This window comes from Lissotriton vulgaris, chromosome 6 (assembly GCF_964263255.1).
Source record: "Lissotriton vulgaris chromosome 6, aLisVul1.2, whole genome shotgun sequence".
Classification (NCBI taxonomy): Eukaryota; Metazoa; Chordata; class Amphibia; order Caudata; family Salamandridae; genus Lissotriton; species Lissotriton vulgaris.
In genome coordinates, this window is record NC_141694.1 from 177892195 (window position 1) to 178449033 (window position 556839).

The 556839-nt window shown below is 45.5% G+C and overlaps 1 protein-coding gene across 1 annotated transcript; it reads left to right on the forward strand.

The window, feature by feature from the left end:
- The first annotated feature begins 30379 nt into the window (after positions 1-30379).
- Positions 30380-440213, forward strand: LOC147706979 (cytochrome P450 2K6-like). Its single transcript, XM_086926208.1, has 9 exons — positions 30380-30700; positions 52231-52393; positions 58354-58497; positions 116551-116711; positions 192484-192657; positions 216677-216818; positions 323815-323999; positions 365390-365531; positions 439942-440213. The coding sequence occupies exons 1-9, from the start codon at positions 30515-30517 to the stop codon at positions 440121-440123; spliced, it is 1479 nt and encodes a 492-aa protein (XP_086782334.1). The 5' UTR covers positions 30380-30514; the 3' UTR covers positions 440124-440213.
- Positions 440214-556839: the final 116626 nt, after the last annotated feature.

Sequence of the window (556839 nt, forward strand, 5' to 3'; positions counted from 1 at the left end):
GTGAGTCGGATTCGATATAGAGCGCCAGCTATCTATTCGGATAAGATCGGTTGAGGAAAAGGTCTTTGAGCTGGCTTTTGAATTCTGGAAAGGGGAAGTTAGTCCTGATTTGAACTGGGATGGAGTTCCAAATTTTGGTGCATTTCCAGAGAAGGCACTCGATGAGGCTTTATGTTTGCGAGTTTTTGGCCGGATGAGAAGTAGGGTGTTAGTACTCCTTAGGTTCTTGACTGACCAGCTTTGTTGAGTTTGGCGGCCAGGTATGCGGGTTTACCGGTATTCAGGGCTTTGTGGGTGAGAGTGAGACAGGCTGTTCTTTAGTTGGCACGCATTTCGGTTGGTATCCATTTTAGCTCTGTGAGAGCAGGAGTGATGTGCTCATATTTATTCACTCCAGTGACCATCCTGGCTGCTGTGTTTAGAGTTTTTCTGAGGGGGGCTAAGTGGGATTTTGCTGTGCCTGTGAGGGTTGCGTTCCCGTAGTCCAATCTGGACAAAACCAGGGATTGGGTGGCTTGTTTGAGGTCATTGGGAGGGATGAATGTTTTTATTTTGTTGTGCATTTTTAAGTTCATGAAAGCGCTCTTGACAGTAGTTTTTTATGTATTTGACCATGTCTAAGTTAGGGTCCAAAGTGATTCCCAGTGATTTTACAGAGTCTGCTGGGATGAGGCAGCAATTTAGAGCATCAATGGTTTTTAGCCATTCTGTGACTTGGGGGGGGGTCTGTGCTTTGTTGGATATGATGAGTATTTCCGTCTTGTCCTGGTTTAGTTTCAGGTGGTTGAGGGAATAACCAGTGCTGGATTTCTTCCAGGGTGAGGTTTAGCCTTTGTATGTCATCAATAGAGTAAGTTTCTAGGTAGATCTAGGTATTGCCTATTAAACTCAGACAAGACAGAGGTCATGATATTTGGCAGTCTGACCCCGTCTTGGTCTCCAGTATGGAGGCCTTCTGACTTAGGCCTTCCTCCAACTCCAGTCAATAAAGTCAGGAATTTAGGAGTTTTATTTGACAACAAGCTGTCATTTGTAAGCCATGCCAATGCGGTAGTCTCAGCATCTTTTTATACCTTAAAGATGATCAAGAAATTACTTCCGTTTTTGCCAGCCAGCGCAGGCAAAACCCTGATCTCAACCTTGGTTCTTTCTAAGGTTGACTATTGTAATGGATTACTACTAAATGCCCAAGAACAAGTACTGAACAAGCTACAACTTGTCCAAAATGCCGCTGCCAGAATCCTGACCCGTACTCCAAAATTCTCCTCCATTTCCCCTATTATCCGACAACTGCACTGGCTCCCGATTAGGAGCCACATTAAATTCAAGGCGTTATGCATCACTTACATGGCTAGGAACAGCATAGGGCCAGAATTTAAAACGCCCAAAAGAGCATTGCGTTCCTCTACAGCCAATCTGCTACAAATTCCGCGTACTAAAAAAATGAATTGGGGGGACAGACGCTTCACAGTTGCAGCCTCCAGGCTATGGAACACTCTCCCCCTCCACATAAAATCCTGTCCGTCCTTGATGAGTTTTCGGAGACAATTAAAAACATGGCTTTTTATTCAGTAAGAACTCGATCCCTTTTTTTGCACTTGATCTGTACAGCGCCGAGACACCTTATGGTATTTGTGCGCTAAATAAATTGCATAAATGAATAAATAAATAAATAGGTGGAAAGGGATGTCGGCTTTATTGAGTATCTTGATGAGGGGCCCCATGTAGATATTGAATAGTGCCGGGGATGGACTGATCCTTGCGGAACCACCTGATTTTCCACAGTGGCCTCTAGAATTTGGCTCCATCTTTATGTTGGTCTTTTCATTATGAGAGTTTTATTGGGCAGCAGTTGTGTTAGCCCACTTAGGATGTAGTTTAATTGCCCGTAATTGTTTCTACAGCCCCTGTGACTAATGCAGTAAGCAGGAGTTCATGCGGTCGATCTCATGATGTGTACACTGGGAAGGGATTTTACACTGTGAAATCTCACATATATATACACTAGGAAATGTTTTTACACTTCAACTGTCTGGCAAATCCAATAGGAAGGGGCCTCGAATTGACAACTCATTGATAAATACAAAAGTATATGGTTTTACGCAGGGGTTTCAGATTGTGAATTAAGGGACAAACATAATTTGAGCAGGCTTCACAATAAGTGACATGTAACATATAGCCTACAAAATGAATTAATTAGTAATATCTATTTTGTAACAGCTTGAGCTCCATCTGTTTTTGGTTTTTTTTCTATTGGAGTTCTAATTACATGCAGACCTAAAAAAAGTGATGCTTGGTTCAAAGTTACTTAACTACCAATAAGGTCATTGTCTGGCTTGACTGCACAGCTGTCACCTGATTATTATGTAAGAATAATCAGGAGAGGGGCTGTGGTACAGTCCACAGGTTGATAGTCAGGAGTATTTTTTTTGATTGGGCAAGGGTTGTGCATTTCCAAAAAAAAGTGCTTACTCTGCATGCATCTGTGATCATTTTGTTCATTTATCCTGCTGCCTGAGCTTGAACTTTCAGGGGCATACACATGATATTGTAATGCTGTAAAAATGGTTTATAGAACTAGATAATTGATGGGGTTTGTCTTTCTCTGGCAGCAGCACAGATGAGAGGAGGGCAACCACAAGGAATATGTTGTGGTCCTAGTTTCCACCCTTTCTATCATTATCTTTAGACCTCAGAGTGCAAATTTGTGTTTGCCAGCACTATTGAAAATAAATTAAATAAAGTGCAAACAATTTCCCAAAGGCGTCAAGGCGCTGCTAGCAGTTAGTCTTTGGTAGGAAGAGGGGCAGAGAAAATATAAGACCCAAGCACTTTGTTAAAGAGTAAAAAGCCAAGTTTCCAGTGCCTTATGAAATGGATCATGAGCTTGGAGACTGGAGATGGAATAAGGGAGAGTGTTCCAAAGCTTGGATGTGGCCACCGAAAATTTGCCTTCCCACCTTGAATTTTGATATTTAGGAGCAGTTAAAAGCTTTCTGCCTGAAGATCACAACTGTCTGGGGGGTAGTGTATCGTTCAATCAATCAATCAATCAATCAAAGCATTTATATAGCGCACTACTCACCCGGAGGGTCTCAAGGCGCTAGGGGGGGGGGTCCGCTACAGCTTGAACAGCCAGGTCTTGAGCTGCTTCCTGAAGGTGAGGTGGTCCTGGGTCAGGCGGAGGTGGGTCGGGAGGGAGTTCCAAGTCTTGGCGGCGAGGTAGGAGAAGGACCTCCCCCTTCTGGTGGCTCTTCGGATGCGGTGGAAGGCGGTGAGGGCGAGGCCGGTCGATCGAAGCTGGCGTTTGGGAGTGTAGAAGTTGAGGCGGCTGTTGAGGTATCCTGGGCCTTGGTTGTGTAGGGCTTTGTGTGCGTGGGTGAGGAGACTGAAGGAGATTCTCTTGTTGACCGGGAGCCAGTGCAGATCTCTCAGGTGTCCGGAGATGTGGTTGCGGCGGGGGATGTCCAGGATGAGTCGTGCTGAGGCGTTCTGGATCCGCTGGAGTCTCTTCTGGATTTTGGCTGTGGTTCCGGCGTAGAGGGAGTTGCCGTAGTCCAGACGGCTGGTGACGAGGGCCTGGGTGACCGTCTTCCTGGTCTCGGTGGGGATCCACCGGAAGATCTTCCGTAGCATGCGCAGGATGTTGAAGCACGATGAGGAGACGGCGTTGACTTGTCTGGTCATGGAGAGGGAGGAGTCCAGGATGAAGCCCAGGTTGCGTGCGTGATCTTTCGGTTTGGGTGCGGTGCCCAGGGCGGGGGGCCACCAGGAGACGTCCCAGGCGAAGGGCAAGGAGCCCAGGATGAGGACTTCCGTCTTGTCTTAGTTCAGTTTCAGGCGGCTGTTCTTCATCCATTCGGCTACCTCTTTCATCCCATCGTGTAGGTTGGCTCTGGCGGTGGCGGGGTCGTTGGTGAGGGAGAGGATCAGCTGGGTGTCGTCGGCGTAGGAGATGATGTTGGGGTTGTGCTGGCATGCGATGGCTGCGAGGGGGCTCATGTAGACGTTGAAGAGGGTTGGGCTGAGCGAGGAGCCTTGAGGAACGCTGCAGATGACTTCGGTGGCTTTCTGATCTGAACGGGGGGAGGCGGACTCTCTGTGTTCTTCCGGCGAGGAAGGAGATGATCCACTCCAGTGCCTTCTCCTGGATTTCGACGTTGCTGAGGCGCTGCACTAGGGTACGGTGGCAGACAGTGTCGAAGGCCGCGGAGAGGTCCGGGAGGATGAGGGCCGCTGTTTCTCCGTTGTCGAGCAGGGCTCGGATGTCATCGGTTGCTGCGATCAGGGCGGTCTCGGCGCTGTGGTTGGCCCGAAAGCCAGACTGCGAGAGGTCGAGGGATCCGTTCATCTCGAGGAAGGCGGCCAGCTGTTTGTTCACAGTCTTCTCGATGACTTTTGCAGGAAACGGGAGCAGCGAGATGGGGCGGTAGTTCTTGAGGTCGGTGGGGTCGGCTGATGGCTTCTTTAGTAGAGCGCTGAGTTCGGCGTGCCTCCAGCTCTCCGGGAAGGTGGCGGTGTCGAAGGAGGTGTTGATGATGTCCCGTAGGTGGGGTGCGATGACAGCGTCGGCCTTGTTGAAGACGTGGTGAGGGCAGGGATAGGTCGGAGATCCGGAGTGGATGGAGTTCATCGTGCGGACGGTGTCTTCGGTGCTGATCGGGGTCCAGGCGTGGAGGGTGGTGGTGGGGGGTGGTGGTTCGGTCGTGGCGTGCATCGGTTGAGTGTTGAAGCTGTTGTGTATATCCGTGATCTTGTTGTGGAAGTAGGCGGCGAGGGAGTTGCAGAGGTCTTGCGAAGGGGTGATGTCGTTGTTTCCGGCGTTGGGGTTGGAGAGCTCTTTGACGATGTTGAATGCAGTTTTCTTGGTGGCGTGGATCAGTTGGTGGTGTTTCCGGGTGGCGAGCTTGAGGGCAGTCATGTTGTCCGGTGTTGGGTCTCTGCGCCAGGATTTCTCGAGGGCTCTGCAGTTCTTCTTGGAGCTCTTGAGTTCGTTGGTAAACCATGGAGCTTTCTTGCTGCCGGGTCTGCTGGGCGGGGTCTTCAGAGGGACGAGGTTGTCTGCGCAGTCGCTGATCCACTTTGTGAGGTTGGTGGCCGCTTGGCTGGGGTTCTTTGCGCTGGTGGGTGGGTTCTTGCTCAGGGAAGTCGCGAGCTGGTCGGCTGTGATCTTGTTCCAGCTTCTGCGTGCAACCTGTTGCTGGTGGTGGTGGATCGTGGTCCTTCTGAAGCTGAAGTAAACGCAGCTGTGGTCCGTCCAGTGGAGTCCGGTGGCGTGGCTGAAGGCGATGTCCTTGCTGGATGAGAAGACGGGGTCGAGTGTGTGTCCGGCGTAGTGGGTGGGGGTGGTTACCAGTTGCTTGAGCCCGAGGTTAGCGAGGTTGTCCAGCAGGGTGGTGGTGTTGCGGTCGTTGTTGTTCTCCAGGTGGAAGTTGAGGTCCCCGAGGAGGATGTAGTCAGCGTAGGGGAGGGCGTGCGGGCTGATGAAGTCGGCGATGTCTTCACTGAATTGTGAGTGTGGTCCCGGGGGTCTTAGATGAGGTTGCCTCTGAGGGTCGTCTTGGGGTTGATGTGGATCTGGAAGTGCAGGTGCTCGGCGGGTGAGAGGGTGTCGTCGGTGTTGGTCGTGATGCGGATGGAGTTCCTGTGGATGATGGCGATGCCTCCTCCTGTCTGGTTGACGCGGTCCCTCCGGATGATCTTGTAGCCATCCGGGATGGTGATGGCAATGTCGGGCGCTGAGGAGGCATTCATCCAGGTTTCCGTGAGGAAGGCGACGTCTGGGGCTGTGGTGTCGAGCAGGTTCAAGAGCTCGACGGCGTGTCTGTGGACGGAGCGAGTGTTGAGCAGGATGCACTTGAGGTGCTTGCTGCTGGAGTTCCGCTTGGCCGGTGCTGGTGTGGTGCAGGTCCAAATGCAGGTGAACTTGCAGGAGTGGCAGCAGAAGGGTCGGTGGGTGCGTCTCGGGGTGGCTCGATAGCAGCCCGGGATTCTACCGGCGTTGAGTGCGTAGAGTTCGGTGGCGTCGTAGGTCTGGCGGGTGGGCTGATGTCTGCATGGGCCAGGGGTCCTGGCACTGGGCGCGGTCCAGGCGCGGACGGGCGCAGACGGGCTTACCTTTGGTGCACCTTTGGCGCGCTTAGGGCACGCCCGCTGCGCGTCAACGCTGCGCGTTTGCCACTCTGCCATATGTGGAGAATGGGGGGGCGGAGCGAGGGAGGGTCAGCTGGGAGGCGGGAGCGGGGTGGCAAATGGGAAGGGCGAGCGAGGGAAGGGGGCGGGGCCGCAGGGGGGGCAGCGGCAGGGAGCGGGGAGGTGGCGGGAAACGCGGCAGGGGCTGGGCACAGCAAAAAAAGGGGTAAACAGCGGACAAAGTATATCACAGAGGAAAACTAAGTACACACGGCGAAGATGTAGCAAAGTAGGCAGAAGTACAAAATACGCAGGGGGATGAAGTGGCAGGGGCCGGGCACAACAACAAGGGGGAAGCAGGAGGAGAGTTACAGAGAGCAAGGCGGAGAAAACACGGAGGTAAAATGCAGCACAACAACAGGGGAGAGCAGGAGGAGAGACACAGAGAGCAAAGCAAAGATTACATGGGGGCAAAATGCAGCACAACAAGAGGGGAGAGCAAAGCAAAGATTACACGGACGCAAAATGCGAGGTTAGCAGGAGTACAAAAATACAAGTAGGGCAGAAGCAGCTCCGGTGGTCGAGGGCCGAGCACAGCTGCGAGCAGTGGCGGCACTTGGCGGGAATGGGCTCACTCACGGGGAGTGCGCACGGTGCGTGGGGTGACCCGCCCAGTGGGACGAAGGTCACTGCTCACCACCGTGTTCACTCTTCCATTTATGGTCCAGTGGGAGGGAGGGTCAGCTGGGAGGCTGGAGCGGGGTGGCGAATGGGAAGGGCGAGCGAGGGAAGGGGGCGGGGAGTGCGCACGGTGCGTGGGGTGACCGGCCCAGATCGTTGGATGATGTTTTTATGCTCTCCAGTCCAAAAGTTATAGAGAGCCTTAAAAATGATTTGTTTGTTTACAGGTAGCCAGTGAAGCTTCCTAGTCTGCTCTGATACTGATTGGAATTTGGGAACATCAAGGACCAGTCTAGCTGCCACCTTCTGGACCAGCTGCAGTTTAGCAAGAACAGTCTTTTTAATATCCAGGTACAAAGCATGGCAGTAGTCTAAAAAACTATGCACATTTGTGTGTGCAAATGTGAATGGCTGTCAATGACAGCTAGCTTTGGCTGACTTAAGCATATCTAAGTTAGGCATTATTTCTTATTAATAAATATCTTAGTGTCAGCATACGCAACAATAAAACCAGTCTTATTTTTCACTAATTATATATAATCATGAATTGCTACTTTCTGTGATTGTTTTGCTGTTTACAAGAATATCAAAATCAGGCACATAGACACACATGCACCCACACACAACCATGCACATACACACTAGTCATCATACTAATTCCAATATAGATGCCTCTCTCTTCTGGCCTTTCTGACCATATACCTCATTCAGCATTTGACCTGCTATTTCTGAGGTCTGTACACTCCAGCTGTCCTCCAAAAATGTGCTGAACTCTCCTGCTTCATTATAAAAAAATGTTGCCCCTTATTAAACTTTACTTTGCAGGCTGTCTGTGCTCTTCATTATTTCCTGAACCCACATACCTAGGAAAATCATGGCCTCATTCATAACTTTCATTAAACTTAAATCAATCATTTAAACTTGATAATCCCTCTCAGTCTCTCAACGATCTACATAGTATGTCACTCAAACAAATCCTGACAGACAAAAAACAACAGGCAATATCAACACAGCATCAACCTCCATTTTAAAAGTATGTTTATTGGAGAAATATTAAAACATCAGTACATATTGCAATAGAACATCAAGAATTAAATAAGCAACAGAATAAATTTAAATAGGTTGTCCAAGGAAAAAGGAAATAATACACGTCAGGATGTAGAGAAAACTGGTTTGCACATGGAGAAACATAATATAATATAAATATGCAATTGTCTGAATTACGTAAATAAACATATGAAAACAGTATAAATATCAATAAAGGGAAAGTCAAGAAGGCTGAAGAACTACTTGTTGAAAGGGTGTAGGAGCAAAGGAACGCTTCACACTATCATCTAGGAACTGTGTAATGAGAGACCATAAATGTAAATTCTTCACAGCCAGAGATACAGGGTACACAAATGTGGTATCCAATCTATGATTATGACAAACAGCATACCACTATATTTGAAAGCATAGTTTAGACAAGTCCTTCCAATTTCTCGTGATCTGCTGAAATGCGACTGCTAACAGTAAATATAAAATTTGTATCTGAGATGAACACATGTCCCAGTAGACAGGCATCCCAAAATAAGTTAGCAAATGAAAAACGAATTGTGGTATGAAAAATTTAGTTAATCTGAGTTCAAGTTTTCATCCACAAATTGAGCACAAAAGGACATGTGAGTCAACATGCTCAAAGGAACATGACCAGGAAGTTCAGAATGCATTTTGTGTAAGGTCATATGAGACAATAATAGTCTATTATAAATAACGAAAAGAGTTTGTGTGGTGTTTTCTGCTCTAGAAGATTTCCTAATTTCTGTACAAATCTTATTCCAGAGAGATATGGACCATTCCATAACCACGTCATATTCCCACGATAATTCTACCTTTGTTCTAACTATATCAGTAGAAGTAGATATCAAATGAAAATAAATAGTAGATGCATTGGGATTTGTACATAGAAGGTTATACCACCTAGAATCTGAAGAATAAGGGAGAGAAGATTGGAAGTGAGTATGTGCAGTGTGTAATGCAGCTTTTAAAATCTGAAATTTGCTTTGAAAAGAAGAGGGGATGTGAAAAAGGTGACATGCTTGTAAAATGGAAAGGAATATGTCCTGTTCAAAAATTTGAGATGCCCAAATTAACCACTTATTTCTCCACGATTTCTCATATATGGGTTAAATGTTTATTAGTACACATTTACTATGCCAAATAGTGGGAGCAAGAAAAGTATCAACATCTTTAGGGGTAGATGTAAAGGACAGAATCAAGCAATTTACAGGAGTGCTTAAGGACCGATGTAGATACAATTTGAGGTTTGTGGGTAAAAGACAAGTAGTCTCTGATAGAAAAAGGGAAAGGAAAGGACTCTTCAAGGTCAACCCATGATGTGGAATCCAATGAGGAGTCTGTGAACCATCAAGATGTTTGACATAATGAAAATGCCTTATGGTATTTAGAAAAATCAGGAAAGTTTACACTCCCTTCCAATTTTGGGTGTGACAATTTTGACAATGACATGCAAGATTTTTTGTTGTTCCATAAAAGTCAGGTAATTAAAGAATCAATCTTATGGAAGAATTAAGTGGTATAGGTAATGGGATGTTAGAAATAGTGTAAAGTATGATAGGAACTAACATCATTTTAATGGTATCAAGGCGACCCCACCAGGACAAATATAATGGATTACATTAACTAATCAGCAGATTTAATTTATGAAGGCATTTGTCAAATTTTAAAGAAACTGAAGTTTTAATGGATTGGCTAAACCATAGACCAAGATATTTGAGATGTTGAGGATACCACGTGAAATTGGAAATTAAGAAATCTTCCTTAAAAGTATATCTAGTTAGAGGTAATATTTCTCATGTCTCATTATTCAATTTGTAGCCAGATATCAACGTGTAGGAGTCAACTTCCCGTAAAAAAGCTTGGAGAGTAGACTGAGGTTGAGAGAGGGATAGTTAAACATCATCGGCATATGCTGCCAATTTAATATGATGGGTGTTTAACGTGAAACCATGAATATGTCATTTTATTACTTATTTTGGATAAAAACATTTTTAGTGCTAAATTAAAAAGAAAAGGGGATAAAGGGCAGACTTGGCGAACACCTCTATGCAGAGTAAAATAAGAATAGGTAAGACCATTTGCAAAAATTGCATTTTTAGGATTAGTATAAAATAGAAAAATAAGGGATATAATTTTTGACCAAACCATTTAAGTTTATGAAAAATAAAAAGGCAAAATATTCTCGATCAAATGCCTTTTCAGCATCCAAGGCAATGTCTGCCTTGATTGAATATCGAACAAATAACGGGTGTCATCAGTAATATAACATCCTTTAACAAAACCTGACTTACCTTACCAAGTAATTGAGGAAGATAGGATTCAAGTCGGATAGCCAGAGCTTTGGAAAAGAATGTATAATCAACGTTGGCTAAAGAAATAGTTCTGTAATTTTTATATTAATGCATATCTTTTATTTCTTTTGAAATGAGACAAATTAATACATCTAAAAAGGAACCAGCAGAACTGTGTGAGTATAGAAAGGAAGTTCTAAGAGTATGCAATTGTGGAAGGAGTAACCAAGCATAATGTATATAAAATTCAACCTTAAGTAAATCCTGTCCTTTTTAAGAGCCTTCAGTGCATTATGTAATTCCATTTGTGACACATCGGATTCCAATAGGTCAAAATTCACTGGTGTGTATAATGACCTATAAAACTGCCTAAATTCTTCTAAAATGTTGTAATCTTTACATTTTGGTGCCTTGTGTACATCAATAATGGACTCAATGTGAAGCTTATTTTGTCTGATATTAAGGTAGTTAGCTAACAATTTACCTGACTTATTTTCACCACCATAACATTTTGTACAAGTCTTTAATAAATATTTAACAAGGCATTGTTTGTAGATTCCTTATTAAATTGGATTTTAGTATTGATAAGTACTTTCGATTTGGAGGTGTAAAAGAAATGTTCCAGTTTCTGTATTTTAGCTTGGAGTTCAGTAGTGAAAATACGGGATTAATTTTGTTTGTTAGAAACATACCTAATAATAAAATCACGAACGGCAGCTTTAAATGCGTCTGAAATGGTGTGAAAAGACAGATTGTCAGTCTAATTAAAGTAAAAGTATTCATGAAAGAAAGAAACAAAAGAGGAAGTAAAAGTAGAATCTAAAAGAATTGAGTTCTTGAAATGCCATCGCTTAGGCAATGTGGGCTGAGAGATTATATCCAGTTGAATCAAAACAGGGGCATGATCAGATATGAGCGTAAGACTGGGAGACATTTTGTGATATGAAAATATGGTCTATTCTGGATTGACCAGACAAAACGGGATGGATGGCACACAGCTTAAGGTTTAGAGTTTTTCTTTCGCGGAAGTTAATGAGTAAAGTTAATGAGAAAGGTTGGGTGCTCCACCAGGTGACGTGTCCGTCCTGGCACGTCTATAGATTAGATCCTTAATATGTGTCACCATAAGATTATGGTGTCATCCCTGTGTCGTGGGCACACCTTGGGTCCTTGTAACAACAAGACTCCATTAAATGTTATTGATAGTTTGTAGTTTTATTTCCACATCATCATTGTACATCATGATAATAATCCAATATTTCAATCGATATTTCAATCCTTTTCAATTTCTCATGATAAAAATATATCCAACTTGCTCCAATGCATTTCGGGCGGAATGCCCTTCGTCTGGGAGCACTACAAACATAAAGACATAGCGCTAAGAATGTGTTTTGAGTCAAAACAAATTAAAAAATTAGACGTGGAGTGTCAGGCAAAGGGTACGTAACAAGCGGGAGGGTGTGAGTGGAGGGTGTGCTCGAGTTGGTCTAGGTGTGGCTGTGCATTAGTTAAAAAGGACATGAATGTGCTTAGTTAGAGAAACGTGAGGTAGACCGTGGTCAGTGTTGGGCATTTAAAAGCGTGAGCCAGAGGTTAATTCAAAGGACGATGGTTACCGATGACTACTACCACGAGTAATAATGGCAATTTACATGTAAACACGGTGACAGGTCTTTGGTGGCGTGGTGGACTAGTACGCATGCGTTTAAATGAGCTTGCATACTAGTTTGTTGACTCGGGTCGAGTGAATATCACATGCAATCACGGTGAAGGGTCTTTAGTGGCGTGTAAATTGCACTCGACTCGTGTTAATAAGCATCGGTAACCATCGTCTTTTGAATTAACCTCTGGCTCACGCTTTTAAATGCCCAACACTGACCACGGTCTCCCTCACGTTTCTCTAACTAAGCACATTCATGTCCTTTTTAACTAACGGACAGCCACACCTGGACCAACTCGAGCACACCCTCCACTCACACCCTCCCGCTTGTTACGTACCCTTTGCCTGACACTCCACGTCTAATTTTTTTAATTTGTTTTGACTCAAAACACATTCTTAGCGCTATGTCTTTATGTTTGTAGAGCTCCCAGATGAAGGGCATTCCGCCCGAAATGCATTGGAGCAAGTTGGATATATTTTTATCATGAGAAATTGAAAAGGATTGAAATATCGATTGGAACATTGGATTATTATCATGATGTACAATGATGATGTGGAAATAAAACTACAAACTATCAATAACATTTAATGGAGTCTTGTTGTTACAAGGACCCAAGGTGTGCCCACGACACAGGGATGACACTATAATCTTATGGTGACACATATTAAGGATCTATTCTGGATTGAGTCTGAGGAAGAGGGGAAAAGTAAGTATATTCTATTAAGGAGAGGTCAAAAAGACTCCGGGCAGATATTAAATTGTTCTGTTTGATAGTTTGTAAAAAACCTTAATGTGCTGTATTGGAAATGAAAGATACTGTAGAGTTGCGCTCAAGAAAGCGATGTGCAACCTTATTACAGTAAGCTGCAAGAATAACATTATCCACAGGGTAGTTTACAAGTTGTTGGGTTAAACAAGACCAAAAATGAGCATCACCATAAGGGCATATACAATAAACAAAGAAACTGGAATCTTCACAATCAGTAATTATGTAACTATCTGCCTTCATCATCAGATTTCTGAGAAATAAGCTTAGTGAAAAGCGGCTCATGGCACAAAGTTATAACCTCATTTCTTTCCCTTCACCTGGTGAAAAGAAAACATCACCTAACTAACCTTTCTTCAGTTTTAACGATTCAGTTTTTGTAAGATGTGATTCTTGAATAAAAATATGCTGCCATCAAGTTTAGATAAATTCTATAGAACACACTGTCTCTTAATAGTGGAATTTAAGCCTTTGACATTCCAGTAAAACCATTTTCAGGGACACAGAACACTCATATGAAGAATACAACAAAGCAAACCAGCCATAATTTATAGGATACACAATACATACATAATGACATAAAAAATGGTAAACTGGAAACAAGAATTGGAAGAGGCAAGAAATGAAGAAACTATAGCAAGAAAGAAAGTACAAAGGATAAACAAGAAAGAGAAATGATCGAGATTGAAAAACAAAAAAAGCTGATGATGAAATTAGAAGAAAGTAGACCATGCCTACAAAAATTACAAAAAAAGGGAGGGTGGGGATGAGGCCACATGGAACAAATGACACGTCCAGACTCCATGAGGAAATGCGAGGAAAACTAGAGCACATATGTTGTATTCTCTAATGCTGTTATGCCTTTAAAGTTACATTTATGTAATCCTAACTCTAGTGTTAGTGGCTGGATTTTAGAATGTATTGGGTGCCTGGCTACAAGGTTCTCCAGAGAGCAATTGCTGCTGGATTGCTTGTGGTTAGGACGCTAATTCTGTTACTCTTGAAATAAAGAAAAGTATTACTATTTTATCACCTGTCTCATGATGCTTCTTTACACTGGCAACGATGATCGGGATTGAAAAGCTCTCATGAAGACATCTTTGGAAGCTGCGGAGACAGAGTAGATAACCATGAAGAATTCCTTATAATTTTAACATCTACTCTTCACTCCTACCTGGTGAGACCTATCTCTTCATGAGTCCTAACACATTTAAGCTGTGGAAAAGCCTTACGAGGAAATAGGGTACTGTACTGTGTGTTTTCGTTTGAAGTTAGACTTTTACTACAGATGATTTTTCTCGAATGTTCTTTCTGTCATCAAGCAGTTTAACATTTCTCAGTGCTCATTCAGCTCATCAACTTTGTATAGCTCTTGTTGTCTACTCGCAGCTGTTTATTTTAATTCTGTCTTTTGTCAATTTGAGCAACCTCTAAAGCACGCTCACCTTTGCATCTTTTATATCTCTCAAGCGCTGCACTTATGCCCATCTGCTCTTTGGAATTTCCTCTCTTCGCATTGGATTAGCGTTTCAAGAACGTCTACGCATCACATCAGATCAGCGTTTCAAGCATGTCATTAAAGATGGTCTCCGTGGCAATGTATTGGCGCTTCTTCTCAAACCTGTTGGACTTGGCCCTTTTGGCAGAGTCACTCCAAAACTTTTTTGCGTTCTCCTAGCCTGTTTCTGTAACCTGGTGTTGGTGATTTTAGGCCTCTGCGCACTTTTTCACTGTGGTCCAATGTAAAGTGCGTGCGCTCTGTGTATGTGTGGTGAGATGGGCCTGCCCTCCCATAGGAATGCATGGGGGATATGTGTGTCCCTGGTAGTTCCTGGTGTGAAAGGAGTGCAGGGGCGAGTTTAGTATGTGCAAACTCGTGAGAATAAATGCAGCGCAATGGTGTGCGCAGATTGATTGTGACTAGTGGAGAAGTGTCACTTTTAGAAGTTGACATATCTGTGTGCAGTGTCTGCTTGCCTGATGTGAATTGTATGTCTGTCTTGTGATTGACAGGGGCTGGCTGGTGTGCTTGGCTCCAGGAGCCAGGATGGGTCTGCCTGGTGGTGAATATGGAGATCTGCATGTAGATGGGAGGCAGGAGTTGCACCTGGGACCTGAATTCCTCGCAGGAGCTGGAGCAAGTTCACCACCGAGCAGCTCACCACCTCCCTCCGCCGGAACCCTCCCACCAGAACAACGGACCCTAATGAAGCAGCCAGCAACCTCACACAGTGGCTCACCAACTGCGCAAATGATCTCCCACCACTGAATAACCCTCCCAACAGACCGAGCAGCAAGAAAGCCTCCTGGTTCACCGACAAACTCAAGAACTCCAAGAAGAACTGCCACACCCTCGAGAAAGCCTGGCGCCACGACCAGTCCACAGACAACATGACTGCCCTCAAGCACGCCACCCGCAAACACCACCAGCTGATCCGCACCACTAAGAAGATAGCATTCACAGAACGACTGGAAAACAACGCCCACAACAGCAAGGAACTCTTCAGCTTCGTCAGAGAGTTCTCCAACCCCAGCGCCGGAAACAACGACATCACCCCCTCGGAAGACCTCTGCGACTCACTCGCCTCATTCTTCCATCACAAGATCGTCAATATACACAACAGCTTCCTCGCACCCTACCACCGAACCAGCGCCCCCCACCACCACCCTCTGCACCTGGACCCCATTCAGCACCGAAGACACCTTCCGCATGATGAACACCATCCACGCCGGATCACCAACCGACCCCTGCCCCCACCACATCTTCAACAAGGCTGACTCCACCATCGCACCCCAACTCCGGGACATCATCAACACCTGTTTCAACACCGCCTCCTTCCCAGAGATCTTGAAGCACGCCAAACTCAGCGCCCTCCTGAAGAAACCAACAGCGAACCCAACCGACCTCAAGAACTACCACCCCATCTTGCTCCTCCCTTTTCCTGCCAAATTCATGGAGAAGACCGTCAACAGACAGCTTGCCGCCTTCCTCGAGACAAACGGATCCCTCGACCCCGCGCAGTCCGGGTTCCGAGCCAACCACAGCACCGAGACCGCCCTCATCGCAGCCACTGACGACATCAGATCCCTGCTTGACAACAGGGAAACAGCGGCCCTCAACCTCCTAGACCTCTCTGCAGCATTCGACACTGTCTGCCACCGCACCCTAGTGCAGCGTCTCAACAACATCGGAATCCAAGAGAAGGCACTAGAGTGGATTATCTCGTTCCTCGCCGGTAGAACCCAGAGAGTCCGCCTCCCCCTGTTCAGATCCAAAGCCACCGAAGTCATCTGCGGCGTACCACATGGATCATCACTCAGCCCAACCCTCTTCAACGTGTACATGAGCCCTCTCGCCGCCATCGCTCGCAAACACAACCTCAACATCATCTTCTACGCCGATGACACCCAGCTGATCCTCTCCCTCACCAACGACCCCGCCACCACCAGAACCAGCCTGCACAACTGAATGAAAGACGTCGCTGAGTAGATGACGAACAGCCGCCTGAAACTGAACTCAGACAAGACGGAAGTCCTCATCCTAAGAACATCGCCCTCCGCCTGGGACGACTCCTGGTGGCCCCCTGCCCTGGGCGCCCCTCCCAAGCCAATGCACGCAACCTGGGCTTCATCCTGGACCCCTCCCTCTCGATGACCAGACAAGTCAACGCCGTCTCATCATCATGCTTCAACACCCTGGGCATGCTCCGTAAGATCTTCCGATGGATCCCCCCTGAAACCAGGAAAACGGTCACCCAGGCACTCGTCACCAGCTGACTGGACTACGGAAACACCCTCTATGCCGGAACCACAGCCAAACTTCAGAAAAGACTCCAGCGCATCCAGAATGCCTCCGCACGACTAGTCCTGGACGTCCCCTGACACAGCCACATCTCCGGCCACCTGAGAGATCTGCACTGGTTCCCCGTCAGCAAGAGTATCACGTTCAGGCTCCGCACCCACGCACACAAGGCCCTCCACGACCTGGGCCCTAAGCTCCTCAACAACCGCCTGACCTTCTACACGCCCACCCTCCAGCTACGATCGACCAGCCTCGCCCTCGCCGCCGTACAACGCATTCGCAAAGCCACTGCCGGGGGAAGATCCTTCGCCTACTTGGCAGCCAAGACATGGAACTTCCTCCCCCTCCACCTCCAGTTGACCCAGGATCACCTCTCCTTCAGGAAGCACCTCAAGACCTGGCTCTTCGAGCAGTAGCAGACCCCTCCCCCCCCCAGCGCCTTGAGACCCTACCGGGTGAGTAGCGCGCTATACAAATGTCCATGATTGATTGATTGATAGGGCTGTGCCTTTCCTCCACAATGCTGGTTCCACCCCCTGTGGTGTGTCTGATGTCCTTGGCCTGTCTTGTGAATAGGAGAAAGGAGCTGAGCAAAACAAAGTGCTCAGGAGCTCCCGTGAACCAGTTATATCTAGTTCCCCCCGACCCTGCACCTTTTAGACAAAGGAAAATGTGACATAAAAGAAGGGGCTGGGACCCCATGAAATGGTTCAGTTCTTTGTGTGTGCTGTTCCAGCTGCTGCTGGGGCCTAAGGGGGGCTGCCATGAGGGCTTGCCTCCTTGGGCCCTGCCTTGCCCTGTTTCACCCTCGAGGAGGTTTTTGGCTGGGACACTTTTGCTTTGTTTGGGTATGCATAGGGACTTTGTGCCTCTGACCATGGCGCCTGGTGAGCGCTTTGCTTTGCTCTCTACCAAGCTCTTTGTTTCCTCTTTGGGGCCTTACTTTTGATGGCCCTTGCGCCCTTTGAGAGCGATGCTTTACTTCTATTTCCCCCGAGGAAAAAGGGAGCACGAGGGCTCTGCAGCGTGGCGCGGCAAACTCTCCTTAGGGAATTCGACATAGGGATTCCCCCTGCTGAAGCGGAGAGAGGCGAGAGCCCACCCCGCTTGATGACGCCTTAAAATTGCGGGTGCCCATCCCGCATACTGGTATTTTATTTTACTGCGTATGCCCACCACACAGTAATGCCGCCTTTCTGATTTGCTTGTATCACGGGAGCCTACCCCGCATTCAACGCTAGTGAAATCACCACTGTCGGCCCGGGCCGGAAGTCAGGCAGCGTCATGCCTGTCGTGGGGCAGGACTTCCGTCTTCCGCAGGAAGCCCGCACCCACAGAGTTGCCGGAAGGAGAAGTGATGCAAGTGCGCGACTCCCATGCCTGAGGCAAGCCCCGCGTGCACAAGAAGGCTGGCATGACTTGAAGCAGAGCTCTCATGAGGAGAGAGAGCCCCACGTGTGAAGGCGCTGAGAGAGAGTTTCTGCAGACTCCCCCATCCGAGTCCCCAGTCCCAGGAGGGTGCCCAGGTGGAGCGAAGTCCGGCGAGAGAGGAGCTTCTGGCCGGTGAGTGAAGCTCAAGGTAGTCCCTGTTGGGAGGAGGCAGAGTCAGAACAGCCCCCTCAGGCAGCGGGCCGCTCCAACGTGTGCCATGATAAGTTCTCGAGCCCGGGTGGCTCCAACGACGGGGCAAGTTTATTTAGAGGCCCGCTGTCCACCATGGGGCATGTTTTGTTTTCAGAGCCTGTGCCTGGCTCCAACGCTGGGGGGCAGTTTCTGTTTATGCACAAGGGAGCCCCAGAGTCAGTAGGGCATTTCAAGGCACAATGGTGCCAGGGCCCGTCTTCCGTTGATCTCAGCTGCCCTGCAAGAGCGCAGGCAGCTGCAACAGTGGCGCAATTTTGATTTAGGAGTCCTTGAGAGGGACAGGAGCAGCACAGTGGTGCCAGGCCTCATCAGATTCCGAGCTGCCCAGCAAGTAGTGGGCAGCTCCAAAGTTTAGGTCTCTCTTGACTTTGGGGGGCATGTCTGAGTTAGGAGTCAGTTGCACTCCTTTGCCCATGACACAGCAGCACCGTTTAGGTTTGCGCAGTGGCGCAATTGGATCCAGCTGCTGTGGCAGCGTGCCCTGACATTGTGGATATAGGGCATTTGAGCCCCTTTTTATAGATGGCCAGTTGGCCACGGGGGATTGTTAGATTTATAGGGCACCAGGCCCTAATGTGATGTAGTACTAGGAAATGTATTGTTTTAGGCACCCGGTGTTATACCTCTAAACTGTGTTTTATGATCATGCTCTAAATATGGTTTATGATTATGAGGTTGTTTTGCATATCATGGTTTATGCTAGTGAGAGTATGTTTCACAGTGTGATGTATGCCCCTAATGTAAGTTATACTAAGGTGGTTAGGGACTAATGTGTTTAGGCTTGTGATATGATTGCACGATGTGTTTATGCTGGTGAGGTTGGAGCAGAATGTAATTCGCGCCTGATGTGAGAATGTGCATAATGTAGTTTATGTCACAAGCCGGTGTTTACTGGTTGTACGTTTATGATCTGTTTTACTTTTACCAAGTTCGCTTTGTGATGGTTCTGACAGTGGTCCATGTGGCCCTGACATGTGCAGTTGGCACAGTGTATATTATGTGTTTACTATTCTAATGTGTTATGAGAATACAAAGGCTATTTTTTATATAACCTTGTGTGGAGTTCCTTTTGTAGGGTGCCTGGGATGTTGTTGCTGCGTGCAGGCGCAAATGCTTTATACATTGCCTCCGAGATAAGACTGACAGTTCGTGACAAGCTACCAAAGGGGGTGAGCAGGGGTTATCTTTGGTGTGTAACTGCCCTGACTGGAGTGGTGGTTTCTGCCTGTCTTTGATGCAAGCCTTAGCCAACCAGAAATCCCATTTCTAACAGAACCCCTCAACGTTGTATCTACGTGTTGCTACGACAGTGTGTGTGGTTTCCTAGCAACACATCGACATTCATTTCGCACGAAGAACAATTTCCACACAGCAGTTTTTATTGCTATTCTCTTCAGATGCCATAGTTTGTCAATCCACGCTGACAAACACAGTATTTCTGGAACACAAATGTAATCATTCTTCTTTCAAGTTGCTTGCAGTTTGGAATACGCTGACAAGCACAGCAGTAACTCTTGTTTGTCACTTCGCACTGACAAACACAGCATTGTTGAAGCATTTACTTCACACTCTTCAGACTTTTATTGTTCAAATAAACTGAAATGCACTAACAAACACGGCAAAGAATATTCTTGTTTGTCATGCATCGCTGATAAACACAACATTGTTAAAAATGAATGTTTAAGTAATATCCATTGGTTGTTTTTTACCTACACTATGCTAACAAGCACAACCTCACATGCCACTCTTATATAACAATGTGGTCAGTCTTTGCTGGGAACTTAAAAATATTTTACAGTTTTGTACTCATATTTTCAACAACACATTTCAATTCATTGTTGTTTTCTCTTATCTTATGTATTAATTCTGATAAGTTTCAGGTTGAAACAACTTACTTAAAACACTACTCATAACTGAACTGTAGATATAACCTTAACACAAACATGCAAAATGTAACATCAGCACTTTTCTTTCTCTCTAATCTTGGAGAACCACCTATACATTGGTCGAAATGGAAAAAAGTGTTTCTCAGCTATGCCAGGGTCTGTGGTGTATCTTTGAGCGCAGAACAACATTTTTCTCTTTTATTACATTGTCTAGGGCCAGAGGGCCAAGATGTTTTTGAACACCTTCCAAATACAATCAATGATGAATCTGATAATCTCAATGAATTTGAAATCTCTTTAAGAAATTAGATAAACACTATCTACCTAAACTCAGTACGATCTTAGAGTGTTATAATTTTGGGAGACGTGTACAAAAACCCGATGAGTCGGTTGAGACCTACATCATATTTTTGGGTAAACTGGATGCTAATTGAAAGTTCGAAAATTCCTTAGAAGAACGCATACAAGACCAGTTTATGCTTGGTTGTAATGTGGAAAAAATAAAAGATGAACTCTGATCCTAATATTGATGAAGTAATTGTCTTGGCTAAGAGAATTGGACATTCATTAGCTTGTGTGGAAGTTATAAAGAAAAAGGAAAATGGTAATTTCCAAGAGAAACATCAGGAAAAAGTTCAAGCCATCGATAAAAACTCTCTGAAATCTTCCTTCAAGGAACATGATTCAACTAAAAAGGGTTGTCCTGCTAGTTATTTTCCTTCTACTTCCAGATCGAAGGAAGATACTAAGGTTAAATATTTTCATTGTGATCTCTATGGTCATCTTGCTAATGAAAAATCCTGTCCTGTTCTTTCATCAAAATGTCACAACTGTGGGAAAACTGGTCACATTTCAAAAGCATGTAGAGCTAGGAAACTTAAATCAAGCAAACGTGTCAAGGAAGTTTTTTTTGAGAATGATGACTCTGATTATGAACAAGAGAACCTACATTGCGGGAAGGTTATTTCATCTGATGTATTCAAGAAGTGTAAAGGGCCTGTAGACTCTGTACTTGTAAATGATTGTAATATTAGAATGCTCTTTGATTCATGTGTAAAGATTTCTCTTATACCAAAAGATTTATTTGATCTAAAATTGCAAGGTAAAGTGAAAGTACATAAGCCTCATATCAAACCTTTAGCATATAGAGGTCAACCCCTAAAGCTATTAGGTTATTTGCTTGGTGATATTGAATATAAACAAAAAGACTAACTGCTGGAAAAATTTACATATCATGCAGAGGTGACAGCATTATCAGCTGGTTTCACCAGGCTGATCTAGGTGTCTCATTAGTTCCAGGAGCTAATCTCTGTATTGTACTAACCGACTTACCGCAATCCTCTTCTACTAAAAGCATTAAGAGTACAGACACGTGTGTGGAAGGAGTTGCATACAAGAATGAATTCAACTTGAAGTTACAAATTGAATTCAAAGATGTTTTAATGAAAAGTTAGGTTGCCTTTGCTACTATGTTCATAAAATGATTTTGAGACCCGATTCAGTTCCAATTTCATGCAAAGTACGAATGTTCCCTAGCAATTAAAGATTCTATGCTTTTAGAACTTGTGAAGTTAAAATGTGATGGTATTATTGTTGAAACTGAGGCAAGCCAATTGTTGGCTCCAGTTGTTCTTGCGCGCAAGGCCTCCGGTGAGGTACGATTATGTGTGGACTAGCGCGCACATAACCGTGCAGTTACTGCAGACAAATATCTGCTTCACAACGTCTCTGAAATGCTTACTCAATTGAAAAATTATTGTATTTTCTCAACACTTGATTTACGTGCTGCCTATTATCAGGTAAATATAGATGGAGACTCCATGGATCTGACTGCCTTTATTACCCCTTTTGGGACCTTTAAATTCACTTGTCATCCTTTTGGCCTAGTCTCTGCAGCCTCTGTTTTTCAGAGAGTCATGGTGGACGTGTTGAAAGGAATAGAGGGAGTCAAAATCTACCAGGATGATGTGTTAATTCATGGCTCTTCACAAGCTGAGCATGATTTGAGATTGAGAAGCGTCCTAGAACAATTTCGCAACAGAGGTTTGATGCTTCGTGAAAACAAGTGCAAATTTAATCTCAAATAAATAGATTATCTTGGACATCATTTAACGAGTGATGGTGTTAGACCCAAGGAACGTTTAGCAAGAACAATTGATGATTTGCCAGTCCCTCAGTCTCGTGAAGAACTTGTACTATTTGTAGGTATGGCAGAGTATTCTAAGAAATTTGTGCCACATTTTGCTAGCCAGAATCATACTCTCAGGTTTCTTCTTAAAAAAGGGATAACATTTCTTTGGATGCCTCAGTGCCAATTAGAATTTGAGGAAGTCAAAGAAGCTCTTAAATTAGCCCCATCCTTGCCTAGCTTTGACACCTCTTTAGACTCTGTTGTAATTACTGACGCGAGCTCTAAAGGTTTGGGAGCTGTCCTTAAACAGTTCAAAGATGGCAAAGAAGAAACCATTATGTTTATTTCGAAAGCTCTTGTGGGACCAGAATTACAATATTCAGTGATTGAAAAGGAAGCTCTTTGCATTTATTGGGCCATCAAGAAACTCAAAAAATTTCTCTGGCGGAGGATGATATCTGGATTGTGCTGCAAGAGGTATCGCCATACTTATTGTCGCTTATTGGGGGATTTAAGTCCCTTCACATTTTAAGGGACAGGATTTTCAGGTGAGGGGCGATAGCCATAGGGTATTCACTGTCTGGCCTAATCTATCATGCCACTGCAGGAAGCAGGGTGGAACGCCAGTGGAAATGAGCAGGAAGACGCTGCTCCCACTGAAGGGTAAAGATCGCCTCAAGGGGTGCCCCTGCCCGCCATAGGAAGGGATACAGAAAGGACAGAGGGAAAAGAGAGAGAAAAGAGAGAAACAAATAACCAAAACATATCCAACCAACATTGGCCAACCAGGCCATTGTGTCCTGTTCCAGTCGTGGGTCGGTCGTAGCCCGAGGGCACAAGTGATCCCGGAGAAGTCACTCTCCCAGGAACAGGGAGGGGGTGGGTCTCCAGCTGTGGGGGGTGTCCTCCGTGTGGGTAATCCAGCACCATCAGCACTGCTAGTGGGGAGCTGTTTGGGCATCCTGTCAGAGGTACTTTGTGTCTGGTGAACAAAGGATGGGGGCTACCTCTCAAACCCCCTAAATAGGACATAGCTAACTATGTACGTGTCTCCGCTCCAGGATGGCTGAGTATATGAAAAAGGCAACCACAAAACCTTGAGGCTAGCCAGGAATTGCAAAAGGCCTGGCATGACCAAAAGGCTGTGCTGACTGTTTACCAGCCAGGACAGAAAGAATGGGTGTTGGAGCATGTGGCCCCAGCAGCTCTCCAAGATAAGTGGAGTGGCCTCCATACAATTGTTGAACAGAATGGAGAGGTTACCTATTTGGTAGATCTTGGAACTCCCAGGAGTCCCCATAGGGTGCTTCATGTTAACAGACTGAAACCTTATGTTGACAGGGCAGACATGGGCTTGCTCATGGCTACTGATGAGGGACAGGAGGAAGAGAGTGGTCAACTCCCTGACCTGCTCCCACAGAACTCTGATTATGGGTCAGTTGATGGTGTAGCCTTGGCATACAGCCTCACTGCTTAGCAACACGCTGATTGTAGACAGATAGTCAATCAGTATAGGAACATGTTCTCACTGACTCCAAGTCAGACTACCTGGTGCACTCATGAAGAGGGCGCTGGGGACAGTCTGCCTGTTAATAATAAGATGTCAGGCAACCAGACCATGTCAGGGACTGTATCAGGACTGAAATCCTGACGATGTTGGATGTGGGTGTTGTTCAACCCTCAGGTAGCCCTTGGGCTAGTCCAGTGGTCGTGGTACCTAAACCTCACACCCAGGGTGGTAAGAGAGAAATGAGGTTTTGTGTAGACTACTGGGGTCCCAATGCAGTCACTAGGGCTGATGCCCATCCAATCCCAAGAGCAGATGAGCTTATAGATACTTTGGCCTCAGCCAAGTTTCTGAGCACATTTTTTCTTACATCTGGCTACTGGCAGATCAGATTAGCTGATGATGCAAAGCCCACAACAGCATGTTCCAGCCCTAGTGAGCACCATCAATTTGCGGTAATTCCCTTTGGTTTGAAAAATGCACCTGCTACTTTTACAAAGTCCTAACAGACCTGGAAGGCTATAGTGCAGCATATCCAGATGATATTGCTGTCTTTAGCTCCACCTGGGAGGATCACCTGGTCCACCTGAGAAATGTTTTGGAGGCCCTGCAGCATGCAAGCCTAACTATCAAGGCTAATAAGTGCCAGATAGGGCAGAGTCAGGTTGTGTACCTGGACAACCTTGTATGTGGAGGCCACGTTCAACCATTACAGAGCAACATTCAGACCATCATGGACTGGGTTGCTCCAAATACCCAGACTCAGGTCAGAGCTTTATTGGGCCTGACTGGGTATTACAGAAGATTTTTCAAGGGGTATGGTTCCATTGTAACACCCCTGAATGACTTAACTTCAAAAAGAATGCCTATGAAAGTTCAGTGGACATTCAGCTGTCAAAAGGCATTTGATGACCTGAAGCAGGCCATGTGCACTGCACCAATTCTGCAAAGTCCTAACTACTCCACAGAATTCATTGTCCAAACAGATGCATCTGAGTTGGGGTTAGGGGCTGTGCTGTCACAATTGAATGATGAAGGTCAAGACCAGCCAGTAGTTTTTATTAGCAGAAGGCTGACCCCTAGAGAGAAACGTTGGTCAGCTATTGAGAGAAAGGCCTTTGCTGTGGTTTGGGCTCTGAAGAAGCTAAGGCCATACTTGTTTGGGACTCACTTCACTGTTCAGATTGACCATAAGCCCCTTTTATGGCTAAAACAGATGAAGGGTGAAAACCCCAAACTTTTTAGGTGGTCCATTTCCCTACAGGGGTGGACTATGCAGTGGAACATAGGCCTGGGAGTAACCATGCCAATGCAGTTGGACTCTCCAGATATTTCCACTTACAATGTGAAGACTCAACTGGTCAAGGTTAGTTTAATGTCCCTGTGTTTGGGGGGTTGTGTGGGAGAGTAGGATTTGCTTACTATGGTTACCCCCACTTTTTGCTGGTTTCACTGTTTTGTTACTTTAGTCTGGCTAGGGACCTGCTATCCAGGACCCCAGCCTAGCTGCTTCCTCTCTAAATTGAGTGCAAGTACTTTAGGTACACTCCAGTTTGGTCACTGGGGTACTTTGTGAGTCCCTAGAATATGGTGCACCAGGTACTAAGGGCATAGGTACCCCAAAGGCCTAAGAGTGGCTGCAGCATGTATTATGCCACCCATGGGAAGCCTTCCAAAATGACACCACAGGACTGCTACTTCAGCCTGGGTAGTGTGGTGCATGCCCTCCCTACCAAGATATAGGTTACCTATATTTACCATTAATCACTGCACATGGAAACCTATCAGTCACCTCTATGGCAGACCTTCTCAATCCTGAAGGCAGGGTGCTTGGTTTTGTGTGAGAGGGTGCCCATGCATGAGTAGGACCCCTCTGCAGTTTTTGGAATCTATTCTCTGAGGCTGGTCTGTGATGCAGCCAGACCATATACTCTTGAGTGCATAATACCCTCACGGTAAATGCTAACTATGGAATGGCTGCACTGAAACATGTCATGTTTGGTGTCAAACACTTTGGAACCCCCCCCCCCCTCTACCCCCCCCCCCCCCCGGCAGGGGGGACAGAATTCCACCCTTCTAGAGGAGAGCCATGTACACACTGATCTAACCGGTAATAGTTTAAAAGAGCCCTAGCATCACAAATTGGATGCTGCAGCTACAGACACAAGTCTGGCCTCCTGCTGCGGACCGAAACTCCGGCAGGGGAGGCCTGGACAATAGGTTTCCTGTCACAGGGAGGTGTAACCACCTCCCAGATAGGCTTTAGTGTATTGAGGTTGGGTGGGTGCACTCCATGAGTGCTTTGAAAGTCTGCACTGGGGGCACATTTGGTGTCCCTGTGCATAGCCCAGTTCATACTGGTTGCAGGGACTACCAGCAGCCCCTGCTCTGGCGTGAAACTGGACAAACAGATAGGTGGGTCCACAGAGTATGCCCAACCCCTTTCTTTAGTATAAGTAAAGAACCCGGAAGGCTTTTATGTCAGAAATGCTAAGGGTGCACTGCCCAATGTAGACGCACTGGTCCAAATAGGAACACGGGGAACGAGGAGTACGTGGCTTCACTGCACTCGTACACATAAGATTTTGGCATCCTCTTCTAATCGACTGAAGTCATACCCGACTCCAGGCTGTTTCGATTCGACATGATGCCTTCTTAGAACGCAACTAAATTTACAGTAGTGCACATCTCGTCATCCACAAACGGAAGATTTCTTCATCCATCAACGTTATTTACGATACACGACATTGCGATCTCCAGTCACCTTACACTGTGTGTGGAGATCACTTCCCTGTGGATTTTCCACTGATGGTCACGGGCCCGGCTGGGTCGGAAGTATCACCAGCTGTGCGACCTTTTGGTTCTGATACAGCCATAGATAGCCCTGAGGATTCGCAATAGCGATGAAACACGTGTCGGCTGGCTGTCTTACACAATAAAGGACTCCATCGGACTACTCTCCCACTGGAGATTCGTACAATTTTCTGTCGCTTTGTTTTTTGTACATGACTATTTAATGTTACATAACATGTTATTTACTGTTTATGAGTGCATTGGGTAACCCCGCAATAAGTAAAGAACACCTGGCAATAGGATTTAGATTACACCTGGACAAAACTTTGACACTGAATCCTGGAACGTCAATGCTCTACTGAAGACTAGAGGATGGAAGAATCTCCCTTGGGGTCAAGGAGTGACACACCTGCTCAAGCAGGCACCAACAAAGGATTTGCTGGTCTTCATCTCTGAAGATCCCGCCGGACTCCAAAGTATTTGCAGCCCAGGAAGAGGAAATCCAGACTTCTCAAAGGCAGACCCGAGTCCCCAGCAAAGCTGTGACGTACAGCCCTCACGGGTGATGTGAAACCAGAATCCCTGGACACCGTGCACATTTGCTAGTGCATTGACTTCCTGATCTTTCCTGAAGTTGTGATTTGGTTTTGTTGTAGCCCAAGCTCCGAACACCATTTGTACTGATGATTGTGGTCCTACACTCTACGAGTGTTCCGTGAGCCTGCTTCTTGCATTTCCGCTTTAGGCTCCTTCACGATCCCTGGTACTTCAACTGGTCGGTCCCTGTGAAGGGAACTCTATTTTTCCATGGCCTTCTCTGGTTGCTCCAGATGTGCCCTGACTTCTCACCACGTGGTGAGTCCCTGGGACCTTGCTAGTCTGCACCGAAGCATTTCCTTGATTCCTGTTTGGGTTGCTGTTGCCAAGGCTTGTTGGGTCCAATCCGGAAACTGACACAGCAGCACCCAACATCCTTTATTGGAAAGCTCAAATCCAGAACCTGGTTGTTGTCAACACCTTCTGGTCCTCGTGGCTGAAGAATCAAGCTTCACCTTCTTCACCTGAAATCACCCGACATCGGTGGGCATTCAACTATCCTGCCCCTGGTCACTGGCAAGTGACCCAGACTCTGTTCCGTCTGCTTTCAGGTTCTTCTCATCTCCAGTCCAGGCTTTCATCACCCTGGACACTTTCCTCTACGATGGCAGCAGCACATTCCAGCAGATCGCCTTTGAAAACTACGACGATTCCCAACACCAAAAGACACTGATGCACCCAGCTTCCCTGGGTGAGGTAACTCGAGTACTCTGATGCTCCCATGGGCGTTGGCCCTAGAACCCTTTAAGTCTAAACGGGTTTGCTCAAAGTCCTCTTTTAAGTGTCCTTGATCTTTAAATTTCAAACCACGACTTTCCCTTAGAAGTTAATGGTGATTAGCGGCTGTCTTCACACAATACACGTGTCCCCGTGGGTCCTCTGTGTCACTACCTTGGGTGGTTCCTGTTGGCCCCGGGGGTTCTACAGGCTCTAGGCCTTGTGTCTATGCTAGTCGTGGTTCTCATACCACTTTCTTAATATATGGTTTGGTATGCCCCTAGTGCTCAACTTATATTGTGCTAATTTACTGTGTGATATTAAGTTGTCCTTATGTACTTTTGCCTCTAGCCTCATAAAGAGACTAGAAGGATGTGTTTAGAATAAATACATATATTTTATACTTTTACCTAGTGTGGTTCTCCTTTCATTTGGTCATTCACGAGAATATAGATTGGAAAAACAAGCTGATTTACATTCCTCCAAGACTTAACCTGAAGGTCGCTCTCCACAGCTACCACTAGGATAGCTTTCTATAAAGGTTGTCTTTAACCTACCATCAATAAGGGTAGTTTGGACTGAATCAGAAAGAAAGGTGTGCCCACCTTTGCCAACCCCTCAGGTGGGCAAGGCCAGGTGAAACATAACTATCAGTCCCCGCCATCTCGTAGATGGTGGGACCCAACCAACCAAAGTGAGGCCTATGTCCCTCTCCCACTGAAGGATGGCCTAATAGGGGTTGTACCCACCTCAATTAAGAGGCCTACTGGTACTGACCTGTCCCTACCAGTAACACCCCTAAATTTAGTATTTAGGGGCAACCCAGAACCTTGCCTCCTCAGACCAGAGCTGAAAACAAGAAGAAAAAATGAAAAAGGACTGAATAGCCTTGTGGGAAGAAGAAGAGGAGGACACTAATTGTTTTAGCCCCAGCCCTACAGGCCTGTCCCAACCTCAGACTCTTCCAACAGAACCTCCGTGTGTCGTGCAGCCAGCAGTCCTCGAACCTGCACTGTCTTTGTATCTAAAATAAGGACTTTTTTCTCCCGTGGGCTTCGGACTTGCTCAAACGAAGCCAACTCTTCCTCTGGCCTACTCCATGAGCCTCCTCCACTCCTCTCCTGGCATCCCAAGCCAGAGTGAACCAACACTTTAAGGAGGTCCTGACAATGATCCAAGTCTGGATCATAGTGATGCCTAAAAAGCAAGCTCCTAAAAACCAACCTGCAGCCTTTAACTGAAGATCCCCCTCGACCGCCAATGAAGGCAAACACCCTGACTGACTCCGTAACCAAAGCAGTCCAGAAGAACCAAGCATGACCGCCCGACCAACTCCGTCATCAACGCCGTAACCATGAAGCAGAAACTTGCAAAGACCCTGTTTGCCTCATCAGCCGCTGACCAAATCAGCAACATCAGCTAAGACCTCATCTTACACCCGGCCACCTCTGTGCTGGATGAGGTGTAGTTCTTGTGTAGGTCACTTAGCCTCAGTGCTGGCCATGACCCCATGAGTCCTTGTTTGCCCAACTTGGTGGCCTGATTGCCACAGTCCCCCACACCCAAGACCATGCTAGCCCGTTGGCTAACATACGGATCCAGCACTCTGCACCTGGCTGCCTTGGTGCCACTGGTGGTGTGACTCGAGTGCTCCTTGAACCGAATCTCATTCAGGGACCTGTAAACCCGGGTTTACCCTCACAGAACTAAATTTGGCTCATGAATAAATTGTAAACCTGTGATGAGTTTGCAAAACGTATTGACTCTATTTTTCCTTCCCTCAGGAAATGCGCCAGCCTGGTATTTGATACCGGGCTGCGTGAGGAAAGCAACTACCAAGTAACTTGACTGTAAATTGATTTACTGCATTTGAATTGTAGTTAAACTGCCTATGTTTGCAAAGTATTGCTATACTTACTTGTGTCAGGCCTGGCTCTAGAAAATAAAAGATAACTTAAATAATATTGTTATACAAACAGATTGGTCTGAGTTCAGTCCTTGAGTGTGTGAAATCATTCCTTGCCTGAGTGTGTACAATACATGCTTAGCACTACTCTCTGATAAGGCCCTACTGCTCACCCACACTACCACAAATAAAGAGTAAGGTATTATCTACTTTTACCTCTGCCTACCTTTGGGGTTCCACTGGACTCTGTGCACACTATACTTACTTTGGAATAGTATATACGGTGCCAACTTCCTACAAACGGTCTCCACCCAAAATGTTAGTATCTCATTTAAGCAACGAGTGTTGCAATTGTGATGCACTTAGTCGGGCCCTTATCCGAAAATTAAAGCAAATTCTATCCAGCCCTTCCGATATGAAGACCTAAGTCATGGTATTGTGCAGGCCGTACCCCATATCTACCCACATTGTGAGTCGTGGACCCTGTTCAATGGCCAAAACCAAAAGCGCTTATCTTTTTTAAGAACTTTTACTGTATTGACAAGTAGTTTACCAGTAAGGTGAACATGATTTTGAAGAGCATAAACACAGCTTTGTGAAGACCAATAACAAACACAGCATTAGCATGGAGCTGAATGACAGGTGTTCGGTGTGCTCCAAACAGTGACCTGCAACATCTGCCTATTTGTACTGTGAGGACATGAACCTTTGCACAAACAAAACAACATTTGGCAGCCATCGCATGCCCTTCGTTTTTGTTAATAATGAGACAGCATTTACTGTCACTGGAGTTTCTGCACCAGAGCTTAAAGGAGGAGGAAGGCTGGAAGCTCCCAGAGTGAAATTAATTAATTATTTCCAGGCGCAAAAATATAAATAGATACACCGACACAGCTGCATTTCTTTGCATTTACAATAGTGCCTCTACCGCCCCAGCAGAAATGTATCCGACGGGATTTTTGATAGTTCTTTTGATTATTTTGTTTATCTTTATTACTGTAAAAAGCACAACCGATGCCTGGAAGAGGAGCATCGCCAATAATTTTCCACCTGGGCCAAGACCTCTCCCACTGATTGGAAACCTACATCTGATAGACCTCAGGAGACCACAGAAAACCTTCATAGAGGTAAAGAGTTCACCTTCCTCTGACCACATTTTTAAAGTAACTTTCGAAATGTTATAAGTGTGCAACTTTCACGGAATGATGAGGTAAAATATATTTGACTTTGTAAATCCTTACTATTTAGCAGTGCTTGGTGTCTAAAAGAAATTACTTGCTGCCCCCTGTCCTTCTGAGGGCAAGGGCACAGCTCCCAATGATGCAGCAGTGAACCCTAATATTTGCTGTATTTTACTACCCCAACAGAAGTCAAAGGGGCTATTTTCCTAGCTGGCACCTAGGCCAATATCACCCTTGCATCTCTACAGCATGAGGTTTACTGAATACATAGGCTGCCTAATGTTGACCCTGCCTTATGCCTCTTTCATCCACCACCTTACTCTTTTGGTCTCTTGATCTCAATCCTGCCCTTTCCTTTTCTTCTCTGCTTTCTCCCTTTGCCACGCTTTTTGCATATTTGCCTCCTCCTTCCCTCCTTTTTCTGTCTTTTTTTTGTTTTGCTCTGAATCCCTGGGTGCCCACCTCCTGCAACCATCAGCTGAAATTGTGGAATGCACGCAGACTGGAAATCGAGGGGCATAAATACACCCCCATGTTGCTTGGAAGAAGTAAATATATGTATAATATATGTGGAAGATAGAGTTGAAATAAATTGTATTACCTTAGAGACAGTTACGCTATCTGCAATACATATGTTTTAATAGCGTAAGTTTACATTTATTTTTAGAATGCACATCAAGGCTATGAAAAGTGCACTGCAAAGAAAGTCTGTATCTTGAATATGAACAACATACAATTTCTCTACCCTAAGCTTCTTTATCATCTATTTCCTTTTTAATTTGTTGTAATCATTTCTAATCATTCAAATTTGTATTTCATCTTTATTGAAAAGTTTCTTTGCTCATTACAGTACTAGAAATGCTGGCACTTGTATTCCTGTTTGTGATAATAGTGATATTTATGGATTGTAAACCGTGAGATAAATGATCACCTGGTGATTTACTAAAAGATGTAAATTTTTAACCGCCTTAACAATTTTCAGTTTAGCAACAACAGAGAGAGGGATGAAAGGTTGATTTGGTTTTGATTAAATATGTGCCTGTGACCTGCAGGTTGCACACTGATTTCCCAACTAATATAGCGGTGGGCCAAAGGGTGAATGTGTGTGGAGACCAAGGTTAAGGATGGGTTGTTTCCAGTACTGATTTGCATTAGATGGGCCACAGGGGATGATTTAGAGTTTGGCAGATATGTACTCTGCTGCAACAGTGATGGAATACCCTCTCTGCCACATTCAAGGTCACAAGCCCCATTTTGATTCGGGTGGACCGCACTTTTTCTGCAGATGGTGTGAAATGTACTTTGTCAGCGTAAAATTAAGCCATCCGACAATCCAAATGTAATAATAATAAGGCTAGCTTATAGAGCGCTTGGTTACGCCGAGGCGTGTCCCCGCGCTACCACTGAGGAACTCTGAGCGGGGTAGGAGACCAGTGATCAGTTATCTGGAGAACAGGTATGTTTTAAGGTTCTTGCGGAAGCTGGATTCGATGGATCCAGACGTAGATGGAGAGGGAGGGAATTCCAGCTTTTCGCTGCCAGATGACGGAAGGAGCGTCCGCCCATGTGGGCCCTTTTGACCCTAGGAACCTGGAGTAGGCCCCCATATGAGGAGCGCAGATCTTGTGCAGGTGTATACCTTGTCACTAAGTTATGGAGTGGGATAGGAGATTTCTTAGCCAGGATGCGGTGGCATGTACAGAGGGCTTTGAATTCCACTCTGCTTTTTACTGGCAACCAGTGGAGGGTTTTGAGAGCGGCTTTGGTGTCTGATCATTTAGGGATTTTTAGGATGAGACGGGCTGCCGCGTTCTGTATTACCTGAAGGCGATTCATCGCTTTACAGGTGGTACCTAGATAAAGTAGGTTGCTGTAGTCTAGGCGTGATGTCACAAGGGTGTGTACTAGTGTTTTCCGTGCTGATGTAGGAAGGAGGTCAAGGACCTTCCTTATGGTTTTTAGGACGCCAAAACAGACACCTGCAACTCGGTCTATTTGGGGTCCAAAAGATAGGTCAGCGTCGAGCCATACGCCAAGGTTTTTTACTCCCTGGCGGGGTATGGGAGCCTCACCCAGGCAAGGAGGCCACCACGCCGATGACCAAGCAGATGGGTCTCTCCCCACAACGAGCACCTCGGTCTTGTTGCCGTTTAATTTAAGGCAGTTGGTGGAAATCCAGGTCGCAAGTTCTTGCATGCAGTCCCTGAAACTGTCCATCGCAAGACCGGGTGCACGCGATAGGCAGATAGCCAGCTGCGTGTCATCGGCGTATGACACGATGCTCAATCCGTGACTTACGGCAATTGAAGCCACTGGAGAGAAATAGAGATTAAACAAGGTTGGGCTCAGGGACGAACCCTGGGGAACGCCCTGTCCCAAACCTATGTCTCTCGAGTAGTGGTCACCCTGACGAACCTGGAAGCTTCTCCCTGTCAGGAAGGATTGTAACCATTGGAGTGCAGCTTCGGATATTCCTCCGTTGTTCAGACACTGTAGCAGGTTGTTGTGCGCCACAGTGTCGAACGCTGCACTCAGGTCCAATAGGATGAGGGCCATGGTGTGTCCCTCATCCACCCCCTGACGTAGGGTCTCAACTGCAGTAAGCAGTGCGGACTCTGTAGAGTGGCGGGGGCGGAATCCGAATTGGGTGTCGTGCAATAGGGCAGCCTTTTCCACAAAGTCCATTAATTGTATATTGACCGTTTTTTCAGCCACCTTGGCCAGGTAGGGCAGGAGTGAAATTGGGCAGAGATTGTCAAGTTTCTCAAAACTGATGGTAGGTTTCTTCCTGAGGGGTAGAACAACCGCCTTTTTCCAATCCCTAGGCACTGTCTTGGTGTTAAAAGATACATCGAGTAGATGTCTGATGTATGGTTCTAGTACCCTTAGACTATCCGTCAGGCGTTTGGGTGTGGTTGGGTCTCGAGGAGAGCCCGACTTCACCGACCTACAGATTTTTAGAAGTTCTTCCGTGGGAGGGGTAGCAAAGTTGGTAAGTCTAGGTTTATCTCCCCACTCCCTTGGGCTTTCAACAAAGTCTGCCCCGGTTTTTGGGCTGCGTAGGGAATGCTGAGTAGATTTTTGTTATTTTATCTGAGAAAAAGTCTGCGATTTTGTCACACAATTCTGGCGAGCAGTCATCAGGGACAATGGCTGAGTTTCCGCTTGAAAGAGTTTTGTAGAGTAAGAACAGCTCTTTAGTCGAGTTACCAGCCTCACTGATCCTAGTCGTAAAGTATGCTGTTTTCGTCTTTCTGATAAGTCCATGGTAGGTACGTCTCTCGGTTAGATAATTAGTTCTGGTTTCTTCAGAGAAAGTCTTGCGCCATTCTCTTTCGGTTCTTTTCAGTGCGGTTTTCTGAACTCTTAGTTCAGCGTTGAACCACGGGGCAGTTTTGTTTATGCGTCCCCCAGATTTTGTTTTTAGCAAAGGGGCTGTGCAGTCTAGTGCCTGATTAATGCGTAAGCAGAGGTTAGCATTGGCCGTGTCAGCATCCTTCCCTCCTGGGCTTCCTCCTTTCGTTAATTCTTCACAGAATTTAGACTGAGAGAATGTAGCCCATTTCCGTTTGAGGTGGTACATGACTGGTGGCTGTGGGGGTCTGCTTCCAGGGATTCGTATGGAAAAAGGGACCAAGTAGTGGTCCGACCATGGAATGGGAATTGGGGTCATAGCTTCCGCTTCCCCCCAGTTGACAAATATGGGGTCCAGCAGATGACCCAGTTGATGGGTAGGGCCTCTAACAATTTGGGTAAGTTTGATGTCCACCCTATTTAGGGTGCATGGTCAGATGGCTTCTTTTCTTTTACTGTCTATTACTGCTAGGTATATCTTGGTGGGGGGGGGGCATTAAAAAAAGAAAAAATATCCCCATTGCCATGAAAGAAAGAGTACGTATTCATTTGTTTTTTTGTTAATAAACTCCCACTTTGGGAGTTGGCTTATGAAAAAGAAAAACTTTGGAAACGTTTGATGGCTGGACATTATGTTTGATGCTGCCATCGGTTAAACTTTTCATACACGGACAGGAACCGCCATTCCAGCCAATGTGTAGAGACGTCTGCTGGGCAGGAAGGCATCTCTAAATTTGGCAAGTGGAGTGAATGCAGTAAAGTCTTCCGTCACCATGTCTGCTTTTACTCAGTGTGCCAGATTCTAAATTAGGCGCTCTGTTGCGAGTGGCACAGTGGCCAAAAAACAATGGTTTGGAATGATACCACGGGGATTGCCAGAGGTTAGACTATTGGCAAGTATTCATCCCATTACCTTGTGGGTGTTTGATTGCAAGTGGTATGCCTAGAAACCTGACACTGGTAAAAGGTTTCCAAGCCTATTATTACTATCAATGTTTGTGAAATGTAAAGAGTAGTAAATCCGTATCTGTTCAAGGAGTACTTCTATGGGTGGATTTCATACTTTTTGGTAACCCAGTTACTAAGGGGCATATTTAGAAAGAAGTGGTGCAACACAGTGTAGCAAGCCAAGATACTGCACTGTTGTGCATCACGCGAAGAGAGAATAAATGTGACATATCTTAAAAGGAATGGCACATTTCTGCTCCCCTGATGCAGTGCAGCACTTTAGGCTGCCTAGCACAATGCCATAGTTCAAGAATGTCTTGCTTATGGTCAGGATAGTTTAATGAGGGAGAGACTACTATCCTGCACAAAAACTATCCTTGGAGCCCTCCTCCTCTTTTTATGTATGTTGCAGAATGCAGTACTCCTGCAAAGAGTAAACAACAAAGAGAAATACAGATATTTCTCCTCGTTATGCCAACCTCCGACGTGCACAACATTTTGGCATAAACCCATGTCTACAGCTCTTTATAAATGTAGGTTTGTGTCACAATCCATGGGTAGGGTGTCTGGAAATGCCCATGCACCACCCATGGAAAGCCTACCTGATGCAAAGTAACCAAAAGCAGCACACTGTGCTTCCATGTATTTCTTATCCTTACAAAGCAATTTCAAATCATCATTTGCATGGCTTTGTAAATACCCAATATTTGGACTTTGTCAAAAAAGTGACACAACCCCAATTCAAAATCATTGCAAATCTAAGCCTAAATATATGTATATCCCTTATCCCAGAAAATTACTTAAAACCTCATAGTGAAATCAAGATGACAAGAAATGTTAACACATAGAGAGTAGACCTGACTCAGACTCAACTACCAAACCAAGAATGTATTTATTTTGGGTGTGTCACACACCAAACACCTTCCCCTCTAAAGCTACACTCCTGTCTAATATCCTGCTATGGCATGGGGGAAGTATATAAGCCTGCTCCTTGTCTGGCACCAGCCTGCCCTGTTGGTTGACACTCTCCATAAACCCCTCCATTCGCCCAGCCCCACTTAGTTCCCTCTCCCATTTTCAACTTATTCAGAGCAGGTGGTAAGTGGGAGCATTAATGCCTATTAAATTGAGAATTCTGTGAGCAATTTGATCTGAAAAATAGGCCCCCATTCCATGTTAGATGAACACGTCATTACACTGTACAGGCGGTGTGTGTTCACAAAGTATTTGTGTTTACAATAGTAATATTTGCACACCACCAGTATCAAGCAGCCTATAATCTATCAATCAATCAATAAATCAGCATTTGTATAGTGCAGCACACTCACCCTAGGGATATCCAAGTGCTGTAAATGAGGTGTTTCTATCGAAGAGCTAGGTCTTAAGTTATCTGTGTCCTGGGGGGGGGGGAGGGGGGCATGCGCTTAGGCAGCAGAGGGCCCATAAATTAGTTTTAATGTCATTTTTAATATTAATAAAGTGGTATAACATATACCCAGGGCCTGTAAATTAAATACTACCAGTAGGCCCGCAGCACTTGTTTTGTCACCCACTTAAAAAATGTCACTTAAAACATGTCCCAGGCCTGTCACTGCAGCCTGAATGCAGTTTTAAACTGCCAGGTCAACTTGGTATTAAACCCCTTTGCCAAGCCCTAAACTCCCATTTAATTACTTCGGTCACCCCCTGAGAAAGGCCAGAGGTAAACCATAGGGCAGGGTGCTTTGTAATTGAAAGGTTGGACATGTACCTTTTAGTTTTATATGTCCTGGTAGTGAAAAACTCCTAAATTCCTTTTTCACTTCTGTGAGGCCTACTCCTCCCATAGGTTAACATAGGAGATGCCTTAACACATTTAATAAGCTATAATTTCCAAATAGGATCAGTTATCTATGTCATCTTTTATGTCCTTAGAATTGTAATGAAAAACCCTACTGAATGACGACGCCAGGTTTTTATTACAGTTTTGAAACAGCATCTTTTTGAAAGTTAGCATTTTCTGTCCTTAGCCCTTTTGTGCCTGCGACCTGTCCTGAGTCACATGACTGAGCATTACAGACAGTAAGACTTTTTGAATTCCTACCAGACAGTCACACAATAAAGGGATTAGGTGTACCTGAATGGGCCATATTCTGGCAGGATGGGGGCAGAGCTGAATACATCTCCACTTGCCAATAAATAGGGGCTGCTCTGCCTTCACACAAAGGTCCTATCACCTCCACATTGTCATTGCAGCCAGCTTGGAGCCAGGGCAGGGCAGGGCAGTCAGGAAATTCCATGTACTTCAAAGCCACTGTCTAGAAGCTTCTTAAAAAGTCCAGAAGGAGGGTACAAGGGTATAAAAGTAGGACCTTAGACACCAACTCTTCAGTACACTTCTGGACGTGTGGATACTCTGCCAGAAAGAAGGACTGCCCTGCTGCTGAAAGGACTGCCACTCTGCTGCACTGCCGCTCTAAAACACAGGTGTCCTGCTGTGCTGACCTGCTGCCCTCTTGCATGTGTGAGAAAAACTAGACCTGCATCTGTTGAACCCAGTACTCCAAAGTGACTCCAAGGGCTAGTGGCTGGCTCCCTGACTAAAGCCTCAGGGATAGAAGGCTCAAACAACCTTAAACCCAGCACCTGGGCTCTGCCATCTGTCAGTGCGCCCTGATAAGTGGTGCCACCCCAGACTTGGACCCTTGGAAGTCGGCCTGAAGATGCTATGCAAGCCTGTCTTTGGACTCAGCAGAACAGACCTATCTCCTCTGCTACGTTGCACAAGCTCAAGCAAAACCAAAGCATTACCTCAGCTGCAAGGGTTCTCCAGGCGCAAAGAACTCTGCACTGACCCTGCAGCTGTATCAGAACTGCAGGCGGTGCAAAGCTTTGTCGACGCAGACCCCCACGTTTCTCATCAACAGCAACCACGATGATGCCATAGGTTCTCACATGAGCATCACAGCTCCTCAGAACCGAAGAATTGCCTCAAAAGAGCAATTCATCCTCAACACCAGACTTCGCATTGCAAGCCCTTTTCGACAGGATCCTCAATGACAATGCAGGATCTTGCATTGCAGCTCCACATCACCTAAAGACCAAAGCACTGCATTGGCTGCCCAACGCATCCTTGACACAGAATCTTGCAACGCTCCACAACAATGATCTCAGGTACTTTGCTCAACCTGTAGCCGGCCTGAGCTCCATTGCGGTTGGACTAAACTTTTATCTTTGCCCCCGGATGGCGTAAGCAGATAGCAACAGTTGGCATTTTGGGCTTTTTGGCACTCTTTTCACTCAGATCTTTAAAAATTCATAACTCTGGTACTACTGTCTGGATTTTTGTTGCTTTGGTGTCAATATTTTTTTTTAATGTACTATATGATTCTAAATTGGTGTGGTATTTTTCTTGTGTTGTGTTTGCACGTCATTGCTGTTTGTGTGCTGCACAAATACTTTACACATTGCCTCTAAGTTAAGCCTTAATACTTTTCATGCAAGGGCTAAGCACAGATTAATTTAGTGACTTTTTGTGGTTCACCCTTCAAGGGATTGTGGCTGTTGCTTGGCCGGGGTTCAGACCTTAATCAGAGAATGAGAAGGCTGAGAGGGCCTTAGTTGAGAAAAAGCTACTGTTGGAGCATATGAAAAACATGAGAGAGCTGGAGCTAAAGGCAAGACAACCTTCAGGACCTAACATTGATAGTGGCAGCGTACCAACAGTGTCTACTGGAGGGGTGAAAGTCTACATACCACATGGGCTGGTGACTAACTCTGTGGTGGGAGATGATATAGACAAGTGGTTTGCTGCATATGAAGTTGCTCTAAGGGTAGACAGGTTCCAAGAGGAATGTTCGGGGAGGGGGTTAGCTTGTGGAAACACTTGCCCACAGTGGGGAAGGATACCCTTGTATTGTATTGTATATGATTTTTATATAGTGCAAATCACCAACCAGTTTTTAAGCGCTTCTAGAAAGTGAGCAAGTCACTAGAGCAGAAATAACTGGCAGCAGCGGATGAAGAGATTACGCAGTAGTTAGTGCCTCTCTGAAAAGGAAGGTCTTTAAGAGCTTTCTAAAGATGAGCAAAACCGGTTCCTTTTGCATGTACTCCAGCAGATCATTCCCGGCCTGTGGGAGGAGGACAGAAAACGCTCTACCCCCTTTGGATTTAGAGCTATACCTGGGTGGAACTAGCCTACAAGCCTCAGATGATCGTAGAACCCGACCGGGAACATACTTCATCAAGCGATCTTTTATATCTTTATTTGCCTCAACATAAATTGCCTAGTGGGCGATACAGAGACCCTTGAACTGCACTCGCTGCTTGATGGGCAACCAGTGCAATTTATATAACAGAGGGGTGGCTTGTGTCCTCCTAGGGAGTCCAAAAATGAGCCTAGCCGCATCATTTTGTACAACTTGCAGTCTCCTAAGGAGCTTCTGGGGAAGGCTGAGGTAAAGGGTATTCCCATAGTCTAGCCGAGAAATGACAGTGGCGGAGACAATTGACTGCAGTGCGGATGTGGATAGGAGAGGAACAAGTTTCCGTAACTGCCTAAGTACACCCGTACAGATTCCCACAACAAAGGAGACCTGACAAGACATAGACAATTCCGAATCAATTTTCAGCCTCAAGCTTTTTACCGCAGGGACTGGTACTGGGACCACTCCCATTTCTGAGGGCCAAAAAAGATTGCACCATGGGCTATTATTTGTAGGAATAATGAGCACTTCGGTTTTATTCGTATTTATTTTCAAAGAATTGGCTGCTATCCAATTTACAGTGAACCTGAGCAGATGTTTTACTGACTCCTGATCCTGACAGGAGTTATTAAGCCGGACAAGAAGTTGAGTGTCATCGGCATAATTAAAGACCTGACAATCCATATGGGTCAAGGCCTCCACCAAGGGTTGCAGATAGATGTTGAAAAGAAGCGTAGATAATGCAGAGCCCTGGGGTACTCCGCAGGACAGGGAGCCCAGATCCAACAGCTGCTCACCCAACTGAACTCTCTGAGTGCGGTCTGACAGAAAAGACCTTAGCCATTGATGTGCTTGCCCAGTTATAACCAGGTTCGTAAGACGGTTCAGCAGTATGCCATGGCTGACCGTTTTGAATGCTGCTGACAGGTCTAATAAAATTAGGGCACTCGGCTGTTTACAATCGGCCCTAACTCTGAGCTTGTCCAAAACGGACACCATCACTAGCTCTGTGCTATGATGAGCTCTAAAGCCCGCCTGTCTCGTAAGGAGCAGTTGATGATCTTCCAGATACCTTGCAAGTATTTTCAATACATGCTGCTCCAAGATTATTACTAGAAAGGGGAGCTGCAAGATAGGCCTATAGTTTTTTAAGGTCAGGGTATCTGCACCAGGCTTTTTCAACAGGGGGTGACCCTAGCTTCCTTCAGATTAGTTGGTAAATAACCCAAATCTAAAGAATCATTGAGTAATCTCAAAACCTGCTTTTCCAACCCTGGCAGATCCATTTGAAAAACCCTCGGAGGACAAGGGTCCGCTCGGGAGCCTGAGATAATATGCTTTACTAGTGCAACCAAAGTAGCGAAATCACGACCAGGACATTTAGACAACTGACTGCTAGGACAGGGAGGTCAAGGGAACTGAAATCAATAGGAGTTCTGGTGATTTCCAAGATGATGTCCGTGACTTTCTGAAGAAAGAACTCCTGAAAGGCATCACAATCTGGGGATGCGATTGTGGACTTCTTCTCAACTTTTTGACTCAACTCCTTCAAGATGGCAAAGGTCTCTTTTTGTTTATTTCCTGCCTGAGCGATCCTTCTTTCATAGTATTCTGCTTTCCTAACTAGGATAGCCGATTTATAAGTAGCAAAAAGGAATTTATACGTTTTTAACTCTGATGGCTCATAACTATGTCACCACCGCCTCTCAGCTTGGCAAAGAAGTTGTTTCTTTTCCCTTAGTGTATCATCAAACCATGGGGCCCCCTTTCCTTTAGCTCCAACCCTTTCTTTTCGTTCTGGTGCCACTATATCAATGGCCTGCTGTAAGTGAGTAATGAAAGCTGCACTTTTATGATCCAGATTATCCTCTCCCACATCAGAGAAGGGATTGAGTGTAGCGTGGCTATTAGGCGATCTGCCTCAATATTTTTCCAGATTCTGACCTTCCTCCACAAAGGCAGGGGCTGCGGTAGTTTACTATCACTTGGGACCTAACATCTCCACAGTGAATGATCCGACCAGGCACAGGGGATGATATCAGTTATCTGTGCCGGAGGCTGTGAAGACCAAATTAGATCTAAGGTGTGCCCTTTTATGTGAGTGGGACTATTAACCAATTGCTGCAAGTCCATCGAGAGCATAGTGGTCTCAAATAGACCCGTTGCCGGCTCTCTCTGCATCTTGTCCCAGTGATAATTAAAATCCCCACACTACTAGGAGACGTTTATATCTCGAACATAGGTCAGTAGTGAGCTCCCAAAATAATGTATTGAAACCAGGGGTAGTCCTAGGGGGCCAATAAACTACCATAAGTACAATGCAGGAGGACTTCAAGGAAATTTTTATCCCCAAAACACCTGCATTGTCACAGCTTTCTGCCAATATTTAAGTAACCATAAGGCTCTTGTTAAAAAGGAAAGCCCCCTCCCCCCCGGAGTCCCCTGATCTATTATGCCCCAGAGCATCACATTCCATTGGAAGGGCTGCAACAATATCAGGGGCAGATGTATCCCCCAGCCATATTTCCATAAGTGCCAAAATGCCTATATCTCCATCTTGCAGCAGGGAGAAAACTTCAAGATGGTGCTTCTGCAAGGAGCGAGTATTAAGCACTGCTACCTTCAGTCCACATGCAGTAGTGGCATGAGTCTGTCCCTGAATCCTCAAAGACCCATCAGCCTCTATACTGTTAGGCCTCAGTAGGTTTTTGAACAACAGCCTTGACAGCACACTATTCTCCAGCAAATAGTTACCCAAATTAAGGGACCGTAGTGTTTCTGCCGCACAAGTCAGTGGAGGAGCAGGGTTCTGGCCCATAGTCCCCGCCGGGCGCGGCTTGGCGCAGACGGGCTTGCCTTTGGAGCACCTTCAGCGCCTCTTCTCACACTAGAAGCTGAGGATCAGACAAAGTATGCCCCATGATATCCATACTTTTTGCTAAATTTGGGTTGACACCAAAAAGAAATTCAGGAACAGACACAAGCCTTCAAACCAGTCCTCAGGTCGATTTCTTAGATTATGCCAGACAGGCACTGAAGGGATGGGTGAGGGGCAACAAAGTGGATGATTTAACTGGGCCTTACAACCTAATTCAGAGGAAGCACATGTTTTTTTTACAGAGCTGTGCCAACACCTAGTGGATATCAGGCTTGCTGATCGCAGGAAGTGTGCTGAGGAAGCAAACCTATGGCACTCACTTCCTTTAGAAAAGGCTTGAAAACCTGGATGTTCCAGAACTAGTTGCCAGTGCAGACTCCCCGCCATCCCTAGCGCCAAGACACCTCTGGGTATACACGTGCTTTATAAATTAAAATAACATAACATAACATAACATAACATAACATAGCACCAGAGTGTCTAAGAAGGCACTTCCAAATGAGTGGTCAGGATTTCCAACACAAAAAGAAGGGGGAGATAACAGTAAAACCAAGGAGTTCTCTCAAGGCACCCAAAACAGTTCACTGGGGAAAGGGTCAAATCCGAATCTAGCCACCAGAAGAAAGGCTTTATAGACAAGAATCCTGGTAGGTTTTTGCCTAAATGCTATGAGTGCTACCAATAAGGGCATGTCAAGGGAGATGCCAAGAGCTCCAAGAAGGCACAACCCCCCAGTGAGGGCTAATGACAGAGGTTGGCCAGTGTCACACTTGGCGAGGAGATGGCCCATTTAGTGTGGGGAGAGGTTACCCTAGTTTCCCTGGGTGCCAAGGAGATGCTGCCCAAAGCCTACATACCCTCCAAAACATCTATGTGTAATAGGTAGTGGTTCACCATCAATGGGGAGAGGGTGGAGGCATTGGGCCTAAGGTGGTACCTGTTGCTGACCCGAACTCTATTGCGGTTAGCCTGAACTTGTGACTTTGTCCCTGTCAGCACTACTAGATATGCACAGTTGGTGCTTTGGGCTTTTTGGGGGCTATTTTCTCTAAGATCTTGAAAAATGTACAACTCTGTTTCTACTGATTTGATTTTTGGCTGGTTGGTACCAAATAATTCATGAGAATGTACTCTATTTTTCTAAATTGGTGTGCGTTTTGTCTTCTGTTATGTTTTCACTTTTTTACTGTTTGTGTACTGCATACATTCTTTACATATTACCTCTAAGTTAAGCCTGACTGCTTTTTATACCAAGCTACCCAGAGAGTTAACACAGGTTAATTTAGTGACTTTATAGTTCACCATGTAAGGGATTGTGGCTATTGCTTGATCAGGGTTCACACCCCAATCAACCAACAACTCAGTTTATCACAACAGCATATATATTAAAGAGCTCTCATGAGTGATAAAGAATAACTCAAAAGAGCAGAGTAAATAGGGAGAATTCTTACGATTGCAAACATCGATTATTAATTGATATTAATAGCCCTTACAACACAATAGCTCCGACTGGGGGTATTCTTAATGAGCTTGATGTAGTCAAATCCACAAAGTTCGGGCTGACCGCAATGGAGCGTGGGCGGCTACTGAGTCGCACTGACCCTATTACAGTACCTTATAAATAATGAAAACCAAAGACGGTGCACAGCGGTGGGTGGGTGAGGTGTCACATGGGCAGGTGCGGCAGCAGTCCTTACTGTTATGCAGGTTGGCACTCAGGGATGGTGCATTGCACAATGGAGGTGAGGCATCACTGAAGCAAGTGAGGTGTTGGTTTCTGGAGGCGCTGCAGAGTCATTGAGCCACGGATGCCTGGGAACATTGCAGGATGCAGGGAAGGTGATGCAGCGTTTGCAGCAATGAATTGGCTCTGATGGAGGTGCAGTGTCAATGGAGCTCTGTGGGTCAAGCCACGAGGCATCAACTTTTTTGTTTCAATGTCACACCACGGGGCCACTGGAGCTGCAGCAGAGTCGGGCATCAAGGACATCAGTAACACAGTACTCGAGACTCCTGCTGTGATGGTGCTTCAGAGACACTACGGCAGTGATAGGGCCTTCATTCTTAGTTGCGGTTGTTGCATTTAGTGGGGACCGAGGCTCTGGTGCAGGCAGCCTTGTGGTGTTGAAGAGCAACACTGGTTCTGAAATAAAGCTTAAAGTCTGTCTGCTGGTTTCTTCTCTCTTTATCCTAGCAAACTCACTTCCAAGGTCCCAGGAACTGGATTTTGCACTACTTGGCAGAGTAGGGCTCCCAGCAGAGGAGCCCAGGTGCAGCAGATTAAGTATGTATTGGCACTGAGACTTCCAACAGGAGGCAAACTAAACTCAAGCTCTTGCATAAACTTTAGAAAGCAGGATGCTGAGAGCAAAGTCCAGTCCGCTCACTCCTAGGCCAGAAGCAGAAGTCAGCAGGCCAACCCAGCAAAGCAGGCAGCAAAGTGGCAGTCCCTCCTGGCAGCACAACAGCACTTCTTCCTGGCAGAATGCCCTCAGTCCAGAACTGTTCCCAGTATATGGTGTTACAAGTCCAGAACTTATACCCATTTTAGCATTTGAAGTAGGGAGCCTTCAAAGAAAGGTCTTTGTAGTGTAAAAGACCCTGCCCATCCTGGTCCTGTCTCCAGATACACTAAAGTGTGGCTGTGCACTGTTTCTGTGGGGACAGGCACAGCCCTATTCAGGTGGGAAGTGTCAGCTCCGCCCACCACTCTAGCTCAGGAAGACCCATCAGTTTGGTAATGGGTTATCAGTCTGGACCATCAGGATACACAAGGCACATCTCAGGTCCCTTTGTGTGCGACTGTCTAGAGTGAATTCACAAAGCTCAACTGTCATCCAATCCAGACGTGTATTTTAGGGACAGGAAGAGGCACAGAATTGTTAAGTAAAAAAATGCTGTTTTTCTAAAAGTAATAGTGGCATTTTCAGATCTGCAATTTAAAAACCAACTACACTAAAAGATGCATTTTTAAATGGTGAATCCAGAGACACCTTGGGGCATATTATCAAGGGGGTTTATCTCCGGTTTTTTGTCTTTATAAGCCAAGAAAGCGGAGATAAAATTATCTCCCTATTACCTAGCTGTCGCTAACACCAGTTAGCGACAGCTAGTAGGAGATAGCGACTATCTTGGGCCCCACTTTGCATGTCAGTGATATTTATCACTAATGACATGCAAAGTGGGCGTGCCAAGATGTTAGCGACTGGAAACAGTCGCTAACATCGCTATCTCCTATTACCAACTTTTGGAGATATTCGAGCTAAGCGCGAATATCTCCAAAAGCTAACACCTGCCCTGAGCAGTTCTTAGCCATGTTATCCAATGGGAGGTGGATAACATGGCTAAGAGCATTAGTTCGGTAATGCATGAATATCGCTGACTTTTCAGCGATATTCATGCATTGCGGCCGATTTTTATCGCATTTGCGATAAACCTTGGTAATACCAAGGTTTATCTGCGATAAAAATCGCCGCAGCTCTGCGGTAAATTTTTGTCTCTAACCAAGCAATAGCGATAATTATCGCTATTGCTTGGCAATATGCCCCTAAATTCTCAATGTTCTATCTGCTCCGATTTGGAAGATACACTTGTAAAAAAGTGACAAGGCAGCTCCAATGCTTACCTATGGGAGAGATAGGGCTTACTGTAGTGAAAAACTAATTTCACCGTTTTTTACAGCCAGGACATGTAAAACTCAAAATCATGTGTTCTACCTTTTAAACACACTGCACCATTCCCATGGGGCTGCCTAGTGCCTACTTCAGGGGTGCCTTACATGTACCAAAAGGGAAGGTTTGAGCCTGGCAAGTCGGTGCACTTGCCAGGTCTACATGGTAGTTGAAAATTGCCCCAAAGGCTCTGCAGTGGCAGGCCTGAGATATGTTTGAATGTCTACTTATATGGGTAGCAAAATAATTTCTGCAGGTTCACTAGTAGCATTTGATTTACAGGCCCTTGATACATGTAGTGCACTGTACTAGGGAATTATTATTAAGTGAAATATTTCAGTCATGGAGAAACTAAATGCCATTACATTCTAGACACACAACACAGGCACTATATTACTGATTAGCAGTGGTAACATGCCCAGAGTCCTAAAACCAGAAAAAACGAAGCTCAACACACAGTCAAAAACAGGAGGTCAGAAGAAAAAAGGCAGGGAAAACCACGCTAAAAGATGCCAGGTCAAACAATTAGCATATATGAAAACACTTTCGAATATGTGAGTGGGCACAAAATGATCACTTTTAAAAAGTACTTCTGAGTGCAGTGCTATATTGTGCCATAATAATAATATAAAACTTTACACATGTTAAAGAAATGCACCTTTTTGAACTTTTGAAGAGAGTACCATATTTTACATTATTTGTTGTATGATTTCCATACAGCATATTTTCAGGGCTCGGTTTGTGCACAGGCTCTAAGATCTGAGCCAGACCCTTGGCTTTGCTCTGGCTTGGCTCTCTCTGGTTGGTGGTTGGCTCTATGATTGATCTTGTTGATCTCATCAGTAAAGTTGCAGCAGCTCTGGCTCATGAACAAGGGAGAAACATGAGGCAATGGATTGTTATTATAGAAAGCCATAACACAAAATAATCCATGGAAATATTTGGCATATCATGTTGATCGTGCACGGGGCTTATTTAAACGCATCTTCCGCCTCCGGTACGTCACTTTTTAAGTTCAGACCCACATCTATGAGGCCATGCAAAGCCACTTTGCATGACTTTTCATGGCCTCGTAGATATGGTGTAAGGCAATGCAGCTCAATTCACTGCATTGCCTTACACTGCATCAAGGAGGTGTTGAGTAGGTGTTCCCACGCAACACTCATGGGTTTTGAATCATTGCCAGATATTACAAGGATCTTTAAACCTGGGAATGCATCAAAACTGTATAGAAGGTGGAAGAATATGTGTATATCTCCTTGTTTTGTCCTTTCTCTATGTGTGTTGTGCCAGTCGGGAATGCCAGTGGTGGGATTAGGTGGTGTCTGCGATAGAAGTGGGCCTTCACAGTGGTGAAAGTCAGCCACGTCAAAGGAAGAAATAGGGTGAAACGCTGTAGAGGAAGTGGGTGGCGGCTTCCTAAGAAACACTTGAGCATCTGCACTAAATATTTCTTTTTTTTTACAAATGAAGCTATACATTGCTGGATGAGTTCACGGTCATGATGAATGGGTTCCGTACTGTTAAAATAGTCACAAAATCGCCTTTGCGACTTTCATTCAATGTTGACAATAAGGGTTTCTTTCTAGCTTTAATGAAGTCACTTCTCTCTCATAACTTTTCTATCTGACATGAATTATGCTAGTTAGTCATTGTTATGTTATTTTATGTTAACATCATTTGCAAGGCAGATGAATCAACCCGGAAGGGTATCTCAGCGCTACTGTGAACCACAGGCAGGTAGTATTAGTCTCTGAAAAGTTCAGTATTGAGAAGCTTTCTAAAGTGAAGGAGATCCATGCACTTTCACAGATGTTTACTGTAAAGTGGAGCCAGGTAAGAGAAGGTGCCTGTTTTCCAAAACCAAAGTATAATGAGAAGAGATTTCTCCCCAGATCACAAAGATCTGCTCAGCAGGTATGGAATTCGTTTTTCTGTCAGATAATTATGTCCTCTGCCATTCAGTGATTTGTGTACTATACAACAGATCTTGAATGTAATTCTCTTGTGTATAGAAAGCCAATGTATTGAGTACAAGAGGGGGAGAGAGTCAGTTTTGGCTGGCATATTTTTGACTTAGCAGGCCGCTGTGTTCTGGAGCACTTGGAGTTTGTTAAGTAGAGACTCACTGGCAGTAGCTAAAAGAGCATTACAGTAGTTCAAGCAGCTGATCACCAGTGCCTGAACCAGGGTTTTTCGCACAGAGAGTAGGAGGTGTGGGAAAACTCTATGCAGGAGACTCATCATATGAAAGCAGCTGCCTTGTGAAAATTGAATACCTTTATCAGGCTTCTCCAATCCCATGAATTGAAAAGTAAATATATTAGAGATTTAACCCATATGACCTATCGAACAGTTTACTTACAGATTCATGGATTGCCGGCTTGTCCTATTTGTGAAAGACATCTAAATGTTAATTTCCTCATCTCAAGACTTTGGGGCTCATTGCAATTTTGGTGGGTCCGACACTGACAGCTCATCGGTGTCAGACTTACTGGCATCTGCCCCTGCAGTCTACACGCCGCATTACGATACAGTGAGTGGAGGCAATTATTCAGGGTGCTGTACTACTTCGGGATCCTTTAGAGAAATAATTCAGGACTCTGGGGTCTACAATACTCCAAACAATAAATGGAGATTGGAAAAGTAAGGTTGAGGTCATTTGTCCCTCATTTGATGTGGTCATTGCCCACCAAGAATCAGGTATCAATTATATGAAATGTCAAACGTATTAAAAAGTTAGGACACAAGCAACAGTGGCGTAGCCAGAGCTGGGCCTTTCACATATATGCATCCATGGATGAATTCCAAATGGTACATTATGTTGTTTAAGGTTTTGATTGTATGGATTACATTGAAAGTAAGCAACCATACTTTTGTTGTAACCATAATCACATTGTAAAACATTGTTTCTAAAGAAGAGGTACATCACAAACAGCAATGTGGGTGTATTTGAATAGCAGCCAAATATATAACAGACAAACAAAATGTACAAAACAACCACTCACATTCAACACAGACAGGTACTAGATGGAAGTATCTATATTTTAGTGAATAAAGAAAAACAGACTATCATTTATACTTGTTCAATGAGTGATGGCGATTCTCAACCAAAGACCTTCTTTGAAGGAACTTTGGCGATTCACTGCTGTCTCGTTTTTAATATTACTATAGGTCTTGGAATTGAATGAGTGTGAAGATAAAGAAAAGTGAACCCCATTTTGCCCTGATGAAGTTGCTGGAACTTTTGAGCATCGAAACCTGTTGGCATTAAGAAAATGAATATGGTGCAATATTAACCATTTTTAGCCGGGGAGACTGGCAGCAGTGGATTAAAATTGGATAGCTAGCAAGCCTCGCCCATTTTTAACATTGGGAACCGAATGCACTGGTTCTGCTTGGGGTTTGTGGTGCACATACACCACATTTACAGTAGTTGAATAGTGTATATTTTGGTCACATTCACTATTGCTGCACTGCACAATTATTATTTAGGAATTCGACACACTTTTGCTTTCTTTTTCACACATTACAAAGAGAGAGGGCCGATGATGAGAAGCGGGTAAACTGGTAATTGTTAGCCAGGAACCCCCTCGGGTGGTGCTACTGTGAGGTACTCTCTCTTTGCTCACTTTTTCTTTTGTTTGAGTGAGATTTTATCTGTTGTAACGTTTTTATTTGAAAATACACCTGGACCTCAGGTCTTGGTGTTAGTTTACACACCCTTGGGATTTAGAAGAATTATTGGGTATCAAATCCTCGTTGTGGGTACTTCTATGTAGGTGTCTCTATTTGGTAAGGCTCTGTTGGGTTTTTATTACAATGAATGATTAAACCTGCTCCTCCATTGGGGTCAAGTCCTCATGGATGTCTGTTCCTCCTCTAGTTCTCATTGCAGCTTTCACATTTTTGCCAGTTTTTCCTTAGTGCTGTGCATGTAATGATGACACCTATTCTGAAGTACGACAACAATCCTGTGTGATAGGACTACCACATTCTAAGCTACTACTCTCCTATAAATTTTTTCTTGGATAGTGGCAATTTTGAGGTAACAAAGATATTCTTCTCATGCTTTGTCATCTCTGACCATAACTGCTTAACCACGGTGCGAATTCTTCGCGGTGCGGCAGTTTAATTAGGTGGCGGGCCGCGTCAGCCAACGGACGTGCACAGCACTACGGAGGTAGTGCTCGCGACTGTTGTTGGCCGACAGAAACATCGAAGGGGTTAAAATCAAATGTTCCTCTTTGGTGTAATTCACCTTCCTCTTCCTACTACCCTCCTGGACATGCCTCCATCTTGTAAAATGCCCTCCTGGAAGGTTGCATCCTCCTCCTCTGAGATTGCTTTGTTTTTATTGAAAAAAGAAAGCAAATGAATCTTGTGTGATGCAATACCGCCTTGCGGCAGGCAAGTTTGATTTGTGGAACATAGTTGCCAGTTGCATTATAAAATGCTGTGGCACAACGCTTAGTTTTGCATTGTAGTGTAGCATTTGGAACAAGTGGAGCATTCAAGTGGCAATAAACGTTGCGGAACACACTACAATCTTTTTTGACACAAGTCTAGGTATTTTGAAAGAACTAGGGATAACACCATCACTTTAAATATTTGGATCACTATATCACTCTAAAATGAATGAAACCTCAACATGACAAGTACCTCATACAAAGAAAAAGGTAGTTCTTATGTCTGTGTGATTATAATTTTGCTCCATAAAAAAGTATGCATCCATTTTGATTCCTTTGATGAAAATCTTAGAACAAAAACATACATTTATATGTAACAGGTGATGTTTGACAAATTGAGAAAAATAAATGATGATACTCTTGTAATAAAACCTTTGGTATCAGGTTGTAAGTATGTGCTATGGGACTCTGTGCAATTTTGAGTCCATATAGCATTGGCGAATAATGCGTCAAGAGTTACCCGAAATTACATGGTTACAACTTTGCAGTGGAGTATATTCCTGGGGTAAGAAATACTCATGCCGATTGTTTATCAAGATTACATCTTGACTTAGAACTGTATGAGTGTGCTGTTGTATTCTTTAGCTAATATTTTGTTATAAGGGAGAAGGAATAGTTTGAATGAATGCAGAATTACATTATATTACAGACAGTTTGTGAGTTTTTTGTTAGAGACAGGCCAAATGTGAAACAATTGCATGGTTACTTAAAAAACATTGTCCACATTTCAGCAAATCTCCCTATGGCGTTTATTACATGATAATTATGAGAAAACATTGTTGGTGGCAAATGATGGACAAAATGGTTGGGAATTTTGTGCATATTTGTAGTGTGTGTTAACTACAACCTTTGAAAAACACATAACACATCCTTTTTACGGGATTTGCTTGGGTTAAATTTGCTTTCAATTTTACTGAACCGTTATTTGCTTACTCACAAGATAGTATTTCCTAATTGCCATTTTAGACTATTTTCCACAATGGATTTAATTTCCTTTGTTGGGTCAGCCCCCACTGATATTCAGGTTTTGAAATGTATGTTTGAAATTGTAGGAGCTCCTACATAATTATAACAGTTAATGGTGTGCAGCTGTATAATGACAGCAGTAGCCGGGGTGCGGGGGGGGGGGTGGATTTCGATAGATGACAGAGAGGGAAAATTAAATAAATCATTTATTTTCCCTTGTTGTCGTCAGTCGAAATCCCCACACGTGGCCTCACTGCCCCAACGCTCTTACCTGAGCAGACCGGTGCACTGAATCAAAGCTATTATTCAACTGGTTAATGGAGTGCACTAGCGTGTCAAAGAATTGCGTTCGTGTTGAGGAAGGTAGGAACAGACCATTTCATAAACAAGAGAAAATAACACAAATATTCTGAATGTAAAAAGTGCACCACATGAGTCAATGTCTCAGTTGGAGACTGCATTTAAATTAAACACAAGGATGATAAAGGTGGTACATTTGATTTTGGTTATCAAGGACCTTTGTGTGTTTAATTTGTTACAAAGAGATTAGTACAGGAGGCTTATGCTAGATAGTTTTCAAATCTTTATACACCTAAAGTTACTGAGGATCAACCACAAGTGTTTTAGGCTTTTGAATCAAACGATACTCAGGGTGTACTAGAGGAGCAAGCGTGTTAAGATAATTTATGTATGGCTGGAAAGATTGCTGTGTGCAGTTTTATTGAAGTTTTGTTAAGGAGATCTGAGAAACAACTTGTTGTTTGAAGGCCAGTGGCTGTCATGTTGGCAATCATGGAAATACCTGGCTGTCCGAAGAGCTGCTTGTTTGTGATGATGTCTTTGAGGAGTCTGAAGACACTAGCTGTGATGGTACTGAGCATATATATAATTCTGAGAAAATTATTGTGCAAAACGTATGGTGGATCTCTATGGTCAAAGAAATAGGTTGAGCTATATATTTTTTTCATAGATTGTGAATTGAACACTGTTTTGTTTTTTTCAGTTATCCAAGAAATATGGCTCAGTTTTCAGTATCCAGTTGGGAATGAAGAAAATGGTGGTGCTCACAGGGTATGAGATTGTAAAAGATGCTCTTGTGAATCATCCCGACGAGTTTGGGGAAAGGGCGCACATTCCCATACTTGAAGATATAAATAAAGGTTTTGGTATGTATTTCTCTAATCATTTGTCATATGATTGGACTGCTGAAGCAGAACTGTGCCCCAGAATTACTAATGTATTTTTTGTCTCAAGTCCTACAATTTGGGAAATCATAGAGTTTGCAACCAGAAAATGTGTTATTTGAATGTACTACACCCATTTAGCAATTTAGTAGAATGTTACTGTATCACTAAATGGGTTTAGCAAATTCATATGCTCTAGCTAATTTGGAACGGTTATGTTTGGGTTGTCCCTTCAAAATCGCGATTCTTTTTGGTATTATTAATGTTTTGCGACTAAACTGCAGTTGCATAACATTAAAATCTAACAGACATCTTAAAGATGATGGCAACCTTTTACGTAAAAGGACGGATTAAAAGTGTGAAGTCTAAATGCAGGAGGATCTATTGTTTGCTTATGTAAAGATGGAATGGTGTCTCTTGATTGCCCATAGGTCACAATCTAATGGATAAGTGCAGTCAGAATAAGAGATCTAAAATGTTTACTTGTCTGGGAATACCCCACCAAATTACAAATGTCCAATGTTTTGTATCATTTTCCCGGGGATGGAAGACCAGAGCCGATTTTACTGGACAAAAAATAAATTACAAGAAAATTAATTATTCTTAGGTAATGGTGTAAGAACTTTGGTCTACTGGGAACCAAGCACCCCGTTGTATCACTTGACTCTCAGAGTAGCAAGGCAGAGCCTTCTCAAGGGAGGTGGTGTGGGCAACCACTCCAGGCCACAGGCACCAAACAAACAACAAAATAAGCATTATCCAGTCAGCACTTTAACTTATCAAAAGAAAAAGTACTTATTATACACACACTACTCAAACTACATAAGGTGGGAGGTGGGACTGTCGGGGTGATAACTTCTTAACAGTTACACCCCTAGCAAGCTCTAAGGTCCAAAATCCGAACATGCCCCACATGTACAAGACACAATTTAATGGGCTGTAATAATAAAAAATATTCATGCTTACTTGCTTTGTCAGGTGGTCATCACAATAATAAAAGCAGAAATGTGGCGTGATGAACACTAATAACATCACTAATGATGGTACCATCTTACAATGACAATTATTAATAAATGTGATTATTTACTGTTAACTTTGTCATTGCCAATAAAACCATTCATTGACATTCATTTATATATGTAATGATTCACTGCTCACGTTGCCATTTTCAATAAAGCATTTCAGTATTCAATGAACTGTGCCCATAAGTTTTTTTCTACTTTTATATAATGCAGCATTTCGGCCTACCCCCTTACCATAAGTCCCCCAGTGGCCCTTTTTAACCAAGTGGAAGATTAGGAGAGTTAACATTATACCAATCAATTTCAATTAACAGTCTAACCCATTTGGCTACACAACAAGAACCAGAAATCAGTTACTACGGTTAGGAAGGTTTATTGCAAATTAGCAATCAAGTTAAGGTACACAAATCTTAGCACGATGCTGTAAAGATACAGAACAACAACCGGGAAACCTAACCTCCTAACGACGTTTAGGTGAACCAGTTATTAAACAAACAAGAAGTTCACTCACATCAATACAAAATATTAACATCAATATTTGATGTTCAGAGAGAGTTTACGGTCCTCTCTTCTATACATGAGTAAATCTAGAATCGTCTAAGTTAAAGTCTAAACTAAGAAAATGGGTCATTGGTCTAAGAAATCTCCCTATTCAGGGAACAGCAGAAAAATAGGAAATTCTAGGGAAGTATGGGAAGTGACAAAAATAAAGTATAGGAAATAAATGAAATAAGGGAAGGTGTCAGCATTACACAAGCTGGATCAAGAGTCTTGTTGTGTCTGGGAAATTCGAATGTTTAGCTTAAGCCCCACTCAGCAAGAATCAAAGGAAACACGCATAGAGGTCTAAACCTCTCAAAGTCCAAGGAAAGGTACTCCAAAAGGTTTGGAAAGATTCTGAACTCAAAAGGTGTGAACAACAGATTTTAGCACAAGAGTCTTCTGAGCATTACCCATCTGCAAGCATCATTAGAGGTTCCTTTGTCCTTTCCATTCTCACGCTGTAAACTGAAACATCAGAATATTATCACGCACTGAACATGGGAACGACATTGTCCTTGTTCCACCACCCAAGGTAGCTACATTGCTGAATAGGACTCCTCAGTTACACTCTAGCTCTCCATGTTCGTTCATCATTTCATCAAGGTCTTCTTGTCAGGCATCCCTCTGGCGCTAATACAGATTTGTATCCGTTCTCAAACTAACAATGCATGGGAATACCTGCAAGAGAAAAGTCAAGTCAGCAGAAATGGGAAAGAGTATTCTAGGCAGAGTGAAGACAGAGGCCTAGTAAAGGCAAGTTCAACTATTATATCAGTGATGTATATTTAATATGCGAGTACAGGATTAAACATCATCATCATCATAAAAACGTTATTTCGGTCCAATACATTTCATTCAAGCGATTAAGAACAGACTGAATATCTTCAAACAATAATCTAAAATTAATCGGAAAAATGTATTGAGCATAGATGCGCCTAGGATTCCAAGCCATCAAAAGCCTATACCTATTCAAAATTGGGCGACATGGCCCGCTATGCTGCTCTAGTACCAGAGTTTCACTATGCTCAAAGCTGATTAGGAATTATTTATAAAACATGGACCAATAAGCTATTAAAACAATAAAAATACTGTTTTGAGAGAAAACACAATAACATATACAGCAGTCTCACTCTTTCAGCAGGACCTTCTAAGTGTCCAGATGATTCCTAAAAACGTTGCGACTGAGCAGGCTATCATTGGACTGGAGCCCGATTTTAAAATGCGAAAGGCTTTGTTGTGACAGCGTGTTCCCAGTTGTTTTCAAATTGGTTCAAGCCATTTTTTCTCTACGGCGGGAATACAATGGACAAACAGAAAATACATGAGCTATAGTCTCAGTGACAGGGCCGCAACCTGGGCAAAACTGGGAGGTAGTGTAGCTTTGTCTCCAGGAGGCTGTAAAGGAGTTCAGGGGAAGGGAATCAAACCTGATCTGCATGTAGAGTTTCCTGTCCTGAGGTATCGTGATAATCTTTAGGTATTGTTCATATGAACTGAATTTTTTTAAATCCATGAACTCCATCGTTAAAAGACCCCAAGAAGAATAGCTACTGAGGCCTGTGTGGCGCAGCCCCAGTACTGTTTCTTAAGTAGGCAAGTGTAAGCACAAATGAATATAACTTTTGTAAGTACATTAGATTCATATTGCACATGGCATACAGTAAAAATGTAAGAATCATCATGTGTAAGAATGTCTGGGAACTACATTTTATATAAAATATACCTGTAACATTTGTGTATACAACACATAAATCCATTATTGTTTCTAGAGTAATCACAGTCTGTATATGTGAGGATAGTTCCTATTCAATCGGTTGAACAATACTTCTAATTTATTGACTGAAGGCACACAGTTATGTATTGACTTCTCTAGTACTACAGTGAATGCAAATATGATGTCAAGTGCAACTTTTCTTATGAATGTCATTAGGCTATGTAAGAAACGTGTGCTAGGTGAATGTTTACATTATGTATTTATGGTGTGTAAAAGTGGGGTCAAATTTAAGCTGTAACAACACATGCTTCAAAGCAGTCCTAGGGCCTAATAATTGAGTTACCTGCACCATAGAACCTTAAAGCTAAAATACCCAGGTCCAGGAGTGCTTGAAAGTATGGTATACATCTCCTGTGGTCATCAATGCAATACCATTGGAGAGATATCACAAATTTAAAGTTTTGCAAAAAGGGTTCCTTGGGGGGCTGCTACACTGCTGATTACCTCCAGAGCAAAGCTAAAAGTGCTAGCGGTGCCCCTGCTGCACTGGGACACATCAATAAAGGCAATTTTCTACCTGGGGCTTAGCCCTCCCTGGTGAGTATTCCACAAATGGATAGCATGTGCTGTTCTCCACTTGTGGGAAACTCCCCAAGGAGTGCTAAGGCCCCAGGGAGAAAATTGTGCCAAGTGCCAGCTGGTCCCCCTGGGGGGGCCGCTCTTTTCTTGTTCATTCTCGAACTCTACTGGGCCTATTTTAACAACCATAGGCTTGCTTGCTCATGCTGGAGGCTCATAGAATAGAGTATTGTTAATCTATACTCTCAAAGAAGAATGTTATAAAAATGAGATACAAAAAGAGGTTTGTGTTCTAAGTGGTAAAATGTGAATGCATACACATTAAAATACTGCCTTATAGATACTTTCACAATGTGATTGTATCTTCATTAATCTTTAAGAGCTGTAAGTCTAAAAACACCTTTTCATGAGAGGAAAGTTAAACAATTGAATATGCATGTGTGAATATCACTGTGTCTTGATGAACAGCATTCACTCCCTACAATATGGGGTTGAGAGGGAGAAGGTGAACGCCTCATATAACCAAATAATGCACTCATATAATACAAAACACAAAGAAGTGCAGGGTATGTTTTACTTTTTAACATGATACTGTCTGAATGCTTTTGACTCTGAGTCACATATAAGCATTTGGGCATTCCAGCCATTATTCTACTTTAGTTTTTAACATTGACTTTATATGTATGAATTCCCTTTTTGCAATCAATCAATGCTTTTACAACACGTTTCCACTCACTGATGAAATTTATCATAAAGGTTTTGGATAGCCAAAAAAGAAGACCCAATTGGTGAGAGGATGCTTATCAATTGCAAAGTTTCTATCACTGACTTCTAATATGTTAATTCACTATGCTATTACAAGACCAACTCACATGAGCCAGTGTGTCTTTAAGTGCGTTGCAATACTAGTAGTCTACGACCCTAGCAGTCTATGTTCCAGTTTCGAAAAGCATAATATTTCTTTGAAAACCTTTATGTTTTGAAATATTGTTAGATCAGATCCTTTGTTAAGTAAAAACCTGAAATATTGTGTCACTCCTATTTGTATACAGTGAACAGCATCATTTGAAGACTGATTAGTCCTGCATTGAAGCAGGTTAGGCATTTCTTTTCAAATTCCAAAGGCAGAGAGAAAAATGTCTCTGAAAATGTAGGATCAAATGAGAGAAACCGCTCTGGTCATTCCCTTCTGCAATTAATTCACACGAACAAATTAACAATAACTGAGGCTTATTACTATTATTATAGTTGATGAGCACCACGCTTTATAAATGACATATAATAGAGCACACCCCCATCAATTGTAAGCCCTTGCTAACCAAAGACTAATTTCCCACAAAGAATGCTATTTATTTTTTACATACTGATGCCTTAAACCCTCATATTTTTTCCTTTAAAAAGAAGACATTGACCTTGTTATCATAGGATCTCCCTCGAGGTTCCCAACCCTATCCACAAAAGGAATGTGTCATACATGGCAAAATTGTCTCACCCCTCAGCATCATGCTTGTAGATTTTGCTGACCACATAGTTACCCACTTTGACAACTGAAACAATATAAATGGTTCTTGATTGATGTATAAATTGACATTGACAACTAAAACCAGTACTTCAAACTAACTGTATGAAATTTGGAAATTATGATTTCATCCTCCACTAAACTTAATAAATTACTTTTTTAATCTGCTATATAACTGTGAGAACTTACTGATTAAACTAGCTATTCATACGTACAAGGGTTATTTGTAAATGCCACTTTGATTTTCCTCACTGCCTCATACTAAGAAGGAGAGGTTAGTATCAATCAAGCAATGAAGCACAATCTATGCTCTGCAAAGTTTCACCATCCGAAAAATCTGTGAGTAATTTGGCATTGAAGTTAGGATGATGACCTAAAAAGGCAACACACAGTTCACCCACTCTCATACATTAAGTATAATATCAAACATTACATCATATGTAACATCAATTGAAATCATTATGAGTTTCACCGTTAATTGTGGCGTTTCATTTAATTTGGTGGAATAGCACTTTATCAAATGGATATATCATCATATTCTGCCATTGATATTGATTTTTTATAGGTTTTTCACATGGAGAAAACTGGAAGATAATGAGAAGATTCACCCTGTTAAGTTTGAGAGATTTTGGAATGGGCAAGAAGACCATTGAGGAGAAAATTAGAGAAGAAAGTCAATTTCTAACAAAATATTTTCAGTCACATGATGGTAAGTGATAAAGTTTATAGATACTACTCAAACATCACCTTTACTTTTTTGGTTTATCCAAATGATAATTTTAAGATTATGGCTATTGATTTGACCAAAATACTATATTTTAGCCATAGTAACCATAAAAAATACAACAGGGCACTACTTAGAGGGTTGAATGTTGCTAGGTATGCTCAGTCACATATTGGAAAGACAGTTACCTTCTTATAGGGATTTATAAAGAACCCAGTAGTGGTGTAAATCCCCTAAGGCCCTTCTCTATCGTATGTAGGTCCTGACTCCTTCATGGCTAAAGGAGGTCCCCTTCTTCTAATTCTCAAATCATAGAAGCCACCATTTTTCCCAATTCATGCAGAATCATTATCATGTCTGCTAATAGATTCAGATGTCGCCTGATCCAATCTTTCTAAGAACTGTGAAAGCGCCAAGCCATTTGATTAATGTCACAAATACCACAATTAATGCAACATTCACCTGGATCAAAGGTCTACTTTTCACCATTTCAAGGCTAAATAAGAACACATACTGACTATAACTAAAATATTGTTGTCTGAATTGATGTCCTGTTTTCCTTATATATTCATAGAGAAAGGTCTGGGACAAATACCTTGATGCACATAATCTATGTTAGACATTCCTAAACCTATATCAGAAAATTTCTGATACGATTTAGCATTTAAGGACTACCACATGACCATTTGGCAGGAGAGGTCCTTTGCCTAGATTTTCGCCCACGATTCTGCCAGAGATGGTCCCAAATACTGCCAGCACACTTCCCACTTGGTTGATGCTACATCTCACCTGAAGTCTGAAGCTGGTACAGAAGGGTCCCAGAGGAAGGCCAACCAACTGCTACAGCAGCGTGTGTTTACCCTTTGCAGGGAACTCCGTCTTAACATCTCCCCTGATAAAGACATATTTTGCTGTCAACAAAGTATACAATTTATCTCTTCTACCTAAGAAATTCTAAGCTGCTTTGGCTCCCATGCTCTCCTAGTACAGCGCACAGAAATTGATGATGGAGTGTTAAGTTCTACCTGACATTTTTAATGACATTTTAACAATGTTAGAAATTGAAATTTTATTCTCATTATACTGTGCCTTCTTGCTGTTTTTATATTTTGAGTAGGTATTTTAGAAATACTGAAAAACAGATTATTCCTTTAGTGATCAATAGTGTTTACTAAAAGGATTATCACAGAGTTGTTTGCTTCTTTTTTTGAATAATTTATGCAGCACTCTAAGCCTGAAAGGGTATTGTTTTGACTTATACTATGTGCTCCCTTGTGTCTGGACAAAGCTAAACCTCCCTGAAGAGCTATATAGATATGTTCTTTCATATGAGGAAGACACAATGGTGGCAGAAATGAAAAATTATAGCAAAGTGCTTGATTCACAAAGGGTTTCATTTAGGGTGGAAAATCTGCAATGAGAATTCTCAGTGTGGAGATTCTGCACCAAGTGAAGACACTCCCCAACAACTGAGGGGCATCCGCCATGAGTGTGGAGGCCCTTTGTGAACGTGTCTACAATCTATAGTGCAAAAATAAACACATGAAAAAAAGTGAGTAAGTATGCTGATGGATTCTGTCTTTCTTGAAAAGATCCGTAGCTTGCAAACAAAACCATGTTGGGATAAAGTGATTCTTCCTGCTGATCACTGTTCTTTTAAGAAAGGCATATAGGAACAATGAATATGAACTTCCCAGTTTTCCTACTGTAGCTGAAATATCCTCTGTGACCTGCTTTTCACCTTGACTGCTCGCTCTGGCAGCAGGCATTATAATGTCACAGCTGAACTGTAGTAATTAACTATAGCAGAGTGACTCAAGTAATGCCATTGGTAACGCTAAGTAACACACAGATGATTGAGAGTCCTTATTCTGATAAGACATACTACCTCCACCTTGTTTTTGATCTTTTAAATGTGTGTTAAGTTTTATTAAGAACTATGGGGCTGATTCCGAGTTTAGCGGTGCTGCGCCGGCACAGCACCACCGCTGTGCATGGTCTGCCCGCCAGATTACGAGTACAACTTGTGTCTAGGGGGCTCTTCTTTTGATGTTCCTAAGGCAGCGCCCTGAAACTGGGCATGACAATGGGAAGACAAAAGAAGTTCCAGAATACCATGGACTGTAGGATCCCCTTTGTTTCCCCATTGCCAGCCTTTTCTTGGCAGGCTCACTGTCTGGTGGTGGGGAAACTCGAAATATGCTTGGCGGACCGTGGTGGTCCTGCCTTGCATATTGGATGCCCCTGTCATTTGCACCACTGCCAGGGAGCGGCAGTTCCCTGGCGCACCCAGCACAGTGGATCGCGGTCCAAATGGCCACCTCGGAATAGGGCGGCCAAAGGACCACCACCATTGTCCCACCGCTTGTCGGAGTCACAAGCTGCCCCTATATTTCCAACATCATTCTAACACCATTTTAGGCAGTCTAAAAAAATAAAGAAACATTTTTGGGTAGCTTGCATTATATACATATAGGCAGATAGTCTGCTGGAAAGCCAATCAGTCACTATATGCTCATAGAGGATCAGAGGTAGGGGGGATGAGAGGGGAGCTGTAATCCATAATAGGCTAATGGGATGGCAGTTCAGTGGATTGTTGTATCTGGCGAAGAGATCCTGTATCAGAGGAAATGTCATTGATGCAGATGCCCTTAACAGATGCTACAGTAGATATTATTTGTCTGATTTTGACTGTAACAAATGAGGAAAACTTAAGAAACATATGTGGGAAAGTGAGTTCTGTTCAGACGTTTTTCTCCTATGTCACCATGTCCACAATAGTAGTGTATATGTATTTGGCACATTAGGAAAAAATGTTGATGAGAAAGGAATTGTGCAGAGAATGTGTGGGCAAGTGAAAGATGCTCAAATCGCACTATCAATACGCATTGTTTGCTTCCAGACTATTTACAAGTTTTAATGGGTTTCGATTCACCAAAATGCCAGGGGCAGCGAAAGAAACATCCTATACCCTTTGACCTTATTGACATCACTGACTAATAAGTATAACAGCATAACACAGAGAAATGCCCAGGGTGGGAAAAGCCTAGAGAGAAATCAGATATTGCCTGATGGGCTCGTCTGACAGGTCAGCGTGTGGACTGTTCATTTTGCTGTTTTTGGGCCTGATTTATTGTCTGCTGGGATGGTTTTTACTGTTGATTTCCCTGATATCAAATCAAACTGTCCGAATCAAGCTCAAATCCATGCACTCCTCCATACCTTGCTAGTCACTTATGCAGCATTTCTTTACAAGTTCAAAACTGCCTTAGTTTGCGAACAGCTGCCACTTTTCTTTAGTTATCTAGTTCATTAATGGGGGAACTTTACTTTGGTGCCAGGACAATTTTATGCCCTAGTCTTACCCTGCAAATGCCTATTTTAGATGCAACCTATAATATGATGCTGACTTGCTCTTGATCTTTGAAAATTCATGGGCCTAATACTTGAACTGAATTATAGTAATTGAGGCCTCTTTTTGGGGGTGTCTTCCCCGAGAAAAATGGGAAACTAATGGAGTGAAATTGCGCATTTAAAGCATTCTTTTTTGATACTTTCGCTAACATGTCATAGGCACTAAGAAGGGAATTAATAAATATTCAAATCCTATGGTGTGCCAAGACAATGAAATCAGACTTTCCCCAGGAGTTGATCCCAATTTTTTTCAAGATGTGCTATGGGCACCCCCATATGGCAAAACTTTTCCTCCATTGTGCTGGTCCCAGCATTTTGTTATGGATGCCCCCATGTTCTCTGGGTGACCCGTTGTTTCAAAAATGACATAAAATGTCCACTACTAGTATAATGAAAGTCATCGATGTCGTTTTGGGGTCGCAGTTGCGACTGATTTTCTTGTTGAAGATTTTGTCTGGTGGTGGTCTTTCTTTTATTCTTCATTTTTTTCATTAAACACTACTGGTTTACTTCCTCATGTTGGGCTTTGAGGGTCTCTTCTTTGTTGCAATCCCACAAAAATAGTGGTCTGCATTATCCAGGCTCAAGAATTGTTCATATAATTGTCAAGTCACGTTACAAACACTATAATTCAATGAGCATTTGTTTGTTCCAAATAGTCATCAAGGTTAATAATATCTGCTGGTGGCTGGGGTTGTGATACAGAGGTTTTGGTTTTGCCTGCAGTCTCCTGTCCTGTCTAACCTTCCTACTCTCAGCCAACATCATTATGCCTCCCAATGAAGTATTACAAACTGCTATATTCACAGTACATTGTTATGAATTCAAGATATCAAGGTAATATCTTCTATCAAACTGGAACTATTTTATGCAACTTTCCTTAAACAACTGGGTGACAAGGGTATAATAAGTGCACACCTTCTACATTCCATTCAATATTCATGCTCACAAAAGCTTGCATCGAGTTGTGTGCCAAAGTTCCACTGAAACTATTACATTCTTGTGATAACAATCACATAGCACATTAGTAGGCTTGCACTTCTCACAGTATTACAACACATCTTTATGACTGAATGAATGAATGACTACACATTTGTATACCCGTGAGCATCCCAGCACTTCAGATAAACCCAGTCAGTCCTCATCAGGTTATGAGAACAAAAATATTTTCAGCAGCTTTCTAAACTTCAGATGATTCGCTTCCAGCGCAAGGAGTCAGGAAGCTGGTTCCAGAATTTTGCAGTTTGTAGGGAGAATCGTCTGCCACCTGAGCGGGTTCTTTTTATCTTAGGTACCATAAGAAGATTTCTACTGCTGGACCTTAAGGTCCTCGAGGTCTGATAGGGTTGGAACAGGGGTTGCAATACGATAGGTCCAGATGTTATCATCGCTTTGTGTGCAATCGTCATTGCCTTGAACCATATCCTTTGTTGCACCGGTAACCAATGCAGTTGACCTACTGCCGCTTTAGCAGAGCTCCTCCAGGGCAAGTCCAGCAGCAGCCTAGCCGCACAGTTTTGAACCGTCTGCAAGATCTTAATCGTTCCCTGTGGAGCTCCCAGATAGATTGCATTTGCATAATCTAGCCGGGATAAAATCAAAGCCTGCACCAAGAGGCGCCTGGCTTTGAATGGGAGGAGCTTGAGAATCTTCCTTACCACTCTCATTAGGGCGTAGCAGGTAGCTGCTACCTTACGCGCTTGCACTCGAAAGCTAAGTGTGGGGTCCAACCAGACTCCCAAGCTTTTAATTTGTTCCTTGGGCAGAGGGGGCTGGCCAAGATTATTAGGCCACCAGGCGTTAACTGACAAGGGAGGGTTGTATCCCAGCCTCATGACCTCTGTCTTTGTGCCATTCAGCTTCAAGAAAGAGGTGTTCATCCACTTACACACCTCCACTAGGCAGGAAGAGAGATTTTCACTGGTGGATTCCTGGCCCGAGAGTGACATTATTAACTGGGTGTCATCGGCATAGGTGACCAAACGTACTCCCCATGGCAACACCACGTCAGCCAAAGGTCTCATGTAGATGTTAAACATGGTGGGGCTGAGGGAGGAGCCCTGGGGGACACCGCACCGCAGAGGGACTTGGGTTGATATAGCATCCTCCTCTGGAGTTTAAGTTATTACTGCCATAGTCGGAGCACATCCAGGACCACACAAGGACAACCACTGGTACTGTAACACCATCCTATAAAGAACAGTGTAGGTAGGGATGTTAAATAAAACATGTTGGAAATAATGTTAAATTAAAGGAATTTATTGTAGCTAGTAAATAGTTCAGAATATAAATAAATATAAATTATTGTTACTAAATATTTAAACATAATGCATGTTTATTATTTAATTATGCAATATGTCAAAAACATTTATTGAATTCAAACCTAATGCAAAATAAAATATTTTGTCAAAATATAATTACATTTCTCTTAATTATTTCCCCAAAACACTTTTAATAATAATTAAAGGAATATAATTATATTTAATATCTCTAGACAAGAATTTATTGTTTACTTTATACTTCTGAAAAATAATGTACATTTAACTTTTCTATATTTAAATTAATTAAATATTTAATTCAAATTGAAGTTAATAGTGCTTCCACATTTTTCTTTTGTTCTACTTTTAAATAAATGTATACAATTAATTTATATTAATATTGCACGTATAAAAATATATTTTTTTAATGTAAACTTCTTTAACCCCACCCCTGCTGCACGGCGCTTATTCCACGCCTGCGCTGAATGTTCTATTGAGCGGGCGGGGCCGTGACGGAACCGCTCCGTCACGAGCACAGCGCAACCGCGGCTGGTGACGGAGCGGTTCTGTCACCAGCATGCGCCCGCGCGCGGCAGCCCCGCCCCCCTAGCACTGTGGCGGAATAGCCGCCGCAGTGAAAGGGTTAATATTCCCAACTGTTTAAAATACCATGCAATGCAAACATAAATAAAAAGTTTATTGAAGTCCAAAAAATTATTATAAATATTTTTTTGTTAGTAATACTGTCTGAGGCCTGTCAGAGACTGGAGGACACTAGGGTGGGAGACTAGGGTGGTCATCCCTCTATGTTTATCAATCCTATATATAGATAAATATAGGGGAAAGGATAAACCTAAGCCATTTGTCTAGAGGTAAGAATTGCCCCTCATATGCTGTGGGAACACAAGACTAAGAAATTGAACAAGCAGAGGAATGACTGACAGAAAGGCCGTTCTCTACCTTGACTCCCCCTTTAACAGTTTTTATGACTTGCCTGCAATGTCTCCATTATTAGTGATAAATGTAATGAGGCTGAAATGCATGACATAATAAGTAATTCACCTAATTACCAGCTCCTGCCCACCTCTAAAAGGTGCACAGATGCAATAACTTTGCAGGTTAAAACACAGCAACTTTATTTGCAGTCTTAAGTACTCCTTATGGAATCTTGAGCAGGAAATTTGTATTGATCGTTTGCACAATAAAATTAAGTTATTGATGAAAACACATTTTAACATTTATATGACAAACTATCAGTTTTGTGGAAACTCACTTGGTACCACTAGATACCATTATTCCTTTTATTCCTTTTCCAAATGCATCTTTGTAGTTCACAGCACACATAACTCATGCTCAATTGTGCCTCATGTTTTGGAGCAACAGCTAGTGGTGAACCATTGGTATACCAAACGCACAGCAATATTTAAAGTATCACATATGAAATCACTAGGATTCAAAAATTCTAATCACATTTATCATCAAAAAAACATTCTTGAAACCCAAAAGTTGAGCAATGTATTCATTGTAATTTTTTAATGAACAAAATGCTAAGTTTAGATATCATCAAAAACGTTCAATCAGTTTCGCTGTGTTACAAACAATGAATTCAATACTATATGTTAACAGTACAATTAATTATTTGAAAACTTGATGAACCACACATCATAATAAAGCCATTCTTCAGGGGCGCTGGTGAGGAAAAGAAAAACATATTAAAGGTTCTACTACTAATCCATCATATACTGTTGTCTCTTTACTCAATTTAATAAAGATGCTTTCTTCAACAATGGCCAAGTTACAAGTTTATAACATAATTGAAAGATACCTCATGTGTCTACTAGAGGTCAAAACGAACTTGTGCGCAAAAGGAAAGCTGTCACCAAGTGCGTTAGTGTTAACATAAATCCATTGATATGAATAATCGACTTGTGCACACCAAATCTTATCAATCATCATCACCATGAAGTGTGTTCAACCCATCTCTCCCTCCTTATTCCTAAACAAAGTTTGAAAATAAAGGCTGACTCACTGTGTTCTTCAAGTGTATGTGACTACTAGCTGGGAAACTCAGCGATGTAAAATGACGTCTCTAGCTATCTGCCTCCAATATTTAATGCAGTTAAAAAATCACGGTAGACTCATGTTTTAACACAGAAGCTCCTACTTACTAAGTCAATCGAATCCTCTCCGTCACAAAAACTGAAAAAATGTAGGCAATCTGTGAGGAATAAACATGTCAATCTAATTACTGCAGTTCATGAATACGAGTAATTAATTATACACCAAACAGTTTAACAATATTTCACTCATGCCACTGCTGTGTACCTGAATGTTCTTTAGAACGCCAACTTTAATGAAACAGCCGTGAAGAAATGCCCCAATATCTGCAACAACACAACAGAACGGTATCTCCTTAGTTCTATACCGCACTAACACTAGTTACCTCCTCTGTATCAACTGTCATCTCTCACCACACTTCTCCATATAACTTACCGTGGCCGCAATTTCCTCTCACGCCAAAGCTCCCACATGGACGGTCAAAACGCTTCTGGCATCATGAAGCCGCGTATGCTATTCAAAGCAAGCTCAATGAAACTAGAAACAGGACTGAAATGCTTCGGCCATCTTGTAAAGGTGTACTGCTCAATACTCAACTCAGCATGCAATCTTGTATTTACACTCCCACCAATACCAAAGAATCAATATAGGAATGTGTACTTTCTTATGTAAAACCCTACGATGTCTGTTGCCACGCTCACCACTCGGAAAAACATGACAAACCACAATGCCAAGCCGAGTCATACCCGTCAACGATCCTGCATGACACTTACATTCCTATCCTCTAACTCACACCATTGGATGACCAGTCTACATCCACTAATATACTCTTAATCAGGATGTTAGATACTGCCTCTAGTCGACTGCTTTAATTGCTAGAAAGCCTACACAAAGTGTTAAATAACTGTAAGGAACGTTCCCATTACTAGACCTAAGAAGTTGTGTCTCTGACTAAAGCCCCGCTGTGTAAATACTAGCCACTGGACTTAACTGCCACACAATGGTCATTACCGTCAGCCTGTAAATATAAAATCGGAGGTACTACGGGATTACTAGAATAAACCACTTACGCTATAAGGTGTAAACTAATGAACGAAACAGCTAAGAACAATGAACGTAAAGAAAGAAAAAAGAAGAAAAGCCCCACCTTTGGGGCTAGTGTCTCTGAAATCATGGGGTATTTTAACAGAGTGCAATTGTTAACCCTAGGCCACATTCCTTGAAATAAAAGCTTAAATCTAAAATTGTATTCACTATTTCATTAGTAGTCCAAGCTGTTAAAGTGGACTTGCATGATGTATTAAACTTTATTTGTTTAAACTGGACAGAGACAAGAACAGTAGTTTTAACAAATGATAATTCAGGAATGGTAGAAATAGGTTTGATTTGTATAGAGGATGAAAACTAGTTTGGCACTGTTAGAAGTTCTATTTTCCAGTATAACACTTGTTCTTCAGAAAGCGGTGGGCTCTAAGTGACACAGGGATTAATCCTGTTAACTTGGGTAACCCTGTACATAGTCTCAATTGCATGGTCTTGAGGCAAGTGCATAGTCTCCTTATGTGCTAGAGATTTAGACTTAGGCTGCAGGTGACAGACTGTTTCTCTACCTACATTTCCAAAGCCCTGCTTATTCTTATTCCAGTTCAGAGACCTACTGTCTTGCTTAACCACTGTCCCAGTATTAAGGCCGACTATATTAGAAGCCACTGTATCAGCAGCATTCAATGATTCTATTTTACTTCCCTCTAAAGGATGCTGAACCTTGCTACTCAATTCAAGGTTCTTTTATTTTAGTCCAAAAGAATCAGAAGGAGGTTCTGCATCCTTATTGGAACAGTCCTGGCCTTGAGGTTTCTGGTTAGCTGGTTTAAGAATAGGATAACAATGCCTAGGTTTGGCCACTGAGACTACTGAAGCGATGGTCTTCTTGGCTTTCTCCGAGCCTTAGGCAAAGATTTCCTGGCCCTTTTCGTGAATGGGAACACACTACTTAGACTGTCACCTGAACCTAAACCTGTGGAATTGGCAACCTGGTTTATCACTACATTACCTTTTTTCCCTCTGCAATGGGGCATACATCTTTTAAGGTGGCTGAACCCAAGCATACCCCTGATTTTCCAATGACTCCCCTCCCTGGTGCCCTAGTTTTATCAGAGGGCACATCTCACTGAGTCTGTTGTCCTAGTTCATTATGACAAATTAGGCCTTCTTCTGGGTATGGTTGAACAGCTAATCTTTTAATTTCTTCAATGACTGACCGTACTATGTTTGGGAGATCATATGTATCTAGAATATGTAAGCACGTGCATTTAATTAATGGATTGTTAACATTGGTCTGAGCTGTTACCACCAATTGGTTAAGTTATGACATTTTGCATCTATACCCACCACATAAACTGCTAGAGTATTTAATGGTTCTACCTGTATATCAAGCTTATTGGAGGGAAAATTTAACGCTGTCGTTATTGCATCCAAAACAACTTCACAACACTCCATTGTTGTCCACACAATGATGTTTAGGAGGGCAGTAATCTGATAAAATGGGAGCATCATGTTGGTCTAGGAATGAGAGGTCTCCCGAGCTCAAGGAATTATCTACTTGAATTAAGTTCTTTAGTTCCTGATTAAAACTTGTAGGTTTGATCTTTTGAGGGGTTAAAGATGGATGAAAGTCAGAAACCTGTTCACTGGTAGGGTTAATCTTTTGAGGGGTTAAAGTTGTATAAAAAAAGGAACCAGTTCACCGTCACATAATCCAGACCTAAAAGGATGTATAACATTCTTGTTCTTTGGTGTATGAATTATAGATACACCTAACTTCTTGCAGATACTCTCATTCCTAGTCGTAGACATGGAGGATTTAAAAGAGCTGTGATTAAGTTGAATATCACTCAAACAGATCACAGAGATATCACATTCACTTGTGTCCTTGTTGCAGTTGATTCAGACCCAAGGTTTATCTTTCACCTGTAAAAAACAGGTCTTTTGTAGCAACAACGTAATTCGGGCTGATTTCTTATTAACTTGTCAAACTTCGGGAATAGGCACATGAGGGCCTTAGCAACTATTACATGAGAATGCCTCCTTTCATATGAAACTTTATTTTACAGCAGATACATTTAAGCTTAAAGGAGTAGTAACAGCAGACTGTTTCAAGTGTTCCCTTATTTCTTTGCCCTGGGATAGTACACCCTCATGTATAGTCTGAGAAATATAAATTTGTAAATGCAGGTGAGGATGAAAACACCCCATCCTCACATTGGACTTTAGCCAAGGTTTTTTCAAAGAACTCCATAATACTAGCCTGAGAAAGATGAGACCCACAGACGGGAATTGGATTGAATACTTGACTACAACAGTTAATACATGATCCGGACTTGGTGAAAATATAGTTTTTACTATCAATTCCTCAAGTTTCATCTCATTTCCATTTAATACATCTTTGAGGGAACAGGTTTGAACTTTCCTTGCACTTTTCTGCCTTTTTTTGTGGTTGAGCTTGTCACAAAAGCTAAATTGATCCCCTCGGGTGACCTGATCTCAGTGTATGTGGGTGTTGTACAGGGTGATCAAGAGGTGCAGGTGCAGATGGTGTCTGCACATTAGGTGTCTGTACCTAGACAACGGCTGGTTGTGCAGGTGGTGGAAGTGACTGTCCAGAGGTTGGTGGTGTTTGTGCAGGTGGTGGGGGTGGTGGGAGTGACTGTCCAGAGGTTGGTGGTGTTTGTGCAGGTGGTGGGGGTGATGGGAGTGACTGTCCAGAGGTTGGTGGTGTTTGTGCAGGTGGTGTGGGTGGTGGGAGTGACTGTCCGGAGGTTGGTGGTGTTTGTGCAGGTGGCGGGGGTGGTGGGAGTGACTGTCCGGAGGTTGGTGGTATTTGTGCAGGTGGCGGGGTTGGCGGGAGTGACTGTCCAGAGGTTGGTGGTGTTTGTGCAGGTGGTGGGGGTGGTGGGAGTGACTGTCCAGATATTTGTGGTGTTTGTGCAGGTGGTGGGGGTGCCTATTCAGGGTGCTGGTGTGTTTGTGTACCTTGGCTGTGGTGCTGTGCAGTTGGTGTTACAGGTGTGTGGATGTGCTGTCCTGCAGGCCGATATGATGGTTCCCCTCCCTGGGTTGGCCATGAAGGGAGACTATGGATCACTCTCACCATGCCCTCCATCATCTTCAGGGCCAAGGCATGGCGTCTTACACTCTCTTCCCTTTGGATGGATATCAGGTCAGTCATATTCCTAGAAATTTCCTGCCAAGTGCTATCCATCCTATCCAAAGCTTGGCACACCCTGTCCACCCGCTGAGGGAATTGGACCATGTCCTGCAGGGACCCTGACATGACTGACAGGGTAGCCCCTATGGCACGAATGTCCTGCCTCACATCTGCCTGCTGTTGGTAGAAGTCCTGCTCCCACTAGCAACCATTGCCACGTGCAGGGTGGCAGGTGGAAGACTGTGGGCAGGAGAAGGGTGGCCAGGGGATACCTGCACCACAACAGGGCTGGTACTTCCCACAGATGGTGGAGAGGATGGCGGAGATACACTGCGTAGGGAAAAGCGGGTAGGGGAACCACCATGTCGGTCCCCGACGTGAGGGATGTGAGGGAGTGATGTCTGTGATTGGATGTGTGTGAGCCGTGTCTGGTTTGATCTATGCCGAGGACATGTAAGTGTTTGTTTGAGAGGAGGCAGACGAGCATTGCTTGGCAGAGGATGTGATGCCGTGACGTCAGTATCGTCATCCCTGGAGTCAATGGATATGTGCTCATCATCCTCCTCAAAGTCAACGTCCTCATGATCTTGATCCTCCTCTTGGGCATGAGTTGCTGTCAACATTACTGCCTGGAGGATCAGGGGATTCTACCCTCTGATTCCCAGTCGGCCAGCACTGGTTGTCGGTCTGTCAGCCTCTCCCTCAGCATCATCTGAAACACAGAGGTTGCAACCGTATGAGTGATTGACCAGGTATTACATGTGCTGCAACACCAGGGTTGTATTAACTGTACTTTGCATCAGCAGATGAGGATCATGTGATCTGGTTAGGGTGCCACCACAAATGACCGCTCACACCATAGCACTGAGGTGTTACACAGAGATGTACATCATACTAGCAAACTCACCAACTCCAGCCCCAACTCTCTGTCCCCTCACGTTCCCCCCCTGGTGTATCATGCTGCACCTGTCTCCTCATAGTTGTTGTAGACATAGCTGTAGAGGGTAGAAACTACATTCTCAATGATCTGCATCACCAATTGACAGACAGGCATATGTGACACTCCTGGTTTGTATTTCAGTTTGTAAACAACAACTGTTGATTCCATGCAGAAGGGGATCTCGATCTCTGTCATGGCTTAGTAATCTAAGCTGGTGACACACCTAATGCCTGATTTACCTGAAGGACAAGTGCACAACAGTTTCACAGCTGCAGCCAGGATGTCATGAATCCCCCGGGATGGTGTCCGCTGCAAAGGTCTCATCCTGTCAGCACCTGTGATGGGAAATACATGTCCATATTTTAGTATAACAGAGTGTATCTATGAGCCAACATGTCATTCTGATTAACCATTTGCGTATAATCAAGGACGATGTGCAGCATGTTTACCTCATTGACTTTACCTGTGGGTACCTGCTCACAAGCAGCATTTGACAGCTGCTACATTCATGCAGCACTGACATCAATAAGATGACACATCAACTGACAAACTTGTATGAGAAGGTTACTGATATTTCAAGGAAGGGGATAAATGACCCTGACTCATCTGCATCACACTGATTTCACCTTTACCATTGAGACTAACTTTTATCATGGGTTGTCATATGGTTACTGCGTTTCTATATATTGTGTTAAGTTAGCATGAGTTTATTAAATGTTTAAACAGCATATTTTCCTTCGGCTTCAGTTTGCACACGACACCTAATTGTTATTGTAGCTTTCAACCGAGACGAAAGATGTGATTTATTTGAGAATATTATGTTTTTGCTCTGATATCAGTTGTGCTTGGTACACTTGGTACAACTGTCTGCACACTGAGAACTACACCCTCTAAGAATAACATAACACAAGGTTGCTGGAGGCCTGATCTCGCACCACATTAGACATAACACAAATAATGTTGATGCCAACATTGGGCTCTACGCGGGTTTAAGATAGAGTTACAGGGAATTAATCGACACACTTGATGCTTCGCATGCAGAGAGCTGGTAGCTGTTGATGTGATCTTCTCCTACTGACCATTAGAGGTATGGGCCCGCCCTGCTAAAAACCCAAATGAGACCTTCTTAGATATAATATAGTATGCTAAATAGGGTGCGCGAAATATAGGTGATACAAATTTCTATAGATTTTGCATTATAATATGCTATCACCGTTCGCTTACTATGGACTAGTGACTATGCTGATAACTCTGATTTTTATAATATGTATGTTGATATTATATAAGATACTTCGTTTGAGAACCTTGCATTGAAAAATAAATATTTCAAACTTGCACGTGTGTTCTTTGGCTCCCAGTTTTTGTTTGAAATGATTATATAGCGAAAGAGTGTTCATGTGTTCCACGATACCTGAGGTACCCTAAGTTCATGTTCTGGATTGTCTAAGTCATTGGGAGTTTGTTATGACCAATGAGACACTGTAGCTAGCTAGGTAAGGGGATTTCTGATACTAAGGTGAGTTTTGGGTCATCCTAATTCACCCAGGTTCTAGATCTCTGTGCACAGTTCTGTGGGAGAACGGAAACCCTGCTACATGGCGCCCATACGTTGTTGGCCTTATATTATGACACTCGAGTAGTTTATCATTCAAACCTTAACCCCTTCATTCCCGTTTCCGGAAAACGGTGGTGTCGGACAACCTACCTATTAATGAAATAGGTCTTTTTCAAGTTTGAATTTATCTAAAACGGTTTCTTTGAATTACTACCCAGTTGTGCTACAAAGTATTCTTTGTTTTTTCGAGTTCCTGTGCTACCATGGCACAAGCCGTGGACATCCCGCAGCATAGTCGCATTGCGGTGCGTGACCACTTGCGGGCTTTTAATGTCCCTGTGGATGGCTTGGCCGTGGTTCTAGTGGTGAGTGCGGAACATGCTTACCCATACGAACTATTTTATTAGTGGCTGACATTTCTGGCGGTGGACGCTAATTCTGGAGTGTTCCATTCATACACTGCTTCAGCTGTACCGGCTGCGTATGCTCCGTACAGGGCACTGGAGGTTCCTATTGATGCTTGGCAGCATGGAGTTTGGTTTGGTGGCGCCCTACCACACGCTTTAACCGCTCCGAGGTTAGGTCCTTTGTCCATTCCGGGCACTAATTGGCCTGCTTTGGCTGGATTCACTCCTCACCCTAATCGCGCCACTTGTAACGTGGCTGATCTGCGGTGACTTCATGAGGTCGCAGTGTCTGTGATTAGAGTGCTTGTTCATTACACTAGCCGTAATGTTCAGGACGCAGCCCCTAGGGGTGCGCAGCTTCGAGCAGAGCAGGCTGGTTTAAAAATCAATCCTGTCATGGTGAATTCCGTAATGGGCAAAAAGCCCCAGGATAAGGATGTATTTCCTCACCCTAATCGCGCCACTTGTAACGTGGCTGATCTGCGGCGACTTCATGAGGTCGCAGTGTCTGTGGTTCAAAGGTTCAAAATAAGCTTTATTCGGTATTCAAAAGAGATATCATATAAGCATACATTATTATACATTATTTTAAAATAGGATGATGAAAGAAGAAACATAGAATTTCGATTTAAAATCATCAATTACTCAGAAAAAAGTTAAAATACACTGATAAGAGAACATTTAAAAACAGCAATTAAAAATAACATTTAAGACAACATTGTTATCACCCAAATCATTCTAGGGATTTCCTAAATTTGATCAATAATTTTAAAAACTGTTCCATTGTAGATATCACCTCCCTATCTTCAAGTTCTTGTAAACGCTCGAAGGCGATTTTACAGGACCTAACACCCCATCTTTTAAATAGGGGTAACAAAAGGGCTTTCCTCAATGTCACGTAATATTTACAAAAAAGAATGGTGTGGATATTAGATTGTAGTAACCTATCGTCACAAGGGCAGGGACAAAGGATCCGAGTCCAATCATTACATGTAGGGAATGTTACAAGTCGGAAGAAGGAACCCAGTCTGAATCTGGTAAGCAGCATCCTTGAATAACACGAGAAATCCGTAGAAAGGTATAATTGTAGACCCTTATGTGGTGTCACCCTTTGATATGCCTGGATGGTGTTAAGATGTTTTTGCTTGTTCCATCTGATTGTTTCCAGGTGGGCCATTAGGGACTTTCTTAGGATTTTTCTTGGGATATTTTCCAATAGCAAAGGATCTGTAAACCACTCTGGACGCCCAATTTCCGCAAAGAAGTTCTTGACATAGGCCAGCCATTTAGATTGGTTGGCGTGTTTGGCCCCCTCCAGTTTTAAGATGTCTAGGATCACTTCTCTATTCAAAGCAGTCTCGGGGGTAGTCCAGATTTTGCGCCAGAGAAGAGGAGGCTCCGCTTTTATAATGTCTGATATGTACGGCAGGTCCAATTCAATGTGCATCATATACGCAGAAGTTGTTTTTGTGGTGGCCAGAAGATACCTTACAAATTGATTTTCCACTGTTTGTATCGATGAGATGTTTTTATCTATTCCCCAAAGTCCAGCCCCATAAGTGGCAGTAGAGACGCATTTTGCTTTGTATATGGTTATTAGTTGTTTTACATGCCTTCCCCCTATTTTTCCTGCAAAGTCTCGAAGCCCGCCAATTGCTCTGACAAACGCAAGTTTCCTCTTCTCTATTGCCGGTTTCCATGAAAGTTTGTTATGTAAACAAATACCCAAGTATGTAAAAGCCTCCACTGACTCAAGTCTTTGGCCCTCAATAAAAACGGGGCATGGGATTTTTTTATACCTTTTGTTACATAGCATTGTATGGGTTTTTCCTATGTTCACTTTCAAACCCCTATCATTCATGAACACTGTGAATGCTGAAACAGCTTTTTGTAGGCCCACTCTAGTCTGGGAGAGAATTGCTGCGTCATCCGCATATAGCAGAATTGGGATAGGTTGACCTCCTACTTTAGGGAAGTCACATTCGATGTTTTTGAGATATTCGCCGATGGCATTTATATAAAGGGAGAAAAGCAGGGCAGCTAAAATGCACCCCTGCCTGACCCCTCTATTGATGTTAAAGCGCGGCGAACACTCTCCCTTCAGGCCAAATCTGACTCTGGCTCCGGCTTCTCTATACAAGGCCTTGATAAAAAGGAGGATTGATGGATCTATCCCCAGTTGTTTTAGAATATCCCATAATTGGTCATGGAGGACGCAGTCGAATGCTGAGGTTAAATCTATGTACGTTATGTACAAGCTTTGCTTTTTGATATCGACATATTTGGACATGATCAGGTGTAAATTGAGGGTCTGTTCTATTGTTCCTCTCCTTGAGCGGAAACCATATTGTAAGTTCGAGAGTATGTTCTTATCTTCCGTCCAATCAGTTATTCGTTTCAAGATGATGCGCCCGACGATTTTCATTAGGGTATCGAGCAGGGATATGGGTCTGTAGCACGATGGCGAGTGCCTATCTCCTTTTTTGAAAATAGGTATTACTATTGCCTCAGCCCATGATGGAAGAAGATCAAGAGTATTTATGGAGTTTAAAACAAAAGTCAGTAGGGGGGCCCAGAATTCTATTTCTGCCTTATACACGTCTGCTGGGATGGCATCCGGTCCTGGAGCCTTCCCAGAGGGACTTTCCTTGATGGCCAGTTCTACCTCCTCATACGAGAATACAATTTTACAAGGACTCTCCCGAAATGGGCCTAATATTGGAGGTGAAATGCAGTCTAATGTAGAATTTTTTAAACATGTGGGTTTGCTATATAGTTTTTGGAAATGGGCCGCCCACGTCTCGCCATCTATTGCCATGTCCAAACTCCTCTCGGGCATTGTTACCCATGGCAGGGGGGTGTTGATGAGTTTCCAGAAGGCTGACATGTCCCGGGTTTCCGATGTTGTCACCAAGTTCTGCCATGCTTCCACTTTTAGTGCCCTTTTTCTATTTTTAATGGCTAGGCGATATTGGATTCTAGCCTGGCGTATTTCTGAAAGTGGTTTGGGTGTGACACGGAGCAAATTTTTCAGAGACTTTAAGGCCATGGAACATTTTTTATCAAACCACCCTTTATATATGATAGGTCCTGATTTAAACTGTCGCGTCAATAATTCCTTCAAGGTGGCCTGAATTTTGATGAAAGCTTTACAGATGTCATTGGGGTTGTTATTGTTAGAAAGACAAATATGAATCTCCTCCCTCCTCTTGATGACTAGGTTTTTGAGAAGATTATTTGGGTTGATTTTATTCCATTTAACAGAGTATCCGTTAATAGCTCCCATTTTAATTGGTTGTTCATAATTAACCTTTAGGCTATTTTGACTCGTGGTTGGAGTAAGTAGCTCGACAGTTATGGACAAAGGGTAATGATCACTATATGGGTGGTCGAGGGTGTCCCAGCCTAGTATTAATGGAGCATGATTTTTTGAGAAGAGTATAAAGTCTATGATGGAGTTCGTTCCTCTGCCATGAAAGGTTGATTTGAGAGATCTTGGAGTGTGAAGAAGCTCATTTGCAAAATGCAAATTAAGCGGGGTCACAAAATTGTTAAGCAGATCCCCTGATTTAGTATGTTGGAAATGATTGAAAATAGCATCAACAGAGTCCAATTCGTGTGTCTCATAGATATCACAAGCATCTCTCATTGTGTTTGGGCAGATGTGACAATTAAAATCGCCCATAAAAACTATAGCACACTCTCCTCCAAAGGTTTCTTTGATCGTTAACAGGGCTTGTTGTAGGTTGTCCACAGCTTTCTCCAGTTGGTCTACGGTCAAGTTATTGTAAAAGTTAACAATTAACAATAGGAGGGACGGGGCGATATCCATAACAATTATTTGAAATGAGTCCCTAAGTAACGTTTTTCTGATCCTGTGGCCAAGTGCTACACTAATATACGTACAAAGTCCCCCTTTGTGTCTGCCCTGCTTACTCACAGACGCCGGTGAGTGAAATGTCTGAAAACCCTGTAGGTGAATAGGAGAAATCACCCAAGTTTCCTGAAAGCACAGGATGGAATACTGATTAACCACTTTTATCCAGCCTGGTAATGTAGTTTTCGAGGAAAGTCCCGCCAAATTCCATGAGAGGAGATGCAAATTGGAGGTTTTATTCCTATCTCCCTTTTGGGTGGAGGGTATGTTGTCAATGGGTTTTGGGCTTAAACTTGGCGCTCTTTTAGCTTTGCCCCTTTCAATAGTTTTTTCTCTATTTCTCGCCCCGTTAGCTAAAGGGTTTTTATCAGGCCCAACAACCGGCTCGTCCTGAATGGCATAGAGATGGTCAGTTCTACTTACAGCATTCCCAGTACCCTGGTTTTCTTCTTTGCCTTGTGAGAGTCATTCTACATCATCAAGACCATAGAGTGGCTCATAATAGTTGTGACGAGCAAAGTTCCAGGACGGATTTATGAATGGTGGAGCTTGAGCATATCCCACAGGGTTATATCGTGGTGTCGGCAATTGCATGTGGTCATTAAAAGGAAAAAATGTCTGATCCCTTATTCTATGCCTTGGGGGGTATTTATCATGAAATGGTCTACTGGGCTGTGCCAATGAGAATTTGTCATAATAAGTTTTGGATTGATGTGGCTTTGGGGGCATTAGAGCTTCAGGATAAAAGTAAGCCAGGGGTTTTGGCGATATTGGTCCCCTGTTAAAACCAGAGAACCAATCTGTAATATGTGTAATGACCCTTGGATCTTTAAAGGTAACAATTACTACATCCCCTTCTATGTCTTTAGGGCGAATTCCGACCCAATTTGTTCTTCTTACCATTATTATATCGCCGTTTATGTGAGGAGGTAAAGGTCTGTTTTCTCTGAGCCAAAAAATCACCTTGTTTTTTAGGCTATGGTGGTTTTCATGCCCTCCTGTAGCGGATAATGGTAAGACCCCCGTTAATACAATAACATTCTGTGATGCAGCGGGGGGTAGGTCGGCATACCTTTCACGTGAGCGTTTTTCGTATTGGGCGGAAGACTTAGTTTTTTCTGGTGTGGGTTGAGTATTGCCCATTTTTGCCGAAGCTATGAGGGAGTTTATTTGTGTCGATTGCGCCTGGGTATTGGGAGGCGCTTTTGGTAGGGGAACTAGATTTTGGTTTGCTACCCTCTTCTTGTTTGGATCTAATGGTTGGGTTTTTTGTTGATTTGAAGGGGTCATGTCCTTTGTAGAATTTTGGACCGGGTTCATTTTTTCTTTATTGGACGTTTTTTCTCCGACTATCGATGTAGTGGACTTTACTATGGGCATTGTGGTTTTTACGGTGTTATGGGTTTTGTCTCCATTTTTTGAGCCCAAAACGACATCTTGGGCCCTTTTACCAGCTTGGTTTTGAGTCAAGGTTCCGGAGAGGGTGTCCACCTGAGTACCTATTCTCTTCACTCTCTCAAGTATTGGCATTAATAGTGCCTTGATAAGGTGTTCCATTGCGTCTACAAAGTCTTTAATTGTAGGAGGGACACAAGAAGTAAGTGTTTCCCGCGGTAAGGTGGATGTACCCTCTACAATTTGTAACAATTCTTTAGTTAGTTGGTCCTTAGCCGATTTTTGGGTTTTACGAATCCCTTTTACTGGGGCTCTTTTTCGTAGTTTTTTAGGTGGAGATCGGATGATGGGCTGTTTCTTTTTAGGTTGACATGTGGAATGTGAGGATTTATCTGGCCTTAATACAACGGGTAATGGTTGAAACATAGTTAACTTTTGTGTCCCCAAAGAAGAAGGAACTTCTATTATATCAGGTGCAACAAACTCTGCGATCTTTGGCAGGTTTGGGGTGACCAGGTCAATAAGATCAGTAGATGCAATGATTGTATTATTAGGTAATTTTAATGGGGATGGAGCGGATGAACCATTTTTCGGGGAAAAATAAGATTGAAACAATAATGGAACGTTATCTGTATTTAGTGGATCATCAGCTGTGTTTACCAGGGTCGAATTTAGTGGGAGAGGCTCAGGGGTAAGTGTCAGACAAGGATCTAAGATGGTGTTTTTAAGTTGCTCTATAGATTGTCGCCGTGCAATTCGACGCTCTACCAGGGCCAGATCTCTATCTATTTCACCGGTTGCTTTGAAGAAGAATTTATCCAAAGGTCCCAGGATAGAGCAACCTTCTGCGGTTGTGTGGGCCACAATGCCCGATTTGGCCATAGTCCTAAGTCGGAAAGGTGTATTAAACTAATACACACTTAATGGAGTTGGCCCAGCCCGGCCTTGTCTGGCCTTGGAGGGCCGTAGAGGGCCCGCCCTTTGCCCGGGCTTCGCCCGGCGCTCCCCCGCGCTCCCGCGTCGCGGGTGGGGCTCGTCGAATTTAAGCGCCTGCAGCACGCTCTCGGGTCCCGCCTCCTCTTCCTGGTTGCAGGGCAGCTGGGAAGGGTAGTTCACTAACCCTCTCGGTCTGCTGTAAGACCGGCGCGGTACACCCACGGGGGCTCCGCCTCCAGCGGCGCAACAGCAACGCTCTCGTGGTCCTTGGCAATCAGGTACACAAGTTTACTCCTCTGGTCAGTCCCCCCAGCAGCTCAATTTATTGGAAATGCTACGATTACCAAAAAATACAAACCTCATGTCATTCGTTAATATTTCAAAGGAAGAAGTGGGGATAGCCATGAGTGTTTTGGAAGAAGGTGGAAATATGGCCCTCCTGCTGCCGGCTCGGGCTCCCAGTCAGTCAGTGTATTGACGTTACTGGAGCAATCTCCTCCCATGTCTTGATCCTCAGCAGTTCTCAGGAGCGCGCGCTCTCTACCTCCTCCATAGGTGGCCGGGGCATGCGCCCAGGTTGTCAGTGGTCCAGGCGGAGCAGCTGTAATTCCCCAGCCCCTCCCGCACGCAGCTGTGCGCGCGCGCGCCAGCTGAGCGGGTAGCTGGGATTGGACTTGCTGTCTGCCCCGCTAAATAGGTCAGAGAAGAAAGTGGTAGTACTGGAGCTCCGCCGGATGAAGTAGGGGTGTCAGTGAGCACAAGCCGTCCCCGCCGTGTCTGTGATTAGAGCGCTTGTTCATTACACTAGCCGTAATGTTCAGGACGCGGCCCCTAGGGGTGCGCAGCTTCGAGCAGAGCAGGCTGGTTTAAAAATCAATCCTGTCATGGTGAATTCCGCAATGGGCAAAAAGCCCCAGGATAAGGATGTATTTCCTTTCTGGCTTGTGGAGAAATTCGACCAGCTGGAAGCTGTGTTTCCTAATACGAATCCTGATGACAAACACCGGATTCCTACGCTTAGTTTACCGAAAGATTTGGCCCCTGAACTTGTTGACTGTGAGACCTGGGGTAAGACTTTTGCAGCGGTCTATTCGAGGTGCTATGGCACCACGTCTGTGACCAATCTCGGTGCGGTCCTTTAACGTGTTCAAGATGATCACGGACCAGAGTCGGCGGTTGAGTTGGTTATGCGCCTGTGTGGCACCTTTGATATAGTTTGCGATCTGATCCTTGCAAATGACTAGGGGGAAGCAGTGAACTTTCAGGTTGCTAACGCTTTAGCGTTAATTCCCGAGGCCGTGAAACCCCGTCAGTTAGCAAGGATAATTGTGGCAGCTTATAAAACGGTTGGCCGCAATGCAAAGGGTCTTAAGACTTTTCCTGTTAAAGAGAAAAAGCAGCCCCAGGGTCAGTCTTCGGAAACAAGTGGTCAACCAAAGTCCAAGAAACAGAATTGGCCTAAAAAGCAGAATCAGGGTAGGCAACAGCAACAAAACACACGTGTTCTGCTCCTGCGTCTCCGTTGCCTGCGCAGTCGGATCGAGTTTATGATTTGCGCGATCGCGCGATGATTAAATCACCTGAAAGGTTTGAGGCTTCTGACCAACGCTCTCCTCGTTCCTTTCAGGACTCATCGGCTCCGTCAACCGGCGGTGGAGGGGGCGGCAGGGGCCGGGGTGGCCAGCAAGGACGTGGTCAGCCCCGCTCGCGTAACGGTGGAGATCAGCAGGATTGCGCTACGCCCAAGAGACCGCAGTTTATCACGTAGGAAGTCGCCGCCCTGACAGCGCATCGATATGCCCCAGATAGTGAGAACACGGCTTCGGAATCTGACGTGGGCTCTGACCTTGCTGGACAGCGCGGCAGAGATTACCATAGTGAGAGAGGCCCTCCATCCACTGTTGAAGGTGACAGCGACTGACACTTATGTTGTAATTGAAACGGCTGATACGCATGTTGCTCCCCCTGAACGTCTTTTTGAAATTGTCCTGTTAATAGAAGGTGACATGCAGCGAACTGTAAAAGGGGTATTTTGGAAAAATCTACGTATGACATTTTGCTTTCGGAGGCTGACTGGCCCCCACCTTTTGTTTTCAAGCTCCGCGAGGGGAGGAGGTGATCCTCCCCTGTTTCGCGCACACTGTATCGAGAGTGGAAGCGCTGCATTTTGCAGAAGAGTGGGCTCTGGCGCTTGCGCCGGCTGTGTACCGCAATCAGTGTGGCTGGGATAAATTGTCTCCAAGCCACGAGATTCCTTTACGGTCTCAGCCACAGCCTCAACCTCAATATCCCATACGGCGTGAAGCCAAAGCTTCAGTCACGGCTATCCTTGAACAATTGGAATATCAAGGTGTAATTGAAACGTGTGTGTCACCGATGAATAACCCCCTTTTTACTGTAAACAAGCTGGACGGCTCATATCGTTTGGTTTTGGATTATAGGCATTTAAACTCGCATTGCTGTAACTGCGCAGTACAGAATACACATGGCTCTGCTTTAGTGAATAGTCTTGAGCGTAAACGGTTCAAAACCACGCTTGACATTTCCAATGGTTTTTATGCCCATAGATTAGATGGTCTAAGTTCCCAATGGACCAGCTTTACATGCGGCGGTGTGCAAAAAATGTCTCGGCGTCTCCCGATGGGCTATAAGAATAGTCCTGGAGTATTCTCTGCCCGCACAGTCTCTCTTCTGGAGGGCTTCGACCCAGTTGCTTGTTCGTATGTGGATGACATTTATCTCACAGACGACGATCTTTGGGAGCATCTGTGTCGAGTAAATAGCATATTTTGTAACTTTGCAGACATAGGTTACAAGTTTAACTTTGCAAAGTCGCACATTGCAGAGTACACAGTGTTGTTTCTCGGCTACGAGCTTAACAACGAGGGAAAGGGGTTGGCACCTCACTTCCTGGAGAAATGCGCACAGTTGCGCTCTCCAACAACACTGAAGAAATTACAATCTTTGCTGGGTTTTTTGAATTTCGGGAGGACTTACATTCCGGAATATGCCCAGCGTATCAAGCCTTTGTATGCTTTGATACAACCATCTTTTTCCAAATCATGCTGGCTGCCTGAGCATTCAGCCATTCTGCAGTCTTTGCAGGCTGATTTGCTCGCTTCTGAATACTTACAGACTCGTGATAACCAGACCAACCTGGTGATAAGAATTATCCCTGGGGCGGTGGATTTCACGTACCTGACTGTTAATGAAGGGGATACAGTACCTATTGCTTACAAGTCACACTTGTACACTTCGGCTGAACTGCGTTTTTCCACTGTGGAGAAAGTTTTAACGGCTGTGCAGATGGCAATTCTTAAAGAACGTGCCCTGTCACAAGGAAAACGCATGTTGGTTGTTACACCGTGTCCAGCCTTGGAGGCTGTTACGAAAGCCAGTGTACCGAATTCCAAAGCTTTGCACCCTAGGTGGATTCAGTGGGCTGCATCCTTGACATCCCAGGATGTCACGTTTATTTTTGATGCCACTTTACGGTCGCAGGAGTATTTACAGTATGAATTTGTTCATCCTGCTTCTTTAGCAATGCGGCCGTTGGAGGATTTCCATTGCATCATTTACACTGATGGTTCGGCGCAGGTTGCGCATGGCTCTAAACATGCCTACGTTTCCGCATGCGCCATTGTGGTCGGTGCCATGGTGAACGATGAGTTCAAGTCCAGTGTCGTGCACACGCAGACGCTTGGGGACTGCACCGCACAATTAGCAGAGCTTCGTGCTCTGATGCTTGCATTGGAGTACGCAGATCCTAGTGTGACGACTTTGATCGTAAGTGACTCTTACTCTGTGTCCAGTCTTACAATGAAAACTTGTTCTTTTGGATTCAGAATGAATTTTGTGATTCCAAAGGTAGCACAATAAAACATAAAATGATCTGGGTCCGAGTGGCGGAACTTAAAGAGAAGTTGCCACTCGTGTTTGTGATTCATACTCTCGTCCATCAGCGCGCGGGGGTCCACGCTGTTGGTATTTCGCTTGCTGATGAAGCGGCGAAGTCAGCGGTATCAAAATACTTAGTTGCAGCAGTCACGAGGTCCAAAAGCAAAATAGATGATGACATCTTGGCAGCTGTTGCTGCCACCGAGAAGGGAGGTAAATATCCTGCGGGGTTCCCTATTAAGTACACATACCACTTAAGTCCCGATAAGGTTCCTTATGTGAAAATTCCTGATGTTGGCGAACGTCTAGTTCCCAACTCGGATCGCAGGGCAGCTTTTATTGCAGCGGCTCATGAAGGTGTGGCGTCTGCGCATGCGGGCGTCTCAGCCACTGTAACTCAGCTACAACAGAGGTTCTGGTGGCGGGGACTGTACAAACAGACGCGCGATTATGTCCTTCAATGTGACATTTGCCAGCAGATTAAGCCTTCTACTGCTGCGCGTCCGCCTCAGACACAGTTGTACATTTCTAATAAACCGCTTGGGTGCGTTTATTTAGATCACTGCGGTCCATTTTATTCCGATACTGCGTACAAGTATATCTTAGTAGCAGTTGATTCATGCACACGCTTTGTGTGGGTATGGCCACATCGGAGCGCTGATTCACGGACTGTCATCAAGGATTTGCGAGTCTTTATAGGGATTTTTGCCTGTGGTACCTTCCATTCGGATCAGGGTCCGGCTTTCGCCTCTAAGGCGTATAAGGATGCTATGGTTTCGTTGGGGGTCCAAGTCAAGTTTTCGAGTCCATACAGACCCGAGGGTAATAGTGTAGTGGAACGAATGAACCGTGACTTAAAGCTATCTTTGACAGCTCGAGTTATAGGCACTGGCAGAAACTGGTTAGCCCACCTCAATGGCGTGCAGCGTGCGCTTAATAATCTCCCTAGAAGGTCTCTGGGTGGGCGGTCCCCGTACGAAATGCTCTTTGGTATCAAGATGTATGTACCTGACCTCGACGGTCTAGACTGCAAGGCCCAGGCCACGGCCTTTGACGTAGATGAACATTGCAATGTTTTACAGGATCTACAAAAGACCAGAGACAGTCTAGCTAAGGAACATTTGCCCTCCACATCGGATGATGCGTTGCAGATCCCGGTAGTTGGCTGGCTACCCCAAGTTGGAGAACTGGTTCGAGAGAAGATCGATAACAAGAAAGAGTTTGGTCCCTCATATCGTGCACCGGTTCGGGTTCTTGGAGTGAAGGGCACAAGAACAGTGATTTTACCACCACTTCCAGGTCGTAAGGAAAACAGATTTATTTCATTTGACAATGTCAAGACACACAGGGTGGCCGATTCTTCATAGCATGACACCGGCTGTTTCCTGTCCTACCATGGTGAGGCATTCTGTGCTGGCTATTACTTCTGGTGCAGAACCGGAGGTGTCCCTCGAGATGCCTGCTATTTCCAGTCCTTTATTAAATACTATTCCTGTTACTAACATTGATGAGCTGAACTACACCTATCCTGCTGATTTATCAATGCCTGATTTGCAGACTCGTTTGGCCGACCAGTCCAGATTCTCTTTTGACTCTGTTTCGGAACTTTCAAAGAAACCCTCAACTGTTGCAAAATATGCCACCTTATTTAAAAAACATTTTTTAATTCCCCCTTGGACATACATTTGGTTGATCCTATTTTCATTTTACCTTCTTATGTCAATTGGTTTTGTGTTTTATTTTTTCCGCCTGATCGATGGTCACTATGTTAAAGAAAGAACAGGAATTCGGTACCTTAATGGAACATTGGCCCCTCTTTCCTCTTCACATTCAGCTCACAGACTGAAACGAAACTTGAATACAGTCAACATTACTGCTTGGCCTGTCCTTGATGGGATCGTGTGGGATGCAGTTAGATTTCAAATACATGGGCCCACTGAAGTGATTAATGTTTCGAATGTGCTTAGAGTAAACATGGGAGATGTGATTAAACAAAATATACGTTCTGATGATTGGGATATTCAGGCCGTAGAAGCATTGTTCTCTGATTTGAAATTTTATGCTGCCTTTGATGCTGAGGATCTGTATTTAGATTCTATTAATTATGGTGATTTGTTTTGTTTTCAACATTATGGTAATCATTTTTTACATAAGACAAACTCCAGGAGGGTTGCTGTGAATTACACGCAGTGGGAACACTGCCCAGCTCCATTAATAGGAAGCTCCAGTACATATCTGAAAAAATACAGTTATTTTACAGATTTTAATCAATCGAATCCTGAGTCATTTTGCTTCAGAATGACACAAAAGTCCATGTCCAAAGTTAGACTTACCGATACAAAGTTGCTGTATTCGAAGTCCTTTCTAGACAAATTGGCTGTAGATGGCTACGAGTTATGGAAGGGAATAATTGACCTTAAATCGGTTTCGGGTACCAAAGATTGGCAGGTACAAGGCACTGAGGCTTTGCACCGTGCATGTCTCATCCCGAATCACATGTTGTTTCTAAATTCTACTATTTCCCAAACAACATGCTTTGGATTGGCTACTTCTAAAAAATTAAATACACCAATTATCCCCAAATTAGAAGAATATTCAGGTTGGGGTAATTTTTCTGATTTGTCTATTCGTGAGATACAATCTCTATTACACAATTCGTCCTTTAATGTATCCAGTTTGGATCCAAAGGGTTGGCTGTTGTGGCAAAGAAGTGCTGATTCTTGCCAACGTCGCTTTCTGGGGTTGGCTGAAGGGTTCACACAAGTCAGACCAGATCCCCGTTTTGAAGCTGATTATACCACTTACTCTGTGGGGAAACTATGTCAGAATTGGTTATAACATGCCACATTAGCTGCAGTTAAACTACATCTGTCTCAGTTAACTGAAAATGTGGATTTAAATGATTTTATAAAAGGCCCGGCTAAGGGTAGATCTAAACGGTGGATTTATGCAGTTTACAATGAAATTTGGAAAGTTTCTCAAATTGAGGATGCTAAGCGCCTAAGGGCAATTGACCAAGCAAATTTGGAAAAAGTACTTGGAGTTGTCGATAACAGTATTAACATGCTTTCTTCCCGAATTTACACGTTGAACAATATTGTTTCTTCTGTTGTTGACATTGTGCATGATGAAGTGTCCGTATTATATCATGGTCAAAATCAATTGCGTTCTGTTATGCAGTTTTCTTGGACACTACAGACTCTGAAAGCTGGCCAAGTGCCTTGGAGTTACATGAACGTCTCATCACTATTTGCCCCATTTAATTTGACTGACAAGCAGCGCATGCTTTCCATGCGAGATGCATCATTCTCTATGTTACACATTGAAAAATTAGAATCTTTGCCCTTTTCTGTAGCTGAGGCAGCTGCTGCTACATGGCTTATCCATGGTATTATTACTTTACCATTTGCTCTGTATAAATTTACAAATTGTATGCGATATATTGCTATAGGGCGATATGAACCACTAGGCAGTGCTTTCCTACATGAGACATGGTCTTTACCATACACATACAGATGTCTGAAGGAAGGAAAGGAAGTGAATCTGAATGGTGAAGAATGCACACAGTCCCCTGACCGTTCACTGATATGCAGGCACATCCAGTTGCATGGTTCTTGTAATCAGGACCGGCCTAATTTAGCCTGTGTTTTGAAAGGCACACCGGTTCCTGCAATAGTTCCCACATTCACTTTATTGACTAACGGTAGTTATTTACTTTTGAATAACGAGGAGTGTTGTGGGTTAATGGTCGGTATCGCCTATGTGGTTACTGTATCGGAACGTGTGGTGTGTTGCAAGAACATGTTATATCCACCCACGCATGGGAATTCAGATGTTTCCATCTGGCCGCGCATCCCAACCTTGAGAGCGGAGTTCAACGGTTTGAGCCGAATAAGAGCCCTTTTGTCTCAAAAAGAAGTGGCCCTGAGCTCGGCCCGTGAAACTTATGTCCTTCACATAGCTAACACACGCACAGAGGTGCAGGCACTTTTAAATACTGACTTGCCGTTTCATTTCTGCGAGCTGGTTCATCAAATCTTTAATGCCTCCTCCACGTCTGGACTCGCACATTTTTTTAAATTGGTTAGCAGTGGTCTTGTGACTACGTTTGAAAAAGTATTTGGTATTATCCCTGTGTTGTTTCATTCTATATTCGCAAGTTTGTTTGGCGGATTCCCTGTTTTGCTGGCTTTGGCTGCAGGCGTTTTGGTGATATTTTGCTTTAAAAAACATGGATGCCCATCCTGCGCAAGAAGCCGCTCAGCTCCTTCTGACACTGTTTCGCAACCGGATGCTTGATTACTATGGCACATTACCGCTTGCGACTTTAAGCACGGCTTTTGGATTATCATTTCGATTTTCCTATTTCACATGTGTCCAGCCTGTGTTTCATTGCCTGAGCTGTGATTTCGACTGGGCTATTGATTTGTGTCTCTGCTTACTGACTTCTCCTGATGTCGATTTTGATCAGCTGATGAGCCCCGTAGTTGCTCAAGAGTTGGTTTGTTCTAGCGAAAGGGTTAGGGCCGTGGCAGCGATGCATGGACTAATGGGTCAGTGGGACATACCCACAGCGGCGCATGACTTTCTGGCACATAGCGTTCTCGAGAACTCACTGAGTTGTCCTCTGATGTTGCTAGAGGATTCGGTGTTGGAGGAGCACGTATGTTCTTTCCCATTGCTAAATTGGATGGCTGAACTGTTTTCGGATGATGACAGTGATTTCATGTTGGAAGCTGTGGCTACCTATTTTGCATATTCTATCCACCCATGAGTGGCTTTGGAGACTTTCACTATTATGGCACGTGACTTTTTAGTAATTCTGAATGGTGCCTTTTCTTGTACGAACATTCGACTTTTATGTGTTCTGGGCCTATGATTTTATAATTGGCCTCAAGTTCAAGATTTTTATATTTCTGTGTGGCCACTATAGGCATTCATACATATTTTGTATTATTGATTTTTATATACATCTACATACATTTAGCGTGGCTCAATGTTGTTGAACTCTGCTTTCATGTTTTGCCTTTCTTATAGTATTGGCTTGTTTTTTTTCATTTTTGACCGTCCTCGGATCATTGGGGGGGTGTCATATGGTTACTGCGTTTCTATATATTGTGTTAAGTTAGCATGAGTTTATTAAATGTTTTAACAGCATATTTTCCTTCGGCTTCAGTTTGCACACAACACCTAATTGTTATTGTAGCTTTCAACCTAGACGAAAGATGTGATTTATTTGAGAATAATATGTTATTGCTCTGATATCAGTTGTGCTTGGTACACTTGGTACAACTGTCTGCATACTGAGAACTGCACCCCCTAAGAATAACCTAACACAAGTTTGCTGGAGGCCTGATCCTCGCACCACATTAGACATAACACAAATAATGTTGCTGCCAACATTGGGCTCCACGCGGGTTTAAGATAGAGTTACAGGGAATGAATCGACACACTTGATGCTTCGCATGCAGAGAGCTGGTAGCTGTTGATGTGATCTTCTCCTACTGACCATTAGAGGTATGGGCCCGCCCTGCTAAAAACCCAAATGAGACCTTCTTAGATATAATATAGTATGCTAAATAGGGTGCGCGAAATATAGGTGATACAAATTTCTATAGATTTTGCATTATAATATGCTATCACCGTTCGCTTACTATGGACTAGTGACTATGCTGATAACTCTGATTTTTATAATATGTATGTTGATATTATATAAGATACTGCGTTTGAGAACCTTGCATTCAAAAATAAATATTTCAAACTTGCACTTGTGTTCTTTGGCTCCCAGTTTTTGTTTGAAATGATTATATAGCGAAAGAGTGTTCATGTGTTCCACGATACCTGAGGTACCCTAAGTTCATGTTATGGATTGTCTAAGTCATTGGGAGTTTGTTATGACCAAATAGACACTGTAGCTAGCTAGGTAAGGGATTTCTGATACTAAGGTGAGTTTTGGGTCATCCTAATTCACCCAGGTTCTAGATCTCTGTGCACAGTTCTGTGGGAGAACGGAAACCCTGCTACAGGGTGTAATGTTGTCTGTTAACAAGTCAGAAAGGAGTTCATGTGTGAGATGTGCAGTTTTCAGGGACATGGTGTTGCCCATTTGTGCCTCCCTACCCATGAGGTCACACAGCTCATTTTTGAATGAGAGGACACAGATTGCTAATGTCCATCCTTTGAGTGTTCTCTGTTCCCATACTCCATTTCCAACATCATTGTACTACTTACATGACAACCGATGGTGTCTTGTGCAGCAGACATCCAAAGCTTTAATGTCAAACACTCACCTATACATGTGAATACAATAGAAGGGAGGCAAGCAGAAAACAACATTTGGTTATGATCACACATTCCAGATGAGATGAGAAGCTTTGAGGCTTCCCGCCTGCACTCTATTATCGTGTTGCTCTTCAGCCAATTCATTTTGCAAGTGTAACTGCATGAAGAGTCACCTTAGCAGCCCCTACACCCATCTGAAAGGTACACAACTGGCACCAGTGTGTGCCTCAGCCATACCAATTTCATTTTGATTTAACCATGTACAGTTTGCTAGGGATTCATCCTATCATTGAATTACAAGCCTGTTGTGTTTTGGTCAGTTCATAAGACACATTGTTCTATTGTATGTCCATTCTGCACTTATTTGGCATACATTTTGTGTCAGCCTCTCATTTGGCACCAGGGTCTGATCAGCCATGTGTTCAAATGCCCTATGTGAGCATATTGTTATGCAGGACAACAGTGTTGTACAACACATGCGGTAGAGGTGAATGTCACAATTAATGAGCATTCAGCCAGGTTGACTTACCTTGGCCGAGCACCGGAGCAGTGTGTGGTCCCTGGACAGATGTAGTAGCAGAAGTCAGTGTGCGTCTTTGATTCTGGGAGGACCGCATTGCACCTACAATGATAAGTGTGTTTTGCAGCTTTACATTCCTGCTGTCACATGTGATGCATTCAATTTCTGGCACAGAGGACGAGCACAAGCAGTTGTTGGCACCACCGTTACAGAAGTGTGTCATACCTAATTTAAGGAGTGATCCCACATATCACTTAGAATGGGCCCACTACCTTGATGCTACCTATATCACAATGACATGCCTACAAATCTAGAGGTAAGGTCCACTATCGTGTTTTGTTGATGCCCAGAAAATTATCCATCCAATGTACGCAGTACATGACCAGCTGTGTTCACTGTGCCATTTAATGTATGTTGGAAAGATTTGAAGTTGGACAGTGTATCCATTGTCAATACTACAGAGACTGGTATCTCACTGTTTGTTTTTTATTTCCATATCTGTGCAAATAGACTTTCTTGATTAGGGCTACAGACACTATTCCAATATAGTGGGTACACCCTTTTGACTAGTTGTGGCCCTTGATTACAGGATTGGTTTCCCCAATCTGTATCCGTTGGTGAAATACATGTTGTGTACCACAATTACAAAGGTATGATGAGCCAAGACATTTTATATTTTGTCTTTCGCTGTTCACAAATGTCATATGGTAAAGGTGAATGTCCATTGACAACTCCAATTGTAATGAAGAAAATTTTGCATCCCTGGTTGACTTACATAGGTGATTCAGAAAAGGGGGTGGTGATGAACAGAGTGTCTGAATTAAGCAGACCACTATTACCCAGTCCAAAGATCAGGGCTTGATCCATCACCGTTTTTTAGCTCACTGCACCATCCCAGCTCAGAACCTGGCTACATGCAAATTAGTCTGTTCCTGTCCCAGTGCATGATGGGAACAGGGCAAACCAAACTACCAAGCCAATTCTTATACTGGGAAGGAAACAAGCTACCGGGGACCGGTTTCTGGCATTTCAGCCGTCTTCGGCCCGGCTTGCTTGAATCCTGATGGTGCAATGAGCAAGGAACTCACATCTGAGTATACCCTTCCACGCTTATGGTGGACAAAATGATTCAGAAAAGGGGGTGGTGATGAACAGAGTGTCTGAATTAAGCAGACCACTCTTACCCAGTCCAAAGATCAGGGCTTGATCCATCACCGTTTTTTAGCTCACTGCACCATCCCAGCTCAGAACCTGGCTACATGCAAATTAGTCTGTTCCTGTCCGAGTGCATGATGGGAACAGGGCAAACCAAACTACCAAGCCAATTCTTATACTGGGAAGGAAACAAGCTACCGGGGACCGGTTTCTGGCATTTCAGCCGTCTTCGGCCCGGCTTGCTTGAATCCTGATGGTGCAATGAGCAAGGGACTCACATCTGAGTATACCCTTCCACGCTTATGGTGGACAAAATGATTCAGAAAAGGGGGTGGTGATGAACAGAGTGTCTGAATTAAGCAGACCACTCTTACCCAGTCCAAAGATCAGGGCTTGATCCATCACCGTTTTTTAGCTCACTGCACCATCCCAGCTCTGAACCTGGCTACATGCAAATTAGTCTGTTCCTGTCCCAGTGCATGATGGGAACAGGGCAAACCAAACTACCAAGCCAATTCTTATACTGGGAAGGAAACAAGCTACCAGGGACCAGTTTCTGGCATTTCAGCCGTCTTCGGCCCGGCTTGCTTGAATCCTGATGGTGCAATGAGCAAGGGACTCACATCTGAGTATACCCTTCCACGCTTATGGTGGACAAAATGATTCAGAAAAGGGGGTGGTGATGAACAGAGTGTCTGAATTAAGCAGACCACTCTTACCCAGTCCAAAGATCAGGATTTGATCCATCACCGTTTTTTAGCTCACTGCACCATCCCAGCTCAGAACCTGGCTACATGCAAATTAGTCTGTTCCTGTCCCAGTGCATGATGGGAACAGGGCAAACCAAACTTGCAAGCCAATTCTTATACTGGGAAGGAAACAAGCTACCGGGGACCGGTTTCTGGCATTTCAGCCGTCTTCGGCCCGGCTTGCTTGAATCCTGATGGTGCAATGAGCAAGGGACTCCCATCTGAGTATACCCTTCCACGCTTATGGTGGACAAAATGATTCAGGAAAGGGGGTGGTGATGAACAGTGTCTGAATTAAGCAGACCACTCTTACCCAGTCCAAAGATCAGGGCTTGATCCATCACCGTTTTTTAGCTCACTGCACCATCCCAGCTCAGAACCTGGCTACATGCAAATTAGTCTGTTCCTGTCCCAGTGCATGATGGGAACAGGGCAAACCAAACTACCAAGCCAATTCTTATACTGGGAAGGAAACAAGCTACCGGGGACCGGTTTCTGGCATTTCAGCCGTCTTCGGCCCGGCTTGCTTGAATCCTGATGGTGCAATGAGCAAGGGACTCACATCTGAGTATACCCTTCCACGCTTATGGTGGACAAAATGATTCAGAAAAGGGGGTGGTGATGAACAGAGTGTCTGAATTAAGCAGACCACTCTTACCCAGTCCAAAGATCAGGGCTTGATCCATCACCGTTTTTTAGCTCACTGCACCATCCCAGCTCAGAACCTGGCTACATGCAAATTAGTCTGTTCCTGTCCCAGTGCATGATGGGAACAGGGCAAACCAAACTACCAAGCCAATTCTTATACTGGGAAGGAAACAAGCTACCGGGGACCGGTTTCTGGCATTTCAGCCGTCTTCGGCCCGGCTTGCTTGAATCCTGATGGTGCAATGAGCAAGGGACTCACATCTGAGTATACCCTTCCACGCTTATGGTGGACAAAATGATTCAGAAAAGGGGGTGGTGATGAACAGAGTGTCTGAATTAAGCAGACCACTCTTACCCAGTCCAAAGATCAGGGCTTGATCCATCACCGTTTTTTAGCTCACTGCACCATCCCAGCTCAGAACCTGGCTACATGCAAATTAGTCTGTTCCTGTCCCAGTCCATGATGGGAACAGGGCAAACCAAACTACCAAGCCAATTCTTATACTGGGAAGGAAACAAGCTACCGGGGACCGGTTTCTGGCATTTCAGCCGTCTTCGGCCCGGCTTGCTTGAATCCTGATGGTGCAATGAGCAAGGGACTCACATCTGAGTATACCCTTCCACGCTTATGGTGGACAAAATGATTCAGAAAAGGGGGTGGTGATGAACAGAGTGTCTGAATTAAGCAGACCACTCTTACCCAGTCCAAAGATCAGGGCTTGAACCATCACCGTTTTTTAGCTCACTGCACCATCCCAGCTCAGAACCTGGCTACATGCAAATTAGTCTGTTCCTGTCCCAGTGCATGATGGGAACAGGGCAAACCAAACTACCAAGCCAATTCTTATACTGGGAAGGAAACAAGCTACCGGGGACCGGTTTCTGGCATTTCAGCCGTCATGATGCACTGGGCCAGGGACAGACTGATTTGCATATAGCCAGGTTCTGAGCTGGGATGGTGCAGTGAGATAAATAACGGTGATGGATCAAGCCCTGATCTTTGGACTGGGTAAGAGTGGTCTGCTTAATTCAGACACTCTGTTCATCACCACCCGCTTTTCTGAATCGATTTTGGCCACTATAGGTGTGGCAGGGTATACTCAGACATGAGTCCCTTTCTCACTGCACCATCAGGATTCAAGCAAGCCGGGCCGAAGACGGCTGAAATGCCAGAAACCGGTCCCCGGTAGCTTGTCTCCTTTCTGGTGAAGAATTGGCTCGGTAGTTTAGTCTGCCCTGTTCCCATGATGCACTGGGCCAGGGACAGACTGATTTGCATATAGCCAGGTTCTGAGCTGGGATGGTGCAGTGAGACAAATAACGGTGATGGATCAAGCCCTGATCTTTGGACTGGGTAAGGGTGGTCTGCTTAATTCAGACACTCTGTTCATCACCACCCCCTTTTCTGAATCGATTTTGGCCACTATAGGTGTGGCAGGGTATACTCAGACATGAGTCCCTTTCTCACTGCACCATCAGGATTCAAGCAAGCCGGGCCGAAGACGGCTGAAATGCCAGAAACCGGTCCCCGGTAGCTTGTCTCCTTTCTGGTGAAGAATTGGCTTGGTAGTTTAGTCTGCCCTGTTCCCATGATGCACTGGGCCAGGGACAGACTGATTTGCATATAGCCAGGTTCTGAGCTGGGATGGTGCAGTGAGATAAATAACGGTGATGGATCAAGCCCTGATCTTTGGACTGGGTAAGAGTGGTCTGCTTAATTCAGACACTCTGTTCATCACCACCCCCTTTTCTGAATCGATTTTGGCCACTATAGGTGTGGCAGGGTATACTCAGACATGAGTCCCTTTCTCACTGCACCATCAGGATTCAAGCAAGCCGGGCCGAAGACGGCTGAAATGCCAGAAACCGGTCCCCGGTAGCTTGTCTCCTTTCTGGTGAAGAATTGGCTTGGTAGTTTAGTCTGCCCTGTTCCCATGATGCACTGAGCCAGGGACAGACTGATTTGCATATAGCCAGGTTCTGAGCTGGGATGGTGCAGTGAGATAAATAACGGTGATGGATCAAGCCCTGATCTTTGGACTGGGTAAGAGTGGTCTGCTTAATTCAGACACTCTGTTCATCACCACCCCCTTTTCTGAATCGATTTTGGCCACTATAGGTGTGGCAGGGTATACTCAGACATGAGTCCCTTTCTCACTGCACCATCAGGATTCAAGCAAGCCGGGCCGAAGACGGCTGAAATGCCAGAAACCGGTCCCCGGTAGCTTGTCTCCTTTCTGGTGAAGAATTGGCTTGGTAGTTTAGTCTGCCCTGTTCCCATGATGCACTGGGCCAGGGACAGACTGATTTGCATATAGCCAGGTTCTGAGCTGGGATGGTGCAGTGAGATAAATAACGGTGATGGATCAAGCCCTGATCTTTGGACTGGGTAAGAGTGGTCTGCTTAATTCAGACACTCTGTTCATCACCACCCCCTTTTCTGAATCGATTTTGGCCACTATAGGTGTGGCAGGGTATACTCAGACATGAGTCCCTTTCTCACTGCACCATCAGGATTCAAGCAAGCCGGGCCGAAGACGGCTGAAATGCCAGAAACCGGTCCCCGGTAGCTTGTCTCCTTTCTGGTGAAGAATTGGCTTGGTAGTTTAGTCTGCCCTGTTCCCATGATGCACTGGGCCAGGGACAGACTGATTTGCATATAGCCAGGTTCTGAGCTGGGATGGTGCAGTGAGATAAATAACGGTGATGGATCAAGCCCTGATCTTTGGACTGGGTAAGAGTGGTCTGCTTAATTCAGACACTCTGTTCATCACCACCCCCTTTTCTGAATCGATTTTGGCCACTATAGGTGTGGCAGGGTATACTCAGACATGAGTCCCTTTCTCACTGCACCATCAGGATTCAAGCAAGCCGGGCCGAAGACGGCTGAAATGCCAGAAACCGGTCCCCGGTAGCTTGTCTCCTTTCTGGTGAAGAATTGGCTTGGTAGTTTAGTCTGCCCTGTTCCCATGATGCACTGGGCCAGGGACAGACTGATTTGCATATAGCCAGGTTCTGAGCTGGGATGGTGCAGTGAGATAAATAACGGTGATGGATCAAGCCCTGATCTTTGGACTGGGTAAGAGTGGTCTGCTTAATTCAGACACTCTGTTCATCACCACCCCCTTTTCTGAATCGATTTTGGCCACTATAGGTGTGGCAGGGTGTACTCAGACATGAGTCCCTTTCTCACTGCACCATCAGGATTCAAGCAAGCCGGGCCGAAGACGGCTGAAATGCCAGAAACCGGTCCCCGGTAGCTTGTCTCCTTTCTGGTGAAGAATTGGCTTGGTAGTTTAGTCTGCCCTGTTCCCATGATGCACTGGGCCAGGGACAGACTGATTTGCATATAGCCAGGTTCTGAGCTGGGATGGTGCAGTGAGATAAATAACGGTGATGGATCAAGCCCTGATCTTTGGACTGGGTAAGAGTGGTCTGCTTAATTCAGACACTCTGTTCATCACCACCCCCTTTTCTGAATCGATTTTGGCCACTATAGGTGTGGCAGGGTATACTCAGACATGAGTCCCTTTCTCACTGCACCATCAGGATTCAAGCAAGCCGGGCCGAAGACGGCTGAAATGCCAGAAACCGGTCCCCGGTAGCTTGTCTCCTTTCTGGTGAAAAATTGGCTTGGTAGTTTAGTCTGCCCTGTTCCCATGATGCACTGGGCCAGGGACAGACTGATTTGCATATAGCCAGGTTCTGAGCTGGGATGGTGCAGTGAGATAAATAATGGTGATGGATCAAGCCCTGATCTTTGGACTGGGTAAGAGTGGTCTGCTTAATTCAGACACTCTGTTCATCACCACCCCCTTTTCTGAATCGGTTTTGGCCACTATAGGTGTGGCAGGGTATACTCAGACATGAGTCCCTTTCTCACTGCACCATCAGGATTCAAGCAAGCCGGGCCGAAGACGGCTGAAATGCCAGAAACCGGTCCCCGGTAGCTTGTCTCCTTTCTGGTGAAGAATTGGCTTGGTAGTTTAGTCTGCCCTGTTCCCATGATGCACTGGGCCAGGGACAGACTGATTTGCATATAGCCAGGTTCTGAGCTGGGATGGTGCAGTGAGATAAATAGCGGTGATGGATCAAGCCCTGATCTTTGGACTGGGTAGGAGTGGTCTGCTTAATTCAGACACTCTGTTCATCCCCACCCCCTTTTCTGAATCGATTTTGGCCACTATAGGTGTGGCAGGGTATACTCAGACATGAGTCCCTTTCTCACTGCACCATCAGGATTCAAGCAAGCCGGGCCGAAGACGGCTGAAATGCCAGAAACCGGTCCCCGGTAGCTTGTCTCCTTTCTGGTGAAGAATTGGCTTGGTAGTTTAGTCTGCCCTGTTCCCATGATGCACTGGGCCACCAGGGACAGACTGATTTGCATATAGCCAGGTTCTGAGCTGGGATGGTGCAGTGAGATAAATAACGGTGATGGATCAAGCCCTGATCTTTGGACTGGGTAAGAGTGGTCTGCTTAATTCAGACACTCTGTTCATCACCACCCCCTTTTCTGAATCGATTTTGGCCACTATAGGTGTGGCAGGGTATACTCAGACATGAGTCCCTTTCTCACTGCACCATCAGGATTCAAGCAAGCCGGGCCGAAGACGGCTGAAATGCCAGAAACCGGTCCCCGGTAGCTTGTCTCCTTTCTGGTGAAGAATTGGCTTGGTAGTTTAGTCTGCCCTGTTCCCATGATGCACTGGGCCAGGGATAGACTGATTTGCATATAGCCAGGTTCTGAGCTGGGATGGTGCAGTGAGATAAATAACGGTGATGGATCAAGCCCTGATCTTTGGACTGGGTAAGAGTGGTCTGCTTAATTCAGACACTCTGTTCATCACCACCCCCTTTTCTGAATCGACTTACATAGGTGGGCACTATTTGTCCCTCTGTTGTCTCCTGACAATGTATGCATTTTGACCATCTCCTGGCCAGTTTGACTTACCAGTTAGTGTGGTTGTCATGCCTTCCTCTGTACGTTGCTGATTCCTCCCATTAGATGCGGTGACTGCTGCTACTGCAGTTGTCTGTGCTCTGGCTGGATGTGTCAATGGGTGAGAAGAGAGAAAAGTAAACAAATGGAAATGTGCTTGTGGAACATTTCAGAGATTTGCCCATATCTTCTGCGTGCTAACAATGTTGTGAAGTACTGTGGCAGACGGGGCAGGTAGGAGCAGTGGTGTGTTGAGGATGTAATGGCGTGGCAGAGTGGAAAATGGACAACAAAATATGTGTATGACACATTTACATCTGATGATACTCTCACCTTCTGCTTTGTGATTTAGGCTGCCACAGGGTGATGTACTTCTTGGAGAATTTGTGGCAGGTTTACAAGCCCCTTGAATAGGATTTACACTACTTTTGCATCACTTCTGTGACACAACGGTGGTGTACAACAGACGACACATTTAGAATTATTCGCAACGTGACGCTTCTATGGTGAAGCGTCACATTATGAGGCCCTGAGCAACATTGAACCTGCGTCAGCTTTGATGTAGCCAGGGTGGGCATTCCTTCAGGATATGCGGTGTACAAGTGATTCAGTGAAATCTACAAGGTTTCACAAAGTCACTTTTCAGAGGCCGCTGCGACGCAACCTTACGCCTGCTTGAAGCAGATGTAAGGAGTGTCGCAGCACGTTAGTTATGGGCAGTGCATGGACATTATTGGAGTTGCATCGCTCTTGCGACACGAATCCAGCAAAGTCCCCCCTACACACCATCAGATTCAACACACATGTGTCTATCCCTGCGCCACAGTGCACCACCATCTAAACGCAACGCAACGCATCCGTGTTTGCGCAAGGGTTGAATTGCATGTCACATTGGTACTGGCGCTTCCCTGCTAATAATTGTCAAATGCTACTTCATATTTTTAACTTTATTTAGCATTTCCATATAGCATTGCACATTTTCAGTCAATATGAACAGTTATTGAATTTGCAGGGTTGTGGATGTACGGCTACAGTACTGTGCCCATGTTTTCAAAAGGGAGGGAGGGATTTGCCATTTCTAATGCAAAGGATTCTGGGACTTGTGGTGCTACATACAGAGGGTGAGTCTCTGACTTACTATATTTTTATATACACTTTGGACAAGTTCCTTAATACTAATGACAGTGTAACACAGACAATCTTTTCATGCACTTTTTCTTTTCATTCCACTTACCTGGTACCACGTAGCGGACGTCACTGACAGGCAGTCTATAGACCAAGTGGTGGTGTATTGTTGTGAGGATATCCTCCTCCAGTGGGGTGAGCCGGATGCAGGGTCCAGGGCATGCAGCAGGGAGGATCCTGCTTAATTCAATCCTGCAGTATTTCTACTTCACCCTCTGCCTTTCGTCCTGACACTTTTTAGGTCGAAGGCCTAAAAGGCTAAGCTTGCGCAGTCTTAGGCATGAGATTTAATGATTCTTAGTAGCGCAGAAGGTTCCTCCTCCCTGCCCTCTCTCTCCTTCATTGGCTGGCTTCCTAAACGGAGGCCAGCCATTGGAGGAGAGAACGGTCACTTCAAACAAGCCCCGTCTTTTTCGGATTTGGGGGCTTGATTTTTTGCGTTCTTTAGACAGTGACGTTGTCTGTCACTCACAACCACAAAACCACGCCCCCAAATACGAAAAATACAGAAGCTGGCGGGCGCCATTTTTTCTCGTCGCCTTGCGCTCTCCCTCCTCCCGTTCCGAGCTCCAGGCGTCGGAGACACAAACTCTGGCTTCCCGTTCTTGCCTTCTGCCCCCAGGTAAGGTTCCTAACTGTTGTCTGTTTAGCCACATCTCCGCCAACTCGGAACCCTCCCTCTCGTGTTGTATGTCCGTGTTTTTTATTTCAAGGTGCGGGTAGAATCAACAGCTGTGGGTTGTGTGGCTTGCTCGGGCTGCTGCCGGGGCGGTAGTTGCTCTCCGGAGGCCGGCTTGGCTGTTGCCACACCGCAAACCTTGCTCCTTCACCAGCCGGACAGCCAGTGTCAGCTATCAGAAGAGACTCCACCTCCACCGACTGAGGTACAGCGGCCATGACCTCCGCGCACCCGTCCCTTACTCCCCGCAGAGCGCTGTAAAGCCGTTTTGGTGTAGGCGCTACACAAAAAGTAAATTGTATTGTTATGCATATTTGCACAAATGGTGGACGCATTTGGGCTCCATTCCGTTTTGGTCAAAAATGTGACAGGGATTATCCAGGACGGCGTACCTGATTCTTTCTCGAGGCGCACACCACAGACCCCCGTGGACAGGTGTTCCTCGTCGTTAAGAACATTCCTCACGACAGGAGCTCTCTGACCGGAACAGATCAATCCACACTCAGCCTGCTCTGGTAGAAGACAGGTATGCGCTTCCAAGTGTCCCCTGCTCCTCTTGGCACGGGGCCCTTGTACCACACACCAGTGGAAGAAGTGACGCCATGGCAATGCCGATTTCCCGCCATGATACCCGGCTGTCGCTTTAGGGGCAGGTGACGGGCAGTTGTAGGGGACCTAAGACCCGGGGAGTTCACAGCCCCCCTCTCTTCGGTTAATTGGATTCGGCTCAAGGTCAGCAAACACCAGCTCAGCGGCCGAAGCCCAGCTCCAGCCGCTACCCAGCAGTCTGCTCAGAGGTCGGCGTGGCCATTTGCGTCGCCAGTCAGTGACATGTATCATGTAATTAGGGCACACTCTGCAATCTTGTAATGAAAAGCGACTTCATTAGTCGGGGAAAGCAACGCGATATGGCGGGGTGATGGCCTGGAAGTGACAACTGTGTCTGCACACAGGAGAGCGTGGCTGGAGGGAGAGGTGGGCGAGGCAACAAGTAACATGGAGAGTCGAGTCAGACTCGAGCTAAGAGTCCGGCTGGGCTCTGAGAGCACGATTCGAGTCAGGATCACACAGTTTGGTCACACGTGGAGCCAGGATTTTTATTTTCTCGTTATGCAATTCACCTATTAGGTGGCTACCTCCGTCTCTCGTTTTTAACATCAAATGTTTATGCTTTGTTTTTAATTCTATGTGCGTGACGGTAGTGCGTGCATGGCAGGCAGAATCCACTTTAAAGCTGGGCTCGTTTTGGGCTTGAGCATCTGAGAGCACATCGAGCTGAGACAGAGCCAGGTCTATGGCCAACGTGATGATGCGGCACATTTTGTGGTAATAATACTTCATTATTAGGTCGATTCTCCGCTTCTTCTCACACCCAGAGCAGCTCCCTCTCTGCGCAGATCACACCTCCTGTAAAATCTCACGCTTTGTCCCTTCTCGATGACTACATCTGAGCGCCACATCGCCTCTCCCTCCCCAGACTCTCCAATACCTTCACCTCTGCGCCCCCCCCCGTCTCCAGCACAATGAGTACACCCTCCAAATCTACTCCCAAAAATATTTCTGGTCTCTTCGTTCGACTTCTTTTATCCACCGCTGCATAGCACCCTCTTCCGCCTCACCACGAACCCCTGCACGGACTCACAGTCCACCCTCACAGCCTCTGTCCCTGCAGCACATCTCGCCTCAGCCTACCCTGGGCCTCGCAGTGTGGGCTCCCCCTCTCTCACCTCACCCGCACAGTCCCTCCCCTCTGTCATCTTGCACCCCCATCCCTCCACCACTTCCACCCCTCTGTCTCTGCGCACCCTCACAGGTCCCCCCCTCCGTCGCCGCCCACCCTCACAGTCCTACTCCTCTGTCACCTCTCACCCTCACCGTCCCACCCCTCGCACCCTCACTGTCCCACCCCTCGCAACCTCACTGTCTCACCCCTCGCACCCTCACTGTCCCACCCCTCTGTCACCTCTCACAGTCCCACCCCTCTCACCCTCAGTCCCACCCCTCTGTCACCTCTCACAGTCCCTCCCCTGTCATCTTCCACCCCTCTGTCACCTCTCACCCTCAGTCACAGTCCCACACCTCGCACCCTCACAGTCCCACCCCTCTCTCACCTCTCACCCTCACAGTCCCACCCCTCTCTCACCTCTCACCCTCACAACCCCACCCCCTGCATTAAAATATTGCTTTCACTCTCTGCGGTGTCTCTGCCCATCCTCCTCACGCCCTCTTCCTCTCAGCCCCCATCCCCCCACAGTGTTCACCCTGCATCACCACGAACCGTCTGCCCACCGACACCCCTTCCCTGCATTTCTCCACCCTTACATACTCACCGTGTGCAGCCCCCCACCTCACATCTCCCACTCCTCCGTCACCCATCCTGTCATACCTCCCAGCCTCGCGTCGCCCTCTCCCTCGCTTCACCCTCACAGTGGTATCCCTCACCTGTCACGCGCCTGCACGCTCTCACCATCCACTCGCTTCCTTCCCATCGTACCTCTCACTGCCTGCATCACCTTGCCCATACCTCCTCCCCCCCGCAGACTCCCAGCGCCTGACCCTATTCATGCTGAAAGCTGGCAGTGTTTGCTGCATCTCGTGATTAACCCCTACGTGTCCTCGCCCTGCCTGTCGGTGCTGCTGGGAGCTATGCCTGCCCTCCTCCGGAGCAGACTCCGCACTCTGCCTTAAACATCTGCCCTTTGGGACTGCCCTTGAACTCGGCACCACTGCCCTGCCCCTACCTACGGTGGGCAGGAGCCCCCAATGCCAGAGGAGCCCGCTGGGGGGCACTGAGCAGAGAGGAACTTTTCATTTGTGGAGTAAGGGGAGTTTCAAGGGCTGAGGATGACGTCACACGGGAAGCTGCGGAAGGAGCGAGGGGTGCTGGCGGAGTACGAGAGCCAAGTCAAAGGTAAGTGCCCCAAGCCGCCGCCCCCCCCCCCCCCCCCCCGGGTAGGTGTGTGTCTGAGGCCTGCTGGAAGGGTGGGAGCTTTGGTGTCCGTGAGTGGGAAGTGGTATAAACATCATCATTCTGTGGGGTCTACACTCCTCTCAGTGCATCTCATCTCCCCCCATAGAGCATTGATGTCTATACCACTCTCAGTGCATCTCATCTCCCCCCGCTACAGCACTGAGGCCTTATCATCTGTCATTGTATCTCAAGCATCCGACTGTCAGAAACTGAGGCTGACACACCTCTCTCAGTGCATCTCACCCTCTGCTGCCAGAGACTGCGGCCTCATCATGTTGGTGTATCTCACCCCCTGCTGCCACAGAACTAAGACTGAGGCCTGCACACCCCTCAGTGCATGTCAACTTTCCTTCTGCCCGAGAAATGACACATACATAGCTCTATCAGTGCATCTCACCCCCCCCTGCTGCCATAGAACTGAGGCCTGCACAGCTATTGCCATTGTAAATGACAATACCATTTATTTATGTTTAAAAAAAAAATATCATAGGCAATGCCAATAGCTCTACTTTTAATAATGCCCAGACCATTGCATTGTAAATGCTTGTTTTTATATCCTGTACTGTGCGCCTCTCCTCCCCCAAGGCTGAGACAGCAGTGGCTATCTGCTGCTATAGCTCTGCCTTCTGTGCCCCACTGGTGCAGTAGGGTGGGAGTCCATATAGGCGCTTGTGGTGCCTGACTATGAACTCCACAAGCATGGGGGTCTTCTCTGCTGTAAAGTTCCTTTTTCTCCTCATTTCGATTTTCTGTGGCACTGTGAGCTTGGTAGACACGAACTCTCTATGGACAAACCTGTTCCTTCAATGTGTGCTGCTTTTATGTGTTTTCTAGTGCTGGTCAATTATTGCTAATTGGCTTGAGCTGGAGTGTGGTGGGGGATGGTAGGCACTGGCAGCATTCACCATGGCAAAATGGAGCTGTTGGCTGGGATTGGCTGCAGATTATCAGCTGATCCATGGTGGGGGGTGGTAGGCACTTGAACAGGTGTTTACCCTTGGCTAACATGACCAACTGCCAAAATTTGTATCTTACGGCCCGGAATCGGAATTTCCGGGCCGGAATCGTAAATTACGGCACTATTTCGGAAATTGCGGGCCGGAATCGTAAATTAAGCCGGCGGCGGACGTAAAGTTAGTAGTTGTAAGTTTATTCTGTGAATACCAAAAGTAGTACGTTTATTCTGTGAATCCCGAAAGTAGTAAATTCATTCCGTGAATGCCAAAAATAGTAAGTGCATTCTGTGAATACCAAAAAGTAGTAAATTTAGGATTTAGTCTTAAGTTCATTCTGTGAATCGGGCCCGTAGTGGTTTGGCTTTGGTAGTGGTTTAGCCTTCGTGGTTTAGGCATTCGTTGTTTAAGTGGTAGTTGTTTAGTAATACATACGTTACTGAATCCCAATTTGGGCTATCTAATGACAAAAAGTACTTTTTTCAGTCGCAAATGGCCATTTACAAATCATAATTTTACGGTTGCAAAAGCACTTTATATATCTGACCCATAGTGCGGAAATTGGTCGGCTGAAAGTGTATTGTGATCCTACATATTATTAAACATAATACATGATGGGTCAAAAAGTTTTTTTAATTGACAAGATGTGTATTAAAATGGAAAAGATTGAGCTTCAAAGCCAACTGTTAGATACCTTGTCATGTTAATACATTGTCTTTCCATGGAGCCTGATTCCTGGCAGAGATATTTATTGTCTAGAATGGGTGTTGGACTTGGCTGTCTCTGCAGGGCTACCCCTGAACATTTTGCCTTCACCCCTCCTATTTTTACTTCATTTGTTATAGTTGGCTTCAGTACTCTGTGCACTTTACCACTGCTAACCAGTGCTAAAGTGAATGTGCTCCCACCCTCAAACATATTCAAATTGGCATATATATTTAGGGGCAGATTCACTAGCCCCTTGTGCTGCCAGTGCGTCACTTTTTGTGACGCACTGGCAGCACATTTGTCTGCCTCAAATTTACAAGGATAGAAAAGACCACCCTGCTTGGCTTTTCCTATCCTTGTAAATATGACCCCCTTACATGCAGAACTTTGCATGAAATCGGCGTTCCATGGGTGTTGCTGTTGGTGTTCCCACGCAACAACCATGAAACCAGACACATTTGCAGATTTACAAGAAATTGTAAACCTGGAAATGCGACTGAATGCTACGCCTTCCCAGGGGAGGTGTAGGGAGGCACAACGAGGAGAAATGTATTCATTCTGCAGCACACGTCGAACGAGGAAATAATCTCTAATGATTGTTTATGTACAGGAAGGTATCCCTTCAGGCACATAAACAATCCTTTATTTACATGAAGGTTTAAAAGTTCTATGTGTGCTATTGCTGAACACATAGAAGTTGGAAAAGCCATTTCAGATTGTTTACAATCCCAGTGACACAGGCATTCTTGCAGCATGGTGCAAGGATGCTTGAGTTGGCGCATGCCAGCAGTTTGTGTTCCAGCGCAGGGGGAAGCACAGAGATGCAACATATTGTTGTAAATATGTTACATTCCTGTGCTTCAAAACTAACGCAGCTGGGCGCAGCAAAATGACTTGCTGCACTGCACTGCATTTGTTTATTGTAAATCTGCCCCACTACTTACTTATAAGACCATCGTAGAGTGGTATACCATTTACCCAGGTCCTGTATATTAAATGCTACTAGTGGGCGTACAACACTTATTAGGTCACCCACTTGAGTAGTAGCCCCTTAATAACATGTCTCAGGCCTTCCATTGCCGCCTGAATGCAGTTTTAGTATGTAATCTTTTCTGATGAAAGATTGCAACACATAGAATGAATGCAGTTTTAAATTGCCAATTCGATTTGGCAATATAACACCCTTGCCAAGCCTTACTAAAAACTTCTCCTACTTCAAAGAAGGTACCAGGTGTGAAAAAGGGATCCTCAGACCCACTATTCAGTGCACTTTTTGGACCTGCGGGAGGGCTTTTGTAGGACTACCTACTTCTGTGGCCTGCTGTGTCCCCCCAAAAGACTGCTTTACTGCACTGGGAAAGACCACTTTGCTGCCTAGAGCCTGAATTGAACCCTCAGAGGCATCTCTGCTGCTACCTCATCGTTTGAACCTTGGTCTACACAAGTGAATCCAAGAGCTAGTTTGGTGGCATCCTGATCAGAGCCCCAGTGACAGAAAAGGCTCCCACTATCTTGAATCCACACCTGAATCTTAGCCTGAGTGAGTCCTGAAGTGTGCCTCTGCAGTCCTAGACACCTGGTTCTGGTTTAAAAGTTAGAGATGGGCAGGACTGGCAGAGTTTCACTAAACAAATTCTACAGTGTTACAGAAAAACTCTAAAAGATTCAGCAGTTTTCTGTCAATGGGCAGAAATTATGCAGTGTGCACTGCAATTTAGTGCAGATAGTGTGAGCAGCGTAGAAAATCAGCTCAAACAGAACAATGCGTTATTCAAGAGCGCAGGGCCATTCAAGTCGCTGATACGGATGCTAAAAGCACTGAAATCCACATATCCATAAGCAACAATAATTCTGTCAGGGGACTACAACATGAATTCATCACAGGGATCCAAAAGCAAATTGCCACGGAAATAATATGCAACCAAACAAGATACGATCAGTCTGGTAAAAAATGCATCTCTGCGCTTGAGGATCTGGGCTTGTTCACACTCAACAGACACATTTATTTGGATCATCCAGCATCCTTTACAAGAGTAACCGATAGGGCCTGCTCAACTATATATTCTGCTCTGGAAACCTGAACCTGTAGAAGTGCATTTCAAACTTTAATATAAAAGAAAGATTGAACGGTCATCATTTTGCCTAAAACCTTTCTGCCAGGGCCGAAAAAACACAAAGTCTTGTCTCAATTGCACAGCCATACAATCTAAGGTGTCTCAAAAGGAATGAAGAGACGATAGATGCTATCATGGATGCAGTATCATCTACCTCTTACGCCATGATAACAAGCTAACTTTGATGCAGGTTTTTGAGGAATTTTTCAAAACATTGACCTCAATATTTTTGATCAAAACCTTGACCAACAAATCGGAAGGAAACACTGGGCCAGTATGGTTCACCCTATATTTTAGGACCATGAAAAACACAAACTCAACAAGGAACTTAGAAATACGCGTTTACGCAGACATCAACCAAGCCAAGATTCAATAGCCAAAATCACCAAAATCAAACAAATGTACAAAAAAGTGAATAGGGTGGGAAAACATACACATAAGGAGGAAATTTGGACAAAACTAATATATGAAAGCCAGCAAAGAAACTCTAAACACTTCTGGGCCAAAATAAGCTGTCTAGCAAAATGGACACAATTGGCATCATAACTTAGACGTCACAAAAGTCAATTGGACGAGGGATAAAATGATGTGGCACAGTACAATGCCCCAACAAGGCACACTGAGCCTCGAAGGGCCCAACTAGCTCCAAAAATATTCTCAATCACTCACACATAGAACTAAGGCAGGGGTGCATAATACCTCTACTCTCATGGAAGCAAATAGGGCTAACCACATCACCACCTATAATGTCCAAGTGGCAGAGGCCAGCTCTCCATCAAGCAACGTAAAGCCCAGCTGAGTAGCCACGACTCCAATACAATCAAACGTCAACCCCCTTCCACCAACCGGCGATAATGGCCCAGTAGTTCAGGGTAGCCTGGTTCAGGTTAGCCCGCGAGTAAGAGATGTAAATTTCAGCACAGTCTCAGCACTGCTGATAAGCTTTAAAGAAGACAGACCTTAGTATGCTCAAGACCAGGTTAAGCACACTCAGGTCCGAGAGGGCACCAGTGCAAAACAACCTACCCAACACTTTATTAAAAAAAAAAACAGTTTTTGTTCACCATATTTAACTCCCCTGTTTACCCACGCACTGGAAACTGGCAACATTCCAGACTTACGGCGAGGTAGTATAATTCAACCAATACACAAATTGGGGGAGCGTTCAAATCCCAATGGCTACAGATTGATTGCACTAACAGATATGGAGGCCAAGATGTACGCCTCAAAAATGTTGTGCAAATTAGTGGACTGGGCGACCATCATAAACCTAGTCCCTAAAGTGCAAACAGACTTTCACGCTGGAATGAACACATTAACCAACCTATCAGTGGTCACTCACTGGGCAGTACAAGCCATCACAAAATCAAGCAAACCTTACGTATGCTTCATCGACCTCAAAATAGCCTTTGAATAGGTCCCAAGGACCATACTATGGAAAAAGATGGCACATCGGGAGTCAGTGCAAAGTTGCTTGAAGCAAACATAAATCTCTACTCAAAAACATGTGTCCAAATGAAACTAGAGTGTGGCCGAAGCATAACCAACAACATCTTTGCCAAGAGAGGCTTAAAGTCAAAGTGTGTCTTGGCACCCTGCTTGTTCAACCTCTAAACAGTCGACCTAGAGGACCATCTATGGCAAGTACAGGGAAACCCTCCTAAATTGACATGAATCAATAAGTAGTTTGCAATAAGCAGACAACATAGATTTGCTTAGCAAAAGTCTGACAGGCTTACAATGGCTGATCTCCCAATTGCTAGATTATAAAACAAATGCATATCTATACCTTATCTACATCAAAACTAAGGGTTTGTCTTTCTCAAGTGCACATAAAACACAACCAAGATTTACCTGGAGGGCAGACAGTAATACCTTGGGGTGCACCTAGATCACCATCTGAACTACAAACAACAAGTACTATCCAGCCAAACAAAAGCCAACATAATGTTATTCGTATTTAAAATTCTGCAACAAAAGCTAACCATCTTTTGCAAGTTGTAGGTGTAAAATTCATCCCTTCCATATCGTTTGGATCAGAAATAATAAAATGCAAGAATTCAGCAAGTCTAAATGCCTTACAATCCAGCCTCTTCAAAAAATTGTTTAGGATTCCACAACACATGTCACATGCCTAAATTAGGTTGGAGTTTGGGCTACACAACCAAATCCCAGTTAGACAAGACGCCTTAACAAAATACTATTGGAGAATGAGGGCAGCAGATACAAACTCACCGGCCTACCAATGTTGGCTTGAAATAGAAAAACCAGCCAGCGCAAATAACTCATTCTACACCTCACTACAGAAGTCAATTGTAGACCTAAAGGTAGAAGAGTCCTAGCACGATAAAAGTAACCAACAAAGTAACCAAACAGTAATCATTTTCAAAAGATAAAGCAGCTTTGGCGAAAAAAAGGCAAGCATGGGTGGTCCTGCCAACAGACAAAGTTTTGAAACCCCAACCATATCTGTTGGAACACACCTCACAGCAATAAAGCACTAATTAGATTGGGAGTTTTTCCATCAAAAGAGTTAACGCCGGCATTGAAACAGACCTGGCCAACCATGGACTGCCATGTTTGCGGATATAGTAGAGAATCATTACTCCCTGCCCGTCTCTTTCATCAATCAGGGAGAGACTATTACAGCCAACACTAAGACAGTTGAAAATAAGATCCTGCCGACTAGCCGTAATAAAGCTATTAGAAGGGTCTTCGGTTCAGTTAGCATGCAAGGCAGTGAATTTCTGTGAACTAGCAGCCAAGGAGTTAGAAAAGGATAAATAAGAAATAATAAATAAAATTCAGTCTGCAAATTCATGCCTGGCAAGGACATATGGCCTGCCTTTTGTCTATTATGCTTTGCACCAAGGAGTAACAGCACTTTAAATACAGGACCGACTCCTGCATTTGGCATTGCATATAGGCCATGGAATATTTGCAGAACAAATACTGTGGACAATCCATTTAACAGACTGGACTGAGCATCTTATGCCATTTCATCTGTAGCACCAAACCTGTAACATTATACCATTAGAAAATGGCCTTGTAGATGTAATTGGACTTTTATTGGGGTACCACTGAGTAAAATAAGAAAAACTACTTGCTATCTAGACATTCAATCAATCAATCAATCAATCAATGACACTTGTAAAGCGCGCTACATACCCGTAGGGTCTCAAGGCGCTGGGGGGGGGGGGGGGGGGGGTGCCGCTACTGCTCGAACAGCCAGGTCTTCAGCTTCTTCCTGAAGGAGAGGTGGTCTTGGGTCAGGCGCAGGTCGGTCGGGAGGGAGTTCCAGGTCTTGGCAGCCAGGTAGGAGAAGGACCTTCCTCCTGTAGTCGCTCTTCGGATGCGGGGGACGGCGGCGAGGGCGTGGTTGGCTGAACGGAGGTGGCGTTTGGGAGCGTAGAAGTTGACTCGGCTGTTGAGGTAGCTCGGGCCTTGGTCGTGTAGGGCTTTGTGTGCGTGGGTGAGGAGGCGGAAGGTGATTCTTTTGTTGACGGGGAGCCAGTGAAGGTCTCTCAGATGTCCGGAGATGTGACTGGTTCGTGGGATGTCGAGGATGAGTCTGGCTGAGGCGTTCTGGATCCGCTGGAGTCTCTTCTGGAGCTTGGCGGTGGTCCCGGCGTAGAGGGCGTTGCCGTAGTCCAGTCGGCTGGTGACGAGGGCCTGGGTGACGATCTTCCTGGTCTCGGTGGGGATCCACCAGAAGATCTTCCGTAGCATGCGCAGGATGTTGAAGCACGCCGAGGAGACGTTGTTGACTTGCCTGGTCATGGAGAGGGAGGAGTCCAGGATGAAGCCCAGGTTGCCTGCATGGTCTGTCGGTTTGGGTGCGGTGCTCAGGGCGGGAGGCCACCAGGAGTCGTCCCAGGCGGAGGGTGAGGGGCCCAGGATGAGGACCTCCGTCTTGTCCGAGTTCAGTTTCAGGCGGCTGGTCGTCATCCACTCGGCTACCTCTTTCATCCCTTCATGCAGGTTGGCTCTGGCGGCGGTGGGGTCGTTGGTCAGGGAGAGGATCAGCTGGGTGTCGTCGGCGTAGGAGATTATGCTGAGGTTGTGTTTGCGTACGATGGCCGCGAGGGGGCTCATGTAGACGTTGAAGAGGGTGGGGCTCAGAGATGATCCTTGAGGGACGCCACAGATGACTTCGGAGGCCTCTGACTTGTACGGTGGTAGGCGGACTCTCTGTGTTCTTCCGTCGAGGAAGGAGATGATCCATTCCAGCGCCTTGTCCTGGATTCCGATGTTGCTGAGGCGCCGTACTAGGGTGCGGTGGCAGACCGTGTCGAATGCCGCGGAGAGGTCTAGGAGGATGAGGGCCGCTGTTTCTCCATTGTCCATCAGGGCTCGGATGTCATCGGTGGCGGCGATGAGGGCGGTTTCGGTGCTGTGATTGGCTCGGAAGCCGGACTGTGAGGGGTCGAGGGATCCATTCGTCTCGAGGAAGGCGGCCATCTGCTTGTTGACGGTCTTCTCGATGACTTTGGCTGGAAACGGGAGGAGTGAGATGGGGCGGTAGTTCTTGAGGTCGGTGGGGTCTGCTGTTGGTTTCTTGAGTAGAGCGCTGAGTTCGGCGTGTTTCCAGCTCTCGGGGAAGATGGTGGTGTCGAAGGATGTGTTGATGATGTCTCGCAGGTGGGGTGCGATGACAGCGTCGGCCTTGTTGAAGACGTGGTGAGGGCAGGGGTCGGTCGGTGATCCGGAGTGGATGGAGTTCATCGTGCGGATGGTGTCTTCGGTGCTGATCGGGGTCCAGGCGTGGAGGGTGGTGGTGGGGGGTGGTTGTTCGGTCATGGTGTGCGTTGGTTGGTTGTTGAAGCTGTTATGTATGTCCGCGATCTTGTTGTGGAAGTATGAAGCCAGGGAGTTGCAGAGGTCTTGCGAAGGGGTGATGTCGTTCTTTCCTGCGCTGGGGTTGGAAAGCTCTTTCACGATGTTGAAGAGTTCCTTGCAGTTGTGTGCGTTGTTGTCCAACCTGTCCTTGAATGCTGTTTTCTTGGCGGCGCGGATCAGCTGGTGGTGTTTCCGGGTGGCCAGCTTGAAGGAGGTCCTGTTGTCCGGTGTCGGTTCCCTTCTCCAGACTTTCTCGAGGGCTCGGCAGTTCTTCTTGGAGCTCTTGAGTTCGTCGGTGAACCATGGAGCCTTCTTGCTGCCGGGTCTGCTAGGCGGGGTCCTCAGAGGGGCGAGTACGTCCGCGCAGTTGCTGATCCACTTTGTGAGGTTGTCGGCGGCCTGGCTGGGGTCCGCTGAGCTGGCAGGAGGGTGCTGGCTCAGGGAGGTGGCGAGCTGGTCTGCTGTGATCTTGTTCCAGCTTCTGCGGGCGGCCTGTTGTTGGTGGTGGTGGGTCGTCGTTCTCTTGAAGGTGAAGTGGACGCAGCTGTGGTCCGTCCATTGAAGCTCTGTGGCGTGGCTGAAGTTGATGTCTGTGCTGGAGGAGAAGACTGCGTCGAGTGTGTGTCCGGCGAGGTGGGTGGGGGTGGACACCAGTTGCTTCAGTCCCAGGTTGGCGAGGTTGTCGAGCAGGGTGCTGGTGTTGTGGTCGTTGTTGTTCTCCAGATGGAAGTTGAGGTCTCCCAGGAGGATGTAGTCGGCGGAGGGGAGGGCATGCGGGCTGACGAAGTTGGCGATGTCCTCGCTGAATTGTGTGCGTGGTCCGGGGGGTCGGTAGATCAGGGTGCCTCTGAGGGTGGTGTTCGGGTTGGTGTGGATCTGGAAATGCAGGTGTTCGGCGCTGGTCAGGGTGTTGTCGGTGCTGGTCGTGAGACGGATGGTGTTCCTGTGGATGATGGCGATGCCTCCTCCCATCTGGTTGGCGTTTCGGTCCCTCCGGACGATCTTGTAGCCCTCTGGGATAGCGATGGCGATGTCGGGAGCTGACGAGGCGTTCATCCAGGTCTCCGTGAGGAAGGCAACGTCAGGGGCTGTGGCGTCTAGAAGGTTCCAGAGTTCGATGGCGTGTCTGTGGACGGAGCGGGTGTTGAGCAGGATGCACTTGAGGTGGGTGCTGCTGGTGTTCAACTTGGCGGGTGCTGGTGCGAGTCTGGTCCGGATGCAGGAGAACTTGCAGGCGTGGCAGCTGAAAGGTCCGTGGGTGCGTCGTGGTGTGGCTTGGTGGCATTCTGGGAGTCGGCCGGTGTTGAGTGCGGTGAGGGTGGCGGCGGAGTACGTCAGGCGGGTTGGTCGGGCTCTTCGGGGGCCAGGGGTCCTGGCACTGGGCGCGGTCCAGGCGCGGACGGGCGCAGACGGGCTTACCTTTGGCGCGCCTTCGGCGCACAATCGGCGCGCGCGCTATGCGTGACCGCTGCGCGTTCGCACGGTCGCCATTTAAGGCGAAGTGCGCGGGTGGGCGGAGCAGCTGGGAGGCGGGAGCGGGGAGGGAACAGAAGAGAAAGGGGCGGGGCTAATGGCGGTGGCGGGAAGCGGGAGCGGGGAGGGAGAGCGGAGGGCGGCGAGGTAGGCGGGCAAACAGGAAGGAGACAGGCACAATGCACAATGGGGGTCAGCACACTAAGAGGAAACGGCACAGAAAATACAGGCAAAAATACAGGTCAAAAACGGGGGAAAACAGTTAAGCTGACGATACACAAAGAAACAAGCACAAATGTCGGGCAAAATTCAGGTCAAAACGGGGGAAAACAGATAAGCTGACGATCTGACGGCACACAAAGAAACAAGCACAAATGTTGGGCAAAAACGGGTCAAAACCAACGGGGATCGCTCAAGGCGGCAGCAAGGCCGGCGCTGAGGCAGAGGCAGGCACTGGGGGCACACGCAGCAGCTGGTGGCCGTGCGGCGCGGGGGTGTCCCACAAGTGTCCCACAATGTGATACAATATTGCTGTAGCAACACGCTTGAACCTCTTGTAGTTTTTAGGAAGAAAAAAAAGTGATTTTTAATTCACTATCCTAATTGCAAAGGTTTTTAGCACCTAAACAATATAGCAATATTATTATTGCAATGATTTTACAGCAATATAAGGTTGAAAGGAATTGTGCTGCTATATTTTAGCTACTGTCAGTCTTGTCACACTTTATTGTACTGCTTTTTGATGAACAAAACAGTGTAAATAATTGTAATTATTCATACAATGAACATATTTTTATTTTGTTTGAGTTGGATGTAGAACTGCATGCACATTTGGTTGGTCACTCACAGTGGGTTGGGCACTGTTAGACCAGTCAGTCTTACCGTGATCTTCCTCCTGGCTTAGGACTCTGCGCACTTTACCACTGCTAATCAGTGCTAAAGGGCTTGTGCTCACTCACCTAAACATGGTTAAATTTGTTTACACCTTAGTGCAAATGTAATTTCCTTATATATTCCTTGTAGAGTGTCAATGGCCTGTAAATTAAATGCTACTAGTGGGCCTATAGCAAATTTTACCACTTAAGTAGCCCTTTAAAATATGTCCCAAGGCTGCCATTGTACAATTGTAGAATGCAGTGTAAAATTCTTAATTTGACTTGGTGATAGAACCCCCTATTGTAAGTAATAGGTTGGACGAGTACTTTTAGTTTTTACTTGCCTTGGTAGTGAAAAGCTCCTACATTTGTTTTTAACTATTGTAAGCCCTACTTGTCCTAAAGGATCACATTGGCTTGCCTTATTACATTTAATAAGTGCTAATTTTTTATGATGAACAGATACGCATGTCATGTTTTGTAGACATGATATTGTAATTAAAATCCAATTTAATAGGAAGGTCTGATATTAAATTACATTTTAAAAATGACACTTTAAAAAAAAATTGTTATTGTCCTGCCCTTTCTCAGTTGGTGCATGCAGTCTGCTCTAGGCCACATGACTGGGTGTAGGTAGCAGTTAGACTTCGCCAATTCCTTCCAGAGAGTCACACAGTAGAGGTGTGCCTGAAGGGGGCATCTGCCGGCAGAATACAGGGGTGGAGCTACGCACAGTCCCACTTGCAGCTGAATAGGCTGTGCTCTGCCTTCACGCAAAGGACTTGCAAGCACTGCATTGTCTAAGCAGCCAGTTTAGAGCAAAGGCAAGGTAGTCGGGAAACTCCAAGTACTTCAAAGAGAAATCCCTATAAATATTTCTTACATCAAAGAAGCCACACATTGTAAAAATAGGGACCTCAGACCCACGCTTCAGTTCACTGCCTGGACTTGCGGAAGGGCTCTGAGAGGACTGCCTGCTGTTGTGGCCTTCTGGGTACTTCTTAAGACTGTTTTCCTGCACTTGGAAGGACTGCATTAAGCCTGCCTTGAACCCTCAGCAGCCTGCCCTCCTGCTTAAGCCCTTCTTCATCACCTGAACCCAGGACTAATAGAGTGACTTCAAGGGCTGGTTTGCTGTCCTTCTGTTCAGAACCACAGGGACATAATGGGCTCCTACCATCTTGAACCCACACATAGCCCCAGTCAGAGTGAGTCCTAACCCCCCAAGTGATGCCCCTCCAGTCCTAAAACCATGGCGGTCATGCTAAAGGTGCCCAGATATTCAAAATTCAAAACGTGGGCCCAAAACTAGCCCCCACCCATGCGGCGCACCGGGGGATTGCCCGATGCCCGCTATGGCCAGTCCAGCCCTGAATGGCAGACTGGACTGCTGTTTTCTAATAAAGCGAGGGTAAATGACTTCGGATGTTTAGCATCCTTTTCAGTAGCATGAAAAAAAGTGTTTTTCGGGTTTGACATCTGGGTGTTGAAAAAGAGAGCGGTATCAAAAATAAAAACCTGGGTATACAATGAATAGCAAGAAGTGGTGCAGGGCCAAAATCATCTGGCCACCAGCAGGTCGACATTAGCTGTAATTATCGAAAATAAGAATCTATTTAAGTGCAGGATACCAGTGTCGCATACATAAGACTCTTAAATTATTGCTGAGAATTAAATAAGTCTCTGTCCAGTCAGAGATAGAGCGGACTATGGTCAGCATAAAGAAAAGAAATTAAATCCATCCTAATGCAGGTAGGGAGTCTATGCAAATAGTAAAAAGTGAGGGATTCCTAAGTAAACCTTGGTGTACTCCATGTGTGATGGGTTTGAAGTCAGAGCTGTATGGAATGAGCATTAGAGCCAATGCAGATTTACCAATGAAAGAGGCCATCTGCGCCAATGTATGACTCTCAAGCCATTCTTGAATAGTTCCTAAACAGCCAGGCACATAGTTGCTGCTCCCTTTTCCCTGCAGTTTGTAGACTGGGGCACCAACAGCAAAAATATCCAAGATAACCTAGCTCCCTATTCCCTTGGCTTTACTTGTGAGTTAGGTGCTGGGCGAGGATGTTATTTAAGTCCATTTTGATTGTATTCCTGTGCATACAGCCTTTGACCTACTACTTGGTAACGGGTATCCAAGTTGCAGTGCATGTTAATGTTAAAAGCAGAGGCAATGGTACACCATTGGTATGTCTTTCTTTAGGGATAAAGGGGCCCATTTATTAGAAAGTAATGCATTGCAGCAAATCACCTTGCTGCACATTACAGGGAAAGGGCAAGAATGTGCCATATTTATTATAATATGGCAGAGTCCTGTCCTTTCCGCAGCTCTGGTGCACAATGGACTGCCTAACATCAATGCTGGCACCCTTGCACCCTAGTGCAAGAGTACCTGTGTTACAATCAGTATTGTTTTTGTTAGAGAAGCCTTCCTGCATTGAAACAATCCTGAGAGGCATATTCCTTATCCAGGTGAACTTCGGAATTCTGAACACATAGAAAAAGGAAGTAACGAGGAGAAATACATTTCTCCTACTTACACCTCTCCCTCAAAGGCTCATCATTTTGACACATTCCCAGGTGTACCAGTGATGGTAAATCTGTGAATGCTTCAACATCGATGGGAGTTGTGTGAGACCATCAACTCAACTCCCATGGAACGTCTTCACAGGGCAGAGTAAATCAACACAGCGATTTGCAATGCTTTTGGTTACTCCTAATTTATCAAGCCACATGGGGCCATGTAAAGTGGCCTTGCGTGGCATGATAACTCGCATTTTAAGGGTTGCGTCACACATGCCCTACGTTGTGTGGTGCAAACGCAATGCAAACCCCTTTATTTACTTAAAGATAAATGATGAATTATTAAGTAGTTCACAGGACAGAAAGTGTGTAAGAGCAATGATTTTATACAATACATTCAGTATGGATTATTAAATTCACAGCATGGTGTCATTTAAATACGGAATCTTATATTAATTGCAATTGTAATATTCCCCAGGGAAGCCCTTTGACGTTAAGAACATAATGAACTTTGCTGTCGCTAATATCATCATATCGATAGTGCTTGGACACCGCTTTGACTACCATCATCCTACACTGCTGATGCTCACGCAGCTTGTAACTGAAAACTTAAGGTTGACAGGAACTCCTATGGTTAACGTAAGTGAAATTTTGTTTACGTTGCAGAAATCGAAATAAACACAGCAGACTCTGGGACAATTATACAACTGAAAGTATCCAGGCATCAATTTTGAACACATTTTGGGGTAGAAATTAATGCTACTGTAAGCCTGCCAAATTCCATCAAAAGCCCATTAATGCATTTGGTCAGAGGTGAAATGTGTGGAACTGTGTTATCTTAGTCTGAAAAAAAATGTCAGCTATAGTAGAACATTTTGACAAAAAAATGACATGATGCGCCGAAATAAGTTAGGAATCGATTTTAAGAGTTACATTAACACAGTAGTGGAGGCTTCATCCTTCGCAGTTATAAGGTCGACCAGCCAAATAATTCCAACCAAAACATTTCATCTATCATTTGAGGGCACACATGGCAGACCCTAATCAGAATCTGCAGATACAGACACAAATAAAATCAAACAGGGGCTCCCAACCAAAATACGTCTTGACATATCAGTGCCCAAACTGTAATGAGTGAGACAGAGCAGAAAGCAAGTATGGCAACTGCAAGTTTAAGCATTGGTGCTCGGTTTTTTGTTTTACACGCCAAAACATTTTTAAAATTTTGAACAAAAACTGAGGACGACTGGGAGCCATTTCTATCATTTATTCATCACATACCAAATATGTGCTCTCACAGGTCACCACCACATCTAGTCAGTGGTCGAAGTGGGGGGGGGGGAGTAGGGAACTGTGGGCGAAGTATCAGACGGCAGGAATAACCGAGGATTCTGTCAGTAGGTAGAGTCCGAGTTATGGCCAGAAAGATCTAATTATTCTAATTTTTAGTATTTGTTTGAAATGTCACTATCCAGTTACAGCTTTATACGTTATTTAATTCAACAATGTATACACCGGATGGTGGCAGGCGAACACATGCTCACACGCTGCCACCAGGTGACCTGCTTCCCCCCCACCCATCCCACATCTCACTGCGGCTTTGCATTTTTGCCATGACGCTGCTTCTCTGTCCCTGCTTTCGTCTCTGCCCACGGATTCCTGGCTTGGGCCACGTTATGCCCTGCTATAAGCCAGCAAGGGACAAGGAGAGTAAGGAGAGCAGGAGTGCAGAGAAAAAAAAGACAGAAAAAAAGCTTGGGATGTTTTCTTGTTTGCGGCTGGCACATAGAGGCTTCCTCACTTGGACTTGAAAGGCAAATTCAGACTGTCTGTTCTTGGAAACGCCCTCTTTTGACTTCAGGGTCCTGGCTGGTCGTTGTCCGGCTCCGGGTGCTTTATGAGGTTGCCTAATTTTGGATTTTTCTCCCCAAATCTGTTACCATAAGATTGATACTCTTCCTGTATCCTGCTGTGGCTGGCTGACTCTGACATCTTCAAAAATGATTATAATTGTGGAAAAGTCTGGTAAGCACCTTTCTTTTTCTTGCTGCGAACCTGTGGCTCTACTGGGCAGCTGGGGGTGTGAACCATGTTTGCCACCAAGGGTCACCATCCAATGGTTTTTTAGTTAGTAAGACGCCTTGGTAGTGGGTCGCCATCCTCCTTCCTAGACCCCATCAGCTTTGCCTATCATACTAAAGTATTGTTATTCATGGGAAAGCATCTAAAATGTTCAAGTATAATGAATATGGATGCCACCGGTCTTAAAAACTAAAACAGGGTGTGGAAAGTGAGCCCATATTACTATCGATGCCCGGGCTGCTGGCGCAAGTCGCCTCTTAGTTCCCATTCTGAATAGTTACCAAATAAAGAGACGGGCGCTGGAAGCAGGAATCGCAAGAACAGGATTTATTACTCATGAGGAGAGCCTGTCATTTCGGACACGAAACACAGTGTCTTTCGGGAGGTGCTCTAACAAGTTCTCTGAGACATCGCCTTTTATACCTTACAATACATTCCTTATTACAATAACGGCATTGTAAAACAAGGGAAAGACATCCCCATAATCTTCGTGTCAATCCCACCCCACATACATCCACAATAGAGGCCCTTAGCCTGCCGATAAGAGGAGGGGGCAATCACGCAGCGGAGTGTTCCGCCGATTCTTTTGGATGTGTGCGCCTGATCGTACCCCAGGGAGTGGGGAGGCCAGGATCAATAGTGGGTCCTATGAAGAGGAGTGACTCCATACAATAAGGGGCAGTAAACAGTATCTCCCGGCTTAGGCGATGGCCTCGGACCTGTGTGGACAGTCAATCGCGGAGGGAGGGTTTACCAACAGAGGGGTTATTCATGAAAGGAAAGGGGGTGTTGGTCAGGCGCGGCCGTGACTCCCAAGGACAGGGTCATGCGGACTTGTGCATGTGAGGGAGGGGGCAGTCAGGGTGCGCGGAGGAAGAGGGTCATTTGAGAGTGGGGGGGTGTTCAAATGCGCGCACGAGGGAAGCCGGGGATTTCAATGAGCGGGCAAAGAGGCCATGGTGCCTAAAATGGTTGTCAGGTACATGCGGGCATGGGCCTTTGCTGGCGGAGTGATGTGGTCAACGTCTCATGACATTCATGGTGCGCACAGGGAGGGGAATGGGAAAAGGCAAATGAACGCCGCTTATGTACATCAATTTCGTGAATTTCCACAGTCGCCGCTTTTTACATAACAAAGTTCATTTCCTAATTGATGGGTGTACATATAAACATGTGTGGTTGATGAAATAGCATTTGTCAATACTAACATATTGCATATAATCATGAACAGTTGATGTGATTGGCAGAATGCAGCACATAGGAAATTGCATTTGCAAACGTACTACATAGCATAAATGCTTCTGACTTTCTAAAAAATGTGACCAATGAACATTTTGACCAAGTAGTTGAGGGAGGAATTCCGTCTATCTCTTCGCCACAGTGTCTTTTTAGCAGTGAGCCATCACTGGTAGGCTCTAGTCCGTGTCCTTTTGTTGGCGGTGTTGAGCACCGGCGGTGGAGCTATAGGTCCAGCTCGGATTTAACCTTTCGCGTTGCAAGGTGCAGTCTGTCCTCTGCTGTTAGACCACAGTCCTGTTCCCTAACCAATCCTTTCAGTGGCGCCTTATGCTCGGCACCTATATTTCCGTGGCATAACCCCATTTCCACCTAAATGCTGTTCTTCCTTTCGGCAAAAAGTCACGTGGAAAAGAGGGTATGTGGTTCAATAGTCGATGGGAGTGAGGGCGGAGTGGGGTCAGATTTCCTGGGACACACCAAAGGGACCAAGGGAGCAAAGGATAACAAGCAAGCAGGCCCATCAATCGGGCTTGAAAAGGGGGACGGAGGCTTCAGGCACACGTGGGTTAGCGGACAGAAAGCTTCAGGACAGCCCTTCATCCTTTTGTTTATCGCGTTTGAGAGTGCTGCCTTGTCCCGTATCTTGTTGCGCTGCGGCTCCACCTTTGGTCGAGGTCGCATGTGTCTCATGATCTGCAGCCAGGCTGTGCGTCACGTCCGACCCTTCTCCTCCGATGATCGTATATCTTTGAATGGGTAAAAACAAGTTTTAGAGAACTGGCAGGAGAAGAGATTTTTACATTTGAATTCCACTCGCAATCCTAGCACCTGGGGTTATGCTCATTGGTCATAGTCAGAAGTCTATTACCATGAAGTAAGTATGTGGGTATTTCTACTGTGTTCGCACCAAGTCTAATCAGCGTTCATTCATGACACATATGGACAGAGGTCAGACTCCTATCACTTGCGTATTTCATCAAAAACTCCAAAATTGGCAACATTCAGGGGAGACTCGTCCTTCTAACCCGAGCCTTAACAGTCTTACATTTCCCTTTAGAGCTGGCTAACTCTTTCAAACAGAGCGGGGGGGGGCAATCATCGAAAGACATGGTTAAACAATTCGAGGGGCGACAGTTACTCATGGTCATCAGTTATACATCGGGAACAGCAGCTGGGGTCAATCAAGTGGGGCGGGGACGCTTCGGGCATTCGCGCTTGAGCGCAAAGGGGTGGGGCAATCTGGGCATGGGGGGGATCAATCTGGACATTGGCGCTTGTCTCTAACGAACTGAAAAATAGGGTGCCGTTGACATATAGTTCCCCTATCAAAGGCCAGATTAGGGGATCTTAGTCGTTTTACCTGTCCTTTCTTTCTTAGCCAATTCGAGTTCATTCATTTTGCAGAAAGGAGAGGTAGCAATATGGCAAGTTACAATCGTTTTAGTTTCTGTCAATTTCGCTGAACACCTTCGTGTTCAATAAGTATCCAATCAGACTGGTGCCAGCGGGGCACAATTTTACCACAAAAAGGAAGATGGAACAGGGGGACTCTCATAGAGAGTGAGAGTCGTCCGCAACCTAAACGAGCCATTCGGTACACGTATGACATGTAGAGAGAGAGGGAGAGAGAGAGAGATAGATAGAGAGGGAGAGAGAGAGAGAGAGAGAAAGAGAGACGTGTACGGGAATAGGTCATTTAGTGCGCTCACAACACAGAACAGCAGGGGTCAGGTAACAAAGAGACGCGAACAGAGGGGAGACATAAACCCATACAGTACATGCACACAAACTCAGACGAAGGAAGACAGTACATGTATTACATACACAAGAGATTCACGACAAAACATAGAACAGTTATTGGCCAAAAAGATCTCTTTCTGCATGCTGCGTATCGTTAGTCTCCTATTTATCTACGGGCTGAGCTCTTTTTACCTTTTCCTCCTCTTTCCTCTCGTTTGCTATCTTTGCGAGCATTCTCGATTACTAATACTTACACCTCGGTCAGCCGGTCAGAAATTAACCTGGTCAGGCTATTGCCCATGGTTGGATCTTAAACCACTTTAGAGTTTCTTCTTTTGGGTGAGAAGTTCTCCAGGCTGAGGCAACGGAGGGTATTGATCGGGAGAACAGTCGGACAGCTTGGCTATATCTATGAGAGTGCGAGAAGGAGGTGGTACATTTTGAACATCAACAACATTCCTACTTTCCCAGACGGGTGGTGCCTAGGTAACCCTTACCCCGGGACTTTTCCTTGTCCTTTCTCTATCTAATTAAACGTCATAGATGCACTATCTGGCGTGCTGGTTCGAGTCAAATTCCGTCATACAGTACTAACCCGTCAAGTTTCTATGTCAGTCCATCCTCCCAGTCGCTATGTTCTAAGGAGGAACAGTCATATCTAAGTCTATGTCTTTCAAAACTCGTTAGCATAAGTACTATGCTCAGATCCCCTCCTTCCCCTTTCGTCGGTCGTTCGATCATCACTCCTCCATACTTCAGCCGATGTTCCGGCGCAACCTGCAGAAGGGAGGAGAAAGAAGGGGGTGGGGGGCAGCATTCGGAACACATCAACGCGCATAAATCCGAAAATGTTTTTACCTACCACATACTCGACCTATCTCCACGGGGTGCATTCTCTACCATCTCGGCGTTTAAGCCCAGAGGGACCAGTAGTGTTTAGATAGATAATCGTCGATGGTCTGCATATCTACATGAATCACTTGATCGTGGCCTTTTAGGTCATGTGCAAGGGTGGTGGTCAAGTGGCATCTCTTTGGTATCGCTTAAGGGCGTCTAAAACACTTTCCCGGCTGCCTGCGACACACAATGTAGCTGCTAAGTATCGGGCCTTTTTAACCTTCAACCTTAATCATGCTGCATGTATTTTACTTATGTCGGTGACAGTAGCCATACATTTCGAAACTCATCAACAACAAACAACAAACGCTACGATTATATTTGCGTGTTCAAAAAACTTTAATGAAAATGTTGGCGCACAAATACGGGCCTACAACCCAGTGGGCCGGCTACGGAGCAGACTGGAACTGTGCATAAGAGGAACGAAGTCGGTGGCCATTCATTTCGTAAAGTGCAGCGGTGCAATAAAAATCGTATCGAACTTTCTTTAAGGGGCGAGTATAATGCGTGTCAAGAATTCAAGCTTTCAATAATAACATCTCATTGTCCAACTATTTTCTCAAGACCTAACGTTTATCAATTCATTGTCCAAATGCTCAATCAGTGCTTATTTTATACCAATTCATTGCTTCCAAACATAATTAGTACCCACCCTAAATCAGTTCACTGTCCCAGCACATAATCAATATCCATCTTATATCGCTTTCTTTTCCAAGCACATAATCAATATCCATCTTATCTATTTTCATTGTCCAAAAACTGCATACATATCTTGGAGCATCAAGGCTGAGCAATCAGGGTGCAACAAGGAGTTTGAAAGTCTCATTTTGTATCGGCGCCATTTTGGGCGAGGTCAGGCAGGTCCCAGTATAGTCAGAATGCCTCCACTAACTCGTGGTTGGACCAGAACCTCTTTTGGCAGTTCAAAAAGTTTTTTCGCAATGGGGTAACAGACTAGCAATATGGACCATCAGTCAAAAGTGGGGAGGGCGGCAACAATCTTTCCTACCGGGTCATTCTGGTGTTCCACCGGAACTGAACAAGTCTGTATCTTTGCTGCATTTTAGTCATTTCCAAACTGAGGCTGGCGCCGGCAGGAGTGCGCCGACGTCTCGTGGCTCCATCGGAGGACGGGGGCGGGGGGCGCCTCGTGGAGAGGTCGGCCCCCCCGGCTCTTTTAGAATCTTCAAGGTTGAGGAGCACAGGGCGTGTGCCCGTCCCGGGAAAAAAACCCGCTTTTTGATATGGACCCTCTTCAAGCAGGAGCGTTGGGGTGTCGCTGGAAGCCTCCACCTGGAGGGAGGTGGGGGAGGCTCGTTCGCGTCGCCTCCCCCTTCCAGCGACCCCGCGCCGTTCTTCGGCTCCAGCGCTTTGGTATGGCCGTGCCAGGCAATGAAGATGGGGGGGGGGGTCGGAGGCAGCAAGACATCCCCCCCCTTTTTGTGGCGGGACTACCTGCAACTCTCAAGGGTTGCTGCTGAAGGGACTACCTGCAACTTTCCAGAGTTGTCCAAGCCATAATTGAAAAGAAAGAAGTGTTGTCGCAGCCATTATAGCTGAAAGAAGCGCTGCCGACCTCGCCTTGGCTTCGGTCTTTGATGATGGCCGGATCAGGCAAGAGAGGGGGGGGGGGGTCGGAGGCAGAGGCAAGACATCCCCCCCCCCCCTGGCCTGCAGGGCAGCAGAAGAGGGGAAAAGGGGAGACCATTTCGATTTTCGGGCCGTCCGCCCTACAGCCTCCCCTTCCGATGGCGGCCAGCCAGGCCCTGCTCTGCACGCGCTGAGGCCTCGCCTTCCGGATGGGCGTAACCGCGGACCTGTTGCACTTCGGGAGCTTCCGGAATGGGGGTAGGTGTTTATTGATTTGTATCTATTTCATGTTACCGTTATTTGGGCGTGGTGGGCAATGAGGCAGACATGTTTGGAGCAGGAATAGGCAGCGGAGCCTAGCTACCTCGTGGCTGTCTTGCCGTCAAGCTTTCGCCATTTTATATTTCTTACTACGAACTATTCCTAATGTTTCTTATTTTTAGTGAAGTCGAAAGCTCATCAGGGGATTACTGACTTAGCCCGATTTCTTTTATTTTTCCTTCCTTTCCTTAGCGTGTTTCAAGCTAAAGTTTCTGTTAACAGGGTACGGTGATCACTTCATATTTTTATATGTCCTTTCATTAGGGGTACTCCTGGACGGACCAGATGAGTTACCTCCAATAAATGGTCCGGGTGGAACTAGATTATCAATCAGTGGGGAACACATGTCCCTTCATTATGGTATCATCCTGGACGGACCAAATGATATACCTCCAATTACTAGGGTAGCCTCCTGGACGGACCAGATGGCCTACCTCCAATAAATGGTCAATGAGTGGGGAGCTTATGTCCCTTCATTAGGGTAGCCTCCTGGGCGGACCAGGTGAGCTACCCCCAATAAATAGTCAATCAGTAGGGAGTGGATAGGCCTGACGAATCATAAAGGGGCATAACCTACCCTTTACTACTTGCAAAGACTAGACAGAATATTTCTATTCCACGTTATTTGCAAACAGAAAATACCTCAAACGAACAATTCCTTGGACAACAATGTCCAGCCAATCAATCAATCAGTGGGGAGAAAAACAGGCATGACGGATTACAACGGGGACAAACGTCTGCATTACCTGCCCTTCGCTATCTGCAAAGGGAGACAGAATATTCCTATTCGTCTCTGTTTGTGGACAGGGAAGATCTCAAAGAGCAACAATCGATATTTAATCGATATCAAACAATCAGTGGGGAGAAAGGTAGGCATGACGAATCATAAAGGGGCATTACCTACCCTTCTCTGCTTGCAAAGGGAGACGGAATATTCCTATTCCTCTTGTTTGCAGACAGAGAATATCTCAAAGAGCAACAATCGATGAAAATCGATAACAAACAATCAGTGGGGAGAAAGGTAGGCATGACGAATCATAAAGGGGCATTACCTACCCTTCTCCATCTGCAAAGAGAGACGAACGTTCCTATTCGCCGCTGTTTGCAAACAGAGAATGTCTCGTTCTCAAGAAGAGAACCAATATTTCAAGTAGCAACCAAAGCTAAATGAACCAATAAACAAACAATATCAGTATTTAAATACCGATTCCAATACAATCAATCAAACAATCAGATGGATAAAACCATCCTACCAATCAGGCGTAAAAACGCCCTGCTTAATCTTACCCGGACCGGACCATGCGGACAGTTCTTCGTCTTCCCCCTCCAGCGCCCGATCGTTCTCTTACTCTATGCAGCATTCCTGTGGGATTCCAGTCAGGACAATAGGTCACTCGAGAGAGGTCCGTTCAGAATCGGTGAAGTTCATTCAATCGGCAGCCGGACGAGGGCCCTCTCAAGGCAGGTATACTCCGATTATTTAGATGTTCACCTCGTCGTCTGGATCTCTCTTAGTGGACCTTATGTCACTGATGGACCCCGCGTTGGGACGCCAATTGTGGAAAGTGAGCCCATATTACTATCGATGCCCGGGCTGCTGGTGCAAGTCGCCTCTTAGTTCCCATTCTGAATAGTTACCAAATAAAGAGACGGGCGCTGGAAGCAGGAATCGCAAGAACAGGATTTATTACTCATGAGGAGAGCCTGTCATTTCGGACACGAAACACAGTGTCTTTCGGGAGGTGCTCTAACAAGTTCTCTGAGACATCGCCTTTTATACCTTACAATACATTCCTTATTACAATAACGGCATTGTAAAACAAGGGAAAGACATCCCCATAATCTTCGTGTCAATCCCACCCCACATACATCCACAATAGAGGCCCTTAGCCTGCCGATAAGAGGAGGGGGCAATCACGCAGCTGAGTGTTCCGCCGATTCTTTTGTATGTGTGCACCTGATCGTACCCCAGGGGGTGGGGAGGCCAGGATCAATAGTGGGTCCTTTGAAGAGGAGTGACTCCATACAATAAGGGGCAGTAAACAGTATCTCCCGGCTTAGGCGATGGCCTCGGACCTGTGTGGACAGTCAATCGCGGAGGGAGGGTTTACCAACAGAGGGGTTATTCATGAAAGGAAAGGGGGTGTTGGTCAGGCGCGGCCGTGACTCCCAAGGACAGGGTCATGCGGACTTGTGCATGTGAGGGAGGGGGCAGTCAGGGTGCGCGGAGGAAGAGGGTCATTTGAGAGTGGGGGGGTGTTCAAATGCGCGCAGGAGGGAAGCCGGGGATTTCAATGAGCGGGCAAAGAGGCCATGGTGCCTAAAATGGTTGTCGGGTACATGCGGGCATGGGCCTTTGCTGGCGGAGTGATGTGGTCAACGTCTCATGACATTCATGGTGCGCACAGGGAGGGGAATGGGAAAAGGCAAATGAACGCTGCTTATGTACATCAATTTCGTGAATTTCCACAAGGGACCGTACAAATGAAGCCAGCATCTGATGCGGCAAGGGTGGAACGCAGCCAGAAATCACAAGCAGGGTCAGCAGCAATAAATAATCCATTATGCTCGGAGGAAGATTTGGGGGACCAGGATCTGGCTACTGGGTCTAAACAGACGACCTCAAATATTTTGCAGGACCCTGCTCAAAAACAGTTAACCATATCTTTCCCTGAAGGCAGGGTGCACGGGTGCAGGGTGTGATTTGTGTGATTTTAAAACACTGTTTACCTTGTGTGCAACGAAGGATTCATCTTGGCCACTCCCAGACCCCCCAAACAGCCGACTCAGCGCAGCGGGCGGGCGAGACCAGCCTTGATTGCAATTGCCGCCTCTCTCGCGTGATTAGGCCACGCCCACTTATTTAGGCCACGCCCCCTCCGCCAAGCGCATTTAAGCACTGAGAACCAGCGCTCGCTTGAACCACCTTCCCTCCTGAGGCACAGCCGGGAGCCACGCTACTCTATTTGCTTTTAAAACTGATTACTTGTGTGATTTGTGTGATTTTAAAACACTGTTTACCTTGTGTGCAACGAAGGATTCATCTTGGCCACTCCCAGACCCCCCAAACAGCCGACTCAGTGCTGCAGCGGGCGGGCGAGACCAGCCTTGATTGCAATTGCCGCCTCTCTCGCGTGATTAGGCCACGCCCACTTATTTAGGCCACACCCCCTTCCAACCCCCCATTCACTTGTATTTAGGATGTGTCCATACCGGAAGCGCAGCGGACGAGCGCAGCGGGCGCGCCGACTGCGCGCCGAAGGCGCGCCTAAGGCAAGCCCGTCTGCGCCCGTCCGCGGCCGGACGGGGCCCGGGCCATGTCACTCTGCCCAAATTACTATTACCCTCACTCCCAGGGACCTGATTGCTCTACACTCTGTGAGGCCACTGGACACCACCAGCTCTATATGCCTGCAACAACTTGGTATCTATCAACCCCGGAGTACTTTTCCTGAGCTACAGTCCCTCCCGTCCCTTCTCACTTCCGAACCCTCAGCTCTTCCTGCTCCTCCTAAACCCCCACTCGCTCAGGTACCCGCTAATATGGAATTGGCGGTTATCTACCTTAATACTCGTTTACTTGTCAGACACCATCTTGACATCTTCCACCTCCTAGACTCGGACCGACCCGATATTCTTCTCCTAACCGAGACTTGGCTGACTGAGGACTCCTCCCCAGACATTCTAGCAGCCATCCCTCCAGGATATTATATACTCCATGCTAATAGGCCTACCGGCAAACTAGGAGGCGGCGTAGCAGCCATTATCAATCTCTCCCTCAGGTTCACTTCCCTCTCCCTCCTTAACATCCCTCAGGTGGACTGTCTGGGAATTAGACTCGAATCTTCTGTCTCCCCTCTTACCTGTGTTTTGGTTTACCGTCCCCCACAATCTATGCCCAATTTTTATTCGAACTTTGGTGACCTGCTCTCCCAGCTCACCATCAACAATTCTAAACTCCTAGTCCTGGGAGACTTCAATTACTGGCCATCAGACACCCATGAAAGCCCCCAATCCCTGGCTTTCACCGATCTTCTAACTGGGCTTAATGGTATCCAACACATTCATTTACCCACTCACTCCAAGGGCCACACCCTTGACCAGGTGTGGACCTATAACCTTGAAATCAAGTCGCTCACGATCTCACCTTGCCTCTGGTCCGACCACCATTTAATCTCTTTTCTCCTCCTGGTTCCTCCCCCGCCCCCTCGCAGCCGAGGCCCTTGCCTCCAAGCTCGCAACTGGAACAAAGCAGACCATGACCTATTCCTCACCTCTTTATCATCCTCGGTTCCGGCAGCTCTTGGCCCCATTGACTCCCAAGAAGCTGCACTAGTCGACTGGCTAGAATATGCCAGCGACAAGGTTGCCCCTCTTAAACTAATAAGATCCAAGCGCCCCCACGACGCACATCGATGGTTTTCTGATAGCCTTAAAACCTTAAAACTAGGCCTCCGCCAGGCCGAGCGCCACTGGCGCAGAAACTACGACCCCGTAAAGAAATTACCCTTTCTAAAATTATTGGGAGAGTACAAACTAGCCATTTCCGCTGCAAAAACCGCCTACTTTTCCACCAAAATCCTTAACTCTGCGCAGAAATCTAAAGATATCTTTGCAATCGTAGACGAGCTCTCACACCCGGATAGGGTAACTCTCAAACCTCTTCCGTCTCAAGCACTCTGCGACTCCCTCAACTGTTTCTTTATAGAAAAAATTATTAAAATCAAAAATAGCATCTCCTCCACTCCCCCGGCTACACCATTAACTGAGGTTGCACCCCCTGTCAACCCTCATTCTTTGACTCAGTTCCCCCCGATATCAGAAGAAGTCTTCATCAGTCTGCTTAATAAAGTCTCCTCTGGCTCCCCCACAGACTGCTGCCCCCCCCGCGATTCTCCGGGCTGCCTTTTCAGCCTGCCCCACCCCTCCACTGGCCCTCCTGAACAACTCCCTTCTGCTCGGTGAGGTTCCCAGTCAGTTTAAGAACGCGGAAGTAGTACCCATCCTGAAGAAACCCAGCGCTGACCCTACGATCATGGCCAACTTCCGTCCCATTTCCCTCCTTCCCTACCTTAGTAAGGTACTTGAGTCATATGTCACCAGCATCCTCAGTTCCTTTGTTGAGGACTCCAACTTCCTGGACCCCCAACAGGCTGGGTTTAGACCAGCCCATTCAACTGAGGCGGTCATTCTCTCTGTTATGGAGGAACTCCGCAGAGGTGCTGACTCTAACGCCAGCCAAGCCTTAATCCTCCTGGACTTGTCGGCAGCCTTTGACACGGTCGACCACTCCATCTTGGTCGACCGTGTCAAGAAGGCTGGTATTGGAGGGACGGCCCTTGATTGGGTTTGTTCCTTTTTGACGAACCGCCCCAATCTGTTCGAATTTCCCAATTCTCGGCGGACAGGATGAAACTCACCTGCGGAGTCCCGCAGGGCTCGTCTTTGTCTCCACTCCTTTTTAATTTATACCTTACCCCCCTGATCCGCTCCCTCCGGGGCAGGAATGTCACTGCATTTAATTATGCAGATGACATTCAGCTCATCTTCAACCTTGACTCGCAGGAAGCGGCCCAGGATTTCCAGTCCACCCTTTGCCATATCAGCGACTGGATGGGCGCTCACCACCTTAAGCTTAACCCCGACAAGACGGAGCTCGTTCTTGTCGGAGGCCCAGCCAATCCATGGAACTCCACCTACTGGCCCCCCTCCCTTGGCCCCCCTCCTAGTCCCGCTGAAAAAGTAAAAAGCCTAGGGGTCTACATCTCACAAGATCTTTCTATGAATCATCAGATCAGCGCTACAGTATCCTCCTGCTTCCACCAGCTCAGAAAAATCCGGAAAATAGCTCACTTCCTGACTACTGAAGCTCTCACCCTGGCGCTGTTGGCGCTAGTCATCTCTCGGATCGACTACGCCAACGCCCTATACGCAGGCATTCCACAATATCAAATAAAGAGACTTCAGTTAATCCAGAATCAGGCCGCCCGTCTTATCCATCGTCAGCCAAAACATCACCACGTTCGTCCCCTCCTCAAAGCCCTTCATTGGCTTCCTGTGTCGGAGCGCTGTAAGTTCAAACTTGGCTGCCTAACCCATAAATCCCTGGCCGGTATCGGCCCCTCTTTCATCTCCTCTCTTCTTCATCCGTACGCCCCCCCCAGACACCTCCGTTCCTCCCATCACGCCCTCCTCCAGACACCTAGGTACAGGCGTAAAAAGCACGGAGGTCTTAGATTCTCCTTCTTGGCCCCCTCACTCTGGAACTCCCTACCTTTAGACCTCAGACTCTCCTCTTCCTATCCTCACTTTCGCTCTCTCCTAAAAACTCACCTTTTCCGCGGTGTCTATACATAAAGTTCTTCTCTCTTCCCTCTTTGCCTCCTCCTGGGTTGGTGATCAGCGCCAAGAAACCGTCCGGTGAACGCAGCGCTATACAAATCCTTTTTACATTACATTACATTACATTACGGGGGATAACCAGCCCCCATTAAATCCAATATCCACAGAATCCACAGCGGTGCTGTGAGAGGAAGACCTTTCAACTGGGGTACGATGTGATCCCTCCATGAAAGGGACACTGAAAGAATATTCTCTATTTTTTCTATTCTAAAGTGACAGCATCCATCCCCCTAGTCCATTCTCTGACTGAGCATAAGTAATCACCGAATGTGGGCAATATCTCCCTTTCCCCACAGAATGCTGCTCTCCTAAATTCATACATTGCTCAGGGGAGTACCACGGTGGGCATGCAGTTGCTAGTTCAGCCTCCGCTGATGGATTTAAGGATGGCCGCAACATCTCAAGGACAATCTCAGGTCATATGTGAAAGCAATCCTAGGAATGATTGATGGATCTGCAGCCATCACCTCAGCCCTTCCTAGAAGATCCAAGCAGGATTCAATGACAGACTACGTTTGAAAGTATTTCTAGATCTCAGTTTCCTGTCCCAGCCCCGGATATTCAGAAGGTTCTGCAGGTCCAGCAATGGGACTTAAATTAACATTATAGTTCATACAGGATGAAATTCGAGATCTAAAAGCAACACAAGCAATTGAGAACGCATCCCTGCAGCTTCGTCTAGCAAAAATCGAGGAAGCAGTGGCAAGTTTCCCAGTTAGGATACAGGAGGCGGAGTCTAGAATTTTGCAGCTTGAAGATCGAATGGCCATTCTACAGCAGCAGACGGATCTAGCAAGGAAAGACAAATCATTGTTGGAAAATAAGATTGACGAACTGGACAATAATTCTCTGGATTTTAATCTGCAGATGGTTGGTGTGCCAGAAGTCTGCGGAGGGGCCAAGTGATACGATGGGTTGAGGCATTTATCAAATAGCAGATGGTAGAGCTTATAGGGTACCGGCACACCCATTTGCAAACTCGAATCTGCTTGCCACCATCCCGTGTATCCATCAGATGAATTAAATAACGTAATAAGGCATTGTAGGGAATTTTTAAAACTCCTCTATCTATTCAAGGCCCAGGGTGCTCAGGCTAAAATTTCCCTACAGTCTAAACTTAGGATTTTAGTTAAGGGCAAATTTCATATATTTACACTTCTTGAAGAAGCTCAAAAAATGTTGCAATCTATTTCTACACCGGAAGTTGAAGTAAGAGAGGAAAAGGAGAGGAGATGGAAGGGTGTAAGAGATTGGCGAAAGGAAGGTATAAAAAAAAACGGAATTAAAGCCAGAAAGATAGATTACTATACATTTTGTTTGAGAGGTGGGGTGGGGCTCCTCAATCAGGGTGCTCCACCATGGCATCCAGCAGGGGCATCTACTCAGGTGCTCTGATAGGGGTGATCGAGAGGGGCTTTGTGGGCTTTCCCCTCTGGCTGGGAGTGTGGGATCACCTGGGGGTTGGTGGTGAGGGGGGACAGATATTTAAAAAAATGAGCAAAATCATAAGTAGAATAGTATTCCATAAAAATAAAGAGAAAAAATGGTCAGGAAAAAATCTTTTTCTTTTTTATCTTTTTAAGAAGGGGGTAAAAGTACGTATTATCTCAGTTTATGTAAATGGAGTTGCGAATATCAAAAAATATGGCCTTTTACTTAGATGGCTTAATTCTCTTGCACCTCAAATAATATTTCTTCAAGAGACACATTTAAAATCTAATTTTCCACAATTATATATTCCTAAGAACTATGTTAAGGCTTATTTTGCTTCTGCTACGCTGGCTGTGAGGGGTGTGGCAATTTAACTGGGGCGAGGACTAGATTGAGACATTATACAGGTTCAGAGGGACCGTTTTGGTAGGTGGATATGGATTACTGCCGGGGTAAATGGTTATGTCTGTAATCTTGTCAAGTATTATCCACCGATGATAGACGATTCTAAATGTATTATTAAAATTAATGATTTGATGAGAAGATTGGTGGATCCGATAATATTTAGGAGCGATTTTAATTATATACAGGACCTATCTAGGGATACCTCACGTAAAACAAAGAAACAATTGAAGTATATAACTAAAAGGGTATTGCATATTATGATTCAAGATTATCAATTGATCGATCCTTGGCATAAAGCCCACCCACAAATGTCACTGTATACTTATTATTCCCGCCAATTCTGGTCAGTCTCGCAAACTGATTACTTTCTTATCTTTCGTTCTCTTAAGTGTTTTGACTCACAAATATTGGCATTTTTTTTTCTGATCACTCTGCCATTACTGGTAAGATAGAACTAGACACTAGGAGGGGGAAATATCCAGGTGGCAGATGGATCGCCTCCTCCTTTCCAACCAGGAATGGCTAATACATATGAAAACATGTATAAAGAATACTTCCCTATTAATAAAGATACCGAAACACTTGTTTCTGTTTGGGGTCCTTTTAAGGTGACCATCCATGGTCAGATGATTGCGCTGACAGATGTTTAATCAAAGTAGCGTGTATTTTGGAATGCAACCTGCAGTTGATACTGCAGCTCAGTTAAGGACTAACTCTTCATCTAAGCAAACTGTTACTGAGCAACAGCTTTCTAGCACTAAACAAGTACTGAGGGACTTCTTTGTCCTTGAAGAGATAAATAATTATTGCATGTATCAACAACGAGTTTATGAAGAAAGCCAGCAGGTGGGAAGACTTTTTGGGTTGGTCATCCATGATGTAGCAGGAAGCTGCTTTAGTTGCTGAACTGCTCCAACACAGCTCGTGGGCCCTGGCATCTGATAGCAAAGAGTTTGAAAAAATATTCCTTGCCCACTATGAAAAACTCAACAGCACTAAATATACAGTTTTACCAGAAGCCATGCTTCAGTATTTTTTAGACATCAATTTTCTGGGAATATCAACTAATCAGGCTGAGGAATTAGTGGCGGATATTACTGCACTAGAAATTTGTCAAGTGATTGCCGCAATGCCATCTGGAAAGGCCTGCGGGAAAGATGGTTTTCCACTCAAGTTTTATAAAATCATCCAGGAAGAATTAAAATAATTCCTGGTGCAGTGAAAAATGTTGAATTATTTATTGTTAGTTTTGTTAAAAAAGGTGAAGAACCCCTGTGATGTCAACTCAGATAGACCTATCAGTCTATTAACTTGAGATTATAAAAGTTTAATGAAAGTTTGGGCTAATAGAATTACGACTGTCACCCAGAAAATTATTCATGAAGATCAGACTGGCATTTTGCCAGGGGGGCAAATGTCTGCTAATACTACTTTTTCATTACATGTTATTGATTTCTTTAATGTTAATCAGATACCTGCATCCATATTGATGGTCGATGCTGTAAAAGCTTTCAACCTCATTAACTGGGGATACCCTTTCCTTTGTTCTTAAAAGTGTTGGGTTTCCCAGTATAATTATCAATATCTTATATCATATGTTCCAGGGAGCACAGACCCAAATTGTCTTGAACTGCAGTTTTCTCAGAATTATAGAGAGAAATGGGGGAACTCAACAGGGATGTCCGCTATTGCCGATAATATTTACATTTTTTATCGAACCATTAGCAATAAGGATAAGGGCCAATCAGGGAATTAAAGCCCCAGTGGAAGGTATGGCCAAGCTCTAATTATTCGCTGATGATATAATTTTGTATCTTAGGCCTAATTAATTGAATTTAATTACAGCTATAGGTGAGTTTGTCCAGTTCCAAGCCATTGGAGGTTACACAATTAATTATAATAAAACAGCAGCTTTGATGTTTAGCACCTCATGTTATAATCTTCCTGATTGACTAAATTGTTCTGTGGTCTCAATCAAACCGATTCGCTATTCAGGAGCGTAGGCAACTAATTTTTACGCAGAACTCTATAAGCTGAACTATGAGGCTACCTAAAAAAAAAATCAAGGATTTACTTGATTGATGGTATCTTTTCCCGTTTATGCTTATTGGCCGGGTCACCCTCATCAAAATGTAAATTCTGCCTTTATTACTTTTTTGTATTTATGAATGTTCTGTTAAAAATCAACTTGACTCATTTCAAAGAGTTGGATACTCTTTTTAGATAGTTCATCTGGAACAAATAGGCACCCACATTTAAATATCCAGTCTTACAACTGGGAATACATCAGGGCTGGTTGGCATTGCCTCAGGTATGTTTATACTATGAAACATCTCTTCTTGATTTTTTAGTTCGCATTTCTGGTTCAAGGGTACGGTTTGAGCAATTTTTGGTTGATAGAATAGAAAAGGAAGCAGGATCACAGGGTCCTGTCTAAACTTCCAAAAAGAACCAGGTACAAGACATTATAATAAGATCTCTGTACTAGACTCCAGTCTCTTTACACAACCAAAGCGTCCAAGGCTGGGTATGAATATCTGCAGCTCAATGAGTGCAAAGCTATAGACTTACCTATCCAGTCTAGTCATATTAGGTTTTGGAATACTATTACCTTTAAAGAACTTAGTCATTTCTGTTTGGAGGGAGGTGTTGCACCTGGCAGGGAATGCTAGCTAGGTGTGGGAATCGTAGTAAACTGTTTTCTTGGATTTATACAAATTAGTCATCTGTCCCGGCTCATCACCACTACTCGCCTCTCACTCCTCAAAGCTAGACTGTCTGGGGTGGATAACTGGTACAGACTTCTACAGAATCAAGGGGAAAACCATCTAAGAAAGAATATTTTGGCAAAAATGTCTGTGACAACACAATGAATTCTTTCCAGGCTCGAGTGGCAGACAATTTCTCTACTTGGCAGTAAAGCCTGAAGGGAAGCAAATTGCAGCGTATGTCTTTTCTCTTGCGATGAATCGTGTATTACACTCCCAAAGCCCTCTGTAGAATGTACCCAGAATTACAAGATAGATGTTTTAGGTGCCAGCAATTAGGTGGTGGAGATTGGCTTCATACTTTCTTCGTTTGTGCATTGCTGGCTCAATTTTGGGAACAAATATTTGCCGCCCTTTCTATAAGATTACAGAGCCAATTCGACCCGGAGCCTGCAGTGGCACTTTTTGGTTTCTCACAACAGAAGTTAATAGCTCCAAATATTAAAACCAAGCATGCCGTTATTTCAATAACATGTTTGGTGGCACAGTCCTTGATTCAGCAGAACTGGAGGACAAGATGAGTTCCAACATATTTAGAATGGCAAAGAAAATGATCCGTACAGGTATATTTGGCCAGGCCTATGCTAAAAGGTTTGGTGTGATCCAAAGGTACATGAGGGTCTGGACATTCATGGAACAGGTTGAGGAGGAATTGATTATCTAGAATTTTTTGGAAAGAACCTCCTCCTGGAATTTCTTTTCAGTTGTGTTTTTGTTTGTCATAATTTAACCCCCACTTACAATGTATTGTAATCGACCCTCGTTGCTTTTTCATGTTATCATTTTACTAAGACGTTTTTTGCTTTCAGTATTAAACAACATGTTTAGAATTAGATCATTATTTATGATGTCATAAACTACAACACCATTATTCCCTGAAATGCTGGGATCGGCTTAGTCACCTCGTTCTTTGTTAATGTTTTAATTTACTCAAAATCAACTGATGGCATACTGCACTTTATTATTTCTTCCACGAGATCGGAGATGACCTGATCTTCATTATTGATTAATTCCTTTGTGTTTTATGTGTACATATATATATGGGGACGTATATATATGGGACGGAAGGAGACTGGAGGTGACAGCGTGTTCTTCTACAGCTGAGTGAGAAACAATTGCTTTTCAACAACGCTTTGCCATCCCCACGCAACGCTTTCCAGCGACTAAGCATGATGCACTCTGGGAATGCGAGTCACTACACAAGACTCGCCAATAGACATGTGCGTGTGCCTGTGGGCTGAAGGGGTGGAGCAAAGCAGGTCAAAACAGGAGGGGCGTGACATTGTGTCGGATACATTTGCCGCTTCCTGACTGACTGAAAACACCTGCGGCGCTGAAGAAGGCTTATTAGAAGCCGAAATGCATTCGCTATGACAGGGGTGTCCAATGTTTCCTTACCTGCTGTGGAGGAATAAAGGCTGTTCCCACTCGTTCTCCTGTGTTGGCCTCTTCACTTTCGGCGGCTGCTGAGGGTGATGGATCGTATGTTTCAGCGCGGAGTCCAGTACCGCGCTAAGGGGCCCCCGTCTCACCAAGCTGACTCCGACTTTGCTGGTTGCTGCTTCGGTGGCGTTTTGGAGTTGCCTGGGGTACCGGGATTTGTCGGGGTCCACCTGCCTGTCTGGGACATATACGGCGGTGATGGGGTCATTCGGCTCTGCGTTGGGCTGGGCGTGCATGTCAGCCTGGTCCCCGCCCATTGTTACCAGGAGCAGGCAGGTTGGAACGGAAGGAGACCGGAGGTGACAGCGTGTTCTTCTGCAGCTGAGTGAGAAACAATTGCTTTTCAACAACGCTTTGCCATCCCCACGCAACGCTTTCCAGCGACTAAGCATGATGCACTCCGGGAATGCGAGTCACTACACAAGACTCGCCAATAGACATTTGCGTGTGCCTGTGGGCTGAAGGGGTGGAGCAAAGCAGGTCAAAACAGGAGGGGCGTGACATTGTGTCAGATACATTTGCCGCTTCCTGACTGACTGAAAACATCTGCGGCGCTGAAGAAGGCTTATTAGAAGCCGAAATGCATTCGCTATGACAGGGGTGTCCAATGTTTCCTTACCTGCTGTGGAGGAATAAAGGCTGTTCCCACTCGTTCTCCTGTGTTGGCCTCTTCACTTTCGGCGGCTGCTGAGGGTGATGGATCGTAGGTTTCAGCGCAGAGTCCAGTACCGCGCTAAGGGGCCCCCGTCTCACAAAGCTGACTCCGACTTTGCTGGTTGCTGCTTCGGTGGCGTTTTGGAGTTGCCCGGGGTACCGGGATTTGTCGGGGTCCACCTGCCTGTCTGGGACATATACGGCGGTGTTGGGGTCATTTGGCTCTGCGTTGGGCTGGGCGTGCATGTCAGCCTGGTCCCCGCCCATTGTTACCAGGAGCAGGCAGGTTGGGACGGAAGGAGACCGGAGGTGACAGCGTGTTCTTCTGCAGCTGAGTGAGAAACAATTGCTTTTCGACAACGGTTTGCCATCCCCACGCAACGCTTTCCAGCGACTAAGCATGATGCACTCTGGGAATGCGAGTCACTACACAAGACTCGCCAATAGACATTTGCGTGTGCCTGTGGGCTGAAGGGGTGGAGCGAAGCAGGTCAAAACAGGAGGGGCGTGACATTGTGTCAGATACATTTGCCGCTTCCTGACTGACTGAAAACACCTGCGGCGCTGAAGAAGGCTTATTAGAAGCCGAAATGCATTCGCTATGACAGGGGTGTCCAATGTTTCCTTACCTGCTGTGGAGGAATAAAGGCTGTTCCCACTCGTTCTCCTGTGTTGGCCTCTTCACTTTCGGGGGCTGCTGAGGGTGATGGATCGTATATATATATATATATATATATATATATATATATATATATATATATATATATATATATATATATATATTCACAGAAAAAACCATAGGTTATAGTGGATATATAGTTAGGAATTTGCATTTACAAAACCTTGAAAATTCAATGAAAAAACCATTGGTTTTAGGCCATATATAGTTAGGGATTTGCATTTACAAAACCTTATTTTACTCGCATAAAACCATTGAAATTCCATATATAGTTAGAAGCGCTAACTATATATCGCGCACACGCAATCCACTGCTGATGATGTCACATATTACATCATTCATGACATGGTCAGTGACATCACTGATGACATCACTGATGACATCTCAAATGACATCACTGATGACATCACTGATGACAACATCCAGTGACTGTATGTTTCTGTAAAGTTAAAATATGTCTTACATATTGAAGAATGAGTGGATGTATAAGTGTCTGGATGAAGGATTTAGTAGGTGCATGACTGACTGTATGAGTGAGTGATTAAATGTGTCTCACTGAGTGCATGGGTTAGTGACTAAACTGTCTTAATTTGTGCATCATTATGTCTGTTGTTCTGTAAACTGTTGCATGTGTTGATAAGTAGCTATATGAGTAACTATATGGGTTATTGATTGGTTGCCCAAGTATTTGTATGGGAGACTGAGTGTGTGTGTGGGTGGCTGGGAGGTGTATGACTCTGTGCATAGATGTGTGAGCAGTTGATTCACTAGATGTATGGGTTCAAAAGTGCATGTGGAAACAGCTGTATGGGCGGTTGACTGTGTGCATGAGTGTATTGGTGAGTGAATGGATATCTCAGTGCTACATGTCAAAGTAAGTACATATGTAAAACACAGTACATGTGAGAGTTGACATATATAAATAACTGTGCATAAGAGCCAGTGAATGTGTGAGTGGCTGTGTGGATCATTGTGAACTTGTATCAGGGATTGTATAAGAGAGTAAATATGTTGAGGAAATGGAGGTGTGATTGATTCTTTGCATGACTGACTAGGTGTGTGAGTAACTCCATGGATGTGTGACAGTCTGTGAGTGTCTGTTTACAATGAGTGTATTTAAGGTTATATCAGAGTCTGAAGAGGTTCATCGTATAATCACATGAATGATGTCATCAGTGATGTGATCAGTAATGTCAAATGAGATGTCATCAGTGATGTCATCAGTGATGTCATTTGAGATGTCATCAGTGATGTCATCAGTGATGTCATTTGAGATGTCATCAGTGATGTCATCAGTGATGTCACTGACCATGTCATGAATGATGTAATATGTGACATCATCAGCAGTGGATTGCGTGTGCGCGATATATAGTTAGCGCTTCTAACTATATATGGAATTTCAATGGTTTTATGCGAGTAAAATAAGGTTTTGTAAATGCAAATCCCTAACTATATATGGCCCAAAACCAATGGTTTTTTCATTGAATTTTCAAGGTTTTGTAAATGCAAATTCCTAACTATATATCCACTATAACCTATGGTTTTTTCTGTGAATTTCATTGGTTTTTTAATAGCAAATATGAAAAGCTTTAAAATGTCAAGTACGTGATAGATAAAAACATTTTCGTATTTATGCACGCTGATGTGCTTTGAACGCTGCACCCCCCCTCCCCTCTTTTGTCTTAGTAGTACTCTCTCTTTGCAGATAGTGAACGGTAGTTAACGCAAGCCTTTGCCCCCGTTGTAATCCGTCGTGCCTGCTTGTCTCTCCATTTGATTGATTGTTGTCCAAGCATTTACTGTTTTAGAATTGGTTCTCTTTGGATCATTCTCTATTTACAAACAAGCACAAAGTCGCAATACTCTGTTTAGTCTTTGCAGATAGTGAAAAATCGTGTAAAAAAATAAAAGTAATCGAGCAAAATCAGTAGGCCACTAATTGGATCTCTTTTTGACCTCGCTAAAATAGAAATATTAGGAACAACCCTTCATGAGAAATACGAAAATAGTGAGATGAACTGAGCTCCACACCATGAGGGCTGCAAGACAGCTCGGCTCCATCACCCATCCCGCACAAAATAACGACAAACCCTATGCAAATATTAAAAATATAGACAACACACCAGCAAAGAAACAGGGTAAAACATTTTATTAAAAAACTATTTACATAACGTTGGTTTATAAGATGATGTCAGTAGTGGACCGATGTGTGAATAGGTCGAAAGCAGCACAAGGCTCCAAGATCCGGATGGCAAGCTCCTGGATGTTGGGTGCCATAGTTCAGAGTTCTGAGTTTGAGCCTTTTTCAATGCCTGTGCTTTGTTGAATCAAAATGGCGGCTTGACACAAAGCTGACTCAAGCGTTGCTACTGATGCTATGCAGACCAAAACTGGTTTTCAGTTTGTACATTTTTCTAGATTTTTCAATCCAAGTTTGGTTGACTTTGTAGAACGATGGCTTCAAATTTTCAACATACGGTGTGGTGGCCGTGACTGGGAGGGGGCGCTTCGCTCCTGCCCCCTCCCCAAGTAAGATTTTCATACGTGAAAGTACGTTAATGGTTTTGGTCCCTGAGTTGCTTCGATGTCACTGCCATTCTCAAGTGGCATAAGTTCTGGATGTTGGGTGCCATAGTTAAGAGTTCTGAGTAGTGCTTGTAACACTGTCTGAAGCTTATTTCCACCTACTGCAGCTTCACTATTCTCAAAGTAAGTGAGTGTCGTTTGTGGACCTGACTGCATTAGAAAACAATGTGATATGTTACCTTCCTAAACAGCTTGACGGAGGCCCCTGAGGGGCGGTGTGATGGCCATGGACTCGGAGAAGACGCTTGGCTCCGACACCCTCCCCAAGTCTTATAGCACTGGTGTAGCCTGAGATCGCCCCCGACATAGGCGGCCGGCTCCCGGGGTCCGGCGGAACTTTTTGCCTTTTGATGACTCTTCAATTCTGAACCTTGTCCCACAATCCGTTTGACCTGAAGACACGCTGTAGTGGGGCGCCCCTTTACCGTTTCAGTTGCCATTCCGCCCGCTTTTGCTACACTGTGCCTCTTCCGCCATTCAGCTGTTTACCGCCCGCTCTTGCGACTACAGCGTCTCGCTCATCATGTAGTTGAGTTGCTCCCGCTCTTGCGGTGCAGCGATAGGCGGCTGCCACAGGACTCTCAAAATGGCGGGCGGCTCTTCGGTTTTGGGCCTGGTCCACTAAAATGGCCCTGGGACACCTTTGAACTCGGACGCTTCCCTGATAGGGCTTGGGTCCCATTCTCGAAAAGCGTCCCCTCAGCCGTGAAGATTCTACAAAAGTCTTGGGGGCCTCCGACTCCCGCAGGCTTCTGGTGGGGAGCGGCTGCCATGATTGCTCGTGGAATGGCCACGACGGAGCTACGAGATGGTAGTGGTCTCATGCTGACGCCAGCTTTAGTCTGAAACATCCAGAAACACTGTAGACTACCAATTCGATCAGTTCCGGTAGCGCCCCAACATGACCCGGAAGAGAAGAACTTGCCCTCCCCTCTTTGACTGATGGTTCTTGTTGCCTGTCCCCTCTATTGTCATTTAACAGAACTTTTTGGACTGCTGAAAGGGGTTGTGTTCCGAACGCTGGTTGGTGGAGACATTTTGACTATATTCTTGACCTACGTTGTCGCGTAATGCGTTATATGACACGCCGCGTTAGCGCACCCGGAAGTGATCCGAGGCGCGGCGCGCAGCGCGTAACGTAAGCATAACAGGTCATGTGACTTGTTAATAAAACTTTTCATTGGTTCATTTTACTTTTGTTAATTTAATGATGAAAAGCTTGGTCATATGACCTAAAAAATACGCTTTTTATTGTTTTCGAACAATATTTTTTTTTCAAACATATGTTATAATATTCCAGGCTAATGTACTTTCCCGGAAAATTTACAACTGTCTTGCAAGTAAAATATATTCCTTTTTCGAGAAAAAGGGCGTTTCTTCCTTCCATGACGGAGCCGTTGAGTAAAAGAGATTCCGCCTGCTGTCTTAGTCGCCGATACGCCTGATTATCAGATTCTTATCGATCACTTTATGTTGCAGACATGAAAAACACAACTGCCCTTGACCATTTATCTTTACTGCGTTCCTACATATTATACCTTTTATCCGTCATGTAATTGGACTGCTTTATTTCACTTGCCTTTTACTGATTCGAAAACAGTGACTAAAAGTAAAAACTTTACCAATATTAATACTACTACCGTGTTTTGTTTTAAAAACCTTTATTGTGAAAATTTCAGTATACAAATACGGGCCTATAACCACGTGGGCCGGCCACGGAGCAAACTGAAATCGTATATGATGAGGAGACATTTACACTGTAGAAGAACGTAACGAGCGGGCCATTAGGTTGCAAGAACAAAGGTGTCTAACAGTTGCGGAATCGGTGGACGTACATTTTGTAATTAAAATAAGACAGGGCCACTTACAATAACATTTTCTAGATATACATTTGCGGGCAAGGAGTTACGAGTCCCATTTATACCGGCGCCATTTTGGGCGAGGCCGGGCAGGTCCAATATATAGTCAAAATGTCTCCACCAACCATCGGCCAGACCAGAACCCCTTTCGGCCCTTTATGCTACAAGATGGTGTCTTCCATTCAGAAAATATTGTTGGCAGCATTTTGAAAGGAAACAGAAACAGCCGTTCTCCTAGTGAGTTTCACATTGTTACATTTAGGAAGAATGTTGAAGAGTAGTATGTGGAAAATCTGAAGCCATTTTTCTACAAACTCTCAATCAGACTTGGATGGAAAAAAAAAACCTGAAGAATGTACAAACTGAAAACCAATTTTTGTCTGTATAGCATCAACAGTAACGCTTGAGTCAGCTTTGTGTCAAGCCGCCATTTTCATTCAATCAATAGCGTCCCCCTGCACACATTCAGGGACCTGGTCGTGTCTTCAGATGAAACGGATTGTAGGAAAAGAAGCAGAAAGGAAAAGGAAAAAAGTTCCGCCGGACCTCGGGAGCCGACCGCCTATGTCATGTGCGACCTTTGGCCACACCAGGGCAATAGTGAAGCTGCAGCAGGTGCAAATAAGCTTCAGACAATCTTACAAACACTGCTCAGAACTCTCAACTGAGGCACTCAACATCCAGGACTTGCCATTCGGATCTTGGCGCCTTGTGCTGGTTCCGACCTATTCACACATCGGTCCACTACTGACATCACCTCATAAGCCAACGGGGCACCCCACGCCGACTTTCGGCGCAGCATTGTAGGATGGCCACACCAGTGCGGCAACTTGCTGGACACCACCTCGGTGCCATCCGGATCTCGGCGCGTTCGAGTCACTGTGCCGGAAGAGTGACCGGAACTCAGCTGAACACGCCTTCTTTCGGCGCAGCATTGTAGGATGGCCACACCAGTGCGGCAATTTGCTGGACACCACCTCGGTGCCATCCGGATCTCGGCACGTTCGACTCACTGTACCGCAAGAGTGACCGGAACTCAGCTGGACACGCCGTCTTTCGGCGCAGCATTGTAGGATGGCCACACCAGTGCGGCAATTTGCTTGACACCACCTCGGTGCCATCCGGATCTCAGCGCGTTGTGCTGCCTTCGGCCTATTCGCACATCGGTCCGCTACTGACGCCGCCTCACGTGCCAACGGATTTTCTACGCTTTTTGTAGCCCTATGCCGCATAACAGGTCATGTGACTTGTTTATAAAACTTTTCATTGGTTCATTTTACTTTTGGTTTCCTAAAGATGGAAGGCTTGGTCATATGACCTAAAAATAACACTTTTCATTGGTTTAGAACATTTTTTTTTCCCAAACGATGAAAGCCCCACCTTGTTTCTGGATCATTCAGACTGAAGCTGGCGTCAGCATGAGAGCACCACCATCTCGTGGCTCCGTCGTGGTCATTCCGCGAGCAATCATGGCAGCCGCTCCCCACCGGAAGCCTGCGGGAGTCGGGGGCCCCCAAGACTTTTGTAGAATCTTCACGGCTGAGGGGACGCTTTTCGAGAATGGAGCCCAAGCCCTAGCAGGCAAGCGTCCGAGTTCCAAGGTGTCCCAGGGCCATTTCAGTGGACCAGGCCCAAAACCGAGGAGCCATCCGCCATTTTAAGAGTCATGTGGCAGCCGCCTATCGCTGCACTGCAAGAGTGGGAGCAACTCAACAACATGGTGAGCGAGACGCTGTAGCCGCAAGAGCGGGCGCAACTCAGCTGGATGGCCGCCACCTGGGGAGGCCCGTTCACGCCGCCTCCCCCACGCCCCCCCCCCCCGGGCCGCCGCACGCCAATTTTCGGAGCAGCATTGTAGGATACCAAAACCAGTGCGGCAGTTTACTGGACATCACCTGGGTGCCTGTCGTACATGTTGTGTCAGCCATGGGACACTGGACACAGTGCCATCAACATCTCAACGCGTTCTGCTGCCTTGGGACTATTCGCACAACAGACCGCTACTGACGAGGCCTCCCCCCGCACCACCCGGGACGCCCCATGCTGTTTTTCTGTGCTGCATTGTAGGATCCCAAAACCAGTGCGGCACCCAGGCGACATCACCTGGGTGCCGTCCAGAACTCTGCACGTTGTGCTGCCTTGAGACTATTCGCACAAAAGACAGCTTCTAACCATTGTTGCTTTTTGGGTTGAAAAATGTTTAAATGTTTTTAGTTTTTGTTCCGTTCATTATAGTTAAAAGTTAATAAAGTTTTATAATCTTACTTTGTTGGAGTGTTATCTATTTTTTTTTAAACGGGTGAATGGGGCCTTGAATCGGGTTATTGTCATGTGTGGGCTTTGGAAGTGTGCTGCTGCAGGATCGGAGATTTCAAACTCAAATGCACGTTCTTTTTCTTACCTTTCCGAAGCATGGAGCGCAATAGCAGGCAGAGAAAGGGTGATGCACGTGTTGAACACTACCTGACCTGGCAAGTTGCTGGCAGTTCCCCCCCGCCCGCTCCTGAAAGAGAGCACACACACACCGCCGCCCCGAGTACTTCACAAATCTTTAAAAGACCATGCGCTTGTTCATGAGGCTTAAATGGTTTATCACCTCTTCTAGAACCCCTGCATCGACCCTCTGACGTTTCCTGGAAAAATTACCATGTAACACAATACCAAGCCCTGTCAGCTGAAACCCCCAAGGAATCGCGGGGCATATTATCAAGGGGGTTTATTTCCGCTTTTTTGGCTTTAAAAGCCATGAAAGCGGAGATAAAATTATCTCCCTATTACCAAGCTGCCGCTAACACCAGTTAGTGACAGCTAAAAGGAGATAGCGACCATCTTGGGCCCCGCTTTGCATGTCAGTGATACTTATCACTAATGACATGCAAAGTGGCGTGCCAAGATGTTAGCGACTGGAAACAGCCCCTAACATCGCTATCTCCTATTACCAACTTTTGGAGATATTCGCGCTAAGCGCGAATATCTCCAAAATCTAACACCTGCCCTGAGCAGTTCTTAGCCATGTTATCCAATGGGAGGTGGATAACATGGCTAAGAGCATTTTCTCGATAATACATGAATATCGCTGACTTTTCTGCGATAATAGCAAGGTTTATCTGCGATAAAAATCGCCGATGTGCGGCGATAATTTTTGTCTCTAAACAAGTTAGAGACAAAAATTATCGCTAGTTGTTCGTAATATGCCCCCGGGTTTTTGCTTGCAGAAATCGGGAGGCGGGAGACTAGCACTGAAATCAGTAGTCTCACGCCTGAATCGGGAGGGTTGGCATGTCTGAATTCTCTACAGCTGGGGCCATAAACTACATCCGCAGGGGTAGGTGATAGCCTGGGACCAGCCTGGCATCTAAAATGGCTGCCGTGCACGACAAAATTGTGGCATTGGAAAAAAGGCAAGATGGCGCAGCCGCTGGAAGAGATGTATCAACATATATCAGCCTCCTCAGCCACCCTCAGGAAACATAGGGGATTAGGATACGTCTCCCGCACCCCCTTATACCTAGTAATTTAATTAACGAAGCACAAAATGGCGAATTCCCGTTTCGCTACCAGTTTGCGACCCAGTTCGCGGCCCGTGAAGCGCTTCTTCCGTGAAAAATCATTTTTTTTTCTTTTCCCCACGGGACCCTTTAATAACCCCAACAACATTCCTAGGGGGTCAAGAGGGGGATACCTTGCCCCCTTTCATTAAATTCCCCCTTCGTTTTTCGCCTCTTCTTCTCTCTCGATCCTACCGAGAGACAAGATGGCGCCCGCTCCGGACTGTTTAGAATGTTGACAGACACCGGAGAGCCAATCAGCTTTCTGCGCGCAAAGTTCCGAAACGCGAAAAGTAAGTAAGCGGACCGGATCGCTGCCCGGAGCGCTGTTACAGATATATATCTTGATTTAAACGTTAATTTCTCAAAATCCACTGAAGCACATATATTGAGACCTAGCAAAGGCACATCGGGCTAACAGTCCCTACAATTTTGCCAAGTTTCGTGCAAATCCATTCAGCCGTTCGAGCTAAAAGTGAGTCCAACCGCCCTATGGAAAACTCAATGTTAAAAACGCGTTTTGGGACCCCCCTTTTTTCTCAGCCCCCCCTTGACGAAACCCCACCAAATTTTCAGGAGCTGCTCAGAAACAAAATGTGCCATTTTCCTGAAAATTTCAGCCGATTCCGTCCACAAACGCCAAAGTTATTAGACATAGAATTTTCAGAAATGCCATAGGGAAAAAATCCTAACTATATATACCTACTGGCGACCGCCAGTAGGTAAGATATATATATATATATATATATCTTACCTACTGGCGGTCGCCAGTAGGTATATATAGTTAGGATTTTTTTCTCTATGGGACTTTTGAAAATTCTATGTCTAATAACTTTGGCGTTTGTGGACGGAATTGGCTGAAATTTTCAGGAAAATGGCACATTTTGTTTCTGAGCAGCCCCTGAAAATCTGGGGGGGTTTCGTCAAGGGGGGGCCGAGAAAAAAGGGGGGTCCCAAAACGCATTTTTCCCATTCATTTTTCCATAGGGCGGTTGGCCTCACTTTTAGCTCGAACGGCTAAATGGATTTGCACGAAACTTGGCAAAATTGTAGGGACTGTTAGCCCGATGTGCCTTTGCTAGGTCTCAATATATGTGTTCCAGTGGATTTTGAGAAATTAACGTTTTAAAAAACAGATATATCTGTGACAGCGTCCCGGGTAGCGCTCCGGTTCGCGTACTTTTTGCGTAACGGAACTTCGCAAAGCGAAGCTGATTGGCTCTCCGGTGTCTGTCAACATTCTAAACAGTCCGGACCGGCCGCCATCTTGTCTCTCGGTAGGATCGAGAGACAAGAGGAGGAGAAAAACGAAGGGGGAATTTAATGAAAGGGGGCAAGGTAGACCCCTCTTGACCCCCTAGGAATGATGTTGGGGTTATTAAAGGGTCCCGTGGGGAAAATAAAAAAAAATTGATTTTTCGCGGTAGAAGCGCTTCCCGGTTCGCGAACCGGGTCACGAACCGGTAGCGAAACGGGAATTCGCAATTTTGTGTTTCGTTTTAATTAAATTACAAGATGGAGGAAAAACAATGTGGGAAATGGGTATAAGGGGGTACGGGAGATGTATCCTGACCCCCTATGTTTTCTGAGGGTGGCTGAGGATGCTCATATATGTTGATACATGTCTTCCAGCGGCTGCGCGTGAGCGGATTTTTTTTGTTTGTTGCTGAGTGACGTCTGTTAACGTTCGATTCGAAGGAAAAAAGGAAGTGTTGACCGCCATTTTGTCACTGCGAGTAAATATATTGTTTATTTCAAAGCGTTGGAACATGGAAAAGGGAGAAGGTAGAGATTGTCTTGCTGCGTAGTTTTTCTCAGGGTGTGCAGTAAGGCCCCGTTTGTGCTTATACTCACGGTGGGGTCTTTGAACACTTTAGCAAATGATGATCCAAGCTGAGGCAAAGGAGGGTGTCAGTCGGGGGGGGGAGCAATGGTGCAGTTTTCACTTTCATGTCTAAGTGTTAAAATCTGGTTTGCGATGTCAACATAATCGGCGCCACCTTGTCCCCACTCAGGCACGTACGCTCTAGCAAGCAGCAGCCATTTTGAAAGCGCTATGGCCCCTCTGCCCCTCGCCGGTCCCAGCGCGTCTCCCTGGCGCTACGAACACCCCCCCTCTCTGACCTCCCCCGTTCTCTCTGTGGAAAATTAATCCGTATTGATAAACATTGTCTGCGCCATCTTGCCTTTTTTTCAATGCCACAGTTTTGTCGTGCACGGCAGCCATTTTAGATGCCTTGACCAGACCTCTCTCTGCATGCTGCCGATCCTCAGCACGGCTCCCCACCCTCGCAAGCATCTCCCCCACGCACTGGTCACCCCCGCTCTCTCTCTCATGCATGGGCCATAAACCTCCCCCCATCTGTAGTAAGCTCTTCACAAGAATAAATCCATACATTCCTTAAAGCAACCTAGTAATAATAATTACAGTACATACTACACCATCTGCGCTGCTCTTCCCTGAGAATCACACCCCGTGTCCGCCCGACACCTCCCTTTCACCCTATTCACTACCGCACCCTCTGACACTCCTCTTCCTCTGTGTTCGATTGTCCAGGCCGGTCCCAGGCTATCACCTAGCCCTGCGGATGTAGTTTATGGCCCCAACTGTAAAGAATCTGTAAAAATCGTTTTTTTTTGCGTGGGGAGCGCCCGGTACGCTTTTGTGCAATGGGCGGTGGTAATCTAAATGATGAGGAGAGGGGGGGGCGGGGGGGCAGCGTTCAAACCACATCAGGGTGCATAAACACGAAAATGTTTTTATCTACCACAAACTTGACCTATCTCTCTGAGATGCATTCCCTTGTGTTTCGGCAATGGTAGTCTGTTCATTACATAGATCGCCCGAGGGCGGTAGTACAGACCGTGCGTAGGAAAGGGTCAAAAGCCAGGGTTATAGGAGTATGTAACAAGCGAGCCATTTAATTGAAAAAACTAAACGTGACAAACGGTTGCAGGATCAGTGAAGGTTGATTTTATAATTGAAAGTATAACAGGATCAGTTACAATAAAATCGTCCATACGCACACCATGGGCGAATATCATGGGTAACATTACTTCGAAGCTTTATTAATAAAAAAATAAATAATGAAAAATCAACATCAATAGGGTTGTCCGTATTCCCAGTCAGTACCCTTCCCCGCCCGCCATGTGCACAAAGACCGCATACATCCCCCATTACGTCAAGGCTAAGTAACTAGAACGTCATCAGGAGTTGCAAGTCGCTCCCATACTGGCGCCATTTTGGTCGAGGCCAGGCAGGTGCAGAGTATAGTTCAATGTCTCCAATAAATAGCGGAAGGACCAGAATCCCTTTCGGCAGTTTTGGCTTCGTCATTACGAGCACTAGAAAACAAGACATTCTGGGCAATACCACCCTTGACGCAGCTCTTTATGCTACAAGATGGTGTCTTCCATTCAGAAAATATTGTTGGCAGCATTTTGAAAGGAAAGATAAACGGCCGTTCTCCTAGTGAGTCTCACATTGTTACATTTATGAAGAATGTTGAAGAGTAGTATGTTGAAAATCTGAAGTCCTCGTTCTACAAACTCTCAACCAGCCTTGGATGGAAAAATCCTGAAGAATGTACAAACTGAAAACCAGTTTTTGTCTGCATAGCATCAGCAGCAACACTTGAGTCAGCTTTGTGTGAAGCCGCCATCTTGATTCAATCATTAGCGTCCCCCTGCACACATTCAGGGACCTGGTCGTGTCTTCAGGTCAAACGGATTGTGGGACAAGATGCAGAAAGGAAGAGGAAAAAAGTTCCGCCGGACCCCGGGAGCCGGCCGCCTATGTCGGGGGCGATCTTAGGCCACACCAGGGCAACAAGACTTGGGGAGGGGGCAGGAGCCAAGCGCCCCCTCCCAGTCCGCGTCACCACACCGTATGTTGAAAATCTGAAGCCATCGTTCTACAAACTCTCAACCAGCCTTGGATGGAAAAATTCTGAAGAATGTACAAACTGAAAACCAGTTTTTGTCTGCATAGCATCAGCAGCAACACTTGAGTCAGCTATGTGTGAAGCCGCCATCTTGATTCAATCAATACCGTCCCCTTGCACACATTCAGGGACCAGGCCGCAGGGCGTGTCTTCAGGTCAAACGGATTGTGGGACAAGGTCCAGAATGGAAGAGTCACCAAAAGGCAAAAAGTTCCGCCGGACCCCGGGAGCCGGCCGCCTATGTCGGGGGCGATCTCAGGCCACACCAGGGCAACAAGACTTGGGGAGGGGGCAGGAGCCAAGCGCCCCCTCCCAGTCCGCGCCACCACACCGCCTCTCGGGGGCCTCCGTCAAGCGGTTCAGGGAGGCACCGCAGGCAGCGGTTCTTCAGATCAGTGACTCTCACCGGCAAGGCTCCCCTCCGTCAACAGCAATCGTTGGCGCTGTGGTTGCGGCCGGAGGCCCCGCCTAGTCAACGCCCCGGCCTCTCCATGTTGTAGGCCGCAAGAGTGGGCGCAACTCAGCTGGCCGAGCGAGACTTGGGGAGGGGGCAGGAGCCAAGCGCCCCCTCCCAGTCACTTTCTTTGCCATGGGACCTCCTTGGCTGTTCAGGTAAAAACCTCCCTGTCCCTTGCTCCTCTTCCTCTTCCTCTTCTTCCTCCTCTTGTTGTAGGATGATCTGAGGAGGTGGTCCTCTCTTCCTAGGAGGAGGTGGTGGTGGTGGGGATGCACCAGCTGAAGCTACAACACTTGCTATTGCTAAGTGATGAAAAAAGGTCTTCCTCTCACAAAGATGAAAGTCAGAGTGAGGAAACAAGGAGGGGTTTTCATCATTTGGGACAAAAAATAGTTCTAAACCAATGAAAAGTGTTATTTTTAGGTCACATGACCTAGCCTTACATAATTAGGAACCCAAAAGTGAAATGAACCAATGAAAAGTCGTCACATGACCTGTTATGCTTACGTTACGCGATCCGCGCCGCGCCCCGGATCGCTTCGGGGAAGCTGCGCTTCGCGCCTCGCGCACCGGAGCACTTCCGGGTGCGCTAACGCGGCGCGTCATATGACGCATTACGCGACAACGTACGTCCAGAATATAGTCAAAATGTCTCCACCAACCAGCGGTCGGAACACAACCCCTTTCAGCAGTCCAAAAAGTTCTGTTAAATGACAACAGAAGGGACAGGCAACAAGAACCATCAGTCAAAGAGGGGAGGGCAAGTTCTTCTCTACCGGGTCACGTTGGGGCTCCACCGGAACTGATCGAATTGGTAGCCTACAGTGTTTCGGGATGTTTCAGACTGAAGCTGGCGTCAGCATGAGAGCACCCCGTGGCTACGTCGTGGCCATTCCGCGAGCAATCATGGCAGTCGCTCCCCACCGGAAGTCTGCGGGAGTCGGGGGCCCCAGTGACTTTTGTAGAATCTTCAAGGCTGAGGGGACGCTTTTGGGAATGGGGCCCATGCCCTAGCAGTCAAGCGTCCGAGTTCCAGCGTTGCCCAGAGCCATCCTTGCAGGTCAGGCCCAAGTCTGTGGAGCCGACCGCCATTTCGTGAGCTCCGTGGCAGCCGCCTGTCGCTGTACCGCAAGATTGGGTGCAATTCCGTTGGATGGCGGGTGAGACAATGTAATAGCAAGAGCAGGCTCAATTCAGCTGGCCGAGCGAGGCACTGTGTCGCAAGAGCGGGCGCAAGTCAGCTGGTCGAGTGAAGCGCTGGGGTGTAGCTGAGAAACCTCCACCTGGGGAGGTGGGGGAGGCTCGTTCGCGCTGCCTCTCCCTTCTAGTGCACCCCACACCGTCTCCTGGCCCAGGTATATGTGATGGTCGGATCACGGTACCGCAGGACGTGTCTTCAGGTCAAACGAATTGAGGGACAAGGTGTGGAGCAGGCGCAATTCAGCTGGCCGAGGGAGGCACTGTTCCGCAAGAGCGGGCGCAAGTTAGCTGGTTGCGTGAAGCGCTGGGGTGTAGCTGAGAAACCTCCACCTGGGGAGGTGGGGGAGGCTTGTTCGCGCCGCCTCTCCCTTCTAGTGCACCCCACGCCATCTCCTGGCGCAGGAATATGTGATGGTCGGACTAGGGCACCGCAGGACGTTTCTTCAGGTCGAACGGATTGTGGGACAAGGTCCAGAATGGAAGAGTCACCAAAAGGCAAAAAGTTCCGCTTGATCCCGGGAGCCGGCCGCCTATGTCGGGGGCGATCTTAGGCCACACCAGGGCAACAAGACTTGGGGAGGGGGCAGGAGCCAAGCGCCCCCTCCGAGTCCGCGCCATCACACCGCCCCACGGGGGCCTCCGTCAAGCGGTTCAGGGAGGCACCGCATCACATTGTTTTCCAATGCAGTCAGGTCCACAAACAGCCCCCACTTACTTTGAGAATAGTGAAGCTGCAGCAGGTGCAAATAAGCTTCAGACAGTGTTACAAGCGCTGCTTGGAACCCTCAACTATGGCACCCAACATCCAGGACTTATGCCATTTGTGCAAGGCAGTGACATCGAAGCATCTCAGGGACCAAGCAACATACCATATCCAGAGTCCTTCCCACAGCCTCTGCCTTCCTTCTTACCTAGTTATTGTTCTTTCACTCCCACTCCAGGCTTTTAGTCTGTGGATGGAAAACCATGAACCTACACTCACCTATGAAAATCTTACTATTGATGGTTGATTTTGAGCCCCAAATACAAAGGCTTGTTTGGATCGATGTTGCAGCAGGCTGCCATGTAAATAGTTATTTAATAAAACGTTTTACCCTGTTACTTGTTGATTTTGAGCCCCAAATACAAAGGCTTGTTTGGATCGATGTTGCAGCAGGCTGCCATGTAAATAGTTATTTAATAAAACGTTTTACCCTGTTACTTTGCTGGTGTGTTGTATATATTTATAATATTTGCATAGGGTTTGTCGTTGTTTTGGGTGGGGTGGGCGGTGGAGCCGAGCTGTCTTGCAGCCATCATGGTGTCGAGCTCAGTTCCTCTCACTAGTTTCGTATTTCTCATGAGGGGTTGTTCATAATGTTTCTATTTTAGCGAGGTCAAAAAGAGATCCCATTAGTGGCCTACTGATTTTGCTTGATTCCTTTTGTTTTTTTAACGATTTTTCACTATCTGCAAAGACTAAACAGAGTATTGCGACTCTGTGCTTGTTTGTAAATAGAGAATGAACCAAAGAGAACCAATTCCAAAACAATAAATGCTAGGATAACAATCAATCAAATGGAGAGGGAAGCAGGCACGACGTATTACAACGGGGGAAAAGGCCTGCGTTACCTACCCTTCACTATCTACAAAGAGAGAATACTCCTAAAAGAAAAGAGGAGGGGGGGGCAGCGTTCAAAGCACATCAGCGTGCATAAACACGAAAATGTTTTTACCTACCTTTTTTTTTTTTTTTTTTTTATTAGCAAATTTTTCCCATATTTTTCATTACAAACAGGGCACGGCAACAGCATTTACTTTACAAATATCTGATCATGTTAAAAGAAAAGAACAGTAGAGAAAAATAAAAGAAAAGAAATTAGGCAAAAAATACAATGTTTTGTAAATTCAATACATATCAAACAGTAGTACCATTTTCTATCCGATTCCTTCTAACCAAATAAGTGTCTAACTCCAGTCTTCAATCCAGACTCTCCTCCTTCCATCGAGTAACAGGTCCCCAGATCTGCCTACCAGTTTTCCTACCCTTTTTCCCCTTTCTTGCGTAAATCTCTATCTCCAAATTATAAATTGAAAGTAGTTTTGCCAGCCATTGGTGGTATGATAGAACTTTAGGATCCAACCATGCCGATGCAATAGTAAGTCTTAATACTGCCATAGCCATGAACAAAAAATATTCCCATATCTCGCCTACTCTACAGCTACTATGTTGTTGATCCTCCCCTTCTTCTTTTACCCCCAAGAGTATAATTGAAGCTGTAAGAGTCACGTCTATTCCTAAGCTTTGGAAAAAACCCTCAATACTTTTTATCAATGGCTGTAAATAAGGGCATATTGCAAAAATATGTAGTAAATCTGCATCGGAATCCCCACACCTGAAACAATTAATTCCCGTTATGCCACCCCATTGAGCTATTTTTGCAGGCGTATGATATAAATGAAATAATGTTTTATAATGTTGTGCCTGTAAGGGCGCTGAGCATAACAGTGTGCATCCCATTTCTAAGGAAATATCAAAAGTTTCCTCACTAATGCTCAAGCTATGTTTCCACTTGCTTGCCCATTTCTCTATATCATCCTCTCTTGAGGCCAGTAGTTCTGCATAAAATCTCTTGATGGTACAGTCCTCCCCTACTTGTATCACTTCCATAATTGCATTTTTATTAAATCCTAGCAAACCGCCCTTTTTATCATGTAAAAAACTCCTGATTTGTAGATATTTGAAGACTTGTCTTCTATCTAATGCAAATTTAGTTTGTAGTTCCGTAAACTGGTAGACTCCCTGTTGTCCCAAGATATCTCCCAACTTTCTAAGCCCTTTTCGTTCCCATTCTCTCAATATAGTCCCTGAAGTAATTTCCTCGGATAGATTCGGATTTCCTTTCAATCTTGTGTAGGCATTATATCGCCCTAACCCAAATTTTTTTGTAAAAGCTTTCCATACAGTATATGCGGCAATGAGTGTCTTAAAGCGTGTTCTTTTGTAGTAACTGGGTTCTGTGAACTTCAAAAAAATATTTTCCACTTCTGGTCCTAGTACCAAACCATATATTGCCAGTGTACCTAACTCATTCCCTACTTCATTTTCTCCCCCACCCACCAAACCCACCATATTCTGAAAAACTGCTGCCCAATAATAAAACCTTAAATCTGGCAATGCCCATCCTCCCCTTTCCCTTGGCAGGACCATGAACCTGAGGGCTCTCCTGGTTTTCCCCTTAGCCCATATAAACCTATTAATCATATTTTCTATTCTCTTAAACAAATTGTTCTCAAATAATAAAGGGATAGCTCTAAAAAAATACAAAACTTTTGGCAACACCAGCATTTTTATCACATTAGTCCGCCCCAGAATTGTTAAGTGCAAGTTATCTATCCTATCTAAGTCCTTTTGTACTTTATCTATTAAGGGATTTATATTTGTTTCTACTAAGGTATCTAACTCAGCCGATATGCTCACCCCCAAATATATTCCAGACTTAATTACTCGCCCATCTGTACAGGGTGTGTGGCAGTTCTTAATAATCTGCGTCTTAGTAGTGTTGAGTTTATAACCTGAAATTCTTCCAAATTTCAGGGCTTCCACTTCTACTTGGGGTATAGCCTCCGTTGGGTCTGGTGTAATAACCGCAACATCATCGGCATATGCCAGTATTTTACAATGGCCCATCCGAGTGGGTAAGGGTTTTATTAAGGGGCTTGCTTCTATTCTTCGGATTAGAGGGTCCATATACATTGCGAATAGCAATGGGGAGCAAGGACACCCCTGTCTTGTGCCTCTCATTATCGCAAATTGTGTAGTGACCCCCGCATTCACCCTAACCGAAGCTGCTGGGTTTACATATAGCGCTTGCACTGCCTTAAGGAAGCCCTTTTTGACTCCTACCCTTTCCAATGTAGACCACAGATAGCCCCAGGAGACCCGATCAAATGCTTTTTCTGCATCTAGTAACATAATTGCTATCAGATCCCCTGAGACTGCCGCGGCATCAAGCAATGTGATCACTTTGCGCGTGTGGTGGGTGGTACCTCTCCCTGGTATGAAACCATGTTGATTTTTGCTCACCACCCTATCTATTATCCTAGCATATCTTGTCGCTAATGCTTTAGAGAAGATTTTTGTGTCCGTATTCATTAACGTAATAGGCCTGTATGAGCCAGGTTCTTCTGGTGGTTTCCCTTTTTTTTAAATTATAACTATCTCGGCACCACCCCAAGTCTTAGGTATTGAGTCCCCACTTTGTGCTTTTAGCATTGTCAAAAGCATATCTATTTTTAAAACCTCCCAGAATATTTTATAGAACTCTATTGGGATCGTGTCCGGGCCAGCTGCCTTTCCAGATGGTAGGTTTGCTATAGCATTTTTTATTTCTTCCTCCACAAAGATCTCATCTAACCCATCTGCTTCCTCATCCGTGAATCTAGCCACAGGAATGTCATGTAAATAGTCCCTGATTTTCCCGAGATCAGTCCTTATCGGCTCCTCATATAACTCCTCATAGAAAGATCTAAAGACTTCCCTAATTTTTTCCGTCTCTGTATGTATCGTGCCAAAGGAGTCCTTAATCTCCCTCACCCTACCTAATGCTTCCTGCTGTCTTGTACGAACTGCTAAAGTTCTTCCTACTGTTTCGCTATACTCGTGACATTTTTCTCTTTTGCTAGTATAAAGTTCTGCAGCTTTTCTAGCAATGTCTCCTTCGGCTTCATTTTTCACTTTTAACAATTTCAGATATGCATTTTCTACAGGGGTTCCACTCAAAATACATTCCTCTAAACCCTCCTCAGCCTTCAGTACTGTCTCGGCTATCTCCGCATTCTTCCTCTGCTCCTGCTTTCTCCTATATAAACTAAAGCTTAAAGTCTCTCCCCGTACCCCCGACTTAAATGCGTCCCAGACTACCCCCACAGAGGTACTACCCCTATTATTCTCGAAGAATTCTTTTATCCATGACTTCATATGCTCCACATATTTTTCTTCCGATAGCAATGCTCTTTCAAAAGTCCAATGAGTTATCTGCTTGGTGATTCTTAACTTTCTCACCGTAAGAATTAGCGGGTTATGATCACTTAAAATTCGGGGAAGCCTATCCATCCTAGATTCTGTTAAGATTTCATTTGAAGCAAAAAAATAGTCCAATCTCACACATATTTTGTGTGGGGCAGAATAATATGTATAGCCCTTATTGCCTGTCATTTTTTTCCCCCATACATCATATAAAGCATTATTTAATGCTAATTCTTGTAAAGCACGACACATCCACTTCTTTCTGCCACAATAACTACCAAATGAGTCTAAACCCAAACCATCAGCCCCATTGATATTCAAATCCCCAGCCATTATAATTCTTGGAGCCCATGTAGCCAATTCAACATCCAAATACTGAAAGATCTCCGGGTCATCCTCAGTCGATCCATATACACTTATTAACGTTGTCCACTCCCCATCAATCCTACATTCCACCATTGCCCATCTCCCCCATTGATCTTGTGCCTTTTTCCTCACGCAAATATTTTTATCTCTGGTTAATATAGCCACCCCCCTTTTTTTAACATTTTGATGTGAAGCCGCCAAAACCTGAAAACCCAATTGCTTCAAAATAAACTCTTGTGAACTCAAAACATGTGTTTCCTGAATAAAAATAAAGTCTACATTCATTTGCCTCAATAATAGTGATACCTTGAGTCTTTTTTGGGCTTCATTTAGCCCACATACATTCCATGTTACATATTTCGTTCCCATAAATAATTCTCTATGGTTCTATTATTTACACAGCAACACTCATGTTCGTGCTCAACCTTTATCACTCTATATCTTTTTATTTTTATGCTTCTACTTCTTTGCAACCTGGTATCACTCATCTTATATCTTTTTGTATCAACTTTTCCTCTTGCCCCTGCCTTTACTTTCGTTAACAACTTTGCATTTGTTTGTCTTTTCTGTCTTTTTCGCCTTGCCGTGCCCTGTTTCTCCCCACCCTCCCCCACCCCTGGACTGCACCCCTCCCCCCCACCCTCCCTACTGGCAAAGAGGTCAATGATGACCTCTGTCTGACAGCCGATTCCCCCCAGAGGACCTCTCCGCTCCCACCCTCCCAAGGTGTCATTTTGTATAATCTATATCCTTAATATCATTTTCTTGTACTGCTCCACCCTTATATTCTTCTTCTTACATTTTATTGTTTCTTTTTCTGTGTAACATACTCTGTTTGTCTAATGGCTAATGCCCTCTCATTTTGCGTCTTTCCTTCTCTTTGTGCTTTCGTTTCTTTTAAGTAATTCAGGTACTCTTGTGCCCCTACTTCTGAAAAAAAAACCCTGAACTGGCCATTATGACCAACTTTAAGGCGGCAAGGAAACATTAAGTACACTTCACAACCCATGTTCTGAAAGGGCGTTATTAGCTGCCTCATTCGCCACCTTCTCTCTACAGTCGTGTGGCAAAAATCCGGACGGGTAAAGAATGATATATCCTTGTGTGAACGCTTAGTCGTAGGCTTTGCTTTTTTGATTATTTCCTCTCTTAGTAGGAAATTCCCAATATATACTAAGATAGCCCTTGCTTACTGATTTGTAGCTTTCTTCTGAGTTAAGGGAAACCTATGTGCGCGCTGCACCTCTTTGTCCCAGTCCCACTTATCAAGCTCTGGAAATGCTCCCTTCAACAATTCTACAACAAACCCCCTTATGTCCGATCCTTCCTTCTCTTCATCAACGCCCAGAATTCTTATATTATTCCGTCTCTGTCTGTTCTCAAAGTCTTCAAGTTTCCACAAGACATCCGATGACGTTTTTTCTTGATCATCTTTGAACTCCTGTAACTTTACCACTTCCTCCTCAACTTTGCCTGTCCTCTCCTCAACTTCCGCAAGCCGCTCAGCCATTTCTGTATACAGTTTATCCACCTTGCGTAGAGACCCTTGTATCTTTTTATTCGCCTGCTCAGCTCTTTGACTCTCCTGGCGAGCCTCTCCCTGGATCTGCTTTAGAGTCGAGAACAAAAGCTCAAAGTTTGCCGCGTTATTATTTTCCTGTATCTGTGGGCATAAGTGTGTCTGAGGCTGTGATCTATTTGGTTGATCAAAACCTCCAACTGCGCCTTCAGGATGCATCTGTACAGTGGGTGCATGATCCCAGTCCAATTTTTTCGCCACCCCGGATTGTATTGCACTCCCTCTTTTCTTTGTTCTTCTACAAGTCCTTCCCTTAGCACCCTTTTTTTTACTCAGCTTGGACCCCAGGTTTCGTTTTAGTATAGTATTATGCTCCTGAATTGGCTCAGACTCTAGTTCTGATGTACCTATCTGTGAGGTCTCTGAATCTGATTCGCTTTCCGCAGTTGTATCTGCCTTATCAAAGGATAGATTAGGAGTCAACTCATCTGGCCCCTCAGATTCAGCTTCTTCCCTATCATCATCGTTACCGGTAAAGAAACAGTCATCACTAGGCGAGCCAGTCACTGCTGGGAGAGAAACAGCTTTTCCATCAATATATTGCTTATCTACCCTCCTGTTAATTCCTTGGGAGCTGTCCTGCAGCCCTTTCACAACCGTAGTAATAGTATTGTCCTTACTAACCCCCTCATTTTTCCTGTGTATAAGGGTAGATGAAGCATTTTCATTTGCAGTAGCAGCATCACTCATAACGTTAATCATAGGTTCAGCCATAATTGTTGCTCCTTTATTGCTATCCAACTGTGAAGGGATCTCTTTTGGGTCAGGAATGCTTTTATTTGAGCCAGACCCCCCCTCTTGCTCCTTACCTACCAGCTCTGCCACTGCTGTCAATAGGGGTACAGGCTCTATTACCCTTCCATTAGTCGGCTTGCTCGTTTCACTCACTCCACCTGTTTTCTCACTAATAGCAATCGGGTATTCTATAGCCGTATCTGAAGGTGTAGTATCGTCTCCCAAGCCTTCATGTGTTTTTTTCATATTCCTTTCCTCCACTATCGCCGGCACTGATAACGTTATTGTCCGCTGGTTCTGCTCCGTATTTACTGCCAAGCTGGTTTCTTTTAAAGTTCCCGCATTCTCGGAGCAACCCGGTACCTCGGTTAGTTTGTCCCACACTTCCGCCTGACCTTGAACAGCAATCCAATCAGGAGACTCCATTCTCCCTCCACCAATAGGATCATCAGCAGACTCCATCCCGGGCTGTGATTGGCCAGAATCCGCTACAAACCTCGCCCCGGGAAGTTGTTCTGTAACCTCCGTTAGAGCACGGCAGTCGCCGCTCATGACACCCGTGTCAGGTACGTCGGGGGTGCCCTCAGCTCTAAGCCCCGGAAATGTTTGGAACAATGTCTGTTGGCGGAGGGATGCTTCTTTCGCTTTTAGCAAGCCTGCCTCTAGATTCCTGCCGGCGCCCTTTTTTAGTGCCTCTTTTTTTTTTCTCTTCTCCGTGGCTTTGTCTTGTTTCCTTCTCTCTGCCGCTGAGATTCTCGGCTCTTCACGTTCTTTTAGAGCCTCCCTTCTTAGCTGTGCCCTGCGTCTTGTCCTTACATTAAGGGCCACTGAAGGGTTCTTGCTCTCACTAATTAGAGACTCCTCTTCCTCGGACATATCCTCGGACATATCCTTGCCAACTCATGTCGGGTTTGAGGCCATATGTTTCTTTCTTTCATGCCAAGTCTCCTGAGCTCGCTGTATAGCCCCTTCTATTGGCGCTCCTATTAACAGCCACAAACTCCAGTATTCTTTCTCGAGGTACGCCAGTGCTTGCAATGCAGACCACTTAAACCCCCTGGCCCAAACCAGAAAGATCTTAAACATGCTCTGATGCCACTTTCGATTTTCTTCTCCTCATCAATATGAGCCGATATGGCTGCCCCTTTTTCTTCTTCCCTTTACTCTCCACTAACCAGGGCTTCGCAGTTTTTAGCGATAAATCCAGACTTCAATTCATTCTGAAGTATCCGCATTCACCTCAGGAGAGTGGACAGGAGCTGCTGCCTCCTACGGTCCGTCGGCGGCCATCTTACCTACCACGTACTTGACATTTTAAAGCTTTTGATATTTGCTATTAAAAAAACCATTGAAATTCACTGAAAAAACCATAGGTTATAGACCATATATAGTTAGGAATTAGCATTTACAAAACCTTGAAAATTCACTGAAAAAACCATGGGTTATAGACCATATATAGTTAGGAATTAGCATTTACAAAACCTTATTTTACTCACACAAAACCATTGAAATTTCATATATAGTTAGTTGCACTAACTATATATCGCGCACCCGCAATCCACTTCTGATCATGTCACATATTACATCATTCATGACATGATCAGTGACATCACTGATGACATCACTGATGACATCACTGATGACATCTCAAATGACATCACTGATGGTCTATAACCTATGGTTTTTTCAGTGAATATATATATATGCGTATATATATATATATATATATCCAAAACTGAGGTTGCGCTCTGAACCCCTGCCCCTTGCAGCGGAGGGCCTGGACGGGGTAGCGACTCCCCAGAAATCCAAAGATAATATCCCACACGATTAAGAAGGAATGTCCAGGCCAGCTTTGCAGTTTAACGAGCTTTATTGCTTAGCTCCTACTATATATATATATATATATATATATTACCTACTGGCGTCTCGCCAGTAGGTATATATAGTTAGGATTTTTTGTCTATGGGACTTTTGAAAATTCTATGTCTAATAACTTTGGCGTTTGTGGACGGAATCGGCTGAAAATTTCAGGAAAATGGCACATTTTGTTTCTGAGCAGCCCCTGAAAATTCGGGGGGGTTTCATCAAGGGGGGGCCGAGAAAAAAGGGGGGTCCCAAAACACGTTTTTCCCATTCATTTTTCCATAGGGCCTTTGGCCTCACTTTTAGCTCGAACGGCTGAATGGATTTGCACGAAACTTGGCAAAATTGTAGGGACTGTTAGCCCGATGTGCCTTTGCTAGGTCTCAATATATGTGCTCCAGTGGTTTTTGAGAAATTAACGTTCAAAACAAGATATATATCTGTAACAGCGCTCCGGGCTGTGCTCCGGTCCGCTTACTTTTCGCGAAACGGAACTTTGCGCGCAGAAAGCTGATTGGCTCTCCGGTGTCTGTCAACATTCTAAACAGTCCGGAGCGGCCGCCATCTTATCTCTCGGTAGGATCGAGAGAGAAGAAGAGGTGAAAAACGAAGGGGGAATTTAATGAAAGGGGGCAAGGTATACCTCTCTTGACCCCCTAGGAATGATGTTGGGGTTATTAAAGGGTCCCGTGGGGAAAATAAAAAAATATATATTTTTCACGGTAGAAGCGCTTCCTGGGCCGCTTCCTGGGCCGCAAACTGGTAGCGAAACGGGAATTCGCCATTTTGTGTTTCGTTTTAATTAAATTACTAGGTATAAGGGTGTGCGGGAGACGTATCCTGACCCCTTATGTTTTCTGAGGGTGGCTGAGGAGGCTCATATATGTTGATACATGTCTTCCAGCGGCTGTGCGTGAGCTTTTTTTTTTTTTTTTGCTGCGTGACGTCTGTTAACGTTCGATTCGATGGAAATCAGGAAGTGTTGACCACCATTTTGTCACTGCGAGTAAATATTTTGTTATAAATGAATCCTTATTGATAAACATTGTCTGCGCCATCTTGCCTTTTTGTCCAATGCCACAATTTTGTCGTGCACGGCAGCCATTTTAGATGCCTTGACCAGACCCACTCTCTGCACGCCGTCGATTCTCAGCACGGCTCCCCACCCTCGCAAGCATCTCCCCCATGCACTGGTCACCCCCGCTCTCTCTCTCATGCATGGGCCATATACTTCCCCCCATCTGCGCTGCTCTTCCCTGAGAATCACACCCTGTGCCCGCCCTACACCTCCATTTCACCCTATTCACTACCGCACCCTCTGACACTCCTCTTCCTCTGTGTCCGATTGTCCAGGCCGGACCCAGGCTATCACCTAGCCCTGCGGATGTAGTTTATGGCCCCAGCTGTAGAGAATCCAGACATACCAATCCTCCCGATTCAGGCGTGAGACTACTGATTTCAGTGCTAGTCTTCCGCCTCCCGATTCCTGCAAGGAAAAACCCGGGGGCATATTACCAACAACTAGCGATCATTTTTGTCTCTAACTTATTTAGAGACAAAAATTATCGCCGCACATCGGCGAATTTTATCGCAGATAAACCTTGCTATTAGCAAGGTTTATCGCAAATGCGATAAAAAACGGCCGCAATGCATGAATATCGCTGAAAAGTCAGCGATATTCATGCATTATCCAGCAAATGCTCTTAGCCATGTTATCCACCTTCCATTGGATAACATGGCTAAAAACTGCTCAGGGCAGGTGTTAGCTTTTGGAGATATTCGCGCTTAGCGCGAATATCTCCAAAAGTTGGTAATAGGAGATAGCGATGGTTAGGGACTGTTTCCAGTCGCTAACATCTTGGCACGCCCACTTTGCATGTCATTAGTGATAAATATCACTGACATGCAAAGCGGGGCCCAAGATGGTCGCTATCTCCTTTTAGCTGTCACTAATTGGTGTTAGCGACAGCTTGGTAATAGGGAGATAATTTTATCTCCTTTTTTTTGGCTTTTAAAGCCAAAAAAGCGGAAATAAACCCCCTTGATAATATGCCCCACGATTCCTCGGGGGTTTCAGCTGACAGGGCTTGGTATTGTGTTACGTGCTAATTCTTCCAGGAAACGTCAGAGGGTCGATGCAGGGGTTTTAGAAGGGGTGATAAACCATTTAAGCCTCATGAACAAGCGCATGGTCTTTTAAAGATTTGTGAAGTACTCGGGGCGGCGGTGTGTGTGTGCCCTCTTTCAGGAGCGGGCGGGGGAGCACTGCCAGCAACTTGCCAGGCAGTGTTCAACACGTGCATCACCCTTTCTCTGCCTGCTATTGCGCTCCATGCTTCGGAAAGGTAAGAAAAAGAACGTGCATTTGAGTTTGAAATGTCCGATCCTGTAGCAGTACACTTGCAAAGCCCACACATGACAATAACCCGATTCAAGGCCCCATTCACCCGATTTTTAAAAAAAATATAGTACTCCAAGAAAGTTGGATTATAAAACTTTATTAACTTTTAAATATAACGAACGCAACAAAAACTGTAAATATATTTAAACATTTTTTGATTAAAAAAACAACAATGGTCAGAAGCTGTCTTTTGTGCGAATAGTCCCAAGGCAGCACTACGTGCTGAGTTGTGGAAGGCACCCAGGTGAAGAACCATCCCTTCTTTAAACCCCATGGTGACCAACTATAGTTTCAATGAGTGCTATGTCCCAGGTTTTACATAAAGTAGTGTTTACCTAGAGTGGTGCTGTGTAGGACACTCTGAATGGAAATTAACCAGAACTATAACGATAACAACAACAACAACAATAATATAACTTTTATGCCCAAATTATGCAAACATTTAGCTAATCTGCTAAAGGGGGGAGTCGCCATTTCTTTTGATAATTTATTCACCCATCCGTAGCCTCTCTAATCTCCATTACAATGTGTTTCTTGCTAAAATTAACCAGAACTATAACCATAACAACAACAACAACAATAATATAACTTTAATGTCCAAATTACGCAAAGATTTAGCTAATCTGGTAAAGGGGGGGGAGTCGCCATTTCTTTGGATAATTTATTCATCCATCCGTAGCCTCTCTAATCTCCATTACAATATGTTTCTTGCTGTCGCTAGCTGATGAAAAAACTAAAGTGATAATTTCCTCATCCTTATTTTGTCTTTCTTTGTTCCTTAAGATGTTATCTGTGTCAACCTCTTCCGAGAATGCTGATGCGTTAGGGATTTCCTTGTGTTTCTTAATAGCATTGGTGTCTGCACACTTCTTTGTCAATTCTGTGAACATGATAACTGCTTCATAAACAGACGATATCTTTGTTAAGTCATTAGTGTTAAGTGTGTCTGAAACTACAGTGCCCTTCTGTTTTTCTTTCTTCAGGCTCTACAGAGTTTTGTGTGTTGTTCTTTTGAGCGACAATTATTCCAGAGGTTTCAGGTTCACTTGTTTTGTCCTGCAGTGAGTTAACAGCTTTAGAGACTTCATGTTTATTTGCTATGTCCTGCTGTGCGTCAACTGCTTCAGAGACGTCAGCCTCATTTGTTATGTTTGACTAGATCCTGGACCTGCCCGGCCGCGCCCAAAATGGCGCCGGTGTAAATGGGACTCGTAACTGCTTGTTGTGTACTGGTTGCCCAACCTTGATATCACGAGATACGTATGCAGTTATGAAGCACATGGCGGAGGCTCGTCTGCTGTAGTGGGGCGCCCCTTTATCGTTTCAGTCGCCATTCCGCCCGCTTTTGTTACACTGTGCCTTTTCCGCCATTCAGCTGTTTACCGCCCGCTCTTACGGCTACAGCGTCTCGCTCACCATGTAGTTGAGTTGCTCCCACTCTTGCGGTGCAGCGATTGGCGGCTGCCACAGGACTCTTAAAATGGCGGCCGGCTCTTCGGATTTGGGCCTGGTCCAGTAAAATGGCCCTGGGACACCTTGGAACTCGGACGCTTGTCTGCCAGGGCTTGGGTCCCATTCTCGAAAGCGTCCCCTCAGCCTTGAAGATTTTACAAAAGTCTTGGGGGCCCTCGACTCCCGCAGGCTTCCGGTGGGGAGCGGCTGCCATGATTGCTTGCGGAATGGCCACGACGGAGCTACGAGATGGTGGTGCTCTCATGGTGACGCCAGCTTCAGTCTGAAACATCCAGAAACAAGGTGGGGCTTTCATCGTTTGGGAAAAAAATTTTTTAATCCAATGAAAAGTGTTATTTTTAGGTCACATGACCTAGTCTTACATCATTAGGAAAACAAAAGTAAAATGAACCAATGAAAAGTTTTATTAACAAGTCACATGACCTGTTATGCTTACGTTACGCGCTGCGCGGCGCGCTCTGGATCGTTTCCGGGAAGCTGCGCCTTGCGCACCGGAGCACTTCCGGGTGCGCTAACGCGGCGCGTCATATGACGCATCACGCGACAACGCAGGTCCAGAATATACTCAAAATGTCTCCACCAACCAGCGGTCGGAATACAACCGCTTTCAGCAGTCCAAAAAGTTCTGTTAAATCTTAAGAGCGGGAGCAACTCAACTACATGGTGAGCGAGACGCTGTAGTCGCAAGAGCGGGCGGTAAACAGCTGAATGGCGGAAGAGGCACAGAGTACCAAAAGCGGGCGGAATGGCAACTAAAACGGTAAAGGGGCGCCCCACTACAGCGTGTCTTCAGGTCAAACGGATTGTGGGACAAGGTCCAGAATGGAAGAGTCATCAAAAGGCTAAATATTCCGCCGGACCCCGGGAGCCGGCCGCCTATGTTGGGGGCGATCTCAGGCCACACCAGGGCAACACGACTTGGGGAGGGGGCAGGAGCCAAGCGCCCCCTCCCAGTCCGCGCCATCTCACCGCCCCTCGGGGGCCTCCGTCAAGCGGTTTAGGGAGGCACCGTATCACATTGTTTTCCAATGCAGTCAGGTCCACAAACGGACCCCACTTACTTTGAATAGTGAAGCTGCAGCAGGTGCAAATAAGGTTTAGACAGTGTTACAAGCGCTGCTTAGAACTCTGAAGTATGGCACTCAACATCCAGAACTTATGCCATTTGTGTAAGGCAGTGACATCGAAGCAACTCAGGGACCAAAAGCATGAACGAACACTCACGTATGAAAATCTTATTTGGGGAAGGGCAGGATCCAAACGCCCCCTCCCAGTTCGCGCCACTACACCGTATGTAGAAAATCTGAAGCCATCGTTCTACAAACTCTCAACGCTTGCTATCAGTGCATGAGTTTTATGCTCGATCGATTGAGCTAGCCGGATCGGGCAACAAAAAGTATAAAATAGTTATGTAAATAGTTATTTAATAAAATGTTTTACCCTGTTTCTTTGCTGGTGTGTTGTCTATATTTATAATATTTGCATAGGGTTTGTCGTTATTTTGGGCGGGGTGGGTGGCGGAGTCGAGCTGTCTTGCAGCCCTCATGGTGTGGAGCTCAGTTCATTTCACTATTTTCGTATTTCTCATGAAGGGTTGTTCCTAATGTTTGTATTTTAGCGAGGTCAAAAAGAGATCCAATTAGTGGTCTACTGATTTTGCACGATTACTTTTATTTTTTTACACGATTTTTCACTATCTGCAAAGACTAAACAGAGTATTGCGAGTTTGTGCTTGTTTGTAAATAGAGAATGATCCAAAGAGAACCAATTCTAAAACAGTAAATGCTTGGATAACAATCAATCAAATGGAGAGACAAGCAGGTACGACGGATTACAACGGGGGTAAAGGTCTGCGTTAACTACCCTTCACTATCTGCAAAGAGAGAGTACTACTAAGAGAAAAGAGGGGAGTGGGGGGGGGGAAGCGTTCAAAGCACATGAGCGTGCATAAACACGAAAACGTTTTTACCTATCACGTACTTGACATTTGACAGCTTTTGATATTTGCTATTAAAAAACCATTGAAATTCACAGAAAAAAACATAGGTTATAGTCCATATATAGTTAGGAATTTGCATTTACAAAACCTTGAAAATTCAATGAAAAAACCATTGGTTATAGAACATATATAGTTAGGAATTTGCATTTACAAAACCTTATTTTACTCGCATAAAACCATTGAAATTCCATATATAGTTAGATGCGCTAACTATATATCGCGCACCCGCAATCCACTGCTGATGATGTCACATATTACATCATTCATGACATGGTTAGTGACATCACTGATGACATCACTGATGACATCTCAAATGACATCACTGATAAAATCACTGATAACATCTCATTTGACATGACTGATCACATCACTGATGATATCATTCATGTGATAATACCATGAACCTCTTCAGACTCTAATATAACCTTAGATACAATCAGTGTAAACAGACAGTCACAGACTGTCACTCATCCATGGAGTTACTCACACACCTAGTTAGTTATGCAAAAAATCAATCACACCTCCATTTTCTCAACTATACAGTTCTACACATCTTACTTATTCAAACATATAACAACACATATTTACTCTCTTATACAATCCCTGATGCATGTTCACAATGATCCATACAGCCACTCACACATTCACTGGCTCTTATGTACAGTTATTTATAGATGTCAACTCTCACATGTACTGTGTTTTACATATGTACTTACTTTGACATGTAGCACTGAGATATCCATTCACTCACTAATACACTCATGCACAGTCAACCGCCCATACAGCTGTTTCCACATGCACTTTTGAACCCATACATATAGTGAATCAACTACTCACACATCTATGTACAGAGTCACACACCTCCCAGCCACCCATACACACACACTCAGTTTCCCATACAAATACTTGGACAACCAATGAATAACCCATACAGTTACTCATATAGCTACTGATCAACATATGCAGCAGTTTGTAGAACAACAGATATAATGATGCACAAATTAAAACCCAGTCACTAACCCATGCACTCAGTGAGACACATTTAATCACTCACTCATACAGTCAGTCATGCACCTACTAAATCCTTCATCCAGACACTTATACATCCACTCATTCTTCAATATGTAAGACATATTTTAACTTTACAGAAACATACAGTCACTGGATGTTGTCATCAGTGATGTCATCAGTGATGTCATTTGAGATGTCATCAGTGATGTCATCAGTGATGTCACTAACCATGTCATGAATGATGTAATATGTGACATCATCAGCAGTGGATTGCGGGTGCGCGATATATAGTTAGCGCATCTAACTATATATGGAATTTCAATGGTTTTATGCGAATAAAATAAGGTTTTGTAAATGCAAATTCCTAACTATATATGTTCTATAACCAATGGTTTTTTCATTGAATTTTCAAGGTTTTGTAAATGCAAATTCCTAACTATATATGGACTATAACCTATGGTTTTTTCTGTGAATATAATATATATATATATATTTATATATATATATATATATATATATATATATATATATATATATATATATATATATTGGGACATGATGTATTTCTCTCTATTTTCCTGCTCAATAAAAGAAAGAACAAATACACGTTTATTTAAGGTATAATATGAGTTATTGACATTAAAATAGTTTCCAATCACAGAATGCACCAAATACTCTTAAAGTTGAATCACAAGTCATTTGTCTCCTAGCCATGAAGTTTCTGTCATCTGGACTTCTCTTTCCTTTTCCCACAAGATCAGTTCAAACATGATGGCAAAATATCCTAGTTTAAAATGTTTTCCATATAATTATGTTTCTGCGATATTTCCCACATGCATCATCTGCTGCACGATTTGATGATTTTAACTAATAAATTATTTGTAGCTCAAAATTACAATGGGACTTGTGTTTCTGCGAAGGGGAGGGCCCTTTGCAAAGGTGACTGGTCACCTTTCTCACTGCTGCTTTTGCATATTATACTGGTACTAATGAGGCAACATCTTTGCAAAGACTGTTAGCATGTGTAAAGATCATAAAATAATAATGTATCAGAAAATGTACGGGATTACGCTGCACCTTTTTTTGCTGCAAAATTTAGTAAACTCTAAAGAATAATTTTGTCCTCCTTGCATAATTCCCGTGGCCTCAAAGCAGGCAGCACATGTTAAAAGTGCTTGTGCACGTAGCGGAGAGACCGTGAAGTTTGTAAACTTAGAGCCTGGTTAGGAAGGCGGGCGCACTACCCCATTGGGGATTGAGACCACCCGACAGTATGTCGGCAGTCCCGCAGTAGGCATTAGGATGCGACCGCCCCATGGCGGTTGCCTATATTTTGCATTTGCATTGGGTGCTGCATATTTTGCATTGCAGCGGGTGCTGCTGGCTGCAGCACTCCCCACAATTTTAAAAAGGGACACTTGACATATCCCTGCAAAATGTGGCAGGCACCAGGCAGTGCTGCCACATGGTGCAGGGATATGTAGGGGGCACCATATATGCCCCCCAGGTCCTGTGTCTGGGGGCTAGGGGACAAGGCAGGCTCACCAGGGCCCTCCAATGTCCCTTTCCACCAGCCTTATCATGGCGGGATCCCTGCCATGAAAAGGCTGGCGGTAAGGAACATTGTAATGCCTACCGTGCATGGTAGACACCGCCACCATTGTGGCATCGTCGGACCGTCCAACAGTCTGACAGGCTCCCTGAGTCCATCAGATTACTGTCGAACTGTCTTTCCACCCCGGCCGTCTGCCCCATCATAATATGATGGGTGGTAAATATGCACACGATGGCGGACTCATTGCCAACCATTGTCCTTGTTTAGCTCCTACTGCTGAAACAAGGCCAATGGAGGCACCAACGGGTGAGGCAGACTGTCCTCAAGGGCAGGTCAGGCTTTAGTGCTGGTGGCTCGCTGTGCAACAATGTTTGTTGGTAGCCCCCAATGATCACCTCTACCTCGGATTCCCTCACTACCACTCTTTAACGGCGACCCTCAAGTCTCCAAAAGCACACTCTCGATCAGATGCATTTAATTTGATTTGCATCATCAATGAAACCAGTGCAGGGTGTCAGAACAATTTACATCAAACACATTACACAGAGACAAACATACGTATATACATCACTCTTTAGGAAATGTTACATAAGACAAAGCACTACAAGGTGTTGGAGTCACATGCCAACCATGTTAGTAGGCAGTACAGTTTAATAGTGACTTGTCTGGAGAAACACAAACTCTGAATTTAGAACATAATACTATGTTTGGGGGTTCTCTTCAATAGAGAGAATTGATTTCTATCCAAATGAACCCTTTTTGCAACATTAGGATAATCAAAGACTGGGGATAAAACCATAACGCTCTAATTTGTACCTTGCAGTTTGCATGCAGCTCTTAGATGACAGTTAATAGCACACTATTCCATGTTAGAATTTGGACTTATAAACTGCAAGTAAAAACAGGATCTCACTGACAAAAGCAGTAACCCACTGACCTTTTTACATTATGTGCACTTTGTAATCAGCATGGTACATGTTCTTTACAGCAGGCACATTAACCCTCTGCGCTACCTTTCTATGAGACAAAACCTCCACTTGACAAAACTCCATCTCTCTCTCTCTCTCTAGGAAGAACATCAATTGCCGGAGTTATCATTTCATTTTTTTTTATGCAGAAAATTGCTGGAGGCTGGGAAAGAGGCAGCAAGTGCTTTTAGAAACATAATATACTTGCAAACATGACCCCCCACCAGAAGTCAGCGCCCGGTGTGATCACATTAGCTGCACCACCCTAAAGCTGCCTTGAGTCACTGTGGCTCAATCAATCAATCAAGGTTTTGTAGAGCACACTACTCACTGATGAGGGTCTCAAGGCGCTGAAGGAGGGGTGTGTGAGCAGCTCCGTTGGGGTCATTCAAAGAGCCAGGTCTTGAGGTCCTTTCTGATTTGGTGTATTGTCGGGCTTCGTCAGAGGTGAAGGGGGAGTTTGTTCCAGGTCTTGGCTGTGAGGCAGAAGAATCTTCTACTTGCTCTGGTCCTGTAGAAATGAGAGATAGCGGCCAAGGCAAGGTCGGCTGAGCGGATGTTTCTCTTGGTGGTGTGGAAGGAGATTCGGTCATTGAGGTATTGAAGTCTGGTGTTGTGAAGGACTTTGTCGGCATGTGTGAGCAGTTTGAAGGTATTCTTCTTTTGAGAGGGAGCCAGTGGAGGTTGCTGAGGAGTTAGGTGATGTGGTCCTTTCGTGGGATGTCAAGGATGAGTCTCGCTGCAGCGTTATGGATGGTCTGGAATTTGAGGAGGAGTTTTTTGTTGATTCCGGCGTACAGAGTGTTTCCGTAGTCCAGTCTGCTAGTGATGAGTGCGTGGGTGATATCTTTCCTGGAGTCGGGGGATCCAATTGAATGGCTTGCGAATTATGAGGAGGGTGTTGAAGCATTCGCAGGATATGACGTTGATCTGGCGATTTATGGTGAGTGAAATGTTGAGTACAATGCTGAGATTGCGTGCATGGTCCATTGGGGTGGGTGGGTTTCCGAGGGCAGGGGGCCACCAGGTGTTGTCCAATGCAGAGGGGGTGGAGCTGAGGACTTCTGTTTCTTTGCATTGAGCTTCAGGCAGCTATTGCTCATCTAGGTCACAACGTCTTTTATCCCTTCTTGGAAATTGCACCCAGTTATGTCATGTTCCTTGTTGAGGGAGAGGATGAGCTTGGTGTCATTGGCGTAAGAGACGATGTTGAGTCCATGGTTTCTGATGATGGTTGCGAGGGGGGCCATGTAGACGTTGAAGAGTGTGGGGCTGGTGGAGGATCTTTGGGTTACTCCGCATCTGAGCTCTGTCAGCTCTGAGAGGAAGGGCGGGAGTCTTATTCTCTGTGTTCTGCCTGAGAGAAAAGGTCATATCCAGACTAAAGCGATTCCTCAGATGCCAGCGTTAAGCCTGGTGGCTAGTATGTGGTGGAAGATGGTGTTGAAAGCTGCTGATACGTCTAGGAGGATGAGGGCTGCCATGTGGCCTTGGTGGAGGAGGGCGTGGAAGTTGTCTTTGGCGGTGATGAGGGTGGTCTCAGTGCTGTGGTTGCTGCAGAATCCAGTTTAAAAGAGGTGTCTAGGATGCTGGTGGCTTCTATGACGAGTGCTAGCTGGGTGTTGACTGGCTTTTTGATGACTTTGGTGGCAAAAGGGAACAGAGAGATGGGCCTGTGGTTCTTGAGATCCATCGGGTCTGCGGAGGACTTCTTTAGGAGGGGGTTGACTTCAGCGTGTTTCCAGTCATTAGCGAATCTGGCGGTTTTGAGGGAGCAGTTGATAGTTTTGCGTAGCTCAGTTGCGATGGCAGTGGCGGCCCTATGGAAGATGTGCAGTGAGCAGGGGTCAGTAGGTGCTCCGGATAGAATGCTTGTCGTTGTCTGTAAGGTGTCTTCTGTGATGAAAGGATGGTGTCGTTGGGGGTGGATGTTGAGGTGGTTTCATGGTCTTGGTCATCAGTTTTCATAGAGCGTCTTGATCTTGAGGTGAAAAAAGGAGCTGAGTTTGTTGCAGAGGTCTTGGGAGGGGGCGATGTCAGTTGTTTTGTTTTGGGTTTGACACATTCCTTTATGATGGCGAACAGTTCCTTGGAATTGTTAGCGTTGGAGAGGATTCTGTCTTGGATGAAGTTTTTCTTTGTTGATTTGATGAGTTGGGGTTGTGTTGTGATGGCTGCTTTGTAGGCAGAGTGTGCTTCCAGGGTTTTGCTGTTTCTCCACTCCTTCTCCAGTCGTCATCAGGAGTGCTTGGATTCGTGGAGATCTGTGGTAAACCAATTGTTTTCCATGTTGTGTTGGTGTTCTGGAGGGGGGCGAGGGTGCTGGCGCAGTTGGGTATCCATTGGTGAACGTTGCTTGCCACTGTGTTGGCGGTAGCAGTAGTAGGTGGAGGAGTGCAGCTGAGGGTGGAGGTGAGGTGGTCTACATAGAAGTGTTCCAAACTCCGTGTGGGGGCAGAGCATACACTTCTGTGCGGTGGGTTTTGTGAAGGAGAAATGGATGCAGTGGTGGTCTGTCCAGAGCAGTTCATTGGTGTGGCTGAAGCAAATGTTGTTTTCTCCGGCGAAGATGAGGTTGAGTGTGTGTCCTGCTGTGTGAGTGGGGGTGGAGACAAGCTGCTTCAGTATTATGTTGGTGAGGTTCTCCAGGAGGGCGGTGGTGTTGGGAACACTGTGGTTGTCCAGGTGGAAGTACAAGTACATGTACAAGTATCCGAGTAGTATGTAGTCTGTAGAGGCAAGGGTGTGATCTGCGATGATGTTGGTGAAGGGGGTGTAGGGCCTGGGAGTTCTGTAGGTGAGTGTTCCGCGGAGCGTCGTTCTGCGGTTGGGCTGGATCTGGGAGTGGATGTGTTCCATGGAGGGTGAGGCCTCATCCGAGTTGGTGTTAGTGAGTCAGAGGGAGCTCTTGTGCACAATGGAGAGGCCTCCTCCTGGGCAGTTGGGGCGGTCTTTCCTCAGGATCTTGTATCCATCGGGGATGGCGGTTGTGATGTAGGGTGCGGACCTGGCATTGGTCCAGGTCTCTGTGAGGAAGGGGTGCTGTAGGGTGCGGACCTGGCAATTGTCCAGGTCTCTGTGAGGAAGGTGACATTGGGTGTCTGAGTATTGAGGAGGTCCCAGATTTCTACGGCATGTCTGTGCAGGGAGCATACGTTAAGGAAGATGCCGCTCAGTGGCTTATGTGCAGTGGCATCTGGCGTGTTGGGTGTAGCTCCCTGGGTCCTTAGATGGTTGAAGGTGCGGGGGCAGTGCCGGCAGGAGATTGGGCCTTCAGTGTTGGTCGGCATTGAGAGCTGGCAGTTGTTGTTGCGTCCAGGATAGAGCGCGTGGAGAGTGCCGCAGTCATAGCAGCGGAGGGATAGGGGACCAGGGTCTCTGGTGCTGGTCGTGGTTGGGTCGCAGACAGGTGCAGACAGACGCAGACAGGTGCAGACAGGCTTGCCTGTGTTGTGCCTTTAGCATGCCAGTGGCGTGGCCAGGCAGGGAGGCGGGAGGCAGAAGCAGGAGCGACACCCTGGGGGGGAAGGGCCGCCGAGGAAGCAGCGGAGGAGGGTGTGAGAGAAAAGGAGGCAAAGGAAAGGAAAGAGGCAATTAAAAGTAAAAGCAGATGATAGAAAGGCAAACAGAAAAAGGCAGACAGAAAAAAAGCAAACATAAATAAAATGACACACACAGAGCGGACTAGCAGAAGAGCAAGCTCTTCCACTAGACCACCAAGGAGGAGGCGCAGGCACAAGCCTGTGGGTGGAGGAGGGGCTTGAACAGCTACCAGGGAATGAGCTTGAGTGGCATTAGGGCAGTCTCACAATGGTGGAAATGCATGGAAGGAGAGCAGTGACTCTGACCAGGAGGTCGGAGTTCTTGCTATTCTTGCCACGCAGCGACTGCCATTATGTGGGGTCGGGGGGAGGGTGAATAGCTGGTAGGCGTGAGCAGGAGTGGCAGGCTGGGGAGACCACTGGGGCAGCAGCAGCGGGGAGCGCAAGGGAAAAGGAGACAAAGGAAAGGAAAGAGGCAATGAAAAGGAAAAGCAGAGGAAAGAAAGGTAAACAGAAAAAGGCAGACTGAAAAAAGGCAAACAGAAAAAAATATGACAAACACAGAGTGGACTGGTAGAAGAGCAATCTCTTCCACTAGACCACCAGGTATGAGGCACAGGCAGGAGCCTGCATAAAGAGGAGTGCCTTTAATACCTACCTGGCATGGAGCTCGAGCGGCGTCAAGGGTTGTTCCAGAATAGAGGAGCTGCACGGGGGAGAGCAGTGACTCCGACCAGGAGGTCAGAGGTCTTTCTATTCTTGCCACGCAGCGGCTGCCATTAAGTTAGGTTGGAGGAGAGTGAACAGCTGGGAGGCGGGAGCAGGAGTGAAACGCTGGGGGGGCCACCAGGGAAGCAGCAGTGAGGAGCATGAGGGAATAGGAGGTAAAGAAAAGGAATGAGGCAATGTAAAGGAAAAGCAGAGGGAAGAAAGGCTGATAGAAAAAGGCAGACAGAAAAAAGGCAAACAGAAAAAAAGATGATGCACGCAGAGTGGACTCACAGAAAAGCAAGCTCTTCCACTAGACCACCAGGGGTGAGGCGCAGGCAGGAGCCTGTGGGTTGATGACGTCCTTGAATACCTACCTGGCACGGGGCTCGATTGTCTTTAAGGGTAGTCACACAATAGAGGAGCAGGACGCGGAACGGCAGTGACTCCGACCATGAGGACAATGGTCTTGCTATTCTCGCCAAGCTGCGCCTGCCATTAAGTGGGGTTGGGGGGTGAACTTCTGGGAGGCGGTAACAGGAGTGACACCCTGGGGGGGACCCGGGGAGCAGCAGTGGGGTGCTCGAGGAAAATGAAGGCAAAGGAAAGAGGCAAGGAAAAGCAGAGGAAAAAAAGGTAAACAGAAAAAGGCAGACAGAAAAAAAATCAAACTGAAAAAAGGCAAACAGAAAAAAGATGACACACACAGAGTGGACTAGTAGAAGAGCAAGCTCTTCCACTAGACCACCAGGGATGAGGCGCAGGCAGGAGCCTGTGGGTGGAGGACGTCCTCGAACACCTACCTGGCAAGTACCTCGAGTTGTGCTAAGGGCAGTTTCACAACGGTGGAGCTGCACGGGGAAAAGCAGTAGGTCTGACCAGGAGTGAAGGTCGGTATCTAGCTTTGTTTAGTTATTTTTCACATTTTGAACATGTTATTTCTTTCCATCCCAAGGCTGCACTTTGTAAAAGAAAAATGTCCAAAAAAGATTACATTTCCAGCAAAAGTGTTTTTCATTTTGGGATCCATTTCACAGGGAAAGTCCTTTTCCTTCTCTGCCCTCCATGCCCATCCCCGAACTGCAATGAATGCTGAGCCTTATCTGTAGGCCTTGGCTATTTCTGCTGTCCATGGACGTTTGTTTCAAATAAAAAAAAGTAGGGGAATGAAATCTATTAACGTAAAGAAGAAGGGGCCCAGGGCACATGTAGTGCACTTTATTCCATCCCTAGCATCACATCGGGAGCTAGGGATGGAATTTGTGACAGACACCCTATGCTGCCAGCCCCTCATCCTATGGCACCGCATATGGTGCAATCCAGAAAGCCACATAACGCGTTCTCTCATTACCGATTGCCTCAGCCTTGTCCACTGGAGAAAAATACCCTGGCTCAATTACATCTCTAAATTCTTCCGAGATCTCGATCGGGAGCAATACTTCTTAGACCCACCTTCAATAGAGGATATTTCAAAGAAACAACTCAAAGAACTATGTATGGGTCATCTGAGAGAACTTCGCAATCAGGCAGAGATCGTAAAAGCACAAAACGGGAAGATCTGCCCATTGCAATCAGAGAAACTGACACAGCCCTACTTGACGTTCTTTCTCTCGAACTATGAAAAATACCTATTGACAAGGCTCCGATTCGATCTCTTCTTTCGCTTGGTTTCATTCCCGGAACAGCATAACTGGTCTCGGGACATGACCTGTTGTCCGTGTGATGGAGTCTCTAAACAATCCACGGTCCATGTCACACTGTTCTGCAAATTCTATAGAGAAGCCAGGAAAAAATGGATCCTTCCTCTCCTTCGTCCAAGTGGCCTTAGAACCACGTACCCTGCTCTTGCCTATCTTCAGTCACCGGTAAACCCGCATGAAGCTAAAATGACAGTGACTTTCTTAAAAAAAGTACTAAAAACTCGCAAGGGCATTGTTTTATAAACCGCAATATGTGTATTTTTGTATAACCTGATGATTTTTTATAAATTTGTACTTTTTATGATTATGCAAATTTTTTATAATCGAATAAAAGTTTATGAAAAAAAAAAAAAAAAAAAAAAGTACATCAAATTTGCCAATTGCTGGTAAAGCAATGTTACTATGTGTCAAGTAAAGAGCACATGACCTTAGCAATGGTTAGCAGTGGTAAAGTGCCCAGAGTCCGAAAGCCAACCAAAACAAGGTCAAAAAATGAAGGGGAAGAAGGGAAAATGTTTTGGTAGACACTGAAGAAAGGGCCTTTTCCAACAGTGTGTAGTATATTTTAGAGAACAATGGTTGTCCATTGCATCTCGCGGAAGGTGGCTCATCATTCATTATTTCAGCATTGTCAACCTTTTGGTTGTAAACTGTGTGTTTTGTGATTTGTTTTGGTCGGTGTTCAAATTAAGATGAATTAATAACTTTTAGGTTTAAATATTTTTATTGACATGAAGCCACACAAAAGAAAGGTGCATAGTACCGAGCCACACAGGGCTCAACCGGTTCAAATTGAAATGCAAAAGGACATGTGACTTTTAATATAGAAAAAAACACTATCCCTCCACCCACCCCAACGAAAGAAAAAAAGGGGAAAAAATGAAGAAACAGAAAAGCGGAAGGAAACCACTCTTCGCCCTCTCGGAGTTCTCTGTTTCCACACAGCACAACGCGGGTCAGTGTGTTCTAGGTAGAGCTGAAGTGAGTCATGCATGGAGGTCCGGAGTAGTGAGGTGCAATAGGCATAGATATTTGGGGCAATACAGTTCCCTAAATTCTGGAGCTAAAAGAGCTAAAAATGGTTACCAAAGAAAGAGCCCTTGCCGGCCAGGGTGAGGGAGATCTTTTTCATCCCAATATGTGCCAGAGACGTTGATACCACCCAGTGTGTGTGGGAACCTGGGCAGTTTTCCAGTGTATAAGTATGTTCTGTGTAGCCGTACCAAGAGCAATGGCTATTTGTTTCCCCCTAAGGGACTTCAAGAGTTAAATTATAGGATTGGCACTACCAGCAGAATGTATGCGGGGGAGCGGGGGAGTTCCATGTCCAAGTATTTGTCAATCTCGTCAAGTACATGTGTCCAGTAGGATTGAATGTGTGGGCAGTCCCACAAGAGATGAACCTAGGAGCCTTTCTATCGGAAGCCCCTCCAACAGTCGGAGCTATGGGTGGGGTCAGCCTGGTGTAATCTCTCTGGTGTATAGTACCAGTGGTAAACAAGTTCGGTGAAAGTTTCAGTCAGGCCTACGTGCGTAGCTGTGTGACGGGCCCTATAACACGTACTGTCTCATTCTTGGGAGCTAAGGTCACATCCAAGATCTCTCTCCCATCTTGCCCGACCAGCGTGGTAAGTGTGAGTGTATCTAGATAGGAGCATTTTGTAGAGATTGGATATCAGTTTCTTATTAGAGGGTCTTGTGATGAGCCAATGTTCATAGTGAGTGAGAAGCTGCGATGCCGGCGCCCAGTTGTCAGGATGTAGAGCCCAATGTCGGACCTGTAGGCAGTGCATGCCTTCCGCTTCTGGGAGACCATGGTCAGCCGGAATTAGTGGAAAGGGACAAAAATCCCCTGTGTGGAACAGTTGGCCTAGGACGCGGCAACCCGCCTCTCTCCACCGTGCGAAAGCCTCGGTGATCCAAAAAGGAGGCAAGTGGGGACGGGAACGTGGTAAGGGCGTGCCGTGTATTGACCCAGTCTCAAACCTTGAGGCTGGAGCTTGTTACATGAGAAGCATATAGGTTGGGCTGTTGATGGTGTTTGGGCATGAAGGGGATCTTCATTAGAGACGTGCCCACAATGGCCCAGTCCATTCAACCAGGTATCGCATTTGAGTGGTATTGTAGTAGAGTGCTAGGTCTGGGACTCCGAGGCCTCCCTCATGCAGAGGAAGGAAGCTCACCAGCCTCTTCATTCTCGGCTTGCACCCCTGCCAAATGAAGGAGGAGAGGTCAGACTGGATCCTTTGCAACCAACCGGTAGGGGTCTGGACAGGGTCTGGAAAAGATACAAAATCTTGGGGAGAATGGTCATTTTGATGGCCGCGATGCGCCCCAGCCACAATATTGGGTATGGTTCCCATTTCAGCAACGCAGCCCGAATGTGTGTCTGCAAGAGGGAATAATGAATTTGTCTCATAGTTTGAAGAGTAAGGGCCAGCTATATGTTGAGGTAAGGAACCGATTCAATGGACCATTGCAGCGGATAACGGACCTGAAGGTCCGCCAATACAGCATTTGGTAAAGATAAACCGAGTGACACGGATTTTGTAAGATTGATTTTAAAGCTTGAGGCCTTCCTAAAAGTCTCTAGTTCTTCCAAGAAGCTTCCCAGGGTGGTCGCAGGGTGTGTGAAGGTGGCCAGCAAGTCGTCCGCATAAAGGCTTACCGTATGGGTTTTCCCACCAAAGCGAATACCAGTGATCTTGGGATGGTCTAGGACCCTCAGAGCGAAAGGCTCCATGTAGAGTGCAAAGAGCAGGGGTGACAGAGGGCACCCCTATCTAGTGCCCCTACTGATAGGGAACAGTGTTGAGGTGTGACCATTCACTCGAACTGTTGCATTGGGGAAACAATAACAATTCAAAATGTGCGTTCGCATCTTCTCTCGAATACCAGCACATGTCAGTGTCTGTTTTAGAAATAGCCAGTAGTGGACACGGTTAAAGGCTTTTTCCGCATCGACTCTCAACAGCATGTATTCTGCTGGGATACAGGAAGCCTTTTTAATCAGGTGTGCGTTCTTTTGGTGTTATCACTTGTCTGGCACTGTGGTATAAAACCAGCCTGATCAGGGTCCACTAGTCCTTGCATATGAGGACTTAGGCGGGCAGCCAGAATCCCAGTGTACAGTTTCAAGTCAATTTTTAACAGCAAAATAGGTCAGTAGGACCCACATGATGTTTTATCCTTCCCCGGTTTCTGAATAACGACTTACTTCTGCCTCTCACATGGATGCAGGGATTGCGCCCGGTTCGGCGAAGGAATTAAAGAGCCGAGTGAGGAGGGGAGCCAGCGTGGTGCAAAATTGCTTATAAAAGTCTGCAGTATAGCCGTCGGGGCCAGGTGATTTACCCAATTTCATGCACGCTATAGTGGCTATGACCTCCTTGACCCTGATCTCTCTCTCGATGTGGGCCGCCTGGTCAGGTGTCGAAGTAGGAAGACTAGCCTGTGCCAGGTAAGATTCAATGTCCGGTGCCTCCAGAGGAGTGCAAAAAAACGATGGATTTAGGCCCAGATCTCTGTACTGGGTTGAATGTATGACAATGTTCTGCATTCTGTCCATCAATTGTTGTTTTTGCATTTGTCACCCCGAGTGGGATGGGTATGCTCAGACTGTGAGTCCCATGCTCTCCACACCACTGGAGTCAAGCTATCCTGGCTGAAGACGGCTGATAGCCAGAAACCGGTCCGAGGATGCTTGATTCCGGTCCATGAAAGACATGGCTTGGCAGTTCGGGCTGGACTGTTCCCATGAGGCACAGGGTCAAGGCTGATTTGCATATGGCCATGTCTGAACTGGGGTGGTGTGGAGTGCAAACAAACGATGGATTTAGGCCCACATCTCTGTACTGGGTTGAATGTATGACATTGTTCTGCATTCTGTCCATCAATTGTTGTTTTTCCAGAGGCTTCTCAGCATACAGCTGTGCGTAAAATTCCAGGAATGTCTCGTCAATGGCCAAGTCATCCCTGCAGAGCGCTCCTGAGGACCCCTGACCTCCCGGACTCCATCCTGTTGTCGGGCCTCACGTAGGTTGTGGGCGAGTTGCCCACACTTGTCCCCTCCCACATAGAAGGAATGTCGAAAGCGCATTGCCACGTATTCTGCCCTGTCCCTATCCTGGGCTGTCAATTGCACTCTGACTGCCTTTAACTGTTTCCATGCCCACAGGCCCCAGTGCGTTGGTGCATCAGCTCCAACTCCCGCACCCTAAGAGTCAATTCCTCTCTCTTTCTCTGGCGCTCTTTATTGTCAGCCGTAGATATGGCAATCACTTTGCCTTTTATGACCGCTTTGAGGGCTGCCCATCTAGTGGAGACGACAGTGTCTGAGTTATCGTTATATAGCAAATAATCATTTATAATCTGTTGTATGCGTGTGACCGTGTTGTGGCGGTGTAGCAGAGCTTCTCTAAAGCGTCAGTGTCTTTCCGGGGGATGTGCCTGCGGGAAGGCTAGGGTGAGTACCCCAGGGAAGTAGTCGGAAAAAGTTGCCGCTAGTATGTCAGCTGAGAGTGCAATATCCAGGATGGGTTTGGTACCCAGAAAATAGTCTAGTCTGGCGTATGTTTTGTGTGCATTGGAATAAAAGGAAAAGTCCCTCGTGTCCGGATGGAAATGTCACCAGAGGTCCGTGAGGCCAAGGTTGTGTAAGTTGGCATGTCCGGTCAGAGAAAGGGAGATGACTTGGCTAGTGCGTTGTGCAGACCGGTCCTTGACATTATCAAACACTAAAATGAGGTCCCCCCTGATCAGTATCTGATGGTCCTGGATGGCCATCGCTTCCATCAGTGCTTCACCTATGAAGCGTTCCTGTCCGTCAGTGGGTGCACAAATGGAGCCCACCGTGAATGCACATCCCCCTACAATGAATTGGTATGTGAGGAGCCTGCCTCATATTTCAGCCACCTTTTGCGCCACCTGTCCCTGAAAGTTTTCAAAACCAATATAGCTAAACCAGCCCTCTTTGCAAATCCAGAAAAGTAAAATTGGGTTGGAAAAGAATGGGACCGAAGCCTGTGACAGTCTTTGGCAATAAGATGAGTTTCCTGAAGAAGACAGATATCCGCCCGTACCCTCAAAATAAGGAAGGAGTGCCTTCCGTTTAATCGGGTTGTTAAGGCCCCTCATGTTGTGAGTGAGGATTCTAATGGAGGGAGGCGGCATTCAAACCAGGGGGGGTGTACGCCACAATGGAGTCCCCGTAGGGTCAGGACTCTCGAACAGCCACTTGCATTCTTCATACAACAGCAACCTAGTGGTTAGAAGGGGAAAGTGTCCCATAAGCCACGGAAAGCCCCAGGCTAGGAAGAGGGGAAAGAGGGCAGAGGATGCAAGGAGAAAGAAAGAACCCCAATCAAAAAGGGAAAGGAATAAAAAAACTAATAAGCGCAACCAGCGCTGAAAATTGTTCAAAATTCACACATTGTCCATCATCCAGGGATGAACAGAGAAGAAGTCAATCAGGCGATCGCATGGACAAAGTCAACTCTTCCCTCCTCCCTCCTCTACCCAAGCATAAAGAAATGATACAGCCATATAACCAGGAGCGCTCATTCAGTCAATGCTTTGGCCAATGCCCCCGGCAATGCTTTCAGAGTCGCCTGCTTCTCCATCTTAATCACTGCGGGATCTGGTCAGAGGGCCCTTTGACACCACCTCTGCTGCCTCCACTGGGTTCTTCCATCTCCCGGAACCTTGGTCTGAATGAGCCCCCTCATCCACTTCTTCCGGGAGGGTGATCCCGAGGAGCTTGCTAGCTTCCAGCAGAGAGCGGAGCTGGAATAATTTACCATCGTGCCGGAACACTAGGCAGAACGGGTGCCCCCAGGAGTAAGGGATGTTGCATTGTCTGAGGACTTCTGTGATGGGCCAGAAGGATCTGTGCTTCTGGAGGGTAATTGCTGAAAGGTCCTGGGACAGGGAGGGCATCTGTTTGCAGAAAGAAATTTGTTGAAGGGAGCACGCCTTGCGCAGGATCTCTTATTTAGTATGGAAATCTTGGACGCAGACCACTATGTCCATGGGGGTGCAGTCGCCACCCTGGGTGGGCGGGCCCCCTGTGAGAGGAATCACATTCAGGGAATTACCCAGAATCTGATTGAACAGTTCCTGGACGTAGGCAAATATGTCCCCGGCTTCTTCATTAGTGCCCAACCCTCGGATCCTGATGTTATGGCACCAGGAACTATTTTCCAGGTCCTCCAAATGAAACTGCACGTCCATCTGTTGCTCGTGAATACAGAGGACGTCCTCTTGTAAAACCACCATCTCAGTGTCCCGAGAATCACTTTTGTCTTCCAGGGTTGACACCCTTTCCCCTATGTCATCCACATCCTTGCTGACCTCTCTGAGTTCTGCGTTTAAGTCACGCTTGACAGTTTGGAGGTCCTCGCGCAGGGTGGCAAATAAGGACTCCAAGAAGCCCTGTGTCACAGGAGCATCCGACAAGGTCGCCATCTGCGATGATGGGATCAAGTGATCCGAGTCGCCAGACCCCTCATTTTGTGCCTTGGTGAACAAGTCCTTCAATGCATTTTTCACGTAGTGGCAGACTTGTCCTTCTGACCCCTGGCCGTGGCCATGGTCGGGGTCCATCCCCTCTAGCTGTGGTCGCCCCCAGAGAGGAGGAGCAAGGTCCAAATAGCATCGAGACCGGAGGGCCCAGTGAGAAGGTCCAACCCTTCAGTGAACTGTTCCGGAGGCTGATAGTAGGGTTGGCCCGTCAGTCCCAGAAATGCCCCTTGATGATTGTTAGGAGACCTCACAAAGGAGACCTGCGTCCATATGAGTGTAGCTAGGCAGCAGCGTAGCGTATGAACAGGTAGGCAAGGAGGGCGCCTCGGAGAGGGCGCCGGACCCAAGATGTACAAGGAGGGCGGCTATTTTCAAATGAGTCCAGGCTCCGGGCCGCAACCGTCGACCCCGGTCAGGGACGCACACCCAAAGGAGTCCTCTGCAGGGGGGAAACCCGGGTGCCAGCCGCAGGAACTGACCTCAGGTGCACCAAGGTCGCGGAGGCAGGCAGCAGTGAGGTCTAAGCAGGTCCAGGAACGGCCCCGGGGAAGCCCAGCGCACCTGAGGAGACCGCTCATGTGGGCCACAGGGCTGGAGGCCAAAGTGCCCCCCGATAGGCCGCCCCAAGATCGTTCGAATAACAATGATTATTTCCACAACGCAGAGGTTCACTTGAACAAATTATGCTCCCGAGGTTACCCTAGAAAATTGGTTAAAGCTTCTCTTAAAAGAGCCTGGTACACACCTCGTGAAACTCTGTTGACTCCAAAGAAAAAAATGAAAAAACTCTATTGACCTGTGTCCTGACATTTAATCCAAAGGCTAATAAAGTTAAGCAGGTTATCCTAAAAAACTGGAGGCTTATTGAACATCTGAGTATCCCTAAACCACTCTTTGCTTTGCGCAAAGGAAAAAATATAAAACAACATCTAGTCAGAGCTAGTAGAGAACCTATAATCAAAAAAGACACAAGGACCCTGTTAGGCCTGCTAGCAGTGATAGGGCACTATCGTTGCATGAATTGTGCAGTTTGCCCAAATTCTAAAGATTTAAAAAGTGTTGTGATCAATGGCCAGACTCATACTATGCGCTCCTTCTCCAACTGCAATACAAAAAATGTTGTATATATAGTTTTTTGCCCTTGTAATTTGGCCTATATAGGACAGACTACGCAAGTAGTGAAAATGCGGATTGGCCAACACAAGTGACGCATTAGATGCAAGACCATCGGGGCTCCACTAGTGCAACATTATATTGATGCAAGGCACAATGAGGAGGATTTGACCTGGGCAGTATTAGTGACAGTGACGGCTAAGAACAGAGGAGACCTAGAAATGAAATTGAACCGTACAGAGGCGAGGCTAATTGAGAGGTATAATACCACCATGAATGAGCTAAATGACCGTGATGAACTATGGGAATTAATTTAATTGACAGGCCAAGCCCGTACCCTTGAAGAGTAGTCCCTGTAGGTTGCTGTTATGCTTCTGGACAGGATGTGTCCTTAGGCGCTAAGTATGCCGGCTTTTTTTCTGTTCTTTACTTTTAACATCTATTGAGAGGTCCCTTGTCTCTTCATTCACATGTTTTTCGGATTCTCTGGGAATCAGTGAATGAACCACTCTATGAAGTGCCCATTTTGGAACTCCGCACTTGGGTGGTGAGGTATTGCCCATATAAATAAAAATAGGTGGGCGAATATAAATCTGACTACTTGTATTGTTTTTTTTTTAAGGTGTTTGCTACACCATACTGACATGAGAGTATAAATTAATACTGTTTTCTTATGATATTGTTCTTCTGTGCAATACTGACATTAGAATGTAAATCTGAATGTGTAGATGCAGTGCTTGTAATATGTGTAATATACTTGTTTTGTACTTTTGGTGGTGAAGGGAGTCTTTTATTTTATTTATTTATTTTCCTTGCCCTTTTGCACTTTTGTTTTTTAATTTGCGCAAGTGTGGTTTATTTTTCACGTATATAATTGGATTTTATAGATATGTTGGAATTTTTCTCCTTCGGTATTAAATTCTTACCCCTCGCGCCCGTTTTTGAGCAGCAGTAAAAGATTGTTGCCAGCACCACTTAATTCTATGTCAGGACGGAGGCTCCGATTGTGCTTTTCTCACTTTCTTTACTAGACACAGCAGCCAATGAAAACACAGTAAAGAAATCAAAAAACTACACTACCCATAAACACTGGGTAACCATAGAGTATGTAGAAGGTATATAAAGAGTCATAGAGGTTCCAACTTCCTCTTTCTTTGCTGCTCCGCTGCCAGTTAAGCGTTTTTTCCTTACCATTGCATTATTGTGCTTTTTGCTTTGTTATAATTGAGCGTGCTTTGTTATTCTGCTTGCGCTTTGTTTATTGCAGCTTGCGCTATTGTTATATGGTAATTTGGAACTCTCCGGTTCCTTGTTTTGCGCTGCTGCTTACCGGTCGTTTATTCTTAACGCCGCTTTGTTCGGGGGCGTGTGTTCACCCTCTGTTGCAGGCTAGCTATCTGCGCCTGTAATTATTATTTTGGTGGAGCGGGAGTGGGGCTGAGAGACGCGCGTCCTTCTCGCGCGTCTCCCATTTTCGGCAGGCTTACTCGGCGCATGCGCAGTACACCGGCTGTTTAGCTTCGCGGTCGGCGGTGGTACTGCGCTCTTCGTTCCTGTGAGGAATTTTGACAGGATGGTAGAGCGATCGAGTTTCTCCTCTGAGATAAAGGAATTGGCTTGTCAGCCTTTGCCCATTTGTCTGTCGTTAGGCCCCTCACGCCCTAGTGTATTTCGAAGACCTAGGGTTGTAAAATTATTGCAGAGGCTTTGCTTAGAGTATGTCAGCAAGCCCTCCCTCCACATTTATCCTATTTTGACAGGTTAGTGCCTGTTGTTTGGCTTGCTTTGGGGTTAACACTCCCCCTGAAGTGCCCTTTGGGTGTCAATATTTAACTTCTCCTCTGGGGCATATTACCTTTTTGAAGGTCGAAATGGCAGAATATTATGAGGATGAAGAGGCATTCTATTACGCTGAGGAGGAGCCCGCATGCTCTGAGGGTTCTGAATACATGGACCAAGCATTGTACTAGGCTATAGCCCCTCTTAAAAGACATTTGGCTGAATATGCAACTCAGCAAGGTTGGCTACCTCCTTCAGGTCATTCCAAGAAGTCACCTAAAAATCCCCATAAGGCGGATTTTGTTAAATTGACAAAGAATGTATCCACTTCCAAGACTTCTAAAAGATCTGCCTCGTCTTTCCAGACGCACCAAGTTTCCACCGTGACTGAGGATTCTTCTTTTACTGACTCTTCTTCAGATCCTGTGGCTCCGCCTCCCAAAAAGAAAGCTTGCAAAGAGCATTTCGTCGATGCCCCTTCAATCCCGCAGGTCTTAACCTTTGATCCGGATGACATTATTCATCCAAATTCATCAGCTTGGCTTCCCTCACCAGAAGTTACTGAATATGTACAGTCACATATTCGTCGTCCCTTTGAAAAAGATGTTCGCGCCAGGTTGCGCTCTGAGTGTCCCCCACCAGACCTGGCGGACAAGTTAGCGGAGACTGCCGAAGTTGATCCTTCTATGGTAACTTACATGCGCAAATATGCCAAAGACCCAAAGAAAGGTCTAGATAGATCGTGGAGGTCCTGCCAGGACAAATTACTTGATCTCTTGGGTCCTTTGACCAAGATTTTGGACTTGGCGTACTCTGCAAAAAATTCTAACTCACTGATTGATCCCGATAAGTTAGCAGGATGGTCTCAGAGGGCCATCTGCATTTTAGGTAATGCTAATTGTGCCCTGTCCTGCGAGCGCCGTCGTTCCTTTCTGATGAAATTGGACCCTAAATTAACGGATCTTGCCTCTTCCGAATCTGGTCCCTTAGCTCAAGGATATCTCTTTGGTCCTCCCTTTCTAAAAGAACTAACTAATTTTGTGGCGATGTTCAGTGGCCTTGACAAGGCACAGTCAAACCTGCGTCATGCCTTCCGTCCGGTTTTCGGACGGGCCGGACGAATGGGACGTTCGTCCAGCCGGGGAGGTAACCAACCTTCTCAACGAGGAGGTCAGTCCCAGAGAGGAGGAGCCCAGGACAACTATGGCTCTGGAAAGACTAGATTCTACCCTTCACGAAAAGGCAGAAACAACTACGGCAAAGGCGGCTATGGAGGTGCCCAGGGAGGACGTCAAGATTCCTCCAACTCAGGTGAGCTTGATTCTGGCATCCGAGGTTGTTTTGGGGGGCAGACTGAAATGTTTTCTCCACAATTGGCAGCAAATCTCCAGCGATGCTTGGGTGTTGGAGACGGTGCAAGGTTTCAAACTAGAGTTCTACGAACGTGCTCTCCAACTCCGCCTTCCTTTTCTCCTTGTTTTTTCCCAACAAGATCAGGACTTCATCTCCGAAGAAGTCGAATCTCTTCTGGTGAAAGGAGCCATCATTCCTTCTTCCCGTCATCCCGACGGCTTCGTCAGCAACATTGTTCTAGTGGAGAAAAAAGGGGGAGGTTCCCGTTTGGTCCTCAACCTCAAAGATTTCAATGGCGGCATTGTATACCGTCATTTCAAGATGGAGGGTATCCATCTTCTTCGAGACCTTCTTCAAGAAGGGGACTGGATGGTCCGTTTGGACCTGAAAGATGCTTATCTGTCTGTACCGATCTATGCTCCCCACCGTCGCTTCCTTCAGTTTCAGTGGTTGGGGAAATGGTTTGAGTACACTGTACTCCCCTTCGGTCTTTCTTCCGCTCCATGGTGCTTTACAAAGCTCATGAGACCAGTGATGGAATCTTTGCGGGCCCGAGGAGTCCGTTTGATTGTCTATCTAGACGACATTCTTTTGATGGAACATTGCCCTTTTCTTCTGCAACTTCATTTACAATGGTCCATAGAACTCTTACAGTCTCTGGCGTTTCTTGTCAATCCACTGAAGTCAGACTTTCAACCCTCGCCGAAGATGGACTTTCTCGGGTTCCGCATCGATTCGCTAGCCTGTCAGCTTCTTCTTCCAGGTCAGAAAATCAGAGCGATCAAACGAGAATTACGCATGGTCCTGTCCAAACAATTGGTATCTTTATGGACCGTGGCTCGGATAGTGGGTCTGCGGTCCTCTTCAATCCAAGCCATATTTCCGGGTCCCTTACATTATCGAGCTCTTCAGCGCCTCAAGATCAGGCATCTTCAGAAGGGCCTTCGCTACTCGGATCTCGTTCCCCTTTCAGAGGACGCTTGTTGGGAGATGTTGTGGTGGCTGGACCACATGGAGTCTTGGAACGGTGGTGCGCTGTTCGGGAAGACTCCAGACATTGTTATCGAGTCCGATGCGAGTCTTTGGGGATGGGGAGCCCGGTGCGATTCTCTGACAACAGGGGGCCGTTGGTCCCAGGAGGAATTATCCCTCCACATCAATTGCCTAGAGCTTCTTGCGGGCTCTTTTGCGATCCGCTGTCTTTCCCCTCAGGCGACCAACTGTTGCATTCTCCTCCGCATGGACAACATCTCAGCGGTGAGGTATGTCAACAAGCTTGGGGGCACGAAATCCAAACTCCTTTTGGAGATCGCCAAGGATTTTTGGCATCTGTGCTTGCAGCGCCAGATCACGATTATTGCCGAATACCTTCCGGGTCGGGACAATCTTATTGTGGATTAGAACTCTCGTCACCTCCGGGATTACAGCGACTGGCATCTCCACCCTCGGGTGTTTCGGACCTTGGCCCGGTTTTGGGGCCAATGCCACTTGGACCTCTTTGCCTCTCGCCTGAACAGTCAGCTTCCACTGTTTTACAGTTGGCGACCAGATCCGGAGGCCTTAGCCACGGATGCCTTTCTCCAGTCTTGGCCTCCTCTCCTGTGCTATGCGTTTCCTCCCTTCATGATGATTCCCAGGGTTCTGGCCCGCACGAGGCGTTTCCTCTCGGATCTGATTCTCATCACTCCTCTTTGGAGGGCTCAGGCGTGGTTTCCAGTTCTTCTGGAGATGAGTTGCTCTCCACCGCTCCTTCTCCCCAACAGGTGGAACCTGTTGGTGGACCCTCTTCTGCAGCCCCACCCTCTCATTCTGTCGGGTCATCTCCGTATTGTTGCGTGGCGGATTTCGGGGGACGCTGGCAAATCGCAGGCCTTTCTTCAGACGCTGCCCGATTTATCGGTGAAGCTTGGGCCCCCAACACCCACAAACGTTATGCATCAGCTTGGAAACGGTGGTGTGATTGGTGTACTCAAAGGTCAGTGGATCCCTCTTCGGCAGATGTCACCTTAGTTCTTAATTTTCTTGCTTCTCTTGCTTCTTCTGGTTTGGCATACCGAATGGTAAATAACTTTCGTTCTGCTATTTCGGCTGGTCACATTCCAGTGGATAGTAAGCCTATTGGGGAACATCCTTTGGTTTCCAAATTACTCAGAGGCATCCGGATGGTAAAACCTCCTTGCCCTAAGTATGTTACATTGTGGGATGTCTCTGTGGTTTTACGTTTCTTGAATTCTTGGCCTGTTAATTCATTACTTTCTCGAAAACAATTGTCCGCCGAATTGACAATGTTGTTATGCCTCTTGTCATGCAAGCGAGTGTCAGATGTACGTGCTCTTGACCTTGCCGGTCGCACTTTTTCACCGGAGGGTGTTTCATTTTCCATTTCTCGCCGTACTAAGAGTAACACATCTTCTGTGTCTTATCCTTCTTTTCCACACAATCCCAAGCTGTGTGTGGTACAGTGCATTAATGATTATGAGGTGAATACTGCACCTTTTCGACATGATTTGCAGGGTCAACTGCTTATAGCTTTGCAAAAGCCTTTTAAGCCTGTCTCTCCCGCTACCTTGGCACGTTGGGTACGCTGGCTCATGTTAGAAGCGGGCATTGACGTTTCTGTCTTTGGGGCCCATTCTGCTCGGGGAGCTATGGCTTCAAAGGCTTTTTCCTTGGGGGTTGGCCTCCAGGATAACATGAGGGCCACTGATTGGTCCTCGGAATCTGTTTTCAAAACGTTTTATTTTAAACCTATTGTTGATGTTGCTTCTGTTGTGGTGGATAAGCTTTGAACAAGCATAATCGGAGCCTCCGTCCTGACATAGAATTTAAAATTTGCTAACATTTGTGCCAAGAATTTTCAATTCTATTAAGGACAGGAGGCGAGGATTATCCCACCGTTATTGACAGTCTATATATTGTATTGATATCTGCATTTTGCTATACTGTAATGTTCATTATTATAGGACTCTTTCCCGCCCTATTTTGCATTTTGTATTCCTTACTTTTGGGAATGGCCTTTACGGTTCTGTTTTATTTCCTCCAGGCTCCGACCTTAAATGAGATGTGCTGCGAGTTTCTACTCTTCGTGGGTCTACTTCTGTTCCTGTGGCTTTGGGAGGTTCCCTCGTCCCTTCCTCTCGATGAAGACTTCTCCATGGGACGCTCCTAATGGATTTTGGGACTTCTGTTGTTCTTAATTCTAGTTCTGGACAAAGAATGAGGAAGTTGGAACCTCTATGACTCTTTATATACCTTCTACATACTCTATGGTTACCCAGTGTTTATGGGTAGTGTAGTTTTTTGATTTCTTTACTGTGTTTTCATTGGCTGCTGTGTCTAGTAAAGAAATTGAGAAAAGCATAATACTCGCCTCCTGTCCTTAATAGAATTGAAAATTCTTGGCACGAATGTTAGCAAATTTTAAATTGTATGCATTTAGAATCCCTCCTTTTTGCTTTAGTTCTAGTTTGGTTTTCCCCTCCTGTTTGCTTTAGTTTGGGTTGTGTAGTCTAGCTGCAGTCCAGGCGAGTGGTTCTGTGTTTTTGTTGCTTCAGTGCACGATTGAAAATTTTCCCGGCGCTACTCTAGTTGAATGTAGCTGTAGTCCCTTTGTTTCTGTTTCCTGCATTGGAGTGTAGTCAAGCAACATTTTAGACGTTTAGTCCTTTGTTTGTGTTGCCTCCCCGAGAAGCACCACATGTGAGGTCATCACGCATTTATGGCGCGTTCAGTGAACCTGGGTTAACTCCACTATGCGGACGTTTGCTGCCTCGAATACCCAGACTGCGGATTTAATCAGCATCACAACCCTGACTCTTAAATAAGGTATGTTTTCGAGCCAGTAGAAGTATTTTTACCCCGATATATATAATTTTGGGTCTTTGGACCGCAGGAATTGATAGAGGATCTCCTAGTTTTTTGTTTTTGTGTTTACTTTTATGGCGACACCAGGAGCTTAGGTGGACATTTAATTTGCCAGTACCGTCACGAGTGACCTGACGAGCAAGTGGACATTTTGGAGATGATTGAGTAAACGCCCTCACTTTGTTTGGGGTATGTGAGAGCGAGAGCCCATCTGTATAATTTGTGTGTGTTTTAAGCCATAGCTTTGACTAAGGATATTTCTATGTTGGCTCTCTTCTCTGCTCTAAGGTACGTCTTGTGTGCACCATACGAGGAAGCTTGCCCTGCCCTCAGGAATAGTTAACACGTGTGGATTATTATTATTATTTCAAGGTATAGTTTGTCAGCATTGTGCTTGCAGTTTTGCTTTTTTTTTCGGGTGCTTTTTCAGCTTGCCCTTTGCCCTTTATTGTTCAGTGTACGCTCGGGTATTTTAAACAAATGCACGGTGATAGCTTTAGTCACTTAGGGGTGTAGTCTGGGTGTGGGTTTTTGTAATTGTTCCCACTTTTCTTTCCCTTCTGGTCACCGTGTTGGGGGCCTTTAAACATTCATTCTTGGTCCCTTTTGTGTGGTTCCTTCTTTTACTGGGCACTGCATTTTCACAGAAGGGTGAGAGTTGAACCGGCATTTGATACTTGTATCAATATTATTTATGTGTTTTATTGTATTATTTTTAGTACCCGTGTCCTGATGAAGCCAAAAGAGATAACTGGCGGAAACGCGACCGCGACTGCGTCGACACCTTTGTGATAAGGAGTCCTCATACATTTGTATTTTGGTGTTTGATTTCAGGCGCCCAGATTAATATATTGTCATTAAAGAGAATTTACAACTCAGGCGCTGCGAGGACTTCCTTTTTCTGTGATATATCACTCTAAGTTAGGAGTGAATATTGTAACAATTTATTTTCTTTATGTGTAGGGTACACTGTTGTGTGTATATATGGTGTATATATTGTACATGTAGGTTGTGTATATATAGTATTTTGTGTAAATAATTCTTATAATTTTGTTGTTTTGTGCTACCTTGTCCTGTGCCACGTATATATGTCCTTATGAATTTGTAAAAGTTGATTCAGACAAAAATAATTGCAAAAAACAGGATAATTAAATATATCTTGTTGTAAAAGTAAATGTTTAATTGATTCCTTAGTACCTTCTTTTTCTACTTCCTCATCTTTTTGATGTTCCTTGCCAAGGTATGGGAGGGTTATTTGGGCAGAACCCCTTCATAATTTCTTAGTGTTACATCCAGATTAAGGCTGTTCAACCGACATGCATATGTATGTGTTATGTATTTTGGGAATATGCTTTTCCGGGAATGTTCTTAAAATGCTGTATTGATTATTCTTTTAAATGCTGTATTGCTGTTTTGTTTATGTCGATCTCAGTTGAGTTCCAAAACAGAAGTAATAAATAATTCATTTGAATGAGTCAGTGGATAAACAAATGGATGCATGAGGGCTAAGATGATTGATGCATGATGACATATTGAGTGCATAAACCCATCAATGACACAAAAAGCATTTCATTCACAGTCCAGACCTATTGTTATTGCTAATGCGTGTTCTTCTTCTATCCTGCAGCTCTACAATATTTACCCTGCTTTGATATTCTTACCGGGACATCACAAGACTGTACATCAAAATATAAAAGATATGCATTCTTTTCTGCGTAAAAAATTTCTAACAAGTCGCATAGAACTGAATAGCGATGACAAGAGGAATTTACTTGAAGCATTTCTTATCAAGGAGAAGGAGGTAATAAATAACACAATTTATTTGCATTCAAGTTCCATGTTCATTTGTTTATGGTTCATAGCATTACATTTCTATTTTGCTAGGGTTACTCTATGTTATTTGCTACTCTTTCTATCTCCTATAACAAACACATCTCATCAAAATTATTTCATCATATATTTTTAACGTGTTTGTTTTTCAGTTATGCTTCAGACTATAATCTCTAAATATTGTAGAGTTTTGCTTGAGTAAAGAGACAAATAAATGATAAATAGACATGTAATAATGTTACTTTATGTGGCATTGATGATTCTACAGCATAACACTATGTTAGACCTTTGTTTATTTAATGGCCAGAATAGATTTGATTACAACCAGGCAAAACCTAAGCTCACTTTTTATTTTATTACTGCTTAAGAACTAAAAGGGTAATGGTGAACATCCTATCTATTGATATTTGTCTCTTTCCTTAATAACATGTGCTTGCATTCATCTCTGTTAGCGGTCCAAGATGGGCATTATCTCACTCCTTCTACATATATCACTGTAAATAATAACTAATCTGTTTAAAAGGTAATAACACTATGAAGAACAAATGTATACAAGACATTTTTTATTTTCAATAAGCAAGTCCACGGATTCATAAAGTATGAAAAAATGGATGTCCTCAAGGGATTGCAAATGAACATCCTTTTGCATGTAGGTAAACCTTCTCAGATTGGGACCAAATTAAGGGCCTGATTATGACTTAGGTGCAGCAGCAATGGTACAATGCTGCCTCCGCTGTGTCAAAGCTGTGCAAGCACCATCAACTGTATTATGAGTTAAAATTATTGTTGTAAGTCCTTTGCTGTTCCCAGGATGGTCCCTGGAGACAGGTGTATAAAACATTTAAAAACATCAATATTTTAAATAAGTAAGACACAACACACAATAAAAATCCAACACCAATTAATAAATATGGAAATATGTTTATGATTAAAATGGCACCAAATATGACAATAATCCAATGTAGGGAACCAGGGATATTAATTTTTAAAGAACAAACACTTTCTAGTGCCTAAAAGCCAAAAGAGCCATTTTGGGACATCTGTTTGCAACCGGGACAAAGTCAAAAGTACCACATCTACCGCAATGGAGCGCAGGTCGGATATAGTGAGCAGTAGTGCCTGGGTACATTTTTACCTTCTAACTTAGTCCCCTTTTTGGACCTTTTTCTCTTGACGTCAAGGAAGGCCCTCATCAAGCCAGCTTTGGGTTCGACAGTGGCGGCTTACATCAGAGGGATGCCTCGGTCGATTCCTGGAAGTCTTGTTGACGACTAAGAGCTCTGAAGCTTCTGTGGGGCAAACCCAACTTTCAGTCTGTTTCGCAGTGGAAGCCATGAATAAGATCTTATCCAACAGACCAGCCTCCTTATGGGCACATACAAACATGTTGCTTTCCATGATGACCTCATTCTCACTAATAACTTTTTTATGTTCCATCGTAAATGGTACCACCAGAAAAGAAGGGTGGCCATGGGTTCCAAATTTTCTCCATCATTTGCCAACCTCTTCATGGGGGCACTGGAAACAGACCTGATTTTGGGAACTAAGGGATCTCAATATATTGACTCCGTAATTTTTTGGGGTCGGTATATTGACGACTGTATACTACTGTGGTCTGACTCAGAGGAACTATTACAAAACTTTTTTGAATATCTGAACACCAACTCGTGGGAAATCAGATTTACAATGCAACACAGTGAGAATAGCAGTTTCTAGATTTGGAATTTTATGTTAGCAACAATACACTACACAGCAGACTCTACAGGAAACCCACCTCCTGCAATGCTATTCTACATGCGTCCAGCTCACATCCACTGCATCAAATACGCTCCATTCCCTATGGTGAATTTCTTAGAGCAAGACGCAATTGTAGTGATCAAACAGATTTTAATGATTGCATTGCGGACACGAGTAACAGATTTCTGAGGAGAGGCTATTCTGAAGCAACTGTGAATAGAGCCAAGAAGAAAATTAGAAATATCAAGAGACCTGACAGTCTCAAAAAACGAACGGAACCAAAGTCCTCTACCAACACTGTGAGACTCATAACTGAGTTCAGTGCAGTACACAATACTGTGAGGAAAAGCTTTATCAAACACTGGAATATTTTAAAAACTGACCCCATAGTGAAAGGTTTGATTCCTGATAAGCCATCAATTACCTACAGAAAAGGTCAAACACTGAGGAACAGACTGAGTCCTACTGTCCCTCGCCACATTCCTGTTAACAATTGGATGACTAAACTTAGCACAGGCTTTTTCAGATGTGGACTATGCTCCATGTGCAGATGGGGCAAACATGGTATTAAAATATTCACAGGTTTTGATAAAGCTACCTACGTAATCAAACACAACATCACATGCACAACCAAATTTGTTGTCTATATCATAGAGTGTCAGTGTGGCAAATACTATATAGGCAGCACCATTAGGGCTCTCAAAGAAAGAATGGCAGAACATATAAGAGCCATACAGAAGAGAGACCCGAAATACCCGGTGGCACTGCATATTGCGGACTGTCAATCCATGGTAGAGGAGCCTAAAGAACGGTTCTATGGTATCGATGTAATTCCACCGAATATTAGAGGTGGAAACCGAGAACTCACACTTAGACGCAAGGAAGCCATGTGGATTATGCGCTTACATTGCATTGAACACGGGCTAAACTATGATCCCGAGCTTCAATTCTTTCTATGCGATTAAGACAGTAATGAAATAAATACCATCAGGGTGCACTACTAGCGCTAAGGCTCTATGGTATTGCTTACAGAATAGAGCCTTTTTGGAATTTTCACTGTGCAGAACTAAAGCTCTTATTGACTGATATAAATGAAAAAGAATTTCAAGATGCTCCAACCGATTAAGAATTTTAATTATATCGTATCTTTAAGCAAATTGTAAGAATGTTATGTGGAGACACTTCCTATCGTATATTTGTCTATCATTTTGTAACTACCACAGGAGATATGTAACACCCTATCATAACATGTGATACCCCACACCGAATGAATATCTAAGAATCAGAATGCATGTTTGTTTCACAAAACAATGTCCAGTGTTGATACATGCAGTCACATGGAGCGGTGTTTCTTTCTTGTATCCTCTTTGACACATGTGGGTATGGGTGAGCACATGCATTCGAGCACGTGACGTAACGATGGATGCTATTGATTTTGGACTTCTCTGGCTTGATCGCCACCAATACTCTGTTATGCGACTCAGCAACAAATGCCGACTATTTTAATGTTCCAGCGTGATCTCCAACATTTTGGTTCTACTTTTACCCGACCTGACCGATTTCTATTAATATACTAACAACCTCTCAGGCGTCATGACAATCTCTATATATTTCGTTTTAAAAACGTTACAGCAATTACTGCAATTTTAAACATTAGATTCCAATTGTTGTTTCGTAACAAGTCTGCCTGGAACCTTTCCTATCGCCCGCGTTTACGCTCTAGTCTTTCAATTTGGTAGAGTACTTAATCCCACTCCATTTCCGGTCACGTGTCCGTACCAGGAAAACGGCGACCGGGAAAAACAGGAGGAGGGATATGGCGCTTACGGTTAGTTATTGCCCATTTCATAACAATAATGTAGCGAGAATAATTCACGTTCGAATCCCTATGCAGGGCCATTCTTTGACGGTGGAAATTATTTTTTTGGGATAATATTACAGGAGTTCTGGCAATAGGTAGCACCCACCAATACCGGAACCAGTCTCATTATCCCCTCCCGGTTTTCGGCTTGATGCACACAGAAATCAAGGTACCTATATTGACTATTTTAGCACTTCTCAGAAATGTAAGAATAACTAAGTAAATCTCACACATGGCCTTAAATCTCGTTACATCACCCCTTGTAAACTTTCCGTTCCTAGCGTCATTGAATTGCACAGAGACTTAACCACAGTGTGTGGGAAAACAGATCTGGTGTGACACTCTCCAAGGCAATCGACAACGTACTTCCTTTTGCTACCACAAGCTACGGTGAGTGGCTCCAAGGGGGTCTCAATACTTTCTCTTGAGTGTACGAGTAACATAATCAGAAGACAGCTGTGACATACATAGGTCCCTTTGTTCTTTAAATCTGTTTTAGGCAGGAACCTACACACCTGGAACCTTCCTACAGCACGAATACGTTTCTCCCTTATATTCTGCAACCAGTACCCCAGAGAATTTAAATCTATTCCTGCACTCATACGGTGAGAGGTTATGTTTTTTGTTTCTGCTTTTTATTGTATATCTGCGTATAAGGGCAGCAATACTAAGTAGTTGTAAATGTTCACTAAGCAGAAACACGATATGTCGTCCCTAGGAGTTTTTTTTCTCCCTTCCTTGCGTTCGATTCCAACTCATCTCTGCCCCCCCCTCTTGTCTTTTTTCTATGACAGTAAAAAGACTGCAAAGACACATTGATCGTGACCTTTTAGAACTCTTGGTCGTGTCTTAAGGTATGCGAATCTCTGAACTTGCTTTTCAACTTCATCTAAATCTGTGGTTGAAGTTTGGACTTGCATGCTCGCACTTTTTACTAAACTGTCAATGATCACTCTCTAGATGCATGTCACGATAATACAGTAGACCTTTGATGGTGATCCTTTATTCGTTTTTGCAACTTACTATTTGCTCATAGGTAGCTTTTAACTCTTTAACAACACTTCAATTTGTGGTGACAAAGGGTTAGAAATGGTGAACCTCAAATTCACAATAACACTAATCAGGTCTTTGGTTCTCCATACTATTACTACTATCACAAATGTTTGAGCTTGTAGACGGAACTATTAAATGGACCTATCTATCCTATTCCTTGCTCTGACGATATTGGCACTTTTTTCACGGAGTAATGCACTTAATGTTAAAGGGTTAGCTATGCTAACTATTGTGCTAAGATGTATTAGAAGAATACAAAAGTGTTCCACACCCATATTATTGTGTTTATTCCCCAGCCCTGATGAATCGCAGCGATTTGTTCCACTGCAACGAAACACGTGTCGGCTGGTTGCGGAATCAATAAATCTACATCTATCTTCCATGTCCACAACACCAATTCAAGGTTCCAGAAGTGATGAGTTGCTCCTTGGGATGTTGGGACTGCGTCTCCTACAATGCATCTGGCCAAGCTGCAGGTGGTCAGCTAGTTTCTTCTTGCTGGTGATGATGCAGGTGAAGCTCGTTTAACCTGTTGCTTTCAGGGAGTCGACTCCTTCATTTGGGCTGAATATCAAATTGCTCCGCAGGTGCACTCCCTAGGAGTGCAAGACTCGTGGTGCAGTCCACGGGCGCAGAATGACGGTCCTTCTTCTTGTTGTTTCAGGCAGGGATCTGAGTTTCTGGGGAAGCTCACCCATATGCACCCAGGCTTCTGGGGTGTAGGGTGCCACCCTCAGGTATAACAACTTCCGCCAAAATGTGGCCTATTCTTGTCCCAGAAAGCTCTTCTGGATCTTATGATCGGGGTAACCCAAAGTTGTAGCATGGCAAATTTTCCCTGACACTCCTCTTCCAGCTCCTCTACTAATTCAATTACTGAATCTCCTGTTTGGCTGGGGGAGCAGAAAGGTGGGTTCAGCCTGTGTCCTGTCCTGTCATTCCCTCTATGAAGACCAGTTTAGCTACTCCACCCTCATCCAGCCTTATGCTCTGAAGCTGCAGATCTCTTCCTATCAGATGTCCTTTGTGTTTGTGCGGGCCACTTCACACCTTACCAGAGCAGTCTGGCTCAACCTGTCAAAAGCTGGCCAATCAGGAAAAGCTGCTAGAATGCTGGATTTTTGGCTCATTAGAATAAAATCCAATTCATCAAAGGTAGATCTATATACAAAGTAATATAGGACTACAAACTAATATCTTGAGTGGCACTCTAGAAATCCGATATACATTTGATCTACCGATACTCATTTTATGGGTTTTTTCCCTTTTGGATAAAGGCCCATCTCCTTCGCCAAATCGTGTTTAAATATCTTGAGACAGCAAACACAATGGGTTTAGATGTATCATATTTTAAAACCTGAAAAGCCTCCCTACAGTGGTCAAAACCCAAATTACGGCAGAGCTGTACAGGCCGTCTGTTGGTAGACGGGAAAAAAAAATATGCATTTCTTTTTCATCTTGTGTATTGTGTAATGCATACAGGGCAACCCTGCACTTTCTGCCCAGCCCATTTATTGGTGACCACACATACTGGCAAAGTACTATATCTAAACTATCTAAACTGTAGATATAATCTTTTTGCAACCAAATGCAGGATACCGTCCAGGAAGATTTCTTGCTCATAATTGTCCTTTACTGTAAGAAACTGTGCTGTGAGAGAACCCAATTTCAGATTTGTCTGTATTGCTTTGAGCTTTAGGGTACGGTAAGTCTTGGGTATTAAGGCTCGGGGGACTAATGTGCTGGTAATGTCCGGAGTACTCCACAAGGAAGGTTGGCCAAGCTTTTCACACTTGTGTTTCACATGATCAAACCAGGGGACCCTTTTCAACAAACCCGGATAGGATAAAAGCTCTTTGGTCTCTACCTGATATGCTTTTAGTTCGGGAGTTGCCCAAAGTCTTCACCAGAAGGTTAATGGTTTTAGGGCAATCTCATCTTCAATTGTCAAAATACCCAGATCTAATCTTAGGGGAATTAGCAAGGTGCCCATTGGTAGACCCGTTATTTGTCTTAAAAAACTGTTCTTAACTACAGCTAAGGTAGAAGACGAACAGTGCCCCCATAGTTCTTCCCCATAGAGAGAGGCTCCACGCGCTTGAGCCCTGTACATTTCTAGCACGGGACCAATGGGTTTAAAGGGTGATTCCCTTGCTAATTTGGCTATACTCCCGGCAATCTGTGATAGCTTAAGCTTGGCCTTGGCTATTTGAGGCACCCACTGCATATCTTCTGACAGGGTTATGCCAAGATATTGAAAGACAGACACCCTTTCCAGACATGAACCATTCAATTGTGGGTTTGGACGTGTTGTCTTTGGAGGGTTGACAATTATAAATTTGGTTTTTGTGGTATTAATCGTCAGGCCCCTAGTACTGCAAAATGAGGCAAAGCTATCCAGCAATCTCTGGATGCCCATCAATGTTTTTGATAGAAGGAGCGTATCGGCAGCAAACATCAGTGCTGCCACCTTGGTGTTTGCTAACTTTGGGGCATCATTATTTGGTAGCTCTGCCAGAAGTGGGATTAATGCGTTGACAAAGAGACAGAACAGAGTCGGTGCGAGCACACAGCCCTGTCTTACACCTCTGCCAACCGGGAACCTACTGGTCAAAACTCCTCCCCTTCCACACCTAACTTTGGCATAGTTATTATCATGCAACTTGATCAAGATGTCGAGTAGATATGGAGGGATCCCCAAGTCTCTTAAACCCCCCACAGTTTGGGTCTAGGAACAAGGTCAAAGGCAGTTTTCAGGTCCTCAAATATCAAATAGACGCTGTCACCCTCGATTGATACTGTCTTCTAAGTGATTAGTTGAAATCTAAACACTTGGTGCCTGATAAGGGCTGATGATGTTGTTTTCTTCCAACCAACCCTGGATTCGATCCAATAATAGCGGAGCAAACAGTTTTTGAGTGATCTTAATCAAACTGATCGGTCTGTAGATTGCTGGGTATAATGGGAAACCCTTTTTAAAGATTGGAACAATTTCTGCCCTGGCCCAGGTATTAGGGATGGGCATACCGTTCATGATGGCATTGAACAGAACTAAAAGATAGGGGCCCCAAATTAAAGGTTCGTCTCGAAACATATCTCCAGGGAGTTTATCCAACCCTGGTGCCTTTCTGGCTGGTAAACTTTATATTGCTGAGGTGACCTCTCGAAGGGTGATCCTTTCGAAACTAACATTTGCCTGTCTGCTCAGTGGTGGCAGATGGGCTCCTGCACATGCAATGTCCAAGGAAAACGTACCCCTGGAGTCTATACAGACGTCCTTTTCAAGATCATTTGCGTACAGAGCTGGGAAGTGCTCAGTCCACACTTCAGCAGGAAGATTAGATTCACATTCCATGGTGCCCTCCTTAGACGCCGTCCTAATTATTGACCAGAATGTTTTCATATCCCGAGTCAATAGGGCAGATGTAATATTTAGCCATTTCTTTTCTTCCCAGGCTAATTTTGCACTTAAAACAACTTCTTTATAGTCATCCCGACTACTTTTTACCAGTGACTTTTCGTCTCCTTTAATGGCCTCCAGCAGTGCTGTCTTGGCTTTACTACATTTCTCTTCATACCAAGAGTACGGACAATCATTGGTTCTCTTTGTTCGGCTAATCGGATTTAAAATATCAGCTAAGTCATCAATAAGCTGATTTTAAAGTGGTACAACCGAGTGTTGTTGAAGAGGGTTGGTTCCATCAGCCTCAAGCGTATATAGCTCCTGCAGTATTGGAATAACCGTTTGGTAGAGCTCTAACAGATTCTCCGGGCACTGTTTCATTGCCCCCCATTTTATCCTTTTCCTGTCATTGGTCAGAGTTAGTCTATCATATAATGGGGTCCCAGTAGGGGGGCTATACCAGAATCTGGAACCCCGAATGATAGGAACAAAGCGTTGTGGTCACTGTCCATTCGTACTATAACCTCAAAGTCCTTCACCCGGTGCCAGGACCTACACTCGACCAGAATGTAGTCTATTTGGGAGGCCTGGCTGGTTCTATTAAATGTCGGCCTACTCGGTCTATCTGAAGGATTACGGTCATTGCAAGCCCTCAGTGAGTGGGTTAGTGCAATGGCGTTAATTTGTAGGACCAAAGGTGACCAGGCTTTTGGAGGGTACGTTTGGGGTCAGGAATAGCCCACTGCAAATCCTCCTCATTAGTGATAGCCTCAACTGTACATAAAAGGGGTTCAAAGTGGCAGTTTAAGTCTCCACCAACTATCAAGACTGAGCTAGATGGCACCCTTGGGATGAGGAGGTTTAGCTCCTCCAGGGTTTTAGATTCCTGGGCAAATGATACAGGGCGTTAATAGATGTTAATAATAGCTAGTTTCAGTTTAGATGGAAAGGTGAGGAGTACTACTTGGATATCTGGGGAGTAGGTATTCATGGGGGTGGGGTAGCAACCCACATGGGAGGCTACCCACAGAGACAATCCACCCGATGGCATTCCTCTCCCCCCAGTACTAGCATGTTTATTATAGGTAGCAAAGCCCACCCTTGCAAAATCTTCTCTCCCCCATGTCTCCTGGAAATGGCAGACATCAAACTGGTCGACAAACACACCCCATTCGGGTGAAGATAGTTTAGCCTTGATGCATGCCAGGTTCCAAGATAGAATCTTAAGATTTTCACAGTGCCTTGATGTAACATCAGGGTAACTAGAACCAATTGCTGGTCACATTTGGGGAGTAAAACAATCTAAAGCGTCCATGGGTAAGTTATTAGGGATAATTGTTGGGGTAGCCAACGGCAATATAGGTGGTGAAGATGCCTCTGTTCCCACCCCAGAGATAATCCCATCAATTCCCGTCTATACCACACGTGCAGAAACAATGTTTACCTGTTGTCCTTGGACTACTGGTATCTCTTTCGGTGCTATAAGGTTCCCCATGTGGATACCAGTAGGAATAAACATTACCCTGCCCAGCAGTGCACCACCTTGGTCAGACAGTCCCCTAGAAATTTTCTTGCTTACAACCTCCCTAGCTATTATTGGTAATAGCTCACAGGCCCCCTCCCCCTCTTCAGGGATATTGAAACGTGGCCGGCGCGCCCCGGAGAATGATTGGGGACTACCAATGGATTGTCAATCAACCTGGTCTAAGACTCTGAATCTGTTACTGGTTTGGAGGATAGCTGGTAATGCAGAGTCATAGTATTTCATGTCTCTGCATCCATACTGTAAATCAAACCAAAGTGCATATACAAGTATCATTCACACTGTATTTCTATTGCATTACTACTGTAAAGTACGTATTGCTTACCCATGCCAGGCTTGCTTGGTTCTAGAAAATAAAATAACTAAAAGCATATTTTTATACAAAAACAATATGTCTGAAGTTCAGTCTTTGAGTGTGTGAATTTATTTGCTGACTGAGTGTGTACAACAAATGCTTAACTCTGTCCTCTGATACTGCCTTACTGATCGACCACAAATAGAGAGTAGGTTCTATCTAATTTTACCTCTGCCTACCTTTGAGGTTCCACTGGACTCTGAGCACACTGGGGCAGATTTATGTTAACTGGCGCATCCCGAGGATGCGCCAGTTAACATGCGCCACAGTGCGCCACAGCTACGCCACCCATGGTGCGCCGCATTTATGATGCAGCGCACCATGGGGCAAAAACGGCCCAGATGCGTCACGCATCTGTGCCGTAAAAGTGACGCATTGCTGGAGTTGCGTCGCAAGCGCGACGCAGCTCCAGCAATGCTCTGGGGGGGCCTATTCTTTCAATGCTGCCTCAAGCCTTACGCCTGCTTCAAGCAGGCACAGGGTTTTGACGCAGCATTGCCCTGAAAGTGACTGAGTGAAATCTCATAGATTTCACTCTGCCACTTTCAGGAGGCGTTCCTGCGCAGGAACGCCCCCCCCTGCGCAGGAACGCCTCCTCATGGCGCAGTGCTGTACAACGTGAGGCATCTCCTAGATGCGTCACGTTGTAAATAGGGCGCAGGGATGCGCCACGTTTCCGTGCCATTGCGTCACGCAACGGCGGCGTAAACGTGGCGCAAGCCCTTCATAAATCTGCCCCACTATATCTTACTGTGGTATAGTATATACAGAGCCAGCTTCCTACATTGGTGGATCAGCTGTGGGATATACAACTTTGCATTTGTTTGACTACTTGGTTACCACCTGAACACACAACAGCACTCTTAAATTGTCTTTAGAATTCAGATTTTTTCAAATTGGCTTTTTTTGCAAAATTACTAAAAGTCTTGTTAGAAGTTTTTTTTAACAATGTCTCAAAACAAGAACCCAGCTGGTGAAGATAACCACAATGACAAAGAGGACATGGTTGAGTTGCGTGACCTCACCCCTTACCTTCACTTGTCTTTCAAGGAGGTAAAGTCCCTATGTAAAGTAAAAAACATAGCCTTGGGTCCCCATCCCACCAAACAAAAGCTTCAGGAGCTGTTGGATGGGTATGCTAAGGACCACCCATCTGAAAATGGAAAGGACCAGTCAGATGGAGAAGGAGGGGAAGGGGGTGACCTGGTAGATCAACCATCTCCACCTTCTAGGGAGAAAAGGGTTCAAGTACCCTTGACTCCAAGAATCAACCTCTCAGTACCTAGATCTCACACAGGTGGGTTAGGCACTTCTGGGCACATTGAGGACATCCTTAATGAGGAGGACAGCCTTTTAGTAAGGCTGACCAAAAGATTGGATCTAGAGACCAGGTTGCTGGCTCTAGAAAGAGAGAGAGCAGATATGGGCCTAGCACCCATCAATGTGGCAGCAATTTACTTAATAAGGATAAAGAGCAATCTTATGATCCTGAAATCCCCAAAGGGATTGTCCCTAAATATGAAGAGAGTGTTGCTATCACAAAACGGTCCATAGCCTTTGAGAGGGCTTGTAAAATGAGAAAAGTGAAGAACTCACACTGGGGGCACTCCTTTGGGAACTGTTCTCTGGTAACTGCAGAGACAGACTCCTGACCCTTACAGGGGCAGATGCTGGGTACTATGACCTCATGATGAGAACTCTGATTGAAGGATTTGGACTCACAACTGAGGAATATAGAATTAGATTCATGGGGGCTCACAAAACCCAAAGCCAATCCTGGATTGACTTTGTAGACTACTCCGTTAAAACACTAGATGGTTGGTTAACCGGACACAATGTACATGATTTAAATGGACTTTACAATCTGTTTATCAAAGAACATATTTTAAGTAATTGCACTAATGAAACGTTACATCAGCATTTGGTAGACCTAGGTCTAATTTCTCCCCAAGAATTGGGTAGGAAGAAGGCAGGCCAATGGGTCACAACAGAGGTGACAAAAACAACCACTGGGGGTGACCAAAAGAAAGGGGTTACAAAACCTCCCCAGGGGAAAGGTGGTGAGAAGAGAATCCCCAAGATAAAAAGCTTGGGTTTTCCAAAGGGCGCCAAAATCCCGCACAGGGGGGTGGGTCCCAAAACTCTTCCCAGTCCATTAATAGGTACAGGGGGAAAACTTTGACCCTTGAAATGCCAGGTGTAACAACTGTAAGAAGTTGGGACACTTTAACTGGAGATGCTGCTTGCCCAAACATGAAGGCTGCTAGTCCTACTACCACTACTCCTGGGGTAGCAAGTCTCCAGATGGGATCAACAGTGTGCCAAGAGCAAATCCGGTTGCACACTGAATCAGTTCTAGTTTCAGAAGGGGAAGTTGAGTTTGCCACTGTAGCTGTGTGGCCTCCCAACTTAAAAAGTACTTACAATACCCTTCGATTAATGGAACTAGGATAGAAGCTCTGAGGGATACAGGTGCCAGTGTCACTATGGTGCGAGGCACACTGGTTTCTCCTGAGCAATACTTGATTGGGAGATTTTACCCAGTCACCAATGCTGACATTGTAACCACTAACCATGCAATGGCTACGGTAAGATAAGACTGCGGGGGTGGGGGTTTACTGGTCAGAAGCAGGTAGTGGTTTCCCTAAAGCTACCAGCTTGGCAATGACCTGCAAACCTCAGCATGGGCTGAGGTTGAACTGAAAAACCATGCAGCAATGCTGGACATCCCTGAATTGGTGTGTGTAAAACCAAGAGCACAGAGAAAGAGACAGGGTGAAAAAGACATGTTGGAGCCTTAACGTATGACCCAACCTTCCAAGAGAAAAGGTAACCACACTGGGGAACCAGCTTCTATACAGCAAAAGGATCAGAGCCCCTCTCCTCAGGGAGAGGACTTGGACACCCCAGAGGGAACTGATCCCATTGAGCTTGGGGGACACTCTATGGAGGAGCTGTGCCTTGGACAGCAGGACTGTCCAGCTCTTGAAAGCCTGATGCAGCAAGCTGCTGCAGAGGAAAAGGGAGATGTCAGTGGTACCCACAGAGTTTATTGGGAAGAGGGTCAACTGTACACTGAGGCCAGAGGCCCAAAACCTGGAGCCACTAGGAGAATGAAAGTGCCTGAGAAGTACAGGGAGTATCTCTTAACTTTAGCTCATAACATCGCCCTAGCTGGACATCCGGGCCAAACCAAGTCTTGGGAAAGGCTAGTTAGCCACTTTTACTGGCCCCAGATGTACCAAAAAGTGAAGGAGTTTGTTACCTGTCAGGCCAGTGGCAAGACAGGTGGCCCCTCAAAGGCCCCTCTGATAGCATTACGTGTGGTGGGGGTTCTCTTTGAAAGGGTAGGTAGGTGTGGACATAGTGGGTCCACGTGAACCTCCCACAGCATCAGGGAACAAATTCATTCCAGTGGTAGTGGATCATGCCACTAGGTACCCTGAGGCAATTCCTTTTAGGACTACTGCAGTAGTCACGGCCCTCATTGGTGTCTTCACCAGGGTAGGGTTTCATAAGGAGGTGGTTTCAGACAGAGGTTCCAACTTCATGTCTGCTTACCTAAAACTCATGTGGAAAGAGTGTGGAGTGCAGTACAAGTTTACTATACCCTATCAACCACAAACCAATTGCCGTGTTGAGAGATTCAACAAGACATTGAAAGGCATGATTATGGCTCTCCCTGAAAACCTCAAAAGGAGATGGGATGTCCTCTTACCATGTCTGCTTTTTGCTTACAGAGAAGTGCCACGGAAGGGAGTAGGGTTTTCCCCCTTTGAACTTCTGTTTGGCCATCCTGTGAGGGGACCAATCTGTCTTGTAAAAGAGGGTTGGGTGAAGCCTTTCCAAGAACCCAAACAAGATATTGTGGACTATGTGCCTTTCCTAAGGTCCAGAATGGCTGAGTAGATGGAAAAGGCATCCACAAATCTTAAGGCCAGCCAGGAGCTTTAGAAGCAGTGGTATGATCAAAAAGCTGCACTAGTTGAATTTCAACCTGGGCAAAAGGTATGGATTTTGGAGCCACTGGCTCTCCAGGACAGATGAAGTGGCCCTTACCCTATCCTAGAAAAAAAGAGTGATGTCGCCTACTTGGTTGACTTGGGCACAAGCAGGACACCCAAAAGGGTTATCCGTGTGAACCGCCTGAAGCTCTACCATGACAGAGCTGGCATCACCATGCTGATGGTGACTGATGAGGATCAGGAGACAGAGAGTGTACCTCTCCCTGACCTCCTCTCATACAGCCAAAAAGATGAGTTAGTGGAAGGAGGTGTCTTTTCAGACACCCTCTCTGCCCAACAGCAGACTGATTGCAAACTAGTCTTGCAACAGTATGCTAAGCTCTTTTACTTGACCCGTGGTCAGACAAACTGGTGTACCCATGATGGGGACACTGGTGACAGTTCACCTGTCAAAAACAAAATCTATTGACAGTCTGATCAAGTCAAGGAAAGCATCAGAGCTGAAGTCAGCAAGATGCTGGAGTTAAGGGTTATTGAACCATCTGAGAGCCCCTGGGCCATCCCAGTGGTTCTAATCCCCAAACCTCATCCGCAGGGTGGAAAGAGAGAAATTAGGTTCTGTGTGGACTATAGAGGGCTCAACTCTGTCACCAAGACAGATGCTCACCATATCCCAAGAGCAGCTGAGTTGAGAGACAAATTGAGTGCAGCCAAATTTCTAAGTACCTTTGACTTAACTGCAGGGTAAAGGCAAATTGTCATGGCCCCAGGAGCAAAAGAAAAGAGAGCATACTCCACACCTGATGGGCATTATCAGTTTACTGTTATGCCCTTTTGTTTAAAGAATGCCCCTGCCACTTTCCGGAGGTTGGTGAACTGAGTCCTTACTGGATTGGAGTCCATTAGTGCCGCTTATCTAGATGATATTGCTGTCTTTAGCTCCACCTGGCAGGATCACCCGATCCACCTTGGGAATTTATTTATTTTATTTATTTATTTTCTTACTTATATAGTGCCTAAATCACCCCTGTGGGGGTATCTCTGCGCCTGTGGACGAGTAGGAAAAAAGCTAAATCTGTGTGAAACATCTAGAGTAGAAATGTTTTCAAGGACTTTCTGAAATGGAAATGGTCCGTGATCTGCCTCAGTGATAGCGGGAGGGAATTCCAGATTCGTGGGGCATGGTAGGAAAAAGCCTTCACCCCAGTCCTGGCCTTATTAATGCCTGGGACTTTGAGAACAGATTTAGAACTGGAGCGCTGGTCTCTAAGGGGGGTGTATTGACTAAGCTTCTGAGCCAAATATGATGGCCAATTGCCATGCCCTGCCTTATGGGTGATGCAGCAGATCTTAAATTTGATTCGTGTGCGCACCGGAAGCAAGTACAGCTGTCGCAATAGCAGGTTCGACGGAGATCTATAAGGGGCAATCTGTACCAACCATGCTGCTGTATTTTGCACCATTTGCAAACGATCCAGCAAGGCCTCATTAGTTGATATCAGTAGGGCATTTCAGTAATCAAAGAGGCTAAGGACTAGTGACTGGATAGAAGTCTTCTGTGTATGGTCTGGAAGAAATGGAAATACTCGCCTCAGCAGTACATGAAAGCATGAACTAACTGTTTGAGACACCTGCTCTTTCATGTTTAAACTCTGCTCAATGCGCACCCTTAGATTCTTTACTGATGCCTTTGAAGCAGGGGGGCACCCAACTCCCTATGCCACTCTGGTGTCCATAGCCTGGTGGCTTCTCCAAAGAGCATAATCTCTGTTTTCCCGGCATTTAATTGGAGATAGTTAGTACACATCCACTGAGATATTGCTAGCATGCCGGTAGAGAAGTTGGTCTGAGCTGTTATCAAAGGAGAAGGTAAGCTGGGTGTCATCCGCATAAGATATTGATACGAATCCATAAGTCCTCATAAGATTTGCCAAGGGAGCCATATGGATGTTGAAAAAGTAGGGCTTAGACAATATCCCTGCGGGACTCCCTTGTACAACTTCCTGGACTTAGACCTGTAGGGACTCAGGCTGACTGTCTGGGAACGGTCAGAGAGGAAACTGGTCAACCACTGCAAGGCCTTTCCTTTTAACCCAGACTCCTCTAATCTCCTGAGCAAAATTTGATGGTTGACAGTGTCGAAAGCCGCCGAGAGATCCAACAGCACCAGTAGGGTGGACTGTCCTCTATCTAGTGCTAGTCTAATATTGTCCGTGACAGCCACTAGGGCTGTCTCCGTACTATATTTTGGCCTAAAGCCTGATTGTGACATATCCAGGCAATCTGACGCTTCGACATACGCTGATAAGTGCTTGTTAATATGTTTTTCTAGCATCTTGCTCAGGAGCGGTAAGAGGGATATGGGTCGCAAGTTAGATAGATCTTTCATAGAGGCATTGATGTTTTTGCATAGTGGAATGACCTGTGCTGCCTTCCATTCAGAAGGTAATTAACTTTCCTTTAATGATGCATTCAAAAGGGAACAGATAGAAGTGGACAGCTGTTTTGAAAGACTCGCCAAGACTTGGCTGGTACAACATCGAGAGGGGAGCCTGATCTGGCAGTATGTAATAAGGCTTCCACCTCTTCACAGGTCAAGGGGGGGAATCTAGTCAGAGGTGTCTCCTTCATGTCAGGGAGGTGTTCATATGTTATGTCCGGACTCTTGTTACCAGATGTAAGGATTTTATCATAGATAGCCTCTATTTTCAGCTCAAAATATTCCCAATGGTGTCGCATAAAGCTTGGCAGGTAGGTTCTTCCAGATCACACACTTTAGGATTCGTAAAGAACATGAGGATCTGTTACAATACTTTAGGGACGCTCCCTGCCTGGGTTAATTGCAAAGCGATGAAAGTCTTCCGAGCAATTTTGATATTTTTGTGGTATTGGGCGAGGAGAAGCCTATATTTTTCTTTATCACCAATATCGTGGGACTGTCTCCACCACCTTTTAAGATGTTTGCAGTGTCCTTTCTCAATACTTAGTTCAGCAGTAAACCAAGCTGCTTGAGCCTGTCTTGACTTACCCGTAGAGGTTTTCAAAGGTGCAAATTAGTCGATTGCATATTTTGCTAATTTATTAAAGCGAGCTAACCCCTCCTCTACCTTTCATGTTCCCTCTCCCATAATACAGGAAAGACGGCAAAAAAAGCTTCAGGGGTGATTTTATGCTACTGTCTGAATGAATATTTATAATCAGAACCCGCCTTTTCTGGCCTCTGGGACCCCAGATCCTAAAATCAATAAACGCGTCTAACCAGCTGACTGTTCGGAGGGGATTCACAGGTAATGTGAGATGAGTTTGTAAAAATAATATCCAAGGTGTGGCCGGCTGTATAAATGGGGCCATTATTAGTCTTGGTCATATCTAGAGCTGCAAGATCGTCCAGGAGAGCCATTACTTTCGTATTGTCCACACACTCACTATGTATATTAAAATCTCCAAGTAGGAGAAAGTTGTTGGTAGATATAGCGTGCAACGCTATAAGTTCCACCAACTTAGTAGAGAAATCCGCAATAGGGCCTGGGGGGGTGGGGGCGTAGATTAGGGCTCCCTTCCAGCTCAACTGTGGGGTGAGATCTATCAGAAAAACGAGAATTTCAATTTTTTCGTTACTTAGTTCCTCCAGAACAGTAACTGTAGCCCAATCTTTATATACAATGGCTATCCCTCCTCACGTTTTATATTGTCTATCTAGCCTTTATATCTTATAGCCTTCGGGGAGTGCCACCGAAATTACAGGTGCGGAGCTAGGCTTCGTCAGGAAGCGAAGCCTAAGTCCGGCTTCTCTGAATCAAGCACGTCCCATATTTCAAGTGCGTGTTTTGGCAGTGATCTAATGTTACCCAGAAAGCCTTTCCACCCATGTGATGAAGATGTAATAGTGTTGATTAACTTCCGACCTATCTCCTTAGGATGGGTAATCATAGTAGGTGTATCTGCATGCCTTAATATAGAGTGCACAGAGTCGCTATTCCTCCCTTGGAAACTGCATGCTCTGTATGTGAAAGGTCCCTCTACATAGCTAGGGGTCTCCACATGTTTATACCAATTACACCCTGGTTGAAAATGCCCTCTTATCTTTAATAAGTCACTGCTAGTGTAGACTGTCTTAATGCTTGTGTCAGGGGGTGGTGTTAAAGGAACAGAGTACCTGGCTCCTGGCACAAGAAGGGCGCGGACGGGCGCAGACGGGCTTGCCTTTGGCGCGCCTTCAGCATGCCGCTGGCGCGTCGTAGTAAGCATCCGGTTTTATAGGGAGCCAGGCCACTAGAACGCCGACCTCCCCGCAAACCAGAAATGGCCTTATCTCCCTCCACAGCAATCGAGTCAGACTCGCAGTAGACTGGGGAGGGGCAAATGAGCATTGACAGAGGTGAGAACAAGTTTTGTATACCCCAAAAGAATATGTGTGCTGCCAATTACAATAAAGTTTTAAAAGTTTAAAAAGAGCTGTCCCAAATATGTGCAAACTAACAAAGCAGTCACCAATCTTCAGTATAAGTTTTACTCGTGCACCAGTAATTACCTACACGCGTCCGCTGCACGTCGTAGTAAGCATCCGTATTTATAGGGAGCCGGGCCACTAGAACGCTGACCTCCCCGCAAACCTGAAATGGCCTTCTCTCCCTCCACAACAATCAAGTCAGACTTGCGGTGGACCGGGGAGCAGCAAATGAGCAGTGACAGAGGTGAGAACAAGTTTTGTATGCCCCAAAAGAATCTGTGTGCTGCCAATTACAATAAAGTTTTAAAAGGTCTGTCCCAAATATGTGCAAACTAACAAAGCAGTTACCACTCTTCAGTATGAGTTTTACTCCCGCATCGGCAAATGCCTATGCGTGTCCGCTTTAAATACCCTGCAAACTGCAGGCCTAACTTCCAAGGCGTCCAAATGTCAGATAGGTCAGGGAACTGCGGTATACCTGGGCCACCTTGTTGGTGGAGGCTAGGTACAACCCTTACAGCCCAAGATCCAAGCAATCCTGGACTGGGCAGCTCCAACAACAGAGACCCAAGTCAGGGCATTCCTTGGCTTGACTGGGCACACAGGACATTTGTGAAGGGACATGGGTCCATTGTGGCTCTCCTCACAGAACTCACCTCTAAGAAGATGCCCAAAAAGGTCAACTGGACAGGTAGTTGTCAAAATGCTTTTGACACCCTGAAAGAGGCTACATGCTCAGCACCAATTCTCAAAGCTACAGACTATGCCAAGCAGTTCCTTGTGCAGACTGATGCCTTTGAGCTTGGGATAGGAACGGTCCTATCCCAGACCAATGATGAAGGCCAAGACCAACCTGTTGCTTTTATAAGCAGAAGGCTTCTCCCCAGGGAGCAGCGTTGGAGTGCATTTGAGAGGGAGGCCTTTGCTGTGGTTTGGTCCCTGAAGAAGCTGAAACCATACTTATTTGGTACTCAATTCCTAGTTCAAACTGATCACACACCTCTCAGATGGCTAATGCAAATGAAAGGTGAAAATCCTAAGTTATTGAGGTGGTCCATCTCCCTAGAGGGAATGGGTTTTGTAGTTGAACACCGACCTGGGACTACCCATGCCAATGCAGATGGACTTTCCAGGTTCTTCCACTTAGAAAATGAAGACTCTCTACGGAAAGGTGAGTCTCATCCTCTTTCATTTGGGGGTGTGTGTGCAAGAAAGTGACCTCTTTCTGCATGGTTGTCCCCACTTTTTGCTGAATTGCTGATGTACTTTGACAGAGTGTGCCCTGGGCTCCTGCTAATCAGGTACCCAAGGCCTATGTTCTTTCCTTAAAACTGCAATGAAGTCTAAACCTAATTGGCATTTTTGGCCACCGGTCAACCCCTGGTAAATGGACCCACAGGTACCCAGGGCACTGTGACAAGAGAAGGCCTCTAAGGGCTGCAGCACTTATTGTGCCACCCTTGGAGGTCCTGTACCACTACACTTTGCAGGCTGCATGTTTTGCTGCAGAACAAAGTGAAGAGTCGACATGGCACACATCTCTGTGTGCCATGCCTACAACCCACTGACCTGGCATAGTTCAGTCACCCCTCTTGCTGCGTGCACTATACCAGTGGCAAGGGTGCACCGCTACAGTGTCTAAGTCCATTCTTAGACATTGTAAGTGCAGTGCTGCCAGTAAGAGTATATGGTGCTGGGAGTTTGTCACTACGAACTCCACAGCACCCTAATGGCTACACTGGAAACTGAGAAGTTTGGTATCAAACTTCTGAGCACATTAATTTTAATGAAAAATGCACACAAAGGGCATCTTTTGGCCCCAGCCCTACCTGCCTGTCTCGCCCTCAAGCCTGCTCTTGTGAAATCCCGGTGTGTCCTGCAGTTAGCAAGTTCAAAGCCCTGGAGGACCTGCCTGCCTTCCTTCAACCTCAAAGACTTTGTCTCCTGGATTTGTTCATCTGCAACATCTGGCCTTGGCCGGAATCAGCATCACTCTGCACCCGCCGTCCACGGCACGAGATCAAGTGGGCAAACACCAGGAGGAGGTCACCCTGGCCATCCTGACTCAAGATCTGGTGACCCCTGACCTGCCTCTTGCCTACACCTTCAGTCTAAATCCAGAACGCCCCCATAACCGCGGCCAGGAGCTGGTAAGAAGATCTGACCCCAAAAGGCACCCCTGCACCCAATGCCCGATGGCCTTGGGTGCCCAAACCGATGGTGACTAACCAACTCCTAACTTCCCAGCTTACCTCTCAAAGTGGTGGTCGCACCCAGAAGACCATTGTCCCCAAGCATGCCGGTCTTTGCAAACTGGAGGTTCTCCATTGAAAACAACAGGGCATCTGACGTTGAAACAGCACCTTGCACCTGGCCGCCCTAGTGCTGCTGAGGGTGCACCTTTGGTGGTAATTTGTTTCCCCGTTTGCCCTGAGCTAAATTCCAGGAGCTTTGCTCCCACAACCCAGTGTTCTGCTTGCCAGCAGCCACCAACCGGAGGCCTCCAACCCCCTGTTGGATAACATTGGGTCTCAGCACTCTGCCCCGGCCATCCTAGTGCCTCTGAGGGTGTAACTAGAGTGCATCCTTGACCCTGGGGGACCCCATAGTCTACCCTCAGAACCTCAGCTCCCACTACCAAATACTTACCTCAAAACTGATAACTCTATTTCCTCCACAAGGTAACATTGGCTGTTTCATAATGTAACAAAAGTGATATTACTTACCTGTTTTCAGGAAATTTCCCAGAGTAGTATCTAGATATACTACTCTGTGTAAGCATAGTAATCTCATATGTTACTAACCTGCTATTTCACTAAAAAGCGTATTCAGAGCGATGCAGCAAGTCATTTTTCTGTGCCGCGCTGCGTTAATTTCGAAGCAGAGGTATGCAACATATTTACAACAATATGTTGCATCGTTGTGCTTCCCCCTGCACTAGCGCACAACCTGCATGTTTGTGGGCAACGATGCCTGCGTTGTAGGGAGATTGTTTTTGTGCCGGAAGGGGCATCTTCCTGCACAAAAACAATCAATTGACGTGATTTCCTCTTCCAATGCATGCTGTAGAATGATATAGGGGTAGGGCTTTTAGTGTAACCAGAAAGATTGGTTCTCAGACTAGCCAATAACCCCCGTTGGTGTGTGAGACAGGAACAAACAACAATCTTGTAAGCACAGTCCCAGCACAATTGGTTGGGATACTATAATGGTGTGCTAGTCTCTTTCAGATCAAAATTGCTGTGGTCGACACCAGTGTAATCTTTAAAGTTATATAATGAAGCAATAACAGAATGGAATCAAACAACCAGCCGATACGTGTTTCGTCACAAGGCAACTGACCCGTGGCTCTTCAGGGCTGGGGAGGATACAAAACATGGGGTGAGGGGAGTTAGGAAACATTTGGAAAATTGAGGTTGGACAGTTAAATAACCCTTAATGGGATATGGGAAGGGGATCACCCTAAGTGTGAGCGAAGCCTGTGTTTTAATGAAAATCATGAATGAAATGTTACTTTAGTGTGTGTGCAGCTTTCATGGTGTGATCATCATGACAGAAGCGCAGGAAAAACATGGAACCTAAGTTGTGTGACAGAGTAAAAAACAACAAGTGGGCACACATGATAATGTGTATTATAGTGGGTGTCCTGTGCTCGGTAAGGAAAGAGAACCCGCGTAGGATAACATAAGACTCACACTGAAGCATGACAACAATCGTGCTGAGAAGATGAGACAACGCTGAATGACAGGGAAAATTTGTCAACTGCTACTCTGCAGTCCAATGGTGATGTTGGCTGGGGTAGGGGGACTGGCGAGACAAATTAAAATGGGTGAATGTAGGATCAAAGAGGACAAAATTCCAGATTTATGATTGCTCGTAAATCTGGAAATGCATCAGTGGACATGGGCGTTACCTGGAAACACCCACAGCAACACCCATGTCACGCACCTAACACGCAAAGTGTTGCGTGAACAGGGGCGATATTTACAAGCATAGGTTAAATCACACAGGATGACTTTGCCTGTGCTTGTAACTATCATTCAGCAGGCTGCGCCACTGGTGCATCACACAACGTGATGCACCAGCGGCGCATGGGGCTTGTAAATCTGCCCCTGCATTTCTCTGCATCCATACTGTAAATCAAACCAAAGTGCATATACACTTATCATTCAAACTGTATTTCAATGTCATAACTACTGGAAAGTACTTATTGCTTACCTGTGCCAGGCTTGCTTGGTTCTAGAACATAAAAAAACAATTGGTCTGAAGTTCAGTCTTTGAGTGTGTGAATTCATTTGCTGACTGAGTGTGTACAACAAATGCTTAACACTGTCCTCTGATACTGCCTTACTGCTAGACCACACTACCACTAATGGAGAGTAAGGTTCTATCCAACTTGAGCTCTGCCTACCTTTGGGGTTCCACTGGACTCTGTGCACACTATACCTCTCTTTCGAATAGTATATACAGAGCCAGCTTCCTACACATGGACACCAGTTACATTACACATGGGAAAATTAATTTTCTTTGTAAGGCACAAGAAGATTATGTGATGCGTTCAGAATCACAGGATGGTAAGCTGATGCAGAGACTAAGAGCACCGATAGGCCTTTAAGGAGAGCAATCCCGGAAAAGCTGCGTAGTTGGACAGTGTGCCCCTCTCAAATACATTCAACTCACCCGCCCATTTTAAAGTTTACTGTGTTGCTGCTAAGCCGCGCTGTGCATGCCTGGAGTAACACGACCTCGCAGGCACTGCTCTGATCCAGGGAAAGGCTTGTTCCATTTAAAAAACAAGCATGGTCGCAAGCGAGTTCCTGTGCAGAGGACCATGGCAGTGTGCATAAGGCACCCGCACAGCAGTGTCCTGCCACAGCAGCCACCGGGGCAGACACTGCTCGTTCCCACAGCAATACTCCAGAGAGATTTAACTTTTGAGAAAAGGTGGGACATGCACCAACCATTAGCCAGTTGGAGGCAACAATTTTTGAATGACACAGACAGCCAATCCACAACGATTGGAGGAATCAAAATCTACATAGTGCATACAACAGATCACCCTACAGCGCAGTCGCTGTAGACTCGACCTACTACAACCATGTGCATAAATAAATAAATCAAGGCACTCTTTTAAATGCATTTACAAAATGAGTATGCTACAACATGGTGACATATTGATTGATAGTTAAGCTGTTGTAACATAACGTGCAATGGAATGAATGCATTAGTTTACTGAACTGCAAGAGCCAGTATCTCACAGTACCATAGATACCAACATTAAGGGCATCTATCAAAGGTGACACATGTTATTGTGTTTTCCGTTTTCAAATGGCCTTCTCTTCAGCTCTATGAGGCCATCGGATGAACAGGGTTCAAAAATCGAAACAGCTAGGGCTAGAGGGTTTAATATTGCCTGCTGATAACAGAGCCAGCAACATGTTAGAGCAAAACAACATTGCTTTTATTGATGGATCCATTAGCAGAATAATTTGCATGTGTATATGGGTATGCTTTCTATCAGGTTATTAACTAAGAACAAAATATAAAATGTAAAAAAAAAATGTAATTTTAATATTATGTTTTGTTGTGGAAATCTCATGTAAGATGTTACTTTCTTCAAAAGGAGAAAACAAACCCACATTCATATTTCCATGAACGCAACTTGCTGTGTGTTGTCACTTCCTTGTTCACGGCTGGAACAGACACCACATCTTCCACCCTCCGCTGGGGGTGCTTGCTAATGATGAAATACCCAGACATTCAGAGTGAGTATGCACATGACTCATAATTTGTTAAAATATTTAGTGGAGCTATTTCCTCAACATAAAATGTTGTTGTTTTGTTGTATGAACGTATGAATGAATGACAATATGAATAAATTAATGAATAAAATACTTATTAAGCACAAACATACACCAGGGAAACATCTTGATGTTAGAACACTGAGAGAATAAAAGAAGAAGCAAAATAATAGAAGTTTTTGATAGATTATTAGGGACTCATGTTAACAGGTTGTCTTTATATTTAGACAAAAAAAAACAGTTTTTATTTTCTCTTGTGAAAGGCTCTGTTTAGGAACCTGACTCTTAAAATATAGTGAACTAGAAAGAAGTATACTTAACAGAGACATACACAACCATAAAAAGGTACACTAAACTATTCCGATGCCCACCACTCGCTGTGGTCGAGGACATAGATGCACCCTTTAGTATTGTGCCGAGGTGCAGGGGTCTCCAGCTATCTGACATAGCAGGTAACACACACACCAGTGGGACTTTGTCTGAGTGGCGATCCACTCCAACCACTGGTTTAGTATACCTTTTTATGGTTGTGTATGTCTCTGTTAAGAATTGAGAGGCATACTTCACATTTTTGGTCCTGAAGAAAGCTGCTACACCTCTACGGAGGGCATTAGGCTGAAACATGTCGACCATCACCACACTTTGACAGGTTTAATCCACTCCTGCTATAGGTTTCATTTGTAATCTTAACCCTGGGATGCCCCAAATAAAGGTTTTGGTATCCTTCGGAGTTAGTTTTAACTCACATTCACCTTCACAAATCTTTGCGCTACCTCCACCACACCCAAATCATCTATAGGTTTTAGTGTACCTCTCAAAATCTACTTAAAACATCCCTGGCTCCTGCCTCTCAGCAAGGGGGTTGTAGCCCGCCTTGTGACCAGATTTGCATTGCGAGGAGGTTACCTTATGATGAAGCATGCCATCCTCAGGTGGGTGAGGGAAACCATCCTCTAAAAGGGACACTCCTGCTCTCTTCTGATATCTTTTATCAGACTCAGGGGCCTTTTCGTGCAGTATGACTTTTTCGATGGGTGGTCATTCACTGCTGGTCTTTAAATCTCCTCATGCCTCTTTTTGTAAGATGGAAGCATTTGTTATACTCACAGAGGCAATAAATGAGACACAAAGAATACATCCAAGACCAATTTAGAAAAAAAAACGTATTTTTATATATATTTTCAAGCAAATAACTTTGTTCAATGGTAAGAACTGTTTTTCTTATCAATTATCAAAGCTCTGAAAATAGTTCAAAATTGTGCACGATTATGTACAATGGATTCCTACAAGAGGAGAAAGCAGAAATGCAAAGAAAATCAGACAGACCATTCTATGGGGTTCACCTTCGCAGTTTGGAGGGTTAGCAAGCCTCGATGCAATGTTCTACCAGCGTTTCATCAGAGACTCCTGGATGCGGCCTGGAGCAGGGTGCTGAAGGCGTTGGTAGCTTGTGTGCTGCAAATAAGCGGGGCCACCTACAAACAGGCTACAGAGGGGGACTTGTAGGCAAGTCCGAGAGCTCCTAAGTGCGGGCCCAGGTCACACAGGCCTTACCAGCATTGGAGCATGGCCGGTTCATTGTTACAAGTTCTGGGCGGGCTGGATGCAGATAAGGTATGTTGGTCACACACTGTACAGAAAGGCAATCTTTGCAGTCAGGGGCAGATAGCCGGCAGGGACAATTTCAGGTCTGCTGGGCCACTCATGGAGTGGGTCTCAGGGGTGCTGATTTCCCTCTTTGGGTGCTTGCTTCCTGGGCAGTTGAAGCCCCAATCTGGACCCTTTGTGGTTGGTCTAGGTGCAGGGCGTCAAGTTCACTTGGGATTGATACCACACAGCTCTGGTCAGTCCTGGTGCCTCCACACTCATAGGGGAGACAGCTCTGATTTTCCAGAGCATGAGTTCCTTTACCTAGTTGGTTGCTGCATTGGTCGGGCCAATGAGCTGCAAGTCGATGGACTAAACTCTGTGGTTTTGGTGCATACAGACTGCAGGGGAGTAGCGTCTCTACTCCAAGGTAGTTCTTGGAAATTGGCAAAGGATGGTAGTCCTCTGGGGTTCTTGGAAGCCATACAGAAACAGGACGAGACAGTTCACCCTAATTGCCTAGTTGTGAAGCAGCAGCCGGTGGTTTGTGCCAAATCTCTGCGACAGGGTCCCAGTTCTCGGGATCAGAAGCTCTTATTAGTCCTGTTATTCTTTAGGTCTGTTGAATATGAAGTTCTTGGTCGAGGGGTGGCACCTACATTCTTTATTTAGGGGCATTAAGGGGAGTGCCAGGTAGTAGCCAATGGACTATTTATCTTAGGATGACTGCACCATCTATGTGACCAATTCCTGTGGGAAGTAGGCATAACCCTGGCCGTAATAGACGAATTCTCTCCAACACAAGATGGAGGATTTGGAAAAGTGGGGGTCCACATCAGCTACCCCACCTTTGGGATGGTGCTGTCTAGGTGTGGGCCTACCTCCCAATTTAACAAATGTTCTCACCTGTCTTTCTGTCAAAATTTGAGGTCTGGACAGGGGGTTGGAATCTTCAACTAACTGGAGAGGCCTGGGTTGCATTTCAAAAGTAGAATGGCCTTTGAAGCTTCCCGGCCTGGAAAGTAGTTCCTGCTTGGACGAGGTGTTAACACCTCCGCCCAGATCAGGCTTTGTTACCGGCCTCTTAGAGAAAAGGCTTTCACCCCAGGAGGGCAGAAACGTATCTAGTGATGGTAGGTTGCTATGACCAGTTGACAACTGCACTAATATTCACTAGGTAATCAGGGGGCACCTCTATGGCGCCCTCTGTGTGTGTGTTTTTTTTTAAATAAATCCAACACTGGCATCAGTGTGGGTTAATTAAGACAAGATGTTTGATGCCAACCATTGTGTGGTGCAGTTAAGTTATCATGGAGCTGGGGGCTTTGTAATGATTAGTGTCTAGCCCATGTTCTCGGTATGGGTTCGCTGTTCACTTGCAATGTCTAAGAATGTACTCCGACATTGTAGGGTCAAATTTGCTCAGGCAGATATGTCCACACATGGGACTTGGAGGCCAATTAGGATGTCATGCGGAAAGCCTCTGAATGACAGTCAGATTCCCCTTGAACGTGTTAGAACCTATCTGCCTGAATCGGTTGGAAACAATTCCGATCGACCAATTACGATGCTCGCGGTCAGAAGGGAATCCGAGTCAGCCGGAGCAAATTCATACAGCTCTACAGACAGTGTTTCTGACCGACCGATTCCAATGTTGGATTCCGATAGCCTTTTCGAGTCGGACTGTCCAACACGCAAAGGCTGTCGGAAAGTGACTTTGGGGGCCCCTAGCAGGCCCCCCTTCATACTGAGGCCTCTGTTTGGGGGCCACGGGGGTACCAAACAAACCCCTGTAAAACCATGCTCAGTGTGGCAGGCACCATGGACAGAGTACCAGGTTTTCCAAAGACACCCCTTTTCTCCGTAGGAGCCAGGTTTGTAGGGCGGAACACAGGCTCCCATTTATGGGAGTGCTTGCGAATGGTGTTCGGGTGCATCGTAATTGGTTGTGCAGAACCGTTGTTCACGAATCTGTGGGAACCGAATCCGAAAAGGAGTCGGGCACAAAGTTTTTGCACTACATCGTAATCAGCACCATTGTGTGCCCTGCCTCTGGGCTGTAAAGCCTGCTATAATGATGTATTACTTATATCTCATGCATTGTCTGTAGGCATGGAACACAGGGCTGTGCACCATGTCAACTCTTTAGTTTTGTCTGCACCCAGCATGCAATGGCAGTTTGCATGACCTTGGTGAGGAGTCCCTAGGGTGGCACAATTCATGCTGCAGCCCTAGTGGACCCTCTTCAGTCCCAATGCCCTAGGTACCAGGGGGACCATTTACTAAGGACTTACAAGGGGGCTACAGTCATGTCAATTGTGGAACAATGGTACATTTTTGGGAAAGACCTCTGGCACTGGGGAACTGGTTAGCAGGGACCCAGTCATTTTCAGTCCGAATTACTTCAGGTATCAGGTAAAATTTGGTGGTTACCATTTAGAAATGGGCTATTTCCAAAACTTTAATCAACAGTTAGTTGCAGGGCACTTGGTTTGTAGTTTGTTCCATGCCTTGAAGGTTTGATCTTAAAAAGACTTTTCACCTAGTCTGGGTTTTTGGAACGGGGGAATAATTGCACGAGTATTTTTGGTAACATAGGCAATAAGAGAACCGGAGCCGTTTATTGAGTTACGGGCTAAACAGAAAGCTTTCACAAATGCGCTTTCACTAGAAGCACCTGTTTACAGACATTTGGGGCCCCATTCTTCATGGGGCGGAATGACGGGTCGCTAGTCCTTCTGGTCCCAGTCAATTGGATACTCTTTGGAGGTTGTTTTTTTCTTTTTGTACTACTGATTGCTTGTTGGGGGTTCAACAGCTTGTATGTCTTCTGGTTTGTGTAGGCCCTGCCTCCTCCCCGCCCCCATTCTTCCCTTTCTGGCTGCCCCACTACTCCTGTGCTGTCACTTGACACCTTGCTGTCGCTACCATTGTCCTCTTTCTCTCTGCTTTCCCCTACCCCTGCCATCTTTCCTCTATGGAAGATCCAATCAGGAGTGTGTCTCTTAAGCCTAGATAGGATAGTCGACCTACGATAGTTAATCCTGGAAAGAGGGGATAATGCAACTACCATATCCCAAAACTAAAACATGATTACTCTGAGGCTTTTTCTGCGCAGTTTAATGTGGTAGGAATATGCAGGCACTTCAGCATTATTTGTGTCTCCAAAGACAAGTTTTTGACAATTTTAAGACCTATGGGTCTCATTTATGAGGTTTTGATGTGAAAGTTCATGTTTTCTGATGATGGTGGTGAGGGGGGCCATGTAGATGTTGAAATGCCTGGGGCTGAGTGAGGATCTTTGGGGTACTTCACAGCTGAACTCTGTGGATTCGGAGAGGAGGGACAGGAGTCTGATGTTTTGGGTTTGGCCTGTGAGAAAAGAGCAGATCCAGCCAAGGGCGGTTCCTCGTATTCCAGCGTCGGTGAGCCTGGCAGTTAGTGTGCGGTGGGAGACGGTGTTGAAGGCTGCTGAGAGGTCTAGAAGGATGAGGGCAGCCGCGTGGCCCTGGTCGAGGAGGGTGCAGATGTTGCCCGTGGTGGCTTGGAGGGAGGTCTCTGTGCTGTGGTTGCTGCAGAATCCAGATTGGGAGGAGTCAAGGACCGAGTTAGCTTCTATGAAGTTGGTGAGCTGGTGGTTGATGATCTCCTCAGTGACTTTGGCAGTGAAGGGGATGAGAGAGATGGGTCTGTTCTTGAAGTCCGTCGGGTCTGCAGTGGGCTTCCTGAGGAGGGGCTTGACTTTTGCACATTTTTAGCCATCGGCGAATGTGCCTGTTCTGATGGAGCTGTTAATGGTATGTCAGAGTTCAGGTAGTATGGCAGAGGCGGCTCTATGGAAGATGTGTGGTGGACAGGGGCCGGTGCGGGCCCCTGAGTGTATGCTTCTCATGGTCTTGGTTGTGTCTTCTGTGATGACAGTGGTCTAGACTGTGATGGTAGTCTGGGTTGTATTGCTGGTTGAAGGAGTGGAGACGGTGCTTAGGTTCTGCTCATCAAAGTTGTCGTAGAGAGTCCTGATATTGAGATGGAAGTAGAAGCTGAGCTTGTTGCAGAGGTCCCGGGAGGGAGGGATGTCGGAGTACTCACTGAGGGGTTTGAAGAATTGCTATATGATGCTGAAGAGTTCCTTAGAGTTGCGGGAGTTGGTGAGGATTCTCTTCTAGATGAAATTCTTCTTTGTGGTTCTGATGAGTCTTATGTCAAGGTGGTCTTGTAGGTGGAATGTGCTTTGGGTGTTTTGCTATTCCTCCAGGCTTTCTTGAGTAGTCAGTAAGCGCCCTAGGATTCTTGGAGGTTGGTGGTGAACCAGGTGGCTTTCGCAGTGTGTTTTCTGTCGGAGTTCGGGAGGGGGGTGAGTGTTTCTTTGCAGTCGGTGATCCATCTGTGGAGTGCGTTGGCACAGAGTAATATCGGGTGTGGTGGAAGGGGGATGCAGTTGAGGGCGGAATTGAGGTGCTCCTCTGTGATTTTGTTCCAGTTCCTGTATGGGGGGTGAGGTGTGGGTTTGTGAGCGGTGGGTTTCGAGAAGGAGGTGGACACAGTGGTGGTCTATCCAGAGGGGCTGCATGGCATTTCTGAAGTACATGTTGTGTCCTCCAGCGAAGATGGGGTTGAGGTTGTGACCTGCATTGTGGGTAGGGGTGGTGAACAGCTGTCTCAGTCCGATGTTTGTGAGGTTGTCCAGGAGGGTGGAGGAAATATGGTAGCTGGGGTTGTCGAGGTGGAAATTTAGGTCTCTGAGGATTACGTAGTCCGTGGATGTGAAGGCGTGGGACGCAATGAGGTCAGTGATGGTAGTGGTGATGGTGGCACGCAACATGAGAGGTCTGTAGGCAAGGGTACCACGTAGAGTCAGTCTGGGGTTGACCTGGATCTGAAAAGGACGAGTAGTCATTAGTGCAGGATGTGGTGAGTCGAAGGGAGATTTTGTGTATGAATGCCCGCAAATGTACACATTTATGGGCATTCTCAAACCTCCAAGGTAAATCATACCTTGCAACTCCCACTTCCCAGCTTTTGAGTGGGATTTGCTTCTGCAGATATTGCCACACTTGAAGTGGAGAAATCTACCAAAGTAAATGAATTTTCACTTGACAGGAATGCTTTCTGATTCTAAACTTACATTGTTGTCTGGATTTAATTTTGTACATACATCCCAATGTAGCTTACCCTCCCTCACGCTTCCATTCAATCTTGTCATATTACCCTTAACTGATTAATCCTGCTACAAGAAACGTGGAACGTAACACCAAAGCATATAGCAGGATATGAAGAATTTCATATAATGGCAGAAAAAATCGCCAAGTATGGACACCCAAGAGGGGGTTTGTCCTTATATACAACAATAGAATATGACTGGAGAAAACTGGATCCAAGTCATAAAATTGGAATGTAATTACCCCACATACGGGGAGGAAGTTAGTTGTCTTAAATATATATATTCATCCCGAAAAGAATAAGAGAATTAAAAAACTGTTAAACCTGATAAATATAATAAAAATGTTACAAGTTACACATCAAAATCACGAGATGATAATCTCAGGCGGTTTTAATTGCAATCTGACAGGGGGTAACAACAACAAGAATAGAATACAAAAAGCATGGAACGAGCTGAAAGCACTAGGTCTTGTCATATTAAAGGGAAACACGAAGGGAGACCAACCAGCAGGTATTACCTTTTCTTGTGGAAACATACAATCAATTATAGATTATACAATAATTAGTAAGGACCTTGTACCCCTGGTCGATCACTTCCGTATTATAACACGACCGGAGAGTGACCATTTCCCCCAAGAAACAGTCCTATACCTAAACATACTGCAAAGAGAGTGTGTAGCTTTGCTATTCCCATTACCAGAAACATATAACTTAAGGAAACTCAAATGGAGAGGAATAATAATCGAAGAGATAATGGACATGGTGAAAAAGCACATAGAGAATGCTGAGGACTCAGCAGCGCACTCATTGGCAAAAGATTGGGAGAAGTTAAACACGTCCCTACTGGACAAATTCCGAGCAAAGCCAGGAAGCAAAGGCACGTATGGGGCCAACAAAGAGCCATGGTACACAATACAGCTGAGAGATAAAAAAAGAAACATCGCCAAGGAGGTAAGACAAAAAGCAGGAGCAATTAGAACGGGAAGAGACAGTGACAATTGTAAGATTCAAAAAATGAGAAAAGAATACAAGGAAGAGTGCAGAGTAGAAAAAAAGAAATACACAGAAAAGATATGGGAAGACCTGTTGTGGGCAAGTAAATTACCGAACAGCAGGGAATTTTGGGGTTTAATTAATAAATTAACAAAAGTAAATGGAACTCTACAAAACGTAGGAATAAGCGGAACAACATAGCTGCAATACATTGCTAAATTGTACAATCCCAAAGCAAGACCACAAATGCGTGAAGAAGAAAGTATAGACAAAGTAAAAGGAAATGCACCACAACCAGAGGCAACCGTTCCCAAAAGGGAGGGAGTAAAAGACCTAACGAGCTGGGAAGCCAACGATCCAACATCATTGACAACAGTAAAATACACAAAATTCCAGATAAAAAAATTTGAAAGCTGAAGGCGCCGCAGGACCAAATGGACTACCAAACGCCCTGTTCAAACGAGACCCTGAAGTTTGGGCTAAATACCTCACACCACTTTTTAACCAATCGTTTTGTGACAACAAGATGCCACGATCTTGGAGCGGTAACCTTCTTCACCCAATCTACAACAACGGAAGCAGAACAGAACCTGGGAACTACAGGCTGATTACCCTTATCGATGTAGAGGCTACACTCTTCGCCTCATGTATTCTACGACATCTACAAGAGTGGACAGAGGAAAATAACATTATCCCAAAATTTCAAACTGGCTTTAGACGAGGCATGGGTACCATCTTAAACCTATCAGCATTGACGATCTTGACGGAAAAAGCAGAAAGGAAAAAGGGAGTACTATTGGCCTGTTACATCGACTTGAAATCTGCTTTTGATAGAGTGCCACGCAACCGCCTGTGGAAGAAACTGACAGCATGGGGACTCCCACAGACACTGATAGACACATAACATCATTATACAGAGAAACATGGGCCACCGTAAAGTTAGGAGACGGAAGAAGAGTATCGTCAAACATAGACATAACAAATGGACTAAAACAAGGCTGTGTACTCTCACCATGTTTATTCAACGTATATTTGGCAGATTTAAGTAACTACCTGCTACAAGTAAACGGACATCCGCCAAAATTGGCAAATGAGCCAATCCAATTTCTGCCATACACAGATGATATCGTGGTGGTGAGCCAAACCCCAATAGGGCTGCAAAGGGCCATAAACAAACTAATAGACTACCTGGATTCACAAGGTCTGGAACTAAATAAATCAAAAACCAAGGTGGTAAGACTGGTGGGCCCGAGGCCAGGAAAATACAAATGGTACGCAAAGAACTCACAAATAGAGGAAATAAGTGCATATAAACACTTGGGTATCATTTTGGCAAGAAATTTGTCTTGGGTGGATCAGAAAAGGGAGATCACAGCAAAAGCCCAACGATTAACCTTTGCCTATAAAAACAGCTCTATGAGAAATTGGAATGCCCTTCACATGGGCACTTCCTAAAAATCATGGCAGCATAATTGCTCCCAACCTTATCCTACGGATTGAAAACATGGCACGGCCAAAAAATCAACATCTTAAACAAACTACAAATCAAGCTCTGAAAAGCAGTATTCAACCTTTTTAAAGGTTCCTCGCCAGCACAAATACGTCTGGAATTTGGGCTCCAAAACCAAGAATTCCAAAGGAAAGCAATCTTTGCAAAATTATGCTGGAAACTCAGAGCGGCGGAAGTGGGAACATTGAACAACCTATGCTGGACAGAAATAAAACTACAATATGATCAAAGAAACCCAAACACTTGGGGTGACCATCTGCGTATTGCCCTGGAGGAACTAGAGATCGAAGAAGCATGGAATAGCAAGCTGGAAAGGTCCTCATTCAATAAAGTCTATAACAACAGGGCAAAGGCGTTATCCTTTGTGGAAGATAAAAGGAGATTGGCCAAACGCCACCACGCATGGGTCGTAATAAATTCATATATAAGCTTAAAACCACAACCCTACCCAGCAGCCCACTTCCGACTATCATTAAAAAGGAGGTTCATGGTATTTAGATTTGGCGATCACTACTCGAAGGACTTGGTTCCCACCAGGAAAAATAAACAGCAAACAAAGACTTGTCGTTTATGTGGGTACCATATAGAAACTTTAAGCCACCTACTGTGCGTCTGTGAATCAGTAAAAGTAGAAAGAAGGAACTTGTTGAAAACAGTCTTAATTGATTCAAATGTTCGCACGTGTAGACACGCGGTAACAAGTTGGATGGGTGCTTCATCAAATATTTTAATATGTCGGGGGTAAAATTCAGGATATTAGTAGAAAATGTACTCACGAAAGCTGGAAAAGATTAAATGCTTGGGGCCAGGAAAGGACCTTTTTACAGAAATTGTAAATATTTTAACAGAGTGAAAATACGCTTCGCTTTTAATTTTTTCATGTTATAGATTGTATTTTTATATGCTTTATGGTTATTAAAAACCAAATTAAGTTATTTTTTGACTGACTGACTGACTGATTTCTCTGCCTTGTACAACATGACACAAAGCAAGTATCAGAATTTAACCATTGCTATTAGGAAAATCTCAATTTATTCTTCCCACTGTCACTGCCTCAGTTCAAATCACTATTCAGTAGGAAGGGGCACCGTTAGAGCCTTTGAAAGTGGTATTCAATTGGCTGTGGCTTGCTAGTTGTCATTGTGACCTAGCTTTCATTAAAGATGAAGGTCCAATTAGAGCATGTTGTAGTTCAGCACAAAGAAGTGAAATAAAAAAGAGCAACTAGTGGCAATTGTTAAAAATAGCTTTGGGACCTGTAGGTTAAACCACAATGCAATATCCACGGGAACGTGGCTTGACCTACATTTCATGATGCCAAAAGTGGAATATGGGTCAAGAAAATACCTAGTCTGGACTGGTGATTTGAAAATGTTGAACTTGTACCACAAATTCATCAGGTAGTTGGTATTTCTTCAGAGGAAATTTTTGACCATGCCAAAAATCAACCCACCTGCCTGAGGTCAGATCTTAATGCAAGGTCAACGGATGGAATTTTGAAATCTGCCCTGCCTTACTGTTGGTGCTGCATATTGTAGCTCGTTCTGAGGTTCAACATTGCAAAGGAAGGATTAGAAAGGCCAATTTCTGGTTTACTTCTTCAGCACTTATTCGAATGAACGCAACCCATTTACTTTGGGATTTCAATAGTCACCACAAACCCTGCTGTTCCAGGACCTTTCCAGTGTTTCAGCATGCAGTTCCTGAATCAGGCTCCTCGAGCAGGCATTCTCCCAGCAGATAAAGAAATATCCTCAAGCATCATGTCAGGCATTTGGCACCCTATTTCGAGAATCAATTCCTGAAACCCACAATTTTTGTGTAAATCTCTTTTGTGTTTTCAGAAGAAAAGGAAACATTGTATAGTTTCCCCTGTTCAGGGATGGACTACAACTTTGGCAAGAATCAAGTTAAGTTGACCGGGTTCACCATAACATCTCTCAGATAATGCCAATACTTAAGTAAACATACATATGACTCCCCAGCCTTTAATTCTCTCCTCTGCCCTCTGTGACTCCAATTTACAGAGGTTAAACCCCCCCCCTGGCAGTATCCCACTCTCAAAAAAATAATAATCAAGACATAGGCACTTCCTTTTTTGTTGCTTTCTCATGGTCTCCCCCTATGAGCTACATGTGTGAGCAGTCTCGCCTGACAGAATGTTTTTTTATTTTTTTTATTTATAGTAGTTAATTTATTTTTTAATGTCCCTTTTTATATTTTCATTTTCCACCCTAATGAAATTGCCATTATTTCAGTGCATGGGGACAGCAAAATGTAATCATTCCTACAAAATTATTTGATCATAGATTTCTTTTTTTTTTTTTTTTTTAAATATCTTTATTCGAAAGTTTCCCCCCCCCCCCCTTTTTTCTGTTACATCCAATGTATTTTCAACATTACACAGTCTTTTACACCAAATACAGATTTGTGTTGCTAAATAATAATATGCAGATTTAAAACACTAAGACACTAAACATAAGTATAGTACAACATACATCATATCTGTTAATCTTATAGACCAAACAAATTTCTCAATTACTACCACAAATAATTTTCCTACATTTCCATTGCTCAATGGGAAACCATATCTTACCCCCCAGAGCTTTTGCCTTCCTTCCTTTTCTGTCATATATGGCCCTCTCTAAGTTATATGTAGCTAGTAATCTTGCTACCCAAATCTGGAACGACGGTGCTGATTTCTCCTTCCAGGCTTTTGCAACAACTATCCTATATACTGCTGTAACCATGAATAGGAATTCTGGATAAGTTGTATTTTCCTCTAAGCTTACTCCCAGAATTATCAGCTCATCAGTTAATTTAGTTTTTATTCCCAGTGATTTCTCCAGAAACTCTTCTATTGCCAATTTTAAAGTGTATAATTGCGGACATTGTGTGAACATATGTATAATATTAGCCTGTGCTGAGTTGCACCTTGGGCACGTTATTCCAGTAGAACCTCCCCAACTGGCTATTCTAGCTGGTGTGTAATATAGTGAATAGACTGTTTTGTAGTGTTGGGTTTGGAGTGTAGCTGAGCATAAAATAGTTCGACCAAAATCCAAGGAAGTTTGTAGGTCTTCCGGTCGTGCCTTTACCTGTTCTCTCCATTTATTACTGTATTTCTCTCTGTCATCTGTTTTGTAAACTTGTAGCTCTGCATACAACTGTCTTATTGAGCATAAAAGGCTGCTTCCCAGGTAATCCATTATCCTACAACTCGCCATCCCTCCTGCACCCCCCGTTTTTGTATGGAAGTAGCTCCTCACTTGTAGATATTTGAAGAAGCTATTCCCAGCTATTCTATACCTATGCTGTATGTTTTGGAACGTTAATATTGCTCCCCCTACGTCCATTAGGTCCCCCAATTTCTTGATCCCTTTCTCATCCCATTCTTTCATAGCTGTGTCCCAGAAAATTTCCATGGGAAGATCATTATTCATATAGAGCCTTAAGTACCTATTATACCTTCCCAATCCTAATTTTTTCCTTATTGCTTTCCAGACTTTATATATCGCACTCAGAGTCTTAAATTTTGTATGTTTGAAGTATGCGAAGTCCACAGTTGTTACTAAAGCGTTTTCTGCCGCTTTACCTAAGAGGGCTTCATATACGTTCGCCGGACATCTTCTCCCCTCCTCCTCCTGAGCACTTCCGCCTAATAATCCTTTGGAGTATTGTAGAGCTGTTGCCCAGTAATAGTATCTAAAATCAGGTGCTCCCCAACCTCCCCTCTCTCGTGATAATGTTAGAAACCGGTACGCTCTGCGTGTCTTCCCCTGTGCCCAAATTAATTTATTTATTGCTGATTCTATTTTATTAAACCATATGCCTTCAAAAAAGAGTGGAATTGCCCTAAACAAATATAAACATTTCGGAAAAGTAACCATTTTAATAAAGTTAATTCTACCCATCAGAGTCAATTGTAAGTTATTGACCCTATCCAGGTTACTTTTGACCTTGGCTAGCAATGGTTCCAAATTTATCTCTACTAATTTTTCTAGATCTGCCGTCACCCTAACACCCAAATATTTTGTGTCTGAGACAACTCTTGCGTCTACAAATGTAGTGTGTCTATTCTGGACTACCTGTGTTTTCCCCCTATTTATTAAATATCCAGACACCTCTCCAAATTTCCTTGCCTCCTGTTCTATTTCTACCAGTGACTCCTCCGGTGTTGGTGTTATAACAGCCACCTCATCTGCATAAGCAAATAATTTATACTCTTTCCCGTGTAAAAAGACTGGAGTAATCCACCTATTTTTTATAAGCCTTCTCAGGTAGGGATCTAGATATATTGCAAATAGTAAAGGTGAAGCTGGGCATCCCTGCCTAGTCCCCCGTCTGATCTGTACTGCGTTGGAATATGATCTGTTAATACGTATCCTAGCACTAGGATGTTTATATAGCGCCTGGACTGCAGTTATGTATCCTCGACCTATACCAGCCCACTCCATAGCCTTCCATAGGTACACCCAAGAGACCCTGTCGAAGGCCTTCTCGGCATCCAAAAAGATAGCCGTGGCAGGATCACCTGAAGCCGCTGCAGCGTCCAGTATAGTAATCAGCTGTCTAGTATGTTCGGTAGTTCCTTTGCCTGGTATAAATCCATGTTGTGTAGGGGAGACCACCCTCTCTATCACCTTACTCAGTCTATTAGCCAGTGCCTTAGAGAATACCTTTGCATCGGCATTAAGCAATGTAATGGGTCTATAAGAGCCCGGCTCAGTGGGGGGTTTATCTTTTTTCAGGATCACAATTATATCGGCACCCGCCCAAGATTGAGGAACTATTCTGCCTCCCTGTGCCAAACAGCAGATTATCCAAATATCTTTGGCTAGTACATCCCAAAAAGTTTTGTAAAATTCTACCGGGATCTGGTCTTGTCCCGTTGCCTTGCCAGATGGTAAGCTGAATATTGCATCTCTTATCTCCTGTAACGTTAGTTGCATATCTAATTTATCCCTTTCTTCTATGCTCAACCCCTCCTGTATGCCTTGCCTTAAATATTCCAGACTTTTCGCCTCTATCTCCTCATCATTCTTATCTTGCTCATATAGCCTCTCATAAAATCTTCTGAACACCTCCTGCACCTCCTCCACTTTATTGACAATTGTCCCATTGCAGTCCTTAATTTCTTTAATCTCGCCTGCAGCTAGCGTTTGCCTAGTTCTAATTGCGAGCAGATGTCCCACCCTCTCGTTGCATTCGTAGCATTTCTCTTTATTTGCTAAGTATTTTCTTGCTGTTTTTTGTGCCAAAGTGGTCCCTGTTTCTGACTTCTGCACCTCTATAGCCACTAAGATCTGTTCAATAGGGTCTTGTCTTTCTATTGCGTCCACTAGCATTTTTTCCAACGCCATCAAATTTCTGATCTCCTCTTCCACCTTTTCCTTTTCCTTTTTACTTCTTACCAGGGTATAACTTAGCGTCTCTCCCCTTACTCCTGCTTTAAAACTATCCCACACCATGTCTGCTGAGGCTGAGTATCTATTTATATCCCAAAATTGGGTCATCCATTCTTGCATCCTTATAATATACTCCTCCTCCATCAGCAAACCTCTCTCAAACGTCCATGTCGAGTTTATTTTTTCCCCCCCGCTTTTTGTGATATTGCTAGACTTAACACCAGCGGATTATGGTCCGACATTATTCTTGGGAGACATTCTATTTTAGCCCTGCTGACTAGTGAACTAGAAATAAAGAAATAGTCCAATCTGGCTACTGTTTGATGTGGTGCTGAATAAAAAGTGCTACCTACACCTAGGGGGTTATATTCCAACCATATATCCACCAGCGCATTATGACTAGCAAGATTTTGTACTGCTTTATGCACCTTTTTTTTCCTTCCTTGATAACCACCTCCACTTGCACCTATTACTCCATTCAACCCATTGATATTAAAATCCCCACAACAGATCACAGGCTCTGGCCACAAAGCTAACTCACTATCCATAAAATCCAGTAATTCCGGTTCATCTTCGTTTGGACCATATAGTGAGGACAAAGTACATCTTCCCGCAGCTGTTTCTATGTCTAGTAACACCCATCTCCCTTCAGGATCCTCTTTTTTCTTTTTAATTTTAACAGCACCTTTTCTGGCCAGAACTGCCACCCCCTTATTTCTCCCCTCTTGACCTGTGCTAGCAAGAACCTCAAATCCCATCTGGCCAAGCAGGAATTTATCTTCAGCTGCAATGTGTGTTTCCTGTAGACAGGTTATATCGATTCTCCAGAATCGCAGCAGTGCGGAGAGCTTCTGCCTTTTTTCCATGTTATTTAGCCCGCAGATATTGATCGTCATTATCCTAACCGCCATAATTCTAGTTTAGCTTTTGCCAGCACCACAACTACTTTTTTATTTTTTTCCGTGCATTCTTTATCTGCTTCACTACAAACTTTACAAATCTGTATTATTTTACACCACCACCTTTTACCCGTGACTTCTTCCCTTCCTTCTCCCTCCCCCTTTAAGCCCCCCCACCCCGATTGCCCCCCCCCTGTGACAGGCAAATAGGTCATCCCTGACCTATGCGTGCCCGCTTAGCGTTGTAGAGTCGCTCCCCCTCTCCTCCCCTCTTATCATCTACTACTTTAGACTGTCAGGCTTAGTAATTTATCCTTGACTATTTCCTTCGAGCCCCCCCTTGCTCTTTTTAACTCTGTCAGAAATTCCCCCGCTTTTATTTCAGAAAAAAACATTCTAGTGCGACCCGCTATGATGACCTTCAATTTTGCTGGAAACATTAGATATGCCTCTGCTCCTTGGGACTGAAACGCATTAATCAGCTGTCTTAGTCTCCAGCGCCTCTCCACTGTTATGTGACAAAAGTCAGGTCTCGCAAAAAAAGTTATCCCTTCCACCGTTTTTTAGGCATCGGGTCTGGCTCTCTCCATTAGTTCTTGCCTTGCCAGGAAGTTTCTGAAAAAAACTAACATGGCCCTGGGGAGCGTTCCTGAGCCTTCCTTGTGATTTTTCCTTATAAAAAGTGGATACCTATGGGCTCTCTGCACTTCTTGTTCCCAGTTCCATGGTACCTCTGGGAACGCTCCCTTTAGTAGCTTGACGACGAAGCCTCTGGGATCTTGGCCTTCAATCCCTTCCTCTATACCAAGAAGCCTGGCATTATTGCGCCTCTGGCGATTTTTCCAAATCCTCCACCTTCCACTGTAAATCCTCCACGACCTTAGTCTGTCCCTCTCTGGATGATTGCCACTCAGTTACTTCGTCTTCTAAACGACCAGTTCTTTCTTCAACTCCAATGATTCTTTCCTCCACTTCCTCAAACTTTTTATTTATTTTTCTGATTGAGGCTTGGATTTTTTTCGTATTGTGCCTGATCAGGCAAGATGGCCGCCGAGGCGCTGTGGGAGTAAGTCGCACTCAGACCCCTCTCCTGCCGATAAGCAAAAACTTCAGGCGCTAATGGAGATCTGTAAGCAGTATGCAATCTGCAGCTTTGGCTCAGCACGGAGGAATCAGTAACCTTGCAAGAATATTTGCGAAAGCGAAATTGTGGTATTCCAGGCTTCTTAAAGTATTGATGGCAGAAATGGGCACTCGAGGAAAGGAGAAAATGCAGCAACAAATACCCATACCTGGCGGTACAAATAAGGAGGCATCGCAAAAGGAAGCGGGTAGACTGGGCGCTATCCCGAAAACAAAAGTGCCATCTAATAGCAAAAAGGCAACCCCCACGGTCTCCACCCTAACAAAAACACAGCTACGCAAATTGGAGAGAGCTGGTGAAAAGATGAAAGCGCTGAATCTAAACAAAGAAGCGAAAGGCGCTAGCGCTACAGCAGTGGTGCGGGATCCAACAGAAAAGAAGAGAAACGATACCGTGTATCGGCAACCCTCGGTTTCCGAGGTCTTCGGTGCCAAAATTCAAGCGGAGGCATCAGGAGCTTCAGGACCATCGGGAGCCCGGCAAAACACGGCAATCATGCCGCCCGTAGGAGCTGCTCAGAGCGTCCTCGAGGACGCAAGCGGAGGCGTTGCTAAGCAACCGGGGATCACGGAGCTCACGCTTCCCGCGGAGCTTCCATCGGAGCGTCAGGCAGAAGCTCAGGCAGATGGCGCTGTACTGGAACAAGGACAGACGCAGGGGATGCAGGATGAAAATCAAGCTCAAGATCAAGACCCGGGTAAAGAGGTGAGAGAGGCCAACAGTGGGGGTGTGATATCGAATACAGGGCAGATGCTTGAGGCCCTTAATGAGGTGGAAGCCGAAATGAGAGAGGAGCAGATACAAGCCAAAAATAAAGAGAACAATGTACTGGGGGCAGATAATGACAATTTGGCAGAGATGGCTTGCACAGAAGGGGCTGATGGAGATAGATTCTTTTCTGTCCCTGAGGAATCAGAATCGACATTGGCAAGCAGCGATGAAGAGAGAGACTTCTCAGACTCACTCTCAAGCTCTGAAGCTAGCGATAGCTCTAGGGGGAGAGGCACGCAAAAAAAGCGCAAAACAACATCCAGAAGAGCAGGCTCCCCCCAGAATATGCATAAGGGAACATATAAAAAGCTAGTATGGGACTACTCCGCTACCTCTAATATATATAAAGAAGATGAGAAAGAGACACAAAATGATGGAGGGAAATTGGACTTAATGTTTGCCACGCTGAAACAGATACAAATGGAGGCAAGGGCTGAAAGTCGGAGGGCCAGGCTCGCCTGACAGAATGTTAATGAAAAAAGGCCCTGGGCCCTCCAACACAGTGGGCATGTCTCACTAGCTAGACCCTCACTAAGATTCTGAAAGAGGGGTTTCCATTTGAGTGCAAGCAATAACTGTGTACAATTCATATTACTAGCCAGAAGTTTGATCGTCAGTATCGTCAACAGTCTATGGAACCATTAGGTAGCTGTAGAACCCTCTGCCTTCCTCCAATTGAAGGCTGTCACCACTTTTTTATGCCCTAGGTCACTGGAGGCATGTATATCTTTCATGGCAAGTCAATGCTTTCAATGTTGCCGGTCTAAGGCCCAAGAGCATCACCTCTGACATGAAGGGAAGTGGATTAGACAAAACCTCTGGTAAGAACATTGAGTCCACCTCACAGAAAGGCTGCATCCCGGGCAGGCCCAGTAGATGTTAAGCACCTTTCCCAGGGCTCCACAGCCTTTCCAACATCAGAGGTAATCCTTATGGTACATGCGGTGTAATCTAGGTGGTGTGTATTGCCAGCTACACCATACTTTGTAGTGGTTTTTTTTCTCCCCAATGTGAAGGTAGAGGAGTAGTGTATGTCCCTGCTTAGGTTTCCCCAGTGCTTAGTGGTGCATTGGATACTGAGGGACTGCACCCAACCTTCATTATGTCTACATGTATGGGACATATTCTGACTGAGGAGAAGCTTGCATAGAGGAGACGTCCTACCCCTGCTGAGGAAGTAGCGACTCAAAATAGGCCCTGGGCGGTGAACTACGCTCCGTTCGCGGAGTGCAGAAAACTCTGCTTCGTGTAGTGCAGCAGAAGATTCCCTAGGGCCGAATATCATTCCAGTAACTTTGAATTGACTCAGGCTGGGTTCAAGTGCAACTTCAAGATGGTGTCATTATGGCTTTGAACAGAAGGCCAGCAAATTAGCCCTTGTAGTCACTCTGCTAGTCCTGGGTTCAGGTGAATATGCAGGGCTCACCAGAAGGGCTGGCCTCTGAGGGTTCAAGGCGGGCTCCAGGCAGTAAAGCTGCCCTTCCAGGTACAGCAAAGCAGTCTGACAGAGTGCACAGCAGGTCACAGCACAGGCAGTCCTCTGAGAGTCCATCCGCAGGTCCAGGATTATACCCTGGTGCCCTTCCTCTGAAAGGTGGGAGAAGCTTCTAGAAAGGTTCTATGAAGTGCATGACATTCCCTGCCTCCCCTGCCCTGGCTGCAGTGACAATGTGGTGGTGTTAGGTAATTCCTTTGAAGGTCCAGCAAAACCTATTGAGTTGCAAGTGGGGCTGTGCTCTGCACCCCCATTCCGCCAGCAGATGTCATAGTCAGACACATCTAATTCCTCTATTGTGTGAATGTCTGGGAGAAATTAATAAATAATAACTGTCAGCTGCACTCAGTTATGTGACCCAAGACAGGCTGTGGACACAAATCCAGGACTTGTGACTCATGGCAAATCACCCGTGAAGGTATCAACGTGCTGAATTGGAGGCAAGCATATTGCAAGTTACCTTACTACCACAGTTTTCATGACAGTGAGCCTGAGTCCCCTGTTACCCCAAGGCCTGGGGATGCATGCAGGAAGGCACATGTTCTTCCCCCAGTGTGCATGCACCCTCTGTTCCTGCACGGCATGTACTTCACTGTCCATGCCGTGCAGGAACAGGGTTTGGCGCTCTCATGCCACTGCAATGCTAAGGGTCACATATGAGCACGGTGTCGCAGTGGGACTGCTGTGGGACCTCCCACCAGACCAGGATAAAACTCCCATTCTGGCAGGTGGACAACGGTTGAGTTTGGCTGTGTGGGAGTGGGGCAGTGGTGGGTGGGCTACTCCCACACCACCAAACTCGTAATCAGGTCCTAAGTGATTTTTCCAGAATCACAGGATGTTGGGCTGACACCAAGACTCAAACCTGGTTCTCCCTGCTTCAAAATTGTCAGTCCAGGCTGTTACACCACACCCTCTCCTTTACCCCACACCCTCTCCTCAAAAGGCTAGGGGCAGGAAAATACCAACTTTCTAAAAGTGCCATTTCAAAATTGTAATTAAGAATCGGACTTTACCATTAAAGCGGAGATTTAATTACAATTTCATTAATACTAAACAGGAACTGGATACCAGGTGCCAGCCAAAAGTTAGCAATTATTAAATGGAATAAGAAAAACCAATGTTAACCAATGGGACAGGTAGGTCTCTAAGTACTGGAACATGAATTTAGGAGTTTTTCACTACCAAGACACTTAAAACTTAAAAGTAGATGTCAAACCTTTTAATTACAATTCACCCTACTCTATGGGATACCTACGGCCTATCTTAAGGGTGACTTGTATGCAATAAAAGGAGAATTTAAGGCTTGGCAAGAGGGATACATTGGCAAGTCGTATTAGCAGTTTCAAACAGCATTCAGGCTGAAAAGGCATCCCTGTGACATGTTTTAAGGTGAAACTTAAGGAGGTGGCACAATAAGTGCTACAGGCCTACTAGTAGCATTTAATGTAGAGATCCTGGAATGAAGGTATGTATTAGTAAGTAAAATGTTTTGTGGAAGGCCCCAACCTGTCACCTTAAGGCTGACAGGTCTAGAAATTACAAACAGACTGCTGTCTTGAAAAGAACTAGCTTTGTGAGGATCTATTCTGTAACAAATGGCAAGAATCTTTGCTCAAATCACTCATCCTTCATTTGTTGAGATAAAGTCGAAGTCATTTTCATAGCATGGGCTGCCAGCCTTCCTGTCAGTTGGGCTGTTATCTGGGGTAAGCCTCTGTTGTGAAATTTATTCACATGCTGAGTCTCCATGAGCCATAAAGTTGAAGTAAAACTTGTTTAAAAACCACTGCTTTGGAAGGATCTGGTGCAAGTTCTCATTTTCCTCCAAAGACACTTTGCGATTATTCTCAGATGTTCTCACTAAGATGTTGTCAGTACTCTTCATAGTTTGACTTGGAATTTATTTGACCTCAGTTTTGCTATGATTTATGATTCCGTATTTCTGAGTCTTTATGACAGAATTATGTATTGCTTTGTAACGGTTTAATAAATACCCTGTATTAAATCTTTTAAACTTCATTCCAATCTTGAACTTGGTTCTTGAGTAGTCCCAGTTTATAATCATTAATTTACTCTGCTAAATGCGGTGTATAGTTGAGAGGATAGTCTTTTAGCCCTAGAAAAATTAGAAGAATCGTATGGCTGAATTGCCTATGGTAACATTTTTGGTTACGTTGATATTGGGATTGAGGAGATTATTGTGGTTCAGTTCCCACAAGAGCACCCCCTAGAAACTAGTTATACACACTCCCAAAATGGATAGCTTAATGCAATTCAATCAAAGCAACATCAACAAGGCAACTGAGCGAGCTAATTTAATCATCCTAATCAAAGGGGCATCTGTAGCTTTGCAAGTGAGCTATGGACCAAATGAAACTGGTAGACAGACCACCCTATAAAAAGAGTTGCTTATGCGATCAATGTTCCAAAAGTGTTGTCGGGAACAAGGGAGGATACAGACTCACTGATCAATAAAAACAATACACTGGTTAAGGGTCACCTGCCGCTGTTATTCACTGAGTCGATCTGATATAATAGCTGCAAAATGCCACTCGAGTAATGGAGGCTGTAATGATTATATTCAACTTGTCCTAAAGAAAGAAGAGCTGGTCAAAAGTCTTGTGGGACCATACCTTCACACACTCTCTTTGAGAGGTATTCATATAAATAATAAATATTCAATTTAAATATAATCCACAAACCCTACCCAGTGACCTGGAGAATCGCTGAGACTCCTGCTCACATCTATTAAGCCTATCTGTTACCACCGGTTCTGTGTTTGATAAAGTGGACTGCTGGCTAAGGGTACTGAGTAGTGTTTCCCAATCAACATCTTAAATCCTTAAACTATTGTACCTGATAGAATTGAAACAGACAGATATCCTAGGGACCCACCTACTTGTTACCTCAAATTCCATCTTGCTAGCACTGCTTCTCAACCTAGGAGATTTAATAATTAGAAAATGTAAAAGATGATAAATGCTCCTTTTGATTTAAGTATTATTTCCCTGGAACATAGTGGGAATGATACTTAAGCTAGTTGGCCCTAGTGTGGGTTTTTATTTAGGAATTTGACCTCTGTATATTTAAAGAATCATGGTTGACTTGGTCCCTTATAGGTTAGATTATAATACTTTAGTGAAGAAGCTACCCATCAACATCAAGGTAGACCTTCAAGGGAGGAGGGACGGGTGCTTCTCTTCTGGATTAGAACAGCCTTAAAGTATAAAATTAAACAATTATCTATTGCTTCAAGGAGTCACCTTGGACTAACACTAAGCACCCTGAAGAGTCAATTTTCAACGTTTATAGCTGTACCTGAATGCACCTACATTCAAGATGCTTGCTTGGGAGCTTAATCCACAGATTAAATTCCAATAATAGCCAAGGATTTTAACTAATATTTGAGCCCCTGGAAGAGGTAAAGATCATATTGAGTCAGCAGGCATTAAGATTGGCATATCCCTACTCAATCTTTCTCCAATAAAGAATAGCAAGGTATATTTTTATTGTGCAGTTAATTAAAACCATTACAAAAAATATATATGAGCATCGTTTATAAGCAATAAAACATTAGTTTAAAATAAGCTCATGACCTCAATTAAAAAACGCACATTAAGATCACGGAGTGGATCCCCTCCCCCAACCTTGATGACCCGTGGTGCTGTTTCTTCATTTTTATCGGTTGAGGTAAACAGCAGTTCTTAAGGCCATGATCAGTGCATGTTTGTAGTGCATAGTCCCATCTCAACATTCATTGGTTTATAGAAGGGTAAATATCCTTTTGTTATTTTTCTTTGGAGCTTGTCTGTGCAAAAAAAAATGCTTAAAAATTGTATGCTTATAAACAAAGTCACAGATGTGAGCGCAAAGGATTGACAGGTTGTCGCCATCTCTGTTCCAGTACAGCTTCATCGATGATCCGATGATAGCTGTTTTAATCGAAGATCTGCTGCAGTTAAAAATGTTACCAAGTAACAGCTTAATTGAATGTCATCGCCTAAGAAGCTTGCAAGCACTGCTTGACGGCACATCCGTATTTGGTTTTTGTTAAAAATGGGTCTAAGAAGTGACCGGCATTCCCGCATCAGCTCAGGGCAGATGGTAATGATGTGGACTATGTCCTCCTCTCCTTCCCTGCACAGGTGGCACGTTGCTGGCTTAGGCGGGCGCAGCCAAGGTGTCAGATGGTATGCTGTTGGTAATACTCCTAACCTAAATTTCAAAAACTTCTCTTTGGTGGCTTTAGAGAAGTTGGCGAGTAGATAAGCTTGAGGAGTCGCTTTACTGTAAGATTGAATAGTGAGCCAGCCACGTGAATGCTCCGCCAAAGCTGCTTTGTCTTGTAAAATGGACTCTTTTTTAACGATGTTGTTCACAATTTTTTTGAAGCTTGCCATAGTCCCCGACGTTGCCCAGAGTTGCCGTAACCCCAGCTGCCCCTTTTTGATTTTTAACAAAAGCTCCTTTTCTGGCTAGCTCCTGTCTTTGTATCCCAAATTCGAGCCGCATTTACGCAGGAGATGTATATCGAGGCAACCCATATATTATTCTCAGCGCTCTGGCGATGATGCCATTCAATGTTTCTGCGTCCCTCCCTCTCATAGCTTCGCTTCCATATCAGTGGCGGCTGGTGACATTTGAAAGTGGTGGGGCAGAAACTCGGCAGCATACTGCACCGAGAAAATTTTGAAAAAATAGTGAAAAAATGGTGCCACCTTAATACCACTGGTACAGCACCTTTTGCAAATCCACACTTGTAGTTCAGTCCCTTCTGCAGAAACATGCTGCTACGAGCCAACTAACCCCACTTGTATGACTGTCGCCTAATGTGGCCATTTTCAAAACTTGCCAGCGACTGTGAAATCTCCCCACTTGACCAAATTCTGGGATCCTATCCAAAGCATTTTAATACACTGAGCATTATTTTGATTGATTGTTAGATTAAAGTGCACCTTGGATAAATTCAGTTTGGGATGTGCTCTAAATAGAAAAAACACTCTTGCGTATCAATTACTAAACAACAAGGTTGCTCCACTTAGCACAACATTGGCTTGTGTATACTGTACATGAAGAGCTGACATATCTAGGCTCACTCAAAGCATAATGTCAGGGCATGGGGGCCCATGTTTAAAAGCTTAATTTTAATATTTGTTAATGCCGGGAGGACAAACGAATGTAAAACAGAAGCATTCAAAAATAAAAAAAACAATTTGAAATAGTATATTTTTACATGATATTTGCTGTCATTTACATGCTAAAACCTTTGATGGCGAGACTCGTTGTTTTAGCTCTTAGAAGTCAGGCCACACTAATGGCTAGGCTCGACCCCATGAATTGCTGGCTAGCCCAGTTCTAATAGCCCCCAACACACTAATATTGGACTGTTCCAATTTGCCAACATGGGGCTAAATCCCCAAACATTTCATGTTACAGGATACACAGGTGTGTACATCCACCTTTGGCATCTAATAGTTCTGGAGATAGACAGGATCATTCAGACAGTCTTCTGGTTGAGAAGGACTCCTCTAGTAGCTGTGCAAATGGCATCAGACCCGTACTATACACATGAATGCTCGATGGGCCCATCCCAGAATACTAGTATTAGTCTTTAATCCATGAATACCCCTCACCCACTGATGTGCGGCCCACCTCTCCCTTCCATCTCAGCCTCATGTACTGTTTGTACGTTTATATGCATGCCTAGTTATGCGTTTGCCCTCTGTTAAAAAGTAACTGATCACATGTCTTCTGCTGCAGCAACTTTGTTTTTGGAACCCCCAAATGCACATTACAATGAAATCCAACTGATCACAGCTTCAAAAAAACAAGCCTTTATTGCTATCAAAATTATTTCATGTACAATGCTCAAATTATCAAATTATCAAATTGCGGCTGGCAAAATTCTAGTGCTAATATGCGGCATTATACAGATGACTTTCCGAAAGAAAAAAGCAGCCGGTAGTTTGCACGCACGTTGCCTTCAACCTTTACTTAACACTGTCGGCAGAAGACAGGCACATTCATTCTGAGAATCTGACACCTTCGGGTAAAGTTCGCGCTATATAAAATCGAATAAATAAATAAATAAATGTAGGCCTCGCTTTGCTTTGGTGCACTGAGAATGTGTATGTAGCCCGCAGTGTGTTCCACTGACAATGTTCTTCACAGCCCTCAGAGAGCACGACATTCAGTGCACTGATCCTTCGTGCGGCCATCAGACAGTGCACGGCGCAAACGTTTTGAGAGCACGGTGGCCGGGGCCTATTTTCTAGTGTTTTTTTTAATAGTGCTTTGGATACCCACACACATGCTATGCCTGAGGCCTGCTGCACTAAATGGGCCTGCACTGCAGGGCGACAGGTCGGACAGGAGAGAGGTTTCTTTTATGCATCCCCCCTTTTGTTACATTGCACAGCCCAGCAAAGCCCACGCAGCCTCCCTGAAACCCTGAGCGCGTGACAGCAAGTAGTTTATCTGTGTACATTTTGACCATTTGGTATTAAATTGGTCCGCTCTGTTTTACCCGGGCACTCCTCGCCAGTGCTTAGATAGTAATTACGCAGAAAAAGTAATTGAAAAGTTGGGTATTAGCACACACAAAACGGGCGCGCAAACATGTGTGCCTATGACGCCCCCACCCCCTTATTTCCGGCAGCCTGTACATTGGATTCCAAAGACACCCTCAGTGACGGAGGCTGCCATCTGCGCCAAGGTGCTCTGTGCCCGAATGTACACCTAGAGAATGAATCCATGTAAGGATGTCTGAAGGGTAGAGGCCTGGCTGGGTGGTCCTTGACAGGATGTGCAGGTCACAGCTGATGTCAGCAGCGAACACTTAGCCTGCCGCCGTCGTGCAGGACATATAGAACATTGTTTTTTTCACAAATTAGTCCCAGGACTACAAACGTGGGAGAAAAGTGCGAAAAGGGGGGAGACATTGAGACAAGTGCAACTAGAGTGTAAAATGTGAATTCTGGGGTGGTTGTACAGTGTACATACAAGTAGTACTGTAATAAGATAATAATGTTGCACTTACATTAATTTGCCATACGATACGACGAGTGAGTCAGGACAGGAGTCAGTCACCGTCACGCACTTGGATCAACTGGTCTGTCTCAGTGGTCACCTAGTCTGGAGTTCAACGTCGTCTTCTAGAACCTTCCTTCGACTTTCAGTTGCTCACGCGCGGTCACGTCACTGTAGCTTATGGCCAATCACCTCAACTTGGCTTGATATAGCCATATGTGATTGGCCATTACTGAACTAGCAGCAAACACCCAGGCGCGGCACCCCATGATCCTGACCCCTGCTCTACTCAGCCAATCCTGGCGCAGGCTTAACAGCGCCACTGCGCCAGGATTGGACTACGAGCAGGAGAAAAACTGCCCATATTGAAACCGGGGCCCCGGGTCCCTGCCATGTCTCTCAGTGCTACAGGGGGGGGGGGGCGAGGTTTATTCGGTACTACGCATGCGCAGGCCAGTCTCAATTATGAGCACTCCTGGCTGTTACATGCGTAGCTAGTCACCCTGACCCCGCTGCAGGTGCTTACGCTCTGGCTGCCTGCCTGTGTGCGCTGTCAATCACAATCACTCTCTGCCGCAGCCCCGCCCCCCACGGCCCACTTCCATACGCAATGCCCGATTCTGCTCGTCCCGGCCCTGTAGCGCTGTGCGCTCTGATTTATTGTAAACACAAAAGGAACTTTAAATAAAAATACTCATACTGTAAATATGTTGCTGGCACCAGCGGCGGGCGTCCATGGCTAGTGGGGCAACGCCCCAACGCCCCCAATGGACGCACCGCCACTGTTCCATATGTGATTGATGGAATAAGTTTGGCCTGTATCACCTTGGTCAGAGGGAGAAAGCTTGGCCCAGCAGTTGTATTTTTCAAGTTTCTTAGTGCAATCACTGTTGATAATCCCCTCTTTTTTATTGCCTCGCATTGTGCTTTGAAGTTGTCATTGCTATCAATCATGACTTCCAGATATTTACATTCTTGTACGACTTCAAGTTTAACTTTTGCCAGGTGCCAGTTATACTTTGTTTTTGTTTTCCGTTGGTTTACACAAATTACTTTTGTTTTATCTTGGTTGATGCTTAGTCTATTGATGTCTGACTATTGAAGTGTAGTATCCAGCAGGCGTTGTAGTCCTATGGGTGTCCTGCTGATGAGTACTAAGTCATCTGCATATAGAATGTTAGATAGCTGATGACCTCCTAACTTCGGGGCCTGCACATTAATTCCATTGATTTGGATTGAAAGCTCGGAAATAAATAGATTAAAAAGTGTCGGGGCAAGTACGCCTAGATTGAGAAGCAGTGCTAGCAAGATGGAATTTGAGGTAACAAGTAGGTGGGTCCTTAGGATATCTGTCTGTTTCAATTCTATTAGGTACAATAGTATGAGGATTTAAGATGTTGATTGGGAAACACTACTCAGTACCCTTAGCCAGCAGTCCAGTTTATCAAACACAGAACCAGTGGTAACAGATGGGCTTAATAGATGTGAGCAGGAGTCTCAGCGATTTGTTTTAGTCCTGAAGTTGTATTGATATTTTTTGATAGGTGGTCGCCTGCCCCCAGCTTTACTTGTAAGCAGGTGTTACTATGCAAAAGGATTAGTTGTCTCAGGAGTAATGTTGGGATACCTAACGTTTTTAGTTTGTGCCACAGAATATTTCTGTTTATATTGACAAATGCTGAACTCTAATCAATGAAACAGATGTATAGAGGCTGTTTGATTTCAAGTGCGGTATCAGTCATTAGTGAGAGGACGGAGATGTTAGTAGCAGTGCCCATGTGTCTGCAGAAACCAGTTTGATTATACGGTATTGCTTTGATTTCTGTGGCCCATGTTGTTAATTCTTGTAGAAGAACCCCGGTGTAATATTTGGCCTCATTGTCCAGAAGTGCTACCAGCCGATAGCTCTTTGGGTCGCTCCTGTTGCCTTTTTTGTAAATGGGTGAGAATATTGAGCCCCTCCACGGTGCTGGTATTATTGATGTCTGTAGGATTTCATCAAAGATCGCTTTTAGGACTAAGGACCAAAATTCAGATCTTGTTTGAATAGTATAGGCAGGATCCCATTTGGGCCAGGAGCTCCCTCTCACCTACCCTTCAAAATTCTCTTATAATCTTGGTTCTTTGTGATTGTGAGGTTCTGACTGTGTTCTTTATTGAGGTGATGCAGGTGGGTTTCCATGCTGGGCGCGGGGTTATTTAAGCCAATTTCTGAAGTCTGTTTTTTGTTAAAATGGTATTCGAGGTAATTTATCCAAGCTTCTTCAGTGACATTGGAGCTGATGTGCTGACCTTGCAGGTTGGATAGGGCATTAATCTTTTTCCAAAACTGTGCGCTGTTATTGCTTTTAATATCATACAGGAGTGTAGCCGAAAGAGATTCCTCTGCTTCCTTTTTATCGTGCCACATAAGTTTTTTGCGGGTAGCTTTCAACTGCTACAATTCTGGCAGTGATGAGTGATCGTTCTTCAGCCTCCGCAGTGTGTTGTTTATCCGTAATTTTAGCTGTTTTAGTTTAACGTTGTTCCGTAAGATAGGGCCTGACCGTAGGTTTTGATGGAACTTGATTCCCCTACTTTGAGAATGCCCCTTTAAATCTCCGTAGCTATTACGTAGGGCGTTTGTGAATTAATCCCAGCCTGCAATGATGTCGGAGTTGGCTGCTTTCCCTTTTTCCCAGAGTTGTTTTGTAGAAGATAGGAGTCCCTCTGGATCATTTGTTCTACATTTTACTCTTCTTTTGTTGTTAGTATAATCTGAGCAGATTGCGTTTGCTACGGGTAGTTTATATAATGATTGATCTTCTATTGTGATTTCTTAGGGTAAGTGGTCGCTGAAATCTACACTTCCAATGCAGTAGTTTTTTACTCTTGTGAACATATAGCGAAAGCAGAATGTATAGTCAATTGTAGACCTTGTTGATGCATTGTTAAAAGTTGCTGTTTGTGGACGATCTCCAGGAAATCTGCCATTTAGTGCTCGTGAGCCCAATTGTTCTAGAAGCGACAACAGGTTTTTTGAGGTGTATGGGAGTCTTCCATCTGTGCTGATGTCTTGGGACATTTCCTCCCATTCAAATGTATCATCTTCTGAGTTGATGTCAACAACTCGTTTCCTCAGCATGTTTAGGTTGAAGTCCCCTGTGATTATCCAGTTATTTGTTTTCTCCTCTGTTATAATTTTCACCAGCTCTTCCTTTAATTGTTGACTCCCTTTATTTTCGTGACGTGAGTGAAGCTAGAGGTTCACAAGTATTATATGTTCTTTTCTTATCCTCCCTTGTAAAGTAATTCGGATTACTTGTATCTCGTTTGGTGGCTCTAAGTTGTATGGTAAAGGTTCTGCTGCGTAGATACTACTTATAGAACTGTATGTAGCTAAACCTCCCTTTTTGTGACCGAATTTAGCATTTCTAATTGCCGGTAGGTGAAGCATGTTGAAGCCGTGCAGTGGCGTTGGTGCTTCGCTCCATGTTTCTTGGAGTGAAATTATATCAAATTTTTGCAGGTAAGATTGCAGTTCTGGGTCCGAGGTCTTATCTCCCAGCCCATTGATATTCCAGGAGCAGATTTTCAATGAATTTTCGAGTGGGAGTGCATACTCCTGAGAATGTCATGGTCTTTCAGTTTTGATGTTTATTGTCCTGGTAATCGTGCTCCACTCCGGTGTTGATCTGCTTCTGTCCGCATGTGCCCTAAGTGCAATGTATTCTCTACTACCCCTGTGCTCTGTGCTGTTACTACGCACCCCTCGCAGTACTGCGAATAATCGTGGGCTCAGTTGTCCGGAGCAGGGGTTTTCTTCCCGGTGCTTAGGTTTGACCAACAAGGGGTCAGGATACCTTGGTTTTTCAAGTGGCAAAAGTTTGATGCCCCAATCGATGAACCTGTTTTGTTCTTTTAGGATTCTCTCAGCTAGTTCTGGTGTAGCCCAGACTGTTTTCGTTGACTCTGCTCATGGGTGACCAGGCAATTCTTTGAACTCAACTGATTCCAGGTCAGTGGTTTTTATGTTCTTTAAAGCGTTGATGGACCTTAGCAAGCGCAAATTGTTGCCTCTGTTTAATATGTCGACCCTTCCCTTTGATATATATACTGGGTAGAACATACTTGTAGTTGTTGTACCGGACTGCCCTGTTTATGAGTCCTGAGTGTTCTCTATCGCTATTGAGACCTCTGTTAACACCTTGGCTGCTATGGGGTTTTCCCCTCCTGTGCTGCAGATCCTTATTTCCCATTGTTCATGACAAGGTCAGCTCGTCATAAGCACAGCGCAGGTAACACCCATGACGAGCTGACCTTGTCATTAGCATGGAAGGGGTTAATAGTGATGGCCTCTGCACTGGTATATTTTTATAAAAAACAAGGGAACCCACTAGGTAACCAAGGACCAGGCGCGACTGTGCACCGGTACACTTTGCAGCGGTTCCATCGTGAACCTAAGGAGCGCCATAAATCGGGTAATCCGGCCAAGCCTCTCACCAAGGCAGGATGACCTTCCGCCTTGCTATCCCCAAAAATTGTAGGTAATCCTGTCCTTCAATTGTCTTCCTGGGCTCAATTCTGGAACTAGATTCATAATACAGATGTCCATCCGACTCTCCTCATTAATTAATTATTCTCGGTCTGGAATCTCCCCAGGCTGTCTACATTCAGGCTGACATTGATAGTCCTGATGATGATCCTTTAATATAATTGGATCGAAACGCCGTCGACACTATATGTGGGTTAAACAATAAGTGTACTACTACGTGCCGAAATTGTATGTTTCCCGCATATGTGAAGCGAGTGTACGCTAAATACTCTTCTTGCTCACGACTTTTAATTGCCTGAAAAACCACTGTAATTGTACGTTTAAATGTATGTGTAGCACCGTGGATGCAGGACTGTGTCCCACTGCTTTATTGTTTGTTCGTCTGATTTAAGTACATTTTCTAAACATTGGATTAAATTCTAAGTCCGGCTGGACTTTCCTCTTGTTATAGAGTTCATTGTGGCCTATAATTATTGCCAAGTTACATTATCTATTGTCAAGGACCAATTGTTCATAAGCTAACTCTGCACTGGTATAGTCAGACCGAGAAACTGGCTTTTGCTTGCTGCGGCTTTCTCCGTGCTTGACGCTTATGTTTTAGTTGTCTCTCCCTCCCTGCAAGTGCTTCTTTGTGAGGCTGCTTTTTCCCCTACTGGCTCCTGCAGTCCAGTGATTGCTGATGTTGTAGTTATCGATGGTTCCCCTATCTTACTCCTATTCTTGGTCCTTAGGTTTTGTACCGGACCATCAGTAATTGAGTCATTGGCAATTGAATTAGGCATGGGCGGAAAATCCGTTCCGCTCGCGGATTTTGCGGATTTTCGGGAAATCCGCAATCCGCGAGATTCGCGAATCTCCCGCAAAATCCGCAAATCCGCGAGCAGCGGATTTTGCTCGCACAGCTCGCACTGTTCGCGCCCCGCGAATAAGTGCAAAATTGCAGAAATACGATCTTAACAAAACTGAAAGTAACTACTTACCAGGTTCAAAAGTTCAGGCTCATCATTAGTAGCCATTTCCTGTAGTGCTTCCTGAGGGGCCCCTCCAGAGTTCAGTTGCCAGTTGAAACTATTATGTGACCCTGCTCTGAACCTCAGAATAGTTACACATATGCCACAAAGGTCCTGAATTACAGCTAAGGGAGACAAGCAGGAGCCAGGCTGGAAGTTAAAATCCATTAATCAGCCCCTAATTCATTATTGTCAGTTGGGGCAGGGCAGGTGTTGTAACTAATTTTGCAACAATGAAAGCACTTAGCAAGTGCAAAAGATCACTAATCAGGGCGCACTAAGGAAGCAGGTGCCAGCTAAAAAAATATTCTGTGACACATTAATCAGCCCCAAATTAATTCAGGTCACTTGAGGCAGGGAAGGTGTGCTTTGCTTTGCCGAAAATAATGTACACTGGACAACCAGAGGGTGTGGTGATGAAACAGAGGGTGGCATGGGTGGGCCAGAGGGTGGCATGAGTAGTCAGAGAGTGGCAGTGGTGACAGAGAGTGGCAGTGATGAAGAAGAGTGTCCCAAACAGGCTGGACACGTAGAAACAACAAGTTCGCAAAACTTGCGACCCAACAGGTAAGTTCGCAAATTGCGAAATTGTAAAAACCCTCGCGAACTGGCAGAAACACGGGCGAACACAAAAAAAAAAAATCCGCAAATTCGCGGGAATTCGCGGATTTTGCGGATTGCGAATCCGCAAATCCGCAAAATTCGCGAACGCGAGATCCGCAAAATTCGCTCATCTCTAGATTGAATGCACAGTGATTTCCAGTGCTTTATACTGGGTTGGGCTCTTTTCCTCTTCTCGACCTGAGACCGTGTTTGCTTCTTCCCTTCATGAATAGATCAATTGATCCTCTGTTAGTTCGACCCGGGGAATGCGTGTTTCTTCCTTACTCTGTGGCAGTTCCTGAATGGATTTTTGGTTCCGCCCCTTCCAACTTTGTTTTCTCCGCTGTTTAGACGATAACTGTGCACCGTCTGTCAGTTCCTGATTTTCCGGGGATTTGCTGGTTGAATGATCAAGCTCGTTAGGGTTGCTGTTGTTCCTTCGGCTAATGCACTGTTATTTAACCCTGATATCAGTAATTCCCCCTCCTCAGGAGCCTGCCTCCCGTCTGCTGTCTGGGCCGCAGTTGCAGTTAGCTTGACCTGGGCCTTGGGGCCCTGGGCTTTTCTTGGCTTTGTTGTTTGCTGACTACTAATGCTGGTGTGGGCCACACCCGGCACTGTTTGTGCTGGCACTGCTTTCCTGATATCGGCAAGGAGGTTGTCCAGTGCTGATGGTAATGTTGCTAGCTTGTCCACAATTGTTATACAGATGCAGCTAGCCTGTGCAAATTTTTGTCTCTGACTGAGCCCTCTTGATCAGATTGTTGAGGTCTGCCAACTTTTCGTCTATGCCAGCGACATAAATGGAGAGTGTGTTGAGGATTGACAGCTGGAGGTCCATCTTGTCTGAATGGTACTGCAGTGCATTCACAGATGTTTGCATTGTTTGCAATAAAGTGCAGCAGACGTTGTCTTTGCTTTGTCTTTTAGCTTTTTCATTATTGAATATTGGAGAACTGTTATTTCTTCTTTCTGGCTCGCCTCCAGAGGCAGTGGGATAAGACGCAACCAATTCCTCCCATTCTTCACGAGTGAGATATGATGACTCAGGTTCAATTCCGTGAGACTTTACAGATCCTATTGCTGCTTGATTCGTGTTACGGACAAATTGAGCTTGTTGAGCTGCTACAGAGAGAGAGGTAAGATCATGTTGAGTGTTAGGTTTTTCGTGGCCATCTTTTACTGACAATGATTCCCCCGATGTTGTTATTTTTTGGTATATTGAAGGATTCTTCACTGTATCCTTTACTCGTTTTAGCCATGCTCATGTTTACTCTGCATGTCTCCTTGTATTTACGTGACCCCAGTTTTTCCGGTGAGTCCAGCTCCAAGGTGCCCAGGGTCAGGCGGTTTTCGTTGCGGTTTTCCTCCGTGTTAGCATTTATTAGCATGTCCAGTCGCTGTAGGGGACCATGAGAAGCTATGCTGAGCTCTTGTTCTCCGTGAGTTTCCGCATCTCCTTCCTGTACCTGTGGGGAGATTTTGCCTAAGGGTCCGTCCTTGGCGTGATTGTCAGAGGTGCAGTTATAGTTATGGGAGGTGCAGTTATTAGTAAGTGCCCCCTTTTTTTCCTCTGTACCTTCCTCTACGCCCTCTGCTGTTGGTGCTCTGTAGCTGGCTGCCTGTCCGGGCGTGTTTTGGTTGTGCTCATTGTCTATTGCAATGATTAGAGGGAAAGAAATCTCCAGTTGACTCAGCACAACGTGTCCCGGGCAATCGTTTTTCTCTGACCCCTGGGGTTTTGTCTTCTTAGTTATGGCTGGTGCTACTTCTCCCTCTTCAGGGGTCTCGTTTCCGCTACCATAGCTTTTGCCGGTGGCTGCTGAGCTTCTGTAGTCTGGCCCCCACTGCTGCCATTGCTGCTGCCATGCTGTTGTCCTGCCAGCTGATGTTCCTTTTGATGTGCATGTAGGGGTTGGAGTGGCTCGGGGAGATTAGTTACTTTGCTGCTGTTTATACACAGTGCCGGCCCGGCATCTTTTAGGAATGAAAACTTTGTGTAGATTTTGGGTTGGTACCTAGTCAGGATTGGATCACTGTATGTACTGCTTGCTTTCCCGCTTGACGAGAATTCGGAGTTGGTAAGGAGCGAAAAGATTAAATTGAAATTGAAGACTTCGCCTTTTATCCTCGCGTCTGCTTCGACGCCTCCCTTTTTTAATGTCTGCTTAGCTGCTATCCTTGTCCTTTAGGCAGGGTTTGCTGGTGCCTGCTGCCTTGTCTTTCCGGACCGCATTATTGCGTGCAAAATGCTGAGAGTTACGAGCTATTAGATTGAGGATGCTGTCTTGGTTGTCTGTTAGCTGTCTAATGTGGCCACAATTCCTGGTGTCAAGTTTTTTTTTCTTTTTTTTTCTTTATTATACTGGTGACAAAACACTCTCTTCCTGCTCCTGCTTGCTCTTTCGCTCTTAAGCCTCTCTGGGTGCTCCTCGCTGCTGTACCAAACAGGGAGGAGAAGAGGAAGAGAGCGCAGCTGGAGCAACTTTTCCCAGCAACTTTTCCCTGCTTCCCTCCTGCTGGTTTGGCAGGTTCGCAGGTTGGCAGACTGCCCTCCCGGCTTAAAGAAGTTCTCTGGTTAAACTCAAGGCTCCCACTGCTGCCACTGTTTCAAGTTTCAAGTTTTTATTAATTTAGCACACTTACTTAAAACCATTGCTATACAAAATCTACTTTAGCACAAGTATAACATTTAGCTTTTAGCACATTTCTCAAGTAAAAACAAGGCTAAAGAACAGTTTTCAAGGCTTAGAGAGCAATATGCTTATTGAAGAGCAGCATTATAGTTCCCTATGTGAGCCTTTTGCTATGCTTGGCCGGATAAAATAGTTAAGACAGAGAGTACTGGGCCAAAGGACGAAAAAAGTCTGTAACAAGTCTTTGAGGGGGAGGGGGAGGGGGAGGAAGCATGGCAACCAGGGGAGGTAATAAAAGATTGTCCAAAAGTCTCACAAATTTTACAAACCTAGCGAGCACTTGAATGTCAGTAGATGTAAAACACAAGGCCGAGGCCTCCCAGCACGTCCTGGCTCCCCATTTTAAAAACAAGGGTTTCAAAAGGGACCTTCTGGGGGCTGCTAGTGCCGGGCAGCAGCACAGGAGATGCAGCCATGAATCGGAGTGGTATTTACACAGCCTGCAAGCCCCCCCCTCGCTTGTTGGAGCCCATTTGTTGAAGGCCGTCGAGCGCAAGCCTAGAAGTCGTATAAACATTATGTACTTCCGAGCCACTTTGCTTAAGTTTTCCTGGCAGTAAGCTTGTGGACGCCCAAGAAGATACGAAGAGTTCAAGGGGAGCAGAATGGTTGATGTCTTTAGAGCCTGCAGATCCATGGACTGAGAAATAAGTTTGACTTGCTTATTGATGGTGCTTTTCCTGGCCGAGTATGGGATAGTGACTAAGGGGAGAGATGACTCGTCAATCTCTAACACTCTTATGGCCTTTATAATCTGGGTATTCCAGGGATAGACAGGATTCCTTTTAGCTGGAATTTAAGAGTGTTATCACCTGCTTTTAGGGTCCTAATAAAATATTTCAGGATATCGGCCTCGCAGTGAAGAGATTGTCTTTGTAGGCCCAGCTCCAATCGTAGTCTTGCCCGCTGAATAAAACTTGGCAGATGGAAAGGTTTTTTGTCGGTGGAGATTTGGGCGAGCTCAGGACTGGAGGAGCATGCTCCAGGAAAGGCCTGGTGTCTGCTGCCACTGACTCCCACTGCTTTGGCAGACCCTCCCTGTTGCTTGACTCCAGGATAGATTCTAGTTTTCGGATCGCTTGCAGGAGATGCTGGAGATACTGAGTGGTGCCGGGGTGTCTTTATGATGCCTTTTCGGGTCTTGGCATGGTGATATCGATATTTTCCCAGCTGTAGGATGACTGTGGAGTGGGGTGGAATGGCTGAGCACTGTACACCTCAGGGCAACACAAGAGACAACAGACCAGAACCCCACTCACACTGTGGACACCTGTATCCACTACTGCTCTAGAGACAAGCTGCACTTCAACCAAAACATGAGTACCCAGCAGGGGGGGAGATAGGTCGAGGGTTTCTCCAGCAATCCAGAGAACACTGCTCCACTTCACTCTGCTCAGAAGTGCTCAAATTGCACAGGGCACCTTCTCACCCATTGCACTGAAATTTGCTTGACAGGTCGAGCGGAGGAGTCCAATGTACCTCTATGGGGACATTCAAATACAAAACTACAAGTCCTAGACTGCACAGAGGCGGTAATCAGGAGAGGACCAGGAGAGTGCTAGGAGGAGTGCTGAAATGCCCGCAAGAGCCACAGATTGCAGGTCTCACACCGCTCGCAAAGCACTCTACACGATGCCTCCTTTAATGTCAAGGCGGGGCCTCAGCGTGACGGTGGAGCTGTGTGGCAGGTGAGCCACGGACTGGCTGAAACCTCAGGCTTCTCGGGCTCCTCACCGCTCTTGCTGCCCGCCTCTGCCCCCTTGCCACTTGCTGCTCCTCACCTCGCTCACGCTCGGGAGCTCATTGCTCGGGTGCCCCCTCGCACAGGCTCAGGCTCGGGGCTCTTATGCAGGCTCAGGGTTCAGGTTCCCTTGGTTCCTCTCGCCACTCCACTCGCTGCTCGCTGCTCCCTGCCTGCTCCTCTGCTCCTCTCGCTGCTTCTGCTTCTGTCGCTTGCACAGCTAACCAGCGCCACCTGCTGATGAACAGTTACTACAGAATCATGAAATAAAGAATAGGACATCCTCAAAAATCCAGATGGCTGCTATAACTGTGACGTATGGCATCAGATCTTATAATGGCTAGTCAAAGCATGATAAACTTGGTATCCATTCTTACAAATTACCTCCTCATAGCAGTAGGATAGATAACATACTACTTGACATTAGGCTGCAGCCTTTTATGGGGGGAACATGATAATATGAGGGACATCCAGTAGTGACTACTATGCTCTCCACTTAACCATGTCTGCCACAGCTAGCTTCTACTCAGGTTTTGACACATGTCCGAATGGCCCACATTTGGGGGTGGCTAATAGCAAAAAAAACATGAAATGGGCCAATTTTGAACAAAACCTTATGACACTGGCCCTCATCTTCAAGGCTGTAGCTGATGGTGTGGAATGTTTAGAAGACATAATAAGGACTTTTGCTGTCATTGTTAGCAGAAGTTCATTTTAAGATGTTTGAGCAAATTAAAGCTCACTTTGGTAGAGAGATCGAACTGAAAGGCCACAGAGCAACAACATGCTATGGTTCAACAATTATTTCAGGAAAGCTAAACCTTAATGAATGTCTGCAATCAAAAACTATAGATAGAGTAATTATTAAGGATGCAAAATTAAATTAAAAGAATTCCCTGGCCCTGAGCAGGAAGAAAGGGGAAGATACAATCTGGTCTGATCTGGAAGGTCACTGTAACGCAATGATGTTTGCGCTTTCTGGCACATAGTGGCCGATGGAAACTCTAACTTCAGTGAAAGTATGGATACATATATTCAAGCTCATGTGTGGGTTATGACACTTGGGATTTCTATATTTGAGTCCCCATGCTGAATCAAACTGCAGAGAAATTCAGGAACTAGCACTTGGTGCTGACAGTTGCGTTTACTTTAGGTGACACCCTGCTTGCTATTAACAAAATGAAATCGGACAGAGTACTCAGGCCTGACAGAATCCCAGGGGGGCTGTTTATCTCATAGCCACAGATTTGGGACCCATATGTTAACACTTTGTCAAATGCTATTGGTGCGACTACAGAGATTCCGATGACCTGGTGCATGGCTGTTACAGCCCCAATCATGAAGACAAGCAGTAAGCTCGAACCTTCAAACTATAGGCCTATGAGCTTTATAGACAAAATACAGAAAAACTTTGATAGGCATGTTCTTGGTGAACTCCAGGAGTGGCTGCAAGAAAGTGAATTCATATCCGACCTCCAGGCTGGATTCAGTTTTTTTTTTGTAAATTGTGTTGCGGGGAATGAGATTTTGATATCAATTTATGATTATGATCAAATTAATAATTTATCTCATTCGTCAACTTCGGACCGATTTGTATCTGTCATTGAGGAAAGGACCACCCCCGCATTGGTTAGACAAACCCCATTAACTGACGCCACTCTGAAGAACCACTTACAACTGATGAAGTTTCAAGAGTTTATATAAAGATTAAGTTGAATACGATACAATCCACTCCGGATATAATCTCAAGAGAATACAAAATACAAAGTCAATTAAAATATCAGCTGCTTAAGCTTCGGTGTGAAGTGGTTCCTTCTGCGTCATCTGCAGTAAGATAAAAAATATCATCAAGTTAATCTGTCCCTACTCTATGCTATGTGACAATCCTACTTCGCAAGTTTCTTCCCTAAAAAGGTGTCAGCAGTTTGACTTCCAAAGAAGTTCAAACTCTCTTTAGCCTCTAAAGGAAATCTTAAGTTTCAGAAGCAGTACCCTATCTGCCTACCCATCCGCTCTCTAAGGGTCCTCGGCCTACTGCTCCCTTGCGCTCTGATCTCTCAGCGCATCTGCTCAAGGCATCTACCCTTGCCTTTCTCTCTCTGAGCTCCCTACTGGGCTGTTCGCTATCTTATCCCCGGGGTGCTGTCCCTAAAATACACAATCACCGTGTGGGTGGAACGCCCCTTGACGCCCACCACGGACTTTCCCCGATGATGTCAACTTCCTGCTTCTTCCATTGGTCCACTCCTTACGTCGTCCGTTAAGTTGACCCTTCTCCTTTGGATGTCATCTTCATCATCTCATCGTCGACATTTATCGATTCTTTCAGATCATGTAACATATGAAACTTAGACAAGGCCTTAACTCTATGTCTCTTAACTTGACCCTGCTAGGTCCTGTGAATGGTCTTGTCAAAACATAGTCTATATTCAAAGTGTCTCTCCTCACGTTCGAGCAATAAGCTCCGTCCGGCATTGTCACCTTAAATCTAACAAGTGCTAGACTTCTCGGCTCTCACGTCCACATCAAGCTATTTACGACCTTCACAAGACCACTAAATTACATTTCATGTGACTATGCTCCTTCGAACTCTTGACCAGTTAGGTTATAAACACAAATGACCTAAACTCTTCCAGCATTCCTAAAACCTTTCTACACAGTATAACCTTTGGCATACATTTATATATTCGTACTTTAGCCCTAGTTATACTTAAACATTCTACACCAAATACATGAAATACATAGGATACGACTGTATAGAATATAACCTATTCATTTCCCTTGGTTACATCTTTATGTGAGTTCTCTTATACATTTATCCACGTTTCTCCACGTTTAAACCTTTCCACGTTATCTCTCGCCGCTTCTCCCAATGTAAAGTTACATATTTAAAGTTATACACGTACACGAATTCTACTGTGCACATTCTATATTTCATACACATTTCTACACATACCCATCATGTATACGGGTCTTCTAAATCTAATGCATTTCAACGTATGAATACATTTACATTTCCTATACCATGTTAACACATTCATTGGCCTTTATACTATAATCGTCAACTTTACATTACGATATACATTTCGTTCCTACATTTATAACATATACGTCTAGATATGGTTACTATATACTTTTCGTTCAAATTGCGCTCTCTCAGTTCCCCCCTTTGATGACTTTTAGGAGTCATCACTAAAGCAATTTGAACGCGTCCATTATATAGAACTAGTTACATCAGTTCCTCTTTTTATCGATTCAAGTGTTCTCAAACTTTTATACTGTTGATCTTGTAGAACAGCTAGTCTCCTTTCTTGGTCTCTCATCGATCTTTGTAACTGGTTCGACCTATACCATTTATACAATTTTACTAATCCTAATAATGTAATTATACAAATCATTACTATTAATACAGGCTTTAAAATGTACCAAACTATACCTTTGCCTATATTAGCAAACCAACTTCCAACCTTTCCCATTCCATTTCCTACTTTTTCCCAAACATTTACTTTTGATAAATCTTCAATTTCTTGATGAATCTGTGTAATGTTCTGTATGACTTTCTCAAGTGGTTTTGAATTATCAGGAATATAAGTACAACATTCCTGAACTTTCAAAGCTTTACAAACTCCGCCTTCTTTTGCTAATATTACATCTAAAGCAAGTCTGTTCTGTAAAACCATTGCTCTAATCGACTGCATTTCACCTTCTACTAACATTAATGATCTTGCAGTGCTGGCAGACAATCTATCCACGACTGTCGCTAACCTTCTAATCTTAACGTCGTTAAGAATCAAACCTAACAATGGAAACATTGCTCCAAATACATCTCCTACTACTTCTGCATCTCCTACTTCCCTTTTCGTTCTCCTCGAAGCCTTTCCTTCAATGATTGCTAAATCCTTTGCATGATATATTTTGGGGAAGACAATTGCCAAGTAACACGAACCATACCAATTGTCTGGAAGTTTTACATAGGCATTTCTCCCACATACAAAATATACATTCGGAATAGCTTGCATCCCTTTCATAAAATCCTTCGTGTAATACTCTAGTCTAAAAGAGTGCTCGCAACTAACTTCACCTACAAATTCACTCTCGTAATACGTTTTGCTTCGAGTTAAACATAGCTTTCCTTTCTGCGTTCTATCCAATGCTATTGGACCATTGCTACCTTTCTTTTTATGTGCCTTCTCTTCTTCTGTCCAGTCTATTTTCCATTGTCCTGACATTTTTAGAATCTTCTGCCGTCTGCATCGATCATCTACTTGTGCTATAAACCTTTTCTCTACTTCAGATACTTTGCAAGTCAGATTATTTCTACGTGCATATGATGTATCTAATGTGTCCCAAGGAAGAAAGAATTTAGCTAGTCTATCTTCCTTTTTGTAGTAGTCCCACTTATTCATTTGCTTATAATTCGGAACTTCAGGCAGTACCGAATCATAATTTGAAAAGTAGTACTCAAACCCTTCTCTACCATAAAAAATACTAAGCAGTAAACTACATGTGATACCATAAGTCAATGGGAGATGGTGATACCTAATGCCTTCGTCTACAGAAGCCGGCAATTGCATACAAACGTAGCAATCTTTGGCCTCCATGGCATCGATATATTCATACAATAATTTGGCATACGCATTTGACCTAAAGTTTCCCTGTGACTCGTCTATGTGTAATCTACGAGCTTCATCTGTAAGTAACGCCTTTTCACGTGTAACAGCGCTCTCCTCCTTCTTTCCCACAAGAGCAGGTTTCAAGGTCGTTACAATTTTTACATTTGCTATTCTTTTATCATTCTCATGTCCTGTCATGTAAGATATCGTTACTACTATGATTATGAGAAATATCACTATTGCTATAAGTGTACCTACTATACATCTAGCTTTTCTGTTTGGGTTGCCGTTCTCCATGTTATCAAAACAGCGTACCTCGTTCTCTAGCAAAGTTCTCTTTCCAGTCTTTGGTTGCTTGTTTGCTTTCACAGTCTTTTAAAGTGCTTTTTATCAACAGGTATCTTTTACAACAATGTCTTTTTCTCTTCTTAGCAGCAGACAACCCTAGCCCTTCTCCGTCCTCTAAATGTAATCCCTAAGTTTATTCTTCTTTCCACTCGGCGCTAGGTTATCTTCTTCTTTATAACATAAGTACAAAAAGTCTTTTATGCATCAACAATTATTGTCGGACCTGCAGCTTTCACAACAATAATTAACAGTTCAAAACGAATAACTTTTTCTTCTTCTTCGGTCATTTGCTGACCAACTGTTGGAAATTGTAGTCTTTTTAACACTAAATCTTGAATTTTACTCAAACGTGGGGGTCGGGGAAGTGTGAAAGTCAGTAACCCCTCAGTCTCAAGCCCAGGCGCCAACATCCATATCTCCACTGTCACGACTGGATCGAGAGTGGTTACTTTCACACTCTTCACTCTCCCAGATTTCTGTCCCCAATACATCTGCTAGATAAGTCCACTCTGGGGTGGCGTACCTCCTGCAGGGCACACGTACCCTTCTCGACCTTCGTGGACTCTCAGTTCCTGAATCTGTCGTTTCGTCCTCCTGATCCGATTCTTCAGCGATCGGGGCAAGAGTTCTTTCCTTCTTCCTTTCCGAACTTGGCCTTTTCCTTCTCTCCGGCCAACTGGCTTCTTCACTCTTTGTCTTTCCGCTCCTCGTTCCAGGAACTGTCTCTTGGTCACTCTCAGTTTGTCCGATATCTGTGTCGGATTCCCAATTACTTTCTTCTCCTGAGGCAACTTCGGTCCCACTCGTGTCCTGACCTTCGTCGCCCTGTTCCAACACAGTTTCAGCTTCTTCGATCACCTCCACAGCTTGGCTTTCCCCCTCTATGGCTTCTCCGCTTCCCGCCAGATTCTCATTCGAGAGAGGAGTTGTGTCTTCTGGAGGTGTTGGCACTCTTCGGGTGTGTGAGGCATGTATCCAGTTTGGCAGCCCTCCACACTTCACTGCAGTATTCGTTACAAGTATGACTTGAAACGGCCCTCGCCAACGCACGTCTAGGCAGTTCTTCCTGACATGTTTCTTCACCAGGACCCAATCTCCTGGACTCAGGTCATGGCACAAATCTCGTACTGATGGAACCTCTGCAGCCTGGACCTGGAGGGACACAGAATTAACGGCATCAGATAGTCCCTTGCAGTAGTCCAAGATCAAATCGTCTGTGATGTTCACTAGCGCTGCAGTCGGAACCGATGGCAATCTCATAGCTCTCCCCATTAGCACTTCATGTGGAGAGAGGCCTGTTCTTCTATCAGGTGTGCTACGTATACTCATAAGAACTACTGGAAGTGCGTCTGGCCAACTCAGGGATGTCGACGAACAAACTTTAGCCAGTCTGGACTTGATAGTACTGTTAATTTGCTCTACGATCCCTGAAGCTTCTGGTCGATAGCTGCAGTGTAACTTCTGATCGATATTTAAAGCTGAACACAGCATCTTCACCACTTCGCTATTGAAATGAGTTCCTCTGTCCGATTCCAAAGAGGATGGCACCCCAAACCTCGGTATCAACTCTCTAAGTAACAATTTTGCTACTGTAAGTGTATCGCACCTACGTGTAGGGTAAGCCTCAACCCATCTGGAAAATATACAAACAATCACTAGCACGTATCTGAGTCTGTTGCATGGAGGCATTTCTATGAAGTCAATCTGCATCCTATTGAAAGGCCCCCCAGACCTTCCTATGTGACTCAAGGTAACTGGTGTTCTCTTCCCCACATTTAGTTGCTGACAGATTGTACATCGCTGACACACTGCTTCTGCCGCTACTCTAAATTTAGGGTTAAACCACGTTTGTCTGAATACTCTCACCATAGCATCTCTTCCTATGTGTGCTGATCCATGCAATTTCCTCGCCATTGGACTAATTAGTTCATTTGGTAAAACTGCTCTTCCATCGGCGGACACCCAGAAATTCATTTCACTCCTTTCGCACCCTGCTGTTTCCCAGCCCTTTTTCTCATCATCTGGTGCATTTTCCTGTACTGCTCTCAGTTCATCCCATGTATCCACCGTGTCTAATAACATAGTCAATTCAGTCATTTCCTGGATTCCCCCCACTTTTGCATCAGTGTGAGAATATCCCTGCTCTGCGCAATAACGCGCTACCTCATCTGCATATTTATTTCCTAGCGATACAAAATCCGTGTTTTTCGTGTGTGCTACACATTTGACCACAGCTATGGCCATTGGTTTTTGCAAAGCTTCTAACAGAATTTTCACGAATTCTCCATTCCTAATAGGAGAACCCGAGGAGGTCATGTAACCTCTTTGAGACCACAACTGCCCGTAATCATGAACTACGCCAAATCCATACTGACTATCGGTGTATATAGTGACTCGAAGTCTATCGCCTGCTAAGCAAGCACGAGTCAAAGCCACAATTTCAGCTACCTGTGCGGAGTGTACTCCTTCCAGGCAAGCGGCTTCTATAACTCTGGTAATCGTGCATACTGCATAAGCTGCTCTCAGCTGACCGACATCGTTTCTTACGCATGAACCATCAACGAAGAAAATTTCGTCTGGGTCTGTCAATGGCTCATCTACGATATCAGGTCTCGGTTTGGTACATAGTTCAGTCACATCGAGGCAATCATGTTCTGTACAATTTTCGTCTTCTACTTCATTCGGAAGTGGCATCAAGGTTGCAGGATTCAAGACAGAGCATCTCTTTAGGGTCACATTCTCGGCAGCCAGTATGACCTGCTCGTAGCGTGTGAGCCTGCTGTTCGTCAGATGCTGAGTCTTCGTCCTTGTCATTAACAGTTCTACAGAATGTGGTACATACACTTCTAACGGATGACCCATAACTACACTTTCAGATCTTTCAATGCTGACACCCGTTGCAGCTACGGATTTGAGACATCCGGGCAACGCTGCGGCTACTGGATCTAATGTAGCCGAAAAGTACGCCACTGGCCTGCGCGCATCTCCATGGACCTGTGCTAATACCGCTAAAGCGCATCCCTCTCTTTCGCAGCAGTAAAGCAAAAAAGGTTTTTTATAATCTGGCATTCCTAAAGCCGGGGCGCGACATAAGTCCTCCCTCAGCTGCAAAAACGCCATCAAACAATCTTTGTCCCATGGTACCGGATCACTTACTCCTTTGTGCGTCAGTTGTAATAGCGGTTTTGCCTTCAGTGAGAAGTTTGCTATCCACTGTCGACAATAACCGACCATGCCTAGAAACATCCTGACTTCTCTTTGTGTCGTAGGCGCGTTCATTTTCATAATCGCCTCTATTCTGTCTGGAGACACCTTCCGCTTTCCCTTTTCAATCCTATGGCCCAAGTATTGCACCTCAGTCTTACAATATTGCAATTTACTTGGAGACACCTTGTGCCCGTTCTCAGCCAAGTGATTTAACAAGGTGATGGTGTCTTCCTTGCAAGCTTCCTCAGTTTCTGACGCAACCAGGAGGTCGTCTATGTACTGGACCAGAACTGAATTCTTGGGCAGTACCAGACTCTCAAGATTTCGTTTCAATAACTGGTTAAAGATCGATGGGCTCTCTGTATACCCCTGAGGGATACGACACCATGTTAGGACGCGATCTTCCAGCTTGAAAGCGAAAAGATATTGGCTCTCTTCATCTAATGGTATCGAAAAGAAAGCCTGACACAAATCTATCACTGTGAACCATTCAGCTTGGAACGGTATCTGAAACAATATGACTGATGGATTCGGTACCACTGGACAACATGAAACAACAATGTTATTAATCTTTCGAAGATCCTGCACTATTCTGTATTTTCCACTAGGTTTCTGCAAACCCATGATCGGGGAGTTACATGGACTTCCCACGATCTCCTTCAGTATTCCCTGCTTAATCATGGATTCGATCACAGGTTTGATCCCTGCAATCGTCTCTGGCGTTAGCTTATACTGTGGTGTTCTTGGATACTCAGCATGGGGTCTAACCAAGATTTTTACCGGGTCTACTCCTTTGATCAATCCAATTTCTTCCCCAGTAAAATCCCATACCTCAGCTGAGACTTTCTCTCTTAGGTCTTGCGGAAGCTCCTCCACTGTTAGGGTAGGATAAAGTTCCACACATTCCCTTGAGTTTACGACTTTGAAATCTGCGTCCTCATCATTGGTCTGCACTTCTACTCCCTCAGGTGTGCAATGTATCGTGCAATTCAATTTGCACAGCAAATCTCTCCCTAATAAGCACACAGGACTAGAATCGCAGATCACGAACTGATGTTCGTCACTGTAATTTCCTATCCTTACCGACACTGGTTCGGTCAAGGGATTTGTCATCCTTTTGTTCGCAACTCCTACCACCTGTACCGTTTCTCCTGACATTGGCAGACCCGGGACTACCGCAGATCTCAACGTAGATCGAGTGGCCCCTGTATCCACCAAAAAGGTTGTAGGACATCCCGCTATTTCAGCCTCTACGTATGGTCCTCTCTGATCTACTTCCAAGGCGGCTCCTAGAGTACAGTCTTCGTCCCTACTCGCCCGCTGCCCTGTAAGAGGATCAACGTAGTAACATTCCTCTCCTCCTACAAACAATGGCATCTGCCTGTAGGTTTTTCCTCCGTTCGTGATGCGAGGTGGTTGAGGAAACGGGGCTCGAGGAGTCTGAGTCCCCCCTTTGACAAACCTGCCCTTCGGGACTGTGGCTCCCTTAACCACGTTGTTCTGGACCTCTTCCTCCTCCTGCTCTAATTCCCCTGACTCAACATTGTAAGGACACTCGCGTCGCCAGTGTCCCACCTCATTACACTGATGGCATCTCGTCGTCTTTTTCAGTGTCGCGATATCCATTCTCGGTCTCGGTCTTTCTTCCTCGTCTCTGCTCTGATTATTCTGTTTCTTTGCCTGCGTTCCTGTTCCCTGCTGCCGCGGTTTATCCTTTCCAGCAGCTTGCATTTGCACTAACATTAACTTTTCTTTAAGCTTCTTTGCTTTAGAGTCTATCTCGTCACTACAATACCTTGCATACCTCAGAATCTCGTCTAAAGGTTTGTTCTGCCAACAGATCAGATGCTGTTGGATCATTAGGCATATTTCCGGTCTTAATCCGAGGACAAACTTTGAAACAAACTGTCCTATGTCCTTGGGATCCATCACATCTAATCCGCTGTATTGCTTGAATGCTTTCAGCAATCTTTCGTAAAACTCATGCACTGTCTCTTTCGGCTCTTGGGTAGTCCGATCTATCTTTACCCAGTCTATGTCTTGTACCGGTACTTTCTCTTTTAGCCATGTTATTACTCTCTCGTACTTTTCCATGACTCTATCAGATGGACCATTCGTCCGGGTATCTCTTGATGGCTCACGAGTGGGCCATTCAACACTAAGCTTGCACGCCGTCCATAGGTCTCCGGGTACTACGATATCGAACAGTGTGTTCAAATCGACCCACAGTACCTTTGAAATCTTCACGAATCTTTCTACCTGCTTATACCACTCGACAGGATTATCCCTAAGCTTTGGGAAGGAATTGGTGAATGCCGCCAAATCCCCCCTAGTCCAAGGCACATGAACGTAACTTCCGTTCGCGATTTCTCGCAAAGGGAAAGCTTCCATTCGCATCAAGTCTGTGTCCTGGGAACCCTCAAGTATACTCCGTCTAACGGAGCCCTTTCTGGACCATCTTTCCTCCCATCTATCTAGATCTCTCCATATTCTGATACTTACGATCAATTCCCTTATGTGTACTTTCAGCGCAATCGTTCTGCGATCATCCAAATCCTGATCTGTGCAAGTTAGCCTGTGGTTACTCTGTAAAGCCTTAGTTCGTGACAGGTCTACCATGTACCTGTTTGCTAAATTAGATAAGTTCTCATGAACTGACCTCGCTCTTCTAGTAATATCTTTAGATAGAAACAGTATCTCGTCTGGTGTATACGAGTTTAATCTCTCTAATGCCACTGTACCGTCAATCAATTCATCCAGATCTGCCTTTAAACTCATTACGTCAAGCCGTTTTGCTTTTATTTCAGCTTTCAACATTTCAGTTCTAGGTTCTTCTCTCATGTCCCTCTCACCTCCACTATGCGCCCTTCGCCTAAGCACAGGTGAGTTATGAGGAGTCTTCCTTCCATCTCTTCGTTCCCACCCTTCCAGATCCCAAGCCTTTCCATCGTCCCGTGGGGTGTGGTGGAATAAGGCTCCTTCCCCCAACCCTACGTTCCGATTTTTCGACTCGGTTTCTCCAGATGTGAGATAGGATCCACCGTTCTGTTCTAATCCATTATAACTTGCTTGTTGTCTGGTGTCACTTAACAAAATGAAAGGCCCTCGCCGATCCTCCGTGTTCCCGTGATCCCTTTCGTGATCACCGGATGCATGGCGAGATGTTCCGCGACTCCCTGGATTCTCATGACTCCTTCCACTGTCCCCGGATGTATGTCGAGACGCTTCGCGACTCTCCATATTTCCGTGACTCCAATGTCTCGCATTCTCACCTGGGGCATGGTGTGTGCACCTGAAGGTATTCTGGTACTCCTGTGTCCTACGTTCCCCTTCACTGAAGGTGACGCGAGGCACTTCGCCACACCCTGCTCTTCTGTCTTCGCACATTAGCCTATTGCTGTTATCAGTAGGATAAGTATCCCTTCTGCTCTCTTGGCTTCCTCCCTCCCACTCGGGGCTGCTTTCGCCAGCTCCACAATGAGAGAGAACCCTGTTATCCTGCTCTCTCCACTCAGATCCCGTTTCTAAACTTTTATTCCGAGCCTCTTCGGCCGCATCCCATTCTCTCAGGTATTCCCTTAATTCCTTATGGGTTTTTGGTTTTGGTCCCCTTAAGTCCATTGGTCCTCTTCGACCTCCCTGTTCTACCCTGGGACCTGCTGCGGAATCAAATGGGGTGCTCCGACTTATTGGTGCTCGTATCTGCCTGTGGGAATTCATCGTGGCATTCCTATTCTCCTCTTCTGTTCTTTCATTGTCCCATCGTGCCTGTTCCTCCTGCTGGACCCCTTCTGGGTTATAGATTGACACAATAGGGCCTATGGTGACCGGGACCTGCAAAGCGTCCGGCATTTGGTATGTCCTAGCGCATTGCGTCTCTGGCACCTTCTGGACCACAAATCTTCCCACCACTCTCTGTTCGGGACTAGCTTGGGGTATTTCTACGGTCTTAGTAGCGTCCCACTCTGATACCGGGATCGACTTATACTCTCCCCACCTAGTTCCGTCTATTTGCGGTAATATGGGACTCGCAAGTTCACCGCTATATGGAGGTGGTCTGTCTGTTAACAACCTGTCTATTAGATCCTCCTCCGACTCACTTTCCTCATCTTCCTGTTCTAGAGGTTTCCTTTCTCCCGTAGCCTCTATCATGGTGAACAGTTTGTCCGCTTCTATCTTTTGTACCCTCCATTTCTTAGCTTCGTCGTCCCATTTAGCATCCTGCACTGCTTTTACCGATCTTCTCACTCTTTCTTGTCGCCTCTTTACGCCCCTTTCGTGTGCTGTTCTAAACCACACACCAAGAGCTTCAAATTGTGTTGGCCTCGGTAGAGGTCTCATTGAAAGCATTGTCGCCTTCAGTTGGTTCAACACTTCTAATTTGAACGTTCCAAATCTTGGAAACGCTAGTTCTTTTTGCCCTTCTGTTAGCCTATGCCACTCGGATATCCACAGTATTGAGTGTAAGCCTATATTTACTGCCATATGATATGCAGGTGTGCCTTCTGGTGGAGCTTCTTCTCCGGCATATAAATTTCTCTTTTTCTTTTTAAAGATTTTTCCTAAACCCTTAAAGCACTTCATTTTGATAACGTACGATATTTCTTACTTATTTGCGTCTTGATAACAACCACCAATCCCTGTGCGACTCTCGCTAATCAGCCTATCCCAGTACGATTCTATGCCGACCGACCAATCTCAGCGCGGCTCTACGCTGACGTCACTTCTCCCTTCTTCAACAGCTTCTCTCGTTTTTCAACTCGTCTCACGATTTCACATGCGTTTTCATTCATACATTGAAAAATGATTACTTCCGTCCAAGCGATCACTTTTCTCTGACTGTACGGCCACAGTCTACTGTAATTGCTACCTCAACTGGCACAGCGTCTTTCCTCTTACGGTCGGACACTTGCTTTAACTGATAGGTTACTTACACGCAGTAAACGTACGACCAGCGTCCGCTACTCATTCACTCACACATACGCTCCCCCTATCATCGGTCTGTCGGGAAATCAATGGTACCTCATGACCCCCTTTCAATGGTAGACAAATTACTCTAGGTGTTCGATACACCCGAACCACTTAAGTCCTCTGGACATAAGATTTCATCCAGTTGCGCGCGCTCACAACCTTCCCTCAATCACACTACAGGCATTCAACTCCGCTTGACATTACAACACAGGAACAACATAAAACACCGCAATCTTACAACGCATGACCCTTATACTCACTCTCGACCGACTCTGCTGCTTTTCTCTCGACGCACCGTCAGCACCGTCTTCGGCTGCAATTCTTCTTCTGGTCGACGATGACTAGGGACCTTGGGGTAAACTAACCTGGCCTAGGTCGTCTTCCTCAAGAAGATAACCATCATACTCTGCTACCAACTGCGGGGAATGAGATTTTGATATCAATTTATGATTATGATCAAATTAATAATTTATCTCATTCGTCAACTTCGGACCGATTTGTATCTGTCATTGAGGAAAGGACCACCCCCGCATTGGTTAGACAAACCCCATTAACTGACGCCACTCTGAAGAACCACTTACAACTGATGAAGTTTCAAGAGTTTATATAAAGATTAAGTTGAATACGATACAATCCACTCCGGATATAATCTCAAGAGAATACAAAATACAAAGTCAATTAAAATATCAGCTGCTTAAGCTTCGGTGTGAAGTGGTTCCTTCTGCGTCATCTGCAGTAAGATAAAAAATATCATCAAGTTAATCTGTCCCTACTCTATGCTATGTGACAATCCTACTTCGCAAGTTTCTTCCCTAAAAAGGTGTCAGCAGTTTGACTTCCAAAGAAGTTCAAACTCTCTTTAGCCTCTAAAGGAAATCTTAAGTTTCAGAAGCAGTACCCTATCTGCCTACCCATCCGCTCTCTAAGGGTCCTCGGCCTACTGCTCCCTTGCGCTCTGATCTCTCAGCGCATCTGCTCAAGGCATCTACCCTTGCCTTTCTCTCTCTGAGCTCCCTACTGGGCTGTTCGCTATCTTATCCCCGGGGTGCTGTCCCTAAAATACACAATCACCGTGTGGGTGGAACGCCCCTTGACGCCCACCACGGACTTTCCCCGATGATGTCAACTTCCTGCTTCTTCCATTGGTCCACTCCTTACGTCGTCCGTTAAGTTGACCCTTCTCCTTTGGATGTCATCTTCATCATCTCATCGTCGACATTTATCGATTCTTTCAGATCATGTAACATATGAAACTTAGACAAGGCCTTAACTCTATGTCTCTTAACTTGACCCTGCTAGGTCCTGTGAATGGTCTTGTCAAAACATAGTCTATATTCAAAGTGTCTCTCCTCACGTTCGAGCAATAAGCTCCGTCCGGCATTGTCACCTTAAATCTAACAAGTGCTAGACTTCTCGGCTCTCACGTCCACATCAAGCTATTTACGACCTTCACAAGACCACTAAATTACATTTCATGTGACTATGCTCCTTCGAACTCTTGACCAGTTAGGTTATAAACACAAATGACCTAAACTCTTCCAGCATTCCTAAAACCTTTCTACACAGTATAACCTTTGGCATACATTTATATATTCGTACTTTAGCCCTAGTTATACTTAAACATTCTACACCAAATACATGAAATACATAGGATACGACTGTATAGAATATAACCTATTCATTTCCCTTGGTTACATCTTTATGTGAGTTCTCTTATACATTTATCCACGTTTCTCCACGTTTAAACCTTTCCACGTTATCTCTCGCCGCTTCTCCCAATGTAAAGTTACATATTTAAAGTTATACACGTACACGAATTCTACTGTGCACATTCTATATTTCATACACATTTCTACACATACCCATCATGTATACGGGTCTTCTAAATCTAATGCATTTCAACGTATGAATACATTTACATTTCCTATACCATGTTAACACATTCATTGGCCTTTATACTATAATCGTCAACTTTACATTACGATATACATTTCGTTCCTACATTTATAACATATACGTCTAGATATGGTTACTATATACTTTTCGTTCAAATTGCGCTCTCTCAGTGTTTTTATTGCAGATTCAGAAAAAATACAGTTGTGTGGTTCAATTTTCTCACCTCCTACAGATATCTCACACTAGTCGTAGTTTAAGCATCACACAGCCTATTTAGCCCCACATCCCTGAGGCTGGGCGGCGATAGCCAGGAAGCACCAAAAAGGAATCAAAGAAAACAATGACATCTGATCGGCAAGACGGTCTAGGATCTGCATTTCTATATCTGCCCAATCCCTAACCCCAACATATAACCTGTCCCACAACGCAAATGGTAATAGCGGATAAACACTGTCAGTATAATACAGTGGCCCTCCCCAGCCAACTATCATCCTTGTGTAGGTGTCTCTTAGAGGGCCAAACTCAGTGTGCCAATGCCTGAATAGGGAAACCCCTCAAGCACATATACAACTCAAATGTCCTCACATTAGGCACTTATTAATCTGTCATCCCTTGTTCCATCAACAGGACCAGTAGTTACCTCTCTCCCACCCTCCCCCCCAACTACTGCTGGTGTGGGCCTGGTTCCTACGTATCCCTAATTGGACAAGACCTGAAGGAGCTACACTCATCTGTCAATGCATCACACGGAGTTCCAGGCAAAGTTCTCTCACCCTAGTCCCTTTCTCTGGCCTGATAGTTACTCAGCGTGCGCACTAGTCCCTCCCATGCCCTCGCCATTTCCAAACTCTTCTCATTAGCTATATGGGAAGTCTGCCTGAGCCGAACAGTACCTTCACTGCGGGCCCATTTGAGGAGTTCAGCAGCCCAACGCTCCAGGCTGGATTCTGATGTAAAATTAGCACTATTGATCAAGATTTTTTATTGTTCTCAAATACTCTGGAAAATGGTAGCTTTTTGAAAGGTTCATCTGTACATATTTTTTATAGATCTTTGGGCAGCTTTCGATCTGATTCCATAAAATCTGCATTATACATAAAGCTTTAGGTGTCCCATATCCTTTACTATCCATCCTTATCAGTCTGCACTCTGAGAATTATGCACAAGTCAGATGGAGGATGTTTGAGGAGGTAACCAACAAGATTGCCATCAGTGAAAGCATTCGAAAGAGATCCTTGTTGGCTCTGATTCTAATTAAATTAGACATTAATGGTGATCTTGACTATCTAAATGTGTGTACCAAAGATTCACCAAAACTAACTGGGGAAAAGATCATAGCATTATTATATGATGACTGCTTGTTGATCTCCCATTCCCTGATGGGTCTACAGGCTTTGTTGCATCAGTTTACAGCCTTCTGCTTTGACTAGGTACTAGAAATTAGTCTGAAAAAGTCAAAACAGTCTTATGTCATTCCACACAAGTCCCTTATATGCGTTATGAGTCTGGAGAACTGCAATATTGAAAGAGTTAGGTGCTTTGAGTATGCAGAGGTTGGGATAGCAGAATCTGTGTCCTGGGTTTCAGCAAATTAAGAAGTGACAATTGTCTCTACAACACCAAGCTTCAGCTGTGCTGAAGATCTTAATATCCACCAATTCCAGGTCAATTTCTTCAGCTTTGGAGATGTATCCCAGCAAAACCCTAGGAGCAGCCCTTTATGGTGCTAAGTTTAGGAGATTAAATAATGTGTTCGGCTTGGGCATGCTGAAAACAAATTCCTTAGAGTCCTGACAGATGCTGGAAAGCAAACAAATTGTTTATTTGCTCTTAGACATGGGTGTTTATAGGAGTTGTTCACTCAGCACTACTTAGACATCTGATGTACTGGTGCAGACTTTGGGCCACTACTGAGTTGTAGCCATACAGAATATGTTTCCAGGAAATATTGAACCTAGAATCCCTGGGGACCAACTCGTGGATCACAAATTTCAGACTATGGTTCATTAAACTTGGTCTTCATGGCATATGGGGTAATTCTATCATTATTGGGATCTTCAGGTACACTGGTTAACATATCATGCTGGGAACATGTGGCAGTGAACTGGTACATCAGTCATAAATATGGTACTATTACAATTAAGTTCCTTGAGTACAGGTGCACTTTACAGTTAGTGGATTTGCTAGTTGCCATATCTCTGTCTGCCTCAATACAACTATACTCCCATTGTGAACCTTCAAGTGTAAACAGGCAGCCAACAATGCTTGCACTATTAGTGAGATCTGTTTGGTTGCCAATTCGAGAAGGAAACTAAGGTACACATGTTATGTTTTTTTGCCCTGGCTATGTGCACTTACATAGGAAACAGACAGCCCCAACATATGCCTTTAAATGGGCATTTTTTGATACGTAAAACATTGAAAACTTTTACATTCGATACTAGCAGTTTGATTGAGTTCAGTGTCCCAAGCTATTTGTTTTTAACTTGGTCCCTGCAGAGAAAAAATATGGCTTGCGCTTATGATTATGCACTAGAATTCAAGTGCTATAAACTATGTTTGTCTCGATTCAATTTATTAACTCAAGTTTGGTATATATTTTTGTTAATATTTTAGTATTTGTAGACTAGTGAATGTACTTGAATTGCATGTTATTGTAGTAATTTGTCTTGATGTGGAAATTACCTACCTAAAATACATTTTTGGAAGAGCGATGTTGGGTACAGCTGCACTTCATAACGCAGTTGCATGTTGTCCGCAAATCTGCAATTCTGTCATGGAATTGCAATATTGAAGACACTGTGTTCGGCCTTGCATCCTTAGTGTGGTCTTCCCTCAGGCGTTTTGCCTATTACATCCTGTTTGTGCTAATTATTTTCGTTGACCTTGAAACACTGAGCACTTTACCACTGCTAACCAGTGCTGAAGAGCATTTGCTTCTCCCCTCTAAACATGATGACACTGGTGTATGCCTAATTGGCATAATTGATGTATTGGTTAGTCCCTTGTAATGTGGTATACCATATACCCAGGTCCTATACTTCAAATGCTACAAGTTGGCCTACAACACTAATTGTGCCACCCACATAAGTAGCCTTTCAAACCTGTCTCAGGCCTGCACCTGTGTGCTCACTTTATTGCCAATTCAACTTGGCATTCAAAACTACTTGCCAAACCTTAACCTCCCATTTTATAACATATAATTAATATTATTATTATTATAATACAGCTTGTAGAGCACCTGGTTACTCCAATGGAGTGTCCCCGCGCTAGGACACCAAAAGTACCATGACATCTGGCAAGAGCCACCCACCCTACAGCCTAGGTCCCCCAAGGGACAGCTACAGAAGCCTACTTCCGGGCCATCAGGGGGATGCTGGAAGAGCCACATCCTAAGTTTTATCTGGAACAAAGTCTCGGACGGGCAAATCCTTAACTCAACTGGAAGGACATTCCAGGCCTTAGCTGCAAGGAAACAAAAAGAATTCCCACCAGCCTGTACCTTCTGAACCTTAGGCACAATCAACTTTGCCATGCCCAAGGACCTTAGGTAGCGTACAGGTCTATAGGCGGTAAGAAAGGGGTGCAAAAAGCTAGGACCATTCTTGTTGAAGAATCTGTGGCTAAAACAGAAGGCCTTAAAGGTGACTCTGGACTTTATGGGGAGCCAGTGTAATTTCCTCAAGGCCTCACCCACGAGGCTTGCCTAGAAATATGCAGAATTAACCGAGCTGCAGCATTCTGAACCTTCTGCAGGATGTTCAGATTTTTCTGAGTCACCTCTAGGTACAGAATGTTGCAATAATCTAGACGGGATGTAACAAGGGCCTGTACAATGGTCCGTCTGGCATCTACTGGAAGTAGATCCAGGATTTTTCGCAACATTGTAAGAATGCCAAAGCAACCCCTAAGGTAGTTTTTAAGACACCCTAAGGACAAGGTGTCATGTAAATAAAAGTTGAAGTTAGGGAAATTTATAAAGCACATGTATACCAAAAAGTTTCATGGCGCTAAGGCAGTCGGCAGCAGACAGGTTGACAATTAGACCTCAAAAGCACTAATGAATAACCAGGTCTTCAAACCTTTGCAGAACTCAAAGTAGGATTGAGAAAATAGAAGATTGCCACGGAGAGGGTTCCAAAATCGGGGAGCCTGGAAGGAGAAGCTCGACCCCCCCATGATTCTTCCTAACAAAACGAGGAACAACCAAGATATACTTGGAGGAAGACCATAAATTCCTAGAAGAAGAATAGGTTAAAAGCCTAGAAGAAACGTAGAAGGGAGCTAAGCCCGCTAATGATTTAAAAATAAGACACCCTAATTTAAATAGGCATTTATGAACCACCAGTAGCCAATGCAGTTGCCTCAGCAGCGGAAGGGCATGATGGAATCTGAACCGGTTATAAATCAGCCTAGCCGCCTGATTTTGAATGAGCTGAAGTCAGTGTAGTTCATAGGTCGGAATACCAATATAAAGAGAAGTGGCATAATCGACCCGGGAAATAACCAGGGCGAGAAGGATAGCCTTAAGAACCTCAATGGTGAAGAAACGGGAGACCTTGCGAATAGTGCGGAGGCATAAAAAGCGAAAAGAGACAATCATACTAATCCGGGTGTGCATTGAAAGATCGTTGCTGATTTTAATGCCCAGACTCTTCACAAACTTAACAGGAGAGGGGGCAGGTCTAAGGGAAGGGGGACAAAAATTAGAAGACCAGGGATTGGATGAGCCTCCGAACAAGACTAACTCAGTCTTGTCAGGATTTAACTTTAGATGGTTTAAGCTCATCCAGTCCTGGATAAAAATCATTGTTTTTCGAAAATGGGAAATAGAGTGAGGAGAGGAAGAAAAGGAAAAAAATAAGTTGAAGGTTATCAAGGTAGTTAAACACTGTGACCTACCGATTATGTAAAGCCAAGATTAAAGGAAAAATGTAAAGATTGAAGAGAAGAGGGGAAAGAGCAGAACCTTGGGGGGTACCACAAGAGACTGTACGAAAAGTAGACGAAAAGGGGAAAGCTGAACTGCCTGTTGGCGGTTCTCCAGGAATGAAGAAACCTGGCTCAAGGCCACATCGGAGTTGCCAGCTGCCTGGACACGACCGACCAAAAAGCGGTGGTCAACCGTGTCAAAGGCCGCCGAGAGATCGAGAAGTACAAGGGCCTGAGTAGATCCACGGTTGGCACTGACTCTCAGCTCACCAGCACTGTGAGAGTGACCGTTTCCGTAGAATGAGTAGGACGGAAATAAGCCTGATAAGGGTTTAAGTAGTCAGAGGGCTCTATAAAAGAGCTAAGGCAGTTGGTGACATGTTTCTCCAAGACCTTACCCAAAAAGAGAAGTAGGGAGATGGGTCGAAAGTTGGAAGAGATAGTCAGATCAGCTCCCACCTTTTTCAACACTGGAACGATCATGGCTGATTTAAAAAGATTAGGGACGACGCCCAAGGCCAGAGATTTATTAAGGAGAATAAGCGGTGGATCGACACAGATGGAAAAAATCTCACAGAGGATATGTGAAGGACAACTATCAGTGGGAGAACCAGATTTAGTGGAGCTCACCAAACTGAGAAAATTCTCTGTCAGTATGGGCGGAAAGAGTGAATAGGAATGTATACTAGGAGGGGGAGAGGGAGAAACGAAAACGGGGACGGAGGAGAAATATGGGATTGAATACTGGAAATTTTGGTGAAAAATTAATCGTGGAGGGAATCACACAAATCCTGAGAGGGAAGAGGTTTAGCGGTTACTCGATCGAGTTTAGAAAGACTGTTGAGAACGGAGAATATTTCCTTGGGCTTATTAGGGGATGATAAAATCATTGTGGAAAAATATTGGGTTTTTAGCAGTAAGGATGTCATTTTTATATTCCCTAAGAATGGTGGAATAGATGGTTTTATCAGTCGGGTCATAGTGCCGGCGCCACTTTCATTCAGCCTGTCTAAGCTGAAGTTTCTTGGCTTGTAGAGAGGGGGTAAACCAGCTCTGCGCGTCATGAGGACGCTTAAGCCGAACCGATCTCCAAGGGACCAGTTCATCACAAGATGAGATGAGCCAAGAGTTAATGGCCAGGGCTAGGTCGTGGAGAGAGGAGTCTGGGTTATCAGCATAAGCCGGACTGAGGGTGGAAAGCGACGAGCAAAGAGAATCAATTTTAACTCGACCCCAGTTTCTCACTTTGACATTGGTAGGGAAATTGGGAACTTGTCACAGGTTTTAATAGCAGGGAAAAAGAGACCGAGAGTGAAGAGATATCCAAATTGGCCGACCAAATTTGGTCCAAAATATGGCCAAGCTTGTGGGTAGGTGAATGAACCAGTTGTATCAATTTCAGATTAGTAAGCAGATCAGAAAACTCCTTAGATTGAGAGTCCTCCATGGGATCACCAGGCCAATAATTAAAGTCACCTAGAATCACTATCCGCAACTTGTTTACTATCAGGTTGGCCAAGATCTCGCTCACTAACAAAGGAAAGGCGGGCACAGATTGGGGAGAACGGTAAAACAAAACACAAACCAGCTGAGGAGAGACAGATAAGGTTTTCATCACTAAGTAATCAACAGCAGGGATTGTCGGGAAGGCATTAAGGAAAAAGACCATCTAGAATGAATGATAGCAGCCCTCCCGCCCCCACTTTTACCTATTACACGATCTGAACGCAGGAGATAGTAGTTTTCAGGAAGAGCCGCTAAAATATCTGCAGAAGGTGCAGGAGAGAGCCAAGTTTCGGTAAGAAATAGACAATACGGTGGGACTTTATCAAGAAAACAGAAAGTCTCAAGCTGGTGCTTAACTAATGACCGGGTATTAAGAAGACATGCCGAAAATGCCACGGGAAGACCGACAGGAGAGGGCCCTGTAGGCAAGTTCTCACTATCTTTGGGAACAGGAGCTTCCCCAGCTACAGGGGTCAAAAGGGTTGATGACAGAGTAACTCTGTGACATAAAGTGTGATCTTAATTGGCAAGTTTTTTGAGTATGTGGTTACCCAAGACAAGATTGTGGCGAAGCTATGAATGGTAAATAATCTAACGTGAACACATAACAGATAGATGAATTAAGCAAACGCCCCGTTTTAATACCCTCCCTAAAACAAACACATCCCTTTTTCCACAGGCACAAAAGTTGGCCTCATAAGGAAGGAGATATTAATGATCCCTTCTCACCTACTCACCCGGTCCTGAAGAAAGCCCGACGATCACTTTGACGAACAAGGGCTGAAACATGTCGACCTTTTAACCCACGAAAATAGGTAGCGAAGAGAACCCTAACAATTCTCAAATCGCATACCAAGAATATTTTCACCTTCACTAGCTGAACCCAGAATAATAAAATTCACTCTCTGGCTCTTCGAGTTATTTTAAACTCACCACTTTTCACTAATCACTGGACACTACTGCACACAACCTTGGATGACTACCTCCGGGCGGAGGCTGCATACTAAAGAACCCTGTGATTATGCAGTCACTCGATAAACCCAGCGGAGAATCAAGATATACCGCTACCCACAATTCCATCTCGAGTGTATGAGGGTTTTTTACAGAGGGACGTACAGAATACCTGAGTAATCCAGGTTGGCAGGACAAGTGATCCAATCCCACACTGATTTAAAGAGTCAAAAGAGGAAAGTCAGAAGGACAATAGAGGCCCAGGGCGACTAGCTAGGCCTGTATAGATTTAGAAATAGGCCATCTACCCTGACACGCCTTTAGTTCTGAAGGAGAGTAGGTAAAAATCTGGGCAGCATCCCGGGCCCCTGGCCCCAGTCGGGCGCGGACGGGCGCAGACGGGCTTGCCTTTCAATAAAAGGTGGGACATGTTTTTAATCTTTTCATGTCCTAGTAGTGACAAACACCTAAATTCAGTTTTCACTACTGTGATGCCTACTCATCTCATAGGCTAGCATTGGGAATTCCTTAATACACTTTTAAGCTGTAATTCCTGATCAGAGAGGAGTAGCTTTCTCATGTTTCATATCTATGGAATGGTAATGATAAATCTTCCTTACTTGTGAAGTTGGATTTGACATTACTGTTTTAGAAAGTCCACTTTTAGAAAGTGGACATTTCTATGCACTTACTGCTCTGCATGCCTGATAACTTGTCTCCAATGTACTTCTGGGGTGGGTAACAGCTGCAAGTGGTGAATTCTCTCTAGACAGCCATATCACAGGAAGGATACCTTTGTCTGAGTAGCCATCTACATACATCTGCATTCTGATGCCTTTGCCTGGGCAGGGTGGAAGGTAGGGGCTAACACTTCCCTTGAATAAGCAGTGTCCTATCCCCTCACAAAAGACTGATTACCCCCCCAAAAATAGTCTGGGAGACAATATTGGGTTAAAAGGGACTCTTGTGCACGTCAGCGAGCTGCTTTGAAGTCACCCCCATATCAAAGGTACTTTTGGGGTGTAACTACTGAGTCTCTGTCCCCCTAAAATCAGACACTACTGGGCATGTAACAATGCTCTGCCAGGACTCAACTGGACTGCTGGTCTAGAAGGCCTGCTTTTCTGTTTAGTGGCCTGCTGCCTTCTGCTCTCTGACTCGGCTGAGCGAGTGCTGGACTCTGCCTTTGCTTCAAGTGATCTCCAAGGGCTTGTTGGCTTGCATCCTGTTGCTTGAAACTCAGGGATATCAACGTCTCTACCCCAGCACCTGGCTCACTGAAAGTAGTCCAGATACTTGTAATGCAGATTGTGATGCACCTCCTGTCTGCATATAGCAGTACCAGTGCACCGACCAGGGTGCAGGAGTAAATTTGTTGCATCACCTTGTAAACAGCGCTGTGCCTCCAGAAACTGACGCAAGGGACAGAGTATTGCGGCTGCTGCAGTTTGCTGAGAACGATGCATCCCCTCAGGTGCCTGGCAGAATACAGTGCATTGCTTAACGCCTCTTGACTCGGGTCTTTGGAACTGACACATCACCTTCACTGCGTGGCGAAGATCGACATATCTTGCACATGCTGGCCTCAACATCGACACATCTCGCTGTTTGCAACCAGAAAAGGTACTTTGTTCACCAGGGCCTGCGTGGTTCCAGGGCCTGCGTGGGTCTTATAGATGGCCGGCGCTCCATCGCGGTTGGCCCGAACATTGAGTTTGCTTGATTAAGCACAACCTAAATTAACCTTTTCAGAGCTACTCCCTTCTACGCACTTTACTGCATTTATACCTTTAAAATGTAATATCTCCACTTCTATACATTAGGTTTTTGTTGTTTTGGTCTTGTTTTGTTGATGATATAATCTATTTTTTAAATCTGGTGTAGAGTTTTTTTGTGGTGTATTCATTATGTTGGTGTGTGTGTGTGGTTGTGTGTGTGTGTGTGTGTGTGTTGCACAAATACTTTACGCATTGCCTCTTAAGATAGGCATGACTTCTCCGTGCCAAACAACCAGGGGGTGACCACAGGTTATTTTTTAGTATGTATCTAGCTTACGCTGACTAGACTGGTGGTTCATGCCTGGTACCTGGGTGCATACCTTGGCCAACCAGGAATCCTGTTTCTAAAACTGGTGATCAGTGGTGAAGACAGCATTTGCGTTTGTGGAATGCCATATAGTAACTCATTGTTCACAATAGCTCTATACTAAGACCAATTCAAGCATTTTTAAATTCTCCCTGTTCTGATATATTTTAATTGTTCCAAAAGTCCTTTTGCCCAAGTCCCAATTTTTTCTGCAATGTCAATGGTCCTACCTCGCAAGATGGAATTCGAGCTACCCAATCTGGAGGCATACGCAGTGGCCCAGCTAAAGGGGTTCTGTCAGGAGAGAAGGGTGTTCCATAAGAGAAGTGCCAAGAAGGCAGAGCTTCAGAAAGCCTTAAGAGCATGAGAAGCAGCCCACCTAGAAGGAGAAGTGGATGAGGAGGAGGGATAGGGGTCTGTGAAAGGATCAGAGCAGAACCTGACAGAGGGATTTGTCATGCGGCCTACGGGCATGGGGGGAGCAATTTCCTCCCAGGCCAGTAAGTCCTCTCTACACCAGGCAGCTGTGTGTCCTCAAGAACCTGTCCACAGAGGGAGAAGGACAAGGAGTAGACCCTTTCCCTTGCTAACTCGAGAAGGACCATACTCTAGAGGAGAAGAGGCTGATCATGGAAGAAAGGAAGATGACCTATGAGCGTAGCATTAGAGAGCTGGTTATTAGAGCCCACCAAGTGGGGCCCAGCAACGAAATTGGTGGCAACATACCTGCAGTGGCCTACAGTAAGTCCCCAAGGATATGGTGCCCAGATATAGAGTGGGGATGGCATAGATAAATGGTTAGCAACATATGAAGTGGCTTTGAAAGTGCACAGGGTCCCAGAGGAGTTCTGGGGGGAAGTTAATGGCAGTACATGTCTACAGCGGAGAGGGATACACTACACTGCCATGAATGCCATTTTTGTCAGAAAGTTTGGGCTGACCCATGAGAAGTACAAGCAATGGTTTGGGGCCAGTCACAAACTATTTACACAAACATGAGTGGATTTCTTGGATAATTCTGGTTAGTCAGTGAAGGGCTGGGTGAGGGCAGCAAATCTCATGAAGATGGAGAGTTGTACAACTTTTTTTTAAAGGAGCACATTCTTGATACATGGGGAAAGTGTGACCTGAGGGAGCATAATCATTGGAGCCGGCACCAGGGACTACATCCCAGACATCATTGGCCCAGGAGGAAGGGCCTGACACCAGCCACTGCACTATAAAGCACCTTGCTAACCACTGCGGCACAGTACGTGAGCGGGCCGCAACCAGGCAATGCCCGGGCCAAGGGCAGACCAGTGTGCATACGTCACTGCCGCGGCCCATGCAGGAAAGAGCGGTGTGTGGGGTTTCGACAGACGCTGATGAGGGCAAATTAATTATTTATTTAATTTTCCCTCGTGGCCATCTGTTGAGTTCCTCCCCCAACCCGGCTCCACCACCCCACCGCTCTTACCTGCACAGGCCACTTCTCCTGGGTTGGGCCATCCCCCTAACGTCTGAACTTTTAAAAAGGTACTTTAAACTCTATTTAATCCTTGGGCCAAATTATTAAAACAATAACTGGTTATCTAACCACCTGTGTTTGAGCTTTTGTTGTCGACCTGCTAGTAGCTCTATATGGCTAAACACAAGGCCACGGGTGGGGGTGCTTGGGGAATTCCAGAAAAACTCTTAAAACCCTTGGGGAAAACTCTGTTTTTGACTTTTTACCCTGATTTTCTAAATTGGTGTGGGTTTTTTTGTTATTTTTTCACTTTATTAGTGTTTCTGTGTTGCATAAATACTTTACACATTGCCTTTAAGTTTAGCCTACTGCCTTTTTATGGCACTCTACCAGAGGGTGAAACACAGGTTAATTCGGAGTTTGCTTGTATTTCACCATCATAGAGATTGTGGTTGCTGCTTGAGTGGGGTTTCACCTCCCCGAGAGTTATTCTGTAGGACCTCTTTATCTGTATTCCACTATACAGATACCAACCTTTTTTCAAAATAAGCAGTACTATCATCTATTAAACCATGCGTTAAAACAGTAGGAATGCTTCTTTTTTTTCGTACAGGAACTGGACCTGAAAGAAATTCAAATTCATTCATCATGCATTTCCATCAAGCTTCCTTTCAATTAATTAATTCTTGGCACAGTTTTTCAGCATTATATGTTGTAACAATAATAGGTCAATATATAGGATCAGGTCCATTAACACAAAGAAACAGAGGTTTGTGGGAATATTTCCTGATTGAAACTGGGCAGTATTTTGCAGCTAAATGAAGACAAAAAAATGAGAAATGCAAGGAATACATCTACCATAATGCTACATATCCTTACGGAAGCTAGCCTTATTGAAAGCAAACACCTATGAAAAGGTCTGTCCTACTATGTGTGAATGCTATCACAATCTGTGATGGTCTGTTTTAAAACTAAAATATGCAAAATCAAGTTTGAGCATCTCAAGCAAAACTAAGTTTAGACTTAGCATTTTAAATGTTAATTTCTTCATTAAGTATTGGAACCAAATAGAAGGTGAAAATAAATGTGTCTGAGTATATTTCATAATTCATCTGCCCGAATTATGCACCCCACTGAGATATCTGATGACTTGGAGAAATCTGAGAGGAAGATCTTCAATCAAATGTTACCATATAGTTTGGAATGGAATAACAAATGGTAGTAATAATGACTTTAACTGTGGCACCATACATCAAATTATTTATTATTTGTAAGAAACCAGATTGTTATGGTACGGGACACAGATGATAATAGTTCCTGTGAAACTAAAGGGATTATTTAAAGATTATTTCAAGTACCTCCTAATATGTATTTTGCAGGTACTAAGGGAGACAAAAAACATAACCCACGCTCATTGTACCAATGTCCACATGTCACATTTTTACCCTACCTTTTCCCAGATAAGATATCTGCTGGGGACAGATCCCTACCAAGGCTGGGGAACATCAGGGACCAGCTAAACCTGCGGCAGGGAGGCCTTTCATGCTCCTTCCCGCTCCCGCATCAAGGCACGGTTCTCTAGCAAGGCGGGAGCCCCCCAGACTTCAGGGACCAGCTAACCGTGTGCAAGGAGGCCACTCTTGCTCTTTTGCACGCCCTGAGGCACTTATTAGCCCTGCTGTGCGCCTGGAGCGCAGGATGTGCACTGGTGCGTGCCTTGGCACAGACCGGGTGAAGTGCGGACCAGTCTGAGCCAGTCCGCTGGGCCACCCCCTCTAGGCTCTGAAGCAGGACAAAGGACCCTTGTTTAAGGTAAAGGAAATTATTTACTTGAGGGCCAGTCGAGTGAGGAATTGCGGACTCAGATACTTTTTATACATTTGGCAAAAGGAACACACAAAACATTCACAAAAAGCATACAAAAAGGTCCTCTGAAGGCAAAACGTTGAAAGTAATAAATGATTAAATGAAGAGGTGGAATCAATGTTTAAACCTGCCTCAAAGAAAAGGGCAAACAAGCACAAACCATTGGAAGGTCTCCGTATTCACCTGCCAAGTATTTTGTAGTGCAAATGCGCATGTCTGAAGGACCCGCCACAGTAGGAGATTGTGGTAGACTCCGCCTGACCCCCTCTACAAGATTTCCACGTGACATTTAAGTCCTTCGCGAGAACCACTTTGCAAACTTAGCTGCTGATGACCCAGACACTGCAACCAGTAATGTTACAACCCAGGGGGTGCTCCCTAACTGGGGAGATGTGAAGGTGATCAACACTTTAAAATCAGCACTGAAGGAGCTCAGAGAACAGGTGAAGCTCCTAGCAGGGCTTTAAGTGGGAAACAAAAAAAACTGGGGGTGCTCTAAAAGGGGCGTGGCAAATTTCTTAAAGGGGTGTGGCCTGTCCGAGTAGGGGCGTGGTCTAAATCAAGATAACCAGCATTGGGTGCTTAAGAAAATTATGAAGTCACTTCCAGCAAAGGATAATAAAATAGGCAAAAAAGTATATTTATTAAGTATAAGCCATAAAATACCATACAGTTTAAAAAAAACAAGTACAAATTATTTACATTACTTAGAAATCTATTGCAGGATTTCCCGGAACCCTTGAAGATATTCACTGTGTCTATTTTGCTGGGGTTTCTCACAACAATTTTCTTCAGCAGACCTTCTACCTTTTTCCAGCCAACTCTTTACATACAGATTTGCGTAAATTGTTTCAAATGGGAGACCTCTCCAGATGCAACGTAGCTCCACCTGACGATCCTCCCCATTGCTGGGGGAAATCCTCGTTGCTGTGACCAATCCGAGCGCAGCTCCGAAATGACGATCCTGGGCTGGTGGTGGTGAATACTGGCAGGGTGTCAAGGCTCCTTCTCAGAGCGGCGAACCTGGCCTTGGGCACATAACACAGCTCAAGGGACGGCAGTGGAGTCAATGCGCACCCAGCGCTCGGGTGCAAAGCAGGCGCTCCAAAGTTCTTCAGCGTTGCATTAATCCACACACACACACAGAGCGTGAGGGACTCGATCTTGGGGCAGATCACGTTTGAGGCAGAGCAGGCCTCACGACCTTACGCCCCAGCTGTGTGCCAATGAGCACACCAAGACAGATTTCACAGGGGGCAGCTTCACAAAGGCACAGCCCAGAGACCCACACAGCAGCTAGAAGGGTGGGTGCTGGAGAACTTTTGTATCCCTGAGTTCCCAGCTCTTCTTAGGCCCTTGGAAACAGGCAGGCTTCAGAGGGGCAAAGCACACAGCACAACTCCTCTTCAAGCTAGGGGGAAACAGCTCACAGCAGACAGTCCCTTTCTCAGCAATCACAGCAACTGTAGGTCAGCTCCCAGACACTCAGCATGGATTCCTTCTTGATCACAAAGTTTCTTGACATTTTTATTCGCAGATAATACTGTGCTAATTTCCAAATCTCCATCAGGTTTACAAGTTCTGGTCGAGCGCTTTTAGTCACTCTTCGCTGAAAAGGGTTTTTGGGGATCAGTGTCACTGAGAACTTATCCTCTGCATCGATCATTCGGAACAATGTCCTTGCACTGCGGTCAAAACTGCAACAAAGTAGGATCATAATGGTCCTCTATGAAATCCTGTATTCAAATTCTGCTTTGCTCTTATTATAATAATGATTGTTAAAAATTGCATAGGAATGCTTTAAATGCTGGTGTTATTATCAGGTTGCTGTTTCATTAGATCTTTTCATGTTAACATTATTGCCTCTATATCATATCAAATGGTAATGATGAATCCTTATATTGAGATACATACTACGTACTGTTTAATGGTATTTTAACATTTTCATTGGTTTGAATGTTTATCTTTTAGATGAGGATGTTTTTTCTGCATGATAAATGTGGTCTTATGGATTTTTGAATCCAAAATAAACCTTTGAATATATATATTTGCTACCATCACAATCAAAGATAGCTCAAAATCAGAATGCTTTAACATGGCGTAGTTGACCACGACTTAGTTGTCCCTTATTTGTCCCTTGAAACTGATTGGTAATAGAGCTTGAGCAGATGTAAGTTGGTAGTTCATCCTGGTCTAAAGTATGCAGGACTGGCCTGGAGGCCTACTGGCAATGAAATGAGGTGAGGGAAGGGTTTGTAGTTTATCACTGTCAAACGTTTTCCTTTGCACTGAGAAATATTCTGACTTTTGATGTATTTACAGGCAAAGGCTTGTATTTGTAGGTGAAGAGTGCATGACATGGTTGAAGTCAATGTTTTCTTCAATAACATTGTAACCTCAGTCCTCATAGTCAAACATTCCGCTCCGTGTCACAACCCTCCAAGGATGATCATTTTCTAACTCCCAACTATTGCAGAAAGTTATGTAACATGTTTCTACTGCTCCAAAAATCCCCACATCTTCATGAAATTGTTCTTCAATATCTATTGCTGAAGGCTTCACACAACTCACTACCAAGCCCACATCCTATTGTCCAATTGAAAATGTTTCCTGGGTTTCCTCTGAATCAACCCTACAAGAGACTCTCCATTTCAAGACATTCTTTACTCTGCAGACACACACAAACATACACATGGGTTTGATTATTAGAAAATGATCTGGTATTCTGCCAGTTTGAAAATCATCCTCGGTCTTTATGTTCTTTTCAGTCTCTCGCCATAGTAAAGAAGTTCCAACCAGTAAACATGGACAGCTTGAAATGTACTGCAGTCATTGGTCTTTGTGGAATATTAAGAGGCTATCTTTCTTAGTCCAGGAAGTAACAATCTATTCCAGATAACGCTTGAGAAAATTCTCCCTGCATGCCTCAATCAAGTAGATAAGTAGTCTTTTAGTATTCCAAAAGGCAAAAGGAAGACCTTTTTCTCTTGTCCTCCATGTCTAGCATCTGTCTGAGAGTGTAATTATTGTATTAGATTTTAAAAGCTGAACACAACTCTTATTGGTATCCACACATAAGCAAATCACTTTTAAGTTCTCTCCAATTCCATGACTAAGATTTAACCAAACACACGAATGGCAATGGGAGGAACACTTGCAAATAGTCTAAACCACTAGCTTTGGCCCTCAATGGCTTATCAATTCATTGGATTTCTCCCACTGTTCTACTTTAGACATAGACCTAACGTTTGCAGTCAGTACTGGCTCTGCTCATCATGGGAACAGTTCATCCTAAACTGCTACTGGTAAGACCCCCTGCAGAAGGGAACATAACCAACTCCAGATTGGTGTTGACCTCGTTAGACCTAATCAGTGAGCTTTACTGTAGATCATATTTCACAGTGAACAGGGAATCCATGTGTCAGCATACCTTTGGCACTTGCTGTTTTAAACAAACACATAGTGTAGTGATGAGATGTGAGTAATTGGGTTGTTAGCTGAGGAGGGTGTGACCCATTTCCAAAACAGTCAGAACCACTGTCAGTGTGAACCACATCAGTCATTAAATTAATCTGAGCCTAACCATCTGGTAGCTTGGTACAAACACAGATAGGCTTATTTTACAGGCAGTGTGCAAGGTATTTATTCAGCACACATGCAGTAATAAAGTGAAAACAGAGCACAACAACTTAGAAAAAAAAGACTAAATGTAATGTTATTTGACACCAAGCCAACAAAAATTCAATCAGTTATACCAAAGTAATGCATTTTTAATTTGCAGTAAAAAAATAGTGTCTAAAAATTGATGTGCCGTCTATTTATATGAGACCAGGGCAAAGTAAAAAGTTATGGCTGACAACGATGGAGCAACATTTGGATATACAACGGGATTAAGTCAAACGTTATTACTGACTGGGATGATGCAAGGCTTGGATACACAAAGTGGATTGGTCCTGATCTCTCTGTGTCTTCGGACTTAGAAGAAAATTCAAGAAAAATTGTCTGAGAATGTAAAATTCCACGGGGCAATGCGTCTGACATTTACCAAGGTGGGGGTGTCATCACTGGGGAGACTTAGAACCAGATGAACAAACATTAGAAATACTGATTTCCGAATTATGATTGTCCGAATCGCAATTAGTAAATTGGTGTTCCTAACGCACGATTTTATTACCAAATAGATATTCACGGTCGGTAACAAATCAGCCTACCTCCTGAATATCAATGATTTAGGACACAATTTGTAACCCGTTAGAAATTGCTGCCATCACATGGATGGTGGCCTGCTGGGATCAGCAGACCACCATGTCTGAGATTGCTTTTTAATAAAGCAATTTTTTTAACTGCAGCCCATTTTTCTAAGAGGGAAACGTAATATGTTTTGGAACAATAAAAACATTTAATTTGTTTTTTAAGATTAGGTAGCCGTCAATGGGACCACTACCTGCTCTTGAAAAATATTATTGTTTACATTCTCAAAGGTGTAGGGCTCCTTTGGGAACCCCTTACTTTTTGCAAATAAATTACCACCTCCTTCAAGGTGTTGGTAATATATTAATGTTTTGTGACTGGAATTCAGTCGTAAAACATTAATCCATCCCATTAAAATGTAGTATTTGGAAGGGACACAGTAAACACGTCCCTTCGAAATACCATGACAGTATGTATCCTCAGTTCCAAATTGTGATTCTGTAACATGCCACCAAATCGAAATTTGGGATTAATAAATATCAATGTTTTTTTTTGCTTCCCAAAAATCGTCCCGTTTGCGAACGCAAACATTTTGTGCATCGGGCCCTTTCTCTCTTTTTTTGGAAGTTTAAAATCTCCAGCAGGAGGAAGCTGCAGGCTTTACCAACCAGGTACGAGGCCAGAAACCTCTCCTGTGATGTACCACTTAACTGAATTTGCTGCTTTGTGGAATGTATGAGGCGCTGTCATGAATTCAGACCGATGGCGCTGCGCCTTCAGTGGATCAAAAAGCAAGTAGAGAGCAGGATCTCCTCTCAGTTCTTAGGGCATTTTTCAACAGAATTTTTTTCAAGTCATAAGTTTTGGATTCCGGGTATCTATGCTACATTAGCACCGCTGTCAGCAGTCCAGAGATTTGAGAGACACCCCCAGGAGGGTCTGGGCTCACTCAAGCAGGGTCCAGGTTCAAGAGAGTTGGAGTCTTTTCTGTCCCTGAGGATCTGAACAGGAGTCCAGCGACCTAGCCCTTGGAGATACTTTGGAAGTACTGGGTTCAAGGGCTTAAGCAGCAGGACATACCTCTGGGGATGCAAACAGGCTCCAGGCAGCAGAGCAGTACTTTCAGATATGGCAAAGTAGCCTTCTAAAGTACACAGCAGGCCACAGGCAACAGGCAGTTTTCTGAGAGGCCTCCCACAGGTCCAGAAAGGGAACATTAAGTGTGGGTCTGAGGGTCCCCTTGTTATACCTGGTTCCTACCTTTAAGTAGGAGAAATGTCTAGAGACTTCACCCCCCCTCCCACACACACATCATTTACTGGAGTATCCTGCTCAAACCTGGCCACAGGCTCAAAAGACCAATGAGAAGTTATTTGTAGGAAAGCATGGCACAGTCTATCAAAGTGCAATTTAGGCTGCTTCCAGCTCTGCCCCACAAGATGCTTGAGATGGAACATCCCTCTGTTGTTGCAGTCTGGGTGGAATGTGGAAAGGTCAACTGCCACTCACTCCAAGTCATATGCCCATTGACAGGCTGCAGGCACTTTTAACTTTCTAAAAGCTGTATTTTTGGAATTGTGGCTCAAAATTCAACATTACCATTAAAGAGAGTTTTAAATTATAGGAGGATGGGCTCAGTGCACAAACGCCATAGGCACAGGATCCATGGACAACTAAATAGACGGAAAGTACAGATTATCCTAATTCAAGAAACCCATTTTACCAACTCTGAAGCAGTTAAACTACGCAAAAATTAGGGAGCCAAATATTCACCACCTCATATTCCGTATTTGCGAGAGGGACACTTATGTGGATTAGACACAGGGTTCTGTTTGTGATTATTGATCAGCACAGAGACACTCAAGAGAGGCACATGCTGACACACGGTACACTAGATGGCATACATATAGTTATCAGCAGTGTATATGCCTCAAATTACGAACAAGACAAATTCCTTACTAATTAGAACAAAGTGCTGGTGGACTGGCTTGAAATTCCATGGGTACTTGGTGGGGACAATAATTCCATTCCAGATGTCCATCTGGACAGTAAAATTGTCTGTAAACGCAATAGCTTAAGTGTGGCAATCCAATGCTGGGAATGCATAACCCTGACCTGGGTTATAAGTCACGTGGATGAGCCAGGAAGGAGGGTGGAGGGAGGGCAAATGTGGAAGTTAGGGCTTGTTATTTCCTATTCGCTCAGATTCCCCTATAGTGGAAACATCAAGAGTTGTATACATGCATAACTATGAATACGGATGGAGTTAATATGTAAATACAGTATACAGTATAACACATGTCAAATGGGGCATAAAGCTAAGTACTCATAAAATAATGATCACATTATTAGTAAGCAAATTATAAAACACTCTAATGTTTACCGTTAAACAAAATAATGCAATATTCTGTTGTGCTGTGTGAAACCAAAATAAATGAAAAAATAGTCTTCAATTATAATTTGTCAGGCACCAAACATGACTTTTCTACCTGCTCCCAGTCAATCAATCAATAAATCAATCAGTAATCTCATACCCACTTCCATTTTCTACCAGCTCCCTATCAAGAGTTGTTATAAACTACGATGCAGTCTGTCGGGCTTCACAATTTCTTTTCGTGAAAAGTAGGTGTTGGAATGTCACACCTGTGAGAAGTTGGCCCGATATGCAACGTTCGCTATTCTAGCGACCGCTATGTATCGTTCCAACGACCCTTATGGTGTTTGGTTGTAAGTCAACCTATAGACCAGCTATCCTAGTAGCGTGGATACGAGCAGTCTAAGGCTAAAGACTCGAGAGGGCGTGTTAAGCCAGCTGTTTACCACACATGTACCCCTTGAACACCCAGTGAAAGGACACCACACAAGTGTTATGAAAATAAACAGGATATTTATTAAGATTCACAACAGCCCTGGACTCTTTATGAGGACAGGGTACTAAGCACAAACCAAATCTCTTAGGAAAATACTTCAAGTGCACAATTAAAACAAGTGTCCGAGGACACGGAAAGTTTAAGGTCTCGGGCGGACCCGATAAGGCAAGTCGGAAGGGAGGGACTCGGGACCCTAGAGTAAGGAGGCTATGCAGGCACCGAAATGCCGAGTTACCTAGCCACGAGGGCTGCGGCTGCACAAGTCTTACAGGCGTCGGGGTCTTCGCTGACGAGCCAGGAGCCGGAAGAAAAGAGTTGCTGGCCGGCGACCAGTGCTGAATAGTTCGTAGAGATCCAAGCCTGGATAAGAGTTTGATGATACCTGAAAGCAGAGGGGACCAAGTTCGTACTACTAGCCAGTAGTCAGAGGGTACCAGGAAGGCACCGGTTGGCCGTCACCTCGACCAGGTGAGTGGGCGACGCTAGGCTCTGCAGTCTCACGGACCAGGAGGCGTTGTCGGCGACCACGGTGGAGGTGCGAGCTGTCCCACGAAGGATGATGCTGTCGGCGTCGCTGGGCCCAGGATGGGGCAACAAGCCTTGGCAGATCTCAGGGCCACGTGGTGGGCCTAAGATGGCGTCTTGAGTGGACCAGGAGGGCCCGGGGTGCTTCTCGCAAAGATGGAAGCAAGGGCCAGTCTGGAGCAACCAGACCAGCAGAGTTGATTGTCGGATGTCGTCACAGAAGGACACAAGCCAGCGGCTAGTGACCAGACAACGTGCTGAGCAGCGAGCAGAAGGGCCCCACGCAGATCGTGGAGATGCAGGGGGGCTGCACTTCGGTGCTGGAGCGGCTCAGGGTCGGGGCTTCTCGGACCCCAGAGCACTCACCAGAGAATTGCTTCGATGGTCGTGCTGGTTAAGAGCGTGCAGGTTCTGATGATGGCCGGTCCCTCGAGGTCTCGTCGCACCCACAGATCACAGCTGAGCTGATGACGTGGGTAGAGGTCTGAGGTGCCAGGGAAGCCGGTTCTCGTCGAGCTGGGCCGTCGGATTCCTTGAGGAAGGACTTGCAGCAAACCGCAGAGTTCTTAGATGGTGCCCGCTGATACAGGGTGACTACTCCTTAGCCACAAGGGAGAAATCTTGAGAAGAGTCTCGAAGTCCTTTCGTAGAAAGTATTCTTGATTCAAAGATGATCTAATTTGGAAGGGTTCCCGCTCCGGTCTTAATCCTAAAGAAAGGGGCAGGTACATGACTAGGTCCTGCCCTAAGGGTGGGACCAGGAAGGGGGGTAGTTACACCCCTCTCCCCTGCCGGACTTTCCCCAGGCCAGGGCTGGTGCCCCTGGAACTGGTTCTAACCGGCAGATGCGTAGTGAGCACCGGGGTGCCACTCCGCAGTCACCTTCTCGCAAAAGCCCTACCTACCCAGAATACACAAACCCTGTCTGGGACGGTGCGAACACCGCCCTCGACAGGAAACCCTTTGTCCAAGCTCTCCTCGCTGGAAGGACTCCCAGCAGCAGGAGGTCAGACTCGTGTCTGTGGTGGCAGCATCCATTTTGTGGAGCTGAGGCCTTAGTTAACTTTAACCGGGGTTCACAGTTACGTACATGTAGTGTCCCTCTAGAAGGGCGGAATGCTAACCTCGTCGCCAGAGTTGGTGAGAGGGCAGCATCCCGATTCGTATGACACCTTACTCGACATGCCTTGATAACGCGACACCGAAGTTACCGATGTGGTACGCGTTATCATGGAACAGCCATTGGGTCTTGATTCCGCAAGCTGCAACCGGGCTCGGCTCGGGCCAGAACCTAGTTCACACGAGCCCACGCACTCTGCCTCCAGGATTGTCAAGGCCTGCCATAGGAGTGACTGATAGGAACTCGGGTGTCCATTGTAGGGTTAGATATAGGGCTACTATATCTAAAGCAAAGGGTGATTACACAACTTCGCCCCAGCTGTCATGCAGCCAGTTGTGTCAAATTTAGGAGGCCAGCCAGGGGTGGCATAATACATGCTGCAGCCCCTGGCGGCCCTGGGTACACCTATGCCCTGAGTTACAGGGTCTGATAAGGTGGCCCAGTACCAATTGGTAAATGCACCTAGGGTACATGTCGTAATTTAGAAAGAGAACAGCCAGGCTGTGGGTCTGATTAGCAGGCCCACAGCCAGAGAAAGTCGTAAACCAGTGAAACAAAAGCAAAAAATCTGGGTGATCATAGGTTTGCAGACCCTACTCTCCTACATGACCCCCCCCCAAACGTCGGAACGATAAGCTAACCTTGACCAGGTGAGTCTTCTTGTTCTAAGTGGAAATATCTGGAGAGCCCATCGGCATTGCCATGATCAGTACCAGGTCTATGTTCCACTGTAAAGTCCATCCCCTGTAGGGAAATGGACCACCTAAGCAGTTTGGGGTTTTCACCCTTCATCTGATTTAGCCATAAGAGGGGCTTATGGTCGGTCTGAATCTTGAAGTGAGTGCCAAACAAGTATGGCCTCAGCTTCTTCAGGGCCCAAACCACAGCAAAGGCCTCCCTCTCAATAGCTGACCAATTCTTCTCTCTAGGGGTCAGCCTTCTGCTTATAAAAGCAATGGGCTGGTCTTGACCATCAAAATTCAGTTGAGAAAGAACAGCTCCCACACCCAACTCAGAAGCATCTGTTTGGACAATGAATGGTTTGGAGTAGTCCGGACTCTTGAGGATAGGCGCCGTGCACATGGCCTGCTTTAGGTCATCGAATGCTTTCTGACAGCTCGCTGTCCACTGAACCTTTTTTGGCATTTTCTTGCTTGTCAGTTCGTTTAATGGTGTCACGATGGAACCATAGCTCCTGACAAACTTCCGGTAGTATCCAGTCAGGCCCAAGAAAGCTCGAACCTGAGTCTGGGTGGTTGGAGGAGCCCAGTCCCTGATTGACTGTATCTTGCTCTCCAGTGGCTGAACCTGGCCTCCACCTACAAGGTGGCCCAGGTATACAACCTGTGTCTGCCCTATCTGGCACTTGGTGGCCTTGATAGTGAGGCCTGCTGCTTGCAGGGCCTCTAACGCTTTCCGCAGGTGGACCAGGTGATCCTCCCAGGTGGAGCTAAAGACAGCAATATCATCAAGATACGCCGCACAGAAGTCGTCCAGCCCAGTAAGGACTTGATTCACCAACCTTTGGAAGGTGGCAGGTGCATTTTTCAGACCAAAGGGCATCACCACGAACTGATAATGCCCACCAGGGGTTGAAAATGCGGTCTTAGGCTTGGCGTCCTCAGCTAACCTGATTTGCCAATACCCAGCTGTCAGGTCAAACGTACTTAAGTAGTTGGCCAAAGCCAATCTATCGATAAGCTCGTCTGCCCTTGGTATTGGGTGGGCGTCAGTCTTAGTGACTGCATTGAGACCCCTGTAGTCTACGCAGAACCTCATCTCTTTCTTACCGCCCGGGGTGTGAGGTTTCGGCACTAGAACTACGGGACTAGCCCAAGGGCTATCCGAGGGTTCAATGACTCCCAGCTCCAACATTTTCTGCACTTCATTCTTGATGCAGTCTCTAACGTGATCAGGCTGCCGGTAGATTTTACTCTTAACGGGCAAACTGTCACCAGTGTCGACCTCATGGGTGCACCAATTGGTCTGACTGGGTGTTAGAGAAAACATATGTCTGAACGACTGAAGAATCTGTTTACAGTCGCTCTGTTGATGTTCGGAGAGGCTGCCACAAAAGACAACACCATCTACCGATCCATCGTCAGGATTCTGAGTGAGCAGGTCGGGGAGAGGGTCACTCTCCTCTTCCTGTCCCTCATCTAGGGCCATGAGCAAACTCATGTCCTTCCTGTCGACATATGCCTTGAGCCTGTTGACATGAAGCACCCTGTGGGGGCTCCGGGGAGTTCCCAGGTCGACCAGGTAGGTGACCTCTCCCTTTTTCTCCAGGATGGTGTAGGGCCCGGACCATTTGTCCTTGAGTGCTGCTGGGGCCACTGTCTCCAACACCCACACCTTCTGTCCGGGCTGATAAACAGTCAAGACAGCCTTTTGGTCATGCCAAGCTTTTTGGAGTTCTTGGCTGGCCTTAAGGTTTTCAGATGCCTTCTCCATGTATTCAGCCATCCGCGAGCGGAGGCCAAGCACATAGTCCACTATGTTGGCTGTCGGCTTTTTGAGAGGTCTCTCCCATCCTTCCTTCACCAAACACAGGGGTCCCCTTACAGGATGTCCGTACAAAAGTTCAAAAGGGCTGTAGCCAACCCCCTTCTGCGGGACTTCTCTGTAGGCGAACAAGAGGCAGGGGATCAGGACGTCCCATCTACGCCGAAGCTTTTCTGGTAGTCCATGAATCATCCCTTTCAGGGTCCTGTTGAATCTTTCAACAAGCCCATTGCATTGTGGATGATAGGGTGTAGTGAACTTGTAGTTGACACCACATTCCTTCCACATAGCAGTTAAGTAGCTCGACATAAAGTTTGCACCTCTGTCGGAGACGACCTCCTTAGGGAAGCCCACTCTGGAGAATACTCCAACTAGGGCTCTTGCCACAACAGGCGCTGTAGTGGTCCTAAGGGGAATAGCTTCAGGATACCTGGTGGCATGATCCACTACCACCAGTATAAACTTGTGCCCTGATGCTGTTGGTGGTTCCATGGGACCGACGATGTCAATCCCCACCCGTTCAAAGGGCACCCCCACCACAGGCATTGGTATAAGGGGGGCCTTTGTCGTGCCACCTGACTTACCACTGGCTTGGCAAGTGACACAGGAGCGGCAAAACTCCTTGGTATCTTCGTTCATGTGAGGCCAGTGAAAGTGCGAGACAAGCCTGTCCCACGTCTTCGTCTGGCCTAAGTGACCTGCTAAGGGAATCTCGTGGGCCAAGGTAAGTAGGAAACCTCGCTGAGACAAGGGTACAACCAGCCTCCTGGTCATGCCAGGCTTGGGGTCTCTTGACTCAGTGTACAGGAGTCCGTCTTCCCAGTATACCTTGTGGGTACCTGTGGCGTTCCCAGCAGCCTCAGCAGTAGCCTGCTGTCTGAGGGGTTCAAGAGAAGGGCAGTCTAACTGGTCCTTCCCCAGGTCTTCCCTTGAGGGTCCCCCTGAACCCAAGAATTCAACTTGATCAAGTTCGAATTCCCTAGGCTCAGTTTCCCTCAATTCCTGTAGGTCAGCCTCCTCTGAGACTTGATCCACGACCTGGGGCAAGGGGGAAGGCGCAGCCTTAACCCTACCGCTCTTTTTCTTGGGAGGTGTCTGGTCCGTTGTTCCAGGATCCAGCACCTGTTCAGTGGGGCATTTCCTGACCTGTGACCTGGTCACAGCGAACACATGTGCTGGCAAACCTAACATTTCCATGTGAGTCCGGTGCTCCACTTCTGACCATTGTGACGACTCCAAATCATTGCCCAACAAACAATCCACTGGGAGGTCTGAACTAACTACAACCTTCTTTTGGCCAGTTACCCCTCCCCAGGAGAAAGCTACAATCGCCATACTGTGATTGGTAGTGACATTGCTTGCATTGGTCACCAGGAAGTCTGTACCTGGCATGATCTGTCCAGGGTCCACAAAGTTAGGCGTCACCATGGTGACGCTGGCACAAGTGTCCCTATAGGCCTGAGCCATTTTTCCATTTATGAAAGGCGTCTGTCGGTATTTGCCCAAAGTATTGGGACTTACGTCGGGGGACACGTCCACGTCCCCTGTACTGACAAGGACAGCCTGAGTGAGTGTGCCAACTAAGTTGTCACGCCCCTCAGAACCCAGGGTTAGCCCTACTAAACCCTTGGGAGGCGCACTACCACTGCTGACTGTACTAGGGGGCACAGGTGCCTTAGGGGCTGCAGTGGCAGGAGTCTGCCCTCCTCCTTTCTTGGTGCACTCACTAAACCAGTGAGATTTACTTTTACAGTACTGGCACCATCTTTTGGATTGGCCTTCTTTCTTCTTTTGGGGAGCCTGACCCCCACCCTCTTTGGGTTGTTGGGGACCTGTCGAAGACTTCTGGTCATTTTGTTCCCCCTTAGAATCTTTACCCTTCTGGTCTGCTTTCTTCTGACCACCTTGATTCTGGCCCTGGTTCTGTTTAACTCTTGTACGAACCCATCTGTCTGCCTTCTTTCCCAATTCTTGGGGAGAGGTCAGATCCGAGTCTACAAGATGCTGATGCAACAACTGGTTCTGACAATTGTTTAAAATTTGTTCTCTCATCATCAAATTATACAATCCTGTGTAATCAGTAACCTTACTGCCCAGCAACCAGCCCTCAAAAGCCTTAGTGGCACAATCGACAAATTCAGCCCAATCTTGAGACTGCGTTTTCTGGGTATCCCTGAACAGCACCCTGTACTGCTCAGTGGTTAGGCCGAACCCTTCAACGAGTGTATTTTTCAAGACTTGGTAATCGTTCGCATCCTCCACCCTTGTGGTGAGGAGCTTGTCTCTTCCTTTACCTTCAAAGGAGAGCCACAAGATAGCTGCCCACTGACTCTGGGGAACACCCTGCACAGTGCAGGCCCTCTCCAAAGCAGTTATCCATTTGTGGATGTCGTCCCCTTGTTTAAAGGGGGGCACTATCTTACCAAGGTGTTTCGTATCAAAACTCCTTTCCCTATTGCTAGGTACATTGCTGCCACCAGTGGGGACTACCCCACTTAACTGTTGCTCTCTAGCAAAGGCAAGCCTTTCTTTGGCCAGGGCAAGTTCTTCCCTTTCGATCCTCAGATTAGCTGCCCTTTCCTTAGCTTCGTACACTCTCCTCTGAGGGGACGTCATCCCTCTTTGAGAAGAGTTGTGAGAGCCATTGGTTCGAAGGGATCTGCCAGAGTCTCTTGACAGAGATCGGGCTCGTCCATTCCCAATGTTAAGCTGACCTGATAGCGGCCCCAGGGGTCCCCCAGTACCACTGTCATGTCTGCTTAAGTTGGACCTGCTTAGTCTTACGACTTCTACCTGTCCCTTATCTGCCTCATCCCCAGAGGGATCCTCATCCTCATCATCCTCCACATCTTCGTTCTCAGTTGCGAGGTGGATGAGGTCAGGATCGTCTCTGGTTCCCTCGAGGGGAGGCATGTCTCCTTCTGGATTAGAAGAGCTGGGAAGGGTCTCAGCTTTTCTGGCATCATAAGTCTCCAAGAGACCAATCAGAAAGGACGTTGTGGGGTTAGACCCCTGCTTGATCTTCCTGGAGTGACACACTTGTCTTAACTCCTTGAAGCTCAGCACAGTATATCTCGAAGGGATGACCTGTGGAGGGTCAACTGACACAAGGGGAGACTCAGAGTTTCCTCCTTTGTCCGACATACTGTTTCTAGTGTGGTGTAAGTGATGCACCTACCTACACTATGTGTTTACCTACTGTTCCCTTGCTAAGAGTTGCAGCCAAGGTGTGCTAAGCCTTGAGGAGCTGCAACAGCTGGTTCAGTAGAACTCAGAGTATTCTAAGTTTTAGTTATATGTACTAACAGTACTTATGTGATCTTTCAACAAGATATTCTTAGGATACGTGTGGTAAAACAACAGCAAGCTCAAATCCCAACCGCTGCTCACCAATGTGAGAAGTTGGCCCGATATGCAACGTTCGCTATTCTAGCGACCGCTATGTATCGTTCCAACGACCCTTATGGTGTTTGGTTGTAAGTCAACCTATACACCAGCTATCCTAGTAGCGTGGATACGAGCAGTCTAAGGCTAAAGACTCGAGAGGGCGTGTTAAGCCAGCTGTTTACCACACATGTACCCCTTGAACACCCAGTGAAAGGACACCACACAAGTGTTATGAAAATAAACAGGATATTTATTAAGATTCACAACAGCCCTGGACTCTTTATGAGGACAGGGTACTAAGCACAAACCAAATCTCTTAGGAAAATACTTCAAGTGCACAATTAAAACAAGTGTCCGAGGACACAGAAAGTTTAAGGTCTCGGGCGGACCCGATAAGGCAAGTCGGAAGCGAGGGACTCGGGACCCTAGAGTAAGGAGGCTATGCAGGCACCGAAATGCCGAGTTACCTAGCCACGAGGGCTGCGGCTGCACAAGTCTTACAGGCATCGGGGTCTTCGCTGACGAGCCAGGAGCCGGAAGAAAGGAGCTGCTGGCCGGCGACCAGTGCTGAATAGTTCGTATAGATCCAAGCCTGGATCAGAGTTTGATGATACCTGAAAGCAGAGGGGACCAAGTTCGTACTACTAGCCAGTAGTCAGAGGGTACCAGGAAGGCACCGGTTGGCCGTCACCTCGACCAGGTGAGTGGGCGACGCTAGGTTCTGCAGTCTCACGGACCAGGAGGCGTTGTCGGCGACCACGGTGAAGGTGCGAGCTGTCCCACGAAGGATGATGCTGTCGGCGTCGCTGGGCCCAGGATGGGGCAACAAGCCTTGGCAGATCTCAGGGCCACGTGGTGGGCCTAAGATGGCGTCTTGAGTGGACCAGGAGGGCCCGGGGTGCTTCTCGCAAAGATGGAAGCAAGGGCCAGTCTGGAGCAACCAGACCAGCAGAGTTGATTGTCGGATGTCGTCACAGAAGGGCACAAGCCAGCGGCTAGTGACCAGACAACGTGCTGAGCAGCGAGCAGAAGGGCCCCACGCAGATCGTGGAGATGCAGGGGGGCTGCACTTCGGTGCTGGAGCTGCTCAGGGTCGGGGCTTCTCGGACCCCAGAGCACTCACCAGAGAATTGCTTTGATGGTCGTGCTGGTTAAGAGCATGCAGGTTCTGATGATGGCCGGTCCCTCGAGGTCTCGTCGCACCCACAGATCACAGCTGAGCTGATGACGTGGGTAGAGGTCTGAGGTGCCAGGGAAGCCGGTTCTCGTCGAGCTGGGCCGTCGGATTCCTTGAGGAAGGACTTACAGCAAACCACAGAGTTCTTAGATGGTGCCCGCTGATGCAGGGTGACTACTCCTTAGCCACAAGGGAGAAATCTTGAGAAGAGTCTCGAAGTCCTTTCGTAGAAAGTATTCTTGATTCAAAGATGATCTAATTTGGAAGGGTCCCCGCTCCGGTCTTTATCCTAAAGAAAGGGGCGGGTACATGACTAGGTCCTGCCCTAAGGGTGGGACCAGGAAGGGGGGTAGTTACACCCCTCTTCCCTGCCGGACTTTCCCCAGGCCAGGGCTGGTGCCCCTGGAACTGGTTCTAACCGGCAGATGCGTAGTGAGCACTGGGGTGCCACTCCGCAGTCACCTTCTCGCAAAAGCCCTACCTACCCAGAATACACAAACCCTGTCTGGGACGGTGCGAACACCGCCCTCGACAGGAAACCCTTTGTCCAAGCTCTCCTCGCTGGAAGGACTCCCAGCAGCAGGAGGTCAGACTCGTGTCTGTGGTGGCAGCATCCATTTTGTGGAGCTGAGGCCTTAGTTAACTTTAACCGGGGTTCACAGTTACGTACATGTCGTGTCCCTCTAGAAGGGCGGAATGCTAACCTCGTCGCCAGAGTTGGTGAGAGGGCAGCATCCCGATTCGTATGACACCTTACTCGACATGCCTTGATAACGCGACACCGAAGTTACCGATGTGGTACGCGTTATCATGGAACAGCCATTGGGTCTTGATTCCGCAAGCTGCAACCGGGCTCGGCTCGGGCCAGAACCTAGTTCACACGAGCCCACGCACTCTGCCTCCAGGATTGTCAAGGCCTGCCATAGGAGTGACTGATAGGAACTCGGGTGTCCATTGTAGGGTTAGATATAGGGCTACTATATCTAAAGCAAAGGGTGATTACACGACTTCGCCCCAGCTGTCATGCAGCCAGTTGTGTCAAATTTAGGAGGCCAGCCAGGGGTGGCATAATACATGCTGCAGCCCCTGGCGGCCCTGGGTACACCTATGCCCTGAGTTACAGGGTCTGATAAGGTGGCCCAGTACCAATTGGTAAATGCACCTAGGGTACATGTCGTAATTTAGAAAGAGAACAGCCAGGCTGTGGGTCTGATTAGCAGGCCCACAGCCAGAGAAAGTCGTAAACCAGTGAAACAAAAGCAAAAAATCTGGGTGATCATAGGATTGCAGAACCTACTCTCCTACAACACCTATATGAAAAGATGAATGAATGTTCCTCAAAAAGCTGGGAGCGAGTGGGCCTATGCTGTCCATTATTCAGAACCCCTAAAGTATATCACCAAAATAAACAACACAAAACAGTTATAATTAATTCGCATATTGTAAGTCATATATCTAAATAATAAACACTTTTTTCTTTTTTATATAAGGCTGTCAAAAAACACAAATATATATAAACTGACGTGACTTAGTGATGATGTGTCATACAGTGAAAAAAATAAGTTGGACATTACACAATGTAGACAAAGATTGATCTTGACATGATATACATTAAAAAAAATTATTACAAAAATGCCTATTCTCTCTCATCTCCACAGTTCACGAAACATCCTGTATCATTATTGGTACTTTTTTAGGATAGTTGACAGAGAACATGAAACAATGTGATTACCATCAACGTTTCAACACTATGTGCATGTGTTAATAGTTAAGCATCACAGTGGGCTTCCTATTGTTGAATTATGGAGATATGGTTACGGATACTTTTATACTGCTGTGATTGTAGCTGTGATTCAGAAGGGGGATCTAATGAGAATGCTAGGAAAGTATATTACATGACCAAAATAAGGAAATTCAATAAAGACCTATTTACCTGACAATAATGGTCCAAAACTCCAGGTGGAGGATGCCAGAAGCAAATGGAGATGTCCACAAGCCAAGGGAGACAATGTTCCACTGCTTGGTGTGTAGTGTGAGTATCTCCAAGCAAAAGCAGTCCCACATGGGGAGTCAAAAATAGAAAATCAGGCGTGGCATGATGGACACAGCATCCACATAGCAAAGTGAACTGTGTCACTGGTAGTTGACAGAAAATCAGCCACAAGTTGGTTTAACATCTAAGCCGGCAGTGTGGAGATCAAAGTTGGGCCAAAAATGGGTGGTGTCCTAGATGTATGGATAACAGAGTAGTGGATATTAAAAAAGGACACAGAGGTTCTAAATGGAGTGTCCAAATTGACGTGGTTGAGAGTTGAAGACCAAACAATGGGAGGGGAATGCTGCTACTGAAAACTGAAAAGTAATTCTTGTGGAGTTCCCAGGGAATACAAAGGTGTAAGAATTGCAAATTTAAAAATTAAAAGAAGGAGAGGTTCACATGGGAATGACAGAAAAGGAAGGTGTGAGGCAAGGTGAGCTATTACAATAATCTTGGAAAAGGACCAGTACAGACCACATTAGAACGAAATTGATGGAAACAATACATATTAACAATGATTTGTAGTTTACATTCGCTGATCTTTCGAAGTCACAAAGTGGAAACCATCAGTGACCTTGTTTCATTCTAGTGTCATAGTACATCCCAAAGTCTATGTCAAAGGTGTCAAGCCCTCTTGGAGGGTCAAACTCGTTATCATTCGGTCCAGTTTCATATATCCATCTGAGATCCTCTTTACTGATTACGTGCTCCATGTTGTACACTCTCGGCGGGTTCATGAAGAAGCTGATGACTTGCCACCTCAGATCATTCTCAAAACGTGCTTGTTCAATGTAGTGTTCCACCAGGGGGGCAATAGTGACCAAGCAGCAGATCCTAATGCATGTTGACAAATACAAATCCTTATCATTCGTTTTGCCTGTTTTAGAGTTTATTGTACTGGCAGGTTATATAACATACAAAACATTACAAGTATTGCAGTTACAGAAATATTTCAATGGTATCCTGGTGTCTTCATGTATAAAGATTTTATATTTGAGGTAGAAGGGGCATATGCTGCACTGACCACATTCAAAGTGACCAATTAAGGGTGCAATACCCCATGTTTTAGCCTATGTAGCTGGTACTTTGATACAATGGCCACCCAACCAAATGAACTTTAAGATTCTTACCTCAGGGGCGTGGCCAAGCAGCATGGCCGACAGGACGTGAGCTCACTTAGCTCGCGGTCGGCCAGCAAATAAATCCTGTAATATCCCTCATCCTGGGGCGCTCGGACTGCCTGACTGGGGGTCCAGAGAGCTGAATACCGTTGGGTCCCACTGAACTGAAAAAAAAAAGAAAAGTGGAACTGAGGACGCCCACTGTCCGAGGGGAAACAACCGGGCCACCGGGGTGAGCTACGCAAGTCCGGTGTTGCAGCCTGCACGATCTCCGCCCAGGATCCCCGGCACCCGCCCACACAACTCACGGGGGCCACGAAAATCCCACACATGCAGCCTGAGTCACCTCCTCGACCGGTCCCACTCCAGGGGCCCGTCGACCGCCTTGTGGGGCTGCGGCAGCACTCGGAGGAGGAAGACGGAGCTGGGGCAAGGCGTCGGGACCTCCCGGGCCTTGCAACGAATGAGAGCTGCGGCACGAGTGGTGCTGAATACATCTGGGTCCCGGCGGTGCAGGAGAGCCTAGACGGACCCTCTGTGCACATCTTTGTGGGGAAGCGGAGGCCCTCCGACCGGAGAGCGAGGCCGCACTGTCCCTTCTCGGACACAACCCCAACGCAAGCCCGGTGCTGAGGCCTAGTCGCAGCCTGTCTGCTGAGGTCCCGTGTGAGGCGTCGGAACCCCCGGGGTCTTGTAACATATGTGCGCTGAGGCAAGAGCAGTGCTGGATGCATCTTGGTCCCGGTGGTGCTGGAGAGCCTAGGAGAACCCTCGGTGCAGCTATCGGCATGGGGACCGGAAGCCCTCTGGCCGGAGTACGAGCCCACATTGTCACTGCCCGGACACAGCCCAAACGCAAGCCCGGTGCTGAGGCATAGTTCCAGCCTACCTGCTGGGGTCCCGTGTGGCCGTGGTGCCTGGAGGGGCCATTCAAAGCCGGTGCCCCAGGAGTGCCTCTGACCCGGCCCTGGTGCGACCCAGCGAGATCGGAGGATTGCGGTGACGCCTGACCGGGGGTGGGGAGTCTGTGACTGCTGACTGGCGATTCTGGACCCGGGCCCCTGGCGCTCACAGACCCTCATCAGGGGTGGTGGAGGGGCCCTATTGACATTGGAGGCCCCCGGTAGCAGTGGAATCCTGGAGAGCCCGCTATAAAGCAGGAGCCACGCCGGTGGCAACACCAGCCATTGCACAGGAGGTACTGGCCCGAGGGCTCAATGTGGCTGCCTGAGCCGGTGGGGACATCCACACTGGAACAAGTTGACCCACAGGAGCACCGGCGCACTGTTTAGTACCGGTGAAGACTTTGAGCAGAAACGGAAGGGGGGTGCTCCGGGACCGGCCTCTGCCCCCCGGTCCCTTTGGCGTGCACACGGCTCGGCGAACTTGCCTCGATCGGAGGCCTCACTGAGCCGGCACCTGCGAATTCCGGCCACTGCCCAGGACCCTGTGTTACCTTGTGGCCGCGTGGTCCTCTTGGGGGCCCGGGGAAGACTATCCTGAGCGATCGCGGTGGTACCGGTTGCTGGGGATTGAGGTGGCGACATTCTCCTGGGGCGGCTTCGGCGCTCTTGGACTTGCGGTGAGTGCGACCTGTGCTAGTGGGCACCCACGGGGCGGATCGGACTAAGGGAGGCCCTAAGAACCCTGGAATAGATCGTGGGCCGCAGCGCCTGGTCGGTTCTTTGGGAGGTGGCCCCACATACTCCTAGGAAGCGCAAGGACAGGATGGCCCGAGCTTCGCAGCCGAACACCATCACACAGTACACCACCCAGCGGCTCCCGTCACAGCGCATCACGCGCCAAACGGGTCCGGATGACGAGAGGGATGCCCCTGGTAGCCCTAGTGAGCCCTCCTAGGCAGAGATACTGAAGGCAATCCAAGGATCCCACAGTGCCTTGGAGAGGCAGATAGAGACGGTGTCGATTGACGTGAATCTCCTGAGAGCAGATCTCCGCAAGGTAACGGATAAGGTCACGGCAGCGGAGGTCGACATAGTCCAACTGCAGGAGGAGGTGGTGACCCTCAAGCAGACAGTCTCGAGGCTCTCGGCCTCTAAGGAAGAGCTGGAGCGCAGGGCAGAGGATGCTGAAGGGCGGGCACGCCGCAGCAACATAAGAGTCCTTGGCATTCCGGAGCGAGCAGTGTTGAACTTTTCTCTTCAGGGGAATCGGGGTCTGAGAGGGAGGCTGAGGGGGTGGGGAGGTTGGAGCCGCTCTAATATAGGTGCACTGCCTGTTCCTCACCAGTATTTCATGCTATTAATGTGATTCTTACGTCACTCATGAACACAGCCTGAACTGTACTCACTGTACCACATAGTGCCATAATGAGGTTATCGTACGGTATACACATTCTTGATGATTGATGCCAATTTATGGGGGGGATTGTTTTTCTATGTTGCAAATTCAAAAATAAAGATAAAAAAAAAAAAGATTCCTACCTCTATTATAGCAAATAATGGGTTTCTAAGGTAAGATCACCTGCTGCCAACACTTTCTAATATTTCTTGATGCCGCTAGCAACAAAAATTAGATACAGGTAAAAATAAATTGGTAACGCACACTAACGAGTATGATTTTGGTCCAGCAAAATTTCGCGATGGGAGTACATGATGTGTTTCAAAGATCGTTGCACTGAGCATCTTCGGTACCTTTAGGATATCAATTTATCCAACAAGATTTCAGCATCCCTAAACAAAGTCCCTTCTCTGTTAGCAATTTTATCAAATTCATAAAAATTGATTGGAAGGGAGTGAATACCATAATAATCCTGCGTAGAAACTACAGTGTTCTAACAGAGTGTTTTGTTATTTGGGTTTGTGGTACAAAGTGGTATATAGTCTGCTGTTGTTTGCTTTAACCAAGACATTTAAGAAAGGGATTTCCTTCCTTGCACTAGTCATGGTGAAGGTCAAGCTGTTCCATTTTTAATTGAGCCACTGTTGAAACAGATGAGTGTATATTTAGACTGTTGCTAAATCAAAAAGTTATCATTGATGTATCTCAGACATATTAACATAGAAATGAAATGAAATGAAATGAAAAAGAGTATTTGTAGAGCGCGATAGCTACCTTGAGGCGTCCTAGCGCTGCGAAACAAACGCGTGAGAGAGTGCAGGGGAGCCGGTTTTAGTCCTTAAATAGCTGGGTTTTGAGTCCTTTCCTGAAGGACAACAGGTTGGATTCCCTACGTAGTTGTAGGGGTAGGGATTTCCAGAGTTTGGTCGCATTGTGGGAAAAGGAACGTCCACCACATCTGGCCCTCTTGATTCGAGGTGCTGCGAGTAAGTGTGAAAGGGTGGATCTGAGCCGTCTATTAGGCAGGTATAGGGTGACCAGTGAGTGATTGATGGTGGCTCCTGATTTCAAGAATGCTCGATGTGCGATGCAGAGGGCCTTGAAAGCAACTCGGTCCCTGACTGGGAGCCAATGTAGCTTCCTGAGTACTTTTTTGACTGATCTGTGACGCGGGATTTGGAGGGTACGGGCTGCACAGTTTTGCACAATCTGCAGCTTATTTAAAGTGGACTGTGGGGCTCCTAAGTAAAGGGCGATACCAAAGTCTAAGCGTGACAGGATTAAACCTTGGATCATGATTTTTCTGGCATGGAATAGGAGTAAGGGGTTAATTTTCTGTATGAGTCTGAGTAGGCCGAAGCAGGTGGCTGATAGTTTTGCTGCTTGTTGATTGAAATTTAGGGATTTGTCTAGCCAGATGCCTAGGCTTTTGATTGAGTCCTTGGGTGACGGAGGGGGTCCGAGGCATGGAGGCCAGAGATGTTTGATGTTGCGGTTGGGGCGATGACCAAGTAGCATTAGCTCGGTTTTATCTCCATTTAATTTGAGACAGGAAGATGTCATCCAGGAGGCCACTGCCTCGAGGCAGTCCCTAAGATGGCAAAGGGTGGTGTGGGACTGACTCAGAGCCACCTTTAGCTGGGTATCGTCCGCATAGGTTGTTTGAATGGGTTAGATGGTGCCAAAATAATAGAGGACCCAATGTTGTCCATATATAAGATAGCAAGATTTGAGGCAAAAACTGCTCACATGGATGTGCCTTTGATTTGAAAAAAGAAATCCTGGTCACATTTGAATACATTTTTAGTCAACGCCAGATTCAGTAAGGCAGTAATGAAACCTGATTTCTTCTGGCATTAAGCAGATTACAGATAAGAGTTAACCCATAAGACTAGAATTAAAAATTCAATGTAGTCAACAGACACTCATTTAATGAGAATGGCATGTTTTGAATCATATTAATAAAATCCATAGAGTCTTCAATATGAAGTCAATGGAGTGAAAGGTTTAATGAAAAGTCAGCATAGTTACTAATTGGTTCCAATACCGAGCAGCATCCGGAGATAGTTTGTCTATCGAAGTAGTATCAGCATTCTTGTGTAGCTCGGATAAGGTATATATAACTGGTGTGTGTGGATTCTTAAAATTTAGGAAAAGAAATTCATTTTTGCTTTGATACTTAGTAAAGGGCCACAGCTTTTTCTAGACACCTAGGAACACCCAGTATAGATCATAACCATGCCCTTTCAAGCTGAGAGTGCTACATAAATTATGCAAAAGAGGAATCAGGGAACCCAGGGTACTACCCAGGTTTTAGATGGAGAGCATTTCCTTTATATGGAACTCTCTGCAACACAAGCAACACTCCAAATCTGCTTACCTCAAATGTCTGTTTTTCTAGGACAGTTGTTATGTATATGATTAGCACAGTGAAAATTAGAAAGCTTTATTTTCTTATTTTTGTTTTTAATTAAAACCTATTTTTATAATAAATGAAAAGTTTAGTTTTATGTATTACTTTGAAATAAATATGTATACATATTTTCAGAGTTCCTCTCTCATCTGGAAAGAACCCCAGCAATTCAGTATGATTTTCACAGTGTTGTTTATTGCTCCATACAGTGACTCATTTGGACAAAAATTGACTTTGACAGACTAAGGTGCCCATTTCCACTCAAAACATTTGTAGAAACAAAATACCAAACATAAAGAAAAGACTACACTTTGGTCCCAAAACCAAATATATAATTCCAATTAATCAAGTTTGCAATCTTTGGAATGAATCAACACAAACAGAATTTCAAAAATAAGGATGATAGTAATTCTGCATTAAAACATTATATTGTCCATTTTTTTAAGTAAAGATTCTCAAATTGATTATAAGCACTCCTCCTCCATGATTCTGTTGGAGACATATCACAGACATCATCATAGAGAGAGCACTCCATACTTGCCATAGCTCTAAATTGATAATAATCTATGTCAAGTATGTGATAACACCAAACAATAAACCTCTATACAGTTTAAAAACCTTACTCATGATATAATTATACTATGCAGTTTTTTACTCATGGATCATATGCCTTGACCACGTCTGTGTAGATTATGCAATCACATCTTTTGCTGAGCATAAACACAAACATTTGATAATTCAGGTTGGCTCATATATTTCATGAAATAAATGCCCAAGTGGGCTAACCCCTCCCATATCACTGGCATCCTAAGAGCCCCCATATATCTGTCATGTATAATGTGGTCCCCTTCCTTTATCCAGTCATTCCAAGTGACAATCTCCTCTTAAGCTAAGTAGACATAGTTGCTATTGTCCTTTAGCTTGTCTCCTGGTTTGGGAGAAATGTTTGTTGGGGCTAGCTGCAAGAGATGATACTGTAACTTTCTCTCATACTTATGGTATGTATCTGTCTTTTAGACAGGGGTTTGAACTGCCAATGTTGTACTCTGATTCAAACCTCCTGTTTTTTTTGTGCCCAACACAATGATAAATCATGATTCCATGGGGCTTAGTTGTCTCTCCCTGTCTTCTAATCTGCTTCCAGTGATCACACTGTCAATCCCAAAGGATAACGGTAGGCTTGGATTGCAGCTGTGGGACTCTGTGAAGGGCCTAGCAAATAGGTATCTGGGATCATTATTTTTGATCACCCTACCATGTTCCAAATCCCTACCAACATATGTAGCATTACAGGGACATCTGAAAATGTAAATGCAATAGTCCAAGGCACTTCATGCAGCCAAATTTAGAGGTATATTCTTTCACTCTATTATATTTTTTGTGACATGCTTTACAGGGACCACATTTGGTGAAACCTGGTAGCCATCTTAATCACGTTGTCATGCTACTCATTGCAGGTGAATTTGGAGCAGTAGATCAATTAGGTACCTTGGCCTTATATATGTTACGAAAGCATTGCTGTGACATCCTGCACCTCCAGTTTGATGGTGGTCAGTAACTTCCAAAGTTTGGCCATAATCTTTCATACTTCCCTCGACATCGCGTATGTGGTAATTAGCTTCACTGTCTTAAGTCTCTTTTAGAAAGCGGCAATTCCCTCAGGAGTGACGTCCCTTCGATGCACTCGTAAATCAAATGTTCATCTCATTCATTCAATAAAGTTTCTTCCAAAAAAGTGTATTCAATGTTTTTATTCTGTTTTATTTCATATTTCTTTGATGCGCGTTATTCCTTAATAAGGCTTCAAAGCATTTCAAAGCATTTATCGCGATTGTGCCCAATGCATTTCGGGCGTGTGCCCTTCATCAGGGGTCTTATCAGTCCTGTGACATACGCTGGAACTGCGCATATTCTTATTATTCTCTGTGGGTTTTCAATGGTTCTGTGCCGTGATGCGGGCGCGTTTCAAGTGTCAATCCTAGAGGAGTCTCTTTTACCCATTGGTGTATTGTAATTTAAGAGTGTCCTTTTGTCAATAGTCTGTGTGCTACTTGTGGGCTCTTTCAGCACACTTATGGGATACCCTCTAGCTATAAATCTATTTGTGATGGTTTTCTTTTCTTCCATATTTAGCTCAGGTGTGCTACAATTTATCATTGCCCCAATGTACTTCTCTTGGGGGATACTCCATTTGTATTTAGGTGGGTGATAACTTCTAGCATGTTATAGGCTGATTCCGGCTGTGGATTTGTGGAACATACTGGTTTTTATTTTTAGCTCGCCCCCCAACCTCTATATGCATGTTCAGAAACTCTGCATTTGCAGGACTAATATGTTTGATGAATTATACATTCAGAGCATTGTTTTTTATAATGTCAATGAATACCTCTACACTGTGGATACTGCCCTTCCAAATCAGGAATAAATCATCAATATAGCCTATCCACAAAACTATGTGTTCAGTTTCCAAGTTGTTGTCTTCAGCCCAAGCCACCTGCTATCCAAACATAAAAAGATTGATATGGCTAGGGACAAAGCAGGTTCTTATTGCTGTCCCAGAAGTCTGTCTGAAGATATGATCATCAAATAGAAAATGTTTATTTCGATCTGTATAAGAATGTTAGTATGATCAAACATTCTTAATGGTGATCATATCCTGATGTATGATACATCCAGGGTTATCATATGGAATTCCTTTTCCCAATGTATCCTTTCTAACTTTTCAGAAAGTCTGTATTGTTCCTGCTTTGTTGCCTGGAGCGTGCCTCAAACCATCAGAGGCCTGCCCTGCTGCTTGAGCCCTACTTCATCACTTCAACCCAAGACGACCACAGTAACTTTAAGGGCTAGTTGACTGGCATCATGATCATAGGCTCAGAGTCAGAAATGGCTTGTACTGTCTTAAACCCTAACTGAACCCAACCTCATTGCGTCCTTACCCCCCAAGTGGTGTCTCACCAGTCTTGGACCTTAGGTGGTGCTCCTCCTGAAAGTGCCAAGATAGCCAAAATCCATAATTTGGGATTTAAAATATTTTTGGCCAAAACTTGCTCTGAGAATCGAGTGAAGATAAGGATCAACTCGCTCACTTATCTGCCCAAGGTGCATCGCATGCCAGCCTGACTTAATGGCAACTTCTGCCACATTCTTCTCCACAGCAGAAAATCCTGTTCAGTGGTCCTTTGACCAAATGGGTATCCGGCCTCTTGGAAATCTGGTTGACTACAGCCTCGATTCTCGTCCCGATGGAAATTTTCAACTTCCTAAAAAGAGAATAAGCGGATAATTACGACTTTGGCGGTTCAGGAGCGGGGCGGCGTGCCACTGTCCTGCCCCACCAAAATCAGCCACCTGCCAGATTAGGAGTTAGTCTCTAGTCTGGTAGGGCTGTCGTTTGGTGTGCTCACAGCAGTACCTTTGAAAAAAGCACTGCAATGGGAAAATCAAAGCATGTCCCTGCATGGCATGGACTGTGAGGTACACCATGCGCACCCCTGCATGTACCCCAATGGCATGTGGCACCAGGGTGCCCCCTTAGTGGCCCTTTAGTGCCCCCTTAGTTTCCTCACCGCCAGCAGGTTCATGGCATGAACACTGACATGTGACCACCGGCAGGGCGGAAAGGGGCAGTATGCTGTCCGGGGCTAAAGGGGTCTTGCAAAGCATATTGCATCCTTGTATTGCACGCCACCATCAGGGAGCGTGGTTCCCTGATGGCTGAGGTGGTGCAATGTCGGTGATGGTTGGACTGCCACTGCCGCGCCCCCAAGAGTCTGGCAGTCCTCTAAGCGCCAGACTCGTAATCCGCCCATCAGCCTGTAAGAAGAAATCTTCTCAGCAGCTTTTTCCAGGAGCTCCCTAATGGTAATACTTCCTCCTCAGCCACTGCCTGCAGCCTTCCCCAGTGTTGAACTTCTACCTTCTCAGAAAATGTTTCTTCAAATTTCTTCTAAGTACGAAGGTACGCGCCGACCAGGCCCAGTCCACTTTTTGTATTTAACTTGTACTCCATTTCGGTTGGCCATGATTTTCGACTTTGACACAGTCTCGCATGACTAGATGTTGGTTGGCGCTTGCATCTTTTATGTACTTTTTTTAAATTAACAAATTCATAATACCTGTTCAACTGAATAGTTTTTTTTATTTTGGTGTCCAATCATTTTTTTTCTTTATTTTTCTAAATTGCAGTGCTACTTTTCTGTTGTGCTTTCACTTCATCACTATTTCTGTGCTGAATAAATACTTTACACATTGCCTAAGATACTCCTGACTGCTTTTGTGCCAAGCTACCACAGGGTTAAGCACAGGCAAATTTTGTGACTTTTGTAGTTTACCCTGCTAGGGATTTTGACTTTTGGTTGACCTAGGCTAACACTCCGTCAAACTACAACCCCGTTTTTCACAATACCTTTAAATGGTACCAATGTACACTTCCCACTCAATTACCTCATAACATCCTGGTTTCTGTAGTTGCTTATGGGCTTTTGTTGTATAGTCCTTTATGGCCCATAGAACCACATTATTGAAAGGTTTGATGGCAATTGTTGTGTCAGTCTGTAATGTCTCAATGACCTCCCTTGTGTGTAAGTAAGTGCACTGTTATTTATCTCCTTCAAGTTTGTTTGTGTCTCTGCAACCGCTCTAGTTTTCATAACAATACCTCCTGAAAGGTATCTGAGCTGTTGGGTGGCAGGGTTGGGCAAAACTTCAATCTCATCTTAAAGCCACTTTTGCTGCTGATGTCTGTTTCTATACCCCTTTTTACAAAGGTTTCTCATTCACTCAGGTCCTCAAAATGTTTATTTTCCAATGTGTTGAAGGCTATAACGCCTCCCACATCACCAATACACAAATCATTGTCAAATGTACTAATCAAATTATGTGGTCTATTGTTATGTGCAAGTCTGAAGTCTATACGCAATTTCAATGTCTGTGCACTTCGCACTATGCGACCTACGCTTAGCTATGCAAACTGCGTAGTGCATTGTGAAAAATGCTTTTCGCACTGATTGCACAGTGCTGGATGCTTGTCCACATTGTGCAATCAGTGCAAACCGCATCTTGCACAGTGCAAGCAGTCGTTTTTTGGCAGCTCGAGTAGATTTCTACTCGAGTGGCAGCTTTCTCAACGCAGACTGGTAGTTTCTCATCGCGAGCGGTCGTGAGCATACGCGACCACTCGCAATGAGAAACCTGACTTCCCTGTGTAGAAAAAGTCGCTGTGAGGTTTATTTTCCACGCTCGCGATCGGCAACTTGATGTTGATCGCAAATGAGGAAAAGGTCTCACCGGGATGTCATTTTGCTCGCTCAAGGTAGCCAAAAAATGACCGCTACATTACGCTACATCACGCTATGCTTGTTTGCACTGTGCTACGTGCAATTCGCGTAGTGCGAAGTAGCACAAACTTCGCAAAGTACGTGAGCGTAGCGTAGTACTTTTCCCAGGGTTAATCGTAACTCTTATGGTTAACCGGGACATCAGTATTTTTTCAAGCTAACCGTGATGGAGGACAGTATGGGTTTGTCCTACAGGATCCTCCTAGTCAAACATTTTACTTTGTGACCTGGTCTCAGAAATGGAAGTCAAAATCTTCTAGTGGGACAAGGTTGCAGGCTATACACGCTGCAGTCCTGTCAAAGCTGGATAGTGCTGGACAAGGTCCCACTAAATCCATTGAGTTTGATACATTTCAAGCCTTCACACAAAGAGCTTGATTACGATCTTGGTGGACAGGGTTTTTCCATCATAAATGTGACAGATATGCCATCCACCAAATCACAATTTAATTATGACCTATGGTATTGAAATATTGAAGACAGAATATTTGTCACATTTGTGACGGAGTATCCCGTCCGCCAAGATTAAAATCAGGCCCTACATCTATTTTTATAGGGCTCAAAATCCTCCAATGGGGCAAGCCTAAAGCTGTATCTGACAAATTCACTTTAAAATTGACCGCCTTTACCTCAATGTCTCACTGAGGCTTCGGAGGTCTTGGAAATCGAAAAGATTTGCGAGTCCCAGATTTTCTGAGTTTCTGGAGCTGCTCCTCAGGTTCACTTCTCAGGATTCTAGGACCTCAGGGACAGAACGTAGGGTCTAGGGCTCACTCCAGCAGAGCAGAGGTCACCAGCAAGATCTGGTCAACTACCAGTTGTCACTGGTTAGCTGGGCACTTCAGGAAAAAAGGTCTCTTGCAGATTGTGGTGCCCCTTGAGCCACACAGGAGATCAGGCAAATGATCCTTGAAGTCCACTTCTTAGTCATGGGCACAAGTGAGAGCAGATTCATCACTTCTGCTTTCAACTCGGATCTCAAACAGTAGTTCTATGCCTCTTCTGTTCTTTGGCTGGTCAAGAGAGTGTTCTGCTGAGTTGTGGGTGAGATGCCAGGTTTGTGGGTTTCACTGGACAGTGTGGAGGTGACTCTTAGACTCAACCTAACCATTAAAAAATGTTTTCCAGGGCAACCCTTGCCACTTTTGCACCACATCCTGTTTGCCTTCCAGCATTCTATTTTGCATGGCACTATTATCAGGCAAATCCATCATAGTGGAATCTTTCTGACCCTGAATAGAGCTTGTGTGCCAGCCAGAGGTGCAATTAGGGAAATCAGTAGTCCTAGATACACCCAAATTATTCTGTGAATAGCACCCCCTCCACAGTCTTGATGCCATTCAGCATACAGAGGGCCTACTGAATAACATGCTTTGGTTCAAGGAGTCTCCTTTTGTACTTAACTATTAATGGAAGGCCTCACCCTGGTCTCTTTAAATGTAATGAATGCCTGAACCCTCCCAAACTGCCCTTCCTGAACTGATGTATTGCATACCTCTCCCAGATACTCCTGTGAAAAGTCCTAAGCAGGATAAGACTAGCATAAAGAGTAATCTGGAATTGCCTGAAGGGCTGGTCTGACAGGTAAGTGTGTGGGCCATTTGTTTGGCTGTTTGTGGGCTTGTTTTATGGTATGGCGAGCCATTGTATCTGTAGATTGTCCCAGTATTACCCCACACATTGCCTACAGGAACTACAAATGCATGCAGTATCCCATCCCTTGTGAAACATTATACAGTGTGTCTTTACAAGTTCAAAACTGCCTTAATTTGCAAACGTGGGGCACTTCTTTTCTAAATGATTCGCTAACGAGGGCTACTGTTGTTGTGTTTTGGCAGATTTACCCACAGATTTAAAAGCTGCAAGAGTCAGGATACACAGGTAGTCCCGGAGCAATGCTGTAGTCCACAGTTGATATTTAACATTTTCATGCCATTGGTGTATTTTTCTGCACCATATACTATGTAAGCATGGGCGGAAAATCCGTTCCGCTCGCAGATTTTGCGGATTTTCGGTAAATTCGCAATCCGCGAGATTCGCGAATTTCCCGCAAAATCCGCAAATCCGCGAGCAGCAGATTTTATGGCTTGCTCGCACTGTTCGCGTGAGTTCGCGGCTTCCCAGTTTAACTTCGCGCCCCGCGAATAAGCGCTAAATTGCAGAAATACGATCTTAGCAAAACTGAAACTACTTACCAGGTTCAAAAGTTCAAGCTCATCATTAGTAGCCATTTCCTGTAGTGCTTCCTGAGGGGCCCCTCCAGAGTTCAGTTGCCTACTTGCAACTATTATGTGACCCTGCTCTGACCCTCAGAATAGTTACACAAAGGTCCTGAATTACAGCTAAGGCAGACAAGCAGGAGCCAGGCTGGAAGTTCAAATCCAGTGACACATTAATCAGCCCCTAATTCATTATTGTCAGTTGGGGCAGGGCAGGTGTTGTAACTAATTTTGCAACAATGAAAGCACTTAGCAAGTGCAAAAGATCACTAATCAGAAAGCACTAAGGAAGCAGGTGCCAGCTAAAAAAATATTCTGTGACACATTAATCAGCCCCAAATTAATTCAGGTCACTTGAGGCAGGGAAGGTGTGCTTTGCTTTGCGACAATAATGTACACTGGACAACCAGAGGGTGCTGTGATGAAACAGAGGGTGGCATGGGTAGGCCAGAGGGTGGCATGAGTAGTCAGAGAGTGGCAGTGGTGACAGAGAGTGGCAGTGATGAGGAAGAGTGTCCCAAACAGGCTGGACACGTAGAAACAACAAGTTCGCAAAACTTGCGACCCGACAGGTAAGTTCACGTTTGCTAAATTGTAAAAAACCCTCGCGAACTGGCAGAAACCTGCGCGAACACAAAAAAAAAATCTGCAAATTCGCGAGAATTCGCGGATTTTGCGGATTGCGAGTTCGCAAATCCGCAAAATTCGCGAACGCGAGATTCGCAAAATTCGCCCATGCTTAATACTATGGCCTTAATGTAAATGTTAAATAGGTCAATTCAGGAATGACCAATTGTAGCATGTTATATGGTCAGATCGCATAAACTGTGGCATGGACATCAGTTGAAAAGAGTACATAAAGCAAAAATATAATTCCACATAAAAGGGGTTTTCCACACAAAAAGCTAATTACTCACACCTTTGAAGTAATGGCCTGAATTTGAAAGAGAGTTTCTTTATTTAAGGCTTTGGAATGGGATGAGGGTATGACATCATCTTCATAAGAGGTGACTTCAGAGATTTGAGTATATAAGTAAGTATCATCTTTGACAGATAAGCGATTAAAAGATGGAACTTATGGAACATTGCCTGGAAGACAGGATTACAGGAAAATATTGGTCTGCTGCTGTTGATGTGAAGTCAGAGTTTATGTAATATTTTACTGAAGGGAAGATGATGGAGTTGCATTTGGCAATGGATTGTAAGTATGGAGGGGAATTAAAGAGTGTTCTGATTCTATTGAATGATTCTCTTGAACGTTGTAACGTATCAAGGGCTCTAGTGTAATTTTCCCGATTCATGCCCTATATAGGTATAACTTATCATATCCTTATATAGGTATAGGAAACATAACCATATTTAGACACAGCCAATGCAGTCCAAATACGGCATGGCTACTTCCACTAATCTCCCAGAGTACAACGAGTTCTTGAAGACAACCAGCCTTCAGCAGTACGGGAATTCCCCCTGCTTCAGTATTGATTTGTCCCAGAAGTCCTGGAGCATGTAAAGAACTGCGAGTTCTTAGTGACGTTTATTATGTCCACCCTTATGTCAAACTCGGAACCTTCCTGGTATAAATATGCCCACATCTGCCCTAACAAACACAAAGTGGTTTTTGAGCAGATCGACTAACTACTTGCCCGATGCCCTGCTGTTGCAAGCGCCCTGAGGAAGCCGACCCTCCCGCTGATGCACTGAGAGAGACGCTGTCTTTTCTTCTGCCGAGAAATCCAGCTCCAGTGTTTCCCTGCTAGCTTAGCGGGTTACTGGGAGATCGAGTCCTGAAAGAGAGAGATACAAGACCTCCCTCATTCTATAACCAAGGTACGGAGCTGATTAGACCCTTAGAGAATTCTTGGATAGATTCTTGGCAGAAACTATTTAACTCAAGCTACACCTCACTTACTTCTTCCCTTGTACTAGGCTTAGCTTAGGTACACCGGGGTAGGCTTATTTGGATGCACCAGTAGAGTACTTTTAGTCATTATTTATCATTGTATGTATTTTATCTATTTTAAGTATCTTATGGCTTAGAAACCATACAAATGCTTTTACTGTATTATTTCATAATACTCTTTTTACTGTACGCACTTTACTTCATGGCAAGTATTACAATTGTAGCAATTCACTTCTCTTGCATGGGAAAGAAGACTGCTCAATAAATAAGCTTTTTATTGAAAACACCTGTCTCTCTATTTCTCTGCACTTCTGGTGAAACGAAGCATGCACGATTGACTGAGTGAAATAGCCATCTATTGTTTCCGCAACTCTGGAGATATTCCTTATTTCAGGGGGAACAAAGTTGTCATGTTATATGGTTGTCAGAGACTAATCCCTTCTTGTGTATTCTAGAAGGTTTCTAGTGACCTCTGAGCTAGCTGGCACACACAATTAAGTCTAACATATTCAATAGAGACCTAGTCGAGCTAAGTCCTACGTCTAAACTATCGTTTATGTTATTCCAATGCGCAGAGCCTATTGGAAATATAGGAACTACACTACATGGCGCCCAACGTTTGGTAAGGCAATAATTTAACGATAGATACTAGAGTAACTCAGTCGTGCTTTTCACACAGACCCCTTTTTCCGTAAAAACTCCAATAGACGTCTGGAGTGGGTAAAAGGTTAGTATCCGCCAGAACTAAGTAGGACGAGAATCCTATGTATTAGTTTTTGGTTTATTCAATGTTGAAGGATACAGTGTTCCAATATATTGTGCACCTAATCTTTGTTTCCTTGAAACTTACTCTGCAAACTTTCTGTCAGCAAAATGACAGAGAGTGACGATGAAAGGGAGAGAGCTAGAATAGCAACTCATCTATTTGAGGAAGACACAAGTCTTCAGCAAAACGACCTGGATGCAGTATTCATCCCGGTAAATGTAAGAAAGAGTGTAACTTACAAACTAATAAATAGTGGTGTATCATTGAGAGATGGTACAGTCATATTTGTGGTAGAGGCACATGAATATTGGCAGACAGAGGTATTCTATTCATGGATAACTTTTCTAGCAGCAAATGCTGTAACACATGAGTTCCACTACTACAAAGCAGAGGAACCTCGAGCGGAATACGTTCCTTTTGAGGATGTTGAAATTCCACTAACTTACCAGGAGCATCAGTTCTGGTTTAATGGCGCCCTAAAACAGCAAAATCACATTACCAGGCTCGGTCCAGTAGGTAGACCAGGAGCCACATGGCCGGTTCTAGCCAGCTATACACCACATCCTGACATTGAAGAAATGTCAGACAGAGAACTATTAGTTCAATTAAAACAATTAATTAAAATACATAGACAATTAGTCCAATATGTCATGCGGACTTTAACACTCCAACCTGCTATAAAAATTCCACAGCACACCCCTCACCAGGGGAAAACAAATACAATTACACCACAGACTATACAATCAGTCATTGGTAAATTACCCGCAAAACGGGAACAAATTCCGTTCTGGTTGGCTCAAAAGATTACTCAAATAGAGGCAGTATTCCCTGATAGTACACCTCATGAAAAACACAGAATTCTGACAATCTGTTTACCAATGGGGATCGCACCACATGTGGTGGACTGTGACACTTGGGGAACAGTCTTTGCTTCAATTTACACAAAAACACATGGTGTTCTGTCTATGGCGGTTATACCAGACGTACTAAGACAGATTCAAAATGAATACGGTCCAGAGCCTGCTTTAAATCTAGGTATGAAATTACTGAAAGACTTTAAGCAAGTCTTGGCTATACTACTAACCAACATGAAAGGAGAAGCAGCATCTGTGGCGAACTGCCAAAAATGAAAAGAAACAGAAATAGCAGACCAACCTTTTGAACTTGCCAGAATAATTGAAAAATCCTATGAAGAATTAGGTAGAGCTAGTTTGGGTGGGAAACCACTAAAACCACAACTAACGGAAAATCCTGAAAAAACTTTTATTAAAAATAATTTAATTACTCCTAAAAAGAAATGGGAGGGCAATAAACAGACCATTCCCAGAGAAAAACAGTTTCAGTCCAGAGGAAGGTCTCCCCAATGGACAGATAGATCTCCAGAACAGGGGGGTAGGTCTCCACAACAGGAGCCCTCTGAGAAAAGATATAACCTCAGAAATAGGGATAATTTGAAAAAACCTGACAGATATCAAGATATTGATACACGTCCCTCTCGACCTTTTCAGACTTCCTTACAGAAATCGGAAAGAAGAGGACGGTCAGAACATAAAGAAGAGCGCGTCAAGTCCAAAGACAATTAACCCGCTCACCAAAGTAAAAAATCTCAATTTCCCAAAAAAAAGGTAGCAAGCATAAAGATAAAACATGCCGAGGATCCTGAGGACACAACTCAAGAACGGGGAGTGGGCCCAAACAGTGCTAGACAGCGCAGCAGAAATAACCATAGCTCGCAAGATCCTGATGAATCTCTGGAGACAGTGGACACGAATGAATACATTCAAGTGGAAACTGCAGACACCAGAGTCAGTGTACCCCATAAATTATATGAAATAACATTGTGTATAGAAGGGGACATAACTAGGAAAATAAGAACTCTCTTTTGGGAGAAGCTATCTAAAGGCTATGATATTCTTCTAGCTGAGAAAGACTGGCCACCAGAATTTTTTAGGGAGTGCCCACATGGTGAAGAAATGATTATGCCTGCCTTCTCAAATCATATTCCAATTCATAAAAAATACATATATGCAAGAAAATGGCAGTGGCCCAAGCCCCTGCATTATATAAGAATCATGTAGGATGGGATGAGGAATCTCCTCACCATAAGATCCAGTTAAAAAATCAACCAACTGCACAAAGGCAGTATCCTGTTAAGCAAGAAGCTAAAAAACAAGTCAGGGAGATCTTAGATCAACTTGAGTATCAGGGGGTGATTGAAACATGCACCTCACAAATGAACAATCCTTTGTTTCCTGTCTCCAAACCAGACAATACATATCGTCTAGTATTGGACTACAGACACGTAAACACTTGTTGCAAAACATTTGCAGTACAAAATTCACACAGTGCAGCACTGCTGAATAACATCGTGCTCAAAAAATATAAAACGACATTAGATATTTCAAATGGTTTCTTCTGTCAAAACATTGCATCAGAAAGCAGGTATATGACCGCTTTCTCAAGTATGGGGGGCCAGGGGCAATTTTGCCGTCTCCCCCAGGGATTCAAGAACAGCCCAGGATTATTTTCAGCCGGAGTAACAGAGTTACTACAAATATATGATGATGATGCATTATCTTATGTCGATGACATCTATCTAACAGACGATGATTTGGACAGGCACTTGAAAAAAGTGAACACCATTATACTTGGGTTTGCATCTGAAGGGTACAAATTCAACTTTAAAAAATCACGGATTGCCCACCTCACTATCCTATTTCTAGGATATGAGTTATCAAGTGAAGGGAAAAGCCTAGCAGCCAATTTCTTAGAGAAATGTGCGCTGCTCCAAGCTCCAAAAACGCTGAAATACTTACAATCGATTCTAGGTTTCCTGAATTTTGGAAGAACGTACGTTCTGAATTACGCAGAGAGGGTTAAACCTCTCTACGAATTATAAAACCTGATTTCAAACCAACTAATTGGACTCATAAACACACAGAAATTTTACATTCAATACCAGCAGACATGTTAGCAAAAACAAAACTGCAAACGTACGCAACCTTGTAATCCGAGTCATCCCAGGAAGATGCGGATTCACGTACCTGACCTATAATGGAGGGAAAACGGTACCAATAGCTTACAAATCACACTTGTACACACAAGCTGAAATAAAATTCACTTCAACTGAGAAAATTCTGACAGCAGTTCAAACTGCTATAGCAAAAGAAAGAGCCCTGGCACAGGGAAAACGCATATCAGTTGTTACACCCTTACCTGCCCTGGAGGCAGTAACAAGAGATTAAGCAACACTTAACTTTACTTAAAGAAGGTGCTGACTTGCGGGATTTCTTATTGGGACTTCGCAAACAGCGTCAAAAACGTTTCATATACGCCGGTATATATGCTGCTTACAACGAAGCTTGGAAAATAACTCAATTTGAAACTGCTGAAAAAATACGAGAAATTGATCGTATTAATTTGGAAAAAACACTGTCTGTAGTGGACAATGGGTTAACGATTCTGTCCTCCAGAATTTATTCTTTGGACAGCATTGTATCATCTGCTATTGATATAATAGAACAGGATATGCTAATGTTACAACATGGCCAGTTCCATTTACGTTCTATTGTACAGTTGGGCTGAACGTTACAAAATCTGCGTTCAGGCTACGTGCCTTGGCGTCTAATCAACACAACGTCATTATTTTCTATCTTTAACCTTACTGATAAACAAATCTCTTTGGCACAAAAAGGAGCAGACTATACGGTGCTGAGCATTGAAAAACTAGAAAGATTTCCATTAACAGTTTCCGAGAGGCCTGTCATTGAATGGATAATACATGGTACAATAACAATATCAATACCGAGATTCCATTTTCAATACTGCCTACAGCATATACCAGCAGGCCTGTATGAAAGGTTGGGTAAAGGATACATCAAGTCGACCTGGAATTTACCTTACACACATAGATGTTGGAGTGGGGGTAACAAAGAGGTATTTCTTAGTGGAAAAAATTGTGAAAAATCACTAAGTGGTACACTTCTGTGTCAAGAAATTAATTTACATGGAGCCTGTGAGGGTTCATCTAATGATCTTTCTTGCCACTTGCACGGCACTCCAGCAACACAAATAGATCCTGTTTTCAGGCAGCTTTCCAACGATAGCTATTAAGTGACCACAGCTGTTGTGGCATGTTGCCAGGAACGCCCTATCTCATGAGTGTTACATCCAGGGTCACTTGTTGTATGCAAGTATTGTATACAAACAGCAAGCCAGACAAAGAGGCAACAAGTTGGCCTACTTTGAATATCTCTTCTATTCGAATTGATACATTAAGCAGAATGAAAGCCATTCTTTTGCAAAAAACTGTGCCTTTAACCTCGTCTAAAGATACGTATGACAGCAGCAGAGATAAATACATTATTATCAACAAACTGGCCCGTACATTTCGTAGAAATTTTAGGTCAAATTTTAAACATGTCAGATACCAGTGGCATCGCACATGTGTTTAAGACAATTTTTTGGGGACTGTTAGCACCCTTTGAAGCAGTCCTGAGCATTTTCCCAATTCCGTGTACTCTGTGTTCGGCGGCCTGCCTCTCATTTTGGGACTCGTAGCAGGAATTCTATTTTTGTTCCTTCTGCTCCAATATGGCAAATCCAGTCACCAGCAATACCCAGGTTACAATGGAACAAGCGATCCAGGCACTGCGGTACCGAAATAGAATAACACAGGTACTCGGCTTGGCTCGTCTAAGAGATCTGAATACCACGTGGTTTCTATCATTCAGACCAATCTGGCAAGATTGCCTCTTACCTGTTCTATGATGCCTGCTCTGCGCAGAAGAAGGCGTGTTAGACATCTGTCTCTCACTCCCATCAGCAGTACCTATGGATGTCCATGGAACAATCGATCCAGGCACTGCGGGATCGAAATAGGATAACACAGGTTCTCTGCATGGCTCGTCTAAGAGATCTGAATAATACATGGTTTCTATCATTCAGACCAATCTGGCAAGATTGCATCTTACCTGTTCTACGATGCCTGCTCTGCGGAGAAGAATGCGTGTTAGACAGCTGTCTCTCACTCCCATCAGCAGTGCCTATGGATGTCGATACTTTGCTTGGTTCGCTAACGGCTCATGCCCCCAGAGGCTACCAATTCAGAGGACAGCATTCGTTGAGACCTCACCATTACGACTAGGTGGCGGTGAGGTACGAGATGAAAGCGGCACACAGGTACAACCTTCTGTGAACATTGCTGATCCAGACAACGCTGACGGTAATGCATCTCACATATGCACTATTTTAACTTTTTCGGAAATGGCGCAACTTTCACCTACTGTGGTAGATGAATTCTTTGCCAGCCTATCTGAGTTAATGTTTTCTCCTACCAACGAGAATAACTCTTGAGAAACAAGCACACAGCATTCCCTGAACTTTGATTTCGGCCTTCAGTTTTGATAAACAGAACTTCTAAAATTGAGAAAACAAATTTTACTACAACAAAAATATTTTTTCTCATTACCAAAATATGTACTTTTTTTGGCACAGAGTAATCTGCTTAATGTGGAACTATTGTTAGAGAACAAGATTTCTATTTTTTAAAACTTAGAGACAATATTTAAACTTAGCCTCTAGCACATGTACAGTATTATATAAACCTGTGATTAAATGGTCTCGACCTTCTCTTCTGTGTTAAGAGCCATTTCATAAATTTATATTTCGTGAATCATTCAGCCAGCATTTCAAATGTAAAACTATATGCATAATTTGAATGATACCACTGCTTAGAAAACGAACAGTACAATACTCATTTTTCGTGTACAAACCATTTCAAATGCATTTTATGTATTTTTGGGGTGGGATTGTAAACACATGCTTAGAAATGTTATAACTGCTTAGTTTTCAGTAAAGATGGGTATTCTAGGTGGAGTGGGTGTTGTAACGTATCTAGGGCTCTACTGTAATTTTCCCGATTCATGAACTCATATAGGTATAACTTATCATATCCATATATAGGCATACGAATCATAACTATATTTAGACACAGCCAATGCAGTCCAAATACGGCATCGCTGCTTCAACTAAGCTCCCAGAGTACAATGAGTTCTTGAAGACAACCAGCCTTCAGCAGTATGGGAATTCCCCCTGCTTCAGTATTGATTTGTCCCAGAACTCCTGGAGCGTGTAAAGGACTGCGAGTTCTTAGTGAAGTTATTATGTCCACCCTTACGTCAAACTCGGCACCTTCCAGGTATAAATATGCCCACATCTGCCCTAACAAACACACAGTGGTTTTGGAGCAGATCAACTAACTACTTGCCCGACGCCCTGCTGTTGCAAGCGCCTGAGGAAGCTGACCCTCCCGCTGACGCACTGAGAGAGACGCTGTCTTTTCTCCTGCCGAGAAATCCAGCTACAGTGTTTCCCTGCTACCTTTGTGGGTTACTGGGAGATCGAGTCCTGAGAGAGAAATACAAGACCTCCTTCATTCTATAACCAAGGTACAGAGCTGATTAGACCCTTAGAGAATTCTTGGATAGATTCTTGGCAGAAACTATTTACTCAAGCTACACCTCACTTACTTCTTCCCTTGTACTAGGCTTAAGTTAGGTATCTTATGGCTTAGAAACCATATAAATGCTTTTAGAGTATTATTTCATAATACTCTTTTAACTGTACGCACTTTACTTCATAGCAAGTATTACGCTTGTAGCAATTCACTTTTCTTGCATGAGAAAGAAGACTGCTCAATAAGTAACCTTTTTATTGAAAACGCCCGTCTCTCTATTTCTCTGCACTTCTGGTGAAACGAAGCATGCACGATTGACTGAGTGAAATAGCCATCTATTGTTTCCGCAACACTGGAGATATTCCTTATTTCAGGGGGAACAAAGTTGTCATGTTATATGGTTGTCAGAGACTAATCCCTTCTTGTGTATTCGAGAAAATTTCTAGTGGCCTCTGAGCTAGCTGGCACACACAATTAAGTCTAACATATTCAATAGAGACCCAGTCGACCTAAGTCCTACGTCTAAACTATTGTTTATGTTATTCTAATGCGCAGACCCTATTGGGAATATAGGAACTACACTACAATTCATGGAGTCGGTGTAGTATTTGGCTTTGGTTGAATCATGAGTCTTGATCAAGTTGAGCAGAGTGATTTTATCTGTGTGCTCATCATGGGATATGCTTCTTTTTCTGTTTACAGATATTGAAATTGATGGCCGTGGGGTCTTTGGAGTACTGTATTCATTAGGGCATTAGTGCTTTTGTGATTTTCCAGGAACGATTTGAGGTTGCTGGTGAAAGTATTGACATGGGATGGAGGCTGGTAAATGACATGAGAAGAGATATTCATGAAGGAGCAGAAGGGTAACTGGTCCTGTCCAAGGGTGTGGGAGGTTTGCAGTAGATCACAGGTATGGCATCAGAAGTGCATTAACTTGCTGACATCTTATGTCATATTGAGCTTGTTGTTGCGTGACCATGGTGTCATCATGCACTATACACATGAAAGTTGTCAAGTGTGTCTTTAGGGGCTCTCAGTTGGGAGGAAAATGCCACAAAGGAATAGAAAGTACCGGCTCAGCCATCTTCCTACTTTTTGATTGAAAATGGGAAATTAATGTAGGAGCTGAAAAGCTCAATCTTGGATTGGCAACAGTCACTGGAAAGAAACCATCTTAGTAAAGTCCAGGTATAAGTCTAGCTTCGACTACATCTTCTGTGGAATTGCTTCTTGTAGGGACAGAAAGAACTACCCCCGTTTGACATCCTTATTTCCCATTGAGCTTAAATTCAACATTGCCTCTCTTCAATGCGGTGGGTGCAGAGGACTGGGAGCCCCACTTAGAGTGACTGCAGCCATGGAAATGCCACTGTGACAGGCACTTAGTGCTAGAAATACTATTTTCTCAAATATTTTCACCTCTGCTGCTGGCAAATTCCTGGCACAGAAGTAACTGAATAAGGTTGAGGAGGGTGCGCATGCATGTTTTAGATGGTTGAGTTTGTGAGTTGGTTATAGTTTTCCTATATGTTCTGTCCATGGACCTGTATAGGAAATGGGGCTGTTGAATGGGTTGCAGAGCGGAATGCAATGTGAAGTGCTTGATGGAGTTTAGGAATGCTTCTTTACCTATAGTGCAGGGGCAGAAAAACATTTGGCAACTGTTATTTCCTGCACGTTCAGACTCTGTGATGAATGTAGTAACTTGTGGAAATAAAGTTGTCTACCATATGTCAGGATGTTGTTGTGAATCACATTCAGTGATGAAGAGCATATTGAGGTCTGCAATATCGGGAGTATTGAGTGCTGCAGACCTCTCTATCATGAGCAACATTGTGATCAGACACAAATCATAAACTTTAAATCAATCAATTATAACAAATGCTAATGAGGTTCATCTTTGGGGATTCAATACCTATCAATGCATGTGTCAGAGTATACAAAATTGAAAGAAATATTCAATAAAGATGCGAGAAAGGATGGGTCAGCTGTTACACTCTAGTCATCATATATACTAACTAGGTGGCAAGCAATTATTTGTATTCTAAATGTAACCATACATTGTGTACTATTTTAGGGAAGGATAATAAAAACACAATGTGTTGCCCTTGTAATGAGAATCAAAGAGGTGCATGGAAAGCTACCAAATGTGGAGTAATTATTAAATAAATGTGAAATTATTTCTTTATATGTTTTGCAATGTGTTGTATTGCTTTTTATCAGGAAAAGTTCAGGAAGAGATTGACAGAGTCATAGACTCAGAGCAGCCAAACACTGGGCATCGTAAGCTTATGCCATACACAGATGCCGTGATACATGAGATTCAGCGATTTGGCAACATTCTGCCATTAGGTTTGGCCCGTGAGACCACTGTGGATACAAACTTCAAAGGTTATTTTATTCCAAAGGTAAGAAGGAATTTATAGTTTTCAAAATTTCTAAATATTGACATTATTTTATTAAAATCCTGGATTTGTGAGTTTTATTCTAAGTTTACAAGCATCAAACAAAATCATGGCAATCGATTAAGATTATAGATTGGTTTCAGAAGAAAAAAAAATTAGAGTAAATAATTTTCGAATTTTTGTGTTATGTACTATCTATATTCCTCCAGATTCACTATGAAAATGAAAATGACAAATCACTATACTTGAAAACATTCAGAATCAATTAATGATGACAATGAAAGTTCGGGTCATACTCAAAAGAGATCTGATTTAACTCTTGGACATTAAGTGGCTTATCCAAGATCCAATAAATTGTTTGCAATTATTTTAGCAGATACCCGACAATGAAAATTGATATTTACCCTAATTTTTGGTCCCTGCTATTTAGGCTGTGATTTTTTTTGTAGGCATATTGTTCCCCGATATACTTTCTGGGCCATCGCACTATGTAGTCAAAAAAGGACTCTGCTAGATTAGACTCTAGTATCTTTAATGCAGCAAATTGTATCCTATGAAATTATGAATAGCAGAGAATGTGATGACTTCTCACAGGTGACCATAATCAGCGTAGGCAGCAAGCTCACTAAATATTTAATGAGCACAGATGAATCAGAATTAAGTTCAAATATGAGAAAACCCAACTGGATGCAGCATTCGGCAGTTCCTAGTGAAGAATAGATAAATCAATATGGAGGCCTACTAAATAAGACTATTAATAATATTGGGAAAGATAATTCTGCAACCGACTATTAGACACTGCAGATATATCCTCTTATCATACTAAACTGTTATTCAAGAGCTGAGAAAAATCTATCTGCAATCACAGAAAAAGTAAAAGTATCTTTTGAATCAAAAAGAAGGCATTATAGCAAGAAATGGTTCTCTATGTATGACTCCAAGAATTTTTGGGGAATGTTAGGAACCAGCCCAGCACCAGAATTAGAACATTTGGAACCAAAACTAAACACCATCCATCCTGGTGTCTTACAATGATGATTGGGAAAAATGGATTGAACTGAGGCAAACAGGATCTCCATTGTAATCACAGAATAGTTATCACAAGTGCACTTGATCTGTCCAGAGAAAATAGTGCCCCATGCTTGCCCCCACAATTATGTAATTCATTACAGCAGCTCAGATACCAACCATTTAGATTGGCAGAGCTTTCTGCCCCAAACTAAGCCCCATACAAATATGAGCATTACAATATAATATGGTGCTCACTGATTATACTTCCATTTGTCTGTAATGCCTACTAGCAAACTTGCATGACTATAATTATAACGAAAAAAGGCAGGACTGTGTATTAGGATTACAGAACTTTAGAATGCAGTGACTGAGTCCACCTACACATCAGAGACTGTCTGCCCAATGCCCGGCTAGCTCACAGTGCCTCACTCGAATCGCTAACCTTTCTGGGGTGGCAGGTGATTTTGGCAACCTAGAATATGACACTCAGATCCTCAAGAAAATCGTTGAAACATATATTACCTCTTTTATTATTTGCTTATGCATGCCTATTGTAAACGCAAGAAAGATACCAATAAAGTTTTTAATGCATTTATTGAAACAATTGTAGTCTTGCATAGAAAGAATGAGTTGCGATTATTAGGCAGATAAAACAAAGCAATGTAACCAGCATTATGAACATGGTGAAAAGAATAAAAAGTCCAACCATGGCAGTCTGAAAGCTGTATATTTCTAACTATCACTACCCTACTTAAAGAGCATAGTGGGTGTGCCCACTGTCCAATGTCTTAGGTTAGCCTGATCCCCCTGATCTAGATAGCTGGACAAGGGAATCAGCATGGAATAGGATTGGCAATCTCTCTCTGCAGGATGGAAGTTCAGCGTCAGCAGAGCTGCATGTCAAACACATGATTCGTTCCAGGACAGTTGTAACCGAAGTGCTCCTCTCTGTACTCTGTAGGCCTGTGTACCATTTATATAATAAAAGCCACTGTGTTAGAGGTACAGCTCTGATTCAATGATATGTCTAGATCAGGTGTCACACACCATTCGACCGCAAGCTACTAGTAGCTCGTGGAAACCATCAGAGTAGCTGTCAGTCTTGAGTTCATTTTTAGCTAAGAACTGCAATAAATAAGGATTGCATTTTCTTTATAAAGTTAAAGAAAGGCAATGTTTATTTTACATTATTATCAGGCTGCAGATAGAAGAGCCTGATAATGAGCTGTGCTCCACTCAGATTTATGACCCATGTGGGTCACAGAGGTTCAGAACTGAAGCACTGAGGTATTTAACTATTACATAAAACTCCTTCTCAACTCAATATTGGAGCATGAGAACAAAATGCTTTTCCTGAATGCCTTTAAAGGAGAGAAATTTAAAATGAAAAGCTAAATTAGTGAATAAGTTAACTCTTCATTTCGATTTTCCCTCTTTTTAAAAAGCATCAATTTTACAAACAGCATGCATCTTGCTCCCAGTGGTAGGTAGACAGAGTGTCATAATAAAAACTGAAAAATACAGTAATATTCTTTTCAATGGAAGATACAGACTCAAGATTGAGCCTGGGTGCCTTGTGTGGGGAGGTGGGGTTGCTATGGAGGTGAGTGGGGGGGAGATGGAAGGGAGGAGGGGGAAGGGAATGGTTTGTGGGTAAAATGTGGGGTGAAAAAAAGCATATTCAGAAATAATAACGAAACAAAGAAACAGCCAAAAAAAAGAAAAGTAGGAGGCAGATTGTGAGACGAAAGGTAGAGGAGGAAAAAAGCCAGAGATTACCAATAGGAGGAATCTGGGAATCAGAAATTACCTAAGATGGGGAGGATAACAATCTGCTCATGGAATGTACAGGACTGAAAGATAGGGTGAAGAGGAGAAGATTTGTCGAACTCATGAGGTTGAATTCCATGGATGTAGTATGTTTACAGGAGACACACATTCCCTGGGGAAAAGAGAATTATTGAGGGTTGGCGTGTATAATATCCTAACATGCACAACTCAGACCTCGAATATTAGCAAAGACATCTTTAGGTCTGGCCAAAAGCAAGGCCGTGGATGCTCAGGGGAGGTGGGCTATAGTAGAATTTACAGTGGGTGGGACGGTATGCTTGATCTATGAATCAAACCAAGAAGACCCTCAGATATTTGAAGATTTGGAAGTAGAACTTGCTATATGGCCGAACCTTTTAATTTTTTGCAGAGATCTTAACATCTCTCTGGATATTGGATCCGGGCGGCAGAGACAAGGGGGGTGTTCTGGTCGAAAGCCTAGAATTTACAGGGCATTAAACTCCCTTAAAAATAGCCATGGCTTGACGGATATCTGGGCTACAAAAAACCCAACTAACCCCGGTTACACGTTTTTCTCCTGTCCGCATAAAAAAATATGTCAGGATTGACAATTTCTATGGAACAAGGGATCTATTAGAACACGTTGGGATTAAGAAACCTCCTAAAATAATATCCGATCATAACCCTCTGATTTTAGAAATTGAAATAGTTAGCTTTAAGAGACCACAGAGTCAATGGACGTTTGATAGGAAACTGCTAGTAAATAGTGAATACATTGAATTTATTAAAAAGTGGGTGCAAGAATTTTTTATAATAATAGATTCAGTGCTAGTAGTGGGGTTGGGTGGGGCTCTTTTAAGGCCGGTCTTCGAGGCGAAACTATTAGCTTTGTTGCCAGGGTCAAGATGCAGTGGGAGATTAAGTATCAACAACTACTGTGGGACTTGGCCAGGGATGAGGAGGAGCATGTTTCGACAATAATACTGGGATAAGATGGGGATCAAATCCAGTATTGAATAATCGCTTTAAAAGCTGAACTAAATAACTGGTTAACGCGGAGATCAGCAGAGGAATGCCATCGGAATAGAACCTATGACAACGGCGAGCAAGTTGGTAGGCGGCTAGCTCTTCATACCAGGCAGAGGATATCCTTAAACTCAATATCCTCTATTAAAATAGACAGACAAGTATATACGGATCCAGAAGAAATCATCAAAAGGTTTGAAAATTATTATTAAATCCTGTATCAGGATGATATTAACAAAGGTGGAACAGAAGTTGTACAGGGCATATAGGGGTTGGTAGCTAACGTCAAACTCAGAGGGGGCTTGGAAAGGCCAAGTAAAGAAGAGCTAGAAAAATAAATCACCCTAGAGGAAGTTCATCTAGCGTTGGTAGAAATGGCATCAGGGAAGGCTGCTGGTCCTGACAGGATACCGCTGGTGGTCTATAAGATCCTAGGAACAGCTATAACACCTCTCCTTCTTGACCTGTACAGGGGTGTACAGTATAATGGAACCCCCTGAGTCCTGGAAAGAGACGGACATCATAATCTTTCCTAAAAAAGGAAAACCGGTTTATAATCCATCTTCTTATTGGCCGATCTCCTTGATCAACTCAGACACAAAAATGTATTCTAAAATCCTGGCCAATTGTCTAGGGAGGGTTATAGAACATCTGGTCTCCCCCTGGCAACACCGTTTTATCCCTGGTAAAGGAACAACTGATCATACCCGCAGAGGTATTTCTCTCTTTGACATCATAATCAGGACAGGGGGCCTGATGGCTATGATCCTCCTCGATGCTGAAAAAAGACCTTCGATTGGGTGTCCTGGGAGTTTTTATGGGGGATATTGGAGCTAAACAGTTTTGGATCTCAGTTTATAAAGGCAATTAAGGCAATGTACTGTCAACCAAGAGCTCTACTGCAACTTATGGGGAAGGAATCTAATAATATTAATATATCAAGGGAGACCAGGCAGGGATGCCCTTGCTCTCCAATTTTATTTGCTCTTCATTTAAATCCTCTGGTGGTTAAGCTCCGACCGACTTGGAAGATTAAATCAATAATAACTGGGGGGTATGAGACTAAAGTATTGGCGTACGCTGATGTTGTTGCGGTGTTGACTACGAATCCAGCTGAGGCAATCGAATAAATAAGTAAGATCGCTGAGAGTTATGGGCTCCTATCTAGATACGCATTGAACAAAGGGAAAATGATTGTGTTATGCACAGATAATATAGATTTCAATTACCCTAGAAAAGCAGATACAGCGGTGTATCTTGGGGTCCGAGTAAGCGTTAAGGTGGATGAAAATATTAAATGCAACTTTGAACCTCTGATCAAATCTATTGGGAATGACTTAAAGAGAGTTAATGGACTACATCCTTCTATCATAGGGAGGGGGATTTTTTTTTTAAATGACCATGCTACCAAAAATATTGTATTTGTTTCGTGCAATTCCGCTGGCTGTGGAAGCTAGCAAAATGAGGGCAAAGGACTCAACTTTTTCTAACTATATATGGAAACACAGGAAGGTCAGAAAATTGAAAATCTTGCTCTCCCCCGCATAAGTCCCTAATTGTTCCAAACCCATACCTTTCCCACTTCTTCCCCATAGCGGCGCAGGGTTTGAGTCACGCATCATTGTCCTAAAAGTGACTGATTGAAATCTTGTAGATTTCCCTCAGCCACTGTTAGGATGTGTTCCTGCGCAGGAACGCCCTCCCTTGCGCCGGACCGCCCCCTGATGGCGCAGGGCTTTACAACGTGATGCATCTCCCATATGCGTCACGTTGTTAATATACGCCGCACCATGGTGCCTCTTTTGTTCTTTCGCTGCGTCACAAAAGTCACACAACAATGGAGCAAAAGAGCTGCAAGGGGCTTGTAAATCTGCCCCTACAGACTCAAGTCCAGTCCTTCCTTGTACACCTGGCAATAAGAAGAAATAGTGGTGGTGGATTGATAGTTTGAGTATTTTAATGACTGGTTAATGTAGTTGGAAACTTTAGTGTTGTCACTGATCTGCAATCACGATGGAGTTTGTCACTTTGCGTGCTGCGGACTGCCTCCTGCCAGTCCTAGGCGAACCTTTTTAGTAGTTTGTTTAGTGAGTTACATAACTTTCCAAGTCGACGGTCCGCAAATCAAGCAATACTAATATCGTAGTAGACCACATGAGATAGGTCAATATATCCCGTGGAATAGTTGTCTATTTGCTATTTCGCCAAAATATTTTTTTATTGTTCTTTTGAAATGTTTGATTTGGTTGACAACAATCATCCATGTTTTCGGGTCTTTGTTTCTTTCATGTTGTACATCAGCTCCCCCCAGGGGAAAGAGGACAGAGGAGGAGGCTGCTGTGGAACTGGATGCAGGCCAGGATCAGTCAGGCGAGGGCTCCTATGCTGGCCCCAGTAAGTTTTCATTTTAACATAGAGTACCTATTTTCCTAGCGTTCCTCGTTCGATTTTTTCTAAATAGTCTTTGATCTTCTTGTAGACTGTCTCTAAATTCTTATCCTGCCTCTACTATGACTCCCTGTGGTATTACTAGATTATTCTTATTAGCCTGTCTGTGTAGCTAACTAAGATTGCACAGTTGGCAAAAGGTGTTAACCAAAACTCCCATTTTAGTCAGCAATAGCTCTATGCACCCTGTGCAGTCCTCTGGGATTGTCCATAATGTCTTTTCAAGTCTTCTAAATGTTTATGCTTTGACAATTCCCCACAATAAAATGTGAATGACCACCAAGAAAGAATAAGATACTACTTTACTTTTGGTTTGGATAGGAGGACAATCCATACTACTACTGTTGCAGGGACAATTCTGCACAAACAGAACTATGGACACTAAATAGTGCATTGTTTATCAATTATAATAGGCGCAGGTAGACTTTCCACATACCTCAGTGATATCAGACTTTGAAGAACCCCCAATATCCTTACTGACTAGATAGTGTGACAGAGTCATTTAGCTCCCGAATTCATTGATGATTGATCCCCAATGATGATTATCCAACGCAGGACAAGAGTACGGAGTCAGAGTCCAGAAGTGTCAGAGGCATGGACTCATGCTTGCAAATTGCAAAACCTTTTGCTCATTCACTCTTGAACAAAAACCACAGAGTCTATTTAAGTTTTAAAGCTTTATTAAAAGTAAAACATTTTATTAAAATCAAGCTTGTCATAAAACATAAACGGTTGATTAAAAATGGAAAAGTGCTTAGTGATGATTTATTTCACACATTTATTGTGGGCGAGCCGAGCCCTCACCTGGTTTGAACTTTAATTTTTCTTTTTGGTGCTGAATCGTTGGTCACTCCGTCCTAGTGATGATGATTTGTTCTTAGAAGTGAAGCTTCTGTCTGTTATGAGAAAAATGGTGGGTGTTAAAAAGCAAGCATTCATCAGTTGTGCCAAAAACGGCAGCAAGACAACACCCTTCCCTGGAAAAAGGGACATTTTTACTTTAGAGTAGACAGTCACAAATTATTAGATTGGTTTCTGTATTCACATTTCTTCATTCCTAGACAAAATACTAGTGAGTGGTGTACGTCTATGACATCTAACATTCTTAAATGTACTTTGTAGGTGGAACATCTGTTGCTGGGCCCAGCGCGGAGGTGGAGGAGGAGACTTCAGGGAAGGAGGCGGTGCAAGTGCCGGACGAAACTGCTGTGCGGGTTGCCACGGTAGTGGCGGGCAGTGGTAAGCTCTTATATTCCTTACTTATTGAGATTGCAGACTGCATAGTGTGCTCCCCATGAAAAAACGTAAGGTTTGTCCAGATGAGAGACATGAAGAAGAATGATTGACATATAGTTTGAATGGATGGATGCCTGGATCATGGTACTATCTGACTCTTAGATAGCATATGTGTATCTAGAGAGAGTAGACGGTCACTGGATGAACTAAGTGTTACTTTGAAGAGCATGTAACACCGCACCCGCACGTGCATCCCAGTGTAGGAAAGGCAAGGAAAAGAAGTTGTAATTTTGTCCGAATACTACCATGAATAGTAGCAGTAGTTTGTATTGCAAGCACAGAATATATCCGGCTATTACGATGACCACTCACTACCTCTGTTAATAAGTTTAGTAGAACTCGGTCATTCATGTGTGGATGTATCACTGTTCACTCAATAAAAAGCAAAGCAACTAAAGTCATCACATATGTAAGCAAATACATACCATGTGCAGTCATAGATAATCAGATTATTTATCTTCTTCATTTTCCTTTTCTAGTATTCATTGGCACTGTAGGTTGAAAGTTACATTAATTAACCCCTTCGATGCTCAAGACGAGCTCAGCGTCATGAGGCATGGTTGAGCTGTGCTGATGACGAGCTGAGCTCGTCATGAACAATGGTAAATCTGCAAGTGCAGCACCGGGGGGAAACCTCTAGCAGCCAAGGTGTTAAGCAGTAGCCCTTGTAACAGAGTATTCTCAGTGTCACCCATAATAGAAAAGTAAGAGCACCACCACCTGAATGTACTGGACTGGTACAGTAACGCAAGTCTGTCTCACTCATCATGGCGAGCGTCTGTTTTTCTCGGGTGCAAGTTGACTGCGCTGGAATTATGCCGGCTTGCAAAAGTTAACGCACCAATTTTGCTAAACAAGAGAGAAGAAGAAGAATAAGACTGGTGTACTGTCATAGTCTGCTTTAATGGCGTGAGTCCATAGTGCTCGTAGAATTGATTCCTTAAACTCCCAGTAATGTTAGAGCAAGGAAGAAGAAGTGGGAGGTTAGATAGATGCTGGCCACAATAGTTATGTACTGCGCGTGCAAGTTGCTAGTTCTACTGTGACACAACTTTCTGCTGAATCATTTTGTGTTAATCCTAAAGAGCATTGGTTACAGACTATGTCTTTCTTTCTTCATATAGATGCTCCTTCCAAACCAACACAGAAGGAGCTGGCTAAAAGGGCCCGGCAACGGAGGCTGGAGGCCACTGTCGCGGAATATCGGCGGCTGGTGGCCCAGGAGGAGGAGGACACGCAGAGTACGTCAACAACATCCATGGCGACACCTGAATCCTCCTCCACGCTCCCTGGGTCAGCCAGCCAGCGCAGCAGGTCTCCAGCGGTACAGAGCCGGGGTACCGCAGACACCCACCACCGCCGAGCAGCAAAGAAATCAGCTGCCCCCCACAGCGGTTGCAAAAAAAGGATGCACCGCCTTTCCCTGAGGGTTTCCTACCTCGAGCAGGAGCTCCTCAACACCAAAACCCTGCTCGAGACCCTCCGCAAGGAGCATGTCGACCTGGCCCGAAAAGTCAACAGCAGCCAGCAGTAGGAGGAGACTGTCCCCTTGCCCCTTTTTTAAAGACTTCTGGGGGGTGGGAATTGGGAGTTGGGTTTTCTACATTTTTGGACTTAATTTTCAGGGACATTCGTTGGGGTTCGGGAGAGGGGTGGGTTGGGTCTTGCGGGAGATTATTCATGTTAGGTATATATAAATATACTTTAAGCTTTATCTTAGCATACGTGTTTTTTACTGCTTTTGAGGCTGGTGGGTGGGGTTTAACAGTCCCGAAACTTAAGTGGCATCTTGATTCAAGTTGTGTAAGTACTAATGGCCCAAATGTTTTCCAAACTAAGTGCCTCTCACAGAGTAAGTGAATTCAATAGTCCTAGGACCATCAGTCTCTCGTCTCTCCTAATACTCCATTATACTACCTCCCCCCAAATGCTTATCTTACCTGTAATTTGTGTTTGGAAATAGGGCTAGGCACATGGCTGGCTGCACACGAAATGGCGATTAAGGGTGGCAATCCTGGGCGGATGAAATGTCATCATTGCGGTGGTACTTGTGGTGTTACACAGTGGCAGTTACAGCATCTGAAAAAAAAGAAAATTAAACCTTGTTTGTCCTTACCGTAGCATTAGAACGGTACGATCGAGAATATAGCAGGTGACAGTACTCTAGAACAGTGCCACAATGTAGCCTAACAAATGGTAAAGTATTGAAAGTATAACTAGTACTTGCGTTGAATTTCTTTGACATTGGCTACTACTACAAGAAATAGTACTGAAGGTGAAGGACACAGCAGCGTAATAATTTGCCACGTCTAGGAGGAGGATGTTCTTGATGACCAATTAAGTTGATGGCGCACATGAAAATCTGCTTTCATTTGCCAATAGTGACTCAGTATCAAGCTGAGTAAGAGTAGAATATATCCTCGGATTCCTTCACCAGCCTGTTGCTTTGACCTTATCCTCCCCAGCAAGTGTGTGGAATTATTGCTGTCATTTAGTCACACATCAATCAAAACCACACAGCCCGGGGGAAGAGGGTTAGGGTTTGGAAAATGGATGGGAATGGGGTTTTTTGGGAAGGTTTTGTTGAGAGAAGAAATAAAAGCACGGCATGGACAAACAATAATTGAAGGTAAACAAATCTTTGGGTACAAAGCTAACCATAAATCTTTTAAGTGACATAAAGGAAGTGCATGCACTACTGCGTGCATGGTTAATGAAAAGTAAGTAGTACTTTCGACAACCGTGAATGAAAGAATGCAACAGTACAGGGCTGCAGTAGTAATTATGCGTTTTCACTTGCCAAGCTCTGCACTCAGAGAAACACTTTGTACATTAAATTAAGTTTGAAAAATAGCAGAAGTAAAACCTATACAATGGCTGTAGGGATGAATTTAGAAGCAGATATCAAAGAAATGCAGAGTCACACTCATAGAAGTTCACACCAATAACAATACTTAAAAGATAATTAGAAAAGAACGGATACTGTATCTGTATGTTGTTGTAGTTGTCCTGTTGAATTTGGGAAGTTGTAAGATGCATCCAACCATTCCTCTTATTAGCGGGACTCCTCCATTCCATCTGACGCTCTGTCCATCAATGTTGGTGACCGGAAGACTGTCCACCCTGCCTGCCTGGCGGATGCTGAATTGCGACTCGCTAATGTGAAGTCTGACTTCATCCTTTTCCCATTGCACAGGCTGAAACCCGGCCGGTAATTATTGATGGAAAAACAGGAAGTGATATTAGAACACCACTGACAAATAAATATAAGGTATGTACGCTGTGTAGTGCAAAAAGTCACACTTTGAGTTTCCTAATAGACAGTACAATATTTTTGAAAGTGCGTACTCTGTCTGAGTCTCCTTTTGAAGGATAAATAAGTATGGGCGAATTAATTTAGCGGATCTTTACCCTCAAGCTAGGTGTACTGTAAACTGTATTTTAGAACAAAATTAGACCTTCCCAGCAGTGCTCCCATACCCTTACTAAACCCAGTCTCAAAAATGTAGAAGACCCCCAATCAGATCTCAAAAAACGAGGCCTAGTAGAAAATGGTGACCAAACGTACTTTGAAAGTAAAGTGGGCCCAAATCCCCCCTTACCCACCGTGGATTGTATTCAAACCACTTGCAAGCAAGCAAAAGTATCCATACCCAGCATCGCTCCAAGACTCGCAAACCCCCCCACAAACAGCCCCCCGCCCAAACTAATGCAATACAATACTGCTAACCCTAACGAGCCCTAAGTTAAGAATAGTGGCAAACGCTTTCTTGAACTAGGTCAAATCCCCCCTTTCCCACCATGGATTTTCTTCAAACCACTTGCAACCAAAATTACACATTCCCACGAGTGCTCTAAGACCCCAGAACTCAGTTGCAAAAATCTAGAACACCCTGAAACACATGCCATCCTGCTGCTAGTGCTAACCCTAACGAGCCCTAAGTTAATGTGCCACAACGCTTTTCAGCATGGATTTTCTACAAACCACTTTTATCCGGTATTAGACCTTCCCAGCAATGCCCCAAGACCTGCCAACCCACCCACAAAAAAGCAGAACACCGCCATACAGGCAAAAAGCAAAAATGGAAAATCTCATACTTAGAATATTTTCGGCCTTCTTTCAATTCTGTCCAAACGTGCTCTGCGGCTAGACCCTAACTCCCCTTTGCCACCATGGATTTGCTTAAAACCTCTTGCAATCAAAAGTATCCATACCCAGCAGTGCTCCCAGACCCCAAAACCCACCCACAGACACCCGGAACCCCCCCAAAACAGCACCTCAAAGACAAGCAAGTCAGCAATAACGCAAAGAAAATTTAATCTCTGATTTTGTCCAAACCACTTTGATCCGGTATTAGACATTCCCAGCAATGGCCCCAGACCCCTGCAGCCACCCGCAAAAAAGCAGAACATCCCCAAACTGGCAAAAAGCAAAAACGGGCCTACTACCTGGAATTCTGTCCAAACGAGCTGTGCAGCTAGGCCCTAACTGTGCCAGCAGTGCTCCCAGACCCCAAAACCCACCCACAACAACCTTAAAGCCCGCCAAACAGCACCCCAAAGACAGGCAAGTGATCAAAAGCGCAAAATCTTTTTCTGCTCCGATTTTCTCCAAACCACTTTTATCCGGTATTAGACCTTCCCAGCAATGGCCCCAGACCCGTCAACTCACCCTCAAAGAAGTAGAACACCCCCACAAGTGCAGAGTCTTTCTTCATTGGGCGTACTCCAGCCAACTGTTTTGAGGGAAATAGGAGTCTGGAGCAGGAGGATAGAGGAGCATGTTCTTGTGACCTTGTGAACCTGAGGAATGCAGACTGCGGCACCTTCAAATCAATAAGCAAATAAGTGAAGACAGTTCTGCTGATGGGCTTGTTTTTGTGCTTAGGTGATTAAAAAAAAATTATATAGATTTTGCAAAACAAAGAAAGACAGACACACAGGAATAAAAGTGAATAAGGACAAAAAAGAAAGGTACTGATTCATTGGCTCATTTTCAGGGCTCGGTGTCAGGGAAGAAGTGTTCGTCCTCATACTCTGCGAATGCAGGCGGGAGTAGGTCACCTAACAGAGAAGAAATTCCCTCAGCTAAGTTGGTGTCCTCCTCGTCTTCTTCCTGCGTGTATTCTCGTATTTTGTAATCTGGTGGTATGAGGTGCTGATTCATCTTGATCATTGTTAACCTCTCCACATTTTTGGGCGAGAGGCGGGTCCTTTTGCAAGTTACAATGCCACCAGCAGCACTGAAAACACGTTCAGAAGACACGCTTGCGAGTGGGCAAGACAAGTAATTTATAGCCAGGTTGAAGATCTCTGGCCACAATTCTGTTGTCCCATGCCAATACGCCAATGGGTCATCATGAACATAGACCTCTGTTGAGTCATTCAGATAGTCCTGCACCATCGACTCAAGGTTCTCCACGGTTCCTCCACTTTGCTTACTTTTTGCTGGGACCTTTTGAGAAGCAAACCCAAGGTGAGTTAGCCAATCCTCTTCTTCACACAATGTTACTGTTGTGTCTGGTGCAGATGATCTGGTTGCTGGTGTCTTTAATGGCTGAGAGGGAATATCACTCACTTATGCCAAAGCCACAGATGCAGAAGTGGATTCTTTTGACTCCGGATGGCCTGCTGATGCTGATGTACTGCCTTTTCCTTCAATTTCCTGTTGTTATCTTTCAAACCGAGTGGCTGACACAGCTAGCCAACGTTTGTTCTTTGTAACTTCTGCTTCATCAAAAGGAAAGAATACTCTGCCTGCCAGTGCCTTTTTGTACCGTGGATCCAGAATAGTAGCACAAATATAATGCTGTTCTGTGTGGATATTTTGAAGACGTTTATCGCAAAGTAGGCGCTCTAATAATTTCTCCACCAAATCAAAAGCTTCTTGCTTTTTTTCATCTTTTTGAAACGTAGAAGACACCGCCTTCAGTTGGTGCTCTAGCATGCGCAACAATGGGATAGCTTTTCCCAAATTACAGTCCTCCCTGCTGACTGCACGCGTGAAGACCTCAAAAAGACGAAGCATGTCTGTCAGGCTTTGATCTAGCTTCCATTGCTCCGCATGTATCCTCAGGTCCTTCATAGCTGCACCCTGTGTAAAGAACTACTGATCGACTACCGCACACTGCTCAAACAGACGCGCAAGCATGTAGAAGGTTGAGTTCCAACGTGTTGCCACCTCCTGGATGAATGCTTTCACTGGCAGTTTACGTTCATGCAGCAGGCCCCTCAGATGCTTCCGTGCCTTAAAAGAATGGTTGAAATATGTGCACATTCTTCGGCAGGTGGTCAGTAACTCGCACACTGGACTTTCTTCACTCAAGAATTTTTTAACAACAAGGTTTATACAGTGCGCCAAACACGGCACTCTGAAATAGTTACCCATATTCATGGCCTTAACTACATTGGCGCCATTATCCGTGGAAACATAACCAATCTTGCGTTTTATTGGGGACAGCCATTGAAAGACCTTTGTGTTAAACTCCTACAAAATGTTTTCTCTTGTATGACTTTTCTCCATGCCAAACATGGCTAGTGTTGCATGTTTCCGAGCAGCTTTAAAAACGTTGTCCGGGTCAACACCTGCCTTTAGCTTTGCTGTAACGCCTGAAAAAGACCCAGTGTGCAGTGAAGCACATGTAATCAACGCCTTGGCAACTGGTCCACATGTCTGTTGTCAGATGTATAGTGTGAACAGCACTCTTCTGCAAAGCTGCCCCAATCACCTCCAGCACATCTTCATGTAGTGCTGGAACCGCAACTCTGGCAAAATAGAACCGACTAGGAACCTTCCATTTAGGGCAGAGCGTTGTCACTAATTCAAGAAAACCAACCCCTCCCCAAAAGAAAAAGGGAGAAGGTCCAGCGCTAGCATTTTAGCCAGCTTAGTGTTAAACAGACGCGTCATTGGGTGGTTGCGTTCAAATGGCGCATATGAAAACAACATGCTTCTAATGGTGGGCTGGACCATTTTACGGGATGATGATGATGATGACTTCTTCGATCCAGTTACGCTCGGTGATGATGAACTTTTTCGCATTGGTTTCTCACTCTCTCCCACACTCTTAGTGTGGCTCATATATCTTGCAGGGGGTGTGCTGCTGACAAGGGTACTGGGTGTAAGTGAAGAAATGTTTGACGCTTCTTCCTCCTCGTCATCATCAGATGAAACATCAACGGATACAGTTTGTTGACTAGCAATTCGGGCTTCCTTGATCTCCTTTAGGTGTGCATGCCATTTGACTGTGTGCTGTCTCTCAAGATGACCTCTCTGACCTCCGGTACCATAGTTGATACCAAGCTTACCACAACTAACTCCAAGCTTACAAATGGTACAAATGGCTATGCTTTCCCTTGTTGTGCTAACACTAAAGAAGTCCCAAACTGCGGACTTCAAATGTCTGTGGGGGGCGGAGGAGGCGATACTGGTCATGCTAAGGCCGGATGAAGTGGAGGATGTGTGTTGCCGAACTTTACTATGTTGTGCACTTGCAGCACCACTAATTGAGGAAATGGAGGTCGAGGTGGATGGAGGTCCCTTCTGGCGAGAAAATATGGAAGCGGTAGGTGGTGGTGTACTAGTTAACTGCATTGGTGCTGGTCCCTTTACCTTGTCGACAACATCATGCTCACCAGCTTTTCGGGCTAGGGTCAAAATGTCTGTTTGCTGCATGCCCGCTGGGGCTGCAGTGTCGTTTATGATGACTGCCTCGTCGTTGTGAGAGTCTTCATCAGCAGTAGTATACGCCACTTCTTTTTCAGCATCATCATCACGCTCCATAAGTATGAGAGTTTCGGGGACCTTCCTTTTTACCCTTAGCTACCTTTGTCAGATCATGGTGTGCCTCACTCTCAGACGGCAGAGGTGGTTCCCAATTTGGATCCATATCATCAGAAGAAAGGGGGCTTGAAGAAGATGTAGACACCATCCTTGATCTTTTCTTTGCTAGGGATCTGGAAGACAATGAATGATCAGGAGGAGTGGCTTCCTCAAATGATACCTCGGCTTGAATGTCAATTTCCTGATGTGCCCCTACTTCGGGAGGAACAACTATTTTGGGCTTTTGTACCACTCCATGCACCTCTGCTTGCGCATCTCCTTCCACATGTACTTGGGCTTGTACTTGCACATGTGGTTGTTGTTGCGGCTGTGGTTGTTGAACACTCGTCAGGTGAGTTAAAACAACCTGTGTTGATTGAGGGATGCTGCTACTTTCTTGCGATGAGCCAACATCACTGGTCGATGGTGATTGAACAACTATAATGGCTGCCTCTAAAGAACTCATGGGCTTGGACTTAAGTTGGCGTGGTGGTGGTGGCACTGAGCCCAATGTAGCAGGGGTGCTGCTCCCAGCTTGGTCCCCAGCAGACCCCGCTGCTGCTGCAGGCGTACTTTTTTTTTCCCCAAAAAATGTGGCAGGCGGCACACCAGTCTCCTTGGTAAGTGACGCCACTTGCTTCTTCTGCTCCTTACTGGCAACTTTCTTGCTAGAGGAGCTACAGGGAACTTTTTTTGGGGCCATCTTCTTCAGATGTCAGAACAGAAGGCCGCAGTTGCACGAGTTGCAGAGTTGTCTTGTCTGTGGCCACACGTGACGTCGCGTGACGTTATGCTGCACACACCGCTGCAGGACTTCTTCCTGGCACTGGTGGTTCTCTTGTGCACCTAAAAGCAATGGAAGACAGAGGAACATCAGTTATACACCCCAGAAAGTCAAAAAACACTAAAAATCACCACAATCCCATGCCATCCATGCCCTCAATGATGTTTAAATTCAAGACATCCCACAGAAAGACTAGGCCCATGCACCACTCACTACCCCTGGGCATAATGGATGAAAGCTAGGCAAAATGGGTGCAGGCCTGAGAACGCTGCCTGCCTTCAAAATGGCCCCTTGCCCCCCAGCACATGGCCAGGCCTGCCTGTACCAGCACTCAAAATGGCCCCCACCCACATGGACAGGCCCCATCAACACCCCAGAAAATCGAAAAACACACAAAAATTACCACAATCCAATGCCATCCATGCCCTTCATGATGTTTACATTAAAGAGACCCCACAGAAAGACTCAGTCCATGCACCACTGGGTACCCCTGGGCAAAGGCCCCAACAGCAGCCAAAAAAAATTGAAAAACACACAAAAATCAGCACAATCCCATGCCATCCATGCCCTCAATGATGTTTAAATTCAAGACACCCCACAGAAAGACTAGGCCCATGCACCACTCACTACCCCTGGGCATAATGGATGAAAGCTAGGCAAAAAGGGTGCAGGCCTGAGAACACTGCCTGCCTTCAAAATGGCCCCTTGCCCCCCATCACATGGCCAGACCCTGCCTGTACCAGCACTCAAAATGGCCCCCACCCACATGGACAGGCCCCATCAGCACTCTAAAAAAATCGAAAAACACAAAAAAATCACCACAATCCAATGCCATCCATGCCCTCCATGATGTTTACATTAAAGAGACCCCACAGAAAGACTCAGTCAATGGACCACTGAGTACCCCTGGGCGAAAGGCCCCAACAGCAGCCAAAAAAATAAAAAAACACACAAACATCAGCACAATCCCATGCCATCCATGCCCTCAATGATGTTTAAATTCAAGACACCCCACAGAAAGACTAGGCCCATGCACACTCACTACCCCTGGGCATAATGGACGAAAGCTAGGCAAAATGGGTGTAGGCCTGAGAACACTGCCTGCCTTCAAAATGGCCCCTTGCGCCCCAGCACATGGCCAGGCCCTGCCTGTACCAGCACTCAAAATGCCCCCCACCCACATGGACAGGCCCAATCAACACCCCAAAAAATCGAAAAACACACAAAAATCACCACAATCCAATGCCATTCATGCCCTCCATGATGTTTACATTAAAGAGACCCCACAGAAAGACTCAGTCCATGCACCACTGGGTACCCCTGGGCAAAAGGCCCCAAGAGCAGCCAAACAAAAATCGAAAAACACACAAAAATCAGCACAATCCCATGCCATCCATGCCCTAAATCATGTTTAAATTCAACAAAACAGTTGTATCATGCACCCATAACTAACCCTGGTCCTACTGGATACTGTGGCTACCCACAATATATTTTATTTAATGTTCTGAAAAAGTTCCAAAATTGTAGTTGCAGCAATTTTAATGCCCCAAACAAACTTACTTGTGAAATTTGATTTCTAATCCAAAAGTGATCCAAAGAAAGTCAAAAAGGCCTCAAATCCAAATATCCAGCAGCATCCACAAAAAGTAATCCTTCCAGGTCAAGATCCAAATGAAAGTGACCAGCACATGAAGAAGGCACTGGGAGGAGCCTGCTGGAAAGGGACAGGAATTTGGAGACTGTGGGGCACTTCCTTCCAGTCACCCCCCCCCCCCCAAAATGGACTCCTTGCCAAAAAAAGTGCAGGCAAATGTCAACCTGAGGAGTTATTCTGATAAAAATCCTCATTTTCAGAAGGTTTATGCCGCTTGCTGGTGGATTTCTTGTGCAGAATTGCAAATTTTGCAATTTCACGAGTGCGAGATTGTTGCTGCCCGCCTCATCTACGTGTTCGCAATTGCGAACTCTCGCGATGCGTGCTGTGCAAGGTGGCAAGCCGTGATGACGTAATTGCGGTCGCCAAACTCCCGCGGGATCCCGCAGCAAGATCCAAAATGGCGCAGCACACGCAAAATATGGAGAAAAACAACTCTGCAAACGCTGAATGACGGTAAGTGAACGCCGCGTGCCGCAATATTGTATCACCAAGCAAAAAAATCCGCTGCGTGCGAATTTGCGAATTTTCGACAAATTCGCGAGAGTTCGCGGATTGCGAATTTGACGAAAATCCGCAAATTACGCGAGCGGAACGGATTTTCTGCCCATGCTTAATCTTCAAGTTTAAAAGCTCAAAACTATATTTAATCTATATTTTACACCTTCCAAATTGTACATATGGGGCAAAACAGATGATACATGCCCCAGATGTGGGTTAGGACCAGCAACTCTGATTCATATGCTGTATGGTTGTGACAGACTGGCACTATTAGAAGAAGGGCTGCTAGATTTCTGGGAGGAACTATTTGGTCATAGACTAGAGTTGACTCCTACCCTGTTGATTCATGAGTATGATAGCTCCCTGGGTCTTATTACCGTACAGGAATATTGTCTTTTTTTTGGGGACAGCGATATTTAGGATATCACTGTCCTCCACCAACTTTTCATATGTGGCTTGCTAGGCTTCTCGAAATTTACAATCAAGAGATGGCCATCTATGCCTGCATGGGCAGACAGGGCAGAATCCGGGGGAAGAAAATTCGGGCACATATCGCCGAATGGAGTTGAGATGCCAGGGCGGTATAGGAAAGAGTTAATTGGGATTGCCTAGAGCTCCTCGGATCCCAAGGGTTTTTAAAAAAAAAAAAAAATGTATTCCTACCTTCTTTTTTTTTCTCTCTTAAGTCTGAATAGCAATAGGTCAGTGGGTTCATTTAATAATACTAAATAGGGTAAGGCCGCAATGAACTGCTTCGCCTTTTAGATATTCCCAATGTATTGTTTTGGATTAACTGTTTTATGATGAACCAAGCTGATCTTTATACGGATGTAGTGCTCATCGAATCTGCTTTTACTGTATTAACGTTTGTTATGATCTGTTCAAGTGATAACTTCTCTCTTGTACTGTACTAGCTGTTTTTTTAGATCTGATTATTGATTGGTATTTGCTGTATTTCTGAATGGTATTTTCTGAATAAGCACAATACATTTTTTTTTTTAAAAAAGGAAGATATTTAAGGTGAAGAAAGATGTGCCTATGAAACATTGTCTTAATGTTTTTCTCTACTTTACATTAAACCAATTAAGATCTAATGTTTTATGAAGCATGTTTATTCAATTTAAAATACTCATATTCAGCAAAATGACTGTATTTTCCTGTCATAAATATGGCCACTGGGAGTAATGTGCCTACTATTTGGGAGAAAATTAAGTGTTGCATTTACACACAGCAAGCTTCTTGTTCCCAGTGGCTGGTAGACACATTGCCATATTTATAATTAAAAAAACAGCCATTTTCTTTTTAAATGGGAGACATTTAAAGATCAGAAAAATGGTCTATCAAGTACAGAATTTTTTTTCTTTATTAGGAATGATTTTGCTGGATATTTTTCTGCACTTTACATTTTCCCATTAAAAAAATTATTGGCTGTTTGTTTGCATTGTATATGTAGCGGTGCCACGTATGGCTAAAAGTATGTCCTGTGCCACCAGCACATCTGACACAGGCTCTCAGTCACCCAAACACATATCTCATTTATTAACACTCCTTTTCATACATCCGCATAGACCATGCACTCTCTGGCGCACATGGCAGCGCAATCATAGTTTATTGGTCAAACCATAGTTTTGGGCATAATGGACATCAGGTTTAAAGTCAATGAAGCTGGGTGAGGGTGTGTCTGGTAAAAATACACAAGTTCCTTAGGCTTCAGTGGCATATGATGATTTTCACTGATCAGAAGTAGCTCTTATTACAGAAAAGTTTGGAGACCACTTGTAATAATGGTAGAAGCTATCTCCTAACGGTCAATGGAAACGCTAGGATATCTTGTTCAGTGTTCCCAGCCTTGAACGGAGTGTAGAGATTACATCACCAGAAAGGCTTTCTAAAAACAAGCTAATTAAACAACAAGGGGTGGTGATGGACAGAGTTTCTGAATTAAGCAGAATACTCTCACCCAGTCAAGAGATCAGGGCTAGATCCAACACCGTTTTTTAGCTCACTGCACCATCCCAGCTCAGAACCTGGCTATATGCAAATTAGTCTGTTCCTGTCCCAGTGCATGATGGGAACAGGACAAACCAAACTACAAAGCCAATTCTTTCACTGGGAAGGAAACAAGCTTCCGGGGACCGGTTTCTGGCATTACAGCCGTCTTCGGCCCGGCTTGCTTGAATCCTGATGGTGAAATGAGCAAGGGACTCACATCTGAGTATACCCTTCCACTTCTCCTTTCTGGTGAAGAATTGGCTTGGTAGTTTAGTCTGCCCTGTTCCCATGATGCACTGGGCCAGGGACAGACTGATTTGCATATAGCCAGGTTCTGAGCTGGGATGGTGCAGTGAGATAAATAACGGTGATGGATCAAGCCCTGATCTTTGGACTGGGTAAGAGTGGTCTGCTTAATTCAGACACTCTGTTCATCACCACCCCCTTTTCTGAATCGTTTTTGGCCACTATAGGTGTGGCAGGGTATACTCAGACATGAGTCCCTTTCTCACTGCACCATCAGGATTCAAGCAAGCCGGGCCGAAGACGGCTGAAATGCCTGAAACCGGGCCCCGGTAGCTTGTCTCCTTTCTGGTGACGAATTGGCTTGGTAGTTTAGTCTGCCCTGTTCCCATGATGCACTGGGCCAGGGACAGACTGATTTGCATATAGCCAGGTTCTGAGCTGGGATGGTGCAGTGAGATAAATAACAGTGATGGATCAAGCCCTGATCTTTGGACTGGGTAAGAGTGGTCTGCTTAATTCAGACACTCTGTTCATCACCACCCCCTTTTCTGAATCGTTTTTGGCCACTATAGGTGTGGCAGGGTATACTCAGACACGAGTCCCTTTTTCACTGCACCATCAGGATTCAAGCAAGCCAGGCTGAAGACGGCTGAATGCCAGAAACCGGTCCCCGGTAGCTTGTCTCCTTTCTGGTGAAGAATTGGCTTGGTAGTTTAGTCTGCCCTGTTCCCATGATGTACTGGGCCAGGGACAGACTGATTTGCATATAGCCAGGTTCTGAGCTGGGATGGTGCAGTGAGATAAATAACGGTGATGGATCAAGCCCTGATCTTTGGACTGGGTAAGAGTGGTCTGCTTAATTCAGACACTCTGTTCATCACCACCCCCTTTCCTGAATCGTTTTTGGCCACTATAGGTGTGGCAGGGTATACTCAGACATGAGTCCCTTTCTCACTGCACCATCAGGATTCAAGCAAGCCGGGCCGAAGACGGCTGAAATGCCAGAAACCGGTCCCCGGTAGCTTGTCTCCTTTCTGGTGACAAATTGGCTTGGTAGTTTAGTCTGCCCTGTTCCCATGATGCACTGGGCCAGGGACAGACTGATTTGCATATAGCCAGGTTCTGAGCTGGGATGGCGCAGTGAGATAAATAACAGTGATGGATCAAGCCCTGATCTTTGGACTGGGTAAGAGTGGTTTGCTTAATTCAGACACTCTGTTCATCACCACCCCTTTTTCTGAATCGTTTTTGGCCACTTTAGGTGTGGCAGGGTATACTCAGACACAAGTCCCTTTTTCACTGCACCATCAGGATTCAAGCAAGCCGGGCTGAAGATGGCTGAAATGCCAGAAACCGGTCCCCGGTAGCTTGTCTCCTTTCTGGTGAAGAATTGGCTTGGTAGTTTAGTCTGCCCTGTTTCCATGATGTACTGGGCCAGGGACAGACTGATTTGCATATAGCCAGGTTCTGAGCTGGGATGGTGCAGTGAGATAAATAATGGTGATGGATCAAGCCCTGATCTTTGTACTGGGTAAGAGTGGTCTGCTTAATTCAGACACTCTGTTCATCACCACCCCCTTTTCTGAATCGTTCTAAAAACAAGCAGCATGTGCACTGTCTTCTCAGAATAATATTGTGCAAGCAAAACATTTAAAAATATCATTGCTAAAATGATCTCAGCCTGAAACATATAAAATGTCAAACTAAAATTGAGAACCCAACCAGGCCCAAGAAGGCCTCACAACAGGACCTGAGATTAGAAAAGTGAGAAAAATCAACATTATTGATCATTGGGAACAGTAAACATACCAACATTTGGAAGAATCAAATCAGGGGCTTGTTGAAGCGGGACTACTCACCCGTAAGGGTCATTAGGCACTAGGGGTGGGGGGGGGGGCAGGTTCCATTCCATCAAGGAGGGGGTCTGTCGAAGAGCCAGGTCTTGAGGTTTCTTGCGAAGATGGGAAGCGATGTTGTCTGTCTGAGGTGGAGTGGAAGGGCATCCCATGCCTTGGCCGCGAAGAAGGAGGAGTGGCCTCCTTAACTGGTCTTTCTGATGCAGGGGACCATGGTGTAGGAGAGCTGGGCTGATGGTGGGGTCCTTTGGGGTGCATGGAATTTGAGTCTGCTCTTCAGGTATGCTAGTTCGGTGCCGTGGAGGGCCTTGTGTGCATGGGTGAGTATCTTGAAAGTGATTCCTGCCTCGACGGGGAGCCAGTGGAGTGTGCGCAGGTGCTGGGAGATGTGGTAGTGTTTTGGCAGATTGAGGACTAGTCTTGCGGCAGCGTTCTGGATGTTCTGTTGCTTGCGGGTGAGGTTTTTGTTTATTCGGGCGTAGAGTGTGTTGGTATAGTCGAGTCTGCTGGTGGCCAGGGTGTGTCTGAAAGTCTTTCGGTGTTCGAGGGGGATCCGTTTGAAGGTCTTACGAAGACGGAGGAGGGTGTGGAAGCAGAAAGATGAGACAGAGTTGATTTGGCAGTCCATTTTGAGCTCGGAGTCCAGGATGATTCCCAGATTGCGTGCAAAGGTCCATGGATGTTGGTGGGTTCCTGAGGGAGGAGGCGACCAGGTGTCGGAGTTTAGGCCCATGCTGAGTACTTCTGTTTTGTTGATGTTTAGTTGTAGGCAGCTGTTTTTCCTCCATTTGACAACAGTTTCTATGCCTTCTCAAAAGTTGTGTCTGGCGGTGTTGGGCTCATTGGATGGAGAGAGGATGAGTTGGGTGTCGTCTGCGTATGACACAATGTTGAGTTCATAGGTTCTGATGATGGGGTGAGTGGAGCCATGTAGACATTGAAAAACTTCAGGCGGAGGGAGGAGCCCAGAGGGACTCTTCAGGTGGTGGGTGTAGGGTCCGAGAGGAAAGGGGGGGAGTCTGACCCACTCCGTCCTGCTAGAGTGGAAGGAGCGGATCCAGTCGAGGGCCTTGTCCTGGATTCCTGCATCATAACGTCTGTGTAATAGGGTGCAGTGGGAGACTGTGTTGAATGCCGCTGAGAGGTCAAGGAGGATAAAGGCTACTGTCTCTCCTTTGTCCAGTTGGGTGCAGATATCGTCTGTTGCAGCAAGGAGGGCAGTTTCCGTGCTGTGGTTTTTTTTAAGCCGGACTGGGAGGAGTCGAGGATATTGTGTTCTTCCATGAATGTGGCGAGATGGCTGTTGATGGCTTTCTCCTTGACATTCGCTGGAAACTGGACCAGGGCAATGGGTCTGTAGTTTTTCAGGACAGTGGGGTCCGCCGAGGGTTTCTTAAGGAGGGGCTTGACCTTGGCATGTTTCCAGTCATCGGGAAAAGAGGCGGTCACCAGGGAGCAATTGATGGTGTGGCGGAACATGAGTGTGATGGTGTTGGCAGATCTGTTGAAGATGTGGTGGGGACAGGGGTCCTTGGGGGAAGAAAAAACTTTCACCAAACAGCCTCCTGTAAATATCTGGTGGCTTGGCAAAACAACAGCATCGACCAAAGCTGTCAACTTAAAGACATGATAAATTGGGCCTATTATAGGCAATTCAATTCATGAAGCTTTATTCGGCACATATAAAAGGACCATAAAAGCACAAAAAAACCAAAAACAAATCATACATAAAATAAAATACATTGAATTTCAGGGCAAAGAACAACCAAGATATTACAGAGATAATTAATTAAAAACACATACTTTTCCTAATATTAATACACTGAGTTAAAAACGTTGCAGTATAAAAACAGATATCAACAGATTGTAAATTAAAAATTAAACTCATTGCCTGATTAATTGTACGTACGCCATATTTAACAAACATAGGTTTCAGATAGGCAGTACGGAAATTCATGTACAGTTTACAAAAGAGTAAAAAGTGCAAAGTGCTCTGTTTAGATGCGCCATCACACAAGCATGGCCCTAGTGGGTGTCTCTTGAGGTTTGGCTGAGCCACTAAGTGATGTGCTATTCCAAACCTCAGTCTGGTCAGCACAAACTTGTGACCCACACCAAAATAATTGGGGAAACCTCCAGGGGTAATATAACTGTTGTAAAACATAACAGTAGATAGAGATCCATGGGCTAAGGCCCGCTTCCTTTCAGTATAAGCCATGAATTTAATTTTCAGCTCTGTTGTGGGTATCTGGGATACTGCACTGGGATTGATCAAGACATTTAAATTAAATATCTCAGAAAAACAGACAACAACATATTTTAACCAGGGTATATTTAGATGTTTGTCCAGCGAGATACAATCCTCAATAATTGATCTGTTAAAAGTTTTTTCCTCCTGAAGCCAAATAGACCGCCAGTTCATAAGTGGCCTCAGGGATATCAGGTCAGTTAGAAAATTGATGTCCACTTCCCGGTAGATTAACTCAGAATTTTCCTCCTGCTGCAAATGATGATCCACATTCTATCCATCACCTGTTTTGTTTGCAATACCGCCATAAGTGCGCTGGGGATGCTCAGACGTGGGTCCCAGGCACTCCACACCACTGGAGTCAAGCTAGCCGGGCTGATGAGAGGTGTTACCTCGAAACCGGTCCGGTCCTCGGATGCGTGATTCCGTTCTGGGAAGGACATGGCTTTTGTAGTTCAGACTGGACTGTTCACATGGGGCACAGGGTCAGAGCTGATATGCATATCGCCATTGTCTAACCCAGGGTGGTGTGGAGTGCAAAAAAACGATGGATTTGGGCCCAGATCTTTGGACTGGGGTGAATGTGTGACATTGATCCACATTCTGTCCATCACCTGTTTTGTTTGCAAATGATGGTCTCTTCTGTGACCCCACACACCTGCCCCGTAGAGTGCAATTGAAATACATCTTGCTTGGTAAATCTTAAGCATATCCCTGGTGCGTCTATCTCCCACCTTAGCAGCAAATCTGAAGATACCGTGGGCACTTTTAGCCATTTTAATACGAATATTACTAAATTCATTGGACCATTTTCTATCTTTAGAGAAGGTTATACGAAGGTAGCAAAATTTGTATACTTGTTGCACCTTTTCCTGATCAATAAAAAAGGCATTTAAAAATTTGCTTCTAGCCCCGCACGTCATAGTATGCGTTTTCCCCTTGTTAATGATTAGTTTTCGGTCTTTGATAAAGACAGAAAATCTATCGATCAGACGCTGTAATCCCAAAGGGGTTCTGGAGAGCAAAACAGCGTCATCAGCATATAATAAAACTGGGACAGATACGCCTTTGATCTGGGGGGCATCTGCTTTAACATTTTTTTAAATTGCATCAATACCATTAATAAATAAAATAAAAAGTGGCGGGCCAGTACACATCCCTGTCTAATCCCTCTTTTGACTTTAAATTTTGGGGTACATTCACCCCTAGTACCGTAACGCACAGATGTTTGTAATTTCCTGTACAGCCTTGCTAGAAAAAAGATAATACCTTCTGGTGCTCCTAGCTGTAACAGGGTTGGCCACAAAATAGAGTGGTCAACCATGTCAAAAGCACTACTTAAGTCAGCAAAGCAAAGGTACAGAGATCCTTGTTTTGCTTCAGTGTATTTCCCGATCAGTAAATCAAGGTTAGTACACTGGTCGAGTGTGCCCCGACCCTTTCTAAATCCATACTGGGTGTCGGCAAGGATACCCTCTTGCTCGACCCATTCCTCTAGCCTAGCCAGCATGACTCTACTCATGATCTTAACTGAGGAGTCAAGAAGGGAAATGGGGCGGTAATTTTTCACATCAGATCGACTGCCCTTTTTGTGTATTGGGATGATAATAGATTCCCCCCGTGATATGGGTGTCTCAGTACATATTGCGGCGTTAAAAACGATAGCCAAAAGAGGGCTCCACATCTCAGGGGCTGCTTTGTAGACATTAACGGGCACCCCGTCAGGCCCTGGGCTTTCCCCCCCTTACTAGCACATATGGCAAGTTCAACCTCTCTAACCGAGATTTCCAAAGGTAAAACAGCCCACCTACTAGAGTTAAAATCTGCACCATTATTTGAATCAAAAATGTTTGAAAAATGTGCAACCCAGCCATCACTCGGGACATTCGAGGTTAAATCTGGCATATTATCTTCTTTCAAAAAGGGAAAATTAACACTAACCCAAAACAGAGTACTGTTAGATAATTCAGCAGCTTGGTTAAGAGAATCCCAAGCTAACTCCTGTAATTCCCTCTTCCTTCTTTTTAAAGCACACTTATGTTCTGATCTTAGATTACTTATATAATAAGTATCCCTCGGCCTTTTGGCGAGTGCATGTTTTAATTCAGTTAATAAACTAGTTCATATATGATCAACCCAATCAGGGCCGTTTCTAGTCTGGACGCTTTTTGACGTACTGAACCTGGCATTAATTGATTTATTAATATTATTAAAATAAAATAAAACCTGCTTGTGGTCAGGACCATTATCAAGGATAAAGGTGATATCTAACAAACAGTCCCTGACAATGCAGCTGATTAGTTTGTTGGCTTTGTCCCCAGCCCATCTTAATCTTACTCCAATTGGTCTGTGTGGTTCCACATTAGTAACTGTACTACCTGTTTTAACCAAACTTTCCCCCCAAAAGATTGTTTACAGGATGATACAATTGTGGTCACTTGTTGACGTTTCTTCAATCCTTGGAACAGCACAACGAGAATTAATGTTAGAAGAGATAATAACATGATCAATAACCGAATTAGTATGTCGATTCTTAAAGGTAGGAATAGTTTCACCTTTTTCATCTTTGGCAAAACCCAGGATTTCCAGGTCATAGCAGCCCATGAGTGAGTGTAAAGCCTCACCATAGCTGTTATGGCCGAAATGCAAATCGTCAAATCCGGCATTATTTGTGAACGCACAGACTTTTTGAGTAGAAAATTCACATAATGGAGTATTGAAATCACCAACCCAAATAAAATCAAAAGAAACATTTACTTCTAAAATTAACCTTTCAATGGCACTTGCCAGATCATGTACTACTGTAACCCTTGAGCTATCAAAAATGGTATTGTAGTAGTTTAACAGTAGAATGTTACGTCCTTTGTCCTCAATTAACCAAAGGATCTGCACATGTGCTCCCACAATTATATACCTTTTTACTACAATCGGGCGATTAATAGACACAAGTACCATTATAGGCAATTTTAACTTCATCAACTTTATACCTAATTAAATAATCATTTTCAAACAGCCCAATCGGAACATCCATATTGGAAATATTCAGCGCAAGTGTCCTCATTTTAAGTCTTCCAAATAGCACCTCCATCAGTCAATTAAGACTTGAAATCGGTTTGATTATTCTCTCCAGGGCAGTAGACCACCAGTTCCCAAAAATTCAGATGGAAGAACACATAAAAATTCAATTTAGAAGGAGCGTTGTTCTCCCCTCAAAAAATTCATACTCTAAATTTCATTCCAAAGCTTAATAGAAACCTTATAGCTCATTCGAAATTGAGGATAAAGAAGCAGCAATAGACATGCCTTTTGGGGATAATCTTGAGGAGTTAGTAAATTTGAAAAGGAGACATGATGTGTCATTATTAGAGGTGGATGAAATAATCAATTCCGCCTGCAAAATTGGATGAGATTTTGGCATCTCAGTGTTACTCTGTAACATGAAGTTCTGGCCAAATTCCACCAGTCGCTGAATGGACCCATTTTTCTACAGCAAGGGTCGAAAATATGCGAGCTGGCGAGTGCAAGATTTGGCGTCCCCTAGTGAGATCTTCTAATGCGGGCAATTGCTGGTGTTCACGAGCGGTTGAAGTCAGAGGGCTGCTATTCGAGTAAATTTGCTGTTACTCCGGTAGATTTTGAACTCAGGTGTCAGCAAAATCAACTTGAATTCCAAAAGCTCTTACGCAATGCATGGAGTCATTCATCTGATTTTCAGCACTGCTTGCACTAACAGCGCTACATTACAGCACAAGCTGCATATGTTCTGCCCTTTGGCAGAATTCTGCTGAATGTTGAGTTTTTCTGTATCTCTGCGGAATTTAGTGGAGCAAAACTCTACAAGTTTTACCACCCCCCTTAGTTATAATCATTCGCCTTTCCTGCAACCCAGAATTATCTGAAAAATCCATCTTAAAGCAAAAATTCAACACAAATTGACAAAATTATAGTTCTGCTTTTACCATTAGCAGAAACTCAAGCCGTTTGAAAATGTCAAAATGTTTGGACTTGAAACTGCTGTAGCGGCTGAGTACTTGTCACATATAATCTGTTCATAGAAAATTGTTTGAGGCCTTGCTATATCAGACTGTTGCTCAATGTGTTAAATAATGCACGTTATATGCATCTATTGGACAATGATATTGTCCAATAGATGCATATAATGTGCATCTATTGGACAATGATATAGAATTGACGGAGGAAAACATGGCGGCCGCCGGCTAGGGCAGGTTGCGTCTCTCCTAAGGAGCTCCTGTAAGCCCAGTGAACCATAGCTAAACCGGCATGATCGGCGGCTTTCCCTGAAGAAAAATATGTCCTAAGGATCTGACCTCACTTCACCGAACTTACTCGGCGTCTATTCGGCGCTTACATCGGCGTTTACTTACTCTGCTTCCCGGCGCTCGCCGTCCGGTGCCCCTCCAGTGGTAGTAGCCGCTGAGCGAGCGGAGCTTCGTGAGAGGCATAGGCGGTTCCTGGCTCCACCCGCTCAAGTCTGCCTCGCCGCTGAGCTGCTTTGTCGGCTTGTCGGCTTGTCAGCTGTCAGCTGTCTTCGGGGGGCCACAGGATTGCCGTGGCAGTCAGGATCAGGATAAATCGCGCAGACTCTGACACAGGCTTCTTGGTTTCCTACGAAGGGGATAGATCGGAAAGCGGCGGAAAGCGGCTCCAGCCCAGTTACAACTGAAAACGCCTATCTGGCAGGGGTGTGGGTGTATGGATGTGCGGTTTCAAGATCCCGCCTTCCGCCTCACTCTCCCAGTGGGCAGAGGCAGCCGTGGAGCTGCGAAGTAAGCATGGGCGGAAAATCCGTTTCGCTCGCGGATTTTGCGGATTTTCGGTAAATTCGCAATCCGCGAGATCCGCGAATCTCCCGCAAAATCCGCAAATCCGCGAGCAGCGGATTTTATGGTTTGCTCGCACTGTTCGCGTGAGTTCGCGGCTTGCCAGTACAACTTCGCACCCCGCGAGTAAGTGCTAAATTGCAGAAATACGATCTTAGCAAAACTGAAACTACTTACCAGGTTCAAAAGTTCAGGCTCATCATTAGTAGCCATTTCCTGTAGTGCTTCCTGAGGGGCCCCTCCAGAGTTCAGTTGCCAGTTGCAACTATTATGTGACCCTGCTCTGAACCTCAGAATAGTTACACATATGCCACAAAGGTCCTGAATTACAGCTAAGGGAGACAAGCAGGAGCCAGGCTGGAAGTTAAAATCCATTAATCAGCCCCTAATTCATTATTGTCAGTTGGGGCAGGGCAGGTGTTGTAACTAATTTTGCAACAATGAAAGCACTTAGCAAGTGCAAAAGATCACTAATCAGGAAGCACTAAGGAAGCAGGTGCCAGCTAAAAAAATATTCTGTGACACATTAATCAGCCCCAAATTAATTCAGATCACTTGAGGCAGGGAAGGTGTGCTTTGCTTTGCCGAAAATAATGCACACTGGACAACCAGAGGGTGTGGTGATGAAACAGAGGGTGGCATGGGTGGGCCAGAGGGTGGCATGAGTAGTCAGAGAGTGGCAGTGGTGACAGAGAGTGGCAGTGATGAAGAAGAGTGTCCCAAACAGGCTGGACACGTAGAAACAACAAGTTCGCAAAACTTGCGACCCGACAGGTAAGTTCGCAAATTGCGAAATTGTAAAAACCCTCGCGAACTGGCAGAAACACGCGCGAACAAAAAAAAAAATCCGCAAATTCGCGGGAATTCGCGGATTTTGCGGATTGCGAGTTCGCAAATCCGCAAAATTCGCGAACGCGAGATTCGCAAAATTCGCCCATGCTTACTGCGAAGGAGCCGCAGAGTGGCTGCTCGCGGTGATCTCAGCAGCCTTCATTCCTCATTAAAGTGCCCTAATACAACTAAAGGAGCTCAATCAGGTGGTGCTCCTAACGTGGACAAAACCCAGAGGATCCGTCGCCTTACATCCAAAACCAGGACTAGGGCAGCACCAGAGGAGGAAGAAGCAGGAAAATCACTCGTCCAAGCACCACCCCCAAGTAAGGTGTTCGGGCAGGGGTGTGAGGGTGCTAAGGGTGGCAAGGGTGGTGACGAGATACAGACTTTAGACACCCTCACTGATATTTTTACTAAAGTGGGTCCTAACCCTGGCAACGCAAAGGAGGGAGCTAAAGATTTAGAGTGCGGTTCTAGTGAGATTATCCAGGGCCCTTCTATTTTTGTTTTTTCCGGGGTTCACACCGCTAATTCTGCCACTACAGCCACTGCAGCTATAACTCCTCGGCTGTCTGTTCTAAAAGGGTTAAAAGACTTAAAACTTGGCACTAAACCAAAAGCCAAACACACTACAAATAGTGCAGTGAGGCTCACCCCCTCAATTAGATCATACTTTAAGGTGTTGCCTCAGGTCCTAGAAATCCCCAGCAGACCTCAAGAGGGGATCAAAAAAATGGGCGATATAGATGATACCCAAGGATCTGCCCCGGTGGAGGTGGTGGAAGTGGAAGTGGAAGTAGATTCAGGGGTTCCTGTCCAAAATACCTCGGAGGAAGTTGGGCTTTCAGCCCTCCAGGACAAGGTGGGTGAGACCCCAGAGTTGCAGGAGAAGATTAAATTGGAAGACCTACTACACGAAATCAAAAGTGGGTTCGCTGAATCCAAGCGCAACCAGCAGGAGATAAAAGCGGCGTTCGATGCCCTGGATAAAAGAGTTGATCTTCTCTCTGAGAGGACAGATACTCTTGAAAGTACAGTAAGTGAATTAAAAGCCAAATTGGACTCCGCTAATGAGAAGATTTACTACTTAAAGCGCGATGGAAATGCAACAAAAGAGAGAGTGGAATCTTTGGAGAAGTACTCACGGAGGAACAACATCAGAATTCTGAAAGTTCCAGAAGGAAAAGAGGGGAGTGAAATGAAAAAATGTGTTGCTTCTCTGCTTAAAGAGTCCTTGAATCTGGAGGAATCCGTGGAAGAGCTGGAAAAAGATATTCAACGAGCTCACAGAGATCCTTTCCGCTTAAAACAGGGGAGGTCTAAGCCAAAGAAGATTCTAGTCAACTTCTTAACCTATTCTGTCAAAGAGAAGATATTGAATTTAGCTCTAAAATCCACTGCTTTAAAAGCTCCAGGCTTCTCTTATGTTGTAAGATCTGACCTATCTAAATCTACTCTTGATAGACAATGGGAGTTAGGCCAGAAAATGGAGAAGTTTAGGGCTCTGGGAGCCACTGTCCAGATGGGGTTTCCTGCTTTCCTGAGGGTTATGTATAATAATAAAATGCATAATATTCACTCTCCATTGGAGGCAGATGAACTTCTGACATCTATTAATGACCATCAACAGGGTAACATCTAGTGGTCAAAACAGTAAATATATGAAAGAAAATATATAAAGGAAAAAAAAAAAGGGAGAGTGGGGAAGAGGGATTCTTCACAGAGGGTGTTTAAATATGGGAGAAAGGGAAAAAAAGGGATAAAAAAAGAAAAAATGGAGAAAGGAGACGGAAAAGAAAAAAAAACAACAAAAAAAACCATATATATATATTTACTTAAAATATACAAAACATATGTATAACAAATATATATATATATATATATATAACAAATAAAAAGGAAAAATTAATAGAACACTAACTACGATCGGAAAGATATGTGGATAGCTATGTGACAAATACCCAACTTTAGTATTACTACTCTCTATAATTATGACGGTTTCCCCTAAAAAAGATCTTATCTAGGTATGTCGGCAATATTTCAACTATGTAACAGACCTGGGCAAAGGGAACTCCATAGAGAGACAAATCTGGCACCAACGGCCAGATTAACTAAGGGGGGGTTTTCCAGGGAGGGGTGGGGGGAGGGAAGGGGTAAAACTATAAAATATCCTCACTGTTCAGTCACCGTTCCAAACTCACAATTCCCATCAAATATATTTTTATTCGGTTCAATTCGCATTGGGAGATGCAATTCTTTATTGAGTTGGAGTAGGGGTTTGGAAATTAGCTGATGGGAATAACATTTTTGTCCTGGAATGTCAATGGCCTGCGTGTTAAGAGTAGGAGGTATAGAATATTGCAATATCTGAGGGACTCTCCAGCGCAGGTCATTGTCATCCAGGAAACACACCTTCTTCAACACGAAATGAAGGAAATGTTGAGTAAAATCAGATGGGTAGATTGTTTTATTTGCACTAACCACAATGCGAATATTCGTGATATATTAATTATTTTTAAAAAGCAAATAAAAGCTCAGATTATTGCATATGAGGAGGACTTCAGTGGGAGATGGTTATACGCTAAAGTTAGTCTAGACAATAGTATATATAATTTGGTTGGTTACTACGGTCCCAATCAGGATGACCCCACATATTTGAATAAAATTCAGAGTCAGCTACTAACAACTCAAGGTCCAATAATTTGGATGGGAGACTTTAATTTGGTACTTGACCCAAAATTGGATAAATCCCCCAATTCAAGGGCACTAACCTTTAAGAAATCCAGGCAGGTATTGGGGGATGTTATGTCGGCACTCGGATTGGCAGATCCATGGAGGGAGAGAGCTGGCGAGGCACTCGGCGTATCATATCATAATTATAAATACAACCATAAGTCGAGAATTGACTACGCTCTTTTCAGTTACGCATTAAGAGACCCCCTGAAGGACTTAACATATTTGCCCTCACATTTATCGGATCACTCCGCTATATTTTTCTCTTTACAATCGGCTCTGCAATCCTCTCAGACTTTATGGTCATTTGACCGCACGATTCTCTTAGAGGAAGAAGAAACAGACCTCCTCATCCAAGAAACAACATTTTTCATGGATACTAACATAAATTCTACTCAGCTAAATACAGTATGGGAGGCCTATAAAGCGTATTTGAGAGGTTATATAACTAACAGGGCCTCGTACCGAGAGAAAATTTATAGAGCAAAGATCGCCAATATCGAAAGCGATATTGCATTATTGGACCAACGTATTGGCTCCGGAAATGGGACTAACATGGAACAAGAACAGCGTAAAGATTTAAAAGAGAAGCTAGAAAATATTCTTCAGGAAAGGGTTGCACTGAGATGGGAAGTAAGTAAGCTCTCCAACTTTGAATATGGTGAGTCTGCAAGTAAGGTCCTCGCCTGGAAAATTAAATCGGAGCAGGCAAAAAAACATATAAAACATATTATTGTAGAGGGCGAGACACTTGAAAGATCGTCTGTCAAAGATATTGGAGAAGCTTTTTTGGAGTTTTTCCAGCAAATATATAAGGAAGAAACCTTGGAGGACCCCATCTCAAAATTCAGATGGTTGGAGAAGATTACTCTTCCCACTCTTAGCTCTGAGCAAAGAGATCCTCTTGACAGGCCTATTTCAGAGGAAGAAGTGAGGGAAAGCATCAAAAAGGTGAAGAGGGGTAAGGCAACTGGCCCGGATGGTCTACCTGGCGAACTATAACGGGTCGTAGCACCCGAAATAGTTTCGGTGCTGACAAGACTTTTTAATGATATCTTAATAAACGGTGTGACTCCTCCTAAATCATGGGGCGAGGCGACTATTGTTCTGATTCCGAAACCCGGGAAAGACCCAGCTAAGTGTGGCTCATATAGGCCAATCTCGCTTCTAAACAGTGATTATAAGATCTTTGCAGCCGTGTTGGCAAACCGGCTGGGAAGTGAGGTTGGCTCAATAATCCACATTGACCAAAAGAGCTTCATAAAGGGTAGACAACTCTCGGACCTTACCTACGACTTAATTGGGGCAGTGGATATAGCCTCTACGTTCTCTCTTCCTTTGGCTATTATGACCCTCGACGCTACCAAAGCGTTCGACCGGGTAAACTGGGCATACTTAGCTGAAACCATGAAGAAATTCGCATTTGGTCCAAATTTTCGGAGATCAATTGGACTCTTATATGCAAATCCTAGTGCAAGTATTATGGTTAATGGTGTCAGCCCTTTCTGATCACTAGGGGGACAAGACAGGGGTGTCCCTTGTCCCCTTTACTTTTCAACATATACATTGAGCCACTTGCACAATCTTTTAGGGACGATTCAAGAATTTCTTCATTTAAATTTGGCGGTTGGGAAAGGAAAGTAGGGCTATACGCTGATGACATTGTAATCTATACTAGTGATCCAGCAAATGCTTTTCCCATAGTGGTCGAAAAAGCTAAGGAATTCGGAAGTATATCAGGCTACGACATTAATGCCGATAAGACTGAGTTAATGACATGGAATATTGCCAATCCGGGCGTTGGGGTGACGCCCTCAACTCGCTCAATACGTTACCTCGGAGTTAAAATAACACAAGACATTGAAGCCTTAGCAAAAGCAAACCTAGACCTGGTCGCCAAAGAGTGTAGGGCCCTTTTGAGATCCTGGGTAGGTCTTAGACTATCAATTTTTGGGAAGGTTAACATCGTAAAGATGTCTATCCTTCCGAAACTGACTTTTATTTTTAACACAATTCCCATTGCATTTGACTCTAAGCAACTTCTTAAGTGCCAACAAGAAATACATTCTTTCATCTGGGGCTACAAAGCCACGAGGTTGGCTTGGAAAAAACTGAGGAGGAGGAGGGAAAAAGGTGGATTGGCCCTCCCAGATTTGCAGTACTATTCCTGGGCGTTTCAGCTTTCCCATTCAAGAATGCTTTTGAAGTCACCAGATCTTACTTCAAACGGGAAGCTATTTAAAACTATGCTGGTAGGGGCAAACCTCCCATTAGATGGATTTTTATTCAAGTTTGGAGATCGAAAGTTTTTCAAGAAAGTGAAGCTGAAGACTCTACTAACACAACTGAAGTCATGGGTACAAATTAAACGCAGAGTGGGGTTGGCGTACTACTCTAATCATGCTCAAATTTGGGACTCTCCTGGGCTTCCACTGTGCCTACAGGATTCTCTGGCTACCCCCTAATTACAGCTGGGCTTTCTAGATGGGGTGAATTGCTATGTGGAGGCATCTTGATACCGTGGGAAGTTCTTAGGGAGAAAGTAGGGCCGACACTGTCAAGATTTAAATACACACAAATTAGCAGCTGGGCCAGAGAATTAATCAGGAAAGACCCTAATACCGGGAAAATTAGTCCTCTGGAACAACAGCTAGTCGAAAAACAGATAGGAGGTAAGGAGGTGGCTCTTTGGTATTGGTCCATACTGGAAGAGATAGATGGGGACCTTCATCTCCCAATGGAGCTATGGGGCAGAGAAATTGCGGCATTGGACGAGGACAGTTGGATAGAATCCATTACCCTTCTGTATAAATTGGTAAAACCTGCTTGGCTTAGACGAAACCACCTGTTTACTTTACACCGGGCATATCTCACCCCCTTGCGTCTATCCAAATATCAAGAGGGGAAATGCTGTAATAAATGCCAACTGCTAGCAGCTTCTGACATACACATGTTCTGGGACTGCCCCCATATAGCTACCTATTGGATGGAGATCAAAGTAACTTTGGATTCAATTATCAAAACTAACATTTCCTTATCCTTACCAGTTGTCATTCTTGGTTTCGACCAGAACATCACTGGGGCAGCACGGTCCTTTTTGTTTTATGCCATCCTGTTGGCAAGACGGCAGATATGCATGCATTGGGTGGATACCACCCCTCCCACTCACTCAGCATGGCTAACCTCATTATACGAAACCTCAAAGGTAGACTTGAAAAGATCATGTAGAGTCCAAAACCTCACATTTTGGAAACTTTTGACAGAGTGGAAGTGATGTTCTTTTGGGATTTTTTTTTTTCCCCCCCTAATATCCGATGATTAAGCCCACCTACTCAATAGTTCAGTATTGTGGTCTGCCCAGATTTTCGACATGTATATACTGACTTTACTGGCACGAAGTTGCCTTGAGACATCGTCACAAGATGTATGGATGTTCCCACCAACCGATAAAAATCTCTGCCTAGTTGTGTAGCGGCTCAATTTCCAGGGCATTGCTCCCAATGGCAGCAAGCCAGTGAAGGTAATGGAGCAAAGTTGCATTGGAGGAAAGCCTTGTGGGGGGTGGGGAGGGGGGAGTGAGTAGGAGTCTATCAGCAGCATTTTGCAATATCCGAGTTGCATTAGCAGACCCTTTGCAACACTTCCATAAAAAAAGCTTCCGTAATCCAGCCATTAAATAATGAAGGCCTGGGTAATGGTTCTTTGGGTAGAGACAGTAAGAAACCCCAGAATTTTCCTGAGCCATCAGGTGGTAACCACCCTGGGGATTTGATGATTCATAGACAGCCTATAATCAAGCCAAATCCCTTGATTCTTTTCCATGGGTACTGGAGTGGGAACAGTACCAATATCCTCAGGCCACAGATAAGGGCCCTAAACATAAATAAATAAATATAAAAGAATATAAAAAATGTCTAAAAATGGTACATATTCATTATCATTAAATGTTTATTTTTTGTTTGAATTTAGCAATTCATATTACATAACATGCATGTTCAAATTTAAAAAGAATCTACAGACAATAACGTTCATCAACATTTAAGTGTCACATTAAATACAATATGAGATAAAACATGTCTTAAGTGGCCTTCTAGGCAGCAACCAAAAATACAATCGATCAACAGGCAATAATAAATAAATTAAAGCTACCTTTGTTTCAGTCCTGCACTAAAGGTCTGTGCAGAAGCAATAACAGGATAAATGTAACCACTGCAAACACTACAATAACCCCTGTGTTGCTTTTAAATATTCTCTTTGAATTAATACGATTTGCAGGCCCAAAGCCCACTTGTATTACAGAATGGAATATGCTGTACAGAAGAATAAAAAATGTTCCTCCAATTCATCGGTAAGACAGCGGTCCTGCTCGACCTTACAGCTGCCTTTGACACCCTGTCTCCCACCATTCTGGCCACCCGTCTTAGTGAGATGGGAGTGTTTGGACCCGCTCTGAGCCTTCTAACTTCCTTTCCTAGTCAGCGGGAACAAAGGGTTAAACTGGGCGACTTCCTCTCCTCTGCCAAGCCTTTGCAATGTGGGGTCCCTCGGGGCTCATCTTTGAGCCCTACCCTTTTTAACATATGTGTGGCCCCACTTGCTAGGCTTGTAAGATCTTTTGGATTGGAAGTTCTGTCAGACGCCGACGACACCCTGATTATGGTCTCCCTCTCGCAATCTGTGGAGAATACGGCCGCGAACTTTAGGAACTGTATGAAAGCAGAGGCAGGGTGGATGACCTCCAATTTCCTCAAATTAAATGGGGAAAAGACCGAGGTCCTCATCTTTGGAGGTAAACAAGATGTTTGGTCGGCTGACTGGTGGCCCACTGCCCTTGGAACATGCCCCAAGCCCTACCCTGTTGCTCGCAATCTGGGTGTTATCCTCGACACCACACTCTCTTTTGATAAGCAAGTTAACAAGACTGTTTCTACTTGCTGTGGTGTCCTAAGGATTTTGAGAAAGCTTACACACTATCTCTCCCCGGTAGCTCGTAAACAAGTATCGGTGGCTCTCATCTCCCCTCGTCTGGACTATTGTAACGCTCTATATTTGGGCATTAGCAAAAGACTTGTCCATCACTTACAAGTTGTCCAGAATGCAGCAGGTTTGTTGTTGTTGCTCCCAGGCGGTCCTCAGGATCCTTGATTCGAAAGAACCTTCATTGGCTTCCTGTGCAGGCCAGGATAAACTTCAAGGTTCTAGTTCTTAACTTCCGTGCTCTTCACGGATCTGGGGCAGAAGACATTAGGTCTCTCGTGTCCTTCTACACCCCGGGCAATGCCCTGCGTTCCGCAAATAAAAACATTCTGTCTGTCCCTCGATCTGCCAGGGCCAGATGGGGAGGGAATCCTTTTTCTTCCCTGGCCCCGAAACTCTGGAACTTGCTTCCCGCAAAACTCAAAGGCCTGGCATCCCTAGACTTGTTCCGTAAAGGCCTAAAAACCTGGCTCTTTGCAGAAGCCTACCTGTAACCCCTCATCTGTGTTCACTTCTCACTCAGCTGGTTTCCATCTTTTGCGTTTTGATGTCTCCGGGCTAAGTCGCGCAACACAAATCCCTCATTCATTCATTCATTCATTCATTCATTCATTCATTCATTCATTCATTCATTCATTCATTCATTCATTCACCGGGAACAGCTTCAACTTGTTGATTGACATGTGCCATGATGACATGTAGGTTGCCAAAGGAGAACACCATAATGAATCTGCGGGAAAATAGAAGGCCAGAGTCGGTTGAATGTAATCCATGACGTCCTCTAATTTAAATATGTTTTTGTAAATGAGATAAACCTTGGTCCGGCTACCTGTGGAGTCATAAGTCCTGCTTTGTATAATGAAAATTGCCTAGTTTGATGGTGCCTTTAGCAGTACTATTATTAACTGAAGGGGTGTTCCAAAAGCTTTCCATCCCCAAAATACTTAGGGACTGTTTGACATGCACTAGCCAAGGAATTTCATGTGAATTTTGTGAGGATAGGAGGTACATTGAGGCTTCTCTATAAGGTCTTCGAACCTCAGTGAACCAAACTAGAGACCAATACATTACGGGTTGCAATCTTGTCACTTCTATGATACGCTTGAGAGCTAGGTCCAGTCTCAGCAGCAGGAGAGGAGTTCCACATCCCAAACTAGCAATACCCATTATAAAGTGTTTTTCTCCCGCACTATTCAGAGAGGAATTGCAATGGCCCCATACATCGATGCAGTTCTAATTTTAAAATATTTAATAATCTATTTTGAATTAAAAAAATAAAATAAATATATACGAATGTGCTATTTTATATATTTTGTAACAATAATATATATTTATTTATATGTTTAACTATTTTAAATAATTTAATTTTATGAAACATGATTTCTTTTTGGTTATATTTAAAGCCCTTACCTCTATTTTTTTCTATGGGAGGGTGGTGCTATACCAGTTGGTGGCCATGTGTAGTGCTGGACTTAGTACAAATGTATAATTTACAGCAAAAGTGCAGTTGTGAGTACTGAAACGTAGTAAACACTCAAAATTGCAAACAAACTCAAAAGTGCAGATTCAGGCCCTCGGTGTTCTGCCTCTATCACCCACATGCTTCTAATTTTCATTCCTCATAGTCAATTTACATTTGTTACTAAAGTCTTATATTTTGAGAAGTTCAAAGACTGCTTTGATCAATTCTAAAGACAGGTCATGAAAGAAATCAAATGGTAATACATTACTTCCGATTAATTCTTGTTTATCTATAATTTTCCATGCACTCCAATGTAATATCTACATATGAAGACATCTCAGGCCAACACATGTTGGTGAAAATACCAATCAGCTCCTCAATGTCAAAATTTCCTAACCTCACTCTATAGCCACGGGTTTATTTACACATAGCTAGAAAATACACTTCAGATCAAGAATTTAACTTAAAAACGTGTATTTCAGTGTTACTCAGTTTCAGATGTAGTAATCAAAAGCAATTACTATATTTTAGTCTCACCTTTTAGAAGTGTAACAAATGACAGCATAATTTTTCATTTGGTACAGTATTTCATTACAATTGTCCATGTCTGCACTTAAAAACTCATATATTTAGTAAGGCCATGAAAATAGACACTGTTTTCTTTTTTTATATCCATACAAGTAAGTATTAAAGAATGCAGTTCAATCTCATATTGGTATGAATCATACCTTGTTCAACAGATCTGTTTGTATACTTCTTCGCTGAGCTGCTGGAGTGTTTAGTATCTCCTACATGAATTTTAGCAGTAGTAAAAAGTATACCTAGCATTCAAATAAAGGCCTTACATCACTGCACTCCTCCTGAAGATATTCCAGGTAATACAGAACTCAGTGGCAGGACTCATACTCGAACTCCTCAGAAGGACTGGTTCTTATTCATACTTAGGTTATTATATAACTGTTTACGAAATGCATTGGAACAATACTTTTTGGACGGTCCCAATAACAAAATACATCACTTGATGGCTAGCATGTCATTCTTACGGAGTTGCATTATGCATTTGTGAAATAGACAAAATACATGCCACATAAATAGAAAAATCGCTGCAGCAGTATAGTATTGTGAATCTATCCATGCTCCTCAGTTTGAAATAACTGCTCAATAATATTTGTAAAGCATAAAACATATTGTATTTAAATTAATGTCATGCTTAGTGTATTGCATTTTGCATTTTTTTTTAAATCTAAGCAAATGCCAAGAAATTGTACTGAATTATGCATTTCTATATTTTGCACAAAGCGTGGCTCTCAATGACTACAGAAAGTTCCTTTGATACTGAATTATTGGTCAAATTCAAATTTACTATTGAAAATAATTGGACTGAGTGATGATTGCATGAGAGTCGCATCAAGAAATGCATACTTTGTGAGTTCAATCTATGGTAAAGTTTCAGAAAACTAAGGGCCATACTATCAAATAAGGGTAGCTTCAGCGTAAGTATGTCATGTGCAGGTCATTACATTTTACCACCTCTAACAACTAGCCAGAATTGCATTAAATGCACTAGTCAAGGACACAATTGCACCACACACTATCAGCAAGTTACAGGTCATGGGATTTCACCTTCTGTAATGTCATCAAGTCAAAGATCCTGTGACTTGCTGTGATGCCATCCATAGATTAATGGCCATTGTAATGTAACTTCCACTATCCCTAGCATTTTGATAAATCAACAACCATACACACAACCATAGTATCTTTAGGAATACCGGACGTCAAGGCGCAGAAGCAAATCTGGGCATAACATTTACTGTGGAACTCAGAATTGATTTGACCAAATATTTTTCATTAAATCTTTTTTTAATTCCCAGGGTACTCACATTATTCCACTGCTTGAATCTGTGCTCTACGATAAGACTCAGTTTGCAAAGCCTGAAGAGTTTAACCCTCAGCACTTTCTTGACTCCGAAGGGAAGTTTGTGAAAAATGAAGCATTAATGAACTTTGGAGCAGGTATTATTTCTCAGATTAATATTGTTTCATATTGGTAAATCTTGTTTGTGAACCTTCTACCTTGTATTCAGGAGGTTGTAAAGGTGTGCTGCTTGCTGTAGGCATAAACAATACATGATATATGAATGAAAACATGGTTAATCTATAGTGAGAGTGATATTTTTCAATTACTAATAAATATCATCCGTGATGGTTTTAGCACAGCATTGAATCCTAGAAGATTTCTCATTTAACTGAAGTGGTATCTGTCACCAAGCAGCAACTGAAGTGGTGCCTCAAAATCTTGGATCATCTGATAGGGTGACACTTGTGAAGCATTTATGAGTGAGAGAAAACTGTTTAGATGAATGATGGCTCATGCAGTAGAAGGATCTGAATACAGAGCTATCGGATCGGTGCAGTGTGATGCCCCAGGCAGATTTCTACAAGACATGTTCACTGCAGAAAGGATTCAAGTGGGTGCAAGTCGTCCCCCATGTCCAAGAGGGAGTCCATGGTCTTAGATCAGTGTAGCTGTTTTTCACATGTTCATGGTCCGACTGAGATAGAAAGTAGTTCCAGACACCAAAATAAAGTGGCCCCATTTATGATATGAGTTGTAAAAAAAGTATCCTACTATATTTGTAAATCAAGTAACTTTGAACTTTTGTCTGGGTAGTCTGTGAGGGGTAACAAATGGTGGGAATTTGTGTCTGCAGCAAACTGAGCGTGTGTGTGTGTGAGTGTGCGAGAATAGAATGCATGTACATCACATGTAAGAACTACACTTAACATGCTTATATTTATCATCATTAGGTATCTTGATGGTCCTGATGAAAGCTGGATTACACCAGTGGCTGAAACAATAGTTGAAACAAGTTGACCAGCGGACGTGGTAGCCATTAGTACTCCATGCACATGTCTGTTCAGTTTTTAGTCTGCCAAGGTGACCCTAGGAGTACATCTTGTAGTGAGGGCTGAGCATTGTTATTCACACTGTAATGTTAGCATGGGCTTATTAGAAGTTTAAACGCCATTGTTTCTTTCGGCTGCTTTTGCACACAACACGGCATATAACTGTTGTTGTAAGTTAGGCTGCTTTTTTTTATTAAGGAGAACAAAGGTCCTTAGGGTTAGAAATTCAAAACAGTATAATGAAATATAGACTCGAATCAGTACTATATCAGAGAGTTTTTCAGTACCCAGCCGGGCCTGAATTCTTTTAATCAAAATATATAAGTCAAGATAAGAGAGACCACCAAGGGGGGTCCAATTCAAAAGCTGATAGGGTACAAGCCTGTACCTATCCAGAGCACACTTGAACTAGGTTCAGAGGTGAGAAAACATAGGAAGGAGAGAAAGAAGAATTAAAGAATATCAGGCAAAAGGAAAGTGGGAGCCAACTGTCCCTTGCAACATTAACACATTTGTAAAGCAAGTTCGGACACACAATTACTGTAACAACATTGACACAATCGAAAAAAATTACAGAACTGTTAAAATGTCGACGACGTTTCGATCCCTGGCTCCTAGTGAACTGGGATCATCATCAGGACTTTACAATAAATTGCCTGTTTATACTTTTGTCAAAGCCTGTTCATAGTGGAAAAAATGAGAGGAAAAAGACAGAAAATTCTTGTTTAGATACAGCACTTATGTCAGGTAATTATATACAAGAATACACATTACAACCAAACGTTGCATGCCAGGTGTTTGACGATAGATTGTGCAGGCATTCTCATAAACATTACATATATGGTGTTTTTATTCCACTCCATGCCTTCTAAAAAAGTGCTCAAGGATTTGAGAACCGAGTCGATCGATCGATTACCCTAGGTGACTGTTGACATTATCGTGACTGTGGCTATGGTGTCGATGTCTATTCGGGAGCTGGTGTGAGCGCTAATTGTACATGCAGAACATGGGGTTTGTGGTGGCAAGACTGACTTCATGATTCATGTGAATTAACCGGTACCGTGGTGAGCAGCGAGCAACCTTTTATGAACAAATTGCTCCGAGGGTAGCAAGACTAAATACGTGCCTCATATGAATTAACCAGTGCTATGATGAGCGGACAAACCTTTCAGAGCAAAATGCTCCAATGAGATGGCCGAAAGTGAAGTTCGGTGGATGGCGGACAAAGCGCCTATAAAGCAGAAGGGCAATTGTAATTGTGCCAGGTGAAGGCAATGCAAGCAATTTGTGGCAAAAACTATAATTTTACCTCGGGAATAGTATCTGTCAATTTAATTGTCAACCGCTCGTGGTAATGTCATCAATGGAAATTACGCACTAACTTCCGCACCATAGGGATAGGTGCTCGAAGTAACTCACGGTCTGCAAAACAGCGAGAACCTAATTAAACTACAGCATGGGCCGCCCGTGGACTGGGACAGAGGGGGCCACTTATTTATCCCTTACCTTTGGAAAGTAGTCGTTACTGCCTTGCTCGAAATCGGAGCAGGATTCAACCGGCGTGCTCAATGGCCCCGTGCCGACTATGCGGGAGTCCGGAAGTGATTGCCAGCCGTCGTGGTGCATATAAGTGCGCAGGGGAAGGGGAGTGAGGATAGGTGTCATGTTGGCGGCCATCTTAGAGAGGTGTCTCTGTTGTGATTGATTAGTTAAAAGCGAGTGAATCAGCGCTTTAATTTCTACATTTGACAATTGTTTTAAAACATACAATGAATAATGCGCTAAATTGGGACTTACTTAAAACACTTTTGGGCCAGCCTATGTACATTATTTGGAATCATCTTTGAAACAATCTTTTGGCCAACATATATACATTATTCAGAGCCATCTTCAAACCAGTCCTCGGTTGTCATGATTGGAGATTAATTTGAAAAAGGAGATTAATTTGAAAAAGGTCTTGGTCTGTGTTTGAACAGTCTTTTGAGCACCCCTCTGCTACTTTAAAGAAGTGAAAAAAGTCTTGGTCTGTATTTAGACAGTCTTTTGAGCAGCCCTCTGATACTTTAGAGAAGTCCGGCCCAATCTTCAGTGCGGTTCAAACCATTCTGTATGGTATCCAAGAGTATAATACATTTCAGTTCCTCCTTATTAAGCAGCTGGCTCATGCTTCCTCCTCTATGTGGAAGCTTTAATGCCTTCAAGACGGTCCAACGTAATTCATCCTCCTCGAAGTTAGGCTGCGTCAAATGCTTCACATGAGACAGGCTTGTTTTCAACATCCCTAGACTTACATTGTGACTCTAGTCCGCACACTGAGTGCTAAAGCCTCCAAGGTTATCATAACAAGGTAGCTGTTGTATGGGCTGATGGGCTCACGTTCTAGCCGTAACATATATGCAGCTGCAAGCCAACGTGATTCTGGTGCCTTTAATAATGCACTGTAAGCATTGTTTTCAGACAATTGGAAGAAGCCTGTTTTTCCAGAGAGACAGAGCTTTGCCGATCCTGGTGTGATTCACACCTGCTGATCTTGGAGGTATGGGGTCCCCCAAACAAGCCTAAGAGACCTTCTATATTTTATAAAACATAGTTCCTAGATAGGGAGGGTGATACACTAGGCGCTATATGACCTATTTTTACCATTATTATAATATGATTTCTCCCTTTGTGTTTTATGGAATTGTAACAATGATGATCATATTATTTCTAATCATGTCTGCTTATGTTAGCAAAAATACTGCATCTTAGAGCATGTTGTTAAAATAAATATTTTAACCTTTCAGTATCTCTTTTTTACTCCTGTTGTGGACAGGTATGAGAGTATAACAAAAGAGTGTTCTTGCTTCCCACCATTCCTGAGTATAACCTAAGTCGCATGTTCTGGGTTTTCTAATCATTGGTTCCTTTGCTATAGGGCGAAGAACTAATGTGACACTGATGCTAGCTGGTTAGGGTTTCTAGGCACCAAGGTGAGTTTTTTGGTACACCACTATTCACTGAGGTCCTGGGTCTCTGTGCACATTTCTGTGTAGGAGCTGAATCCCTGTGACACTAACGTTGTGGTCTTATTGTGAGACTCTCGAGTAGTGCTTATATCAGTCCACGACCCCCTCACTATTGTTTCCGGTTTACAGTGGTGATGGATAAACCTACCTATAGTTAAATAGGTCTTTTCATGCTTCAGAATTTAAAAACGGTTTCTTCTGGATTACTACCCAGTTGTGCTATTTTCTTTGCATTGTCCTTTATTCTTCCTGTGTCATAATGGCGACCGTTGACATCCCGCAGCATAGTAGGATGGCGGTCCGTAATCATTTACAGGACTATAACGTCGCCTTGGAAGGCATGGCAGTCATTTTTGTTGTGAGCGCTGAAACAGCTTACCCGTTTGAGCTTTTCTACTCATGGGTTGCATTTCCTGCGATAAATGCAGATACCAATATGTTTTATACTTACACTCCCACTGCCATGCCTGTGGAGTATACTCCTTATAGGACACAGGAGGTTCCGATTCCTGCTTGGCAGCACCGCGTTTGGTTTGATGGCACCCATCCCCACCCTCTAACTGCAGATAGATTAGGTCCTTTGTCCATTCCAGGCGCTTCTTGGCCTGTTTTGGCTGGATTTACCCTGCACCCTCGTGCAGGGGAATGTCCCGTGCTTGAATTGAGGCCTCTTTATACCTCCACTGTATCGGTTATTAGGGCTTTTCTTCATTATATTTCCCGCAACATGCCAGGTGGGGGTCCTGGTGTTGCGGCGCATCCAGTTGGGCCGAACGGGTTGAAGCTTAGTCCCCTTATGATTAATGCGGTTATGGGCAAGCGTCCCCAGGATAAGATGAAATGCCTTTTTGGCTTGCTGAGAAATTTGACCAACTGCAGGCAGTATTTCCTAACACGACTCCTGTGGAGAAGCACAGGATACCTACAATTAGTTTGCAGAAAGACTTAGGGGCATATTACCAAGCAATAGTGATAATTATCGCCATTGCTTGGTTAGAGACAAAAATTTACCGCTGCGCTGCGGCGATTTTTAACGCAAATACATCGCCGCAATGCATGAATATCGCTGAAAAGTCAGCGATATTCATGCATTACCGAGCTAATGGTCTTAGCCATGTTATCCACCTCCCATTGGATAACATGGCTAAGAACTGCTCAGGGCAGGTGTTAGCTTTTGGAGATATTCGCGCTTAGCGCGAATATCTCCAAAAGTTGGTAATAGGAGATAGCGATGTTAGCAACTGTTTTCAGTCGCTAACATCTTGGCACGCCCACTTTGCATATCATTAGTGATAAATATCACTGACATGCAAAGTGGGGCCCAAGATGGTCGCTATCTCCTACTAGCTGTCGCTAACTGGTGTTAGTGACAGCTAGGTAATAGGGAGATAATTTTATCTCCGCTTTGTTGGCTTTTAAAGCCAAAAAAGCAGAGATAAACCCCCTTGATAATATGCCCCTTAGAACCTGATGTAACTGACTGTTCCACATGGGGTATGATTTTTGCAGCAGTCCTTGCTAACATTAAGGGAGATGCCATGAGCTTCCGATGCAGAGAAACCCCATCAGTTACCGAGAAATATCACAGTGGCTTATTAGACCGTTGGCGGTAATAGTTTGGGTATTAAGCCTTTTGCCAAGGCAGCGCAAAAGCAAACACAGGCGACGAACTCTGACAAAGATGATCGCCCATCAGGTCAGAAACAGGCTTGGACTAAAAATAAAAAACAGGGGAAGAAGCAACAGAAACAGGGGTCCCGTCCTGCCTCACCAATACTTGTGTCTACTGAGCGCACGTATGAATTGCGCGACCGCGCTACGATTAATTCACCTGATCATTTTCAGGTTCCTGATCAACGTTCTCCTCGCTCTGTGCAGGATTCATCGGTCTCACCCACCGGTGGAGGAGACGGCGGCCGGGGGAGGGTTGCGAAGCAAGATCCACCCCGCAAGACTGACGGTAAAGGCAAGCAGGACGACTCTTCACGTCAGAGACCCCAGTTTCAGAAGTAGAAAGATGCTGCTGTAACAGCGAGATATGCCACAGATAGTGAAAACGCAGCTTTGGAATCTGGCATGGGCGCTGACGGTGTTGGACAGCGCGGCAGAGATTACTATAGTGCGAGAGGCACTGTGTCCACTACTGAAGCTGACAGCGACTGACACATTGCTTTTCTAGTAGAGACGGCTGACACAAGAGTGGCTCCCCTGAAAGTCTTTTTGAAATTGTCCTTTTAATTGAAGATGACATACAACGTACCATAAAAGGGGTATTTTGGGAAAATCTTACTACTACCTATGACATTTTGTTGGCGGAGGTCGACTGGCCCCCAACTTTTGTTTTAGCAGCTCCTCAGGGGGAGGAGGTAATCCTCCCTAGTTTCACGCACACAGTGCCGAAGGAGCAAGCCATGCATTTTCTAAAGATTGGGCTAAGGCGTTTGCGGCGGTTTTGTACCATACTCACTGTGATTGGGACAAATTTTTCACCAGAAATGAGATTCCCTTGAGGTCTATGCCACAGCCTCAACCCAAATACCCCATGCGGCGTGACGCGAAAGCTCTCGTGGCTGAGATCCTTGAAAAATTGGAATATCAAGGTGTAATTAAAACATGTGTATATCCGATGAATAACCCTCTTTTTACTGTGACTGAGCCTGATGGCACGTACCGTTTGGTATTGGATTACTGCCACCTGAACTCCAATTGTCGTATGTGTGCGGTACAGAATACTCACAGTTCTGCTCTTGTGGATAGTCTTGTGCGCAAAAGGTTTAAAACCACATTTGACAAATCCAATGGCTTCTCTGCCCACAACCCCCTATGCCAACCACATCCTCACATGGCGCCGTTATATTGACAACATCCTTGTGATATAGGAGGGTCCACAAACACCCCTGGATCAATTCCTCATCTGGCTCAATGATAGGGACCCATACTTGAAGTTCACCAGCACTATCAGTGCAAACCAACTTGCTTTCCTGGACCTAAATATAACAGTCAAAGATGGCAGACTCACCACGACAACCTACTATAAACCCACCGCCAGAAACTCTTTACTCCACTTCACCAGCTTCCACCCACGCCCACTAAGGGAGAACCTTCCCTTTGGGCAGTTCTTACGTATACGCAGGAATTGCAGTGATATAGCAGACTATAAAAAACAGTCCGCTGAACTATCTAAGAAAAGGAACTGGAGGCCCGTGGCTACCCACCAGCCATCATCTCCAAAACCAGGAAGAGGGCCAGGAACCAGAATAGAGAGGCCCTCCTTGAAACCATACCTAAAGAACAGCAGGAACAACTTATCACCTGCCTTACGACGTATAACACAGCCTCCAATGAGATAGCCAAACTCATTAAGAAGAATTGGAAAATCTTGAATTGTGGCCAGAGGCAGTGGGACACACCACGTTTTGCTTACAAGAGAAGCATTAACCTGAAGGACCAACTAGTTAACACCGGTTCCAAAACGCAGAACACACAAGAACCGAACACCATTCTGAACGCATGGGGCCTCCCAAAAGTAACTGGACACTACCCTTGCAACGATTGCAGTGTGTGTCACTTGACCACCCACACCAAAACTCTAACCCTAGAACCCAACAAAGTGTGGACACATCGCAGCCACATAAACTGCAATTCACGGAATGCAATCTACCTCCTCACCTGCTCCTGTGGTCTCCGCTATATCGGATGACCACCCGCAAAATTCGTACTAGGGTCACTGAGCACAGTAGCACCATTAGGTTCAAGAAAAACATCAGTAAATTAACCAACCACTTCATCACCCATGGCCATACTCCCAATGACTTCACATGGACAGTCATCGAACAAATCCCTGAGCAGGCATTAGACAATGAGAGAAGACTAATGAGCAAAGAGCAGCGCTGGATCTACCGCTTTTCCTCACATATTAATGGCCTGAACTATGCAATCCCCTGGAACTCAGTCACATGCTGACTTAAAACTCTACACAGAGGCCTTTACTAGTACCCATTCGACATGGCATTATGCATATTACTAAAAGGTTCTCCCTGTTCAACACGGCACATGCTTCACCGTGTTAGACCCGCACTTGCGTATGCGCTTAAAACTAGTGCACATGCATATCACTAAAAGTGTTCCCCCTGTTCAACACGGCACATGCTTTACCATGGTAGACCCACACCTGCACATGCGCTAATAACTAGCGGTTCACCTTCACTCATGCACAATAAAAACACCCCAACACGCGCATGCCCTAGAAACTAGTCTCTTTCCAGCGCCCATGAGCAGACAGCTAGGGACACACCTGGGGCAGTCTTTCTACTCTTACTCCCCACTACAGGTGCCGACAATTTATCCAATTAGCAAGCATATAAAAACGAGCAAGAAACTCCAGCTCTTTCTACCAGAGTACGAGGACGGTGCAACAGGTCCAAGGCAGGCTCTGACCAGAAAAGCTGTGAGTATGACAACCTCCAAGCAACAATCTTTGGGTAAGCGCTTTTTCCCTCCTTACAGGTCTCTAACTCCCAGTGGCCAACATTATTTCCCTACAGGGTCAACCCCTTACCGCTTCACTCCTGGAAGCACTGGCTGCAAAATTTAAGCGTAAGAATGTTTACTTATGCCCCATCACACCTTGTACCTCATGCATATGTGTATATGTGTGATATGTTTTAGCAACACCACCCCTATTATTTGCGATTCTCACTTTAATGATACCACCAGTGCCATTACAGCTTTGCCGACTGTAGTCTACCCACTGAGCACTGTAGTTTCGGCATCTATGTATATGACTATGTGGTGAATACGCCAATTTTGACTCTCCTTTTCTTGCATGTTTTGTCTATGTCTTCAAGGCATCTATGAGAAGGCAATCCCCTCTCACACTTAGAGAAACACCTTAGTGAGTGTAACACATAGCCTGGAGTACACTCCTTTTTAACCTGCACTACACTACTTTTAAAAAAAGTCCTGAGGAAAGCCAGATTTAATTTAAGGCACTGGCTGAAACATGTCGACCAACTGATGGATGTAGGGGGTAGTAACTCGCCTCCCTTAAACATCCCTAGCCTTATTTTAACCACTGACGGGGGCCCAGTTATTAAAATTTAATTTACCCTCGGGTACTGGGACCCTCGCCAAGCCTTTTTAACTCACACTTCACCTTACACCTCACACTGCACTCTCAGTAAGAATACCATCTCCGCTGTAATCAAGCGTCGCAGCACATCCGGGACACATTAGGTGTCACTGGGTGGGCCCGATGATGAAGTATGCCACCAACTAGGTTGGTGGGTGAGGACTTCATGAACTCACCAACGAGGTGCCTATGACAAATCTAATCAGAGTCCTAACAATATTGGTCATATTTAAGCTAGTCTCTTTTGCCTGAATATTCAGCCATCTTGCAATCTTTCCAGGTTGATCTTCTATAATCTAAATTCTTATTGACACGCGATAACCTCACCAACCTGGTGATAAGAATGGTACCTGGGGCAGTGGGTTCCACGTACCTGACTTTTAATGAGGGTGACACAGACCCTATTGCTTACAAGTCACACTTGTACAGCAGTGCAAATGGCGATTCTTAAGGAACGTGCACTGTCGCAGGGAAAACGCATTTTGGTTGTTACTCCGTATCCTGCCTTTGAGGCAGTGACGAAAGCCAGTGTACCAAATTCGAAGGCTTTTCACCTGAGGTGGATACAATGGGCCAAATCCTTGACATCTCCGGATGTCATGTTTGTTAGACGGACCGGGAGGGTCGGCCGAGTATAAGGGGAGAGGTCTCCAGGGAGAGCCGTCTCCAGCGATCGTACAGACAAGTAACTTCCCCCCCACAGACGGACACCACACAAGGATAAGGTTAAACGATACTTTATCAGCAATTCTTTGAGTACGGTCAAATGATACAAGGAGGTCTGGACTCAGGGGTCCCCTCGGTTCGGGTCTCTGGTGGGGAAAAGGGGTAGCGGGACAGTCTTGTTACCAATTGGGTGGATGGATAGCTCTCAATCCTCGAGCTCGGCGTTCTAGATGGTCGGGCCGCGGCGGAGCCAGCCGGTCCCGAGATGGTTGAAGGAAGCGACGATCCGCGGCGGAGCCAGCAGGTATGAAGATGGTGGTACAAACGGTCCGCGGCCACGCCAGCAGGTCCCGACGACGATGAAGGTTTACGAAGGTTGCGGCAGCGCCAGCAGGCAGGACGATAGTTCACAAGGTAGGGCTACGGCAGCGCCAGTAGTCCGTCAAGGATGAGTTCTTCTCTGCGTCTCTCGACTCCAGGATACAACTGCCTTCCTGCTCTGGAGCTGCCTCAGTTATAGGGCTGTTGCCCTTTGATGTCCGGACCCTCGCACTTGGAGGTCGGGGGGTCCAGGATGAGGGAGTCCAGACACCCAGCAGGGGGGTGGAGCCAGCGCCCGGGGAGGCTGGGGGCGAGCGGTACCTGGCGGGGGAGAGCCATCGACACCTCTTTCTCCCATTGACCTGCCAAGTAGTCCGCTCACCTCCTGGGTGGATGGTGGTGCCGGGATGTCTGAGGCCTGGCCAGGCCCAGGGTTAGGGTCGATCGGAGGCCACGCGGCCTCGTGGTGCAGTGTCCAAGAAGGCGCCCAGGTCGGGCTCGCGGGCCAGTAGTGGATCGGGCCCAAGAGTTCGAGATGTTCAGAGGCAGGGGTCCCGGAGGGGACGGAAACGTGAAGTGGTGGTGTGTAACACTTGAGGGACCGGGCTCGGGCCTGGTCGGGCAGAGGGGGAGCGGGCCCTTCATGTGGCCTGTCCAACATGCGTCCCCCCCAGCTGAAGGCGGGGAGAGTCACCCATCCTCTTGGGGACTCTCCTCGTCGAGGCGGAAAAAGCGTGACAGGCCATCCGCGTTGGCGTGGTCTTGTCCAGGTCGATGTTCCACAGTGAAGTCCATCCCCTGTAGGGAGATGGACCAACGTAGTAGTTTTGGGTTCTCCCCCCGCATCTGCATCAGCCACTGCAGGGGTCGATGGTCGGTCTGTACCCGAAAGTGTGTGCCAAAAAGATAGGGCCGGAGCTTTTTGAGGGCCCATACCACGGCGAAGGCCTCCCTCTCGATGGTGCTCCAGCGTTGTTCTCGAGGCAGGAGCCGCCTGCTGATGAAGGCCACTGGCTGATCAAGGCCTTCGGTGTTCAATTGAGACAGGACCGCCCCAATGCCGTGGTCGGAGGCATCCGTCTGGACGACGAATTCCCGGCTGTAGTCGGGGGCCTGGAGCACAGGGGCGGAGCACATGGCGGCCTTCAGTTGTTCGAAGGCTGTTTGACAATCTGGGGTCCAGTTGACCTTCTTTGGTTGATTTTTGGACGTGAGTTCTGTGAGGGGCCCCACTATGCTACCATAGTCCTTCACGAACCGTCGGTAATAGCCCGTGAGTCCCAGAAAGGCGCGTACCTCGGTCTGGGTGATGGGGGGCTGCCAGGACTGGATGGCGGCGATCTTGAGCTGCAGAGGGGCCACCAGGCCGCTTCCCACCTGGTGTCCGAGGTAGGTCACGGACCCCTGACCAATCTGGCATTTGCTGGCCTTGATCGTGAGGCCAGCTCGCTGAAGGGCCTGTAGCACCTCTCGGAGGTGGTGGAGGTGGTCGGACCAGTGGTGGCTGTATACAGCGATGTCGTCTAGGTAGGCGGCACTGAATCCTTCGAGTCCGGCCAAGACCTGATTAACGAGTCGCTGAAACGTTGCTGGGGCATTCTTCATGCCGAAGGGCATGACCTTGAAATGATAATGGCCGTCAGGAGTGGAAAACGCAGATCGTTCTTGGGCCCGGGGTGTGAGGCCGATCTGCCAGTAGCCCGCCGTCAGGTCGAAAATGCTGAGGTAGCGGGCAGCTCCCATGCGGTCGATTAGTTCATCTGCCCGGGGGATGGGATGTGCGTCTGTTCTGGTGACCGCATTCAAGCCCCGGTAGTCGACGCAGAACCGGAGTTCCGGTGTGGTGCCGGGGGTGGCTGCTTTGGGGACCAGTACCACTGGGCTGGCCCAGGGGCTGTCTGAGGGCTCAATGACCCCGAGCGTGAGCATCTTGGTTACTTCTTCTTGAATGCAGGCCCGTACTCGATCTGGTACGCGGTAGGCCCGGTGGCGGATAGGGGGGCTGTCCCCCGTGTCCACGTCGTGCACACACCAGGAGGTGACACCAGGGGTGAGGGAGAACAGGCTGGCGAACTGCAGCAGGAGGTCTCGACATTCTTGGCGCTGTTCCAGGGTGAGGGCCTCCGAGAGTCGGACCCCGTCCACGGAGCCGTCTTTCTCCCGAGTCCGTAGGAGGTCACGGAGGGGTTCGGAGTCTTCTTCGGCTCCATTGTCTGTGGCCATCAGGAGGCTGAGTTCTGAACGCACAAAATGGGGTTTCAGTCTATTAGCGTGGAGGACCCGGAGGGGGTTCCGTGAAGATTCCATGTCGATGAGATAGGTGACAGGGCCCTTGCGCTCAACTACTTTGAAGGGCCCCGTCCACTTGTCTTGCAGGGCGCATGGTTCGGTGGGGGACATCACCCATACTTGTTGGCCGGGTTCAAATTCGATGGAGGAGGCATTTTGGTCATACCACTTTTTCATGTCCTCTTGACTGGCCTCCAAGTTTGCTTTTGCCAGCTCTCTGAACCGTCGGGTCTGGTTGCGGAGGGTTAGGAGGTATTTGAAGACATCTGGAGGGTTCTTTAGAGGGGGCATTTCCCAGCCTTCCTTGACTAGGCTGAGCGGCCCCCGTACGGGGTGTCCATACAACAGTTCAAACGGGCTGAATCCGAGGGACTTCTGGGGGACTTCTCGATATGCGAAGAGGAGGCACGGCAGTAGCACATCCCACTGGCGACGGAGGGGCTCTTCCAACCCCCCAATCATCCCTTTGAGCGTGCGGTTGAACCGCTCAACGAGTCCGTTTCCTTGAGGGTGATAGGGGGTCGTGAATCGGTAGGTGACCCCACACTGTTGCCAGAGGGACTTCATATATTTTGAAATAAAGTTCGTGCCTCTGTCGCTGACGACTTCTCGGGGGAAGCCCACACGGGAGAAGATCCCCATCAGGGCCCGGCCGACTACCGGGGCTGTCACAGTTCGCAGGGGAACAGCCTCAGGGTAGCGGGTGGCGTGGTCCACCAGTACCAGGATGAACCGACGTCCTTGTGCTGTGCGGGGGTCCAGGGGCCCCACAATGTCTATCCCGACCCTCTCGAACGGGGTGGTGACCACCGGAAATGGTTGCAGGGGGGCTTTTAGTTTGCGGCCGCTCTTCCCACTGGCTTGGCACGTGGGGCAAGATCGGCAATGCTGGAGTACATCATTCCTCATTTTAGGCCAGAAGAAGTGGGTCACTAGGCGGCTGTAAGTTTTATCCTGACCCAGGTGTCCAGCCAGGGGGACATCGTGGGCCAGATTTAGCAAGAAGTCTCTAAAACGGAGGGGCACCACTAGCACTCGACTGGCCCCCAACTCCGCGATCCTTTGTTCACTGTATAGCAGATCATTGTCCCAATAGACCCAATGTGTTCCGGAGGTATCCCCTGCGTTCTGGGCGAGGGCTTGTTGGCGGAGTCCCTCGAGGGAGGGGCAGGTCTTCTGCTCTTGGCGGAACTGCTCCTGTGTGGGCCCCCCCTCTTGATGCCACTGGTCGAGGCCCGAGAGGCCCGGAGGTTGAGCTGGTTCTGGGGGGACGGCACGGTCGGCGTCTTCGACTGGAGCGACCGGGGGCGGAGGCGCCGGCCATTCAGGTTCCTCGGGTCGGAGATTGGCACGGGCGGCCATGGACCGGGTGGTGACGCACGCCCAGTCCGGGATGCCTAACATCCCCAGGTGTTCTCTTCGTTCTACGGCTGCCCACGGAGAGCTTTCAAGGTCATTCCCCAGGAGGCAGTCTACGGGGGCATCATCTCGGACCGTCACCTTCAACATGCCGGAGACCCCTCCCCATTCGAAAGGGACGCAGGCCATCCGACACAGACTCTCCGAGTTATCGGCTGAACGGACAGGGCAGAGAATATTTGGTAGGAACTGTTCTGGGGTCACCAGGTGACAGCGGACGGCTGTTACACTGGCCCCGGTGTCACGGAGGGCTTCGGCCCGGCGTCCATTGATGCTCACCCATTGGCTGTATTTCCGGGTGTTAGCGCGTAGGGGGACCCGCGGGACCATGTCTTTCCCCCCTAAGCAAGCTAGAGCCATGGCGGCTGGCTCCCATTCTTGATGTTCTTGCTCATATTCTTCTTGTTCTTCGGAGATCTGTTCTTCCCCCAGGGCAGCGGCAGCCACCTGGCGGGGTCTCGGGCTCTGGTTCTGTGGGCAATTTGGGTCGTTTGCGTAGTGGCCGACTCACTGGCATCGGTGACACGTGACATTGGCCCTATATCCCGGTCGTGCCGGGGTGCTGCCCCGGTTGGCCGGGGGAGTGGTGCTGGCAGCGGGGGCGGCCGGAGTGCTGTCTTTTCCTCTTCCTTGGCCCCCTCCTCCTCCTCCTCGAGGACGGTGCTGACCGTGGTGGTTTCGGTTCTGTTCATAGGACCCATTTCGGCCCACTCTGGTGATTTCCCACCGGTCAGCTTCGGCTGCGAGCTGCCGTGGATCAGACAATTTGCTGTCGAGGAGGTGCTGCCGGAGTTCGATGAAGCAGTTGTTTGACAGATGCTCCCACACCATGAGATTGAAGAGCTGTTCGTAAGTTGTGACATTGCTTCCTTTGATCCAACCCTCGAAGGCTCTGCTGAAATAGTTAACGTACTCCACCCAAGTTGTACCCGGGATGCGGGTGCAGTCTCTGAACCTCTGGCGGTACATCTCGGGTGTGAGCCCATAGCGGGTGAGGAGGGCCGCTTTCATGTGGTCATAGGAGGTCATCAGATGGTCCGGGAGCTGTAGCAGGGCATCGCGGCCCTCATTGAGGAATCTCCCCCATAGACCGGCTCCCCAGTCGCTTCGATCGATCCGGTGGGAGGTCATAGCTATTTCGTAGGCCTTGAACCATTGTTGGATGTCGTCCTCTCGGAAGTATTCTCGAACGACATCCTTGGGGATGTGTACCTTCTTATCTGTTGCTCCCGGGGTGCGGGGTTGCTCGATCGCCCCCGATTCCTTGTTCTGCTTGCGTAAGTCTATCTCAGCTAATTTGCGCTCATGTTCATATGCCAGTCTTTTTTCCTCGAGCTCTCTTTGTCTCTGTTTTTCCTCTCTTTCTTCTCGGAGCCTCAGATGTTCTAAGTTCAGTTTCTGTTCGGCCAACTTGAGTTCACCATCCATTTTGAGCCGGGCCATTTCTAGTTCATGTAGTCTTGTTCTTTCTCGTTCCTGGATCTCGTCTTGCGAGAGGCCCGTTCTTCGCTCCTCGGGAGCCGCGGTGTCTACTGCTGCGATATTTTGGTCCGGGGGTCTGACGGCCCCGGTTTCTGCCCAGGACTCCAGGGCCTGTTTGAAATCATCTTTGGTACTTAGACCGGTGGTAGCGATACCTAGTTCGATGCAGAATTGTTTTAATTCACGATGGCTGTATTCTTCCAATTTCTCCATCTGAAATTTCTCGGTGGATCCGCTTTCTTTGGTTGTCATCGTGATTTCGTCGTGGGGTGAGCTACTCTCTGTACGATTATGCGGTGATTCGGATCGCGCCGCTGGCCACCAATGTTAGACGGACCGGGAGGGTCGGCCGAGTATAAGGGGAGAGGTCTCCAGGGAGAGCCGTCTCCAGCGATCGTACAGACAAGTAACTTCCCCCCCACAGACGGACACCACACAAGGATAAGGTTAAACGATACTTTATCAGCAATTCTTTGAGTACGGTCAAATGATACAAGGAGGTCTGGACTCAGGGGTCCCCTCGGTTCGGGTCTCTGGTGGGGAAAAGGGGTAGCGGGACAGTCTTGTTACCAATTGGGTGGATGGATAGCTCTCAATCCTCGAGCTCGGCGTTCTAGATGGTCGGGCCGCGGCGGAGCCAGCCGGTCCCAAGATGGTTGAAGGAAGCGACGGTCCGCGGCAGAGCCAGCAGGTCCCGATGAAGATGGTGGTACAAACGGTCCGCGGCCACACCAGCAGGTCCCGACGACGATGAAGGTTTACGAAGGTTGCGGCAGCGCCAGCAGGCAGGACGATAGTTCACAAGGTAGGGCTACGGCAGCGCCAGTAGTCCGTCAAGGATGAGTTCTTCTCTGCGTCTCTCGACTCCAGGATACAACTGCCTTCCTGCTCTGGAGCTGCCTCAGTTATAGGGCTGTTGCCCTTTGATGTCCGGACCCTCGCACTTGGAGGTCGGGGGGTCCAGGATGAGGGAGTCCAGACACCCAGCAGGGGGGTGGAGCCAGCGCCCGGGGAGGCTGGGGGCGAGCGGTACCTGGCGGGGGAGAGCCATCGACACCTCTTTCTCCCATTGACCTGCCAAGTAGTCCGCTCACCTCCTGGGTGGATGGTGGTGCCGGGATGTCTGAGGCCTGGCCAGGCCCAGGGTTAGGGTCGATCGGAGGCCACGCGGCCTCGTGGTGCAGTGTCCAAGATGGCGCCCAGGTCGGGCGCGCGGGCCAGTAGTGGATCGGGCCCAAGAGTTCGAGATGTTCAGAGGCAGGGGTCCCGGAGGGGACGGAAACGTGAAGTGGTGGTGTGTAACACTTGAGGGACCGGGCTCGGGCCTGGTCGGGCAGAGGGGGAGCGGGCCCTTCATGTGGCCTGTCCAACAATGTTCATTTTTGATTCCTCTCTGCAGACTCATGAGTTTTTCCAGTATAAATTTGTTCATCCTGCCCCTCTGACCATGCAGCCATTAGAGGATTTCCATTGTATCATTTACACTGACGGTTCTGCGCAAGCAGCTACGGGTTCAAAGCACGCATATTTTTTGGCCTGCGCAATAGTGGTTGGTACTATGGTGGATGGTGAATTCAAGTCCGATGTCGTGCATACACAGACATAAGGAGACTGTACCGCACAATTGGCAGAGCTTCGTGCTCTGATGCTTGCATTGAAGTACGCGGATCCCAGTGTGACTACTCTTATCATAAGTGACTCTTACTACTGTGTTCAATCATACAATGACAATTTATCCTTTTGGACTCAAAATGACTATCGTGACTTCAAAGGTCACACAATAAAACATAAAATGATCTGGGTTTGAGTGGCTGAACTTAAAGAATGGCTCCCCTTGTCTTTGTAATTCATACTCTTGGTCAACAGCGTGTTGGAGTTCACACTGTTGGCAATAGTCTTGCCAATGAAGCGGCTAAGACAGCAGTTGCAGCATACTCAGTAGCAGCAGTTACACGTTCCAAAAGTAAGATTGATGAAGACATCTTGGCAGCTATTGCCTCAACAGAGAAGCAAGGTAATTTCCCGCAAGGTTTCCCTTCCAAATACTCTTATCATTTAAGTTCTGATAAAGTTTCTTATGTGAGAATTAACGACGTTGGTGACAGGTTGATTCCCAACGCGGACCGCAGGCAGAATTTGATTACAGTGGCACACAGGGGATGGCCTCAGCAAATGCCGGCGTGCCAGCTACTGTTTCTCTCCTACAACAGCGTTACTGGTGGCGTGGATTGTAGAAACAGACATGTAATTATGTCCTTAATTGTGACATTTGCCAGCAGATTAAACTTTCTACTGCTGCAAGCCCTCTCCAGACGCAGTTGTACATATCTAATAAACCACTTGCATGTGTTTATTTAGACCACTGCGGTCCTTTCTCCTCTGATACTGCATATAAGTACATCTTAGTTGCAGTTGATTCGTGCACACGCTTTGTGTGGTTGTGGCCACAACGGAGTGCTGATTCTCAAACTGTTGTAAGAGATTTGCATGTCTTTGTGGGAATTTTTGCATGTGGTACCTTCCATTCGGACCAGGGTGCAGCATTTGCCTCTCGCGCATACAAGGATGCCATGCGTTCACTGGGGGTTCAAGTCCAATTTTCATCCCCATATCGGCCTGAGGGCAATAGTGTTGTGGAGCGGATGAACCGTGACTTAAAGCAATCCTTGACAGCTAGGGTTTTAGGTACAGGTCAGAACTGGCTAGCCCACCTCAATAGCGTTCAGCCTGCACTTAAAAATCTCCCTAGAAGGTCTCTGGGTGGGGGGACCCCATACGAAATGCTCTTTGGCATCAAAATGTTTGTTACGGATCTTGAGGGTCTAGACATGGTGGCGTCTGCCACATCCTTTGACATAGATGAACATTCTAATGTTTTACAGAACCAACAAAAGACCAGATACAGTCTTGCAAAGGAACATTTGCCCTCCACATCTGATGCTGCGTTCCGGTAGTTAGCTGGCTACCCCGAGTTGGTGAACTGGTCTAAGAAAAGGTCGCAAACAAGAAGGAGTGTGGCCCCTCATATCGTTCTCCAGTTCCTGAGCTTGGCGTGCAGTAATTTTACCTCCACTTCCTGGTCGAAAGGAAAACAGATACATCTTTATTGGCAATGTCAAACTACACAGAGTGGCCGATTCTTCGTAGTATGCTATGGTTTCTTGTCCAGCGTTGATGTGAAACTCTGTTTTGGCTCTGACCTGATGTTGCCATTAAGATGACTACAGTTACGAATCCTTTATTGAATCCAACGGCTGGTGATCCTCTTTATGTTACTGAGTACACTTATCCCACATACTTATCTATGCCCGATTTAGAGACTTGTGTGGCTAATCAATCACATTTTTCATTTGACACTAACTCTACGAAATCAAAGTCCCCTTCAAAAGTTTTGATTTTTGCTGTTTGGTTTAAAAACATTTTTTAATTCCTCCATGGACGTACATTTTGCTGGTGCTTTTTTCAATATTTTTATTCATGTCCATTGGATTTGTGCTGTATTTTTATCGTCTTGTGAATGGGCACTACGTTAAAGTAAGAACTACAATTAGACGAATTGATGGAACTTTAGCACCCCACTCCTCATCACACAGAATGAAGAGGACAGACTTTTGTGAATATCACTGCTTGGCCTGTCTTAGATGGTATTGTATCGGATGCTGTAAATTTTCAAATACAAGGACCTACAGAGGTTATTAATGTCCCTAATGTACTTCGTGTTTCAATGGGGGATGTGGTTAAACAAAATATTTGCTCTGATGATTGGGATGTCCATTTAAACAAAATATTTGCTCTGATGATTGGGATGTCCAAGCCATAGAGGCTATGTTTTCTGGTTTGAAATATTATGCTGCCTTTGATGCTGAAGATTTGTACTTAGATTCTGCTAATTATGCTGATTTGTTCTGTTACCAACACTATGGCAATACCTTTCTGCACAAAGCAAACACATTTAGAAATGTGGTTAATTACACACAATGGGAACATTTTCCCGCTCATGTTGAAGGAAGCTCCAGGAATCTTTTGAAAATGTTTCCTTACTTTACTGATTTTAATCAATAAAATCCTGATGCATTTTATTTTAAGATGACTGAGAAGTCCTCTTCCAAGGTTAGACTCGCCCACACAAAACTATTGTATTTGAAGTCCTTTATTGAGCAATTGTTAGTAGGGGGCTATGAGCTGTGGAAAGATACGATTGATCTTAAATCTGTTTGGGGTTCTAAAAGTTGACAAGTGCAAAGCACTGAGGTTTTGCATTGTGCATGTCTCATATCGAACCATATGTTGTTTCTGAATTTGATTATTTCACAAACCACCTGCTTTGGATTGGCTACGTCTAAAAAATGAAATGCTCCCTCCATTCCTGATTTGGTTGAATACTCCAATTGGAATAATCAGACCAGTAAGTCCCATAGTGATTTACAGACTGTGTTACGTAATTGTTTCTTTTAATATTTCCAGTTTGTATCCCAAAGGCTGGTTATTATGGCAAAAAAGTGCAGACTCATGCCAACATCGTTTTCTGGGTTTGACCCCTGGTTTTACACAAGTTCGGGTGGACCCACGTTTTGACAATGGTCATTCTGTCACTATCTAGTCTGTAGGCAAGCTATGTCAGTCCTGGCTCAAACACTCCACCTTATCATCAGTTAAACTCCCTTTGTCCAAATTGACTGACGCCGTTGACATGAATGACTTTGTAAAAGGTCCTGCAAAAGACGGGTCCAAAAGATGGATTTATGCAGTTTACAACAAAGTTTGGAAGCTGTCGCAGATCGAAGCTGCTTCTAGAGTACGTGCTATTGATCAAGCAAATTTAGAAAAAGTGCTTGCAGTTGTAGATAATAGCATTAACACACTTTCTTCCTGAATTTACACATTAGATAATATTGTTTCTACTGTTGTTGATATTGTGCAAGATGAAGTCTCAGTTTTGTACCATGGTCAAAATCAATTGTGTTCTATATTGCAATGTGCATGGACTTTACAAACGTTGAAGGCTGGGAAGGTGCCTTGGGACTATTTGAACACTTCTTCACTGTTTTTACCATTTAATTTGACTGTTAAACAACAATTTATGTCAATGAAAGATGCCACGTTTTCACTTTTGCGTATTGAAAAGTTAGAAGCCTTGCGCCATTTTCAGTGGGCGAGACAAATACTGCAGTTTGGCATATTCATGGGTTAATAACGCTAACTTTCCCGCTGTTTAAATTTGAACAATGTATGAAACATTATGCCATAGGCAGATATGAACCATTGGGTAGCACGTATCTCCATGAGGTTTGGTCTCTTCCTTTCACCTAAAGGTATCTGAGGAAGGGAAAAGAAGTTTATTTAAAAGGAGAAGATTGCACTTCCACCCCTGATCACTCATTGGTATGTAGGAATTTACAATTGCATGGTTCCTGTAATACAGACGCCCCGAATTTAGCCTGTATTTTAAAAGGTACACCTGCCCCGGCTATTACACCTACGTTCACATTATTAGCAAATGGTAGTTATTTACTTTTAAGTAATGAAGATTGCTGTGGTATGCTGCCAGGAATTCCGTACATCGTGACTGTTTCCCAACGTGTTGTCTGCTGTAGGAATGTCCTGTTTCCTCCTCCACATGGGAAGCTCGATGCAATCATCTGGCCGCCTATTCCGACCTTGAAAACAGAGTTCAACAAGATCAGTCGAATAAGAGCGCTTTTGTCTTCATAGGAAGTCGCCCTTACATCTGCCTGTGAAACATTCGTCCTTCGCGTGGCTAATACTTGTACTGAGGTACACGCTTCATTAAACACAGATCCCCCCCTGCATTTGGGGCGTTGATTCACATAATCTTTAATGCCTCGTCGACTGAAGGCTTGGCACACTTGTTTAAAATAGTAAGTTCTGGCCTTGTGACTTCATTCCAGACTATATTTGGTGTGATACCGGCATTTTTCATTCTATTTTTTCCAGCGTCTTTGGCGGTTTACCGTTAATTCTCACCTTAGCTGCCGGTGTATTGCTGTTAATTTGCTTACTGCAAAATGGTAGCACATTCTGTGCCCCACGACGGTCTGCCCTGGCTGCTCCTGCTTCATAACCGGATGCTTGAATACCATGGATTGCTACCTCTGGCGACTCTGAGTGTGACGTATGGTTTATATTTCCCGTTTTCGTATTTTACATACGTGCAGACAGTTTTCCACTGCCTGGATTGCAGATTTGAATGGACTCTGGATTTGTGTCTCTGCAACACGGTGTCTCCTAACCCGGATTTTAATCTACTAATGAATCCCTTAGTTGCTCATGAACTAGATTGTTCTGGAGTCAGGATTATGGCCTGCGCAGCGGCTCATGGGGTCCTGGGCATTTTCAACATATGGACTGCAGCCCATGACTTTCTGGCACGCAGTTATCTCGAAGAACACCCGAGTTGTCCTCTGATGGCGCTAGACGCTCCGGCTTTTGAGAACATGCGTGTTATTTTCAATTGTTAAATTGGATGGCTGAAATGTTCACTGAGGAAAACAACGACTTCCTGTTGGAGGCGGTTGCAACGTACTGTGCCTATACACTGTTGGATTGAAGTTACAACTTTTTATGCTTCATACGTATTGGTATGATGACCCTTTTCCTTTACATTTTTTCTTTCATTAACTCTACAAGTTACATGTGTTTTGACATTATACATTCCTGTTGGTTTTTAAAAAACAATTTTTTGGTTACTAATTCGGAATTTACTCCCAATTATCCACTTTGGCGAACTTTTGCACTTGTTTCTGTCTCATTCGAACCAGAAATCTGCGTTCTAAAAATTGCCCCCGCTATTGTGCGTTCGCCGATCAAAGGAGAGTGTAGTGAGGGCTGAGCCTTGTTATTCACACTGTTATGTTAGCATGGGCTTATTAGAAGTTTAAATGCCATTTTTCCTTTCTGTTGCTTTTGCACAAAACACTGGATATAACTGTTGTTGTAAGTTAGGCTGCATGAAATCCTTCATAAGAGACTGGCTTGTTTTCAACGTCCCTAGACTTACATCTTGACTCTAGTCTGCACACTGAGTGCTAAGGCCTCCAAGCTTATCATAACAAGGTAGCTGTTGCCCGGGCTGATCGGCTCACGTTCTAGCCATAACATATATGCAGCTGCAAGCCAACGTGATTCTGGTGCTTTTAATAGTGCACTGTAAGCTTGATTTCAGACACTTGAAAGAAGCCTGTTTTTCCAGAGAGACAGAGCTTTGCAGATCCTGATGTGATTCACACCTACTGATCTTGGAGGTATCGGGTCCCCCAAACAAGCCTAAGACACCTTCTAAATTTTATAAAACCTTGGGGCCGATTACGATGGCGGGCAGAACACTGTTCGTACAACCATTGCAATGTGAAAAGACTGCCCCTATGGCTCGTGGTGGCACCTCCGGTCCCATTACAATGCACCGCGGGGAAAATACACCCTCAGAATCCATTAAACACCACCGTGCACATGCGGAAAAGCTGTAACACCATCCACGGCAGTCCTATTCACTGCGGCAAGCCCACAAACCGCCGATACAGCAGCGGAATTTCCACTAGTGCAATTATGATGGCACCGCGGTGCCTGCTTAACCACCGCCTGTTACCGACCGCCGCAAATGTCAATAATGATGAATGTGAGCCACGGAGACCGGACCACCGCAGTCTGACCACGGCAGTACTTTGGAAATAGTAATGGTGGTCGAAGGCTACTAAAGCACAAGACCTACTATTGTAGAAGTGCAACTGGCTCAGCCAACAGAAACAATTAACACATCCCATTGAGAGATGTCCCTGGAACACTTAAACTACAACTCCCAGCTCAACATCAACAACACACCTGACATGAATTATCACCTGAAAACACACCCACATAGCTGAGCATAAAAGCAGGCCCTGTCTAATCCACATTCACCATCAAAACTCCAGAAGCAAAGGGCCCTACCTCATCACACAAACAAAAGACAAACCTCAACACTTCACACAACCACAAACACACCCACAACCCACACATCATCATCACCCGACCCACAACTGAACTCACAACCACTCAGCACATCACACACCATGGCACAGAAAATGCCAACATTCACTGAAGGTGAGTTATCAGTCATGGTGGATGAGATCGCAAGAGTAGAGCCATACATCTTAGGAAGCAAGGTACAACAGACTCCAACAGCCAGACAAAGTCAAATGTGGCAAAGGATAGTGGACAGAGTCAATGCTGTAGGGAAAGTTCCACGCATCAGGAAGGAGATAAGGAAGAGGTGGACTGACCTCAAGAGCAAGGTCAAGGAGAAGAACAGCAAGAACCATGAGCTTGCCAACCATACTGGCAGTGGACCTCCCATCCCACCAAGAACATTCATCCCATGGAAGGAGAAGGTGCTGGGTATACTGCATCCAGAGAGTTGCACTTTAAATGAGAGTGGATTGGAGTCTGGTAAGTACCAACAAAATACTGACATAACACTGCAATGTAGCATCTTGCACAACTGTCAAGCAACTGTTCCTTTGCCCAAATGTCCTCATGTCCCAAACACTCCCCCCAAACAGGTCCCACAGATCCCACATCAACTCACTCTCATTCAGCACAAATGTACCTAGCAGTATTTCAGTGATGGCACATGTACAGGCAGACAAGTCTACAACTCCCACCAGGCCCAATTGTCCCACAGCTGAGTAGGGTGCAGCACTACCCCAGAAGTATGTGGTAGCCATTGCATTTGTCCACCTTCACCAAACAGGCAGGTAGCCATCTTGCCTGGGAGGGGTGTTTGGGGAGGGAGGCCTGTCCCAGCACTCCCACCATGGCCCCTGTCCCACCCCTAAGCAGGATGTAGCACCCCAGCCCACCCAGATACACTTGGTAGCCATTGCATCACCCTCATCAAAACTACAGGTAGGTAGCCATGTTGCCTGGGAGGGCTGTTTAGCGGGAGGGAGGCCTCTCCCAGCACTCCCACCATGTCCCCTGTCCCACCCCTAAGCAGGATGTAGCACCCCACCCCACCCCACACAGAAGCACTTGGTAGACATTGCATCACCCTCATCAAACTTACAGGAAGGTAGCCATATTGCCTGGGAGGGCTGTTTGGGTGGGGGGAGGCCTGTCCCAGCGCTCCCACCATGGCCCCTGTCCCAACCCTAAGCAGGATGTAGCACCTCACCCTACCCAGAAGCATTTGGGAGCCATTGCATCACCCTCATCAAACTTACAGGTACATAGCCATCTTGCCTGGGAGGGCTGTCTGGGTGGGGGGAAGCCTGTCCCAGCACTCCCACCATGGCCCCTGTCCCACAGCCTACCAAGAAGGAGTACTCCCTCCCACCCCACCCAGGAGCACCTGGAAGCCATTGCACAGTTCACCTTCACCAAACAGGTAGGTAGCCATCTTGCCTGGGAGGGCTGTTTGGCAGGAGGGAGGCCTGTCCCAGCACTCCCGCCATGGCCCCTGTTCCACAGCCTACCAAGATGGAGCACTCCCTCCCACCCCACCCAGGAGCACCTGGAAACCATTGCACAGTTCACCTTCACCAAACAGGTAGTTCGCTATTACTTCCACCATGCCCCCTGTCCCACCCCTAAGCAGGATGTAGCACCCCACCCCACCCCACACAGAAGCACTTGGTAGACATTGCATCACCCTCATCAAACTTACAGGAAGGTAGCCACATTGCCTGGGAGGGCTGTTTGGGTGGGGGGAGGCCTGTCCCAGCGCTCCCACCATGGCCCCTGTCCCAACCCTAAGCAGGATGTAGCACCTCACCCTACCCAGAAGCATTTGGGAGCCATTGCATCACCCTCATCAAACTTACAGGTACATAGCCATCTTGCCTGGGAGGGCTGTCTGGGTGGGGGGAAGCCTGTCCCAGCACTCCCACCAAGGCCCCTGTCCCACAGCCTACCAAGAAGGAGTACTCCCTCCCACCCCACCCAGGAGCACCTGGAAGCCATTGCACAGTTCACCTTCACCAAACAGGTAGGTAGCCATCTTGCCTGGGAGGGCTGTTTGGCAGGAGGGAGGCCTGTCCCAGCACTCCCGCCATGGCCCCTGTTCCACAGCCTACCAAGATGGAGCACTCCCTCCCACCCCATCCAGGAGCACCTGGAAGCCATTGCACAGTTTACCTTCACCAAACAGGTAGTTCGCTATTACTTCCACCATGCCCCCTGTCCCACCCCTAAGCAGGATGTAACATCCCACCCCACCCAGAAACACTTGGGAGTCGTTCTGTTTTAAACGCGCTCCTAATTGAACAGTAATTGATGCCTTAGTCGCTCTAAATACTTGCAGTAAATTACCGTATCTGTGGACCCCCCGCCCCGTTCCATCGCGGCTTGTGCCGATTGTGTGGAGGGCAGGGTCAGTTTCAAAATCACAGAGCCACCTCCCCGAGCAGAACGGAGCTAGCGTTCCAGCTGGGGGCGGGGCTGAAAGGATAAATACAAGCGTGATCGAAAGGCTCGGAGACCTACAAGGTGGTGGCAGCTCCTTGGCAGTCTTGTCGATATCAGAGCTCGTGCAGATTGCGAGGGGCTCCTCCTCTGCACACTGGGAATCATTATTGTATATTGTGTATATTTTAAAAACCGAATCTTAATCTGTTTTAAACGCGCTCCTAATTGAACAGTAATTGATGCCTTAGACGCTCTAAATACTTGCAGTAAATTACCGTATCTGTGGACCCCCAGCCCCGTTCCATCGCGGCTTGTGCCGATTGTGTGGAGGGCAGGGTCAGTTTCAAAATCACAGAGCCGCCTCCCCGAGCAGAACGGAGCTAGCGTTCCAGCTGGGGGCGGGGCTGAAAGGATAAAATGGTCACTCTGAAGCGCAGCGGTTGAGCGCAGCGGGAGCGCCGACACCGCGCCGAAGCCGTGCCAAAGGGGTGCCAGTCTGCGCCAGTCCGTGCTGGGTCCACGCTGCGCGCCAGACCCCCTGCCTCCTGCGATATTCACAATATTCCCAAGGTAATAACTTACACTTGATCGCAACTTTTGTCCATAGGCAATACTTTAACTGACAAAAGATGCTCCCATTTTTCTGCTGACTCTCAGACCAATCTGCCTATTAATCCCTGTCCAAATTGCGCTTTTAAATCTACTTCTCCTCACTCTAACCTAGCTGCCCCTAGGTTGCCACTAATCCCTGAAGAATATGTACATTGTGCACTTATCAACGCCCGCTCCCTTGTCAAGCACAGGTATGAGGTCGCTGAACTTATAGCCACCCATAATCTTGACATACTGTTCATTACAGAAACCTGGGCAGACTCTGCCTCTGGCCCTGATTTTAACATAGCAACCCCTGATGACTATCATGTCACCCGACTAGATAGATCCTCTGGAAAAAGAGGAGGTGGGTTAGCTATCATACATCGTGCTAACCTGGCTCTTAAAACTGAACCAATGATCCATGATTCCATGGAAGCCTTATGTTTCACCTTTACTCTTTCTCCCACTCAAACTTTTAAAGGCACATTGCTTTATCGACCTCCCACCTCACGCACATCTTTCCTGGAAGCCCTCAACCTTCTATTAGAACCAGTAGCTGCCTATACAGATTACACAATACTGGGTGATTTAAATTTTCATCTAGAAAATCAGACAGACAAAGACTCCATTAAGATTATTTCTGATTTTCAAGCCGTTGGCTTAGAACAACGAGTCTCCTCAGCCACCCACCAAGCCGGTCACATCTTGGATGGATTATTCACTAATAACGTATGTATAAATCAACCTATGGTGATGCCACTCACCTGGACTGATCACTCGGCAGTCATATTCTCTATATTAATTAGGAAACGTAAACACTGCTTACCATCTGCACGTTCACAAATTAAATGTCGTGACTGGAAAAATATTGACCACCATGTTTTTAACAATGTACTCAAAGCCACTAAATGCAAAGAATCAAATGACCCAGGTGAAGCTTCCTATAACTACGTGCGCTGGTTGAACAACGCACTAGATTATGTGGCACCTGTTAAAAAACTGCAGCCTAACCGTAACAAACCTTCAGCTCCTTGGTTCTCCGAACTACTAAGGCTCGAGAGACAAAAGTGTCGTAATCTAGAGAGACGCTGGCATAGGAACTACGACAACAACGATAGAGAGAAATATAAGACAGCCCTGCAAAACTACAAAAAACTTCTCACTAAGGAAAAATGTAATTTTTACACCAAACAAATAGAATCAGCTCAAAATTCGAGCAAACAATTATTCCAGGTGGTAAAAAAGCTATCTAACCCCATGGTTCCTGATTCCATAGAACCTTCTCAAGCTTTTTGTAATGAAATTGCGGATTTTTTTAAAGGAAATGTAACAGACATCTTTAATAATTTTACAAAAAAAACTTCTGATGCTACAGCAGACCTAGCTGCTCCTTATATACCTACCAGACCTACCCTGGAATCATTCTCCTCACTCTCTCAAGCATCTATAGAGGAAATTATGAATGTGGTCAAATCAGGATCTCCTATGGACTCGTGCCCTCCAAGCATTCTTAAATTAGCATCTGATCAGGTAGCCCCGGTGCTTACCCACATCTGCAACACGATGTTCCAGACAGGAGATTACCCAAAAGTCTGGAAGAAAGTCATCTTGAAGCCTCTTCTAAAAAAATCAACACTAAACCCAGCAGAGTTAAAAAGCTATCGACCCATTGCCTCGCTTCCTTATCCTTCTAAGGTATTTGAGAAAGCAATGAATTTACAACTTTCAAGCTTTATTGATAACAACAACCTACTAGATGAGACCCAATTTGGGTTTAGAAAAGGGCACGGCACCGAAACCGCCCTGATAAAGGCAACTGAAGAAGTTAGAATAATTCTAGATCAAGGCGGCACAGCAATTTTGATACTTTTAGATCTTTCGGCTGCCTTCGACACGGTCGATCATAACATCTTGATCGACCGTGTCGATGCCATGGGCATCCAAGGCAAAGCTAAGACTCTTCTGGCATCTTTTTTATCAGACAGAGAACAGTCTGTGAAATTGGGTAGCTACTATTCGCCTGATTTCACTCTGCCTTGTGGAGTTCCTCAGGGCTCCTCGCTAAGTCCGACGCATTTTAATATCTATGTATCGGACTTAGCGAGGGTGATCAAGTCATTCGGCATAGGAATAACATCATACGCCGATGACACTCAATTAGTCCTGGCTATTCACAGGAACGGAGCTGCAGTGGCCGCTAATTTCCAGGAAGGTATGAGAGCGATTTGCACCTGGATGGACCAGAACTGCTTAAAGCTAAATTCCGACAAGACGGAGGTCATGCTTTTTGGCAACTTGACCCCGTCTTGGTCACCAGTCTGGTGGCCAGCAGAGCTGGGAGATCCACCTCTCCCGGTGCCTAAAATTAGGAACCTCGGAGTTCTATTTGATAATAGACTTACTTTCCTTAGCCATGCCAACGCAGTGGTTTCAGCGTCCTTTTATACCTTGAGAATGATAAAGAAGCTTCTCCCGTTTCTTCCTCCAAACTCAGGTAAAACCCTAATGTCTACGCTAGTCCTCTCAAAAATTGATTATTGCAATGGACTATGGCTAAATGCACAGGAACAAGTCATGAATAAATTACAACTAGTGCAAAATGCTGCGGCAAGAATGCTAACAGGCACACCCAAATTTTCGTCCATCTCACCCATTATTCGCCAACTACATTGGCTGCCTGTCAGAAGCCGCACAAAGTTTAAGGCTTTGTGCATTGTTTATAAAACATTGCACAATACCGGACCGGACTTTCTAAAAAAATCCATCACTTTCCACAAACCCAATCGCTCCTTACGCTCTGCGGCATCTCAGCTACTTGATATTCCACGCACGAGGAAAGCAACATGGGGTGACAAACGCTTCACAGTTGCTGCCTCTAAATTGTGGAATCAGCTCCCCCTTAATATCAGATCTAGCTCTTCCTTACTTATATTTCGTAAGCACATAAAAACTTGGCTTTTTAACCAGTAAGTTTTTGTAAGAGCCCCCTGTAATCTTAACGAACTCTAGCGCCGAGACACCGAAAGGTATTTTACAAATAAATAAAATAAATAAATAAATAAATAAATTGCACCACACTAAAGGAACTAACAGGTAGGTAGCCATCTTCACAGGCAGAGTGTTTGGGGTGGGAGGCCTGCACTACTACTACCCCCATGCCCTCTGTCCCACCCCTAAGCAGGATGTAGCACCCCACCCAGAAGCACCTGGAAGCCATTGCACAGTTCACCTTCACCAAACAGGTAGGTAGCCATCTTCACAGGCAGGGTGTCTGTGGGTGGGAGGCCTGCACTACTACTCCCACCATGCCCTCTGTCCCACCCCTAAGCAGGAAGTAGCACCCCACCCAGAAGCACTTGTGAGACATTGCACCACACCAAACAAACAGGTAGGTAGCCATCTTCACAGGCAGGGTGTCTGTGGGTAGGAGGCCTGCGCTACTACTCCCACCATGCCCCCTGTCCGACCCCTAAGCAGGATGTGGCACCCCACCCCACCCACAAGTACTCTGGAGCCATTGCACCACACCAAACGAACTAACAGGTAGGTAGCCGTCTTCACAGGCAGGGTGTTTGAGGGTGGGAAGCCTGCCCTACTACGACCACCATGCCGCCTGTCATACCTCTAAGCAGGATGTAGCACCCCACCCAGAAGCACCTGGAAGCCATTGAACAGTTCACCTTCACCAAACAGGAAGGTAGCCATCTTGCCTGGGAGGGCTGTTTTTGGGGGGGAGGCCTGTCCCAGCACTCCCACCATGGCCCCTGTCACACAACGAAAACAAACTACACAGGATGATGACAACATGCAGAGCCAGTACCCACCATCACAACGTGAGCACTTACATTCAAGAGAAGAAGTTGGCAATTAGCTGTTGACGCAGGTCAACACCTTCCTCGTCACCAATATCCTCATAACTGGAAGTGTATTTGTTTGCAGGAGGGGGATCTGCTGCTCTTCCTCCTCATCCAGGATGAGTGGAATGGCTTTGTACATGGCAAGGTTGTGGAGCATGCAGCATGCCACTACTATCCGGCACACCTTCTGTGGGGAATACAACAGTGCACCTCCACTTTTGTCCAAGCACCAGAATCGGGACTTCAGCAGGTCGAAGGTGCGCTCAGTCACACGGCGTGCCCTGCCATGTGCCTCGTTGTAGTTGACTTCACCCGGGGTTCCTGGATTCCTTATTGCGCTCAGCAGCCAAGGCCGGTTGGGATACGCTGAGTTACCTAGGTGTGGCATACACAGAGACAGTTACTCATAAAACCGTGTTAGAGAACAACATGTCACACACAGCACACTATTTGACTCAGTCTACTCCCCTACAAGCCATGCACACTCTGGATGCAGTTCTGACATCAACTGTGGTACCACGCTGCTCTGCAGCATGTAGGAGTCAGAGCCGGCAAATCTTGCACACACATGGCTGATGGTCAAATCAGATTGGCACACAACCTGCACATTTATTGAATGGTAGTGCTTCCTGTTCCTATACACCTGCTCACGTGCCCGGGGTGGTACAAGGCCAATGTGGGTGCAGTAAATGGAACCCACTACATAAGGAATGTGGCCTAGGGCATAAAAACCAGCCTTCACAGCTGGCAAATCTTGTCTACTTGGGACTCTAATGTAAAGGTCCTCGTACAGCATCAGTGCCGACACAACCTCCCACAGCACCATGCTGAATGTGCATTGCGCCATACCACCAGCAATGCCGACCGTGTATTGGAAAGTGCCTGTAGCAAAAAAATGCACTGTTGCCACGAGCTTCACTGTTGGGGACAGGGCAGTTAGATATGTCCGTTGAGGTGTCACATGGGGCTCCAACTGATCACACTGCTCTTGCAGTGTTGTGCGATCAAGATGGAACTTCCTGATGACGTCCACATCCTCCATGTCTGCCAGCACTGTGAAAGGACGGTGCACATTTGGTCGTCGCCTACATGACAAGGAAGAGGAATAATGTTAACCTGATAACGCTATGACATGTGTCAAACATATCACATATTAACGTATGCGGCACAAACAATTAAGGCACTTCAACCGTCCATGAATCCACAACTCCAATGCCGGTACACATTGAACACATGTCGGGTGATATCAATATCATGTTGCACATACTGACTAAGTCTAAAACACATTAGGACGTTGTAAATGGCACACCAGTGCATCTTGTGTACCAGGCCCTATGAGTGGGTGACACAGCAGATGTATGATCCAGCTACATTGCTGGTGAACATGTAGCTGCGTTGCTTGCCGCACCATGCTGATCAACTTGCACAGACCACCAGTGTTCATCACAATGTGAACAGAGTGTGTAAGCAGAGCATATGTACTACATTATTCATATATGTGTGCACATCAAAATTCATCACCACCCCCTTTTTGTATCGTTTTTGGCCACTATAGGTGTGGCATGGTATACTCAGACATGAGTCCCTTGCTCACTGCACCACCAGGATTCAAGCAAGCCGGGCCGACGACGGCTGAAATGCCAGAAACCTGTCCCCGGAAGCTTGTCTCCTTTCCGGTGAAGAATTGGCTTGGTAGTTTGGTCTGCCCTGTTCCCATGAGGCACTGGGACAGACTAATTTGCATATAGCAGATTCTGAACTGGGGTGATGCAGTGAGCTAAATAACGGTGATGGATCGAGCCCTGATCTCTTGACTGGGTAAGAGTGGTCTGCTTAATTCAGACACTCTGTTCATCACCACCCCCTTTATGTATCGTTTTTGGCCACTATAGGTGTGGCAGGGTATACTCAGACATGAGTCCCTTGCTCACTTCACCACCAGGATTCAAGCAAGCCGGGCCGACGACGGCTGAAATGCCAGAAACCGGTCCCCGGAAGCTTGTCTCCTTTCCGGTGAAGAATTGGCTTGGTAGTTTGGTCTGCCCTGTTCCCATGAGGCACTGGGTCAGACTAATTTGCATATAGCCAGGTTCTGAACTGGGGTGATGCAGTGAGCTAAATAACGGTGATGGATCGAGCCCTGATCTCTTGACTGGGTAAGAGTGGTCTGCTTAATTCAGACACTCTGTTCATCACCACCCCCTTTATGTATCGTTTTTGGCCACTATAGGTGTGGCAGGGTATACTCAGACATGAGTCCCTTGCTCACTGCACCACCAGGATTCAAGCAAGCCGGGCCGACGACGGCTGAAATGCCAGAAACCGGTCCCTGGAAGCTTGTCTCCTTTCCGGTGAAGAATTGGCTTGGTAGTTTGGTCTGCCCTGTTCCCTTGAGGCACTGGGTCAGACTAATTTGCATATAGCCAGGTTCTGAACTGGGGTGATGCAGTGAGTTAAATAACGGTGATGGATCGAGCCCTGATCTCTTGACTGGGTAAGAGTGGTCTGCTTAATTCAGACACTCTGTTCATCACTACCCCCTTTATGTATCGCTTTTGGCCACTATAGGTGTGGCAGGGTATACTCAGACATGAGTCCCTTGCTCACTGCACCACCAGGATTCAAGCAAGCCGGGCCGACGACGGCTGAAATGCCAGAAACCGGTCCCCGGAAGCTTGTCTCCTTTCCGGTGAAGAATTGGCTCTGTAGTTTGGTCTGCCCTGTTCCCATGAGGCACTGGGTCAGACTAATTTGCATATAGCCAGGTTCTGAACTGGGGTGATGCAGTGAGCTAAATAACGGTGATGGATCGAGCCCTGATCTCTTGACTGGGTAAGAGTGGTCTGCTTAATTCAGACACTCTGTTCATCACCACCCCCTTTATGTATCATTTTTGGCCACTCTAGGTGTGGCAGGGTATACTCAGACATGAGTTCCTTGCTCACTGCACCACCAGGATTCAAGCAAGCCGGGACGATGACGGCTGAAATGCCAGAAACCGGTCCCCGGAAGCTTGTCTCCTTTCCGGTGAAGAATTGGCTTGATAGTTTGGTCTGCCCTGTTCCCATGAGGCACTGGGTCAGACTAATTTGCATAGAGCCATGTTCTGAACTGGGGTGATGCAGTGAGCTAAATAACGGTGATGGATCGAGCCCTGATCTTTTGACTGGGTAAGAGTGGTCTGCTTAATTCAGACACTCTGTTCATAACCCCCCTCTTTATGTATCGTTTTTGGCCACTATAGGTGTGGCAGGGTATACTCAGACATGAGTCCCTTGCTCACTGCACCACCAGGATTCAAGCAAGCCGGGCCGACGTCGGCTGAAATACCAGAAACCGGTCCCCGGAAGCTTGTCTCCTTTCCGGTGAAGAATTGGCTTGGTAGTTTGGTCTGCCCTGTTCCCATGAGGCACTGGGTCAGACTAATTTGCATATAGCCAAGTTCTGAACGGGGGTGATGCAGTGAGCTAAATAACGGTGATGGATCGAGACCTGATCTCTTGACTGGGTAAGACTGGTCTGCTTAATTCAGACACTCTGTTCATCACCACCCCCTTTATGTATCGTTTTTGGCCACTATAGGTGTGGCAGGGTATACTCAGACATGAGTCCCTTGCTCACTGCACCACCAGGATTCAAGCAAGCCGGGCCGACGACGGCTGAAATGTCAGAAACCGGTCCCCGGAAGCTTGTCTCCTTTCCGGTGAAGAATTGGCTTTGTAGTTTGGTCTGCCCTGTTCCCATGAGGCACTGGGTCAGACTAATTTGCATATAGCCAGGTTCTGAACTGGGGTGATGCAGTGAGCTAAATAACGATGATGGATCGAGCCCTGATCTCTTGACTGGGTAAGAGTGGTCTGCTTAATTCAGACACTCTGTTCATCACCACCCCCTTTATTTATCGCACATCAAAATTCCAGCAGTATTTGTCCATGCAATCATGTGTGTGGACTGATTGTCCCTCTCAAACAGTGATTACATGGTAAACATTGTACCATATGACAGAAGCAAGAGATGTACATGCACACACATTTTATGGCTGACAGTAGTAAGTGCATGTCAAGGCCTTTCACTTTGCGCACACACATGACATGTGTAGGTATCAGTGAGTTGTGTGTCACATAAGCATTCATATTGAGACACAAGTGCAAGAAGACACTGTGCTGCCATCTTGACCAGGAATAAAGTTGCTGACTTACATTGCTAGTGCATACAGTGTCCATATGTGCGGTAGGCATGCACCGCAACTGCGGGTAAGCTCATTGGACATACTTGTAAGATGCAACCATGGGCGGTCGCAGAAATGTTTCCAGGGGGGGCACATTTTTTATTTCATCACCATCCCCTTTGTACCCTTCTCCCCTCTGCCTTGCACCCTTCTCCCCACTGCCTTGCACCCTTCTCCTCTCTGCATTGCACCCTTGTCCTCTCTGCCTTGCACCCTTCTCCCCACTGCCTTGGAACCTTCTCCTCTCTGCCTTGCACCCTTCTTCTCTCTGCCTTGCACCCTTCTCCTCTCTGCCTTGTACCCTTCTCCCCACTGCCTTGCACCCTTCTCCTCTCTACCTTGCACCCTTCCTCTCTCTGCATTGTACCCTTCTCGGCCATCCCCTTGCACCCTTCTCCCCACTGCCTTGCACCCTTCTCCCTCTGACTTGCACCCTTCTCCCCACTGCCCTGCACCCTTCTCCTCTCTGCCTTGCACCCTTCTCCTCTCTGCCTTGCACCCTTCTCTCCACTGCCTTGCATCATTCTCCTCTCTGCCTTGCACCCTTCTCCTCTCTGCCTGGCACCCTTCTCCTCTCTACCTTGCATACTTGTCCCCACTGCCTTGCACCATTCTCCTCTATGCCTTGCACCCTTCTTGGCCATCCCCTTGCACCCTTCTCCCCACTGCCTTGCACCCTTCTCCCCTCTGCCTTGCACCCTCCCCCCTCTACCTTGCACCCTTCTCCCCACTTCCTTGCACCCTTCTCCCCTCTGCCTAGCACCCTTCTCCCCACTGCCTTGCACCCTTATCCTCTCTACCTTGCACCCTTCTCCTCTTTGCCTTGCACCATTCTCCCCTCTGCCTTGCACCCTTCTCGGCCACCCCGTTGCACCCTTTCCACCCAATGGAGGGGGCTGCCATCTGGAACAATGGCACTGTTAGAACTGGGGGTCTCTAGTTGGCAGAGGTAGGCACCTCTGTCCAAATAGGGACCCTTGATTCTAGTCAGGGTAAGGAGGAAATCTTCTGAGATAACCCCTGCTCACCCTCTAGGTAGCTTGGCACGAGCAGTCAAGGTTATTCAGGAGGCAATGTGTAAAGTATTTGTACTAACACTCACAGTAACACAGTGAAAACACCACAAACTGACTCCACAACAGTTTAGAAAAATAAAGGTATTTATTCTAAACTACACAAGACCAAAACGACAAAAATACAACATACACAGTTCAAGAATATGGTTTCAAAAAGAGATCTTAAGGTTGTAATAAAAAGTTCCACAGTTGCGTGAAAAGTTCACAGTTGCGTCACGTTTCAGACAGAGTACCTTTTGTTGTGACAAAGTTCCAAAAGCAGAAGCTGGTGCGGTGGAAAACAAGCGATGCGTTGCTCCTGAGACCCTGGGGAGGCGATGCGACAGCCCCGCTGCAGCAGCAGGCGTGTTGTGACGAATCCGGTCTGTATGGGGAGTAAGGCCACTTGTATGGATTCCGGTGCGTAGGTTCCATAGGAAGTTTGTTCTCGCAAAGGCATGATGCGACGATCTCTGGAGTTGCGACGATCTCCGGGGTGACGATGTGCGAACCAGCAGTGATTTTCTCTCTTGCAGCTCTTCGATGCGATGGCTTCTGCGACGACACTCACAGCGACGTGAGGTGGACCGCAAGCAAGCAGTGTGGCGATCTCACCCAGAGACGACAGGCTCTGCGACGACACTCGCAGCGATGTTCGGCTTCCCGCACCGATCGGGTGCATCCCACAAACGAAGGATGCGACGGCTCTGACAGCGGCAACAGGTGCTGCGACGATCTCGACCTTCGTAGCGGCAGGAAACTTCTCGCACTGTCGGGGATGCGCTCCGCAGTGAGCGATGCGATAACTTTTCAATTGCAAAAGTCTCTCAAGCTTAGTTTCAAGCTTCCCAGCACAGGTACAACTTCCAGAGGCCCCACAACTGGATCAAGTACTCTAGGAAGGACAAAACTCTCTCAGCAGAGTTCAGGGAAGTTGGGGGTGAAGTCCTTTTGTTCCTGGGACTTCAAAAGAGGGAGCTAGCTCTTCTCAGGCCCGTGGAGATTCCTTCAAGACAGGGGACACAGCACAACAGCAAAGTCTTCGCCCTCTCCTTGGCAGTAAAGCAACAGGTCAGTCCAGCTGAGCAACAGCAGGACACTCTTCCTTCTTCAGAATCAGCTTTCTCCTTGGCAGAGGTTCCTTCTTGATTCCAGGATGATCTCATTTTCTGTTGTCAGGGGTCCTGCACTTATACCCCTTAAAGTCTTTGTTCTCTTTGTGCATGTGGGCCATGAGCCCGGTCTGAACCAGTTCTGGGTGTTTCTTGAGTACTTTGTTTTCCTGGCTTCTCCTTTCCTTTCAGAGTGAGGGGCAGGGTCATCAGACGCCCAGCAGGAGGTGGAGCAGGCATTGTGGCAGGCAGGCACAGCCCTATTCAGGCCCAGGTGCTAACTCCTCCCACCACTCAGGTTGTAAATGCAGTCATTCAGTCAAGGGCTGACTCAGCCAGCCTCCCGGTGAATCCCCAGCCCCTGTCACTCTCAAACCAGACAGTCAATACACAAACAGGCCAAGGCACACAAAGGGTCAGACAAGAGAACGGCAAATTTCTAAAAGTGCTGTTCTCAAACACAGGATTTAAAAAACAACCTTTCCTAAAAGATGTGTTATTAAATTCTGAGTTCAGGGATACTAGGCTCTTATGTCCTATCTTGTTCCTATGGGAAGAAATGCTGGTAGCCACTGTAGCCGGCATCCCCCATGTTAACCTATGGAGCAAGATAGCCTGGCAATACTAAAAAACGAAAATGGCTGCCTTTCACTACCAGAGCATGTCACCTGCACCATTACATGCTCTACCTTTCACATACACTGCACCCTGCCCAGGGGGGGGTACCTTGGGCCTTCCATAGGGGTGAGTAATGTGCACAAAAAGGGAAGGGTTAGGCCTGATCAGTGGGGACACTGACCAGGAGGACACGGCAGTTCCTAGACTGCACACAGGCACTGTAGTGTCAGGCCTGAGACACCATTTTATAGCTACTCATGTGGGTGGCACAATAGGTGCTGCAGGCCCACTAGTAGCATTTGTCATCACCATCCCTGGCACACCCCGTTACTTTACTAGGTTCTTCGTGGTGATACAAATATGCCAATCGTGTATATCCAATCATGATAACAATTTACCTAGGGAGCACTTACACTCTGGCACTGATCAACAGTGGCAGAGTGTCCAAAGCATCTAAACCAGCAAAACAAAATCCAGCACAGCATCAAAAATACAGGAGATAGAGGTAAAAAGATAGGGGGAAAGCACGCCAAAGATGCCAGGTCTAACACGTGTCCGTTCCAGCTGAAAGTGGGGAGAACTACCCACCCTCTTGGGGTTTCTCTTCACTAAGGCGGAAAAACCTGGACAGACCATCAGCGTTGGCGTGCTCTGTACCAGGGCGGTGTTCCACCGTAAAGTCCCTTCCCTGTTAGGAGATGGACCACCTCAACAGTTTTGGGTTCTCAACCCTCATTTGCATTAACCACCTGAGGGGCCTGTGGTCGGTCTGAACACGGAAGTGAGTCCCAATCAGGTAGGGCCTCAACTTCTTCAGAGCCCAATCCACAGCAAAAGCTTCCCTTTCAAACGTACTCCACCTCCGTTCCCTGGGGAGTAGCCTCCTACTAATGAAAGCTACGGGCTTGTGACTTGTGAGAGTACTGCTCCTACACCATGCTCTGAAGCGTCTGTCTGCACTATGAACTCACTGGAAAAATCAGGTGCCTTGAGGACCAGTGCTGTTCACATGGCAGTTTTCAGGGTTTCAAAAGCAATCTGGCATTCTTCAGTCCAGTCCACTCTCTTGGGCAATTTCCTTGAAGTGAGTTATGTCAAGGGGGCGACAATGGTGCCATATCCCTGTTCTGACTGATTTCTTGCCCCTTTCTTGAGTGAAGGTGATTGGAGGTGACTTTAGTCTGCTATCATTCTAATAGGAGGACTAGAACCTTAGATAGGGCCTATTTACAAGGTGTTTGATGCAATCCCCTACCCTTCCTTTCATTTTAGGGCTTATAAATCTATGTTAAGGGATAGATTCCTCAGTATCAGTAGTAATCCGTCCTTTTATAAGAGTGCTAGTATATTTCTGATGGAGTTATGCTTATTTGAGGCTTTGTAGGCCTCAAACGAGAGAGACTCCATCTTTCTTTCTGCCCCGGCAGCTTGAGATGCTTCTAGGTCAAATGTAATGTTTTAGTTATGAGGTGTTGTTCGCTTGGAGAGAACCGGCTCAGGCTGGCCCTTATCGAAAGACTGTATTTTTCTTCGTGTCGAAGACATAACATCAGGCCGGCCGGCTGAGAACGTGTCCTTGGTACGGGGAGGTACAAGAATTTGGTGGGCGGCAGGTTACTGGCCGTAACTTTCCATGAAGGAACAAGCTTCCATATTAGCGAAAGCAGGAGGTAGCGTGAGTTCAGTTCGTAGGCGGCAGCTAGTCGTTAGCATCAATGCAATTAATTATTTCAAGGCAGACAGTCGCCATCTTGAAGTTCGGGAAAGACCGAGAAGCTAATACTCTCTTGGAAAGATTGAAGTAATTTTAGTTGGAGCAGCTGGCTAGCTTTGACATTAAGATCAGAGCATACAGAGTGAAGCAGTTAGTTGAGGGAACGAATACCAGAGTGGTAGAAACTGATTTATAAGATCGAAGCTGAAAAGTGAAGACAGTCCGTGATTGGGAGGAGAGAGGAGTAGTGCAGAAGAGCAAGAGAGCAGCTGATGGGACAGAGAATAAGAGGAAGGTTCCAGTGACTTGGAGGGAAACGGAGGAGACAGAGCATAGCGGTGCAGACGTGTATCTGTGACTGCAGAGGTGTGATCCTAAGACGAGCCAAGGCACAGACGAGAAGGAAACCCAGATGACTGCTGAGTCCAGACTTCATATTCATAAGGTGACGTCGACCCTTTCTTATTAGTGTGCACACACATTCTAACCCTTCCTTTTGCTTTTCAGGCTATGTGTTATAGTGCAGTATTATATTGTGGATATTGTTAATGAATAAAGATACCCCAGTTCTTAGTGAACTAGTGTGTACGTGTTATTATCTTATGGTAAAGTTAGCCTTTCTTCTAGTCAGATGCTGTTATGTGAACGGATGCAATTCCCGTCCAGGTAAATGGTAACTGAATAATGAGGGGGAGAGGAGCTCTTGAAATAAGGAATAACTCTTACACAGTGTAATTTGGCCATTCTTGTGTGATTCATAATATTGAAGTAATGTAATTTTAGTAGATAGCGAGAGATTCCCCAACATGGAGAGCTGAAGGTATTCATAGGAAAGTGATCGTCGTTGTTTAGCGGCGTTAATGAGAGCATTGACTGTAGTCAATGTGTATACCCACAGGATTGTGGCTTGTGTAATAGTGAGTGCACTGGGGGAAACGGTGTGTAGTGAGATCGCCTCTAGGGAAAGCGACGTTAATGAGAGCATTGACTGCGGTCAATGTGTATACCCACAGAATTGTGGCTTGTGTTTATATGGAATAGTGAGAGCACTGGGAGGATACAGTGCTTATACCCACAAGATTGTGGCTTGTGGGAGCACTGGGTGTAGTCAGTGTGTAATGGTAAGTAATCAGAACTGCCTCAGGGTAGATTAGTCTGGGCCCATGTGGCCGCGAGACTATATTGTATGAGTGTGGTGTTTTAGAAGACCTAAGCTTGTATATTGCTAATTCCCCATCCTTAGGTAGGAGTACAGATACCTGTTGTAAATAGGTCCTAAGGAGGGAGGTGGTTACGTTTCGGCTGGGTTAGTGGTGTCTTGGTGAGCTAATTCTATCTGGTCCGAAAATCCGGTCGTTACAATCCCTTGACAAACCATCTGTAATACCCGGTGAGTCCTAAAAAGGCTCTCACCTCTGTCTGGGTTTTGGGGGGCTTCCAAGCCAGAATGGTATCAATCTTTGCCTGTAGGGGCGCCACCTGGCCGCTCCCCACCTGGTGTCCCAAATGCACCACAGATCCCTGCCCTATCTGGCACTTGCTGGCCTTGATAGTGAGGCCTGCCCTTTGCAGAGCCTTCAACACTTCACAGAGGTATTGCAAGTGTTCCTCCCACGTGGAGCTGAACACTGCAATGTCATCCAGGGATGCAGCGCTGAATTCCTCCAGCCCGGTCAGTACCTGGTTAACCAGTCTCTGGAAGGTGGCAGGGGCATTCTTCAACCCAAAGGGCATGACCCGGAACTGGAAGTGCCCCTCTGGCGTTCAGAACGCAGACCTCTCTTTGGCCCCATCAGTTAAGGCAATATGCCAGTATCCAGAGGTCAAATCAAAGGTACTGAGGTACTGGGCAGCTCCCAACCGATCCACAAGCTCATCAGCTCTGGGGATGGGGTGTGCGTCAGTCTTCGTGACCGAATTGAGCCCACGGTAGTCCACACAAAACCGGAGTTCTGGAGTGGCACCGGGCGCAGCAGCTTTGGGTACAAAGACCACTGGGCTAGCCCAGGAGCTGCTGGAGGGCTCAATCACCCCTAGCGCCAACATCTTGGAAACTTCTTCCTTGATGCTGGCCCTGACCTTGTCAGCTACCCTGTAAAATTTCTGTTTCACAGGCAGACTATCTCCGGTGTCCACATCATGGACGCACCAATTGGTGACACCTGGGGTCAGGGAGAACAGAGAGGAGAACTGACCCAACACTTAGCGACAGTCTCTTTGCTGTTCTGGGGTCAGGGTGGGCGAGAGGACCACACCATCCACTGACCTGTCTTGCTCCTTAGCTGCCAGGAGGTCAGGGAGAGGATCACTATCCTCCTCCCCTCCTGCATCTGTAGCCAGGAGCATTGTCAATTCAGACCTCTCAAAGTGTGGTTTGAGGCGGTTCACATGCAAGACTCTCAGGGGTTGCCTGGGGGTCTTCAGGTTAACCAGGTAGGTTACCTCACCTTTCATTTCCACCACCTCATATGGCCCAGTCCACTTGTCTTAGAGCGCACAAGACTCCACTGGAGCCATCACCCACACTTTCTGCCCAGGTTGAAATTCGATCAGAGTGGTATTCTGGTCGTACCATCTTTTCATTTCTTCCTGGCTAGCTCCCAGGTTCTCCTGAGCGAGCTTCTTGAAGCGATGTGTCTGGTTGCGAATGGCCAGCACATAGCTGAACACATCCTGGGGTGTTTTCCCACGGGATTTCTCCCACCCCTCCTTCACCAGTGTGAGAGGTCCTCTAACAGGGTGGCCCTACAGGAGCTCAAAGGGACTGAACCCTAAGGCTTCTGAGGCACCTCCCTGTAGGCAAACAGGCATGGTAACAAGACGTCCCACTTCCGTCTCATGGGCTCCGCTAGGCCCATAATCATACCTTTTAGGGTCCGGTTGAACCTTTCAACCAACCCATTTCCTTGAGGGTGGTAAGGAGTGGTGAACTTATAAGTTACCCCACACTCCTCCCACAGAGACTTCATCTACTTCGAGATGAAGTTGGTACCCCGGTTGGAGACCAGCTCTCTGGAGAACCCCACACGGGAAAAGATCCCCATCAATGCACAGCCCACTACGGGGGCTGTGATTGTCCTGAGAGGGACAGCTTCCGGGTACCGAGTGGCATGGTCCACCAAGACCAGGATGAACCTGTTGCCTAAGGCTTTCTTGGGGTCCAGGGGCCCTACAATGTCTATACCAACCCACTCGAAAGGTGTGCTCACAACTGGGAAGGGTTGGAGGGGTGCCTTCAACTTCATTCCAGTCTTGCCACTGGCTTGACAGGTTTGGCAAGACCTACAAAAGGAACCAACATGCTTCTTCATCTGGGGCCAGTGGAAGTGGGTGACAAGCCTGTTTAGGGTCTTTTCTTGCCCCAGATGTCCTGCAAGAGGCACGTCATGAGCCAGACCCATTAGTAACCCTGGGCGTAGCACTTTGCTACGCCCACGGAGTGGACGTAGTGTTGCCTACTTCACCATTTGTGAAGTAGGCGTAGCAGGCAACACTACGCCCACCCCGCGGGCGTAGCGAAGTTGCCCGCCAGTTGCCCGCAAACCGCCTCCCTCCCGCCCTCCCTAAATACTTAAATTGCATTTTATAAAATGATTAAAAACCAGATCTGCAGCCTGTTGCTGCAGACCAATGAGGGAAGGGCATTCCTTCTGCGCCTGGCAGAATTCCTCCCTGGAGGGACCACCTTCCTGCTGCCAATGGGTCAGCTCGGGGAGTTCCCCCAGTTCGGCCACCTGTTCCCCTATAGGTTCCAGGGCATCCCCCTCAGGTTCTGCTCCTTCCTGGACCGTGGGAACTGCTGGGGCGGGTTTCTTGCGCCCCCTGCCTCTTCCTCTCCTGGCAGGTCTCTGGGCCACTGTTTCAGGCTCCAGCTCTGCTGAGTCACCCTTACTGGCTGCCATAGCACGCGTGGTCACACAGATCCACGCAGGCAACCCCAACATCTCCAAGTGAGTTCTGTGTTCTACATCCTTCCATGGAGAACTCTCCAGGTCGTTACCTAGCAGACAGTCTACAGGCAAGGCATCACTGACAACAACTTCCAAAAGACCAGAGACTCCCCCCATTCAAAGGGAACACGCGCCAACTTGCAAAGGCACACTGAGCTGTCAGCTGCCAGTACGGGGAAGAGTACATCAGGGATGATTTGCTCTTCAGACACCCACTGACACCTCACGGATGTCACGCTGGCGCCGGTGTCTCTCAGAGCCTCGACCTCTCTCCCATTGATGGTCACCTTCTGCCCATATTTCTTAGTGTTCAGGGGCAGTAAGGTTTCCTGGACCATCTCTTGGTCTCCTAGAGAGACAAGGGACATAACTGCTAAGCCCTCTTCCCCTCTGGAAATCAAGTCCCCGCCCAAAGTTATACTCACTAACCCTGGGGCTTGAGCACCAGTGGGTGCTGTATTCTTTTGGGGACAGTTGGGGGCAATGTGGCCCATCTCGTTGCAGAAATAGCAGGTAGGTGGACCCCTGTTGTTTCTGTTATCTCTATTGTCCCGCTTGCCCTTCGGGGGCCATGGCTGTCTATGTCTGGGAGGTTGGGATTCCTTTTCCTGGGAACTATTTTGGGGCCCTTGTGAGAACTCCTTTTGGTTACCCTTGTCCCCCCCACTCTTCTGCTGGGGACCCTGCCCACCTTTGGCTGTGGTACCCACAATTCCTCTGTGGACCCTGGTACTGGTCCACCAGTCCGCCTCCTTAGCAAGCTCAATGGGGTCTGTTTGCTTGCTGTCTAAAAGATGCTGGCGCAGCTCTGGAACACAGAGACTACTCAAGTGCTACCAACTGATTAAATGCAACAACCCCTTAAAATCAGTTACTTTACTGCCCTTCATCCAACCTTCCAGTGCACGTGAGTACAAATTCACACACTCCATCCAAGTCTCAGACTCTCTCTTCTTAGAGTTTCTAAACTGCAGTCTATACTGCTCTGGAGTAAGGCCATACCTGAGACATAAGTCCTCCTTCATATTGGGGCAGGTCATGGCACTTGCCATCTCTAAGGGCTCTAGAGCACTCCTCCCAGAAGCCTCAAAATGTTTCCACAGGCCCTCCTCCCAATGCTCTTCATGCACACCATTCATTCTCAAAGCAATCTTATAGGACGTAAACCATGCATAAATATCCTCACTCCTATTATAATTCTGTACCAGATCCTTTGGAATATATACTTTACCCCCATGCACTGGCTGTGCACTGCCACCATTTGAACTGGCATCCACCTCCTTGGCTTTAAGATCCAGTTCTCTCATGCTCAACTCATGAGCCAAAAGCAATTACTTTTCCTCTAAGGCGCGGGCACTTTTGCTCTCCTGCGCCCCCTTTTCTCTCTCTTTATACATTTCCAATTGCCTCATTTTCATTTTCATGACTTCCAAGTCATATTCTCTTACTCTCTGATTTTCTTGTAACTCTTCTGGGGTGAGGCCCCTACCGGAATGGTTACTGCCAGCTCCTGAACCTACTCTGCCCACTGGCAGATCTGTGACTTGAAAACCATTCTCTGCATCCACATCATCATTTCCCTCTTCTGCCTCCCAATGGGCCTTCAAGATTTTCTGCAGCTCCTCCTTTCTGTAGGTGCTCTTTATGGGGCACTCAAACTCAAGGCAGAATTTCCTAAGTTGCTCAACTTTGTATGAATACAGATCTCCAATGGCAAACTCCAATTCTACTTCTGCCCCCTCACTGAGTACCTTTCCTTTCGCAGACATGATGCTTTGAAGAGTTACAAAAAAATCGAATCAAAAATCAAAAACCAGCAGTATGCAGTGGCGTAGTGGTCTGCATTCACTAGTGATGTACACCAATCACTGTGGGCCTAGTACAAATACAAGTTCAAATCCACACCGCTGACCAACAATGTTAGAACTGGGGGTCTCTAGTTGGCAGAGGTAAGTACCTCTGTCCAAATAGGGACCCTTGATTGTAGTCAGGGTAAGGAGGAAACCCTCTGAGATAACCCCTGCTCACCCTCTAGGTAGCTTGGCACGAGCAGTCAAGGTTATTCAGGAGGCAATGTGTAAAGTATTTGTACTAACACTCACAGTAACACAGTGAAAACACCACAAACTGACTCCACAACAGTTTAGAAAAATAAAGGTATTTATTCTAAACTACACAAGACTAAAACGGCAAAAATCCAACATACACAGTTCAAGAATACGGTTTCAAAAAGAGTTCTTAAGGTTGTAATAAAAAGTTCCACAGTTGCGTGAAAAGTTCACAGTTGCGTGACGTTTCAGACACAGTACCTTTCGTTGTGACAAAGTTCCAAAAGCAGAAGCTGGTGCGGTGGAAAACAAGCGATTCGTTGCTCCTGAGACCCTGGGGAGGCGATGCGACAGCCCCGCTGCAGCAGCGGGCCTGTTGCGACGAATCTGGTCTGTATGGGGAGAAAGGCCACTTGTATGGATTCCGGTGCGTAGGTTCCGTAGGAAGTTTGTTCTCGCAAAGACATGATGCGCCGATCTCTGGAGTTGCGACGATCCCTGGGGTGACGATGTGCGGACCAGCAGTGATCTTCTCTCTCGCAGCTCTTCGATGCGATGGCTTCTGCGACGACACTCGCAGCGATGTGATGCGGTCTGCATGCAAGCAGTGTGGCGATCTCACCCAGTGACGACAGGCTCTGCGACGACACTCGCAGCGATGTTCGGCTTCCCGCACCAATCGGGTGCATCCCGCAAACGAAGGATGCTACGGCTCTGACAGCGGCAACAGGCGCTGCGACGATCTCGACCTTCGTAGCGGCAGGAAACTTCTCGCACTGTCGGGGATGCGCTCCGCAGTGAGCGATGCAATAACTTTTCGATTGCAAAAGTCTCTCAAGCTTAGTTTCAAGCTTCCCAGCACAGGTACAACTTCCAGAGGCTCAAGCACTCTAGGAAGGACAAAACTCTCTCAGCAGAGTTCAGGGAAGTTGGGGGTGAAGTCCTTTTGTTCCTGGGACTTCAGAACAGGGAGCCAGCTCTTCTCAGGCCCTTGGAGATTTCTTCAAGACAGGGGAAACAGTACAACAGCAAAGTTCTCGCCCTCTCCTTGGCAGCAAAGCAACCGGTCAGTCCAGCTGAGCAACAACAGGACAGTCTTCCTTCTTCAGATTCAGCTTTCTCCTTGGCAGAGGTTCCTTCTTGATTTCAGGATGATCTAATTTTCTGTTGTCAGGGGTCCTGTACTTATACCCCTTAAAGTCTTTGTTCTCTTTGTGCATGTGGGCCCTGCGCCCGGTCTGAACCAGTTCTGGGTGTTTCTTGGGTACTTTGTTTTCCTGGCTTCTCCTTTCCTTTCAGAGTGAGGGGCAGGGTCATCAGACGCCCAGCAAGAGGTGGAGCCAGCATTGTGGCAGGCGGGCACAGCCCTATTCAGGCCCAGGTGCTAACTCCTCCCACCACTCAGGTTGTAAATGCAGTCACTCAGCCAGCATCCCGGGGAATTCCCAGCCCCTGTCACTCTCAAACCAGACAGTCAATACACAAACAGGCCAAGGCACACAGAAGGGTCAGACAAGAGAGCAGCAACTTTCTAAAAGTGCTGTTCTCAAACACAGGATTTAAAAACAACCTTTCCTAAAAGATGTGTTATTAAATTCTGAGTTCAGGGATACTAGACTCTTATGTCCTATCTTGTTCTTATGGGAAGAAATGCTGGTAGCCACTGTAGCCGGCATCCCCCATGTTAACCTATGGAGCAAGATAGCCTGGCAATAGTGAAAAACGAAAATGGCTGCCTTTCACTACCAGAGCATGTCACCTGCACTAGTACATGCTCTACCTTTCACATACACTGCACCCTGCCCAGAGGGTACCTTGGGCCTTCCATAGGGGTGACTAATGTGCCCAAAAAGGGAAGGGTTAGGCCTGATCAGTGGGGACACTGACCAGGAAGACACAGCAGTTCCTAGACCGCACAGAGGCACTGCAGTGTCAGGCCCGAGACACCATTTTAGAGCTACTCATGTGGGTGGCACAATCAGTGCTGCAGGCCCACTAGTAGCATTTGTCATCACCAGCCCTGGCACACTCTGTTACTTTACTAGGATCTTCGTGTTGATACAAATATGCCAATCGTGTATATCCAATCATGATACCAATTTGCATAGGGAGCACTTACACTCTGGAACTGATCAGCAGTGGCAGAGTGTTCAAAGCATCTAAACCAGCATAACGAAATCCAGCACAGCATCAAAAATACAGGAGGTAGAGGTAAGAAGATAGGGGGAAACCACGCCAAAGAGGCCAGGTCTAACAGGCACCATTTCAAAAGCATGATGGACTAGGGCCGGTCCTGACTTGGGCCCCACCAGACTCACTGGCAATCCGGGGTGAAGTGCCTCTCCTTCACTACCCCTGTGGACACGCATGGATGCAACATAGCGGTAGCGACCGCCTGACCTCCGTGGTGTTACACCGCCAATGCCATTGCAGCTAATGGCAGCGGCAATCGCGGTGGTGTGATGCAACATTTGAAAACCGCGGTAGACGTGCACCGCATCCGCATGTCAGCTCATTGGACATACTTGAAAGATGCCAGCCAGCCATCCCAATTACAGTAGCTGGCTATCACTGGAACAACCCCAGGGGTCTATAAATGTCTGTGATAGCCCAACAGATCTCACATGCCTTCAGACACTGCTGACTGCCATAACTCCACAGCAACTGATTGTTTCCTAGATACCTGGATACTGTGACGTCGAAGACGGAGAAAGTCAGGGCCAGTCCCTTAACCACGGAGGAGCTTGAGGTGCTGGTGGACGAGGTCCTTGGACAGTATGGCCGGCTCTTTAGTGCGCCAGGTGTACTGGTAAGTGTGACTGAATACAAGTGTGATGCAGCTCAGGATGTCACCTTGTTTTTCCTGTGCACTAGTCTGTGCCTGTGAGTGCAAGTTCATTTGCAGGCATCCATGTAGTTATCATTGCGTGCACCATACATGGAGCGTATAAATTGCACTGGGACACGTGCTGAGGAGGTAATTTGGACACCTATACCACCATTCGTGCACTACAGCAATGAATATGTTGTTGTGAAATTAGCTATTGTGAATCCGGGTCACACTGCCATGTAATGCATTGTAAAGTAAATGATGTTTGTAGCATTATTAGGCAACATAGCTGACAGGGCAGAGGGTAGGGAGTGCCTTGCATTTTAGAAATATGGCACACAGAGGAATCTTGCTTACATACAGTCCAAGTCAGGAGTCACTCTGACTGTACCATGTGATGTAATTGCCACTCACATCTGACAAACTCACTAGTGGATGTACATATGTAGACTGTATTGGGCCAATGGATGATGTGTCTTGTGAAATGCTATTGGGCAAGAGGTTTAGGTGTGCAGCATCTTCCACAGTCCCATGCATGACTGTTACCCAGTTCTGAAATTTACTACTCCACACACATATTACCCATAGAGCCATCATAGGACTGAGTATTGCACAATACAGGTATTGACTTTGTGATGAGGGCATGATGACTATGAATATGTTAAGAAATGCGTCACACACGAGGCATGAGGCATCACCATGACAAGGGCATTGAGGTGTGGGGGAGTGGTTGACACAGTCATTCAGGTACAACACATCTCTTGCACTGTGTTACATGTGTTGCTCACTCACAGACTGTGTCACCGATTGATGGCTACTGCACATAGCTTTCAGTGCTGCCATTGTGCCTGGGTGGGTGATGGGCATGTCCTGTGTCCTGCATCATACGTACATATGTATGTAGTGATGCCTTGCAAATTTACAATGTGTAATGCTGTATGTCCTCTGTTGAGGATGTTGATTTTTAGTGTTGCATTCATTTCCGTTCTCATGTACTCACACACGTTGTGAATGCACACAGAGTGTCTGATACATCCTTTTCTTGTCTCCCATGCCTGCAGTTGAAGGTCAACCAACGTAAGGCCACATGGAAGGACATTGCACGGAAGGTGCGGTCGATCGGTGTATCCAACAGATGGCATACACACTGCCATAAGAGGTGGGACGACTCTCCCGTCTCAGCAAGACTGTGGGAAAGATGACATTGGGGCTGGCACCTCGCACAGGCAGGCTGGCGCGATGGACCCTGACTCCTATTATGTCTCACATCTTGGCTGTGACACAGCCAGAACTGTATGGATGTCTGAGGGACCATCAGCAGGATATATGTGGTGAGTATTCTGAGAAGGGTGACTTTGCGTGTGACTGACTGACTGCATTAATGGCATCTGCCAGCCACTTCTGTTGTAGTTGATGTGTCAATTCAGACTAGATTACCACTCAGTGGCTTATGTGTGGAGTACAGGTGTCTTGTTACTTCCATGGATGTGAATCCACATGTTTAAGGTACAATGTCACTTGATGTTGCGTCATGACATGTGCGATAATTACATGATTTGCATTGGGGGTGTTAACAACATCAGCATGCAGTCTACAGCAGTGTGCACCATGTAAGTGTGCATTTCACAATATGTCCCTTGCAGCACTTTGAAATGGTGTGACCTACACTTCTGTCAACAACTTGGAAAGGTTTTTGTGATTACTTGCACTATTTGAGATGCATTATTAGCTCTGGTAGAATCTAAGACACACTTCCAAGTATTAGTGTTGTCTCCTTACAGTGACTGCATATGTGACAGAGGCAACAGGCTGTGTTGTATGCCTCCATCACATACAAGCACATGGGTTTGCCTACAGGGATGTCCATGTTGGGTTCATAGGGAGCACGGCCCGGATGTTTGCCTGTGTGTACATCACATGGGACCTTGCTGTGAACAATGCATTTTTGCATCAGGTTCTGTACCTACCATTGTTGTTCCAAACGCACACTGCACAGGGTGTTGTGCAACATGGTGTTGTCATTATGTACTTTGGTGTTGTGCATGCATACGTTCTTTGTGTCTTTGCACCATACTAAATCTATGTCTCTGTCTATTGCAGAATCTACTGAGTGCACAGGAGGCAATGAGACGGACACCAGTGCTGAAGCGTCAGGCACGCATGAGTCACATGAGGTCACAGAGACGGAGGTGTCCATCGCCTCGGATGGGGACAGGAGTATCCATGAGGAATCGCGCCCAGAGAGCCCAACATCTACATCCGATGACTCCAGTGGGGAGTCCGCAGCAATGGTGGCCACAGGGAGTGACAATACAGAATCTACATCCACAACACATCGGCCAGTGCCCACTATCCCGCCTACTACCACTAGTGCACTCCGTGCACGCAGGGCTGTAAAGGGTAAAGTTGCATTCACCCCAGGCACTGCTGCTCCTGCCCCAGTGTCCCACTGCTGCCCTTAGTGTTGAGTCGGTAGACTTCTTGTGGCAGTTGTGTGTGGGGCAGACAGCTCTACTAAATGCATACCAGGATCAGGGCAAGAAGTTGGGACAAGTTCTGGCATTCATGGAGGGTATTTATTCGGAAATGGGAGGCCTACACAGGACTCTCCAAGGTTTGTCCTCAACCGTGACTTCTGCCATTCAGATGTCCTGGCCTCAAAGTCCAGCTCCTGTACCTTCAACAAGCACCCTGTCAGTGGCAACACCTGTGGAGAGTGTAGACACAACACACCCCTCAGGCCCCAAGTTGGGGAGACGCAGCCCACGACAGCACCACCCCAAGCTTGGCAGACCACAAACACCAGCCCCTAAACTGGACACAGGCAGAGAGGGAGATAAAGAAACAAGCTGTTCAGATGAGACTGTGGGGCATCAGGCAAAGAAGCAGGCCTCTAGCTCACATTCCAAGGCATCACACCCAGCACAGGACCCTCCCATCCAGAAAACTGCTGCTAAAGACACAAAGTCAGTTGCCATTCCTGCTATGGTGCAGGTTCCAGGGAAGGCAAAGCAACAACAGGTCCCTAAGACGCCCTTACCACAAACCTCCACTTCCACCAACACCCCTGTGAAGCGTTGTCAGAAGAGCAATGTGTTTGGAGCAAAAGGACTACAGGGGATGGGGAGCAAAAGTCAGGCCAACACCAAGGCTGAAACCAAATCCATCAAATGCCCACAGAGACACACACCTGCACCTGGTACACCTTTGTCAGAGGGTGTATCTGTTGCGCCCACATCTCTTCCCTGTCAGCCCCAGACATTTCTGAAATATTGCATCCCTAAGAAGTGTAGAGTCAGCCCTCCACATTCTCCCTCACCCACCCTGTCTCATGGCAGCTTATGCACGGCTCCACGTGCCACCATGCCACCCGGGCCATTCAGCCCTCTGCATGGCACAGCCACTACTACCTCTGCCTCTGCTGGTCCTCAGTCACCTAGGACAGGTCCTACTACTGGTCCGGACACTCTGCCACCTCAAAGTCCAGAAGACAGGCAGGTCTGATGCCAAATGCTCGCCATTTCTCCCTTTCAGTAAAAGTGTTAAAACTTGGCTGTTCCCCAAGTGCTAGTTGGCTGGCCTGACCTGACATTCCCTACCACCTCTCTTGAGCTACCAGCGCCAGGATGCCTGCAAGGCGACAGTGCGCTTTATAAGCTGAATAAATGAATAAATAAATAAACATTCCCACCCCTCCCGCAGCTTTGCCTGGACTGAGCTCTGATATCACCGTAGCATTTGGATCCACATGTCAGTGCACTGTGTGGCATATTCACGGTGTACATTCTCATGCACATATGTGCATTGTTTGAACTATGGACTGGACAATGTAATATCCTTTGTTGGCAATATTATGGCTATCATGTTATTTGGCAATAAAAAGTGTTACTCTTGTTGTACACTTCATTGGAGCACTTGCTGGACTAAACAGTTTTATGGGTGTGTATGGATCAATGTGCAACTTGCTCTGCATGGCACTTCCACATTGATATTTCATATGCTAAGTTTGTCACAGTTTGACTGACGTGACACTCACTTTAGTTAGGATCAACTAAGTGGCTTGGGGGTGCAATTATGCTTGTTTGTGTTGATGTACTCTTACACTCATCATATCACCCTGAGATCCCTTCCATTGTACACATGTGATGTTAGGAGGCTATGCCATGACCAAGGTGTATTGTACACACCATGAAATATTCAGGGTGAGCATGGTTGGTGTTATCTATGTGATGGGTTTGGATATGTGAACAGTAGTGGGTGTGTTGTTTTCTTGTGTAGGCTTGTCTGCATACTCACATTGGGTATATTTGAATGTGCAAACCTGAGTGGTCAGACTGTGTGCTTGGCCTGTCCTTGTCAGTGTTGTTGATGTGTATGTGCAAAATAGATACATGTATGATTCTGGTATGCATTGCCTGTTTGTTCATTTGGTCTGACAAGTGCCTATAATTGTTTGCAGATGTATGATTTTGATGTTGTGCAGTGTGTCCTTGCACTTCTTGTGGACACATTCATGTTTTTGCTTTCAGTTGAGAGTGTGCATAGTGTGTGACTGCAAAGTGTGAGTTGTGCATTGCGTTGAGGCACGTGTGTCATGTAATCGTGAGCTACTTGTGCTGTCCTACTCAGCCAGACTGACATGTTGCTGGATTTTTTACCTGCCTTGCTGTGACTTGTCTGGTTTCCTTTACTGATGCAGTGTTTGCTGTGTGTATTCATGGCATCCCCTATGTCTGGTTCTGATGTGTGCACTTTGTGCATGACTGGTTGATGTGTTTTTGGATGTACAATCATCATCTATGTAATCCTGATTTGCACACCACTTCAGTTGCATGTGATCCACGCCATGCCTTCACAATGTGTCACCCTCACCAGCACTTCGTGGTGTGGAGTGGTGCTGTGAGTAGCTGCTGGGTGTACTGGTCCTATGTGCCACTCTCGACACTTTAATATGCATATGGGTGTCATTGTAAGGTACCTGCTTGCAGGCATTGTTGCACATGTGCAGTGCATGTCATTCTACAGCACATTGCTCTGGTGAGGTTGTATGCAACTGTGTTTTGATTTGTTGTTCGGCTGTGGTTGTGGTCACTGCTGTATGTGTGTCTGAAGAGCTAAAGTTGCACTCACTGTGTGTGTTGTGATGTGTGTAGTGTGATGACTTGTATTGTGTTTCCACGTGCTGGGGCATTTAGAGATGTGTGATTGTGTTTTGTTTTTTTGTTGCAAGACTGCTTACTGGGCATGCAGTGCTGTCAGTCTTTTGTATCCACTAGGTTTGCTGCCACATCAGGCATATCAATTGATATTTATGTATTTGTGATGGTCACATGTCAGTATGTGCTTTTGCTCACTGTTGTGTGTCTGATCCACACAATGTCGACTTAATTTGCACATGCATTGTGTGGTGTATTGACAACTACTGTTGACTCTGCCTGTCATGTGGTTCAACAATGATTACCTGTGTGGCACCTGTATGCTGGTGGGCTTTGGGCCCTGACACTCACCTTGCCACTACCAGGGAGGGGGGCTGACACCATGGGTACCTGTATGCTGGTGGGCTTTGGTCCCTGACACTCACCTTGCCACTATCAGGGAGGGGGCTGACACCAGGGGTACCTGTATGCTGGTGGGCTTTGGGCCCTGATACTCACCTTGCCACTATCAGGGAGGGGGCTGACACCAGGGGTACCTGTATGCTGGTGGGCTTTGGGCCCTGACACTCACCTTGCCACTATCAGGGAGGGGGGCTGACACCAGGGGTACCTGTAAGCAGGTGGGTTTTGGGTCCTGACAGTCACCTTGCCACTATCATGGAGGGGGGCTGACACCAGAGGCACATTTGTGGCACCTGTATGATGGTGGGCTTTGGGCCCTGACAGTCACCTTGCCACTATCAGGGAGGGGGGCTGACACCAGGGGTACCTGTATGCAGGTGGGCCTTGGGCCCTGACACTCACCTTGCCACTATCAGGGAGTGGGGCTGACACCAGGGGCACGTGTGTGGCACCTGTATGCTGGTGGGCTTTGGGCCCTGACACTTACCTTGCCACTATCAGGGAGGGGGACTGACACCAGGAGTACCTGTTTGCTGGTGGGCTTTAGGTCCCTGACACTCACCTTGCCACTATCAGGGAGGGGGGCGGACACCAGGGGTACCTGTATGCTGGTGGGCTTTGGGCCCTGACACTCACCTTTCCACTATCAGGGAGGAGGGCTGACACCAGGGACACATTTGTGGCACCTGTATGCTGGTGGGCCTTGGGCCCTGACACTCACCTTGCCACTATCCTGGAGTGGGACTGACACCAGGGGTATCCGTATGCTGGTGGGCTTTGGGCCCTGACACTCACCTCACCACTATCAGGGAGGGGGGGCTGACACCAGGGGTACCTGTATGCTGGTGGGCTTTGGGCCCTGACACTCACCTTGCCACTATCAGGGAGGGGGGCTCACACCAGGGGCACATGTGTGGCAAGTCAATACAGGTGTTGGTTTGCCACATTACACCTATTACCTGGTTGCCAGACATCACTTTCCATGATTGTCGGATGGACACACATTTGTATGTGATGCAGGTTGTGATGGTAGTTCCTGTGATTGTATCAGGAAATGACCGCTGCTACCAATGGGGGCAAGCTATTTAATTTGGGCCCAGGTCCCATTCAATCCTTACACCCTCACTGACACTGCGCATGTGTGGCGCTGGCCATGCCTACTGGGTTGTGTGGATGTTTTCCCGCATCCTCATCACTGCGGTGACGTGAAGGGGAGATGGCGGTGCATACTTTGTTGATGAATGGTACGGGTGAGTAGCAGTGTGTTCACGACTAGCGGAGCCTTGCAATGACACTGGTGAATATGGTCCTGTGCCCACCAGGATGTATGGAGTGGACAGGAAGACATTTGCAGGTCAAGTGTTGTGTGTTGATGCTGTCTGCGGAAGTGTGTCATTGACGCACCTGTGGCGGTGTGCACGGCGGCGGCGTCTTTGTTGATGGCGGATCAGGAACAGCAGCGTTAGGGCCTGTAGGGCAGGATCCATTGCGGTAGCGACCACGAGGAGCAATCTGTGATTCCCGTTTGGCTCCGCTCTGTTGCTTCACCGTGTGTTGATGGGTGGTTTCTCCATTGCGGTCCGATGACCTATTTGAGCATTGTAATTGGTACGGCAGTCTCACGTCATTCCGCCAGGCGGTCTCTCGCTATTGGCTACGTCTGCCCTCGTCGCGGTACTAAACTACTGGCGGAACTGGATTTTACATGGCGGACAGAAATTGGGCTATGTCTGCCCATCGTAATGTTGCGGTCGGAGATTCGCAGCCGTGGTTGGCAAAACTACACCCGCCAGGCCGGGGCAAAGGCCACACCGGCCCGGCGGTGGCGGACGGCCCACCATCGTAATCGCCCCTCCCCTCCCCTTGTTCCTAGCCAGGGATGGTGATACACTAGGCGCTATGGGATCTATTTTCACCATCATTATAATGTGATTTTTCCCATTGTGTTTTATGGAATTGTAACAATGCTGATCATATTATTTCTAATCATATGTTTGCTTATATTAGCAAAAATACTGCATCTTAGATCACGTGTTAAAATAAATATTTTACCCTATCCGTGTCTCTTTTTTTCTCCTGTTGTGGACTGGTATGAGAGTATAACGAAAGAGTGTTCTTGCTTCCCACCATTCCTGAGTATAACTAGGGCTCCCGGTTTTATGGTATTTATTTTTTTATCATTTCCGCCTGTATTTATCCATATTTATTTTTATGTTGTTTTATCTGTATATATCTGTATTTATTTTTGTCGCAAGCAAAAAAGACGCTGCAGCTAGTATTTTTCCACATTTATTTAAATCGACAGTGCCCATGGTTGTCACGGGTTTAGCTATCTGCTTTAATTTAATTATTAAATTAAAACTGTTTTAGATGGATTTTTTTGAATAAAGCACTGCTCTCGCTTTAGATGCCTTGAATAATGCTATGGGCAGGCATCTTTAAAAAAAAAAGTTCCTCCTGACAACAATCTTGATGCCTGTCTAGTTGTGCCTAAGGTGGCAAGCGCTGCATCTCCTGTGGTACGGAATGTAGAGCCAATTGTACATTCAAGGCTGTGGCTCCAGATCCCAAATCATTCAGGATCATAGTCATAGCTGCTAAGGTCCTGGTTTGTTTATGGGTGATATTTACAGGTTTTCTGTCGACATTCCAAAGTATTATGTCTGACACTTTGAGTGACACTTTGTTACCAGGATAACAAAGTTTGAATATAAGCAATTACCCATTTTCCCTAAAATGTTAGTGTTCTTTTAAATTCTAGGGAGAATTGAAAGGCAAACCGTTACAGAAAGGTTTACGCTTTCAAACTCTAGATTATCTGGATTATTCTGCCCACTTCATCTCCCTTACTCTTTGCGGACACATGTGGTGTCCTATTTTCCTGTAAAGGGATATGAGCCTGTTGTTTGGGTCAGTCTTGTGAAGCGTGTTCCCTGCCTCTAAGCGGCAATTTCTTCATTCAGGAGTATCAAAGTCACTGCTAGGGAAGGCAACATAGAGTTTGCACAGCACACGAAGTTGCCAACAAATGAATTTAGTGCAAGCAAAGGGGAGTCGCTGGCCTTGTGCCCTCCAGGGGTCAGAGAGTCTGTTGGATTAATCCCAGGAGTATAAAAAAACCTCAGCCTGCCACTTGCATGAGGCAGAAGAAGAAAAGGCTTTACCAGGAGAGTTTTATTAGCTGTTTAGCCCTGCCAGGTTGACAATGTACAGTCCTTGCGGGGGATGTGCATATTTCACTAATATGCATTAGTTAGAGACTAAGGGCTTCATTATGATGTCGGGCGGATCGCCACCGCCATGGTGGCGGTGGCGATCCGCCCGACAGAAATGCCCGCCCGCCACCCTTTTCCCCCCGCCACATTACAATGGCGGGGGGGACCGCAGCGGAGGCAAACACCGCCCGCAACTTTTCCGCCCCGGTCGCCTTGCGGCCAGGGCGGAAAAGGGTTCATATGGTGGCGGTGTATATCAGACACCGCCAGCCATATTTGCATGCGTAGGTATAGGTGCATTTCCGCTGCGTCGATCCCGCCACGGAAAGGCAGGCGGTCGTTGCTATTTGGTGAAGGCCGATGTGGGGGTGCACAGGGGGGGTACATATGGTACCCCCCTTCATTTGCATATACAAAGTGGCAGGCACCGCGCAATGCCTGCCGCTTTGTATATGCAAATGCAAAAGTGCATTTTTAGCATTGTTGCGGGCGGTGCAGAGTGCACCGCCCAGCACAATGCTAAAAATGAAGGATGTGCCCGCCACTGTGGCGGGCAGAACCTAATTCCCCCAACAGGACCCCCGTCCTTATGGCGGGCAGTCCAGAATACCGATGGGGTGGTGGACGGACAAAGTCCGCCCGTCATCCTAATGGAGCCCTAAGTACTTTACTACCACACAGTGTAGCTGTGCCCACAGTTCTTCCTCGCACAGTGAAAAAAAACACGATTTAACTTGAAGATACAGGGCTGTCTCTGTCTCAGGAATGTTTTGTATCTTCCTGCCGCACCAAGTTATGGAGGAAAATGTCAATTTAAGGCCTGAATGTATATGAAAACGAATGCGTCCTAATTTCCCTAATGTGTTTATACAGCCGGTCTTTCTGACCTTTTTGGGTCACACCTTTTTGCCGGTCTTACGTAAGTGCCAAGTACTCGCGCTATTAACGACTCCCCACCTCCTCAAATTTGTACAGCTGTAGTGGTGCAAATAGCGATATACAAGTCCACCCCCACCCTTTCGCTTACCTGTGACCTAAAACTGCATGGGGTACTGGCTCAGTGCTCACTAGATAGCCGGCGCTCCTGAGATGTCAAAGAAACAGCTGATTGCTGAACAGGCGGCAAGTTCGAGGGGGGAAAGCAAGTGGCATTAATCGTCCCGCAAATGTATTTCCTCAAGCAGGGTGAGCCGAATGGGGTCGCAGTGAAGGCAAAAAGGTGAAAGTAAGGGGATGAGGCCCAGAATTTCCCGCTCCTACGAGAGATTAATTGCCCAGCAGGTGTTAATGTGGCCAGGCACACACTGCAATCAGGAAGAGGGGCATGGCAGGCAACCCTGGGCTGGAGCAAGGATTGCCGAACAACTCTTGGAATCAGACAATCCAATTTGGTTGTATTTTTCCGCTTCTATTTATAAGAAAAATATTTTTCTGTCTGTATTTATATATAAAAATCTATTTAAACGGAAAACCGGGAGCCTTAAGTATAACCTAAGTTGCATCTTCTGGGTTGTCTAATCATTGGTTCCTTTGCTATAAGACAAAGAGCTAATGTGACTCTGGTGCTTGCTGGTTAGGGTTTCTAGGCACCAAGGTGAGTTTTTTGGTACACCTCAATTCACTGAGGTCCCCGGTCTCTGTGCACAGTTCTGTGTAGGAGCCGAATCCCTGCGACAATCTAACTTATCAGGGAATTATCCAAAGTCAATTTGTATCCTTTCAAAGATCCCTGTAGATATATTCCCTTACTAAATCAAATTAGGCCACCCAAAAGTGGGGTTGAGCCCACCCGGTGCCTTTAGTTGTACCTGGTGAGGTCTCAATGACAATTGTGCCACAAAGAGATATGTGGGGGAGAGTCCACAAAAAGGGGCATTTCCCATTATATTAGATACTTTCAGGAGGCTTTTTTCCTTGTTCTTGTTGAGAAAACTGGCCAACTACTGATTCTGTCAAAAGCCACCCAGGCAGGGTTTTAGTATCAGTACATTGTAATTTTACTACAGCTATCAAACAAAACCTTGTGGCAAGGCAGATTGTGTCCACTCCTCAAACATTTATCTATCCACACACTCAATCATCCATCCAGTCATCCATCAATCCATCCATTGTTTTCTATTCTCACATTTAGAAGTCCTGCATCTGCAGTATACAAACCAATCTTCAATGCCACAACTGCAAAGATATTGCGTCACAAATAATATAGCACAAAAAGTTATTTCTGCTCACATCCTCTGCTGTCATTTATGCAAATCCACAATTTAGAGGAGCATTGTATATATATATATATATGTTACATTCCACCTAGAGTCCAGAGTTAATCAAAGATACATTCAAAAGTGTATGATGTCCGCAAACTGTTTAAAGCTGAACGGTAGCAAGACTGAGGTGCTCGTGGTGGGGAGAGGGCCATCTGCTTGGTCGTCGGCGTGGTGGCCGCCCTGCCTGGGTGAGGTCCCTATTCCCTGCCGTGAGGCCAGGAACCTCGGCATGTGACTGGACAAGGACCTTGCCTTTGGTCCCCAGATCAGCCGGGTGGCCGGGGTGTGTTTCGGTGTTCTGATAGCCTTAAGGAAAGTTTTAGATCTTCTTCCCATTTCTGCTCGGAGGACGCTCGTGCACGCCCTGGTCACCTCGCGCCTTGACTACGGGAACCTGCTATATCTGGGGGCCACGAGCAAGGTCATGGGCCGCCTGCAAGTGCTTCAAAATGCCGCGGCGTGGCTTGTACTCAGGCTCCCTAGGAGGTCACCCTCCAAACCAGCTCTACTCGCCCTCCACTGGCTCCCTGTGGAGAAGAGGGTAGAGTTCAAAGCCCTCTCCACATGTCACCGCATCCTGAACGGTAAAGCCCCTGTTCCGCTCCAGAGTCTGGTGACATACTATGAGCCCACACGCAAGCTACGGTCCTCGCAGACTGGGCTGCTAAAAGTTCCCAGAGTAAGGAAGGCACGTATGGGAGGAAGATCTTTTAGACACCTCGCTCCCAGATGCTGGAATGCCCTTCCTTTAGAACTGCGACTAGAACCATTTGAAGTCCTGTTCAGGAAGAAGCTTAAAACCCATCTTTTTAGCAGGTAGCCTTCTGTAGGAGGGGGGGGGGACAGCCACTTCACTTATCACAGCGCGGGGACACGCCAGTGGCGTAAACAGGCGCTTTACAAATGCCCAAATAATAATAATATGATGCCTATATGGACGCACAATGAAAGCAAGTGCCTTATTTTTCACTCAGTTAAAACGAAAGCAAGAAAATATGTTGCAATTTCATAATACTGCAAAAATCTGATAGTTTCTTATCTTCTTTATTTCCTCAAAATGTATAATATTACAAAAAGACAAGTGCACATTGGGAACAGCCTACACGTTTCGTCCCTGTCTTAAGGGCTGTTTAAACAAAAAACACTAAACCCAAATACTACATTAGAAAAACAACCAGACAAAAAGACAAGATAGACCAACAAATAATAAATCTCTTTTGAAAAGACAGTGTCATTTTGTGATTAACCCACTCTATATACAAACATACAAAACACACATTTAAAAAGCATTACATTTATATTTTACAACCTACTCCTAAATCACTTATGTTAAATCCTACACCCCATTTTTTCAATAGACCAAAGACTGCTGTAATGTGTAAGCAATCAATTTTCATATTGCCACCAGTTTATACAATCTTCCTACTCTTTACATAAAAGTGACAAGGTAAAACATTATCTTTTGTCTTCTTCCTATTAACTGGCCTGCTTTACATTTTCCTGCATCATAACTCTTTAGCCTTATTTCAATACTATTCCCTAAATATGGTTTGAATGCACTTGCTATCAAATAATCCCCTCTCTGTTCTAATGTCCCTTAATTTGGACGTTGACTTGTGTAACACTTTGTTGTATCTAGTTACAGCAGAAACAGTAAGTAAGTAAGCATTATTTATTGCATATGGTTAATTAAAACCTTTACAAAATTGAATACAAAATAGTATCCAAACTAGCCTTGGTTAAAATGCATTTGCGCTCTTTAAAAACAAGTTCTTTTTTTTTTTTTTTTTAAACAGTGTTATGTCATCTGCGGCCTAAGCCTCTCCTGACATGTCAGTCCTTCGGACTAAGTCCGCACCATTTAGTCAGTTTTCTGGATTAGGATACTCGCCTTCTGTAAGAATTTGGAGGCCCTAAAGGCCGTTTGCAACTGGAAACTGTTCAGTGCTAACATAACGACAGGCCTGCATGTTCTGATTTGATGGAAACGGAATATCTGTAATAGATAGTAACGTCTCAGACTAGCCAATGATGGACAAATGCACAGGATGTGAATCAGTGTTTCTTCAGAACGGCCACATAGTCTGCATAGTGTTGGCGATGTTGGCCATGTTTGCTTCCATGCTGGTGTCTGATCCATTGTGATGTAAGTGCCCAGACGTATGCGTAGAAGCATTTGTTGTGTGGACGGTGTTAGTGTTATATAATTGATTAGGTATGGTTGTGGGGCACTTCTCTCATATGTGGCTAGCACCCTCCAGCCATGTTTTTTCTTTGCGAGGGCAGCATTCTCGACAGTCCTGGATTTTTTTTGAAGGCTGTGAAGGGGAGGTTTGTATTCCATGCCTCTCGCATATTGAGTTGCGTTATTGTGTCTTTCAAGGATGTTCTCCATACGTTTTTTGCATTTGTTCTGTTAATAATTTCGCGCCAGCAATGGCCCATCAGTGTGTCCTCATTTGCTGCCCTTAATTTCCAGCACATTTTTAGTATCTCGGCTTGCCTAACTTGATGCTGGTTTGAAAGCCCAAATTCCAGGTGTATTTGCGCTTGTGATACAAATCTTGGTATGTAAAAGATGTATTTGAACAGATTTGAATGTTGTAAGTTCAAGAAGTTTGCATCTTTGCTTCTCAATAGCTCCGAACTGTACGTAAGGGAAGGTAGAAACTTTGCCTCAATCCCTTTCAAGAGGTACAGGTTGGATGGGCATTTCAGTTTTGTTTTCAGTAATTTTAGAGCAAACCGTAGTTTATTTGACTGCGCTGTTCTATGCAGTTGGTGAGTTTTAAGTGACCAACTTGAATCGACCACTACCCCCAGATACTCGCAGAAACAATGACTTCATGTTGTTCAGCTTGATCTGATTGAGCGGTAGCGCTAGCTCCTACCCATTGGAATTCCCAGATTTAAGTCAAAATTGTCATTATTATACCTAGTTTGATTAACAGTGGCACCACCTGTTGTTATCCACTCACAGATAGTCACCCCAGTCAAGTTTGATCAGCAAAAAAAACCATGCAATGAAATTTCACAACCATCAAATGTATATAATCTAAATCGGCTTACCAGTAATCCAACTTGTGAGAAGTCATGTGTGCAATCAATTTATGTGATTCCAAGAATGGACTTTTTTTTTTGATAATCAACTTTATTGGGTATTTAAAACAACAAAGAAAATTCATTGGTTGCAGCTCAATCAACACATATAGCAGAATACAATCAGTAGTTTGTATCGGTCGGGTCATTCTTCTCCCGTCCATATGTACATCATATATTACCAGATATAGAGGCATAGTTCGCGCAGTACATCTGAAATCATGGTGGAAATAGATTAAACCATTTCCCCCAAATACTATGGAACAGTTCCGTTGCCCCCCGAGCTTCAAATAGGGCCTCTTCCTGGGTCCCGCACCAATCAACCCCCCTCCTCCATGCCCCCACAGTAGGAGGCGCGGCACGGGACCAGTATCTTGCTATGTTCCTTTTGGCCACTGCTATCGCTGTCCCCAGCAGGCGTCTATCTGACCTGGATCCATCCAGCCCGTCGAGGACCCCCAGCAGCATCCGCAATGGCTCGTGGGGAATCTCCCATCCCAGGGCTCGCGTGAGCTCCGGCTCCACCCCCATCCAGAACCTCGCCAGTTCGGGGCAGAGCCACACCATGTGGTAGAAGTCCGCTGGTGCTGTGCCGCACCTCGGGCAGTCTGGGGAGAGTCGCAGGTGGGCGCGGAAGAGTGGTTAAGGGGTAAGATAGGCCGCATGCAGATAATAGATTTGCCCCAGACGTAGTTTGGCAGATGTGGTTAGGGTTCTAGGCGCCATAAGGGCATCCCTCCAGTCAGCCTCCTCCAGGGGACCCACCCACCCCTCCCATCAAGCGCGCAGCCCGTCCAGGGACGCCGGGCCATTATTAACTAGGGAGCGATAGATGCGGGACACCCGCCCATACCCAGGTTCCCCATCATCACTTGGACTTCCAGCGGACTGAATTCCGGAAGGGGGGGTCGGCAGTGGAAGATGTGTATGGAGCGCGTGGTGCAGCTGCAGGTACCGGAAGTGCTGGGTATGGGAAAGAGCATGGTTTCACTGTAGGTCCACGAAGGCCCGGATATGATCCCCGACCCAGACATCCCCCAGGACCGAGAAGCCAACCAGATCCCAACGACTGAATCCATCAAAGGCCGCCACCTCCTGGAGCCAGGTGCCATGCCACAGCGGTGTTTGTCTGGTGAGTTTGTGATTCCAGCCCGTGTGGCGTAGAGTCGCTCGCCAAGCCATGAAGACCGTTCTGGAAATAGGCGCCATGTTTTGCGGCACAGGGCTGCCATATAAAAATGCTGGAATCCGGGGTAAATCTGTCTCCTCAAGTTCCACCCGGTATGCTGGGTCGGTCCAGCCGCCCGCATACCAGTCGTGGATGACGATCAGTTTAGAAGTAAGATGGTAAAGGAAGAGATGAGTTACCCCCAATCCTCCGTCATAGGGGCGGATACAGGTGTGTACCAGGGATATACGCGGGCGACCATTCCCCCGAAGAAAGTGGGTCCGAAGTCCATCCAGTTCGCGGAACCAGGCACCGGAGAGGGGGATGGAAGTGTTTTGCAAGACATAAAGAAAGCTAGGGAGGACCATCATTTTAAAGAGGGCGCTTCTCCCTAAGGGGTTGAGGGGGAGTGACTGTCACTGCTTAAGATCAGCCTTCATTCGGGCAGCCAGGGGAGCGATGTTCAGCGCCCATTCAAGCTCCGGCAGGATGGTTACCCATATCCCTAGATATTTGACTGCCAGTCGTAGCACTCCCACGAGGGGTGTAGTGGAACCAACATGGACTTAGCCGCATTAAGCCGGGGTCCGGAGACCATTTCAAAGGCTGCATGGGAAAGCAAGCACCTGAAGCCCGAGGTCGCTGGGTCTGCCAGATACAAGACCACATCGTCGGCATAGAGGGCGATTTTATCTATGTGGCTCTCATTCCAGGTCCACCCTTGGACAAGGGGGTCCTGCCGAATGAGCCCTGCCAGGGGCTCTGTCGCTGATGCAAAAAGAATAGGTGAGAGGGGACACCCCTGACGCGTACCTCTCCTGATTGGAAAGGCCTCAGAGAGCACTCCATTGACCAGCACTCGGGCCCAGGGGGTGGAATAGAGGACCCCGATAAGACGGTGGAAGAGGGGACCAAAGCCCATTGTCTCCAGCACGTCTTGAAGGTATTTCCAGTTCACTGTGTCAAAGGCCTTTTCAAAGTCCAGGAAGAGGATGGCCAGATAAGGGGAGAGCCGAGCACGATGAGCCAAGGCCAGATGGAGGTGCCGGATGCAGTGACGAGTGCCCCTAGCAGGCATGAACCTGCACTGGTCTGGATGGACCAGATCCGGCAAGAGAGGCTTAAGCCTCTGGGCTAGTATGGTGGGGTAGAGCTTGATCCCTGTGTTGATAAGCGAAATTGGGCGGTATTCCGCGCAGCTCACGGAAGGTGTATGGATCTTGGGGATGACAACTATCGTGGCCAGATCGGATTCAGGGGGGAAGGAACTGGTGTCTGCCACATGGCGGAAAAGGGCCAACAACTGGGGGGCCAGGGCGGCCCGGAAGGTAGCATAGTATTCCTGCAGGAACCCATCAGGGCCAGGCGTCTTGCCAGGATGCAGGAGGGGGATGGCCCCCAGCACCTCCTCCAAGGTGAAGGAGTTCCGTAGCAGAGAGGGAATCAGAACCCCCGTCTTTCCCAGCAGGGCGGCAAAGGAGTCTGCAGCCGGTCATGCCGCATTAAGGTTCATGTAGAAGTGTGCAAAGAGGTGTGCTATGGCCTCTGAGGTCATTTGGAGGGTGCCGTCCTGCGCCTGGATCTCTGGAATGATACGATGAACTTTGGGGTAGGAGACCAGGTTGTGGAGGAGCTTGCCATTTTTGTCGCCCCATCCGTATACCCGCGCCACCGAAGAGAGCCAAAGTATCTGGGCCGAGTTCAATGAGATCTGCCGGATTTCCTCCCGAATCAGTGCTAACTGTCGGGTGGGGACCGCGCATCCGGTGAGTGGGTGCTCGGCCTCCATCCGAGCCGCCCGAGTCTCCAACTCCACGAGTCGGGCCAATTGGTCCACCCATTTGGCATGCACAAGCCCACGTGCCACTCCACGAATCACTGCCTTACGGCCTCCAACAGGGTCCCAGGCGACGGGACTGACCCCTCGTTGGCATAAAAATAGTGAGCCAGTTCCTGCTTCAGCGAGTCCACCAGATCAGGGTCTTGGAGGAACCATGCTTTTAGGCGCCATACCGCCCTCGGACCCGCCGAGGGCGAACCAAGTCGTAGGGAGACGGGGGAGTGGTCCGATAGCCCCGAGGCAGAATAGCCACCCCGGAGACCAAATGACAGTCAGTGGCCGGGAGCAAAAGAAGGTCAATACGGGACTGGGTATGGTGGGTGGCCGATGTGTGGGTGAATTGCGTTGCGCGAGGGTTCTAAATTCGCCACGCGTCGCACAGCCCCAGGGCGAGGCCCATCCCGACAGGGCAGCTGCAGAGGCAGTCCGGGGCGCGGACGGGTTCCCGGTCGTGTCACATCGGGGCTGCATAACCGCATTGAAGTCGCCTCCCACCACAGAGGATCCCCGTGAGGCAGCGGAGTGTCGGGGAGAGAAGGGCAGGCGGGATGGAAAGACTCAGGATGTTTAGGGGGCATCCCTCCAGTGTACCCGAGATCACCACATATCGACCCTGTGGGTCGGTGTCGGCCCTGGTGAGAGTGAAAGGGAGGCTTTTCCTAAGCAGGATTGCCACCCCCCGGGACCCACGTGTAAATCCGGAGTGCCAGACCATCGCGTACCCACAGCGGGCCAGGAAGTTACATTGTGTGCCCAGGAGATGGGTCTCCTGAAGGAGGAGGACATCCGCTGCATGACGGTGGGCTGCCCAGAAGATGGCCGCACACTTGATACGATCTAGGAGGCCATTGACGTTCCAGGAAAGAACATGAAGGGGTTTAGTCAGTGTGTTTTCGCCATCAGGGGGAAGGAAGATGTGGGGAGACGGAGGGTCTCTGGGGGGAAATCCCGGGAAGAGGGGAGAAGCAGTGCCGTGCAGGGCCAGCGGGAGCCAAGTCAGGCCTCTCAGCGGACCAGAGGCGCCAGGGGCCCATAGGGGAAGGATGGGATGGGAGGGGGCCCGTAGGCGGCCAAAAATAACAAACCAGTGGGTCGTAGGGACTAGGAGTCAGACAGAGACCCTTCCACTGCAGTGCACATAGGAGGAGAGCTGCAACCAGCCACTCGCGAGTGGCGACAACACAGGCCGAGGAGCGGCTAGGCAAAGTTAAGGCAAAGGGCGGCCCGTAGGCAGCCAAAAACAACCAGCCATGAGGAGCCAATGGACTCCCCACCCACCCACACCCCCCAACTCCCCCACCCTACACTTCAAAACAGGAAGCATCTGTCGCCCCAAGTTCAGTCCCTCAAAAAAGAACAAACCCCCACTAGGGGAAGGGTGCTAAGCTAAAACGGTTTGCAAGGGGCAGGAACAGGAAACCATTAGGGAGGACCCGCCTCCATAGTGAAGGATAATTACCAACAGTGACAAGCAAAGAGTCAGGACAGTTCGAATTGTAGGATAGAAGAAGGGTTACATTTTATATAGGTAGGCCTATGTCCATGAGGTGACACAGGAAAAACCCTGGTCCCCGAGGTGCAGCGCCGGGAGAGTTCCAGCAGGCCAGAACAATAGGCCTCTGCCGATTCAAAACATAGCGCCGCAGACATGGGAGTGGGTTCCGGGCCTCGGGTCAAAGCATTTCGCCGCAGTGGTGCCATCAATCATGAGTTGGAGTCCCCCTCGGATCCACGACCACCGGGCTCTTGGACAGGTCAGAGTCCGACATTGTGTATCGCGGGGCATCTGCAGATCTGGGGGCGATGCCCAGGTCAATCAGGGAAGAGGTCGATGGTGGAGGATCAGGGTCATGCCCCTGTGCCCGGAGTGAGGCTTGCCGGGCTCCCAACTTCGGCGAGCGGGATCCCCCCCAGCACACGCCTCTCCTGCGGGACCCAGTCCTGCGTCCCCTAGGCTTGGGTGCAGGATTATTCGTTTGACCTAGGGCTCTTTGGGGCGGGGACCGGGTCATCTGCAGTCGAAGGGGCCTCTCCTCAGTGATCCAGGTCCACGCCGCCTGCGGGGAATCAAAGAAGAGGGTTTTTCCCTGGAAGAACACCTTGAGGCGGGCCAGGAAGAGGAGCCCATACCGGAGATCCATCGCTCTGAGCTTCTGTTTCACCTCGTCGTAGGAGCGACGTTGGGACTGGACCTACTCCGAGTAATCCGGGAACACAATTATCCTAGATTCTCGATGATGTTTCTGTCCCATCTCCCTGGCCGCTCTCAAAATGCTGTCCCTGTCGTGGAAGTTGAGGACAAGGAGAATAAAGGGTCCGGCCGGGGCTCCCGGTGGTGGTTTGGGGGCTAGAGATCGGTGGGCACTCTCTATCGGGAACCATGGAGAGCATCTCCTTAGGCATCCAGCCGCGGATCCTGTCCTCCAAGAAGGTAGCTGCATCAGCCTGTTCCACCCCCTCCAGAAAGTCCAGGAGGCGCAAATTATTCTGGCGTGCTCTGTTCTCAGCATCCTCGCCCCGGCGGTGGTCTGCGACTGGAAACGAGCCATCTGGGATTTAATGGAGGAGACATCGTCCTCCACATTAGAGATCCGGGCCTCAGCTTCCGTAATTCCTTCTGTAGCCTTGCGGAGGTCCTGGCGAATGAGGGACACATCGACCCGTACTTCTCCTATCTTGGTCTTGACCAACATTTGGGAGGCCGAGATCGCTTGCAGGATAGTCACCAGGTCTCCTCCGGCTGGACGAGGACCAGGAGTCATCTCCACGCCAGATCCCCGGCCCACCTTGGTGAAATTATCCAGTGTCGTTTGGGATGTGGGGCCAGGGGCTGGGAGCGCGCAGGGTTTGCCCATGGATGCGAAGGGCCACCAAGCTTCGGGCAGAGGGGACAATCGCAGGGCGGGACATCTCAGTCGTTCGGCAGTTCAACTGTGTGATCCTCAGGCCTCTAGCCCCCGCATGCCATGGCACCACAGGTGAGGGACAAGAAGGGCAGCGTGCTGCCCGGAGCGAGGACTGAGAGCTGGGTCGAGTCTCCGGAGGTCGATCCAGGTGCAGTGGCACCCCAGGGGGAAGACTCGGGCCTGTCAGCCTTTCAGCGTGGTCAGGAAGCAAGATGATCGTATCTCCGCAGTTGAGGACGGGGCGCACTTCAGGACGAGGGGCCCCCCGCCGTCTCGAGGATCCCACCGGCCAGCCCAGAAGATCGGAATGGACTTTAATGTTATATTACAACCTAAATGATGTGGAGTATAAAGAAAAAAAACCATTCTAAATACTAGCCCAGGCAAGGGTACATGAATAGCCGTTTATAAATCCACACCCCAATGGGCATCTATAAAGTCCTGAGTCTTTCCTCATGGGATTCTCCTGTTAGTTCAACAGTCGGTGAATACCTCTGCTCTATCAATAAGTACAGAGCAGGTCTCTCTTTTTTTGTTTGTTCTATCCATAAAAGAAAGTGCAGCACCATTAAAATCGTCTTTCATGAATAATTCATTATAAAAACAAATTCATACTACACTTTTACAACAAACACCAGAGCAAGGTCTCGCCTCCCCTATTTCCCCTGTGTTCCGTGTTCTGGAAAGAACTGGACAAGCAACAGTTTATTTGGTGAATGCCTTTATAACGGGCTTCAATTAATACAGACTCATCTACAGACCTTCTTGAGCACCTGGGCGTGTAGCGCCCCCCTAAATTGAAGGAAGACCAATCCTCTATAGTTTCAATTAGCTCCCACACGCATTCTACTTGTTTTCCATGGTTTTGTCTCAAAAAGCGATAGTCCTACAGCACTTGTCCTATATGGTTTCATAAACACTGCCACCAATGAAATATAATATGGTCAGAAAGTTTTTTTATATACATGGGTTGTTTTTAAGGCCACGCACACCAATAACACAGTACTTACAACCTACCTCTAATAGCATGGACAATTCCCATGCTATTTTCGTTAGTGCACTCGCCACTAACATTTCACACACCCATGTTTCCATTCGGTACCCAAGACTTCCGTTTTAAAGCACACATCTCTCTCCTTTCAATTAAAAAATGAAACACTGTGTCTCTGCAATCAAGAGCAGAATTGGTGTTGAGCCAATTTACGAGTTCAGCACTAGCATTTAATATTCTCATATTTTCACAAGAACAAAAACGAATTGGCGAGGTAGGTGAATATGCAATAAATAGAGCTACACCAGGCCCTATGGCAAATACTCATACTCCTCCGGTACCAAACACAAAAGGTTTAAAAAAGGGACACAAAGCAAACAAAGCTTGGCATTGTGGGTAAGCGTGTCATAGATCAAGCAACGCCAAACCCTAGCATAGAAACTCGTCTCCCTAGGTGCCAACCCCGAGAGATATGAGAGAACAATAACAGACAAACTGCAAGCCTGCATCCAGACTTAACATACATACAATGAAACAAGTCTAACCCCTCCTGCTCCACGCTATGTCATACCTGCTCTTTGCGGTAGTTCCTTGCCAACGAGGTCCGAAGAAAATGGGGGCCGCCATTATCCAGTCTTTAAAAGTACCTCCTCTTCTTCCGATTGGTGCAGCATCATGTTAGTCTTTCAAGGAAGGACTAGTTTCTAAAACAAATGTATCCACCATCTTGACATGCGTCTATAGAACAGCACTAAAGGATCTCCATTGAGAAAAAAACATTTGTTTTGATTTTAGTGTGTACAAGAAAATCCCATGTTACATCTAAGGTGGGCCCCTCAGACAGTCAATCCATCCGCAATTGCGCGATGTGAAGTGCCTCACGCAAACCATTCGAAAATTGACTATTTTCTATAACAGTATATGTCAGTCATCTTATAAAATACCCGTAGAACCTCATCTGACTAGATTTTTGTAAAAACAAGATGCTATTTTGAACTTGTACCTCCACAAAATGCCCCAGACTTCATTTAGAGTGGTCCACATCAAAGACCCGTCACATCCTCAGTTATGCGATGCAGTGTACATATTCATTTAGAGGGGACTACATTTTAGAAAAACCACATCCGCAATTACGTGAAGCAGTGTCTATATTCAAAGTGTTTTGTTCTAGCAACTCCAACATGACTACTTTAACAATAGTAACAGCAAGAGTAAGCCGGCAATATACACTCGATACTTTTAAACACCTTTGGTTCCTTTCCAACCAAAGTCACAAGAAAGAGATGAGGAGAGCATTCACAAAGCAACTACTTCTCTACAGCATGATATTGACTCCTCTACTCATTCACTGAAACAAAATTGACACCGATATTGACAAAAGCATTATGAACACCTGATGTACCATGGCTGCAATCTATAAAGACACTCATATGTCCGTTATTCACTAGATTTAGTTAGTGTAATGCAAAGTGTAAAAGTAAACCTAAAATGACTGATGTACCAACGTTGTACATATTCCTCATGCTTTAGGCAGACCAACATGGTCTAGAAAAAAGGAATATACTTTTCTCGAATTCAAGCCTTAGTCAAAGAGACAAACCAAGCAGCAGATTCAACACCCTGTAAGTCATCAGTGAAGCTGATAGCCAAAAACCTTTGGTAATGCTTGAAGACCATTATAAATACTCTACCTTGATCATTCCAATGGCGACACATGTAGTGCAACCAGATCAACACACTGAGAATTGAAATCCCCATTTATACTTTTAAAGAAAATAGTGCAACTCATGTTCCAAATTCAATCAGAATTCCACTGTGTGCAAACGCGAAATCCATTTGGATTTGGTTTGCCTCAGCATCAACTCTGTTGCCTCCTCTCTAATTAGCTTTAACCACATCTATTCCATGAAACTTGAAGGGGGAGTCCTTCTTCCTATTGCAGACATGATTTGACAAGAGGTAAGAAGAGTCATTATTCTTAATCACTCTCCAATGTTCCGCAGTCCTGTACCTCAATTCTCTAGTAGTGCTACCAATGTACGTTCTGCCACAAGTCCAAATTATTTCATACACAACAAAAGTGGTGTGACAGTTAATTAAACTGTTCATTCAGTACTTTTTGTTGGTGTTAAACATGAAACTCGTTGTTTTATCCAATCCTAGTTGGCACATGCTACAGCTTCTACATATTTAGTAGCCCCTAGGTTTAGGGGGCAACCATGTGTGCATCACTGTTTCCCCCTTTTTCTTGCGTATAGCTCGGGCTAACTATGTCCTTAATATTTCACCCTCTCCTGTAGGTAATGTTAGGCTTTCCACTCACAAATGACCTCAAGCCTGGTGTGCCATTCAACAGGCTCCAATGTCTATTTAGTATGCGCCAAATCTGATTACTTGATGTATTATATGTGGTGACCAAGGACAGTGGTTTGTCCTTTTTGTCTCTAGACTTTGTTATCAGGCGATCCCTCCTATTGATCTTCTTCACATTTTTTCTTTCTGCACCCAATGTCTTGCTATCATAACCCTGCAACGATAGTCTGTTAGTCAGATTATTCAGATTATTTTTTTCACATTCGCTCTCCTTGCTGTACTTTCTTTTTATTGGCAGCATTTCACCAAAGGGTATTGCTTTAATTGTGCAGGTGGGATGTGCACTGTCTGCTTTTAAAATACTATTGCAGGCAGTTGGTTTTCGAAAAAGGGTACTATGGATCTTACTATCATTTATGTAAAGTTCAACATCTAGGAGGGATATTCTCGTTTTGCTAGAATTCATGGTGAATTTGACATTTAGATCATTAGCATTGAGATACTCAAAATACTCCTCTATCTGGGCCAGACTTCCTGTCCATAAATGTACAATATCGTCTATAAATCTTCCCCATTAGTGGACCTACAGTGTCTACTCAGAGGCACAATTGGCACAGGTATGCCTCTTCTCAAACCAACCAATAAATAGATTGTCATATGAGGGGGCAAACCTGGACCCCATGGCTGTACCTCATAGCTGGTACCAATCTCCCTTTAATAGAAAGTAGTTATTAGACAGTATGGTGTCAGCAAGCTCTTTCAACATTCCCGAATACTCGTACAAACTCGCATTACTTGTTGATGTAAAAGAGTCCAGAGCCATCATGCCAAGATCTTTTTTTTATGCAAGTATATAAGCTCTCAATGTCTAATGTGATGAATATCATTTCATTCTCATCCCATATTACATCTTCAAATTTCTGCAATATATCTAGAGTATACCGCACATAGGACAGCAAGTTCAAAACAAAGGGTTCCAGATACACATCCACAAACTCATAGATGTGCTCCGTAGGCGACCCTATGCCTGATATTATCCGGCGGCCTGGTGGGAATTCAGCTGTTTTGTGGATTTTTGGCAGCGGGTACAAGCAAGGGACTTCGGATTGTCTATCTTGAGATATTTATATTCTAAATCTGTTAAGAGACATGATTCATGCCGCTGTGATAGTTTCTCATTAATCACTGTCTTTGTAACAGGCATTGGATTAATGTTAATCCTCCTATAACAAGAGGAGACTTGAAGTTGTCATATTACTTCTGCATGCTATTGTGAGAGATTCATTACAACCACGTTCCCCCCTTTATTTGCTTCGCAGATTACAGGTGACATGTCGAGCTTCAGGTCACTGAGTGCTTGAAATTCCCTTTTAGACAAAATTCTCCTATATTGCCCTGGAGAGCTTTATGTGCCCATATTATCTTCAAGTTTATGGAGGTCTTGTACCACACGTTTGTTAAACAAATTTATACCACTGAACTGTGTGCTCTTGGGTATAAGCTTTGATTTGGGCTCAGTTTGCTATCACTAGACAAATCTGGTTGGATCTGCAGATCATTGAGTGCCTCATAGATGTTACACTCATCATTGATAGAAAGTAAACAATGAATGACTTTAACATCTGTAATAGTCATATCTGTTAATTCAGTGCTTTTATTTACATCATATATTTTTCCAGGATTCACAGCAAAACATTTCTACAATTTTAACAATCTTACAAATGTGTACAAGTCTGCATAAACCTCTGAAAAATCACAGGCATAGCTCAGACAATAGCCAAGTACCTTATTCAGCACAGCAATTTCTTGATAGTTCAATTCATGATCAGACAGGTTCACTATCAAATGTGTATCCTCAACTGCATTGTTGATTAAATTCATGCCAACATCTGTTTTCCCTTCGTCTGCAATTGTGTTCTAACTCCTGTTTTTTTATCTGTTCTTTCTTGATTTGATACTTCTCCACCCTCTCATGGTCTTGTTTGATTTAGGTTTTGTTTTGCACCCATTTTGTACCATTTCAGTTCCTCTAAAAAAGTTGAATAGCCTAGTGGATTGAATGCTGGTTTAGACGGGCCTGCAGATTCCCCTACAGATGACACGTCCGAGCTACTCTCCCCACTGGCTAGACTTGGGGGGTTGTCTTGTTGTACATGTTTTTGTTGGGTATTCACTTTATCAAATCTTTTCGCAAAAGTGTACACACTTCCATTGTAATCCCTGTCGTCTCTCTTGACTTTACGCATTTTTCTATCCCTGATCATGTTCTGATGTCTTTTAATTTGATCCCTCAAAATCTCATAATTTTTCTCTGTTGCCTCTTTCAAATTCAATTCTAAGATTATCTTTTCCACTTAAGCTATCTCTTCCAGTAATCTCTCTGATTTCCTTAACACATGTTTAATCAATATATAGTCATCATAGTGGCTGAACTATTGAATAGATTATCCTCTCATTCCTGGAGGAGATCAGTGTGCAGATCGTTAGAATTTGGAAAAGGGAGTCCTCGTGGGACCTTTTTGTTTTCTAAATATTTCCTTAGTGTTATTTCATCCCATCATTTGGAGAGCTCTAACTACCTTAATCTCTCCAATTTTTTGAAATTTCTGTTTGTAGCTTTCCGTGGTATTGGACTGTGAGTCCCTCACTGTTGTCATTGATGATGCTGCACTACCAAACAAAGCTTTGGCTAGTTCTTCACTGTTATAGTTGAACGTAGCCATAGTATAAGTGCAATTTCAAATCAAAAGGTAAACAGAGGCCGGCAAGAACCAATATATACAACAATACAACATAGTCATTTAGGATCACAACTACAACTGCGGGAAATCAGCATGTATGCTGGAATCAACTGTTCTTGTGGGATAGGGAGTGGGCAGGACTGCGGTAAAGAGACAAATACCCACAAAGTCATAGGTATCAAATGTGTATTTACACAAAAAAATGCACTTTATTTTAATACCACCAAATCTGCAGCAAGGGTAGATATTTACTGAAGCGACCCAATATTTTCAGTTTTTGTAGAGGAAGTGATGATTCAATGTAAAATATTTGTTTCATGATAAATAAGATAAGAATATAAAATGAAATGGTCAAATGTTTCAGTCATGCCTGCTATTGTGGATGATTCACTTAGTATCCCTCTTTGGCAAAAATAAGGGAGGGGGATAAAAATGTGCATTGTATATATTTTGTGTGGATTCAGCTTGAGATTTTTGTGAATCTAGTAACAGCCAAATACAGACACAAATTGTGAGAAGAAGCCTATGATGCTTAGAAGTCTGACAAAATAGTGTACAAACTGAAACCACAGAATAATATAGACAGAGAGCTTTACTCCAATGTAGAAAAAAAATGTGGCATAATAAATGCCTAAAAGCAGGAGATGGGGTTCAGACAAAAAAAATTCTGATATATTTTAATAGATTGTATCATTTTTTTGTTATAGGTAGAAGAATCTGTATTGGCCAAAGTCTTGCAAGAATGGAGCTGTTTTTGTTTTTTACAAGTCTTCTTCAAAGGTGTACTTTGCAGCTTCCTCCTGGCGTAACTCATATTGATTTGTCTCCTTCAGTTGGATTCACTACACCCCCCAAGCCTTATGAGATCTGTGCACTTCCACGCTGTTAAAAGATTCTTATTAGATTGTGTATGAAGAATGACTTAATTATTGTCACACTGTCATGGCTAAAACCAATAAACATTGCTGCTGATCCATTCGCTAAATGCGCATGTATGCAATTTATGGGCTTGAGATATTCATATTACATACCTTTAAATGATTATGAGAGGCAAATTCAACATCTCCTATAGTTCCTAGAATAAATTAAATTAACTGAATTTGTATGTTTTTAAACGCTTCAAACATATGCCTGTAAAATATTACTTTCATTCATTTCTGAATTGAGTTATGGACTGTGTGAGGAAGAGGAAGTGAAACTTCAATTGAGAGATGCCATCCTCTGTGATAAGCCCTGGGTTATTTTGATTCTACAATGTCAGTTCTGGATGGCTGGTTGAGTCATAGGGGATGTTATTTGTAATTTGAATAGCACTCCTTTACCCCACTATCCCTGCTGTCCTGCCCCCGAGGTAGGCCCAGTAGGAATTAGTGCCATTTTTACATGTACACAAGTACATGCGCACATATAAAGTTGCCTTCTCTTTGCCACATCGAATTTGGACACACATTTGCATTTGTGACTCTTGGACTGGTTCCTTGGAAACTATGACCTTGCTGACAATGAACACTTCATGAGAACACTATTGTACTGCCTTGGCATTAGACACAAGGCCCTCACATGTGTGACACAAATGTGTTTTATTATTACATCCATATAGCGAGGCAGCTATCTGTGGAATAAAACACCGGCCCAAGACAAGGATAATGCTTTCTATATATAACTTTATGTTTTCTAACATAATCAGAGAAGACACTTTTGCTGGCTTTGAGGGGTCCCTGCATGCCAATATTTTCGCCTGGCAGTTGAACGACATCTCTGTGTGGGGTGTCCAGTTCACGACCAAGACTGGGTCTTACACTCTCACCCACCAGATAATAGGGTTAGATGATCCAGAAGGGGGTTGCTTGGCAAAACATACATCTGTACCGTAGACATGTAGGTTAGGGTTTGGTATGGTAGGAGTACGCTACATAGTTATATTACTATATATGTATGCTTCTATAAGTTGTCTCAACAAGATGGTGGAACTATTTGTTTAATTCACTGTTCTGATATTCATTAAAACTTTTGTCTGCTTCCAATAACCATCACAGCCCATATTTCCATTGCAAGAATCACTACAATAAATATTGAAAAAGCACCTTTGTGTATTTTGTTTATATTTCTCTGCGCAAAAGAAAGCACGAGTGGCTGAGGAAAAAGTTTAAAGTATGTCATCATGGTTTCTGGGGGTACAGAGTTGTCACGTTGAATGGTTTCCAGAACTGTTTGCTCCCTTTTTAGGTTTAGGGGGCTAACTGTGGAACTGCAAAGCTAGATGGTCCTGGGGTCAACATATCCTGTGGGGGTGCATATACTTATTTTTAAGGAAGCAAGGGACCCCTATATTAACATCTAGCTAAAAATAGGGAAATTAAACAATGAGAAAAGATTTAGCTAGGTACTGAACTAAAAAGATTGGATCTACTTTGTGTTACACCAAAATACATTGAAAGAGAAAAAAGAAGAAATAGAAGAACCACCTTATTTAAGTAAATTAGCTATACACAGATATAGATATCAAAACATATATATTTTATTCTTTTTTATGTTATTCATATCCAACTTTGTGATTCATCTATATCATTCAAAAACAGTCATGTTTATATATCGATAATATACGATAGACGGAAGGATGATGGAGGCAGTGCGGCAGGTGTCAACTATGCCTGTTTTGGCATGCGTGCCTTCATCAGGTAGCCGTCTATTGCACATATATTGATAGATGCTTGTATTCAATAAGGTTCTGACGCTTCATAGGTTATCTTGTGTAGCGCCTGGTTGATAAAGTATAATATATATTGCACGTAGGCTAAGAGCCTCACATTTAATCCTCGGTGATTGATCCACGGAAAAGATTTAAAGCTGCAAGTTCGACGCACAGTTAAATTGTCGTACACAGTTTTGATTCGTTGAGCAGATATATTCTGATTTAGTTGTAGATATATTAACTAGGGCCACATGATAAAAGCAAGGATGATACAGGAAAGCTGCAAAACGGCTATCAGACCAGGGAGGGTATTCGTCTATTATTGGGGCATATCGTATCTATCTCCTCTCTCCTCGTCGCGCCGTGCCTTCACTTGCAAAAGGGTTTCCAAGCATGACTTAGTCTGGCACCAACCTAAGTTAATGTTGTCCACAAACGTGCAGTCTCTACTGAAACCAGCTTTTGTGGTCCTGAGTGTTTTAGGCCTGTTTTGTGACAGCACAGATTTCAACAATTCCTATTACTCTCACCGTATACAGCTTGGACTTTGAGTCACTCTTTCCAATCATTGGTTTTCTTCGATCAGACTATTGCAGTTATTGACTTGAGACCTTGTCAATCACATCTTAGCTCAGCCGACTAGACTACTCATTTCTCACTGAACATTGTTGGCTGCTTGAGTGCCTTCTTCCTCATCCACTCAAGTGCTTGCATTTAACTGCAACAGGGATTACTTTACAACTATAGACCTCACTCTCCACTTTTGCTGGCCATATCCAGAGTAACTCGCTCTAATATGCTAAGACTGCATGCATTTGCCCTCTCTGCTTTGTCATTGCCTGTTTTAAGGGCGGACAACTCCAACTCGGCATACATTATTAGTTAAGCAATTTGTTTTGTACTCCTTTTGCTTTACATAATTAGACACCATGTTTGCCTTCAAGTAAAACCCTAAACACAGGGGCGTAACACAGGCCCCCGCAGTGCAGGGGGCCCGACCTGCTGGGGGCCCCCTCAGCACAGTATTCTCGTCCGAGAGCTCAAGCGGGGGGCTGCGAGGAGCAGCATGGGGCTTTTGGAATAAATCTAGATAGACCATGAAAAGCGAAAGAATTTCTATGGGGTATTTGTTGGTTTAACCAACGTGGTTTTCAGTTTGTCTGTTCAGTCAGAAGAGGTGACGTTGTTGTTTCAGAGCTGAAAGCTGGGATTTTGCTGTGGCTGTGCTGCACTCGCGTGCCTAAGCTGCCCACTTTTACTTTCTGAAGTCCTGGGGCGCCACCCTGCCCCCCTTTCTGTGCAAACAGGAAGTGCGCAAAGCGGACAGTGGGCTGGATGTTTATGGCTGTTCTGTTAGCCACAGGCACAACTTCAAGGGACTCCAGCAGCAACACGCACCCGCCACGTGCCTTTCGTGGAAGTCGGAGGGTGCCTTTTCCGCATAAAATTATCTATCCACTTGGTATGGCACTTTAATAGCTGCATAAAAGAAGTGTTTAAATACATTTTCCGTTGAATTAGTTGATATGCCATAAATAGGGCGTACACTGTGGTGTAGAAAATATTAATCCTTAGTGGACTCCTGATTTACTTGCCCAAGCTTCAGCAGAAGTGGGGGGCAGGGAGGTGTATCAGGCGGGAGGGAAGGGCGTGCACGGCTGCACGAGGGAGGTGAGTTTGGGGGGTGAAGGTTGTGCATGTGCCACCTGTCATTAACTGCTGTTAATTGCCCACCCCACAATTCTCCAAGCTAAAACCAGACTTCCAAATCACAATATTTCATGAACTTGAGCCTTCGTGCGAGTTTTCACTTTGTGCACTGCCACTTTCTATGCAAGGTCCAGAACAGTTTTCCTCTTTTGATTTTGTGAAAAAGTTTTAAACTGTTCTTAATGTTAATTTTCAGACGACTTATAATTCAGACTGAACTTGCCCCGCAGTTTGGCGTTACGCTGTGCATCTGTGCAAACTGTTGCTTTACCTCCACATCTGAGCTTGGAATGGAAAACCTATGGAGGCCTGAGAGGGGATAGAAAAACAGGAGAGAGATGCTCCTGCTCTGGAATGCTTCCAAGCCTTTGGCGCTTTCAGAATGAGCAGACAGTATGTGTGTGTTGTGGCAACTATTAATAGTGAGTATCCACAGATCTGCTAAAAATAGCCTGAACTCTCTGGAATGGTGCACGAGTCGGGCCTCTCTGCTGCAAATCCAACATCTGCACCAGTGGGGGGCCCCAGGTCGCGACTTGATCCTAAGAAATGCTGATAACTCTTGAGTGCTCCCACCCAGTGAGGTCCAGACGCATCCTGAAAGGTTGTGTTTGTGTGTAGGGGGTTGTATTCTTTAACTGTTTTGGCCTGCCACATAATGCTTCTACTAAACACTTAACACAATAACATCCCACTCACTTTGAATACAAGTCACAATTAGCAGCTCCTGAAAAACATAAACACAAAGGCAAGACAAGTACAGACATGTACAGAAAGCAGAAAGGAGGAGTTAGTTGGAGAGTGCAAGACTCTAAATTGTAGGCGCTACTCGCCCTTTAAATGGAAAAAGAGCAGAACCTGCCAAAAGGCTCAAATTAACTTCACACCTTTCTCCCCAAGCACCTGTCATTAGAACTATACGTGCCCTCATTCAGAGAAGGTTGAAAACTGATGCCACGAATAGTTAACTACATTAACATACTCGTTAACCATGATATTCCAGTTGCTGCACATTTCACACATCTTTTTATGTCTGCTGTGCCTCAAGTACATATTATTATCAGTTCTTACAGTAGACAGATCCACATCACACACCATGTCAAGAAGCTACACTGGCTCCTGATCCAGAAGAGATGCCAGTTCAAGATTATGACCCACGCATACAAAGCTCAGGACAACAAAGGACCAGCATACATCAACAAATGACTGATCTTCCACCAACCGACCAGACACTTCCGCTCCAGCTCCATTTTCCTTGCAGATACCCCCCGAATCCGGCATAGCAACAGTAGCAGACGCTCCTTCTCACACCTGGATGCCAAAGCTTGGAACGACCTTCCCCTGCACCTCAGGATAGCCTCATCGCACCAGCAATTGAGGAAAGAACTCAAGACCTGGCTGTTTGAATGAAGAGATCACCACGAAGCAGTTATCAATTCCAGCGCCTTGAGACCTTCACAGCAGGGGCGTAACACAGGCCCCACAGCCCCTGCGGTACAGAGCTGCGGGGGCCCCCTTCAGCACATTTCTTTTGCCGAGAGTTCCTGCTAAAGTTCGGAGCAGAACACTGTGCTCCAAGACACATTTTATTGTTATAGAAATGTATGTGTCAAGTGTAATGCAAATAGCTGAATCCCACTAGATCAACAGAATCGCCTCCTCGCCTTACATATGTACAGCGCTTGTTGTTTCCAACCTAAATTGTGCTATGTAAGCACCGACGTCTACATGTAGATTCCTAAGCAAATTTCAGACAATAAAAAATGCCCCACCTGCACAATAAGCTTTTGATATATTGGACGACTATGTGGGGCACTTGGGCACTGTTTGCAGAGTAGCAGAAAGGAGCTTCGAGAAAGGGATGGTGTGGTTCATACAAGTAGGAAACACAAACACTGTTCTAAATCACAGGTTCTCCACCCACGCAACCATGTGATCTCAAGCAAATTGCATCAGCTCAGTGTCACTGTGTAAAGCGCTCTATGCCCTTAAGCCAAGTTCAAACGCAGAGGGGGTACTAGGGCATCTTTTCTCGACCCCGGATCAGGGGTTAAAATCCGGACAGGTCCTCTCAAAGTTTCATCATTCCAAGGTCTTGAAATACGTACCATTAGCTAACAAAAACTTATCTTATCTTTTTTGGTTACTTTTTCAGTACTTCGTGTGGCATGTGCCCGTTTAGCAAATAGACATTTTATTGTTTTTATAAAACTGCCTGTCAAACTTAGATCATCCTCTGTACATCTATATGCACCTTGCAGGGGGAGCCCTCAAGTTTCGTTCTGCTACTCGCTCTGTGCTGTGTACCCATTGTGAGTTTTTACCATATTTCTTGTTTTAGGTATTATGAAAACAAACATTGTTTTTCATTTCAGGAGACTGCATGTCCTATCAATCAATCAATCAAAGCATTTATAGAGCGCGCTACTCACCCGTGAGGGTCTCAAGGCGCTAGGGGGGGGGGGGGTGCTGCTACTGCTCGAAGAGCCATGTCTTGAGGTGCTTTTTCTGAAGCTGAGATGGTCCTGGGTCAGTCGCAGGTGAGTGGGGAGGGAGTTTCAGGTCTTCGCAGCCAGGTAGGAAAATGATCTTCCTCCGGAGGTGGTTCTGTGAATTCGTGGGACGATGGCGAGGGTGAGGCTGGTGGAGCTAAGCTGGCGGGTGGGGGCGTAGAACGAGAGTCGGCTGTTGAGGTAGTTTGGGCCCATGTTGTGGAGTGCTTTGTTTGCGTGGGTGAACAGTCTGAACGTGATCCTTTTGTTGACGGGAGCCAGTGGAGGTTTCTTAGGTGGGTGGTTATGTGGCTGATGTTTTGTATGCGCTTGAGCCTAGTCTGGAGCTTGGCGGTGGTTCCTGCGTATAGGGAGTTCCCGTAGGCCAGTCGGCTGATGACGAGGGCCTGGGTGACTGGTTTCTGTGGGATCCCTCGGAAGATCTTCCGAAGCATTCTCAGGGTGTTGAAGCATGAAGATGAGATGGCATTGACTTGTTTGGTCATCGTGAGGGAGAAGTCCAGGATAAAGCCCAGGTTGCGTGCGTGGTCCGTGGGTGTCGGTGCGGTTCCCAGCGCCGGGGGCCACCAAGAGTTATCCCAGGCAGATGGGGATTGTCCGAGGATGAGGACGTCCGTCTTGTCTGAGTTGAGCTTGAGACGGCTGTGCTTCATCCAGTCTGCTACTTCTTTCATCCCTTCCTGGAAGTTGGTTTTGACGGTGGCTGGGACCTTAGTGAGGGATAGTATCAGCTGGGTGTTGACGGCGTAGGAGATGATGTTGATGTTGTGTTTTGGTGCGATGGTGGCCAGGGGTCTCATGTAGATGTTGAAGAGTGTTGGGCTGAGTGAGGATCCTTGAGGAACACCACAGATGATCTCGGTGGCCGCGGATCGGAAGGGGGGAGGCGGACTCTCTGGGTTCTTCCGGAGAGGAACGAGATGATCTAATCCAGGGCCTTCCCTTGGATTCCAGTGTTGCTGAGGCGCTGTATTAGTGTGCGGTAGCATACAGTGTCGAAGGCTGCTGAGAGGTCCAGGAGGATGAGGGCAGCTGTTTCCCCGTTGTCTATCAGGGTTCTGATGTCGTCTGTGGCTGCGATGACGGCGGTCTTGGTGCTGTGGTTGGCTCGGAATCCAGCCTGGGAAGGGTCGAGTGAGTTGTTGTCCTCGAGGAAAGCAGTCAACTGTTTGTTGACGGTTTTCTCGATGACTTTAGCCAGGAAGGGGAGAAGAGAGATGAGACGGAAGTTCCTCAGGTCCTTTGGGTCTGATGTGGGTTTCTTCAGGAGGGCGTTGATCTCTGCGTGTTTCAGCTTTCAGGGAAGGTTGCTGACGTGAAGGAGCTGTTTATGACGTTCCGCAGGTGGGGTGCAATGGTGGTGCCGGCTTTGTTGAAGATGTGGTGGGGGCAAGGGTCGGAGGGGCAGCCGGAGTGGATGGTGCTCATGACGTGGGTGGTGTCATCATTGCTGATGGCGGTCCAGGAGTTGATGGTGTTGCTGGGGGTCATTGGTTTGGTGTCCTGAAGTAGAGTTTGGGGTCCGAAGCTGTTGTGTATGTCTGCATTTTTGCGGTTCAAGAACTTGGCAAGGGATTTGCAGAGGTCTTGCGTAGGGGTGATGGCCTTGCAGGCGTTGGGGTTGGAGAGCTCTTTGACGATGCTGAAGAGTTCCTTGCTGTTATGGGTGTTGTTGTCCAGTCGCTCTTTGAACGATGTTCTCTTGGTGGTCCGGATCTGCTGATGGTATTCGCGGGTGGTGGTTTTGAGGATAGTCATGTTTTCTGTCGTTCGTTCTTAGCGCCAGATCTTTTCAAGTGTTCAGCAGGTTCTCTTTGCAGTTTTGAGGTACAAATTAACATTCAGCCCCAGACATCTCAGTGGAGGAACACACACAAAGCTTTACCAGTACCAGTGTGGGGAGTTTGTGTTCAGGTTTCTACCTTGTGATCTGTTGTTTTACTTCGCAGCAATGTAATATTTAAGTGTTTACATAGCCTGCACTGGTTCAATTCTATCTTGTGTAATAGGTTTAAACACCTTGTTAGTCATTGCTTCATCCGCCTCTTGTGATGGAAGTAGTGTAGTGTAGTTCCTATATTCCCAATAGGCTCTGCACATTGAAATAACATAAACTATAGTTTTGACGTAGTACTTAGGTCGACTAAGTCTCTATTGAATATGTTAGACTTAATTGTGTGTGCCAGCTAGCTCAGAGGTCACTAGAAACTTTCTCGAGTAAACAAGAAGGTGTTAACTTTCCTGACTAGACAAGAAGGGATTAGCTTCTGACAACCATATACCAGCCAACTTTGTTCCCCCTGAAATAAGGAATATCTCCAGAGTCGCGGAAACAATAGATAGCTATTTCACTCAGTCAATCGTGCATGCTTCATTTCACCAGAAGTGCAGAGAAATAGAGAGACAGGCGTTTTCAATAAAAAGGGTTATTTATTGAGTAGTCTTCTTTCTCATGCAAGAGAAATGAATTGCCACAATTGCAATACTTGTCATAAAGTAAAGTGCGTACAGTAAAATGAGTATTATGAAATAATACTGTAAAAGCATTTATATGGTTTCTAAGCCATAAGATACTTAAAATGGATAAAATACATACAATGATAAAATAATGACTAAACGTACTCAACTGGTGTTTCTAAGATACGCCTACCCCGGTGTACCTAACCTAAGCCTAGTACGTGGGAAGGAGTAGATGAGTTACAGTTTTCGCCTAGAATTTGAATCAAGAATTCTCTAAAGATCTAATCAGCTCTGCACCTTGGGTATAGAATGAAGGAGTTCTTGTATCTCTCTCTCAGGACTCGATCTCCCAGCAACCCGCGAGGGTGTCAGGGAAACACTGGAGCTGGATTTCTCGGCAGGAGAAAAGACAGCGTCTCTCTCAGTGCGTCAACAGGGAGGGTCGGCTTCCTTCGGCACTCGCATCAGCAGGGCGTCGGGCAAGTAGATAGCCGATCTGCTCCAAACCACCGTGTGTTGCTTAAGGCAGATGTTGGTATATTTATACCTGGAAGGTGCCGAGTTTGATGTAAGGTTGGACATAAGACATCACTAAGAACTCGCAATTCTTTCAGGACTCCAGGAGTTCTAGGACAAAGCAATACTGAAGCAGGGGGAATTCCCGGGCTGCTGGACGCTTGGTTTGTTTAAGAATGCGTTGTGCTTTCTAGGACTCTATGGGAGTAGCCTTGCCTTATTTGGACTGCATTGGCTATGACTTAATATGGATATTATTCTTATGCCTTTATAAGGATATGATTTGATATAACCACATAAGGGCATAAATCAGGAATGTTTTAATTAGGGTCCTAGATACATTCACAACAGTAGGAGCCCTTTAGGACACCCTATTTCCTGCAGATTTCACAGAGATCTCTGCAGTGGGCGTTCAACCAGCTGAGTTATCCTACTAACATGGGTTTGAATATTTTTTTCACTGGCTCTGCAGGGGACCTTCTTCTTACATCTTGGTTTGGTGGTGGGCATAAAATAAGGTCTTCAATGAATAGAGCACAAAAAACGAACCTGTGGTCCAGCTGGACTGGCACATAAGAGGCAAGGACTGGCATTATCAACTAGGTAGATGCCACAAGAGGGAAAGTAATGAAAACGAAAGTTATGGAAGCCCGTTTATACTAATTATGTCCTTACAATTCAAATATAGACAAGGATTTACTTAATTCTAAAACATAGTGCAAAATAACAGATTTAGACCAAGTACAATTAGTATAATTAAGCCTAATTTTTTAAAAAATATTGTGCAATGCCAATCACACAAAAGTACATTACAGGAATTTCGCACACCTCTTGTTTTAAGCAGGCTGCTCTATCGAGTTGTACTCCCTTTGTATTAGGAAGCATCCGTACCCAAAGATCGGACATAAAGCTTTTCCAAACTGTCAAATGTGTGATCTCACAACTGCCATCTTGGGATCTGTTAGAATAAAGATGCACCCTTCTTTTTCTTGATAATTCACATTGTAATGCTGAGAGAAGAACGTTGCAGTTGCAGTCTTTAGAGACTTCAAAGATTCATCTGAACCTGGATCCGCCACTTTCGAAAAGCGCTTTTGGACATTTTCTAACAGAATTCAAGAAACAGGTGTTTTACCTGTATAAAAAAAGCATAGACTTAATATAATTTCACTTTCCCTAGGAGTACACACATAATCTAGCAAAATCCTTCCTTCTTTGGAGGAAGGAAAAACTAGTAGCAGAAAATTAAGGACAGATGTACTATTTACTAATCTGTGAATAATTTTCTGAACTAAACTATGTACAAATAGGTCACTTCAGAAAACTTGTAACTCAACCAGCCTCATTAATATTCATGAGGTAGGTTGCAAATTGTGACTCACTCCTATTGGAGGCCATCGAAGTGATGATGGCCTGATGAAGCCAGAAGACAATCATGTATAGGAAACAGGACTGAATTTAACAAATAACATTTTGCTTATTTGTTTGATAGTTTACACTGCATCCTCCCCAGCAAACTCTTCTTTTAAAACTTTCACAAAGTAGAAGGAGTATCAAGGTACACCTTTCCTTTTGCTAAAAGGTTACCCCTCCGATATGGGAGTTGGTAACTTTTCAATGATTAATGACTGCTATTTTGGTCCTAAACCATTGATACATATTGATAGGAATGTTTATTTAGAAGGAACACCAAAATAAGGTTTAGTTCTCAACCAGTTTCAGTTACTGTGAGATGCTGGCTCAGTATATGATGTTTGCTAATGTCAGTGGCCACCTTGCACTGATCCAGACAACTGTTGGTGATTTTAGTGGTCTAAGACAACTTTAGAGAGCTCTCTGAGTGGTAGTGGTGGAGAGCAACGTTCAGGCTTAGTCCAAAAGGAGTGTAAACCAGCTCGTTTTACCAGAACATAATCCTATAGGTATAGATTAAGTGAAAAAGAACCACACAGTGTATTTATAAAAATATGTATTTATCATAAGACACTCACTAACACATACAGATAACTCCTAGCTGGAGATATACACAATGCACACGGTACTTTGAACTAGAAACAGGTAAGTAGCACAGAATACACAGTGGTCCCACGAAGGAGAACAAACCATATACTAAAACAGTGGTATGCAAACCACGACTCAACTTAAAATAATACTCAGAGGACGCAGAAGTGCCAGAGACCCAATGAAAAGCCCAAGGTGAGAATCTAAGAGCTCCAGGGAGGTTGTGTGCAGTGTTGGTACACAACTGTGTTCTTCATACAAATCAACGTGTAAGTCACAGTTACAATTTTAAAGAGAAGGACCCTTCTCAGTAGACCCTAAAGAAACCCCTTGGAAGATGGAAGGTTGGAGACCCACCCCACCCGTGGATACCTTAAGAGTCAGGATATCTGCCCATGGGGAGCCGGGTGCATAAGTGTGAAGTGGCATTGGAAACCGCTGTCAAACCCAATGGAGGACTTCAAGAAGAAGCAGCTGCTGGTGAAGGTGAAAGTGTCTGGTGGAACCCAAATGTGGATTCAAGTCGAGAAGTACCTGAAAGCAGAAGAGACAGAGTCTATGACACTGACCATGTTGTGAGTGATGAAAATTGTGAGGTCATAGGCAGGGGGCGCAAGTAATAGTTAGCTCAGCTAACTCTAATTAATGAATTTCTCTAGTTTTGGATGAGTAAAGTATCACCCTAAATCTAACGCCCCTGTAACCTTTGTTTTTTTCAGTGAATTTATAAGGTTTTTAAAATTCTTTTTCCTAACTATACCATCCCTGTATTGTTCAATTTTTTCAATTTCTAAGGTTTCTTAAAATTCTATTTCTTCATTGTAACATCCATTTTTTTTTTTTTTGAAAAACCTTTATTTGTAGAAAAAGTACACCGCTATTTAGCCGTACATCCCGGAGGCCAGGCAGCATTAAGATAGCACAGAAAGTCGTGTACACAACAACACGCAGGAGCAATCAGGTTTAATTTTTATAATGAGGAACAGTATAGGAACCTAAAGAAAGAGAAGGGCCTCAAGAGGCCACGAAAAGGAAGTGCCGGAGCACAGAAGAGTTAGAAAGAAGAAAAAGTAAGAAGAGAAGTGGCCGAGGACAGAGCAAGCATAGTAAAGGGGCACCGTGGGAGGGGGCCGGGGGCCGCACATCCAACTCAACTCAGGTATATATGTGCAGCACGAGATTACGATGGGGGGCTCTCACTTCAGGATGACCTGCCTGGAAGCACGGGAAGGGTAGCATTCTATGGGGAGGGTGGGACGTCCACCTCCGGGTCAGGCGGGGGCTCACATAAATCGCCCCGGTAAGAGTTCCAGGCGCCCCACACAGATCTCCACGCTCTGGGCTTGCCCCTGGCCACATACACCGTTTTCTCCCGCACCATGCACCAGTCCATGTTATTCATCCAAAGGGTAAGGGACGGGGGTGCGGGCGCGCCCCATTTCTGGGCAATGTCCCTCTTGGCCACCATATTACCTAAGGTTACCCACCGAGTCTGGGCTACACTGTAGTCATTCGGACACCACACATTGAGGAGGCAACGGCGAGCCTCGGCTGGCAGGGCCACACCCGTCACCTCCTCCATCACATCATGCACACGCTTCCAATATCGGGCCACACCAGGACACTCCCAGAGAACGTGGAGGAAGGTGGCCAGCAGACCGCAACCCCGCCGACACAGGCCATCCGTGGAAAGCCCCATATGAATGAGCCTGGGGCCGGTAACATACACCCTATGAAGGATTTTCAGCTGGACCAGACGTAGTCTCGCCGATATGGCCACCTCCCTGGGAGAAGACGCCGCCGACTGCCATTCCTCATCATCCAGTTCTATACCGTCATTCACCCAGTGCATTCGCAACCGTTCAAGCAAGTCCACCCTCACGTTGATCAGCTTCTTGTAGGTCAAGGAAATGGCACTGTCCGGCATATAGCCGTCCAGTACCCGATCCTCCAGGGGGGAAGATTCAGGGATGGCGTCACCGTCAGTGACGTGAGGGGAGAGGGCGTGACTAAGCTGGGCGTGTCGGAAAAATTCCGTCGGCGCCAGCTGGTATTCGTGTTGCATCGAGGCAAACGATTTAATGCCGCCCCGCACAATCATGTCACCCACTTTAGAAATGCCTATGGTGTCCCACCGGTCAAAACCTTTGGTCTTCCACAATTTCCCCAGCACGTCGGAATCATACAGGGGAGTAGCCAAAGTGATCTTATCCTTCCAGCCAAGGGTGTCCGTCACCGTGCGCCATACACGTACCATCGTTCTGGTTGGGCCCGTCAATCGACGGTCCAACGACCTAGAGTAGAGAGCTCTGTAGTAGTTGCCATCCCCAACCAGCCAGCGATCCATTGCATAGCCCGGACTAACCGCTGGGCCATAAAAGCCATGGTTGACCGCCGCAAGCTGGGATGCCCAGTAATATCTTCGCATGTCCGGTAGCGCTATCCCACCGTCATAGCAGGGAATAGTCAGCTTAGGCAACGATATCCTCGGCCGTCCATCCCACAGCAGCGTCCTCTGCAGGGACTCGATCTCACCAAAATATTTGGCAGGAATCGGATCCTGCGAGTTCTGCAGGGCATAGAGAAAGCGGGGTAGCGCCATCATCTTAAACAGTGCCGCCCTACCCATCAGGGAGATAGGCAGCTTTTTCCAGATCTCGACATCCCTCTTCAGGCGCTCCAACGGTGGCAAAAGATTGTGTGTGTAGCGGGCACGCGGGTCTAGCGACACGTAGATGCCCAAGTACCGGAAGCCCTGTTGGGCTACCTGAATCGAGCACCCACGGGGGAGGCGCGGGGTATCTCCACGCACCGTGTATAGGGAGGATTTGGACCAATTGATCACTAACCCCGAGTACGACCCAAAGACTCCCAGTAGGTCGAAGACCACGATGAGCGAGCGGCAGGGAGAGGTAAGGTAAAGAAGGATGTCGTCCGCGTAAAGCGACACACGATCCTCGAAGCCAGGCGACCACTTAATGCCCGAAACATCGGGGTGTGTTCTAATCCTTGCTGCCAAGGGCTCCAGCGCTAGCGCAAACAGGAGCGGCGAAAGCGGGCAGCCCTGTCTGGTACCTCTGTGCAGCGTGAAAGAAGCCGAGAGTCTACCGTTAACTGCGACATTAGCCAGCGGAGCAGAATATAGCAGCCGGACCCATCCAATATAGGAAGGTCCGAAGCCCAGCTTAGCTAGAACAGCCCACAGGTAACTCCACTCGAGGGAATCGAAAGCCATGGTAGCGTCAAGGGAAGCCAGAACCGCCGGGTCACGGAGCAAGTGAGCACGTGCCAGTACAGCGTGGAGTCTCCTCAGGTTAAGCGCCGTGTTCCGGTGTGGGATGAACCCAGACTGGTCCGGATGAACCAGGTCCGAGATCACTCCCACCAGCCGGTTGGCTAGCAGTTTCGCTAGGATTTTGGGTTCCGCATTTAACAATGAGATAGGTCGGTAAGACCGGGGCAGGTTCCGGGGCTTCCCTTCTTTGTGGATCACCACTACGGTGGCTAGTCTCTGGTCCGGGGGGAGTTCACCCCGCTCACGGGCCTCGAGGAACATTTTACGCAGCGGTGTGGCCAGCGCTTCAGCCCTTAATTTATACAGCTCCACCGGGATACCATTCGGTCCCGGCGCCTTACCGGACCGTAACGAGCGAATCGCCAGGGCAACCTCATCGTCAGACAGGTCTCGGTCCATGTCCTCCCGGTCAAGATCCGATAGACAGGGGAGGTCAATATCCTCCAAATAGGAGGCCGAAGCGGACTCCGGGAGAGAGGTAGCAGAGGTATAGACCCCCGCGAAGTATCCAGCGAAGGACTCGGCTATGGCCGCCGGGTCCGTCAAAGTCAGGCCGTCCTCGCCCACCAACTCCGGGACCACCCGGGACGCCAACTCCCTCCTGTCCAACCAGGCCAGGAGCTTCCCAGCCTTATCACCGGAATCGTAGATCCTTCCCTGCTGTTCCCTACTCAAGGCCTTAGCTGCATCAGTAGCCGTGGCTCGGAGTTCGGATTGCTTAAGCGAGAGGGCATGGACCAAATCGGGCGACGGGCCCAGCTCCAGCTGAGCGTTTAAGTCTGCAAGTTCAGACTCCAGTCGTACCACATCTTCATCGCGGCGGCGGCGCGCCTCCGCAATCAGGGAGAAGGCCTCGCCACGGAGAACAGCCTTAAAGGCCTCCCACAATGTAGCGGCCGAGGCCACGGAGCCAGCATTCTCAGCAAAGTACCGGTCCATAGCCTTGGCCAGGAGAGCTCGAGTCTTCGGATCACGAAAATACCACGGGTTGATGGGGGCCACCCGCGAGGACGCCGGGACCTGAAAGTCAAACGAGATCCAAACTGGGGAGTGGTCCGAGACACCCCGGGCCAGTAGGCGCGCGGTGGAAACGGACTGCGCCTGGGCCGCCGGGGCCAGGACGTAGTCCAGCCTGGAGAAGCTACCGTGAGCTCCCGAGAGAAAAGAATACTGTCGCTGAGTAGGGTGGAGCAAACGCCAGCAGTCAACCATCCCCATGGAACATACAAAATCAGACATCCAAGACTGGGAAGGGCGAAGATCCCTGGGAGGAAAACGGTCCAGTTCCCCTGAGACAACTGAATTGAAATCCCCACCCACCAACAACAGTCCCTCGGGGAGACCTAAAATGGCGCCCCCCAAGTCCCTGAATGTGGTTTCCTGTAACCCCGGGGGTACGTAAACTGAAACTAAAACTAGCGTGCGGCCCTCCCATCTGCCCACCAAAGCCACGTATCTACCCCTATCATCAGCCAGCACAGACTCCACCTCCAACGGAAGAGACGCACGCACCATTATGCCCACCCCCCTAGAGCCCGAGGAGAAGCCTGCGTGAGCCACCATTTTGTATCCCCGTCTATTCAAGGCCCGGCAAGCATGACCCACTAAGTGAGTCTCCTGTAGAAACACAACATCTGGAGAGCACCGTTTAATCATTTGCAAAACTACACCCCTCTTAATACGATCTCCCAACCCGTTAACATTCCAGCTCAGCAAATGCAGCAGTTTAGCCCCCATCGTCAAGGACTCTCCGCGTCCCCCCCCCCACCACCCACATCAGTGCCCAGTTCATCGGTACTACAGGACGTATACACCTCAGCCAGGAGAAAGAATCAAACAAAGAGAGAATAAAACACCACACATCCCAACTACCCCCCACCCTGCACCCCTGCATCAGACTAAAATCCACCCCAACTAGCAGTGTGCCTGTCGCCCCTAAAACTAACCTACAAAAAGCCCAAGAAGGAGAAAGGAGGCATCCCATCCCCTCCCGTCACCCCCCATATCAGTAGCAGAATGAGTCAATGTAAATAACAATGTCTAAAGTCGAGGCACCTCACGGCTCCCCGATCCTCGGAAAATAACTAGTCACGAAATCACTCCTGTGCAGCCGCTCCTCCGGTGGCATCCTCCGTCCGGTCGGTAGATTCAGGTCGTTCCTGGGGTAGGGTGTCAAGCCAGTGTCCCGCGTCGTCAGGGAATTCGAAGAAGAAAGTCCGGTGGTCGCGTTCAATGCGAAGCTTAGCAGGATACAGCATTGAGTACCGCAGGCCCATTTCCCTGAGTCTTCTCTTCACCCCGGCAAAACTCTGCCGCTGTTTCTGTACGGCCTGGGTGAAGTCTGGGAAAAAGTTTACTTCCGAGTTCTGGAAATGGAGAGGGCCTGCGGTCCTCGACGCCTGTAGAATGGCGTCCCTGTCCCTATAATTGAACAGCCTCGCAATGATAGGACGTGGGGTTGCTCCCGACTTGGGCGGTCCACCAGGAACCCTGTGGGCCCTCTCTACCGAGAAGAACTTACTCAGGCCCCCCGGTTGCAAGTTCTTGACCACCAGGTCCTCCACAAACAGTTCAGTAGAGTCCTCCTCAGCTTTTTCCGGCACTCCGGTGATACGGACATTCTGGCGACGCGCGCGGCCTTCGAACTCATCCAGCCGGCGCGCCAGTACACCATTAGCCTGCCTCAAAGTGCGCACTTCAGTCTGGATGTCTGAGACATCAGTGGTCAGGCTGGATGTTTTAAGGTCCAAGGACTTCACCCGGTCGTTGGTTTTCCCAAGGTCCGTCCTGATGAGATTCAGGTCGATTTTCAGGGAGTCGACCTTGCTGGATAGCTCCTCACGAAGTGTGTGCATCTCTGCCCTCATCCCCGATATCGCTCCCATAACGTCCCTGAGCGTTAATTCGGAATCATCCGGCGACTCATCTCTTCTCGGGTCTTTTGATCGGACCACCTGTCCAGGCGATCCCTTAGATTGGGAGAAGCGCTCGGGAATCGTAGACTGGGATTGGGACGGCTTCCGATTGATCCGTTGAGTCTTGCCCGCCTCCGAGCCGCCCTTGCCCGCCATGTTGTCAACCACAGGACAGAGGGGGGGGGGGGGGGGGACACCGGGGCAAGAAAGTCCAGCGAGGTAGTACCAGTGCACACAGCTCGGAATCCGGGATACAAAATCAGGATCAGCCAGCAAGGCGATCGGAGCCCAGGTGGACCTCTCGGGCAGGAGAAGCACTGGCAGGGAGGAACTCCGTATGGACACCGCTACGATCCACCCTGGCACAAGCGATGCGGGAGGAGCCTCCGGGATCGTCGACACAACTGTGGCTAGGAGTGTCCGATTTTCAATCCGAGAACGGGGGCCGCATCAGGCCCGGCTCGGCGACCGATTCCCACCACCGTGGGACAGGATAGGCTGCAGGATTAATTCGGGAGACCGGGAGGTCTTCGGAGCTCCGAGCTCACGCGGCCATCTTGGTTGGCAGCGAAGCTCCTCCCCCATCCATTTTTTTTTAAGTGAACCTCCGATACTTTCTTTCTATAATTGGATATTGCATCAACTGCTCCTTCAACACCGCCACCTTCCCGGAGAGCTGGAAGCATGCCGAACTCAGCGCCCTCCTGAAAAAAACATCAGCAGACCCCACCGACCTCAAGAACTACCACCCTATCTCGCTCCTCCCGTTCCCCGCCAAAGTCATCGAGAAGACCGTCAACCGACAGCTTGCCGCCTTCCTCGAGATGAACGGATCCCTCGACCACTCGCAGTCCGGCTTCCGAGCCAACCACAGCACCGAGACCGCCCTCATCGCTGCCACTGACGACATCCTAGCCCTGCTCGACAACGGGGAAACAGCTGCCCTCATCCTGCTGGACCTCTCAGCAGCGTTCGACACTGTCTGCCACCGCACCCTAGTACAACGCCTCAGCAAAATCGGAACCCAAGAGAAGGCTCTGGAGTGGATCACCTCGTTCCTCGCCGGAAGAACTCAGAGAGTCCGCCTCCCCCCTTTCAGATCCTAGGCCACCAAAGTCATCTGCGGTGTACCACAAGGATCATCACTCAGCCCCACCCTCTTCAACATCTACATGAGCCCCCTCGCGGCCATTACACGCCAACACAACCTCAACATCATCTCCTATGACGACGACACTCAGCTGATCCTCTCTCTCACCAACGACCCAGCCACCACCAGAACCAACCTACACGAAGGAATGAAAGAAGTAGCCGAGTGGATGAAGAGCAGCCGCCTGAAACTCAACTCAGACAAGACGGAAGTCCTCATCCTGGGAACATCTTCCTCCGCCTGGGACGACTCCTGGTGGCCCCCTGCCCTGGGCAGCGCACCAATACCTACGGACCACGCACGCAACCTGGGCTTCATCCTGGACTCCTCCCTTTCGATGACCAGACAAGTCAACGCCGTCTAGTCTTCATGCTTCAACATCCTTCGAATGCTTCAAAAGATCTTCCGATGGATCGCCACCAAAACCACAGCCAAACTACAGAAGCGACTCCAACGCATCCAGAACGTCTCCGCCCGACTCATCCTGGACATCCCCCGTCGCAGCCAGATCTCCGGACACCTGAGAGACCTGCACTGGCTCCCCGTCAACAAGGGAATCACGTTCCGTCTCCTCACCCACACACACAAGGCGCTCCACGACCCGGGCCCCAAGTACCTCAACAGCCGCCTGACCTTCTACACTCCCACCCGCCAGCTTCGTTCGACCAGCCACGCCCTCGCCGCCATTCCGCGCATCCGAAGGACAACCATGGGAGGAAGATCCTTCTCATACCTGGCAGACAAGACGTTGAACTCTCTCCCCATCCACCTCCGTCAGACCCAAGACCACTCTCCTTCAGGAAGCAACTCAAGACCTGGCTGTTCGAGCAGTAGCAGACCCCCCTCCCCTAAGCGCCTTGAGACCCTCCGGGTGAGTAGCGCGCTATATAAATTTACTGATTGATTGATTGATTGATATATTCATATTACACACGACGCATTTTTTTACAATTTCATATGTGTTTATCAGAAAGTACATTCATTAATTTGTTCTATTTATAACAATTTTGTAAGTCGGCTCAACATTCTTGCATTTACTGTGGAGAATCTGGCATCGGTAAATGTATTTCACATACTGAAAAATACACGTAAAGAGATTTTTAAAATAAAGTTTAAGTCTAAATATTCAGTAAAATATTGGTTTTACTTTTCTTTCTGTGATCAATTAGTAAAAAGGCACCTTTACAAAAAATATTATATTTGCGACTACCGACATCATGGCGGTGATGTTGGTAGTCGTGAAAAGCATGTGGTTTGTACAAAGTGTAAAACATATATAGAGACATATTCTACAGTATATTTAACAGTAGAGCTGTATTAGTGAACTTTTCAAACTCATATTTTTGTAGTGAGTTTCTAGAAAAATCATCTTCAAACAACTGTTTCCGTGAAGACAGCAGAAGTTCTAATGAGGTCGGTAATCGCGGATAGCTCGTGTTTTTCAAAAACTCTGAAACGTATATGTAGAGGTACTATGAACAAGTTTAGTATAGCTGTTCACTATTATAGTATTGAAAGTTCTGCTTTTCTTTCCACTTTTAAAGAAAACTATCTTAAACCGAGAAAACCGCAAACATATCAGTCACCGCGAATATCACATGACGAGAATGCAAGAAATATCATTGGATAATATACTTTTCAACAAAATAAATAGGAAGTACAAAACCACTCGCCTTCCTGTATCTTCTTTCAGAGAACTTTATTCTGAGCAGGTGGATAAATCTTAGTGTGGACCGTTTATGGCCTTTTTTTGCTTCAAAAATAGCAACACAGGAAGGAGATGGGGGTCAGCAGAAACAAAAACAGGAACGGGATGTGGAGGAGGTTGAGACTGAAGATTTAGAAGAGGAGCCTACACAAAAACACGCCAGTGTGGCAGGAGATTTTTTCAAAATCCCTTAAGGGAAATGGAAAACTGCTACCAAATTTGTGCAATGCACAATCTGCTACAGCATCCTCTCTAGAGCGACGAACAGGAAATATTCATGTGGGACAACGTCCATGTTATACCATCTAAACACCTATCATAAAAAATGTCTCCAACTGGTGATTAGGCAGAGGGAAGCTGGAGGCTCATTTAATTCAGTGGCAGCAGCAGCAATTCCCACGCCAGAAAGTCCCTTATGAGGAGCAGGCTACTGCAACAGGTATGGCTTCAGAGTTGTCAAGACTGGCCACATACTGCATCAACTGTAGTGTTGATTTTAGAGCTGGTGACCAGTGTCTTACAGCTATTTGCAAGGCTGCAAAACAGCTTATATGCTCATTTCTTTCCCCTTTTATATGTTTTTCAAATTTTTCAGTGCATGTTTTTTCAATTCTTGCTGTCCCAATTGCCATTTTTGTTATCATAAAAACAAAGAATTAAAAAAAATTACAAAAGCCTTAAAAAAACATTTCTCTTGGTACCGCCTTTGACAGATAAAAAAATGTAAAGTATGTATATATGTTGGAATGTATGTTTTGTGTATGGATGATTGAATGAGAGCATAACTCTTGCATGGATGTTAAAATGACTGCAGGTGTGGTGCCTGAGTGATTGGATGAGTGCAAAGGTAGTTATTGGGTGATCGCATGTGGGCAAGAGCAGTCCCTGGGTAAATGGATGAGGGCATACATAGTGCCTGAGTGAATGGAGGAGTACAACTGTAGTGCTTGAGTGAATGGATAAGTGCATGGATAATGGCTGGGTGAATGAATGAGTGCATGGGTAGTACCTGGGAAAATAGATGAGCACATTGGTAGATACTGCATGGATGGATGAGTAGAAGGGTAGTGCTGGAGTGAATTGATGAGTGCATGGATAATGGCTGGGCGAATGAGTGAGTCCATGGATAGTGCCTTGGTGATTGGATGAGTGCATTTTTAATGTTGGTCAGAATAAATGATTGCATGGGTAGTGGCTGTGTGAATGGATGAGCAGAAGGGTAGTGCCTGGGTGATTGGATGTGTGCATAGGTAATGTCTTGGTGAATAGATGTGTGCATGGGTAGTGTCTGAATAAATGGATGAGTGAATATTTACTACATGAGTGGATGGATGAGTACAAGGGCTTAGCCTGGGTGATTGAGTGCATGTGCAGTGCCTGAGTGAATGGATGAGTGTATGGGTAGTGCCTGGGTAATTGGTTGAGTGCATGGGTAGTGGCTGGGTGAATCTGAAACTCCAGAAAAAACTCCAACGCATCCAGAACTCATCAGCCAGACTCATACTAGACATCCCACGTAAAGACAACATCTCTAATCACCTGAAAAACCCCGTCAATAAGAGGATTACTTTCCGCCTCCTAACCCACGCACACAAAGCACTTTACGAACTTGGACCCGAATGCCTCAACACACGACTTTCCTTCTACACCCCCTCCCGCCAACTATGATCCTCCAACCAAGCGCTTGCTACCGTACCTCGCATCAATAGAACCACCATGGGAGGTAGATCCTTCTCCTACCTCGCAGCTAAAACCTGGAACTCACTCCCCACTCACCTTCGTCTCACTCAGAACCACCTAGCATTCAGAAAGCAACTTAAAACTTGGATATTCGACAAGAAATTCCCCACCCTTCTTCAAGCGCCTTGAGACCCTCCGGATATGTAGCGCGCTATATAAATCTTTGACTTGACTTGACTATAAATCTTTGACTTAACATGGGTAGTGCCTGGGTGAGTAAATGAGTAGAAGGGTAGTGCCTGGGTGACTGGATATGTGCATGGTTAGTACCTGGGTTAATAGCTGATTGCATGGATAGTGTGTGAGTGAATAGATTAGTGCAAGGTTAGTGCCTGAATAAATGAATGAGTGGAAGGGTAAAGTCTGAGTGATTGGATGAGTGCAAGGTAGTGCCTGGGTAATTGCATGAGTGCAAGTCTAGTACCTGGGTGATTGGATGAGTGCCTGGGTAGTGGCTGAGCAATTTGAAATATACATGGTTAGCACCTGGGAGAATGGTTGAATGCAAGGTAGTGCGTGAGTGTATGGATATGTACAAGCGTAGTGCCTGGGTCATTGGACGAGTGTATGGATAGTAAGCAGGGGCGGAAAATCCGTTCCGCTAGCGGATTTTGCGGATTTTCGGTAAATTTGCAATCCGCGAACTCTCGCGAATTTACCGAAAATCCTCAAATTCGCACACAGCGGATTTTTTTTCTTGGTGATACAATATTGCGGCGTGCGGCATTTGCCGAGTTGTTTTTCTCGATATTTTGCGAGTGTTGCGCCATTTTGGATCTTGCTGCGGGATCCTGCGGGAGTTTGGCGACCGCGATTACGTCATCGCGGCTTGCCACCTTGCACAGCGACAGTTTGTCAACGTGATTACGCCGTGATCACGTATCGCGGGAGTTCGCAATTGCGAGCACGTAGATGCGGCGGGCAGCAACAATCTCGCACTCGCGAAATTACAAAATTAGCAATTCTGCACAAGAAATCCACCAGCAAGCAGCATAAACCTTCTGAAAATGATGATTTTTATCAGAATAACTCCTCAGGTCGACATTTGCCTGCACTTTGCTTTGCAAGGAGTCCATTTGGGGGGCGAGGGGGGTGGGAGGAAGGAAGTGCCCCATAGTCTCCAACTTCCTGTTCCTGTCCAGCAGGCTCCTCCCAGTGCTTTCTTCATGTGCTGGTCACTTTTATTCGGATCTTGACCTGGAAGGATTACTTTTTGTGGATGCTGCTGGATATTTGGATTTGAGGCCTTTTTGACTTTCTTTGGATCACTTTTGGATTAGAAATTTCACATGCAAGTTTCTTTGGGGCATTACAGTTGCTGCAACTACAATTTTGGAATTTTCGATTTTTGGGCTGTTGTTGGGGCCTTTTGAGCAGGGGTAGTGAGTGGTGCATGGGCCTAGTCTTTCTGTGGGGTGTCTTGAATTTAAACATTATGGAGGGCATGGTAGGCATGGGATTGTGCTGGTTTTTCTGTGTTTTTCGATTTATGGGCTGTTGTTGTGGCCTTTTGACCAGGGGTAGTGAGTGGTGCATGGGCCTAGTCTTTCTGTGGGGTGTCTTGAATTTAAACATCATGGAGGGCATGGATGGCCTGGGATTGTGTGATTTTTGTGTGGTTTTCGAGTTTTTGGGGTGTATAACTGAACTGATGGTCCTCTGCCTTCCATTGCTTTTAGGTGCACAAGACTCAAGAGAACCACCAGTGCCAGGAAGAAGTCCTGCAGCAGTGTGTGTGTGCTTCAGAAAAGGGGGTGGTGATGAACAGAGTGTCTGAATTAAGCAGACCACTCTTACCCAGTCCAAAGATCAGGGCTTGATCCATCACCGTTTTTTAGCTCACTGCACCATCCCAGCTCAGAACCTGGCTACATGCAAATTAGTCTGTTCCTGTCCCAGTGCATGATGGGAACAGGGCAAACCAAACTACCAAGCCAATTCTTATACTGGGAAGGAAACAAGCTTCCGGGGACCGGTTTCTGGCATTTCAGCCGTCGTCGGCCCGGGTTGCTTGAATCCTGATGGTGCAATGAGCAAGGGACTCACATCTGAGCATACCCTTCCACGCTTATGGTGGACAAAATGATTCAGAAAAGGGGGTGGTGATGAACAGAGTGTCTGAATTAAGCAGACCAGTCTTACCCAGTCCAAAGATCAGGGCTTGATCCATCACCGTTTTTTAGCTCACTGCACCATCCCAGCTCAGAACCTGGCTACATGCAAATTATTCCGTTCCTGTCCCAGTGCATGATGGGAACAGGGCAAACCAAACTACCAAGCCAATTCTTATACTGGGAAGGAAACAAGCTTCCGGGGACCGGTTTCTGGCATTTCAGCCGTCGTCGGCCCGGCTTGCTTGAATCCTGATGCTGCAATGAGCAAGGGACTCACATCTGAGCATACCCTTCCACGCTTATGGTGGACAAAATGATTCAGAAAAGGGGGTGGTGATGAACAGAGTGTCTGAATTAAGCAGACCACTCTTACCCATTCCAAAGATCAGGGCTTGATCCATCACCGTTTTTCAGTGTGTGTGAGCAGCATAACGTCACGCGACGTCACGTCTGGCCACAGACAACTCTGCAACTCATGCAACTGCGGCCTGCTGTTCTGACCTCTGAAGAAGATGGCCCCAAAAAAAGTTCCCCGTAGCTCCTCTAGCAAGAAAGTTGCCAGTAAGGAGCAGAACAAGCAAGTTACCAAGGAGACTGGTGTGCCGCCCGCCACATTTTTTGGGAGTTAAAAAAAAAGTATGCCTGCAGCAGCAGCGGGATCTGCTGGGGACCAAGCTGGGAGCAGCACCCCCGCTCCATTGGGCACAGTGCCACCACCACCACGCCAACTTAAGTCCAAGCCCTTGAGTACTGCAGAGGCACTTAGTCTAGTTGTTCAATCACCATTGACCAGTGATGTTGGCTCATCGCAAGAAAGTAGCAGCAATGTCCCTCAATCAACACAGGTTGTTGTAACTCATCTGACGAGTGTTGAACAACCACAGCCGCAACAACAACCACATGTGCAAGTACAAGCCCAAGTACAAGTGGAAGGAGAGGCAGCGCAAGGAGATGCGCAAGCAGAGGTGCATGGAGGGTCACAAGTGCCCACAATAGTTGTTCCTCCCGAAAAAGGGACACATCAGGAAATCGACAATCAAGCCGAGGTATCATTTGAGGAAGCTACTCCTCCTGATGATCATTCATTGTCTTCCACATCCCTAGCAAGAAAGACATCAAGGGTGGTGTCTACATCTTCTTCAAGCACACCTCCTTCTGATGATACAGATCAAAATTGGGAACCAGCACCACTGCCGTCTGAGAGTGAGGCACACCATGATCTGACAAAGGTAGTTAAGCGTAAAAGGAAGCTCGTCCAAAGTCTCATAGTTATGGAGTGTGATGAGGCTCAACAAGAAGTGGCGGATATTCCTGCTGATGAAGACTCTCACAACAACGACACAGTCATCATAAAGGTCACTGCAGGCCCAGCGGGCATGCAGGAAACAGACATTTTGACCCTAGCCCGAGAAGCTACTGAGCATGATGATGTTGTCGACGAGGAGGCAATGGAAATACCACAATCATTGGAGTTAACTAGTACACCAACACCTACCGCTTCCATATTTCTTCCTCGCCAGAAGGGACCTCCATCCACCTCGACCTCAATTAGTGGTGGTGAAAGTGCACAACGTAGTAAAGTTCGGCAATCCGCATCCTCCACTGCATCTGGCATTAGAAGCATGACCACCACCAGTATCGACGCCTCCTCCGGCCCCCATAGACATTTCAAGTCCGCAGTTTCGACTTCTTTAGTGTTTGCCCAAGAAAGGAAAACTTCGCCATTTGTAGCATTTGTAAGCTTGCAGTTAGTCGTGGTAAGTTTGGTACCAACTATGGTACCAGAGGCCAGAGAGGTCATCTTAAGAGACAGCACGCTGTCCAATGGTTTGCGTACCTAAAGGAGATCAAGGAAGCCCGAATTGCAAGTCAAGAAAACGTTGATGTTTCATCTGATGATGACGAGGAGGAAGAAGACGTGTCAAACACTTCACTTACACCCAGTACCCCTGTCAGCAGCACACCCAATGTGAGCCGCACTAAGAGTGTGGGAGAGAGTGAGACACCACTGCGAAAAAGTTCATCAGCGAGCGTACCTGGGTCGAAGAAGTCATCATCATCATCATCCCGTAAATGCATGGTCCAGGCCAACATTAGAACCATGTTGTTTTCAGACGCGCCATATGATCGCAACCACCCACTGACGCGTCTGTATAACACTAAGCTGGCTAAAATGCTAGCTCTGGACCTTCTCCCTTTTTCTTTTGTAGAAGGGGTTGGTTTTCTAGAATTAGTGGCAGCACTCTGCCCTAAATGGAAGGTTCCTAGCCGGTTCTATTTTGCCAGAGTTGCGGTTCCAGCACTACATGAAGATGTGCTGGAGGTGATTGGGGCAGCTTTGCAGAAGAGTGCTGTTCACACTATACATCTGACAACAGACATGTGGACCAGTGGCGCAGGTGCTGATTACTTGTGCATCACTGCACACTGGGTCTCTTTTTCAGGGGTTAAAGCAAAGCTAAACACAGGTGTTGACCCGGACCAAGTTTTTAAAGCTGTTCAGAAACATGCAACACTAGCCATGTTTGGCTTGGAGAAACGTCATAGAGCAGAAAACATTTTGAATGAGTTTAACACAAAGGTCTTTCACTGGCTGTCCCCAAAAAACACCAAATTGGTTATGTTTCCACGGATAATGGTGCCAATGTAGTTAAGACCATGGAACTGGGTCACTATTTCAGAGTGCCGTGTTTGGCGCACTGTATAAACCTGGTTGTTCTTGAGTGAAGACAGTCCAGCGTGCGAGTTAGTGGCCACCTGCCAAAGAATGTGCAACCATTTCAGCCATTCTTTTAAGGCCCGGAAGCATCTGAGGAGCCTGCTACATGAACGTCGAATGCCAGTGAAAGCACTCATCCAGGAGGTGCCAACACGTTGGAACTCAACCTTCTACATGCTTGAGCGTCTGTATGAGCAGTATACGGTACTCGAACACTATTTCTTAACACTGGGTACAGCTCAGAAGGACCTGAGGCTAGATGTGGCGCAATGGAAGCTAGTTAAAAGCCTGACAGACATGCTTCGTCCTTTTGAGGTCTTCACGGGTGCAGTCAGCAGGGTGGACTGTAATTTGGGAAAAGCTATCCCATTGTTGCGCATGCTGGAGCACCAACTGAAGGCGGTGTCTTCTATGTTTCAAAAAGATAAAGAAAAGAAAGACGCTTTTGTTTTGGCGGAGAAATGTTTAGAGCGCCTACTTGGCGATGAACGTCTTAAAATGATTCACTCAGAACAGCATTACATTTGTGCTACTATTCTGGATCCACGCTACAAAAAGGCGCTGGCAGGCCGAGCATTCTTTCCTTTTGATGATGAAGATGTTACAAAGTACAAATGTTGGCTAGCCTTGTCAGCCATGAGGTTTGAAAGAGAACGGCAGCAAATTGAAGGAAAAGGCAGTACATCAGCATCAGCAGGCCATCCCCAGTCAAAAGAATCCACTTCTGCACCTGTGGCACAAGTGACCTCTCAGCCGTTAAAGACACTGGCAACCGGTTAATCTGCACCAGACACAACAGTAACATTGGGTGAAGAAGAGGATTGGCTAACTTTGCTTGGGTTTGGTTTTTAAAAGGTCCCAGCAAAAAGTAAGCAAAGTGGAGGAACCTTGGTGAACCTTGAGTCGATGGTGCAGGACTATCTGAATGACTCAACAGAGGTCTATGTTAATGCTGACCCATTGGCGTATTGGCATGGGAAAAAAGAATTGTGGGCACAGCTCTCCAACCTGGCTATAAACTACTTGTCTTGCCCACTCGCAAGTGTGTCTTCTGAACGGGTTTTCAGTGCTAATGGAGGCATTGTAACTTCCAAATGGAGCCGCCTCTCGCCCAAAAATGTGGAGAGGTTAACAATGATCAAGATGAATCAGCACCTCATACCACCAGATTACAAAGTACGAGAACACACGCCGGATGACGATGAGGAGGATAGCAACGTAGATGAGGGAATTTCTTCTCTGTTAGGTGACACTGACCTACTCCTGCCTGAATTCGCAGAGTATGAGGACAAACTCTTATTCTTATTCCCTGACACAGAGCCCTGAAAATGAGACAATGAATCAATACATTTCTTTTTCGTCCTTATTCACTTTTATTCCTGTGTGTCTGTCTTTCTTTGTTTTGCACAGTTAATATAATTAAAACTTTAATCACCTAATCACAAAAACAAGCCCATCAGCATAACTGTCTTCACTTGTTTGGGTATTGATTTGAAGGTGCCGCAGTCTGCATTCCTCAGGTTCACAAGTTCACAAGAACATGCTCCTCTATCCTCCTCCTCCAGACTCCTATTTCCCTCAAAGCAGAGGGCTGGATTATGCCCAATGAAGAAAGACTCTGCACTTGTGGGGGTGTTCTACTTCTTTGAGGGTGAGTTGACGGCTCTGGGGCCATTGCTGGGAAGCTCTAATACCGGATAAAAGTGGTTTGGACCAAATCGGCGGCAACATTTGTTTTGCGCTTTTGCTGACTTGCTTGCCTTTGAGGTGCTCTTTGAGGGGGTTACGGGTGCTTGTGGGTGGGTTTTGGGGTCTGGGAGCACTGCTGGGACAGTCTAATTTTGATTGCATTTGCTTTTCAGGAAATCCGTGGTGGAAAACGTGAGTTATGACCTAGCTGCACAGCGCGTTTGGACCGAAGGCCGATAAATATTGTAAGTATGAGATTTTTCTTTTTGACTGTTTGGGGGTGTTGTGCTTTTTTGCAGGTGGGTTGGCGGGTCTTGGGGCATTGCTGGGAAGGTCTAATACCGGATAGAAGTGGTTTGGACAAAATCCATGATGAATGTTTTTTGCTATTTCTGACATTTCGCTCAATGTAGCGTTTTCAGGGGCCTGTTTGGGGGGCTTCCTGGTGTTTGTGGGTGGGTTTCGGGGTCTGGGAGCACTGCTGGCTATCGATATTTTTGATTGCAAGAAGTTTGAAGCAAATCCTTGGTGGCAGAGAGGAGTTAGGGCCTAGCTGCAGAGCACACGCGGAGTGATTTTGGAAATTGCCATGAAAATGACTAAGTCCCCATTTTTGTACTTTTGCTTTTTGGCTGTTTGAGGGTCTTCTGCTAGTTTTCGCCTGGGTTGACGGCTCTGGGGCCATTGCTGGGAAGCTCTAATACCGGATAAAAGTGGTTTGGACCAAATCGGAGGTGAAATTATTTTTGCGTTTTTGCTGACTTGCTTGCCTTTGAGGTGCTCTTTGGGGGGGTTGTGGGTGTTTGTGGGTGGGTTTTGGGGTCTGGGAGCACTGCTGGGACAGTCTAATTTTGATTGCATTTGCTTTTCAGGAAATCCGTAGTGGAAAACGGGAGTTATGACCTAGCTGCACAGCGCGTTTGGACCGAAGGCCGATAAATATTGTAAGCATGAGATTTTCCTTTTTGGCTGTTTGGGGGTGTTGGGCTTTTTTGCAGGTGGGTTGGCGGGTCTTGGGGCATTGCTGGGAAGGTCTAATACTGGATAGAAGTGGTTTGGACAAAATCCATGATGACATTTTTTTTGCTATTTCTGACATTTTGCTCAATGTAGCGTTTTCGGGGGCCTGTTTGGGGGCTTCATAGTATTTGTGGGTGGGTTTCGGGGTCTGGGAGGACTGCTGGCTATTGATACTTTTGATTGCAAGAGGTTTGAAGCAAATCCATGGTGGCAGAGGGGAGTTAGGGCCTAGCTGCAGAGCGCGCGCGGAGTGATTTTGGAAATTGCCATGAAAATGACTAGGTCCCCATTTTTGTACTTTTGCTTTTTGGCTGTTTGGGAGTCTTCTACTAGTTTTCGCCTGGGTTGACGGCTCTGGGGCCATTGCTGGGAAGCTCTAATACCGGATAAAAGTGGTTTGGACCAAATCGGAGGCAAAATTTATTTTGCATTTTTGCTGACTTGCTTGCCTTTGAGGTGCTCTTTGGGGGGTTCTGGGTGTTTGTGGGAGTGTTTTGGGGTCTGGGAGCACTGCTGGGACAGTCTAATTTTGATTGCATTTGCTTTTCAGGAAATCCGTGGTGGAAAACGGGAGTTATGACCTAGCTGCACAGCGCGTTTGGACCGAAGGCCGATAAATATTGTAAGTATGAGATTTTCCATTTTGGCTGTTTGGGGGTGTTGTGCTTTTTTGCGGGTGGGTTGGCGGGTCTTGGGGCATTGCTGGGAAGGTCTAATACCGGATAGAAGTGGTTTGGAGAAAATCCATGCGGAAAAGACTTTTGGCACTTTTTGTAACTTAGGGTTCGTTAGGGTTAGCACTAGCAGCAGGATTGCATGTGTTTCGGGGTGTTCTAGATTTTGCAACTGAGTATTGGGGTCTTAGAGCACTCGTGGGAATGTGTAATTTTGGTTGGAAGTGATTTGAAGAAAATCCATGCTGGGAAAGGGGGGAATTGGCATAGTTAAAGAAAGCGTTTGCCACTATTCTTAACTTAGGGCTTGTTAGAGTTAGCAGTATTTGTATTGCATATGTTTGGGTGGGGGGCTGTTTGTGGGGGGGTTTGCGAGTCTTGGAGCAATGCTGGGTATGGATACTTTTGCTTGCTTGCAAGTGGTTTGAATACAATCCACAGTGGGTAGGGGGGTATTTGGGCCTACTTTTACTTTCAAAGTACTTTTTGTCACCAGTTTTCTACTAGGCCTTGTTTTTTGAGATCTGATTGGGGGTCTTCTACATTTTTGCGACTGGCTTTAGTAAGGGTCTGGGTGGGCGCACTGCTGGGAAGGTCTAATTTTGTTCTAAAACACAGTTTACAGTAAACGTCCACTGATTTGTTTACATGTAGCACTGACATAGACACTGAGAGATTCATATATTTGACTTTACCTGACTGTGAATCAGTGTCTTTTAACAATCTAATTAGAGGAGCAAGTCAAAACATGGAGTGTAGCCAATTGAAATCAGAAATGTCATCAACATTACTTATACAAAGATATGGACAGTATGTTATTTTAATGCTGCAACATTGTAGAGCTGATGAAAGAAAATTGAAAACTTTAATTAACATTTTTGTAGCTGGTCAATGTTTAATATCAGGAAGAACTTTTGTAGCAGTTGCTAATATTTTTCATGATGGACTTACTACCACATCTGGACATTTATTTAAAATTTCTGAAAGGTTGGATACATTGTAATTATACTCAATTAGTTTTTAAGCAACTTTTGCCCAAAGAGTCACCAAATTCTTACCTAATATTTTTAAAGGCAAACTTTTAAGATCAAAATTTGCCCTTTAGGATTAGTGCTCTAAGGTAGATTAGTCTGGTGTTGTAGAGTATTTTGTAAGTGAGGGTGAGGAGCTTGAAGGTGATCCTTTTGTTGATATTGAGGCAGTGTAGGGGGACATTGATGATCACTCAGGTGGAGGTCTTTTGGATTTTTTGTAGTTGTTGTAGGTGTTTGGCTGGAATTCATGTGTAGAGTGTTTTGCCACAGTGTAGTCTGCTACTGATGAGGGCCTGTGTCACTGTACTTCTTATTTTGGTTAGGATCCACTTGTAAATGTTGTGGAGCATGTGGAGGGTGTTATAGCAGTACGAGGAGATGGTGTAGACTTTGTTACACATGGAGATGGAGGAGTTGAGGTTGAAGCCTATGTTGTGGACATGGTTGGTAGGTGTTAGTACTGTTCACAGTGTAGTCAGGTAGCAGGAGTTGTCTGAGGCTCAGGGGGTGGGTCTGAGGATGAGTACCTTCATCTTGTGCCAGTTTGTGTTTACAGTGCTGCTCTGTATGTAGTTGGTGACGTCCTTCATTGTGTCATGGAGGAAGCTTTTGGTGGTATGTGTCTTCTTGGTGAGGAAGAGGATGAGCTGGGTGTTCTTTGTGTAGGAGATGTTGTTGAAGTTGTGATGGTGGGCTACTTTTGTTAGGGTGGCCATGTAGATGTTGAACAGCGTCGGACTGATGGATGAGTCCTAGGGGACCCGTAGATGATGTCGGTGGTTTTGGATCAGAAGGCTGGGAGGCGGACAATCAGGATTACTATTGAACAACTTCCAAATAAAGGACTTGATGCATACTATTTGGCCATAAGGAAAAGTGACTTTTTACTGTGTATTTTGTCAGCATATATTTGTAAGTAACATTATTTACAGTGTAAAAAAATTTATCATAATGTTTTGTTATTTTATGAGTGTTTGAGATGTGAATATTTAAGTAAGAAATTGCTCTTAGAAAAAAAAATTAAGATATGTTTTATTTCTATTTTTTATATTGGTATTGAGAATGTTGACTGGGTTTTTTTAAGATAGCCTTATGGATTGTCTTTTTTTTGCCCGTTGTTATGTGATGAGTACTTTTGAACTCACTGTTTGTAGTGAAATTCAATATATTCTGAGAACAGCAAAAAAGGCAAATGAAATGTTTTACAAATTATTTTTTATTGTAAAATATATATTGTAACTGTGTTTTTTTGTATCTTCCACAGGTGATCATTTTATAATATATAATTTTTTTATTATTTATTATGCTTCAGGTAAATACAAGTAACTGACTCAGCCGCGTCCCGTGGAGGAAGTTGTGGTGGGGTAGGCAGGTGGGGCGGGGGAGGGGCAAGGTGGGGGGTTATAAACAGCAGAATCTGAATAATTGCAGGTAAGTAAACAATTAAATTAATAAAATGAATTTCGTATCCTGCGCCCTGCATCGCAAAATGCGATGCAGGGCACGGAACGAAGGGGCATATTATCAACAAAAAGCGATACATTATCGCCGCTTTTATCGGCAGGAAACTGCAGATAAAACGGCGATAATGGGCTTGATAATAGGGCCTTTGAAATTCCCATAGCAGCCCAGGTTCTGGTGTTAACTTGGGCTGTTATCGTAATTCACAAGGGCCTCTTATCAAGCCCTTCATTGCCGCTCTAACTGCAGTTTTCCTGCTGATAAAAGCGGCAATAATCTATCGCGTTTTGTTGATAATATGGCCCGAAATTTGCTGTATTATTGTAATTGTTTACTTACCTGCAATCATCCAGATTCCGTTGTTTATCACCCCTCACCCTGCCCCTCCCCCACCCCCCCTGCCTTCCCCATTGCAACTCCATTCACGGGCCGCGGCTAAAAGACGCGGTTGTGATCTAGTCATTTACCACAGAGTTGTGGGGAATCCTTGGTGAGGCGCGCGCTCACTAACTATTGCGCACTTCACCGAAGACGTTCCGGAGCTCAGACCCGGTTTCAATTGCTCCTTAGACATTTGTGAAGAGAAAGTGGAAATATTTCTGTGAGAGTTAAAGAACGTTGTTTGACAAGTTAGTGAGTAAGTAAACTTACCTTACACTAATGGAATGTTATTAGATAATAGTATTTATATAGGATTTTTTGTGGGCCAAAATAGGTGAAAACTGTAGTTTTGTATTATATATTACGAAAAGTGATAAAATTAACTGTTTGTATTTTAATACAACGAGCAAGAACATAAAGGAATCATTATGGAAAGAGAACAGCCTCAGACTCAGGAGATTTTGGATATTACTTTGAGTATAATTGAAGAACTAATCGTATCTGCCACAGGCAATGAGAGTGAAGAAGGGGAAATTAGTGCTGCAGACATGAATTGTGATTTTGAAGACGAAAGCTTTGATGGAGATTTTCTGGAAGTTTTAATTTATGTTGAATTTTGAGTACAAATTAAATCAGAAACTGCTGACGAGGAAATTGATCTCACTGACATATCTGATGAAGTTGTATTGCAATGTCTGTTAAATTATGAGATGTTACAAGAATACATTTATTGTTGAAAAATAATAAAGGTTTGAGCACTATCTACTAATGTATTTATTGTACTAAAAGTGAAGCAGTTATAGATTCAGTTATATATTCTTTAAATGTTTGTATTGATTTAAAATATGCAAAGTGAGTTTGAGGGTATCGATTGCTTAAAATCCATATGGAGTATACATGCAGTCTTGTATGCAGCTGAACACTTGTGTTTTATGCCTTCAATTGCCCAGTCTGTATCCTTAGACTTCCTGCAAACACTGTGACACTGCTGTTTTAGTATTGTAGTGAGCCAGTCAGCAGTATGTTCTTTTTCATTGTACCGTCTTAAAACTGAAGCTGTAATAAATTTAGTGAGGAACTTTCTTTGCAGAAGTGTAATGATCCAGTCAGTATCTACATACTCATGGATTTAAAGAGGCCTTAGTGCATAGGCTGTTTCAAACCTCCATAGACTGTGCATGCACTGTTCTATGTACCAGCAAACTTATGTTTTATACGTTCAATTCCTAAATTAGTATACTAATACTTCCAGCAAACATTCTCACACTACTGTTTCAATATTGTAGTGAGCCATTCAGCAGTATGTGTTTATCTGTATACTGTGGTACAACTGAGGCTGTTATAAATTCCATCAGGTTCTTTCCTTGCAGTCTTGTAATCATCCACTCACTATCTAAGTACTCATGCATTAAATTAGGCCTTAGGGCATAGACTGCTTCAAACCCTTATAGACAATGTATGCAGTCTTCTATGGACTTGCAAATTTGTGTTTTATACGTTCAATTTACTAGTTTGTATTGTTACACTTGCAGCAAACACTCTGCCATTAATCGGTATGTAGCAATCCTATCACTACATTAAAACACTAATGGACACATATACAATAACTAGCATATCCCCAGGAATATGTCAGTTATTGTGCTCCGTGACACCAGCACCATGGATGCGCCGTATTTACAATGCGGTGTACCATGGGACAAAAATGGCACATACATGTGATGTAACTGTGCTGTAACGGTGGTGCATTGTTTGAGTTATGTTGGAAGTGCAACGTATCTCCAGCAATGGTCTGGGGGCCCTATGCTCAGACTGCTGTGTCAATCCTTACAACTGCTTCAAGGTAGTGTAGGGTTTTGACACAGCATGAGCGACAAAGTGAAATCTTGTATATTTTAGTCAGCCACTTTTAGGAGGTGTTCCTGCGCAGGAACGCCCCCCCATGTAGCAATGTGTCCTTCTGGTACAGAGATTTACAATGTGACGTACCTCCCATATACGTCACATTCTAAATACCATATATCGTGGTGCATCTTTTGCACCACTGCTTCATCAGAAAAGTAATGCTACGGTGATGTAAAAGAGGCACAAGGGTGTTGTAAATCTGCCTCTATCAAACACTTACAAATTCACCAAGGCAGTTTCACTAGCAGTGCATTCTTTTTTAATTTACTTTTGGTATTATTTTACATTAAAAATATGAAATGTAACTTTAAAAATAAAATAAATATAAGTATTTATAATAAAAATGTAGGAAATTACTATCAAACGAAGGAAATATAATAATTAGTATAATTCAAAATTATCATTTACAAAACCTTTGAAATTCACTGAAAAAAACATAGGTTTCACACACGTTATAGTTAGGAATTAGCATTTAAAAAACCTTAGAAATTCACTGAAAAAACCATAGGTTTCACCGATGTTATACTTAGCTGGACATTGAAATTCCCTTGTTATAGTTAGTTCAGCTAACTATAACTAGCGCGCCCGCAATGCACTGCTGATGACGTCACATATTACATCACTCATGACATGGTCAGTGACATCACTCATGACATCACTGATGACATCTCAAATGACATCACTCATGACATCATCCAGTGAATGTGTGTCTTTCTGAAAAATAAATATTTTTTATATATATATATATATATATATATATATATATATATATATATATATATATATATATATATATATATATATATATATATATATATATATATATAAAGGTCGATGGAAGAATAAATGGTTAAATAAGTGTCTGAATAGATGTTTTTTTGTAAAAATGATTGCATAACTGACTTATTAATTGTATCTTAGAGAATACATGTGTTAGCGAGTAATGTTTAAATATGTAAATATCTATATCAGTGTCTCACTTTGTCTATAAGTGGCTGCATGGGTTGCTAAGTAGCTACATGAGTGTGTATATGGATAATTAGTTGTTTTTTTGAGTATCAGTATCTGAGTGTCTGTATGGTTCGGTGGGGGATTTTACTTAGCGCGTTGATACATGAAAGAGTGACTCACTGTTTGTATGTGTTTTGGATACAGCATGTCTGCAGGACTGTATGGGTGGATGAATGTGTGTATGTGTGTGTAAGTGAGTGAATGACTGTCTCAATAGTGTCTTTATGAGTAACTACATATGTTTTAAACTAGTATATCTGAAAATGTATATTTCAGAATCCCAACGTCCTTTGCGGAGGCAGAACAGACGCTAGTCCAATGCCCGCCTACCAGTGCCGCCGCTTCTTAACAAGCAACGTAACCAATGGGGGGGGAAAGGGGAAGTGGAGAGAAAGAAGAGACACTCCGTCCACAGCTACCACCCTCACAATGTTGCAGGATTCTTCTGTGGTGGTTCTCCTGACTGCGCTGCGGGTGCCTAATTCACAGAGGAAAAGGAAAATAAGCAAACAACAATTTCCTACCGGACTTCTATTATCTAAATTAGAGCTTATCCTACCAGCTGTCTTCAGAGTATTCGCCTCTCTTCTATGAAGCTCTATAGGAAGTCAGCTTTCTAAGAAAAGGAAACAACAGGTTATCCAGGAACTTCACTACTCTCTCTCTATCTCGCTCAATGCTGTGGACTCAAATACCTGTTATACTTCCTATGCTGTGTCATACTTTTCCATCGTGTTTTTTCTTGAATGAGGCTCATAAACTATATACAGAAGAGGAGTCTCTAGCCAGTATTGAGTCTTTGCTGGAAGCGCGCAAAACGGGACATGGAAGGAAAGAAAGGGAAGGAGAAAAGGCAGGTGAAGCGCAACACAGAGGGAAAAGGTTCCAACTGGCTTACTTCTATGGTCTTGTGAAAACGCTGCCTTCAAATAAAGTTTACTGTGAGTTCAGCTTTTTCTTTTCTGCTGCTCCGAGGTTCTGGTGGCAAACGAGTAGATACTTGAAGCTTAACCGTCGAACTGCCTCCTCTACTTCTCTAGGAAATGCGGACTCTCGAATTATCCGCTATGCAATTAAAGATTTCCACTATCTCCCGCCATGAAAAATACACGTGGATAAACGGCCTCAAGTTGCTGCCTCAAACTCGAATCCGTTGAAGTGTGCAGATAGAATCTTGCGCACTTCCTTACAACACTAGACTGTGCGGGTGCGTTCTAGATAAATTAAATCACTTCACATGCGGCGGCCATCTTAAGGATGTATGAAGCCTACTTCAGATTGTACCAAATGTTTACCCTGCTGGGTTTTCCGATCACTCCTGTTCTTTTCTGCCGCATATGCAAATGAAAATGAATTACTGATGCAATGGTGTGTTTCCTGACATTATGTATATAGAGTGAGAAATTGGAAGAGTTCCTGTATAAATGAGTATGTGTTTCTATAAGTGATTGTTTAAGAGAGTAAGTATGTGTACGTTTCTGTCGAAGTAAGTGTAGTGGTGTATATATAGCTGTATATGCAAGTAAATAGATGTTTGATAGTTTATTTGCATGTGTGAGTATGTGTGTGAGTAACTCTATGTATGAGTGTAGGTGTGTAAAAGGATGTATAGGTGTATGAGTACATATGATGAGTGAGTACATGTATGAGTGACTATATAGAAGTATTGGTGAATGAGTGGATATGTATGTAGATTTTGGAATTACTGAATAGGTTGTTCTAACTGGTATTGGTATCTCCATTGTTTTGAAATGTTTAGTTTATATTTTTGATTGTGTGTATCAAAGGTTATATTACAGTGAGAGGGGGTCTGCCACAAGGATGATGTTATTTGAGATGTCATCAGTGATGTCATGAGTGATGTCACTGACCATGCCATGAGTGATGTATTATGTGATGTCATCAGCAGTGCATTGAGGGTGCGCCAGTTATAGTTAGCAGAACTAACTATAACGAGGGAATTTAAATGGTTTTGTATGAGAGAAATGTCCAGCTAACTATAACATGGGTGAAACCTATGGTTTTTTCAGTGAATTTCTAAGGTTTTTTAAATGCTAATGCCTAACTATAACATGTGTGAAACCTATGTTATTTTCAGTGAATTTGCAAGGCTTTTTAAATGCTAATTCCTAACTATATCAGGTGTGAAACCTATATTTTTTTTCAATAAATTTCAAAGGTTTTGTAAATGCTAATTCTATTAGCGGTTAACGTTTATATATGGTATTATCCTTCTGGGCTCATCTGAGCAGCCATCTTGTTTCTCAGGAGAAGTGAGGCACAAGAGAGCACAAAACAAGAGTGCAACACGTGAAAAGGGGGCAGGGATGAGACCCCCTGACCCCCTAGCCCTTCTCAGGGGGTCCCAAAAGTTTATTTTATTTTAAATCGCGGGGTACACGCACGGTACGCGTACCCTACGCATACGGTGCACGTACCCCGCGATTTTTTTATTTTTTTTGGGACCCCCTATATATATAGCATAAAAATATATATTATGATTAGACATATATTCAGTATTTGGGGCTCCGAATTGCTTGCAACGACTTCATAAATCTGCTTAGCCTGCACTGGGGGAGCTCGAATGAGAGCTCGATGAGCCCGAGCTGGCTGGATGCCCGGCACGTTGGTGGGGGTCCATCCCTGAGAGACCTAGCTCTCTGAGGGGAGGGTGCGTGCCTGGTAGGACTTCAGAGGCCCCATGGCAATAGGGGCCAGAGGCAAGCCTGAGGTTGGATAACCTGATCCCGCCAGGTCGTGCCCCACCCCCCTTGCTGCATTGCCCTGCTGTGGTTGTCCGCTGGCGCTCCAGCTGTGACCGGCTGCGCAGAGCTGAGGGAACACCTCTCTGCTGAGAGCGGTGTCTGCTGGCGTGAAGAGCCACTGTGACGCGGCTGCGAGGGCCCCGATGGGAGCCACGAGGTGGGACTGGACGTATGTTGTGGAACCGCAGATGTGGTAGATATCCGGGCCTGCGTCACCACATCATACTGGGCCAGTGGCGGTGAAGATCTGCTTGGGTGAGGTGCTGCTGCTGGGTGCCCCCCCCTGAGACAACACACCAGAAGCAGATGAGGCGGTAAGTCAAGCCTGCCTGAGCGACTCCATAATTCCTTAAGGGGGGGAGGAGCTTCTCCCATTAGACACAAGCTGGGCACCACGCCGTTGTGCTGTGGTACCGGAGGACTGTGGGAGCTGCTTTTGACCACAGCTGGGCCTGCAGCGAGAGAGCTCACAACCAGTGCCTGAACTGCCTCTCCCTCCTTCTCTCTTCTATCGCAGGACTGTACAGTCCTCCCCATGATGTAGGTACCGAAGAGGAGGACATTGCTGAAACTTTTGACTGGCGGCCGGGGGCAGCCTGACCTGTGCCACTGATAATTAAGAGCGCCCCCTCCACACAGGGGCAGAGAGGTGATGTCGTGATCGGCCATTGGTCCTTGAAGGCTCACCCCTGCCATCACCACATGCTATGACTACAGCAACTGCCCAGTGACACATTGGCTAATGTAAAAGGCAGACACAGATACTGACCCAGGCAAAACGGTGCCTGTCACAGGGCAACTGAAGGGACGCGGACATGGCTGTGGTGGTAGCAGATAATTCATCATCATTAGAAATAGATGAAATGTGCAAACACACGCAACTAAACTGCAATGAAGGTAATGACAGAGAGAACGCAAATGTCTCCCTGGCTCCGGTCACACCCTAGCTCTTATAACTTGGGCAGAAGGGATCCCAAACATTGAATCCGGAGGGCAGAGGTGCACACTCAGATATGGACGGACCCACGGACAGAGGTCTGGAGAGAACATGGCAGCCATGTTGCCTCAATTAAAGGCAGGGCTCAGCACAACTGATGCCCAATTTGATACACTAACAGGCCGCATAGACAAACTAGGTGAACAGCTGGACAATCACAAAATACGCTCAAGGGTGCTGAACAGAGGATATCGGATTTGGCGGATGCATCGGCTGCTACCCAAAAACGAGTCGAAAAAATGGAACATGTGATCAAACAGATGGCCATTAAAAACGAAGACCTTGAAGTCATGGCATCCTAAAATATTATCAGCATAGCATGTATCACGGAGACAACTAACATAGGCCACTCAGAGACCTTAGTAGAACACTTACTAGTTGAACTCTTTGACAGATCATGCTTTCCCACTGCCGTCACTGTGGAAAGAACACACCCATCCCTTGGTCCCAGGCCCCTACAGGGCACCCCACCATGGTACATCATAGCATGCGTTCTCAATTATAGGGATAGGGAAACGGCCCTCCAAATAGCATGTGAAAAAGGCCCACCTAGATACCAAAGTGCCAGCATATCATTATTTCCGGATTTCACCCCCATGGTGCAAGAAGCTTTACAGAATGTCATGGATGTCAAGAATTCACCATGCAAACTAGACCTCAAATATGCTATTGTTGAATGTCAAGGACGCATAACAATTATGGACATGCTAGCGGCAGTGGAAGCCTTCTGTGAGGAGATCAGGGCAAAATCCTCACCAATGCAGCATATGTCAACCGCAAGCCCTGCGAAAGACACTGCTGCGGCGGACCGTGATACATAGGGCATTGGAGACCCAGGCATTAAGAAATGGCACTACCACAGCATTGATGAATCTGTGGAAGAGGTGTGGCGCAGCAGCCAGTGTGCCTGACTCCGGACTACAGGGTTCATAGTTCGATTCCCAGTGCCAGCGGCAGGCTAGCCCAGCACCATGTGACTCTGGGCAGTAGCTTGCTTAATCTTTCAGATGGCACCCAACGCTGGGACCCACTTCAGAGGTAGCTGTGCGCTTTACAAATATTGGTATTTCATTTAATTTCATATACTCTTTCCCCTTGTGCTCGCAGACCGATGTTGGCCCTGCACCATTGGTTGCATGACCACTAACCAGGAACACCATCTCCACGCGAGCTGCCAAGAATGGAGTGCTGCCACTCCCCCATGATGATCAACAAATGTTACAATTTGGGTTTTTATTTTTTGTACCGATACTTAGGGTCAACAATTAGGAATCACTGGATAATGTCTCATCCAGTGTAGGTGGGGGAGGGCTCCTTTGTTTGTTGAAGTTATCAATTTAGTTTTCTTCTGTTTCTCTGTGATATATCTTGTTCTACTCTTCTCAAGCCATTGCATTACATATTCTAATAGACAGGCTATGGCCCAAGTCCAAACTGGAACCTTATGGCACCTAAAAGACTAACATTCATGGCTATAACCTGGAATATCTGTGGTATAAATAACCCTAGCAAGGGCAAACAGGTATTTGTTTGTTTACCTCCCCCTCGGCTCAGGATTCTACCCGAGGTAACGACGGAGAGTGCGTGGCCTCCTTCCAACCTGAGCTGTTGCCAGGCGAGGTGAGGTTTTTTCTCCCTACAATTGGGGAGGAGATACACCTTCAATTGTTGGAGATTGTTCATGTCCAACTCACGATAAGTATATGTTGCAGTAGCTTATCATAGGTCCTGAAGAAAGCCGGTATAGGCTGAAACATGTCGACCGATTAATACACGTGATAGATAGCAATTCCTTACATGCTATCAGCTTACTGTTTTTAACGATACCACTTTGATGGTCACACCGAATAAAAGTCTTCTTTTGTCATCAAAGTAGGTATTTTTAACCACTAGGATTAGTTTCCTTTTTCTTTTCTGAGCACTGCAAATTTATTTGCCCCTTCCACTCACACACGATCCTCTGTTGGTTGGATGTGGTTCTTAAGGGTCCAACATCTGGCTACCTCAGACTCTCACTGAGGAGAAGCCCATAGGACACCTTTCTTTTCACCAACCCAGATGACGAAATTCCACTGATGAGTGGGCGGATGGGTACTATGTTCTTACTTTCTAAACCCTGTATCTTCCTATCCTCACCTCTATGACATAATAGTGTCATGTGCTCAAGATCAATGGTTTGATCTGAACACTTAAACTGGACACAACCTGGTCCTGTCATTTCTTCATTTCACAGACTCTTAGTACCTCTCTTGTTTTTTGTAATAGTAGTTGGGGGACAAGGTACTCACATTGTCTATAAACTAACTCCCCTAGGACCCCCCAATACTCTGTTGTATTTTTGATAATAATAAAGTTGCCTTTCTAATGGAAACACCTGCCCCCCAAAAAGATGTACACTTTTGCCAAACAAATGGGCCTTAACCTGTATTACTCATGCTACATCTCCTACTCCAGCGGCACATGTATTCTGGTCCACAGAAGTATTGCTTTTATTAGTCAAACACATTACGCAGACCAGAATAGGTGCTATACGGTACTTTATGGTACCCTAGCCGACCATAGAGTTCTATGGGAAACAACCATTACAACACAGTGATTACAACAAACTACCTTTACAACGCAGCTTTTACAATGCAACTCCCTCTACATTGCATGCCATTACAACGCATGCCATTACAACGCATGTCACTACAATACATGCCATTACAATGCATACCCTTATATTGCATGCCATTACAACGCGTTATAAGGTAAGTAATGGGAATTTTTTAGTTTTAGGAGGGGTATGGGTTTTGGGTACATGGAGATAGTATTTTTCCCCTACACTATCCCACACTTACCCCACTGTTGCACTCTCTGGATTGGGAATAGTAATTTTTATCCCTACACTATTCATCACCTGCCCCACTGTTGCACTCACTGGAGTGGGAATAGTAATTTCAACCCCTACACTATCCAACATTTACCCCACAGGTACCCCAAAAGTATTAGGCGTTGGAATGGTATGCGTTGTAATGGTACGTGTTGTAATGATAGTTTCTAAAAATGCGTTCTAATGGCCTGCATTGTAAAATCATGTGTTGTAATGGTAGTTGCAATGTAAAATCTGCGTAGTAAAGGCATTCATTGTAATTGTTTGCTTAGCAACATCATATATTCAGCTCTATTATTAAATATTGATATGCCTAATACAGAAAATCCAGATTTTTTCCACGACTTACTGACTCAAGTGGATGGCCTAGAAGCGGATCACATAGTGTTGGGAGGTGACTTAAACATGCCACACTGTCTGAGGGTTGACTCAACCAGTGCCCAACTCCTTGTGCCGGAGAAGCATTCTGCCACATAACAGATGAATACTCCTTAGTAGATATATGGCATGCGCACCACCAACATACACCCGGATATAATGTTTACTCATCCCCCACCCTGTCTGGACCTGACTAGATTACTCGTTCCTATCCAGGAGTGCAGCCCTGTGGTTTAGCAATGTCGCTGTACTCCCCCGTACACTGTCAGATCCAGGGCCGGTCCTAGAAATCCTGGGGCCCCGGGCGAAAGAGAAGATAAGAGGCCCCTCTAATTTGCATATATCTTCCAGTCGCAGCCGGCATGACTCGCGGGTGGAGGATCTCACGGGAGTTCAGAAGGGGGGATGGAGAACAGGAAGCAGGCAGCCTCCCTCTCCTCCCCTAAGCCAATCATAATGCTGCAATGGCAGCGTTGTGATTGATCAGGACGCCGACCAGCCAGGCGCCTATGGGGAGGCCATTTTCCCCATGTAGGCTGCATTGCAGCCTACATAGAGAAAGGCCAGAGTGCGCATGACTGGTTTGGCCGAACAGTCAGCGCCCTTAGCAGTTGGCAAGGCAATCCTCTCCTGCCCTAAAACAGACCCGCCCGCCCCCAACAAAACACTTCTGCTTTCTCGCAGTGCTAGAAGCAGAAACATAAAATGGTCGTTTTAGCATTTTTTGTTTCTGCTTTTGCGAGAAAGTAGTGGGGCGTCGCTCCTCCGCCCTAGTGAAGGAGCCGCCCTTGGTAACATCACAAGAAGTGACATCATAGAAAGTGACATCGCAGGACTATTGATCTTATTTGGCATCCCTGAAGAGACCTAACGTGGATATCAGTAACATGGACAAAAAGATAAATATATAAATGAAATAAGTCCATATATTTTAAAACTGTTAAATGGATTACATTTGTCTCATTAGATGGAAAAGCTATGTGCAGGTCTCACAAAGATGTATATTATTGATCACCGGAGTTTCATGACATTTTTGTTGTTGCCGAAAATTCCTGGAGACCATGAAGGAGGCAGCAAGTGCTTTTAGAAACATAATATATTTGCAAACATGACCCAAAGTCAGAGCTTAATGCGATCTCACAGTTTGCACCGCCCTAGAGCTTCCCTGCTCAAGGGTCCTGTGACCTCAATGACAGAGTCACTGTTGCTCTAGGGTGTGCTGCTTCGTAGGCCTGCCCAAAAGAACTCTGTTGCAGTGGGCTTCAATAGGGATTGTGGTAGACAGGCCTTCAAGGTTAACCCACACTTGCCACTGCTAGGGTTCACCTGCTGGTGCTAAGACACAAGGGCTTCTAAGGTTGTACGGGTCCTTCCAAGGTCTAGCATGGAAATGTGCTCTCTCAGGGAGATTGGTCTGGTGGACTGGTCATGAAGGCTGAACCTGGCTCCCCAGTTCCAAATTCAGCAGCTCTGACCATAGTGCCACATCCTCTCTCCACTGAACACCATACTACCCCACTGAGAGTAACTCGCACTGCCTTCAACTACAACCCAATTGTGCCCCGCTACTAACACCTAGAGGCGACTCATTTCAAATTACGCACTAGACAAGAGCAATATGCTGCCTAAAAAAAAAGTGACAACATTCTGGAAAAAGCAAACACTCATAAGGAATGTAAGATTAATTAAAGCATGTGAAATGTAAGCAGGAACAACATGGTTACCTTAACGCTTTAGCACTTATTCAGAAATGAATGAGTGCTTTTGCATGAAAAGTTAAGGCCATGACTACAGGGCCGGAACAGACCTGCTTCAAAGCCCATTGAATATATCCTTACAAAACAAAAGCAATATGGTTTAAAAAGACCACATTTGTTAATACAGAGCAGCGGTTTGCCCTTTATTTTCCAGTCCGCCAATCAAGGAGGTATTGCAGTACATCCAGAAATGGTGCACTTCCCCACCTGGGGAAAACAATGCTGTTTAGAGAAAGACAAGAAAACAAAAGTAGCACTTAACTAGTAAACTCTGTGTAGTGGCACTAATGTGATTTAGGTGTGAATAAAATCAATCTGGCCCCTTTTCAACCCACTCTGTCTTGCTTTAGTTATTTTTTACAGTTTGCATTTTTTTATTTCTCTCTTTCCCAAGGCTGCACTTCAGAAGTGAAAAATGTCACAAAAAAGATGACCTTTCCAGCAAAAAAGTTTTTCTTTTTTGGATTCATTTCACAGGGGAACAAATAAAGGAAAGGAAAAGAAAGAGGGAGTAGTGGCTACAAGGCGCTGGGAAGGGGGCCCCGACACCCTGACCTTGCAGATTTCTATAGTGCTTAGAGGCCCAGGAAAAGGGGGCCCCACACCTGGACCTTGCAGCTTGCTCTAGTGCTTCGAGGCCCAGGGAAAGGGGGCCCCCTCCCCTGGGCCTGAAGCAGTAACAAGGCCTTTCTTAAAACACTGCCAGAGCACCAGTTTCTCTGGCTGCTCCCTCCTCCTCTCACCCACTGCTCCTTACCTGTGTCCAGCTGGTCCTGGAAACAAATGGGCCTTCTGTCACCTAGCAACAAAATGCAGAGAGGGAATGGCTGGTACTTAAGAGAGGTGTTGCCTCACCCCTGACACTCTGAGCCCAAATTGCTGGCCCTGCCGCTTTGACTTCCCCACTCTGTTTGTCCCTCCCCCCCACCCCTGCACCCCCAGGAATGCCACCACGCGGTCGTCGACACCAGACATCTCTGATGTGTATTGTAATGTGTGGGGAGGGGGCCCCCTGCCTCTCACCTGAGCGCGAGGCCCTGGGCGGCTGCCCATACTGCCCATGCCTAGCGCCGGCCCTGGTCAGATCACACCCCTGTTATGCTCACATTAGAAATCCCATATGGATTCCCAGCTGCGTTTAGCTTGCGAATTCAAGGGGACACCCTTCATGACCCTGTGTTTGAGCCAAGCTACTGACAGCTGTTACTGAATATTTCACACTTAACACCGGCATGGTATCCAGCCAAACCACTCTCTAGGAAGCCTTCAAGGTGTATATTCAAGGAGTGTGTATTTCGAAACACACCAGAGTTCTACAGGACTTCTGTAATCGGCTGAGGCAAGTTGAGACCGAACTGCAGAGGCTGGACGAGAACACCGCAGATACAGGGGAGACCCTGCCAAAACAACGCGCGGATCTATTAGTGGAATTCAGAGATCTAGCCAACCGTGAGATCTCACATATGGGTAAATACGCCAACACTCGCAGATACAGGGAGGGCGAGAGACATGGGCATACACTGGCATGCCTACTGCACCCAGAACGACAAGAGACCTATATAGTGCAACTGTGCTCTGATGATGGCCCAGTCATAATTGGGGAGAAAACATGCTGAAAGAGTTCACACAGTACTACCAGACACTGTACTCTGCTTGCACCACCGGGAACCCCTCTGAAATCGCTTCGTATCTTGAGGAGATCACGATGGTGTGGTTGTTGAAGGCTCATCAGGAGTTCTTGACTGAGCCCATGACACTGGAAGAGGTCAATCAAAGTATCTCAGGCCTCAAGCTCTCCAAGGTGACAGGACTGAGTGGGCTGACAGTAAGCATGAGCGGGAAATCCATTACGCTCGCGGATTTTGCGGATTTTTGGGAAATCCGCAATCCGCGAATTTTGCGGATTTCCCGCAAAATCCGCAAAAAAAAATCCGCGAGCGTAACGGGTTCAAAAGTTGAACCCCCACTCATTCAACTATTTTACAATGGCGCCAGCAAGCTGCCAGCGCCGTTGTAAAATAGTTACAAAGTTAGCTTGCACAGGAACCACTAGATAAAACAAAGCAGGTGCTGCTTTATTTTATCTAAGTGCTTCCTGTGCAAGCTAACTTTGTAACTATTTTACAACGGCGCTGGCAGCTTGCTGGCGCCATTGTAAAATAGTTACAGGCACAGCCTCACACAGGTCACTCAAGGGACCCCTGCGCCCTTCAGGGCGATTGCATAGTAACAAACACATGGTCACTCGAACTAGTTGCTCAAATTCAGTGACTCATTCATTAGCCCAAAAACAATCCTGAGCATCTTCGAGGCTGGACAGGTGTGCCTCTTCCCAAATCTATCAGCTGTGATGCTGAGTAGAGGGCGGCCTTTGCATGGTCGCTCGAACTAGTTGATGCTCAAAATCAGTGACTCATTCATTAGCCCAAAAACAATCATGAGCGTCTTCGAGGCGGGACAGGTGTGCCTCTTCCCAAATCTACTGTGGAAAATCAGCTGTGATGCTGGGTAGAGGCCTTTGCATCCTTGACTTTCATGAGCGCAATCCCCGTGCTGTTCCTGTGGCCAGGAGCTTCTTTCTCTTCATGTAATTGTGTTCGCACGGGTTGCTGCAAGTTCGCACGCGTTTTGTACAATTTCACAATTTGCGAAATTGTACAAAACCCTTGCGAACTTGCAGAAACCCGTGCGAACATAAAAAAAAAAATCCGCAAATTCATGAGAATTTGCGGATTTTGCGGATTGCGAGTTTGCAAATCCGCAAAATTTGCGAACGCGAGATTCGCAAAATTCGCTCATGCCTAGCTGACAGGTGCCTTTTATAAAGCTTATAAGCTACAGTTGGCTCTGCAACTCTTCGCGGTTTACAGTGAAGCAATGGATAGGGGTGAGTTGCCACCTTCGCTCCGAGAAGCAGTACTGACTGTAATATTATAACCAGGTAAAGACCCCCACCGCTGTGCATCATATCGTCCTCTATCCTTATTAAACTTAGACAATGCAATTTTAGCTAACATCTTAGCCACCAGGCTCTCATTGCTGATGGAGGAGATTATCTCACTGGTGCAGTCCAGATTCGTGCCACACCGGTTGACCTCACTAATTCTCCATACTATATTTTCTGTATTAAACAAGGTTTCACCCAGTATACCTGCAGCAGAGGCCTTATTAGATGCCAAAAAGGCATTCGACTCTCTAGAATGGCCTTTTCTCAATGCGGTACTGAGCAAATCGGGAATTCCCTACCCATTCCTGGCCTTGATTAAACTGTTATACACAGGCCCATTGGCCCACCTACGGAAAAAATGGGGCAGCACAGACATGTTTCCTATCTTTCGAGGTACTCGACAAGGATTTCCTCTATCCTCCCTTCTTTTTTTAGCAGCAATGTATCCATTGGTTCGTATATTGCAGGACAATCACTTGTATCCGGGGCTGCAGTGGACGTGTGGGTCCCTATTACTCTCTCTATATGCAGACAATATACTACTCTTTCCGCCTGATTCATGAAGAACGGGATTTGCGATTCTCAAATAGCGATAAATTGCGAATCGCTATTGAGAAATCGCAAATCTGAATTCATGAAGATTAGCGATAAAAAAATGCGATTCGCACGCGGGCGCAAATTCCGTTTGCGACTACCGATAATCGCAGAAAAATCGCTATTTCCGGCTACCCGCGTTGGGATTGCGAACTCGCAAATAGCGATATCGCTGTTTGCGATATCGCTAATTGCGAGATCGCAAAATCGCGAGATCGGGAAAACGGGAAGTCGCATTTCGAGCACGGTGATGACATCACAACCAGGAAGCAGCCAGTTCCCACCCCCATTCACCACAGTGAGGCAGACCTCGAGGGAGCAAGTGGGAGAGCTGCTGCTATTCTGGTGATTTGTACTCTGCAACAACATTGCTGCCATGTCAGAGGAACCTGTTCCTGGCCCCAGCAACACCATAGGGTGGAAGAGGAAGCTCAAATTTTCAGAGCAGGAGCTCGAACATTTGATTGAAGGGGTGGTGGCCAACCACGACAAACTCTTTGGCAAAGACTCCACGAGGGTCCCGGAGCAAGAAAAAAGGAGAATCTGGCAGGGAGTAGCCTCCACCGTCGACTCCGTGGGTGTGGCCGATAGGTCACTAGACGAACTGAAAAAAAGATGGTACGACCTCCGAGGTCGTGCCAAGGAGAAGGTGGCGGAGCGCCTTGGAGAGGCATCGGGCACTGGAGGTGGCGGACCTACAGTCCCTCCTAACACAGCCTTGGAGGACCAGGTGGAAGACACCCTTGAGAGGGAGGCGTGCATTGGCTTCACACATCTGGACTCATCCTGCCCCACTCAAGACACCCAAGGTAAGTGGCATGCGACTGCGACCCTGTCCCCTATGAATGTCCATGACCAAATAGGCTCCCATAATGTCCCATAGTCATGCCATTGTTGCACATCAGGGAATGCCCTGAAGCATTGTGGGAGATGTAGTGTGGCCACAATGTAGTAGTACCACAATGCAGCCAGACAGGTTCCAAAGTACGCAAAGCCACTGCCATTCAGGGAATGTCACCCAGCATGCATGTAGCAACTGCACGTCTGACAGATACATGCAACTAATGATCGTCCACTTACCCTCGCAGGTGGCGCTGAAAGCAGCGACAGCGAAAGGCTGCTAATTGATGAGGAGGCCCAGGAGGAGGAGGTGCCACCACAAACACAGGCACCAGCCCCTGCCTCTGCAACAACACCAGCAGCCAGGTCCACCAGCAGTGTGCCCCCTGCGTCTGGCGCACCACCTACAGCCACAGCCAGGCCCGCGACTATTGTGCCCCCTGCGTCTGGTGCACCACCTACAGCCACAGCCAGGCTCGCGACTATTGTGCCTCCAGTCCCTGCCGCACCAGCAACACCAGCTGTGACACCACCAGCAGCTGGTGCTACAACACCTGGGCCCTCAACAGCGGCAACACAGCGGCCAGCCACAGTGTCAGGCCAGCAGAGCAGGCGTGGCAGGTCTCGCCAGCACACCACTGCAGCAATCAGCAGGAGGGGCAATGGACAGGGGCTGGCGCGTATGAGCGTCGAAAGACGCATGTTGCGGATCCATCAGCGCCAGGCACGGCAGCAAGGTGCCATTCAGCTCCAGCTCCACAAGATTGGGCGCAATGTGGCCGGAGTGGGTGACCGCATGGACCGCATGACGGCGGCCATGGCAGGTGTGGGGGACCGCATGGACAACATGACTGCAGCCATGGCAGGTGTGGGGGAGGGAATGGCCCGCATGACTGCAGCCATGGAGGCCAACACTGCAGCGATGACTACTCAGCGCAGTGCAGCACGCCGGCGCCACCATCAGCTCATGAGCCGGCTGGCCGCCTACAGCAGGTCCAATTATGTTGCAGCCAATGCAACTTCACTGTTGTCGCGGCGGTCCCTAGCAAAGCAGCACCAACTTATCCAGTGCTGTGAGGACATGACCAGGGTCCTGGAGCACCTGACCACGGCGGTTACAGCACTACACCCTCCTGCTCTACCTGCCACTGTTGGGAGTGATGAGGTCAGTGATGGGGCATCCAGCATCAGCAGCCACTCTGCCTCACAAGTCCCGCCACTCAGGCGCAGCACCAGGCCCACGCCAGGTCCAGATGCCCCGGAAGAGGATGCGCCTCAGAGGCGCTTGGGTGGAACGCGCAGGAGGCGCACTTGAGTACATTTGACAATTACAGGCACAGGCTGACTATAAGCTTGCCCAGTCCTTTGACACAGCAGTATGCAGTAATACTGTTAGTGGAAGATAGTTGAACTGGTACCTTTTTTGTGATTGAAACAAATATATTTATTTTGCAGCACACATTAGCGTTGTGTCATTATTTCATTTTGCATGCATTAGTGATTTGTGGGGTGAGGGAAGAGGGTGCACTAGAAACTGTACACTGTGATGTGGTTGCGACGTCTGTGGCCTTCAGCTGGGTTCTCCCCGCGTGCATGGCGTGCATGTGCAGGTGGCCGGTTGTCCCCTTCAGATTCACTGCCAGAGATGTCGACAGGTATCCGGCGCTTGGTTGCAATGTTATGTAGTATTGCGCAGACAGCCACAATGCGGCAGCACACTGCAGGACTGTAATACATGGCCCCACTTGTCTTGTGCAGTATGCAGAACCTGCTCTTGAGCAGGCCAAATGTCCTTTCTATGCAATTCCTTGTCCGTATGTGTGCAATATTGTAGCGCCGTTGCTGTGGTGTAGCAGGGTTGAGGTATGGGGTCAGGAGGTATTCACGGAGGGCGTAGCCACTGTCACCTGAATGAGAGGAGCAGATGATGATTGCCTGTGCTGCGCTGTTACTTCATAGCAATGTGACATTGTCGACAAAGTGTACTTACCAAGTAGTTGTCCTTCCCCAAACTCTCCGCTGACCAGTCGTGTGTGGAGGCCGCTGTGCCGGAATATGAAGGAGTGGCAGCATATTTTGCCAACAAAGTCAAGAAGATATACAGCTCCTTTTCCACTCATCCTGAGGCTGGAGAAACCTTCATAGAAATGAAGGAACCAGCGATGACAATGTTAAAACCAAAGCTAGAATGCTTTACTGTCCCGCAAAGTAAAGAACTTGTTACCATATGCTCTAGCATAAAATCAGGTTCCCCTCTTGACCCCGCTCCTCCAAGGGTTCTGGCCGCAAGTATAGCCACTTTAGAACCATACATCCGCCATGTCCTTACTACATCTTTTGAATCTCAGACCCTGCCTAGGAAATGGAAAAATGCAATTGTACTACCCATTAGGAAAAAACCTAATGTAAACCATGATGTCCTAGAGAACCTACGACCAATCTCTCTGCTACCCTATACCGCCAAAATTGCTGAGAAAATTGCATATGTGCAACTGATGACATTTGCGGAGCAGAATAATCTTTTACACCCCTCCCAATCGGGCTTCCGGAAAGGCTTCTCTACTGAGACGGCCTTATTAAGAGCCACCGAAACTCTCCGTCAAGGAGCGGACGCTGGACTAACCATGGCACTGGTCATGCTAGATCTAAGCGCAGCGTTCAACACTGTAGCACACATCACCTTGCTACAGTGTCTGAACAGAGGAGGTGTGACCGGTAGAGCACTCGGTTGGCTGAAATCGTTTCTAACAGGCAGAAGCTTTCAGGTTCAACGGGGCTCATTTCAGTCTGAGGAGTGGGTATTGGAACAGGGAGTACCACAGGGCTCTGCTCTAAGTCCTACCCTTTTTAATCTATACATGGCACCCCTGGCGGAGTTGGTTCAATCGTTCGGCGTAGAGATTGTATCCTACGCCGACGATACTCAGCTCCTACTCACCCTCACTCAAACTCCGGCTGCTGAGGCTAACAATTTCAGAGCCTGTATGCAAGCACTGGCCACCTGGATGGATACGCACTGCCTTAAATTGAACGGATCCAAGACGGAAGTCTTGGTGGTAGGCGGTGATCAAAGACACTGGACATGCGATTGGTGGCCAAACTGCCTTGGCGACATGCCAACACCATGCACTGAAGCAAAAAACTTAGGGATATGGATGGATCCCACACTCTCCGATGAGACACACATCAACCGTCTAGTAGGCAAGTGCTTTGGAGTCCTAAAAACTCTCAATAAAACCTTAGCTCTCCTTCCTTTAGAAGCCAGGCGCACTATGACCCAGGCACTAATCACTTCACGCCTCGATTACGGGAATGTCCTGCTCTTGGGAGCTTCTAGTAAAAGCATAGGACGACTGCAGGTACTGCAAAATGCTGCAGCTCGCCTAGTGCTTAGACTCCCACGAAGGGCTAACTCTAAAGCCACCCTGGATGCCCTCCACTGGCTCCCAGTGAAAAAAAGAATAAAATACAAAGCACTCCTCATATGCCATCAGATTATCTGGAACAAAGCCCCCGGATATCTGTCAGGTCTGGTTACCAGATACGAACCACGCAGATCACTAAGATCTGGCGATACGGGCACCCTTGTGACCCACCGCTACAGGAGAGAAAAAATGGGAGGCCGGTCCTTCAGAGTGACGGCAGCCACAGCATGGAACAAACTTCCAATCCATCTACGCCTAGAGCCTTCAGAAAATATTTTCCGACGAAAACTCAAAACTTTTCTTTTTTCCTTATAGCCCTACACTGCCCTTTTTGCCTCGCTCTGTCCACTCCCCCCCTTATGAGTTTATGCCTCTCTTTTTTAGCGCGGGGACACGCCGAGATGGCGTATTTTTCCATGCGCTCTACAAATGTCATTATTATTATTATTTTATTCATGGCTACTCCCTGGGTACTGGGCGACAATGTCAGTGATGTATGTCGTAGCATTGCAGACCATCTGGATGTTGAGGGAGTGGTAGGACTTTCTATTGCGGAACATATGCTCCGTGGCAGCTGGTGGGCAGATGGCGACGTGGGTACAGTCTATGTATCCGAGTACATGTGGAAAATGGGCTACATTGTAGAATTGTAGCTTGGTCAAGTCCAATTCCTGTTGGCTGGTGGGAAATTTGATGTGACGGTGTAGCTGGGTGAGCATGGCGACAACAAAAGTGTGGAGGCAGCGTGACATGGTGGGCTGGGATATCCCCCCAGCAGCCGCTACTATCCCCTGGAAACTCCCGGAGGCCAGGAGGTGCAGGCTACACAATACCGGCACATGTGTAGGCACCGCATTGGTACGGCTTGTTGGGTGCTGCATCAGGGGGTCAAGGTCCTGTATTAGCTGCATTATCATTTCCCCATTCAGCCTGTATTTTGCATATATCTGCTCTCTGGTTTGGCCCAGCAAGGTGACCCGCTGGCGGAAAATCCTGTTATGGATCCTGCGTCTCCTCCGTGCTAATCGCTGTAGCCTTCGACGCCTCACCACCATGTACATTCCTGGCATTGTGGAACTCCTAATGCTGCTGCTGCTGATTGTCCTTATGTGTGATTGGTCAGGCCTGAACCTGTTGGTGATTGGCCAACGGTTTTTTAAATGTAATTTGTGCATGGCTTTTATGGTTACCACCTGCTTTGAGTTGTCCTTAATTTGCGCGACGCAAACTGCGATTTTTGGGTTTTTCGCTATTTGCGATTTTTCATGAATGCCGATTGCGATTGTATAGCGAATTCGCTATTTATTTCGCAGAATCCGTGGTTTGTCACTTTTTCCGAATCGCTAATGCTCTCCTACCGGGATTCTGCGAATATAATAGCGAATTCGCTATTATGTGTTTGCGAGTTCGCAATTTTGATGTTGATTGCCGATTACGGAAATTGCGCCCGCAATTCATTTTTGCAGCGATTGCGGGCGCAATTTTACATCATGAATCAGGCTGTTTGTTCGGAATTAGCTAGACAACATTCCCTCATTGATACAAGAAACAGTACGATATGGTGCAGGAACAGGTCTCCGGGTTGACTGGAATAAGTCAGAACTCCTCCCACTAACAGACTTTGCCTGACCACTAACTCCTGACCTCCCCCTTCGATGGGCCACAGATGGCACAAAATACTTGGTGCATACATGCACAGGGACAGGGATCAGATCATGCAGTGAAACTATGGCCAGCCCTAGCCTCCCTCACAACACAAGTAGAGCATTGGATTAAAGTACCCCTCTCCATGGTGGGCAATATATTTACAATTAAAATGGTGATACTCCCCAAATTCCTCTACTTTTTCACAACCACTCCAATTCTGCTCTAGCAGGCATTCTTCCACACCTTACTCTGTACACTGCAAAGACTGGTATGGGCCGGGCACCATCCCTGAATCCAATGGGACACCCTCACGCTACAAAACAACCGGGAGGATTTTAGGTGCCATATTTCCAATTCTACTATCTTGCCGCCCAGTGCCACTATACTTTCAGATGGTATCACCCGGATGCACGTATCCCGTACATTCGCCCTGTAACACGTAGAACTAGAAGGATTATTACATTTGCAGATGTTGCCTAAAGGCATACAGATAGAGACCCAGGATATTCAGGCTGTCTCCACGACCTGATGGGCCTGGCGCAGAATGCGACAACTGCTAGGGGTAGGCCTTTCATATACTGGAAATCTTCCCCTCCCTGACAATCCATGGCTTCCCTTTACTAAAGAAACATTGCTCAGGCTACTTGCTGCATACACCGGGGGACTTGTTCCCCAATGGACACGTCCTACATTTAACGGACACTACACCATCAGATGATATTCCTTATATGGATTTGTTTATTTTTAAGAGACTAGATAACAACCTTACGCTCCCTCATGTCAACATATCCATTATCGCCGAAGGACATCCCAGCCCTACACATGATAATTACAGCCCCAGACAACAGCGATATGACTTCTAAACTATACCGCTCCTGCATGGCACTGAGACCAGAAATCACTACATGTGTCCAAAATAAGTGGGAGAAGGAAATAGGAACACATCTTACGGACCCAATATGGGGCTATTGTTGCAAACAAATCAAGAACATCTCCACTAACCGGAGACATAAGTTACTACACTTTAGGTTTCTACATAGGTACTACCTCTCCCCAGCTGACTTAGCTAAATTTGACCGCTCCAAGTCTGATCGCTGCAGGAAATGTGACTCACCCAAGGCAGATTTATCTCATCTAACTTGGGCATGCCCAGCGATTGCCACCTACTGGACTGCCCTATGCACCCGTATTTCAAACATAACCACCTATGCCATTACGCCTGACCGCTTAACAGCTCTCCTAGGGTACACCCAAAATGTTCCATAGGCAATAAGGCGTTTAGTTTCTATGCCACCATTGCTGGGCACAGAAGAGATAGCCTTACACTGGGGTAGTGCCAGAAAGCCCACTGTATCGGACTGGCTAAAGAGCATGAGCTGCTGTGAAAGCATGGGGGATGATTACTCCAAGCTGCAACCCCATACTGCTTGCCCTAGGAATATCTGGGCACCCTTCCGCACATATATTCAAACTTTAATGTTGGGAGCCTCTCCTCAACCCTCCACCCCAGAAGCACCTCATGTTGGAATCCCTCTGAGTACCTTTTAATAGGCACCCATGGAACAAGTCACTTCTATGACTGATAGAGTTGGCAACTTCCGTCTATGATCCCTATTTGTTCATGTATCTGGGATCTAATACTGTAGATGGCTGTAATGATACAATGGATGTTTGTTTCACTGTCTAATTTCAAATTCAATAAATATCATGCAAAATTCCAAATATATATTTTGCATGGGGCAATAGACACACAGGCAGTGAGTAAGTTGCGGTGATACAGTGGGAGGGTCTATTGGTGTAAAAACAAAACTTCACTTAAAGATGAGAAGGGATAAGTAATCACTAAAGCATCTAAAGCCTTGCGTTTTTGTTGCAGGAAGGAGTTCTCTTCTCTAATGGATCTCGAAAGTAAACAAATATTGGATAAATATTTTTAAAGAGATGTCTACCACCCTAGAACTCCTTCTTATTAACAGTTAGCAAAGCAAGGGTGTATTTCAAATAAAAGTCTGGAGTCCCTGGTATCTCCCCAGATACCCTTATTTATTTTATTTACTTGAAAAGCTTTATAAAGTGCAAACAAGACCCAGACGGTTATCATAACGCTGTACAAAGAGAAAAACTGACGTTGACACGCAGAGACAGTATAAGTACAATACAATAGAGCAACATGAGATGTACCTGAAGCATAAAATAAATTATTGTGCTAAGGGGAAGAAGAGGTAGTAAGTGAACAAACAGTTAAAAGCCCACCTAGACGGGCCGAACAGTTTCAGTATCAAATTACTTCCAAAGAACAACGAAATATATTTTAAACTTTAAGTAAAAATGATTGTCAAGCACATATTTTAAACACAAAGTGAAAATAATTACCACACATACATTTCAACACACAAGGTAAACATAATTGTAAAGCACAAAAGGTAAGTGCCCAGAAAATAACATAGAGGCTGTTGCTGATGAAGTTCTTCTAACAGTAGCCATTTGACCTGTTTCTTGAATGAAGCAGTTGAGGAGTTGGCTCTGATCTCCGTTGGAAAGGCATTCCCGACTCTTGAAGCCAGCCCTGAGAAGTTGCGATTGTAAGTTCTTTTTTTTGTTGAATTTCGGTGGTTTTAGTAGTAGGGTATTGGAGCTTCTTAAGTTTTGCCTGGATCCCTTAAAAGAAAATCAATGGAAGGAGGACACAAATAAAGAATAGAAACACAGGGAACAACCACAAAATATATTTTAATGATCAGGGGATATAATCTAGTCTCCTCTTCTCATCAAGATTTCCAAATGTTCTCCTCCTGCCAGAACCCATATTCACTCAGCACAACTGAAGTCAAGCTTCACTTCCTTTACTCTGGTAAGTTTTTGAGGTAGAGTATTTTCATGGAAAGAAGAATATACATTTTCAAGCAAACAATCGAATGCTAATCGATGTGATAAAAATATGTTTTCCACAAAACAACATCTTTGTTTTTAACAGACACATTTATAAACAGCAAAAAGGAACCACAGTGGGATTTTTATTTTCATCCAGCTTGGCAGACTTTAATATGGATGGTCCACCCACTTCTGTAAATACCCACAATGCAAAATCCATACTCCCATTGGTGCCTCACATCCCCCAAGACATTTTGGTCATAACATCCTCCACTCCCGTCGAACTAAAGTTGCCTGGGGCCTGTGGTTGTGGGTCAGGGATTAGTGGGGGATGCCACCACCTAGGCGGCCACCTGGCAAGCCACCACATATTCTGAGGTTTTGGAGGGTCCAGAATGAGGGTAAGGGAGTCCCAGGACTTTTCCTCCATCTCAGGTAGAGCGTTTTTTCTCCCCAGGATATGGTGTATTCTGTGAGTTCCTGAAGTCCTGCAAGCCTTAGCGTATGGTCTTCTGGACTTCCTCTTTTTGTGTGGTATTTGGGTCCTTTCGAAACCCTGGGACTATGTTTGCTTTTTTCATTATCTGGGTGTTCCTCTCAACTTGGTTTTTAATAGAGGATACATGCATGAGGGTGCTACACTGCTACCTTCTTTTTACCTTCATTATTCTACCTAAGATATCTTTCAGGTAAGTCCCTCTCACAATACCTTTTTTTCCAGAACATAATTTACAGAATTAATAAACTAATTAAATAAGAACTAAAATAAATTAAATCTACGTGTATGTGCATGTGTGTGTCTGTGTATCTTCACATAATAACCAACCCAGTTCATGTTGCTCAGCACTTTTCTTGAGCAAGCATATGAATTACGGTGGGAGAGCCAGCTTTGCTGGATGGCTGGTGGAGGAGTTAATTACATTTTAAAGGGCCTTTCCTGCAATGCATGCAGAGAAACGTAACACCATGGCTGATCCTGCATTTGTCGCCCCAGAGATTTGGAAGCCAAACCCAGGAAGGACAGGGTAACTGGTCAGAACTAGTTTGGGGGAGGACCAGGGAATTGCACTTGCGCAAATGTTGATGTTGGAGATAAAAGGGTACTCTCTCCAATCCCAAACACGACCAGTTCTGGACCTGTGGATGATTCAGAAGGTCTGCCCACCTACTTAAAGGACTGACATGCTGCTGAGCAGGAAGATTGGACCTGATTGATTCATACCAGGCTTCCCAGAGTGACCTCCATGTTGGGTGATATTGTGCGTGAGACAACAAGCTTCAGAAGCCTCCCTCAAACTGCCCAGCTCACCTGCTGCAACTGTACGTGGAACAGGACCTACCTGAGCCATGCTGCTGGCCTCTACTGAGAGGGAGTCCTGATCCCCAAGAGGTGCCACCCCAGGTCTTCCACCCTTGGCTGCCATCAGTCGTAACTACTCTAAACGAAAAGGTGAAAATCCTGAGGTTTCGGCTCTTCATGACAGGGCACAGGCCCATTCACTCAAAGACTCTGCCGGCTGCAGTGACCGCCAACATGAAGCTCCATTGGAACCTGCTTTTCACGCTGACAATGTTTCTCCATGGTGAGCGGCAATACAAAACCTACACTTCCTGTCACAGCAACAACAGCCTGCGATGACTGCCAAAGTAAAGCTACAGCAATGAGCATCCAAGACTCCCAATGAGCACTGGGTGCTACGGATCACTGACAGAATATCAGAAAGAAAAATATTGTGTTGACAGCATATCAAGTTAAAAATATCAAGGATGATAATGTCAAGAGGGTAAGTGCCTTAATGAGATATATATAATTGAGGTGCACATGTGTGGAGTTATATATAGTAAAGCTTTGCTTACCTATGGAAACTTACCTTCACAAAATTTTTGTGATATTCTTGACACAATATTTTGTCCACGCAATATTTTTTCTCCAATATTTTGTCTTTTTATTGCATACTACAGCGGCAACAGTCCACGATGCCTGACCAGATCTTCTCACCACGGCGAAGAGTATCTGCAACGCTCAGCCTCCTCTTTATGACCTCCTTCAGTGTGGATGGATCTCTCTGAGTCAGATTTGAGAAGGCATCTTTTCAATGGAACTAACCTGGCCCCTATATTCAACCCTGCACTTCATCACAGTTGGCCTCAACTTGTGACTTCCCCAGTTTTAGCCCAACCAAATGAACATGACTGGCGCTTTGTGCTTTTAGAAACTATTTTAACTTAAAATTTAAAAAAAACGAACATCGCCAGTTCTATGCTTAGATTTTTGTTGTTCTGTTATCCTTTAATTTAAATTGTACTCTATTTTCCTCCGTTTGTTTTAGATTGGACCCCTGTTGTGTTTTTACTTTATTACTGTTTGAATGCTGCAAAAGCCTGACTGCTTTTGTGCCACGCAACTAAAGGGTTGCTTTTTGCTGTTCACCTGACAAGAATTGTGGTTGTTGCTCGAGTGGGGCTTCCACTCCTCAACCAATAGCCCAAATGTATGCAATTACAGATATGTGTTGTTTGTTAATGTGTTGTGACCTGCTGATTTGTTAATTGTATTGTACAGCAGTGCTATGCAGAACTCCGCAAAGTTGCAAAAAAATCTGAGTTCCGAAAACAGGTGGAGTTGCTTGTCCCGCCCATTCGTGTGACATTTCTGCTGTACATCAATGCAGAATGCATGTTCGGGTGGAAATATCACACAAACTGCACCAAGCAATCGCACATAGGCACGGCCATCTTGTTTCTTACTCTGTTTATGGTGCTGGGGTCTACTTTTTCATCCTTCCTTAATCTCAGTAATCTTTGGTTTTTAAAACTTTTTCCTATCTTTTTTATTTATTATCCTACCCTTTGTCTTTCTAAGTGTGTACTTGTGTTTTTTTTCTATTTTACTGTGTTTTATTGTGAGTTTTGTACTTTATATTTTAGATTACATAATTCCTTATTATTACCCAGTCCATCCTTCTTATTCCCTGTTTTTTGCTCTTTCCCCCATGCCTCATGGCAGATAAGGGAGCATCAAGGAATGACCACCTTCCGTGTGGACGTTTACGCCTGGCAGGGGTGCAGCTGCGGGTCGTGTTCTGTGAGTGGAGGTAGCAGCGCTGGTTTTCTATATCCAGTGCCACCTCCCATCCACCCTGGAAGCTGGCGGCAGGCTTGGGTCTGGGATGCATGAGCGCCAGCAGCACTGGGAGAGGGTGAGCTAGGCAGTTTACAGCTGCTTTGGGGTCCGGCGCACTCATCAGCAGTTGGTGCACCACTGGTCAGACATCCTGGACCAAGAGCAGGACCTGCTTAACCTGCTAGGAGTTGATGTTACAGGGCTAGGTTAGTAATTATTAAAACAATAATGTTGTTGTATTACTTGTGTGTTCTATGCTATACCTAATATTATTTCTCCAAAATAATAGAAAGCATGCTGCTCCCATACAGGGAATTTAAGTACGTTTTCAAATCTTATGTAATAGTCTGTTATTCTAGACAGGTGCCTAGCTTACTTGGCGTTACCCACCTAACTTGGTTATTGAATCGTACTTGTTGCCGCTCACTTGGGCTGATGTGATTAGTTATGATTATGTAAGATGTTCTCTAATTAGTTATTTGTCATTTCGTAACTGCATGGTGCAATTTAATAGTAGTATTTCCAAAATGCAGTTTACTAAATTTGGAATAGGAGTGGACTAGATAGGCAGGTTTTGGAAATTTTTAATAGGATATCGGTCCGCGATATCCTACTAGTTGATCTGATTTAGAAAAATTCTGTGTTATTGCGATTGCCTTTGCAATATATTTTAGGGAGATATTATTTATTACCACTAATCTTTTTTTGTCTTTATGTTTTACATCAGCATTTGGGGCAAGAAGAGTGCTGAGGCGGGTGAGGGTCTTGGAGCTGGAGCTGGAGGTGCCTCCCAGAGTTCCTCCGCCGATGGCTCCGCTGGCCCTAGTAAGACATCCTGGTGTTAACATTAATATATTTATTTACTCCCCTAATTTTTCTGCTCCAGTCCTTTTTGAATAATGTGATGTCTACCCATTTTACATTATTTTTCCAAATACTCTTTGATGTATCCATTTCAAAATACTTGCTATCCCTGCATTATCCTATTTACTTATTTTCTATATTTCAAGTTTCTCTACTTTACGTCAAACCGTCTCTAGTTACTTACTAGTATGCCTGTAGCTTCCTTTCTTGTGCTTTTTCAGTCAGCTTTCCCTCTACCCTTTTGTGGACTGCCTAGTGGTGGCACTCTAAGACTCAGAGAACCCATTGGTCTCAAAGTACTACTACTACTGCTCCTCTGTCGTGCAGATTCATGCCCATTGCCCAAGAAAGGTATTCTACTCATGTAATAGATGAGAAGGCTTAATCACTAAAACAAGAGAATGATATTAGTCATGTTGGATACCCCAAAGTTGTGGCTTCAAATTAGCTAGGCCTAATATTATTATCAGCAGTTGATAACATGATGACTGTGCCCCATGTCTGGGAAGAAGTACGAGGAGGACAGCCCCATTGCATTTGCCAACTAAGGCTATATGTTACTTTTTCTCAAAATATCAGATTCATCAAACAATAGCTCCAACTGCTCCTTAACAGTTTTTCTCTTGCCTTGACTTCATGCTTTTTTTTTTTTTTGGCAACAAAATGCCCAACTTGATATTTTTGATAGAATACACTGTCTGTAATGTAGCCACATTGTACTGAATGATGTGCTATAAAGCAACAGGGGGAGGTGTATCTGGCATCTAAGAAATGTGTGGTCATTTTTTCTAGCCGCACCGACCACCAGTGCAGGGGTCAGCAGCGACTGTTCCAGCCAGTCTGCAGATGTGGCAGCAGAAGGAGGTGAGCCAGCGGCAGTGGCAGGCGGTGGTAAGTCATATTGCTTGCTTATAATTGACAACTATTTATAATCATATGCTCACTGTAAAGGTGCAGTCTTGGTGACTTGTAAACAACAGATGAACACAGCAGTAGTTGAAGTTGAGCTGAGTAACTAATGGCCGCTCCTATCTTAAACTCAGCAGAGCACGTTTCATGAACAAAACCTTTAACTATGGGTTGTTGGAAAAAGGGAGGATGGAAGGGGAAAAGTTTGGATGAAATGTAATATATATCACTGAAAGCGGAGTATGCATGGGTGAAAGAGTTGGATACATAAATAGTACTATAGGTGGCTAATAGTTAGGATGCATGGGTGGGTGAAGGATGGATGAAAGGTTGGTGTACGGGTAGGGAGTTTGCCTGGGTGGGTGAAAGTGTATGTTTGAAAGGATGCCTGCTTGGATGGATGATTGGAATCCTGTGGTGGTTTATTTTGATTGAAATAAACTTAAGGACGCATGGGTGGGTAAATATCACATGACAAATGTATGTTGCTGAAAGGATTGTACTTGAGATCATGAGGCTAGAATGAGACAGAGAGCCATGTATGGAACTTTGGATAGATGGCAATATGGATGGATTGGTAGTTTCAATGGTGAAGAGTGGATTGAGAGATTGTAAAAAACTTAAATGGTGGTGAGTAGCAAAGCCAAGGGTGAAGAATAAAAAATAAAATACTCGAAGAACAATGCAATAATGAATGTAAATCCTTGGGAAGGAGAATAAGGAACTATGGTGCTCCTTTGTAGTCGTGTTTGTCTCACCTTTACTTGCCTGGAAAGGTTTTTTCAAGGTTTTTTTATTCAAAGGGTTAAGGAGGCGGCATTTCAGACACCTTCCTGGACTCACAGTAGTTTTTAAGTGCAACATTATGTATCCTTCCTACCCACCCATAATCAATCATCTCCCTCCTTACTCACAGCATATTTTTCTATATCTTTTGCTAAGAGCATCGTTTACAATTTGTCTTATTTCGTTCTTGATATGTAGCTACTCCTGCTGCTCCAAAAACACAGAGCAGGCAGAAGATTGCAGCCCGGACTTGGTGGTAGAAAATTGAGACCATCAGGGCCGAGTACCAGTGGCTTTCAACTTTTATATTTTATGACTATGAATGAATTAAAAACTATTGGTGGGGTTATTAATTGTTTCATTTACTTCTCACTGCTGTCGTTGCTGCAGCCAATTTTAAAGATCTGCTGATAGTGTAAACAATAGTTATGCAGTACAATTCCTTGTCCTACTACTCTCTCCTTTTAGTCTCTGCAGTCTACTCTGCTTCTACTATATATTATTATTAACCCCTAGGGACTCGGAGGAGGTGGGGGGTGAATTACCATTGTATGGAATGATTGTCATTCAACAATGAACAATCAACCACAGTTCACTTCTCGTACCAGATTAGATGAAGCAAGGGCTCCAAAGTTCCCCAAGGTGCCATCATGGTGGTACTAGTAGTAGCAGCATGCATTGCTAGTCTTTCTTTTGATATTGAAGGCAAACTCATCAAAACTGAAGTGAGATCCCACTCCCTCCTAGGCAAACTAGAACTGTAGGATAAGTACTCGGAGTGTGGGTACTATTCATCGAAAGGGAAGTTAACAAACTGAAATAAAAAACTACGTTAATGCAGTTATATGCAAGCTTGATGACAGTCACCAGAGACTAGACTACGAGAACAGACTCAGTCTCAGACACAAGAAGAGAGTATGATAATTAACATGAAAATTGAATTAATCAGAACAATGTAGAGCTAACGAACTGAATGAAGTGGACAAGCTTAATCTTAGACGCAAATTAATACAGTGCCTAAATGATGATGCTGGCAATGAGATGTTCCTCTAAAAAAAAAATTATACACTGTGCTGGGGGGGTTAGAAAGATAGCAAATATAATTACAATATCTGTGGGAGTAAAATAAGCAAACATAAACAAGTTATAAAGATTGAAGAGAAAAAAAGGTGCTGTATAAATTAGGAGTTGCATCTCTGCCCGCATTCCCATTATACTGTCTGCCCATGAATCTTGGTTGCCTGGCGGATGAGGTTTGGTATGATAAGTGTGAGTAGTTTTTCCAGTATGGCGCAGGGTAAAGGGCCTGGAGAATGAAAAACATAAAAGGATATTGAAAAATGAAGGAGAAAACAAAAAGTTAAACTGCAGGAGTGCAACAAGAAGTCTGGTCTGTGTTGTTGTTTAATGTTATGCCACTTCAAAGTCATCATCAGTCATCCAAATCGGTAGGCTTCAGTGAATTTGAAAAATTCCATCTTCTTCTGATGGCATTTCTCTAAGTAGTCATGCTCACACCCTGAGTTATTCCATCAATCATCTCTGATCCTCCTGACCTGACTCTGAATTCGAGAATAGTCATGGTGTCTAACTCCGAGTCCGTACCAACAGTGTCCCACTTCTGAGTGAACCCTCCAGACTTGTCCACTCCCGACTCAAAATGCAATGGATTGGCCTGTAGTAGTTCAATTTTGTTATTGAACAGCAAGAAGGGAAAGATTGACTTGACTCACTTTGTAGAACAGACATTCACAACAAACAACAATCATTCATCGTGCAATGCATGCCATCATTTACCTGTTCTTCCGGGGAAGTCCCTCTAAGTTAGGAAAGGATAGATAGATAGTTATGTAATGTCATGTTATGTTATGTTATTTAGCCTTCTAAAGTGCACTTATACCCAAGGGTGTCCTGGCGCTGAGCACTGCCTAACTGCTATTCCACTGCATCTAAACTAATCTGTGAACAACTACGTTTTCAACCCCTTCCTAAAAAAAGAGGAGGTCCGTGGAGTTCCTAAGATGCATTGGAAGCTTGTTCCAGGCATTAGTGGCACCTAGGAAAAAACCCCTTCCACCCAATAAGTCAGGGCCCAGGGTAGGAGGCAGGCATGCATTTGTTGGAATTCTCCATCCAATGTCTGGCTTGAGGGAAATGGGTTTTGAGTCTGTACTTTGACTGTACAGAGTCTGTACATCGACTGTACACAGTTGCAACCTTGATCTGGAAATAAAAAGAGTAAGACGGTGGGGATGTATTTTTTTTATTGCTTTATTCTTTATACAAACAATACCAGCAATTAGTTCCAGTACATGAAATACACATAAATGATCATACACAGTATATAGAAGGATGTCCCAGATGATAATAGCATTAGAGGCATATAAGTGTGGCAAAGAACATCAGCATGAAAACATATCATACCCACGTTCCCTCTCCCATACATGAGGGCACATAAATAATTGCAAACAGCATGTTTGGTACATAACATAGCAATAACCAGAGTACATGTTTTTCCCCTAATGTGTTCAGAGAGTGGTCACCTTACTAAGGCTGCGAGTTTGAGTCTACAGCGGATGTAAGTGGATGTTTGATGAGGTACATCGTGAGGGGGTCCCATATGTCTCAGGCCGGGAAGCCAAGGGGAGTAGTTCAGAGTAGGTATGTATTTGTTCCTGCCACAGGATCATATCGACCAGCCAGTCCCTAAATTTATGATGCCCTGCCCCTGCCCCACTAGCAAGCCACCCTCCGTCTGGCCAGTAGATTACTAAATGTAACAAATATACGCTTTGTTGCTGGTATCGCCTCAGCGTATCCCTGTAACGCCAGCAGCGGGGACATTGGTATTTCTAGGATGGTCATGAGCTCTAGTGTCGCAAAGACCTGTTGCCAATATGAATCCACTGCACTACAGTCCCATGCCAGATGGAGAAAGTCAGCATTGTCTGTCCTGCAGCTGTAGCATTGACCACTGTCACGCAGCCCATAACGATGTAACCGGGCAGGGGTGTAATAGAGACAGTGTAAGAATTTGTAATGCGTGATGCGCAGCCTATTATTCGAGGAGACAAGCTGTTTGCAGCAATAATCCCACTGCTGGTCCATAATGTCATGTCCCAGTTCAATGCTCCACTTGGCGTGTGCAGGGCTAGGAGGGTATTCCATTTCCATGTAAAGGCTATGGTACAAAGTAGATATGAGATTCGAAGCATCAGTATTGCGCAACATGTGCAATGGGACAACTGTGGGAGGCTCCATGGGGTACGATGGCATGAATTCCCTTATTCCCTGTCTCACTTGCACATACAGAAAAATGTCCATAGGGGACGGCTGAGTTCCCATAAAACAATTGCAACATGTCCCTGAATTTACCATTTAGATAGAGGTCGGCCCAACAGGTGATTTTCAACTTAGATTTGTTCTCAGCAAATATTCCCTCCTGAAGAACCTTAATTTTTGGGTAGTATATGATTGGGAGCAGTGGGGAATAGAGTACCGGTGCCTGAAGTATACGAGTAAAGCGGTGCCAGGCTTTAACCGTGCAATCTACTGAGGTCGGTTCCACTGGCCGATTCTCAGGAACTGCCAGGATGACCCCATCCAGCAGGATAGGATGTGCCAGCCAGTTCTCCTTTGCAACTTAGGGTGTATATCTGGGGGGGTGGAACCAATAGTGCACAAAATGTACCTAGGAGCACAAATAGTACAGTTCAAAATTATTCACATCAAACCCTCCCTGGGAATATGGGCGAGTGAGTATGTCTCATTGCAGATGTGGGTACTTGCCGCCCATAACCAGCCGTATGAGCTCCGATCTCAACATATTAAAAAAGGGACTTCCAGGATATTGCAGTATGTTCAGAAATAAATATAAAAGTTAGCAAGGATAATCATTTTAATAAGTGATATGCGTCCGTCCCGCAATGGTGAGGGGGAGGGCTATCCACCTACTGATACTGCTCGTTATATGTTCAAGCGAGCAGCCGTAGTTACAACGCAATAATTCCTCCGGATCATTGGTGACATGTACCCCTATATATTTTACCTCCTCTGTGCATCACTCAATAGGGTACTCTGTGGGGAAGGGCTTTGCTTCTGGAGTGAGCGGGAAGAGTTGGGATTTAGCCCAGTTCAAATATATGGCCGATAGTCAGCCAAATCTCACAAATTCCCACAGAAGTGGATTAAGATTTTGAATCTGTATTTTTACATATAGGGTGAAGTCATCCGCATATAGAGAGATCAGTATGGGACGGAGAAAGCAGCAAAGGGTTTTTTCTTGGTGATGCTCCCTTTGTCTCGCCGCAAGGGGTTCTATTGCAAGGGCAAAGAGAAGTGGGGAAAGGGGGCTGCCTTGTCGGGTGCCTGTGTGAAGATGATAGGGAGGAGGTGTGCCCATTTACTCTTACCCGTGCTGTCGGAGAGGCATACAGGCGACGTATCCATGAAAGAATTCAGCCAAGAAGACCCATACATTGCAGTATAGTGAACAGATAATCCCACTCTACTAAAGCAAAAGCTTTTGTGGCGTCTAAAAAGATCGCCACAAGTGCCAGTTGGGGGTGAACATTGTGCATAACGGCTAATAGTGTACGCAGGTTGTGGGACATTGCCCTCCCCGGAATAAAATGTGCCTGGTCAGGTAACACTAGTTTCTTCATTAAGAGGCTAAGCCGAGTGCGGTGGGGAATACTGATAGCGACTCGGACGCCACTAGTGCGGAGCTGTTTACCCCGGAGGGGTCGGAGTCCGAGGAAGAGGGGGGTAGGGATGGGAGTGGGGAGGGGGGGGCCGTCAGGGAGTTGTGCCTTGCTAGTGACGCACGTATAATCTCGGTAATTATGGTAATTTGCTCTGATTTCCCAACAAGATTTGTGTTGCAATTTGATACTTGCGCCCGGATGGGCCCTGTTGACCTGAACGGACTATATATGCCTGGGTTTTACTGATGCGGAGTTGTGGGGGGAATGTTTAGATGTTCTTGCATTGAATTGAAGTTTTCAATTCCAAAACAAAAAGAAAAAGGTGATGATGTACTTACACCTGGCTATTTACACGGCTTGATTGGCGCCTTACAAAGACTACGGAGCCCATGCTGCACCTATTATATTGACGCCCGGCTCCCGGGATGTGGGCTGAATGGCTGTGTTCTATTGGTTAACGTCCAGGTCCTCGGATCAGGGATGAGTTCCACTGTGGTTTCCTCCGATGTCTACCATTTCATCACAATAAAAATAAAGTGTTAAAAAAAAGAGGCTATGCTGATTCGCTAGGAGTTTTGCAAGGATCTTTGTGTCAGTGTTAATCAGAGATAAAGGCATGTATGAATCACATTGATCTGCAGGCTTGCCGGGCTTTAGGAGTGAAATGGTGAGCACCTCCCTCATAGTGTCTAGAAGAATTTGAGCCTCTAGAGCTTCCAGATAGACCTCCCACAATACTGGGATCAACTGATCTATGTCGGACTTATAAAAGTCAACAGGTAGGCCATCGGAGCCCGAGGCTTTCCTGGATTTTATTTTCATAATCGCCCCCCGAAACTCGTCTGCCTCAAAGGGTGCAGCTCGAAATTCCCGCTGGTCTCCCAGCCAGCCCAGGGAAATATCTCTAAGGAAAGGATTAAAATCTGGGGGTGCAGCCCATCGTGTAAATGTATGGAGACTGTCCCAACTGTGTCTGTAGCCCTCCCCCAAGGTGTCTAAATTTCAAGAATATAGTTAGAAAACCGGGGTTGTCAAACATCCATCGCAAGTGCTCTGCCCGGTCTCTCTCCCTCCCCATATCTAGGCGCAGTAAAAAATTTACCACGGAAATAAATCTCCCGCTCCACAGTTTCAGTATATTCAGTAAGTTTGTCATGTAGCGCGGCCCTCTGAGTAGCACTTTGGGCACTAGCCGCCAGCAAAACGGGGATGTGATTGAGTTAGGGGGTGCTATTTGCAGACGTACTGGCACATGTTCTGAAAGCGTTCTGGCCATGTGATCTATGGCGACTACCCACGGTACAACTCCATGGGAAATAATCAACTAATGAAGGCAAGACCAAGCAGCAGAGGCTGTGATGTGGTATGTGCCTTCTCTATGCCCTGGATGCCCATCTCTCCACGCATCAATAAGCCTGTGTGCCGGGAGCAACTGTGAGAGGGTCACTTGAGTTTGGGTATAGTGATGAGGCTGGGGGTGCAAGCGGTCGATTGCCGGGCATAATGCAGTATTAAAAGCCCCTCCCCAAAGGACATGAGAGAACCCACTTTTAGAATTTGCCCCCGGAGTGAAGTGTAACAGTCTGGGTCATCGATGTTAGGACCGTAACAGCAAACCAAGGTGACGTATTGTGTTCCCAGTACGCCCCAAGTATGCAGTGCTTGCCAGATGGGTCACCAAGTGAGCCACCCAGAACAAAAGGAGTACCCTTCTTAACCAGAATCCGTGTGCCCCATGAGTATGATGAATAGGAGGAAAACACTCTGTCCGATGCCCATCTACCTCCAAAACAGGGCAAACTGCGGGGGTCAGTATGTGTCTCCTGGAGCACCACTATGTGTATATGATGTATGTCAAGGTATGCCAGTATTTGTCGACACTTAAGAGGGTCACCAAGGCCCTTGATATTCCACATGAGCAGATTTATGCGTAGAGAGTCAGGTTTCGATGCCATAACCGTGGTTAAAAAAAGTTTGCCTAATAATGCCATATGAAAATATCTGTGCATACATGCTCCAAAGAGTGCTAGCTGGTCTAACTGCTGATGCAATTCATCGGAACCACTGAAGTACAACAAACCCCTTCCCACCCACACCCACAACAGCACCCCAATTGTGCCGGAACTGTACCACCCACCCAAAACCCAATTGGTCCATGACTTTGCATACCAAAAAAGAACAGAACTATATGTCATCACAAAGAGCATCAATGAAAAGTAAGGGGGACTGCCCATTCGGGGGGTCTCCAGGGCAACATGGAAACTTCCCTTTCCTCAGTCCTGCCCAGATAGAGTCTCAGTGTCTCATCAGGGAGTGAGCAGGAGTGGGGGAAGGGCGCTTGACACAGTTTAGTTTCCAACGATCTGTTACTTTTATGCATAATTATAAACAAAAATGTTGAAGAAAATTACAAGTCTGCATCGTTGGTGATCACTTATCTGTGATCGTCTGATGAAGGTCAGCAGAGCCTCCCTGGGGGGCGGTAACATTGCCGACTATGCTGAGTAGTCAGTCTGCAGCTATATGGACAATGAGACCAGCAGAGGATCTTTAACCCACCAAGGGGTCACATACTTCCCAAATCGGTCAGCATCCAAGAGAGACCCTAAGGCCGTGTGCGGAGAAGGCGACCTAGAAGTGCGGTCATTCGATGCACCCCTAGGAGAGCGACGGTGAAGTGATTTCAGGAATTCCTCCGCTTGATGTGGATTTGTGAAGATGGGGCTTTTTACCAGATAGGAAACTCTCAGGCATGCCGGGTAAAAAGGGCATTTTTGGGTCTTTTGCTGGTCTCCCATGAATTTACGGCGCGCCTCCTACACTGCATTGGTGAAATCTGGGAAAATGGTGAATTCCACTCCGTCATATTGCAGGTTCTTATGGTCTCCTGCCAGCTTCAGGGCAGCATCTTGGTCCTGATAGTTGAGGAGTTGAGCCACAATAGGTCTGGGGGTCCACCAGGAGCGGGATGTGGCCCCAGTGAGTGGTGTGCACTTCTATAATGAGCTGTGCCGAGAACGTATCTTTTTCACTGGGACCTCACAGGATCCGCTCAACATACTGCTCCAAGCGGCCCGTGTTGGTGCTTTCTGATATGCCAATGATCCTGATGTTTTTCCGGTGACTGCGGGCCTCAAAATCCTCATTCTTGGCAGCGATCACATTGAGCAGTTTATCCATGTGCGACACCTGCTGCTGTAATTGTGAGGTGGCATCTTCATTGTCTGATATGCGCCGGTCAGTTTCTATGATCTGCTCATCAATCAATCAATCAATCATAGAATTTGTAAAGCGCACTACTTACCCGTGAGGGTCTAAAGGCGCTGAAGGGAGGGGTCTGCTGCTACTACTCAAAGAGCCACTCTTGAAGGACCTTCCTAAAAAGTGAGCAGTTCCAGGGTCTGCCGCAGGTGGGTTGGGCGGGTGTTCCAGGTCTTGGCGGTGAGGAAGGAGAAGGATCTGCCACCGGACATTGTACGTTGGATTCGCGGGATGGTGGCAAGGGCGAGGCTGGCGGAGCGGAGCTGGCGGGTGGGGGTGTAGAAGTTGAGTTTGCTGTTCAGGTAGGCTGGTCCGGTGTTGTGGAGTGCTTTGTGTGCGTGGGTGAGGAGCTTGAAGGTGATCCTCTTGTTGGCGGGGAGCCAGTGCAGGTCTTTTAAGTGGGGGATGATGCGGCTGTGTTCAGGCGGGCCGAGGTGTTCTGCATGCGTTGCAGTCGCAGTAGGTGTTTGGTCGGGATTCCTGTGTAGAGTGCATTGCCATAGTCCAGCCTGCTGCTGACGAAGGCTTGGGTCACCGTTCTTCTGGTTTCGGTTGGGATCCACTTGTAGATCCTGCGAAGCATGCGTTGGGTGTTGTAGCAAGTGGAGGAGACGGTGTTGACCCGCTTAGACATGGAGAGGGAGAGAGTCGAGGATGAGTCCCAGAATGCGAGCGTGGTCCGTGGGTGTCGGCGTTGTTCCTAGTTTGGTCGGCCTCCAAGAGTTGTCCCAGGTCAAAGAGGTGGGGCAGAGGAAGAGGACTTCTGTCTTGTCCGAGTTCAGCTTCAGGTGGCTGCCCCTCATGCACTCGGCGACGGCCTTCATTCCCTCGTGGAGGTTGGTTTTGGCGGTGTGCAGGTCCTTGGTGAGGGAGAGGATGAGCTGGGTGTCGTTGGCGTAGGAGATGATGTTCAGGTCGTGTTGGTGAGCTACTTGTGCGAGGGGGGCCATGTTGAAGTTGAACAGGGTCGGGCTGAGGGATGAGCACTGGGGTACGCCGCAGATGAGGTCGGTTGCATCGGATCGGTAGGGTGGGAGGCGGACTCTCTGGGTTCTGCCGGAGAGGAAGGATGTGGTCCAGTCCAGGGCCATCATATTTGTCTACCTTCTGAACTAGGAAGTCCAGGCTGTTCATAGTGTCCATCTTCCCAGACAGGCCAGACAGGTTATGTTGCAGGGCAAGGAGTAGCGCTTTAACTTCATCCCCCAAAGGCAAAATCTGTACTTGCAAGTTGTCTGATTCGAATCCTCCAAGGTTGAGTGTGTGGGAACTTTCTTGGCATCAAACTCCAGTTTAGGCTGTCGGCCATCCGGCTTCTTCATGTTAGCAGCAAGGTCCATAAATCGCAAGCGTGAACAGGAATTACTGTATGCTGTGGATCAGGGAGGGGGGCTCACAATATGTGCAAGCATGTGATGCCAACATTGATAGGGTCTTCAACTCACTGGTTCTTCAGTGGCCCGCACACACCCATGGGCACTGGATTCAATCCAATCAAGATGGAGAGTATTATGAGCAAGGGATGTGATATAGTTGGCTGTGATGGCCCTGTGCAATGGGCCCCCCGTACTCTCTAGGTCTGATCAGTTTGCGCACCCAAGGAGACTCTATGCAGTAGGATAGTTCTTTATGGCTAGTGATCCGGATGTTAGTCCAGTAAGAACCCTTTGCCCAGAAACTCCAGAATGCGTCCAGTTTCCCACCACATAATTGGCATATGGCACCGACACAGTCATCAGTCAGAGGCATGCAGCACCACACCCGGCCACATAAGGAGCACCCCAGGCATGTGAGTTCATTAAATACCTCATGGTAAATATGCATTGGGAGCCACATTTAATTCATGCCGCTTCTCCTCACCGTAGGACACAATGAAGTTGCGTAGGCATGCTGTCAGGCCGGGAATGGGGAGGCCCAGGTGTGGAAGCGTCAGTAGTATTACTCTAGGCTACCCAAGAAGTGAGTAGTGAGTATGTGGCAAGCATTTCTTCCTACTCTTGAGTGTTCAGGTAGGAGATGATTGTTTGTTCTTCCTCTTACCGATTTAAATCCAAGAACCCCACGCATGGTCCTCCTTGATGAGTGATTCAGATCTCCTGTGCATGGAGTGATAAAGTAGTTCATAGATTTGCATTTCCTTGCTGTGGAATTGGTGCAGTAGTACTGTGGATGCTGATCATCCTTTTCTGTATGGGACTTAGGTTGATATTTATATTCTTAGGTTGTTCCTCTGTCTCGCTTCCTGTGTCTCCAGATGCGTCACCCACGCCTTTGAGGTTAATGGTTTTGTTCCCAAGTGATGAGAGGTGCGTTATTTTGCTGTAGGCCAAATCTTTCTGTGCGGTGGTCCTCTGAGTGTTAATTGTTGTTGGGCCCCCCTCAAGTGCCAGAGATGATGTTGATGCTGTTACGATAACGTCCTCAGGATAGGTTTGTTGAATAGTATGCCCACCTCTAGATCGAACCAACGCCTGAATAACCGTAATGGCACAGAACATTGAGAAGATCAAGTAAGGGGAAATAAGGGAAGGAACAGGGAAGGAAAGGAAGGGGACAGCAGGGAGGGAGATCTGAAAGACATAAAGAGAAACACACACATGAAATGGCGATTTCGCTATAGAGCCAACACTTTACATACCAAACATACACCTATTGGTTATACCTGTAAAGGAAAATATAAATCTCGTAGATGTGTAGAGGTATCTGGTAGCATTGAAGTTGTTGCGGTCAAACTACAGCAATACACAAAGGCATGGAATAGTCATATGATAAATGTCGGAACCAATACCGGAGGTCACACAGATCACAGATATCACAGGTATAAGGACTTACCTAGGTATACCTCTATAATGCTTCACAGGGGTCGAGTGTTTTAATACACCTCCAAGGAACCCCTGTTAATTAGAAGAGGTATAGACAGTAGTTAACCACCAAGACACAATTCAATGCACGCTGCCACATACGTAAATAAAAATCCAATCCAAAAGGAAATAAGGATGGCAGACCCCACGAACACCAGTATATTCACAGCTCCATATAATGCTTCTTATATGGATGGGGTAAGAAACCACAGTACTTACGAAGCCCAACCAACAGGGTTTTGGGTGCACAGCAAGGCACCAATAGTCAGTAACAGAGGAAGTCTACAAATGAAACCCAAAACAACCCTCTGTTCCTCCTTTGGCCGAAAATGCCAACCGGGACAAAATCCAACACTCAGCAGTTATTTAAACAAACACAGAAGTAACCGGGATTACTTCGAGCAGAAACACAGAGTTACTGAATCCAGCGATCCCGCTGGAAATCACAGTGGCGCCAGGCACCCTTACCGCACCAATGCAGATCTGAACCTAAACGCGAACAGCAAGTACATCAAAGGAATTCCCGACGCTGATCCCCTGCTTCCACCTTTCTTATGTTTCCTCACGTGATCTCGCGATCCGTCGCTAGGAATCATGGGACGAGTAGTTCTGGACCAGGGTTTGCCGGGAACTGTAGTACCGTCCTAGCGCGATGATGACAGTACATCCCCTCCTTCAACCAGGGGAGGTCACGGATCCGGTTTAGATGGGCATCTCCGATGGAAGGCAGCCACCAAGGCTGGGGCATGGTTCCCCCTAGCAGGCTCCCATGAGTTCTCCTCTGGCCCATACCCCTTCAAAGACACCAAATACCACAACTTACGCCCCCGATACTTGGAATCTGACAATCGTCTGACCTCGTACTCCGGTACTCCCTGTACAAGCAATGGAGGTGGATGAGGCCTGCCGGTTCTTGCCTCCGGTGTCTATCCGCAGCAGCCTTGTACTTGAGTTTCGCCGCCTTAAGCTGCTCCTGCGCCTTGGACAATGTCTCTCAGATATGTACCACTCTTTGTGCCACCTCAGGAAGGAGTGGGTCTGCACTTGGATGAACCAAAGGGAGAAACCTGGGATGCCTGCCATACAAACAATAGAAAGGTGTATTCTTGGTGGAACTATGCGTGGCGTTATTATATGCCACTTCCGCCAACCACAAATAGTCCACCCAATTCTCTTTGCCGTTATCCACATAGCATCTGAGATATTGCTTGAGAGTCTGATTTAACTGCTCAGTCTGTCCATCCGTTTACGGATGGAAGCTAGTAGAAAGGGCAGTCTCAATATGCAGCGAAGAACACCATTTCTTCCAAAACTGGGCAGTGTACTGGGAGTCACGTTCGGAAACAATAACACTAGGCAACCCATGTAACCGGAACACATTAGCCATGAGCAGCACAGCCAACTGACCCACCGAAGGCACCTGTTTGCAGGCCACAAAGTGCCCCATCTTCGATAGGTAGTCCACCACCACCATTATCGCAGTACAACCCCTGTCAGCAGGAAGGCCCACAATGAAATCCACCGAGATCCGATCCCATGGGACGGAGGGAGTAGGAAGAGGCTGTAGCAGGCCCTGCGGACGGGAGTGGTTGGACTTCATCCTGGCACATTGAGCACAAGCGGACACCCATCATCCGACATCAGGACTCACAGAAGGCCACCAGAAATGCCTCAGTATACGCTCCAGGGTCTTAGAAGAACCAAGGTGACCAGCACATGGGGACTCATGGCACCACACGTAGACCTGTTTCCTCAAGGCCAATGTAGGCACCAACAACCTGCTGCGAAACATCGGTAAGCCCCCATACGACCTCCATTCCGGGTGACCCCTAAGCCAACGCCTCCAAGAGAAAGAGTCAATCCCCCTCTTGACATCCCTCAGGAAGGTATCAGGCTGCATAGCACCCACCACTCTCTCCGGATCCACTATGCTAGTCTCAGTCCTCTCCTCACACGGAGAAACCGTCGACTGGCGAGTGAGTGCATCAGCCTTCTGATTGTCTGTTCCTGGGCAAAACGTGATGACAAAGTTAAAGCCAGAGAAAAACATCATCCACCTGAGCTGCCTGGGGGTAAGATGACGAGCGGCGGACATGAATTGTAAATTCCGATGGTCCGGGTAACCTGTGACCACATGCCGGGCCCCCATTAAGAAATGCAGCCATTCCTGAAAGGAGTCCCGAATAGCCAGAAGCTGTTTCTATGCAATGTGGTAGTTCTTCTCTGCCGGATTGAGTTTACGGGACATGAAGGCCACCGGGTGTAGCTGACCCGTGTCTGTATGTCGTTGGGACAGGATGGCCCCTATTGCCACCTCCGAGGCATCCGCCTCCACTACATACGGTTTGTCAGGATCCGGGTGAGCCAACACTGGGGCCGACACCATAAGCGGTTTTAAGAGCCGAGAAAGCAGCCTGAGCCTCATCTGTCCATATAAACACGCTCGCTTTCTTCAGAAGCTGAGTGATAGGTGCCACTACATGAGGAAACCTGTTAATGAATCGCCTATAAAAATTGGTGAATCCGATAAAACATTGTACATCACGGACATTACATGGAACAGGCCAATTTCTGACTGCTGCTACCTTCCGTTCCGCCATCTCCTGGCCCTCAGGACTCAGCATTACCCCCAGAAACTCTACAGTTCGAACATGAAAGTCACATTTAGTCAGTTTGCAGTAAAGATTGTTGGACTGCAAGATGTTGAGCACGCTTGCCACATGCTGGCTGAGGATTTCATCCGACTCTGAGTACACCAGAATATCGTCAATGTAGACGATCACATACGGTCCAGGATCTCACGAAAGACATCATTCAAAAAGAATTGAAAGGCCGCCGGGGCGTTACAGAATCCGAATGGCATCACTCTGTACTCGAATAGCCCGTATCTGGTCTTAAATGCGGTCTTCCATTCATCCCCACTACGCATGCGGACCAAATGGTATGCCCCTTTCAAATCAAGTTTGGTGAACACAGTTGCTTTTTTCACTTGTTCCAGCAAAACGCTGATCAAGGGTAAAGGATACCTATTCTTCACAGTTATCGCATTCAGCGCCCTAAAGTCCACACATGCGCGCAGCTTGCCATTTGCTTTTGGTATAAAGAAAAGGGGCGAGGCAGCTGGGGATTTAGACGGACGTATAAAACCCAAGCCCAACAATTTGTCCAAATACTCACAAAGGTGTAAGTTCTCAGGCTCTGTTAGAGCATAGACACGCCCACATGGTACCTCTGCTCCCGGGACCAGATCGATCTGGCAGTCATACTGCCTATGAGGAGGGAGTTCCTCAACCTCAACTTCATTAACCCCTTCCATGCTTATGACATAACGGTTCCGTCATCAGCATCGGTTGAGCTGTGCTGATGACGGAACCGTTCCGTCATGACTCCGCCCGCGCAAGGCGGAGTCAGCACAGGCGGGGAATACGCCCCGCACGCAAGGGGTTAAACACCTTACCATATGACTGTTACACGGCAGGAAGATGAACACATTTTTCTGCTGCCGTGGCAATACACGAACCACTAGACAGAGCTTAAGCAGGTTTCATAACCACCTTATGACAATTTTTTATGCAATACTCAGACCCCATCTGAACGGATCTAGTGTCCCAATTTATACCAGGATTGTGTTTCTCCAACCAGGGTAAACCCAAGATGATACTATATTGTGGGGCCCTGATGACGCTGAAAGTGATAAATTTAGAGTGTGTATTCCTAAACATCACCTCAATTTCTTCTGTGTCATAGCCAATTGGCCCCGTACTGAGCTTCCTCCCATCCACAGCATATACATCCTCAGGCCTCCCTTTCTGCACTAGGGTAACACCCATACGTTGGGCTTCCTGTATATCAAAAAACATACCCATTGCCCCTGAATCTACCATAGCTGACGTGACCACAGATTCTCCAGCCAGCATCAATACAATGGACATGAAAAGGTGATTAGTTACCCTATTTGTTTTGCTACATAAAGAAGGGACATACATAGGACTCCAAGAAACCCCTCCACGTTTCCCAGAGCCAATCAGTTTTCCGCCACCTTTTCCATATCTGCAGAAGCCACTCGGTTACCCCGAAAACGGTTATTTTTAGGCTTCACAGGGCATTCCCTCACATAGTGACCCTTTTTCCCACAGTATAAACAAAGCCCCTGTTTACGCCGTGATTCTCTTTCAGCAGGTGTCAAAGCAGTCCTCACGGCCCCTATCTCCATGGGTTCGGAAGAGGTGGCCTGATTCCCTTCCTTGGTAACATGCGTCTCAACCACTGGCTTCCTTCTACACTCGCCTTTCCTTTCACCCAGTCTATGGTCTAGCCGCAAGGCCAAATTAATCAAAGCCTCACATGAAACGGGTTGAGGATCAATCTGGGCTATGACATCCTTAAGTTCATCATTCAACCCTTGATGGAACAAAGAAGCCTGTTTGTTTTCTGGCCAGGTGGTTTCCGCCACCAAACGCCTAAAGGCATTCAAATACACAACCAAGACTTTCTTACCCTGCCGTATCTCCAGCAGTTCCCTATCGGCTGTATAGGAATCTGCCCTTCTATCAAACACTCTAAGGAATTCCGTTCTAAACGCCTCCCAATCATGCATAAAAGTATCATTGCGATTAACCAACGGGGCCGCCCATTGCGCAGCGTTGCCGGCTAAGTAGGAAATCGAAAAGGCCACCTTGGCCTGATTTGTAGGGAATGATTTAGGTTTACATGAGAAATGTAAAGCGACTTGAGTTAAGAATACTTGTACTTTCTCAGTATCCCCATGAAAACGTTCAGGAGGAGCCAACGGTATAGACCTCGGCATTTCCACAACCACCGGCTGCGGTGGAGGAGCCGTCCCTGCATCAAAAGGATTGCGCTGTACGCCATTCATCCTGGCCCTTAGGTCAGCAGTCTCCAATCTGGATGCTGCTACCTCCAACTGTAGGTTGCCCAGAACCTCTATCACATCTTCCAAAGTGGCCATACTAGCACAACCCGACCGAGAGGACTATAATACGTGGGTCGGGAATTCTGTTACGATAACGTCCTCAGGATCGGTTTGTTGAATAGTATGCCCACCTCTAGATCGAACCAACGCCTGAATAACCGTAATGGCACAGAGCATTGAGAAGATCAAGTGAGGGGAAATAAGGGAAGGAACAGGGAAGGAAAGGAAGGGGACAGCAGGGAGGGAGATCTGAAAGACATAAACAGAACACACACATGAAATGGCGATTTCGCTATAGAGCCAACACTTTACATACCAAACATACACCTATTGGTTATACCTGTAAAGGAAAATATAAATCTCGTAGATGTGTAGAGGTATCTGGTAGCGTTTAAGTTGTTGCGGTGAAACTACAGCAATACACAAAGGCATGGAATAGTCATATGATAAATGTCGGAAGCAATACCGGAGGTCACACAGATCACAGATATCACAGGTATAAGGACCTACCTAGGTATACCTCTATAATGCCTCACAGGGGTCGAGTGTTTTAAAACACCTCCAAGGAACCCCTGTTAATTAGAAGAGGTATAGACAGTAGTTAACCACCAAGACACAATTCAATGCACGCTGCCACATACGTAAATAGAAATCCAATCCAAAAGGAAATAAGGATGGCAGACCCCACGAACACCAGTATATTCACAGCTCTATATAATGCTTCTTATATGGATGGGGTAAGAAACCACAGTACTTACGAAGCCCAACCAATAGGGTTTTGGGTGCACAGCAAGGCACCAATAGTCAGTAACAGAGCAAGTCTACAAATGAAACCCAAAACAACCCTCTGTTCCTCCTTTGGCCGAAAATGCCAACCGGGACAAAATCCAACACTCAGCAGTTATTTAAACAAACACAGAAGTAACCGGGATTACTTCGAGCGGAAACACAGAGTTACTGAATCCAGCGAGCCCGCTGGAAATCACAGTGGCGCCAGGCACCCTTACCGCACCGATGCAGATCTGAACCTAAACGCGAACAGCAAGTACATCAAAGGAATTCCCGACGCCGATCCCCTGCTTTAGCCTTTCTTATGTTTCCTCACGCAATCTCGCGATCCGTCGCTAGGAATCATCGGACGAGTAGTTCTGGCCCAGGGTATGCCGGGAACTGTAGTACCATCCTAGTGCGATCATGACAGATGCTGCTTGTTCCGACTCTAGATTTAATAATGATCGGGGCTTAGTTTGAGATTGTTGTCCCTTCTTTTGTTGCAGCTGGTCCAACCATGTGGAATGTTCTGGGGGGCCTGATGACTGTGTTGGGGTCAAATTGATTTCCGAGGTAAATAGCTAATCCAATTGTTTAGGTCCCACCGTGCACATTAAGCTGTTGATATTGCCCTCCACATTAGATGTTGCTCAAATGCTTTCTGTTTGTTGTTTGGCTGACCAGTTTGCAGTGGCAGTGTCGGGTTCAGAGGGGCCCTCGGAGGGACCTTCAAGGATCCTGTTGGGAGGCTAACCTCCTCCTATGATGAAGACAATGTGCTTAAAGCTGGCCTTTGCAGCTGCAACTGTAGCGGTAGCAGGGGTGATTGCAGATCTTTGAGGGTGGCATTGCTTGAGCAAAGAGCATTTCCTGCGTCCCTGAAAAAGCTACATTTTGTATACATTTTGGATTGATGTGAGTCTATTACACGCATGGGCCCGGTCAGTGCTAATGTAACTCTTTGGTCCAAGATTGTTGTTATGAGATGTGGTTCGGCACATGTTTAACATTTCTTCCATTTTCTCCCCCTGTCCTTGGGGGATAGCCGTCCTGGTTCTACCTGACCTCATCAGCTTTTCTGAATAGTGCTTTATGTTGCTTAGACTTGCTTCTTCGTGTGCTTGCTGCTCTTCCTGTTGGATAATATTTTCAGGGTCTCAGAACCAGGATTTTGTCCCTCAAGACCTGACTGGAGCTATGTAAGGCTGGCACTTTTATTTGGATTTGTTGGAGACACTGATGAGTTGGTTGATGTTTTGTTAAAGGTGGGAGTTTGGATTTTGCTGGTGTACTCCTCTATTTCCTCTAATTTTTCTGTCTTGCTTCTCTTCAGCCAGTTCATACCAGGTTCCAGATCCCGCCACTTAACATTGCAGCAAGATACTGCCACAGGACAGCAGGACTGCAGAATCCTCACTCCTTCCTCCTAGCCTCCCCCGAACTCCCCTGGTCAAGGCACAGCAAAGATTGGAGCCCAGCGGTTTGTGCACCAGTGAGTATACCAGGGGCGGGGTAGGTCAAATCATTTGGTGATTCTTAATTGCTTGATTACTTAAAATCGTACAATGAGATATTATACATATATTATATATTACAATATAAAACAACTAAAACAAACATTAAAATGCAGCATCTAATTTGTTTTAACACCTTGGCTGCTGGAGTCATTCCTCTGCTGTGCTGGGCCATAATAGAAATGGGTGTGGTCATGACGAGCTCAGCTCGTCATGAGCACACGAGAGGTGTACCTCATGACGAGCTGAGCTCGTCATGAGCACCGAAGGGGTTAAACCAGTTGCGATAGATAAAATTCATTTCATGGTATATTTTTTTTAAATATTCATATCATGGTATAAAAAATATTTCATACTGTGCTAGTGGAGTCTTAATTGTGATCTTCCAGTTTGGCTCCAACCGTTAATAAAAACTTTGCAAAAGCAGAATTCAAGATTATATCATCAGACTGCAAACACATTATCAAAGCTTGCCTACATGACCTTATTCCTCAAGCATTAAAAAGTGTCTTAATGCAGTAATGAATAATGTTCTCCTCTCCCCTTTTACATAGTCTACATAATGTGTCCTCTTCCGGCTTTATCCATGGAGGGAGTTGGCATAGTCCAGGTAATACACCAAATCGTGCCTTTGTACAGATTTGTTTTTTTTTAATGACCATGGTATTTCCAAATATGGTTGAATCTTCTTTTTTGAAAACCCACTCATTATTGATCACACATGTTTTCTTTGTGCAAATATATCTTTATCTCATACAATTGATAGATGATTTGTTATTTTATTGATTGCTTCTTTAAACGATTCCTTGGTCATTGTGGTTTTTCAGATTGGCATCACATCAAATTCTTCCAGCGCTGTATTTAAATATTTCCAGGCTTGTAATTTTTTGTTTTTTATTTATTTCGTGCCATAATAGCTGAAACATTTGATTTTCATGATCATTTTATATCCTGTTCCATACTTTGATAAATTGGCCCTTTCTTGCATACAACTGGTCATTTAGACCAAACCACAGCCTTACTTGTGCTGGTGATGCATTATTTGAAAATGTTTTTGAGACTACATTGTTTATAATCACAGTATCTTTCCTACTTAGCGCCTCACTACCGTATGTTAAGGTAGGCAGGAGTTTTGCTGATATAACCTTTAGAAAGGGATAAGTGAGATTACCTAATAATTTCTGCAGGATCCTGAATGCTGCTGTCAAAGCGTTTGCCTACCTTTGTATATCTAATTTTTGGGGGTAAAAGTTTCCATTATTGTCGAATAATACTCCCAAGTATCTGTATGATTCAACTTGTTCTATTTTGATATTCTCCGGAAACCATTTGAATTTATGTTTTAATCTTATGTTTTTAGTGATAACCATAATTTTAGTCTTTGTTTGGTTTATCACCATCCTGTTTTCTTTTAAGTATTAAAATATTCGATCTATTACACGTTGCAACCCCACTTTTGTGTGTCTTAGGAGAATCACATTGTCTGCATATAGCAGATTAGATATTTGCTTGCCAGCTAATTTAGGCGGGTGTGCATTTATTTCATTCAGAGCATTCGTTAGGTCCGCTAAAAACAAAATTAAAAAGTAAAGGCGCCAATACGCACCCATGCTTGAGACGTGCTGTCGGTAATATTTCCTTTGTTAAAGTCTAGCCATCCCCATCTGCACTCTAACCCATGTATTGGTGTACAAAAGTTGAATTAGTTTTAACAATTGCTCTGGAATATTTTTTTCCTGCAGTTTTCTCCATAGAAGATATCTGTGCACACAATCGAAAGTCGATCCAAAATCTACAAAGCTCAAGTACAAAGTACAAAGATTGTTTTGTTAAGATTGTTTTGTCCATTAAAAGTGATAAGGCTAGTATATTTGTCGTAGTTCCAAATCCTTTATTAAATCCAGTCTGATTCGGTGGGAGTACCTTATTATCCGTTGCCCATTCAGCGAGATTTGTAAGTAAAATCCCTGCAAACAGCTTAGCATCTGTATCTTGAATGATTATTAGTCAGTGATTTTTCAGGGTGGGCCCAGTTTCCTTTTTTATAAATAGGGGATATTAACTACCCTCTCCAGCATTCAGGTATGTTCCCCGTCTGTACTACTTCTTTAAACACTTCCGTGAGGTGTTCTGACCATAAATCCATTTTTTCTTTGTAAAGGGCGAACATAATAGCGTTGGGTCCTGGAGCCCCATCTTTTTGTTTAGTTATTAGTTTAAAGACTTGCAATTTTACCGCCAATGTCGTAATTTGAAGAATCCATCCTGCTCTGATTGCATTCCTGATTTTTTATTTTCCAGTCAGAGTTTAAATGATTTACCAGAAAGTTAACCCATTATTTTTCTGTTAGTGGAGATGAGACCACAGATTTATTAGGTTCACTAGGCCATTTATCTTTTTCCCAAATTTCCTTGAATTTTTTACATTGCTTGCATAAAAATCTTTTGACCACACTTCTTTAATATGATTGGTAATTCCCCATTATGCAGAAAAGTGGTAATCTGTCTCCTTAGAGTGTTACGAGTCCTTCTCAGTTTCTTTATTGTGTAAGGAAAAATTAATATCGGATTTCTGTTTCGCTCCTTGTATCACTTGTTTTTTCCTAACTTTATATACAGAGTCCTGGGGTTTGACAAGTTTCGTAGTTATGTTTACCCATTGTTCAATCGGGGAAATCATATCTTATCTTCAAAACAATCTCTTACTAGTTTTTGCACCAGTTCATTGGTCTCTTCTTTGTTAGTTTAAAGACTTGCAACTTTACCGCCAATGTCGTAATTTGAAGAATGCATCCTGCTCTGATTGCATTCCTGAGTTTTTATTTTCCAGTCAGAGTTTAAATGATTTACCAGAAAGTTAACCCATTCTTTTTCCGTTAGTGTAGATGAGACCACAGATTTAATAGGTCTCACTAGGCCATTTATCTTTTTCCCAAGTTTCCTTGAATTTGTTACGTTGCTTGCATAAAAATCTTTTGACCACAGTTCTTTAATATGATTGGTAATTCCCCATTATGCAGAAAATTGGTAATCTGTCTCTTTAGATTGTTACGAGTCCTTCTCAGTTTCTTTATTGTGTAAGGTAAATTAATATGGGATTTCTGTTTTGCTCCTTGTATCACTTGTTTTTTCTTAACTTTATATACAGAGTCATGGGGTTTGACAAGTTTTGTAGTTATGTTTACCCATTGTTCAATTGGGGAAATCAAGATCTTATCTTCAAAACAATCTCTAACTAGTTTTTGTGCCAGTTCATTGGTCTCTTCTTTGCTATGTACAGTCCAGATGAGTTTCCTATAGTTGCTAGTTCCCGTCTGACCTTGCGTGGATAGATACGTTTAGCGCTTTTAACTCGACACATTTTTGGTGATTATTTGTTGACTATGATCACTATCTGGGACCTTTCTTAATTAATACGAGGTAATGTTGCTAAAGATATTAAGTGATACAATTGTATAGTCAAAGTGTGACTTTGCATTGTGTGAATGAAAAGTCCATGCAGGTGGTGAATCTAACCTGAATCTCCCATGTGTTATTCATAGACCCATTGCTTCTATGTCCTTTACAAAGATTGTTCCTATTTTACTTAGAAGCGGTCTTGTTTCTGTTTCTAGTACCTGGTGAGGAATTGCCCATTGATGGTCTTCTGACTATATGATGTCATCTCTGATAAAAAGGTACTAAAAAATGTAAATTAAAATCCCCTGTGAGTATAAAATATACAAGTGGGTCATCCAACATTTGTTCCAACAAAAAACTGCTAAGGGTAGCACACATATTAGACCTTAAATTCTGGGTCGGATTTTTATATACATTGATCAAAATAGGATTTTTATTTTTATTTGATTGTTTGTTTTATATATTAACTTTACCGTTAGGATATTAGAACTAATCGTATCCTGTTGTTCATGTTCTAATGGGCGCTGTGGGCTGCTAACTCACTGAGTCTCACTGAGTCTGTGGTTATAACTGTAGTTATGATTATGGCTGTAGCTGTGGCTCCCTGTGATGGCACTCCTCTGCCCTCTGTTCTCTGCCCTATGTAGAAAGCCTGGAGTCTGGAAAAGCAGAGAGGCAATCACGGCTCCTCCACCTCCTGCAGCTCCTATGGCCCAAGCCTCCTGCTCCTGCGTTGTGCTCTGGGTTTTTGCAGAGGAATCGAAGAGTAGAGTTGCGGCTGCCTAGGGCCGGAGTGCAGCTCCATTCACACTCCGCTGCCTGCTCTCTGACTGCCGGACCCCCTGCCCCCGCAACCAAGGGTGGAATTTTGCAAACCCGGGTCAGAAGTGGGGAGCGCAAAGTGCTGGCAGTGCAGTTCCTTCGCTCGCGGGTTCGCAGCTCCTCTTTCTCGAATGCAGCGGTGGCTAAAGGAGGAAAGGAGAGGTTCGACATCCTCCATGAAACTCTGACAAAACAAGTGTCTACTAGCACTGTGCATGGGTGCCTGAGCGCCCTTTTTCTAGCAGTGTAGTATGTCACTGTTTGCATGCAACTGGGGGCTCATGAAACTTAGGGCCGCTTCGTCCTAATAGCAAATGGATGCGACGGAATTCCGAAGTCGGGCAGGCAGGGAAGGCCCAGATAGCAGCAGCTGGGGAATGTGGCCCGCACCGTGGGTGTCCAATATTCAAGGCCTTAGTATTTATAAAATTCACAATCCGTTGGCACTCACCGCACGCAGAGCATCTCGATGTCTCATGAGCCCGTTAGCGGTGTGCCCAAAATCGATCTGCTGTGTTTTCGCCTCTTTCCCATTCGCGCTGGTCAAAAGAAGCCCGCCGACCACGTGGGCGCCACGGAGTTCAAGTGACCTCTGCAGCCGATCGGAGTTTAGGGCAGGTCTCGCCGCACTCCCCACGGCTCCGACTTCCACACTGAACGCTGTCTGCAACCGAGATCAGCACCGGAGATAGCAAGAATGCTGAGCTATAATATAATGGAGGCTTATGCAGCCAAGCAGTCGGAGACTCACAGGCGTGCGCCCATTTTAGTCGTGCGTAACCTAGCACCCCAGTGGGGATGGATTTGTGAACCCGAAAGTAAGCATGGGCAGAAAATTTGTTCCGCTTGCGGATTTTGCGGATTTTCGGTAAATTCGCAATTTGCGAGATTCGCGAATTTCCCGCGAAATCCGCGAGCGGAACGGATTGGGTCAAAAGTTCAAGCTGACTTTTGTAACTCTTTTAGAATGGCGCCTGCAAGCTGCCAGAGCCATTCAAAATAGTTACAAAAGTCAGCTTCAGCAGGAAGCTCTAATGAATAAAGTAAAGCAGGTGCTCGAGTTGAAGCTCAAATTCAGTTACACAATCATTAATCACCCCAAACTTGGGGTGATTAATGATTGTGTAACTTAATTTGACCTTCAACTCGAGCACCTGCTTTACTTTATCTTTTAGTTCTTCCAGTTGAAGCTCTTTGTAGCTATTTTAGAATGGCGCTGGCTGCTTGCCGACGCCATTCTAAGTGGGGCTGAGGGCAGAAGGGCACAAAAGTGGGACAGAGGGCAGAAGGGGACAAAAAATGAGTGGGGCGGAGGGCAGAAGGGCACAGAAACGAGTGGTACAGAGGGTGGCTGTGATTAACCAGGCAAAAAAGAAACCCGCGAACACGCAAAGCGCCCCGCGAACACCCGCGAACACGCAAAGTGCCCCGCGAACTCCCGCGAACAAGCAAAAATAAAAAAATCCGCAAATTCGCACGAACTCGCGAATTTTTCGGATCGCGAATTTGCAAATCCGCAAATGCGCGGATCGCAAATTCGCAAAATTTGCCCATGCTTATCCGAAAGACAGGGACACACATAAATAATACATTAAATAATGTTCCTTAGCTATGTATATATTTTTGGGGGGGCGTTAAAGAATGAAAGAAACTTAAAATTGAAAGAGACTAGTAGTCATCAAAGTAGAGCTCATCCTCAAATTCTGGTGTTTTGCCCAGAAGTAGGTCACTTAACACACTAGTTCCACGACCTGAGTCGCTGTCATCATCTTACTGCTCGGCTACTTCAGGTATGGTGTAATTGGGTGGTATAAAGCGATGATTAATTTTGATCATGGTTAACCTCTCCATGTTTTGGGGCAAGATACTCGTCCTTTTCACTGTCAGAACGTCACCAGCAGTACTGAAAACGAGCTCAGCAGAGACACTTTCGAAAGGGCAAGCCAGATAGTTTCTCGCCAGCCTGCTGAGTACTTGCCATTGGCGCCTTTTCCATACCAATACAGCAATGGGTTTAGATCACAGTAGACCTCTGTTGGATCATCCAGATAGGCCTGGACCATTCGCTGAATGCTCATCGGTGCTCTGCTTTGCTTGACCTCTTTTGCCATTGCCTCAGCACTGGACTCAAGCCATGCCTGTAGAAACCATTCCTGTGCCAATTTTGGGGCTGATGCTCCAGTTGTTGTTTATGTTGTTCTTGGTATTTTTGGTGGTTTTGGCTGCTGTGTGCTAACCACATTGACCACACTTGAAGCCGACTGCCCCACAGTACTTGTTGTGCCCTGGAGGAGCGGGCCTATTATTCCCAGCAGTACTTTTTCTAGCTGACTGACTTGCACAGATATCCACGATTTTGTAGCTGGCAACATCCCCGTCGGTAAAAGGAATGAGTGTGTGCAGTAATGGTTTGTACTGTGGATAAAAAAAGTTGTGGCAGAAATGTAATGGTTGGATGACATAATGCTTTGCACCCTTGTATTTTCAGATAAGCGAATGGTTAAGCTCTCCAACAACTCATGTCTTTTTTTCCTACATACATTGCAGACAACCCCTTCATGTGTTCCTGTAGTTTGTGCAACAATGGGATAGCTTGGCCAATAGTACAGTCCTCGTTGCTGACTTCCCCTCGAAAGGAAGTAGCATTTCTGTCAGGCATTTAACTAGGCCCCATCGGTCCATCTCAATTATCACACCTTTCAGAGTAGCATCCCGTCTTTGTATGACATATTCATTGATTGGTCCGTACTGCTAAAACAGACGTTCAAGCATGTAATATGTTGAATTCCAAGGTGTTGGCACCTCCTGGATGGGTGCATAAACTGGCATTCTATTATCACGTTGAATGATCCTCAGCTGCTTCTGGTATTAAAGATAATGTTTGAAATGTGTGCAGATTCTACTGCAGGCAGTCATTAAGTTGTTGATTCAGTCTCCTTTTTTCAGAAAGTCTTGAACAATGAAGTTAATGCAGTGCATCAAACACAGGACCCTGAAATAGCCACCATTGGCCATGGCCTTAACTATATTATTACGACGGCTAGCGTGTTCAACCTTCCTCAAGTGCGGATTTAAATGTAGGTGGCGAGGCAATTTTTTGGTGAGTTTGTTAAAGATAAGGCCCAGCCTCCTCACCTGTCCCTTAGGGCCTGGCTCCCTCTGTGTTTCTCTCTTAACTATATTACTGCCTTTGTCCGTGGCAACAAAACCAATGTTAAGCCCTCTTGGGCACAACCATTCAAAGAACTTGCTGTCAAAATGTTTGCAGCAGTATATGATTTCTCCATGGTGAACATGGCTACAGTTGCATGTTTCTGAGCGGCATTAAAAATCTCAACAGTGTTAACACCTGCAGATATCTTTCACTAACCCCCACAAAAGAGATCCAGTGTGCAGTGATGCACATGTAATCAGTGGCTTGGCAAAAGGTCCACATGTCTTTTGTCAGGTGGATAGTGTGAACAGAATTCTGCTGCAAAGCTTGTCCAAGCAATTCCAGCACATCCTGATGTATTGCAGGACCAACAACTCTGGTGAAATAGGACCTGCTGGGAAACTTCCATTTTGGGCAGATGGCTACCACAAATTCAAAAAAACCCACCACGTACACAAAAGAAAAAGGGAGGAGGTCCAGTGCTAACATTTTAGCCAGTTTCATGTTGTACAAATGTGCCATTGGGTGGTTGCATTCATACTGCCCCTCTGACATAAACATGCTGATAATGGTAGCCTGGATTTTTTTCTTTTCTGGTGCCACTGATGCAGGTGATTCTTCGAAGCCAGAGTTAGGCTCAATACATTGCAGCACTCTTTTGCCTTGGACCCCTTGGTGTCTCAGCCTGACTCTTCTGCCATTGCGATGTTGCTGATGAGGATGTGGGAGGTACCACTGCACTGCTGGGGAGAGGGCTGCTTTGTGTACCAGATAAAATGTCTCCCTCTTGTTCACCTTCCACTGTGTTTGTATCTTCTACTTCTTCATCCCCTCCAACAACAATGGGTGCAGTTTTTAGGCCTCTAAGGTGCACCTCCCACAGAATCAGGTGGTTTTTTCTCAGATGCTTTGTTCAGCCTCTGGTACCATAGTTTGTACCAAGCTTGCCCCGACTAACACCTTGTCCACAAATGGGCAATATGGCAATGTTCACCTCCTTCATGCTTACCAAAAAGAAGTCCCAAACTGGGGAGGTCAATTTTCTGGTGCTGCTTGTACCACTTGCAATGTCAGATGAACTGTTAGGTGGGCGTGATGTTTGACTCTCTGCAGTACCTACTTCTACTGAGGTGGTTGTGGTGTATGTAGGTCGATGCCGGGCCTCTATAAATATGGAAGCTAGAGGGAGTTGGTGTTGGTGGTATCTGTGTTGGTGGAATCCGTGCCACATCCCTCACAGCAATTTGGGATGGTGTAATGTCAGTTTGCACTGGGGAGGGATTATTGTCCATGATAACTGGCTCATCATCATCCTCCTCTTCTACATCTACCTCCAACACGCTAAGGTTTTCCTTTTCCCTAGCCTTGATTTGTGGCATGTCTCACTCTCAGACAGAGGTGGTGTCCAAGTGGCATCAAGATCATCAGAAGGGGGCTTACAGAAGAAGTTGATGGACTGACCCTACTTTTCCTTGCTGGGGATCTGGAAGACAATGGATCTTCTCAAAGAATGGCTTGCTCTTCTTCTTCCTCTGCAGGAAGCTCAAACTTCTGAACAGCCCCGACTTTGGGAGAAACAATTACTATTGGGGGTGGTTATGGCTGTTGATGCCTACTTATCCTGCATTGGTTGGGTACTACTTTGCAATAATTAGAAGTCAATTTCAACATCACTACTCATCGGTGTTGGACTCGTGATTTTTTATTTTACAGGGTCTTATATTGCGCGAGCTAGACCCGAGACATCGGGTATCAGAACACTTTACATGAGTACCAGTTTCGTTACAGAAGGGCACTTTCATTTTTTTAGGCACAGGGAGATAAGGGATTTTCCCATAATCACAGGATGTTGAGCGGCGTTACAGAGACTCGAACCCAGTTCCCCAGTGTCGAGGTCGACCGCTCTAGCCATAAGGCTACATCCTCTGCCCAGACTAACTGCTTCTTCAACAGATATAGGCTTGGGCCTAGGTATGTGGGGTGGGTCTACTGATGTGGGGGTGCTACTTCCATCTTGCTCCCCCGACACCGCTGCTGCAGGCGCAATTATTGGATTCCCATAAAATATCTTGGGCGACATACCAGTGGTGGTAAGTGGCAGTGCTTTCTTCTCACTTGCAAATGTCTTGGTATTGGACCTGGTACCTTTCTTTGGTGCAATCCTGAAGATGTCAGTAGCACGCAGTGGCACAAGTTGAAGAGATGTCTGTGGTCGCACGTCATGTGACGTCGTGCACAGCAGGACTTCTGTCTTGCAGTGCAATGGGTGATGTTGTCTCCTTCTTTTGTGCACCTAAAAGCAAAGAAGCAAGAAGAACATCAGTGAAACGTGGCATTCATTGTATTGGTTCAATGATTAGAACAAACAAATGTAATATAACTTAGTGTGTGATCACACTTGTTAGTGTCAATAATATCACTATAACATGTTTTAATACCTCATTTATTAAAACAATTAGCAATAGAGTGTAGCCATTGGTGAGACTTTGACAACAACACGGGCTTTCATGGTGTACTGTATGTACAGTATACTCAGGAAAGATAGGAAAGAAGAAAAAGAAGAACAAAAATACAAAAGTAACGGTTTGGCATTGTGCATCACGTGGGATGCCGCATTCAGGGATCTGCAGCTGACAAAAGATGGCAATGGATGGAAGTAATAAGCCAAGAGGAACAACTGAAAGACATGCAGACCTATGGAAAAAGTACACTAACTGCCACCACAGAATTGCCACCAGCCACATGGCCACTCACAACAACAACAAGCAGGAGGCCTGGAAAACAGTGAGCTCAAGCAGGCCTATGTGCAAACTCTTGCTGGACTTTTCGAGCACCTAGCTAATCTTGTGGCAATCGCAAACGACTCAGGAAATATCATCCGCGATCGCAGGCACCCAGAAAGTCACTCTGGCGTACGCAAAAATGTCCGTGTTGCGGAGTTGCAGAGTTGCAAAGTTGCCAAAAATCCACAAACTCCGTGAGCAGAGCTGAGTTTTAAACCCAGGGTTAGTCATCATCAGATACTGGAGTTTGCAATTCATTCAATGTAGTTGCATGATGGTTTGTGAGCATTTCAGTAAACTTTTTATATTATCCATCTGGAGGTGATCAATATCTTGTGGGGATTAATTTCTGTTTTAATTGATAGAATCCTCCGTTAGTGTACAGCTTGACGTTTTCCAAATTTATAGCGTGTATTACTGTTTATGTGTCACCCTTTATTTTCTGAGCTGGAAGCTCATACCCTCTAGTGGGTTTGTGTTTTGTTTCCTATTCTAGTAACAGTTTGGAATTAACTTGATTTGTATTTCCTTATTGCTTCTTATTGCAGATTTGGGTCTACCACCTGTGTTCAGTCATACCAATGTGCTGTATTATTGCTGCCATCATTTCTTAAAAATTTGTAATTGGTACTTATTGGCCCATTATTATGTGATATAGTTCCTCATCCTGGTTCAACCCTTGTTGTGTCATAGTTCTTAAATTATTGATATATTTGGATTCCAATTGATGGAGATTCCTTTTTTCAGTCTACTCTTCTTTCCAATTTTAGCATGTAGTCCACTGCATAGAATTGCATCTCTTTCCAAATGTAGATGTGCTTGATATTATATGTTTCTCCATGGCATAGCATTTTGTCCTTGTTTGCGATCAAACGCATATGTTCAAGGATGCATTTTTGTAACTGACAGGTTATGCTACCCATATATATTTAGTCACTAGAGCATGTCTAGGAATAGACCACATACATGGTAATGCATTTTAAATAATGTTGTATTGTTCACTCATAACATGTTGCTATGATGGCAGTGCTTTACCTCTGGTCCTAGAATCATCTGGTAATTTGAGGGGGCTTCGGCTAAATTTCTAACCTCCTCTCCAGTAAGTAATATTTGAGCATTAACCAAAATACATGAATAATAATACAAAGCAAAATCCGGAATAGACCATCCTCCCCTTTCTCGAGAAAGAGTCATATATCGAGCCGCTCTACGAGGTTTCCCCAGGGCCCACATAAACCTAGAGGTGAGTGATTGTGAGTAGTGTATTTGTTTATGGAAAACCTCCACTGGCACTGCCCTAAAAAAATGCATAACACAGGGTAAAACATTCATTTTCAACACATTAGCTCTACCTACTAATGACAAATAGACATTCTCCCACCTTTCAAATGACCTTTTCAATCCAGAGATGATATCACCCCAGTTAACCTCAATAATCTCTTGAACAGAGATGCAGATCTTAATACCCAAATAGGTGGCTTCCTTAACGCACCTAACATCCCCATCCATTACATGACTTGTGCATAGTATTTGCGTTTTTGCAGTATTAAGTTTATACCGAGAGGCTGCCCCAAAGGTCTGCGCCAGAGATTCTATTTCAGATATAGCAAGTTTAGGATTAGAGGTGACAATCACTATATCATCAGTGTAAACCAGTACGGAATACCCTTCTAGTTGTACTATACAGGGAAAAATATTTCTACTTTGTTCTAACATAAGAATAAAGGGATTAATATACAACGCAATTAAAAGGGGTGAACAGGGACATCCTTGTTGTGTACCTCTGGAAATCAAGATAGCCTGAGAATAATGTCCCATTGAGCAGATTTTCGCCGACAGCAGATGATAGAGGGCCTTTAGAGCCCGTATATATCCTTGTCCAAAGCCCATTTGTTGCAGTCCCCGTCAGAGGAAATTCCACAAAACCCGGTCGAACGCCTTTTCGGCATTGAGTAAAATAAAGCCAAGTTCACGGGATTCTACCTGTGCGATATCAAAGACAGTTATTACTCTACACACATGGTCTACCGTCCCTGTCCCAGGTACAAAACCATGCTGTTTTAGGGATACTATAGACGGTATAATTTTTTCCAACCGTGTGGCCAAAATTTTTGCATAGATTTTACCGTCAGCATTGAGGAGAGAAATTGGGTGGTATGACCCCGGTAATTCCTATTCTTTCCCTTTTTTCTTCAACACACAAAAATTTGCCTCAGACCAGGTTCATTGAATCTCTCCTTTCTGCGTGGTTTGAAACACTGTGAGCATATCGTTTTTAATTTCATGAAAAAAAGTCTTCAATAATTCCAAGGGGAGCGTGTCTGGTTCCGCAGCTTTCCCTGCAGTAAACTAATGGCCCGCTCTAATTCCCACATTGAGATTGGCTCCTCAAGTCTTTTAACATCCGTTTGATCCAGCTGGCCCCATAAGGCAGCTGGGAGTCCCATATCCATTAGAGATGGATCACCAGTCTGGTTCTCAGTATATTATTCTGAATAAAAATCATGAAAAACTTTAACCCCTTTGCTGCAGGGGTTATCTCCCCGCTGTGCTGGGGGGAGGGGGGCATGCACAGCGCCCGCATGCTCATGACGAGCTGAGCTCGTCATGAGCTACAGTGCTCCTGTGCTCATGACGAGCTGAGCTCGTCACAGGTGCATTGGCTCCTTGGAATGTTCAGCACAGCGGGGGAATTCTCCCCGCACCTGTGCATTCCACGGGCCGTGACGAGTTGAGCTCGTCATGAGCACTGGAGCACCGTGGCTCATGACGAGCTCAGCTCGTCATGAGCATGGAAAAGGTTAATAATTTCCTAGGGATCAGACACACTGGGCCCGATTCACAGAACTAACTTAAGATACAATCCTAAACTTACTACTTTTGGTATTCACAGAATGCACTTACTAATTTTGGTATTCACAGAATGGATTTACGACTAATAACTTTACATCTGCACTCGGGACGGAAATTCCGGCCCGGAGGCGGGGCTTCCAGCCATGAGGCGGAGCTTCTGGCTTGGAGGGGGGGCTTGTGGCCCAGAGGTGGAGCTTCTGGCTTGTAGGCGGAGCTTCCGGCTTGGAGGCGGAGATTACGGCCCAGAGGCGGAGCTTACAGCCCAGAGGTAGAGATTTCAGCCATGGCTAAATCCCCACCTCTGAGCCTGAAGCTCCGCCTCCGAGCTGGAAGCTCCGCCTCCAGGCTGGAAGCTCCGCCTCCGGGCCGGAATTTCCGGCCCGATTGCGGACGTAAAGTTAGTAGTCGTAAATCAATTCTGTGAATACCAAAAGTAGTAAGTGCATTCTTTGAATACCAAAAGTAGTAAGTTTAGGATTTTGTCTTAAGTTAATTCTGTGAATTGGGCCCATAGATATTAACTCATACATAGGGGGTCATTAGGATCGCGGACGGACTTGAGTCCGTCCGCGACCCCAGAGCATGAGGGAACGTCTGCATGGGCTGCGGCGTTCCCTCTGTGCAGATTAGGATGTGACCGCCAGGGTGGCGATCACATCCTCTATTTTTAACATTGCTGCGGGTGGAGCTTCAAGCTGCACCCGCAGCAATGTTAAAAATGCATGCACAGCATTTGCGTGCACAAAGCGGCAGGCACCGCGCGGTGCCTGCTGCATTGTGCACGCAAATGTAGGGGGGTACCATAGGTACCCCCCATGTGCACCCCCCACCCCCCACTACACCTAGGGGGCCCGCAACGGGCCCCTGCAGTGCAGTTACACATGCTTTTCCACGGCGGAAAAGCCGCCGCGGAAAAGCATGTTCCCAAGCACATCCTAATCTGGCTGACGGTGTCTAAGAGACACCTTCACCATTTTAGTGCTTTTCCGCCGCGGTTGTAAGCCAGCCGCGGCGGAAAAGCTGCGGACCTAAACCATGACCCACCAGCCATCCTAATGTGGCGGTGGGTCCTGGTGGGTCCGCAGAGGATTTTCCGCATCCTCCGGGCCGGCGGTGGCTTCCGCCGGCCCGGAGGATGCGGAAAATCCTCCATCCTAATGACCCCCTTAGTGTGTTATAAAACCACTATTACGAGTATTCAGTTTTCGATACAGTCACTAATACAAACACTGAGTCTTATGTATACCTATTTGTATACAACAACTGTCACATGCACTGCCTTTTATATTTCTAGTTTGTTGGACATGTATCATTGAGAAATATATTTACTCATCACCACACCCATAAAGAGATGAGAAGTGTGGCTCACTGGTTAGAGGAGGCAGACCTGGAAGCAGAGGTCAGCCCGGGACCAGGGTTGAATTCCCGGCTCGTCGGGGTCTTGAGTCCTAAAATGTCCATTGACTCGACAATTCTCGCTCCGGTGCCTACTCGATTCATGGGTTCACACTCTGCGACTCTGGGCAATAGCTTGCTTAATCTCCACAACGGCCCCTCGCGGCGGGATGCCTGGCTTTCACCTTGCGGATACCCTGCTGGGGTTATCTCACAGGGGAATAAAAGGACGGGTTCCATAAGCAAGCGCTAAGAGACCGGTTGGTAATTTGCGCTATATAAATTCCTGTACATTTACATTTACATTTACTCACCCAAACAACAGTTTCCACAAACAGTCTTAACCTCATATACCTACTAAATCAACTATTTACACATCTTTGGACGGCCACACACCTCCCACCCAACCACACACATATTCCCTATCCCATACAAATACTCACTTAACTAATAATCACTAATATAGACTTTCACATAGCTAGTAACCAAGGTATGTAGTAGTTTACACAACAATAGATAGAGTGATACAGGTATTCGCACAGTTTAATCACTATCCCATATATTTAGTGAGACACTTTAAATTAGTCACTTAGACAGTCAATCACATTGCTACTAAATCCTCCATTCAGACACTTATACATGCAGTCAGTCTTCAATGAAGATTGCTATATATATAATAATTATTTAAATATCAAACCAAACCACATTCACTGGAGGATGTCATCAGTTATGTCATCAGTGATGTCATTTGAGTTGTCATCAGTGATGTTATCAGTGATATCTCTAACCATTTCATGAATGATGTAATATGTGACCTCATCAGCAGTGGATTGTGGGCGCGCAAGTTATACTTAGTACAACTAACTATAACGGAGGAATTTCCATTTTTTTGTACTAGTGAAATGTCCAGCTAACTATAACACCCCTATATATATATGTGCAGCTAACTATAACACCTATATATATATATATATATATATATATATATATATATATATATATATATATATATATATAGGGGTGGACATTTCACTAGTACAAAAAAATTGAAATTCCTCCGTTATAGTTAGTTGTACTAAGTATAACTTGCGCGCCCACAATCCACTGCTGATGAGGTCACATATTACATCATTCATGAAATGGTTAGAGATATCACTGATATATATATATATATATATATATATATATATATATATATATATATATATATATATATATATATATATATATATATATATATATATATATATATATATATATATATATATATATATATATATATGTATGTATGTATGTATATATATATACCGCAATCTACACTACATGCTGGGAATTGGTCAGGTCCCATCGCGATGCCATTTTCTGCAATCCGCCCTACTTACCTGGATTCCCAATGGATTATGGGACTGGTGGTCCACGAACATCAAGTGTACTGCTATTGGTGGTAAAGGACACTGTTCCTGTGGGTGGAGCGGACCAGAACCAATCATTTCAAAAGCATGATGTCACCTGTGAACCTGCCCACAAAGACTCTTGGCGCTGACGAAGTCATATGAGATGCTGAAATGCATTCGCCTAACGGACTAGCATGTTATGGAATACAAATCTGATAATCTCCCTGCTTACCCCCACTGTGGCCTCTATTTCTTTCGTTGAAAGGAGTTCTCTTCCATATACATATATATATATATATATATATGAGCAAATCCTGCACAGCCGCAGCGTCTTTGATTGTTATTGTTATTTTTGATTTGTAGCGCGCTCAATCACCTACAGGCCTCTAAGCGCTCGGGAATCGATGGTAAACAACAACTTTGACAGTACAGAGGGCATCCACTAGCCTACGTGGCTCACAGGGCTCTCCTGAACAACAGCGTTTTCAGCCCCTTTCTGAAACGTAGGAGGTTTCCTTCCTGATCACGCAGTAACCAGCAAAACAGGACACGGACCCGATTTTCGTGCTATTCAAATTTTTATTCGCCCAAGTTGTCCGAGACGCGTTTCGCAGCGCAAACGCCGCTTGTTCACTCGACAGTTTGTTTTACACTTGTAGGCTTATTTAAAGTGACAGTGCGTTGCTTAGTGAAATCAAATGAGTTGGTATCGTTATAAACATGAAAGAAATACTTTCCGCATTTCTCATTATTACCACAGTTTCTCAACAGGTTAAACTGAAATACATTTTGTTTGAATAAGTTTAGAGCACCGCATTTAAATACATGTAAAATCCATTAGTGCATGTTCCAAACTTGATGATAGATACTGACTATATTATCATTCATCATAGTTGATTGTAAAATACAATAACAACATTTCAGTTTCTCTCTATTGTTGAAAGAAAGCTGTGTCATTTAACATAACAAATTCATTTACCTAGTGCCTATAAAGTGCAAGTGATTTAAAAACATGTTTTTAGATTTCTACATATTTGTTAATTGCCATACAATCCACAGAGTTATATTTTTCTGATTTCATCCTAGTACCTTTTTCTATAGACATGTCATTTCACATTTCGTCACTCTTGACTCTATGAGTTGAGTCATATTGTTTGTTAAGCATTCTTGCATCACCTATTGTTTATCTTTTCATCGTTTTTGTCCTCAAATATCATTCTCTATTCTCATTTTAAATTTTTATACCCATACTTCAACATCAAATAATACTTTTTCTTGGTAAATCACAACCATTGATCACAATGCATGTATCCACTTTTGTGTAATTGTAAATCATCATATTTTTTGTCAAATTGATTTGTGTACAAATTGTTCATGTAAAAATATTTTCTCAAAAATATCTAAAAACATCCTAAGATATTTACACATATATTAAAAACAACTTTTCATAAATTCATCATGTTTTATTGTATATATATAGGTTTAGTATTTAAATAAATCTAAAAAATTCATCTATATGTACATTATATTCTATTTGACACTTACTGATTATGGGAATTTGTTGTGTATGAAACTACAAATTTATCAATTACTTAAGGGAATATACAGGATTTTTTGTAGTTCTCATTATTCCAGACAAGTGTACAAGTCTTCCGTTAGATTCAATCCATTTGGATATTTTGAATCTAATAACAAGATGTATCTTGTTTCCAACTTTCTTAATCTGTTTTCTCGATCTCCGCCTCTCCTATTGGGAGGGACTGCGTCTATTAGAAAATAGGACAAACCTTTGTTGTTAGAACCATGAAATATTTTAAAGTGGCGAGCCACCGGATAGGTATTGTCCATATTTATTATGGCGTGGAGATGTTGGAGAATTCTAACATGGGCCTGTAATTTCGTGCTGCCCACGCAGTGCAAACCACATGGACATGTTAGAACATATACTGTGTATTCGCTCTTACAGTTTAACATCTTATATATGTTTTTGTATTGGTCCCGTGTGTACATGCTTTGCATGTTGAGCATTATTTAAAATCCTTTAAGTTTTGGTACCAGATTGGTTTACTTATTATTTTTGGATCTGGTACTACCAGGCAGTCTCTCATTGAGGGAGCTCTACTATATGTAATGGACGCCCTCTGTGGTAGCAGGGGTCCTAATACGGGGTCACTGAGTAGTATGGACCATTCTCCCTGAATGATTTTTTGGATTGCCTGATGTTGTTTACTGTATCCTATTATGAGTCTAAAACTCTTATCCCCATCAGTAGTTTGGTTGTGAGGCTGATTTGGAACTTTTTTACTAACCAGTAAATCATCTCTGGCTAATATGTCTGTTTTGGCAATGGCATTGTCTATAACTTGTTTAGAATAACCTCTGTTCCTAAATCTTTCCTTGCTCAGTTGTTGGGCTTTATGTTATTCCTCCTGTGTGCTACACACCCTCTTAATTCTAAGCATTTCGCCATAAGGAATGCTATTTACTAAATGGCGGGGTGAGAGCTGGTGGCATGTAATACCGAATTTCCTGCAGTTTTCTTACGAAATAGAGTTGTTTCAAGATTATTGTTGTGAATATAAACCTTTGTATCAAGGAAATTAACACTGGTATTACTTATTTCAGCAGTAAATCTTATATTTCGATCATTGTTGATAATTTGGACCACAAATGTCTCTGCTTCCTCCTTAGTTCCATGCCACACCACAAACAGGTTGTCTATAAACCTGAGCCACAACTTAACTTTAGTTGATATTGTGTTGCCATGTGTTCCCATGAGGACCAGCTTCTCCCATTTGCCCATGTGAAGGCAAGCATAGCTCGGTGAGAAGCTGGCCCCCATTGCCACTCCTTGAACCTGACAGTACAACAAATGATTGAACATAAAAAAATTGTTATTTAAACAAAATTCTACCATTGCTATCAGCATTTCATTATGATGTTTCTAAATGGGTTCTCTGTTTTCCAAAAAGTATTCCACAGCTTGAATGGTAGAGTTTGGTTCGCAGATGACCCTTTTTGTTGAATGTTGTAAATCCGTTCAGTTGTTCCTGTGAAAATCATAAGTAAAATCATAAGTATGGCTAGAGGAGCTTACCGTACTCTGTAATGTACCCTGTACAGTTTGCATACCATATGCGTACGCGTACCTTCCCGAGCACGAGATGCATGCTGATTGGATGTCAACTGTCTGTCAACACTCCAAACCAGAAAGTGTTGGCAGCCATTTTGTGGGTAGACACACCCTTCCCCCTACGCCTGCTCAGGGGGTCCCACAAGGACCCCCAAGGCCCCAAAATCACGGGGTCCGCGTACGTACACAAACTCCGTGAAAAAAAGAAAAAGAAAACCCTGGTCTGCTTTTTTTTAAATTAGCCCCCGGGGGGACCAAATCCTGTGGGCAGAATGATTAAAAAAGTGTGGGGGGACTTCCACCCCCTGGGGCAAAGTAATTGTTATTGCGGGGGGGTCATAGAGCCCCCCGCAGCCCTGGGGACCGCCACCTCCCGGGGCTTTGTTTTTTTTATTTTACAAATCTGGGGGGGGGCTCAAGCCCCCTCACATGCTCCAGGGACCGTCACCTCCCCGGGGCTTTAAAATTGAATATTGGGGGGTAACGGACCCCCTAGCCCCGGGGACCACCACCCCCGGGGCTTTATTATGTTAGGAGGGGGGTGCACAGCCCCCCTCCTGGAGCCTTGTGTGGCCCTGGGGACTGCCACCTCCCCAGGGCCGGCTCCTGCAGTGTCCCGGGATGCCTACCCTCGGGACACTGCTGTTTGTTATGGTAGGGCTGGAGTCTCCCGGCTTCCACCCTACCATAACAAACTGCTTTTCGTCAGAGAGAGTAGCATGTAAGATGCTCTCTCTGATGAATAGCAATGCCGGATCCGGAAGGACGTGGGGAGCCGGCTGGGACCGTGGGTGCTTTGGGGCCCCCCCACGGTCCGCAACATTATATTTTAGCCCCGGGGGATGGGGTCCCCGGGGATTATAAAAAATTAGTAATAGACGCAATTTTTTTTTTAGAATAGATCTACGGTATACGTACCATGCTCGCACATACGACGTACGATGCAAAGTCTGTAATACGTTCCATAAGCGTACCTAAGGTAGAAAAAGTTCAATATTTTTAGATTTTTATGAAGTGTACGTGTTTATATGTTGCTCGGCTCTAAAAAGAGCCTTTGTTTTTAGTGGGAGATTTTAGTACCTACAGGTAAGTACTGATGCAGTCTAAAGTTCAAGAGGAAGACTCTGTTCCCCTCATTTGTAAAATGTACACCATCTCTCCTATAGATGTGATGCATATTGAAGCGCAGATTGTTATGGTAAATGGACTGCATTCTTTAGTCTCGGAGAAACGCAGAAACAGATTTATTCACATGTTTCCTAGCTTTCTCAATCTGTGGAAAAATTGATTGGACCACTTCCATTTTTGCCTTTGACATATATTAGAATAGACAAAGGTAGTTTTGGGGGAAAGTGACATCAGTTCTGTAAAGGTTGTCCTTCATAAACATTTCCAGTCAAAGTGCCTAGGTAATTGCCACCACAGTGCACAATTATGAGGTGAGGGTTTTGGAGATGCATAAAGGATTTCACCAATGGCGTCAATTGATGCCACTTTCACCCACTCTGTCCAATCCATTTAATGTCTACATTTGGTAAACCTAGATCTTTGTGAATTTCTTTCTGTTGTGTGTACCTTTCACTCCAGAAAATATAGCTGTGTCCCACAATACACACTGTAAGCATGTTGAAGAGAGGTCTTGATGCACTCAGACGGTCTCTGTAAATGAAAGGGTAGTTTGAAGATTTTTTTCCCAAAATGGTGGATAAGTGGAGTTTTGAAAAAAAGCAAAGAAGTGATTGGTTGTTTGAAATGTTACTAGGTAGAAAAGTAGGGTGCATTTTTCAGCTTTTTAAAAGCCTGTCATTTATTGGTTAAGAAAAAGTGATAGAAAAGAACATTACTTAATATAGGCTGGTATATTGAGAAGTCAAGCACACTTGCTGTTTTAATTTGCAACAATGTATGATGAACTTTTCACCTGTGTGCTCAGTTAGGTGTTCCCTGAAGTGTTTCTATGGTAACTGGCAGAATGTGGTTGAGGGATGGGTTGAAAGTTTTGACAGTTAGAAAAGGTTCAAAAGTTCAAGCAATATAAAAGTGGGTTTCATTTCGATTTAATGTGGGAATAAATGTGATTTGTTATTTATTTGTATATAGGTGAACACAGGTGAACCTTGACCTGTGTTCAGGCCAGCACACTCCCCCACCGCTCCAGCGTCCCCTGCTGGTGCTGTGTCCCTGTCCGCTGCTACTCGCTGATTCTGGAAAGTCGAGGCCCTCCTTCACCCGCAGGCTCCGCCTGCGCCTCATCCCTGGTGGCCCAGTGGTGGGCGGTAAGTATTTGGTTTGTTCTGCTGCCTGTACTGTGCCCGCCTTGTATTTTTGTCTCCTGTATCTGTGTTGTCTCTGTCTCCTGTTATCTCTGTGTTATGCGTTAGTGAACTGTTGCCTTTATCTGTTGCACTGTCCCTCTGTACTCTGCTTTAGCTAACTGTTGCCTGTAATTTGTTGCCTACTTCTCTGTGCACTTCTTGTCAACTGTTGCCCTCGGTTTTGCCCATTTCTGTGCCCTTGTGCTGTGCCAGTTCTCCCGCCCGCTCCCAGCACTCCCCGCATTCCTTTCCCGCCGCTGCTCCCCGGTGGCCCGCCCCCATTCTCCCAATCGCTTTCCGCCACCCACCTCCCAGCTGCTCCTCCCTCCCTCCCTCCACCCCTTCTTAAATGCAGGCCGCTGTGCGGTAAGGGCACAAACCTTGACCTGTGTTCAGGCCAGGACGATCCCCCACCGCTCTAGCGTCCCCTGCTGGTGCCGTATCCCTGTCCGCTGCCCCTCGCTGCTGCTGGGAAGTCGAGGCACTCCTCCACCCGCATGCTCCCGCCTGCGCCTCATCCCTGGTGGCCCAATGGTGAGCGGTAAGTATTCAGTTTGTTCTGCTGCCTGCTTTATTGTGCCTCGCCTCGTATTTTTGTCTCCTGTATCTGTGTTGTCTCTGTCTCCTGTTATCTCTGTGCGCTGCGTTAGTTAACTGTCACCTGTATCTGTTGCACTGTCCCTCTGTACTCTGCTTTAGCTAACTGTTGCCTGTAATTTGTTGCCTACTTCTCTGTGCGCTTCTTGTCAACTGTTGCCCTCTGTTTTGCCCATTTTGTGCCTTTGTGCTGTGCCAGTTCTACCGCCCGCTCCCTGCACTCCCCGCATTCCTTTCCCACCGCTGCTCCCCGGTGGCCCTGCCCCCATTCTCCCAATCGCTTCCCGCCACCCACCTCCCAGCTGCTCCTCCCTCCCTCCACCCCTTCTTAAATGCAGGCCGCTGTGTGGTAAGGGCGCGAACCTTGACCTGTGTTCAGGCCAGGACGCTCCCCCACCACTACAGCATCCCCTGCTGGTGCCGTGTCCCTGTCCGCTGCCCCTCGCTGCTGCTGGGAAGTCGAGGCCCTCCTCCACCCGCAGGCTCCAACTTGGGCCTCATCCCTGGTGGCCCAGTGGTGGGCGGTAAATAATCGGTTTGTTCTGCTGCCTGATTTATTGTGCCCCGCCTCATATTTTTGTCTCCTGTATCTGTGTTGTCTCTGTCTCCTGTTATCTCTGTGCGCTGTGTTAGTTAACTTTCACCTGTATCTGTTGCACTGTCCCTCTGTACTCTGCTTTAGCTAACTGTTGCCTGTAATTTGTTGCCTACTTCTCCGTGCGCTTCTTGTCAACTGTTGCCCTCTGTTTTCCCATTTCTGTGCCCTTGTGCTGTGCCAATTCTCCCGCCCGCTCCCCGCACTCCTCGCATTCCTTTCCCGCCGCTTCTCCCCGGCGGCCCCGCCCCCCCTCTCCCATTCCCTTCCCGCCACCCGCCTCCCAGCTGCTCCTCCCTCCACCCCTTCTTAAATGCAGGCCGCTGAGCGCCACTCGCCTCCACAGACTACATCCTCCTCAGGGACCTGAACTTCCACCTCGAGAACAACAACGACGCCAACTCCTCCACACTGATTGACAACCTCGCCAACCTCGGCCTCAGACAACTCGTCACCGCGCCCACTCACACCGCCGGCCACACGCTGGACGCTGTCTTCTCCACAAGCACCCGCGTCACCTTCAACTACACCACCGAACCCCACTGGGCCAACCACTGCTGCATTCACTTCACCTTCAAAAAACCAACCACGCACCATCGCACCCAACAGCTGTCTTGTCGCTGCTGGAGCAAAGTCACCGAAGATCAGCTGATCAACACCCTCTCCCAGAACCCACCCACTGACCCCAACAACCCAGACGCCGCAGCCCGCAATCTCAGACAGTGGATCAATGACTGTGCCAACACCCTCGCCCCACTGAAGAAAACCTCCAACAACCACGCCAGCAAGAGAGCCACCTGGTTCACAGACGAGCTCCTGGCCTCCAACGGCGCACGCCAGAAACTGGAGAAGAAATGGCTCCACGAACGCACACCGGACAACCACGCAACCCTCAAGGATGCCACCCGCAGACACCACCACCTCAACAGATCAGCCAAGAGATCCTCCTTCAAAGAACGCCTGGATAACAACGCACATGACAGCAAAGAGCTCTTCCGTATCGTTAAAGAACTCTCCAACCCCAGCGCCAACACCAACGACATCCCCCCCTCACAGGAACTGTGCCACTCACTGGCCATCTTCTTCCACCGCAAGATCGCCGACATCCACGAAAGCTTCAACACCACGACCAACCCGACCATGCCAGACTCCACCGCTCTCCCGAACACCAACAGCGCCATCCGCATGACCACCTGGTCCAACGTCAGCGACGTCGCGAGACGCAAGGTCATGAACTCCATCCACTCAGGATCACCGACAGACCCGTGCCCACACCACATATTCAACAAGGCAGACGCAGCCATCGCACCCCAACTACGGAAGATCATCAACATCTCCTTCGAGAGAGCGACATTCCCGGAAAGCTGGAAGCACGCTGAAATCAACGCCCTCCTCAAAAATCCCAAGGCAGACCCCAAGGACGTCAAGAACTTCAGCCCATCTCCCTGCTCCCATCCCCAGCAAGGGTCATCGAGAAAATCGTCAACATGCAACTGACCCACCACCTCGAAGACAACAACATCCTGGACCAGTCCCAATCCGGTTTCAGACGAAACCACAGCCCAGAGAAAGCCCTCATCTCCGCCAAAGGTGGCATCAGGCACCAATTAGACAACGGCAAAACATCTGCCCTCATCCTCCTGGACCTCTCAGCCGCCTTCGACACGGTCTGCCATCGCACTCTAAAAACACGCCTCCAAAAAGCCGGTATCCAAGAGAAGACCCTCGACTGGACCACATCCTTTCTCTCCAACAGATCCCAGAGCATCCGCCTCCCACCTTTCCGATCGGAAGCCACCGACATCATCTGCGGCGTCCCCCAGTGCTTCTCCCTCAGCCCGACGCTGTTCAACATCTACATGGCCCCCAACCCACAAGTGGCCCGCCACCACAACCTCAACATCATCTCCTAGGCCGACGACACTCAGCTCATCCTCTCCCTCACCAAGGACCCACGCACCGCCAAAAACAACATCCACGACGAAATGAAGGTCATCGCCGACTGCATGAGGGGCACCCATCTGAAACTGAACTCGGCCAAGATGGGGGTCCTCATCCTCGGACCCAACCCCTCAGCCTGGGACGACTCCTGCTGGCCAACCACTCTGGGGACAGCACTGACACCCACCGACCACACACGCAATCTTGGATTCATCCTCGACCCCTCCCTCTCCATGTCCAAACAGGTCAACGCCGTCTCCTCCTCCTGCTACAACACCCTCCGCATGCTCCGCAGGATCTACAAGTGGATCCCGACCGAAATGGCAGGACAATGACACAGGCCCTCATCAGCAGCAGGCTGGACTACGGCAACGCACTCTACGCCAGAATCCCAGCCAAGCACCTACAACGACTACAGGGCATCCAAAATGCCTCCGCCTGACTGATCATCTAACACAAAACACTCCACAACGCTGGACCAGCCTACCTGAACAGCAGACTCAGCCTCCACCCCCCGACTCACCAGCTCTGCTCCGCCAGCCTCGCCCTCGCCACCGTCCCCTGCATACAACGAACATCCTCAGGCGGCAAATCCTTCTCCTAACCTCGCTGCCAAGGCCAGGAACACCCTTCCTACCCAGCCGGGGTTTAAGGAATATTATGGTGGGGCTTCTAAGGCCCCCCGGAGCCCCGAGGACCGATACCCCTTCGGGGCTTACTTTATAAGTATTCGGGGGGGCTCATGGCCCCCCCACTGCCCCGGGGACCGCCATCCCCCAGGGCTTCATTTTTTTTTTTAACTTGTGTGTTTGTTGACAGTGCCACTTTTTCTCATACTCCCTCCTGTTCTTTTAGTCACCCTCTGTCCTTATTGTCTCCTTCTGTTTCCTAATAGTGCCCCTTCTTTTTTTAGTCTCACCTCTGACATCTTATTCCTCTCTTTCTTATCATATGTCTCCTTTTTGGATGTAATGCGGCACAAGAAAGTAATGGTGCAAATTGGAAATGTATTTTCAAAATGAGTCAGGATTGTCTACTCAAATGTACTGGTCAAATACATGGAATGTGTTTAGTTAATAAAATGTTTTAGTGTGGTAAATGTGTTTTGGCGAAATGTATGGTTTCAGTTTTTCTGTCTAGAATCACACTGAGCGTCTGTGTAAATTAAAGAATTACACTTGCCCCTTTTTCCATAATGTCTTCTGTCTCTCTCACAGTCTACCTCTCTCTGCTTATAGTGTTGCCTCTCTTCTGATATTTCCCTTCTTTCCTTCTTTTAATTTGTGTTTGTTGACAGTGCCACTTTTTCTCATACTCCTTCCTGTTCTTTTAGTCACCCTCTGTCCTTATTGTCTCCTGTTTCCTAATAGTGCCCCTTCTTTTTTTAGTCTCACCTCTGACATCTTATTCCTCTCTTTCTTATCATATGTCTCTCTTAAATATTTCCCAGTCAGTTTATATAGAGTGCTGCATATACTCTTGGACAGATTTACAAGCCTCTTGGGTCTATTTCTTGTTGTATTGTGTTTCATTTTTAGATGTAATGTGGCCCAAAACAATAATGGTGCAAATCGGAAATGTATTTGCAAAATGAGTCAGGATTGTCTACTGAAATGTGCTGGTCATATACATGCAATGTGTTTAGTTAATAAAATGTTTTAGTGTGGTAAATGTGTTTGGTGAAATGTATGGTTTAAATGTTTCTGTCTAGAATCACACTGAGCGTCTGTGTAAATTAAAGAATTACACTTGCCCCTTTTTCCATAATGTCTGCTGTCTCTCTCACAGTCTACCTCTCTCTGCTTATAGTGCCCCCTATCTTCTGATATTTCCCTTCTTTCCTTCTTTTAATTTGTCTTTGTTGACAGTGCCACTTTTTCTCATACTCCCTCCTGTTCTTTTAGTCCCCCTCTATCCTTATTGTCCCCTTCTGTTTCCTAATAGTGCCCCTTCCTTCTTTAGTCTCACCTCTGACATCTTATTCCTCTCTTTCTTATCATATGTCTCTCTTAATTATTTTCCAGTTAGTATATATAGAGTGCTGCATATATTCTTGGGCAGATTTACAAGCCTCTTGGGTCTCTTTCGTGTTCTATTGTGTTTCCTTTTTGGATGTAATGTGGCCCAAAAAAATATTTGTGCAAATTGGAAATGTATTTGCCAAATGATTCAGGATTGTCTACTGAAATGTACTTGTCATATACATGGAATGTGTTTTGTTAATAAAATGTTTTAGCGTGGTAAATGTGTTTTGGTGAAATGTATGGTTTCAATTTTTCTGTCTAGAATCACACTGAGCGTCTGTGTAAATTAAAGAATTACACTTGCCCCTTTTTCCATAATGTCTGCTGTCTCTCTCACAGTCTACCTCTCTCTGCTTATAGTGCCCCCTATCTTCTGATATTTCCCTTCTTTCCTTCTTTTAATTTGTCTTTGTTGACAGTGCCACTTTTTCTCATACTCCCTCCTGTTCTTTTAGTCCCCCTCTATCCTTATTGTCCCCTTCTGTTTCCTAATAGTGCCCCTTCCTTCTTTAGTCTCACCTCTGACATCTTATTCCTCTCTTTCTTATCATATGTCTCTCTTAATTATTTTCCAGTTAGTATATATAGAGTGCTGCATATATTCTTGGGCAGATTTACAAGCCTCTTGGGTCTCTTTCGTGTTCTATTGTGTTTCCTTTTTGGATGTAATGTGGCCCAAAAAAATATTTGTGCAAATTGGAAATGTATTTGCCAAATGATTCAGGATTGTCTACTGAAATGTACTTGTCATATACATGGAATGTGTTTTGTTAATAAAATGTTTTAGCGTGGTAAATGTGTTTTGGTGAAATGTATGGTTTCAATTTTTCTGTCTAGAATCACACTGAGCGTCTGTGTAAATTAAAAAATTACACTTGCCCCTTTTTCCATAATGTCTTCTGTCTCTCTCACAGTCTACCTCTCTCAGTTTATAGTGTCCCCTCTCTTCTGATATTTCCCTTATTTCCTTCTTTTAATTTGTCTTTGTTGACAGTGCCACTTGTTCTCATACTCCCTCCTGTTCTTTTAGTCCCCCTCTATCCTTATTGTCTCCTTCTGTTTCCTAATAGTGCCCCTTCTTTTTTAAGTCTCACCTCTGACATCTTATTCCTCTCTTTCTTACCAAATGACTCTCTCAATTATTTTCCAGTCAGTATATATAGAGTGCTTCATATATTCTTGGGCAGATTTACAAGCCTATTGGGTCTCTTTCTTGTTCTATTGTGTTTCCTTTTTGACTGTAATGTAGCCCTTAAAATAAATGGTGCAAATTGGCAATGTATTTGCAAAATGAGTCAGGATTTTCTACTGAAATGTACTGGTCATATACATGGAATGTGTTTACTTGCTAAACTGTTTTAGTGTGGTAAATGTGTTTTGGTGAAATGTATGGTTTAACATTTTCTGTTTAGAATCACACTGAGCGTTGGTGTAAATTAAAGAATTACACGTTTCCATTTTTCCATAATGTCTGCTGTCTCTCTCACAGTCTACCTCTCTCTGCTTATAGTGTCCCCTCTCTTCTGATATTTCCCTTCTTTCCTTCTTTTAATTTGTCTTTGTTGACAGTACCACTATTTCCCATACTCCCTCCTGTTCTTTTAGTCGCCCTCTGTCCTTATTGTCTCCTTCTGTTTCATAATAGTGCCCCTTCTCTTTTTTAGTCGCTCCTCTGACATCTCATTCCTCGCTTTCTTATCATATGTCTCCCTTAATTATTTTCCAGTCAGTATATATAGAGTGCTGCATATATTCTTGGGCAGATTTACAAGCCTCTTGGGTCTCTTTCTTGTTCTATTGTGTTTCCATTTTGGATGTAATGTGGCCCAAAGAAATAATGGTGCAAATTGGAAATGTATTTGCAAAATGAGTCAGGATTGTCTACTGTAATGTACTTGTCATATACATGGAATGTGTTTAGTTATTAACATGTTTTAGTTTGGTAAATGTGTTTTGGTGAAATGTATGGTTTACATTTTTCGGTCTAGAAACACACTGAGCGTCTGTGTAAATTAAAGAATTATACTTCCCCTTTTTCCATAATGTCTGCTGTCTCTCTCACAGTCTACCTCTCTCTGCTTATAGGCTCCCCTCTCTTCTGATATTACTCTTCTTTCCTTCTTTTAATTTGTCTTTGTTGACAGTGCGACTTTTTCTCATACTCCCTCCGGTTCTTTTAGTCCCCCTCTATCCTTATTGTCTCCTTCTGTTTCCTAATAGTGCCCCTTCTTTTTTAAGTCTCACCTCTGACATCTCATTCCTCTCTTTCTTATCATATGTCTCGCTTAATTATTTTCCAGTCAGTATATATAGAGTTCTGCATATATTCTTGGGCAGATTTACAAGACTCTTGGGCCTCTTTCTTGTTGTATTGTGTCTTATTTTTGGATGTAATGTTGGCAAAAAAATAATGCAGGAAATTGGAAATGTGTATTCTGCTTTGTGTATGCAAATGCTGGGGGATACCACAGGTACCCCTTGTGTGCACCCTCAATTATACCTGCACTCTGAGTGTCTGCAGGGGGCTCCCATTTTTAAAGACTGCATATCTTTCTGTGGCAAAATCACTACTACGGAAAAGCATCTGCAGAGGTCTATCATGATATGTCTGGTGGTGTGTATTAGACACCGCCACTATATTAAACCCTTTCCGCACTGGTTGCAAGGAAAGCAGGGCAGAAAAGCGGTGGACGGTCTTTCCGACTGCTGTAGATTCTCTAGCCATGTAAATATGGCAGGGAGTCATTCTGGTAGAGTTAGCGAGTGGATTGCGAAATGTCAGGCTGGCGGTGGGTACCGCCAGTCTGGTAAGGGAAAGCTGCCCGCCATCCTAATGGGTCCCTTAGTGTCTTTTTGTCCTTATTGTCTCGTCTGTTACCTAATAGTCCCACTTCTTTTTATACTCCCTTGTCTAACTACTTTTTATACTTCCCCTCCGTCTCCTCATATTCTGTGTCTTTCTTCTAATACTGTCCCTTCTGTCCTCATACTGTCACCTTTCCCCTTATAATGCTCATTATCTCTTCATATTTTTCAGTCTTTTCATTCTACATTAATCCCCTTATACTGCAGTGTTTGCTCATATCCTCTTTTCTATTTATATTTCATATTGTCTCATAGTCCTCTTTCTCTTGTTGTAAGTCCTTCTATTTTCATACTCTTATGTTTGTTGTCATAATATCTCCTCTCTTCTTATAAATTATATATTAGTGTATTTGATTTATTTATTTTTGTAAAGTGAAATATATGTTTAATTTTAGATTATTTTCATCACCACTGAAAAAAAGTCATCATGCCTATAAAAAAAGCAAACAAGAAACAACGCAAGAAAGCATATTATTTAAAGAGAAGTTATTTACAACATTTTCCTGAACAACTATGTGTTAAGAAAAATAAAAAAAGTCCTGGTAAGAAAACTAAGGGGCCCATTAGGATGTCGGGCGGTGGCACCACCGCGAGGTGGTGGGGCGGAAAAACAGCTTTTTCCGCCCTCGAGAAACGGAACTCACGTCCGCCACATTAGGATAGCAAAACATAGGTCATTTCCCGTCCGCCGCGGAGCGCCGGGCACCGCCATCAAAGAGAGCCTGCCACCGCGGCGGTGGGAGCCAATCCAGACTCTCCGCCTTGCAGAATGAAGTCCGCCAGCTCAACAAATTAGGATGGCCCATACAAGTCGATGCACTGCAGTGGAGACACCGCCCAGTTTAAGCAGGCGGAAACTCGACAGCGGAGCGAGATAGCTGAGACCCTGACCTGAACGCCATGAACCCAGCCCTACATATGCACCCGGTGATGTTCCTCTTACAACACTATCGTCAGATGGGCCGCCGTGGACGCCACCACTGGTTCGCAACTACACAAATGCAACACACAACACACAGGCCGACACAGGTTCCAATCACCACACGGACACCCTGCTGGGGTCACAACACAGCCACAAGGGCACCCACACATCACCCACCTGACAACATGGCACCCCTCATCATCCGGGACACACATCGTCCGCCAACCAGCATCAATGACCCGCTCCCGGTCACGGCACCGCCGCGGTCAACTATGCAGAAGGCAGGGCCACTCCAAGGCATGGGCAGGGCACAAACACCACAGGGCCACAACACCACAAACCACACTGCAACACACCCCATCAAGTCACAGGCCAGGTGCCCAACCCATGCACTCCCATGCACACCAACAAGCACTGCAACAAGCAAGCACAATACACACCCTGCACCACACAACACACAACCAGGGAGACAGCCACTGCAGCAGTGGCTGACAAGGAACACACAACACCAGTGCCACACACACTAAAGGCTCACAACCCTTACCAGCACATACACACACAAACAAACACACACCCTGGGTGTAGCCACAAACACACCACACACACAGGGAAGCCTCAACAAATGTCTACACAAGAACAATACACAAACACTACAGGAACACATACAGAACTCAAACAGAAACAGACATACCCTGTACTGGGAGCACAGACACAACAGGAGTACACAACAACATCACTCAGGAACATAACACACACACCATAACACAAATCACACAATAAGTGCATCTGGACAAACACACACTGCCACATCAAACCTACCACAGATGCACATCAAACACCAAACAACCTGTAAATTAAATGGGTGAAGGGGCTCAAAGGCCCCCAAGCCCAAGGGACCACCACCCCTGGGGCTTTTCAAAAATATATGCAGGGGATCACGGCCCCCCTGCCGCCCGGGTACCGCCACCTCCCAGGGGCTTGCTTTTTTAGTTTTTTTAGAAATAATGAACAATAACCTGTGTGGGGGGCTCAAGCCCCCCCACACAGACCCTGGGGACCACCACATCCCAAGGGCTTTTCAATGTTGGGAGGGGGGATGCAAACCCCCCCGCCTGGAGCCCTTAGCAGTTCCCCATGTGGAAAGGCAATGCTGGCTCCCGCAGGACGTGGGTTGCCGGCAGGACCTTGGGGGGATTGGGGACCCCACTACGGTCCCTAATAGATAGGGCAGGCACCGGGGGATGGGGTCCCCGGAGGCATAAGTGGTCCAAGAGGGGGGCCAACCCCCCCCTGAAATACTTAAGTAACATTTAAAAAAAGGCCATGCCCTGGGGGATGTGGTCCCTGGGCGGATATGGCCTCGGGAGGGGGCCACATGGCTCCCTTCCCCACTTTTTTTTATAAAAATAAATAAAATAGGGGTCAGGCCCTGGGGGATGAGGTCCCCAAGGCAGATAAAAAAGGAAAGGAAGGAGGGCTGCACAGCCCCCCACCTTCTTAATTTTTTTTTTAAAAAGACCGGCATCGCGCCAGAGGCCCCGCCCCCTCCCTCAGCACTCTGCAAACACGCCAGGGGGCAAGTTTGCAGATGGGGAACTAATTCCCCTTGAATACTAGAGGTCCCTGGGGCCAACTATCCAACCAGGTGCTTCCAGTGGGTGCCACAGCGCTGCATTGCAGAGAGGTGGTCCAGGCCATGCCCTTTTTCTACACCTTGCTGCAAAGCAGCTCTGTGGCACTTAATGGAGGTATCTGTTGGGCTAGTTGCACCGAGGGACTCGTAGTATTTAAGGGGACTTAATCCCCCAACTTAAAGCACGCCACGGGGCGTGTTTAAACAGTGGTGAAGGAAGGGGGCGAGGCCTGAGGTGACATGTGAATAAACACCCCTTGTGGCGCATTTTAAGTTAGGGAAATATTTCCCCTTCAATTCTGAGGGCCCATGGGGGCCAACTAGCTCACAAGGTGCTTCCAGTAAGCTCCACAGAGCTGCGTTGAAGAGTGTTGTAAAAAGGGGCATGGCCTCTCTTCAACGCAGCTCCCTGGCACATACTGGAGGTACCTGGTGGGCTAGTTGGCCCCCAGGGATCCTCAGGATTGAAGAGGAATTAATTCCCCAACTTAAAACGCACCGCTGGGCGTGTTTTCACACATGTCACCTCAGACCACGCCCCCTCCATCACCACTGTGCAAACGCACCTCCTCCCTGGCGGCCAACTAGCCCACCAGGTACCTCCAGTATGCACCAGGGAGCTGTGTTGCTGAGAGGTGTTCAGAGGCCACGCCTCTTTTTACACCTCTCTGCAACACAGCTCTGTGGCGATTACTGGAGGTACCTAGTGGGCTAATTGGACATTAGGGACCCAAGATTCAAGGGGTCATAATCTCTCAACTTAAAATGGCCACAGGGTGTGTTTACACAGTGGTGAAGGGCGGGGACAGGGCCTGAGGTGACATGTGCAAACACGTCCCGTGGTATGTTTTCAGTTCAAGAAATAATTCCCTTTCTATCCTTAAAGGCCCCTGGGGGCCAACTATCCGCCAGGTGCTTCAATTAAGCGCTACTGTGCTGCGTTGCAGAGGGGTGGTCCAGGCTGTGCCCCTTTTTTACACCTCTCTGCAATGCAGCTCTGTGGTGCTTACTGGAGGTACCTAGTGGACTAGTTGGACCCTAAGGACCCTCAGGATTCAAGGGGACTTAATCTCCTAACTTAAAACGGCCACAGGGTGTGTTTACACAGTGGTGAACTGAGGGGACGGGACCTGAGGTGACGTGTCCGAACACGTCCTGTGGGGGGTTTTCAGTTGGGGAAATAATTCTCCTTTAATCCTGAGAGTCCCTGAGTCTAACTAGCCAACCATGTATTTCCAGTAAGCACCACAGAGCTGTGTTGCAGAGAGGTGGTACGAGGCCATGCCCCATTTTACACCTCTCTGCAATGCAACTCTGTGGCACTTACTGGACATACCTGGTGGGTTAGTTGGCCCCCAGGGACCCTCAGGATTCAAGGGGACTTTATCCCCCAACCTAAAATGCCTACAGGGCCTGTTTGCACAATGGTGAAGGGAGGGGACGGGTCCTGAGTTGACGTGTGCAAACATGCCCTGTGGCACATTTTAAGTTGGGGAAATAATTCCCCTTTAATTCTGAGAGCCCATGGAGGCCAACGAGCCCACCAAGTGCTTCCAGTAAGCGCCACTGCGCTGCGTTGAAGAGAGGTGGTCCAGGCCGTGCCCCTTTTTACACCTCTCTGCTTCAGTCAGTTAACACTAGTACCCGTCTGACATCAGTGATGTCATTTGAGATGTCATCAGTGATGTCATGAGTGATGTCACTGACCATGTCATGAGTGATGTAATATGTGATGTCATCAGCAGTGTATTGCGGGCGTGTCAGTCATAGTTAGCTGAACTAACTATAACAGGGGATTTTCTATGGTTTTGTACGAAAGAAATGTCCAATTAACTATAATGCCCCCGAAACCTATCGTTCTTTCAGTGAATTTCTAACATTTTTTAAATGCTAATTCCTAACTATAACGTGTCCGAAACATATGGTTTTTCAGTGAATATATATATATAGATATATATAAATATATATAAATATATATATATATATATGTATATATATATATATATATATATATATATATATATATATATATATATATATATATATATATATATATTACCTACTGGCGGTCGCCAGTAGGTAGTTATAGTTAGGATTTTTTTCAATGTTAAATCTCAAAATTCTATTTGGAATAACTTTGGCACCGGTTGACGAATCTGCCTGAAAATTTCATGAAAATGGCCTCGTCGAGCTCCGGTCCTTCCCTGAAAGTTTGGGGGGGATACAATAAGCGGGGGCCGAGATAAAAGGGGGGTCCCAAAACGCGTTTTCCCCATGTTAATTTCCATAGGGCGGTCGATTTCACTTTTAGCCCGAACGGCTGAATGGATTTACACCAAACTTGGCAAAATTGTAGGGACTGGTAGCCCGATGTGCCTTTGCTATGTCTCAAGATATGTGCTCCACTGGATTTTGAGTAATTTAGGTCCCAAAAAATATATATATCTATAGCAGCGCACAGGTGCGCGCACCGGAGTGCGCTCCAGGCGCGACACGCGAGGTGCGCATGGAAAGCTGATTGGCTCTCGGGTGTCTGTAAACATTCCAAACAGTCCAGAGCGGTCGCCATCTTGTGTCTCGGTAAAATCGAGACATAAGAGGTGGCTAAAACAAAGTGGGAACTGACCATAAGGCGTCAGGGATAGACCCCTTTGACCCCCTAGGTTTGATGTGGGGGCTATAAAAGGGCCCCGCGGGGCATTTAAAATATTTTTTTTTTTTTCGTTTTGCGCGGGGGAAGCGCTCGGTGCGCGCACCAGGTAGCGCACCGGGGAGCGTAAAATGAGTGAAAAAGATGACAGAGTTTTAAAAAAATGAAGTTTTTATTTAGAAATTGGAGGTAGTTCTTAAAAGAACTTTTTTTTTTCTTCTTTTTGTTGTTTTATATTTTTTTGTGTTTTTGGAACTTTTTGAACTTTTTTTGGCTTTTCAAAACAGTTTTATATTTTTTTGTATTTTTTAGGGGGAGAAACAAAAAAAGGGAATTGAAACTGGCTCAACTGGAGCAAAAAAACAAAAAACCCAAAAAATTATTTCTTTTTGGGGCACTTGTGATTATCACCTGCAAGGACGATGAGCTTAATACTTTGTTCCCCATAGGAGATAAGCTTGCCACAAGCAGTACAAGTAATTTTAAAATCAGCAAATCTCGGCTGAATGCAAGGCATCACCTCAGATGTTTCTGGTTGCGAGGAAGTGGGTTGGTTTCTTCGGGAGGGGGTCCTTGATGACTGGGGGAGGTTACTGGCCAGTTCCCGGAACTCTGCACGAGAGTAGTTGTTTGGATGTTTTCTTGTCATGTGCCGAATCATGGTATAGTTACCAAAAGAATATTTCTTGTTTGGGTTGCCCCGTGAAAGTTCATCATTGCAGATGAGGCAAGTCACCTTGGGAGCATTCACCTTTTTTTGCCCCTCTGGGATTGAAAAAAACTGCCAAACAATGTGTGGTTTGGGTTTGTAAGGTGTATTTTCTTCTGGCAGCCATCTTCTTCTCCCCTCCTCCTCTTCCTCTTCCTCCTCCTCCTGTTCTTGACCACCAATATAATTTGGAGCTGGTCCTCTTGGTGGTGGTGGGGCAGATGCACCAGCTGATGCTACTACTGAAGCCATTGGAGCAAAAAAGTAGAGAGAGCAACAAACAGGTCTTCCTCAGTCAAAGGACAAAGTCAGAATAAGGAAAAAAGGTGGGGTCTTTCATCATTTAGAAAAAAAAACTGTCCTGAACCAATGAGAAGTGTTATTTTCAGGTCACAAGACCAGGGGCTTCATCATTATGAAACTAAAACTGTTATGAACCAATGAAAAATGTTATTTTCTGCTCACATGACCCGACGCGCTTACGCTACGCGCACGGGGGCGCGCAGCGTAAGCGCGTCGGAAGTTTACGTTTTGCGATCGTATTCGTTCGAGTACTTCCGGGTGCGCTTACGGCGTGCGTATCACGCGGTCGCGGCTACGCGATACGTCACGATCATGTTTTCGTTTGCGATATTGGCGCTCACGAGACGCTCCCCGGAGCGCGCCCGGGGGCGCTTTTCAGAAATACGCTTTTCGGGGCGCACTCCGGGGCGCGCTCTGGGAGCGCTCCCCCCAAAAATTAAAAAAAAAAAAATGGGATAATTGTAGAGACAGGTAGCCCTATTCTGAAGTGGTTTGTAAAAAAATTAACTTTATAAAAATATGTATTGTGCTACATTGGGCTTAATATATGTTAGAGCCAAAATGTAGCCCAAATGTAGCCCAAAGTAGCCC

Bases quoted from the DNA above. Each gene is read 5' to 3' on its own strand.
- LOC147706979 (XM_086926208.1), top strand. From the start codon at position 30,515: ATGTATCCGACGGGATTTTTGATAGTTCTTTTGATTATTTTGTTTATC. The intron at 30,701-52,230 runs GTAAAGAGTTCA...TGTTTTTTTCAG, and splicing joins CACAGAAAACCTTCATAGAG to TTATCCAAGAAATATGGCTC. The intron at 116,712-192,483 runs GTAAGTGAAATT...TCTATCCTGCAG, and splicing joins CAGGAACTCCTATGGTTAAC to CTCTACAATATTTACCCTGC.